The sequence below is a fragment of the Acanthochromis polyacanthus genome, chromosome 14 (genome assembly GCF_021347895.1).
Source record: "Acanthochromis polyacanthus isolate Apoly-LR-REF ecotype Palm Island chromosome 14, KAUST_Apoly_ChrSc, whole genome shotgun sequence".
Taxonomy (NCBI): Eukaryota; Metazoa; Chordata; class Actinopteri; family Pomacentridae; genus Acanthochromis; species Acanthochromis polyacanthus.
The window spans coordinates 778,010-1,354,725 of NC_067126.1; the positions used below are offsets into that span (position 1 = coordinate 778,010).

General features: G+C 44.4%; 12 protein-coding genes and 8 long non-coding RNA genes across 99 annotated transcripts in view; 9 read left to right on the forward strand and 11 right to left on the reverse strand.

Moving 5' to 3' along the window:
* Positions 1–34,409: 34,409 nt before the first annotated feature.
* Positions 34,410–35,536, forward strand: LOC127537240 (twitchin-like). The gene is made up of 2 exons (XM_051959374.1): positions 34,410–35,415; positions 35,522–35,536. The coding sequence occupies exons 1-2, from the start codon at positions 34,495–34,497 to the stop codon at positions 35,534–35,536; spliced, it is 936 nt and encodes a 311-aa protein (XP_051815334.1). The 5' UTR covers positions 34,410–34,494.
* A 682-nt stretch (positions 35,537–36,218) lies between these two features.
* On the reverse strand, positions 36,219–312,904 carry ttn.2 (titin, tandem duplicate 2). The gene is given in 255 exon segments (XM_051959375.1): positions 36,219–37,553; positions 38,325–38,618; positions 38,717–44,443; positions 44,549–44,759; positions 44,874–45,256; positions 45,404–45,709; positions 45,808–46,383; positions 46,507–46,806; positions 46,883–47,188; positions 47,286–47,601; positions 47,715–47,983; positions 54,579–54,881; positions 55,018–55,320; positions 55,781–56,080; positions 56,200–56,490; positions 56,592–57,185; positions 57,369–57,650; positions 58,434–58,736; positions 58,860–59,023; positions 59,108–59,249; positions 59,523–59,822; positions 59,949–60,239; positions 60,347–60,658; positions 60,823–61,125; positions 61,406–63,137; positions 63,716–64,050; positions 64,551–64,850; positions 64,946–65,233; positions 65,338–65,631; positions 66,162–67,928; positions 68,680–68,979; positions 69,073–69,223; positions 71,311–71,462; positions 72,448–72,747; positions 72,838–73,125; positions 73,717–74,013; positions 74,102–74,404; positions 74,497–75,084; positions 75,733–76,029; positions 76,687–93,780; positions 93,928–94,230; positions 95,711–96,298; positions 96,467–96,763; positions 96,880–97,077; positions 97,168–97,272; positions 98,731–99,318; positions 99,409–99,696; positions 99,951–100,241; positions 100,987–101,274; positions 101,563–101,868; positions 101,951–102,253; positions 103,507–103,809; positions 103,891–104,178; positions 104,267–104,566; positions 104,966–105,268; positions 105,365–105,664; positions 105,793–106,068; positions 106,160–106,462; positions 106,562–106,861; positions 106,950–107,234; positions 107,330–107,656; positions 108,708–108,972; positions 109,101–109,788; positions 110,053–112,057; positions 112,327–112,620; positions 113,193–113,492; positions 113,591–113,872; positions 114,066–114,222; positions 114,318–114,469; positions 114,540–114,703; positions 115,697–115,835; positions 115,914–116,025; positions 116,517–116,704; positions 117,742–118,023; positions 118,346–118,651; positions 119,775–120,077; positions 120,157–120,438; positions 120,535–120,685; positions 120,997–121,220; positions 121,585–121,899; positions 125,847–126,146; positions 126,613–126,909; positions 127,009–127,105; positions 127,809–128,029; positions 128,112–128,259; positions 128,595–128,746; positions 128,835–128,964; positions 129,194–129,375; positions 129,458–129,766; positions 130,402–130,516; positions 132,824–133,138; positions 133,226–133,452; positions 133,535–133,843; positions 133,965–134,264; positions 134,567–134,860; positions 134,943–135,227; positions 135,365–135,542; positions 138,125–138,243; positions 138,436–138,578; positions 138,685–138,841; positions 139,315–139,617; positions 139,706–140,233; positions 140,381–140,683; positions 141,130–141,310; positions 141,392–141,510; positions 141,594–141,718; positions 142,685–142,838; positions 142,922–143,227; positions 143,308–143,504; positions 144,633–144,738; positions 144,836–145,135; positions 145,383–145,682; positions 145,765–145,880; positions 145,960–146,146; positions 146,814–147,110; positions 147,193–147,480; positions 147,747–148,046; positions 148,390–148,537; positions 148,617–148,768; positions 148,905–149,192; positions 149,434–149,548; positions 149,681–149,868; positions 149,957–150,259; positions 150,788–151,087; positions 151,914–152,183; positions 152,866–153,132; positions 153,212–153,336; positions 153,510–153,918; positions 162,610–162,855; positions 162,858–162,887; positions 165,598–165,864; positions 172,182–172,451; positions 172,631–172,799; positions 172,872–172,969; positions 173,806–174,072; positions 174,189–174,312; positions 179,913–180,055; positions 181,838–181,964; positions 182,176–182,315; positions 182,927–183,193; positions 183,376–183,642; positions 184,288–184,554; positions 184,990–185,116; positions 185,300–185,439; positions 186,437–186,700; positions 186,911–187,177; positions 187,261–187,527; positions 188,345–188,471; positions 190,181–190,320; positions 190,404–190,673; positions 191,823–192,101; positions 192,186–192,581; positions 192,765–192,815; positions 193,204–193,716; positions 193,719–194,054; positions 194,057–194,767; positions 194,770–194,817; positions 195,104–195,181; positions 195,485–195,559; positions 195,645–195,749; positions 202,886–203,263; positions 203,833–203,958; positions 204,574–204,789; positions 205,568–205,639; positions 205,769–205,849; positions 205,943–206,008; positions 206,219–206,290; positions 213,501–213,542; positions 213,742–213,786; positions 213,983–214,039; positions 217,780–217,806; positions 217,902–217,979; positions 218,081–218,290; positions 218,698–218,958; positions 219,255–219,522; positions 220,278–220,361; positions 220,436–220,619; positions 221,389–221,674; positions 221,749–221,856; positions 222,278–222,565; positions 224,169–224,459; positions 224,590–224,877; positions 227,105–227,392; positions 228,369–228,647; positions 229,107–229,388; positions 230,104–230,364; positions 230,367–230,381; positions 232,535–232,822; positions 233,688–233,966; positions 234,072–234,353; positions 234,454–234,732; positions 236,308–236,589; positions 236,855–237,133; positions 237,209–237,496; positions 237,586–237,864; positions 237,952–238,230; positions 238,320–238,598; positions 240,632–240,913; positions 241,169–241,447; positions 241,529–241,816; positions 241,902–242,180; positions 243,708–243,986; positions 244,106–244,384; positions 244,621–244,902; positions 244,994–245,272; positions 245,369–245,656; positions 245,852–246,130; positions 246,216–246,497; positions 246,574–246,852; positions 246,939–247,220; positions 247,414–247,977; positions 248,226–248,504; positions 249,200–252,976; positions 264,336–264,386; positions 266,538–266,903; positions 269,256–269,444; positions 270,592–270,717; positions 270,786–271,070; positions 271,306–271,537; positions 271,656–271,824; positions 271,899–272,043; positions 272,471–272,731; positions 273,160–273,420; positions 274,190–274,450; positions 274,532–274,795; positions 275,377–275,637; positions 275,805–276,065; positions 276,141–276,404; positions 276,491–276,763; positions 280,982–281,248; positions 281,337–281,618; positions 281,712–283,408; positions 283,496–283,664; positions 283,762–283,926; positions 284,010–284,242; positions 285,298–285,539; positions 288,593–288,820; positions 291,380–291,522; positions 291,613–291,755; positions 292,093–292,284; positions 292,366–292,435; positions 293,707–293,965; positions 294,114–294,173; positions 294,449–294,673; positions 295,240–295,350; positions 295,435–295,683; positions 297,864–298,037; positions 301,514–301,589; positions 301,664–301,793; positions 301,796–301,877; positions 303,583–303,665; positions 303,757–304,044; positions 306,163–306,366; positions 307,157–307,259; positions 312,728–312,904. Coding segments are annotated over 254 exon segments (93,609 nt in total). The 5' UTR covers positions 307,248–307,259; positions 312,728–312,904; the 3' UTR covers positions 36,219–37,260.
* On the reverse strand, positions 215,031–217,262 carry LOC127537068 (uncharacterized). Of its 31 annotated transcripts, XR_007946506.1 has the most exons (8): positions 217,123–217,262; positions 216,749–216,816; positions 216,375–216,442; positions 216,137–216,238; positions 215,899–216,102; positions 215,661–215,762; positions 215,457–215,524; positions 215,191–215,286 (listed from the first exon to the last, which is right to left on the reverse strand). It is a non-coding gene; the product is annotated as an uncharacterized LOC127537068 (long non-coding RNA). The 31 variants fall into 31 exon arrangements; XR_007946525.1 differs by lacking the exons at positions 215,191–215,286; positions 216,375–216,442; positions 217,123–217,262 and adding exons at positions 215,031–215,116; positions 216,953–217,022 and having other exon boundaries at positions 215,695–215,762; positions 216,647–216,782; XR_007946499.1 differs by lacking the exon at positions 216,375–216,442 and having other exon boundaries at positions 216,647–216,782.
* Positions 312,905–318,530: 5,626 nt separating the features above from the next.
* Positions 318,531–321,017, forward strand: LOC127537241 (otolith matrix protein OMM-64-like). The gene is made up of 3 exons (XM_051959376.1): positions 318,531–318,561; positions 319,372–320,339; positions 320,379–321,017. Exons 1-3 carry the CDS (start codon positions 318,531–318,533, stop codon positions 321,015–321,017), a joined length of 1,638 nt encoding a protein of 545 aa, XP_051815336.1.
* Positions 321,018–322,605: 1,588 nt separating this feature from the next.
* Positions 322,606–330,866, reverse strand: LOC127537062 (cell surface glycoprotein 1-like). Its single transcript, XM_051958757.1, has 6 exons — positions 330,706–330,866; positions 329,341–329,930; positions 328,294–328,433; positions 327,605–327,812; positions 326,810–327,111; positions 322,606–323,936 (listed from the first exon to the last, which is right to left on the reverse strand). The coding sequence occupies exons 2-6, from the start codon at positions 329,380–329,382 to the stop codon at positions 322,715–322,717; spliced, it is 1,914 nt and encodes a 637-aa protein (XP_051814717.1). The 5' UTR covers positions 329,383–329,930; positions 330,706–330,866; the 3' UTR covers positions 322,606–322,714.
* On the reverse strand, positions 329,803–344,772 carry LOC127537242 (coiled-coil domain-containing protein 141-like). The gene is made up of 9 exons (XM_051959377.1): positions 344,668–344,772; positions 344,468–344,581; positions 335,776–335,961; positions 335,029–335,151; positions 334,533–334,673; positions 332,274–332,414; positions 330,966–331,154; positions 330,706–330,889; positions 329,803–329,930 (listed from the first exon to the last, which is right to left on the reverse strand). Exons 1-9 carry the CDS (start codon positions 344,770–344,772, stop codon positions 329,803–329,805), a joined length of 1,311 nt encoding a protein of 436 aa, XP_051815337.1.
* Positions 344,773–345,781: 1,009 nt separating this feature from the next.
* On the reverse strand, positions 345,782–381,164 carry LOC127537061 (uncharacterized). 6 transcript variants are annotated; one of them, XM_051958751.1, is made up of 15 exons: positions 380,994–381,164; positions 379,906–380,172; positions 378,790–378,912; positions 374,931–375,300; positions 374,189–374,884; positions 373,935–374,038; positions 373,146–373,859; positions 372,440–372,567; positions 372,019–372,174; positions 370,188–371,345; positions 369,297–369,352; positions 359,154–359,277; positions 357,344–357,421; positions 356,209–356,457; positions 345,782–349,129 (listed from the first exon to the last, which is right to left on the reverse strand). In XM_051958751.1, the coding sequence occupies exons 7-15, from the start codon at positions 373,153–373,155 to the stop codon at positions 348,938–348,940; spliced, it is 2,151 nt and encodes a 716-aa protein (XP_051814711.1). In that variant the 5' UTR covers positions 373,156–373,859; positions 373,935–374,038; positions 374,189–374,884; positions 374,931–375,300; positions 378,790–378,912; positions 379,906–380,172; positions 380,994–381,164; the 3' UTR covers positions 345,782–348,937. The 6 variants fall into 6 exon arrangements, with proteins under 6 accessions (XP_051814711.1, XP_051814714.1, XP_051814715.1 ...); XM_051958754.1 differs by having other exon boundaries at positions 374,189–374,558; positions 374,741–375,300; XM_051958755.1 differs by having other exon boundaries at positions 374,189–374,584; positions 374,741–375,300.
* On the forward strand, positions 365,607–367,361 carry LOC127537071 (uncharacterized). Its single transcript, XR_007946553.1, has 3 exons — positions 365,607–366,461; positions 366,564–366,661; positions 366,747–367,361. It is a non-coding gene; the product is annotated as an uncharacterized LOC127537071 (long non-coding RNA).
* Positions 380,066–384,539, reverse strand: LOC110968214 (keratin-associated protein 4-3-like). The gene is made up of 7 exons (XM_051959378.1): positions 384,454–384,539; positions 383,715–383,795; positions 383,044–383,154; positions 382,519–382,809; positions 382,349–382,449; positions 380,994–381,035; positions 380,066–380,172 (listed from the first exon to the last, which is right to left on the reverse strand). The coding sequence occupies exons 1-7, from the start codon at positions 384,537–384,539 to the stop codon at positions 380,066–380,068; spliced, it is 819 nt and encodes a 272-aa protein (XP_051815338.1).
* A 3,402-nt stretch (positions 384,540–387,941) lies between these two features.
* On the reverse strand, positions 387,942–443,812 carry si:dkey-230p4.1 (trichohyalin). The gene is made up of 28 exons (XM_051959379.1): positions 443,483–443,812; positions 441,127–441,284; positions 437,657–437,785; positions 429,494–429,571; positions 429,288–429,358; positions 429,051–429,216; positions 428,864–428,970; positions 428,422–428,784; positions 428,146–428,272; positions 426,665–426,784; positions 426,448–426,596; positions 421,784–421,912; positions 419,550–419,628; positions 412,256–412,333; positions 411,246–411,392; positions 411,057–411,166; positions 410,499–410,640; positions 410,206–410,420; positions 404,876–405,003; positions 403,582–404,357; positions 400,451–403,471; positions 398,492–399,103; positions 398,350–398,415; positions 389,912–390,064; positions 389,602–389,751; positions 389,353–389,406; positions 389,195–389,257; positions 387,942–389,111 (listed from the first exon to the last, which is right to left on the reverse strand). The coding sequence occupies exons 2-28, from the start codon at positions 441,265–441,267 to the stop codon at positions 388,884–388,886; spliced, it is 7,602 nt and encodes a 2,533-aa protein (XP_051815339.1). The 5' UTR covers positions 441,268–441,284; positions 443,483–443,812; the 3' UTR covers positions 387,942–388,883.
* On the forward strand, positions 390,606–391,791 carry LOC127537067 (uncharacterized). 3 transcript variants are annotated; one of them, XR_007946496.1, is made up of 4 exons: positions 390,606–390,618; positions 391,030–391,155; positions 391,252–391,371; positions 391,642–391,791. It is a non-coding gene; the product is annotated as an uncharacterized LOC127537067 (long non-coding RNA). The 3 variants fall into 3 exon arrangements; XR_007946495.1 differs by lacking the exons at positions 390,606–390,618; positions 391,030–391,155 and adding exons at positions 390,770–390,810; positions 390,952–390,975; XR_007946494.1 differs by lacking the exons at positions 390,606–390,618; positions 391,030–391,155 and adding exons at positions 390,799–390,831; positions 390,952–390,975.
* Positions 438,010–439,955, forward strand: LOC127537070 (uncharacterized). Its single transcript, XR_007946552.1, has 7 exons — positions 438,010–438,055; positions 438,274–438,525; positions 438,586–438,651; positions 438,774–439,105; positions 439,136–439,495; positions 439,558–439,809; positions 439,868–439,955. It is a non-coding gene; the product is annotated as an uncharacterized LOC127537070 (long non-coding RNA).
* Positions 443,813–447,192: 3,380 nt separating the features above from the next.
* LOC110968215 (thrombospondin-type laminin G domain and EAR repeat-containing protein) lies at positions 447,193–467,910 on the reverse strand. Of its 38 annotated transcripts, none has more exons than XR_007946492.1 (17): positions 467,789–467,910; positions 460,828–460,886; positions 460,585–460,746; positions 459,893–460,125; positions 459,648–459,738; positions 459,424–459,577; positions 457,629–457,760; positions 455,207–455,324; positions 455,025–455,139; positions 453,312–453,492; positions 452,711–452,769; positions 452,446–452,622; positions 450,341–450,519; positions 449,801–449,902; positions 448,899–449,630; positions 448,348–448,403; positions 447,193–448,248 (listed from the first exon to the last, which is right to left on the reverse strand). XR_007946492.1 is itself a non-coding variant. In XM_022218052.2 (15 exons), the coding sequence occupies exons 1-15, from the start codon at positions 467,868–467,870 to the stop codon at positions 449,477–449,479; spliced, it is 1,998 nt and encodes a 665-aa protein (XP_022073744.1). In that variant the 5' UTR covers positions 467,871–467,910; the 3' UTR covers positions 447,193–449,476. The 38 variants fall into 38 exon arrangements, 1 of the variants encoding a protein (XP_022073744.1); XR_007946490.1 differs by having other exon boundaries at positions 447,193–448,281; XR_007946491.1 differs by lacking the exon at positions 448,348–448,403 and adding an exon at positions 448,612–448,667 and having other exon boundaries at positions 447,193–448,281.
* On the forward strand, positions 449,536–455,177 carry LOC127537076 (uncharacterized). The gene is made up of 3 exons (XR_007946560.1): positions 449,536–449,649; positions 452,180–452,296; positions 455,053–455,177. It is a non-coding gene; the product is annotated as an uncharacterized LOC127537076 (long non-coding RNA).
* LOC127537075 (uncharacterized) lies at positions 460,660–471,973 on the forward strand. Its single transcript, XR_007946559.1, has 4 exons — positions 460,660–460,771; positions 467,733–468,117; positions 470,079–470,424; positions 471,889–471,973. It is a non-coding gene; the product is annotated as an uncharacterized LOC127537075 (long non-coding RNA).
* Positions 471,974–473,667: 1,694 nt separating this feature from the next.
* ube2g2 (ubiquitin-conjugating enzyme E2G 2 (UBC7 homolog, yeast)) lies at positions 473,668–480,739 on the reverse strand. 4 transcript variants are annotated; one of them, XM_022218050.2, is made up of 6 exons: positions 480,527–480,739; positions 479,964–479,999; positions 478,658–478,703; positions 475,534–475,652; positions 474,610–474,750; positions 473,668–474,391 (listed from the first exon to the last, which is right to left on the reverse strand). In XM_022218050.2, exons 1-6 carry the CDS (start codon positions 480,651–480,653, stop codon positions 474,279–474,281), a joined length of 582 nt encoding a protein of 193 aa, XP_022073742.2. In that variant the 5' UTR covers positions 480,654–480,739; the 3' UTR covers positions 473,668–474,278. The 4 variants fall into 4 exon arrangements, with proteins under 4 accessions (XP_022073742.2, XP_051814752.1, XP_051814753.1 ...); XM_051958792.1 differs by lacking the exon at positions 480,527–480,739 and adding an exon at positions 480,384–480,433; XM_051958793.1 differs by lacking the exon at positions 480,527–480,739 and having other exon boundaries at positions 479,950–479,972.
* On the forward strand, positions 477,740–478,148 carry LOC127537074 (uncharacterized). 2 transcript variants are annotated; one of them, XR_007946557.1, is made up of 3 exons: positions 477,740–477,864; positions 477,907–477,948; positions 478,033–478,148. It is a non-coding gene; the product is annotated as an uncharacterized LOC127537074 (long non-coding RNA). The 2 variants fall into 2 exon arrangements; XR_007946556.1 differs by having other exon boundaries at positions 477,991–478,071.
* An 18,280-nt stretch (positions 480,740–499,019) lies between the features above and the next one.
* Positions 499,020–507,814, forward strand: LOC127537065 (E3 SUMO-protein ligase ZBED1-like). 2 transcript variants are annotated; one of them, XM_051958790.1, is made up of 3 exons: positions 499,020–499,803; positions 500,097–502,066; positions 507,310–507,814. In XM_051958790.1, exons 1-2 carry the CDS (start codon positions 499,123–499,125, stop codon positions 500,523–500,525), a joined length of 1,110 nt encoding a protein of 369 aa, XP_051814750.1. In that variant the 5' UTR covers positions 499,020–499,122; the 3' UTR covers positions 500,526–502,066; positions 507,310–507,814. The 2 variants fall into 2 exon arrangements, with proteins under 2 accessions (XP_051814750.1, XP_051814751.1); XM_051958791.1 differs by having other exon boundaries at positions 507,476–507,814.
* Positions 507,812–508,819, reverse strand: LOC127537072 (uncharacterized). The gene is made up of 2 exons (XR_007946554.1): positions 508,513–508,819; positions 507,812–508,427 (listed from the first exon to the last, which is right to left on the reverse strand). It is a non-coding gene; the product is annotated as an uncharacterized LOC127537072 (long non-coding RNA).
* A 6,720-nt stretch (positions 508,820–515,539) lies between these two features.
* Positions 515,540–576,716, reverse strand: part of mylkb (myosin light chain kinase b) — a 103,874-nt gene continuing 42,697 nt past the window's right edge. The window contains 24 exon segments of the mRNA XM_051958750.1: positions 515,540–518,613; positions 518,616–518,702; positions 520,305–520,417; positions 520,605–520,733; positions 524,241–524,331; positions 524,438–524,561; positions 524,634–524,786; positions 525,557–525,680; positions 525,766–525,983; positions 528,879–529,082; positions 529,158–529,248; positions 532,600–532,632; positions 532,800–532,914; positions 532,986–533,176; positions 533,830–533,983; positions 534,178–534,305; positions 534,729–534,776; positions 549,293–549,352; positions 552,780–552,896; positions 558,462–559,153; positions 559,892–559,948; positions 560,553–560,597; positions 560,681–560,888; positions 575,362–575,559. Of these exon segments, the coding sequence (XP_051814710.1) occupies positions 518,578–518,613; positions 518,616–518,702; positions 520,305–520,417; positions 520,605–520,733; positions 524,241–524,331; positions 524,438–524,561; positions 524,634–524,786; positions 525,557–525,680; positions 525,766–525,983; positions 528,879–529,082; positions 529,158–529,248; positions 532,600–532,632; positions 532,800–532,914; positions 532,986–533,176; positions 533,830–533,983; positions 534,178–534,305; positions 534,729–534,776; positions 549,293–549,352; positions 552,780–552,896; positions 558,462–559,153; positions 559,892–559,948; positions 560,553–560,597; positions 560,681–560,888; positions 575,362–575,559 (3,416 nt within the window). The 3' untranslated portion in view covers positions 515,540–518,577.

Genomic DNA, 576,716 nt, shown 5'->3' on the forward strand with positions numbered 1-576,716 from the left:
AACCCTAACCCTAACCCTAACCCTAACCCTAACCCTAACCCTAACCCTAACCCTAACCCTAACCCTAACCCTAACCCTAACCCTAACCCTAACCCTAACCCTAACCCTAACCCTAACCCTAACCCTAACCCTACCCTAACCCTAACCCTAACCCTACCCCTAACCCTACCACCCCCCACGCTCTAACCCTAATTTCCCACTTTTTTTGGCTTTTCTAACCCTAGACCTGCCTTTTTCCTAACCTTAACCACTCCCCTAAGCATGCTGGACACTCAACATATGCATGAAACCTCCCTAGCGCCACCCACTGGTGGTCCACATTTTCAAAAAATGGCTTTCAAAACCACTCCCAATCGACTCCAAATGGCCTGAAACGTGCTCCTAACAAAGTTCTGGAGACCATTTTTTGGCTTAAACACTTAGTAAATTTCAGCTCCCATTCATTTCAATGGGAAAACTTCAAAGGCTTATATCTCCGGAAGTGAAGGTCCTAGAGACTTCAAACCAACGTCCGTCTGCCATAATTCGGCCCTTCTGAACACGCCAGTCTTTCCCCCGAGTCTCTAGGACCTTCCTAGCCCGAGATACAAAAAAAGTACCATTTTCAAAGTGGTCTTTTTGGGAATAACTCCGCCCCCTTAAATCACACACGCACCATTCACATATCCACGGATAGATCTCGACGAGACGCATCTATAGATACCACAACCACCCCCCTATGACGTTCCTACGGAAAGTTATTCCCGCCCAAAAATCAAAAAGACCACTTGGAGTGGTTTTCATCCTTATACATAGCGGTAACCCTAACCCTAGATATTGCGCAATCCTGCTGCACTGTTGCGCAATGCTTCTGGGGCCATTTTTGCATGGTTTACAGTGCATAAATCACCTCTACACCCTCCCTAACCCTAAAAATGACCACCCCCACCCCCCACCCCCCCGCTCTAACCCTAATTTCCCACTTTTTTTGGCTTTTCTAACCCTAGACCTGCCTTTTTCCTAACCTTAACCACTCCCCTAAGCATGCTGGACACTCAACATATGCATGAAACCTCCCTAGCGCCACCCACTGGTGGTCCACATTTTCAAAAAATGGCTTTCAAAACCACTCCCAATCGACTCCAAATGGCCTGAAACGTGCTCCTAACAAAGTTCTGGAGACCATTTTTTGGCTTAAACACTTAGTAAATTTCAGCTCCCATTCATTTCAATGGGAAAACTTCAAAGGCTTATATCTCCGGAAGTGAAGGTCCTAGAGACTTCAAACCAACGTCCGTCTGCCATAATTCGGCCCTTCTGAACACGCCAGTCTTTCCCCCGAGTCTCTAGGACCTTCCTAGCCCGAGATACAAAAAAAGTACCATTTTCAAAGTGGTCTTTTTGGGAATAACTCCGCCCCCTTAAATCACACACGCACCATTCACATATCCACGGATAGATCTCGACGAGACGCATCCATAGATACCACAACCACCCCCCTATGACGTTCCTACGGAAAGTTATTCCCGCCCAAAAATCAAAAAGACCACTTGGAGTGGTTTTCATCCTTATACATAGCGGTAACCCTAACCCTAGATATTGCGCAATCCTGCTGCACTGTTGCGCAATGCTTCTGGGGCCATTTTTGCATGGTTTACAGTGCATAAATCACCTCTACACCCTCCCTAACCCTAAAAATGACCACCCCCCACCCCCACCCCCCCGCTCTAACCCTAATTTCCCACTTTTTTTGGCTTTTCTAACCCTAGACCTGCCTTTTTCCTAACCTTAACCACTCCCCTAAGCATGCTGGACACTCAACATATGCATGAAACCTCCCTAGCGCCACCCACTGGTGGTCCACATTTTCAAAAAATGGCTTTCAAAACCACTCCCAATCGACTCCAAATGGCCTGAAACGTGCTCCTAACAAAGTTCTGGAGACCATTTTTTGGCTTAAACACTTAGTAAATTTCAGCTCCCATTCATTTCAATGGGAAAACTTCAAAGGCTTATATCTCCGGAAGTGAAGGTCCTAGAGACTTCAAACCAACGTCCGTCTGCCATAATTCGGCCCTTCTGAACACGCCAGTCTTTCCCCCGAGTCTCTAGGACCTTCCTAGCCCGAGATACAAAAAAAGTACCATTTTCAAAGTGGTCTTTTTGGGAATAACTCCGCCCCCTTAAATCACACACGCACCATTCACATATCCACGGATAGATCTCGACGAGACGCATCCATAGATACCACAACCACCCCCCTATGACGTTCCTACGGAAAGTTATTCCCGCCCAAAAATCAAAAAGACCACTTGGAGTGGTTTTCATCCTTATACATAGCGGTAACCCTAACCCTAGATATTGCGCAATCCTGCTGCACTGTTGCGCAATGCTTCTGGGGCCATTTTTGCATGGTTTACAGTGCATAAATCACCTCTACACCCTCCCTAACCCTAAAAATGACCACCCCCCACCCCCCACCCCCCCCGCTCTAACCCTAATTTCCCACTTTTTTTGGCTTTTCTAACCCTAGACCTGCCTTTTTCCTAACCTTAACCACTCCCCTAAGCATGCTGGACACTCAACATATGCATGAAACCTCCCTAGCGCCACCCACTGGTGGTCCACATTTTCAAAAAATGGCTTTCAAAACCACTCCCAATCGACTCCAAATGGCCTGAAACGTGCTCCTAACAAAGTTCTGGAGACCATTTTTTGGCTTAAACACTTAGTAAATTTCAGCTCCCATTCATTTCAATGGGAAAACTTCAAAGGCTTATATCTCCGGAAGTGAAGGTCCTAGAGACTTCAAACCAACGTCCGTCTGCCATAATTCGGCCCTTCTGAACACGCCAGTCTTTCCCCCGAGTCTCTAGGACCTTCCTAGCCCGAGATACAAAAAAAGTACCATTTTCAAAGTGGTCTTTTTGGGAATAACTCCGCCCCCTTAAATCACACACGCACCATTCACATATCCACGGATAGATCTCGACGAGACGCATCCATAGATACCACAACCACCCCCCTATGACGTTCCTACGGAAAGTTATTCCCGCCCAAAAATCAAAAAGACCACTTGGAGTGGTTTTCATCCTTATACATAGCGGTAACCCTAACCCTAGATATTGCGCAATCCTGCTGCACTGTTGCGCAATGCTTCTGGGGCCATTTTTGCATGGTTTACAGTGCATAAATCACCTCTACACCCTCCCTAACCCTAAAAATGACCACCCCCCACCCCCCACCCCCCCCGCTCTAACCCTAATTTCCCACTTTTTTTGGCTTTTCTAACCCTAGACCTGCCTTTTTCCTAACCTTAACCACTCCCCTAAGCATGCTGGACACTCAACATATGCATGAAACCTCCCTAGCGCCACCCACTGGTGGTCCACATTTTCAAAAAATGGCTTTCAAAACCACTCCCAATCGACTCCAAATGGCCTGAAACGTGCTCCTAACAAAGTTCTGGAGACCATTTTTTGGCTTAAACACTTAGTAAATTTCAGCTCCCATTCATTTCAATGGGAAAACTTCAAAGGCTTATATCTCCGGAAGTGAAGGTCCTAGAGACTTCAAACCAACGTCCGTCTGCCATAATTCGGCCCTTCTGAACACGCCAGTCTTTCCCCCGAGTCTCTAGGACCTTCCTAGCCCGAGATACAAAAAAAGTACCATTTTCAAAGTGGTCTTTTTGGGAATAACTCCGCCCCCTTAAATCACACACGCACCATTCACATATCCACGGATAGATCTCGACGAGACGCATCCATAGATACCACAACCACCCCCTATGACGTTCCTACGGAAAGTTATTCCCGCCCAAAAATCAAAAAGACCACTTGGAGTGGTTTTCATCCTTATACATAGCGGTAACCCTAACCCTAGATATTGCGCAATCCTGCTGCACTGTTGCGCAATGCTTCTGGGGCCATTTTTGCATGGTTTACAGTGCATAAATCACCTCTACACCCTCCCTAACCCTAAAAATGACCACCCCCCACCCCCCACCCCCCCCGCTCTAACCCTAATTTCCCACTTTTTTTGGCTTTTCTAACCCTAGACCTGCCTTTTTCCTAACCTTAACCACTCCCCTAAGCATGCTGGACACTCAACATATGCATGAAACCTCCCTAGCGCCACCCACTGGTGGTCCACATTTTCAAAAAATGGCTTTCAAAACCACTCCCAATCGACTCCAAATGGCCTGAAACGTGCTCCTAACAAAGTTCTGGAGACCATTTTTTGGCTTAAACACTTAGTAAATTTCAGCTCCCATTCATTTCAATGGGAAAACTTCAAAGGCTTATATCTCCGGAAGTGAAGGTCCTAGAGACTTCAAACCAACGTCCGTCTGCCATAATTCGGCCCTTCTGAACACGCCAGTCTTTCCCCCGAGTCTCTAGGACCTTCCTAGCCCGAGATACAAAAAAAGTACCATTTTCAAAGTGGTCTTTTTGGGAATAACTCCGCCCCCTTAAATCACACACGCACCATTCACATATCCACGGATAGATCTCGACGAGACGCATCCATAGATACCACAACCACCCCCCTATGACGTTCCTACGGAAAGTTATTCCCGCCCAAAAATCAAAAAGACCACTTGGAGTGGTTTTCATCCTTATACATAGCGGTAACCCTAACCCTAGATATTGCGCAATCCTGCTGCACTGTTGCGCAATGCTTCTGGGGCCATTTTTGCATGGTTTACAGTGCATAAATCACCTCTACACCCTCCCTAACCCTAAAAATGACCACCCCCCACCCCCACCCCCCCCGCTCTAACCCTAATTTCCCACTTTTTTTGGCTTTTCTAACCCTAGACCTGCCTTTTTCCTAACCTTAACCACTCCCCTAAGCATGCTGGACACTCAACATATGCATGAAACCTCCCTAGCGCCACCCACTGGTGGTCCACATTTTCAAAAAATGGCTTTCAAAACCACTCCCAATCGACTCCAAATGGCCTGAAACGTGCTCCTAACAAAGTTCTGGAGACCATTTTTTGGCTTAAACACTTAGTAAATTTCAGCTCCCATTCATTTCAATGGGAAAACTTCAAAGGCTTATATCTCCGGAAGTGAAGGTCCTAGAGACTTCAAACCAACGTCCGTCTGCCATAATTCGGCCCTTCTGAACACGCCAGTCTTTCCCCCGAGTCTCTAGGACCTTCCTAGCCCGAGATACAAAAAAAGTACCATTTTCAAAGTGGTCTTTTTGGGAATAACTCCGCCCCCTTAAATCACACACGCACCATTCACATATCCACGGATAGATCTCGACGAGACGCATCCATAGATACCACAACCACCCCCCTATGACGTTCCTACGGAAAGTTATTCCCGCCCAAAAATCAAAAAGACCACTTGGAGTGGTTTTCATCCTTATACATAGCGGTAACCCTAACCCTAGATATTGCGCAATCCTGCTGCACTGTTGCGCAATGCTTCTGGGGCCATTTTTGCATGGTTTACAGTGCATAAATCACCTCTACACCCTCCCTAACCCTAAAAATGACCACCCCCCACCCCCCACCCCCCCGCTCTAACCCTAATTTCCCACTTTTTTTGGCTTTTCTAACCCTAGACCTGCCTTTTTCCTAACCTTAACCACTCCCCTAAGCATGCTGGACACTCAACATATGCATGAAACCTCCCTAGCGCCACCCACTGGTGGTCCACATTTTCAAAAAATGGCTTTCAAAACCACTCCCAATCGACTCCAAATGGCCTGAAACGTGCTCCTAACAAAGTTCTGGAGACCATTTTTTGGCTTAAACACTTAGTAAATTTCAGCTCCCATTCATTTCAATGGGAAAACTTCAAAGGCTTATATCTCCGGAAGTGAAGGTCCTAGAGACTTCAAACCAACGTCCGTCTGCCATAATTCGGCCCTTCTGAACACGCCAGTCTTTCCCCCGAGTCTCTAGGACCTTCCTAGCCCGAGATACAAAAAAAGTACCATTTTCAAAGTGGTCTTTTTGGGAATAACTCCGCCCCCTTAAATCACACACGCACCATTCACATATCCACGGATAGATCTCGACGAGACGCATCCATAGATACCACAACCACCCCCCTATGACGTTCCTACGGAAAGTTATTCCCGCCCAAAAATCAAAAAGACCACTTGGAGTGGTTTTCATCCTTATACATAGCGGTAACCCTAACCCTAGATATTGCGCAATCCTGCTGCACTGTTGCGCAATGCTTCTGGGGCCATTTTTGCATGGTTTACAGTGCATAAATCACCTCTACACCCTCCCTAACCCTAAAAATGACCACCCCCCACCCCCCACCCCCCCGCTCTAACCCTAATTTCCCACTTTTTTTGGCTTTTCTAACCCTAGACCTGCCTTTTTCCTAACCTTAACCACTCCCCTAAGCATGCTGGACACTCAACATATGCATGAAACCTCCCTAGCGCCACCCACTGGTGGTCCACATTTTCAAAAAATGGCTTTCAAAACCACTCCCAATCGACTCCAAATGGCCTGAAACGTGCTCCTAACAAAGTTCTGGAGACCATTTTTTGGCTTAAACACTTAGTAAATTTCAGCTCCCATTCATTTCAATGGGAAAACTTCAAAGGCTTATATCTCCGGAAGTGAAGGTCCTAGAGACTTCAAACCAACGTCCGTCTGCCATAATTCGGCCCTTCTGAACACGCCAGTCTTTCCCCCGAGTCTCTAGGACCTTCCTAGCCCGAGATACAAAAAAAGTACCATTTTCAAAGTGGTCTTTTTGGGAATAACTCCGCCCCCTTAAATCACACACGCACCATTCACATATCCACGGATAGATCTCGACGAGACGCATCCATAGATACCACAACCACCCCCCTATGACGTTCCTACGGAAAGTTATTCCCGCCCAAAAATCAAAAAGACCACTTGGAGTGGTTTTCATCCTTATACATAGCGGTAACCCTAACCCTAGATATTGCGCAATCCTGCTGCACTGTTGCGCAATGCTTCTGGGGCCATTTTTGCATGGTTTACAGTGCATAAATCACCTCTACACCCTCCCTAACCCTAAAAATGACCACCCCCCACCCCCCACCCCCCCCGCTCTAACCCTAATTTCCCACTTTTTTTGGCTTTTCTAACCCTAGACCTGCCTTTTTCCTAACCTTAACCACTCCCCTAAGCATGCTGGACACTCAACATATGCATGAAACCTCCCTAGCGCCACCCACTGGTGGTCCACATTTTCAAAAAATGGCTTTCAAAACCACTCCCAATCGACTCCAAATGGCCTGAAACGTGCTCCTAACAAAGTTCTGGAGACCATTTTTTGGCTTAAACACTTAGTAAATTTCAGCTCCCATTCATTTCAATGGGAAAACTTCAAAGGCTTATATCTCCGGAAGTGAAGGTCCTAGAGACTTCAAACCAACGTCCGTCTGCCATAATTCGGCCCTTCTGAACACGCCAGTCTTTCCCCCGAGTCTCTAGGACCTTCCTAGCCCGAGATACAAAAAAAGTACCATTTTCAAAGTGGTCTTTTTGGGAATAACTCCGCCCCCTTAAATCACACACGCACCATTCACATATCCACGGATAGATCTCGACGAGACGCATCCATAGATACCACAACCACCCCCCTATGACGTTCCTACGGAAAGTTATTCCCGCCCAAAAATCAAAAAGACCACTTGGAGTGGTTTTCATCCTTATACATAGCGGTAACCCTAACCCTAGATATTGCGCAATCCTGCTGCACTGTTGCGCAATGCTTCTGGGGCCATTTTTGCATGGTTTACAGTGCATAAATCACCTCTACACCCTCCCTAACCCTAAAAATGACCACCCCCCACCCCCCACCCCCCCGCTCTAACCCTAATTTCCCACTTTTTTTGGCTTTTCTAACCCTAGACCTGCCTTTTTCCTAACCTTAACCACTCCCCTAAGCATGCTGGACACTCAACATATGCATGAAACCTCCCTAGCGCCACCCACTGGTGGTCCACATTTTCAAAAAATGGCTTTCAAAACCACTCCCAATCGACTCCAAATGGCCTGAAACGTGCTCCTAACAAAGTTCTGGAGACCATTTTTTGGCTTAAACACTTAGTAAATTTCAGCTCCCATTCATTTCAATGGGAAAACTTCAAAGGCTTATATCTCCGGAAGTGAAGGTCCTAGAGACTTCAAACCAACGTCCGTCTGCCATAATTCGGCCCTTCTGAACACGCCAGTCTTTCCCCCGAGTCTCTAGGACCTTCCTAGCCCGAGATACAAAAAAAGTACCATTTTCAAAGTGGTCTTTTTGGGAATAACTCCGCCCCCTTAAATCACACACGCACCATTCACATATCCACGGATAGATCTCGACGAGACGCATCCATAGATACCACAACCACCCCCCTATGACGTTCCTACGGAAAGTTATTCCCGCCCAAAAATCAAAAAGACCACTTGGAGTGGTTTTCATCCTTATACATAGCGGTAACCCTAACCCTAGATATTGCGCAATCCTGCTGCACTGTTGCGCAATGCTTCTGGGGCCATTTTTGCATGGTTTACAGTGCATAAATCACCTCTACACCCTCCCTAACCCTAAAAATGACCACCCCCCACCCCCCACCCCCCCGCTCTAACCCTAATTTCCCACTTTTTTTGGCTTTTCTAACCCTAGACCTGCCTTTTTCCTAACCTTAACCACTCCCCTAAGCATGCTGGACACTCAACATATGCATGAAACCTCCCTAGCGCCACCCACTGGTGGTCCACATTTTCAAAAAATGGCTTTCAAAACCACTCCCAATCGACTCCAAATGGCCTGAAACGTGCTCCTAACAAAGTTCTGGAGACCATTTTTTGGCTTAAACACTTAGTAAATTTCAGCTCCCATTCATTTCAATGGGAAAACTTCAAAGGCTTATATCTCCGGAAGTGAAGGTCCTAGAGACTTCAAACCAACGTCCGTCTGCCATAATTCGGCCCTTCTGAACACGCCAGTCTTTCCCCCGAGTCTCTAGGACCTTCCTAGCCCGAGATACAAAAAAAGTACCATTTTCAAAGTGGTCTTTTTGGGAATAACTCCGCCCCCTTAAATCACACACGCACCATTCACATATCCACGGATAGATCTCGACGAGACGCATCCATAGATACCACAACCACCCCCCTATGACGTTCCTACGGAAAGTTATTCCCGCCCAAAAATCAAAAAGACCACTTGGAGTGGTTTTCATCCTTATACATAGCGGTAACCCTAACCCTAGATATTGCGCAATCCTGCTGCACTGTTGCGCAATGCTTCTGGGGCCATTTTTGCATGGTTTACAGTGCATAAATCACCTCTACACCCTCCCTAACCCTAAAAATGACCACCCCCCACCCCCCACCCCCCCCGCTCTAACCCTAATTTCCCACTTTTTTTGGCTTTTCTAACCCTAGACCTGCCTTTTTCCTAACCTTAACCACTCCCCTAAGCATGCTGGACACTCAACATATGCATGAAACCTCCCTAGCGCCACCCACTGGTGGTCCACATTTTCAAAAAATGGCTTTCAAAACCACTCCCAATCGACTCCAAATGGCCTGAAACGTGCTCCTAACAAAGTTCTGGAGACCATTTTTTGGCTTAAACACTTAGTAAATTTCAGCTCCCATTCATTTCAATGGGAAAACTTCAAAGGCTTATATCTCCGGAAGTGAAGGTCCTAGAGACTTCAAACCAACGTCCGTCTGCCATAATTCGGCCCTTCTGAACACGCCAGTCTTTCCCCCGAGTCTCTAGGACCTTCCTAGCCCGAGATACAAAAAAAGTACCATTTTCAAAGTGGTCTTTTTGGGAATAACTCCGCCCCCTTAAATCACACACGCACCATTCACATATCCACGGATAGATCTCGACGAGACGCATCCATAGATACCACAACCACCCCCCTATGACGTTCCTACGGAAAGTTATTCCCGCCCAAAAATCAAAAAGACCACTTGGAGTGGTTTTCATCCTTATACATAGCGGTAACCCTAACCCTAGATATTGCGCAATCCTGCTGCACTGTTGCGCAATGCTTCTGGGGCCATTTTTGCATGGTTTACAGTGCATAAATCACCTCTACACCCTCCCTAACCCTAAAAATGACCACCCCCCACCCCCCACCCCCCCGCTCTAACCCTAATTTCCCACTTTTTTTGGCTTTTCTAACCCTAGACCTGCCTTTTTCCTAACCTTAACCACTCCCCTAAGCATGCTGGACACTCAACATATGCATGAAACCTCCCTAGCGCCACCCACTGGTGGTCCACATTTTCAAAAAATGGCTTTCAAAACCACTCCCAATCGACTCCAAATGGCCTGAAACGTGCTCCTAACAAAGTTCTGGAGACCATTTTTTGGCTTAAACACTTAGTAAATTTCAGCTCCCATTCATTTCAATGGGAAAACTTCAAAGGCTTATATCTCCGGAAGTGAAGGTCCTAGAGACTTCAAACCAACGTCCGTCTGCCATAATTCGGCCCTTCTGAACACGCCAGTCTTTCCCCCGAGTCTCTAGGACCTTCCTAGCCCGAGATACAAAAAAAGTACCATTTTCAAAGTGGTCTTTTTGGGAATAACTCCGCCCCCTTAAATCACACACGCACCATTCACATATCCACGGATAGATCTCGACGAGACGCATCCATAGATACCACAACCACCCCCCTATGACGTTCCTACGGAAAGTTATTCCCGCCCAAAAATCAAAAAGACCACTTGGAGTGGTTTTCATCCTTATACATAGCGGTAACCCTAACCCTAGATATTGCGCAATCCTGCTGCACTGTTGCGCAATGCTTCTGGGGCCATTTTTGCATGGTTTACAGTGCATAAATCACCTCTACACCCTCCCTAACCCTAAAAATGACCACCCCCCACCCCCCACCCCCCCGCTCTAACCCTAATTTCCCACTTTTTTTGGCTTTTCTAACCCTAGACCTGCCTTTTTCCTAACCTTAACCACTCCCCTAAGCATGCTGGACACTCAACATATGCATGAAACCTCCCTAGCGCCACCCACTGGTGGTCCACATTTTCAAAAAATGGCTTTCAAAACCACTCCCAATCGACTCCAAATGGCCTGAAACGTGCTCCTAACAAAGTTCTGGAGACCATTTTTTGGCTTAAACACTTAGTAAATTTCAGCTCCCATTCATTTCAATGGGAAAACTTCAAAGGCTTATATCTCCGGAAGTGAAGGTCCTAGAGACTTCAAACCAACGTCCGTCTGCCATAATTCGGCCCTTCTGAACACGCCAGTCTTTCCCCCGAGTCTCTAGGACCTTCCTAGCCCGAGATACAAAAAAAGTACCATTTTCAAAGTGGTCTTTTTGGGAATAACTCCGCCCCCTTAAATCACACACGCACCATTCACATATCCACGGATAGATCTCGACGAGACGCATCCATAGATACCACAACCACCCCCCTATGACGTTCCTACGGAAAGTTATTCCCGCCCAAAAATCAAAAAGACCACTTGGAGTGGTTTTCATCCTTATACATAGCGGTAACCCTAACCCTAGATATTGCGCAATCCTGCTGCACTGTTGCGCAATGCTTCTGGGGCCATTTTTGCATGGTTTACAGTGCATAAATCACCTCTACACCCTCCCTAACCCTAAAAATGACCACCCCCCACCCCCCACCCCCCCCGCTCTAACCCTAATTTCCCACTTTTTTTGGCTTTTCTAACCCTAGACCTGCCTTTTTCCTAACCTTAACCACTCCCCTAAGCATGCTGGACACTCAACATATGCATGAAACCTCCCTAGCGCCACCCACTGGTGGTCCACATTTTCAAAAAATGGCTTTCAAAACCACTCCCAATCGACTCCAAATGGCCTGAAACGTGCTCCTAACAAAGTTCTGGAGACCATTTTTTGGCTTAAACACTTAGTAAATTTCAGCTCCCATTCATTTCAATGGGAAAACTTCAAAGGCTTATATCTCCGGAAGTGAAGGTCCTAGAGACTTCAAACCAACGTCCGTCTGCCATAATTCGGCCCTTCTGAACACGCCAGTCTTTCCCCCGAGTCTCTAGGACCTTCCTAGCCCGAGATACAAAAAAAGTACCATTTTCAAAGTGGTCTTTTTGGGAATAACTCCGCCCCCTTAAATCACACACGCACCATTCACATATCCACGGATAGATCTCGACGAGACGCATCCATAGATACCACAACCACCCCCCTATGACGTTCCTACGGAAAGTTATTCCCGCCCAAAAATCAAAAAGACCACTTGGAGTGGTTTTCATCCTTATACATAGCGGTAACCCTAACCCTAGATATTGCGCAATCCTGCTGCACTGTTGCGCAATGCTTCTGGGGCCATTTTTGCATGGTTTACAGTGCATAAATCACCTCTACACCCTCCCTAACCCTAAAAATGACCACCCCCCACCCCCCACCCCCCCCGCTCTAACCCTAATTTCCCACTTTTTTTGGCTTTTCTAACCCTAGACCTGCCTTTTTCCTAACCTTAACCACTCCCCTAAGCATGCTGGACACTCAACATATGCATGAAACCTCCCTAGCGCCACCCACTGGTGGTCCACATTTTCAAAAAATGGCTTTCAAAACCACTCCCAATCGACTCCAAATGGCCTGAAACGTGCTCCTAACAAAGTTCTGGAGACCATTTTTTGGCTTAAACACTTAGTAAATTTCAGCTCCCATTCATTTCAATGGGAAAACTTCAAAGGCTTATATCTCCGGAAGTGAAGGTCCTAGAGACTTCAAACCAACGTCCGTCTGCCATAATTCGGCCCTTCTGAACACGCCAGTCTTTCCCCCGAGTCTCTAGGACCTTCCTAGCCCGAGATACAAAAAAAGTACCATTTTCAAAGTGGTCTTTTTGGGAATAACTCCGCCCCCTTAAATCACACACGCACCATTCACATATCCACGGATAGATCTCGACGAGACGCATCCATAGATACCACAACCACCCCCCTATGACGTTCCTACGGAAAGTTATTCCCGCCCAAAAATCAAAAAGACCACTTGGAGTGGTTTTCATCCTTATACATAGCGGTAACCCTAACCCTAGATATTGCGCAATCCTGCTGCACTGTTGCGCAATGCTTCTGGGGCCATTTTTGCATGGTTTACAGTGCATAAATCACCTCTACACCCTCCCTAACCCTAAAAATGACCACCCCCCACCCCCCACCCCCCCCGCTCTAACCCTAATTTCCCACTTTTTTTGGCTTTTCTAACCCTAGACCTGCCTTTTTCCTAACCTTAACCACTCCCCTAAGCATGCTGGACACTCAACATATGCATGAAACCTCCCTAGCGCCACCCACTGGTGGTCCACATTTTCAAAAAATGGCTTTCAAAACCACTCCCAATCGACTCCAAATGGCCTGAAACGTGCTCCTAACAAAGTTCTGGAGACCATTTTTTGGCTTAAACACTTAGTAAATTTCAGCTCCCATTCATTTCAATGGGAAAACTTCAAAGGCTTATATCTCCGGAAGTGAAGGTCCTAGAGACTTCAAACCAACGTCCGTCTGCCATAATTCGGCCCTTCTGAACACGCCAGTCTTTCCCCCGAGTCTCTAGGACCTTCCTAGCCCGAGATACAAAAAAGTACCATTTTCAAAGTGGTCTTTTTGGGAATAACTCCGCCCCCTTAAATCACACACGCACCATTCACATATCCACGGATAGATCTCGACGAGACGCATCCATAGATACCACAACCACCCCCCTATGACGTTCCTACGGAAAGTTATTCCCGCCCAAAAATCAAAAAGACCACTTGGAGTGGTTTTCATCCTTATACTAGCGGTAACCCTAACCCTAGATATTGCGCAATCCTGCTGCACTGTTGCGCAATGCTTCTGGGGCCATTTTTGCATGGTTTACAGTGCATAAATCACCTCTACACCCTCCCTAACCCTAAAAATGACCACCCCCCACCCCCCACCCCCCCCGCTCTAACCCTAATTTCCCACTTTTTTTGGCTTTTCTAACCCTAGACCTGCCTTTTTCCTAACCTTAACCACTCCCCTAAGCATGCTGGACACTCAACATATGCATGAAACCTCCCTAGCGCCACCCACTGGTGGTCCACATTTTCAAAAAATGGCTTTCAAAACCACTCCCAATCGACTCCAAATGGCCTGAAACGTGCTCCTAACAAAGTTCTGGAGACCATTTTTTGGCTTAAACACTTAGTAAATTTCAGCTCCCATTCATTTCAATGGGAAAACTTCAAAGGCTTATATCTCCGGAAGTGAAGGTCCTAGAGACTTCAAACCAACGTCCGTCTGCCATAATTCGGCCCTTCTGAACACGCCAGTCTTTCCCCCGAGTCTCTAGGACCTTCCTAGCCCGAGATACAAAAAAAGTACCATTTTCAAAGTGGTCTTTTTGGGAATAACTCCGCCCCCTTAAATCACACACGCACCATTCACATATCCACGGATAGATCTCGACGAGACGCATCTATAGATACCACAACCACCCCCCTATGACCTTCCTACGAAAAGTTATTCCCGTCCAAAAACCAAAAAGACCACTTGGAGTGGTTTTCATCCTTAACCCTAACCCTAACCCTAACCCTAACCCTAACCCTAACCCTAACCCTAACCCTAACCCTAACCCTAACCCTAACCCTAACCCTAACCCTAACCCTAACCCTAACCCTAACCCTAACCCTAACTTAACCTCTCAGGAGTTTCTAATCCTAACCCTGACCTCTTCCTAACCCTAACCTTAAGTCCTCCCCCTTATCCTAACCCTAACCCCAACCCTATCCCTAACCTTAACTTCTCCCCTTACTTTAACTCTAACCCCAACCTGAATCCTAACCCTAACCTTAACCCTTTCCTCAAGCCCTAACCCCAACCCCTACTAACCCTAACCCCAACCCTCATCTTGGCCCTAACCCTAACACACTCTGTCAAAAACATTTATAAAGTTACAATTTGAATAAATATTGGATTTTCTAAAAATATAAATATTGGATTTTCTAAAAAATATAAATAGGGTCAAGACTATACTAAAAAATTAATTTAATTTGACAAGATAAGGGTTAAAAATGATTGGATTTTTATAAATAGGGTTAAAAACTATGGTATTATTTCATTTGGCAAAGAAAGGGTTAAAAAATTATATATTAAGACTTAATTCATGTTAAATAGGGTTATGGGAATTTTTTGGAGGTTAAAATTGGTTAAAAGGGGAATTCATAGGAATAGGGATGCTTTAAAACAATGGGAATACAAATTCTGTTAAAAGACGATTGAAAACTAAAAAGACGACTGAAAATATAAAAGACGATTGAAAATTAAAAAAGACGATTGAAAATACAAAAACTAAAAACTGCTGCAGAAAGCTCATTTCGAAGCTGACCTCTGATGAGTACGCACCTCTTTTACCTCAGAGAGCCAACTTCAAGTTTTTCGTGTGCTTTTTTCACCTGAAGAAGACCGTTTACGGTCGAAACGTCGTGATTTATTTTGTTTTACAGCACACCTTCTTTAGTTCATTGTTTTATTTTATTTAAAAACCTTTGGAATTCATTTTTTTTACTTATAACATAAAACGTTTTCTTTTTTGGTTTACCTTTCTATTTGAAAGCGCTTTTAGTTGTTTGCTGTTTTGTTAAAAAAATAAATATAAAAAAACAGCAATATAAATGGATGGATGGACGGTGGTAAGTCGGGGCAGGAAACGCCCACGCACCCGTCCACAGGATTGGGACTGGGGTCCCGAGGTTGGCAATGGGTGGATGGACCGTGCACCATCCTTCTCCCTAGGGAGGGGAAGCTTCCCTCGTCCTAACCGGCCAGTGCCTCCCCCTGCGCCGCCTCGGTACCCCAGTCCTCCGGCCCCTACTTATGCGGAGGTAGTCCGAGGATGGAACCCTAGGCCACCTCAAAGGTGGGTTTCTCCTCGTGGTAGAGGTCCTGGGGCGGGACCACAATACAATCGGGGTGGAACTTGGCCCCAACCAAGGGTTCCGCAATATTCAGGACCTCAAAATTTTCGCGGGTCTTTTTATCCTCCGCACCCCCGTGGGAGGCAGGACACCTGGAGGAGGCCTTCCCCACGCAGGGGCAGTCCTGGGGTTCGTATGGAAAGAGCTACTCCCCAATTTAGGAAATTAGCTCGTAAAATGCATGCGATAATTAAAACTACGCATCATTTAAAAAATGTTAAAAATGCCTCAACAGAGGGCAAGGAGGAACCCCGGATGATTGCCAGGACGGTGGAAACCCTATCCACCATGATTCGTCCGGCCATTCCCACACAAAAGACTAGGGACCTTATTGTTGGGAATGCAAAGCAATGGGGTTTCACCACCTACCTCATTTTGTCCCAACATTATGAGGAGGTGTTGGATGTTTTGCTGGAAGAACTGAAGGACCTTACCATTCCAAATTGGAAGGGGGCCTTAGAGGTCGCGATCCGTTGGGCTAAACGTAACCTCTCTCGCATCACCAGGGAGGTTATTGAAGAAGCAGAGACTTCGATTACGGTCGCGTTGAGTGTTGCTGCTCCGGGAGACCAGCCGGTAGCTCCCGTTGAGCAGTCCATCGCTGAACAGCGGACGGAAACCTCAAGTCAGACACAGTCTCCAACAACAGCAGTGGTCATAGAACCAGCACTGATAGTGCCCAGACACCAAACCACCGTGGAGAGCCAAACAGGGAGTCCACATCAACCTTAAGGATGACCTCTGTGGCTACAATGACGGAACCGGTGGTTAAGGCTCAAGATTGGAGTTCTCCTGCAGTGGCACTACCACCTAGACCACCCAGGGAAGTGCAGAGGCCACCTCAGGGCTACATCCTTTGGGATTCGGACTCGGAACATGAAGAGTTCGCTCTATGCACTACCCCAATAGAGAATTCCACTCATGCACAAGTTAGGGCCATTTTTGAGGCACTCAGGGATGAACAGGAGAGGGAGAAAGCGCAGGCGTTGGAACAGGCGCGACAAGCACTCTTAAGAGAAATTGAGGCTCAAGAGGAACCGAGTCATGGTGCATCGCCTGCGCGTCCCCTTTCTCCTGTACAACAAACACGGGAGGAATTACCTGAGCCTGCGCGTCCCCCTTCTTCTGTACAGTCAGGCCGGGAGGAAGCACCTCAGCCTGTGCGTCCCTTGTCCCCCGTACAGCCAGCTCAAGAGGCACCACCTCAGCCTGGTCGTCCCTTGTCCCCCGTACAGCCAGCTCAGGAGGAATCACCTGAGCCGGTGCGTCCTTTGTCTCCTGTGCAGTCAGCTCAGGAGGACTCACCGGAGGCTGTACAAAGACCTGCTTTGCGAACACCCTACAACCCTTTTTGGTCTTCCACTTCGGATGAAGAATCCCCGCCACGCAGATTCAGTGTGTTTAGGCATAAAAATACTCAGAGGAAATTAACTGAGTGGACTTTGAAGGTGACCAAGAAGTGGTTGTGGATGGGAGATTCAAATTTGTGTCACCTTCCGGACCACGATGTGGAGGACCTGCAAATTGAAAGTTTTCCGGGGGCCAATTTTCGACACGCCCAGTCCCTTTTGGAAAAAACAGTACCACCGACAGGTCTGGTGGTCGAGAAGGTGCTTTTGTCGTTCGGGATCAACAGTAGGGCCAACAAAACCAAGGAGACCACTGTTAAGAATTTGCAAGGGGCAATTAGAGCCACCAAGAGGGCGTTCCCCTATTCGGAAATATGGATCCCCTTGGTGAATTATTCTTCTGCTCTCCCGATGGAAGAGCAAGAAAATTTGGACCTACTGAACGAACATCTTATGAGGAACATGCCGTTTATTCCTCTCCTGCCGGAGAATCTTTTCTCCACATGTGAAGACGATGTCCACTGGACAACACAGACAGGACAGGAAATGTTTGCTCATTGGTGGGAGTATTTAAACCCCTGCACCCCCTGAATCCCAGTCAGGAGGGGGTAGAGGGTTTATGCTCTACCAAAACACATGACGTGGTGGTATTGGCAAAAAATTTTACCCTCTCTCAAGCACAACATCAGTTACTTAGTAGGGGACTATCTTTTGTCCCAACCCCTATTATGGGCAAATTTCATAAACACAATTTGGAATTGGATATGCAAAATTATCATAGGAAAGTTAAATTGGCTACTTACTATAGAGATGAGGAGGATGGCACGATACCACCATTTGTCGGACCCTCGGATTGGTCGCCCCAGTTGGAGGACCTGCCACGAGAGGTCAAATTATTGATCGAACATGATTTGAGATCTTTTACAAAATATTTTAAATTCATCACAGAGGAAAACAACATATCAGGGTCCGAAAGGGTAGCCTTGATGGAATTACAAAGTTACAAACATGTAGTTATTAAACCTGCTGACAAAGGTTCAGCGGTGGTTATCCTGAGTAGGGAACAATACATATTTGAGGTTGAACGTCAATTGAATGACACTACATATTACAAAAAATTGGACAAACCTATATTCTGGGAGACGGTCCCCATGGTGGCGGACATCTTGGAAACCTTAAAAAAGAAAAAATTCATTAATGCAAAACAAAAAAGTATTTGATGGGCAATTTGGAACCTAGGGAACGTAGATTTTATATCTTACCTAAAATTCATAAGGCTCCCGAGAAATGGACAATTCCATTTGAGGTCCCTCCGGGGAGACCAATTGTTTCCGACTGCGGGAGTGAAACTTATTACACTGCAGAATATTTGGATTATTATTTGAATCCCCTTTCGGTTCGTCATAAATCATATGTTAAAGATACGTATAATTTCATTGAGATAGTTAAAAACATTAGGATTTCATCTGATTTTTTCTTTTTTTCGATGGATGTTGAGGCTTTATATACCAACATCCCAATTAAAACCGGAATTGATTGTGTAAAAAGAATATTTAGTGAGTATCCTGATCCGACAAGACCACAGGAGGAGCTCCTAAAATTGTTAGAAATAAATTTGACACGGAATGATTTCATGTTTAATGATAAATTTTATTTACAAATAAAAGGCACGGCTATGGGCAAGAAATTTGCGCCAGCCTATGCCAATATTTTCATGGCATATTGGGAAAAAGAGGCGTTGGCCAAATGTAAAAAACAACCGGAACAATACCTTAGGTACTTAGACGACATTTGGGGAATTTGGACCGGGACGGAGCAAGAATTTCAGGAATTTGTAGACACTCTGAATTCTCATGATCAGTCTATTAAGCTACAATTTGAAATAAATAGGGAAAGGATTAATTTTCTGGACACAACTGTGTTTAAAGGATCAGATTTTCAGGAAACCAAAAAATTGGATGTGAAACTTTATTTCAAGAGTACGGATACTCACGCCCTTTTACATAAGGAAAGCTTCCATCCTAGGCATACGTTTTCAGGTCTAATTAAGTCACAGTTACTTAGATTTAAACGGATATGCACTAAGGATGAATATTTTTGGGAAGCGGTGAAAATATTGTTCAGGGCATTGCGAAATAGGGGTTATTCCCGGACTTTTTTAAGAAAATGTTTACGAACTTTTCAACAGGACACAAGAAGGGAAGACAATGTTAAATTGCTCCCTTTAATTACTACTTTCTCTACAACAAGCATAACATTGAATAGGCAATTGAAAGATAACTTTGCAAAAATTATGGGAAAAGTTGATATTATTCCGAACTGTAAAGTTATTTCAGCTTACAGGCGGAATAAGAATCTCAGAGATCTACTGGTTCATGCGAAATTACGCCCTTTGACGGTTGCAAAACCTTTACTTATTGGAAAACAATTTGTTCACCTGACACATGTTAAAAATGCCCGTAATGGCAGTGTGATTAGGATCCGTCAGGGATTCACTCCAAAATCGGAGAATTGTGTTTATATTATTTTTTGTGCAAAGTGCGGTACGAAATATGTTGGTGAGACCAGAAACAATCTGTCCATTCGTATGTATCAGCATCGATACAATGTCAGAAACAAAAAAGAAATGGACACGCTTTTTGTTATTCATTTTTTAAGACATGGTTGGCATGCAGCAAGAATTGGGGGATTGGAAAGAAATAGGGGGTGGACTGATTGGGAGAGGAAAAAGAGGGAGAGGTATTGGATATTTCTATTGGGTACAAGGGAACCATTTGGCCTCAATATTAAACGCAATTAGTCGACTCTTGATGTGGCCTAAATCCCTAAACTTAACCTCTCAGGAGTTTCTAATCCTAACCCTGACCTCTTCCTAACCCTAACCTTAAGTCCTCCCCCTTATCCTAACCCTAACCCCAACCCTATCCCTAACCTTAACTTCTCCCCTTACTTTAACTCTAACCCCAACCTGAATCCTAACCCTAACCTTAACCCTTTCCTCAAGCCCTAACCCCAACCCCTACTAACCCTAACCCCAACCCTCATCTTGGCCCTAACCCTAACACACTCTGTCAAAAACATTTATAAAGTTACAATTTGAATAAATATTGGATTTTCTAAAAATATAAATATTGGATTTTCTAAAAAATATAAATAGGGTCAAGACTATACTAAAAAATTAATTTAATTTGACAAGATAAGGGTTAAAAATGATTGGATTTTTATAAATAGGGTTAAAAACTATGGTATTATTTCATTTGGCAAAGAAAGGGTTAAAAAATTATATATTAAGACTTAATTCATGTTAAATAGGGTTATGGGAATTTTTTGGAGGTTAAAATTGGTTAAAAGGGGAATTCATAGGAATAGGGATGCTTTAAAACAATGGGAATACAAATTCTGTTAAAAGACGATTGAAAACTAAAAAGACGACTGAAAATATAAAAGACGATTGAAAATTAAAAGAAGACGATTGAAAATACAAAAACTAAAAACTGCTGCAGAAAGCTCATTTCGAAGCTGACCTCTGATGAGTACGCACCTCTTTTACCTCAGAGAGCCAACTTCAAGTTTTTCGTGTGCTTTTTTCACCTGAAGAAGACCGTTTACGGTCGAAACGTCGTGATTTATTTTGTTTTACAGCACACCTTCTTTAGTTCATTGTTTTATTTTATTTAAAAACCTTTGGAATTTCATTTTTTTTACTTATAACATAAAACGTTTTCTTTTTTGGTTTACCTTTCTATTTGAAAGCGCTTTTAGTTGTTTGCTGTTTTGTTAAAAAAATAAATATAAAAAAACAGCAATATAAATGGATGGATGGACGGTGGTAAGTCGGGGCAGGAAACGCCCACGCACCCGTCCACAGGATTGGGACTGGGGTCCCGAGGTTGGCAATGGGTGGATGGACCGTGCACCATCCTTCTCCCTAGGGAGGGGAAGCTTCCCTCGTCCTAACCCTGACCCTAACCCTAACCCTGACCCTGACCCTAACCCTGACCCTAACCTTAACCTTTCCCCTAACCCGTGCCCTAACCTTAACCCCACCCCTACCCCAATCCCTAACCTTAACCCCACCCTAATCCCTAACCCTAACCCCACCCCTATCCCTAACCTTAACCCCACCCCTATCCTAATCCTAACCCCAACCCTTGTCCTAACCCTAACCCCAACCCCAATATCATAATTCTAACCCTAATGTTACAACCCAGCTAACAATAAAATATCTAACACAAGGGTAATTCATAAACATATAAATTTGAAAATTAAAATCACATCAAAAATTCATTAACACATTTACACAGTTTAAAATTCATAAATATATTTATTTCATGACTAAAAACCATTTTAAATTCATTAACACAATTTTATCACAGTTAAAACTAAGTTAAAATTCATAAATACATTTATATTAATGTTAAATTTCATAAGCATGAATATACTACAATCTATTTTATTTAAATTCATATTGGAAACATACATAACTATTAAAACACATTAAAATAATTTTCTTACCTTTAAAATGCTATATTCATTGCTTTAATATATACTGGGATTGTTAAATAACTAATTCATTGAAAACGGTAAAGTAATTTTCGTTCGTCTTTTTATTTTAAGGGGTGTGGCTTGCTCCTCTATAAAAGGAGCACCACAGAGCACAGCTCATTCTTGCTCTGGCCTTCGAAGAGTCAACATCTCTCCAGCCAGTCTTAAGCAGCTTTATATTTTCAGTGCCCTATACCTGAAGAAGACCCAGCCGGGTCGAAACGTCGTACTAGGGCACTTTTTCATTTGTTTTAAGGGAGCTTTTTTAGTTTTTTGATTTATTCAACTGTCTTTTTAAAGACAATTTCATTTTATTAAGACATTTCATTTGTTTATTATTTCAATTCATTTTCTTTTAATTTTATTTAAAAAATCATAGATTTTGCCCACTCCCACTCCATGATGGAGGGAGAGTGGACTGTTGTACGCCGTGGTAGGGGACGACGCCCCCAACCACGGCCTTATTATGAACCCCAACCCTACTGGGGTCACTATAATGGGGATGGGAATGGGAGAAGGACTGGAGGGATGGCCCGTGCATTCCCTGGTCCCTACTTGGGAGGGAACAGGGCCAATCCCCTTGTCCCTAACCCTGTGGCCGACTCGGGCTCTCGGCCGTTAGCTTCACGGTTTACCGTCTGTGGTGTTAGCTTGGAGTTAGCTGGCGTTTCTTCTCGCCAGCGACCGTTACAGCCGCTCAGTGTGGGTTTGAATTGTACAAGCTGTGTCAACGGTTGTTTTAGCTGCATTTAAAGACAGCTCAGCGTTTGGATCGTTAGCTGGGACTTAGCTGGCGTTTTTTCTAGCTAGCGACCGTTACAGCTGGTGTTTGAACTGGGCCTGGTGTTGTGTCAAAGCTCGTTCTTGGTGCTTTTAAAGACAGCTTGTGTTGTTAGCTGATGTTTTTTTGTTCTAGCTAGCAAAGGTTAAAGGTGGTCAGTGTCTGAACTGGACTGAGAGAAGCTAGCTGCTGTGTCAGTTCATGCTCATGTTTTAGCTGCATGTACTCACAGCTTACTGTTTGTTAGCTGAGAGAAGCTAGTCTGTCAGAGAAGCTATCTGTTGTCAGTTCATGCTCATGTTTTAGCTGCATGTACTCATAGCTTACTGTTTGTTAGCTGAGAGAAGCTAGTCTGTCAGAGAAGCTATCTGTTGTGTCAGTTCATGCTCATGTTTTAGCTGCATGTACTCACAGCTTAGTTTGTTGTTAGCTATGAGTTAGCTGAGAGAAGCTATCTGTTGTCAGTTCATGCTCATGTTTTAGCTGCATGTACTCACAGCTTAGTTTGTTGTTAGCTATGAGTTAGCTGATGTATTTTTCTAGCGAGCAAAGGTTACAGGTGGTCAGTGTCTGAACTGCACTGAGAGAAGCTAGCTGCTGTGTCAGTTCATGTGTTCATATTAAAGGCAAGGTGCTAATGAGTAGCTAACTGACTGGATGCCTGTTAACATTGTAACTGCTCTTGTGTGTGTGCAGATGGAGAGACAGTCTCATGGTGGACTTCAGACCGTTTCTTCCCAAAAAGAGCCAGCATCGGGTAAGAGTGTATGATGAAATGGCTTATCTATCATGAGTGATGCTGTAAGTTGTATCAGTGTTTCTGTTATTAGATATAAAATGCATTGTTTGGTTGTTTGCCTTTAGCCTGACAGCACAAAGAGAGAGAGGAAGTTACTTATTTGTATTGTTGTGTGTATTTTTCCTTATTTCTGGCAGTAACTGTTTAGATGCCAGAGAAGAACATTCCATTCACAATGTAATTGTACATGCATGTCATGGATGTTATGTGTTCTCCACACAGTAAATGCTTTCCAGAATCAGACTTAAGAGCTTCAATTATCTGCATGCTTTACTATTTCCTTAATTTCACTGCACAAGGAGGAGAACACAGACATGTGAATCATCCTGTGACCTTGCTGTCAAAAGTTATGCACACATAAAGGCCAGAAATCAGACTCCAAACACCATATTTCACCAAAAAACAGTTTTTATTGACTTCAGCAACTGCTCAACAAACACACACACAGAAAATTTCAGCTACTTACCTGCTTCTCTTACCTTTTCAGAGCCTGGAGCTGACTGTTTCCTCTCCACTCTTCATGCTGGACGCCGTACAGATGCGTGCAGCCTGCCTGGCGCCACGTACAGAGCCAGGACCTGACTTCCTCACCTTCACTGCTCCACTCTTCATGCTGGTAAATAGTTGCACACTTATTGTTCTGTAAAAACACAAAAACTCCCACATTGGACTCTACCTTGACGTGGTGTGGGGGCTTACGTGTCCCGGAGGTCCCGTGGACTCCGGTCACGGCCTCTACCGAGCAGACTGCTCGGTTGAGGCCGTGACCGGAGTCCACAGGACCACCGGGACACAACCAAAGAGTCCAGAGCTACCTGCAATACTACTTACCTGTCACTTAAGCCTCAGGAAGAACCTGCCTGGCTGTTCCTGCTGCACGCCGGACGCCGGAGAGATGCGTGGAACCTCCCTGTAGCCACCTACAGGTAAGAGCTTGTCCAAAAATGGCACTCAGAACCGCTGGACTTTGCACATGACGCATGCTGTTACACTGACATGCCACTTACCTGCTTCTGTTATCTTTTCAGAGCCTGGAGCTGACTTTTCCTCATCTTCTGCTCTCCACTCTTCCTGCCGGACACCGTACTGATGCGTGGAACGTGCCTGGCGCCGCCCACAGAGCCCGGAGCTGACTTTTCCTCGTCTTCATCTCTCCACTCTTCCTGCAGGACGTCGTACTGATGCGTGGCAACTGCCTGGAGCCGCCAAGAGGTAAGAACTTGTCCAAAAATGGCACTCAGAACCGCTGGACTTTGCACGTGACGCATGCCGTTACACTGACGGGCCACTGACCGGATTCTCTTGCCTTTTCAGAGCCTGGAGCTGACTTTCTCCTCATCTTCATCTGCGTGGAACCTCCCAGGAGCCCGAAAAGTGGAGAAAACGACCAACAGGAAGTGTGGGTCTCCAAAACCGGAAGTGACGTCATCGCACCGTTGGTATGAGAGGTGGCCCTGGTGGTGGTGATGGAGCACAGCAGTTTTAATAGAGATCAGAGCTGTTTTGACCGAATTGCGCAATATCTTTTCAGGGTTGCGCAATTTTGGTCAGTGTTGCGCAATAGAAAACCTAATTGACCCGGCGGGTCAACACACAAATCATCTATATACCTAACCCTAACCCTAACCCCAAGTCTAAATACATGACCCCAATTAGGCCCTAACCTTAAGGTCCCCAACCCCAATTTGGATGACCCTCCCAGTATCTTATCCCTAACCTTAAGGCCCAGCCCTAAGGCCCATCCCTGACCCTAAGACCCCCTTTCTAAAGCTAAGTAAGTCCCCCTAAAAAACTAAAACTAAATCAGAAGTTGAATAAACCCAAGACAAATCCCCCCCTAAAAGCTAAAACTAAATCAGAAGCTTGAATTTAAAACAAACAGTAACAGGAGCCCTAAACCTAAACTAAGTAAAACTATATCTAAAGTAATACTAATAGAAGCCAACTCTGGCATGGCTCATTTTATGTTTTTCTTTCGACCGGGGTAGATGGGAAGCCCTCTCCTTAGGGAGAGCGCCACATGGGGCAAGCCACCTCCATAGGGAGGTCGCAGTATGGGGAGCCGCAAGTCAGACAGTGTGCTAGGCCTGAGGAAGACCCAAATCGAGGTCGAAACGTCGCCGGTTGCACACTTTAAACTCAGTGGAGAAGGGTAGACCAAATAGGAGTCCCCAATAGAAGAAGGGTAGACCAAATAGGAGTCCCCAGTAGAAGAGAGGGTAGACCAAATAGGAGTCCCCAGTAGAAGAGAGGGTAGACCCAAATAGGAGTCCCCAGCAGATTAAAGGGTAGACCCAAATAGGTGTCCCCAGAACAATAGAAATAATTCAAAGACAAAGCGGCACACAGGGATGGGTTGGTTTATATTTATGATTTTTTATTACATATATAACAAAGGCGAAACCAGCATAAAAACCCAAATAAGGGATAATAAATAGCTAAAATTGGGCCTAAAAACAGGTTGAAACACATTAAAAGAACTACAAACAGGTTAAAAGGTTTGAAACAATAAGATAAAGCTAAATACAGTTTAAAAACATAGTTAAAAAGGCTAAATACAGTCTAAAAACAGTTTAAAAAGCTAAATACAGTTTAAAAAGCTAAATGCAGTTTAAAAACAAGTTCATACCTACCTGTACTTACCTGGATCCGGAACCTGTGGGAAAACCTGTGGAGAGAAAAAACAAAATCAACAATTGGAAAAGCAAAGTCATGCATCCACAAAATAAATACCTACCTGTAAAAGTCCCTGGCGGTGGTCCTCAACAGAGGATGGACAGTGCATTCCCAGTCCCCTTCTCAGAAGGGGGCTGATCTTTTCCCCTCACCTAACCCTCCTAGGGAGGGGAAGCTTCCCTTGTCCTAACCCTAACCCTGACCCTGGCCAACCCTCATTCGGAACCTAACCCTAACTTCACTCTGGTAAAAACATTGTAAATTTACAAATTGGACTTCATGTTAGATTTTATTAAAATGATTAAAAAATTATATATTACATATGGGTTGGATAAAAATTACAAGAATAATTTCATTGGCTAACAAAGGGTTAAAAATTACAAATTGAGTTAAAACCACTAAAAATAATTTAATTTGGAGATAAGGGTTAAAAATTGATGTACTTCTATTAATATGGTTAAAATTACAATAAATATTTCATTTGGCAAGACAAGGGTTAAAAAATTGGGTAGTAATATTTTAATTCATGTTAAAAGGTGATGGGAATTTTCTACAGGTTAAAAATGGGTTAAAAAGGCAATTCATAACAATAGGGATGAGTTTAAATGGTTAAATCTCTAAAAAACTAAAAAAGACGATCGAAAATTAAAAAGACGATCGAAAATATAAAAAAGACGATTGAAAATATTAAAACGAAAAGCAGCCGTTGAAAGCTCATTCTGGAGCTGACCTCTGATGAGAGAGCATCTCTTCCACTACAGAGAGCCAACCTTCAGTTTTTAGTGTGCTATTACCTGAGGAAGACCCTGTGTAGGGTCGAAACGTCGTTTACAGCACACACTTCTTTTGTTTATTGGTTTACTGGAATTTAATTTAATTCCTTTTTTTCAAAAAAACAAGTTTTTAATTTTATTTCTCATTTATGGTCATTTATCCTTTTCATTTTTGAAAAGCGCCTTTAGTTGTTTGCTTTAACATTACACAAATTCAATTTATTTTTATTTCTCACAAAAACAAGTTTTATTTTTTGGCTATTCCTTTTCATATTTGAAAAGCGTCCTTAGTTGTTTGGTTTTTCCTTTTAAACAAAAATTAATTTGGAAAAATTAAAACAAAACACAAAACAACATGGATGGTGACTGGCAAGTGGTGCGCCGTGGCAGAGGGCGCCGGCGCATCCGCCAGCCACAATGGGATCGGGGTGATGGGGACTACCGCGGGTGGGAGGACCGCGCACCATCCTTCTCCCCTGGAAGGGGGAGGGGGCCGTCCCTACATCGTAACCCTAACCCTAGCCCTACTCTAAGCCCTCACCCTAAGTCCCAACCTTATGTAAATAGTTCCTAAGTATAATTTTTAAGTTCATTTCTTTAAGACAAAAATACACAAAAAAATAATAAAAACCTTAAAAAACCTCTAAAAAACATTTTAAAATATCAAAAACCCTAAAAAAAAACATGTAAAAGTATCAAAAACCCACTCAAAAACATGTAAAAACATTAAAAAATCTTTAAAAACATGTAAAAAATTAAAAAACCGCTTAAAAACATGTAAAAACATTTTAAAAAAACGCTTAAAAACAGGTAAAAACATTAAAAACCGCTTAAAAACCATTTAAAAACATTGTAAATACTTAAAAACACATTATACACATTAAATAAGTTAAGTTTACTTATAATTTATGTTTAAAACCTTTATAATATAATTTAAATTCATTTGGGAGTGAAATGACTTGAAAACTAAAATAATATTCAAAGTAAAGAGAAACACTGCATCAGAGCTCATTTCACCCCAGACCTTCGGAGAGGGAACACACACAACAGCTTCTCTCCTGTTTTTCTGTGCCCATAGCCTGAGGAAGGCCCAGAGGGGCCGAAACGTTGCGTGGTTGGGCACTTTTTTGTTTTCTATTGTTTTTTTATTGGACTTTAATTTAAATTAAAACATTTTATTTGAACAACAATTTTTTTATTTTAGTTTATCCCTTCCTTCTTTTTTGGAAGGCGTCCTTTGTTTTTTTATTCCCTTCCTTTTGTTTGGGAAGGCGTTTTTAGTTTGATTTTTTACTTTTATAGGAAATTACTTCCTAATTTAAGAGGAAGCCTCCTTTAGTTGTTTGGGTTTTATTTTTGAACCAAACCATTGTCCACAGTAATGGACTTTGGTTGGCAAGAGGTGCGCTACGGACGCAGGAAACAGCGCTTCCGTCAGCAGCAGCAATTTCAGGGGGGCTGGGATCGCGGTGAGTTCCGGGGGATGGCCAGTGCACCCACCGGCTCCTTCAACAGAAGGAGAGGGGACTCTTTCCCTCGACCTAACCCAACCCCAATTTCATAATTCTAACCCTAATCTAACAACCCAGCTAACAATAAAATATTTAACATAATGACAATTCATAAACATGTATAATTTAAAATTAAAATCATATTAAAAATTAACCCTATATATATATATATATATATATATATATATATAAACTATATTATTGTATTTATAATTGAATATTATTTATTGTCCTACTTATTGTGCAAATAATCAACCATACACTTTAAAAATCAGCTAACGGTGGTGTAACTTTTACGCAAGCAGTATGCACATTTGAGCACAAAACTGACGCGTCAAAAAGCTGTCACATTAGGGACAAGGAAGGAAATTTTATAATTATTTTATTAAATGTAAGTTATTATATATATTTCACACCTACAATTATCAATATAACAACAATATCAACAATAAACAATAATTTATAGTTATTATAAATCAGAAACAGAGTGTCACCGCATGCTAAGACCCAGGAAATCAAGATGGAAAGCAAGCCAGAGCTAATGAAGACTGAGATGGGTCCTCCTCCTTCCCCAGCATCCACCTGCAGTGATACCTCCTCCATTGCTAGCAGTGCCTCACTGCCCTACAAGCGAAGGTTCCTAGACACGCCCACCGTCCATAAACAGAGCACGTGTCCATAAAAGAGCACGTCTTCATAAACAGGGCACGTCTCCATAAACAGAGCACGTGTCCAGGCCAGGCCTGATACTGTGTGCCACAATGCTGCAGCACAGGGCCAAAGGTCTTGAATTTGAAACCGTGATAGTCACCTTTTGACTAAGGTCTTGAATTTGAAACCGTGATAGTCACCTTTTGGCAATTCAAATTTTTTCTTTTGCGTCAAGGCTTGGCTAGCTCCGTCACACACTCGCGGATGTGGCATGCTAGCTAACAGCACACAAGCATCTTGCAAACAGGCAGGCGGCAGCAGATGAAAAGTCACAAATCATCTACAAGGGGAAGCAGTTTGTCTGGCCCATCAGCGGCCCACAAACTTATCACGGGAAGATGTGGAGGAAACCCTTCTACAGATGGAACAGCAGCTGGGTAAGGCAAACCGAAGCAGCACCCATGGACAATCCTTTGTCCAACACTTATCCCAAATCCCCTCTACAGACCAGCAAGCTAAGGCTCCGCTGCAGCCTTTGGACCTGTAACAAAGTAGACAACTCACGGGGCGAGGTGATGCACAGCCAAGCAAAGCTTAAATAAAAACTTTTCACTCTTCTTTTGTAATATACCAATGATGTTTGCAGTGCATTTTTTTATACTGTCATGTCATTGCTTTTAGGAATATATTTAACAGCCTTCAGCGTCACAACGTTGTGATAAAGACTGGACTGAGGAGCTGCCTGTGACTATTTTCAACTTGTTAGAAAAAAGAAAAGAAGGATGCTGGCCGTATTTTTTACTGGCCGTCAGGTCGGCATGCAGTCGCTGCAGGGCCAGTGTAATGACATCACAGGGACGGTCGTGGTTAGCAACAGGGTTGGCAGCAAGCCAGGTTAGTGAGGAAAGGGTTAGCTGAGGAAAATGCCAAAAGCCGATAAAAAAGCGACAAACAGAGGCCGCTGTGGCCGTTCCTGACCGGTGGGACCGGTGGGACCTCCTTGGCCGCCACCGCCGATGTGACTGTTAAAAATAACTGTTATAAATAATTATATATAAAATATATACCATATTATAATCCATGAAGTATTTGCCAGAAAAATCATGTAAACAATCTTATATACTATAACATATACAATATAATATACAATATAAATATAAACAATTATCTATATATAATATATATGATATTTTAATTTATAAAATATTTGAAATCAAGAATATTAATGTAAAGAGTTAATATAAAACAATATATATTACAATACAAATGTAAGTAATTATCTCCATATATAATATTATAATTTATAAAAATGTTTGCAAGCAAGAGAAATAATGCAAATAATCTTAAAATCAAGCTATGAATCACTGAAGTCAGGGTTAACACCAATTTACATAAAAATCAAAACAAAAAACAGTCTAGTATGACCAGAAAAGCAAGAATGGATTACAAAACACCAATTGTCATAGAAATCCAAAGCAAAAGCAGTCTTGTATGACAAAAAAAGCAAAAAATAGTCTGTAAAACACCAATTGTCGTAGAAATCCAAAACAAAAGCAGTCTAGTATGACCAAAAAAAGCAGATAATAGTCTGTAAAAGACAAATTGTCATAGAAATCCAAAACAAAATCAGTCTGGTATGACCAGAAAAGCAAAAATAGATTACAGAACACAAATTGACATAGAAATCCAGAACAAAAGCAGTCTAGTATGACAAAAAAAGCAGATAATAGTCTGTAAAACACCAATTGTCATAGAAATCCAAAACAAAAGCAGTTTTGTATCACCAGAAAAGCAAAAATAATCTGAAACAGAACACTTGACATAGAAATCCAGAATATAAGCAGTCTAGTATGACAAAAAAGCAAAAAATAGTCTGTAAAAGACCAGTTGACATAGAAATCCAAAACAAAAAACAGTCTAGTATGACCAGAAAAGCAAAAATAGATTACAAAACACCAATTGACATAAAAATCCAGAACAAAAAACAGTCTTGTATCACCAGAAAAGCAAAAAATAGTCTGTAACAGAACACTTGACATAGAAATCCAGAACACAAAGCAGTCAAGTTCTGGCGGGTGGGTCCTATTTCTACAAGGCCCAGGATGAATGGTCAAATAAATCAAACAAACAACAACAATAATAAATACCATAGAATAAATGATAATAATAATAAACAAGTGAAGAAATTATTCCATAATATAAATCCTAATAATTATCAACATACATAAAATATAATTTATAAAATATTTGCAAGCAAGAAAACCCATATAAATAACCCAATATATTTTAATATATATATAATTCATATTATAATATAAATCTTAATAATTATCAACATATATAAAATATAATTTATAAAATATCTGCAAGCAAGAACAATCATGTAATCTTATATATATATATATATATATATATATATATATATATATAATACAATTATAAGTAATTATCTTTATAAACAATATATGTATTATATTACAATTTATAAAATATTTGCAAGAAAAATCATGTAAATAATTGTATATATTATAATATATATAACACATATTACAATGTAAATATTAATCTCTATATATATTATATAACTTATAAAATATTTGCAACCAAGAAAAACCATGTAAATAATCTTATACATTACAATACATATATAAAATATATATTATAATACAAATATAAATAATTATCTCTATATATACTATATATACTATAATTTATACAATATTTGTAAGAAAAATCATGTAAACAGTCTTATATAATATATACAATATAATATAAATAATTATCAATATAAAATATATATTATATTTTAATCTATAGAAAATTTGCAACCAAGAAAATTCATGTAAATAATCCTATACATTATAATATATATATATAATATATATCACAATACAAATATACATAATTACCTCTATATATAATGTATATTATAATTTGTAAAATATTTGCAAGCAAGACAAATCATGCAAATAATCTTAAAATCAAGCTATGAATCATTGAAATCACACAAGTTTAACCAGTAATCATGTAAATTCCATGGAACAAAATCACTCAAATGCTTAAAGGGCTGCAATCAATCAATCAATCAATCAGTCAATCAATCAACAAATAAATGTACAGTGTCAATAAATTCAATCAATCAATCAATCAATCAACAAATAAATGAACAGTGTCAATAAATTCAATCAATCAACAAATAAATGAACAAATTAATGAACAGTGGCAATAATTTGAAACAGGTCACAAATCAGGCAAGAGCCACCGATTGAACTCAAATCTCAAAAACAGTCATCATCAAACCCTCCAACTCATGCTGCTGCTGCCAGGCCAACCACTCTTCCATCTGCTCCAAAGTGACAACACACTGTACAACTCCCTCCACATTATCAACATCCACACCATGCATCCCATCGTCGTCACCATCATCGTAGATACCATCACCATCATGGACGTATATTTCATCATCGTGGACATATATTTCATCGTCGTGGACGTATATTTCATCGTCGTGGACATAGATTCCGTCTTCGTGGACATACATTTCATCGTCATGCTCATATACTTCCTCATCTCCAAAGTAGTAATCTTCGTCACTGGTGAAAAGATCCTGCTCAGTAAAGCCATCATATTCTGGTGTCCCATCATTTGTCATCTGTCAAAGAGATACAATAAAAACATGAATAAACAATTACCTATTCATAATAAAAATTATCAGATTCAGACAAACGTTTTTGTTGTTTTTGCAGCTGTTAACATAAACATCAGTTTACCAAGAAGTCTTACAGAGCTACCAGTACCAGCAAACATTTATTGATATCCTTGCAGTGTCCTCCAAATTAACATTGTGTGTGTGTGTGTGTGTGTGTGTGTGTCAAAAAATGAGCGAGCAAGCTAGCTATCTACAAAAGGTAAGGATTTTTAAGGTAAGGATCGTTGCTAACGGCAGTTATCGTCCCTTTGGCGGTAATTTTCATTTGAACCAGCTGGGATTAGCTAACTCCCAGCTAACTCTCTAGCTAGCCGACTGGATGGGAAGCAAAACAACTGGCAAGCCAGCCAGCCACAATTTCCAAAGGCATTTTCATCAGATGACCAGCTTATCAGTTAAAAAACTCACCGTTGTTGTCGCTGGTGTTTCTTTTTTTCTCTCTATTTGTCTGCCTGCCGCCGTATTTTCTGTGCCCGTCTCCCGCCTTCTTTTGTCCAGTGTCTCCGTCCTCTGTCTGCCTCTGACAGCAAACAACCCGCACACGCGCTCTGAAAAAGAAGCCACAACCGGCACGTTAACCGCCAATCCCTCATGTAAAATTCTTAAAACACTTGTTCAAAAACATTACGGCAAGAGCAGCGGCAGCAGCAAAACAACCATTTTAAATAATAAAATACTCACATCATCAATCTGTCCCCGTCCTCTTACACGACCCTAACCATATGCGTGTGTCTCCCCCCGGCTGTCTTCGTGGCAGCCAACCAGCACAAAAGGAACCCGATGATGTCTCTGGTCCTTTCGCCCTGAGAAACAGACAAATTTGCATCCACATCGGTTGTTGATAAACCAAGTGCAATGGCCATAATACCGCAAAGCAACATTTTTGGATTTGTCCTTTAATAAATTTCAAGCAAACCCTAGCGAAGCCCCACATTAGCATTCCGATAGCATGCAGTCATTAGCATACATAGGCTAACCATCCGTTCATACCCCTCGCTCGCTCGTTCGCTCGCTCGTTCGGTCGCTCGTTCGGTCGCTGGCCGTTCCGTCACCGTCCACCGATGTTTCTCGCCAGCAAGCAGGATCATACGTCTCTGTGTTTTTCCTCCAGCCCAGCGGGCTAACGTCCCCCGGCCGATTTATGTGCATTATAAAGACCTATCTTTTATGTTTTGTGTGCAATGACGTTTCTCTACAGTCTCTCATCTCCAGTGCCTACACAACGTCATCAAAAGGCGATCTTTTAAAGAGACAGTATCGTGAAAAGCAACACACAGCAGAGCTTAATCCATTGAAATGTCAGACAGACAGACAGTCAGACAAAAAGACAGTCAGATAGACAGACAGACAGAAAGACAGACAGAAATACAGTCAGACAGACAGACAGACAGAAAGACAGACAGTCAGACAAAAATACAGACAAAAAGACAGAAAGAGACAGTCAGAGAGAAAGAAGGAAGGACAGACAGGTTAGGGTTAGAGGCCAGGCCAGGGCAGGGGACAGGTTAGGGTTAGAGGCCAGGGCAGGGCAGGGGGCAGGTTAGGGTTAGAGATGTGTGCAGGGGAGCAGTTTAAATAGAACACCAAAAATCACATAGAAGTAAGACACCAGAAAGATAAAGATAAACAAACCATGAGAATCTGCATTCCATTCAAGGGTCATCCTGCTCCTGAGATAACATTTGTCATTGATGCTGACTACACTGGCAAACCTCTTCCTGAGGTCATTTGGTTAAAAGATGGAAAGGAGATTGACAAAACAACACCGAGAATGGAGATCAAGACCACACTTACACGTACCATCCTGACAGTCAAGGACTGCATCAGAGTGGATGGTGGCCACTTTGTCCTCAAGCTTGTCAATGTGGGAGGAGTAAAGATGGTCCCTGTTAGTGTTAAAGTTCTGGATAGACCTGGTCCTCCCGATGGCCCACTGGAGGTTAAAGGTGTCACAGCTGAGAAATGTTATCTGCACTGGAGCCATCCTTCACACGACGGTGGAGCTAGCATCTCTCACTACATCATTGAGAAGCGAGAAACCAGCCGTTTGTCGTGGACCATGGTTGAGCCCAAGATCCAAGCAATCAGTTACAAAATCACCAAACTGCTTCCTGGAAATGAATACATCTTTAGGGTCACTGCTGTCAATAAATACGGTGTTGGTGAGCCTTTGGAATCAGAGCCGGTTATTGCTCGTAACCCTTTCACCACTCCCAGTGCCCCATCCACTCCAGAGGCCAGTGCCATCACCAGGGACTCTATAGTACTCACCTGGGAGAGGCCTGAGAATAACGGAGGAGCTGAGATTGAAGGATATGTTCTTGAAAAACGTGACAAAGATGGCATCAGATGGACTAAGTGCAACAAGAAGAGGCTGAATGATCTGAGATTCAGATGCACTGGTCTCACAGAGGGCCACTCTTATGAGTTCAGGGTGTCGGCTGAAAATGCTGCTGGTGTGGGAAAGCCTAGTGCACCAACTCCATACATCAAGGCCTGCGATGCCACTTATCCACCAGGACCTCCTGAGGGAGTAGGAGAGCATGTGGACTTGCCTGGGTCCGTGATCGCTGCAGAGAAGCTGGAGGCTCCAGAAGTTGAACTGGATGCCGATCTGAGAAAGATGGTCAATGTTCGTGCTACTGCCACCCTGCGTTTGTTTGTGACTATTAGAGGAAAGCCTGAGCCTGAGGTCAGATGGTCAAAGGCCGATGGCACTCTGAATGAATGTGCTCAGATTGAAGTGACAAGCTCTTACACCATGCTAGTCATTGAGAATGTTGACAGATTTGATACAGGCAAATATGTGCTGACTCTCGAGAATCTCAGCGGCCCCCCTCGGGCCAGGTATAAACACTGGGGGGATCGAGCCTTTTCAATCGCTGCACCCAGACTCTGGAAGAAACTGCCCCCTGACTCTGGAGCAAACTGCCCCCTGATTGTGGAACAAACTGCCCCCTGATTGTGAAACAAACTGCCCCCTGACTCTGGAACAAACTGCCCCCCGACATGCGCACCATCACCGACTTCGGCCTTTTCAAAGCCCGGCTCAAAACATATCTTTTTAAACTGACTTTTACTACTCAGTAATGTGGTGACATTTTATCTTTTTTTATCTCATTCGATTTTATTTGTTGACATGTTCTATTGTTCCTCTCTTTTAATTTGCTTTTATTGTAATTTTATTCTAATTTTACTGTTTGATTTTAACTGGAAAGCACTTTGGTCACCTTTGAGTGTTGTGAAGTGTTCTATAAATAAATCTTGATAGACTGATGTGTGAGACTTCTGTCATTTATCATTTCCAGTCAAAACAAACTCTAAATCTACACATCTTTGTAAACATGGCATACCGACTGCTACACATGGACGCGTGACCCGTAATATCAAGTTAACCATAAACAGAAATGAAAACTTTATACATGAAATATGTTTTTCAGATAAAAGCATGAAAAAGTAGTAACCATGAATAACCAGAGCAGAGGATTTCTGTAGTGCTGATAATCATGCTTTATTAAGTCAATAATTGCAGAAAAACTCAAGGAGGCTGCGAAAATATTCAATGCTACAACTCTAACTTGAATCAAACCAAAGTGCGGGGTACCATGCGAGGCCAGACCTCACTTCATCCTCATCCAGCAGCATCAGGTGGTTGATGCTGCTTGGTGGCGCCCAGCGTGACCGATGTGAACTTCTAAAACCTAACGCACAAACACACTGCAGCCTCCAAGAAACAGCTCTGCCTCTGCAAACGAGCACAGCGGGGGCTCTGCTTGTTTTATGTGATTGGCCAGGTTGATGGTACGACTGAAGAGCCCGATCGATCGAGCGGTCGTTTGCCAGAAGCAGAGCACAAAACAAAAAGAAACACTTGTGCTCAGGGAGTGCAGGCCGCTCGCACTGTGAGCATGTCATTGAAATGGCGGTATGACATAATCAGTCAGAGCGTGAGGTCCGGTCGTCCTGCTAACATGAGGGTAAATGCTAACAGCACTCAGGATCTCACGCTCCTGTTACAACAAAAGCACCACTCAGTCTCCAGCAGTGCATTCATAGTTTTGTCTCTGATTGAGTTATCATCAGCAGGGAGACTCTCTACCTGCTGAGGCAATCTTAAGACTTCAACTTATCGTTGAGGCACAGAGTTTGGTTTCTCAGTCTGACAGGGTATTCGTTCCTGCTGGAACTTTCTCCTGTTAGACCACATTTAGTTTCATTTTGTTTCAGTTAATATTATTGTCATAAATAACAATGCATACATTTCCCATAACCGGTAAATTCGGCTATATACATTATGTACATGTCACAGAAAAATGGATCAAAAATCCTAAGTCATAATTGTCCAATATGGCACATTTATAACAACTTTAGACTTTAGTCTAGTTTGGCATAAATTAATGTCAAGTTTGGTACAAAAATAGTTTATATTTACAAGAACAGAAATCCAGATCTTTATCCAGTAGATTGTTGTGCTCAATTAATAAATAAAAAGGCATGGAAGAAGGGAAAAGGGGAAGTTTGGAGGGTTTGATTATCTTTACACTGATCGAATGCTAATGTGAACAGTCGCTGTGTCCGATCCGAGCTCATTGGACAGCCTGAGGGTGTAGGTTCCAGCATCTTCCTCCTTCACCCCGGTGATGATGAGGGTGGTCAGGTCCTCTGTTGTCTCGATGTGGAAGCGGCCACCAGCAGTCACCTTGATGATTTTGCCACCGCGAGACCACTCGATGTGTTTGGCATCACCAGAGAAGGCGCAGGCGACTGTCAGGACTTTGCCCGGCTCAATACTGATGTCCTCCGGCAGAGCTTCGATTCTCGGAGCAGAACCTGCAAACCACAAAACATGAATGTGAGGACAGTGAAGAAAACTGTTTTCATCAATCCTCTGAAATCCTGTTTTCTTTTCCTGTCCCATTTTCACTGCCATATATACCTCTATGCCAACAGCACAACCATGACTAGAAGCAGAGAGAATTCTGAAATGTCTTCTGTGCACTATGACAGAACGATGGAAACCAGAAACATGACAACAAAGCTGAACGACAGTTGAATTTTGGATTACTCGTTTCACTGAAAGAGTCCAAATGGGGTTTCCAGACACTGCATCCGTATTTAACGGTTATAGTTTTATAGCCTCTAAAACCTTTCCTCTCTACTCTGCTCATCATCTGTAGATGTTTCTCCATGCTGAGTGGATCGCCAACAACTTTCTCCTCTGTTCTGTTTCTGAACCATGCTGCATTTATTTATTCATCCACCATGTTTAGTTTTTCTCTAATTTTGTTTTGTTTCCTTAATTTTTTTTGCCGATAAACAGCATAAGTTTGGCAATTTGAAAATGATATGTATAACATCCTTTTTTAACCTATGGGTGGGTTCATAGAGTTTAACGTGAGTAGCCACAAGAATCAGTTATGAAAAAGCTTTGTTTTGCTAAACTTAACTCATTCGTTGGTTCATTCTGATTAGTAGTTGTTTATTTCAGTTTTAAAACCGAAAACCTAGCCCAATTAGTCCACAGTGAATATCAGCGAGGAAGCTAAAACAGAACCACTGCTACACAAGACAAAGTTCCACAGGCTATAATCACTATCCTACCGATGGCTCTCAGTGAGGATCCTTCCATGTGGGACGCCATCTCTGTGAGGCTGCTGGAGCTCATGGCGTACGTCTCAGATGTCATGGAAGACATACTGGACATGGACATGGTCTCAAACTTCATCTCAGCTGCCATGCTGCTAAACGAACTGGACTCCATCATGGAGGACATCATTGCCTGCTGGGCAGAGGAAGAGAAGGAGGAAGACTCCTCCACTGTATGTACTTCTTTCTTCATCCTTACGGATGAGCTGATGGACGACGATGACTCCTTGTGACTCATCACTGCTGATTCTGTTGAAGGAGATGGGAACAACAAATCTCCATAATTAAGGTCATTTCACAGCAGTTGGCAGTCCTCTAATGTGCAAGCAGCGGATCACATTGCTTACCTTTAAGTGCCACTTGCTGCTGCTCACAGTAGGCTGTAATCTTCTTACGTATGGACTGAAACACCTGTCCAGTAAAGGAAAAGGATGATTTAGAGACGCCTCCATCTGATGTCATTTCACAGGTGTACTCTCCCTGGTCGCTGTCTGCCAGATCGTGGATCAGAAGGCTGCAGGAGCCCTCAGAGTAGTGCAACTCAAAGCGGCTGCTCTGTGAAAGCCTCCTCCCACTGACGTACCACACCACCTCTCTGACATTGCTCTCGCACATACAGGACATCCTCACCGAGCCTTCGTAAGCTTCGGCTGTCAGCTGACTCATGACCTTGGGAGGTTTTGGTGTTGGGGATTTGACGGTGGGTGGAGACACAACCCTCTTGGGAGACATAATGGGAGGGGGAGACTTCACCCTGGGAGGTGATTTGATTCCCTCAGGTTCAGGGGACTTGAGTGCCCTCGTCGGTGACTTGATGCCGGACGGTTCTGGGGACTTGATGCCACGCGGTGACTTAACTCCCGCTGCAGGTTCTGGGGACTTCACGCCTCTTGGTGTTTTGATTCCTGCAGGTTCTGGAGATTTGACACCCCGAGGTGATTTACTGTCCTCAGGTTCTGGTGACTTCACACTCCCTGGTGACTTGACCCTGGGTTCAGGAGACTTTACACCACGCGGTGACTTAACTCCTTCAGGTTCTGGAGATTTGACACTTGGAGCTGGTGACTTTAAGCCCGATGCTGGAGAGGGGGCAGATGGTTCAGGTGATTTCATGCTCTGAGGAGATTTAATTCCTTCTGGTTCAGGAGACTTCACGCTCGGTGTTGGTGATTTAACAGAAGGTTCAGGGGATTTGATACTGGCCTCAGGTGACTTTAAACTGGGAATGGGAGAAGTTATGGAGGGAACAGGTGATGTGGCAGAAGGCTCGGGTGACTTTACGCTAGGAGTGGGTGACTTCACAGATGTCATGGGTTCTTTGGGAACTGGTCTGTGGATAGTCAAAGTGAAGTGAGCCTCCTGTCTGCCTGCTGAGTTCTCCACAATGACAGTGTACCTGCCCTCATCAGAGGTTGTCACGGAGGAGATCTCCAGGCTAGATTTGTACTGAGTTGTGGTGACCTGGATGCGGTTAGAGGAGACAATGGTTTGACTCTCATGAATCCATGTAACAGTGGATGCTGGCTCTCCATCAATATCACAGAAGAATCTGGCTGTCTCTCCTTCTGCGACTGTGACTGACTGAGGCTTGGTGAGGATTCTGGCAGAAAGAGAAGGTTTCACCTTGTGAACAGAAACTTCCTCAGCAGCAGCAGAAGATTTCATTTTAGCTTCAGATATGGTCTGTTTTCCAGTCAGAGAAAACTTGTCTGAAGAGTAGGAGGAGTCAGATGAGAGGTATTCAGTGGAGGCATATTTGATAGAGGCGTCATACCTCTCAGCAGATGAGTACCTCTCAGTGGAGGCACCGTATCTTTCACGTGTTACAATCTCGTGCGTCTCGGTTAACTTGGACTTGGTCTCCTCCACCTCCAAGGAAGTCTTTGAAGCATAACCAGCTTTGAAGTGGGTTGTGTGATAGTGGTCAATGCGAGTGACTTCAGGGACATAAGCTTTGGGAGGTTCCTCATCTCTGCGGCGGGAAGAGAAGGTGGTGTAACCTCCGCCTGACACTTCCAGGGTGGCATAGTCTGACGCTTCACCCTTAGAGTTGGAGCACACACAACGATATGTGCCACTGTCCTCCTCCTGGCAGTCCAGAATAGTGATGGTCAGAACACCACTCATGTTGGTGAAGATGTATTTGTCGCTGCTTTCAGAGATTGCGTCACCATTGTGAAACCATGTGACCTCGGCCTCTGGCTTAGCTTGGATGTTTAGGGTAAACTTGGTGTCCTGGCCAATTGGGATGCGATGAGAGCGCATTCTGACAGTCACACGAGGAGTATGATCCAGGCTGAATGGAGTCTGACTGACGACCTGATACTTCCTCTCAGATTTAAGGGCAGCCTTTCTAGCCTCATAGCGGGACATGATGTCAAAGCGGGCGGACCGCTCAAATCTCGAGGAGGAGCGGGATGATCTCTCAACTGACCTGATGGGGCTAGGCGAGCGGGGTCGGGTTCTCTCTGGGGTGGGGGAACGCCTTTCCACAACTGCTGCCCTAGCTAGACCCTCTGCGTCGGCCGAAGGCCTAGCTCTCAATGGCCTGATCAGCTCTGAGACTGGACGCATCAGCTCAATGTAAGTAGGCGACAGCGACCTTCTCCTCCTCATGAACTGAGAAATAGTGCGTTTCTTCTTTGCCTCTTTGACCTCGACAGCCTCGTGCCTGACTTCCTGACTAACCCTTCTCTCATCATGTTCCACCAGACGCCGCTCGGTGCGAACAGGGCTGCCGACAGGAGAAGCAGAGAAGCCAAGCTCCAGTTCATCCTCAAACATCATCTTCTCCTCCTCCTCTGTTCTCCTCATCGACAGGTAGTCCTCCACTGGCACCAGCAGCTCCTCGTCACTGAGGTCTCCCAGAGATCTCCTCCTGGATCGGAAAGAGGCCTCAGATTCAGGAGAGGGTGAGCGGCGTGCAGGTCTGACTGTCTCCAGATCATCCAGAGTGAGTTTTGGTATACGCCACCTCGGTCTGTATTGGTCAGTTATTCTGGGGAGGGGCATGACATAGAACTGCTCCCACCTTGACAGACGAATGCGCCTCTGCCTCTTCTGTACAATTCTCTCCATCCTCTCTGGAACCTCATACTGATCTCTCAACTTGCGGTACCACTTCATGTCAGACAGCGGCACAAACTGTTTGATGCCTTTGTCCTCATCCAGAACTCTGGGATCATGAACCACAGGCTCAGGGATCTCGTAGGGCATGAAGATCCTCCTCTCCTCCTCAAGCTTCTTGGTGTCAGACTTGACCTCTGTGATATCAAACTCTCCTTCGACATTCTTTGTGCTCACCGCAGGTTTGTACATCTCTGCAGCGAATTTGAGAGCTTCCTGAGCTGTGGGGTTCAGTGGTACGAGCTCCTCGGTGGCAACAATTTGCTGAGCCATTTTGTTGGTCTTTTCGATTTGTTTCTGTACGTGTCTGTGCTTCTCCTCGTCACTCTTATATTCCCTCCTGGTGTAGGTAATACGGTCCACCTTCAGTGTGGCCTGGCAGCTCGTAGAGCCAGCAGAGTTGGTTGCGGTAACTTTGTACACACCAGAGTCCTCGAGCAGAGTCTCTCGAATGTGGAGCACATGATAATCAATGTCTTCCTGTATGACAATGACCTTGGGGCCAAACTGTAGTGGACGGCCATCCTTTTCCCATTTCAGTGTGGGAACTGGGATTCCTGAGACTCTGAGTTCAAAGCGTACGCTGTGTCCCTCAATACACTCAACATTCGCGAGCAGGCGTTTGAACATGGGCCTCATAGTTTCCTCCATCACAGGATGAGGTGTCACAGTGAGACGGGCTTTGCAGCTGTCTTCTCCAAATTTGTTGTGGGCCATGACAGTGTATTCAGCACCATCGGTCACATCGACATTGTGGATCAGGAGCTGGTACAGACCCTTATCAGTGGTGAACGTGTACTTGCTGTCATCATCACCCTCCTTGATCCTTTCTCCATTCTTGAGCCACGTCACGTAAGGCTCTGGGTGCACGGTGATAGTAACGCCAAAGCGCACGTCTTCGCCAATGTAGGCGGTGCGATTGTACAGTGGCAGAGTGAACTCTGGTGGTCTCTGCAGGAGTTTTGTCTTGTCGACTCTCCTCCTTAGTTTCTTGATGGTGCGACTGAGGTAGTGCTCTCTGATGCTCCTCACTGTGTCAACAAAGAGCTCTCCATAAACACTGTCCTCTCCATCATCACTCACCACTTTGCATCTGTATACACCATCATCACTCTCTTCAATGTCTTTTACGTAGATGCAGGCAAAACCATTGCTGTAAGTAATTTCATACTTGGGGCTCGGGTGCAGCTGACGGTTGCCAAAGTACCACGACACCTGTGTGCTCTTGTCATAGTTGACGATGCTACACGTAAATCTGACATGACCGCCTTTCTCAGCTGAGCCATGCATTACAGGACCAGCACGCAGACCACGGTACTCACTTCCAATCTTCACTTTACCTACAGCCAAGCCTCTCTGGTTCCTAAAGGCGCCGCCATATGCCACACGAGCTGCTGATACAATGGTATCGATCTTCTTCACTAGACCCTGATAGTACCGTCTGTGTCTCAGTGTCCTGATGACCTTGTTGCTGACATGCTCAATCTTCATCTTTAACCATGGGTGCTCCAGAGCTTCATGCGCTGTCATACGGAGCTTCCTGTCCTTCACCAGAAGTCTGTCCACAAAGTCCATAGCCTCCAGGCTGATGTCCTTAAATGCTTCACTGTCAAAGACGTACTCACAGTTGGAGATGTTCTCAATCATCTTTGTTGTGGACTCTGATGCAAATGGATTGAGGCCACTGAGCAGAACGTATGCCATAACACCAACAGACCACATGTCAGTGGCTGTTGTGACCAGGTCGTGGTGATGGACCTCAGGGGCACAGTACTCTGGTGCTGAGAACAGCATTCTGATGTTCTCTCCTGGTACCAGCAGTCTGGCCTGGCCCATTTCAATGATCTTTACGTTGGTGCTTCTCCTGGTGGTGTAGACAACGTTGTCTGGGCGGATATCGAAGTGGCCAAAGTTGTGGCTGTGCAGGAATTTGAGAGCAGAACATACCTGTCTCAGGTAACGAACAATCTCCTGCTCTGTCAGCTCAAAGTTGCTGGTGCCAAGACGCTCAAAGATGTCCACTCCAGAGATAAATTCAAATATCAGGATGATCTCTTCCATACTTTCAAAGTATTCATGCAGATAGATGAGGTTCTTGTGTCTTGCAACATTGAGGGCCTCAATTTCCCTGAGAACTAACTCACGATCAGTTCCTTTGACCTTGATGAATTTGGCCATAAAGGTCTTCTTTGAAGCAATCTCCACGCAGCGGTGGACCACTCCGAACTGACAGCGAGAAAGCTCCTCAGAGATGATGTACTTGGAGGACAGCTCTTTGACCTTATAGAACAGTGCCTCCTCCTTGGTGATCTCCCTGGCTTCATCCACTTCCTCATCATAGTTCCTAATGACAGACTTGTCTTCCTTTGTGGTGATGGGGTCGGTTGGGTTAGAGGGAGAGCTTAGGCCAAACTGATTCTCTGCAATAACACGGAACTGGTATTTTGTTTTTCCAAATACGTTGATAATGGTGATGCTGCAGTCAGTGGTTTGTCCAGCACGGATCCACCTGTCAGCAGTGGTGGGACACTTCTCCACAATGTAGCTGACAATATCACTTCCACCATCATTGGCAGGGGGTTCCCAGGTCAGGGTAATGGAATCCCGTGCAATGTCGCTGACCACCAGTCCCTTTGGAGCTTCAGGAATGTCAGCCACGCTCACCTCAATTGTTTGCTTGTCCGTTCCAAATCTGTTCTTTGCAGTGATGATGTAGTAGCCAGTATCCCTTCTCTGAACTCCCTTTTGGAAAACGAGGGAGGTAAAGGACCTGGTAGTAATGACTTGATGATACGGAGAGTTGGAGAGGATCTCCTGACCCTTCTGCCAAGTGATTGCTGGCTCAGGCTTGCCAGAAATGGGGATCTTGATGGTGATGTGATCACCGCGAACAGCGTGGACTGCTCCCATTCCCTGGAGCTCTTTGGGCAGGTGAATCTTGGCAGGAACTGAAATCAGATTACAGGGGTTATAGCTTTTTGATGTTGTCTGTGCAATGAAGTAATATTACTTGATATCTTGACTGATCTCTCGACTGATCTCTCGACTCTTACCTTCCACCTCCAGATTGGCAGTTGTAGAGACGGATCCAGAAGAATTGGTTGCTCTGACTTGGTAGACTGAGACATCATTCTCATCAGCGGCAGTAATGACCAGCTGGTAGTAGCCTCCCTTGAACTCCTGGGCTTTGATCTTGGTTCCATCTGCCAGGATCTCCTTTCCACTGCGGTACCATTTCACCACAGGCTTTGGATGGCCCACCACCTGGTCACAGATAAAATAAATTGTTAAGTTGTCGATGTATTTATACCTTCAGTGATCAGCACAGCCTGTGGCAGCTTTTGACAGCATATATGCAATGTGAGGTCAGTGCTGTACCTTTGTGACAAAGGTGGCATTGGCATGGTATTTGACAGTCATGTCTCTGATCTCCTCCCTGAATGCAGGAGCACGGGGAGACTGGTCGGACTTGGGGATGATGGGTGCAGAGATCTCGCTCCAGTCACTCTCACCACCCATGTTCTCACATTTGACACGGAACTCATACTCAAAGCCCTCGATCAAGCCAGTGACTTCATAACTGGTCTCCACAATCTTCTTGGTGGTTATTGACATCCACTTGTTCTGCTTCTTCTCACGTTTCTCCAGGTAGTAATTGGTGATCTTAGCTCCTCCATCGCTGCTTGGAGGCTTCCAGCAGACAACACAGGAGTCCTTGGTGGAGCTGATGATGAAGGGCTGCTGTGGAATGCCAGGTTTTTCTGGGAAGCAAACAGGAGGTTTTATTACAGTGCTCTACTTCTTATCACTTCCTCTTCTGCTTCTGTCTGTGCTTCTGTCTCTCTGACAGAAGAGAGGGTTAGCTTTTCTGCTCACAAAACTGGAGAAAAAAATACAACTGGACTTACCGAATGGACTTTTGATGATAACCACTGATGGGATTTCCAGAGGCTCGCTGACTCCATACTGATTCTGGGCAGAAACTCTGAAGTAATAGCCGGCATTCTCTATCAGGTTTGGCACACGGCAGGTGGTGCCAGAGACAGAGGAGGACACCAGGTGCCATGTTTCACCTTCTTTCGCCTCACGTTTCTCCACAATATAGTTGGTGATCACAGACCCTCCATCGTCCTTGGGAACCTTCCAGCTGATTACAACTGAGCTCTTGAGTAGAGCTTCAACAACCACGGGTCCATCGGGGATGCATGGTTTGTCTGGAAAAAAAACAAAAACAATTACAGACATGTCATGACATGTCATGTAACAAGTCCAAGTCCAATCTTTGCTATCTCTTATTCTTCTCTGCTTTTACCTTGGATTTCAACACGTAGCACAGTGTCAATAGTTCCAAAGACATTGCTGAATTGCACCTTGTAGCGACCAGCATTAGTCTTTCTCTGGACATTCCTCACCACCAGGTGGGTGTAGCTTTCGGTGTTCTCAATAATCACATTCTCTGATGGATTCAGAGGCTTCTTGCCATAGAACCACATGATCTGGGGGATGGGACGACCAATGTAGACAACGTGGAGGCGGAGGCTGGTGCCGGCCCCAGCATAATATTTCTCCTTTAGTGGGAAGCCAGGGTGTAACTGAGGCGGCGCCTGCAAGCGCAATTTGCCACTGGTCTCAATCTCTCCGGCCTCGTTGATGGCCCGGCAGGTGTACAGACCCTCGTCTTCCTGTTCGTCTGTCAGGATGCTGAGGGAGTGGTTCCGGCCATCTGAGCTCATCTTGTACTTGCGGCTCTGGATCAGTTCCTTACCATATCGGTACCACTTGATCTCAGGCAGAGGTCTACCAATGATACCACAGGTCAGACTGCCAGACTCACCAAGCTTGGTTGTTACATCTTGGATCTCCTCCTTCAAAGCTGGAGCCTCACCGACTGCAGAAAACCAAGATGGATCGAAATATACATTAACTATGTATATTACAGATACAGAAATAACCGTTGTTAAAATTCATCAAGGCTGTTTGATGACAGCTTGGATTTCAACACGTAGCTCACCACTCAGTTTTGTCTTAATGCCCATGGGGGTGCGACGAGGTCGGCTGAGTCCAGTCTCATTCTCAGCAAAGATTCTGAACTCATACTCGGTAGCCTCCATCAAACCGCCCATGGTGAATTGACGATCCTTGGAGCGCTCCTTATTGCATTTCTTCCAAGCGCTCTCTCCAGCCTGCCTGAATTCAATCCAGTAACCCAGGATCTCCTTTCCTCCATCATGCTCAGGCCTGAGCCAGTGGATGGTGATGCAGTCTTTAGTGACAGAGATGATGTCAATCTCTCCTGGTTGGCTGGGTTTGTCTGTTGAGAGACAGATGTAGGGTTAGGGTTCGGGTTAGTGGGTGAACAGTGAGAGTGAACAGTTACGTTAACTCACCAAATGGATCTTTGCAGACCACAGACTCTGAAGCAGGGCCAGGTTCACTCTGCCCAATATCATTCTGAGCCACCACTCGGAACATGTACTCTGCATCGGGGATAAGACCGGTGACGTTGTACATGGTGGTGGTGATGTGAGTCTTGTTGTGGCGGACCCACTTCTCGGTTGACACCTCTTTCCTTTCCACATAGTATCCTGTGACACGAGAGCCTCCATCATCCCTGGGTCTGGCCCAGGACAGAGATATTGTGGTCTTTGTGACATCCATTATCTCTGGTGGGTTGCTGGGAGGTTCAGGTGGGCCTGTAGCAAAGTATGTTGTCAGTGAAATCAATAAACATTGGGAACAACAACAAACAGACAAACATTGCTGACAACATACACTAGTATTAGTACTCACACAGTGGCGTCTTTGGCATGACTGACTCGTCAGATTTGAGGGATCTGCTGACACCAAACTGGTTCTCTGCAGAAACCTTGAAGTGGTACTCCACATTCTCCTTCAAGCCCTTTACCACCAGAGAGTTTTCGGTGACCCTGGCATCCACCGTATACCAGGCGGCCTTGGGCACCTCCCGTCTTTCCACAATGTATCCCAGGATGTCAGAGCCACCGTCATCTGATGGTGGCCTCCAGCTGACCCGGACTGATCTAGCCTGAATGTCATCAAACTCCAGGGGACCTTCTGGGGCATCAGGGCGACCAATCACCTTCACCTGGAGGGGAAGTTATACAGTAAATTAAGTTACAACCATCAACAGGTGAAATATCCAACTCTGAAGGACATTCTTGAATGGGGGTTAGTATTAGTATTAGTATTAGTGCTTACCTTGATGTACACAGCCTTTCTGCCACATTTGTTCTCCAGCACCAAGTCATAGGTACCAGTGTCGTCCTTGTGTGCCTCTTTGATGACCAGCTCAGTGATGTCGTCATGGGTTGCAATCATGGCACGATGGGAGATGTCACGGCCATCCTTTGTCCACTTGCATGTCGGAATGGGTTTGCCCTTAATTGGTACAGATAGATGGATGACTCCGCCCTGCCGCACCACATAGCCCTCCTCATATTGGCGATTGAGCTCATAGTCGGGATAATCTGAAGAAGACATGAAGAGATTGAGATTGAAGTTTGGACAGGCCTTCATGTTGAATGGTTTGACTATTTACTTTGTAGAGTCTCACTGAAGACATCAGAACTATGAATGAACACATGGAATTACATGGTAACCAAAAAAGTTTGAAATAAGTCAAAACGTGTTTTGTATTTCTTCAAGTAGCCATCCTTTGCTTTGATTCCTTCTTTAATAATAATAATAATACCACATTTTATTTGTGTAGCATTTTTCAAAACACTCAAAGATGCTTCACTTAAAAATCATTAAACATTAAAATTACAAAAATAAGCCGCGGGCGTGATGGAGTGAAGTCACACTCAGCAGAGCTCCTGCACTTTTTGACTTAAATCCCACTAAAACTGACACAAAGTTGACAATCTTTTTGGTCTTAACGTTCCGAGGCTGTCACAGACCAACAGGACATTATTTGGCAGCTGATTTTTGCATCTATGGCGTCCAATTTGCGAAAGTACAAGTACGACCCTACGGCTAACTCGAGGCCAAGCTCAGCTGCGGTGAAAAGTTCAGACAGCACCCAGGACAAGTCACCGACGCAACAGACAGCTAGCATGGATATCACTGCAATCAAGACGGACATTCTGGAATCCCTGCGAAATGACATCGCCACTATAATCAAAGAGGAAATGAAGAACGCATTGGCGGAGGATTTTGCAACTCTTCGGAAGGAAATACAAGAGGCAAAGATGGAGATAAACAGCAACACCTCCGCCATTCGAGCAGAAGTGGACAACGTCAAAGCTAACGTGAGTGCTGTGGAAGAAGGCCTGTCTAAGTGGTCTGACCACATGGTACAAATGCAAGCAAAAGTTTCAACGCTTGAAACACAAGTCACAGTGCTAAAAGAGAAATGTGAGGATTTGGAGGGCAGGATGCGAAGGGGCAACATTAGGATCATCGGTGTCCCGGAGCAGCAGGGATCCAGCACACCGGAGGCCATTACTTTGCTCCTCAAAGAAGTATTCCAGCTGGACAGGGACGTGCGAGTTGACCGCTCCCATCGTAGCCCGACCAAAAGGATACCTGGCGGCAAACCACGGGCAATCATTGCCAAACTGTGCAACGAAGGAGATGCCATGGATATACTACGGAGAGCGCGCAGTGGTAAACTCCGCTACAGAGATCACCCCATCTCCATGTTCCCGGATTACACAGCCAGCGTTATGAAAGCCAGGGCCGCCTTCACCGATGTCAGGAATATCCTCCGCGATAGACCTGGAGTTCGTTATGGGATTCTTTTTCTTGCGAGACTTCAGATCACTTACAACAACGTCGAAAGGGAGTTCGTGGACGCCACCGAAGCAATGGATTATGTCAATGCGAACATTCCTCCAGCCGATGACGAAGTCACCACGGATGATGGTGATAGCCGCGGTAACAAGTAAATATTCATAATTTTGTGTCCTTTTGTTATTTTAGTGCAGGGGCCTGAGGTAGGCCTATACTTTGCGCATACACGCGTACCCATGCGCGTCTTCACAGTGTTCAATGTTCCAAACCAGACTTTGAGAGTTTTTCTGCCATTACAGTAGCTCTGTTGTGGGGATCGCTGAGTTGTTTTCTTTTGTTTATTGTTCTTGTTCAGACCCCATTGTTCTCTAGGGATCAGAAAAAGATAAGTTTCATCTCACGCAATGCAATGCTCCTTTGGAAACAAATATTGATCTGTGTCTATCAACAATTTAATGCTGGTTTGTGTATGGTTAATTTTTCAAGTCACCATCTCGGGCATTATTGTTTTCATCCTTTATTTACCATCACAATGATACATATTGTATATCTGTATCTAATATATCAAACATGGGTTCCTTAAAGGTTATAACTTATAATGTTAAAGGACTCCACAGTCCTATAAAACGAAAGAAAATTTTGGGCCAATTAAAGAACGAAAATTGTCATATTGCATATCTTCAGGAGACACATCTTTCTGATGCTGAGCATGACAAATTGAGTAAATCATGGGCAAAACAGGTTTTTTATTCCTCACACCAATCTGGCAGGAAAAGAGGTGTTGCCATTTTAATTAATAGGCAGGTTAATTTCACATTAACCTCCACCTTTAAGGACCCATCAGGTAGATATATTTTGGTGGACGGCTCAATCGATGGAGTGCCGGTTTCCCTCTTAAACATCTATGCTCCCAATAATAATGAACCCAATTTTATGCGGAATATTTTTAATATGGTGATCCAGCAGAGTACAGGTATCCTTTTACTCGGAGGCGATTTTAATTCTGTGATGTCCACTCACATGGACAAGCAGCCTAAGTCTAAAACTCCATTATCTCAGATGAATAAGGTTCTTAAGCACTTTATAAAAGAATTAGAGTTAGTGGATATCTGGAGAAGCAGATTTCCAAGGAGAAGAGATTCCACTTTTTACTCACACAGGCACTCTTCTTATTCCAGAATAGATATTTTCTTTACTTCAAAAGCTGAAGAACACTGAATAGAGGATATTCAAATCTTACCAATAACCTTATCTGACCATGCTCCTGTAGCACTGACATGGGATTTGGGTCAAACACCAAAGATAAAACATTGGAGATTAAACGCATCACTTTTAAATGATAGGGAATTTCTTGACTTTATAAATACTGAGTTTGATCACTATTTGGATTTAAATGCTACCCCTGATATATCTCCTTTAATCTTATGGGATTGTGCCAAGGCTTACCTTAGAGGTCGTATCATAGCATATGCAAGTGCCAAACGAAAGAAAAAGGAGGCAAGACAACGCGAATTACAGGAAAATATAAAACGTTTAGAGCAACAACATAAAAAAACACCAACCACCAAATTACTAAGACAGCTTAAACTTCTTCGGAGCGATCTCGATCGTTTAATAACAGAAAAAATAGAGGACTCTTTAAGATTTACTAAGCAAAATTATTATGAAAATGGTAATAGGGCAAGCAGATTGTTGGCAATGAGACTAAAGAAACAGCAATCCTCAAACATGGTACAAAAGTTAAAGGTAGGTGAGACAACAATAACAAAACCAGATAAAATCGCTAAAGCGTTTGCTAATTTTTATAAATCCCTGTACAAAAATTCAGATACGTGTAAAGATGACAATTTGTTGGTAACCTTTCTGAAAGACATTAATCTGAGAGCCCTATCAGAGCCGATGGCAAAACAATTAGATGAACCACTTAAAATTGAAGAAATTCAGCAAGTGGTTTCTCAATTAAAAGTAATAAAAGCCCTGGCCCTGATGGCTTTATCAATGAATTTTATAAAAAATTTAGAGAAAAAATCGCCCCCCTGTTGCTAAATGCCTATCATTGTGCATTACAATCTGGAACAATGGCTCCCTCTTGGAATGATGCAACAATTGTTGTGATTCATAAAGAGGGAAAAGACCCAACCAACTGTCAATCATACAGACCAATATCATTGCTGAATACAGACTTACGCATTCTCACAACAATTCTTGCTAAACGTGTCAGCAAAGCTGTCACAGAAATAATAAACCCTGATCAGACTGGATTTATGACAGGGAGGCATTATGGAGACAATGTTCGCAGATTGTTAAATATAATGTCATTCTCAAAAGATATTCAGGAAGAAGTTATGATATTGTCTCTCGATGCCCAAAAGGCATTTGACAGAGCATCCTGGCTATACTTACATCATACTTTGGAAAGATTCCACTTTGGTCCAAATTTTATAAAATGGGTGCAAATCTTGTATTCAAACCCACTAGCGGCAGTAAGGGTAAACGGCACATTGTCAATGAGATTTCCTCTGGAAAGAGGGTGTAGACAAGGATGCTCTTTGTCTCCTCTCTTGTTCAATATCAGCTTGGAGCCTTTGGCACAGTTAATTAGAGACAATCACGATATAAAGGGAGTGGTAATAAATGGTGAACAACATAAATTGTCTGTATATGCAGATGATGTACTACTGTACTTATCTGACCCAATAACAACAATTCCCTGTTTGAAGCAGCTAATCAGTAATTATGGATACCTTTCAGGGTATAAAGTCAATATGGATAAAACATTGGCTATGGATATATCAGACAATGTATCTCAAGTTGTAAAAAACAGCAGTGGATTTAAGTGGCCAAAAGATGGCATAAAATATCTAGGCATTCAAATTCCTCCATCTCTGGATGACCTATAAAATGTGAACTATAAGGCTGTCATAGAGCAAATTAAAAAAGACCTTGAACGATGGACCGTCCTGCCTTTGTCTATTCTGGGTCGCATAGCGAGTTTGCGTATGAACGTTTTACCACGGCTCTTATGTATTTTTCAGATGCTGCCGGTTAATATTCCCAATTCTACATTTGCCGAATTGGATGAGCTTTTCTCAAATTTTATTTGGCAAGGAAAGCGAGCAAGGATTAAATTTAATATATTAAAAATGGCAAAAACGCATGGTGGACTTAATGTCCCAAATCTTAAACATTATTTCTGGGCAGCTCAATTGAGACCTATGGTTGTATGGATGCAGGACCAGTCTAATACACAATGGCTCAACATTGAGAAAAGTCTTTGTAGCAAGACGTTGGCGGCATTGCCATTTTCTGATATCTCCCTAAAAGAGGCAAAAATGAGTGTATGGACCATGGCAACACTTAAGATCTGGCGTAAGATAAGGCATATTTCTGGCATACCAAAGGAAATCTCTGCCTTATCAAATATTTCATCTCTCCAAGGTTTCACACCTGGTCTTACAGATTCTGGTTTTAAGAGATGGTCAAATTACGGTATTAGTAAATTACATCATTTAATCAAAAAAGGTACTTTAAAATCCTTTGAGCAACTTAGAGAGGAGTTTCATGTTCCCACTAGTGATTTTTTCAGGTATCTCCAATTAAGGAGCTTTCTAACTAAGCATAAAGATTGGGAAAAGGTTTTAAAGCCCTCATCCTTTGAGGAGCTGTTAATTAAAATCCAACAAGGATTTAGACTTCCTAAAGCAATAAGCCATTTCTATAAAGTGCTATCAAGTTTCAACTCAAATAACACAACTTATATTAAAAGGAGGTGGGAGGATGAAACTCACACTACTATACCAGATGAAGTATGGGAACAAATCTGTTCGGAGGCACATTTGGTGACTAGTTCGAATATGTGGAGAGAGTACAAGTGGAAAGTTATCAGTCGGTTTTTCAGGACCCCTGAAATTACGGCCAAATATAATCTTGGAAATCCAGACACCTGCTGGCGAGGCTGTGGGACTGAGAAGGGCACTCATACCCACATATTCTGGGCATGTCCAAATCTAGAATTGTTTTGGGACAGTATTCTTACCGCCGTCGGCAAGGTTTTTGAGCGGACATTCAATAAGGACCCAGGAAATATCTTCTGCAAATACTACTGACTGCTGCATTGAAGTGCATCACTATTATGTGGTTGAAAGTGGACCCACCCACCTATTCAATGTGGCTTGACAAAGTTAAAGAAATTTATAGGATGGAGGAAATTACCTTCTCATTGAGAGTACAACGAGAACTGTTTATTAAGAGATGGAGCCCTGTAAATGCCCTGTTATTTCAGGAGTGAAAGTATGTGAATGTATGTGTATATTCTCTCTCTCTGTTTGTTTCCATGTAACTTGGATGATTATTTGGATGTCCTTGTATGAGCATTTGCATTGTTAAAAGAAAATAAAAATTAAGTTAAAAATTTTTTTTTACAAAAATAAAACGAGTCATAAAACACATCAAAATCATTTTGAGGAGTGATTTGAAGGTGATCAGGTCTGTGCAGTCACGAATGTGTTGGGGTAGGAAATTCCAGAGTGTGGGGGCAGATATGGAGAAAGCTCTGTCCCCCCAGGCTTGGTGCTTGGTTCTGAGTGGGGGAGAGAGGAGGTTTGCAGTGGATGAACGAAGGCTGCGGGAGGCAGAGTGACGGTGGAGCAGGTCTCTGAGGTATGGGGGAGCTTGGTTATGAAGAGCTTTGCGGGAGGAGGTGTGATGGTCTCTACATGCATGGTTCCCACCATGGAGCATGGAGGAGGAGGTGTGATGGTCACTGTTGGGGATTTATTTCAAATTGAAGGAACCCTGTACCAGCATGGCTACCACAGCATCCTGCAGTGACATGCCATCCTGTTTGGTTTAGTTGGACCCTCATTTATTCTCCAAGAGGACAATAACACACCTCCAGGCTGTCCAGGTCATCTTCATGATGGAGATGATGGAGATGACCTGGTAGGCACAATCACTCAATCCAGATGATTTTGGGAGGAGATGGACCGCAGAGTGAAGGCAAAAGTTCCAACAAGTGCTAAGCATCTCTGGAACTCCTTCAAGACTGCTGGAGAACCATTTAAGGGTCTACCTCATGAAGCTCATCCAGAGAATACCAAGAGTGTGCAAAGCAGTAATCTAAAATATAAAACGTGTGGACTTATTTCAAACTTTTTTGGTTACTACGTAATTCCATGTGTTCAGTGAGAACCCACTAACCCACTGCCTTCAGTGAGACTCTACCAAGTAAATAGTCATGAAAATTGAGAAAAAACATTTGGCATGAAGGCTTCTGTGTGACATCTAAATTATACCAAATTTGTAATTTATTCAAATATGTTCTCTTACCAAGCATCTCCTGGACTTTAACCACTCCAGGAATCTCAGCGGGCTCTCCAGAACCACCAGCGTTGCAGGCGATGACCCTGAACTTGTACTCAGCACCCTGGGGCATGTGAGTAAGTGTGTACTCGCACATCTTGGTGGGTGTAGTGTTGCACAGTGTCCATTCTATCTGGTCCACCTTCTGCATCTCGATCAGGTAACCAGTAATGATAGAACCACCCTCCTCTTCAGGTGGTAGCCAGGCCAAAGAGACTGAAGTCCTGGTGGTGTCAGTGACTCTGGGCTGAAGCGGTGGACCTGGGGGTTCTGTTCAACAACATAGAGACTTAGCAAAGATAGTGACTCTGCACTGGTGTGAATAAGCACCATTATTATGTCTATGGACATTAACCCTAACCCAACGTGAGATAATTTTCAAAAGATACTTTTCAGCATCACATACCGATGGGATCCATGGCAACGGTGATGGCGGAGCTCTCGCTAGGTTTGCCGGCTCCTCTAGAGTTGATGGCAGTGACACGGTGCTCATACTCAAGGCCCTCGATCAGTCCAGAAGAACGGTACCGGGTCATGGTGACAGGATTCTTGTTGATCCTTAGCCATCTGTCAGAACGGGCCTCTTTACGCTCGATAATGTAGCCAGCGATGGTGGAGCCGCCGTTGTCCTCGGGTGGACGCCAGGTCAGGGTCATGCCTTCATGGGTGACATCAAGCACCTCTGGTATGCTTGGAGGTCCAGGGATGGCTGCACAAAAAAAAGGATTACAGATGAGGAAAACAAGGAGACAGACAGCAGAGCAGAATGGAACTGCCTAATAATTACTTGGATTAATATTTAACAATAATTACAAGGATGAATATTTATTTAGAAATTTACAGCAACAGAGTACATTTTCATCTTCAAAATAATAAATTTTGAAGATGAAAAGCATAAAGGATGTAAACACAGAGGAAAAGCAACAGTTGTCGGGCTAGGTGGTTGGATTACTCCAGGATGGGGACAGACAGATTTTAATACATGGAAACTCGGGCGGATGCCAGGTCAGGGTCATGACCTGGTACCACTGTTCATAGTCCCTAGAAGACTACCCAGATATTCTCAGTGTCTATCGGCCAACTGTTTTTATTTTTTACTTAGAGACTTAGCAAAAGTCTGGAAAGTCTGGAAAAAAAGATCAAAAAAGCCAAGAAAGAAGAGAACTCACTCTTGGCACTCTTGCACTCGACCACCTCGGACTGCAGGAAGCTGCCAACGCCAAAACGATTCATAGCAGCAACACGGAACACATACTCGGTTCCCTCGGAGAGCCTGGTGAACTTGAAGCAGGGTCTAGTCACAGACTCTGAAACTGTACTCCAGCCTGGCCGGTGAGCATCACGCTGCTCAACTACGTAGCCACTGACGTTGGCACCACCATCCTTCTCTGGAGGTTGCCAGCTAACTGTCACCGACACACCGTCAACCTCCTCAATCTTCATGGGGCCAACTGGGACGCCGGGTTTGTCTAGACATACACAATAAAGCAGCTGATCAGAATCTTTGCAAGTCTTGAGTTTACTTCATGCAGATAAGACTTTACCATTGATCAGTTCAATGTAGCTGATCTGGATGATGACCTCTTACCAAGGATGATGACCTTGATAACCTCGGTTGCTATGCCAATGGCGTTCTTCACCTCAAGCGCGTAGTCTCCTGTGTCATTTATGGTGGTCTCGCGAATGACAAGGTGGGTGTATTTGCCATTGCTATCGATCTTAATGCGGTCCAGGCTGTCCTTTAGCTTGACCCCACCAAAGTACCAGGAGCAAATGGGCTGCGGTTTGGCTTTGATGGGGATGTTGAGGTCGATGGGCTTGCCACGGTGCACGTGAACAATCTTCTGAGGAATGCTAGTCATGTCAATCTTGGGCATCACTGGAACATACATGAGAGATGCATGTTATCTTAAGATCTAACGTTTCTATGCAGCTTTTCTGAGTTTAGCGATGGTGTAACTATTTGTTCTGATGGCTTACCCTTGATCTCCTGGATGACAACGGGAGTGATGATGTCCATGGGTTCACTGGCTCCCCTGCTGTTGGTGGCTCGGATTCTGAATAGGTACTGGTCGTTCTCTGTCAAAGACTGAATAGCGTGCTGTGACACTGAGGCCTTGACTGTGGCCACAGTGCTCCATCTGTCCGAACCCACCTTGCAGGCCTCAATGATGTAGCCGGTCAGCCTGCTGCCACCGTCATATAGCGGCTTCTCCCAGTGCAGAGTTACAGAGGATTTGGTAACATCGACAATCTGTAGATCCACAGGTACTGATGGCACTTCGCACACCAGAACTGCCTCAGTTGTCTCGCAAGGCTCGCCGACACCATAGATGTTCTCTGGCAGCACTCTGAAAAAGTAGTGCATGCCTTCTTCCAGACCAGTGATCCTGAACAGGGTCTTCCTGCACTCAGTGGTAACGGTCTTGTATGACTTCATGTTAGCGTCACGCTTCTCTACAATGTAGTTGCTCACATGAGCACCACCGTCGATGCTCGGGACATCCCAGGTGATCACAACAGACTCTTTTGTGTAGTCCTTCACTTTCACTGAACCTGGAGGCCCCGGGGTGTCTGGAGAAGAGAGGATTGAAAGTGAACAAGTGCTGTCAAGTGCCGTCAACGGACCTCCTTGAAAGGAACTAAAATCTAGATAACTTTTTGATGAATTTTGATAACTGCGCCTTTTTTACATCATACACATCAAAATTTCTCTTTCATCTTTTTTAATCATCATCATCATCTGGACAGGCATACCGTAGACTTTAACCAGAATGGTGGCAGTTTTCTTGCCGGACGGGTTCTCTGCCTCCAAGATGTATTTTCCAGAGTCGTAGCGATCAACCTTCTCCACAATCAAAGAGGTGTAGCTGTCGGTGGTCTCAATGTAGCCGCGGGTCTGCAGCTCCACACCTGTCTTCCTCCATGCCACAACTGGTGTTGGTCGGCCGGTAACGGACACAAACAAGCGCAAAGTACCACCGGCACGTAGACACACTGTTTTCTTCAGGTCGTCGGCAAGCTCCAGGTCGGGCATTTCTAAGTGGATGGAGCATAGCGAAGGGAGACAATGCTGCGATTAATATCCAACAGGGGGGCATATGGTGAACACAGGAGCATTGTTTGGAAATATTTACTAAAGGATGCAGTCTCTTTTTAACTTAAACTCTATGAGAAGATAATAGAGTTACATAATTGAAACTAAACATGATATTTGGCAAAATAGGATGGAAATTCAGAAATGTATTGTGTTATTTGTTTTAGTGTGCAGCAATTTATCATAATTATTACTATATCTTTTATAATTTACGTAACTGGAACAATAAAAATTGGCTTGAGGTTTTTTTTTTTTAATTGAAAAAGTAAACCCAAACTCTGCTTTTGAATTTAGTTTTTTTTCTGCTCTAGGATAGTAAACTGAAAACATTTGCGATGCAGACAAAACATTGGAAATGTACACAATTAACAGCTGTTTGGAGTCATTCAGAAAATAATCCTTCAATCAATCAACGGTCAAAAAATAATCGATACTGGATGCCCCTGTTGTAAACACTCTGTAACACCTAATTAGAAGATCTTGTCTCTTTGCATATCTTTGTCTCTGCTCTATGCAGACAACATAAAAAGTAAAATACAGAGACAAATCATTTGTTTAAAAAGAGTGGATGAGGGTTAGGGTTAGGCTAGGGGACATTTTAGTAAAACTGAAGCTCACTGTTTTTCTGGGGATGACAACGTTGAATTCTGTCACTGGTAGGTAAAGTTTAGATTGTCTGTCTGCTGCCAAAAGTGCACTTATCCTATTGTGCTTGTGAAACTCACCGACTCTCTCCAGCGGCTCGACCTCAGCGCTTGGCTCACTGAACTCTCCGGTGCCGTTGCTATTGGTGGCAGCCACCCTGAATCTATAATTCTTATTGGCTGCCAGACCGGCGGCCACATACTCGTTAGTCTTGAGAGCCTTGGTGGTGGCACGGTACCACTGCTCAGAACCCTCCTCCAATATTTCTACCACGTAGCCAGAGACATCTGAGCCACCGTCGTACATGGGCCTGGTCCAAGTCATGCTGATGCTGTGCTTGGTAGTGTCTGTGATGCGAGGCATCGATGGAGGAGCTGGGGTATCTGAGGATGACAAGGATACAGATATGTCCTACTTGTCTTGGTTCAAACACCTGGTTCAAACACCTTTGTGCACTTCAGCACTTGGAGATGAGGACTGAAAATAAAAAAGCATAGGCTTCTTACACGTTGGATCCTTGCAGAGGATGTATGGCGAGGCGTCGCTTGGCTGACTGTCTCCAGCAGCGTTGACAGCTGTCACTCTAAATTGGTACTCACTTCCCTCCAGCAGACCTGTGATCTTCAGTCGAGTGTCATAGATGGTGTAAGTCTTGTTTACTCGAGTCCACCTGGTCCAAAGAACAAAGAGTGAATGAGTATTCCTATTTCAGACAGTGAAAACTAAAATCTATTCCTGTTGAAGCTGTTCCAACCTGGTGCTGCTCTTCTCTCGTTTATCCACAATGTAGTTCTTGAGCTCACTGCCTCCATCGCTCTCAGGCTTCAGCCATTCGATGATGACGTGCTCCTTACCCACCGCTGTGGCCTCCGGTGTACCTGGCTGGGATGGGATGGCTGGGGGAGGAGAACAGGTCAGAGTCACAAGCTATAACATAAGCATAAGCTATGTACTGTTTTAGGGTTTGTTTGATCGTAGTGGTTATTATTTCAGGGAAAAAGTATTTAATGAAAACATCTAATTTCTGACAATATTGTGATTTGATTTGCAATTTGAGATACAAGTCTCAAAAGCCAAGCTTCAGTTCAAAACATATGGTGGAACATCACTTAAATTTTGTTAAATGGGTTAGGGTTAGATAGCTAGTAGATACTGTACTATGAGCTTACTGTAGGCATTCCTGGCGATGACTGGATCAGACTCCAAAGGAACTCCAGGTCCGAACTTGTTGACTCCTCTAACTCTGAAGATGTACTCGTTGTTTTTAATCAGCCTGGTGCTGACACATGACAGCGTTTTGCACTCCGTCTCCATAATGACCCAGTTGAGGCGGCTGGTCTCACGACGCTCCACAATGTAGTGGGTGACTGAGTCTCCGCCGTCCTCCAGGGGAATCTTCCAGGACACTGTACACTTCTCCTCCGTCACTCTGCTGATCACAATCTTATCAGCTGGAGATCCAGGAGTATCTAAAGGACAGAAATCCACAACAAAGTGACTCACTATTCACTGAGAAGTCGACAACCATGCAGGTGAGATGTTCTATCCTGACTTTTTGATAGTGTTAAAACAGTGTTAGCTTCTTGGCTGCTCACCTAGGACTTTAACACTGACTGCTGCGGTCTTAATTCCATTGGCATTCTTCACAGTCAGGATGTATCTGCCAGTGTCATATCTGTTGCAGTTCTTGATGACAGCCATAGCTCTGGTGGCAGTGTAGGTCAACGAGTATTTTTCACCGAGCTCCAGAATCTTGTCGCCCTTCGACCAGTACACTGTGGGTTCTGGTTTACCACCCACAGCGCCGTCCAGGACAAGGTCGGAGCCAGCGGCGACCGTGACAGTCTCACCTATTAGTTTGCTGTCAAGCTCAGCTTTGGGAGGAGCTGTAGCGATAAGGAGATGATTAGTCATCCAGCTTATGATCATGAAAACCGTCTCCCCTGCTCCCCTGTCTGGCCAGTAAATTTACTGACATAAGTGTTGAACTTACAGTATTCGTCCTTGCACGTGACTGGTCCAGTCGACTGTGAAGCCGCGCTGTGGACACCAGCAGCGTTCTTGGCAATAACGCGGTACTCATAGGTCTCTCCCTCTCCCAGGTTTGTGACAGTGAAGTAGTTTTCGGTGATCGTGGTGTAATTGCACTTGAGCCAGCGGTTGTCGTCCCACTCGTCTGTAGTGTAGACTTTCCTCTCCACCACATAACCGACAATCTTGCTGCCACCGTCATTGAACGGTATGGTCCAGCACAGTGACACAGAAGAGTGGCTGATGTCCGTCACCTCAGGTTTACCGGGAGGATCTGAGTAAAGAGGGCGAGAGGGTCAGTGAACCGATTCAGTCCATTTGTTTGGACTGAATGCTACTGAGAGGGTTAGGGTTTTGTCGTTTGTTGCATTTTGTCGGGTTACTTTTCAAATGTTTGTACATGACCTGAACATAGCATGACCAGTACACTGTCCTCACCAACAGGATTGAGCGCCACCACAGGCCTGGAGGCCTCACTGGCTTTGCTGAGTCCGGCAAGGTTCATGGCGTAAACCCTGAACTGGTACTCCAGGCCCTCGATCAGGTTGGACACCTTGTAGTGGCACTCCGGGCAGGGCAGTTTGTTCTCCCTCACCCACAGGATTGTGTTCCTCTCCTTCTTCTCGATCCAGTAACCTGTCACCTTGCTGCCACCGTCAGCATATGGCACGTCCCATTTGATGCTAATGGTGTTGGCAGACACAGACACGACATCTGGACGGGTTGGAGGACTCGGAGGCACTGTGAAAATAAAGTTTAGGTGAATATATGATGAATTGATCAGTTGTTTAGTTTCTAAAATGCAGCATCTCTGAAAGTCTTGTTTGTTTTGTCCAAAACCCAAAGATATCCAGTTGTATAGAGTGTCATAAATGAGGACAGAAACCAGGTAATACTCACATTTAAGAAACTGCTATCAAAAAATGGATGTTTTCAGTTAAAGAATTTTCAAACCAGTCAATCTATTATCAGAAAGTTTGGTGACACTCAGTTTATTATTGCAGATCCAAACAGAACTTACCAAATGGATGCTCAATAACAACAGGAGCTGACTCTATGGACTTGCTGACTCCAAACTTGTTCTCTGCACACACTCTGAAAGTGTACTCCATGTATTTAGTAAGATGGGTCACTTTGATAGTGGTTCTCTTCACGCTGGAGTTCACCACTTGCCAGGAAGCAGAACCAGACTCTCGTTTTTCAATGATATAGTTGGCGATGTCAGTGCCACCATCATCAGCAGGCTCAGACCAGGACAGGGTGCAGGATTCTGAAGAGACTCCAGAAATTTCCAAGGGACCCGTGGGTGGACTTGGTCTGCCGACGATGACTACGGTCACTGTGAACGTCTTCACACCAGCAGCATTCTCCAGTGTCAGATAGTACTTGCCACTGTCACTTCTCTTGCTGTCTTTCACCACCAGAGTGGTTCTCTCTTTTGTGGTCTTGATGGAGACTCTGTCTGTCTCCTTAAGCTTCATTTCCTCCAGCTTCCAGGTGACTTTGGGTGCTGGTCTGCCACTGATGGGGATGTCGATGGTGAAGGCGCTGGAGGCCTTGCAGGTGATGAGCTGGTTGGTGATGCTGCTGAGGTCAGCGGTGGGTTCAATGCGAGGCTCCTTAATGACCACAGAGCCAAATGTGCCCTGAGGATCGCTGATTCCAGCGTCATTCTTAGCCTTAACTCTGAAATCGTACTCTGTGTTCTCAATCAGACCCTCCACTAGCATCTTGAGGGACTTTGTCTCTCCGGCAACAACCCAGCGATCGGTGCCCTTAGCTCTGAATTCAACAATATAGCCTCTGATACGGCTGCCTCCATCATGTTCAGGCTTCAGCCACACCAGGGAAGCTGTGGAGTTGGTGGTGTCAACAACGTCCAGTCTCTTGGGTGGAGCCGGTTCTTCGGTGGCGATGATGGGCTCTGTCATCTCATGAGGTTCTCCCTGGCCATACTGATTGACAGCAATCACTCTGAACAAATACGGCACGCCAATATCCAGGCCAGTTGCCCTGATCATTTGACGAGTGCACTTGGTGCTGACCTCCTGCCAGGCCAGGCGGCTGGCCTCACGCTTGTCCACTATGTAGTGGTGAATTCGTGATCCGCCATCATTAGTAGGGGCATCCCACATCACTGTCAGGGCTCCGCGAGTGACATCTTTGAAGGTGATGGCTCCTGGAGGTCCAGGAGTGTCCAGCACTTTGACGGTAAATGTGATGGATTTGCGCCCACTGTTGTTCTCCAGGGACAAGGTGTATTTGCCAGCTTCATACCGAGTACAGCCCTCGATGGTCAGAGTGGAGAATGAATCTGTGGTGTTGACGTCAGCCATGACGGGAAGCTCACCGTCTGCCCTGGACCAGGTGGCCAGAGGAGCCGGCTTTCCTCGGAAAGCTACGTGGAGAGTGACAATGCCTCCATTCTTCACAATGTGAGTTTGCTTGAAGTTGGCATCAATGTCAATTTCAGGAGACGTAAGTCTATCCAATGCCTGAACAGGGTTGGGCATCACCGAGGCTTCGCCCTCTCCCGATCCATTTACAGCACTGACCCTGAACTTGTACAGCTCCCCGGGTACCAGGCCTTTAGCAGTGTACCTGGTGTGGATGCAGATCTGGCTGTTTACTCTGTGCCACTCCTCCAGACTGGCCTTACACATGTCTATATTGTAGCCAATGATTTCCAAACCACCATCAAAGACTGGCTTGGTCCATTCCAGGGTGATGGAGGATTTGGTGGAGTCAATGACCTGATCGACAAAAAGAGCAAAGTAATTTATGATATACGTTTTTCTTTTCTTTTCTTTTCTCTGCATTCTGATTATTAGGCCGACTGAGGTCAAACCGACCGCACTTATTCTGCACATGGATCTTCTATAGTAATCATAAGCTTTTCACTGCAGGAGTTTAGGACAGGTGCATGTGGAATCAAACGTTTACGGGACTGGTTCCATAACTGACCCTTTCAGACGTTGTGTTATTGTTGTGGGATCAAACGTAATTTTATATTGTTGATGGTGCTGTTGTTTAGGAAAGGACTGATGGACAAGGACATCAAGAGGACAGAAAAAGAGATGTATGTTGTCCTCGCTGAGTTGAACCATTCAACAGTGAGACCAGTCAGAGTTTGTCAGGGCCCCTCAGAAACACCAATCCTGAGTAGAAACTTTTTTCTCCCCTGAAGCAGGAGAAAAAAGTTTCCCAGTCACTAAATTTTTAAAAAATGCAGGGGTTTGTCATTCCGTTCAGATTTGCAGTCAGATTTTTACAGTTTACAGTCTGACTTGCACATCTGCACTGTATGAAAACAGCGTTCCTAAAGGCCTACCTTGATCACAGTGGGAGCACTGGGGGCGCTGGTCGGCTCTCTGCATTTAAAGAGCCTGGAGGTGCTGCTGGCTGGTCCGACACCAGCACCATTCTCAGCCATGACGCGGAACTCGTACTCGTTGCCCTCGGTCAGGTTGGTGACACGGTGCCTCAGCTCCGTGATGGGCCTCTTGGAGGAAACCTTCACCCAGCGCAGGCTCTTCTTCTCTCTCCTTTCCAGGATATAGTGTTTGATCTCATTGCCTCCATCTGTGCGTGGTCTGGTCCAGCCCAGGGTGATGCTGTCTCCTGTCACATGAGTGGCATCAGGGGTACCAGGGGCATCAGGTACAGCTGCAAGACAAAGTCGAAGACATGTTACAGAAGGAATTATTTGTGGAAGACTGGTGTGCTAACATTTTGGAAATATTCAAAGGGGACAATTTGATGTGTGTTAGGGTTAGGGTTAGGGTTAGCACTGTCGCCTCACAGCCAGAAGATCCCCGGTTCATGTCCCGGCATTCCTGGAATCTGTGTGGGTTTTCTCCCAGTTCTCCAGATTCCTCCCACAGTCCAGAAACATGCTGAGGTTCATCGGTAACTCTAAACTTTGACACCTGGTGTATGGCTGTGGTGTATACCAGCTGATGGCTGGATAGTATGCGGATTGCACGTTGGCAACATCACTTGAAAGTTGAAGATTTACTCAGTTTTTTATTTTTTTAATTTAAAAACTGTAAATTTTTCGGGTTTCTGCCATTTTCACGGTCACAAGTGAAATATGAGTCCACAGTGAGGAAAAACGGTGATGGTTTCTTGAATATGTCAGACAGTAAGTGAATGACTTTACTTACTGTACTGCATCTGTGCAATGAAGGGGTCAGAGTCCAGAGGTTTGCCAACACCAAACTTGTTGACAGCAGATATTCTGAACTGGTACTCGTTGCCCTTAATGAGGTTGGTGGCATTGTAAGAGCACGCTTCACACTTGGAGGTGACCAATGCCCAGGAGATCCTGGACGTCTCCCTCTTCTCCACCACGTAGTGGGTGATGGCAGCACAGCCGTCGTTCTCTGGTGGGTTCCACCACACGGTGCACTTCTCAGCCGTGATGCCGGTGAAACGGACGGGACCCTCGACAGGTCCAGGGGTGTCTGAAGGTACACAGAGTGTTAAGCCTAAATGAGCATAAAAGTGAAATTTTATTAACATTTTTGAAATTTTAGGACAGCGATCCTTGTTTACCAACCTTGCACTCTGACATTAACATCAGCCTTCTTGGCACCATAGCTATTTCTGGCCTCTACAGTGTAGACTCCACGGTGATTCCTGTCGGCATCGCGGACAAACACGCTGCTGCTGCCAATGCCGGTGGTAATCTCAATATCAATCATTGTCCTCTTGTCAATCTCTTTGCCGTCTTTGTACCAAACTATCTGGGGGAGTGGACGTCCGGTGATGCTGCAGCTGAGCTTTACATTCTCTCCAGCCCTCAGGGTGAGCACCTGGTCTTTAGCCCATTCAATCTCAGGAGCAACTGAAATGCAACAAATGAATGAGGAATTGGCAATCAAATGGGCCTGCCTGTGACGTAAAAATCGTATTTATAATCATCTGTTTTTCATAGCTGAAAGTACATACTGCTCTCATCCTTGGTCATGATGTATCCAGAGGAGTTTGATGGTGGACTGACTGTGCCTACAGCATTCCTGGCGATCACTCTGAACTCAAATCTGTCTCCAGCAGACAGGCCCGTCACTGTGAACTGGGTCTCACTGATATCAGTGAAGTTGCACCGCAGCCATTTGCCTCTACCTTGGCGCCTCTCCACACTATAGGCAACAATTTTGCTACCACCATCCCTCTTGGGAATGTCCCATTGCAGGGTGACAGAGTCTCTGGTCACATCGATGCAGACGGGGGTGCCAGGTGGGTCTGATTGAGACAAGAAGGACAATTAATCTATAGTGCCTGATAGTTGGGTAACATGTATTTAAAAGATTAAACTGATGTCTACCCTAGGCCTGTGCAACAGCAACGATATCATTAAATTATCAGTAATAAACACTTCATCAATAGCAATAAGAAAATGGTTTGATAGAATGTTTGTTTCACTGAAATACATCAGATGCAATCCACCATGAAAATGTATAGCAAAAACACAAAGTCTGACAAACTCGAAGCATGGACAGACAGACAGATGCATGCTTCATCACTGGATAATTAACAGCATAGTATTTTGAAGGTGTTCTTCTTTTCTGTGGGTGCTTGTCACCTATGTTTCTGTCTGCAAACTTCTCTGGTGGAGGCTGTGACATGCTGTGGCCAGTGTGAAAACGTAACCTAATGCTTATTTCTCAGCTGTATCGCCCAGCCCTATTCCATCTTCCATGCTGAAGTCGGACTATCTCTGTACACCAGACAGACAGACAGACAGACAGATGTACTACTCTACATGTACTCACCCACAGGGGAGATGGCGAGGGCATGTTTGCTCTGCTCACTGACAGTGCTGAGTCCAGCGTTGTTTTCAGCGTAGACTCTGAAGGAATACTCCAAACCCTCCATGAGACCAATGATCCTGTACTCCCTGTTGGAAATGATGGTAGAGTTTACCTTCTGCCACAAGAGGCTGTTCCTGTCCTTCTTCTCAACATGGTAACCCAAAATTGGGGAACCTCCGTCAAAGCCTGGTGCCTCCCACTTGATGGTCATGCCATCACTGGTAACATTGTAGGCAACTGGCTTTCCAGGGGGGCCTGGAGGTTTGTACTGGTGCTGGGCAACAATGTCTGAGGAAGTGAGCGGTTCACTGACTCCATATTTGTTCTCAGCTCGGACTCTGAACTGGTACTGAGTTCCCTTCACCAGGTTGGGAATCTTGAAAGTCGTCCTGACGACACTGGAGCAAACCATCTTCCAGTTGGCCTGGGAGGTTTCACGTTTCTCCACACTGTAGCACGTGATCTCACCACCTCCGTCTTCCTTTGGCTCATCCCAGGAGATGATGATGCTCTGAGCTTTGATCTCGTCGAAGCGGATGGGACCAACAGGCACTGAGGGGGATCCCAGAGTGATCACATTGATGTCAAAGTAGTTCTTAACAGCTCTGTTGTCCAGGACCAGGGTGTACTGGCCAGCATGCTCCTTCTTGGCTCCCCTGACTGTTACTGCAGTCTTGTTGTCGGTGGTCCTGAAGCGAACCTTTTCACTTTCCTTCAGAGGTAGGTTGTCTTTGAGCCAGCTTATCACAGGTCTCGGCTTACCTTTGAATGGTAGTTCAATGTGAATATTCTGACCAATACGGACAGCGAGCTCTCCATTGGGGTAATCAGTGAGACTGGCCTCTGGTGGAATGATGAAGTCCACAACTGTGATCGGGCCAATCTGGGAGAAGTCGCTGTTGCCTTTCTCATTCTTGGCAAACACTCTGAAATCCATGACAGCATTCTCTTGGAGTCCTGTCACCTCACAGGAGCAGCGTTTGCATGTGGCACCATAAGTCCAGGTAGGATCTTCCTTGGTCCTCTTCTCGATGATGTAGTCACTGATGTGGCTGCCACCGTCATGGTCGGGTCTGGTCCACTGAAGGGTGACGGAGTTCTTTGTGGAGTCCACCATCACCAAGTCTTTAACAGCCCCTGGAGTTTCTGTTGCTCTGACTGGCTCAGTAGTTTCACAGGTGTCACCCACACCATATTCGTTCTCAGCAGACACACGGAAGAAGTAGGCTATATCCTCCTCCAGGCCTGACACCTTGAAAGTTGTGTTGAGACACTCGGCAGTGATTACTTGGTAAGCCTTCATGGTGGAGCCTTTCTTCTCCACAATGTAATTAGTGACAGGGGAGCCGCCATCGATTAATGGAGCCTCCCAGCTGAGAGTCAGTTTTCCTCTTGTCACGTTCTTGATCATCAACTTCTGGCAGGTGGAGGGACTGTCCAGAACCTTGAGGGAAACGGTGATTATCTTTGGTTCCCCCACACCGTTCTCAATCTCCAGCATGTACTTGCCACAGTCATCGCGGGTGACCTTGGGGATGAGAATTGTGGTGGCTCTCTCAGTGCTGGTGATGGTGTAGCGGTTGTCACCTGCCATGTTGCGGTCGCCACGACGCCAGGTGACATTGGGAGCAGGGCGTCCCTTCAGAGGGATGAACACTTCCACATCACGGCCAGCTCTGGCTGTGTACTGGGTTGTCATGGAAACATCCAAGTCCAAATCAGCCTCCTCTGTTGAACAGAAATGGAACACAAATAGGGGAAACAGAGCAATAATATTTAAAATGGTACAACAATTGTACGCCATTCAAAGATTTCCAGTGTAGATTCTCAGGCGTCTGGGTCATGGTGTTTCTAACCGCTTCAGTGGAAGACTGCTGGACTGCTGGACTTCTCTTTTTTGCATTTTAAGACATTTCACATTCATCAAAGAGGACCAGTCTGGTGAGCAATCTGAACAGATGGACGGTGAGTACCAGGTATTTGTTCTTACCCCCAAATCCCATGACTCAATTGTAGTGAAACTGTCTGTAGTGAGATCACAGGAATGCGTTACAAGTAACTGATTAGTGGTGTTGTGGGCCCCCTTCTTCTTGTCACCATTTATTAGGTACTTATAACGCAGTCCTGAGATCTCACCCCAGATAGTTTCACCATTACTAACCCTTCTTGGGTTAACAGTCTGTCTAAGAGCAATGTGATTTGATTTGAGAATAAAAAGCTGGAACTCCCCAACAGTCAGCTGGAACCAAGTAAGCCTAAAGGTGAAGGTGAACAAACAGTCCTCCAGGACCAAAAACACTCAAAAAGCTCAGCTGCCTTCTACTGAAGCAGTTAGGAACACCACCTGAAAAGAACAGATTTATTCAACTCTTCGGTGAACTGCAGTTGTACGTAGGCTTACAACTAACCCTATCTTGATGACCCAAATAAAAGGTTCATGTTGTGTGTCTGACATGGACGGAGTTGTATGCATACAAACCTAATATATCTTTGGCCTGTACAGGCTGGTACATTTTGATGTCTTCTCCTTTGCCCTTGCAGTTGATAGCAGAGACTCTGAAGAAGTAGTAGGTACCAGGTTTGAGGTGGGACACCACATACTCGCAGGCCTTGACCTGTGGGTTGATGGTCACCCATTCTTTGTCCTCAGCATTCATCTGCTCCAAAAGGTAGTGTGTGATTTCGCTGCCACCATCGTAGACGGGCTTTTCCCAGCCGAGGGTGATAGAGGTCTTAGTGGAGTCCACCACACGCAGCTTAGAGGGTTCACCAGGCAGATCTACAACAGACAAATAGGCACAAATGTTGGCTCCAAAATTCTAAACAATAAAGGAATCTCAAGAAGGTGGTATTAAGTGCAATAGAGTCATACCGATGGGGTCATAGGCCTTGTAGAGGTCAGAAGCCTCAGAGTAGTTTCCTGCACCAGCCTTGTTGACAGCGCAAACTCTGTACTGGTACTCATTGTTCTCAACCAGGTTGGTGACTTTCTGCCTGGTGTCTCTAATGGTGCCTTTCACCACCTAGAAAATGAACATTATGATGTTTATACATGCCAGCAGTTAGGGTGCAACTGTTTTTACACTTTTTACATTCTGAAACACAAAACTACCGACAGGTAGCTGACAAGCATGGTGTCTTTTTAAAAAAAAAATCTCAAGAACATGACACCGTATATTTGCCACAATCCACAGAAACATAAATAAACACTGTTTTTTCAGCTTTCAACCGAAGAATTTCGAGTTGATTCTTCAATTACTGACTTTTTTTTTCTGGCTAGCATCATTTGTTGTCCTACTGACACTGCATGAAAGGAGGGATTTTTGACAGTTAACGGCACTGAAAATTTCCGTGGAATTTCAAATTAACGGCAGTAAACAGCAATTTGCAGGAAGCACAAAAAACTACTGAGAATTGCCAGGAATTGACATGGACGCCTGATCTCCCGGGCACGGGGGGGGGGGCTTTCCAGTGTCACTGAAAATGCTGTCAGCTATACAAATGCAAATCAGACTGATGGGTGTGTGTCTGCGGTGGGAGGGTTGGTGGGTGTGGATGGTGTAAGGTAGGGGGTTGGGGGTGGGGTTGACTTTTCACACTTGCACTGTTTTTTAGAGAAAAAGGACCCTACACAAACAAAACTATACAGTTTATACTTTATTTGAATCAGGGTTCATACAGCCTTTATAAAAGTAAAACCAAAGCGCATCACAGGCACTTAACACTGTCAAAATCCTACTTCTCAAACTCCATGCAGAGCAGCATGACTACAGTCACCTTTTCTCTTGTGCTGCTTAACTGTACAGTGGATATGTTTACCACACATCTGCCAGCAATGCCCTCAACAGGGAGAAATGATGACATGAGGTGTCTGTTTCCCTCAAGTTCCACATTTCTACTGACTTTCCATAAAAATGTCTGTTGGGATGGGATGAAGCCTGGAAACTCCTGCAATTACATGTCTATATATAGTACTCTGACCTGACATTAACAGCTGCTAACTGCTTCATAATGGCTGGTCGGGGTTCTGTCAGAGGTTCAAGGATGGATTCCTTAAAACACACCACCCAGCATATACATATGCTGACCTTTCTGCTCTAGATCCATCACAGCTGCACATCACAGGCGTTTTCACAGTGGACAGCCGTCTGACAGACTGAAGCCACATAAGTATGACACAGCAGCAGCAAATAGACATTTTAAGCCAGAGCTGATGCCTGAGACCAGCTCGGAGTGAGAGATGAACTGCTACATTTTTTAGGTTTTAATTTGTTTTGAAATGTGTGTGTGTGTGTGTGTGTGTGTGTGTGTGTGTGTGTGCGCGCACATTTCATTTTTTAAATTTTCTTTCCTTTTTTAAAAAAAAGAACAGTTTATCTTGTTGTAATTTTAATTTTGGATTTTTGGAACTCTTGCAATCTATACTGTTCAATAAAGCTCTTGTTTTTCAGCATTATCAACATGTCAAATTTTTTTCCTCCCAAAAAATTGTCATTGATTTTAGGATAGCTCATTGGTTAACAATAACAAGCATGTAGGTTAACTAATTTTACATTTTACATGATCCGTATTTATTCAAATGTTATCAATAGTCATTTTCCTTATTATTATTATTATTGTTGTTATGAGCGGGGGGATTAGGTGGGGGATGGGGGGAGGGATTTCATGGCCCAGGGGTTGAACAATAGCAACAGATGTATCAACCAATCATGACACAGTATTTTTCTGCAGCCATGTCTTGTTTCATCCAATCGGTGTCCTGAGTCACGGAGACAGGCAGGCGAGATGCTAATTAGTTTTCACACCTCTGCCTTGACCTAGGTGTGAAGTATCACTCCCCTGCTGACTGGTTGTTCACAGCCTGAGAACAGCCGAGAACTGTGGGGAACTAGGTAGGTTTTCCGGAATTCACAGGGTCGATAATCTGGCTTTTCATGCAGTGTGACAGAAGACATTTCTCCTTCTTCGTGGCTCTTCTGTTTTCAAAGAACTGCAGGAGTTTAGACTGCAGTGAAAAAACATGTAATCGTAGCAGAAAACACCCAGAAACTGCTGCTTTGACAGTAGCTGTTGAAAAGCAAAAGCTTTAATAACAGGTTGGAGAACAGACCTTGAACCACTGCAGACTCTTCTTTTCCCTTTTCTCCAGGTAGTAGCCGTCAATGTCGCTGCCTCCATCCAGTGCTGGTCTCTCCCAGATCACTGTCATGGTGGATTTGGTGATCATGGTGACTTTAGGCTTGGATGGTTCACTGGGTGGAACTGAAGAAAATTTAAATGATAGGGTTAGATTAAAACTGTCAGTTTGCTATTGTTCATAAGGACACATCAATGAAAGCCATTTTCTGTTTCAATCACAATGTGCCTTACATGTTGCTGTCATTTCACTTAAATTTCACATGACGATGCTATTTCAAATCACTGATGTTTCTTGTTTTGCAAGAATGTATAATTGTCATGATACACTGAAAGAAGTTTTCTATTGGAGCTTTCAAAATTACGGGATTTTGACTAAAAATAGGCAGTGGTGAAAAAAGAGTGTGCAAGAAAAACGCAATGGAATGGAAACTCCTCCTTCAGTAAAAGATGTCGAGTTGAGTGGTAAAAGACCACCCCAGCAGAATGCCGTTTGCAGTACAAATGCTGGTTTGGTCCTTCTGACTGATGTATTATTAGATTATGAACCGTGACCTTCAGCAGCGGGTTACTGCTGGATGCTACAGGTGCAGTTACTTTACTCTCCTTTATATCCAAAGATAGATCCACAGCAGTTTGCAGATAAATCTCAAACTCCAAACAGGATTCATGGGAGGAAAAAAGAACAAAACTAAGTTCTGATTCACAAACCTGTTTGCAGTTTCTGTACCACACGAATCTCTGCTCACATGTCGGATAATTGGAACATTTATTGAAATGAAACAGAAGTTTAAAGGAAAATCATTGTTTGGTGAAATCTATTAATTCAGAGAAACGAACCAACGGCTGTTTGGAATAAAACACACAAGTTTTAAACTTTTAATGTGCATCTGCTGATACATCATCTGATACGTGTAAGGGAGGAAATATTCAAGTAAAGCAGAAGTATCTTAAAAGTGAGTGTGAAAAGAACAGCCCTTGAGCACACGTACTTTCCACCACTACTGTCCATTTACATTCTGATGTCTTCCAATATCTACATAACAACAAGTAATACACCAAAGCGTGTTCTGCAGTTGTGGTGAACAACGTAACTAATCCGTCTGCTTACCAAATGCGTTCTTGGCGATGATCGGTTCGGACTCCAGTGGGTCTCCGATGCCATACTTGTTGACTCCGCGGACTCTGAAGATGTATTCGTTGCCCTGGATTAGTCTTGGCACATTCACGATGCAGTCGACCAGTTTCTCTGAGACGATGGACCACATTATCCTGCTGGTCTCTCTCTTTTCTACGATGTAATGAGTCACCATGGCGCCGCCCTCATCAGCAGGCGGTGACCACATGATGGTGACATTGTCAGCCGTCACCTTCTTAAACTGAATCTCTCCAGCAGGAGGACCTGGCTTGTCTGGTTGGAGGAGGGACACATTCAACTACATCAAGCTCTGATGTGTATATCAACTATACATACACTAATCTAAATATAATATGTGAATACCTTGAATGAGCAGCCTGACGATGGCACATGCAGATCCCAGGGAGTTTTTCACTCTGACTTCATAGGTTCCAGAGTTCAGACGAGTGGTTTCCTTCAAGAACACACTGGTGGACTCGAATGTGTGTTTGAGAGAGAGCTGGGCAGTGGGCTTCAGCTCTCTGCCATCCTTAAACCACTCAATGGTGGGAGCAGGTTTGGCTGTGATGTCAAATTTGAGCTCGACATCCGATCCAGCCCTGTACTTGACCTCATTGAGGTACTCTTGAGGTATTTCAATCTCTGGGGCACCTGGATAAAAAACCAGAAAACAGTTACATGAGTTCAAATATTGATCCGTGCATGCATCACAATGTGAGTGAGCCGCCACTTAAAGACTACTGAAAAGGAATCTATGGGAGAAGTCAGTAATGTCAAAAGACAGCAGCTGTGGTAAGTCCAACCACATCAGGGAAACATTCAGCCAATCATGTGTCACTCCACTCACCAAGCACGGTGTTGTGAAAATATGTGGTAGACATACAAGCTGTAGGGAACAACACTTCTTAATCCTTGTTATGGGAACATTTGACCGGAGATTCATTTGACCGGAGATTTTATGCCTGCAGCTTTTATGTTCTGGTGACCATCAAAATTACACTCATGTTTCTTTAATCAGTTGTTCACTTCACTGTTGTTTACTTCTCGGTAACTGGCCAAGGCCGATACTGAGATGTTGCAGTGATGAGACCTGCATATAAAATGGGGCTACAAGCAGCAGGTCTTTTAAATGCCAAATAGTTTCTGAAAAAGTTGTTTGGTGGATAAATTCTCAGAAGATGGCAAAAAGTGTAGATTACTGTGGTGTCTCAGCAGTTTGGAATAAAAACAATGAAGATGTACCATAGGTGTCCACGCAGGTTGCTGGTCCAGCAGTCATGGATGGATTGCTGACCGATCCAACTGCGTTCTTGGCCATGACTCTGAACTCATATATCTCGTCCTGGGTCAGGCCAGTCACAGTGAAGCGGGTGTCCGTGATATTGGTTAGGTTAGCCTTGGACCACTTGGTTTTAACACCCTCTCTCTTCTCGATGATGTAGCCAGTGACTGGGGATCCGCCATCGTAGTTGGGCTTCTGCCAGGCCAGGCTAATGGTGTTCTTAGTGATGTCGCTGATGCGCAGGTTGGTCGGCGGCTCTGCACGAAAACATTGTGAAAAACTCATTAAATAATGATTCTAGTAAAAATCAGATTTCCTACATTGGTACAGGAATTCTCCACTTACCACAGGCATCAATTGCCAGCACTGCATCAGACACCTTGCTAAAAGCACTGATTCCTGCAGCATTCTCTGCTGCCACCTTGAACTCATAAATGAGTCCAGCATTTATGTTGGTGACCTTGAAGTGTGTAGCACGGATCACCATTTTGTTAACTCTTTGCCAAAGGATGCTGTTCCTGTCTTTCATCTGAAGGTGGTAGCCAAACACGTGGCTGCCTCCATCTGACTTGGGTTCCTTCCAGGCCACAGTGATGGTCTCCCTGGTGACAGCAGTAATTTCTGGAGTTGATGGAGCATCCGGAATTGCTTGTGGAAAAAAGGGAGAGTTTAAAGGAGGAACAATGAAAGACAGAGGTAAAAATACAGCATGTGAAGCAAAGCAAAACAAGAGTGCTTACTGTAAGGGAGGCTAACAGTGACAGTGGGAGAGTCGGTGTGCTCGCTGATGCCGTATCTGTTCTCAGCCCTAATTCTGAACTGGTACTCCAGGCCAGTGGTCAGCTTCATGATTTTCACGGTGCAGCGGGCAACAGCAGAAGACACGTCCATCCAGTTGGCTGTCGTCGTCTCTCTCTTCTGGAGGATGTAGTTGGTGATGGGACTGCCACCATCATATGCTGGCGGGAGCCACTTCAAGCTTACACTGTCCTCTGTGACGTCAAACAGCTCCACGGGTCCAAGTGGGGCGCTAGGCCGGTCCAGAACTACAATGTTCACAAACGACTTGGTAGTTCCACTGGAGTTGGAGGCAGTGATGTCATAGCGTCCAGAGTCTCCAGCTATGCTCTCCCGCAGAATGATCTTGATGCTGTCGGGGGTAACCTCAGAGTTGAACCTCATTGTAGACTTGAGCAGCACATTGTCCTTGGACAGAGTGACTTTAGGCAAAGGACGGCCCATCAGCGGGATCTCACACTTGAGAGTGGATCCAGCTCTAACATATACTGTGTTGTGGGGGAAGTCCTTCATGTCGATCTCAGGAGATTCTGGAGAAGAAGAAAAAAGCAACAATGAGGGTTTAAATTGGAGAAAATAGGTCTAATGTTAGGTATGGATGATAACCTCATCATATGCAGGAACTCAGGGGCGAGGTGGCCCAAACTTTTAGAGAAACAGCCCCCTAATTGGTCCCTCAGAGTTTTTTTTTGGTTTCCATAGCAAGCATTGAATGCAATGGCAATCCCCAAAAACAAATAGCTCCAAAATATGAGCACATAAAAATAGAGCAATGGCTGTTTGTCAGTAACTTATATGGTCGATTTCACATTGAAGACGACGATGTTAGCGAGGAGAAGGCTGCTACTCGATGAGGACCTCGAGAGAGCTGACAAATAGTTTGTGTTGTCAGTGTCAGGACCCACATAGCAGTTTTTCAGTCCGTCAGAAGTACCTAGTCTATACCTCTTTCTCCCTTCAAAACATCCCTGAAAGTGCTTCAACAATGACTGCTCTTGCAGACAGAACAGGTTCAAAGGTTCAAGCCACCCTTCTCCAATGAAAAATAGCCTACTGTATATTTGAATTGACAAGTCATTTTACGATTATATCCAATAATTACAGTTAATTTGTGACTTTTTTTTCTTGTGCATTTCTTTCACACTAATGCTGAATCTGATCATCAGTTTGTAACTTACCAAGCTGGTCTTTCACCACTACAGGTATGACCATCTCCTTAGCATCACTGAATCCAGCATGGTTCTCAGCCTTGACCCTGAAGAAGTACTCTGCATTCTCTCTCAGACCTGACACTGTGAAGTGGATGAACTTGGTTACACCACACTTGACCCACTTCTCCTGGCCTTTCTCCAGTGCTTCTACCAGGTAGCCAGTAATTCTGCTGCCTCCATCTTGTTCTGGCTTGGCCCACGCCAAGGACACACTCTCTTTGCTTACATCTGTCACACCGAGTTTGGGTGGGGGACTTGGTTTTTCTGGAGGAAGAAGACATATCGGTTTTTATTTTAATAATCAGGTACTCTCTCGTACACCAATAAAAGTAGCAATAGCTGACAAAAGAACAATGAAAATGTGAACTAGTGTTCTTTCCATTAACTGCTCTGGAGGAAATAAACTATGATGTGTAGTGATGTCAGAAGGTGACACTATAGTTTACGATACACATGGCAGTAAGTCTAGAAGAAGAACTTCTACTAGAAGAAGTAGAAGTTGCGAACTTGAAGCAAAACCATTTGTTTGTCAATGACTAAATACACCTTGAAAAGATGGGAGAAAAATGGCACAACAAAAAAGACTATCTCGATTCAGGAACTATTTTTGATTGGTCAGTTGAAATGACTCATTCATGTATCTGGTATGGGCCAGTTTCATGGCATGGTAAAGGCAGCAAAAAAACAGGAATAGAATATGGTTAGTGACTTCAGTGTTTGCTGCCAGAAAATGTGTTCCCAAGGTGCTCTCTCAAGTAGCTCATGAACTCTTCTTGAAAAAGCCAACAGCATCTCAATTGACAATAACCCTAACCCTAACCCTAACACTGGCACAATTTCAATTAATGTTTCCTAATGTGGCACTTCCAAATGTGCATTATGCATTATATACAGCTAATGTTACCAACTTAAATTCAGTACCTGTGATCTTGGTTCCCTCTTTGGTCTCAGCAGGAACACCAACTCCATACTCATTCTCGCCTGTCACTCTGAAGTAGTAGACTCCTCCCTCCTGCAGATCTGTCACTTTGTACGTCAGTCTGTGGCAGGTGTCAGTCAACCGCGTCCAGCCTTTCTTGCTGGCCTCGCGGAAATCAACAAGGTAGTTCTTGACTGGTCCTCCTCCCTCATTCTCAGGAGTGTCCCAGGTGACTGTAGCAGAGGTCTTTGTCACTTCCTTGACCTCTACATGGGCAGGTGGTCCGGGTGAGTCAAGGACACGGACATTCAGTGTCAGGGAAGAGGTTCCGGCTACACTGGACAAGGTAACCGTGTATTTTCCAGAGTCGTTGCGAGTTGCTTTCTCTAAGGTGATGGAGGTGAAGGTGTCTGTGGTATCGATGACAGCACGGACTCTGAGGTCAACGTCAGGCTTAGTCCAAGTAACGCTGGGGATGGGTTTGCCTCGGAATGGTACTGTCATGGTGAATGAGCTGCCATCGCGTACAATAAGAGTTTTCCTCATCTCATTGCTGATGTCAAAGATGGGCTCCTCCTCTCTTTCTTTGGCAACCTGTTTGTCTGACTCGGGACTGGACTCACTGACACCAATCTTGTTGATGGACTTGACAACAAACACATATTCAGCCCCAGGTGTCAATCCTACCACTGTGAACTCTGTGTTCTTGGTGTTCTGGACTCCAACAATCCATTCGTCATCTAATGTCTTTCTGTATTCGACTCTGTAACCAGTCACAGGCGCTCCACCATCAAAGAGTGGCTTATTCCAGGAGAGGGTGACTGTAGTTTTTGTAGAGTCCACAATCTTGGGCTTAGCAGGAGGTGAAGGCAGGAACTGAGGGTCTTCGGCCTTGGTGAGCGGGCAGGCAATGCTCGGAGCACTGAGGCCAGCCGCATTCTCTGCAAACACTCGGTACTCGTATTCACAACCCTCACGAAGGTGTGAAGCTTTAACTCTGAGGTCATAAACGGGTTTCTTGTTGACACGGCACCAGCGGAGGCCAGTCTTCTCTCGCTTTTCAATGACATAACCAGAGATACTGCTGCCACCATCAGAAACTGGTCTTTCCCAGCAGATGGTCATTGCCTCACTGGTGACTGAGGTGACCTGGACACTAGTGGGAGCTGCAGGCACTGTGAATGGATCCACAGCCTTTGTTGCCTCACTCTCCAAGGCCTCACCATCTCCATATTTATTGACTCCTCTGACTCTGAAGATGTACTCGTTTCCTTTGAGCAGCTTAGTCACTTTGCAGGTAGTTGCTTTCATGTCACCATAGATGAGAGTCCAGGCGAGGCGACTGGTCTCACGTTTTTCCACAATGTAGTGCAGGATCTCAGCACCGCCATTCTCCTGAGGAGGTCCCCATGTTAGAGTGCACTTCTCTGCTGTGAGGCCAGATACTGCCAGAGGTCCTGAGGCAGGTCCAGGTCTGTCCAGAACTTTACAGTTGATAGCCACAGACCTGGTTCCCGCTACATTATGCAGAGTAAGGACATACTGACCAGAGTCCCTCCTGATAGCATCTCTGACAATCAGGGTGGTGGCAAAGTTGGTGGAGGTGATTTCACACCTGGCCTTGGCCTCAATCTCCTTTCCATCCTTAGACCACGAAACAACTGGCAAAGGACGCCCCGTAATTTCGGCATCAACTCTGATAATATCTCCAGCCTTTATGACAACCAACTGCCTGAATTTATCTTCCAGGATGATGGTGGGAGGGTCCACATCATCCTTGACAGTGACAGGACCAGTGGTTTCTGAAGGAACACTCAACAGCTCTGCAGAGTTCTTAGCAATGACATGGAAGTCATACTGGACATCTTCTGTGAGGCCTGTGACATCAAAGTAGGTGTCTTGTAGATTGGTGAAGTTGCATTTCAGCCAGCGACCGTTGGGAAGTTCTTTACGCTCAACAATGTAGCCTGTAATTTTAACTCCACCGTCATACTCTGGTTTTTCCCAGAACAGGGAAACTGAGGTTCTGGTAATATTTGTGACTCTGAGGTTATGTGGAGGCTCACACGGATCCCTGGCTGCCACAGGCTCACTGGCCTTAGTGCATGGACCGATGCCTGCAATATTCTCAGCATAGACTCTGAACTGATACTGCAGGCCTTCCTCGATGCCGGTCATCTTAAACTGGGTCTCAGCCAGCAGACCTCTGTTGACCTTGGTCCACAGGATGCTGCTTTGGTCTTTGCACTCGACGTGGTATCCAATGACAGGACTTCCACCATCACTGGCAGGTCTGCCCCACACCACAAGCATACCAGTCTTGGTGGCATGGGCAACATGGAGGTTGGTTGGAGAACCGGGAGGTTCAAATGGATACTGAGCAACAACAGGAGCTGAATCGACGGCATGGCTCTTGCCGTAGCGGTTTTCAGCGGCAATGCGGAACTGGTACTCTGTTCCCTGAGTGAGACGTGAAACTTTTATCGATGTCCTGGCTACCGTAGCTGAAACAATTTGCCATGTGGTAGTGGTTGTGTCTCTCTTCTCCACCACATAGTTGTTAATCTGGCAACCACCATCGTACGTTGGAGGATCCCAGGACAGACAGATGAAGTCAGCGCTCACCTCATCCACCTTAATGTTGCTAGGCGGTCCGGGTTTGTCCAGGATTATGACAGAGATTTCACCTGTCTTGGTGCCAACTGAGTTAGTCAGTGTAATTTCATACTTTCCCACATCCTCTTTGGTGGCATCCTTGATGACAATCTTTGATGAGGTCTTGGAAGTGACAACATTTACTCTAGTTGTCTGCTTAAGCACCTGGCCGTCTTTCTTCCAGGACACCTCAGGCTGAGGTCTGCCTTTAAATGGAACATCAATTTTCAGGTCATCTCCTGATTTTACACTATATGTGTTGAACAACAGGTTGATGATAGGCTCCATTGTAATGTCCTTTACCACCACAGATGCAGCCAAAGGCTTAGCATCGCTCCTGCCCTTGTCATTAACGGCAATCACCCTGAAGGAATATTCTTCTCCAGTTGTGAGTCCCTCAATAGTTGCTTCCAGTGCTTTGACTTCACTGCACACGGTCCATTTGTCATCTCCCTTGGGTTGCATCTCCACAATATAGTTTGTAATCTTGCTGCCTCCATCGTGATCGGGTTTCTCCCAGGAAAGCGTGACAGTATGACGAGTCACATCGACCAGGACAATCTTACCAGGGGGCAAAGGAGCCTCAGACACCTTTACTTGATCTGTGGAGGCAGGCAGACCTACTCCCAGCTCATTCACAGCCAGCACACGGAAATAGTATCTGCCTCCCTCCTGCAGGTCAGAAATAATGTAAGAGTTCCTCACACAGTTGGTGCAAACACTGGTGAAAGCCATTCTCTTCTGCTCTCTCTTCTCCACAATATAGTGAGATATTTTAGCCCCGCCATCAATGAGAGGAGGCTCCCAGGATAGCGAGACAGAATTCCTCTTCACATCTTTCACCTCCAGGTTGGTAGGAGCACTGGGGGAGTCCAGAACTCTGACATTGATGAAGGCAGACTTAGAGCCGCTGAGATTCTCGAGAGTCAGCACATATTTGCCTGTATCAAATCTGTCAACATTCTCAATGACTAGCATGGTGTAAGAGCTTGTCACTTCAATCTGAGCACGTTCATTCAGAGTGCCATCGGCCTTTGACCATCTGACCTCAGGCTCAGGCTTTCCTCTAATAGTCACAAACAAACGCAGGGTGGCAGTAGCACGAACATTGACCATCTTTCTCAGATCGGCATCCAGTTCAACTTCTGGAGCCTCCAGCTTCTCTGCAGCGATCACGGACCCAGGCAAGTCCACATGCTCTCCTACTCCCTCACAGTTAACGGCACAGATGCGGAAGTTGTACTCTGCATTCTCCTTCAGTTTCTTGACGGTGTAGTGAGTGGCTTGGACACCAGTGTGTGGTGTGCAGATGATCCATTCGTCGTCTGCTGCTTCCTTCATTTCAACAATATATCCACTGATTGCTGCTCCACCATCATAGATAGGCCTAGACCAGCACAGGGAGACTGTGGTGCTTGAATGTTCGGTGACTTTTGGGTTATTTGGAGGTCCTGGTGGATAAGTGGCATCGCAGGCCTTGATGTATGGAGTTGGTGCACTAGGCTTTCCCACACCAGCAGCATTTTCAGCCGACACCCTGAACTCATAAGAGTGGCCCTCTGTGAGACCAGTGCATCTGAATCTCAGATCATTCAGCCTCTTCTTGTTGCACTTAGTCCATCTGATGCCATCTTTGTCACGTTTTTCAAGAACATATCCTTCAATCTCAGCTCCTCCGTTATTCTCAGGCCTCTCCCAGGTGAGTACTATAGAGTCCCTGGTGATGGCACTGGCCTCTGGAGTGGATGGGGCACTGGGAGTGGTGAAAGGGTTACGAGCAATAACCGGCTCTGATTCCAAAGGCTCACCAACACCGTATTTATTGACAGCAGTGACCCTAAAGATGTATTCATTTCCAGGAAGCAGTTTGGTGATTTTGTAACTGATTGCTTGGATCTTGGGCTCAACCATGGTCCACGACAAACGGCTGGTTTCTCGCTTCTCAATGATGTAGTGAGAGATGCTAGCTCCACCGTCGTGTGAAGGATGGCTCCAGTGCAGATAACATTTCTCAGCTGTGACACCTTTAACCTCCAGTGGGCCATCGGGAGGACCAGGTCTATCCAGAACTTTAACACTAACAGGGACCATCTTTACTCCTCCCACATTGACAAGCTTGAGGACAAAGTGGCCACCATCCACTCTGATGCAGTCCTTGACTGTCAGGATGGTACGTGTAAGTGTGGTCTTGATCTCCATTCTCGGTGTTGTTTTGTCAATCTCCTTTCCATCTTTTAACCAAATGGCCTCAGGAAGAGGTTTGCCAGTGTAGTCAGCATCGATGACAAATGTTTCACCAGCATGAACCACAGTCAGATCCTTGAATTTAGAATCCACGGTGGCTGCCGGAGCCTCGATTTCATCTTTGGCAGTGATTTCTCCCGTGCTCTCAGAGGGATGGCTGGAGATGCCAGCAGCATTCTTGGCAATGACCCTGAACTCATAAACACAGTCCTCGGTCAGACCAGTGAGTGTGAACTGGGTATCAATGATGTTAGTGAAGCTGGCCTTCATCCAGCGATTATCTGGGTGCTTCCTCCTCTCAATCACATAGCCCGTGATTGCACTGCCTCCATCATATTGAGGCCTGGTCCACTGGAGTGTCACGTGGTTTCTGGTGATTTCAATTGCCTCAGGAGTTCCCGGTGGGTCGCAAGGATCCCTGGCTACCGTACTCTCAGAGACCTTGCTAGCTGTACTGAGACCTGCGATGTTCTCTGCATAAACTCTGAATTCATACTCGATGCCTTCTTCCAGTTCTGTGGTCTTGAAACGTGCATCTGGGATTAGAAGCTTGTTGAGTTTGGTCCACAGCAGGCTGTTCCTCTCCTTTCTCTCAAGATGATAGCCCAGGATAGGACTGCCTCCATTGTTGGTGGGAGGTTTCCACTCAACAACCATGTTATCCTTGGTTGCAGCAGCAATAATTGGTGCTCCTGGGGCTGCGGGCTCACTGAATGGATACTGAGCAATGACAGCAGGAGAGACGATGGCAGAACTCTTTCCATACCGATTCTCAGCAGACACTCTGAACTGGTACTCAGTGCCAGTCTTCAATTTGGTGATTTTAATAGTTGTTCTGGCAATTGTAGCAGACACAATCTGCCATGCTGTCGTGGTAGTGTCTCTTTTCTCCACAATGTAGTTGTTGATTTGACAGCCTCCAGTGTACTCTGGTGCCTCCCAGGACAAAGTGACATAATTAGAACTCACCTCCTCGATCTTCACAGGGCCTGTAGGTGGTCCAGGCTTATCGAGAATGATAACAGTGATCTCTTCTGTGGCTGTTCCAATGCTACTGGTGGCTGTGACAGTGTATTTACCAGAGTCTTCCTTATTGGCATCTTTGATGCACAGCTTAGTAGATGACAGTGTGCTAGATACATTTAGTCTGGTTGTCTCCTTAAGAGCTTGTCCATCTTTCTTCCATTCAACCTTGGGAACTGGGCGTCCAATCACTGGAATCTCGATCTTCAGATCCTCACCGTTCTGTAAACTAAAAGTGTTGAATCTCATCTTGAAGCCAGGCTCGACAGTCACATCTTTAGCAGTGACAGGTGCAGCCAGAGGTCTGGGGTCACTCTTGCCCTTCTCATTGAAGGCTGATACTCTAAACAGGTACTCGTGACCTGCACTGAGGCCCTGGACAGTGCCCTCACAAGTTTTGGTTGTGGTGGCCACCACCCATTCCTCTGATCCCACAGGTTGCATTTCAATATAGTATCCCATGATCCTGCTGCCTCCATCATGATCTGGCTTCTCCCAGGAGAGTGAAGCAGTGGTTTTTGTCACTTCAGTCAAAGTAACCTTACCCACCGACAGAGGCGGCTCAGAGGTCCTAACTGAGTCTTCTGTCTCGGCTGGCTGTCCCACACCAAACTCATTCTCTGCCAAGACTCTGAAGTAATAGATAGTTCCCTCTGTGAGGCCAGTGATGCGATAGCTTGTCTTTGTGCATTTGTTGTCTACATTGGAGTAAACCTTCCTGGTGGACTCACGCTTCTCTACCAGATAATTCTTGATTCTTGCACCACCATCAATAAGAGGAGGCTCCCAGGTGAGAGTGACACTTTGCCTTGTAATGTCTTTTACAGTTAGATTTAAAGGAGCCCCTGGAGTGTCCAGGACTTTAACAGAGACAAAGGCTGATTTGGTGCCAGCACTGTTTTCTAAGTTGAGGATGTATTTTCCAGCATCAAATCTGTCACATATGTCAATGGAGAGCTGTGTGTAGTCTTCCCCTGTCTCAATCTGAGCTTTACTGGGCAGTTCTCCATCTTCTTTGGCCCAGTTTATCTCAGGAGCAGGACGACCCTTGAATGGAATGCAGATTCTCATGGAGCCTCCTGCACGGACAACTATTCCCTTCCTGAGCTCTGAATCCAGAATCATTTCTGGAGGATCAATCTTGTCCATAGGTTTCACAACTCCTTGGATCTCTGTGGGCTCACCGACACCCAGCTTATTGATGGCACAGACACGTACCTTGTATTCTTGGTGTTCAATCAACTTTTTGATGGTAAACTTGGTAGCGTTAACTCCAGAGGGTGGGGTGCATATGGTCCATTCCTCCTCGTCAGCCTTGGTAATTTCCACAGCATACCCTTGAATTTCACATCCACCGTCATAGATAGGCCTATGCCAAGCCAGACTGACAGAGTCTTTAGTAGTGTCAACCACATGTGCATTGGTGGGACAGCCAGGTTCAAAGGTGGGATCACAGGCTTTGAGGTAGGGTGTTGGTGGGCTTGGGTTGCCAACTCCTGCTGCATTCTCAGCAGATAGCCTGAATTCATACTCATGGTCCTCAGTCAGCCCAGTTACTCTGAAACGCAAATCGGTCACTCTGCGTTTGTTGCACTTGGTCCACCTCACTCCAGCTCTGTCTCTCTTCTCAACAATGTAACCAACGATGTCACTGCCTCCTGTGGTGTCTGGGCGGTTCCAGCAGACCGTCATGGAATCTCTGGTGATGTTGGTGATCTCAAGTTCCTTAGGAGAGCCAGGAGGAACAAATGGATTTCTCATGATAACTGGTGCTGATTCAAGAGGCTCACCTACACCATATTTATTAACGGCCATGATTCTAAAGATGTACTCGTTGCCTTTCAGTAGTTTGGTAACCTTGAACATTGTAGCTCCACAGTCACTGGAGACTACCGTCCATGCTAAGCGACTGGTTTCTCTCTTCTGAATGATGTAGTGGGAAACGCTAGCTCCTCCATCGTGTCTAGGTGGCAGCCATGACAGTGAACATTTCTCCTCTGTAACATTGCTAACAGTAAGAGGTCCCTCTGAGGGGCCTGGTCTGTCCAGAACCTTCACACTGAATGGGACAGTCTTTGTTCCAGCCACATTCGTCAGAACCAGCATGTACTGACCACCATCCACTCTGATGGCATCCTTCACAATGAGCAAAGCTTTAAAATCTGTGTTTTTGATCTCAGCTCTTGCTGAGTTTTCAACTTCAACGTCTCCCTTAAACCATTGAGCTGTTGGGATGGGCTTTCCTTCCATGCTGGCCTCCAGAGTGAAAGTCTCTCCAGCACTGATAACAATAGTCTGGTTGTACATAGGATCTGTCTCACACTTGGGTGGGTCAACTTCATCCTTGGCTGTTATGGATCCTGTTGTCTCAGAGGGTTTGCTGACAGCACCAGCTGCATTTCTTGCAATTATCCTGAAGTCATATTTACTGTCTTCTGTCAGGCCAGTAACTGTGAATTCATGTTCAATAACATTGGCGAAGCTAGCCTTCATCCACTTTCCTTCAGGAAGGTCACGTTTTTCCACTACATAGCCAGTAATGAGGCTTCCACCATCATACTCTGGGGCAGTCCACCTCAGCATCACAGAATGCCTGGTCACAATCACTGCCTCAGGACGGCCAGGAGGATAACATGGGTCACGGGCAACATAAACCTCAGATACTTTGCTGCACTTTCCGATGCCAACTATGTTCTCAGCATAGACTCTGTACTCATACTCAATGCCTTCTTCCAGAGGAGCAGATTTGAATCTGCAGTCTTGGATGAGCATCTTGTTGATCTTGGTCCAGAGGATACTGTTCTTTTCTTTCCTTTCCAAGTGATAGCCCAAGATGGCACTACCGCCGTCAGATGGGGGTTTGTGCCACTCAACCACCATGTAGTCTTTGGTGTATGAAGACACAAATGGTGTTCCTGGTGGGCCAGGCTCCTGGAATGGATACTGTGCCACAACAGGCTCTGAATCAATGGCGTAGCTCTTTCCATATCTATTCTCTGCATAGATTCGGAATTGGTACTCAGCGCCTGTCTTCAGATTACCTACTTTGAGTGTGGATCTGGCCACAGTGGCAGACACGACCACCCAGTTAGTTGTGGTTGTGTCTCTCTTCTCTACCACATAATTGGAGATCGGACAGCCACCTGTATATGTAGGAGGTTCCCAGCTAAGAGTGATGCTCTCAGCACTGATATCATCCAACTTGACAGGGCCTGTTGGTGGTCCTGGTTTGTCAAGAGTGATCACTTCAATAGTGGCATCCTTGGAACCAAGGGCATTGACAATATTGATACTGTACATACCTCCATCCTCTCTGGTGGCATCCTTTATGGTGAGAGTGGTGTGATGTGCCAAGTCTGTGACATTGACTCTGGTAGTCTGTTTAAGGGCTGCTCCATCCTTGGTCCATGTGATGGTTGGCTTTGGATGACCAGCAATTGGGACCTCTATCTTAAGGTCATACCCCACCTGGACACTGTAGGTGCTAACTTTCGGTCGAACAGTGGGCTCAATTACAAGGTCCTTTGCTACAACTGTCTGGGCCAATTGTCTTGGGTCACTTTTTCCCTTGTCATTTACAGCCACAACTCTGAACTGGTATTCTTCTCCCTTGAGAAGGTTTGTCACCACTGTCTCAAGTGCCTTTACACTAGCACACACAGACCAAGCTTCACTGTCCTTAGGAGCCAGTTCAATGTCATAGTGACTGATTCTACTGCCTCCGTCATGTTCAGGCTTCTCCCAGGTTAGAGTTACAGTGCTATGAGTAACGTCAATAACGCTGACCTTGCCAGGTGGTTGAGGTTTCTCAGATATTTTAATTGGCTCTAAGGTTTTAGCAGGGAGACCCACGCCATACTCATTCTCAGCCAGAACTCTGAAGAAGAAGATTCCGCCCTCTGGAAGAGGCTCAACTTTCCATGACATCCTGTTGCAGGTGGTTATGGGAGAATAAACCTTCCTTGTGCTCTCACGTTTTTCAACAATATAATGCTTAATCTTTGAACCACCATCAAGAAGTGGAGGCTCCCATGTGAGTGTGACAGAATTCTTGGTAATCTCTTTCACTATGAAATTAGTTGGAGGACTGGGGGAGTCCAGGACTCTGACACTAATGAAGACCGACTTCGCCCCGCTTGCATTTTCTGCAGTCAGTGTATACTTGCCACTGTCAAATCTGTCAACATTCTCAATGACAAGTGAAGCGTAGCTGCCTGTATTGTCAATTTGTGCTGTTTCCTTAATCTCACCCTCAGCTTTGCCCCATTTCACCTCAGGAGCTGGACGACCTCTCACGGGAACAAAGAGCCTCAGAGTACTTGCTGATCTGATGTTGATCATCTTTCTCATATCGGCATCCAGGTCAAGATCAGGAGCCTCAAGCTTCTCCTCCATAAGAATTTTTCCAGGAACATCAGCATGCTCACCAACGCCAACTTTGTTGATTGCGCAAACTCTAAATTGATACTCATGCTTCTCCAGAAGCTTTTTCACTGTAAACTTAGTGTCTGTGACACCAGTGGGAGGAGTGCACATAAACCACTCATCCGATGCCCCATTACATGCCTCAACTATGTAAGCCTGAATCTCACAGCCACCGTCATAGATGGGTTTGCCCCAAGTCATGGAAACAGTGGACCTGGACGTGTCAACCACCTTGGGGTTGTTTGGTGGTCCTGGTTTGAAGATAGGATCAAGTGCTTTGTAGTACATTGTTGGTGCACTAGGTGTGCCAACTCCGGCTGCGTTTTCGGCAGATACTCTGAATTCATAGCTATGGTTTTCAAGAAGTCCTGTCACTCTGAAGCGTAGCTCACTCACATTGCGCTTGTTGCACCTGGTCCATCTCACACCATCTTTGTCACGTTTCTCCACAACATATCCCTGGATGGGACTGCCACCATCATTAGTTGGTCTCTCCCAGGTGACCACCATGGAGTCCTTGGTGATTGTGGAGACTTCTGCCTCTGTTGGTGGGCTGGGAGTAACAAATGGATTTCTGGCAATCATTGACTCGGATTCCAGAGGCTCACCAACTCCATATTTGTTGACTGGAATCACTCTGAAGATGTACTCATTACCAGGAAGAAGTTTGGTGATCTTCAGGTTTAGTGTCTGAACTTTTGGTTCAACTACCGTCCAAACCAGTCTGCTGGTTTCCCTTCTTTCAACAATGTAATGGGAAACATCGCTGCCTCCATCTTGCAAGGGAGGCTTCCAGGAAATGGAACATTTCTCATTGGTGACTCCATAGATGGAGATGGGGCCCTCAGGCGGGCCTGGCCTATCCAGGACCTTAACATTAATGTTAACAGACTTCTCTCCTCCTACATTCTTCACCAATAAAGTGTACTGACCTCCATCAACACGGATAGCTTCCTTAACAACTATACAAGCTGTAAAGTCTGTGTTCTTTAGCTCTAAGCGAGCTGCTTCAGCAATCTCTTTGCCCTCCTTCAGCCAGTGCACTGTGGGAACAGGTTTACCATAAATAGCAGCCTCAAGCTTAAATGTCTCTCCAGCATTTACCACCACAGCCTGGGAGTACTTGGCTTCCAAGTCAATTTTGGGTGGATCCACTTCATCCTTAGCAGTGATGGCTCCAGTAGAATCAGATGGCAGGCTGAAGACACCTGCTGCATTTCTGGCAATAACGCGGAACTCATAAACCTGATCTTCAATAAGTCCTGTAACAACAAATTCTGTCTCAATGATGTTGGTGAAACTGGCCTTCATCCAGCGACCAGTTCCTTCCTTCTTCTCAACTACATAACCTGTGATCTTAATGCCGGCATCATACTCTGGTTTGGTCCATCTGAGTGTCACTTTGCTTCTTGTGACAATGACGGCCTCCGGTTTTCCTGCTCTGTCGCAAGGATCTCTGGCCACTTGCATTTCACTCAGTTTGCTAGCTTTGCTGAGGCCAACAATGTTCTCAGCATAGACTCTGAATTCATACTCGATACCCTCCTCAAGGCCAATAACTTTGAATCTGGTCTCTGGGATAAGTTGCTTGTTCTGTTTTACCCATAGTATACTGTTTCTCTCTTTAAGCTCTAAGTGGTAGCCTAGAATTTTGCTTCCACCATCATTGCTGGGTTTCTCCCATACAACCACCATAGTCTCCTTGGTGGCTGACTGGACCACAACAGAACGTGGTGAACTGGGCACTTCGAATGGATACTGTGCAACAATAGCTTCAGAAAGGAGGGCGGAGGACTTTCCATATCTGTTCTCTGCAGCAATCCTGAACTGGTACTCGGAGCCAGTCTTCAGACGGGCTGCCTTGATGGTAGTTCTGGCCACTGTAGCTGACACAATCTGCCAGTTTGTTGTGGATGTGTCTCTCTTCTCAACAATGTAATTGTTGATGGTGCAACCGCCATCATAATGTGGTGGATTCCAGGACAGGACTACACTGTCAGCAGTGACCTCATCCAGTTTAATTGGGCCAGCTGGAGGACCAGGCTTATCTAATACAACAACACTGATATCCGTAGATGCCTCTCCCGCTGTGTTGGTAAGCTTGACTGTGTATGTGCCTACATCATCTCTGCAAGCCTCCTTGATGATCAAGAGAAGACTTTTGTCAGTGGCTTCAGCATTAACTCTTGTTGTCTCCTTGAGAACAGCACCATCTTTGAGCCATGTCGCTGTAGCTTTTGGGCAGGCAGCATATGGTACATCTATCTTCACGTCATCTCCTGCCAGCACACTGAACGTACTGAAAAGCAGTTTAAAGGTTGGTGAGATGACCAAGTCTTTAGCCACAACAGGCACGCTAAGAGGACGCGGATCACTAACTCCCTTTTCGTTGGTGGCTGAGATGCGGAACATATATTCCTCTCCCTGTGTAAGGCCAGTTACTTGAGCCTCATTGGTCTTCACCACCATGACCTGGGTCCATTTCTCGCTACCTTTACCCTGCATCTCAACGATATAGCCTGTGATTCTGCTTCCACCATCATGGTCAGGCTTTTCCCAAGTCAATGTGACACTGGTGCCGGTAACCTCACGAAGAGACACTTTGCCTGGTGGTAGAGGCTTCTCTGACACTTTAATTGGTTCAAGAGTCTCTACTGGGAGGCCAATGCCATATTCATTCTCAGCCAGGATTCTAAAGGAGTACATCTTTCCTTCTTCCAGGTCTCCAATTTTCCAGCTGGATTTATGGCAACTGGGGCAGACAGTGGAATAGGCTTTTCTAGTTGACTCGCGCTTCTCCACAATGTAGTTGCGGACCCTGGAACCACCATCAATGAGAGGTGCATCCCAAACAAGGGAAACTGAATCTCTAGTGACCTCCTTGATGATCAGATTCTGTGGCGCTCCAGGAGTGTCTAGCACCCTGACATTAACAAAGGCCGTCTTGCTTCCTGAGGCATTCTCCACAGTCACCATGTATTTACCTCCATCAAACCTGTCAACATTGTCCACCTGAAGAGTGGTGAATGATGGGGTGACTTCAATGTTAGCCTTGTCTAGGGATTCTCCATGCTCTCTTGACCATTTTACTTCAGGTGCTGGTCTGCCCTTGATAGGTACGAATAGTCTGAGTGTGCTGCAGGCTCTGATGCAGACCACCTTACGTAGCTCTGCACCAAGTTCGATTTCTGGAGGAAGTAGTCTGTCTTCAGCCTTCGGGGTTCCAGGAACAGCGGCTGGCTCTCCCACTCCTTCACAGTTAGTGGCACAGATGTTGATTTTATATTCTTGGTTTTCCTTCAGGTTGGTGATGGTGAAGGAAGTGGCTGTCCATCCCTTCTTGGGTGTGTGAATTGTCCACTCATCCTCTTCAGGCAAGCAGGTCTCCACAATGTAGCCAGTGATTTCAGAACCACCGTCATAGACAGGCTTGTTCCAGGCAAGTGTGATGGAGGACTTAGTTGTGTCCAGTACTCTGGGGTTCCCTGGAGGTCCAGGCTGGAAGATGGTGTCTATGGCTTTGTAGAATGGACTTGAAGGACTAGGATGACTTAGACCAGCGTTATTCTCAGCAAGAACTCTGAATTCATACTCGTGTCCTAGTGTGAGGCCAGAGACCTTGAATCGCAAGTCAGTCACAGTCCTCTTGTTGCACTTCACCCAGCGTAGGCCAGTCTTATCCCTCCTCTCAATTATGTATGTGTTTATTCTGCTGCCTCCGTCGTGTTCAGGGCGGTCCCAGCAGACAACCATGGAGTCCTTGGTAATTGTGGTGACTTCAGGCTGCTGGGGAGGGTCACTGGGAACATATGGGTTGGCACAGACGACAGGTTCAGACTCCAGGGGTTCACCCATGCCATACTTATTGACAGCCATGACTCTGAAAATGTACTCATTGCCCTTCAGTAATTTGGTGACCTTGAACCTGTTGGCTTGAAGGTCTGTGGCCACATTTGTCCATGCCAGCCTACTGGTCTCACGCCTCTGAATAATAAAGTATTCAATCTTGGCACCACCATCATGTGTTGGATGCAGCCAGTTAAGGACACATTTCTCAGCGGTGACATCTGTTACTGTAAGGGAGTCTGGTGGTCCAGGTCTGTCGAGCACTTTGACATTGAATGTGAATTTTGCAAAACCACCAGGGTTGCTGGCAGTCAAAATGAAAGCACCACCATCCCTCCTCAGTGAATCTTTGTTCACCAGAGTTGTGTGGAAGTCAGACGTCTTTATCTCTAGCTTGCCTGTATCCACAAGTTCCTTTCCTTCTTTGGTCCATACAAGAGATGGGATTGGCCTGCCAGTCACATTGGCCTCCAGTTTGAATACCTCTCCTGCCATGACAACAACATTGCTGCTATATGATGCGTCAACATCAAGCCTGGGCTCTTCAATTTCATCTCTGCATGTGATTGCCTCTGATGACTGAGATGGAGCACTAACGGCACCGGCTGAGTTTCTAGCAAACACACGGAATTCATAGGTTGCATCTTCAATCAGACCACTGACTGTGAAGACAGTCTCTAGAATGTTGTTGAAGTTTGCTTTGAGCCAACGTCCACTGGGCATCTCTCTCCTCTCTACTGTGTATCCAGTGATGGAAAATCCGCCATCGCCCTCTGGTTTGGTCCATGACACTGTGACCTCATGCCTGGTGATATTCAGTGCCACAGGCCGGCCTGGTGAGTCAACTGGATCCAAGGCATACATGGGCTCAGAGGGTTTACTGGGTTTGCTGAGACCAGCCATGTTTTCAGCAATGACACGGTGTTCATATACTATTCCATCAACGAGACCTGTTGATTTGAAGATATTACCAACAACAAGAGCTTTGCTGATCTTCTGCCAGAGAATGCTGTTTTTCTCTTTCCTGTCCACATGATAGCCTAGAATGGCACTACCTCCATCAGAGGATGGCTCGTTCCAGCTAAGAGTCATAGCATCTTTGTTGAAAGATGTGACCACAGGAGTACCAGGCTGACTTGGTACGTCAAATGGATAAGCAGCTAACACTGGTTCAGAGACAATAGATGGTCCAATGCCATATCTGTTCTGGGCCTTGACACGGAACTGATACTGGGTTCCAGTAGTGAGTCGAGCTGCCTTGAATGTGGTGCGGATCACTGTAGCTGCCAGCTCCACCCATGAAGTACCAGTAGTCTCCCTCATCTCAACAATATAGTTGTTGATAGGAACGCCTCCATCATTCTCTGGTGCCTCCCAGGACATGAGAACATAATCACATGAGACCTCGTCCAGCTTAATGGGACCAGTGGGAGGACCTGGAATGTCATGGACCAAGACTGTGATCGTCTCTGTCATTGTTCCCAGCATGTTTTTTCCAGTCATGGAATACTGGCCTCCATCTGTTCTCTTGATCTCACTGATGTTGAGGATTGTTGATGTCGGTGTGGTTTCAATGTTGATTCTTTGTGTCTCTTTGAGTGCAACATTTCCCTTTTTCCAGGAAACCACAGGCCTGGGTTTGCCCAGCACTGGAATCTCCACCTTAATACGATCCCCTGCCTTAGCAATGACAGTCTTCTGATAGACGCCACGTAGATCAAACCCAGGAGCAGAAGTCTGCTCTTTGATTATAGCGGGTCTGCTCTCACGGGGATCACTCCTGCCTGATGCATTGACTGCCATTATGCGGAAGGTATATTCAGCACCCTCAATCAGATCTGTGACAGTGTAGTCCAGAGCCTTGATGGTGGTTACATGGACCCACTGGTCAGTGTCTTTCTTCTGGGCCTCAATGACATATCCAGTGATCAAGCTGCCACCATCATGGATGGGTTTTGTCCATGCAAGGCTGGCACTGTCAGCAGTCACATCGGTGACATACAAGTTTTCTGGTGCAGAGGGGGCCTGGGACACTCTGATTGGCTCAGGGGTTTCAGCAGGCTCACCTACACCCAGGTCATTCTCAGCAGAGACACGGAAATAGTAGTAAGCTCCCTCCTCAAGGTCTGGAATTTTGAAGGAGCACTTCTGCCATGTGGTACTAAGCACTGTGTAGGCCTTCTTGGTGGCCTCTCTCTTTTCAATAATGTAGTTATGAATCTTAGATCCACCGTCAATTATAGGAATTTCCCATTGAAGTGTGATACTGTTCTTAGTAATCTCTCTAGGTTTGAGGTTCACTGGTGGTCCTGGTGAATCCAGAACTTTAACATTAACAAAGCCAGTCTTCTTTCCAGCAACATTCTCTAGACAGAGGTTGTACTTTCCAGCATCGTATCTGGTGCAGTCAGGAATAACCAGTAGAGTATAGGATTCTGTTGTGTCGATGTGGGCACGTGTTTTCAGGTTGGTGTCATCTTTGCTCCAAGTTACTTCGGGGACAGGGCGACCCTTGATGGGGACAAACATGCGGATTGAAGCTCGACACCTGACCACTAGAGTTCTTCGGAGTTCAGCATCCAGCTCAAAGTCTGGCAACGTCTCCTGGTCAATAAGTTCTGTCACTTTCTCAACCTCTGCAGGTTCACCAACTCCCTCAGAGTTAACAGCGCTGACTCTGAAGTGGTATTTACCTCCTTTCTGAAGTTTACCAATGACATATTCAGTTGCTTTCAGTGGGTATTGCATCTCTGTCTCCCAATCATCATGCCCTTCCTTTTTGTACTCAACAATGTATCCCTCTACTTCAAGACCACCATCGTAGTGTGGTCGGCCCCAGGCAAACGTGGCTGTGGTTTTTGTGGTGCCTGTAATTCTGGGGTTGGATGGAGGACCAGGAGGATCTAAAGAAAATGAAAAAAACATGAGTTTATAGATGTTGATAGGAGTAGTTTTTTTATTTTTTATTTTAGAGGGAGGTCTGAAATGGACTTTCTGAAAAACATTTTTGCTGCCTTTCAAAATTGCACGGGAAGACCAGTTTTACTCACACACAATGTCCTTGGTCATCACAGGGCGAGACGGCTCGCTTGGCTCCCCAAATCCAGCCTTGTTCTCAGCTGTGACTCTAAATTCATACTCTACTCCCTCGCTCAGGCCCTGCACCTTAAAGCGCAGGTCAGGGACTGTCCTTTTACAGGCTCTCACCCATCTCATTCCTCTCCTCTCCTTCCTCTCGACACAATATCCTCTAATGTCACTTCCACCGTCCTGTGCTGGTCTCTTCCATGAAATGGTGACAGCATTCCTGCTGACGTTATCAATCTCTGGGGTTGATGGGGGACCTGGTGGGCCTGCCAACACAAAATTTGCAAGAACATTGTTGTCATTAATAGCTGGTCATCTTCTGTGATTTTCGCATTTTTAACTTCATCTATTTTTCTGCAAACACACTACCAGTGAAAAGTTTTAGAATGTGACAGTTTTTCCAGTTTTTTGTTGAAATTCAAGTTCAGTGACTAGCTTGAAATGGTCCAAAGGTAAGTGGCAAACTGTCAGAGGTTAAAAAGGTCAGGTTACCCAAAATTGAAAAATAATGTACATTTTAGAATTATACAAAAGGCCTTTTTCAGGCAACAGAAATGGGTTAACAGCTTAAAGCTGTTCTGCACCAATGGAGGTTGATCAAGCCTTGAAAGTTGGAGCTACAAAATTGTACAAGAGTCCCAAATTTTCTAGATTCCTTCCAACCCCCTCTGTCTGCAGAAAGTAGTGTTTGAGCCCACAGTGGAACCCTCCAGAACATTATTACAACAGGATTGTACTGCAGAAAGTAGTGTGTTGCTATAAAAATGGAGAGGAAAGGGCAATTAACACTAGAAGAGACCATCAGAACACTAAAAAATGGAGGTCTTTCCTACAAAAAGGAAAGGAGAAAAGGAAGAAAGTCAAGATGTCACTGAGTCCAGTTTTCTTCTCCATCAAAAGGCTCAGAAACTGGAGGAAACTCTGACAGAAAGAGATCTGGAAGACCCAAAGCCACACCAGAACCAGAAGACCAGTTTGTGAGAGTCAACAGCTTGGTGGTAGGAGCTCACAGGACAACAGCTTCAGTCAGCTTCATCGTGGTCGTAGGAAGACTTCTCAGTTTAACTGTGGAGAGAAGACTCGGAGCTGCAGGTTTGACAGGTGGAGCTGTAGCAGAAAGATGTTGCTAAGACATCAGAATCAGAAAAAGAGGCTTGTCTGGGCCATGAAACACCACCAATGGACAATTGAAGACTGGAAGAAGGTAGTATGGACTGATGGATCTAAATCTGGAATCTCTGGTTCATCAGCAGGATTTTTGTTTCACAGTTTTTTCAGTTGATTTCACTGCACATTATACCGTGCAAGATTGTTTGTGACAAATAGACGTCTTGAATCTTGAATCAAAGTCAAATCAAACCCTAACCCTAACCCTCATGGAGCTGGTTTGGGATGAACAGAAGATGGACAGAAGAGTGAAAGCAAAGCAATCTACAAGTTCCACACATTTATGGGAACTTCTGCTACAGAGTTGGAAGAACTTTCTTAAGAATATTTGATTTCCACTGTGGAAAGAATGAGTGAGCTCAGCTGTTAGATCTGTCGAAGATGGTGCTTTGATGAGTCAAAAGTTTTGATTGCATTTTGGTTTCTAGATTGATTTTCTTAAACTTAATTTATTAATTTGTTCTATGCCTTTATTTCAGAGAAAAATGAGGCATTAACATGCAGAATTTACAATAAAAACTGGAAAAAAATGTTGTGTTCTAAAACTTTTGACCCGTAGTGTATACTATATAAACTTACGGAAACTGTCGACCATTTTCACTGGACCAGACTGGCTTGAATCTCCAGTGCCATACTGGTTCACAGCAGACACTCTGAAGATGTACTCATTGCCCTTGATGAGTTTGCTGGCTACATATCTGCAGTCCATGACATTCTCAGCTAACTTGGTCCACTGCAAGCGGCTTGTTTCTCTCTTCTCTAGGATGTAGGACTTGATGGAGCAGCCTCCATCCTCCTCTGGTGGAAGCCAGGTCAAAGTGCACTTCTCAGCGGAGATGTTGCTGGCTTCAATGGGGCCTGGAGGTCCGGGCACATCCAGCACCTTCACCTTAACGTGTTCTTCTTTAATACCGAAGGGATTGCTGGCGGTGATGGTGTACTCTCCGGTGTTTTTGCGGCTTGCATACTTAATTGCCAGAGTGGAGGAGGTAGGGGTGCTGGTGATGGTGATGATATCAGAAGTCTTGAACTCGCGGCCGGCCTTGGACCAAACAGCGGTGGGTGGAGGTTTGCCTACAATCTTGGAGGCTGTGATTACAATCGTGTCTCCTGCCCTGACTGATACACCATCCTTCATGTCTGGATCAATAGTGATAGTTGGGGGCTCTACAGAGAAGATATCAGAAAGTTAAATGTATTTTCTACAATCAGCACAAATACACGTTTGTGAATTTGTGCATGACGTATTTATCAAACACAAAAACATTTCAAGAACCTACAGTCACCCTTTTGTTTGAACTTGTACATTACTAAAGGTAGTTAGGGTTAGCTTACCGTACTCATCTTTGCAGGTCAAAAGCTCAGTGGACTCTGAAGGAACACTGATTGCACCAGCAGCATTTCTGGCTCTGATCCTAAACTGATACTGAGATCCCTCTGTCAGGTCAGGGACAGAGAATGCACAGCCCTGGACGTTGACATGGTTTGCCTTCATCCAGGTCTTGCCGCCGGCCTCAAGCTTCTCCACCATGTAGCCAGTCACTTTGTAGCCACCGTCATATTTGGGAGCTGTCCAAATCAGAGTGACTGTGGCCCTGGTGACATTGATCACTTCAGGCTTGCCAGGAGGATCTAACAACACAAAGCATCACAAACGTATTGAACCACACCAAAAACAAGAAATGCTCTAAAACACTTAGGTAACCAAAGCTTAACAAAAAACAAACAACAAAAACTAGTGAACTCACCAATAGGATCCAGGGCGACCACAGCCTCAGTGACCCTGCTTGCCTTTCCCAGGCCGGCCATGTTCATGGCCATCACCCTAAACTCGTACTCTAGTCCTTCAATGAGGCCAGTGACTCTACACTCCTTCACTCTTAGAGGAGTTTTACTGGCCCGTTTCCACATTAGACTGTTCCTCTCCTTAAACTCCATGTGATATCCTAGAAAAACAAAATCACTTGGTCTTAATGAAAGCGGTCAACTGTCTTCTCATGCTTAACAACAAACTGATATCCGTCACAGTCTGTTACCAGTAATTGGGGAGCCACCGGTGTCCTTTGGATCGGCCCAAGTCAAGATGGCCGACTCATGGCGGATGCTCACAATCTCTGGAGGAGCAGGAGCCTCAGGCACATCTGAAGGCAGCGAGAGCGGTGCAGGAAAGAAAAGAAAATGAAAGTACATACATTTGAACAGATATCTATCATACAATCTGAGTTCAGTGTAGTACAAGTCATTGCTTGGGATGGGATAAAGTTGTGTTTTCTATACTGCTCTATAGAATTTCAGTAATTTTTAATTTAATGTGTCACCTTTAAAATAATTTCCAAGCAAAATTAATATTAACATCTCAACAAGTCCTCATGTATTGTAGTGAAAACAGCCAGGTGGGATCATTTTACTTGGTCAATAAATTTTCCATAAACAAGAGACAGCGTTTTGACAGAACAGAAAAGGGTACATTGCTACATTGGATTTGTTGTTCAAAATGGGGATTCCTCTTGAATTTGGGTAAATGATTTTAAATGATTTTTATGATTTGACTTCAGAAACATTTAAGCCACATAAAGTGAGGATTTGACACATGGTTGCCTCTTTATTTTTTTTTACCATGTATTAGTGTTACAGGTTATATCGATGTTAGAAAGGTACTGCATCGCCAACACCCTCCAATTAAACATGATACCATTCCCCAAATTATTACTAACAATGCTTAAAGAACACATGGATAGAAGCTGGGTTTGCTATATATACACTAGAGCTTACTAAAGAGGCTGCAAATGGAACCCACACAGGCAAAACAAAATGGCATTATTTCCCTTCCAGCCAACAGTCAAGATGAGGCCATGGGCATTACAGACTGACTGTGAAAGATGTTTTACTGACACGAACTGAGGGAGTTGACATGTTAGGAAATCTCCTCTAACAATCATGTTGTCATGTTCAAAAACTGAACGAGCAACAGGTTATTGAAAGTTATAAAAGGCAGAGTTCGCCTGGACAGGCAACCGGACCATCACAGCTCATCACAGCTCCACAGGGTTAGGGGTAGACAGGCAACAAGTACACCACATCCACACCTACAGGCAGTTTAGAATCACCAGTTAACTTCATCATGTCTTGGACTGTTGGAGGAAGCTGGAGACTCTGGAGAACCCAGCAGGGACAACATGGAGACTTCACACAGAGAGATCCCAGAACCAGATCCAAACCAGGACCTAGCTCTGATGATGCTAACCACTGTGGCGCCCAAGAGTAACTGCTTCATTTTGTAGCTAAGTGAGCCATATGCCAAACATCTCTATACAGAAGCACAGCATTTACACAGGTAATGCTATCTCATGCTACTGTAAGCTGCTAAGTATCAGGCAAATCAACAGCAGCAGTTGTTACTAACTGAATTTCTACAGGTAGAAAGTGGAAAACAAAATGTGGACTGAAGACTTGTTGCTCTGACCTATGCAGGACTGAAGCTTTTCTAACATGAACATGTGCACTGACGTTCAGCTGCTCTGATGTCTTCAGTTTTGCTGTAGCAATTAAACTACAGAGGAAGTGTGAAATAAGTCTGGAAGTAATGGACTAGTACTTACTGAAAGGATGCTGGGCGATGACTGGGTCAGACCTCAGATGTTCTCCAACCCCATACTTGTTCTCAGCGAACACTCTGAAGATGTACTCTATTCCATCGTGGAGCCTGATCACCCTCATAGTGGTCTTCTGGATAGCTGAAGCCACCGTGGCCCATTTGTTGTCGGTCGTCCTCCTCTTCTCCACGATGTAATTAGACACCTCAGCACCGCCGTCATCTTTGGGCGGTCCCCATTCCAGCGTGATGCCATCAGCAGTGATCTCATCAAACTTAATGGGTCCAGTGCAGATGCCTGGCTTGCCGACCACCTTCAGCTGGAACTTGCAGTCCTTAGAGCCAGCACTGTTCCTGACATTTATCGTATAGGTGTCAGCATCTCCTCTCTGGCAGTCCCTGATCAGCAGGGTGGTGACGCCCTGAGATGCCTCAATGCACATCCGGCCCGTGTCACCGAGCCCCATGTCACCCTTCTTCCAGGTGGCAGTGGGGTGGGGAACTCCGATGAGAGGGATGTTGATGCGTGTTGTGCTGCCCTCCTTCACCACACAGCAGCCGTCATGTAGACTGCTCAAGTTACAGTCAGGTAGCACTAAAATAGGAAGAAATGTGCTCAGAAACATAATAGATAAAATGATGTTGTAGAAATGTGGCATGGCGGCCAGTCAGGCTGATTCCTTACCAAACTGGTCCTTAGCAACAACAGTAAGCTCAGTGGGTGGTCCCTCGCCAGACTCGTTGAGCGCCTTGACTCTAAACGAATACTCCTTGCCCTCGGTCAGCTCACTGATGGTGTGCGATGTGTTCTTGCCCTTCAGTATCTGCTTCCACTTCTCTTCACCTTCGCTCTGCTCCAGGATGTACGCTGTGACATGGCTTCCACCATCGCTGATGGGTTTCTTCCAACCGAGAGTGATGGTGTCCTTGGTGGTCTTCTGGGCTTTGAAATCCATCACTGCACCAGGTTGCTCTGAAGAGGAAGGAGATTTGAGGACATTGAGTTTGTGTCGTTTCTCTTCCTCAATTATTCTGATGATTCCAGTAGTCATTTACTGAGACTTAATTTCATTCTAACTACTTTTAGATCAACAGAAAATACTTTCCTGCATCTCCATTCTATCAAAAACAATTCTAGTCTGCTGTTCTGTACTCTCCAATACTCAAATATTCTCTTCCCTGTGCTGTACAAATTCTACTCTAACTTTAAAAGCATCTTGTAGGTACCTGAGGCCCGAACGCTGCCTGCAGTCTCGCAGCCTTCTCCAATGCCGTAAGCATTTTCAGCCAGCACTCTGAAGCAGTAGGCCTGCCCACCCTCCAGGTTGGTGATCCTGAAGGAGGTCTTCGGGCATTCGGCCGACACACAAGTCCATGCCTTCCTCTCTGCCAGACGTTTTTCCACAATGTAGCTCTTGACTGGGCTGCCGCCGTCGATCAGTGGGGCATCCCAAGTGATGCAGGCGTGACTTCTGGAGGTCTCTTTCACAATCAGATTTATGGGTGGTCCAGGAGAATCTGAAAAGGGTGGAGAAGTAAGTTTGTTGACTAAAGTGCAACACAAATCATGCCTTAGCAACAGGTGTGGGAGTGAAAACATTTCCAAATTAATTATTTACATTTGAATACTACATTTTACATCATCAGCACAGTCTCCCGTTGCAGGCAGAAAAAACAAGCACCGCTTGCTTACACTTGTTTAAATATATTTATGTATAGAAATCTATAGTAAATATAATTATGTGCTAACAGCTGTATTTCATGAAGTGCCTTGACCTGCTCTAAAGCTTTTCAACCGGACTGAACCAGAACATGTCACTAACTTTGTGTTTCTCTTGACGTTCTGTGTTTGTTCTCACTGCAGGTGTCTTTGGATCTGGAGCTTCACATCTCTGATCTGCAGATCTCTCTGAATGAATAATGTTCATTGTTCTGTTTGTTCTCCATCTGTTAACTCCACCCTTCTCACCCCCACTCTCACACCAACGGTCAAGGCAGACGGCCGCCTTCCCTAAACCTGGTTCTGTCTGAGGTTTTTTCTCGTATTTAGGGAGGAATCCAAAGGGAACTTTGGATTGTTGGGTTCTCTGTTTTGTGTCTCCTACTTACTATGTGAAGTGCTGTGAGGTGACATATTGTGAATTGGCACTATATAAATTAAATTGAATTTAATTGATTAAGTTTGGTTTTAATCAAAATTCCATTATTATTTCAAACCAAGCTGTGGTGTGTACTGCTCACTTCATACAACAGAAATTCTTACCATGGACCTTCACCACGATGGTGTAGCTCTTGGAGCCGCTGCTGTTCTCCAGTGACAGGACGTATTTGCCGGCATCGTATCTGTTAATGTCCTCAACCATCAGCAGGGTGTCCCAGTCTGATGTCTTGATCAGCAGACCCTGCCTCTCCTTCAGGTTGGCGTTCACCTTTGTCCACGTCACCTTCGGGGCTGGGCGCCCCCTCAGTGGAACGTACAGCCTCATGGTGACACCAGCTCGCAGAACCAAAGCCTTTCTCAGGTCAGCATCCAGCTCAGCTTCAGGAGCGACTGAAAGGAAGACAGATCGACGTCAGTAATGCCATCATAACATCTGCTGCTCTAACATTCTGTTCTCAGTTTGTCTGGCTGGCTGTATTCTTGGTATTAGGCAGGACAAACTGATTTTCTTTTTGACTATCGGTTCACTGTTATCTTCATGTGACTGTGATGATGCACCATGAAATATCCAGACAAATTAACTACTGAGGCAGAACTAAAGATTTCATAGATACTGAATGCACCACTTTTAAAATGTGATGCTTACAGAGTAAAGATGTAATAAAGTGCTGAACATACTCAAGATGTCCTTGGCCATGTGGTTTCCAGGGACCTCACTGGGCTCACTATAGCCAATCTTGTTGACAGCAGTGACTCTGAACTGGTACTCAGTGTTGTCCATCAGGCCAGTCACCAGGAATTTGGTGGCCTGGAGTTTCTTCGGGACATTACACTTCATCCAGTCCTCGCCGTCGGCTCGCTTGCACTCCACTAGATATCCGATGATCTCGCATCCACCATCGTACGCTGGCTTGGTCCAGCTCAGGCTGATGGAGCTCTTGGTGGAGTCCACCACCTTAGGGAAAGCAGGTGGACCAGGAGGATCTGAAGAAATAAATGTATGAATTAAACATTTGAAGCATTTCAGTTGAATGTGCAAAGTGTTTTTTTAAAAACAGGTACTCACAGACGGGGTCGACAGCCAGCGCAGCGTTGGATGCATCGCTGGGTTTGCCCAGACCGGCCTTGTTCATGGCAATGACTCTGAACTCGTACTCGGAGCCCTCTGTCAGCTGAGCTGCCTTAATGGTCCTGTCGATGACTGGCCGGCGGTTTACCTTCGCCCAGGACAGCTCGGTGGCCTCGCGTTTCTCTACCAAGTAGCCCAGGATGGGAGCCTTGCCGTCATTGGCTGGGGCCTTCCAGCTGACAGTCATGGAGTCCTTGGTGATGTTGGTGATTACAGGTGGCTCGCAAGGACCAGGAACATCTGAGGACAAGAAAGACAGATGCTTGTGATGATCTTGCATCAGAGTTTATGTAGTGTCTTTAACAGACAAAAACATTTTAAATGGTGAAAATGTAATGAGATACTCGGGTATCTCCCTGAGTCCTGAGCAATGAAAACGACTGAAGGACCAGATTTCAGAAACTGATGATGCCTTTAAGAGAGTAAAAGCATTCTTTTCAGAGTTATCTGTTGAACTAATTATAATAGTACAGGACGACTAGTAACTCAAATGCTGGTTGGATGATAGATAATTTTAATTGTTGAAAAACAAATAGGGAAAAGTTTATCAATCAATCAGTCAAAATTTATTTATAGAGCTCTTTACAGCACTCAAGGTGAACAAAGTGGAGTCCAGTTAAAAGCGAATAATAATATAATAGGAAATAAAAGCAGATTAAAACAAAGCAACAATAGAACATGTCAGGGAAATAAAATCATATAAAGCAAGATAAAATAAAATAGAACAAAAATAAAATAGAATAAAATGTTACCACATTACTGTGTATTAAAAGCCAGTCTGAAAAAATGCGTTTTGAGCCGGGCTTTGAAAAGGCCAAAGTCGGTGATGGTGCGCAAGTCAGGGGGCAGTTTGTTCCAGAGTCAGGGGGCAGTTTGTTCCAGAGTCAGGGGGCAGTTTGTTCCAGAGTCAGGGGGCAGTTTGTTCCAGAGTCAGGGGGCAGTTTGTTCCAGAGTCAGGGGGCACTTTGTTCCAGAGTCAGGGGGCACTTTGTTCCAGAGTCAGGGGGCACTTTGTTCCAGAGTCAGGGCCCAGCAACTGAAAAGGCTCGATCGCCCCAGCGTTTATACCTGGCCCTAGGGACTTCCAGAAGCAGCTGATTAGTAGACCTTAACGCCCTGCTAGGTTTACTAACAGAGAAAAGCTCAGTCAAATAAATAGGCGCAAGGCCATTAACGACTTTAAAAACAAAAAATGAAATTTTAAAATCTATCCTCAAAGAAACTGGAAGCCAGTGGAGGGAAAAGAGGACTGGGGTGAAGTTTATATATCCACTGAATCACTGAAAGATACATTAATAATTTTATCCTGTGGGGTCACTCAGTCATCTACTACTGTGTAGCGGTGCTCATGTCATACTTAATCATTTATCTCTAACAGATGTGTGGAGCTACTTGCTGTAAAAATAGTCCTGCAGCACAAATCAGCTGTGAATTTTTAAAAAAATGTATTATATTTTTCTGTACATATCTCTGCACAGTTAATGTGTTCTTACCATACGGGTTCTTGACCATGACAGCGTCAGTCATGATGGGGTCTCCCACTCCATACTGGTTCTCAGCACTGACTCTGAGCTGGTACTCATGTCCTTCGATGAGTTTCTCCACCGAACAGTCAGTGATGTGTCCGTGGATGTTGGAGGTGACCAGCGCCCAGTTGGCCCTGCTGGTTTCACGCTTCTCAATGATGTAGTTGGTGATTTCAGAGCCACCGTCTGCGAGCGGCGGTTCCCATCGCAGCTTTACACGGTCAGCAAACACTTTGGTGATTTTCACTGAGGCCGGAGGGCCCGGTTTGTCTGCAGAGGGACAATCAATAGGTAAGCTCCGACTTTTGTTTGCTTGCACACTGAAATAAAATGCTCTAAAATCCAACTTACCAAGCACCTTAACCTTGATGGTGGCATACTTGCTACCATTGATGTTCTCCGCAGTAATGGTGTAGTCTCCAGACTCCTTCCTGGTGACGGAGTAGAGCTCTAGCAGGTGAAGGTGTTTCTTCTGGATCATCTTCATTCCTTCAGCGAGTACCAGAGGCACTCCATCTCTCTTCCAGCTCACCTTGGGCAGCGGCTTGCCAAACACCTCGGCATCCAGGAAGACGTTCTCTCCCGCTTTCGCTATAATCAGGTTCTTCATGTTGAGACCTAGTTCCACACGAGGAGGAACTGCACAGAAGAAACACCCAGAAAGATTGTCATTATTTATCAGCTATTTAATGCGACTGTTAGTTTTGCTTGCTGTGTGGCACCGTACCGTTCTCTGCGATGACAGGGATGGGGTCGGACAGTTCAGATGGCAGGCTGGTGTTGATGGCAGTCCTGGCGATGACTCTGAACTGGTACTGCTGGCCCTCTTCCAGGCCACTCACCACATAGCTCTCTGTCTGGATGTTCATGCAGTTGGCATTGCAGCGAGTCCACTTGTCTTCAGGAAGTTTTGTATACTCCACATGGTAGCCAATCAGCTTGCTGCCGCCATCGTGCTTGGGACGACTCCAGACCAATGAGACGGAGTTCTTGGTTACATCCATTGGCTCAGGTTTACCAGGTGGGTCTGTAGAAAAACAAATCAAAGGGCTAGTTTTGCTGTCAACATAAGAAAGAATTTGGTGATTTTAAGAATATCTACATTAAACAGAAAACTTCAGCAATGGCCCAGACTAGCCTTCAACTGACGTAATTATCTTAATATCTCAAGAAATGTCATATCAAAGCCTGTTGTCCTGAAATAGATATGTGTGACTATGATAACTTAGCTGAGAAGTCTCAGACTGCAGTAGATGGCATGCATGAAGATTATTTTTACTTTTAATCTTCCTGTAACTGTTTCATTTTGTTGCAATGCTTTAATGTCGGAAGTGAAATGTAAAATTTCTTATTTGTCTTTAACCTTCTATAAAATCTCCAAAGGTTATTAAAAAAGAGACATGAGAATGTCATGTATTTTTCGTACCAACAGCAGTTCTGGCAGTGATGAAGTCTGTCTGCTTGCAGGGTTTGCCTTGTCCAGCCATGTTGAAGGCTGACACTCTGAAGGTGTACTCCAGGCCTTCGATCAGGCCTGTGCAGGTGTACTGGGTGGCTTTGACCACAGACTCATTGGCCTTCACCCACAAAAGGCTGTTTCTCTCCTTCTTTTCAATGCAGTATCCCATGATAGGGCTGCCACCATCGCTGCTGGGACGCTCCCACGACAGGATGACAAAGTCCTTGTTGATCTTGTTAATCTGCAGGTTTCTGGGCTCACTCGGGGGATCTTTATAGAAATAAACAAAACAAAAAACCCTATAACATTCAGTTTCATTGCTGATGTTTCAGTATTAGCAATGCATTTTGAAAAGCCCAAACTCACCGAATGGATGTCTGGCGATCATCTTCTCAGAATAAATGGGCTGAGAGACGCCAAACCTGTTCTCAGCTCGGACTCTGAAGCCGTACTCTTTGCCTGGTGTCAGTTTTGTCATTCTGAAACTGGTCTTGGTGCAGGATGTGGACACAGTGACCCAGTCGCCCTGGCTGATGTCGCACTTCTCCACAATGTAGTTGGTGATGTTGCTGCCACCATCCTCCTGTGGGGAGTTCCAGAGCAGAGTGCAAGCATCGATGTCCAGCTCAGTGATCTCCAGAGGAGCCTCTGGGGGTCCAGGGAGGTCTGTGAGACAAAGCAGACTCATCAAGGATGGAAAAGATAGAAGTACACACCTGATTGATGATCTATTGTCTGTCATTGTATGTTGTCAAGATTCAGGAGCTGTAACAATACGTGTTGTTCTAACTAACCCATGACGATGACTTTCAGGATCTGGTTGATCTTGGCAGTGCTGTTCTCTGCTGACAGGCTGTAGTAGCCGCTGTCCATTCTTGTCACATTTTTGATAATAAGTGTGCACGTTGTCAGCGTCTTTACGACTGATAGGCGGTCAGAGGTCAGAACGTCCTCGTTGCCCTGCTTCCACTTACAGAAGGGAGCAGGTTTACCTGCCACGATGGCCTCAATCACCATCTTTGATCCGGCTCTGACCGTCACAATGTCAGGCATGATGATCTTTGGAGCCACTGAGAGAAGGAAGAGATTATTACATTTTCATGGCTTCACGGATGAATATTTTAGTTAGTGTCAGCTTTGGTAGGTGAGGCTGTTACTTACTGAGCTGATCTTTGACTTCAAACACTCCCTCTGCCTCTCGGGCCAAGCTCACTCCCACTGAGTTCCTGGCTGCTACTCTGAACTTATATTTCTTTCCCTCCTTCAAGCCAACCACCACTATGGTTAGGTCTTTGACCACAGAGTATGGGGTCCACTTGTCCTCAGGAGCTCCCTCCTCCTGGTAATCCACCACGTAGCCATTAATCTTGGCTCCTCCATCTCTGAGTGGCTTCAGCCAACCCAGTGTGGCGCTGTTCTTGGTGATCTCCAACACGTCCATCTTCTTCGGTGGGTCAGGCTCACCTGGATGCAACACAGAGCAGGGGTTAGGAAGAATAAACAACACAGAGCAGACATCAGAAGCAGGGGAACATGAGATTCCCAGTCTGTGGTGACACTCACTGATGGGATCAACAGCCAAGTAGGACCTGGGTGAGTCCTGAGGAACTCCAATGCCGTACTTGTTGCAGGCCATGACTCTGAAGTAGTACTCAATGCCAGGTGTCATGTTGGTCACCTTGAAACTGGTCTTCTTCAGATCCTCTGTGCACTTAGTCCATGTCTTCCTGTCTACCTCCCGTTTCTCCACAATGTAGTTGAGGATGGGGCTGCCTCCATCGTTCTCTGGTGGCAACCAGGAGAGCTGAGCTGTGGTCTTGGTGACATCAGTTGCGTCCAGGCCACCGACAGGACCAGGAGTGTCTGAGGAAAATGTAAGAATCATTTAGACAGGTCCCTCGTTAGTGAGAAAATGTGGAACTTTTTCAGAAGAGAAAATATTATTTCTCACCGAGCACTTTGACCCGCACAAACACAGCTTTCTCTCCAGCTGAGTTGGACAAAGTCAGTGAATATTTCCCAGAATCCTCTCTGGTGCTCTCCGGGATGACCAGGAAGGACATTGAGTCAACCTGATCCACATGACCACGGCGGACCACGTTGTCCACACCCAGGCGCTTCCAGGTGACCTTAGGGGCGGGTCTTCCTCTAATCACAGCGAAAAGCCTGATTGGACATCCGGCCCTGACAGCCAGGCCCTTCCTCAGACTGGCATCCAGGTCGATCTCTGGAGCCTCTGTTGCCATGGAAATGTATTTAAGTTGACATCATTTATCTTTTACATCGCTGTGTGACACAAAGATGGTGGCTGTGGTGACTGCTCATTCTTACCCAGGATCTCCTTGGGCGATACTGCCTCCTTCAGGTAGGCGTGCCGTCCCCAGCCGACCTGGTTCCGGGCAGACACCTTAAAATCATACTCCTGTTTTTCGTCCAGCTGGTTGATGGTGAACTCTGTGAGCACCAGTGGGCCGTGAGTATCAATTCTTTTCCAGCCCTCTGTCGGCTTCTCAGGGTCTGCCTCGCTCTTCAGCCTCAAGTCGAGGCTGTAGCCGATGATTGGGGCGCCACCGTCATACACGGGTTTGGACCAGGAGAGGGTGATGGAAGTCTTGGTGCTATCAGCCACCTTCAGGCCTGCAGGAGGACCAGGTGGCTCTGCAGGAGGAGATAGTGAAACAGAGTTCACAAAAACACTGAGACACCAGAAGACATGAGAGACGCTTGTCAGGGCTAGTCTACCCTGCATCCAGACCATCCACCAAGCAGCTGCCGCATCACTGAGTATTCACTACACACTTCATTTCAGATTTAGTTAAACACAGGCTGACGGTAGCTCACTAACTTCATCCCTTAAATAGTCCACTGTACATCTTAATTTACTCACAAAATCAGTGAAACATTTTCAGGTCATCCAGGAACCAATCCTAAGAACCAATCCTAAGAAAAGCCGGCTGTCTATGGTAGTATTTATACAGCACTACACCGAATGTACCCTGTTAAAGGATGCATCCATTCTGCATTACACATAAGTGCAGCCACAGAGGGATTTTCTTCCATATCTGATGTCTGAAGCTTGTGTGTAAACGCATTTATACTTCTGTGCTGAATCAATGCCAAAGCCTAACATACATCTCCCCAGAAATGTAAGTACATTTCTTGCTCATATTGTAAATAAAAGAGCCAGTATTGTACCAATGTTGAAGATGCTGTTTTCAGGTTTTTGCAGCTCTACCAATCTGTGTGTAAACTTGTTCAGCTCTGTCTTTATTTGGAAGCTTTCCAGGCAGACCTAAATATGAGGACACCCTGGGCATAGCCAGAGCAATTTGGAGGACTACATATCTTATCTGGCCTACAAAGGAACTGGGATCCCCGCAGGGAGCTGAAAAGGTTGCTGGGAGAGAGATGTTTAGAATGCCAGCTTAATCTGATGCCACAAAAACAGAAAAAAATGGACTGAATGATGGACGAAACCGAAACACAAACAAATTTAATGCAAAGACACAGAAACCTAATGTCTGAGCAAAGAAACACACTAGCACACGGATAGAAATATTTGCAATGGTGTAGATTCACTGCAGGAGTATAAAACAAGCTTTAGGCTTCCTGGAAATTACATCTTCTCTGGACACAACAAAGATCTGGAAATAATTTACCCATAAATCTATTTCCTGAGACATAAAATGAACAGGAGCTGTAAACTCACCAATAGGGTCTTTGGCTGCAACAGGTCTGCAGGGTTTGCTGGGCTCTCCCAGGCCAACCTCATTCTCAGCTTTCACTCTGAACTGGTACTCGTGGTTTGGAATCAGGTTGGTTACTTTCATGCGTCTCTCAGAGATGGGGCTCTTGGTGCAGGGCACCCAGCGTACTGCCCTCTTCTCTTTTCTCTCCAGGATGTAGCCGGTGATGGACTTTCCTCCATCGTTCTCAGGAGGTGCCCAGACCACCGTCATCTCATCTTTACTCACCTGCAGCACACAATTTTCACAGTGTGAAAAAAACACAAACTTTTCATCTAGGTCATACTGATTCTGGTATCAGGGCAGATGGGAGGCCATTCTAGGAAAATCTTCGAAACTGGAGCTTTCATACTCACCTTGGTGACCTCGGGGGCATCAGGAGGCCCAGGTTTGTTGAACTGAGTCTTGACAGTTACAGGCTTACTCTCCATGGGTGGGCCTGTTCCCATCTTGTTCTCCGCTCTCACCCTGAAGATGTACTCGTTGCCTTCCACCAGACGAGTGACATTGCAGTACGGTGTGACCACAGAGGCTGAATATGTGGACCACACCATCCTCCTGGTCTCACATTTCTCCAGGATGTAGCTGTCCACCTCACATCCTCCATCATCCTCTGGACCATCCCACACTACTCTGCATTTGTCGGCTCCAATGCCAGTGATCCTCAGGTTCCTTACTGGACCGGGGATGTCCAGGACATTAACGTTGGCGTATGCTGTGAAGCTTCCAGCCGCGTTGGTGGCAGTAATGATGTACTTTCCCGTGTCAGTGCGTCTGGACTTCGTCAGGAGGAACTTGGAGTAGTCTGGGCCGGTTTCATAGCTGATTCTGGGGTTGTCTCCAACAGCCTTGTCTTTGGTCCATTTGACCTCAGGTTGGGGCTTTCCTCTCAAGCCAGCCTCCATCCTCACAGACTCACCAGCCTTCACTGTCATCGTTCCAGCCAACTTCAGGTCAATGACGGGCTTCTGGACCTCCTCCCTCACTAGAATGTCAGCAAGTTTCACCCAGGCACTCTCACCACCTTCATTGACAGTCTGCACTCTGGATAACAAACAAAAAGAAGCATTATTTTTCTGGAGCACGTAAAACCTGCTTCAAATAATCTCAGCGTCTGGTCTGACAGAAATCTAATGATGATTTCCTAACTTTTCCAGTATATTTTGCTCCCTCCCAAGTTGCATTTTGTAACTTCGATATTCAAAAGTGTCCTATAAATGATTGTTATATTGCTATTCAGCAGAAAACTCCATTAGATTCACATTTCTGAACACTCAGTTGTTGAAATGTCAGGATGCAGTAACCTACCTGAAAGTGTATGTCTGGTTTTCCACACACTTGTCAGCGAGGAAAAAGGTGTCTGTGAGAGTGCTGGTGTTGAGTTTCTCCCACTCTTCTGCATCTTTGGCCTTGCACTCCACGTTGTAGGAGAGGTTGGGGCTGCCGCCATCATAGTCAGGCTTTCTCCATCTCAGATTGACATAGTTCTTACCTATGTCAGTGGCTCTGAAGTTCTCAGGCTCACCAGGCTTCTCAATGGGATCAATGGCCAGCAGAGGGGTCTTAGTCTCCACGGAGGGTCCCGGTCCAATCTTGTTGACAGCACAGACACGGAACAGGTACTCATGGCCTTCCATCAGCTTGGCTTTGATCTTGCGATTGGTGCAGTTGGAGGAGATCATGGACCACATGCTAATGCTGGGCTCACGGCACTCCACAATGTAGTTGGTGATCTCAGAGCCTCCATTGTCCTTAGGGGCCTCCCAGTTGATCATGCATGAGTCCTTGGTGGCATAGGTCATGTGCAGGTTCTGACAGTGGCTGGGTCTATCCAGCACGTTGACTGTGATGGCACAAGAAGCCTCGCCGCCCTCATTTGAAGCCTTCAGGAAGTATTTACCGTGGTCGGCTCTGGTGGCTTCCTTGATCCTCAGGTGGACGACAGGGAAGTTCTGAATGATGGTGACGCGCTTGTTGTTCTCCAGAACTGTCTCCTCCTTTGACCACAGCACCTCAGGGTCAGGGCGAGCTTTGATGTAGCCAATGATGTTAATGTTGTGTCCGACACGCACAGTAACACGTTCGCGACAGGTGGCGTCCATCTCGATCTCTGGAGGGATAAGTATATCTTGAGCAGTGATGGACTCTGGGATTTCTCTGGGCTCGCCATCTCCAATCATGTTAGAGGCATTGACTCTGAATCTGTAGGTCACGCCCTCCTCCAGACCCTTCACCCTGTATGCACATTGCTTGATGAAGTCATCCAGGTTTACTTTTTTCCATTCTTCAGTATCGGCTTTCTTCACTTCCACAGTGTACCCCAGAATGGGGCTACCTCCATCCTTTCTGGGCTTGGTCCACACCAGATCAGCAGTCGTCTTACTGTAATCTTTAACTTTGGGGTTGACGGGTGGACTCGGGACGGTGATGGGCCTGCAGGGCTTGCAGGGATCAGAAGTGGGAGAGGGGCCACTGTAGCCAGCGATGTTCTCAGCAAACACTCTGAACTCATATTCACTGCCCTCAAAGAGACCCAGGACTCTGTACCTCAGATCCTTGCAGGGTGTCTTGTTGACTCGGATCCACTTTCCTCCCTTGTGTCTGCGCTCAATGAGGTAGCCGGTAATCTGGCTGCCACCATCAGCTATGGGCATGGTCCAGCCGATTGTAACGGCATCCTCTGAGATATCGGAGGGCTGTGGCTTACCAGGGGGACTGGGTGGCATGAAGGAGTGCTCAGCAACAGTGGGCTTGCTCTCCAGAGCAGCACCAACGCCCATCTTGTTGGCAGCACGAATGCGAACCACATACTCCACTCCCTTCTGCAGGCGATTGATCTGGAGTGTGGTGGCCAGGCTGCCAGAACTTACACCTCCCCAGGTCTCCTTATTGGACTCTCTCTTCTCCACTATATAGTTGGTAACAGGGCTGCCGCCGTCATCCTTCGGAGGACGCCATTCGATCAGCATGGAGTCTGGAGTAACCTCCAGGATATTGGTGGGTCCAATAGGAGCAGCGGGAACATCCAGAACAGTGACGTTTAAGGCCACGGTCTTGGTTCCTGCTGGGTTGGATACGGTGAGCAGGTAGGTGCCGGTGTGGTTTCTTGTGCACTCATTGATGCTGAGCACAGTGGAGAAATTGTCTGTGTCAATCTTAATGTTGCCCTCGCTGGTGATCTCCTCCCCTTCAATGGACCACTTGGCAGCAGGGACGGGGATTCCTCTCATGATAGCTGGCAGCCTGATGGTGGTGCCGGCCTTCACAATGATACCTTCGATTAGCTTAGCATCCACCTCAACAATTGGGGGCACTGTGGACAGACAGAAAGGTGAGGTTACCCCAAAATATTACACTCATTATGCTAATAAACACTGTACTGACTCAGGATTAGGTGGATCCATGAATCCAAGTGCCAGTTCAAGACACAATACTTCCAGGAATGATAACAAGAGAAACATCTTCAACAAAAGGGAAAATGCAAGAAGTACTGATGAATGTCTGACTTGGAACAAGAACTGAAAATATCTACAATAGATGTATTATAACTGATCCATGTTGGGGTTTGGTCCTGCATCCTACCCAGTTTCTCCTGGCAGAGGATAGGCACGGTGGTGTCAGGTCTGCTCAGGCCGATGGCGTTCTCAGCCCTCACTCTGAAGCGGTAGGTCTTTCCCTCTTCCAGGCCAGTCACGTGACTCTCAGGGATGCTGACAGTCTTCCACTCGTCCCACGCCTTCTCGCCCTCTTCCTGATACTCCACCAGGAAGCCGGTGATCTCACTACCTCCATTGCGATCGGGCCAGTTCCATTCCAACCACACTTCAGTCTTGTCAACATCAACATGGTGCAGGTCTTTGGGAGGACCAGGAGGGACTGGAGGGACAGAATAAAATAGAAAACATGGAGACATGAAGGACTGAAATAGTATGAACATTTACAAAATAGACACTATCTACATAGACTCTTAGGGAACTGTGTATTAAATTCTGTTGAGATGATAATTTTTTGATCATTTATAAATAAGCTGAATTGTCCCCGTAGAACCTCTTTCAGGACAATTTTCAGGGTAGAACAAAGTTCCTTCTCCAGGACTGGTACTTCTCTACACAGGTTAAACTCGGAGAGGACAACGTGCACCACTTTTTCTTTCATCATGATGTCCTCATCCACTAGTAGTCTCTCTCTAACATCAGCACTATCAAATGCTCCTCGCAGACTAAAATAATAGACATTCATTGTTCTTTGATTGGTTGCTGCCACCTTGTGGCTGCCCGAGTTCCAGCAGTGGAAACAAAATCTCCCCATCATACTTTCTGCATACTAAAACATGCTTTTCTCTTGCTGCACCCTCTCCATCTAAAAAGGTAAATCTTTAGTAATAACTGTATTTTCTTTGCATTTGTTTTGTAATCTGCTGGTGAAATATTCGCTGTGTTGTTACTCACAGAGGGGGTTCATTGCCTTGATGGCCTTTGGCGTCGCAACAAATTCGCTGCGACCATACTGGTTTTCAGCAGCGACTCTGAACATGTAGGACGTGCCCTCCATCAGGTGTTTCAGCATCATGCTGCGTTTCTTGGATGTAGAGCAGACTGGGACCCACTGGGTGGACGCTGTGTCTTTCTTCTCTACCACAAAGTTAGTAATGCGAGTACCGCCGTTGTCCTCTGGGTCCTTCCAGGACAGGTACGCCGAGTCGCTTCTGACATCAGACACACGGAGGTGCTGGATGGGACCAGGTTTGTCTAAAGAAAACATAAAAGAATGGTTGAGTGTTTGTAGAAAATGTAATTTGAGAACATGTTTGTGTTTCCAATATAACCACAACAAACGCAGCACTGACCAAGGACCAGCACGGTGCAGGTGACTGTCTTGGATCCAGCAGGGTTCTCCACAGTCAGAGTGTAGTCTCCACAGTCACCGCGGTTACAGAACCTCATCTCCAGCTTGGTGCCTGCCTGGTTGGTCTCGATATCGGCCCTGGTAGGAACCTCTGCCTCGTTCTTCTTCCAGGTCACAGTAGGGAACGGTACGCCTTTAATGGCAGCCATGAGAGTGATGTGAGTGCCAGCCATGGCCTTCACCTCTCGGGTCATTCCAGCATCCAGGATCAGCTCTGGAGGCTCTGAGGGGCCACAAAGATGTAGAAAGAGACCGTGAAAGATAGAACACAAACATAGCAGTTCTTATATCAGTTTCAAATAGGCCTCGGTGATAAAATGTGATCTTTACTGACAATATGCACTTCAACAGTACAATAAGAAATCTGTTCAACACTTTCACCAAACGGATACAAACCAATATGAATGAAAACTCACCAAGTCTGTCTTGCACTCTGATTGGCTCCTTGACATTGGCGGGGTCGGACTCTCCGGCAGCGTTGACAGCCATGACTCTGAAGCGATACAGAGCTCCATCTTCCAGGTTGATCACCTTAAACTTGGTCTCCTGGCAGGAGTCTGGAGTCTGGTTCACCTGTTGACCGCAGGGGAACGACAGTAAGAGGAAGCACTGCGAAGGAGCACAAATGAAAAGCCATTTTAATCTATTTATGGTAAATTATAGTTCACCTTGTGCCATTCCTCCTCTCCAGCCTTCTGGAACTCCAGCAGATATCCAAAGATCTTTCCTCTGCCGGTGTCAGTGGGTGGCTCCCAGGACAGGGTCACCGACTCCTTGGTGAAGTCAATGGCCCCAAGCTTCACAGGTGGACCAGGTTTCACTGCAGAAAGAACAGTAAGTTTAGACTTCACCAGCATTAACATAAAGCGCAGCTTAAGGAGTGAACTTACCGATTGGATCTTTGGCAAAGACTGGTTTGGAAGGTGGACTCGGGTCTCCGGCTCCCACCTCGTTTTCAGCACTGACTCTGAACTCGTACTCGCAGCCTTTCAGAAGCTCCGTTACCCAGTACTCCACCTTCGGATGGATTCTCTCTGTGTTGCAGCGAACCCATCTGAAATGCACCAGATTCTCTACTTGTCACTGAGGAACATCTTCATAATGAACTTTGCCGCTTTGCTGTTTCGTATTTTAAGGGTCTCAAAGACAAAAGTCGATGAGAAAATACACCCGTGACAATTTTGATAATCCAAACTGATGTGATAATTCTTTGGCTGTGGACTGACCCAGACAGACAGACAGACAGACAGACAGACAGACAGACAGACAGACAGATAGATAGATAGATAGATAGATAGATAGATAGATAGATAGATAGATAGATAGATAGATAGACAGATAGATAGACAGATAGATAGACAGACAGATAGACAGATAGACAGATAGATAGACAGACAGACAGACAGACAGACAGACAGACAGACAGATAGACAGACAGATAGACAGATAGATAGATACTGGATTTAATGTTCTCTCCTCATCCTGTACATGTTTTTCTATCTCCATGTTTCCTCTCTACTCTGCTCATCATCTGTAGATGTTCCACCATGATTGATGGATCTCCATCAACCTGCTCCTCTGTTCTCTGTTGGTTTTCCTCTCTGTCTCTCTGAGGAAACACTGCCTGCAGTTCAACCTGAAGCTCTGTGAATGGTTTGGTCTCAGCTGAGGAGGTTCTGGTTCTATAGAATCTATTGGAAATACTGTAATTTGTGAGAATTCTAAAAGGAAATATGTAAAATAAAGTTTGGTTGAAATATCACATTTTCAAGCTTAGAATAATTTTCCAGATAAAACATTCTTTCATTTCAAAAGTTAAGATCTCATGATCCTTTCTGTTTCTACAATTTCTACCTGATACAAAACTGTTTTTTTTTTTTTAAAGATAAAGACTTTCAAACCTGCTGGTGGGGTCATAAGACTAAAAGTAAATGAAGTTTTCTGGTGATTCATATCGAGGCTGGTCCCCCCTGTGTTTAAGTTATGTCATATTTACGTCTCCATCACCTCCACACTAAGGCAGCTCCTCCTGCTAAATGTTGTGTACCTGTTGGCCATGGTCTCCTTCCTCTCCACGATGTAGCCGGTGATGGGTTTGCCTCCGTCGGCCGGCGGCTCCCAGCTGATCAGGGCGGAGTCGTGGTAAACCTCCTTCACTGTGGGCTGTTTGGGAGCATCGGGCACCTCTGCGATGGAAGCAAAGATGATCAGATGCTGCTTCAACAACACCTCGATAGACGTTCTCTGTAACCATCAGGACTTACTGAAGACGTCTCTGGCCTTCGTCTCTGCAGACAGCAGTGGGTCGCTGATGCCGTAGATGTTCTGAGCCATGATCCGGATGATGTACTCGCGACCTTCGATCAACTTTGGCACCTGAAGCAACAAACAGCAAATGATTTCACATCTTCCTGGAAGTCGGGTTTGATTCATATGCAGCTGCTTTTGTTCATTACACACTGAGAGTTTCAGACAGATTTAATATAAACTGATTTTAAAATAAGGTTCCAACCAATAACGATTTATTAGAAAAGTTGGAGTCATTCAGAGGAGTCTGTCTCAAAATCACCAAAATAAAAGCTGCTGTTTGTTTCATACTTTAATTCAACATCTAGGAAATTAACTCAGGAAACGTGTTCATAGTTAGTTTTTTGTCATTTTTAGCATTTCTCTAATCATTCAATCCATTTCTAATCATCATTTATAAAATGGGAGTGGTTTTTAGAGGTAGATGTGTTGATAAATGTGTGTAAATGTCTCGTGCCTTTTACGTCGCTGTTTTATCTGGAAGCAAATCAAACTAAGAACGCTTTAATGAAAGGATTTTTCACAGTTTGCTGATATGAAGGAAGTCTTCATCTGCTCACCCTGCAGGTGGTCCTGGTGCAGGACGAAGTGACGGGCATCCACAGGTCTCTGTTGGTGTCTCTCTTCTCGATGATGTAGTTGGAGACGGCACAGCCGCCGTCGTCCAGAGGAGGGTTCCATGAGATCACCATGTAGTTTCTGTAGACCTCGTTGAAGACCACAGGGCCCTCTGGTGGCTGAGGACGGTCTGACAGGAGGAATAATTCACACTGGTTATTCTACATTGTAAAACTGGAACTGTGTGTTAGTTTCTGGCTGAATGAGGATCCCTACAGGTCAGAGTCTGAACTGCATCAACAATAATGTAATTATTAGGGCTGGGACTTCAACGTGTTAATTTAAATCAATTTCAGATAAAATAACGTGTCAAAATAAATTATCGCCCCTTACTCAGTTCCCTAGTTTTTGTCTCACTAGCAACACTTATGAACACTCCAGCCCAGAAGGTGGCACTAATGAACCTAAAGTCTGTTTTCCAGAAGAAGAAGATCCACAGGATGCACTGAATGATGTCAGAAAGTTTGGTGAACAATGAAAGAAGACAAGACGCACTGAGCTGGTTGGGAGGAAAGTTTGCTTTTAAAAGTATTCCTGATGGCAGCTTTGAAAAAAGTCTGGTTGTTTTCTGATCACCTCAATTTAAAACATGTTGCTGTTAGCGCCAGAGCTAATGTTAGCCACGTGTTCACAGGGAAGTTTTTTTCTCACATGGAAACGGGTCACATCTGGACATCTCCCGCTTGGTGGATGTGTCTCTAGTGGGTCACCGAGGACATGACAGCCTCCGGCCTGGTAGAAATGTTGAACCAACATAGTGGCTCAAACTTTCTCTTTTATTATGAAAACAGTTCAGTGAATGGTATTTCTGAAAGCATTTGGGAAATAAGCTGCTGAATCTGTCCTAGTTTTAGTTCAACAATGGCTGGTTTAGAAGGTTAACCAAAGTTTAACGATCTGTTGGATCTATGCTTCCCCCATTTCATTAGCATAAATTAAACTACTTTATGCAAATGAGCTCCGGGGCGACGCACCGCAACGCAGCAAGCATGCAACATGGTGTGTTTCACATAGACAATAAATGGGATGCAAGAAACTGACTGATCGTGTAGAAATGTACCAGCAGTCCAATCAGAAAGCCTCTAATTAATTAGACTAACTTTTTAAACGGTGTCCCACCACCAGTAGTTATACACACTCTGGCATTAGAACCCTAAAAACACTCACCAACTACGACGATGTTGCAGAGTCCGGTTCTAGTGCCGGCAGCATTCTCCACGCTGACGCTGTAGCTGCCGCTGTGCTCCCTCTTGGCCTTGCTGATGTTCAGGCTGAGGTGGCGGGCGGTGCTGTGGAGGCCGATCTCCTCGTCCGCCTTCAGCTCCTCGCCATTCTTTGTCCAGGTGATGACTGGCGCCGGTTTGCCACTGAAGCGTCCCGACAGCATGCAAGCGTCACCCACCTTAACCATCATCTTGTCCCTGAAGTCCAGGTCCAGAGTGGGTGGTTCTGAAGGGAAGAAAGGGAACCATCTTCATACTCTGCTGTGATTCTCACTGTCGAGCTCAAGGTTTAACTGTCTGAGGACATAAATGACTAAAATTCATTAAGATAATGCAGAACTACTGGAAGGGATCCGTCCTGATGTAGTAAAAACTTAAACTGAACCTTTTTAATGTCACATAGAACTGAATACCTGAAACTAGGACAGACACCAGCTGGAGCAACAAGCTGAAAGTAATCTGTTACAGTGAGTAGAGCAGCAGTAACCAGCGGAGGGACCAAACAAGCGATTCTTTGAGATGTCAGTGAGCTCATGATCATCACTCACCCAGCTCGTCCTTGCACTGCACCGGTTTGGTGGCGAAGGATGGTTTGCCTTGTCCCACCTGGTTGACGGCTGAGACTCTGAACTCGTGACTGGAGCCGTCCTTCAGGCCGGTCAGGGTGAACTGTCTGCTCATCAGCTTGTCCTCACCGCCCACCGGTACAAAGCTGTCGCGACCGACCATCCGAGACTCCAGGACGTACCCGGTCACCTCGGCGCCGCCGTCATACTTGGGCGGCCTCCAGGCGACGGAGATAGAGTCCTTGGTAATGGCGGTGATGATGAGATCTTCTGGACGCTCGGGGACGGCTGCAGGAGACGTAAAGACACAATCAGATCACCGTCCTTCCAGATTAAGGACACTGATCCTCATTCAGGCTACGTCTCAGTTCACATCTCAAAGACTGACCATAGAAAATGAATTTTATTTTAGGGCTTCAGCAGATTTATGGTCATTTCCTAGAAAGTACCAAACGGTAAAACACAGAATAGCGAGACCTGAATGCGAGCTGTGACGCGACAGTTCTAACTGCTGACCCAGTGGTCAGCCAGATCATGATCCTTACTGTGGTCTTTACTAAACATGTTCCTGATGTCTGAAGTCTCTGTAGTCAATGCTTCACTGGGAATGATTTGTTGTGACACATTTAACTACTATCAAGAACCGCAGCTCTGATTTTACTCTTGTTGCTGTTTTAATACTAATTTGCACCAAATGTAAAGTGTTCCCCAAATACCCCAAAACCTGCAAACGTCATCAAAATGTTCAGCTAAAAGGAATTTAGGGGTTGAAAAGGTGTTTTTATGAACCTGATAAAAACATATTCAGACACTGAACATTTCCTGCAGTTTGTTTAAAAGTCTCCACGATTTCTTACAACGAAAACCTTTTCCATTGTTTATGCTCCAATTTATTCTAATCTATCCAGAAAAGTTTGAAGTAAATATTCTGATTTTAATTGGTTAAATTAGACTCCATCCTACATGGAGGAGAAAGGAAATTCAGAAGTGTTAAGACTAATCATTTGGTGTCCAACATTTTTTCTGTTTCAGTGAGACATCTCACTTAAAAAAAACAGAATCTCTGAATTTCCTGGAGATGTGAGGAATCCATATGGCAGCAGCAAAGAAACATCTCCACAGCTGGTTGATACTAACTGCTACTACCGGGCTTTGCAAAAGTTCTGTTACACTTGTTGAGACATTCACGAAAATGAACACAAAGATTTTTTGGTGCAATAAGATAAAACTTTTGGGTGGCCACATTTCTGATTAATATTATCATTAACACATATATTGAAATATTTGGAAAATAAAAAATTTTCTTATTGCACCAAAAAATCTTTGTGTGCATTTTGCTTGCATTTTGCAAGTGTAACAGAACTTTTGCAAAGCCCGGTAACCGGTTTAAGCTCTGCTGAGTCGGACTCACAGATCGGGTCTTTGATGAGAACCATCTTGTCGGTCTCAATGAACGGTCCCATGCCGATGATGTTCTCGGCTGCGATTCTGAAGAAGTAGCCCTTTCCATCCAGAAGTCCCTGCACCACGGCGTTGTTCCTTGTCACCGTGTAGGACACCGAGGTCCAGCCCATGCGATCCGACTCTCTCTTCTCAATGATGTAGTTGGTGATGGCCGAACCGCCGTCGTCCTCTGGGGAGTACCAGGTCAGCTTGCACGAGTCGTTGGTCAGATTCTCTCCAGCGAAGGGAAGACCGACGGGTCCAGGGACGTCTGGAGGATGAAGGAAGGACAGGAGGTTAGAGTGGATTCATTTCATTACAAATGTTTTGACTGTGGCTTAGAGACTCACCCAGGACCTCAACGATGACTGCCTTCTTCCTCTCTCCACCCTCGTTCTTGGCGCTCAGTGTGTAGATGCCCTGGTGTTGGCGTCTGCAGTTCTTGATGACCAGAGAGTTGGAGATGCCGGTTTTCTCCACCACAGCCTCTTTGGGCACCTCAGCATCGTCGCGGCACCAGGTGATCTGTGGGGCAGGTTTACCAGACACGTAGGCGATGATGCGGATGGTGGCGCCGGCATGGACCACGATCTTCTCCTTCACTGAGGCATCCAGGTCCATCTCAGGAGGAACTGGTGGAGACGGGTTGTTGTCAATAAAACATTCTCATAAAAAGCAGCAGCCTTCCTGCTGCTCCTACAGACATTTAAACCAAATCTGAATCTTACTTGTTCGGTCTTTGACCTCAATCAGTTCGGACACGAGTCCTGGGTCTCCCACACCGGCGGCATTCACGGCTCGGACTCTGAAGCGGTAAAGACCGCCTTCCTTCAGACCGTCCACCACAAACTTAGTTCCTCTAATCTCAGTGTCCTTTGCCTACAGACAAGAGACACAAACTCTGAGGAGGTTCTTCGTGTTTCCACAAACCCTTCAACGGGAATTATCGTTTACATTTTAACGGTTCTGCTTAGCTCCTCCTTAGCTTATCAACCCCGTATTTAAAACAATATACACTTTTAACTGTCACCCTTAAGTAAAAAACTGAATGTAGGATTTGTTCCCTGATAGAGTTTCTACTGTGCACTGCCAACATTCAGTTAAAGGGTGAAAATAAAGTCCTTGTTTTTCTGCTTTAAACTTGATTTAGATGGTTGGAGTTCAACTCCAGGCTGTTTTCTTTTTGCTACCTTCTTCCAGCTCTCCTCTGCCTCTGGCTCCTTCTCCTCCTCAGCATCACTCAGCAGCAGCCTCCTCTGAGCCTTCTTCTCCTCTTCCTCCTTGTTCACCTCCTTGAACTCCACGATGTAGCCTGTGACCTTTGAGCCTCCATCCATCTGAGGAGGGATCCACTCCAGCTCCACCGTCGACTTCGTCCAGTCCGTCACTTTAGGAGTGGGTGGTCCAGGAGGCTCTGTGAATGCAGATGTAAACACCTCAGTACTGACGGTTTAAACCAACATCATCAGAAAGTTCAGCAACATTTGTTTTATGGAGCAAGACATTTCATTTATGATATGTTGGCTAAAGACCCATTTCTGGAAATCTTAGTCTCTACAGCACAGAGCAAACCTCTGATGGAAGCCACCAGAAACTGTTGGTATTGTGACAACACTGTTTCTGATGTGATGATTGAACAGAATCCTAACTGATGCATGCTTTGGGCTGAACAGGCGTCTGCTTGGAGACAGATCTGCACTTCGGGAGTCAGGATGGGAAGACTTTGTTAAGGTGTTCAACTAAACTGTCGGTAATCTTCTGATAAACATGGGTCTTACTGATGGGGTCTCTGCAGAGGATGGGCTCCGACGGGACGCTGGGCAGACCACAGCCGGCGGCATTGACAGCGATGACCCTGAACTGGTACATGGCGCCCTCCAGCAGCCCGGTCACGTCCCAGTTGTTGCCCAGAGGCAGCGCCCGGATTGGGTCGCGAGTGACCCGGGCCCAGCGCTTGCCGGTGGTCTCCTTCTTCTCGATGATGTAGCCGGTGATGGAGGATCCGCCGTCATACTTGGGCTCGTCCCAGTTGACGGTCATCGACTCCAGACAGACGTCAGTCACGGTCGGTTTCTCACACTGACCGGGCACGGCTGCAAGAGGACGGTCAATAATCAATAATCAATACACCAGCTATGGAAAGATCAGGCCACAAAGAACAAGTGTCCATCTGTAAGTGGAAAACTAAAGCACAAGAAAACTATGAATATCAACAAATAACAGTCTGAACTGTTTTTATAAGTAGAGGGACTTGGTTGGTGTTAATAAAACGTAAAAATACTTTTCTTTTACCAGATTTATCAAGTGTACTTTCATTTATTCAGCTTAACAGTTTTTTTTTATCAAACAGTCAGATATAGCAGAAAGATGCAGAGATTTCTGTCCAATAAGGTAACACAGACTCAGACTACTAATAGAACAATCTTAGTGTTGAGTTTAATCACCGAATTATAATTAAATTGCTAAACAGTCCTTCCAGGATTTCGCGGGCGTTTTTCGTGATTGATGCGGCCGAAAATGCCTGAATTCGCGGTAGCTTTTCTAAAAAATTGCGATAAAAGTTGCGATGTTTTAAGCTTATTTATTGTGATGAAATTGCGGGAGACAGTGACAACTGCTAAAAAGCTGCATTTTTTCCAGCTTGTAGAACATGTTTCAACACTGTAATTGACAATATTTATTCCGAAATTAATTATTTTGCGTTCCAACCCATTTCCACAAAAGCTGGCACACCACTGTGGGACATTAGCAGCAGACAGATACTGGTTTAACAGGACGTGGTTGGTAGATTTAAGGCACAAAATGATAATTTAATATTGAATGAATCATATTCGGACATATCTGTCAGTGTCTTAAAAAGTTAATTTCACATCCTGGCACACACGTGTTCACAAACACACGCTCACGGCTTGTCACGTCAACTAACAAGAACAGCACTGAGAGAGCGCAGTCCTCCACCAAGACAGGTGTGTGTTCTGCATGTATACATACCGAATCGCGTGGCCTAAATATGTAGCTGGCAACTGGAATTGATGGGACTCAGAGACACCCCCACAATTTAATCAGTTGTTCCTTGTATCATTTCCGATACGTCCACTGTGGTAGATTTGTTGTAGGATCACAATAATGTGATCGTCAGCAGGCCGCTGAGGTAGCGTTCACTTGTTGCCATGGTTACCGTGCTGCTATCAGACGCCGTGCGCTACCTCAAAGGGAAATCCTTAACAAATCCGTGGATCCAAACTTTAAGCCGTATCACTGCTGAAGTCTAATCATTTGGTCCTTGTGTCATTTCTGACCGACCCTGAAAACTTCATTTAAATCCCTGAGTCTGTTTCTGAGTGATGTTGGTAACAGAGGAAGGATTCACACACGCTGATCGTCACATAACTCCACCGTCTTTGGTGGAATAAATAATCTAATTTACCTTCATTCTTTCAGTGCTCTAACGGATCTGGATGCAACAGTTTCCATCATGGTGATTTATGTGGTCTGTTGTCCGCTCATTTTAGCCGTTGTAATATGTTTCGTGTTTTTTTTAAGTGTGTCAGTCGATGATTTTTTTCTTTTTTGTATTCCACCACAGTATTGCACGGGTGTAAAACAGTTTAGCTCCGCTTTGGTGAAGAACATCAGTGAATTAATTGTTTATCACGGTCTTCAGCAGTAATTTTTGTTGGTAAATGAGAGACATCAGTATCTCACATGTCTGCATCTTCAAACCATAAACAAGGAAGTGAATTCGGTGACGTACGTGCATTATGTTTGCGCTAGGGACTGCTCTGATTGGTGGAACTCACGGGAGGCGGGCCAAAATTGTGGAAAAGTTGCAGTGATCGGACAAAATTGCAAGGCCACGCAAAATTCGCGGAGATTGGTTGATTTCGTGTGAATTCACGCGATCGCAGCATCGCAAATTCCTGGAGGGACTGACTAAAAATAAATCTGCCAAAGACTCATTCTGAGCAGGAGAAACTCTGAACTGCTCACTAAACTGACTCACTTTAGTGAGCAAACAGGAGAAATTCTTCCATGAAATACCAAGTTACTGAACACATCCAAACATATGATGAAACATCAGTTAATTCATATTGATGAATTAGCTGATGTTTCATCATATGTTTCTTTTTGTGAGGCCTCCATTATTACACAGAAAGAAATTTTCCTCTACCACAATAATAAGCCATGAGTGCCCAAAAGTCCCAAAACTGTGATTAATCAGAGGAATATTTGTTTCACTCAGGGTAACACTGCTCAATATAGGGAGCTTCAAAAACAGCTTTAAAAGGAACTTAAACTTGCCAAATGTAAATATAAGGACAAGGTTGACAGCATGCTAAGGACAGGCTGCTCTCGGCCTGCATGGAAGGGGGTCAAATCCATGAAGGGGATGCAATCCAAGAAGAGCCATGTCTCCCTTAATGGAAAGTCTGATCTGGTGCTCTCAAATGAACTGAACAACTGTTTTAACTGTGATTTTAGTAAGGAACTGTCAGTTTTTAAAAATGCTGGCCCCTCACAGAAGAATGTTTTTGACAGGAGCAAAGTGTGAAAAATTTTCCGTGGAATTAAGGAAAGAAAAAGCCCTGACCTGGATGCCATTGGAGGGCGTGTTCTTAAGAAGGGTGCTGATCAGCTGGCAGATATATTTACTTTGATTTTTTTCAGTGTTCCTTCAACTTCATAAGGTCCCATCAATTTGGAAGAATTCCATTATTGTCCCAGTTCCCAAGTCTACATCCCCCAAAGCACTAAATGATTTTAGACCTGTGGCATTAACTTCCTTTGTTATGAAGTCATTTGAAAAAATTATCAAGGACACGCTTACGACCTGTGTTCAAGAGAACCTGGACCCACTGCAGTTTGCTTACAGGTCAGGCAGAGGTGTTGAAGATGCATTAGCCACCCTTTTAAATGTTGTCTTAACTCATCTTGAGGGAACCAAGACCTTTGCCCGTCTTTTATTTATTGACTTTTCATCTGCTTTTAACTGCATACAGCCACACATTTTAGCAGAAAGATTAAGGGATTTCCATTGCATTGATCCTGGTCTAATAGCTTGGTTAATGGACTTTTTAACAGAAAGACCTCAACCTGTGAGGGTCAATGGTGTTTTGTCAGACACCCTCATCTCCTCCACTGGATCACCTCAGGGCTGTGTCCTTTCTCCTTTACTGTCTGTTTTATACACAAACGAGTGCCACAGCCAACATTTGGGGCGTCACATCTTGAAGTTTGCGGACGACTCAGTGATTGTGTCCTTGCTGAGTAGTGACGACCCTGACCATGGCCCTGTATTGAAGGAATTCACTGACTGGTGTTCCACATTCCTGATGCACATCAGTGTGTCTAAGACTAAAGAAATGTTTATAGACTTTAGGAAACATCAGTCAGTCTTCCCTGCTCTTGTCATCGAGGATCAAGCTGTCGAGCAGATCCATACTTATAAATATCTCGGCACTAATATTGATGACAAGTCTTTTGACTTCCATGCTGATGCTGTTTGTAGGAAGGTTCATCAACGCATGTATTTTTTATAGGAAACTGCAGAGTTTTAAGGTTGATAGTACTTTTATGAAAATGTTTTATTCTTGTTTCATTGAGTCTGTTTTAACCTTTTCTTTTATCTGCTGGTACAGCTTACTTCCACTTAACAAATTACAGGGTATAGTGAGAGTATGCAGCAAAATTGCAGGTATTAATCTCAACAATCTCTCTGATGTATACAAGCTCAGAACCTTAAATAAGGCCCGCACACTCCTCACTGACCAGAGCCACCCCTTGGTTGGTGAGTTTGTGCTGCTCCCGTCAGGCCGTGGGTACATCCTGCCAAGATGCAGGACAAATAGACTCAAGCCTTCTTTTGTCCCTACTGCAATTGTCCTACCAAACAAGTCACTAACTAACCTGTTTGTCCTATTTATTGTTGTCTGTGCTTTGTGTAACTGGTACTCCGCGATTGTTGTGACTTTTGTTCTGCTGGCTGTACAGTGATATGCCCCACGGGGACAATAAAGATTCATTGAACCTTGAAACTTACTGAAAAGGTTTCTGGCCTTTTCTGGCTCACTGATCAGCGGCGGTCCGACTCCAAACTTGTTCTGGGCCATGACTCTGAACTCGTACTCGTGGTTCTCCGTCAGCCGGGTCACCACATAGGCGCACTCTTTGGGGTCGTTGGAGACATGGACCCAGGACTTGCGGTTGTCCTCGCGCTTTTCAACCACATAGTTGGTGATCTTGGAGCCGCCGTCGTTGGTGGGAGGGTTCCAGGCCAAACCGATCCTCTCTGCAAACACCTCGGTGAACTTGATTGGTCCGACAGGCGGTCCCGGAGGTCCTGCAGGGAGGAACAGGAAACTGCACCTTCACATGTTTATGTCAGAAACCAGTCATCCACTTAGGATTTTGACTGGAAATTGACTTCAGCAAATGTATTTGATTAAAATCAAGAAAATGCACTTGAAGTATTCAAGCAAAAATTCACAATATCTCCTGTCACACTAATATAAATGAATAAAATATCATTAGTCTTTCACTGTGGATGAATCTGCTGATTATCTTCTCTATTCATTTACTAGTTGACAGAGAACAACTGCCCTTTTCTATCAATAGACGAGTTGATGAACTGTCTAATTGTTTCAGATGTACTTGTATAAACCATTGGGTTGTCCATTTTTAACTCAACATCTTATTTTAGAACCCATTTAAATATTTTTTGTAAAATAACAGAAGCTGTCAGATGAATGCAGTCCTGAAAAGACTCCAATAAAGTGTCTCTACTTGGTACTAGAGCAGTTTCTCACCGAGCACTGCCAGCTTGATGTCCTTGGTGATGCTGCCCAGGCTGTTGGTGGCCGTAAGGCTGTAGAGGGCGCTGTCGAGCCGGCTGGCCTGCTGGATGAGCAGCGTGCACTTGTCCTGCGTCACCAGTTTGTTGATATGCTGGTCGTACTGGACAGCGGCCTTCTCTTCGGGTTTGGCTACGCTGGCCTTCTGCCAGGTGAGCATTGGGAACGGACATCCGCTCACCTTGGCCACGATGCTGATGTCGCAGCCCTCCTCGCCCTCCATCGCCTCCCGGAGCTCGATGGTGGGAGCACCTGAGACAGAAAGGAGAAGTTTAAGGAACTGACTTTCACTCTGTCAGTACACACATAAAAATCTGTTAAACTCTGGCTGGTTGGAGCGGCGTCACTCACATGTCTGATCCTTGATGACCATTGGTCCGACGGTGGCCGAGGGTCGGCTTGGTCCGGCGGCATTCACGGCTTTCACTCTGAATTCATACTCTCCTCCCTAAGGGTCAACAAGGTGGTCAACAGCAAGTCTGAAAGGAAGCTTTTCACCACAAAATAACTGCAGGCAGGAAACTCAGCTACTGCTTTAACTGGTGTTTATCAAGCAGGAGGTTTAGCAGCTCCATGTTCTATCATGTTTGGTTCCTCAGATTACATGTTCTTCTTAGTAATAATGGATAATTTGTAGTTAAAATCACAATAAGATGATGAAACAGATGAAAAATGGTGAAAAAAGCTTGACAAACATCAGGACACTCAAACCACCTTGATTACTATATTTCTCTTTCTTTGAGATCATCTGAAACGGCCTGAAAGCAAAGAAATCTATGTGAAAACTGGGATGTAACGTTATGATTTATTCCATCCTCTGAACCCTAAAAGACAATTATCATTGAGAAACTGGGACAAAAGGTGAAATAATCATTTGTGACAACAGAAAAAATGACCTAAAACTGAGTTTAAATCATTTATTCTATGTTCTTCGATGTTTAATTCCAAAATGAATGTGATAAATGTTTAATTTCTAGAGATTATAAAAATGTGATTTCTGCGTTGTCTCTTTTTCTTCCTGTTGTTCTGGTTCCACAGAGCTGTAGGACTTTAAAAAATAAACCACAGTGAAGAAACATGAGACAGGAGTGGACTTTCTGGGTTTGACATATTGTAACTGCTGTTTGAACTGAAGCCGACTGTGGACCGACCTCCTTCAGGTCCTCCACCACGAAGCTCAGCTCCTCCACGTCCCTCTTGTTGCACTGCTTCCACGTCTCCTTCTCCTTGCCACTGGTATCCCAGCTCAAACGCTCGATGATGTAGTGCTTCACCGGAGAGCCACCGTTGTTCTTCGGCGCCTCCCAGCTCAGCGTGACGGTGGTCTTGGTCACTAGGTTGACCTTCAGCTTGGTGGGTGGGTCAGGTGGGTCTGGGAAAGACAGAGAGAAGATTAACATCAGGGCTTGTGCAGCAGATGTTTCTGTATCTTTGTGCATCAGGCGTGTTCTCACAGATGGGATCTCTGGCTCGGGCAGGGTCGGTGGTGACGGTGAATGGACCGAATCCCAGCCTGTTCTCAGCTCGGACCCTGAACAGGTAGTCCTGACACTCCAGCAGACCCGGCACCACGTAGGCCTGGCTGGCACAGGCGGCATTCACCTGGTAAGAAATCAAACAGACCATCAGTGAACAGTGACCAACAGGAGGTCTGGATCCTCCAGGGGCTCTATCAGTAGATCTGCTCTGATCAATCTCATGTTAGTCTGATCAGGAGGAAAGTTCTACATCAGCAGCCTTCCAGAATTAATTCATTACCAACTGTAAACATCCCTGTGATTTTACAGCTTTAAACTGGTCCAACCTAATGGAGACTGTTGGGTCTGACTGATGTAACGTCTAATGAACATTTAAAGGGAGTCGACTCCAAACTAACTGATATCAAACAGCAGTTTGTGTATATCAGGTCAACAACCAACATCTGGATCTGGACCTACCTTGGTCCAGGCCTTGTCTGTGATGCATTTCTTTTCAATAAAGTAGCTCTTGATTCTCTCTCCTCCGTCATTGTCTGGAAGTTTCCAGATCAGCCTCATGGTTGTCCGAGTGATGTCGGTAACCCTCAGCTCCTTTGGAGGTCCAGGAACATCTGCAGCCAAACCAAAGTACCATCACACATCCAAGAACGACAAAACAACAATCCCAACATGCCGACACTCTCGATACCCCAAACATACCGAGGACAATGACTCTGACATTGACGTGTTTCTGTCCGGACTTGTTCTTGGCGGTGATGGTGTAACGTCCAGAGTGGCTCCTCAGACTGACGGGGATGGACACAATAGATGTGGTGTCTGTGGACTCAACCTGGACACACAAAACAGTTCAAGTCCATCAAAACTGAAGGGAGTGTTCAAATTTTTAATGGAAAAAATTTTATTTAGTTTAGGTGGTTCTTGAAGATGTGTTCTTAATGTTGGTTATTTTTCAGGGTTTTGAGTAAACAAGAACATCTGAAATATTTTACTAAAATCTGCCTCAAACAATCAATAAAAACATTTTCAAGTGATTTGAGAAGGTTCTGTGATGGTCTCACCTCGGAGTCCACTGGAAGTGTGTGCAGTTTGTTCTTCTTGTGTGACTTCGCCTTGCCATCAAAGTCCCAGGTCACCTTGGGAGCGGGGCGGCCCTTGATGGTGGCCGGGATCCTGACCGGATCTCCAGCCCGGATGCACACCAGGTCATCGGCCATGACGTCGATGGAGATGGACGGTGGAACTGTAGAGAGAGAAACTTCAGTGAAGGGAAGAGACAAACACTGTTTCCTTTTATTGCTGTGAGGTTTCAAAGTCTAACTTACGCTGAACATCCTCCACTAGAACCTCGCTGGTGCGGGGGCTGGGGTCCGACTCGCCGATATCATTGACGGCGATGATCCTAAAGCGGTAGCGCTTCAGTTCGCGGAGGCTGGGCACGGTGAACTCGGTGGTGGGGTGCAGGGACTCGAGATCGTTGACCCTCACCCACTCGGACGTGCCCTCATCCTGGATCTGGATGATATAGCCTTTGATGGGGCTTCCTCCATCGCTCTCTGGTGGGCTCCAGGAAAGCATGACGCTGTGTTTGGTCTTGTCGGCCACCTCAGGAGCAGCAGGCATGCTGGGAGGAGCTGCAACAGTGAAACCGGATAAATATGCTGTGTCTCACAACACAAACAAGTCTGAGGTCAGCCTGTGAGGACACAGCGAGAATGTTTTTGTTTGAAAATCACTGCGATAAAGTTCTAGTAATGCTGCTTTTAGCTGCTAGAATGTTTGTCTGAAAAGTAGGGTAATGTTCTTTAAAGATTTTTAAAAAATATTTGGTATGAACAGAGTTAAACAACAAACTTCCTAAAATATTTCCCAAATGTTGCACTGAGAACATCTTTCCGTTGTTATCCTGCGAGAAGATTCTATAATGTGTTCCTCAACAACATCCCAGAAACATCCACAGAACACTGCAGGCAGAATGTTTCTCCTTTTCGAATAAATCTGATTACAGGAATAATTTAAAGTCCTCGATAACATCTGGAAAACATTTTTCTAATGCTGATCACAGAATGTCCGTATTCATAATCATGGAACATAATCTGTTCCACCAACATCCTCCAAACCTCCTCTAAAGGTTCAAATGTTCTGTCTTCACTAACTTTTAACTTTATAGAGAAACATTACTGGAAATTTCCAACATCCTTAAAACCCTCCCTGAACGTTAGATGAAAAACACCAGACGATTGAAAAGAAGGGCGACGTTTTTACTCACTGAGGGGGTCGACGGCGAAGGCGGAGTCCGACGGTCCGCTGAACGGTCCAGTTCCTGCTGAGTTACAGGCAGCAACCCTAAACTCGTACTCCGTTCCCTCAAACAGCCGAGTCACCTGGGGACAAGAAGAGAAAGATATTCAGTGTTTTCTTCTGCCATTCACCATCTCCAAGGCAACAACATTCCGACTCTATTACTATTCTACTTGCTTTGTGTGGGATCATTCACCTTAAAAGACTATTTTCATATGTGATTCATGAACTGAACCCTGTGAGCCCTTTGAGGCCGTTTTCAGGGTGACTTCACCGTCTTCACTTTATAGCTCCTATCCTGGTCATTAAGGACTGGACACATCAGCAGTATTTGTTGTATTCAGAACAGTCTCAGCTTCTTGATCTCATTATTCTTGGGTTTTTAAATGCTGGCATTAGAGTTAGCTTTAGATAAGTGCATAGATGAGATTACCTGACATCTGGAAATGTCAGAACCATGATGGTGGTGTGCTGTATGGCGCAGAAACCAGGAAAAATATGTGCTTAGTGCCACACAGAAATAACTGTCATTATTGTATTCACTTCAGTGTTCACATACAGAAACCTACATGGAAAGTGCTTGTTCACCGCTAGAGGTCCATTGATTGAAGTTTAATCTGTCTTCAAAGCGTTTTAACGTCAATCTGTATATTATGTAACAAGCATAATTACAAAGATCTAGTTCCACTCTTTCCTGATATATAAAACTAAAACCAGCCCATCAGCAATTCACACCAGAGTCATGGTACGGTGATGGATGCACGGCTGTATCCATGAGGAAACTGTGAGTAATGCTGGTGTGAACTCAGTTTTATTTCTTAACTGACACTTCGTCACACCAAACAACTAGAGCTGTTGGAAATGGCTCAAAGTTAAAGGGGAACTTAGTTTTTTTTTCAACCTGGGGTCTGTTTCCATATGTAATTTCATACATGTGAGTGACGGACAAATGAATTTTCGACACAGCTCCAGTATTTAGCCAGGCAGGCAGCTTAGCAGCTCAGCTAGCAGCTCAGCTAGCGAAAAGTATGGGGCAACTTGCCCCCCCGCATCAAAGTCCGCCCCAACGTGCTTTTTTTCCCCACACTGACCGGCTCGGATAGTCTCAACGAGTGTCCCACAACCAGCCCGATCTCACGAGGATTCGTGAAACTGTCACGTAAATTTTTGTTTCGGTTTCGTGCGCACCAACACGATTTCGTCATGTTTTTCGTGCCGCTCACCACGAAATGCACACCAATGTATTTTAAACGGCGGACTTTTCGTGCCACTCAGAACGTATTTCAAAAGAATGTGTATATTATATTTTTAAAGTAAAACCGCGGCGAATCCAACGCTATATTTTGCATGACATCGTCCCTAAACATAACCATAACCATAACCTAACCATAACCTAACCATAAGCCGGTGGTACACTTACCAATTTGCATAGGAATTTCAAGAATGTCCGGCGGCCGGCGGCCGCAAACGCGATCACACAAGCAGTATACGCCGATGGACAGCTTAGATCGTCATGAATCCGCCGGTATAAACCACTTTCAGATGTGATTACCACAGCGAAAAACATTTCGTGGTGAGCGGCACGAAAAACATGACGAAATCGTGTTGGTGCGCACGAAACCGAAACTAAAACTTACGTGACAGTTTCACGAATCCCCGTGAGACCGGGTTGCCACAACATACTAGAGATGAGAAGTGAACGAAAACCTCCACATTACTTGGTGATCGCTATTTGTTGTGGTCTGTATCCAAATCTCAGGACGCTAAAAAGCAAATCTCGTTCCGAAATCGCGCGATAGCTCGCGCTAAAACACCGGTTTTGGCGCGAGCTTATGCGCGATTTCGGAACGAGATTTGCTTTTTAGCGTCCTGAGATTTGGATACAGACCACAACAAATAGCGATCACCAAGTAATGTGGAGGTTTTCGTTCACTTCTCATCTCTAGTATGTTGTGGGACACTCGTTGAGACTATCCGAGCCGGTCAGTGTGGGAAAAAAAGCACGTTGGCGCGGACTTTGATGCCGGGGGGCAAGTTGCCCCATACTTTTCGCTAGCTGAGCTGCTAGCTGAGCTGCTAGCTGAGCTGCTAAGCTGCCTGCCTGGCTAAATACTGGAGCTATGTCGAAAATTCATTTCTCCATCACTCACATGTATGAAAAGACACATGAAAACAGACCCCAGGTTGAAAAAAAAACGAAGTTCCCCTCTGACTCTGTCCAAAGTCCAAACCAGTGAAACCTTCATCCATCTACATTAAACCTGCCTTGCTTTGCTCTGCAGGCTGGAGATATGGATATGGATATGCACACTGTACCTGTACACACTGAAGTCATACTTTACACTAAATTGTACTAGAAAGATCAGGTGACAGAAACCACAGCAGCTCACCTGGTACTCCCAGCCTTTCATGCCTCTCTTGGTGACTGGCACCTTGTTGACTTTAGCCCAGTAGGCAGTGCCTTTTTCCCTCTTTTCCAACCAGTAGCCAATGATCATAGAGCCTCCGTTGTCTCTGGGCGGCTCCCAGGTCAGGGTCATGGAGGTCTTGGAGTACTCTGCAATGGTGGGTTTCTCTGGTGGGCCAGGCAGGCCGAAGGGGTCTGTGATCTGGACTTCCTCAGTCATGCAGGGCTCAGATATACCATAACGGTTTTCTGCTTTGACCCTGAACAGGTAGGACTTGTTGGTCTCTAGGTTCCACACCTACAGGAGACAGAGGAGGTTACCACAAGAATCAGACAGACTCTAAAGGCTAGAATTGTTACTGCACTCGCTGTTCCCAGGACATACCCCATATTTCCTCTCGATGATGCTGTTAGTAACCTGTACCCACTGAGGCTCAGGTGGAGCTTCCTGTCCTTCCTCGAGCTCTGGCTCTTCTGTTACCACCTCTTTCCTCTCAACAATGTAGTTGGTCAGCTCGCTGCCTCCATCATCACGCGGAGCGTCCCAGTTGAGGTAGCAGGACTCCGCCCTAATGTTAGACACTGTCAGGTTCCTAGGTGGTAGTGGTCGGTCTGAGGGGGAAAGATCAGATCAGTCATGGAACTGCATCTGGCTGAAACTCATATTATAGTCTGCAGCTTGTTTAGTACTCACCCAGCACCATGACGTTGATGGTGTGCTTGGCCGAGCCCATGTTGTTGGAGGCAGACACGGTGTAGCTGCCGCGGTCCCTCCTGTTGGCTGCTGGGATTGACAGCGTGGTCTTACAGTTCAGCCTGCCAGTTACTACCGTCTCCATCAGAAGAGTGTCAGTGGGCTTCTCGATGAGTACGTCGTCCTTGGACCACTCGACTTTAGGAATAGGCAGTCCCAGGACATCAGCGGGAATCTCAATGGGTTCACCTTTCTTCACAGTGATGGAGTCGCCCTTGAAGTGCTTCAGCATGTGGACCTCAGGAGACACTGAGGTGATGGAAAAAAATCAGCACACAGATCCTAGCATCTTTATTCTTTCTCTCGGGCTTATAAAAATCACTGTTTGTCTTTCACCTGAAGTAGAAGCTTCAGGACCACCTGGCCTTACCTTCGTCATCCTGGATGACCACAGTCAGTGGGATGGATGGCTCACTCTCTCCAATAAGGTTGGCGCACTTGATTCTGAACTCATACATCCAGGCCTCGTCCAGGTTCTCCACAGTCATAGTCATATTGGGGCAGATGTCCGTGTTGCAGGGCTCAAAAGCTTGCTGGTCCTGTCTCTTCTTCTCAACAAAGTAGCCGATGACTGGACTGCCGCCGTCATTACGAGGCGGCCTCCAGGCCAGTGTGATGGAGTTCTTGGTGCGTTCTGTGTAGTGGAACTTCTCAGGGTAGGATGGAGGACCTGCAGAATCACCACAGTAACATCTGGTTTTAGGTACAAATCTGTTTTTCTTTGAAGTCTTGGTCTTCTTTTTTTTTTAAATTCAACCTTTATTTATACAGGTAACCTCTTTGAGACACTGAGTCTCATTCTCAAGAGAGACCTTTCCTCAAAAAACAACAAAACAACACTAAGTCACTGACAAACAACGCAAAGAGACCTGAACTAGACAAAATAACAATAAAACACTGAGTTACAAAAGACAGGTTCATGATAAAACACAACATAGACATCTTCTGATAGTCAGGATTTGCATCCCTCACCCTGTGGGTCCACAGCCTTGATGGGTCCCAGCTCGACTGGCGGACCCAAACCGTACTTGTTCTTAGCGGTAACTCGGAACAGGTACTCCTGCCCCTCCATGATGCCCACACACTCGCACTTGGATGAGGCGGTTTCAACAGGCTGCCTCCATGTGTGCATTTTGGCATCTCGGCGCTCCACAATGAAGCCCGTCAGGTCGCTGCCTCCATCATCTTCAGGGTCATCCCAGTTCAAGAAGATCATCTTACGAGTGACTACAACTGGCTTCAGGTCAGTGACGGGTCCAGGGACGTCTGAGGATAAAACAATAATATAGTTTGTCTTCCTGTGGTAATTAATTACAAGTTAACTGTGATTTCCTGGACTGCCACTCACCCATGACCTCTACTCTGGTCGATGCATTCTTGGTGCCACTGGGGTTACAAGCAGAGATCTGGTATTTGCCACAGTCCTTCCTCTGAACATTCTTGATTGAGACAATGCTGTCGTTGCCCTCAGTGAGGATTTCCACGCGATCTTTGTCGGGTTTGCCGTCGTCCTTGGTCCAGGTGATGGACGGATAGGGTTTACCTGTGACTGTGGCGGGAATACGGAGGGTTTCACCAGCTCTGATGACCACGCCATTCTTAACGGACAGATCTAATTCGATCACTGGCACCTCTGTGGTGGACAGTCAGAAGGGAAGATTGGGAAACAAACTTAGTAAAGAGATATATTGTTCATCAGATGGCCTAATATGATATGAAGTATTTCAATTCTTTATTTCTAATTTCTCTGTCTTGTATTTTGTAGCTGACCTGCAGGATTCCTGACGAACACAGACTCTGTGAATCCTGGTGTTCCTTCTCCAGCAGCATTGCAGGCGATGACCCTGACGAGGTACTTCGCTCCCTCACGCACTCCATAGACAGTGAAGTTACGGGTCTTCCAGGGACGTTCTGTAGACCTGGACCAATCCTTGGTACCAGCCATGGCCTGAAGAACACCACAGAACAGACAAAACATTAGTCAGTCCATCCATCCATCATCCATTAATGATCCATTCATCATCCATCCATCCATCCATCCATCCATCCATCCATCCATCCATCCATCCATCCATCCATCATCCATTCATCATCCATCATCCATTCATCATCCATCCATCCATTCATCAATCCATCCATCGTCCATCCATTCATCCATCCATCATTCCATCCATGCGTTGAACCACTTCAGCTTCTTGGAGAAGCAGCAACTTCCCGGATGTCCGAGCTCTTCACCCTACATAAGGCTTAGTCCCCTCCCCCTTCAATAGTCTAGAACAGCCTTTCTCAACCTTGGGGTCCCGACCCCAATTGGGGTCACGAGATTATTTCTGGGGGTCGCCAAATCATTTTGTAAAAAGCATAAATGCGCAAAATTAATGTGGCGTCCGAATGCATGTTAAAAGGACAAGAGTTGTCTCAAACAGGCATTTTATTAGGCTACTCCAAATCAATTACTGTCGGCCGTAACTACGCCAAAACAACAACAACGAACCCGTCTGCCCTCCACATTCACACATACAGACCCAGCTCTCTCTCTCTAGCCTGCCCCTCATCTCATCATTAACAACATTGGGCTATACCAGCCCACAACATATGTGTTCACGTCTGAAAATCCTAGAACTTATGCTTAAACATTAGGAAACTTAAACATTAAAACATGAAAACAATAACGGTTGCTCCATTAATATTAAATTGCACAATTCCAAACAGAGAGTTGTTTTAGTTGTTTACTGCTTCATTATTTGTTCAAAATCCATTGTATCAACGGCGTTGGTATGATCTGAACTGTGCGCGTGAGAGAAAAAAGGAAAAAAGAAAAAAAATAGGCGCGTTAAATGACGCGCATATTTTTCCTTTCCTTTTTTTTATCAAACAGTATTGTTTGCTTGCTATTGTTTACTTACTAAAGCAAGATTGCTACATGAAGAATGGAGTGATGGCTTACAAAAACTGTTTCAGCCCAACACATTCAGCAGCAGCAGCAGCAGGGGTCTCAAGATGAGCTAAGCTCATCGCCGGCAAAACGTATGGCACTGGGGTCAACACCGGCGGCTGATAAAGGTTTGAGGCTCTGGAAATAGCAGCCCGACTTTTTGAAATATGGCTTTTCATTCACAGCAAAAAACAGCATTGACTACCCACAGTGTGTCATTTGCTCTGAGGTACTGGCCCACGAGAGCTTGAAACCAGCCCAACTTAAAAGACATTTAGAGACAAAACACAGCAGCTTAATTGATAAACCAATTGATTTTTTTCAGTGCAAGGAGCAAGAACTAAGACAGCAAAAAACAGTGGTGAGCGAATATTCTACAGTCCCTGCTAGGGCCCTGGCAGCTTCATATGAGGTGGCATATCTGGTGGCTCAATCTAAAAAGCCTCACACGATCGCAGAGAGTCTCATCCGTCCCGCAGCTGTAGCGATGACAAGAGCAATGCATGGAGAGAAAATATCTAACAGCCTTTTAACCATCCCCCTTTCAAATGACACCATGGGACGCCGCATTCAGGACATAGCAAATGACATTAAACATCAACTGATTGACAGGGTGAGAAAGAGTGGAAGATTTTCCCTGCAAATTGATGACTGCACAGATGTGTCAGGAGATGCGCAGCTGCTGGCGTTTGTGAGGTACAGCTACGTAGGGAAAATGCACGAGGATATGTTGTTTTGCTCATCAATGGAGGGAACATGCACTGGACACGAGATTTTCAACAAGCTTGACTGTAACATACAAAAAGAGGGACTGGCATGAGAGAGCTGTGTATCTGTGTGCACAGATGAAGCTGGAGTTATGCAGGGGGCAAGAAAAGGTTTGAGGGCCTGCGTGTCGGAGGTCACTCCCCATGTAAAATTTCTGCACTGCATGATCCACAGGGAGGCACTTGCTGGCAAGTGTCTCGTGCCAGAGCTTCGTGATGTTCTCCAAACATCAGTTAAGATAGTTAATTTAATAAAATCACGGCCCCTACAAAGCAGACTCTTTGCCACACTCTGTCATGAAATGGGATCAGACCACGAAGCACTTCTCTTTCACACAGAGGTTAGGTGGCTTTCTCATGGCAAAGTTTTAACGAGGCTCTTTGAGCTGCGTGAAGAGGTCCGCATATTTTTATCAGACTGCAATTCTCCCCTTGCTGACTATCTGACTGACTCAAAGTGGGTCGCTAGTCTGGCATATTTAGCCAGCGTTTTTGACAAACTGAACACCTTAAACTTGTCCCTACAAGGCCCAAACACAAATGTCCTTATTCTGTCTGATAGGATCACGGCATTTAAGAGAAAGCTGGAGGGGTGGGCCGTACGATCGGGGGTTTTAGCACCACGGACAGCGCGTTTCCATGTTGTCTGGTCGTGGGGGGTGGGGGGTGGGGGGTGAGGGTGGGGTACCATTGACTGTCAAATTGGGGTCGTGACTTAAAAAGGTTGCGAACCACTGGTCTAGAAAACAGTCTGAGGTCTGGCTTCAGAACCTTTAAACAAATGTGTGCAAAGCTAAACAACTATCCCGGATGTCTGTGCTAGTCTACCTTATCTACGTGGTATCCCATGATCTCTCCTCCACCGTTGTCGGCTGGCGGATCCCACTCCACTTCGATGGAGTGGTCAGTGGTCGACACAACTCGGGCAACTGGTGGTCCAGGAGGTACTGCAGGAACATCAACGAACACAGATGAACATGTGAACTGATGGGATTTATGATGCTTTGTCTGCTTTTTCATTTACTTAGATATTCTAATACAGGATTGTCACCACTAGAGAAACATTTGTAATGCCAATTACTACTACTAGTTATTGGCATTACATGTAGAGAGCATAGGATTGAGCAATGTTTACGTACAGATGGGAGCCTGAGCTGTCTTGGGTTCTGAGGGAACGCTGAACTTTCCAGGGCCTGCCTGGTTTTCGGCAGCCACCCTGAAGATATAAGTCAGTCCCTCAAGTAGGCCTTCAACGTTCAGCTCCAAGTCAGGAATGATGTTCCTGCAGGCCAGGACAGAAAAAAACATTGATATCACCCTTGCACCTGCCAGGTTTGATCACATCTTAGGACAGAAAAAAAACAGGAGCTGCTGGTATGTTTGCTCACCTGTTGACACGTGCCCAGTGGGAGCTATTTATTTCACGGCGCTCCACCCAGTATCCCAGGATGGGGCTGCCATTATCGTTTGGTTCGTTCCAGGTGACCAGCATGCTGTGGGCAGTGATGTCATCAATCTGTGGCTTATCAGGAGCCTCGGGGGGTTCTGGGAATTAAGGGAAAACTGAGTTATCTATGGAATCTAACTAAATGCATTGTTCGGTTAATGAGCATTATTTGCACTTTTAACACACACAAAAAAAACGCATCTGTATTGCAGCTTGTATGTCTTCAAGTCCACTTAGAACTCTTTACAATAAACAATACTGTGTTCAGATTATGTTGATAGTGATCAGAAGAACTCTCAGAAGAATTAAATGCCTAAAGCTTTGTAGAAAGGCTGCATGATATAGTGTCACATTGCAGGATGTGTAGTGTGAAGTAAAACAAGCTACCTCTGTTGCTTAACACCAAAACAAAACACACAGTTGTCATTTCTCATGAATACGTAATCTGCTAGAGAAGTCTGTCTAATAGAACATCGTTTACAGTTACACACACATATTTATATGTTTAAAGTTTGTTGGATACTCTGAATTATCAGTATCATGTATCGTAAACATGAGTCATAATGAATACCAAATGGATTCTTGGCGATGAGCGGCTTGGAGACGCAGGGTGGACCGGCGCCAAACTTGTTCTCAGCCACGACCCTGAAGATGTACTCCTTCTTCTCGATGAGTTTGGGCACCAGATAGTGGCATCCTCTCAGTGTGGAGGTAACAACACTCCAGCCGATCTCCAGTTTGGAGTTGTCCTTCTTCTCCAGGGTGTAGTTCAGGATCTCGCTGCCACCATCATCCAGAGGTGGATCCCACTTGCAGATCACAGAGTTCTTCCTCACCTCCTCAAATCTGAAGTTAACAGCTGGACCAGGAGTATCTGTAGATGGATGACATTTTCAGGTTGTAGTCCCAGCAAAGGCTCCATGTTTAAATCTCAGGTAAATAACAAAAATGTTCAAACTTACCAAGCACATTGACCTCGCAGGTTGCTGAGGAGATGCCGTGGTCGTTCTCCACCTTCACCATGTAGACGCCATGATCAGGGCGGACTGAGTCCCTGATGACCACGGAGGACACGCCCCTGTGGCTGTTGTCGATGGCCAGACGTTCGTTTAAGGTCGGGTAGTCAAACTCTTCCACCTCTGGTTCTGTGGCTTCGTCCTCCTTCTTCTTCTCTTCTCCTTCCTTCTTCTCCTCTCCCTCTTTCTTCTCCTCTTTTGTCTCGGCCTCTTCCTTCTTCTCTTCCTCCTTCTTCTCTCCCTCCTCCTCCTTCTTCTCCTCCTTCTTCTCCTCCTCCTTCTTCTCCACCTTCTTCTTGAGGGGTTTTTCAGGTCTCTTGCGGAGTGGTTCAGGTCGGATCACCTGGTTGTTCCAGTACCAGGTGATCTGAGGGTACGGTGAGCCAGAAATGTTGGCGTCCAGGCAGATTTCGCAGCCTCGCTTCACGCTGAGGCCAGACTGTAGGCTGCCGCTGAGGAAAACCTTCGGAGGATCTAAGGAAGCAAAATGAACAGAAATAATTGACTTGTAAATGCTTTTGTAAGGTTTTCTTTCCAAATGTTTCCTACATCTGTCTTGTAGTTTGATTCTGTACTTTTGCCAGAGCTTGCTTTGCCTCACTCTGAGACTATAATTCTTACCAACAGCGTCCGAGGCCTTAACGAACGGCGTGTTGCGTGATGGCTCGCTGATCCCAGCAGCGTTTTCAGCTTTGACTCTGAAAGTGTAGTTCTTGCCCTCCATCAGCTTTCTGACAGTATAAGACAGGACGGGCACCAGGAAGTCGTTGCACCTCTCCCACTTGTCCTCGCCCTTCTGCTGCTTCTCCAGGATGTAGCCCATGATCTTGGAGCCACCGTCGTACATGGGAGGTTTCCAGGTCAGGGTGACGGTGCTAGACGTAGGGTTGTGGGTCTCAACGTCCACAGGTGGGTCGGGAGCATCTGCAAACACAGACAGACTTCAGATTTCTCTGGACTCAAACTTCTGGAAGCTACTCATTCATCACAAATTCAAAAGGAAATGTACAACAGATTTCTCCAAATGTCTTGTAAACGTTTATTTAGCCAAAATTTTCCAACTCACTTGACAAATACTTTGAATGTTTAGAACATAGCTAAAGAGATGGATTAAAAAGAGAAAGCTGTGAAGAGAAGAAGATTCTGACTGTTAATCCGTTGTACAGGTCACATAAAAAGACTTCATCCTACATTTCCCATAACACAACTAGATCTCTTTAAATCCTCTCTGTCTGCTGGATGCTGACAACCTTCATCCTCTACAGCTCCAACATGGAAAGCAGACTTTAAAAATAAAAGCACAGAAGACTTTTATAGCTTCCTGAGACTGTGTGGGGCTGGAAAGGCTAATGCAAATTCATTTTTCTTACGTTTTTGGTCCTCTGCGATGACCGGGTTGCGTAGCTCAATAAACTCTCCTCCTCCGATCTTATTGACAGCCTGGACTCTAAAGTAGTACTCTCCATTGGGGATGAGGTCTTTCACAGTCCAGCTGACCTTGTTCTCTCCAGACATCATGTTGACGTATGTCCTCCTGCCGGCTTCACGCCGCTGTTGAAAATCAGCAACATCAGTTTCCTTCAAACTTTCAGAGTTTCACATTTAGAAATAAAAACCTGCTGCGTCTCGAACCTGCAGGACGTAGTGAAGAATCGGGCTGCCGCCATCATAGTCTGGAGGATCCCAGGAGACTTTACAGGAGCTTTTTGTGATCTCAGAGGCCACAATCTCCTTGCAAGGACCAGGAAGACCTGAGGACAAAGAGACCCATCAGAAAATACTCTGCTGCAGATCCAAGAGGTTGGTGTGTACGTGATGATGTATGATAGATTACCGATAACTTTGACATTGATGGTGGCACTGGCACTGCCCAGTTTGTTTTCCAGAGTCACTTTGTAGACTCCAGCATCAGCGTGAAGGCTGCTGTCGACTTCCAGGTGACAGGAAGTGTACTCCTTCCTGTTGAACAGAAACAATCTCAGGAGAAGCAGTGCCACATCAGGACCAGTAAACACAGAGTTGTTGTTGTTAGAACCTCTAAGGGAGAACATTCAAACAACCTAAACTGTGACATGTTGGTGCTCCAACTTCCACTAAACCAAATCCATGTAATTATTCTGAATTAAACGGGTGAACTAAAACAACCAGTCACTAAATGAAACAAACATTTAATTATATCATTGACCACAAAATTCTTTATTTCTGGTTGTGAACTGGTGAGATTCTGAACACTTTTCCTCAGGTCATCATTCACTATTCTATGAAGTGTAAATTTGCTGTAGTCATCACAAACAAAGACTCAAAATGGGGAAACAGCTTCACCCTAAAGGAGCAATCTTTACCGTATCTGTCCTAACAAAATGCTTTTGTTTGTATTCCAACTGATTTAGTGACTGAATTTAGATCAGTGCAGTTGGTGGACCATCACTGAAAATGAGAAATTGTTCTCAGCTGACCTTACTAACAACTGATAAGTTGATGCATTATAAGGTCAGCATTAAACTTTCTATATCAGACAGTAAACAAGGCTCCACTAAAGTCCAAGAGACATACAGTTCATAATCTGCTCGAGTAAAGGAGAATCTGTGTGCACTCTTTACAGAAGTCCACGTTCAAAATTTGTGTACCTACACTACCAGGGCAGCAGCACACGTGACCGTGCACACCTAGCCAATGTACTACATATGTATAGAACAATTTCTCAAGAGGACTAAAACTGGTTTAATACCAACAGCGGCACATTCTTGCTCTGTGTTCCACATCCTTGAATTTCCCTAAGGATTAATAAAGTATCTATCTATCTATCTATCTATCTATCTATCTATCTATCTATCTATCTATCTATCTATCTATCTATCTATCTATCTATCTATCTATCGCCCTCAGTTTGGTTTCTACAGGACAACGAGTAATTCTGAATCTGACCTGAAGCTGAGGCGCTCGTCGGCCTTCAGCTCCTTGCCGTCTTTGTGCCAGGTGATTTTGGGTGAGGGAACAGCTTTGAAGGGAACTGGGATGTGCAGCTTCTCTGTTTCTATGACAACCAGGTCCAGGGTCTGGAAATCCAGCGTGGGGTTACCTGAAAATACAGAAATAAATCTGATCTTACTAAGCCACAAACAGAGGGTGAGGCTCTTTAAGGAGACAGATGGACATCCTTACAATCAGAGTCTTTGGCGAAGACGTTCTCGGAGATATCAGAGGGCTCGCTGACTCCGACGGCGTTGATGGCCCTCACTCTCAGAATGTACTCCTTCTCAGGAACCACGCCCTCCTCCACGCAGTATTTCAGCTCCTTCACTGGACGAGAGTTGACCCTCATCCACTTCTCGGTTCCAGCTTCACACATCTCGATGTGGTAGCCGCTGATAGGACAGCCGCCGTCCCTCTGAGGAGGCTTCCAGGAGATGGACAGGAAGTCTCGGCTGGCCCCGGTCACATGAAGCTCGATGGGCGGTGAAGGGACGCCTGAATGGGACGGGACAGGTGGATTTACACTCTGAACGATTTTGTAGGATTGTCCGAAAATCATCTTGTAATGGACTCACCTGTTGGATCTTCGATGGTGAGGATCTCACTGGGTTCGCTGGGGTGACCAACACCGGCTTCATTCTCAGCACGGACCTGAAACTGAACCTCTGTTCCCTCAATGACGTCTGTCACTCTGTACTTACAGTCAGGACCGGAAGTCTTCCCACATTTGACCCAGCGAGTTCCCAGCTTCTCCTTCTTCTCAATGGAGTATCTGCAGGGAGGAGTCACCAAAAGATAAACACACAAACCTGCTGCTGTGGCTGGTATTATATACATCTAACAGGACTTTCTTAAACATACAGCACTGAAAATAAATAGCTTCAGCACTTGAGTCCAACCTTATGGATAGCGCTCATCAGCAGCATGTTGTCCCTGTAATTTCACTTTCCCCTCACGTTACAAAAATGAAAATAACCTGTCCAACATGTTTACAGATGTTATCAACACTGGAACAAATTACTAAACTGAAATTACAGGTTTCCAGACTTTTCCTCTCTACTCTGCTCATCATCTGTAGAAAGATGTTCCACCATGCTGAATGGATCTCCAACTACTAGAAGATGTTTGTCCATGCTGAATGGATCTCCAACTACTAGAAGATGTTTCTCCATGCTGAATGGATCTCCAACTACTAGAAGATGTTTGTCCATGCTGAATGGATCTCCAACTACTAGAAGATGTTTGTAAATGCTGAATGGATCTCCAACTACTAGAAGATGTTTGTAAATGCTGAATGGATCTCCAACTACTAGAAGATGTTCCACCATGCTGAATGGATCTCCAACTACTAGAAGATGTTTGTAAATGCTGAATGGATCTCCAACTACTAGAAGATGTTTGTAAATGCTGAATGGATCTCCAACTACTAGAAGATGTTCCACCATGCTGAATGGATCTCCAACTACTAGAAGATGTTTCTCCATGCTGAATGGATCTCCATGAACCTGCTCCTCTGTTCTCTGTTTCATTTATTGTATTGGTTTTCCTCTCAGTCTCTCTGAGGAAACACTGCCTGCAGTTCAACCTGAAACTCTCTGAATGTCCTGGAGAACCAGAACCAAGAGGAAAATTTTATGTTTTACAGGATTTAGAATATGTATTTGGTGAATGTTTTGATCACATATAGAACAAAGGGATTTTGATGAAATATCAGAATTTATTTTTGATGAATTTCCCTGATGGATGTCACACATCATCCAATCAGGAGATTCTGTTTTTACGGTTCTGTTCGATAAATAGTTTTTTTGGTGCATGTTTTCAAAGACATGTCTCAGAGGGTCTGGGTGTTTCAGACAGTGAATGTTGAGAGTTTCTTGTTTGAAAAGGAGAAACCACCGACCTGAGGATGGGCCTGCCACCGTCGTTCTGAGGCGCCTCCCACTGCAGGTCCACGTATCTCTTGCTCACAGCGTTGACAGTAAGAGCGTACGGTGGCCCAGGAGTAGCTGTAACGAGTAAAACCGTATTATCAGTGGCAATTTTCTTTACCTTCTTGATTTAAATAATGAATCTGCACATGCCAGCTGTTCTTCTCCCACTTACTGAAAGTGTCCTTTGCCAGCACTGAATCCTCCAGTTCACAGAACGGTCCGACACCCACAGCGTTCTCAGCAGCGACACGGAACACATAGAGCGATCCTTCATTGAGCGGCGTCACGGTGTACTTCAGCTCCTTGATGGTGGTGTCCACGGCCTGCCAGCCTTTCCGCCTGACGTCACGCTTCTCCACCACATAGTTGGTGATTTTTGAGCCTCCGTCACGCTCAGGGACCGTCCACTTCAGCTCAGCGCTGTTCCTGCTGATGTTGACGACCTCCAGCCAACGTGGAGCCGAAGGAGGGTCTGAGGAGATTAAACAAAGATTTGTTCATGACTTGAATCTATTTGTTTGAAAAATCCAACTTCAGCAGCATTTCCCTACACTGTGCATCAAATGTCTCTTCAGAATGAGTTTCTGTTTGAAATGTTTGACCTTCCACTGCTGTTGTGACTTTAGTAGATTAGCTTGGCTGTGAAGTTCTCTGATCTGCTCCACAGAGACTTTTCTAGATGCTGCTGTGTATCTGTTGTAGAGCGGCAGGTTTCTTACTGAGCCTCTCCTTGCAGAGCACTGGGTCGCTGGGCTCGCTGGGATCGCTCTCTCCGGCCACGTTCACGGCTCGGATCCTGAACGAGTACTCCTGCTTCTCCATCAGCCCCTTCAGAAAATGCTCCAGGATGTTGATATTCTCCGCCACCCGAATCCAGTCCATGGTGCCGCTCTTCAGCATCTCAATGATGTAGCCGTCGATCTTTGCGCCGCCATCGTGCTCCGGTTTGGTCCACATCAAGAAGCAGGAGGTCTTAGCCACATCCTTCACTGTAGGTTTACCAGGAGGCCATGGAGGATCTGGGAAAGGAACCCACATGTTTTTAACAAGTTCAAAGGAATTCAGGCATTCAGACACACCAGTAGCGAGGTGGTTTAGTACCAATGGGATCTTTGACAAGGATGGGATCCGTCTCTTTGCTGGGTTTTCCAGTTCCAGCCAGATTCTCGGCGAGGACTCTGAACTTGTACTTCTTCCTGGTAGGCAGGCCTTTAACTCTGTGAAGGAAACATTCCATCAGTTTGCTGAAATCTGTCAGAGACTCAAAGTTGAAACCAGCAGAGCAGCTCCACTCACCTGTAGTTGGTGTCTTTGATGGGCAGCTTGTTGCATCTGATCCACTTGTCGTGGTCGGGTTCGTATCTTTCCACCCAGTACCCGGTGATGGGGCTACCTCCGTCCTCGTCAGGCTCGTACCAGGTCAGCGTCAGAGAGTCTTTGGCGATGTCTGAAGGCTCCAGCTTGTAAGGAGCTCCAGGAGTGTCTGAGAACAAGATGAGGCGTCGGTTAGCTCCACAAGACCCTAAACATACCATCATCCACTGACAAAGACAGGACTCATTTAACCACAACTGTGGAGGACAGGTCCAATAAATGACACCAAACTGGACTGAAGCTGCACCAACCTATGAGACTCAGAAATCTGACCTAGCCGGGGAAGACTAGCTGAGCAGCGCTACCATCTACAGAAACAAAAACCATCAGTGTGTTCACAAAATAATTTAGCTTCTGTTATTTTTATGTCTTTGCTGTGTCAGTGTTTTACTCAGTCAACAATTACCCCTGCAGATGGGTCTGTATTTCAGGAGACACTGATCAGTTCTGAGATTTGGAGGTATTTTGCTTTTTTCCCCCCTTGCTTTATCCAGTGGTTACATTTCTGTTCTGGAAATTCTTGTGAATTAGAACATATTTCTATATATGATATTTCATTTGTATATTTAAATTTAAAACATAAAAAAAACATTGTGTTCATGTCAGTAATTAGCTTGTGATGCTTCATGGTTTAGTTAAAAATGTTACTTTTTTATCTGCAGTATTTAAAATATGACCTGTATTTATTCTCTTTATCTGGACAGAGTCAGAGTTTAATAAAACTTTAACTTTAGGAATCAAAACTCCTGTAAAGAGACTCGGTGCTGCCAACCTACCAAAGGGGTATCTAGCGATGATGGAGAGGTGTTCGGCTGGTGGGCCGACACCAAACTGGTTTTCAGCAAACGCTCTGAAAATGTACTCTTTGAACTTGACCAGGCCCACGGCTTTGTAGGTGGTCTGTTTGATGGTGGAGGACAGCCGGTGCCAGATCTCACTGTCAGCGGCTCGACGCTCCACGATGTAGTTGGTGACCTTGGAGCCGCCGTCATCACGTGGAGGGTTCCAGGCCAGGAAGCAGGACTCATTGGTGATCTCAGAAATGTCAAACGCAGCCGGTGGACCAGGTTTGTCTGTTTTAAGAGTACAGATTGTAAATTCAATTATGTAGAAACTAGAAACATGGCATTTTGTTTGGATGTCCACTAGTCTTACCCAGAATGTTGACGTCCACGGTGGCGGTGGCGCGGCCACTGCTGTTGGTGGCCTCGATGATGTAGGTGGAGCTGTCATCTCTTTTGGTCTTGCTGATGGTGACGATGGAGTGTCCCGGCTTGGTGTCGATGGACACCCTGTCGTCTGGTTTGAGGACCAGGTCGGCTTTGGTCCACTTCACCCGGGGCTCGGGCTTACCGGTCACTTCAGCAGGGAGTTCAATCTTGCTGCCGGCCTTGGCGGTGAGGCCGGCCAGCAGCTTGGCATCCAGCTGGATCTCTGGAGGCTCTGCAGAAACACAAAGAACATGAGGATGATCAGAGGTTTGGGGATAAACAACAGGAGTTTTGGGGGAAGAAAGTGCAAAGTGAGAAATTAATCTACCAAGACATAAATATCTTATTTTTACAGAACAAAGTAAAACAAAAACATGGATTTAGATTTACACTAAGGAATGTTTTCCATCGAGAGGAAAAATCTGATGGTCAAACTGAACATTGTGGACTGACTTTACTTCATTTGTTGTGTGTGCTTTATGTTATTAAAGCATGTACCTTTGGGATCCACAGCCTGGATCTCATCGGTGGCCTTGCAGGGCCGGCTGGCTCCGAGTCGGTTCAGGGCCCGTACTCTGTAAGCATACCACTGTCCCTCGGTTAGACCCGTCACCTGGCACTTCAGCTCGGGCACCAGGTCTCCGCAGGGCTCCCATTTATCAGTTCCTCTCTGGCAACGTTCCACATTGTAGCCTCGGATACCGGTGCCGCCGTCGTACTTTGGCGGCTCCCAGGTCAGGAAGATGCCACTGGCCGACTTGTCTCTCCACCTCAAGTTCTCTGGAGGGTCAGGGACAGCTGGACAGAAGACACAAGACAAATGTTAGAGAGTTCCTTAGAACTTGTTTTTAGTCTCACTGACCTGATGCAGCTAACTGTTCGTAAATTATCTGACTGCAAGTCTAGAATGAGAAGAAACACTTGTGGGCTGCTTGGAGGGTTAACATTCAGCTAACAGAAACAAGTCAGTTAGTGACCAGAAACCAATATGACAAATTTAAACCACAACAGTTCGATAATGCTGAGCTGTTTCTGCTGTCACAAGTTAATCTAAACGTTCATGTGTGCTTTTAATGTTTTATATTTGGATCATTTTGTGTTGAGGTTTCAGTAATCCCGGATATTTGCTGCTGGTACTCACTGGCAGGAGAGGAGACATTGACGGGCTCGTCGATGTATGCCGGCTCTCCAGGTCCACACTTGTTGCAGGCGGTGACTCGGAACAGATATTCTTTTCCCTCAACCACGTCGGTGACAGTGAACTCCTGATCCTGGATCCCTGTGATCACCTGAGAGGTGAGAGGTTCAGAAGTTATCATCAAAGTTCCTCGCTGCTGCTTCAGATGTGACGGAGCGCTGATGTCGTACCTTGACCCAGGTCTTGCGAGAGACATCTCGTTTCTCCACCTGGTATCCGGTGAGAGGACTTCCTCCGTCGTGCTCTGGAGCCTCCCAGCTCAGGTGGACGTGCTGCCGAGTCACCTCCAGGACCTTGAAGTCTTTTGGAGCGCTTGGCGCCGCTGGAAACACAAACAGAAAAACACTGATATCAACATTTTCCCAGCTTGGAGGCAGAAAACATGATTGTGTTGCATTAGATCGTCTTTAAAAAGCAGATTTTAAAAGTAGACTTGAAAAAGTAGTTTGAAGGTGCACCGATGACGTTGACTTCGATCTCTCCGGACACGGACGTGACGTCGTTCTCCAGCTGCAGAGTGTAGATGCCTTTGTCTGGACGGACGCTTGGCGTCACCATCAGCTCCGTAAACGTGGACTTGGTCATCATGGAGACGCGTTCATCCTCGGTGGTCAGCTCCTTCTCCCCAAACATCCATTTGGCAACAGGAGTTGGGTATCCGGTGATGGGGACTCTGATGGTGAGCGGCTGTGGAACGATCACCTCCAGGCCGTCTTTAAAAGCACTCAGGTCGAAGGTCGGACCGACTGAGGAGGAGAAAGAGGCATGATGGGAACTGGATCATTAAACTATGTACATTAAACTTTAGATTTGAAATCTCAGCCTTCACAAGTTTTTATGTCTGGAATGTTTCCCACCTGGTTCTCGTGTGAATTAACTCTACTATAAAAACATAGCCTGCAGACAGCACCCTCATTGGTCAACAGCGCAACAACGCAATACCCAACCATGTCCATTGGTAGGTGAAGATTAGATCGTCAATCTCACCGTGTGGGTCGTCGGCCAGAAGAGGTCCGATGATGTTTGATGGATCTGAGACTCCAGCAGCGTTTTCAGCCAGAACTCTGTAGTTGTACTTTGTTCCGTATTTCAGTCCAGACGCCTGAAAGGTAATTAACTACTATTACACATAGATAAATCTCTCATAAATCTCCAGGTGTGTAATTTCCATCCTGACACTCTAGTGCTTTTACTCTGAAACAGCTGCTGGATGTGTTTGTTGTGTTTGGAGTACCTTATAGAAGAGGTCGGGGCAGAGCCGGGCATTGCAGCGCAGCCACTTGTCGGTTCCGTCTTCACAGCGTTCGATGATGTAGCCGGTGATCATGCTGCCGCCGTTCTTCAGCGGCGTTTCCCAGCCGAGCTGAACTGAGCTCTTGTTCTGGTCCTGCCAAGACAGGTTCAGAGGGGGGCTAGGACGCTCTGCAAGCAAAGACACAAAAACACAAACATTATTGAGAGCAGAAACACAGTAAGTCGGATAACATCTGTTGTTCATCAGCCAACTCACCGATGGGATCCATGATCTTGACAGGCTGTGAGGCAGCGCTGGGTTTGCCGACGCCAGCTTTGTTCTCGGCTTTGACTCTGAAGATGTACTCTTTGTTCTCAATGACGTCGTTGATGATGGCGCTGAGCTCACCAGCTTTGGTCACCTGGACGGGTGACCACTTCACCGACGTCCTGTCGCGCAGCTCAATGATGTAGGAGGTGATGGGAGAACCGCCGTCTGACTCGGGAGGCTCCCAGGAGACGGTGCAGCCAAACTTCGTGACATTTCCCACAATCACGTTCAGGGGAGCTTCTGGAACATCTGAACAAGGACAGCAGAGGACAGGTCAGTAACTGAGGGGTTCCAACATCAGGTTTCATCAAGGATCTATTCTACAGGAGCAATGTGACCAATGTAAGAGGTTATTGCCCTGAGAACAAACTAAACTGGACACCAACAACACCAGAATGTCTAGTCAACCCATACTGATGACAGAAGGAATCTTTACTGATCGACTGGAATACTTTCATTTTCTGCTGTTTCACTTTCAAGAACATAATCAGACATTTACAGCAGATTCTCAGAGACACGGAGGAAATATGGCTAGCTTAAATAAAATTCACACTGACGGGAGATCAAGAGGAGCTGCTGAGCTCCCAAAGTCTGAATCTGAAGTTTATTCTACATTATCATTGTTCCTGTGGATGAATAAGCTGAATTTATTGGGCTCATGAGTCACACTGAGGCTTTGCAGGTAAAGGTGGGTTCATTTAAACCTGTTGGTCACCTTTAATATATTTACTGGGAATATTTAATCCATATTTCTGATGAGTATCATGGAGATCTTACCAAACTTGTTCTTGGCTTGTACCGGTTTGTCAGTTTCAACGTTGGGTCCACTGCCGACCCGGTTGCGGGCGCAGACTCTGAACAGGTACAAGGAGTCCTTGTGGAGTCCGGTCACTGTGTACTCGGGGCTCTCGGCGTGATCGGTGGCCAACGTCCAGGTCTTCCGCTTCACATCGCGTCTCTCCACCACATAGGCGATGACTTTGCTGCCGCCGTCGCTCTCAGGCTCCTCCCACGCCAGGCTGACCTCTCCGTCAGCAGTGTCCACCACCTGGAGGTTCTTCACGGGTCCCGGGACATCTGGGGAAAAAGTTCCCATTGGTTATTCTGAAAATGTTCATGCTGCCACCTGGTGTTACCATGAGATACTACAGCGACTTTCTCCAACTGTTCAACTGATTGATCAAAATGGTTCTGAATTTTAACACAATAACTGTAAATTATAATTAGAGAAAATCTACAGTATTTATTTAGTTATTCAGTCGGTTCTGAGGAGCTTTCAGAAGAGTCAGAGCTGAACAGCAGATGGATTTTTATGTAACAAGCACATTTAAAGTGAGTTTTTGAAATGTAGATTGGTTTATTTTCTACTAACTGATTTTGAAATTGGATTTAACTTGGATAAACCGGGCTGCAAGGTGGCGCTGAAACTCTGTTATCTTTGGAGGAAAAAACATCTTGAACCAGTGTGAAAGGTGTTTTTGTGTATTTGGGGAGCCATTTCACACTGTGTTATTTCCATTCTGTGAAATCAGTTTTGAGGTCCTGAGTTTTAATCAGTTTGTTCATTTTCTGTTAATGCATTGACTTCTAGATTCCTGTCAGTGGAAAGACTCCAACCAGCTCAGCCTCTTAGGGTTACAGAAGGAAAGCTTTTTAGCTTTTCTTTATACAATTAAAAAAAACTGTACATAGAATTAAACTGTTCAATGAAGAGATTTTGTGTTCACTGAAAAAGCTCACATTTGCGTTTCTCCTTTGAGAAAGTGTTATTCTCCATATTTTACATAACATGTAGTAACCCAGCAACATGTCTGTTATTATCCAGGGTAACCAGACTGTTGTCTGCGTAGCTTTATTTCACATTAGTTCAGCTGGTTTGGCTCCGTGAAGACAGTGAACTCACCGATGACGTCCAGGTTGATGAAGGCTTCTCCCTGTCCATGTTTGTTCTTGATGATGATCTTGTAGCGGCCTTCGTCCGCCTTCTTGGGGTCCTTCAGCCAGAGCTCTGTGCGGTCGGCCGATGTGTGGATGCTGTCTTTGGGCAGACTCAGGTTGTTGTACAGCCAGTCGGCATCAGCCTGAGGGTAGGCGCTGTAGGGGACGGCCATGACGATGGGCTTCCCGGCGTCGGTGACGTAGCTTTGATCGGTGGTTTTAATCTGAGGCACCGCTGTACGAGGAGGAGGGCACTCATCAGATAATGATAAACATCACAACTTCTCACAGCTAAATAATCAACTGTGACACTAAAAACCTGCACTCAGGTACATAAACTCACAAACTCATCTGGTTTCTGATAAAATCAGAGCTTCTAATCTGACTGTTCAAACCAGGGTGTGGTCTCTGAGCTCCTGAGGGAACTGATGGAGACCAGCGAGGCGTTTAGGGAACATCTGGAAACTACAGCATCTACTGATGACTGGGAGGTGTTTAGGGAACATCTACCAGAGGTCAGAATGATTGCTATCAGATGAGACTGTTCCGAGAAGTAGAGGCTGATCTCTGAAACTCTTCTACCTGTCTCAGGTCAGACTAGTTCTCTTCATGATGATGTAAAGCAGTCATCTATTCTGCTACCAGCTGTGGCTGCTGATCTTCTAACAGCAGATTAACTCGCATAGCAGCCGTCCTGTCCTTCCTTCTCTGGTTCTAATATTTTATTGGCTGGGTTTAAGGTTCTAATGACTTGTGGAAGTCTGGTATGATCACACTGTTTCAGGATTCAACCAAATAGAAGCTCGGATGTTCAGAGGCCCAGGTAGTAAACATAACCTCTGGAACAGATTACCTGCACAGGTAAGAACTTCTCCTCTTTTACTGTGTTGTAACTTTTTATTCTTCTTATATCCTACCTGCCAGCTCCAGCTTGGCCTTGGCATCTTTGTCTTTGACAATAATCCTGTACTCTCCCTGGTCTCTGGGTCGGATCTCACAGACCTGCAGTCTGTGGACTTTCCCTTCGCTCATCATCTGGTATTTGTCTCCCTGGACGACCGTCATGTTGTTTCTCAGCCACTTCACCTCCACTCTGTCCTTGTTGAGCTCCACCTCGAACACAACGTCCGAACCCGGAGGTTCGAACGCGTCCTGAGGAGGTCTGATGATCTCCACCGGCGTCTCTGTAGGACGAACAGACGTTAGTGAAGCCAAGAGGGAAGCAGATTAAAACCGAAACCAGGTTCTATCTGAGGAGCTCACCTTCAACGAAGAGCCGGGCTCTGGACCTCTTCTCATCCACACCACAAGCGTATTCACATTCATCATCAGGTCGGCACTCTTTGATACGCAGAGTGCAGATCTTTCCGTCTTTCTCAAAAGTGTATCTGGAAGAAAAACAGAGATTTTTAAAAGCTTTGTCACTCAGCATGTTTACATTTCCAACTAACTAAACATCAGTCTGAAGGGTTCAAAAAACACTTTGGTTAGAAGCTCTGAGTTTAATTTTAACTGTACTATGTAGTAAATCCTGAAACCAAAAGTCATCGGCCAGTCGTACCTCGGTCCTTCTCTGATCTCCCGTCCGTTGCGGTACCACTTGACGTCAGCCTTCTCTTTGGTCAGTTTGCAGATGAACTCTGCGTCCTCGAACTCGGTGATGGTCTGGTCTTTGAGCTGTGTTGTGAAGTCTGTCGGTGCCTCGCTGATGATCAGCTCAGCAGTGGACTTGTTGTCTCCGGCCACGGCGGTGTACTCACCCTCATCGGCCAGCGTGCAGTCTTTGATCGTCAGGGTGTGTTTGTCTTTGTCCACTCTGTAGACGATGCGTTTATTAAGGGCGATCTCCTCGCCACCCTTCATCCACTTCAGAGTGGCGTTGGGCCTGTTGACCTTACAGGAGAAGCTAATGGTCTTTTTCTCTTGAGTGTCGATGTCCTCCAGAGGAACCACGATCCTCAGACTCTCCTCTGAGCAGCACAAAGGACACATTCTCACATTAGCACTGGATGTACATCAGAAGATAGCATCTTAATAATAAATATTGTTAGAACTCACCAGCTTAGAACCCAGTCTGTTACATTTACTGTAAAAATTTTTTTTACAGTGCCTATCATAAGTATTCACCCCCTTTGATGTTTTACCCTTTTATTGCTTTCATAAATCAATCATGGTCAATAAAATTCGGCTCTCTTCACAAAAAAATTATTGGAAAAAACTCTTTAATGTCAAAGTGAAAACAGATTTCTATAAAGTAATGTTAATGAAAGAAAATTATATAAATAAAAATAATTGTTTGCAAAATTATTTACCCCCTTTTTAATTTAATGGTCTAATTCAATAGAGGTCCATCAAATTGTTGCCAATAGTCTCACAATTAGTGAAATGAAGATCACCTGAGTGGTATGGGTGTGTTTCAAGTGATTGAGTTGTAATGCACATTTTATTATTTTTCTTTAAAAACAAAATGTAGACATACAAATAGAACAAAACAAAACAAAACACCACACCGACCTGGATACATTCAATCAACACATGGTACTGTTAACCAGTTGGTGAAGGCTGACCAAGTGTAGTCATAATGATGCAGCTTATTAAGAAGACCATAAGTCACTTTTTCGTAAGAGGCTAATTTCGCCATCGTATTGAGCCATTCTTCATAAGGTGGAGGTTGCTTTTTCATCCAATGTCTTAACAAAACACTTAGATAGTGCGCTTCGCAATTGGACATACCTCCAAAACTGATTATGTGACAGATTATATTTTGCAACAACTTGGTCAAAACTAAGAAAACAGTTTGTCTTTACATCAAATAAATTTTGCACAGTGATAATTCCCTGTTTACGCCACTGTGGCCAATTAACAGATTTTTCCCCAATTAAAATTTTAGGATTGTCCCATAAAGGAGACAATGGCGACCTGTAAAAGTCCCAACGTCCTGTTCTGTGCAATTTAATCCAAATTGTTTTGGCTGCAGATATTATAGGATGTTCCCTTTGTGTTTTAGTTTTCACCCCAAATAAATTTAACCACGGGGATTTGCCATCATTGGCCTTACATTCTAGCTGGAACCAAATACGTTTATCAGACATGTTTGAATCAGGCAACCACACTCTCATTTGTTTCACACTTAAAGCTCGTGTCCGGAGTTTCCGTTTGTTTTCAATTTATGTATCATTGTTTAACAAAGCTTAAATGTGTTAGTCTAGTTCGATACTATAATATAATGTTAGTATAACGCGATATGAAAATTTATTCCTGAGCTCCGCCTTCCTCTCATAGACCTCCATGTTATTCCAAAAAGCGCCGGTCGCTGCCGACCAATCAAGTTCGAGCTTCAGCTTTGTCATGCTGTCAATCAACGGTTACGCGCACAGCAAGCAAGCCCATGCAGAGGTGGGCGAGCTACGCACTACGCAACCGCGCGCACATTTGTTTTGCTTGTGGAGGAGAGAGCATCAGGGATTAGCAACTTCCAGAAAAGTTACCAATCCCACGGCTTGTCAGGCCAAGAGACTGCAGGACGTTTTTTGGCTCGGGGTGCTCGCGTCGCTCCCCGACCACGGCCTCCATAGCCCGCCTGACGGCTTCGTTTAGATGCCCGACCTCTGGAGGAAGATGTTGGGGCGTCTGGGACATACTCTTCGTCAGAGGAGTCATGCAATTCTGAACTCTAGACAGAAATAAATAAACATTGTAACACATATACATGCGTAAATGCACTAAGTTTGATAAACAACGTCATCCAGAGGGATACACGAGTGTAATCACATATTGAAACTTTACTCGTTCGTCCTAGCAGATTCATGTTATTTTGGTATTAGGACAAGTTAGACTCAATACAGCATTCTAACGTAATTCCTTTATTATTTACTAAATGTACTAAATGTAGAAGAGTGGAAAACAGCAAAACAGGGAAGATGCTGCAGCACTCCGGGCACTTCTCTCATGTACTGCACACGTGCACAAATAAAGGGGCGAAATCAGAGGGAGGGACCAACAGTGTTTTAGGAGACGCTGCGATGCAAACTCCGGACACGAGCTTTAAAGTCCAATAGTACCACTTAAAATGTAGGCAGTGTGAAACCCCCTCTTTCAGCACTTGTTTGTAACTTTGCTTTGGTGTGATTTGCCCCAAAGAAAATCTAGAATCAAGGAATCCAATTCTTTAAAAAAAGAACCTTGGATATAAGTGGGAATATTAGTCAAAAAATAAAATATAACAGGTGCAATCATCATTCTTATTGAATTGATTTCCCCCACAATGATAAGTGAATTTTAGACCATCTACCAAAATCTGTCTTATTTTTTCTAATAAGGGGTCCATGTTCCTTTTAACCATATCATTATAATCAGATGTTATCTGTATCCCTAAATACGTAATACTTTTAAATGACCAACGAAATTTCCATTTGTTGAATAAAGAAGATGGACAATGTCCAGACATAGGCATTGCTTCTGATTTATCCCAATTAACACGGTATCCAGATATCAAAGTAAAATCTTCAATCTAATAAAACTGGGATTGATGTTTCAGGTTTTGTTACAAATACCAGCATATCATCTGCGTATAACAGAAGTTTATGGTGCATATTACCCACAGCAATACCATGAATATTTGTGTTGTTTCTTAATTTTTGTGCTAATGGTTCTAATGCCAACACAAATAGGCCAGGGCTCAGTGGGCATCCCTGTCTGGTAGATCTCTGTAGATGGAACAGCTCAGACATCAGGCCATTTGTCAAAATACAGGCATTGGGCGTGTCATATAAAGTTCTTATCCATGTAATAAAATGATCACCAAAGCCAAACTTGGCCAATGCTTTAAACAAAGAGTCCCATTCGACACAATCAAAGGCTTTAGCCACGTCTAATGACAGAGCAATAGTAGGATTTGTTGACTCATATACACAATGTTGTAGATTGACAATTCTCCTGATGCTATCCAAACCATATCAATTTGGGATAAAGCCAGACTGATCTTGATGTATTATTGTTCCAATAACCATTTTCAAGCGACTTGCTAACACCTTTGCCAGTATTTTTTGATCACCATTCAGAAATGAGATAGGGCGATAGCCACTTGGATCCAAAGCATCTTTCTCCTTTTTATGAATCAAAGTAATTAAAGCCGAATGCATTGATTTTGGTAATGTACCTAACTCAAAGGCTTCTTTATAGACATTAAGCAACAGTGGACTCAGAAGGTCCTCAAATGTTTTGTAGAAATCCAAAGGCAAACCGCCTAAACCTGGGGCCTTGTTCGGTGGCATGCTTTTAATTGCCCGAGAGATATCTTCCACTTTCAATGGAGCTTCTAAGAACTCCTGATCTTTCACAGAAAGCTGAGGCAGGTTAAGATTTGCAAAAAATGTTTCAAATTTTAGATCATCTAAAGTTCCTTGTGAGGAATAGAGATTATTGTAAAATTCTTTAAATCTATCATTTATTTGTTTCGATGAAGTTGAGACAGAGCCATCTGATTTTTGTATTCCTGGAATATGATTCATGCTGTTTAATTGCTTAAGGTGGTAAGCTAAGAGACGACCCGGCTTTTCACCCATTTCCCAATATGCCTGATTTGTTCGAAACAGAGCATATTCTGCCTTTTTATTGTACAATGTGTTTAGTTTGTATTTAGTACTAATAATTTTGTTCAGCGTTGATCTATTTTTGGTTTGAGAGTGTAGAGATTCAAGGGCCTTAAGCTCGGCTTCCAAGGCAGAAATGTTCTTATTGGCCTCCTTTTTTTTAAAGGATGCATATGAGATAATTTTACACCTTAGAAATGCCTTCAAAGTATCCCACCAATTGGCCAAAGTAGTATCTTCCATTTGTTTGACTCTTTAAAAAATTTTTATTTAATCTCTAATTAATTTTTTAAATTTGGTATCTTTAAGCAAGGATGCATTCAAGCGCCATCTATGGCTTCTTGGAGTCTGTGACAGGTTGCTAAGGCAAAGAAAAATGGGCGCATGGTCGGAAAGTGCAATACTGCCTATTTTAGAATCTAATGAATTATTTGCTAAGGTTTTGGATATGAGAAAATAGTCAATCCTCGTATAGACATTATGGGGCGGTGAGAAGAATGAATAATCTCGACTATTTGGATGCATTAATCTCCAAATATCTTGGAGTCCTAAATCTGTAGCCAGCTGCTTGATAGCCATTGCCGACTTACTCACTACATTACTACGTGGAAGTGATCTGTCAAGGTCCCTATCTAGAATTTGATTAAAGTCCCCACCCAGAATAATTTGGGCATTCCCTGATTCAAGAAGTAGTTGTGACAAGTCAAAAGTCTGGTCTATCAGAGTTAGGTGCATAAATATTCAACCCGGTCTCACGGGGATTCGTGAAACTGTCACGTAAGTTTTAGTTTCGGTTTCGTGCGCACCAACACGATTTCGTCATGTTTTTCGTGCCGCTCACCACGAAATGTTTTTCGCTGTGGTAATCACATCTGAAAGTGGTTTATACCGGCGGATTCATGACGATCTAAGCTGTCCATCGGCGTATACTGCTTGTGTGATCGCGTTTGCGGCCGCCGGCCGCCGGACATTCTTGAAATTCCTATGCAAATTGGTAAGTGTACCACCGGCTTATGGTTAGGTTATGGTTAGGATTATGGTTAGGGTTATGTTTAGGGACGATGTCATGCAAAATATAGCGTTGGATTCGCCGCGGTTTTACATTAAAAATATAATATACACATTCTTTTGAAATACGTTCTGAGTGGCACGAAAAGTCCGCCGTTTAAAATACATTGGTGTGCATTTCGTGGTGAGCGGCATGAAAAACATGACGAAATTGTGTTGGTGCGCACGAAGCCGAAACAAAAATTTACGTGACAGTTTCACGAATGCTCGTGAGATCGGGCTGAAATATTGCACAGGACAATTGGTGTGTCAAACAGTTGTCCTCTGACTAAAACATATCGGCCATCTTGATCCAATAATATCTCAGTCTCGTAAAGGTAACATTTTTATGAATTATAATAGACACCCCTCTGCTTTTGCCTGTTCCAGGGCTTGAAAATACTTTTCCTATCCATGTTCCTCTAAATTTCAATGACTCTGATTTGGTTAAATGGGTTTCCTGGACAAAAGCTATCTACCTTTGATGATTTTAAGTATGTTATAATTTTCTTTTTCTTTATGACATTATTTAATCCCTTAACATTCCAACTGGCTAATTTTAAATTTGCTACATTACTCATGTGAAGATATTTTTAAAACCAGTGTTACAATTGAATTCACAACAAACAAATCTGGTCAGGTGTGGTGAAAAAAGAAAATAGTCATAAACATTCAAAACACACACAAACAAACACAGAACAAACCCCGCAGAACATGGCCGGGGCACAGAAAAAACAAAACAAGGCACAGATGTGCCATCTCGGTGAAACCTTGTATGATCACTGGCACTTGGCATAGTGACCCAACGCCAATCTAATAAGGTCGTTACCATTGAGAGAAGAACAGAACTGCACTTACATCAAAAGTGACCGCTGTCTAGTTATTTGTCCTTGGGGAACTTTTTCGCAATAAACTCCGAGGCGTCCTCCGGTGAAGAAAACCGGTGGCGGAATCCGTTGTGTCTTATCTCCAAAGTGGTGGGGAAACGGAGCGCATACTTGACTTTCATCTCTTTCAGCTCAGCTTTACTCTGTTAAAAGCAATGCGACGCTCCATTGTACGCTTGGAATAATCCGCAAAGAACATTATGGTTACACCACACCACTTGATCTCTCTCTTATCCCGGGCGGCACGAAGTATTTCCTCCTTTTGCTGGAATCGGAGCATATTCACCATCACTGGCTGGGGTCGCTCTCTCTGTCCCTGGCTGCGTCTCGGCGCTCTGGTCGGTATACGGTGTGCCCGCTGTATTTCCAATGCGCCGGTGAACTGGTGATCCAGCATAACAGGAATCTCCTTCTGAAGAAAGGTAATCATATCATTCCCATCTTGCAACTCAGGTATGCCCAGTATTTTAATGTTACAGCGGCGTCCTCTGTTGTCTAAATCTTCGAGGTGGTTTTGCATTTTTTGTAGTTCCTCATGGAGTGTGGTAAGTTGTTGGTCAGTCGTGTCTGCATTTGTTTCTAATACTGCAACTCTTTCCTCCACCTCATCCATACGGGCGCTCAGCGCACCTAGCCTCCCTTCGATTTCCTCGACAGTGGCCTTAATTTGCTTGGTGTCTTGCTCGATGTTAGTCGTCGACTCCCGTATAGCCTTTATTTCAGTGAACAGGAAGCCCAGCGTTATCTGTCCTTCACCATTGGCAGTAGGACTTGATGTAGCTATGGATCCCTCGTCTGAGGCTTTGCTAATGTAGTCATCCATCTTCTTGCTAGTGTTAGCTTTAGCTTTAGCTTGTTGCGTGGATGTTAGATTGTGCCGTTGAGTCTTCCTTGTTTCACGCATAGACATTGAGATTGGTCAGGCCAACTACCAAGTGGTTAAAAAGGCAAAAACCACGACGTGTAGCATAAAATCGGACGAATGGATCTGTCATAAGATATATTTTCGGCGAAGGGTCACAGAGCAACTGTTCAAGCCACCATCTTCGTCAAGCGCCCATAGTGATCTCCCTCAAGTGATTGAGTTGTAAAACACCTGTGTCTGAAGGGTCCAGAGAGTGGTTGATCAGTATTCCTGGCTACCATTACACCATGAAGACAGAAGAACACTCTAAGCAACTCAGGGAAAGGGTTATTGAGAAGTACAATTCAGGGGATGGTTACAAAACATTTCCAAGGCGCTGAACATCCCCCGGAGTTCAGTGAAATCAATTATCAAGAAATGGAAGGAATATGGCACTTGTGTGAATCTGCCTAGATCAGGACGCCCTCGTAAACTGAGTGACCTACAAGTAGGAGACTAGTGAGAGAAGCCACCAAGACCCTACAACTACTCTGAAGGAGTTACAAGCTTCAGCTGCTGAGATGGGAGAGACTGTGCATGTAGCAACTGCTGCCCGGGTTCTTCACCGGTCAAAGCTTTATGGGAGAGTGGCAATGAGAAAGCCACTGTTGAAGAAAAGTCCTATTAGATCTGGACTAGAGTTTGCCAAAAAGCACATGGAAGACTCCATGGTCAAGTGGAAGAAGATTCTTTGGTCTGATGAGACCAAAATTGAGCTTTTTGGCCATCAGACAAGACGTCATGTTTGGCGGAAACCAAACACTGCACATCACCAAAAACACACCATCCCCACTGTGAAGCATGGTGGTGGCAGCATCATGCTGTGGGGATGTTTCTCAGCTACTGGACCTGGAAGGCTTGTAAAGATAGAGAGCAGAATGAATGCTGCAAAATACACTGAAATCCTGGGGGACAATCTTTTTCAGTCTGCAAGAGAACTACGTCTTGGGAGAAGATTTATTTTCCAGCAAGACAATGATCCAAAACATACTGCAAAAGCTACACAGGAATGGTTAAAAAAGAACCAGGTAAATGTTCTGGAGTGGCCGAGTCAAAGCCCAGACCTCAATCCTATAGAGAATTTGTGGCTGGACTTGAAAAGGGCTGTTCATGCCCGATACCCGCACAACCTGACAGAGCTTGAGCAGTTTTACAAAGAGAATGGAGTAAAATTACAGTGGGCAGATGTGCAGACTGATGAGACCTATCCACACAGACTCACTGCTGTGATTGCAGCCAAAGGTGCATCTACTAAATACTGACTTGAAGGGGGTGAATAATTATGCAAACAATTATTTTCATTTATATAATTTCTTTCATTAACATTACTTTATGAAATCTGTTTTCACTTTGACATTAAAGAGTTTTTTCCAGTAAAGTTTTTTGTTAAAAAAGCTAAATTTATTGACCATGATTGATTTATGAAAGCAATAAAAGGGTAAAACATCAAAGGGGGTGAATACTTATGATAGGCACTGTATGATTTCTGGCTGCTTTATGATGTACTGTTCTTCCTTTCTTATTGGTGTTGTTTACAGCATGTAGTACAGATATCCATGGATTATCACAGCTAATATCTGCAGCTGTGCCACCCACAGAACTCTCTGATTGGTTACAGTTCATGAGTAACAGCCAATCAGTGCTGATACAGAGTTTATTAGGGTTAGCATGATAGCTGCTCATTTAGCAGAGGTACAATCCTGATTCAGTTCACATCCAGCTGCTCAGTTACCTGAAAACACATGAAGAACTCACCTGTTGGTGTCAGAGCAGCTGGAACTGATCATTCTGATGATGCTAGGTTAATGCTAACACTGAGAGCTTAGCTTTGCCTGTTAGCCTGTGGCTAACGCTATCTGGAGCAGTGTTTCTGAGGTCAGGCTAACTTTAACTCTCTGTTCTAACTAACAGAAAAACAACCTGCAGCAAGTCAAACCAGGACATCAGCTCTCACAGTGCCTAATGCTAAGCTAACAGCTAGTAGGCAGCCACAGATGAAACTGGAACTGAGTCTGGAAAACAATAAGATCTGGTCCTTAGAGGGAAATAGCTTCCCAACGCACCACCATCAGGATTTCCCTCTGAAAGCTGTTTTAATGTTAATGAGAAGTGTGGTAGCGAGCACATGCTATGGTTTCCAGACATCGGTGATCATCTGGGATCATCTATCATCAGCTTATAAGACCCAGCAGAACATTTGTCAGCAGGTTAAAGTAGAGGTAGACCACCCACCTTTAACTGAGAGGTTGCAGGAGCTCTTGGCCTGCTCTCCTCTCTGATTTGTCAGGTTGATGGTGTAGGTGGCCTCGTCGGCCTTCTGGGCGTCTTTGATCCTCAGAGAGAAGACGTTGTCCCGCTGGACCATCACATACTTGCCGCTCTCGAACATCGTCTCCTCGTTCTTCAGCCACTTGGCCTTGGCTCCCTCAGAGTTCACCTCACAGTTCAGGACGATCTCCTGACCTTCTTTGGCCTCATGTCTCTCAAAGGAGTGATGACCTTCAGTTTCTCTGTGGAGACCAACAACCATGGAAATGGTCAACATAGATTAATGGAATCTGATTTAATGCCAGTTAAAATAACTTTACTGGGACCCAAACGGTAAATACTAAATAAATAAATGTAAAAGAAAAAGATGTGTTTCTGTCTGAATAATAAAGTAGGAATAAGATGAAACTGAACATAATAATCAGATTTCTCCTGGAGTCCTTTAACAATGGAAATAATAAGAACCAGAACTTCAAACATAAACATTAATAAATGATAAAATATTATAAATAAATAAACAGGTACAATAAAAGTGAGAAACTTTAGCTGAATAAAAGTAAATAAAATCACTAAGAATTAAACTTTAAATTCATTTTAAACGTATTAAAGCTGAAGAATAATGTTTGAACTAAAATGAAAATAAATCAGGAAGTTCTTAAGGTTTTAGTGTGTAGCGGTACTACGTTATGATTTATTGCTCTCGTTATCAATAATTGGGGCACCACCCTAGATCTCTAGGAAATAATAACTTAATAAAAAAATTAATATTAATAAAAATTTTGATCAATCTCATATCAAAAAGTCTTGAATCCTCGGTTAAATTGACCACATTCTACACAAAGAAACACAAGACTGTAATTTGGTCTATAATGAGGTATTTATTAACTATTCTATGAAAATAATGACAAGTGAACTATATACAATGTAGATATGGTGTGTGTGTGTGTGTGTGTGTGTGTGTGTGTGGAATGTGGGAGTGTGTGTGTGTGTGTGCATGTGTGAGGGATGTGGAATAGGTGCGAGAGAGAAGGAAATATGGTGAGGATTAGCCAGAGCTAACCTGACGAGGTAACCGGTATTTGGATTAAGAATTCTAATGATTTTGTAAAAGAATAAATTGATTAAATGAATTTAATGACCAAGCGGTTAGTACATCACCCATAGAATGGAATCAGAGCAAACTCAGCTGGAGTTATTGAAGTGAACCGTCATGGGCTGGGACTTGCGGGGCCTTCAGATTCGCACAACCGTCTGGACTTGCAGGTTCGAATCGGTGTGTCGTCGTCGTTATGGCCGCCTTGATGTCCTGCCGTGGGTTGATCGGTTCTATGCAAAGACCTGGTCCCAACAGGTCTCCGGAGTTCTCAGCTGAGTGTTAAAATGATGGTTCTCTAGGCTTTAGCCAAGAAAAATGGGTGTTGATGAAAAACGGTCAAAATTAAGAAAAATAAATGCTGGTTCTGAATCGGTTCTTCAGATTAAACGAATAACGTTGGTTTAAAATTGAGCAAAATGTCTCCTTAAGTTACAAAAACATTAAGAGATAAATAGTTAACAAACTTAGATGGTGAGGGAATTTCGAAGATAGGAAAAACGCGCTTTAGGTAAGAAAATAATGAGAGAGACTTTGGTGGGCCTCTCAGGAAGAGAGGGGTAAGAGAGAGGGTCAGTAAGAGAGAGTAAAATGTGGGCTACGGCTGACTTTATCTGTGGGTCCAGCTAAGGGAGGACCTGGGCGGAGAGAGAGAACTTTTAGGCGCGAGTCTGGTGGAATTTGGAATCTCTTTGTTCTCACAGAGTAGAGAAGAAAGAGGAATCCAGAATGGATTAAAATATGATATTAAACGCGCAAAACACGATCTGTCTATCCCACCATATTCAGTTGTGTGAAAGTGAAATGTGTAGATTATTACATATGTTCATATGATGTGAATCATTTCATTCATAACTATATGTTTATGACATTAAAAATATGTATCACAGTGAGAATATAACAACAAGTCAGAGATTTGGTAACAGGTAAATACAATGGTCATCATTCAACCTAAATGGAGAGGAAATTCAGAGATTAATAAGGGAATTCAGTCCAAAATCCTGTGGGAGAGGTCAATTAACCAGGCATTTCCATATCTAGGCTTCTGTAACAAATATAACTGTCAAATTCGGATATGATGTACAACATAATCTCACTATAACTTTGGTAATCAGGAAAGAACAAAATAAATTTTAGAAATATGAACTTTGAAGTAATTAGTCTCTTCAGTTAAAGAGTGTGTCTCTCTCTGTTCCAGCCTCCTGCCATAAAGTTTTACGACTTGTTATCTGATCTGTGGAATGCAGAGACGTCTCGGCTGAGGGTCTCCTGAAGCTGAAAAGGGATTTTAGCATGAAAGTTCATTAAACAAACATCCATAGCATATAATTGAAAGTCATTGTCTTCTAAAAAGAAGAAGTTATTCCAGGGGTTTAAATGTTCACAGGAGCTCCATCCTTCTGTGAATGAAAACCTACAGAAATACAAATGTCTCAATCCTCCTATAGAGATGGGTGTTGGTCAGTGCTGGAGAGAGAGAGCTTATCTGAGTTTTGATCAGCTCAGGAATTCCAGAGCCTTTGCAGTCTTGCTACAAGTGTTTTTATTTAACCTAAATTCTAAAATAATGTTTGGAAGAAAGCAAAAGGAAGAAAATAACAAAATGCTGTAAAATGAACTAAAAATAGAAGTTTTATTCTCATCTTTAGTCAAACTATAACTTAAAACTCAAAAATGTAAACTTCTAAAATAAAATCATCCTGAGAGCTGAACCTCAGACCGGTCATTTAAACTTTAATTTAACTGAACTTTCTAAATCTGAACCAGTGAGTTCAGGTTCTGATTATTTGCTGCCTTCATACAAACTGCTGGTCTCTAACAGGTTGTTTTCTGCAGGTGAGTGTGTGGGCGGGGCTTACCGAGCACCGTGAGGTCGGCGCTGGCTCTGGTTGGTCCGATCTTCACCACGTATCCGCCCTCATCCTTCAGCTCGCAGCTTTTGATGACCAGCGTCCGTCTCTTCCCGTCGCTGACCAGCTGGTACTTGTCTCCCGCCTCCAGTTCCTGGTCGTCCTTCATCCATTTCACCTCGTAGGTTTCCTTGGAGACGGCGCAGCTGAACTCCGCTTTCTCGCCCTCCACCACCTCCTGACTCTGGGGTCTGGAGATGAACTCCGCTGCCAGTTCTGTCAGAGAAGAGAAGGTTGAGAAGATTACTTCCCCCAAGATCACTGATGGAGATCTGCCCCAGAATCTTTAAGAGCTGACAGAAGATGAGGATGTGAATCTCAACTTCTCTGGTTTAATCTCCTTCCTCATCCTCCTTTTTCTGCTAACCAAACTCTACATTTCCTCCTCCTTCCCTTACCGCCTGTCTCTCTGAAATCAGTTCCTGGTTCACTTATAACTTTCCAAAATTAAACCCTAACAAAACAGAATTCCTCCTCATCGGCCCCAAATCCACCTTTTTTCAACTTAGATTTTTATTGGTTTTTCAGTTTTCACATTTACAGTTAAACATGTTTTTTCAATGATTGTTTACAGAGTTATCAACAATAAACAAATAAAACAAAACATAAAGAAAAAGGACTGCAACCATTTCCCCTTGTTAGCTAACTTAAAATAAAACATCAGTTTTCCTGATCTATTGACTTATAATATATTGACCATTTCTCCCATTTGTCATTGAATTCAACAGCTTTCAGCCTTAGAGCGAAGGTAATTTTCTCCATTGTAAAAATCTCTTGCACAACATTTATCCATTGAGAATGGCTGGGTGAATCGGGTTGAAGCCATCGTCTTGTTATTGCCTTCCTTCCGGCTGTCAATAATATTTTAATTAAATATTGATCGTCTTTCTGAACAATTTCAGTGAGGAGGCCAAGGTATAATGTTGTGAAAGACATTGATACATTGTATTTTAATATCTTACATATGGAAAGGTGAATTGAAGCCCAAAAGGTTTTTATCTGCGGGCAATCCCAGAAGATATGAGTGTGGTTTGCATTGATACAACCACATTGCCTCCAACATATTTGTTGGGAGGACAATTGTTTACTTTTTATCAATGGTGTAATAAAAAATCTTATTAAGTTTTTCCAATTAAATTCTCTCCATTTTTGTGAATTTGTAGAAGTCTGAGATAGTCGGCAGATTTGATACCACTCTTCATTAGAGATGGTTGTTAATGTTTCCTTTTCCCACTTTTCTTTGACATATATAGTTGAATGTTTCTGGCACGACATTAGGCTAATATACAGCTTTGATATAATTTTGCGTGTTTTCTGTTGGTATGCCCCACATAGTGCATCTAAAACGGCGTTGGGTTCACTTCCTCTTTCTCTTATTTCTTTGTTATAATATTCTCTCAACTGTAAGTATCTAAAAAAGTCCTGATTTTTAAGGTCAAATTTCTCCTTTAGATATTGAAAACTCCTCATTTCACCATTGTTGATTAAAGTACAGAATGCTGTGACACCCTTTGTGATCCAATATTTAAATGTGGAGTCATGCACTCCTGGTCTAAATTCTTTGTCGTAAGCAATCCATCTCAATAATTTTCTTTCTTTATTTAGTGTCTGTTGTCTTGCAACAATAAACCAAATGTCAAGTGAAAATTTAGTTATTGATTAATTTCATTCTTTAGATCAGTTGGTACACAGTCTTCTCCTATGATTGTCTGTATGTTAAGCCCAGGGATGCATGTCTCCATCTCTTTCCATTTAGCGTAGTATCCAGGGTCACACCAGCAACACAGAAATCGCAATTGAGCAGCATAAAAATACATTTTTAAATTGGGAAGGGCCATACCCCCCTTCTCTTTTGGCAGCTGTAGTGTTGAATATCTGACCCTGGCCTTCTTGCCGTCCCAAATGAATTTTGATAGCAATTTGTCCCATTCTGTGAATTGTTTGTGTGGTACGTCGACAGGTAAAGATTGAAACAAATATAACAGCCTTGGTAAGATGTTCATTTTCACCACATTTATTCTATCACTAAGATCAAGGGGGTATGTGGACCATCTCTGGATATCCGTTCTGATTGTTTGATTAATTGGGTTATAATTGAAGTCGTATAATAAAGATGGGTCTTTAGACAAGAATACTCCTAGGTATTTAATTTTGTTGACGCTCCATTTTAGGTCATATTTATGTGAAATTTCAGTAGAGGGTGTATGGTTGAAAAGCAAAATTTGAGTTTTAGAAATATTCAGTTTGTATCCTGCATGTATATTGTATTCATCTAAAAGCTCCACTAATTTGGGTAAACCTATGTTAATATCGTTGAGATACATCAATATGTCATCTGCAAATAATCCAATCTTCTGCTCCCTTCCATTAAACATAATTCCCTTCAAATCAGCTTTCTGTCGGATCGCCTGCGCCAGTGGTTCGATATATAACGCAAAGAGGATAGGGCTCAATCCACACCCCTGTCTACAACCTCTTCCAAGCTCAAACCGATCTGTCAGGGATCCATTCACTTTTAATCTTGCCGTGGGCTTATCATAAATTGTCTTTATACACTGAATAGCTTCTTTAGTAAGGCCAAATTTCTCTAAGGTTTGGTATAAAAAGTCCCAATTGACCCGATCAAAGGCCTTCTCCGCATCTAAACTAAGTAAGGCAGCTTTAATCTTATTTTTATTAATATTATGAATAATTTGGAGGCTTCTTCTAATGTTATCTTGTGTTTGTCTGCCGACTATAAAGCCTGTCTGATCTTCATCTATTATATCTGAGATAAAAGTTTCAAATCGCTTGGAGATAATTGATGTGTATAATTTATAGTCGACATTTAAAATTGAAATTGGTCTATAGTTGGAGCAATTTTCTCGATCTTTATTTTCCTTGGGAATTAATGAAATTATCGCCTCCCTCCATGATGGGGGGGCCCTACCTTCTTTATGAATATAATTTAGCGTTTTAAGTAGCAGTGGTTGCAGATCTTCCTTAAACATCTTGTACCACTCGCCAGGGAAGCCATCGCTACCAGGTGTTTTACTTGTCTTCAACCTTCCTATTGCTTTTTCGAGTTCTTTTGGTGTAATTTCAGCAAGTATCTTTTTATTTTGGATTTCTCCAATACTGGGAAGCTCTAATTGGTCTAAAAATGTTTTAATTGATCCCTTATCAGAATTGTCCTGAGGTGAATATAAGTTGCTATAATATTCATAAAAAATGTGTTCAATTTCTTTCGGTTCTGTCAACGTTTTTTGGGTGATGGGGTCTTTAATTTTTAGAATAGTTGAATCTGCCTGTTGTTTACGCAATTTCCGAGCAAGCAGCTTAGCTGACTTTGGTCCTAATTCGTAATATGACTGTTTGGTGTATCTGGCCTTTTTCCCTACTTCATCATCCAAATATTTTTCAAGTCGTGATTTTGAATTTTGAATCTCCTTTTGTGTGTCTTGGTCTTTTTTAAGCTTTAATTTATCTTCTTGTTCCTTTAGGTCCCTCGTCAATCTGCTATATTCCTCTTTTCTGGTTTTCTTTATGTGTGTTGCTTTGGCAATTAATTTCCCCCTGAGGACTGCTTTTAGTGAGTCCCACAAAATTGATGAGTCTACCTCTCCATTGTCATTTTCTTTCATAAAGGTTTTAATTTCCTGTTTAACATAACTAACTACTGATTGGTTATTTAGTAATCCTACATTAAGTTTCCATACTACGTTTTTGGGGTTATTCTGTAGGTTGATGGTCAAATAAATTGCATTGTGATCCGAAACATCTGCAACCCCAATCCTACATTCATTTATCCTGTGTAAGTCTTCCTGCCTTATTATAAAATAGTCAATTCTTGAATGAACCAAGTGAGGTGAGGAATAAAATGTGTAATCTTTCACAGTGGGGTGAAATTTCCTCCACACATCCACCATACCAGTTTCCCCCAGAATTGTGTTAAGTCGGTTTGTGATTTTCTTTTTACTTCTGTTGTTACTGGTAGTATCCCATTTAAGATTTAAAACCACATTCCAGTCCCCTCCACACACACAAATGCCTTCAGTTTGAGCTATCACGGTATCAAGTAACATTTTGTAGAATGACATTTCACTTTCGGGAGGAGCATAAATGTTCACCATTGTCATCAAGTTATTTTCAACTTTACCCTTTACTATGGAGAATCGACCCTCTGTGTCTTTGATTTCCTTTAAATCATCACATTTCAATTTTTTGGAGATCAGTGTTGCTACACCCCTTCTATGATTTTGTGAGAATGAACTATAAAAAACGTTATAGCCAAATTTTGCAAGTTTCTCATGTTCCTGTGGTCCTAAATGAGTTTCCTGAAGCATAATCATATGCATATCATCTTTTCTAATCTTCTTCATCACCCTTGCTCGTTTAACTGGGTTACTAATCCATTGACATTCAATGACATTATTCTAAGTTTATAGCTCTGCACCATAAAAGAAATGTTTTAAATTGGTTGCGTGTCTGAAAAATAAAAACTTTCAAAGAACTCAAATATACTGAACAAAAACAAAACTGAACTTTAAATTGAACATCACACAAATGAATAGACTCCCAAGGTAGGGTAATCAATAGTCCCAAATGCTTACCTTTTGCAGGCAAGGGGGAGGCCTCCCTTTAAGAAAGGGCCCCCTCATGGAATCAGTGAACTTTCCACTAATTCTACCTAAGGTGTTCTAGCTCCTTTAAGTTAGGCAAAAAAAAAAAAAAAATGTGAATCTTAACGACAACACAAATCAGTGTTCTTGTATAGGATATCACAATATTGTCCCTAGTCGGATTATACTTATTTCTTTTTGGCATCTATATCGTCACTCGCCTTCTTTGCTCAAGTCGTGTTTTTCCACTGGAATTCCTGGAGGCGTTCCCGCGCCCGCTGGCCAGCTTCTCTCTTTCCGCGTCGATGTGCTTGTTGCCAAGGGGAGTCGGCTCCATGCTCCGAGGATGCGCGCCGCTGGCTTCTCCTCCGCCGGTGCCGTGGTTGTCAAGTAGCCCCTTCCGACGTAAGTCCTTTTCTGCCTCATCTGCGCTGTTATACATAGCGGGGCCACTCTCCCAATGAATGCGCATCCGGGTATTGGTGTCTGGAAACGAATTCCCTTCTCTCTCAAAACCACTTTTATCTTTTTGTAAGCTTTACGCTGCTGGATCACCTCAGATGTGTAATCATGGTCAAATGAGAGAGTGTTTTCCCCGAGTTGAATCTTCCTTTTCCAGGCATTTCGGAGAACAGTTTCCTTAACACGATATTGCAGAAAGTTCACAACTATTGATCTCGGGGGTGTGTTTGGGTTTGGTTTCGGCCCAAGTGAGCGATGTGCACGTTGAATTTGGGCATCTGTCCCCTCGTCAATCAACTTTTCATTCACTAGCAGCTTCTCCACAAAATGAATCATAGAGGAGCCCTCCATTTCCTCACGTACCCCGTATATCCTGAGGTTATTACGTCTTGCTCTTGACTCCACGTCGTTAGCTTTATCTTTCAGAAATCTTTGTTCTTTTAAAGTATCTTGCAGTACTTCGTGAGCCGTGGCTGACCATCTTTCCAATTGCTCAATACGTGCTGCGGCCTCCTCGAGTTTATCGTCATGGTCCTGCAGAGTTAGCTTAGTGGCAGCTAGCTGCTGGTTGATTTCATGTCTAAACTCAGTCAGTTCCTCCTTCAGTTCTCTCTTGAAATCTTCTTTGAATGACATAAAATCTCCATTGAGCTCGGTCCGAAGGCCACTTATCTGGTCACTTATGTCTTTTAGGGTCAGATGAGACGTCTTACTGCCATGCTCGATTTTGCTAGCGGGGTTAGCATTAGCATCACTCGGACTCGCATCGATAACTTTGGGATCTGTTCTTTCTGATTTATCCGTCATCGTTCTGCTTCTCAATCCCCCGCTCATATTCTGGGTCTTCTGTGAAGATAGTAAATCGTGTAGCTGGATTCAGGGGGTTTTATTTGCCTAACTTTGCGGAGCTCTCGCTTCAGACGTCCATCTTGTTCCACATCCCGGAAGTGCTCGCTGGGAGTCGGCCCCAAATCCACCTTATCTAAAGTTGATAGTTTCTCCCTTTCCATTGACAGCTCCTCAGTCTCCCCTCAAGTAAAGAGTCTGGGTGTCATCCTCCATATCATTTCATTTACACGTCAACAACATCAGCCGGTCTGCTTACTTCCATCTACGTAATATCAACCCTCACCCCCACACCACCTCCATCCTGGTCCACAGCCTCGTCACCTCAAGCCTGGGTTACCTTCAGAAACTGTGACGCTCTCCAAATTTTCAAATTGAAAATCAAAACTCACCTGTTCAGGACTGCAGACTCCCTCACATCCTAACCTCACTGTGTCACACCGTTCTGTTGTTCTTTATTTTATTCTCATTATTGTTAATTTTATTGCATAGTTTTTAATTATTGGCTTTGATTTTCATTCCTTTGTGAAGTGTCCTTGAGTTCCTTGAAATGCGTTTTAAATAAAATGTATTGTTATTATTAAACTTCTAACAGTCAATAGGAACGTGTTGTGTGTGTCCTACCGTTGATCTTCAGGTTTCCAGACGTCTTGATGCTGGGACTCAGCCTGCAGGTGTATTCTCCAGCATCAGCCATCTTCAGGTCCTGGATGAGGAGGATCCTCCTCTTTCCGTCCACGATCTGCTCGTACCGGCCGCCCTCCGGCAGCTCCTCGTCTCCTCGGTACCAGATGACGTCGGCACTGGGTTTGGACACCTCACAGATCATCTTCACGCTGTCTGTCTCCGTCCCCTCCACGTTGGACAGGTTCTTGGTGAACCTGGCCTCCTCCTCTGCAGAGATCACAATAATCTGATAAATCAGCAGCATGAGAGGAACCGCGAGCCAACATTAATTCATCTACTGCAGGAGAACCCACCAACGTCCACCTGGAACCATCCTCTGACTGCCTACAACTGTTCATGAATTAATAAAGAGCTATTTTACGCAGAAAGGACCGGTGGGTTCTCACCTATGACAGTCAGCATGCCGGAGGACTTGGAGGTCTTTGCATCACATTCGTACTCGGCCTCGTCGTCAAACACCGACTTGTGGACAATGAGGACGTGTTGGCGACCCTGAGTGATGATCTCGTACTTCTTCCCCTTCCTGATTTCACTTCCGTCCTTGAACCAGCGGACCTGCAGGTGGCGAGGGCAGAGTCAGAGAGGAGAACACCTGCAGAAGTTACCTGAGGTCAGCAGGTCACTCACCTTCACATCCTCTCTGGAGACTTCACATTCAAACCTGGCAGATTCCTTCTCTCTGACCTCCACGTCATGGAGCGGCTTGGAGAACTCCACGTGAGGAGCTGCAGACAGACGGGTTAGAACCAACACTTACTGAGAGCTAACAAAGGTTCCTTAAGGTTCTCACCACTGGCAGGCTGAAGGCCATGTGATCCAGGTTCTGGGGTCAGTTCTGCTCTGTAAGGAGGTTCCTTAATGTTCTGGTGACTGTAGAGCCAGAACTCTCAGTGACTGGAGGTTCTCATCAGTTCTACTCTTTCAGGTAATGTAAAGGTTCTCCTAGCTCTAATTAAAGATTTACATGAAGTAATGGTGTTTTTGTTCCTCAAACACAGAACCTCCTTACATTTCAGAAATGGGTTTCAAACGGGTTCTTTAAATCTTACAGGGGTTCCGTTACTGAGTGGTTCCTTAACTCTGAGGTGATTTCTTGAGTCTTACTATTTGGAAAGAGTTCTTTAGATCTCATGGAATTTCATTATCTCTGCTAAGACGTTTGTAAACTCCTACAGAAGGTTCCTTAATTCTAACTAAGATTCTAGTAACTTCAAGTCTGATAAGAACCCTTACAGGGTTCCCTATCGGGTTCTCTTAATGTGAATGATATGATAATTTTGGCTCTTTAATCCTGATGTCTTCTGTGTTCTGAAGGGTTCCTACAGATCTAAGAACATTCATAAATGATCTAATGAGGGTTCCTTATCTTAAAGGTTCCTGAACCCTGGACACAACCATTCAGATCCTTTAGTTTCAGCTCATACCAAAGTTTTCTAGATATCTGCTCATTTGAGGAACCTTTATGAGGTTCCTCAGAAGGTTCCTCAACTGAAACAAGTGATTATTTAATGTTCTCACAGGTTCTAGCTCTTACAGAACCTTCTGCCTATCGGTTACTCACGCTCTACGTTGAGGAAGCAAGAGGTCTTGAACTCCTTTGCATCACAGGTGTACGTTCTGGCGTCGTCCAGAACGCAGTCGTGGATGAGCAGCGTTCTCTTGCGGCCGTCGACGATCATCTCGTACTTCTTGGTCTTCCTGATCTCCTGGTCGTCCCTGAACCAGTGAACCTCAGCGTTCTCTCTGGAGACTTCACACTCCAGCGTGGCCGTGGCTTCCTCCTCCACCGTCTGGTCCTCCAGAGGCTTGGTGAACTCCACCGCCGGCTCTGAACATCACAGACAACCGTTCAAACATTCACCTTCATGTCTTCTTCTGAAAACCTCCTCAGCCTGAGAAGAGCTTCTGATGAACACTAAACCATCAGTTCTAGAGGAACCTCACCTCTGACCAGCAGGTTGGCCTCCGCCTGGAAGTCTTTGGCAGCCAGTTTGACCTGTCCGGCTTCATTCAGCTGAACGTTACGCAGAGTCAGACTGTGGACTTTACCCTCCGCCTTTAGCACCACCTGTCCAGGTAGAACACTATCAGTTATTACACCCTGATACAATAGATATAATAAAGTCTGTCAGTAAACAATTATCACACTGAACACAGTCTGTCAGGTAGAACAATGTCAGATATTACACCCTGAACACAGTCTGTCAAGTAGAACACCGTCAGTTATTACACCCTGAACTCAGTCTGTCAGGTAGATCACTGTCAGTTACACACGTGGACAAAATTGTTGGTACCCCTCAGTTAAAGAAGGAAAAACCCACAATTCTCACTGAAATCACTTGAAACTCACAAAAGTAACAATAAATAAAAATTTATTGAAAATTAAATCATCAAAATCAGCCATCACTTTTGAATTGTTGATTAACATAATTATTTAAAAAAACAAACTAATGAAATAGGGCTGGACAAAAATGATGGTACCCATAACTTAATATTTGTTGCCAACCTTTTGAGGGCATCCTGCAATTAAACGATTTCTGCTATTGTCAATGAGCTTCTGAGCTGTCAACAGGTATTGTTGGCCCACTCCATTAGAGCAACAGCTCCAGTTGTTCTCAGGTTTTTGATGGGTGTCCCTTCTCCAAATGCATGTTTCAGCTCCTCCACATATGTTCATGGGAATTCAGCATTCTGGGCCCATTAGAAGGCCACTTTAGAATTGTCCAACGCTTTTCTCTCAGGCCATTCTTGGGTGTTTTTGGCTGTGTGTTTTGGATGGTTTGTCTGTTGGAAAGACCTATGACCTGCGAACTGGAGACCAAGCGTTTCTGACACGAGGCAGCACATTCTCTCCAAGAACTGCCTTGATAGTCTTCAGATTTCATCGTACTTGCACACTTTCAAGACAACCCTGTGCCAGATGCAGCAGAAGCAGCCCAAACATTACTGAGCCTCCTCCATGTTTCACCGTAGGGACAGATGTTCTTTTCCTTCGTATGCCTTCGGTTTTTGAGTCTATGAACAAGAGTATGATGTGCCTTACCAAAAAAGCTTCCAGTCTTGGTCTCATCTGTCGCACAAGGACTTCTCCCCAGAAGCTTTGTGGTCTTAGTCAACTTGCATTTTTGGCAAAATTCCAGTCTGGCTTTTTATGAGGGTTTTCAGCAGTGGTGTCCTCCTGTGTCGTCTCCCATGAAGTCCACTTTGTGCTCAAACAACGACGAATGGGTTGCCATCTGACTACTGATTTTCTTGGACCTTGGAGTTCACCTATTAATTTCTTTGGAGGTTGCTCTGGGCTCTTTGGATACAATTCCAACGATTCCGTCTCTTCAATTTGTCACCATTTTCCTCTTGCGGCCACGTCCAGGGAGGGTTGGCTACTGTCGTGGGTCTTGAGATCTTCTGAATAATATGAGCCACTGTATGTCACAGGAAACTTCAAGCTGTTTTAGAGATGGTCTTATAGCCTTTACCTTAAGATGTTTGTCTATCATTTTTTTTTCGATGTCCTGGGAACGATTCTCTCCTTCGCTTCTGTTGGTCCGATGTTCAGTGTGGTAAACACCTTTTCACCAAACAGCAGGGTGACTACTTGTTCTCCCTTTTAATAGGGCAAGCTGGACTGATTATGAGTTGGAGAACACCTGTGATGTTCAATTAAATGCCACCCTTGAGTTAATCCAATGTCATCTGGATCAGAATTAGTTTCCAATCTTATTATTAGAGTACCATCATTTTTGTCCAGCCCTGTTTCATGAGTTTGTTTTTTTCAAAATAATTATGTTTAATCAAACATTCAAAAGATAATGGCTTGTTTTTGCATTATTTAATTTTCCCAATAATTTTTATTTATTGTTTACTTTTGTGAAGTTTCAAGTGATTTCAGTGAGAATTGTGGGTTTTTCCTTCTTTAACTGAGGGGTACCAACAATTTTGTCCACGTGTGTATTACCTCCGCGAGGAGGTTATGTAATCATCGGAGTTTGTTTGTCTGTCTGTCTGTCTGTTTGTCTGTTAAGAGCATAACTCAAAAAGTCATGGACAGATTTTCACCAAATTTTTACAGGATGTCAGAAGAGCAAAAGTAACAATCGTTAATTTTGGAGTGATCCCGGATCACGGCCATCTCTCAATTGTACAGAGTCCTTCAAAAAATCCTGGATCCAGATGGTGATCCGGATCACCTCCAAAATCTTATCGATTGTTACTTTTGCTCTTCCGGACATCCTGTAAAAATTTGGTGAAAATCCGTCCATGACTTTTTGATTTATGCTGTTACAGACAAACAGACAAACAGACAGACAGACGGCCTGGCGGAGGTCTATGCTCTCCGAGTGCTTTTCTAGTTAGACCCCTGAACAGGGTTTGTCAGGTAGATCACTGTTAGTTATTAAACCCTGAACATGGTCTGTAAGGTAAAATGGAGTCCACCCCAGAGTTTACTGCCCTGAACACGGTGTGTCAGGAAAAAACAAGCCAGATGAGCCCCCGGTTAATGGAGTTCATTTTTTCTTGGTTTTATGAACTGTGCCTGATGAAGATTTTGGACCAGACCATTATCTCTTTAAAATGATTTCAATTGATGCCAGCAGTTATGTGACGTTGCTGACAGTGCCATAAAGACCAGGGGACTCATTTATAAAACATTGCGTAGGATCCATACTAAAAGTTTTGTGTACGCCAAAAATACAAAAAGGAGCGTATGCCCTTCGCCCCTGATTTATAAAACTTTGCGTAAGCACAGCTGCATGCAATTTCTTGATAAATCACACACCAGCTGGAAGATTGCACAGGTGGATCCACCTCACATTTCCCGCCCACAACACACCCACATTTTACCATGAATGGTCAATGCCAAAGTAACTCATGATGTATCTGTATATAAAATAAGCTGCTGATCCACGCATTTTACACAGCGCCCCCTGCAGTCTGTTCACTGCGTGTGCATCAGGATGAATGAATCATGTGTTGACCCAGGCCACCCTGACACTAAATTTGTTATGATCATGTACAAATAATTTGTAAACTGATTGAATGTACATTTTTTTCGTCACAAAGACCAAATTCATTTTCACTGGGGGTTGTGGTGTGAAGCATGTGGTGGTCTGATTAATGGTTGGACCGGCTCATCCCATTCGGTCCGGCATATGGGATAAAATAAACAAAATTCGTTACTGTTTTCCTTTTACTGTGGTATAGTTTGCAGTGAGAGGTGGACAGGAAATGGGGAGAGAGTTAGGGAAGCACATCATAAAAGGTGCCGCGGGCAGGAATCAAACCCAGGCCGCTGGCATCAGAGACCACCCTACCAAATGGGTCTTCTGCTTTCCCCGATCAGCCATACGGGCGCCGGTGATCAGTAAGCAAATTATTTAATAAAGATCACCGACCGGCCCCAGATGTGGACCGGCCCTTCGGTTAAATGACCAAATTGAAATAACGTTCATCCACTCCTGTTGATATATGACATAGTTCTGCAATACAGTCGTAGGCTGATGACGCACTATATGAACATCTACAACAATGGAGGGTTTATGATTATCCGGCTCTACAAGTCTAATATGTGAATAACAATAAAGGTTTGAGATCAATCTGGTTTCAATTCACCACTTCACCCTCCGCACTGCCGTTCCTCTGTCTCCAAAATGTGCTTAAGCAACCATCAAGTTGGCGCATCACGTGTGCGCACTATTCTCACGCCAAGTTTGTTTTATAAATCACAACAAAACACAGTGTACGCACTTTCTACGCAAGTTTGTGATTTACGCCTTGTTTTGTGGCGTAAAGAAGCATCAAGAATCAAAAGGTTGGTGCACCGGTGTGCACATTCTCACGCCTAGTTTGTTTTTATAAATCACAACCTTTGCGTAGAAAGTGGCGTACGCCACTTTCTAGCCCTGCTTTGTGCGTACGCAAGCTTTATAATGAGGCCCCTGACTATCAGCTCCTAAAGACCTGCACTAAACATCTGATCGTTGACCAGTTTTTGCTTTTCTTTTTATTCAAAGAAGGTTAAAATCCCTGAACACGGTCGGTCTATCAGGTATGAATTGAGGATGTTTCCGCCCTGAGCTTTACTTGTCAGGTTCACCTCGTCACTGAGTAAAATCTGTTTTTGATGCAACACCAGAAAGGGTTGACTTGAACAGAAGAATGAGAACTAAAAACTGAAAATGCTTTGAGAATGAGTTGATGGTCTCCATGGAGATAGGATCTGTTTCTGAATGATTGATCAGTGATGCCACACAGCTGATCTAACGTGGAGCAGACCTTTAAACTTAGTTTAACTTCTTGTTTCTTTTCTGTGCTGATAGAATCTTGACAGTTTATTTACTCCACGCAGCTCGCTGAATAATCCACATTTTCCTTTTTGAGACATTTCAGGCGTTTGATCTGTTTGGCTGTTCTTTGGTCAGATTATTTATTTTGTAGGTGACCAGTGAATGTACGAGTTAATTCAACCCTGAGCGCTGCCTGAAGGCTTGTTTCCTGCAGCCTACCTGTCAGGAGTCCTGACAGCTTCAAACGAATGCAGGCAGCTGCTTTCCTTCCCGATTTAAACGCTTCTGACCTGTGAACACCTGACAGCTGATCCAGAGCCAGCCGATGCATGGAGAGCAGCTGAATGTGCTGGACCTTCACAGCTCCTCACCACCAGCACGTTAAAGGGGAACCTACTGCTAGTGTGTTGGAATCATCTACAGGGTCCTGATAGAGTTTAACATGTTTAGTTAAGCAAGGCAGTATGAGCTGACAACTTGCTTCTGTTTTAAATCTTATATCTGCTGTTAAATGTGAGATCAGAGGGTCTGAATTATTTTTAATGACGTGGTTTGCTTGTGTGGGTGACAGTTTTAACTGTCTTATTATGTGTTAAACTGTGGCTTCTCCAGGATTAAATAACATCTCCTGTATGAACTCAGAGCAGAGTTTCAGTTGTGTTCCCATTAATATGCTGACAAACACACTTTTCTACTTTAATGACTAGCAGTTATCTCAGGTTATTTCAGTCTCTGCACTTCTTAAGAAAACCAGGAATAAATGTTTGAGTGGGTAAACAGTGAAGCTCCAGTGGACTTCATGGAGTTCATCTGGAGTCGACATTAATGTGTTCTAAATGCTGTTAAACAGGTTAAACATTTCTATTTCCTGACTCCATCTCAAGGAAACCATGGTTTTCATGTTGACCATGAAACATGCAGTAAACACTGTTGCTCAACCACAGGGAGATCGAGTGTCCTGAGAGCTGCTCAGGTTGGCATCAGAAAATCAAACAAATTCTGATTTATGGCTGATTTCTTTCAGAGCCAGACTCTACAGATGCTGGCTGCTTTCACTCTGACTACAGCGTGAAATAAACCAGATCCGCAGAAACATTTGCAGCAGGTCGAGCAGTTTTAGAGCTGAAGCTGTGAAATATGTGCTGTTGCCACCTGCCTCGGCCTCCTCTCCGTTATAAATAACCCCAGAAACGCTGGCAGGGCAGAAAAGCCTCCTGTCTGCGTTATCTCAAAACCAGGATCGAATGCTCTGCTGGAATCCTGAAGCTGCAGGACCTTATATGAAGACAGACTGAACATCGTGTCCAGGAGGAAACACCAGGCCTGGCTCTGCACCAGAACCACAGCACAATGTAAGTGGTGTAGGGTTTCAGGAAGGACTTACTCTGTCGCTGGGTTCCAGCTTTGTACCCCCCAGGAACCAGTCGACGGCGATGTCTTCGTAGGACAGCTCGCACTCGAAGGTGGCGGTCTCTCCAGCGGTCACGGCGATGTCCTGCAGGGGTCTCGCCAGGCCAATCACACGGGCTTTGGATTGGGGAGAAGACATGGTTAGTCCCCCCCCTCAGCAGGTGAGCAGATCCAAACCCTAGTCCTCAGTAGCTAGTCCTCATAGTGGTTGACCGAAGGCAGCCCACTGGAAGCCCTCAGGACAACTGAGACAGGCCGGCCCAGGACTTGGCACTGGGGGGCCGAGCTCATTAGCATACAACCCGCCATCAGACGAACACAGAGCTGGAAGCCAATCAGGGTCGAGGTCGCGGACCCCTCTGCCAATCACGGCCGGCCTGCTCTACATAAGGCATGCGGCTTTTAAAATAACTGAGAGGCCTGATTGGCGACGGCCCGCCTCTGCCAAATCCATTAGAGCAATCTGCTGCTGTCAATCAATGGACCGCAATTCTCCTGGAAAAGCAGGATGTGGCAGCAGTTACTCAACCAGCACCAGCACCAGTCATGTAATGCTCTGGAGGTTCTGGTGGCGCCGCAGGAAGTCTGGATTACAGCAGCATCAAGTATTTACAGCAGGCTTCTTCACATGCCTGAATTAAAGACTCTTAACAGCCAGTTAGAGGCTCTGACAGCCTCCTGACAGCCAGTTGAGGGTTTAATCTGAGAGCTGTCAGTCTACAACTAACTCAGATATCACCCTCTAAGGTCCTGAACCATTTAATCTGAGCGCTGTCAAGCTGAAGGGTTTATAAGTCTATCAGGAACTCCAGCTAACACAGAGATCACACTAAGCCCTCTAAATTCTGCTGTTAATCTGAGAGTTAACAGTCTAAAACTAAGTCAGGTATCACCCTCTAAAGTTCTGAACCGTTTAATCTGAAACACTCTCAGCTTTTTATTTATTACCATTAAAACCTAGAATGAAGAAACTGCAGAAAGCTTATTTTTCATTAATCCTGTAAACTGTAAGTGAGACTGAGTTCCTGGGAAATTCCCCTTCAGCTGGTTTAACACTAAATAAACTAATCTGGAATGATTAATGTCACTAGCTTTGTATTGTTTCTGTACTAATGTTTTAATTCCACAGCTGAACAGACCTGATGCTTTCTGCAGTTATAGATGTGCAAACAGACACAAGACAACGTCATGGAAATATAAAGTGTTTGGCCTCTGATTCTAATTCTGTTTCTTCCAAAGGGATTCATTCATTTGGTGTTTAACTGGACTGAAGCACCAACATATGTTTCCCTCTATCCTGTCTGAGAAGAACCCAAACCAGGACAGAACTTCTGGATCTCCTCACTAGTCGAGGCTTACGTTGTTCCCAGATGTAGAAATGAGTTGGAACGTATCAGATATTGTTAAAAATCACAGCTGTTTCCCCTGTTTTTAGTCTTAGCGCTATGCTAAGCTAAGCTAACTGACTCAGAGTGAAACAAACTGAGGGTTTGGTGATTTCTGAAACAAGCTGTTTCTTTGCCCACAGATCCAGCGTGTTTTTCTGAGAGCCTTCAGAAAGCAGCTTGTGATGAAAAGAAATAAGTTAACGATGGGTTAGCTAAGTGACATCACTGCTGTTATTCTCAGCCAACCAATCAGGGCTGGTTTCTGAGTGACTGACTTAGAGGGGTCGTGTCCACTGAAGCCTTCACAACTCACTGTGAGGTTAGAAACTGTTCAGCCTTGGGTAAAATGTGGTGTTAATACAGCCCTCCAATCACACCGGAGAAGCTAAACTCAGCTAATACTATCACCAGTGGAACCACTTCAGCAGATGCAAAGATCTTTTAAGGTTGTCCAGCTTCAGTGCACACAGCCTCGGTCAGATGTTTCCACAAACAGCAGAGTTTCTGTCACCTTTCACCCTGAGCTGAGCTGAAGATTTGGCATTCGCTGCCGAGAAGTCGATGGTTCCGGCCATGTCCATCCGGCAGTTGAAGAGGATCAACATGTGTCGGCTTCCTTCCTCTTTGACCTCCACGTCCTGACAACAAACATGTCACACACTTTAACCAACAAGACAGAAGACATTCAGACAAACACTTAAGGAGTGTCCTGACGTCCGAAGAGATGACGGAGAAACTGAAATTAACCGAGCATCCTGAGGCAAGACGACATCTTCTGGAGACATGTGGAGCTATTTTACCACGTTATCTTCTTTTCAAATGAAAACAAGATTCAGGTTCTAGTCTTACAGCAGATGGGTGTAGCGTCTCTCCCTTCAGTTTCCAGACAGCATGAAGATCCTGCTCAGAAATCTCCGTCTCAAACTTGGCCACCTCGGTCTCGGTGACCTCCACGCTATACAGCGGCCGGACAACCTTGATGTCGCGTTCTGCAGGGTTTAAACACACGTCAGAACCAGAGCGAGGAGGACTGAGAACATCAGAGAAACATGGAGCAGCTCAGATGATCGGGAGACATTCAGGAACATGGAGAGGACAGTTTGGTAGCTGCTGCTCTTCTTCAGAGCAGCTCACAGTTTGTGCAAAAGCAGAAAACAGTGAAACTCTTGACAATAGCCAACCTAACAAACATCTCTCCCCTCTCTACAGACTCCTCAAACTCAGCTTAAAGCTCGATATCTGGATTACTGAGCTTCTCAAGATGTTTAGCAGCCATTTTAATCAAATTAAATTAGTGCAAAAGACCTACAAACATCTAGAGTAATGAAAGACAACATCAGAAGTTTGTTCATTCTCTTTATAAGAATGTAGTAAACTTTCTCAGCACAGTCTCAGCTTTTCTGTTTTGGGTTTTTTGTTTTTAGAAATTAAACTCATAAAAGTCTCAGATGAAAGATGCGTAGGTTGGATTGTCCTCAAGGGTTCAGGAAGGTGGACAAACATTCACAAGGACAGACAGTAATGGAGGACAGAGGGGGGACAGACAGAGGTGGTTCTGGTTCTGATGGGCTGAGGAGGGTCCGGATCGCTGCACGTTTACCTTCGATGTTCAGGTCGGCTGTGGTTTTGTCGGTGCCACAGTCGCAAGTGTACGAGCCCATGTTGGCCTTGGTGGCCTTCCTTATCACCAATGAGCGCTTCTTTCCATCAGACTGGACGAGGACGTTCTTGGACAGAAAGATTTCGTTTCCGTCTTTGAACCAGCGGACCTCGCCGGCAGCTTTGCTCAGTTCGCAGGACAAAATGACTTGGTCCTTCTCCACGGCAGTGTAGTTCTGCAGCCTGACTGTGAAGTAGAGGTCACCTTCTGCAAGCAGACAGTGATGGACACGTTACTGAAGAGTGGAAGTTAGCATTTAAAGCCCTGATTAGAACGTATTCTGTGTTCTTTTGATTTAAACAGTGTTTTAGAGAGGACTCCCTTCTGATAAACATACTTTACATATAAAACCTAAATGATTCATTAACAGAGAGGATTCTGCGACTGACCGAGGACAGTGAGCATCGCCTCCGATGTCTTTCCCAAAGCCTCCACTCTGATCATGGAGGTGTCGTCCAGCGTAACCTCCTTGAAGGCCAATGTATGAACCTTCCCTTCCTCCGACATGTGGACCACTTTACTGGGATGCAGACGCACATCGTTTTTGTACCAGACCACCGGGATCTTTTCATGAGAGAGTTCGATGCAGAACTCTGCAGTTTCACGCTCCTTGACAGTCACATCTTTAATTGGCCTGATAAATTCGAGGCGAATACCTGACAAGAAATTATACATACATGTATATATGTACGTACATCTGTGGGACTGAGGAAGACAGCTAAATGTTCTGCTAATGGTAATGATGGGTTCAGCACCTTGTTCTCCAGGGTTCTACTGTTGGAATGAATATTTGCCTGAAGCCTTAATATTATTAATACATGATTAGCATTAATTAAGCAAGGCAAAACTCTCATCAATGAGGTCTGTCAGTTTACCTGAAAACTCTAAAAGTTTTAGTCCTGGTCACAGCTGATACAAACAGCAGGTAGACCTTTTTGGTTTTCACTAAATCCAGATGCTGTATTTTAGGTGAATTTCTAAAATGAGGCACGTAAAGGAAGATTTCAATAAAATATCAAGGTGATCATCTTCTGGTTTCAGTCTTTGAACCTTCAAAGCTGCTGCAGGATGTCGGATTCTTCTGGATCACTCTTTGTAGGATTAGTTTATTGGAAATAAAAGAAGGAACAGATCTCCATCAGAACAGACCTAAGCATGTGGGCAGGGTACCTGTGTATTTTTGGCATTTGACATGAAGAGATTTTGTCATTGAAAGGCTTTTGGCAAATACAACATTTAGAGCTCAGAGAAGGTGAGATTGAAACCATTCCTGTCTGATAAAACTGAAACCATCAGTTTACCTTTGATAACCAACTTTCCAGACGTTCTCTTATCTTCAGCCTCAAACATGTATTTGGCTTCGTCTTCATATCTGGCTGACTTTACAATCAGAGTGTGTCTCTTTCCCTCCACCAGGAGTTCATACTTGTCATCATTAGATAATTCCTGAGATCCTTTCAACCAGCGGAAGCTTCTGGGTTCTCTAGAAACTTCCAGTTCAAACTTTGCCTCATCCTTTTCGTACACATGAAGGTCAGCCAGCGGAGTAATGAATGAAACTGGCAGCTCTGTGGGTTCAGACACACAGTTTGGGAAAAATAAACAAAAAACAAAGACCCTGAAGATCCAGAAGGACGTTCTTGGTCTAAACTATGGAATAGATTTCACCACTCAGCTCTATGACAGTTTGATGATACATTTCATGTTGGATTATTATTATATGCAGCTCCCAAAGAAGAAGAAGACAACAGCAGTGAAACACAAGAGTGAAAAGATCTAAAACCGTCTCCTGAAGATCTCCACCCTAGTTCAGACTGTAGAGTTAAAGGTCTAAAACTTTCTCCTGAAGATCTCCAGCCTCGTTTCGACTGTAGAGTTAAAGATTTAAAACCTTCTCCAGGAGAGCTCCAGTCTAGTTCAGACGGTAGAGTGATCGGATCTAAAACCTTCTCCTGAAGATCTCCAGCCTAGTTCAGACTGCAGAGTTAAAAGCCAAAGCTCACCCTTCACTTTCAGGTTGGCAGAACACTTGGCATTGGCAGCGCTGAACGCCACCTCGCCCGTCTGAGGAACTCTGCAGTTGTACAACACCAGAGTGTGTTTGGCTCCGTCCTCCACAATCTCAACATCCTGCAGACGTCAACAAACTTCAGCATGTCAGTAAAAACATGAGGACTCAGAGAAGAGAGGTAGATTTACTTTCATTTCTTCTCTAAACATTCTTCAACTGAGGTATGTGAGACCTGTAGAAACTTCTCTAGGTTTAGCAAACAAAAGTGGGAATCTGCTGAGAGGTATTTTAAAGGAACATACGGCAGACGGACTGAGGATTTCTCCGTTCAGTTTCCACTGGCCGTGGACGTCATCCTCACTGAGCTCAACCTCAAATCGAGCAGTTTCTCCGTCAAACACCTCGACGCCGTACATCGGCCGGACCACCTTGATGTGCCGAGCTGATGTTTGAGAGGAACATTCAGATGTTCAAACAGAAACACATTTAAACACAAACAGACAGATGGAGCTGCCAACGTTCACACACATGTAGAGAACCTCCTTTACTTTTGGTGGAAGCCTGAACAACTAAACGTCTCTGAGTTCTGGAGTTTTTAGAACCAGATGGATGCAGGTCATCACACTGATGTTGTTTTTTTTTTCCAGTTGGTTGTCATAGTAACAACCTGCTACGCTGGTTTGAAGTCATCACTGGATAAATATGTCAATGTCTAGATATACACATTCTCTTGTTTACAGGTAGGATACAACTAATTAATAAAATAATAATAATAAATATAAATAATGCTTCTTATAGAATCCCGTCATTCTGATTTCCAGATTCTAAATAACTTCCTTCAGATGAAAAGTATCTTACATCCTGCATTTTATGTAGACATACATGTGAAAACAACATTCTCCTTCACATAAAGGCTAATAACCTATGAATTGATCAGGGATCTGGATCGGATGTGTGGCTGGACCTCATGATGGGAACTTAGAAGTAAAAGCTCCTAGCATTAATCTGAACATTAAATGGAACTGGATTATTGAGGAGCCACAGTTCTTCAGAAGGCGGAGAAGAACATTAAAGGGGTTCTTGGACATGTGATGTTACAGAAAACATGACGACACTAAACGACACAAAGAATCAAACACACTCAGTGAAACACATGAAGTAACAGTGGAAGAACGCTACAACCCTCAGGATGGAGGACGCCAAAGCTTCTCTGGAAACTTTGACTGTTGTAATGTTTCTCCTAGACATGGAGGCTGATGATGGTGGACAGTGATTATGATGGACAGGAGGCTGATGATGGTGGACAGGAAGCTGATGATGGTGGACAGTGATTATGGTGGACAGTGATGATGGTGGGAGAGGGTTGGTTAGATGGTGGACAGGAGGCTGAAGGTGTTATTGGGAGGTGGTGCTGGTGAATAAACACATTCTGTCTTTACCTTCGATGTGAAGCGTTGCTGTTGTTTTGTCTGTCCCACAGTCACATACGTACTGTCCTTTGTCTTTTTCTCCGACTCTCTTGATAACGAGAGTTCTGCGTTTGCCTTCAGCTTTAATGGAAACCATCTTAGAGGCTTTAATCTCAGCTTCATTATGGTACCACATGACGTCAACATCTTTGCTGAGCTCACAGTCGAGAACCACCTGGTCTTTCTCCACTGCAGTGTAATCCTGCAGCTTCACTGTGAAGTAGGCATCGCCCTCTGGAAGAGGAACGTCTGAGTGACTCCCGAGGTACAAAACAAATGTACAGAAGACAGTCAAAACACAACACGGAAAAACTACTTCCTACGGCACAGAGACAAGACAAGGTGACTGAGACAGCCGTGGATGAACTGGATGAAGATGAAGATCTGTTGGAGGAAGAAACACCACAAGGACAGACAGAGGACAGGAGGTGAATCTGGGTTTACCTATAACCGTCAGGTTGGCCATGGTAGGAATCCCTTTGGCCTCGGCTTTAATCTGGCAGGTATCGTCTAGAGTCACGTCTCTTATTTCAAGCACGTGTTTCTTTCCATCCATGTGAGTGAGCACGTTTCTGCTCGGGTGGATTTTAATGTCGTTCTTGTACCAGCTGACGGGGATGTTTTCATGAGAGAGCTCGAGCTCAAATCGAGCCGTTTTACCCTCCTTTACCGTTTGGTCCTTGATTGGTGAGATAAATTTGAGCCTGACGCCTACAATGAATAAAACATGTTGGCATGGACGAGGCAGTGATTACAGTCAGAGAAACGGCACGTCCAGTGATGCCGACACTTACCCTCCACCGTAAGTCTGGCAGACGAAGATTTCCCCAGAACCTCAATCGTGTATTCGTCCTCGTCATCAAACTCACAGCAGTTTATGATCAACATGTGCTTCTTTCCATCATCGATGATGTCATACTTTTGGTCAGGGGTGATGATGTCAGCCCCTCTGTACCACATGACCTTAGAGACATCCTTGGTGATGGAGCACTCAAACTTAGCCTGTTTCTTTTCTGGCACAGAAACGTCCTTCAGCGGGACCACAAAGTCCATTTCGATTTCTGGGTTGAAAGGTGACACATTTCAGCAAACACAACAACAACACAACAACAACACGACAACACAACAACAGCAACACAGCGACAGCAACACAACAGTCTACAGGCAGAGGATGGGTCACAGCCGTTGGTTTGTTTGTCTCTGGACCATTGAGTGCTGAAAGTAAACATCTCGCCAACTACAGAGCTTCAGCTGGAGACGTCTTCATCCCAGGGTGGCCTGAATATTCGGTTTGCTTCGGTGTTCAAGGACTCCATGAGTCGAGGTTAAAACGCAGCCATCAAGGAACACGAGGATCATTGCGAACAGGGATTTTAAAGTTCACAGTCCACCGGTTCTTCTGTCTCGTTTGCCATCAAGTCCATCTGCTGCTACTCTAACATTAAGTACTAAACTGAAGTATTTTCCCTAAATCTTTGCACTATCTTCCCATTGTGTGATTCCTGAAGGTTTATCTTATCTAAAACGAAAGTACACGTGAATGTGGTGCTACTGATGATCCAGATACTGGATATAACATCAGATATTTAACCAGAGATGGTACGGTACAAACACATTCAAAGTCAGACACTTCCCAAAGTACAACAAATTGAACAAAAAACAGAGGACACCAGTTTGACCATGGAAACAGTCGAACTTCCATCTTAAAATTCGTTCTTGTCTTCCCGAGCTGCAGAAAGTGGATTCATCTTTCCTGTTAAATAAAGATCTAAGGTCCGATCTGGCATGCCATAGAGTTTTATTTATTTCATAGGGACCTTACACCTTTATTTCTACAGCCAAGATCCTGGAACTCTGGAGATCTGGAGCAGCTCTTACCTTTGACGTTGAGCATGGCGCTGGTGACGGCGTTCAGGGCCTGGTAGGAAACCTCTCCGGCCTGGTCCACCTGGCAGTTCTTCAGGATGAGCCTACGAACTCTACCCTCCATCTGAATGTCGCATGTCTGATGAACACAACATATTAATAATAATTATTATCAGTGGTGTAGTGGTCCCTGGAGAAGTGGGTATACTCTTAATTTTCACCTTTTTTTTTTAAATAGTCCAGAAAAACGCCCTGTTTTAGAAACAGTGACATAGAAGACTACTCTATTCAATTTATTCAGTCATTTCTACTTGCCCACTATTATAAAATTATCATGACTTGATTAGGAGCAGTTTGTAGTTATTACTGGTCACACAAGCAAACTGGATTAATGTAACATGTATTTATCATGAGGCAAACATGGTGTTTCAGTTACTTTTGAACATTTATTTAAATAAAATAATTCAAATATGAAGTTGACAGTGCATCCTTGTTCATATTTCATCATGAATAAAACCTCAATATTGTTTTAGGTCGAATCTTAAACTACCTGTCCCCATTCTTGTGTTTTTACTTACTTTAAAATCAACTACCAGCCTAGAGGTTTTCCCACATTATCCCAATCTAGCTAGCTTCAGAGTTACGTTAGAATAACGTTAGCCTTTCAAAACGTTAGTCAGTCTCGGCCCGACACTCAGTTTAACCCGTTGCGCTTCAGTTGCGCTTCAGTGTCCCGCCCGCGGTACACTTTGAGATCTACATAAGCAATTTGCTAAATGTCTGAAACTGCAAACGCGATTATACAAACACTATACGCCGATGGAAAGCTTAGATTCTCATGAATCTGCCGGTATAAACCACTTTCAGATGTGATTACCACAGCGGTAATATAAACACATTTGTCCGACAAAAAACGAATATTCATCCATCCGTTCTCTGTACACGGCTTCAACGCACACAGCGCGACTCACATTTCCGGGTTCATTATTACACACACATGAAAAGATTCCACAAAAAACGGCCATAATCCAACCTTGGACATCCAGACGACACAAGCCAGTAAACTATTTTGTCCAAAACATGTCCTGAAGTCGGTATATGATCCACGAATAGGTCGTTTTCGAGGAAATGCACCTCGCAATGCGCGTCCAATATTCCCTGTATTTCTCGTCATATTTTTATTTACAAATAGAATATTAGCGATTTTTTTGTACTGAAAATGGCTGGAATTGACTGCAGCTTTAACCACTGGCAACAAAATATCCTCTCCTTGAAATGTGCAGTCATGTTGCCAGTAGTTTAAAACAATGATTCATTTGGAAACCACCTTAAAACTTACCTGAGAATTATATCGTCCATGAAAGTAGGTTCGCTCGATACGTGCCACTCACTTGAAAGGTGTTTATTCTGACTTTCTCGCATTTCCGCGCATCTTTCAAGCAGACCTGTCAATCAACTGGAGTGCCACAGAGGTGTTAGCAAAATTTTCCTCTGTATGACCCGCCCTACTCTGCCTCTGATTGGCTCATCCCTAAAGTTAACCAATCGAATTAGTGAAGGTAGCATGTACCAGCCAATTACAGGCAGAGGAGGGTTGTTCATGGCTTCATCAACCTTAAGGAAAAGAGGGCTACCTGGCACACAGATATTACTGAATGATGCGCACCAGGGAGCATTAGAAGTGGGTATACGCAATGCTAACTGAAAAATAAGTGGGTATACGCCGTATACCGCCGTATACCCTGGACTACACCACTGATTATTATTATAACACAACACAGATCAGAACGATTCCTAATGAGGAGCACTCAGATCTATGTGATAAAAAACAACTGTTTGCAGTAGTACCGGTGATCTGGTCAGAACTTCTCCTCTGAGCTTCCATTCTCCTGGAACATCATCCTCAGAGATCTCCGTCTCAAACGTGGCCTCCTCCTTCTCCACCACCTCCACACTGGCCAGAGGCTTCAGGATCTCGGCCTCACGCTCTGAGAAAAGGTGTATTAGTAAATATCAACCAGATGAAGAGGACTAAACTATGAGAAAGACTACAGCAGAAATGAAGGTAAACCTCCTAGTGTCAGCTTGGCCGTATAAATGCGTCCTTCCACCTCCATGGCATATTCTGCTATGTCATCGGGCTGACAGTTCTTGATGGTCAGCGTCAGCTCCTTTCCATCCTTTTTGATCTCCACCTTGTCCGAGGGCGTGAGCTCATTCTCTCCTTTGAGCCACTTCCAGTTGGGAGTGTCTTTGAACAGCTCACACTTGAAAGTGGCGGTTTGCTTCGGCTTTACATGCTGGTCCCTCAGAGGCTTCACGATCCAGTCTTTGATGATTTCTGTTGGAGTTAAACATTAATGAGTCCGTGTCCATTATGTCGTAAATAATCAGCACCATTAATATGCTGAACATTGGCAGAGGAGCCAAAATAATCTCAGTCTAAGCCTTGGGGTTTTCAAAGGACTTCAAATTTTTGTTTTCAAAAGGTGTGAAGTAGGTCTGGGTGAAAAAAAAAAACTGGCAATATTCAGCCTTACACACTTGATCAACAGCACTAAAATCATTTAATAGAACATTTCATTCAAACCATCACAAACACACAAAAAAATGTGTTTCCATGAAAAAGCTCCAAGCTTCTGGACCATAAACAGATTCCTGATAAAGGAGTTCCTCATTTGCAGCATCTCTGTTCAGGAGATCTCCTTTCACCTCTGTCCTGGTCTACAGACCTCCCATGGTGGAGATTGGTGGTTGTCCTTTTGGCATCATGGTCTAAAACAGCTCAACCCTTTTCCCCAGACCCTTCACCTGAGCTCCCAGCATCTCAGTGGACTGATGGACCTCACATCGAGGAGAATGAAGATCGATGTGAGGTCTCCATCCAAGTCCAGATCAACCAGTCTGAACCTGCAAGCAGAGCGGCAGCTTCCTCCTGGCCACCCTCCAAGTACCTCCATGTTTTAACTGCTTTCTGTATTTAATGTGTATCAAAGTGAGATCATTAACTTTTATTCATGTTTCTAAACTCATTGATTGTGAGAACATTAAAACCACTTCCTGTGTGCCTCGATAAAAAGGCACAAGTGGTTAAATTCAAATAAACCATTTTTCTCTTTGTCTTTATCAAAAATGGGTCATTAAAAATATTAACAATTGTCAGTATGGACTAAGCAAAAACATGTTATCCTGGTAAACATTCAGCTCCATGCAGCCATCTGTGCCTACTAAAAAAGCTGCAACTTTGAAGGTTTTTAGGGGGCGCTATCGAGCCATTTGGCCACACACACACACACCAAAGGAGAGCCATAAAATGTCAAATTTATACCACATTTTAAAGGCATGTGAAACATTCCACGGGTTTTAAAACCACTTTAGTCCCTAAAACGATGATTCCTTTGTATGAAGGAGAATCCCTGCTGTACCACCGCCCCATGCTCAGGCCTGAAAATAAGACTTTCAGACACAGATGGCATCCTGTTCGGCTTACCGATCACTTTAACGTTGGTGGTTGTCTTCACGTCCTCCTGTCCGTCCACCTCGCAGGTGTAGGCACCGGCGTCCTCGTCGGCGGAGTTCTGGATGGTCACAGCATGCTGCATGCCGATGACGTTGATCTGAACTTTGCCCTCCTTCTTCTTCAGGACGGCACCATTCTTCTTCCAGATCACATCTCTCTCTTTGTTGAGCTCACAGGTCATGTAGATAGGCTGACCCTTCAGAGCAGACGTCTCCTCCTCCAGCTCCTTGATCCATTTCACAGGAAGCTCTGCAAGACGTACAGAGGCGATGAGCTACCTCACACTAGTGGAGGCTGGAACAGAAATATGACAGCAGAATAGGTAATATTTACCTTCAACGATGAGCTTGGCCGTGCACGATATCTCCTTTCCAGCGTTCTTGGCCACACAGGTGTATTCACCGGTGTCGGACAGCTGGACATCAATAATGTTCAACTTGCGGTCTTTTCCATCTGAGGTGAACTTGTGTTTGGGGCTTTCACGCAAATTGCTGCCATCTTTCATCCAGGAAGTGATGGCGGTGGAGGGCGACACCTCGCACTCGAACACGGCAGCCGAGCCGATGGACTCGGCCTCCTGCAACACAATGTCCTGGAGCTTCTTGATGAACTTCAGAGGAACAGCTTTGAGCTTGAATCCTCCGAAGGGCTCCTCTGGTGGTGGTGGGCCCTTTCCACCAGGCTTCAGTCCACGGCCCCTGCCTTCTCCAGGGGATGGCGTCTGCTTGGCTGAAAGTCAAGGAAATCAGTTCACCTTTAAATCTTATCATTCAGACAGAACAGGGTTATCCATGGAGCTTCAGCTGAAACATCTTCCAGAAGTGCAGCTGGATTCTACTGAAGCTACGAGGATAGAAATGACTGAGACGCTAACAGTTGCACAGAATTCACAGTTTGAGACAACATACTTACGTTTCAGTCCTCTACCTCTGCCTCTTCCTGCTTCCTCTGCTGGTTGTCCCTCTGTTCAGAAACAAGTCAAATTAATCTGCTGCTCCCATTCTGTGTGAATGTCTTCATAAACATTGAACATCTATTGAATGGGCTGAACTATGAAGTGATGATTCTGATGGTAAAAGTATGAAATAATGACAATGAGACGAAGACAGAAAACGTGATTATGAAAGATGTATAAATACAGTTTTACAGTGATGTGAGATGGAACAGAAATGTTGGATTGATGACATGTTTGAAAGCAGACACATGAATTGACAACAGATACGAGAACAGAACAGAAATACGATGAGGTGAAGAGGATTTAGATGGAGGCATGATGGGCGGAGATTATTCAGGTCATGAGGAGGGTTTTTCTGGGTCGTCACCCCACCAGTTGGGGCTGCCACCGTCTCACCTCTCCTGGACACCCCTGGAACCTCCAGAGCTCCTTCTTCTCCTTCACCTTCCCAATCCTCTGAGCCATAACTCTCCCGAGGAACCAGCTCCCAACCCCAGGCCTCCTCTTCCTCCTGCTCGGCTTCTTCCTCCACTTCAAACTCCTCTTCAAACACCTCCTCCTCTGGCTGAGTGGCGATCTTCTTCATCTGCACGGCTCCAGGAGAGACCTCCTTCACCAGGGGAACCTTCCCTTTCTCTGGCTTTGCTGGTTCTGCGGCCTTCTCTTCTGGCTTCTTTGGGATCTTCTTGAGAGTCACGGCTTCAGTAGAGTCTTTGGGTGAAACAGCTTTAGGAACCTTTCTGAGTTTATCAATACTTGGCCTCCTGTCCGCAGGGACTAATTCAGCTTCTTTAAGCTTCTCAGTTTTAGGAGATGGAGTCTTTTTGAGCTCGACCTTCTTGAGCTGCTCCACAGGCTTCAGAGCCACCTCTTCTTTCTCCTCTACTGCCTTTGGAATAACTCCTTTTTCAGCTGCAGAGGTTTGGATTCCTCAGGAACCTTCTCTGGTTTCTTAACAGTGGCTGGTGCTGGAGATGCTGTCTTCTCCACTGGAACTGCTTCTACCTCCTTGGGCTTCTCTTGCTTCATCTCAGGAGCTTCTGGGATCTCAGGTTTCTTCAGCCTTGTTTCTGGCTCTCGCTCTTTAGTTTTTTCATCTGGACTTATGCGAGGACGACGCTGTAGATCATTGACTGGCTTCTTCTCTTTCTCCTCTGCTGGCTTCTTCTCAGGTTCTGCAACTTCTTTGGAAGGTCTTGAGAAGGGCTTCAGCTTGACACTTTCTATCTCTTGTTCCACTGTTGCAATTTTTTCACCTTGCTTGGTGCTTTGACCTCCTCGGGCTCCTTCTCTGGGGTTTTCTTTTTATCTACTGGCTTTGGCACCTTGGCCGGTGGCTCCTTTACCTCTGGAGGTGTTATCTCAGGTTTCTTTGGAGGTTCTTTGGTCTCCACCTCTCTGGGAGTCCTCTCTCCCTTCTGGAAAGGCACAGTGTCCCTTTCTGGCTTCTCCTTCTTGTCTTTCTCAGGCTCCTCTGCTGGTTTAGGCTTCTCAAATGGTTTTAATTTGATGACTTCTGGTTCCTCTTCATCTTTTGGCAGTTTTTTCACCTTCTTCGGGGTTGCACTTGGTGGAGCAGGTTCCTCCTCTTTCGGTGCTTTGGGAGTTTTCTTTAGAGAAATCTTGTCTTCCGGTTCCTCGTCTTTTGGGATGGGCTTCTGGCGAGTCCATGCATCTTTAGGAGGCACTTTTTGTTCCTCTTCTTTAGGTTTAATAACCTCTGGCTTTTTCATCGTGTCTGCTTTGTCTCGAGGCTTCCTCTCCTCCACAGATCTCCTGGTGGCCACTGAAAACTCAACAGCCTCTCTTTCCACCATCTCCTCCACAGCAAAAACTGTGGTGGTGGTGACCTTCTGAGGTTTCTGCTCTTGTTCGGACTCTTTAGGTGGAACTGATGGGATCTTCTTCAGCTTGATGGTCTGCTGCTCCTCTTCCACTTCCCTCATGACTCTGGTTGTTTCTTTAAGGTGGGGATTTCAAATGCGCTGTCCTCTTCCAACTGAACTTTACCTTTTTGGGCAGAACCATTTCTAAGGCAGCAAAGGTTTGATATTAATTACTGACACATTTTTTACAAACACTTAGACATACCAAACGCTTAAAATAAATATAGGAAAAACAGTAACAAAAGAGACTTACACGAGGACAAAGACTTAACAACTAAACAATTAGTTAATAATACAAAGTGTGATGATGCATGTAGATAATCAAACAACACAATCCACCTAAAACTAGGAGGAGGTGGACCTGTTTAGCCACTGACTAGGTGCTATGAACTGCTGTGGACTGTATGTACAGAGGTAAAAGAAGAGGGAATCGGTGCTCCTACCTTTCTTGACTCCTCCTGGTGCTTGGACGGGTCCCTTGGTTTCATCTATTACAGAAGTATAGTTCACAAAGTGGTTAATTCAGTATTTAACTGGTCGTAAACAACAACGTCACAGTCTGAATGGGGAGACTTTAAGATGTAGTGACAGCAAATATTTTAACACAGATTAAGATTTGACTCGGAATAAACATGACAAATAAGTGAACAAAAATAACTGAAATGAAGGTAAGCTGTGCCAGAGAACAGGCATGCACATGCTGGGTTCAGGACCAGGAGCTGCTGCTAAGGACTGACATAAGCAGAAAGATGGAACAAAGAGGATGCTCTCAGTCCTTCAAAGACCTCTACCTGTCTCTACAACTGGTTCTTCTGCTGCTGCAACCATCTTGGTTGGTTCTTCAGCCTTCTTGATGGGCTTGGTAACTTCAGGTATAAAAAAAGAGCGAACTGAAGGACTGGAAAGCATCACCAAAACACAGTTTTTGTTAAAGAACCACTGCTAGGATACCTGGCTTTGTTTCTTCTTGTGGAGTAAGTCTCTTCTCCAGCTTCTCACTGACTTCAGGCTTTTTGGCAGCTTCTTGAACTTTTGCAGGAACCTGTAGTTTGCTCTCTTAAAGCACAATGTATAGTTGGACATCATCAGAATGATCCTCGGCTGCTTCCTCTCAACTCTGAGTTCATGTTTTCATGCTCACAGCCATGCTTGATAATGAACTGACTGATAAGTTTCAAAGATTCATATTTGCTGAAGAGTGGCACTCTTTCACGAATGCCTTAGAACCCCTCCAACCAGAAACACACAGATTTAAGAAGAAGAAGAAGAAGGGTACCTTCTGGAGGAGCAGTAGCTGGTTCTTTCACTTGTGGAGGTAAGTCCTTCTCTTTGGCAGGAACTTGGAAATGAAATTACACAACAATCAGACCAAGACTGATGGGGTGAGCACGAAGCCATTTAAGAACAAAAAGCAGAGGAAAAACACCAAAAAACATGTACAAGGACATGAAATCCAAATTAAAATACCTCATCTCACTGTGAAAACATGTTCTCTACACACACAGTGCAATATAATGGACACAACAATCAGGATTAGAGAAAAATGTGAGAAACCTAGCATAGAAGGTCAAACTGTGGTGGTATCAAGTGACAGGAAACCCAAAGAGAGTCAGCAGAATGGGTGATATGAGATGGACACTCTAAATCTGAAGGATCCACATGAGGATGAGGTGCTCAGACCAAACAAGTGCTCAGTGACAGTTCTTCTTCTATACCTCTGGGAGCTTCTTGAAGGAGGACATGTTCTTTCCCTTCTGGAGTCAAAGCGCTTGTTTCTATGATGGCCTGAAACTGTGGGACTTCTCTGGTTTCAGCTGGTTGAGTTGTGAATGTGTTGTCTGACTGCTGCCCCCTGCTGGTTTGATCTGTTACTGAAGGCTCAGAGCAAAGCTTCACATCCAAACCATGCTTTGATTCCTCACGTCTATCTACTGACGGATCTCCTTTGCGTTGTTCATATTTAGTAACTTCTGTACCTGCTCTAACTTCCTGTTTTATTGTTGTTTTTTCATCGGTATGTCTACCTGATAGAAATGATTGTCTACCTGTCATCTCAGCTGCAGACGTTACTGTAATCTTACTTTCATCATGTTCCAGCTTCACTTCTGCACCTTTAACATCACTAACTGCAGCTGGATCAGGTCTACATGTGACCATCTCTGACTGAATTTCTTTTCCTGGAACACCAGATTTAGTCAGTTCTGGAACCTTGGATGGGATATCTCCAACAAGTTCTCTGATTCTGCTGTATTTTTCTGAAGTATCCCGGCCTGGCGGTACTTCTTTAGTTTTATCTGAATGTATTTTAATGGCGGTAACTTTACTTTCAGGAAGTATTTCATCCCTTTCTTCACTTTGATCTGTGGCTTTGTGTGTTTTTAAAGAGATACCAGGTGATCTGTAATCTTCCTGTTCTGTAGATCTAACGTCTTTTACTCGCTGATCTGGGGAGATAAACCACTGTGGAGGAGCTGATGCATCTTCCTCTTTTGCAACCACTAGTTTTCCATCTGCAGCATCCATTACATGTGGCCTTAAATCCTTCCTTTCTATCTGTTGCTGCTTTATGCCTACAGTTGGAGAAACACTCCGAAAAACATCTTTAACTACGTCTGTTTTAGACTGAAGGCCTGCTGCTTCCTCTTGTCCTGGTGAAGACAGTCCAGTATCTTCTCTTGGTGCCTTTATTTTATCTAGTGCAGTTGTTAGCTGACTTGTGACTTGTTTTAATTGTGTAACCTGTTGTTTTTCTGCTACAACATCCACACTTTCCTTGGTGGATTCTGGACTTTGTAATTGATATCCTTCCTCTTTTCTTGATGCCAAATCTTTATCTAGCTTGTCTGGAATAATAAACCTTTGAAGATCTCCTGATATAAAACCTTTAAGTGGAGCTACAGTAAGTTTTTCAGATGAAACCTCCATCACAGGAGCCACAGAAACCCATTGGTCTTGTTCAGGTTTGGTTTTGTTGCTTTAGTCAGAGTAAAACCACTAAATTCCATTTTGGACTGTGCCTCCTCCACAGACATGTCTATGTTTTGTTCCAATCTCTGGTCTTTTTCTTTCCGAGATCTTGATTTCTTTGTCACATCTTCACGTATAGTATCTGATATTTTGTCAGACTTTGAATGTTCTTCTGCTCCTTCTTTCTTTTGTAAAACTTGTTCTGATTGCTCCTTTGTTTCATGGGAAATGTGCTTTATCTCTTTTTTGTGAGAGAGTTCCTCTCTTTTCTTGTCCTTAACTTTCATGTCAGTTTGTTTCTGAGTTTGGTTTTCCTCTTCCAGTGGAGTAAAATGGTCTGTTTGGTTTGTCTTGGTCAGTGACTTGTCTGTGTTTGTGGGGAAGGTTTCAGATTGACTGATGTCTCCTGGTTCTTTGTCTTTACCAGCAGGTCTTTCAGAAGCTTCATCTTCTGCTGAAGATTGTTCCTGGGTTGTTTCAGAGGATTCTTGTCCGTTTAGGTTCTTCTTTTCAAGAGGAGCTGCTCTGCTGCTTTCACTTTTTACCAAGTTCAATGTGATTTGTTCAGCTTTTTCTGTCACTATATCATCAGAAATGCTGCTCTGTTGTGGAATTCCTGTTCTAACATTTTGTATCGTCGTAGGTTTTTCAGCAGAAACCCCTAAAGTCATTGTTTCTTCTTGTTCCTGTTTCATTTTTGTTGCTCCCAGAGGTTTGATGCTACCATATCCATCAGGAACTGCTGTGTCTTGGACGACTTCTTCTGTGAACTCAGATTTTCTTGACTTTGGTATTTTGTCTTTCTGCCTTTCTTATAGGAAACAGGTTTTGATGGATCCTTTCTCACATCAAGCTGGTGGTCTTCAGCTAAAGGTGTTTGGTTTTCTCTGTCTTTATCCAGAACAACCGCTGACTGAAATTGGTTTAACGTATCTTCTGTCTTTGGTAACTTCTGAGTTTCCTCCTTTAAGGAGCTGGATTCAGTCTCAGCCATTCCTTCCTTTCTTGTAGATGTTCTATCGAGTTGCAGTACATCTGAAACTTTAATCTGTTGTTCCTGTGATTTTACTGTCCAGTCTTCAATGGAGGTGACTTTTGTAGTTTTATCCTGAACTCTGACAGACGTCGGGAGAGTTTCCTCATCTCCTGCCTCTCTAATTTCGGCCATCTTTTGGAACGTTGATTCCTTTAGAGTCCCATCTGCCTCAGAAATGTTCTCATTAAATGCTGCAAGTTCAGTTTCTGCCAGTTTTTCAGGAGCTTTTTTCAATTCTTCAGATGTTTTCTCGTTGATGGGTGTAACTGAAATTTTTCTTTCCATTTGCTCCTGTGGTGTTATCGTCTCTTTAAGAGGAAAAGCTTTGAAAGTTTTACTTTTAACTGAAGTTGCCTTCTCCTGGTCTTCAGCTAGAGAACATTTCTGTTGTGATCCAAATTCTCTCCTGGTTGCATCGACTGTAGCTTCAGTTTTCTGCTGCTCTTCAGTGGAACCTATCACGTTTATCACGGCTGTGCCTAAATGTTCTTCCCCTACTGTTGGCTTGTTAGTATCTGCAGCAGTTTTATCTCTGTCAGATTTATCTGATATCTGTGTTCTTTCATTCTGAGGAAGAATGGCCTCTGACTCACTGACCTTCACTTCATTATCTGCTGGTTCTTTAGAAACGTCTTCAGGTTCTATCTCTACATCTGTTCTCTGGGTCTGTTTCAGTATCAGCTCCATGCCTTCAGTCGGTGTGACTTTAGAATATTTAACCGCCTCAACAGGAATCTCTTCAGGTATCACTAACCTCTGAGATTCTTCTAAACCTTCTTCGCTTTCCTTTGCAGGAACACTTTCTGCCATATCATGTTTACTTCCTGCAATTTCTCTGACTTTCTTTATTTTAGTACCAATGTTTGACGCATCCTCTGCTAATAATGGATCTTTAGCTGTTTCCACTTTTTCTTTATTTGGAGAAATCTGATGTCCTCGGCTGTCTGTGTTTGACTTGACGTCTTTGATTATAACCTCAGATTGAATCGGTCTTTCCTTTTTCCTGTTTTCTTCCTCCACAGGAAAGTTTTCTGAGCTCTTATCTCCTGTGATTTTCTTGCAAACATCTGTCTGAAATACCGGTGAAGCTGCTTCTATCTCAGCAGGAACTGAGCTTTTTCCTTTGGCTTGTTCTAATCTGACAGAATCAGACTCCCATGTGTTTTGTTCCATTTTAGGTGAAAGCATTTTGATTTTATTCATAACTTCTGATTTGGTGACAGCTTGTTGTTCCTCAGCGTGAGTAGTTTTGGTATCTTTAACTGTGATCATCTTTGACTGGATAGACTGGATGCTAATATTGTTGGTTTCTTGTATTTTTGGGGTGATTTCTATATTTTCAGCCTCTGATATTTTCTCTTCCTGATCAATTTCCTTTAACTTCTTCAGGAGACAAAAGTTCTCTAAGGGTTTATTGGATAATTTATGTTTATCTTTGAGTCCCTGAATCTTAGCATCAGCTTCTAAAGCCGACTGTTTCTGATGTGAGACAGCTTTGACTGACATTTCTGGACTCTTGTTTTGTGTTTCACTACTCTGAGAAACTTGCTGATGTTCTTCAGTATCTTCTTTAATGTCTTCTTTTTGTTTGGTCAGTTTAACTTGAACTGCTGAAGCTTTTTTATTCATAGATTCTGTTTCTGTCATGACTACCTTTGACATATTTTGTCTTGTTTCCAGGCCCTGTGTCTCTAAACCTTCAGTAACAGATTTATCACCTCTTATCTCAGACACCTCATCAGGTTTTAGCAGAGTCCTAAAACTTCCTCCCTGAGGTTCATCTGTCTGTGTAGATTCTGGTTTGATACTAAACTCAGTCTCTTCTTTTTCCTCGGACATGAAATTTGTTGGGATCTTCTGGGCTCCTGCCGTTTTCACATCCTTTAAAAGACTTTTGGTCTCTTAAGAGTTTTAAAAGATATGAAGAAAAGCACCATGTAGCGGTGCCAAGAGATTAGGAAAAAACAAGAACACAAACATTTGCTGTTAAAGAAGACAGAGAAACGATAAGAGACAATGATAGCTGGAAATCGGAGACAGGAAGATGTGCTGATGTTGTACCTCTCTTTAGTCCTTTTGGCTCAACTGGAGTTTCAGGAGACAAAGAAACAGTCGTAGGAATCTTCTCAGCTTCAGCTTCTTTAAAGAATCATTTGATTGGATTTCATGAATCATATTGATGTTTAGGAGAAAAAAGAGAAAGAAGAACGACTCAAAAACCACCAAAGGATGAAAAAGAATTGTTTGAAAATATATATAAAAGCACAGAAAGAGACGAGTGATGGAGCAGGAAGACATGGAGGACAGACAGGAAATGGGATCGGAGTCATATGAGACAGAAAAGACAGACATGAAGTTAGATTTTCTCTCAGTACCTCTGGAAGCTGTTTGTGTTGAAATCCTTTTCATGTCCTCTGGTTTGGAAGGAGCTAAAGGTTTCATCTGAACTTCGATTAAAAATTCTTCTTTGGTCTTTTCAGGATCTTTGGGTTCCTCTGTTTTAGATTCAAACTCCTGTGGGATCACTTCTGGCTTCTTAAGATCAATATCTGTTACTGACTGTTTTGGTTTTACCTCCACTTTATCAGGAACTTTCTGTTTTGTATCAAATATTTGTTGACATTTAACCTCCTCTGGTTTTTTAACTGATGTTTTGTCCTTCAGGACGTCAGATACGACGGCTGGTTTAATCTGAGTTTCCTCCTCTCTGCTCTCAGAGATCCTTGTAGTGGTTTTTTCTGGGACTTCCGTCTGTGCAGTGGTTATTTCTACTACTTCTACTGTCCTTCTGCTGTGTTTAGGATCTTGAACAGCGGATAATATTCCACCATCCTGATAAACGAACTCTGTTTTCTGTTTTCTAGCCTCTGGTTTGGTTTTATCTGCTTCATCTTTGACCAACTCTACATGTTGGTCTGAAATAGTTTCCTGGTGTCTGTCTTTGCTTTCTGTTTTAAAACCCATCGGTCTGTCCTTTCTGACTCTAGTTTGGGTTTTGTCTGGCAGCTCTTTCCTCTGGTCTGAACTTTCCTCTGTTGGTGATTCGATCATCCTCACAGTCTGTTGTTCATCTGACAGCTGTGTATCAGTGGTGTGGATTAAATCTACAGTTTCTTGTGTTTTCTGGTCAACTCTCTGTTTGGTTTCTCTACTTTCTCTCTTCTGTGAAGCATCAGTAACAGATATCTGACCTCTCAGCTCAGACTTTTCCTCTCTCTGTTTCTCTGTTATCACGTCTATTTCTGACACCACAGTTTGGCCCAGAGCCGCCACTTCCTCTTCATACAACACTTCGGCGTGTTGTTCTGTGACTTCTTCATGTTCCCACAACTCCTCCGTGGAAGAAACTTTCTCAGTCACGTAATAAACCTCCTCTATCTTTTGGGCTCCTTTCTTTTGCTCGATCTTGACCAGACTGGTCGCTGCTGGACGTTTTAAGAGGTTGTTGAAGAAGAGGCGTCATGATGCGGCGCCAAGAGGTGACAACAGAACACAAAGACAGGGTTAGAAGGAGACACCACAGAGATTAAAGGTGATAATCCACCTGTGTGTATTATCATGAAGAGTTAAAGATGGTTTAATGCTCCGTCATTTTCTCAGCTGCTCGATACCTTTTTCAGGAGAGATTTTTTTCTGCTGTTCAGCCTCAGTGGGCTCTCTCTTCATAACCTTCTCACCTCCGATTCCTTCCAAAGAATTATCAGTTTTCATTTCCAGATGAGCGTGATCAGAAAAGAAGGACATTTTTAAAATCTCATTTATACAGTTAACAAACATACATGCTGGGAATCACAAAGAACAGAACTAAAGGCATCAAAGAGACGTAAGAAGTTCTGAAGACGAGGCAACAGCTCAGTTTGTTTTCACTCTTTCATCTCACAACTCAAAAAATGAAACCGTTCTGCTCTTTATTCAGGTCAGATTAGAACTGTTATCGAGTCTCAAAGCTGGTTTGGGAAGGAACATGACTAGATGTTTGATACGACCACTGTAGTTTCAGTTCATCCAGAGCTGCTAATAAAACCCTGCTGCTCCTGATATTCATATGAACATTTCATTTTTTGAGAGTATGTGAGCAGCTTCATGCTCCACATACTGATGAACGAGTCCTGAAACTGCACCGCTGCTGTTGGATCTTCATCAAGAAGATTAAACAAAGATATAAAGTGGAGGTCTGCCTCAGCTGTACCTGTAGGAAGAGCTTCTTCAGCCTCCGGTTTAGGTTTGGCTTCAGGCACCTTCTCAGGTGTTTTATCTACAGAGATCCTCTCAGGTTGTTTCTTTGACAGCCTGTCAGGCTTTACTTCCTCAGCCTTCACAGGAATCTCCTCAGGTGGCTTCTTCTCAGGAATCCTCTCTTCTTCAGCCACCTTCGGAGGAACTTTTACAGGCTTCCTTTCGGGAGGAGCCTTCTCCTTTTCCTCAGGTACTTTTTCTGGGACCCTGTCATGGGTCTTTTCTTTCACATCAGGTTTCCCTGGAGGTCGTCTTTCAGGTGTTTTATCAGGCAGCCTCTCAGGTTCTACCTCATCAAACACCTCTTCAGTTTTAGGTTTGGGCTTCAAAGCTTTAAGAGGGTTTGGCACAAAAACACACACAAGACACAACTATGAAGAACAGAAAATGTGCTGGCGCACAAGAACGGAAACATCAAACACAACAGGAAATATTTTACTCAACCATAAATATCTGCAGTAGGTTCCACAGAAATCATGCATCAACCTGCTGGTACCAATATTTATCTTATTATTCTAAATTTAAACCTTAAAGTCAGAGGACCAGAAAGTGACCTGGGTGTGTTAGTGAGGAAAAATCTGAGTGAAGCATGGCGGTACCTTTCTCTGCTCCTGTTGGCTCTTCTTTGGGAGGAACAGCTTCAGGTTTCTTGACTGCTTTCGGAGGTTCGGGTATTTTTTCCACCACAGGAACTTTAAAGAGTACCATTCACACACATTAGAAGCCTGGAAGAGTTGTTGGACAACACCAAACACTCTATCGAGTGCAAGACGAGACAAATTCCACAAAAACGACGAACACAATGTGCAGCCCCATCATACTGCACAGGGACTGTCAGGTTAGAGGTTAGAAATCACCACAGAAGAACCAAGAGTTTTACTGTTAAATGGCTTCAGCTACCTTTAGCTGCCTCAGGCTTCTTCTGGGCTGCTTCTTCTTTCTTTTCCAGCTTTTGTGGTGCTGAAGGTGGAGGTGCAGGAGGTGCTGGAGGTGCAGCCACCTCCTTCTTTGTCGGTGCTTCTGGTACTTTAAAAGAACATGCTGTTTATTATTAGGATCTAAAAACGTAAATAAATACAACCAGCAAACACTGTCACTGCTGTTTATGCCAGATCATAATCGTGTTTAGTGAGACGGTCGGGTTTCCAGAGGTTAAAGAATTAAGATGTTTGCTGCCACAAACATTTCAGCACAAACAGGATCAATGAGTCACTCAAAACGAGTTAAAGAGGATTATGAGCTGCATCTCAGCCAGGCGGTTCTGTACCTTTCTTCTCAGGTTCCTTTGGTGGGACTGTTAGCCGTGGTTTGGTTGTTGAAGGTTCTGGTTTTGACACCGGCGCTTCAGCTTGCTTCACCTCAGCTTTAGGTTTGGGAACCATCACAGGTTGTTCAGGTTCTGGCTTCACTACAGCAGGTTCAGGTTTACAGACTTCTGGTTTTGGTTTTTCTGGTTCTGGCTTTGCTTTTCGAGTTTCTGGGTCTGGTTTTGGTTTGGTAGCCTCTTCAGGGACTTAAAGCAACATGAGGATGGATTTAGAAAGACAGAAAGATTCGCTTCCACACTTGAAGCTAAACACATTGAAGACGTGGTAAACAGCTGTAAAAGCTCAACACACACTCAAACACAGCAGGAATTACCTTTGGATGGCGGCGTGGCCGGCTTCTTGACCGGCACCGTCTTAGCTTCAGGCTCCGGCTCAGCCTTGGCTGCAGGTTTAGCTTCAGGTTTAGCTGCAGGTTTAACTTCAGGCTCAGCTTCAGGCTTTGCTTTGGGAGCTGCTGCTGGTTTAGGCTTTGGTTCAGGCTCAACTGCAGGCACTACTTTTTTGGGCTCTGCTGGAACCTGAGGCTCATCTTCAAGTAGGCAACAGACATTGGCTAATGTTAGCAAGAAGTAGCTTCTAAATTTATCAAGAAGTACTGAAAGACTAAGAAGACAGTGGACAGGTAGACTCACATAGCCTAGCCGCGCTAGACAACCCACGGCAACGAATTTAATTCTTTGCCAGGGTGGGTCTAGTTACCCTCCATAAGGCTCGAGGCTGGATTCTCCTAAAACTGGCCGGACCAATCACCATAAAGTGTAGAGTCAGAAGGCGGGCGTAACTAAGTGACGACAGAGGCGCGACGATTCTGACAGAAACAACTGGAAACAACTAGCCTAGCCGCGCTAGACAACCCACGGCAACGAATTTAATTCTCTGCCAGGGTCGACAACAAAAACGACAACAGTGGTTGAGCTCCATCAGCACCGACTCTGAATAATCTTTCTGTTAACATGTCTGTAATATACTTGAGCTTCACCCATTGACTGTATAAATAAGGCTTCACCGAACTACCGCATCCTCTGATTTCCGGCGCTCTAGGAGCCTATTCGTTGCGCTGATTGGTTGTATACCTACCCAATTGCTGCAGAGGGATTTGATAGACAACCTTTTAGCGCGCCTCCCTCCCTGTCGAGCGTGCCTAGACCCTTGTGCCTTAAGAACATGGGTCTAGCAGGGCTAGGCTAAGACTCACACTGATGAAGACTGAAATTAGTGACTGATACGTCACAGACATTAAGAGGTGAGAAGCAGACATGAGGATCAGAAACTAAAGGCATCAAACAGAGGAAAAACAAAGTAAGTACCTTTCTTTGGCACACTGGGTTTCTCAGCAGGCAGCGACGGAGCGACAGCTGGCTTCTTAACCTCTTCTGGTTCTTTTAAGATACATTCAAACACACAATGAACTCAAACAAACCAGGACAATGAAAGGATCTAAAGCAGACTACAAGAGAACAATGTAAGAAGAAGTTCAGCACAGAGATGCCAAAACCACACATCTCTACCTTTAGGAGCAGGAGCTTCCTTCTTCTCCGGCACCAAAACTACAGCAACTTTCTCCTCCACTGGCTTCTTGACCTCTGGAGCTTCAACATTTCAGTTAAATAAGTCAAAATCACACATTTACATTAAATACACAGTTAGCACAGTAAACGCCAACATCTGAAGCATGTTGGTACCTTTGGGTGGGGACGGTTCCTTCACTGCTGCCGGCTTCTCTTCAGGCTTTTTCTCAGCTTTGGGAACTTAAAAGACACTGATACTGTTAGCATCACAAGAGAAACGTTGAGCAGGTGAAGCAGAGCAGAAGATAAGAAGGCAGACAAGCCACTACATACAAGGTGTGAAGAGACTATCTGCAGCAGAAGTCAAAGAGGTGAAGGAGTAACAGCAAAGATGTTAGCAGCAGAAGACGGACAGATCGATGTTAGCAGAACAAACAGGGCTTCTGGTACCTTTAGTCGGCATCTCTTGTCTCATTTCAACTTTCTTGGTCTCCACTTTCTCCTCAACAGCAACTCTGGCAGCTGCTGAGAAACAGAAACATCAACACCATCAGAGGACATCTACAGGACTTTTCTCTCTTTAACCTTCTGAACTCCAACAGTACTGGTTCACTTTAAAGTCTTGCAGCTCTGAGGAACCAGAACATCGTGAAGAAGAACTCAGAGAGGTCTTCTGGCAGTAGGACTAGAATGACTAAAGGTCACCTGACTGTGGAATTCAGAGGGATAAAAACAGACCAGTTAAAGAAAACTTTAATGCAACAGAACTGAGAATCTGGCTGGTTATCTCAGCCATGCATCTGGGTGGAGAACAGTTCTAGAAGGTCAGCAGATGTTTTCACCTCAGAGCACCAAAGAGGTTAATAAGGGAGAATTAGCCACAAGAAAGAGGAGGAAGAAGGAAGAAAACACAGTGAAGAGATTAGTCCATGTTAAACATCCAGCTGCTGCTACTGAGGTCTGATACCTGAGCTGGTGGACACCTGCTGAGTGATGGTCTCCTCTGTCCAGCTCTGAAGCTCCACTGAAGGTTCCACAGAAGACAAACAGGGACATCAGTTCACACAAACACTGGAGAGGTCATTGAGCTCATCCACAACCCTACCACTTCTAAAGAAGGTTACTGACCAGATCGACCAATCAGATCAGCCGGATCGACCAATCAGATCAACCAATCAGACTGACCAATCAGATCGACCAGACCGATCGGGCCGACCAACCAACTGGACTGAGATTTCATGTTGGAAAAACTACAATCAACTCAAACAGGGGTCGGCAACCTATGGCTGGTGAGCCAGATGTGGCTCCTTTGATGCCTTCATGTGGCTCGCAGATAAATCTTAGCTGACATTTCTTAACATGCTAAGTAATGAATAATTCCACTGACATTTTAAAGTAAAACATTACAGAAATCACTGTGTTAAAAATAACGTTTAAAATCTAAAATATTTTCTGATGTCTGACATTTTCTGATATCTCCCTAAAAGAGGCAAAAATGAGTGAATGGACCATGGCAACACTTAAGATCTGGCGTAAGATAAGGCATATTTCTGGCATACCAAAGGAAATCTCTGCCTTATCAAATATTTCATCTCTCCAAGGTTTCACACCTGGACTTACAGATTTTAGCTTTAAGAGATGGTCAAATTACGGCATTAGTAAATTACATCATTTAATCAAAAATGGTACTTTGAAATCCTTTGAGCAACTTAGAGAGGAGTTTCATGTTCCCACTAGTGATTTTTTCAGGTATCTCCAATTAAGGAGCTTTCTAACCAAGCATAAAGATTGGGAAAAGGTTTTAAAGCCCTCATCCTTTGAGGAGCTGTTAATTAAAATTCAACAAGGATTTAGACTTCCTAAAGCAATAAGCCATTTCTATAAAGTGCTATCAAGTTTCAATTTAAATAACACAACTTACATTAAAAGGATGTGGAAGGTTGAAACTCACACTACTATATCAGATGAAGTATGGGAACAAATCTGTTCGGAGGCACATTTGGTGACTAGTTCGAATATGTGGAGAGAGTACAAATGGAAAGTTATCAGTAGGTTTTTCAGGACCCCTGAAATTACGGCCAAATATAATCTTGGAAATCCCGACACCTGCTGGTGAGGCTGTGGGACTGAGAAGGGCACTCATACCCACATATTCTGGACATGTCCAAATCTAAAATTGTTTTGGGACAGTATTCTTACCGCCGTCGGCAAGGTTTTTGAGCGGACATTCACTAAGGACCCTCATCTTGCAATCCTGGGTGTAATGCCAAAGGACTTTAATGGAAACAGTAGGAAATATCTTCTGCGAATACTACTGACTGCTGCTTTGAAGTGCATCACTATTATGTGGTTGAAAGCGGACCCACTCACCTATTCAATGTGGCTTGACAAAGTTAAAGATATTTATAGGATGGAGGAAATTACCTTCTCATTGAGAGTACAACGAGAACTGTTTATTAAGAGATGGAGCCCTGTAAATGCCCTGTTATTTCAGGAGTGAATGCATGTGAATGTATGTGTATGTACATGTATATATATTTTTTTCTTTTCTCTCTCTGTTTGTTTCCATGTAACTTGGATGATTATACGGATGTCCCTGTATGAGCATTTGCAATGTTAAAACAAAATAAAAATTAAGTTCTAAAAAAAAAAAATCTAAAATATTCTCGTGCATTTTAATCCATCCATCCATTTTTTACCCCTCCTGTTCAGGGTTGCAGGTGGCTGGAGCCAATCCCAGCTATCCTACAGGGTACAGGTGGGTGCGACACCAAAACTCTATTTTTATTGGATAATGCAGTAGCCTACACGGGTCGTTGTGAGGTCAAGAAGTAACTTCCCTCCTTTTATCAAATAGTCAGCTAGCTGAGCAAATTCTTTTGCCGAAGAAGATGACGGAAAGAAAAAAGATGAGGAGTACCGTACATTTCAGCAGGAATGGACAGAAGAATCTGCCTTTGTGGATAGAGCAGGTACTGCGCTGTGTCTAATATGCAATGATAAAATTTCATCAATGAAACGGTCAAATATAAAGCAGCACTTCCACACACGCCGTGCTACATTTGCATCAAAATATCCAGCGGGGGACAACAGGAGGAAGGCATGCCAAGAGCTACTGTGCAGAGTGCAAGCTAGTCAGCAGCAACTCCATGTATGGACCAGACAAGGTGGCTGGAATTCAGCTTGCTTTGCTGGTTCTTTAGCAATAGTGAGGAATGGAAAGCCATTCACAGATGGCGAGTATGCCAAAATATTCATGCTTGAAGTGTCCAATGAACTTTTTGATGACTTTTTGGATAAAGACAAGATAATCAAATGAATAAAAGACATGCCTCTGTCAGCAAAAGCTGTTCACGATCATACCATAATGATGGCAAATCAAGTGGAGGAAACACAAGTGAAGGACATAAATCCATATTTTTCCCTTGCTTTGGATGAGTCAACAGATGTAAGCCATTTATCCCAGTTCAGCGTGATTGCAAAGTATGCTGCCAGTGACACACTGCGTGAGGAAAGTCTTGCTGGTTTGCCAATGAAAGGGTCAACAAGAGGGGAGGAGTTACTCAAGTCCTTCATTGAGTTTGCCAAAAAAAAAATCTACCGATGGATAAACTTATTTCAGAGTGTACTGATGGTACTCTGTGTATGGTGGGGAAAAACAGGATTTGTAGTGCTTCTTCGTCAACATGAAAATAGACCCATCCTAAGTCTTCATTGCCTTCTAGAGCAGAAGGCGCTTTGTGCTCAGATGAGTGATGACAAGCCTGGTGAGGTGATGTCACTGGTCATTCACGTGGTCTACTTGTTTGGTGTCTGAGCTTTAAATGATCGCCAGTTTAAAACACTGCTGGATGAAGTTGGAAATAATTATCCTGGTCTGCTTTTGCACAGCAATACACAGCCCGTTTTGCGGCTTGCCCGAGCGAAAATCCAAACTTTTCTTGAAATAAAAGATGTCAAGCATCCTGAGTTAACTAATACTGAGTGGCTCCTGAAGTTTTACTATCTTATGGACATGACTGAACATCTGAACCAGCTCAACATGGAAATGCAAGGCATCAGAAATGCAGTCTTATCCCTTGGACAAGCAGTGTTTGCATTTGAAAACAAGCTGGAACTCTTTATCATGGATATTGAAACAGGTCGTTTACTACACTTTGAAAAAGTGAGAGAGTTTAAAGATGCGTGCATGGCGAGTGACCCGTTCAACAATTTGATCTCCAGCACCTAGCTGGCTTCACATCTAAACTCCTGCAGTCATTCAAAGCACACTTTGGAGAATTTCGTGAGCACACTCGTCTTTTTAAGTTCATCACTCATCCACACAAGTGTGCAGTGCACAACGCCGACCTGAGTTACATCCCTGGTGTCTCCATCAGAGATTCTGAGCTCGAAATTGCTGACCTGAAGGCCTCAGACAAGTGGGTGAATAAGTTCAAGTCACTGAATGAAGATTTGGAAAGACTTGCACGACAGCAAGCAGAGCTGGTGAGCAAACACAAGTGGACAAAAAAGCTTCAACCCACAGACCAGCTGATTGTCAAAACTTGGAACGCACTTCCTGTCACATACCACACACTGCAGCGTGAGTATTGCTGTATTGACCATGTTTGGCTCTACGTATACATGTGAGCAGTCGTTCTCGCATCTAAAAAAACATCAAGACCAACCTACAATCATGTTTAACGGATGGAAGCCTCAACGCCTGCATGAAGCTTAACCTCACCACGTATCAACCAGACTACAAAGCCATCAGCAAATCCATTCAGCACCAGAAGTCGCATTAATGGTGAGAAATATTTTATCTGTTATTGGTTAGCTTCAGTATAACAACGTTGTTAAAAATACATTCAGAGATATTACTCCGCCAAAGAACAATATCTCTCTGAGAATCTGTCTGTCCATGTGCAACATTACTCAAACTAACGGATTAGGATGAAATTTTCAGGGAAGGTTATGCAGCTTGTAGTCTGGATCAATGGATTTGTTAAGGATTTCCCATTGCATGATAAAGCGGCCGGCACCGCGGTACCGTAACCATGACAACAAGTGAACGCTGTTTCAGTTACCGGCATCAATTCACTCGACCCACTACGTATCTCAGTTCAGTGTCTGTACATAACGTAGGCATGCACAACACATGCTTTTCTTGTTATGCTTTGAAATTGTTGGTCTTACTTAAAAATACACACATTTAGTTCTATTCAGTGGTGAAAAATATTACATGGTTCACATGGAAATATATTTAAAATATGTGTCTTTCATGGCTCTCTCAGCCTAAAAGGTTCTCGACCCCTGAACGAAAAGATAAAAACCACCACATCAGACCAAATCAATGATTGGTCGTAGTTTGGCTCCGCCCACTCTCTGAATGAGTGACACCTGCTGGTGGGAGCTGGTACTGCCTGATAATCTGTTCTGAATCAACACCGTCATCTGTTGGCTTCATTCTCTGATACTAATGAAGGAGAAAAGTTAAATCTCCTGGTTTTCCAGAGACAGATTCACTTTTTATTGTCTAACACTTTATTGTGCATCTTCTATGTTTTTTGTTGCTCAGCTGATTAAAATGGATCTAACACTGTGTTCTCTACAGTGCCTACCATAAGTACTCACCCCTTTTGATGTTTTACCCTTTTATTGCTTTCATAAATCAATCATGGTCAATAAAATTTGGCTTTTTTAACAAAAAACTTTACTGGAAAAAACTCTTTAATGTCAAAATGAAAACAGATTTCTATAAAGTAATGTTAATGAAAGAAAATTATATAAATGAAAATAATTGTTTGCATAATTATTCACCCCCTTCAAGTCAGTATTTAGTAGATCACCTTTGGCTGCAATCACAGCAGTGAGTCTGTGTGGATAGGTCTCAATCAGTCTGCACATCTGCCCACTGTAATTTTGCTCCATTCTTCTTTGCAAAACTGCTCAAGCTCTGTCAGGTTGCGCGGGTATCGGGCATGAACAGCCCTTTTCAAGTCCAGCCACAAATTCTCTATAGGATTGAGGTCTGGGCTTTGACTCGGCCACTCCACAACATTTACCTGGTTCTTTTTAACCATTCCTGTGTAGCTTTTGCAGTATGTTTTGGATCATTGTCTTGCTGGAAAATAAATCTTCTCCCAAGACGTAGTTCTCTTGCAGACTGAAAAAATTGTCCCCCAGGATTTCAGTGTATTTTGCAGCATTCATTCTGCCCTCTATCTTTACAAGTCTTCCAGGTCCAGTAGCTGAGAAACATCCCCACAGCATGATGCTGCCACCACCATGCTTCACAGTGGGGATGGTGTGTGTTTGGTGATGTGCAGTGTTTGGTTTCCGCCAAACATGACGTCTTGCCTGATGGCCAAAAAGCTCAATTTTGGTCTCATCAGACCAAAGAATCTTCTTCCACTTGACCATGGAGTCTTCCATGTGCTTTTTGGCAAACTCTAGTCCAGATCTAATAGGACTTTTCTTCAACAGTGGCTTTCTCATTGCCACTCTCCCATAAAGCTTTGACCGGTGAAGAACCCGGGCAGCAGTTGCTACATGCACAGTCTCTCCCATCTCAGCAGCTGAAGCTTGTAACTCCTTCAGAGTAGTTGTAGGGTCTTGGTGGCTTCTCTCACTAGTCTCCTACTTGTAGGTCACTCAGTTTACGAGGGCGGCCTGATCTAGGCAGATTCACACAAGTGCCATATTCCTTCCATTTCTTGATAATTGATTTCACTGAACTCCGGGGGATGTTCAGTGCCTTGGAAATGTTTTTGTAACCATCCCCTGAATTGTACTTCTCAATAACCCTTTCCCTGAGTTGCTTAGAGTGTTCTTCTGTCTTCATGGTGTAATGGTAGCCAGGAATACTGATCAACCGCTCTCTGGACCCTTCAGACAGCTGTTTTACAACTCAATCACTTGAAACACACCCACACCACTCAGGTGATCTTCATTTCACTGATTGTGAGACTATTGGCAACAATTTGATGGACCTCTATTGAATTAGACCATTAAATTAAAAAGGGGGTGAATAATTATGCAAACAATTATTTTATTTATATAATTTTCTTTCATTAACATTACTTTATAGAAATCTGTTTTCACTTTGACATTAAAGAGTTTTTTCCAATAATTTTTTTTTGTTAAAAGAGCTAAATTTCATTGACCATGATTGATTTATGAAAGCAATAAAAGGGTAAAACATCAAAAGGGGTGAATACTTATGATAGGCACTGTATATCTACTGGCTCATTCCATACTTTACAAAAGATGTTCTGTAAACTTAGGAGGACACAGACGAAGCCTCCTGGTGCTGTTTGTTTCAGGCTTCAGACAGGCTTCAGTTAATAATAAATCTGAGTGATGGAGATGGATGAAAGTTAGCATGAAAAAAGAAGAACACAAACAAAGAACTGATGTTAAAAAAGATGATGGAAGAAAGAGGGTGATGAGGGTAAATTCACACTCAGAGACATTTTTGATCAGTTTGTGATCTGAATAGCCTGATGAAATATTTAGTTATAAGGAAGGATAAGCTGCTGGTTTCAGACGATAACTGAACGTCTTCAGATGAGTTTCTGCTGTTTATTACAGCAGTAAGAGTTACAAACCACAAAAACATTCAAAACTTTAAGAATCTTTGCTGCTCCTTACGATGAACTAATTTAAAAATGTTTCAGTCAAAAATGTCCCAAAGGTTGAGTGTTTGATGGAGGGATGAGTGAAAAAGAAGAAATAAAACAGCTTGTACCTCTTTGTTCCACCTCCTCTTCATACTGATAGGAATACTGGGCTGATTCTTGGAAAAACAACATGTGGTTTTATTTCGTTATTAAGGGACAGAAACTTTAATAAGAAATAAGGATTAGTTTAACTGTGAGTTCAGGAACTACACCAGGAAACAAACGTCAGTTCATCGTGTTTATTCAGCTCAATGTTAAGATTCAATGGAGAATCTGTGACGTTAGTAAGAACAAAAACAGAATAAATACCTCGATGTTCAGTCGTTTCTTCAAAATGATAGAATTCAGCAGATTCTTCAAAAGACAAAAACACATTCCATTACAAAGTTTGGGTAAAAACGTTTTAATGAGAATATAATGCTGCTTGTTAGTCATATTAATGAAGATTTACTGTCTGGTCCAGGTTTTATTGTTTACATGTTTATTAAACTCAGAGGTTTAATGTGGGATGTTGCTGTAGTAAATAAACTGCTGCTGCTTTCAGTCTTACCTTGAAGTGAAACTGATGAAGGAACCTCAGGCCTCTGAACTGAGGAGTCTGGGATATCTACAGAATAGGGATTTGGGTTCAAACCAAACTGTACTTATAGTTTAAAAGGAGCTATGTGCATGTAGAGTGGTGCTACAGAAACACATTAATGGTGGTTAAAGCAACAGTCAGTCATTCTGTGAAATCCTCTTGTTGTCGTTTTAAAGGAAGTCTAGAAGAGCTGCTGTTAAATCAGACTACAGCTAACAGATGTTCTGGAACTTTAGCCAACAATAAAAATATTTCTATTCATGCAGCTCAGAGCCACATTACTCTGAACATGACATCTTCTCACAATCAATCAATCTTCTTCAGCTGCTCTTTGTTGGAGGGGTTGTGTTGCTCTACCTTTCTCTGGAGAACACCTCAAAGGTTCTGCTGGCTTCAGGACTCACACTGTCCAGGTCCTGGTTCCACTTGGTTCTAGTGGAGAAGCTCTGGTGTGATGTTGTTCTCTAGATGTTCTCCTGCTGGAATGTTCCTCTTCTTCATCTGGTCAGCAAGTATTCTGGTTCCTCCTCAGACCTTCATGCTGTATCTAGAAATGTCTTCAACACCTTCTGACCTCATGCAGCCCCAGATCATCAAAGTCCCACCTCCGTGCTTCACTGCATCCACTGTGGTAGTCCTGGTCAGGTTCTCACCAAACATCTGGACTCCATCTGAGCCCAACTCATTGATCTTCATCTGACCAAAGAATGTTTTCCAGCATCCATCAGGCTTCTTCTAATGTTCTTCAGCAAACTTTCATCTGGAAGTTTAGTTCTGAGCAGCAGCCAGGTTTAGTTCTGGTCCTCCGTCCATAGAGGTTGATGTTCTGAAGGTTCCTTCACACTGTCTGAGCTTCACACTAACTCTGGTTTCCATGGAGAACCCCTGAACCAAGTTTGAAGCAGCTGATGTCTGTTTTTACAGCTGGATGGAGAAAGTAGTTCACTGTCTGTGGAGTCATTTTAGGAGCTCTGATTAGCGGTACTATGACTCCTTCTAGACCTCCTGATTAGTGGAACTATGACTCCTTCTAGACTTCCTGATTAGTGGAACTATGACTCCTTCTAGACCTCCTGATTAGTGGTACTATGACTCCTTCTAGACCTGCTGATCAGTGGAACTATGACTCCTTCTAGACCTCCTGATTAGTGCTACTATGACTCCTCCTCGTCCTCCTGATTAGTGGAACTATGACTCCTTCTAGTCCTCCTGATTAGTGGAACTATGACTCCTTCTAGACCTCCTGATTAGTGGTACTATGACTCCTTGTAGACCTCCTGATTAGAGGAACTATGACTCCTTCTAGACTTCCTGATTAGTGGAACTATGACTCCTTCTAGACCTCCTGATTAGTGGTACTATGACTCCTTCTAGACCTGCTGATTAGTGGAACTATGACTCCTTCTAGACTTCCTAATTAGTGGAACTATGACTCCTTCTAGACCTCCTGATTAGTGGAACTATGACTCCTTCTGGACCTCCTGATTAGTGGTACTATGACTCCTTCTAGACCTCCTGATTAGTGGAACTATGACTCCTTGTAGACCTCCTAATTAGTGGAACTATGACTCCTTCTAGACCTCCTGATTAGTGGTACTATGACTCCTTCTAGACCTCCTAATTAGTGGAACTATGACTCCTTCTAGACCTCCTGATTAGTGGAACTATGACTCCTTCTAGACCTCCTGATTAGTGGAACTATGACTCCTTCTGGACCTCCTGATTAGTGGTACTATGACTCCTTCTAGACCTCCTGATTAGTGGTACTATGACTCCTTCTAGACCTCCTAATTAGTGGAACTATGACTCCTTCTAGACCTCCTGATTAGTGGAACTATGACTCCTTCTAGACTTCCTAATTAGTGGAACTATGACTCCTTCTAGACCTCCTGATTAGTGGAACTATGACTCCTTCTGGACCTCCTGATTAGTGGTACTATGACTCCTTCTAGACCTCCTGATTAGTGGAACTATGACTCCTTGTAGACCTCCTGATTAGTGGTACTATGACTCCTTCTAGACCTCCTGATTAGTGGAACTATGACTCCTTCTAGACCTCCTGATTAGTGGTACTATGACTCCTTCTAGACCTCCTAATTAGTGGAACTATGACTCCTTCTAGACCTCCTGATTAGTGGAACTATGACTCCTTCTAGACCTCCTGATTAGTGGAACTATGACTCCTTCTAGACCTCCTGATTAGTGGTACTATGACTCCTTCTAGACCTGCTGATCAGTGGAACTATGACTCCTTCTAGACCTGCTGATTAGAGGAACTATGACTCCTTCTAGACCTCCTGATTAGTGGAACTATGACTCCTTCTAGACTTCCTGATCAGTGGAACTATGACTAATTCTAGACCTCCTGATTAGTGGAACTATGACTCCTTCTAGACCTCCTGATTAGTGGTACTGTGACTCCTTCTAGACCTGCTGATCAGTGGAACTATGACTCCTTGTAGACCTCCTGATTAGAGGAACTATGACTCCTTCTAGTCCTCCTGATTAGTGGAACTATGACTCCTTCTAGACCTCCTGAATAGTGGAACTATGACTCCTTCTAGACCTCCTGATCAGTGGAACTATGACTCCTTCTAGACCTCCTGATCAGTGGTACTATGACTCCTTCTAGACCTCCTGATTAGTGGTACTATGACTCCTTCTAGACCTCCTAATTAGTGGAACTATGACTCCTTCTAGACCTCCTGATTAGTGGAACTATGACTCCTTCTAGACCTCCTGATTAGTGGAACTATGACTCCTTCTAGACCTCCTGATTAGTGGTACTATGACTCCTTCTAGACCTGCTGATCAGTGGAACTATGACTCCTTCTAGACCTGCTGATTAGAGGAACTATGACTCCTTCTAGACCTCCTGATTAGTGGAACTATGACTCCTTCTAGACTTCCTGATCAGTGGAACTATGACTAATTCTAGACCTCCTGATTAGTGGAACTATGACTCCTTCTAGACCTCCTGATTAGTGGTACTGTGACTCCTTCTAGACCTGCTGATCAGTGGAACTATGACTCCTTGTAGACCTCCTGATTAGAGGAACTATGACTCCTTGTAGTCCTCCTGATTAGTGGAACTATGACTCCTTCTAGACCTCCTGATTAGTGGAACTATGACTCCTTCTAGACCTCCTGATCAGTGGAACTATGACTCCTTCTAGACCTCCTGATCAGTGGTACTATGACTCCTTCTAGACCTCCTGATTCCTGCTGATTCTGTGCTTCTCTGGTTTTTAGTTGCTCATTGATCTTCTTGGATCTTTTTCCATCTTTGTTGAGTCTCTCAGTCAGATGTTTGTCTTCCTCTGTTCAGTTCTCCATGTGGAGCCATGATGCAGACATAGATAGACCCTGTCCATAGGTCCAGGACTGAGAACGTTCTGCTGTTCTCAGCTCACTTCAGAACCATGATTGGAACCTGACTGACATCACAGCTGGATTCAATTTGGTTCACTGAGTTTCTACTTTGGAATCTCAGTTTACAACATAACCTTCACAAAGTGTTTGTTTCTTATTTTCCATCAGAGGAATGGCTCTATTGTAAATAATGCACACAACTTGGACCATGCTAGCTGTTTGCATACTGGCAAACAATCCCCCCGGCTTCTAGTTGCTATGCTAAGCTATGCTAAACATATCTACAAAGATGGAACAGCATCCATCTTATCTGACTCTGGAGAAGATGGACAACAAGAGGATTTCCAAAAAATGTTCCTGACAAATTAAAGTTGTAGAGGATATAAAATACTCACCGATGGGCACCATTGCTAATTCAATTTCTGTGAAAAGGGGAAGAGCGAACAATGTGTTAATCACTGAAGCAGACAAAAGCTGAACAGAAGCACAAAAAGTGTCGTCTGACTAGGAACTGTACCTTTGCCAGACAAATAAAGCTCAGCTGTGCTCTTAGCCTCTCCTCTGGGCTCCAACCTCACAATCACTGAGTACACGCCTACATGGGATTAGTAATGAAGACTCAAGTCAGAAAAAATCAGTGAGAAAAAATCTACAGGTCTTTGTGATTCCCTTTGTGGCTCAACGCGCTCTACACACCTTCGTCTTCTATGGACACGTTTCGGATAACCATGAAATGTCTTCGTCCCTCGCTTCTGAAGTTGTACTTAGGGCTCTCTTTCAGTTCCCAGGTGTCTTTGTACCACGAAACGATAGCGTTGTCGAAGGAAACCTCACACTCAAACGTGGCTGACTGGCGCTCGTTGACTTCAATGTTGTGGATGCGTTTGGTGAAATGAATTTGTTCAGCTAAAACAGATAAAGACGTGAATGGGTAAACGTGTTTGGTATCACAGCTGGAATGTATGACAAAAGCTGAATGGTATTTTCTCATCTACACAACATCCACATGGTTAGAAACGATGACCGGGGTGATGTTTATAGGACGTTATGATGGCTGGCTGTTGGGGGAGGATGAGTTTCAGTCGAGACGGATGTAAAAGACAACGAATGAGACGATGGTGGACGAGTTTGCAAGATAACTGTAAAGAAAGTTAAAATAGAGGAAGACAAATCCGAGAAGAAAGAGAAAAAAAGAGAAGAATCCAAATCTCCAACATTAGTCTCAGAGTTTGATGAGGGAAGTCGAAAGAGGTTAGTAACGGGCAGAACATCCACCACATTTAGAAGGTTGCAGGACGTTTTCAGGTACAAACCTTCCACCCAGAGGTCGGCCGACGACTCCAGGTGCTGGTACCTGCAGCTGTATCTGCCTTGGTCTTCAGGCTTCAGGTCTGTGATCACAAGCTTCTGAACCTTGTGTTTGACCTTGGACGTGTACCTGCCCTTCAGCTCTAACTGCTGGCCGTTTTTAAACCACTGAGCCTCTACGTTAGGGATGGACAACTGACAAGAAAGAGAGCAGGACTGGCCTTCCTTACCCGATGTGTCCTGCAGATGCTTCTCAATTTCCGCCTCTGAAAGACAAAACACACAAACATATAAATGCAGCATCTGTTGGAAGGAGAAGAAGAATGTTTTACACGAGTCTGGTCTGAAGCTCTACAAGTTCTAAAGCTTGTTTGTGTTCTTACAGCTCCAGTAATCAACATTTTTCTATCAGATAATCAGACAAACTCTAAAATGCATTTTATAAGGGGATAAAGCTCTAGGTTACATTCTCCTCTTCAGTGGGAACAAGAACAGACACATGTAGTCCAACTACTGGACCAGACAGATGTGCTCCAGCTGCAGCTGATCCCTCGGTACTGACCCATGATGGTGAGCTTAGCGCTGGAGATGTGCGGCCCACAGACTACCCGGTAGTTGCCCTGGTCAGACATCTGGCATTTCTTGATGCGGAGCAGGTGGCGGTCGCCGCTGATGCTGATGTCGTACTTGTCGCTGGTGTCCAGTTTCTGGGTTCCCTTGTACCAGGACAACGTGATCTCTGGGTAGTTGATCTTCACCTCACACTCGAACTCGGCGTCCTTGTTGGTGAAGACAGCCTGGTTGGAGATGTCCCTCAGCACAGTGACCGGCTGCAGGAGCAACAACAGCATTAAGTTCATATTTCTGACAGAAACACAGACGTTTTCTTCTCATTAGAGCTTGAAACTCTTTTAAATCATTTCTAGAAACTGATTACGGTGGTGGTTTGGTTAAATATCAATGTGAAATGTTCATCATGAACCTTCTGTCTGAGTGAAGCTGAAAAACATGTCCATACCTTCATGAGTTTATGCTGGACTACTATAACCTGGAATTATCAGGATGCCCTAGTAGCTCTTTGAATACAAATATAACTGGAGAGAATAGAGAAAAAACCTGCACACTAAGAGTTCAACACCTAATCTGTCAAAGCAAGAAGGGAAGCAACAAACCTGACAGCTTTCTTTAAAAAAAAGATTCATTTAGTTTAAAAACAACTGGAAAACAAAGTCAGGTTCATGTAAATGTAGAAACAACGGCTCAAGTGTTTCCTGGTTGTGGTTTCTCCTGCTAGCGGCCTGTCCTGGGCTCAAACATTTCTATAAACATCAGGAGCCACCAGCAGGTCTTTATGGCATTCTGAAGCAGCACAATAAAAAACATTAATAGAGAAAGTAAATGTAAAAAAACATCTATGACTTTGCTCTCGTCAGGAGGCTTTTGTTTTTTCTATAGAGAGTTTCTGATCCTAACAGAGATGGAACACCTTCTCTGAATAATGTAGTGAACGTTGAAGTCACACGATCGATCAGCTGTTTCTGACATCATCAAACATGGCCCACACAGTTCTGGTTTTTCTCCTGACCTCTGTGCGCTCCATCCTCTTCTGTAGGTCGGCCACCAGTCGGGCCATGTCCTCATCCGACTCTCTGTCTCCATGTTCCACCACCTGCAACAACAACAGCATCGCTCAGAACCTGACGTCCTCCATTCCAACAGGCCAGCAGACTATGGAGGTCTTACCGGTCTTCCACTTTCTTCAGCCTTCTCCTTCTTGAGCTGCTCAATGGCCTGAAGCAGGCCTCGGTAGTCGGTGATGCCGTACATTCGGGCATATTTCTCATACTCTTTGGGGTCCACGTTTCTCAGCAGCTCAACGATGTCAATGTCCTTCTCCTCCTGAGGACTCTTCTGCTTCGATGGTGTCCTGAGAACAAAAGAGGCGTCAGGAGTTTGTAAAGATAGAGGCTAAATTTAAAAACAGGTCGGTCTGATAATGCCGCCGTCTCACCATCTCATGTTCTGGTCAGAGTTTAATTTTTTGTAATTATGGTCTGTAAAGTATTTTCACAAAACTGTGATGTCTTTTGAGGATTTCATGTCCTACCTGAGCCTGAAATGTAGTGACAACAGACAGAATAGTTTCATCAGATTAGAAGGATTGAATGGATCCAACAGAGGAGACAGTTTAAGTATTGGCTCTTTAAAACTGAAATTAAGTGCAGAATTTCCAATTGTAGACCAAAGACTGGATTTTAGTAGAAATATGGATCCATCCATAGATATACACTTACAGGAATTTTATGGAGACACTAGACCATCTTGGATTGAACATTTTCTACCTTTTGTCTGTTTCTGAAGGTCCAGTAATTAAACTTTTATCCTCTGCTGGATCCATTCAGTAATTTTGCTCTGATGAAACTGTTCTGTCTGTTGTCACTATATTTAATGGTTGTGGAAATTACATTTCTGGAGATACTGAATCATGAAAATGGCATCACAGGTCTTTTCAGGATGAAGATACAAAAACTTAAAGGTCTGAAAACAGATGAAATTCTCAAATTTTCAACTGAAATGCTCCACAGAGCTTAGTTTTAGTCCATCGTAACATACCAGAGAGCTGTGATTGGTTGTGTTCTGTCTGATCTGAGCCACAGTGAAAACATGGTTCGGTCAGATTCAAGAGGTAAACTCACTTCTTCAGTTTGGCCCGGAGGTCTCCCTCCAGCTGCGCCACCTCTTTCTTTTCGTCCACGTGCATGTCTGCGCTGCACTCGATCTCGCCGTGCTTGTTGGAGGCGACGCACCGGTACTGACCCGAGTCCGACTTGGTCACCTCTCTGATCTCCAGTTTGGCGTCTTGGCCTTTCTGCTCGATGGAGATCCGGCCGCCATGGGTGATCTGCCTCCACTTGCCCTTCATCCACTTTACGCTGGGGATTGGGTCGCCACCCACTTTGGCGATGAAGGTGGCGATTCCCTCTGAGGAGCAGCAGGTAGAGAGTCAGAACACAAACCTGAAGCTGAATGTGTGACTGATTTGCTGAGAGACTCACTCTCTGTGACGTTTGTAGTCTTGGGCTCCTCGATGAAGAACAGATTGTCCAGTTTTTTGGTGGGAGCTGCTGTTGTAGCTTCAGCAGGAGGCGGAGCTCCTGGTTTCTCTGCAACACAACGACACGGTGCAACATGACGACTAAATAAAGCAAAAAATCATCAAGTATCCAACAACCAGCTGATCTACATTCACTGACATCATGCAGAGAAAACAGGTTTTCTTCATCAGTTGTAGCTTCAGTACATCCTAACCTCAATACTATCCTTTAATAGCACATCTAGACATTGTTCTACTGGAACTTCACTATAGGTTCCACCTACAGAACACTAAGGAACAGACTGGAGGTAGACTGTTGCAAAGATATTCAGCTGTCCAGCAGATACACTGGAATGACTTAAGAAATGTAATCTAACTGAAGTATTATCGGATTGGGACTAAATATAAAATGACTTGGACCAGATCAGGACAAAGAACTTGATTGAGACCTTCATAACACAGGTTTGGTGGAGATCATCTTCAGGTTGTACCTTTGACGGTGACTTTGGCTTTGCAGAACTCGCTGCCGGCGTCGTTGGAGGCCTTGCAGAGGTAGTCTCCAGCATCATGTCTGGCGGCAACGCTGATCTCCAGACAGGCCGTCCCATCAGAGAAGCTGATCCTGGTGCTGCTAGACGGGGTCAGGTCCTTTCTGTCCTTCATCCACTGAACCTTCAGCGGCGCCGAGCCACAGACATGACACCGAAGAACCAGCTTCTCGCCTTCATCCACCGTCACCGGTTTGAGCGGCACATCGAAGACCGGAGGTTTCTTGGCCTCTGCGGGACAGAAACAGTTTGATTCAACAGACTGAAGCTGTGTGTTGGTTTTTAGAACTCCTTGATGACAGAGCTGAAGACCAGCTGAAGCTACAAAGAGAGGACATAAAGACATGAACGCAAATGTTTGGAAGCTCTGCAAGAACACGACTCCACAGATCCACTCAAAGATTATTCTCACGTGATCCAAAAGACCAAGACTCCAGGGGATTGAAGGTTCAGGTGGGTCTGATAAGTTCCCATAATGTTCCAGGAATAATTCGATGACTAACTGACCTGTCCGGAAGCTTTCAGCTCCTCAAGGTGCCTTGTTTTCTACTTTTCTCTGCTTGATATCATTAGAAAATAAAGGTTGAGGTCAATCCAGTCATCTTAGACTAGGGATGGGAATTTTGACTAATTTCCCCACCGACTAGTCGCAAATTTTATTTGCGACTAGTCGACTAGTCTATAAAGCCACATAATGACAGTGAAGAAACATTTTCATTTATATCCCGCTCTGTAAGTCTGGATGGGATCTGTAGTGACTTTGTGCATGTGCGATTCATCTGTTGTCTGGCCGCGGAGTGATGAGTCCTCTAATCAGACACTGGGACTGCTGTGGGGTTACTGGACTGACAGCCTGTGCTCTGGGAGGGGGAGAAGCTCACAGCAGCACCTGCTGCTGGTTGAGGACAGTAGCTGCAGAATGATCCCAGTTTTCCTGTCAGAGTCTCCAAAACGGCAGAAAAAGTCGCTAGATGTGTCGCTAGTCGCTCTTGACAAAAAAAGTCACTAGGACGCTTTGGAAAGTCACTAGATTTAGTGAGAAAGTCTCTACGTTGGCAACACTGGTTTCTGCTTACACAGCTGACAGGCGACCTTGTTGTCATCTGCTGCGTCACAATACTTCCAAACGGTGCTGATTTTCTCACACGGGAGCGTCGCCATCTTCCCACTTTACCTTTCCAAACTTTCTTCCCCAAACTGTGTGGCCCCGCCCCTGCTATGTGTGCGTGTGAGGGGAGGAGGAGCAATTCCCTCCCTGGCTGCTCAGCCTGTTTACAAAGAAGCCGATGCAGAGGCACGAAGAACAAGGAGCATGATGCTTAATGCAGCGTTTAACCGACTAGTAAAATACTAAATGTTTAATAAATGAGTAGGCGGTTAAACCATTAAATGACTAGTCGCACACATCGCTATCTTAGACAGTTTAACATTTTAAATTATGAAAATGAGGTTTTTGTTGTTGAAATGACAAATTAAGGCTGCTAATTACATTTCCATCCCAGGATCCATGTAAAGGACATTTATCCCATAATTATAGGAGCTTTTCTTCATTATCACTACAGATTCTGTAATTTCATTTAAAGATCTCAGATTATTTTACAGTTTTGAAATGTTTCAGCTGATCGATGTCTGACCTATTCAATGGCATCAGATTCAGTATCAGCAGATACCAAACAGTAAAGGATGCAGACTGATCAGAAGAACTCATCGATCCACCCAGAGTTTAACATGACTGAAAGCAGAACATTCACTTTAACATGAAGTACAAAAGACTCTCTGAGGAACTTAAGCCTTTCTTATTCCAGGTAACACGATGTGATCTTCATGAACCCACCTGAGATGCCCACAATGACGTCGCAGGAAGCTCGTCCAGCTTCGTTGGAGGCATGGCAGGAGTACCTGCCGCTATCGGTCACCTGGCTGCTCTTAATGCACAGCACAGCCACGTTACTCTTAAAGCTGATGTCGTATTTGTCGGAGCTGTGGATCTCCTTTTGATCTTTGAACCAGCTGACTGAGATCGGCTGTGAGCCGGAGACTCGGCCTTCGATCTTCACCAGTTTGCCCTCGGTATCCTCAACATGCTCTGAGGGCTTTTTGGTGAAAACTGGAGGGTTTTTACGCTCTGAAACAAGAGGAGAGAGCAGCAGTGAGCAGAGAGAAGGTGGAGTCCTCATATGAAGAAACCCCTGGAGGGGCAGTTAGAGAGGGGCAGTTACAGAAGAGCAGCCCAGGAGCCAGGAGGACTTTAATACCTTTGACAGTGATATCGGAGGAACAAGAGTCCTTCCCCATGTCATTAGAGGCATGGCAGAAGTACCGCCCTGTGTCGGCTTTATCGGCCTTCACGATGGTCAGGTGGGCCGTGTTTTCCTCACAGCTTATCTTATAGTTCCCCCCTGAGCGAATGTCTTTGTGGTCCTTGGACCATGTGACTTTAATGGGGGCTGAGCCAGTCATGTGGCACTCCAGCTCAACGCTGTCGCCCACCGTCACTTCCTGTGGTGATAACTTCCTGTCAAACACCGGAGCGAACCTGGGCTCTGCAGCGCCGAGAAGGTCATGAAAGAAGAAGAGATGACATGTTTAGAAGAAACAACAACAACCCATATTTAGAAGAAAAAAAAGCAAAAACACACATTTAGAAGAAACAAAAACAACACGTTTAGAAGAAAAAAACAAAAACAGCACATGTTTAGAAGAAACAACAACAACAGATGTTCAGAAAGCCACAGCGGAACATTTTAGGCATCAAACAGCTCCACACTGCGACAGAAGCCTCAGTTAGAAGGCTGAACAGGAGACACTCACTGGGCTCTGACGACAAACCAGTGCAGAGTTTCTCAGCTTCAGGGTTGGACCTTCATACCTTCTATTGTATTTTCTTGGACAAAGTACCACAACTTGAACATAAGTGAAATGCACCCATCAGGTCATAAGTCCAGACTCCATGTCTGTCCTGATCTCTCTGGTTCTGTAGACGTTGCTGCTGTTGGTCCAGAGACTGAAGATAACCTCCAGGAGGAGCTTCTGAACTGACGTCAAACATCTGGACTGATCATAAATTCTGCCATGTTTGCTGTCATATCTAGCAGGAGAACACTAACCTTGCCAGCAAGTTGATTTCTCGCGATATTTGTGAGTTCACAAATCTCTCAAGAAACCATCTTGCCCCGCTCCCGCCTTCACTTTTTGCACAGCACCAAGTTGGTTTGGGCCAATCACGCAGCAGTATTCGTGTGTGGGGCGGGATAATGGGCGGGATATCCGGGTGTGACGACGACACCAAGCGCCAGTAGATCAAAACAAAGATGGCAACGGAGGACAACGATCGTGTAGATGCTGCTGTTAAGTCAGTTTTAGCTGAATCTCCTATCGCTTCTTTGAAGGAAGAACTACGAGAGGCGCTTTGCGTATTTCTGGATGGTAAAGATGTTTGTGCTTTTTTACCTACGGGTTTTGGTCAGAGTTTAATCTACCAATTGGCTCCACTCGTGAAGATCCCGCGATTGGCTAAAAACAAACCTGTCAGAGGCGGGACATACTGTTGCATTGTCCAATCCGTGCCTCTTTCCTCCGAACGGATTTACATGGAGCGGTCCCAGATTAATATTGTGGAGTACTATCAAGTACTACACAATTATTAATCTGGCTATTGCCAGGTTAGGAGAACACACTTTAAGATTTTCAGACTGCTACTGTTGGATAATTAGCTTCATCTGTAGAATTATCAATCAGTAAGGGATGCAGAGGCTCCACCTGGTGGAACAGCCAGGTACTACATCTGGTCTGCATTTACTGACATGTAGAGCGTACAGGGTTCTGTTTTTGGAGCCTGTAGAGTCTTCAAATGAAGCATCAGGATGTTTAATCAGTTTGAAACAGCTTCCACATCTTCAGTAGTTCATAGAAAAACACACAAACTCTGAACAAGTTTGAAAGGATCTAAACAATTACTGGTAATCAGCAGATGATGAGAAATGAGAGAGAAACTTTCAGGTTTTTATCTTTTCTTCTTCAGATCTTCTTGTTCAAAAAGACTCAGACTTCAATGTGTGGAAAACTTGAGAAGTGGGTTGATTTTATAAAATGATCTCACAAAGTATTCATATTTTAACCTTCCACAGATATCAGTTGAGAGTTTATGAAGCAGATCAGAGATACTGGAGCAGAAACTGTCCGAAAAATGAGATGATCTGAGCTGTAAGGACCCGTTGATGAAGATAAGAACGGATCACACGGTGGAACTAAAACAGCTGCTGCATTTAATAATAGTAATATTACTAATACTACCACTACTAATAATAACAATAATAGCAACAACAACAATAATAATATTACTACTACTAATATTAGTACTACCAATAATAATAATAATAATAATAATAAATTTTATCTGAGTTCTTGAGAATTTGGACCAACCCTGCTCACATTAAACAGCCCAGAGTGTTTCTGTTAGCAGAATCATATCCGTGGATATAGACCTTTAGATGGTGGTTCTCAGTGAGTCGTGTTACTGACAAATGTTCTGCTGGTTCTATCAGATGTTTGTCATGTTGTTCTACTGAATCGTGTTCCCGTTAAATGTTCTGTTGGTTCTATCAGATGTTCTTCATGTTCTGGGATATGGTTAAGGTTCTACTGAATGACTGAAGAAGGTTGAGAAATTCTGCTCAGGGTCTCAAACTAGATTTTTTTCTGTCAGAACCATAAAGTCGAACAGAGACACTGTGATGACATCATCATGAACAACCAATCAGCTTCACCGACCTTGTAAAGTGAGCTTGGCCCTGCAGGAGGCGGAGCCTACGCTGTTGGTGGCCACGCATGTGTACTCTCCGGAGTGCCTCATCTCTCCCTGTTGGATCTGCAGCACCGCCGTGTTGTCATCGTACGACATGCAGAAATCTCCTCCTGGGTGCAGCGGCTCTCCATCTTTCAGCCACGAAACCTCCACGGGCGACGAACCCGCGACACGGCACTCGAAGCGCACCGTCTGGCCCTCGGTCTGCTGCAGGCTGGTGATCTTCTTGGGGAAGGACGGTGGCGTTTTGGCCTCTGGAGAACAGAAAGGCCCACATTTAGCCGAGGAGCTTCACTCTGATCCATATCCTGAACCCTACTAACGCCACCCTGTTAACCCCACTAACCCCACCCTGCTAACCTTAGTAACGCCACCCTGTTAACCCCACTAACCCTACAAACCCCACCCTATTAACCCAACTAACCCTACTAACCCCACGCCACTAACCCTACAAACCCTACAAACCCCACCCTACTAACCCTACTAACCCCATGCCACTAACCCTACTAACCCCACCCTACTAACCCTACTAACCCCACCCCACTAACCCAACTAACCCTACTAACCCCACCCCACTAACCCAACTAACCCTACTAACCCCACCCCACTAACCCTACTAACCCTACTAACCCCACCCTACTAACCCTACTAACAGTCACTCTGATCCATCTTCTAGAAACAACCACCTCCTGTCATCCAGTTGAGAACAGCTCTACTTCAGTTACTGAATACTTCCACTATACTGCAGTCCTATGTGGTACTGAATACGTCTACTATATTTCAGTACCATGGTACTGAATACTGCCACTATACTGCAGTACTATGTGGTACCAGAGGAAGTACGTTGACTTCTTCCACAGCTGATTAATCTGAGCTGATCTTCACAGGTCATCAATGAGGACTTCAGCTTCATTTCATTCGTTTCTGTCCTCAGCTAAGATAACCTCTGACTTGTGCCTGGTAATGAAACGATGCTGCCAGGAGCTAAAAACAGGAAAACATCCTAGAAATGTGTTGCAGAACTATATATTTATGTAGATGTTTACATGCATATATTTGAATTTTTTTTTAATTTAGAACATTTTTTGTTTGTTTTTGTATTTATCAGTTCGATGGTGAGCTTATTGCATCATAATTTCGGTCATAATGTGTACCAGTTGGTGTATGTTCTGGTTGACAATAAAGTGGCTATTCTATTCTATTCTATTCTATTCTAGAATCAGGTGTTACCGAGCACGTTGAGTCTGCAGGTGGAGGAGGCGGAGCCTATCCGGTTCTCTGCCTTACAGGTGTACTCCCCCACGTCGGCCTTGGAGGCCTTGCTGAGCTTCAGACAGGCCACGCCCTTGGAGTACTCCAGCTTACAGGTGGGGCTGGACCGGACCTTTCCATCGGCCTTGAACCAGGACACCTTGATCTCAGGTGTTCCGGCCACCTGACACTTGAGACACACAGCGTCTCCAGCCGTTACCTCCATGGGCTCCAGAGACTCCAGGAAGTATGGAGGCTCTGCGACACCACAGATATGGAGAAGGTTCAGCATGGATGGAAACTAAGTTAAAGACAATTAAACATCTGCAGTACGAAGAGATGGTAGGAGCTTCAGGAGAAACCAATGAGAGGTTCTAGAAACATCTTCCAGAACCTCCAGCTGGTTTCTCCTGAAGTTCCGACCATCTCCAGGACCTGGATTGAGAACCTCCACAGAAGAATGAGGAGACAACATTAGTTCAAAGGTAAACATCTGTGGAGACATGGTGGACATGATGGTTCTAGTTTTTTACTTATTTTTAAGCAGATAATTGAAGAAATTCAACTTCTGTAGGGTTAGGGTTATCATTTTTCTATGGTTTCCATCAATCTACTGATAGAAGGCATCTCTGAGTTCCTTCTTCATGATGTTCTGGTTCCACAGAGGAGACAGAACCTGTATAACTTCAGTTCGAGAACATCTCCAGCAGGACTCACCCAGGATGGACACAGCGGCCTCACAGCTGTCCTCTCCGGCACCGTTGGACACCTGGCAGCGGTACTTCCCGGCAGCCTCCTTGTCGTCGGTGCTGAGACACTCCAGGATGCAGGAGCTCTCCGTGGTGGTGATGTTGTATCTGTAGGAGGCGAAGATCTGCTGGCCATCTCTGAACCAGCTCACCGTGATCTTTGGAGTTCCCGTGTAGGAACACTCCAGCGTCAGAGGTTTGCCTTTCTCCACCGACACATCCTTCAGCTTCTTGGTGAAGGCCGCCGGCTCTGAGGGACACCAGACAGATGAGAGGTCACCTTCATGCTCCTAAAGGATTTCCTTTAGAAACATTTTGAAGAACAATCTACACATGACCACAAACTCCTGGAATCTACCGGCTTCACTGACTTCCTGAGGGCAAATTCTTTCTTCCAGTAATTTATGGAAGCAGTTTGAGATCCTCCAGGTGGATCAGTTCCTCCTCACCCGGATCCTGATTACAGGTAGACAACAGGTGAGGAGGAACTGATCCAAAGTGCATCTGTTAAACTTTCTGTTGGACTCACTTCCTCTGATTCTATAAAAACAGCTGGAAACCCCTGAAATGAAGGGATTTTATTGATTCAGGTAGAAGTTGATGTCAGGTACATGGTAAAAACTGATAAATGTGAGCTGATCAGAACATCCATTTAACATCAAGAGGAAAACTACTGAACTGACGCTTTGGACTCAGGGATTGCCTGACGGACAGAGATGATGTCAGATAATGAATCGTTTGATGTTAAACTTCTCCTGATTCTTCACGTTGAAACCTCAAAGGGAAGAATCTGAGGAACAACTCATCTTAAATCCATCTCTCTGCTTAAGATTTCTCTGGGTAATGAATCTGGATCAGCCGGTTCCTCAGCTTTAAATAACTTCCTGTTCTGTTTCTGAGCTTCAGGATCTCCAGAGTTTCTCCAGATGAAGATTCCAGAGACTCCAGACCTCCTGGGGACTGACCTTTGACGGTGAGGTTCACCGGGCAGCTCTCCTTGCCAGCGTCGTTGATGATCTGGCAGGTGTATTCTCCGGCCTGAGAGCGGTCCACGTTGTGGAGCTCCAGAACCACCTGGTTGTCCTTCAGGGAGAAGTCACAGCCTCGTCCTGAGACCATCTCCTTCGTCCCTCTGAACCACTTCAGCCTGAGAGGAGCACTGCCCTTCACCATGGAGGAGAAGGTGACGGTGGAGCCGGGCATGGCCTCCATCGGCTGGGGGGGACCACGAAGGATGGAGGCTCTGGAAGCAGCAGACCAGGACAACCATGAGAACCACAGTTCTACTTTTCACAAAACAACATCAGATCTCCAGCACACATCTCTGCAGGTTCCTTCTGACCGCTGGAGGAACTTCAACTTTTCCAGAATATGAAAGCCCAGTTCTACAGCTGTTCTCTAGGTGTTCTCCCTGTGTTCCCCAGGTATTCCTCAGGTGTTCTCCCTGTGTTGCCTTGGTGTTCTTGTGTTCCCCAGATGTTCTCCCTGTGTTCTCCCTGTGCTCCCTAGCTATTCTCCATGTGTTCTCCCTGTGTTCCCTAGGTGTTCTCCATGTGTTCTCCATTTATTCTCCCTGTGTTCTCCTGTTCCCCATGTATTCCCCATGTATTCCCCATGTATTCTCCATGTGTTCTCCCTGTGTTCCCCAGGTGTTCTTCCTGTGTTCTATATGTATTCTCCCTGTGTTCTCCATGTGTTCTCTCTGTATTCTCCATGTGTTCTCCCTGTATTCTCCATGTGTTCTCCATGTGTTCTCTCTGTATTCTCCATGTGTTCTCCCTGTATTCTCCATGTGTTCTCCATGTGTTCTCCATGTATTCTCCATGTGTTCTTCCTGTGTTCTCCATGTATTCTCACTGTGTTCTCCATGTGTTCTCTCTGTATTCTCCATGTGTTCTCCATGTGTTCTCCATGTGTTCTCCATGTGTTCTCTCTGTATTCTCCATGTGTTCTCCCTGTATTCTCCATGTGTTCTCCATGTGTTCTCCATGTATTCTCCATGTGTTCTCTCTGTATTCTCCATGTGTTCTCCCTGTATTCTCCATGTGTTCTCCATGTGTTCTCCATGTATTCTCCATGTGTTCTCCATGTGTTCTCTCTGTATTCTCCATGTATTCTCCCTGTGTTCTCCATGTGTTCTCTCTGTATTCTCCATGTGTTCTCCCTGTATTCTCCATGTGTTCTCCATGTGTTCTCCATGTATTCTCCATGAGTTCTCCCTGTGTTCTCCCTGTGTTCCCCAGGTGTTCTTCCTGTGTTCTATATGTATTCTCCCTGTGTTCTCCATGTATTCTCCATGTGTTCTTCCTGTGTTCTCCATGTATTCTCCATGTGTTCTTCCTGTGTTCTCCATGTATTCTCCATGTGTTCTCCATGTGTTTTCTCTGTAGTCTCCCTGTGTTCTCCCTGTGTTCTCCATGTGTTCTCCATGTGATCTCCCTGTATTCTCTGTGTTCTCCATGTGTTCTCTCTGTGTTCTCCCTGTGTTCCCTAGGTGTTCTCCACGTGTTCTCCATGTGTTCCCTACGTGTTCTCCATGTGTTCTCCCTGTGTTCTCCATGTGTTCCCTAGGTGTTCTCCATGTGTTCTCCTTGTGTTCCCTACGTGTTCTCCATGTGTTCTCCCTATGTTCTCCATGTGTTCCCTAGGTATTCTCCCTGTGTTCTCCCTGTGTTCCCTACATGTTCTCCATGTGTTCTCCATGTGTTCTCTCTGTGTTCTCCATGTGTTCTCCATGTGTTCTCTCTGTGTTCTCCATGTGTTACCTAGGTGTTCTCCACGTGTTCTCCATGTGTTCCCTACGTGTTCTCCATGTGTTCTCCCTGTGTTCTCTCTGTAGTCTCCATGTGTTCTCCCTGTGTTCTCCATGTGTTCTCCATGTATTCTCCGTGTGTTCTCCCTGTGTTCTCCATGTGTTCTCCATGTATTCTCCATGTGTTCTCTCTGTGTTCTCCATGTGTTCTCCATGTGATCTCCCTGTATTCTCTGTGTTCTCCATGTGTTCCCTAGGTGTTCTCCATGTATTCTCCATGTGTTCTCCCTGTGTTCTCTCTGTAGTCTCCATGTGTTCTCCCTGTGTTCTCCATGTGTTCTCCATGTATTCTCCATGTGTTCTCCATGTATTCTCCATGTGTTCTCTCTGTGTTCTCCATGTGTTCTCCATGTGATCTCCCTGTATTCTCTGTGTTCTCCATGTGTTCCCTAGGTGTTCTCCATGTGTTCTCCCTGTGTTCCCTAAGTGTTCTCCATGTATTCTCCATGTGTCCTTCCTGTGTTCCCTAGGTGTTCTCCATGTGTTCACCATGTGTTCCCTAGGCGTTCTCCATGTGTTCTTCCTGTGTTCTCCATGTGTTCTCCCTGTGTTCCCCGGTTGTGCTCTCGGTTCCTCCTACTCACCTTTGACGATGAGGGCGGCTGATGTTTCGCTGGACCCCGCCTTGTTGACAGCTTTACATCTGTAGGTTCCGGAGTCGGAGAGCTTCAGCGTGGGAACCCTGAGCAGGCAGCTGTTATCGCTGAAGGAAACCTCGTAGTTGGGTCCGCTTTGGATCTCCTCCCCATCGTGGTACCATGAGATAGTGAAAGGAGGGGAACCCGACACTTTACACTCCATCTCTCCAGCCTGTCCAATGACCATTTGGCTCTCCTTTAGCTTCCTGGAGAATGTTGGTGGGATGGTCTTGTCTGTAGGGATGGAGAGCAGTTAGCAGAACAAGGACAGGATGAAGGTGTGAGTCCTCAGAAAGGTTTGGCATCAGGTGACCAGATTTACCCTCTGAACCGAAAAACCTGTTGCTGGCTTTGAAAGATTTCTCATCATTCTAAAAAAATCACTAAAATGTATCATCTAAAAACAGAAAGAATCATAAGCTTTCCATCTTCCACAGTCTTGGCACACATCATGTGGAACGTTCAGATGGACATGAGAACAAATGCTGTTGATTCCATGTTTTAGTTGCATGGGTATTTTTTGTATTTTTTTCATTAAACAATGGATGTAGATAATTGAAGAAGTTCAACTTCTGTTTTTGTCTTGTTTCTTTTGTTTCCATCATTCTACTGACAGAAGACACCTCTGAGTTCCTTCTTCGTGATGTTCTGGTTACTCAGAGCAGCAGGACTTGAAAAATTACCCACAGTGAAGAAAAATGTGGAGTTTTAAACTTTGGCGAGTATTTTGCATTTAGACACATAACATTTCAAAAAACATCCTCTTGGAATAAACTTAATGTATAACATGGGTTAGCCCTAAGCCAAATGTAACCCAAACCTAACTCTAACCTAACCAAAACCTAACCCTACCAACCCTAACCCTACCCAAACCTCACTCTAACGTAACCCTACTAACCTTAACCCTACTAACGCTACTAATCCTAACCCTACTAATCCTAATTATAACCCTACTAACCCAACAAATCCTAACCCTAACATGCTCTTATTTTCCAAAGACGAAATCTGACAAATACACATGAATATTCCCTGTGGAACTCCATCCTTTCAGCACTAACTTGACCTTTTCAAACATCCCAGTAGGAAGAAGACTACAAACCTAAGACAGTGAGATTAATTTTACTCAGATCCTTCCCGACTTCGTTCATGACCTCAAACGTGTACTCCCCAGAGTCCACTTTCTCAGCAGAGAGCACGTTCAGGCTGGAGATCATCCTAGAGAAGGAGATCTTGTACTTCCTCCCAGAGGCCAGCTCTACACCGTCTTTAAACCACTTGGGTATGAGCTCCGGGGTTCCACACACTTTCACCTCCAGGGCGGCGATGTCGCCCGCTGTGACGCTCAACGCGTCGGGTTTGTCCACGATCTTAGCAGGTTCTGGAATCAGCAGAAAAGGAGAAGCACACATGTTTAATGAAACCTGCAGCAGAAGGCTGGAAAAACCAAACTGCCAGAGAAAGAGAGAATTATACGATTACAAACCTAGAACAGTCAAGTTAGCGAAACACTCCACACTCCCAGCATCATTTCTGAGTTGGCAGGTGTATCTGCCTGCCGTGGTTGCATCGGCCTTAAACACTTTAAGTGCAAGCTTGTTGTTCTCAAAGGTGATTTTCCTGTTGTCACCGTCCCTGAGAATGTGATCCTTGTCTTGAACCCAGGACACAGTAATGGGTTCAGAGCCTTTAACGGTGGCCACAAGGGTCACCTCCTCTCCCAGAATCACTGTCATGTTTGACAGTTTCTTCACAAACGACGGCGGCTCTGAAGAGAGGAGACAAACAGCGCAGAAGGGAAAGTCAGCAAGGCGGCAAAGTAACCTGAAAATCTAATACTTTGGATTTTCATTCGCAATTCTACTGACCTCTGAGTTTAACTGGTGTCTGGCAGGTGTCACTTCCTACACTGTTTGACACTTTGCACTCATATTCGCCGGCATCCGAAGCCTCTATTCCAATGACATGCAGCGTGGCCGAGCTGCCCTCGCTCACCATCTTATACTTCCTGCTCTCCATCAGAGGCTTTTTGTCTTTGAACCAGGTGATCTGGAACGGAGCTGTACCGCTCATCTCGCAGTACAGACTCACGTCTTTACCCTTCAGCCCTTCAACAGGCTGAGGGACTTTGACAAAAGATGGGGGTTCTACAAAAAGATCAGTAAACTGTTACAGAGGCAAACACGAGGGGAAAAATCTCTGACTGCAACTTGAAGCTGAAAGCCGTAACAGAGGGTCCAAAGCTAAAATGGCAGAGTAGTACCTGCAAGTTTCTGGTGGTGGAGTGAAAAAAGTTTGGTGAAACTTCAGCTGAGATTACAGAAATAATATAGAAACTGTCTAAACTACAACTAAGATGGCGGCAGTGTTGAGAAAGAGTGTTGGAACTCGGGTGCAGAAGGGGGAGTTGTTGGTTATGGGCTTGACCAACAGTTAAAATGCTGTAGAAGATTGTTAGAAGTTAAACTAACATGGTGGAAGTTCTGGGAACACATATGTTCACCACCACGTTTCTGCATATATGACATCAACGGCTCCACAAGTTAAATACTAAAATTTTCAACAACTTTCAGGGTTCAGATTTTAAGATGTGTTCATAGAAACTTTCAACGAACTTAATATTAGATGGCAGAACTGATGTGGAATCTGTTGGAACTTCAGGTAATTAGAATTTTGCATTTTATGTTGGAAAGATGTTGGAACTGTGGAATTTGTTAGAACTAGAGATGTTGTGGAAGGCGGGTGGAGCTGCAGTTAAGAAGGCAGAAGTTTTGGAAATGACTCCGTGTTTTATCAGATTTTATGATAGATTGTTAGAAGTACAGACCAGACATAGGAAATGTCAGTAATTTGTTGGAACTACAGTTAGAGAAGATGGCTAAACTGACATTGGCTGAACTACAACTAAGACGGTAAAGATTTTGGGATGGGATGTTAGAAGCACAGTCTGGATGGAAGAGTTGTTAATTTGATGGAACTCCAGTGAAGATGGAAAACTGCGGTGGAAGGTTTTGGGAACTACAACAAAGATATGGGAAGCTTTGAGGAAGTAATTATTGTGTATTCCTGTTTACCTGATTTGGGAACTCTGTCGTCTTCAGTAAATTTGTATGTTTTTAAGTCTGACCACCATGTTTCAACATATAGAACATTATAAACTTCACAAGTCAGGAACAAGGAACAACTTTATGCTGCTGTCTTTAAACGCTGATGTTCTGACTTGGAGGGAAACCGCTGCATTGTTATTGGACGATAAGACGCTTATAGAATTTGTTGCAGCTACAAGTGAAATGGTGACATTTTTTCTAAAATGATGGGGGAATCTGTTTTTATTCAGAACTGTAGGAACCACAGATAAGATGGTGCAGCTACAGTGAACATGACAGAGCTGTCAGGTTTGTGGTATTTCCAACTGAGATGGAAAATTATCGGGAGGGGAGGTCAGAATTATGGTTCTAAAAGCAGCTCCTGATCAGATCATGGAGGATCCAGCTGGTTGTTTGGCTGCAGATTTGTTTGATGCAAAATATATTTCTTTGCTTTGAAGAAAGTTTTGCAGAAAAAAATGAAACCAAAAGTCATCAATCCTCCACCGTGTATCATGGGCACAGGAAGGACTTGTTACGGAAATCAGCTTTAAGCAGCAGAACTAAAGGTTGAAGAAGACACTGAGGAGCATCAGACAATCAGACCATGAATAATAACTGACATGAAGGAAGTACCTTTAACGGTCAGTGTGGTGCTGCAGCTGATACTGCCAGCATCATTCTGAGCCTCACAGGTGTAAACTCCATCATCATCAAAGCTGGCAGAGTGCAGTTCCAGGACTGCTACCGAGTCAGCAAATGAAGTCCTGCAGTTGTCCCCATCGGTGACCTTGGTGTCGTGTTTGTACCAGGTCATTTTCAGGGGGGCAGTGCCACTGACTTTGCACTCCAGACGGAGTGACTCACCCTGCTTCACAAACTTAACGGCAGGGAGTTTCAGCACAAATTCAGGTGGTTCTGGAAAGCCAAAACACAGACATATTAGCTGCTGGAAGCAAGTTGGAACACTTCAGATAGCCAGATAAGGCAGGCAGGAGGTGAGCAGATGAGCTGATGATGATGGTTAGCAGCTGATGGTTGTGGACAATGGAGATGCAACACAATGACCACAGATAGTGGAAAAGCTTCAGATAATCATCAGAGCGAAGCTGTAAATGGCAGAGATGCAGACATGAGATGAACACAGCAACACAAGAACTGATTTAAGAGCTGTAAATCCAACCTTTGACAGTCAGGTCTACACTACAGCGTGCAGAGCCAGCGTCGTTGCTGACTTGACTAGAATAAACTCCACTCTGAGTGACGGCCACTGAGTAGAGCTCTAAGAAGCAGGACATCCCATCCAGTCCTGTGAAACACGTCGGCCCAGTCATGAGCTCCGTGTCGTCCTTGAACCATTTGACCGTGAAGGGAGGAGTTCCCATAAACGTGGCTTTGAATCGGACGGTGGCGTTGGGCAGAGCCGCCTGGGACTCAGGCAGCAGCACAAAGCTGGGAGGTTCTGAAGACAACAAGACGAACCGGTTAAAGAGCTACTCACCTTTGTTCAGGATTACAGTCGTATTGAAGATCTAACCTTTGACCATGAGAGATCCGCTGCATTCACAGCTTCCTGCTGCGTTGGTCAGTTTGCATCTGTAGGATCCTGAGTCGGATCTTTCCAGCTGTTCAATTTCAACGGACACTGAGTTGTCCTGCTGAATGAGTTTGTGTTTCACACCACTGGAGATTTTAGCTCCATCTTTCTGCCATTCCACAGAGATGGGCAGAGAACCAGATATTTTACAGCAGATCTGTACAAAGGAGCCCAGAATCTCCTGCATGTCTACCAGAGGTTTGATGAAGCTCGGAGGAATCACTTGTTCTATTATCAAGACAACAGTGAGAAAGTAATTAAGACTTTGTCAGCATGTCATTACAGCAACACAGCAGCTGAACATTCATCACACCAACCTAACATGATCACTTTCACTCTGCAGGTGCAGCTGCTGATGTGGTTTGCCACCTCGAAGACATACTCTCCTTCATCCTCTCTCTGTGCAGCCTGGATCTTCAGGCTGCTGGTGTTCTTCTCAAAGATCAGCTTGTGCTGCCTGATGGACTGAAGCTCTCTTCCATCTTTCATCCACTTGACTCTGAGTTCAGGTGAGCCTGTTACCTTACAGTCCAGACTGAGCGGATCTCCGACCGACACCTTTAACAGCTCAGGTTTCTCAGTGATCTGGGGAGGCTCTACAATGCAAATCAATCAACAATTCATCACCTTCCTTCAGGTCAGGCCTTCAAACAGATTTTAGAGACCAGTTAAGTGAGGGTTACCTTGCACTGTGAGGGTGGCAAAGCACTTATCCTGTCCCGCCTCATTCACCACGTGACAGGTGTATTTTCCACCGTGTGTCGCCTCACAGGCAGGAATCCTGAGAGTGGCCACATTGTTCTCAAACGTTCTCTCAATCTTTGGGTCCTCCAGAATCCAGCTCTCATCTTTCTGCCATTGAACAGAGAGCGTGGGAGAGCCCTGAACTAGACACTGAAACTCTGCTAGTTTGCCCAGAATGGAGGCAGTGTTCTCGATTCTCCTGGTAAATGTTGGTGGTTCTATTAGAAAAACATTCACATTTAGAAGGAATGGTCCATTTGTGCCTCAGGAGATAAAAACATGGCTTTGTAGTTCTGATGGGACCAACCTTTGAGCCTGAGCGAGGTCTTACAGGAACAGTTTCCCACCTCGTTAGCAACAGTACACTGATATTCTCCCACATCTACGCCATCACACCTGTGGACCTGGAGACCCACGGTGCCGTTCACCTGGCTGAAGCCATGTTTAGCACTGGGTTTGATCTCCTTTGCATCTTTGTGCCATGTGATCTCAAACGGACCTGTCCCAGCAACCTGACACTCAAAGGCAGCACCAGTTCCCTTCACAACATCAGCTGGAGCCAGTTCTTTAATAAATGATGGTGGTTCTGATATGAAAGGAAAAAAAAACCCATCACATTTCTCAAGAGTTCATTCTGCTGTAAATATCTGATGCTACTTTTAACAGTTTCAGGTCCATTCAGCTTCATCTGCTGGTTCTATAAGACCCTCAACCATAAAGAAAACTTTTATTTTAGGAGTTGAAAATGAAAACTCTTAACTGAAGTCAATAAAATGCTTTCCTCAGCAGGAACTTGAGGGATGTTTGCAAGAAGTCTGAACCTTGTTCTGACTGCAGAAACCATCCTGTAGAACCTCTATTAGAACCAGGGAATGAAGAACCTACTCTGGTCCCAAATACATGCAAGACGCAAACTGCCATGAAGGCACAATATGAAAGTAAAAAGGTGCTGCCTTCAGGGATCACAAACAGTGAATCACATCCCTGATAATGGAGCCAGTTCAGATTAAAGGCCTCGACACACTGTGTGATTTTCAGCCGTCCCAGACCAAACATCCCAACAGTGAGAAAATGGTGGTGATATCTTTGGTCGTGGCTCTAAGTTGGTGGTCCTACATCTCACTGAGAGACGGATTCAAGGACGGCCGTTGTCATGGAGACCAAAGACAAGCTGCAATCAAATTCTGACTGTCAGAAGTTCTGGGTGATCATCTCACAGTGTGATGCTGCTGGACCTACTGTACAACAACGAGCTAACCAATAGAAACGCAGGATGAAATGACGTACTGATCAGTAAATTCAGGTAGATGATTTATGGAGACAAAACGCATCATGCCATGTCTCCCTACAGTTCGTGCTGAGTGTGTGTGTGTGTGTGTGTGTGTGTGTGTGTGTGTGTGTGTGTGTGTGTGTGTGTGTGTGTGTGTGTGTGTGTGTGTGTGTGTGTGTGTCTGCAATTATATGTACATACCCAGGGTGGGAGGGAAGGGTTTTTGTTTTTAACTCAATGCTTTTAATGTTGTAAAGCACTTTGTGATGCAATCTGATTGTATGAAAAGTGCTATACAAATAAAGTTTGATTGATTGATTGACTGATTGATTGATTGATCAAAACAAGTCTGGGATTTAAACAGAAGACAGCCTAGTAGAGTTGTGGCAGCAGAAGCCTTTTAGACGTGTCCTCCAGCTCGGACCACAACCGGACAAAAAGGACAAACCATGGAAGGATATAGCTCCCATGTTTGTAAGCAAACATTAGCGGCTAGCAAACACACACAAACACTGCTGGAAATAGTGGTAAAAATACTTAGTTTATGTTATTAAATAAATAAAAATTAAATCCCTTCATGTTTGGCTAGTTTCCCTGTGATTGTAGAGTTCATGTTTGGCTGGTTTCCCTGTGATTGTAGGAGCCCCGTTTATGCTTTGGTTGTTTTTTCATGGATGGATGGCGCACGGTGATGATGTTTTATTCTTGTCAACTCACGTACATTGTAGGCTGAGATTCAGCTGCATTTTCATCATCAGTCTGCTTAGAGCAAACTTCACGTCGTGTCCAAAGATTAATAGATTCATGTGGTACAGTGGAGCAAGCTGGGAACTTAGAAGATTGTTAAAATCACAGAGTGTGGAGAGGTCTACCAAGATCTAAAAATCTTTTCAGCCCTAATATATGTCACCAGTTTTATCCCCTGCATGTTCAGTGAACTGCAGTTTTGTCCAGTGACTACAATTCAGCATTGTTTAGGAGGTTGTTGCTGTATGGGGCGGCATGGATCAGTGGGTAGAGTTGCTGTCAACCGGAGGATTGCCGGTTCGATCCTTGGCCCGGAGAGCTCATGTCAAGGTGTCCCTGAGCAAGATACTGAACCCCTAATTGCTCCTGATGGGTCGTGATTAGCGCCTTGCATGGCAGCTTCCGTCATCAGTGTGTGAATGGGTGAATGTGACGTATAATGTAAAGCGCTTTCGGTATCTTTCAGGTGTAGTGAAGCGCGATATAAATACAGACCATTTAAACATTTGCAAACAAGTTCCTGCAGTGGAAAGCTGATAAACTGGTTAAGGTGGCCTCTTCACTGGCCAGACAGACCACATCCTGTCATCTGACAGACTAACCTTTGACTTTGAGCTCCATGCTGCAGCTCTCACTGCCGGCCTCGTTACGAGCCTCGCAGTAGTAAAGTCCGCTGTCTTTGATTTCAGCCCCACAGACTTCCAGAGTGGCCACTGAGTTATCAAAGGCCATCCGGTGTCGGTCGCTGGGGCTGATCTCAGAGCCTTCCCTGAACCAGTAGATGTCTATCTCGGGTGTGCCGGTCACCTGACACTCAAACACTTTATTTTGACCAGGACGCACCACGGACACTCGGGCCGGAGTCCGAGTGAACTTTGGAGGCACTAACAAATAAAATAAAACAGATGGAACGTCAGATGATGAGGAGACAACTGTAAATATTTCCAACAAAATGTTGCTCTAATTTTAAGCCATGTCCTGGTTGTCTTGTTGCCATTTGCAGGTGGTTTGGTCACTATCAAATAGGAGCAGTGGGAGCGTGACAATTCATCTGAAAACATTTTACAGGAAGTGGAAAAACCTAAATGCACAATGAGAACAGGTGAGACATACATATGAATTTAGATAAGACAGATAACCTTTGACAAAGAGTGCTGCCTGGCATGAGGTGGAGCCCACGTCATTCTGTATTTCACAGACATAGTCTCCAGAGTCGGAGGTTTTGGCAAAGAAGAGCTCCAGAGAGCTGGAAGTGTTGTCTTTAACCACAGAGCAGTCGGCGCTGGATAGAACCTCCTTCTTGTTTTTAAACCATTTGATGGTCAGAGGCGGCGTACCAGAAACCAGAACATTAAACTGGACCTTAGATCCAGGCAACACATTCATGGATTCAGGCTTTTCAAGAATACATGGTGCTTCTGAAAGACAAAAAAAAGAGTGTTTGTGAAATCTGACTTATCCACCTACTGATAAAACGACTAAAGAGATGGACTTCAAACCTTTAACAAACAAGATCCCAGAGCACTGGATTGCTCCTGCTTTGTTTTTAGCAATGCAGGTGTAGCTGCCGCTATTTTTAGTGTCAAGGTCAGAGATTTCCAGAAAAGCAACATTCTCAAAGAAGGTGCATTTGTGTTTGTCATCAGTCTGGATCTCTCTCTCGTCTTTGTACCACTGTACTGTTATTGGCAGGGAGCCGGACACGAGGCACTCCAGATGAGCAAAGGATCCTTTGATACCTTCGGTCGGCTTCAGTTTTCTTGTGAAAGACGGAGGAATTATTTGATCTAACATAGATAAGAGAAAAACAGAAGTGAGCAGGAATGAAATTACCTTTAATTTTGAATTCTCTGCTACACATTGAGAACTGACCAAGAACAGTGAGTGTGGCCTCGCAAGAACTTTGGCCAACATCGTTGGAAACCTCAAAGACGTATTCACCACCATCACCTTTCTCGGTTTTAATAATCTTGAGTACAGAGCTGCTGTCTGTGCTCTGGACTTTATATCTCTGGCCTGACAGCAGTTCCTTGCTGGCCTTCAGCCATCTGGCCTTCAGTGGTTTGGTGCCTGAGAACCTGGCCTCCAACGTGGCTGGATCCCCCTGAGTCACACTGATGGACTTTGCCTCTTCTGTGACCTTAGCTGGTTCTGAGATGTCAAACAGAACAGTCAGCACAGAACCTCAAAGCTCAACCAAGAATGGAAGACAAAAGACTCCAAAGATGCATTTGGTCCTTATCAACTTGTGAAGTCAGAGATTATGTGAAAATGATTTCCCATATGTTAGTGCTGGGAGGCCATCCTTTAAATCCTGTCAATGTTTGTGATGCCTCCAGTCCCTGCAGCAGAAACACATTAAAAACTGGAGCACTAAACTTTTACATATAAATACTGGAGGTCCTCGACTTACGTCAGAGTTCTGTTCCTACAGACTGATGTCAGTCAATTTTTGTCATAAGTTGGAACTCCAGGGAAAACATAAAAGGTCGTTCCATACATCACAACATCGATCACTTCTTCATTAAGTCATGAATACCAACAACTTTCATGCATGTATGAATCCTTTTACTAGAAGATAACAGTACATGTTGACCTGTTTTTACAATCTGATCTAATGATGCTGATGTTCGTCAGTGTTTCTGTTCTTTTTTATTAAATCTAATTTCACTTCCATGGTGTATTGCTCTTCAGCCAGAAATACTGATGTATTTTAATTTTTAAAAGTCCTTTATTTTGAAATTGTCTGTTGACAGATGTCACTTCCTGTCCACTATTTTGATATTTAGCTTTAAACACATACGTCTCTCTACTTTGCAAATGCCACAGAGTCAGTGCTGTAATTAACTTCATGGTTCTTCTTGGTTCAGTTAAAGGATTTATTTATGTGAATTCATGTTGTTTTATTCTGTTTTATTGCAGTTTTTAATCTGTTTCTAATGAGTATCAAGAGCCACAGTAAAGAAGTTAAGTTTGCTACAACACGATTCATTTCGAAGCACGAGCTTAACTAGTTGGATGGCTGCAGCTTTACATTGCAGTGAAGACACAACACATGGAAACGGCTTTCCTGTTCTTCCAGCATCAGAAGAGTCTGACTTACGCTGGGAGCCATAATGAAGGTAAAAAGTTAGTGAATGTAGCACAATCCAAGGTGGAGTACAACCGGAGAATGGAAACAAAGCCGTTTTACAGCGCCGCGTGACGACGTATTCATCCTCTCCGCTCGCCAACTATTTTCACGTAACCAGTTCTGACATAATGATGAAACGCTGTAGGTCGATGACGTCATAAACCGAGGACCTCCTGTAAATGTCTGTTCCATTCAGTCCCTGTCAGCAGCAGGTAAATCTTTCCATATTTCCAGTACCAGTGATATAAGTCTGGAGTCTGGTAGTGATGCAGTCATGACGGGAGTAACTGTAAGGATGAAAAACCTGAAAGCATCCAAGTTTCTGTTGCTGCAGACAAAAAGAAACTCTTTCAGTCTGACAAAAAAAAGATGATAGTGTTTCTGTAATTACTGTCACTGCCAGAAGGGGGAGACAAAGCTGCTAATTTAGGAATAACTTCCAGACTGTGTGTAGGGTTAGGGTGAGGTTATTTCTTTCACTACCTTCACAAGTTGATAAAGTTGATGGCACCATGGCTAAGAAGTTCTCTGGTATCAGAACCAACCTTTGACTGTCAGAACAGCTGAGCAGGTCTGGCTGCCGGCCTGGTTCTGGGCCTGACACGAGTATTTGCCTCCATGTTTGCTCTGCAGGCTGCTGATGTGCATCACCGCAGTCTGGTTCTCATATGTAATCTGAATGTTTTCAGCCTCTCTGAGCTCGTGGTTGTCCTTCAGCCAGGACACAGTCATGGGCTCAGAGCCCTTCAGACCACATTGCAGAGAAACTTGGCTGCCCACCAGAGAACTCAGGTTCTCCAGCTTCCGCACAAATGATGGCGGCTCTACAAGGAATACAGTTCAGGTTAAATAATTCAGACTGTGTTGGTGCTCTGTGAGGTTGTCCAAATACTGATCTAAAAAGAAATCAGTTGAAAGATAAATGAAGACCATATAAACCAACCTTTGAGTGTGACCTGACAGTCACATGAGGACCGTCCCACTTCGTTTTCAACAGTACACTGGTACAAACCCATGTCTCCGGCCTCCACCGCCAGCAGCTGCAGGGCTACCAGCTCCTCTTTCACTGTGATCCTGTGTCTTTTGTCGTTTCTAATTACTTTAGTGTTTTTGTAAAACGACACAGTGAAAGGAGTAGAACCAGAAACCTGGCACTCCAGCATCATCTCAGAACCTTTCACCACATCTTTGGGCTCCAAGCTACGTACAAACAACGGTGGTTCTAGAGAAGAAACAATGAGTCTGTCAGAGTTTTACACATAATGACGACAAAAAAGAACCCTCTGAAGATTTACTGTGAAGCTGAAGATAGTTTTCAGCGTTTATCCTGGAGGGGATACTATTCATGGTGTCTCCACAGGATAAATGCTGATAATTCAGAATTTAAAACCAACAGTAACAGTCCTCCTGAACTGAAATGTGCAGAAAAGCAGAGTATCCCCTCTGAACTAAACCAACCTTTGACTGTGACTGTGCTGCTGCATCGATCACTCCCAGCCTCACTGGAAGCTAAACACACATAATCTCCACTGTCCTCCACTGCACACTGCACTATCTCCAGGGCTGCCACCAAGTCCACGGAGCTTATGGAGTATTTGGACCCGGAGCTGATCTCCATCTCATCCTTAAACCACCTGAAGCTGATGACGGGGCTGCCCGTCACTCTGCACTCCAGCCTGAGGGAGTCGCTGCTGGTGACGAGTTTGGTCGCCTCGAGTTTCCTCACAAACACAGGAGGCTCTGACAGAAGAGGTTAACATTTATTACCAGGCAGATGACAAGATGGTAGAGTCATACTGAAGTCTCTGCACATCACACTGAAGACAAGCACCTTTCACAAAGAGGACAGCGGTACAGTCCACCTTCCCAGCATCGTTGGACACCTGGCAGGTGTATTTAGCTGAATCACTGGGTTTCACAGACTGGAGCTCCAAAGAGCTTGAAGAGGCATCTTTCTTTATGAAATAAGAGCCTCCAGTTATAATCTCTTTCTCCTCCCTGAACCATTTGACAGCCAGAGGAGCCGTCCCGGTGAAGGCTGCTCTGAGGGAAACGGTGTTTCCTGGTATAACTTCCTGGTTTTCTGGTGTCGCTGTGAACGCTGGGGGCTCTGCGGGCCGTCAACACAACACATTTGCATTTCATGTTAGCATGAAATAATTGAACACACAACAAACAGAAGCAGAATAAACCAAACCCCGGTGACCTTTGACATAGAGTGTGCCGCTGGTTTCCTTAAAGCCGGCTGAGTTGTTGGCTCTGCATGTGTAAACTCCAGAGTCGGCCTTTTCCAGCCGAGCTATTCTCAGCATAGCAGAGCTGTCTTTGAATTCAGGCTGGAATTTAGATCCCGAAACAATCTCCTGTTCATCTTTGAACCATGTTATGGTCATAGGTTGGGACCCAGACACCTTGCAATCCATGGAGACATCATTACCAACATTCCCATCAACTCTTTTCAGGGACTTGGTGAACGTTGGAGGCATTATCCGATCTGGTTGTTGAAGAAAAAAAAAACATCTCATGCATTACCACAGACTCATACGGTTCACTCCAAATTAACACTGCAGCCCTAGTCTTCACTGACAACACGTTAGCTGTAAGAGTGTAGCTTAACAGACTGTATGAAGTTAGAAATTAAGACTTTGCATATTTTCATCATTTATAAAAGCAGAAACTAGGAGCTGACCTAAGACTGTGACTGAGCACGTGCACTGGTCTTTTCCAACTTTGTTTGCTACTTCCATCTTGTACTCTGAAGTGTCTCCCTTTTCTGCTGTGAGGATCTTCATGGAGGCAATATTATCCTTCAGAGTCATCTTATATTTACGGCCACTGATCATCTCCTTGCCATCTTTAAACCACTTCACTTTGAGCTCGGGGCTTCCAGAGATTGTGCACTCCAGCGTGGCCGAATCTCCTGCAGTCACACTAATGGACTCTGCAGGTTCTACGATTCTGGCCGGTTCTGGGATAAGAAAGACCTGTTACTCATTAAGGTAAAAGGTTTAGGAGCTAAATGTTTAAAAGTATTCCCACATCAAAGATCTGACCTTGTACAGTCACGGTGGCTTCACATTTCTGCTGGCCAGCCTCGTTCAATGCTTGGCAGGAATACTTGCCGCCGTGGCTGATGGCTACTGTAGTTATCGACAAGCTAGCCACACCGCTCTCAAACAGCATCTTGATGTTTGGATCATCATCTCTCAGGATGTCAGAGTCTTTCATCCATTTAACTTTGATGGGAGCCGAGCCTTTAATGGTTCCCTGCAGCTTCACTGTGGTTCCTAAAACTGCAGTAACGCTTTCAACCCTCTTTGAGAAAGTTGGTGGCTCTACAAAAACACACTACGAGTTAAAAATGGAGCCTGAAGCACAACATTAAACCTTCATCAGGCTCAGGTTACTGACCTTTAAGTCTCGCCGAGGCCTTGGTTGTGACTTTTCCCACATCGTTGGAAATGACACACTGATAATCTCCAATATCTGCACTTTCAAACGTCTGGATCTCCAGCCTCAACACCGAGTCTTGGGAGATTATTGTGTATTTCTGATCACTGGTAATGGTTTTCTTATTCTTTAACCAGCTGATTTCAAAAGGAGCTGTTCCTGTGATCTCACACTCCAGCTGAGCTGCTGCTCCCTTCACGGCCTCCACCGTCTGCAGCTCTTTTCTAACGAATGGCGGCTCTGGGTGTCACAAAGTGTGTTCAGTTAATACCAAAGGTTTCCTGAACTGAACAGTTAGTGCGAAACAAAACCAAGAGTGGACAAACCTTTAACAGCTATGAGAGTGTTGCAGCTCTCGCTGCCGGCATTGTTTGACACCTCGCAGGTGTAGCTGCCGCTGTCAGTGACCACGAGGTTCATTATCTCCACAACAGCAACTCCATTCTTGAAAGAGATTTTGTATTTGTCTCCATCACTAAGCTCTCTCTCATTCCAGAACCAGTGGATGTGAAGTTCAGGTGATCCTTTCACAGAGCACTGTAATCGTGCAGCTATACCTTGTTTCCATGTAATCTTAGGTTCCATTTTCTTGACAAATGTAGGCGGCTCTGAAAGAGTGTTTAGTTTAGAAACACCAAGGTTTTTACACATTATGAAGCAGAGACAAAATGACAAAATAACCCAGATAGAAGAAAGAAATGTAGAACACCAGGCAAGTAGACAGCAGTGCAAAGTGTTAGCATCAGCAGCCAGTTGTCAGAAAAACCCACCAGCTCAGAAAGACCACCTCTATGATCTTACCTTGAACCGTTACCACAGCCTCACAGGAGGAGCTCCCAGCCTCATTTGTGGCTGTGCACACATATTTCCCAGAGTCCTTCAGTTTGGACTTGGGTATCTCAAGAACAGCAACCTTGTCCTCAAAAGACAGTTTACACTCCATGCTCTGGTGGACTTTTTTGCCATCCCTGGTCCAGGTGACAGTCACACCAGTGTCCTCGTCCACCTGGCACTCCAGCCTCAGCGGGTCATTGACAGCGGCTGACGCCGGTTCAATGCTCTTAACGAAGCTGGGCCTGTTGATAACCCTGAGCTCTGTGGTAGAGGTAGCAGTGCCGACACTGTTGGAGGCCTTGCACAGGTACACTCCCTGATTGGTCAGCTCAAGACTTTTAATGAGAAGGGAATACTTGTTCTTTTCACATTTCATGACATAGTTCCCTTCAGAGGAGATGGCTATGTTGTCCTTGTGCCAGACAACGTCCATGGGCGAGGATCCAGTAAGCGAACACTGGAACACAGCTTGTTTGCCCACATATAAAGTCATTGGGTCTGGTTTTGAAACAAACACAGGCGGGTACATCTCTATGGAGAGCAGGCAGAACATACAAAGAGGTGAGCAACTTTTAAAAGGTGGGAAAAATACACCAACATCAGAATTAAACTGATCTGTCAACTTGATCGCTGTGTGTTTAAACAAGTGACACCCGATTCAGCTGATTAACAAATGATCACATCCACAGTGGGTGGAACTATACGGATATAATTCTCTCTCTCTCTCCAACACAAGCAAGTGCAGTGATAATTTAAGGAAAGTCCTGTTGGGGTCTTACCGGTGACGGCCAGCGAGGCGGTGCAGCTGACGGTGCCGTGCTGGTTGGAAGCCTTGCAGCTGTATTCACTGCTGTCGGCTTTGACCGGATTCAGGAGCTCCAGAGAAGAACCGGAGTGGCGACTGATGATCCGATACTTCTCACTCTGTCGGATCTCCATGCTGGATTTGTACCATTTGAAGGTCACGCCTGGAGCGTCCTCAATCTCACACTCGAACTTGGCGTGGCCGCCGACGTTTATCTCCAGAGGCGTGATTTTCTGCCTGAACACAGGTGGCACTGTGGCACACGCAGGAAAGCAAAAGGTAAATGTTAGTACAGCATTCTGCTAATACTGTGGTAAAAGCACTGAAATCAGGAACAGGAAGGGTGGAATGTGTAGCAATGGTGGAAGGCAAGTCAGGAGTGACTGTGAAGGAGAAATGAACAGTAGCCCCATGGGTTCACAAAAAGCTGCCTGACAGACGAAGCCAATCATGGGGCTAGCATTCAGCTAAAAGAGGAGAAATAAAGAGTTTGTGAATGATGAAGCAATGCCAGTTGAAGGCCTGAAAGCATGCAGAGACACTGGAGATGTGTGGAGAATAGACCTGAAGGAACATGACAGATCATGAGGTCAGAGAACCTGTACGACTGACATGCATAACTGACCATGAACAGACCGTGAAGACGTCCTAAAGACCAGCACCATTACAACCATGAAAGCAGGATGCCTACTGGCTGCAGAGCCTCCATGGTTGTGACAGTTCTGGCCTTTAAGTGACTCCTGACCGTAAAGTGATGTGGAACAAACAAGACAGGGTGAGTTAGTGGCATCCACTGCCCTGCTCATGCTGAGCTGTGAAATGGAAACAGAAACCAGAGTGACACTACTAGTGAGGATCTGAATGAACTGATCGACGTGGATAATTAGTGGCTCTCAGAGGAAATGGATGAATGAATGAATGATACAGTGAATTTTCCTGTTGTCAAACCTCTTGAGGCCACAGTCAGTCTTGAAGATGTCGTGATCTTGCCAGCTTCATTCTCAGCCTCACAAACATATTCTCCTTGATGCCTCTCCTTGACAACTTTGTGGATAACCAGTGTGTATGTGTCGTGGTCTGTAGAACACTTGAACTCTTTGCCAGGTTTCACCAATTGGCCATTGAAAAACCAGTTTACCTTTGAGACATACTTTATGGTTGTGCTAAAGGTGGCTTCACTACCTTCTTCTCTCGATAAGTTTTGAAGGGAGGTGACTACTACAGGGTGCTCTCTCTGTTCTGGCCTGGACACAGTGATCTCCTCTTTGAAGATCTCCTCCTGGTGCTCCTGCTGGATGATGACGATCTGTTCAGTGGGAGTGGTTGAGGGAGGCAGGGCAGCAGAACCAATTACTGCTCCTACAGCTTTTTCTCGGCTTTTCACTGACCTCACTTCTTGCCTGGATACCTGCACCGACTGCTCAAAAGCCACGTGAGCTTCGGTGGAAACTGTGATCTGGGATGAGATGGTCTGTTCCATCTTTGCTGCCTTGGATTCCTGAACCATGACCTGCTGTTCTGCTGCAGCACATTCAACTGCCATTTTAGACTCCGTCTTTAGTGCAGCAGCCTGAGATTTAACAGCACTGAAGTCTACGGCGCTCTCTGAAACGCTCACTGTCTCCACCATGGAGGACAGCACCTGCTTAGAGCGGGCCGATGAGACCTGAACCCTCTGAGGTTTGTCCAGCTGCATGGTGCCCGGCTGCTCTGAGGACAGAACCTGGGCCTCCTGGTACACGATGGAGTGGAAAGCTGCCTGGAGCTCAGTCCTGAGGTCAGCTGTCTGAGGGTATTTACCCTCAAAAGCCAGAGTGATCTCCATAGGAGCCCCTGTTGTTGTGATCAGGTATGTAAACATGGCCTGCTTGGGTTCTTTCTGAACCTTCACCTCCTGCACTTCTACAGCCTGTAACCTTCCTATGACGTCAGCCAGTAACACCGGCTGGTCGCTGGCCACGGCCGACTGGAGGGCATCTCTGAGCTGACGTCGGATGTTCAGACTGGACGGTTTTGGGATCTGAATCACGAATGTCATCTCTTTGGGAAGAGCCGTGCTGTCTTTGGATTCTGGAGCCATCAGGGACAGCTTTGGCTGAGTGCTGACAGACACTTGGGTGGATTCAGACTTGGAGATCTCCTGAGAGAGTTCACCAGTCAGCACTTGCTTCTCGTCCATCACGATGGACTGTCTGACCGACTGACCCTCCTGGATCTGAACAGCAAAGTCCTGCTCTGCTGCCTCCAGGAGGACGCTGCTCTCAGTGGAGATCTCCTTTTCCTCGATCTGGATGGGCTCAGTAGGAACTTTAGGTTCCACAGCCATCCCACAGGTGAACCTGTCCACAGCCGTCAGACTCTCTGTATGACCTTCCTCTAAGGCCTGGCTATCTGCCACGCTGGTGACATGCATGACGTTCCAGCGATCCTCTTTCTGCACCAGAGCTCGCTGCTGCTTGACGTCAACAGTAAGCGGCATCTCTTTTGGCAGCTGCATGGGCTGGTAGGACAGCTGGAGGATGTTCTGAGGCCTGTGTTCTGTTCGAAGCTGCGACTGAACTCCAGTCACCGACAGATCCAGCTCAGAGTGACAATCTGCTGTGAGCTCCCTTCTCTCATCAGAGATGGCTGCATAGCTCCTTGCCTTCTCTTGTTTCTGCACTGCCACCTGCTGGTCAGGCTTCTCCATGATGAGGATGCCCTCTTTGGGCAGCGCCTCCACCAGCTGCATGGACTGGAGGTGCAGCAGAGCGGCGGCCTCTTTCTGGGGCTGAACGGTCGAGGAGCTCGCCTTGGCCTCAAACTCTGACGTGTCCTCACAGACTACAGTCCTCTGCTCATCCTGGCTAACGGTGTGCAGCAGGGTGGGACTCTTCCTGCTTCCTGCCTGCTCTGCTGCTGGTTTCTCACAGATGAAGCTCTTCTCAGATGGAAGGAGGTCCTGGTCTGTGATCACCTGCAGATGCAACACCTGCTCTCCTTCCAGCTGTGACTGAATGGACATGGCACAGTCCAGACTGGGCAGCTGCTGCGTGGACTCGGCCTGCAGCGTTTGCTTCTCCTCAGCAGTCAAAGCTGCTTTCATCACCTTATCCTGACAGAGAAGAGCTGCCTCCTCAGCAGGCCTCTGCATGGAGAACTTTGTCTCCTTGGACAGAGTGTGTTTGGACTCGCTAACCGAGGCCATGAAAGGCCGATGCTGCTCTTTCTTAACCTCAGAGCTCACAGTGGATTCTGCTGTTGCTAGTTCAGTGGTGTGACCTTCTGCCAGAACCTGTTTCTCTGCAGACTGAGCTGAGTATAAGATCTTAATACCCTCTTTCACCTGGTAGCCCTTTTCCTGCTGGGCTTTGGGAATATCCTGTGACTGCTCTTTCAGGATGGGCAGCTGTGACTCCATCTGGTGTCCACTGACCAGATGTTGAGGTTCTGAGGTGGGTCTGATGGTAGCAGGCCTTCTGTCGGCTAACGGTTCTGTGCTAACAGTGCAAAGAGGGGTGAGCTCTTCAGCGACAGCCAACATCACCTTCGACCTTCTCTCTTGAGCCACGTGCAGCTCGAGGACTTCCGGGCTGTCAATGCGATCGCAGTGCTGTTCGGTGAGGTCCTGACTCTCCTCCACTGAGGAGGTAAAGGCGGCCACATGGAGCTGCTTGGCAGGAACGGCTGAGACCTGAGGAGGACGAGTAGGAACCACAGAGACCCTCTCCTCCACCTCGTGGGTCTGCAGCACCGCCGCCTGCTGGGGCAGCTGCTCCCGGTGAACCGTGGCAGCAGAGATGTCCACCTCAGTCAGGGAGCCCACCTGCTCACTGGGGATGATCTGCCGGTCCTCGGTGCCAATGGTATAGACCATCTGGTCGGGCCGGTCCTGACCCGGCAGGCTGACCTGGTACAAACGGGACTCTGTAGCCTGCTCTGTGACTGAAACCTTATAGCCCTTCTTCTGAACCACCTGCTCCTGTTTGAACACTACGAGCTCGGCGCTGCAGGTCGCTTCTCCAAACTGGTTGGAGGCTCTACAGGAGTACAGGCCGCTGTCCTCCTGTTTGACGCTCTTCATGCTGATGAAGCCAGAACCGTCTGGGCTGGCTGTAATGATGCAGTTTCTGCTGGCCTGGATCTGGAAAGCTCCTTTAAACCACTTCACATCAGGGACTGGTTCCCCGCTGACTTTGTAATGGAAGGAAACCTCTCCTCCCTCTGAAACCCTCACAGGCCGGATCTGAACTGTGAAGGTCGGAGGCTGACCAGAGACCTTAAACATCTTCTCCACCCATTTCTCTGCCTGGCTCACATCAGGCTTCTTCACCTCCAGGTACGTAGTGCAGGTGGTCTGGCCAAACCTGTTGGTGGCCGTGCACGAATACTCGCCCTCGTACTCGGAGGTGACCTGAGTGATGACCAGCGTGAACTCCTGCTTCTCCTCCACCAGCCTGTAGACCGAGGAGCTCTTTATCAGCTTCCCGTTGTGCGACCACTGAACGGTGGGCTTGGGAAGCCCGGACACTCTGACGGAGAACCGGGCGGTTTCCCCGCTGACTACAGCTGCAGGGGAGAGCTGGCTCAGGAAAACTGGCTTCTCTTTGTTCTTCTCTAACGAGGAAGAATAACGTTTGGACTCCGGCTTGAGTTCAAGTGTTTTAGTTTTCTGAGGTAACTGGACCCCAGAGTAGAAGGTTTCCTCTTGTTCCTCCACAGTGGTGATGGTGGTGCTACAACTCTCTGTCGGGAAATATTGAGCAAGACTGGTAACAAGGTCCAGAACACAAAACTTCTGATATTAACAGTAAATTTAAATATTAGGGCTGTCCTTCAGTACAAACACTCTCAGCCCACAGACTTAGTTTGACCAGGTTAAAGTAAAATAGAACTGAATTATTAGCAGATTGAGTGATTAAGAGGAGAACCACACTATAAAAATAAAAAATGCAGGTTTTATTAAGATAAACAAGAATGAATGTCAGATCACCAACAGCTGCTTTAGAACAACCCAAACACCGATGAACAGACAGATTATTGTCCTGATTACGCTGAAAATCAACTGTGTCTTCTGCTGTTTCTCTAAAAGACAGAATAAATAAAAACTGATAATTTGCACTTTATCAAACATCATTATGTATATTTCAATGTTTTTTTAAATCCAAAATCTTTAAGGGAAAGGTTTCTGTTTGGTCCCACAATCTGACAACGGATTTAAAAAGTCCTGCAGTATAGAGCTGAAAATTAATCGTCTGCACTAGAATAAACCGGCAGAAAGACCCACACAGACAAAACTAAAAGCCAACTGTTGATTGTTTGTGTGTTTTAAACATCCATGTATTTAATGTCATTATCAAAGCTAAATATAACTCAAACAGAAGTGAATAAGTTGTTGAAAACATGTACCTTTATCATCTGAAAACTGTTTTTATTTTATCTTCGCCCATATGGAGCTGAAATCAGGGAATGTATTTAAACTGGAACTATGTGATCAAAACATGGAGAAATATTGTGTTTAAGATGCATTTTCACTGTTTCTGCATTTTTTATTGTTACTAAAAGTTTTGGCATTTCATGTTTCAAATTTCTTGAAGAAGATTCACTAAAACTTAATTTTTTTGGTCCAAAAACCAAGAGAAGCTCTTCAAAAAGCCTAAAAACAAGGCAGTGTTTAACCGTCTTTAAATGTGCAGATAAATGAACCGTTTCCAAAATAAAAGCTCAGACACTGACTTCATGTCATCTCATATTTTATTATAGAAACTCAACCAACGTGACATTTGTACAAATGAACCACAAGACTTTCAAAGACCAGATTGTCTGAATTGGCTGATTTTAAACTCTACTAGTTCACCCCTAAAATTACACATATTTACAAGACACCCAACTTAATTTTTTACAAAAAAGTTTCACAGTATTATCCACTTTTAAAATTAGTCATCAATCAAGTTCTAGTCAATAATCCCACAAACATCATCCACAAGCAGCAAAAACTCACACAAAAATCAAAAGTTAAACACAACAGCTGCACTTCTAAACCACTCAAATCAACCCACTGAATCAGTTCAAGAAGCAGAAAGACATTTCACATTTTAAAATTAAAGCTAATTTTGGCCTTATTAGGGCTGGTTTCCTGGTGTTCCTTCTGCAGGAAACTGAAGATGTTTGCCACCAAATCTCAACTCTTCAGTTAATTTTAAGTTTTCCACATCAGCTGATAGAGTGAACCAGTTCTAACATTGGTGTGATGGAGCTGGATTGTTCTGTAGAACTGCACACAAACCGTTCACTTTTTATAATTTTTGATTCCTTAAATTCCCAGCCCTGATCAGTTTGACTCTTTCTTTGGATATTTTTTAAAAACAAACTCTGTGGCTTTGCAGCAAAAACAAAAAACTTTCTGTTCCAACAAAGTTAAAGCTCCAATGATGTGTTTCTTTTATGTTCTCCTGATGTTTTCTTCACACACATTCAAACGTTCCTGTTTTTATTACAAACAGACTTTATGACTGGATTTTAGCATTCAGCAACAAGAAACAAGCTCAAACTTTTCTATCAAAAATTTAAATAAAAACTGTCAAGAAACGTACTCTCTGCTTTTCTATTTTCTATATATATAAATATATTTCAAATGGCTGAAGCACTATAACAAACATTTACACGCTGTGTTTTCACCGACATGACGGCTGGCTGGTCGCACAAAGACGATTCAACATTTTATAATTGTTTACGGCTTCCTGGACACAAACCCAAGACCCAGAATATTCTCTAACTAAAAGCTGTAATAACCAGTAAATATCAAACATTTAGCTGAATTTAGGTGCTGTCTTTGTTCATCTGTTCTTCAATGAAGCAGCTTGGCTGACGTGTTTTTTTAAGGTAAAATAATTAATTAGGTGTCAATCGACACAACCGTAATTTAGAGGATTTATCAAACACCTACTGAAGGGTGGGTTTTTTTGAAAACTACTTTAGGATAAATCCATGAAGACAAGTGTCTGTTAAAGCACAAGAACGGCGGATAATTAAACCGTTTCTTTACATCTGGTTTACTACTTAACTCGGACGTTGTAAGTCCAACCTAAATGAGAGAATGATTTTCTGTCCATGATGATCACTCACCTGGCGTAATTAATACAGCGTTTGCTAAAAACGTTTGTGTTTTCGTGTGTTCTGAGAGTTTTGTGTTGTGTTGCTAGATCTTTTTTTGAACAGAAAGGGAAACATCTGTAAAGTTCATCTTTGTACAACCAGCCCCAGAAGTTCACCTCTAAAACACTTTGAGCAGCGCTGTGGTTTGATGCAGCCGGACGGGTTGTGGATTACGCACTTATACTCTCCAGCATCACTCTGGGTCACATTCGTAATGAGCAGATTGAAGTGTCCCGCCGTTTTCTCCTGGATTATACACCTGCTGTCTGTGACGCGATCTCCATCTTTGAACCACTCGGCGGTGGGGTTTGGTTTTCCATTAACGAGACACTGGAGGATAACAGGCGTCCCTACCGCTGCCGTTACGTTAGTTAGAGGGATGACGCACCTCGGAGGCGTCTCGGTCACCTGAAACTGGAAGCTGCACATCTCAGACGACTTCCCTGTAAACTCTAACCTTATCATCTTTAGCTGGTCTCAGGAAGTACATCGAAGTTGATGCTGACGTATTTCTCTCCCTGTCGCTGGTTTCGTTGTCTGTGTTTGCCACCAATCGGACCGCTCGCTGGAGACTCATCAGCCTCTCTGCTCGAACTCAAAACTCAAGCTCAATCTCTGATACCTGCTCTCCAGTCAAACGACGTGTTGCCCAACCATTCAAGTACGAACTTCTGCGGGCTGAACTGTTGGACGCTGCGAGCGACACAGCGGTCAGCTCCTTCCTCGGGGCTTACCTGAGAAAGCCTTGGCGTTTAACACAATAGGGAGCCCGACAAACAAGTCCCAACAACATAATAGCCCTGCAGGTGTACACTTCCACTATCCTGTGGGCCCACCTTACAGATCTTCAGGAAATGGTTGTCTCCGTCCGACGAGTGAAGGTATTTTTTGTTATTGTGAGGAATCTTTTGTCACCTTTGAACCACGACACGATGGGAGATGGAATCCCCATCAGCGAGCACTCAAACATGATGTGGTACCTTCAGGGGTTTCCATGTCACAGATGGGATGATGAACCTCGGAGGCATCTCAGTGACCTCGAAAGCTATTTTTAAATCATCATGTTCCTGGGTTACAAAGTCCACAGCGCCCTCCTCATAGATACTCGGCAACACGTTCCAGAGAGATGATCATGCTCTTGTTGTCCGCCGTGTACTCAGGAATGGTGATGATCTTAACCTGCTTCTCAATTCTTTCACCTCGTTTTCATCCAGTTCCACTTCCAGCAGAATCTCCTGAGGGGATGGAGAACGAGAGGAATCGTCTTCCTCCACGTCGAACTCCATCACATGCTGATGGGTGACAGCAGGAGGAGCAGGCATGAACCTCACCTCCTGCGATATCACCACCACCAAAGCCACGCTCCTGGCTTCTCCCACATAGTTCACAGCTTCACAGATGTATTCTCCCTGGTCGGCTTTGGTGACGTTGTGAATCGTTAGCGAGATGCGGTCGCCGTCTCTCTCCATCGTAACTCTGTCATCGGCCACTAGCTGGGTTTTGTTGCAGAACCACCTCACCTCAGGAGACGGCAGACCAAACACCTCGGCGTAAAATGTCAGTGAATCATTTTCAAACACTCTTTTCTTGATGAGAGGCTTGAGAAAGGCCGGAGGAATTCCCTGCACTTTCTCCTGAAGTCCTGCAAGTCCCAAAGAGTCTCTGCTTTGGGTGAGGAATTGATTTTCATCCACATTTATTCCAGATGTTTCAATGCTCTCATCGGCTGGAGAGGTCAGGAACTGAACTGTGAAAAGAACCTCTCGCTGGACCCTCCTGTGGAGGGTCTCTTATGATCCACAGGGGAGAAGGGATATTCCTGAGGGTCATAAACCCACCCACGTTCTTCAGAACTGGGCGTATGGAAGGACACAGGAGACTTGGTGTGGAAGGACTCTGCGATTGGTTGAGATACTTCAGTAGATGAACCTGGAGTGTAGAACCTCTCCGCTACCTCGATGATCTCCTCGCTGACTGTGCTGCCAATCTCTATGGACATTTCAGACTCGGGGACAGTGGTCTCCCCCAGTCGGTCGGAGGGTTGTAGTAGTCATACACAGCACCAAAAGTGACCTCCTCTTCCTCCATGGAACCACCTGCTGCTGCTGAAGGAAGTCCAAGTGGTTTCTCTCTGGTGTCTGCTTTAGGTTTGACAATTAGCTGTTCATGTTCGGCTTTCATGCGGGTGTCAGTCCTCTCAGCTTCATTCTCAGTTTGTGTTTGAGACTCAATCACATCATCATCCACTGTCTTCACTGTTTCCGGTGCCTCAGTCTGAGAGTCTGGCATGCTAGCAAAGACACCGCTGTCCATGGATGGATCTGTGAATGAAACCAGTTCCTCATTAACATGGCATGTCTCGGGCATTAGAACATATCCCTCTAATCCTTCAGCCTGTTGTTTCACATCTTCTTCCTCTTCCATCAACACCTCCACAGCACTAGTGTCCTCAGAAGAGCCCAGGACCTCCATACTGGCATCTTCTGCCTCACTGTGGACAGATGTAGACCTCACAGCTGGACTTCAGATTCAGAACATCTTTTAAGCTTTACTACTTTGTCGGCGGGAGCTGAAGTTCTGACCAAGCCTTTTCGTGCAGGGCCTTTTTCAGACTGGAAAGGAATGAAGCTGCTAACTCTGTCAAATGTTCTCACAGTCTCCTCATTCAGCATTTCCTCTGCTTCAGGGAAACCAGCAGGTTTCTGTGGCTTCGCCTCACCAGCTCTGGCAGACTCTGGTACCTCTCGACAAACTGTTTAACTGCAGCGTGGGTTCCTGCTAAAGCCATTTCTTCATCAGCAGCAATTGTCACTGGTGCTACAGGGGTTTGAGGGGCTTCAGGAGAACCTGGATTTACTATTGAAGCAGTGACAGGTCCTTCACCATGCTCTGCACGTATGGTGTCAGGTTCAGGTGGAATGAGGTCCGGCTGGTCGGTAGAAACGGCCACAGCAGGTATAAACTCCTCGGGGAACAGGGTTTCCCTGCTCTGCTCCTCAGGAGATGGAGGCATCATCAATGCAACAGGTGAGTCCGACTCAAAGGCCTGTTTGATCTGAGACACCTTTATCACAGCTGCAGAAGCCTGCAGACCGCAGCCGGATATCACTGGAGGCTCTCTGGAGGCAGCAGGTCTGATTTTGGGGGCTGGACGAGGTCTATCTTTGGTCTGAAAGATTCTATCCTCCTCAGTGAAACCAACAGCAGATGTGCTCTTTCTCCCAGACAGCGCGAAACCATCATCTTCTGCAGCATCACAACCTTCTGAAAACTGCAGAGGTTCTACAACTTGAAATGAGACATCAGAGATGCTGCTCACCTCCCCAGCTTGTTTCTAGCAACACACCTGTACACTCCAGCATCAGCGTGGCTAACGCTGCTGATGTACAGCCTGTACACTCGGTCTTCCACTTCAGCTCTGTATTTTCCAGCTGTGAGTTCAAGGCAAACATTGTCGTAGCACCAGGAAACGTCAGGGGCAGGTTCTCCGGTGATCACACACTCCAACACTGCAGTGCTGCCCTCAGAGCAGGAGATGTTCTCTAACTCAGTCACCACACGGGGAGCTTCAGCAACCACATCAAAGGAGAAAGTAAATTTGTGTTTGACAGTCTGAGTGGCTCCGTCATCGCTCGGCACGTCGGAGGTTTGGTCTGAGAACTGGACTTTGTCTTCGCTGACCTCCTCGATCATCTCAGGTACAGGAGTGGCAGCTGTGATTCTGATCTCCACAGGTGAGCTGCTGAAAGATTCATCTGAGCTTCTGCGTTTGTGGACCACTGCCTGAGGCACCTGCAGCGTTGCCTTTCCTGACTCCATGTACATCTGAAGTTCTTCCTCTAACAGGTTCTCCTGGGTCTCCTCAGCTTCCTCCAGCTCTGCTCTAACCACCACTTCTCGAGCAACGCCCGACCTCCTCGACACCTTCTTGTCAGTGATCTCCAGTGTGGCGCTGCAGATGGATTTGCCATGTTTGTTGGCGATGACACAGTCGTACGTGCCCTCATGGTCTGTTGTTGGGTAGAAGATGGTGAGCTTGGAGGTGTTGGATCTGCTGATGATGTCGTAGTCGGGGTTGTGGGCCAGCGGGTGGCCATCTTTCAGCCAGCTGACGGTGGGCAGCGGATCGCCCTGGAAGTGGCAGGAGAAATCTGACATCTCACCTATTTTACTTTAACTGAAGATATTTCCTTCACAAATGCTGGGCAGGAACCTTCTCTGACCATCCTAGACTCTGGACCTTGGTGATCTTCCTTTTGGACTCTTCGGTCCTCCTTTATGACTCTTGGTTCAAGGCTTTCTGCACTCGTCTCACCGCGCTGTTTAACCGAATCTCCGATTCTTTCATCTCTCTTCACACTTGCTAATCCCTTCTGCTGTCTGCTGCTCTCTCTGGTCTCCAGCATCGTTCTTCTCTCTTCTCTGACCTCCGACTGGAAGCGTTGGCTGCTGGATTTATCCACAGTCATGGTAAACTGCTCCCTGCTGTGCCTCTCTGCCTCCTGGTGATCGGTGCTTTGAGAACCACTGGCCTGGGCTGGAGAGTATCTCGGTGGGGCATGACGTCCTGTTTGACCCTCATGATGAAGTAGTCCAGCCTCTGCAGGAGAATGCCTGGTCATGGACTGATGAGGAGGAATCTGCTGGTGCTCTGCAGAATGCTGAGGAGATGGAGGGGCTTCAGTGGGAAAGGTTCCACTAGCATCTGTTACTGGAGGTGGAAGAGTTTCACTATCAAACGGTAAGCCAGAGCCTGGTGGTTTGTCCAGAGTCCACTCTGACTCTGGCTCCGCTGCCTCTTCTTGTTGCCATTTCAGGATCCGCTGAGCCAGTGCTTCTTCCTCACTGACAAAGTACTCGCTGTCCCTCTGTAGTCTGGTCTCTCGGCCTTCAGTCGACAGCAGCCTGTCGGCCTCCTGATCCTGGAAATCACCTGAGTCGCTCGACTGGAACTGGTCTTTGGTTGTTTTTCTGGAGGAGGTCTTCCTGCTGTGAACCTCAGATTGTGGAAATGCCTCAGCAGCCTCGGTGGTTCTGTCTGGCACTGAGTAACCCTCCACCCATCTGGACTCCACAGTTTGCTCCTGCTCCATCAGAACATCCTGCTGCCACTTCATTATCCGGTGAGTTAGAGCTTCCTCCTCACTGATGAACTTCTCACTCTCATTCTTCAGCTCGGAGATGTTCTCCCTGGACAGCTGGAGCTCTCGTTCTTCTCCAGTCCTCTCAAACAGCATCTTCTCTGCTCTGCTCTTTGTTTGAGATGATTTTTGTGCCTCAGATTCACCTGGCCTGGTCTGTACTGTGGCTTTAAGCACAGATGTTTCGTCCTGCTCTGCTCTGACTTTTTCTCTGTATTTCTGAGGTGTTGTTATATTAGTCTGATCTGCTGCCTCTTTCTGGTTGTAAATTTGCTCCTCAGGCTCCATGTACGGTATCTCTGCTGGCATTGGCAGGTCAGTTTCTGGGTGAAATGCCTCTTCTTCTGACATTCTCACACCTTGCTGCCATTTGTGGATCCTCAGAGCGAGCAGTTTCTCCTCACATTCCATCCGTTCAGCTTCCAGACTCTTCTCATACTGAGCCCTCAAAGATCCCTCTTCATAGGACTCTGGTTCTGCTGCTCTGCTGTCTGCTCCACTGAGAAACCTTTCTTTGGCTGATCGGTTTATCCTCGGTGACTCTCTGACTCTGTCCTCTGATCTTGCTTTACTTCTGGGAGACAGCTCTACTTCAGCAGCTCTGGTTTTTATTCTGGGGGATTTCTGTGTGATTTTTTCTCGTGAGACTTCCACAGTGGCCGACTTTGTGAGTATGGAGGCAGATGTTCCTGTATCTTCTTCTCTAGCTTTCACTTCAGGTGATCTTGGTGTTGATACTGCTTCAGGATCTGTCAACCTCGTCCTTATTCTGGGAGATTTTTGGACAGAGGGTGGCATGGCCTCAGTTTCCACTGTCGTTATTTTGTCCACTACCTCCTGCTGGGTGTAAATCTGTCCTGTGGGCTCCATGTACTGGGTCTCTGCTGGCACTAGAAGGTCAGGTTCAAGGTAAAACGCCTCTTCTTCTAACATTCTGCTTCCTTGCTGCCATTTGTGGATCCTCAGAGCGAGCAGTTTCTCCTCACACTCCTTCCGATCAGCTTCCAGACTCTTCTCATACTGAGCCCTCAATGATTCCTTTCCAACTCTCTCAGCTGCTGCTGTGTCTTCTGGTGTCTCAGCTTCACTGAGGAACTTCCCCCTGACAGATGTGACTGGTTTCCACCTTGTTGACTCTATAAATGACGTTTCCTCACAAGCAGACACAGTTTGAACAGATTCCCTGCTGTCAGCTGAAGTTTCTGGATGTGCTACTGACTGAGAGTAAAGTTCAGTCTCAGTTTTTATAATGTTCACCTGGTGGTCACCAACAACGCCGTGTTCTTCACTTACCATTTGCTTAAACCTCACATCTGCCTGAGATTCAACCAAACTCTGAGCTTGCTTATCCCCCAGCGTCTCTGACTTCCTGTCTGTCTCTGGAATCAGAGTCTCAACCAGCTCCCCTCTCATGATCTGAATGGCTCTGGTTCTGGACTGAGGCTCGAATGAATGCCGAGGCTTAGACGACCCCCTGCTCGAGGTTTTACCCTGAAACTCTCTCGGAGTGTCCCCCAAATCAAAGGGCCTGTTGAAATGTTGGACGTCGGGCAGAGAGGCCGGCTTGACTCTGAGCCTGTCGACGTAATCTGCGTAGCTCGACTCACTGGCGACCGATTCTACGTCAAACTCAGAGGAGGACATGGTCGAGATAGAAAGCCTCTTCCTGTGTTTGACGGCTTTTTGCAGCGTGGTGAGTTTAGTTCTCACCTCGTTGTGGAGGCTCTCGGTGTCGCTGAACCTGTCACTGTACCTGTCGCTGCACCTGTCGCTGAACTTATCGCTGAACCTGCCGCCTGTCCGCCGGTCGCAGTAAACATCACTGAATCTGTCATTAAAGCGCTCAGATCTATCAAACATGGGGGGAGGAGATGGAGCGCGCTCAGAGGCTGTCTCCAAACGTTTAGATTCCTTCTCTGACTCTTTCTCTTTCGGATGGGAACCGGACTTGAAGTACACGGTGCGCACCAGAGCGTTTTTAGACCGAGATCTTCCCTGATGAACTTTGGACATCTTGTCAAATGGAGAACCGACACACCGGAGGTCGACCCTAAACTTCCTCTCCTTCCTCTGTTCCGCCATGCTGTCCACACTTTCATGAGCCTTGGCCGAGCGTCTAACAAAGCCCAGATAGTTTGCAGACTGTTCTTCCCTCAGTGACACCAAAAGTGATGCTGTGGACTCAGCTGAACCCTCCGAGTTTATCGCCATAACCTTATAACTGCCTGAGTCCTTATCTTTGATGCTGTCGATCAGCAGACTGGTGGTGTGAATGTGCATTCTAGTGTCAGTACAGATCCTACGCCTACGCTCTTTAGGAATACTTCTGTTATTATGAAACCAAAGAATAGTTGGAGTAGGACAAGCTATTAGTTTACATTTTAACTCTACTGGTTCCCCCTCTAGGACTGACTGGAACTTGAGTTTGTTGGTGAAAGATGGCTTGATGTTTTCAGTCCAGGAGCTGATAGACGAGGTTCTGCTGGAGCAGCGATTAGCTGACACCAGGCCGTGATCGATGAAGTCCTCGGTGTCGGAGAAAGCTCCTCTCAGCTGCCGAGTGCCGGTGAGTTCTGCGCCGCCATGCGATGTTCCTTCTTTGCCTTCCTGATAAAAGAGCTCTGCAAACAGAAACAGACAATCGTCAGACCAATACAGCCTCCAGGGATAAAACAGGAGAAAAAGGATTTGAATGAATCATTAATGGAAACATTAAATGCATGCTGGGAGTCACAATGCCAGAAGAAATAATTTCACTCACCATATTTGTTCGAATAAACGCAAGACTTGATTCTTTATATTAGAAACCTGCAGGAAGTTTTGATCCTTCGTCTGTGGAAATTTCTTCAAAACATAAATTATTTTATTGTTATTAAAGAAGCATATTTCCAAGATGGGCAGCTAACATTCGCTGGTTTTACTTTTGATAATTGCTTTGACTTTATGCTAGAATATTCCTTACCTGACTTGCAGACAGGAGAATAAACGCCCTTTCTAATCCTTAAACTTATGAGGAAATCAATGATGCAAAGGTTCCAATGAGAAGCAAAGCTTTCCCAAACAGATCTTATATTCCAAACAAATGATGCTGGAAAATTGGGTGAGAAGGCGTTTATTCGAACTAATATAGTTTTACTGGTGTTATTTTGAAAGCAAACCACAGGAGTCACATCCCACTATCTGCAAGCCAGGCTAAGAAATATCTTTGCAGGAGGAAGGTATCAGTTCCAGATGCGGTAACCTCCATATCTTTTAAAGGTCATTTCAAATCTGGAAGCTTTAAAAGATACATATCCTGCGCCTTTTCAGGGAAAACATAAGAGGAACCTTCATGCCAAAACGAAATGAACTGTTGGATGCAAACCGCAAGTGTCAAAAACTGGTACAAGCAAGTTCTATGAAAGCTCTCCTGGAGGAAACCAAAGAATAAGATCAGTGTAAGAGCAGGTAGAAGAATACAAACAGTAGGAATCTATCAAGACATATGAAGATGACATGCAGCTGTGGAAAGGCAAAGGTCATTTAAAGGGACAGTTCAACACATTTACTGACTCTAAAAGCAGTCTGTGGAGGCAGGACAACGATAATCCAAACACTCATGCACCCACACATCACAAGGTCCTCTGCTTCTCTACAGGTTCTCTACTTCAAAGCTTGGATCAGTCACTGCTGACAGACTACTTTCAAAGTGAAGAGTCAATCAAGGAAAACAGAAATCTGGTCAAACTGTCCCTTTTCCACTCCACCTGCTTCTCATGAGCGACAACAGTAACCTGGTGATTCTGATTGGAGATGTTCAGGAGTCTTACCTTTGACTTCCTGCTCAATCCGGGCTTCGATTTGCTCTCTCACATGAGTTTCTGTGAAGAAAAGAAGACGATTTAGCATTTGTAGCATTCCACAGAAGGAAAGCTGACAGTCTGACAGTGATCTCAGTAAAAGCATTGACTTCTGTGGTTTTATGCCCCATCGATCTAAGAACCGAGGAAATTTAAAGCATCATTAGGTTGTAAAGTAGCTCTAGCTCCATGGTGTGCTTTTTGTGAAGCTGGGTGCTGCTTCTCATGGTCTTCTTCTGCAGACAGAATTAGAACTGATCCATCCATCAATGAGAGTCAGGCAATTTTAAACAACATAAAACATCAGGTCTACTGTTTACTGTAACGTAGCCGTTAGCGTTGGCTAGCAGCGTTGTGTCGTTCTTCATTCGTTCATCTTCAGCAGTCTAATCGCTGGTCGTCTATTTTAGTCTGAAACTACTCAGAGGGCTTCCTGTGTTTGTTAAATGTAAATCACCAACGCTATCCCAGAATATTTCAAGTCATTCTTCAAGAACAATGGAAATAAAGGTGAAGATTAAAGTACAAATCTGTCAGGCTATCTGTTTATTGTTTTATCTTAAATCTGGGAGCTTGGTCTGAGCAAGTTGATGTTCATCTTTCGAATGACGCATTTTCAGACATCAGTTTGGAGTTTTAGGACAAATGCTGATTTCCTGGATGTAAAATTATTTGTTCCATGATGAATATCATCATGAGATTCAGGCCGCTGCTAGACGGTTGTCTTTAGACTCCAGTCTAGAATTTGGCCGTCATCTTCGTCATCGGTGGATCTGATCTAACTGTCGGACATGCTGTACGTCTTAAAACCACTTCCTGCTTTATCCACTAGATTTCTGTAAATAGACTTTTAAAACTAACATTCATGATCTGAGTGTTTGACTGTTGAAATGTTCCTTCCAGTCAGACATCAAGAACAATCATTTCCTCTATGATCAGTTGTTTTAGTCACCTCCTGCTGGCTGTCAGACAGAATGCAGCTTTAGGGATTTCCTTCCTGATTAATGCTTTTATCAGTGATCTCAATGTCCACTCATATCCATGTCCACCAGTTTAAACTGTATTTCATGGCCCATGTTATCATGTGGTCAAAGTATCATTGTTGGTGAATAAAGAAGGTAAACATCTCTGGAAGTTCTAAAGCAGCTGCTGAGTGGACCTTGATTACTGTAGAATTAAATACTTTTCCTCAGACTGTTATTTTTCTACAGTTTGTTGACAAGATGGTTCAGTTTACTCAGTTCTCAGACAGATGATGGAACACAAACAGATGAAATGAGTTTAAAGTGACTGAGGAGGGAAGTCAAAGAGAGCAAACACATCTGGAAGAAGAAGGTGAAAGTCAACAACACAGAGAAGGGTTTCCTGCTGGATGGAGGTTAAACAGGCGAGTTTCCTGAATAGAAGAGGAAGAGGAGGGAGAGGAGGACGGACACGATGAAGGATGGTTTGTTCTTGCAGGGAGTAATGCAGGTTAAAACCTCAGGATTCAAACAAACTGGTGCATTGATGAAAAAGAGGCTGGTCTTTGTGATGTTAGTCTGGAGGAGGGCTGAGGGATGTCCCGATCAGGAGTCAGACCGAAATAACGAAGGATCGCAGAATGACAAGAAAAGTTTCAGTTTCACAACTGCTAATCTGCTGCATTTTCAATCAAAAACCAAATAATCAGAAGCACAACCTGAGAGCAGATTAGTTCCTATCGCTGCTTTGATCAACAGAAACATGATACCGGAGGTGAAAGCAGCCCAGTTTTTAGAACAAGTTCTGATTGGAGGTCTTTAACCTACTCATTAGTCTTTGTCACGGTGCCCGTTGCTGCTAAACTCCCACAATGCTCTCTGCTTTAACTGTAGTCTGAATGACACCTCACCAGGTCTCTACAAGATTAAACAGGAAGAGGCTCCACCTGGTGGAACAACTAGGAACTACATTTATTCTACAGTTAATATATGTTTAATCAGGCAAGTCGTTAAGTTAATCAATCAACTGATCACTAATCATTAATGTTCTGAGTGTCTATAAAAGAAAAGCAGCAAATTAAATTCTAGATTGATCGGTGAGAGTTTACAAGTTCTTCAGCGCTCCCTCCAATGGCTGTGAGGCGTCGGTTCGGGACATCCCTAATGTTTGGAGGTGATTTCAACCAGAACCTGCTGGCCCAGCGGTTACCTTCTTCTTCTGTGGTTACGATGAGGGTGGCTGAGCAGGCGGCGTCTCCAGCGGCGTTCACCGCCTTGCAGGTGTACTGCCCTGCGTGCTCAGAGAAAGCGTCCACGATGATGAGCGTGGCGGTGTTCGTCACCTCATCAAAATGAAACACCACGTTCTTGGTGGGCTGAACCGGCTGCCGGTTGTGGAACCAGCGGATCTCGGGCCTCGGCGAGCCGGACACACACGCATGAAAACGGGCCACCTCTCCGTGACGCACTGTACAGCTGGTGACGGGATGGAGGAACACTGGCTTCTGACCAGCAGCAGGTTTCTTTAGAGATGTGATGCTGGTGGAGACAAGACGGTCCATGCTCTGCTTTTGTCCTGAAAGGAAGCATTTCATGGATTGCTTTGTTTAGTTTCCATCCCAGTCAGCACTGTTTGGTGATCTGAGCTGATAACTAAACGTATGATCTGTCCTGACTCCTCGGTGGATGATCACTGAACAAGGGTCTGACTGTTTCACTGATGTTCAGAATTTGAGATTTTCTCATGAAAACAGGCGTCGAGCTAAATCTTTGCATATTCACAGCTTCTTGTTTCAATCTCACGTAACTTTCAGCTGTTGATGACGTTCTGGTGTAGCTGTCTATAGCTACCAGATAATCACCACAACAAACACACTAAACACCCACAGAAGTCACATTCTGTCCATGGCTGTAGATCTAGAGCTTCATGTTGTTGTTAACATCTGCACCAGAACCGATCCAGTCAGTCAGTTCAGATGACTATTGCAATTCCTTATTATCGGGTTGTCCAAATAGTTCTCTCAAACATCTACAGTTGATCCAAAACGCTGCTGCGAGAGTACTGACAGGAGTTAGCAAAAGAGATCATATTTCCCCTATACTTGCCTCTCTTCACTGGCTTCCTGTTAAATCCAGAATAGAATTTAAAATCCTTCTTCTGACATATAAAGCTCTTAATAACCAATCTCCATCATATCTTAAAGATCTGATAGTACCTTATTATCCTAGTAGAACTCTTCGCTCTCAAGCTGCAGGCTTACTTGTTGTTCCTAGAATTTCTAAAAGTAGAATGGGAGGCAGAGCCTTCAGTTATCAGCTCCTCTCCTGTGGAACCTGCTCCCAGTTTGGGTTCGGGAGGCAGACACCCTCTCTATTTTTAAGACCAGGCTTAAAACGTTCCTTTTTGACAAATCTTATAGTTGGGGCTGACTGGGTGACCCACAGGGGTTCGGCTTGTGTCTTCATTTGCACAGCTGACTCCTTCTTGGACGTCCCTTCGTTCTGCCTCTAGTCATGCTGCTATAGGCCTAGGCTGCTGGGGGACTTTTCTTGACGCACTGAGCCCTTCTCTATCTACCTTTACATTTAATATGTATACCGTTATTGCAGTACATTCACTCTGTTTCCCCCTGTGCTATTTCTCCGAGTGTCCCTGGTCCCAGAGCTGGATGCTTCAGATCTGCGGTTGATGTTCCACCAGCTGGTCCAGTCTCCATCATGTCCACTGTGGGATGCTGCTGCTGACCTTCCTCCAGCCCTCTGCTTCCAACTCCCTTTTTCCACCAGTCAACTCTGCATTGCCTTCACTATACTGTTATGCTAACTTACATACTGTTTGAATTTTACTGCTAGCTATATATGGAGTATGTTTAATGTCAGAGCCGTACATCATAAGAGTAAATTATGAGTCAGTTTTCAATGTTAGCTTATACTTTGTCTGTGTCACATATCCTGTCATGCATGTATCCAAATGTGTGTTGTGTTTTCCTTGCTTTCCCACCCCTCCCTCTTCTCCCATCCCTCCCCCTTGCCCTCTTCTGTCCTTCTCAACCCGCCCGGCCAGCAGGCAGATGGGTCCCCCCTATATAGAGCCGGGTTCTGCTCGAGGTTTCTTCCCTGTTAAAAGGGTGTTTTTCCTTGCCACTGTCGCCTTTGGGCTTGCTCTGGGGGTCAGGCATTTGGGTTCTGTAAAGCGTCTTGAGACGAGTTGACTGTAATTGACGCTATATAAATAAAATTGAATTGAATTGAATTGAATTGAATTCAAACCACTGGACTGGTGCTCACTGGGAAGAAAACAAGGACACAGACGTCCAATAAAACAGCTGCACCGAGATGACAAATTAAAGGAAAAACAAGCACAATGATGTTAGGTCCTTTTTCATTAAACTGCTCAGTCTGGAGGCATTCAGGTTTTTCCCTTTAATTTGTCACCTGTCAGACAGTCCAGCAGGGATCTCTGAGGAAGCTGACAGCAGTTCTGGTGTTGTACTGTTCCACTGGATCCTCATTCAGACGTAAAAAGAGTCACTCTGAGACATTCACAGCTGATTTTCCAAAACTTTCCCAACGTTAAAAGAAAGAATTTGATCCACATATTCCAGTACTACTTGGTATCTTTCGTGTTTCTTCGTCAGAATCCCTCATTTTTATTTTTCCCCATAAAACATTGAAATGATCATCCAGGCTCTGCTGACTTTGTGCTGCATTAACTCAGAGCTCTGACAGGTTCATGTAGACGTTTTCTATGTTTGATGTTGGGGAAATCAGGGAAAATTAAGGAGATCATCATTTGTTGTAATGATGTAGAGAAACATCTGTCACCAAGAAGTTTTTCAGAATTAATAAGTTTTATCTTGGAGGACTGATGGTGGACCTGCTGTCAGCTCCTGTTGTGGACCTTCATACCGTTTGGTTCCTGACTCACCGTCCAGACTGAGCGTGGCCGAGCAGGACGCCGTCCCAGCGCTGTTGGTGGCCATGCAGGTGTACTCGCCCTCGTCCTCGGGGTAAACCCTGGAGATCTCCAGCTGGCAGCTGTCATCAAACTGAGACATCCTGAAGAAGTCCGACTGCTTGATCTCCTTCTCCTTGTGGAACCAGCTGATCTTGACATCTGGACAGAGGACAGAGGAACCGTCAATCCAGCTGTAAACCATCATCAGTAATGACTGCTAATATACACAAACTGGGTTTGTTCTGAATCAAGACCAGCAAGGAAATACTTTTTTTGGCCTTTCTTTTTATTAAACAGAATAGTAAAGAGAAAGACAGGAAGTAGAAGTGCTGGAAGGACATGCAGTAAATGGTCATGGATTCTATAAACCTGTTCCTGGGTCGCCCCAGTGTGGAAATACTTTAATCATTTTTTAACTGACAGCAGCATGATCCATCAATAATCTGTAGCTTGTTAGCTGAATCAAGTATAATGGACAGTATTTACTGTACTAATATTTTTTAATCGGGGACATTGTAGCACAGTCCTCGATGACTTTGACTCATCTTCACTGCATTAGTTCTGGATGGAGGTCAAGAACCTCCTCAGAAGTCTTTGTCATGGTGCCCAATCATCCAGGTCCTGGTGATCGTAGGAGCTTCAGTAGAAACCAACCAGATGAAATCCAGCCTCCTCTGGTCTCTACAGTATTAAATAGGAAGAGGCTCCCCTGGTGGAACAACCAGGTACTACAGTAATTGATTATCCAATGATCACTAATAACCCTGAGGAGACTTTGTGTTTCATTATTGTCTAGCATAGGGGAGCTGAAAGTGTTTTACGGTTAATAATTCATAAAAATTAAATTGTTCCTGATAGTTTTTTAAATTAATTGTATGTTGTAAGTGTTACAATCTTAATTACCATAATTATGAATAGTTTTAAGTCAACACTTTTAAAATTAAGTTGCTCCAGTTAGACTTTTTCAGATGTTTTTGGCTTTTTCATGTATTTATTCCTGTAGTAGCTTTAAAGAATTTAATTTATTCACCAACAAAGTTTGTCTGATTAGTTGTGTATTTGAAGACAGAGAGTTTAAACCTGACCCCATGTTGAGTTGTTGCAGCACTATTACGTCAACATGACTCAATAACAACGTTTGAAACTTCAAACCTGAATCGAAACCAATAAATAACTTTAGGCAGGTGGTTGAACAGTTCCTGGACTGGCTCTGAGGGGAGCAGGAGGTCTATTCAAGCCAGTGGAGATCTGAGGGACCTTCACTCATTATAAAACATGAATCACACTCAGCCTGGACTTCTCCTACCGTCTCCACGGACTCTGCACTGGAATCGGGCCGGTTCCCCCTCGTGGGCCGCGGTGCTGACGATGGGCGAGATGACGACAGGAGGAGCAACGGGAGCAGCTGAGTCTGGAGAAACCACCTCGGACACTGCAACACAGAACCAGAGTCAGACCAGATCCTCCACCCTAAGGTGCTGGCTCTGCATGATGTCTTACCTTCTACGTTGAGGGCCGCAGTGCTCGTGGCAGCGCCGTAGTCGTTCTTGGCTTCGCAGTTGTAGACGGCGGCGTCTTCGGGGAAGACCTCGATCAGCAGCAGTGTGTGCTCATTGCCATCGTGCAGAAACTTGCACTTGAAGCCTGGAGTCAGAGCCTGGGAGTTCTTGTACCAGAAGACCTGCGGCTGAGGAACGCCGCTCACCTGAACTGAGAACCGAGCCGGTTTTCCCGCCTCCACCGACTGGGGCTCCATGTGGCGAAGGATCTGAGGAGGCTCTGGGACTGGACGAGCACAAAGGGTTTGATTGGACAGAGAAGTGCAAACAGGTAAAAGGTAATTTTGTTTCTGAACTTCTAACACGCATAGTGAACCGCAACATTTACAGTTCCTGTTGTTCTGCAATAAACTGTTCTGTCGACAGAATCCTAAACTCATTTTTTGAGTATTTTAATAAATCAAAAGACCATTGATGAAAGAAACAAGACAATAAAATCATCGTTTTCCTGCCAGACTCACTGTTGACTCGGAGCTTCATGGTGCTCCTGTTCTTGCCGGCGATGAAGGTGTACTCGCCGGCGTCGCTCCTGTAGGTCTCGGAGATGGTGAGCCGGTGCAGCTTCCTGATGGTGACGTAGCTGAACCTCTCCTCCACTGAGAGCTGGATCTCCACTCCGTTCCTCATCCAGCGGCCTTCAACATCATCCTCATTCACCTCAAACTCAAAGGTTGCTCTGTGTTTCTCTAGAACCTATGAGGAGGAGGATTTAGATTTCATCAAATGTTAGGAGGGTACCAGATAAATTTTACAGCTATTTCACCTTTTCTACAGGTTTCATGTTCCAAATTCAGCTTTAACTCCACCTCACCGTGATTTCCCGCTCGGCAGGTTCAGAGATCCGGATGTCTCGACCCTCCACGATCAGCTGGGCCTTGGAGACACTGGACCCGGCCACCACTGAATATTCTCCAGCATCCGACATGCGAACAGTCTGGATCATCAGGCGGTGGATGTACTTCTCTGCTGTCACCACGTATCTGTAAACACATCACAGTTTAGCCTCTTATCGTGGAGGTTAGTGGAAGGCATCCTCAGACTGACGCTAACAGACCTTTCTTCAGACATGTCCAGCTCCTGGCCGTCCTTCATCCACATCACCTGGATGTTGGGCTCAGAAACCTCACACTCAAAGATCGCCTTCTTCTTCTCAGTGATCTTTATGTCCTTGATCTTCTTGGTGAATTCAATCAAACGAGCTGAAAACCAAAAAAGTTCCAAAGATAAATCCAAACAATTAAACAGATGAGCTTTGGTTGGAGGTCATTAACCTCCACAGAAGTCTTTGTCATGCTGCCTGTTGTTAGTTAACTTCCAAATTGTTAACAGTAATTAATTGATTAACCAATAACCATTAGTTTAGCAGCAACAGACACCATAACAAAGACATGTGTAGCAGTTAATGAGTTCATGGACCTCGGGGAGGTCATGAACCTCCTCATTAGTCTTTGTCATGGTGCCTGTTGCTGCTTAACTCCCACAATGCTCTCCGCTGAGTGATGCCTCCTCTGGTCTCTACAGGATTAAACAGGAAGAGGCTCCCCCTGGTGGAACAACCAGGAACTACAATACCTTTATAACTTTTTCTCGACATACATCATTCTTATCTTCTTTTGGCCATGTTACCTTCGACGAACAGGTTGGCGGCACTGGCGGCGGACCCGGCCACGAATTGGTACTCTCCTCCGTCTCCAAAGTGCACGTTTCGGATGGTGAGCGAGTGTGTTAGTTGCCGGCTGCGGACCTGACAGCGGTCCGAAGATTTGACCTCCACGCCGTTCTTCAGCCACTTGTAGGTGATTCCTTCGTAGTTGACGGTGACCTCGAAGGTGATGGTGTCTCTCTCCTGAGCGTTCAGGTCCTTCAGCATGGAGGTGATGAGGACGGCTGCAGGGGACGGATTCAGGATTAACGAAGAACAGAAACAAACTCCAACATAAAGTCACTAAAGAATAATGGAATATTAGATGGTTTAGGTTGAACAATCAATCCAAATACCAAAGCTGGTCAACAAGAAGTTTGAAAACCAGAAAATCTAAAATTTATTGACTTTTTCATAATTAATTATACAAACAGTTCCAACAACAAAAGACAGCTGTGTGTTTAATGTTCTGTCTGGTTGGTTTTACATCAAGAATTAAAGTTTTACAGGGAGAATAGTGGGTTTTGGGTATGTTTCAGGTGAAGCTTTAGGTGTGTTACAGGTGAGGTTTCAGGTGTGTTTCAGGTGAGGTTTTAGGTGTGTTTCAGGTGAGGCTTCAGGTGTGTTTCAGGTGAGGTTTCAGGTGTGTTTTTCAGGCGTGGTAGCGTCTTACGGTTGACGGTCACGGTCGCAGACACTCGGTCGTTCCCGCAGACGAAGGTGTACTCTGCAGAGTCGTCCCTGCTGGTGTTCATGATCTTCAGCTGGTGCAGTTTTCCCTGAACCACGATCCTGAACTTCTCGCTCATCTCGATCTCCACGCCGTTCTTCAGCCAGGTGGAAGGCACGTTGAAGTGAGACACTTCACACTCCAGCGTGGCCACCTGAGTCTCTGGAACCTCCACGCTCTTCAGAGGTCTGGTGACTCTCAGAGCTGCAACCACAAGTCAAAGAGCTCAACATAATATCAGAAAAACGAATTTTAACAATTTTATTTACTCACAAATCACATTTCCTCTATCTCCACAGCCCATAATAAAGGCTAAAAAGGCCAAAAAACAACCTGAAAAAAATTATACACAAAATCGTTTTTAATAAACTTAAAAAAATAAAGATGCAAATTTCGAATACATGTTAGACTAGATTTTAACTATGCTGAAAAACACAAAAATCTAAACTGGAACATTTTTCATAACAAATGGGAGTAGAATAGTTTCAAATAATACCTATTTTTATCTTTAAAAAGCAAATTTACAAATAAACTTTGTCGAAATGTTTTTTTTTCCTGGCACTTTCCATATAATCTCAAAACTATGGTGGAAAAATCGATTTTCAACAAAAACAACAACAAAAACACACAAGATTTTGAACTGTTAATAAAAGTAGAAAAAATCTGGATGTTACAAAGCCCAAAACTTAGCCTCACTCCTAATAAAACTGTGGAAACTATTCAAAGCACACATGTAAGAAAATCTTGAAACTACAAATTACAAAAGGTTGTTTTTATTTTAAGGTAGTCCTCTTTATCTTGTAAAAACACAAAGTGCCACAAAATCTTAACGTTACAAATAAATTACAAAATTTAATGAAACGGAATTTCTTTCGTGTGATTTATGTGTAGTAAACAGACACATTAGCTTTAGAGAATCACTAACATCCTGTGTTGATTGGTTACGAGGAGAAGATGCGTTCAGGGACCCTACCTTCCACCGTCAGCACGGCGCTGCACTGCAGGTGTCCCACCACGGCGCTGTACTCTCCTGCGTTGCTGCTGTCGACGTTCTGCAGGATCAGTTTGTGGGCTTTCCGCTCCGACAGAATCTTGCACTTGTCGCTGGACTTCAGCTCAGCGCCTTTAAACAGCCACCTGACAGGGATGTTGTCATGTGATAGGCTCATCTCGAAGGAGGCGGTGCCATCCAGCAGTGATGTCACATCCTTTATCTTCTTCACAATCTTGATTGCTGCAGGAAAAAGCATCAGATTGAAAGTAATGAAACGGTGATTCTGTGGAGAGTAATCGCCTGTTCATCTCCGATACTTACTCTCCACGTTGAGTCTGGCGTTGGCCGACAGTTTTCCCAGCTTGAAGGAATAAACCGTCTCGTCCTGCGTGTTGCAGTTCTTCACCTTCAGCGTCTGGACCACGCCATCGGAAGTAATTTCATACTTGTCACTGTTCTGCAGCTCCACGCCGTTTCTGATCCACTGGGATCCTCTGACGTCGGGATGGGTGAGCTCCAGCGAGAACACCGCCTCCTGGGTTTCTGTCACCGTCTGGTTCCTCAGCGTCTTCTTGATCTTCACCGCTGGAGATGGAAACACAATTTCAACAACACAGCTAAACCCTTTAGAGACTCAACAGCCGCTTTGTTACCGAGAGACTGTAAGTCAGAGAACGCCTGAAGACCAAAGAGCTTCTCTGCTGTTCTCCCCTTTAACTGAAGCTTTAGTCACTGTGGACGTTCGTCAGTAAACAAAAGTGACCTGAAGCTGAGACTACTTCATTTTGCTGGAAAACAGGAGGTTCAGTTTGTTTTGTTATATTGTGAACTGAATCATAAAGAACCTGTCTTCCAATGCTACCGTCCAAAACTGACCTGATGGTATGATGGAGACTATTTAAACCAGGTGTTTTAGTTATTTTGATTTGGTATAATCATGTTCATGTGTATTTTACATGCATGTGTCCTTGGTGGGGTCTAACATTCTCAGCCGTCCAGCTGGTCTGTATCAGGTCAAACTGCCAGAGTAAGAGTGCTTCATGTCAGCAGTAACTGGTTGGGTATTTAAGTATTTATCTGTATGTTCTGAGTTCTGTCCTGTGGGGATTACATGAAGCACCACCAAAGACCTTCTGGTATTAGAATACTAAGCTTCTGGAACTCACCCTCCACCCGGAGGTTGGCGGTGGTTTTGGAGTTGGCCACCTGATAGGTGTACTCTCCGACATCCTGAGGTCTGGTGATGACGAAGACGAGGCGCCTGATGGCACCGTTCACTTCGCTCACCACATTCTCACTAAAGTCCACCGGCTGGCCCTCCTTCAGCCACTTGCCCTCAGCGTTGGCATTGGCGACTTCACACTCGAACTCGGCGGTCTGAGACTCGGCCACAGTCACATCCTGCAGTGGCCGTGTGATGGCGCCACCTGCAGACCAGAAACAGAATTCCAACATGTCTTTACCTCAGGCTGAAAAACGCTTTGAATTTATGTCTCTTTAGACATTTGAACTCTACAAACACATGGAAATGTTACACGGTCATCACGCATCAGTGATTGTGGAAATTAGCTCATGGGAAAAACACAACTCATACCAGAGACAGAAAGCTTAGCACTGGATGTCTTTTCTCCAGCGTGGAACATGTACTGGCCCTCTTCATCCTTCATGGCGTCGATGACAGTCAGAGAGTGAGTCTTTCCCTTGGACTCCATCTTGTATTTGGGTCCAGGTTTGAGCTGCTGGTTCCTAAACGTCCAGACTGGGTCGATTCCGGGGTGAGAAACTTCAACGTTAAAGGTGACGTTCTGGGACTCTGAGCACACTTTGTCCTCCATGTGCTTCACAATATGCACCTCTGCAAAAACAACATGGTTAGAACATGAAACTGAAACCTAAAAACTGAATCATGGTGAAGAACAATCCTTCTCACTTTCAACAGTCAGACTGCAGGTGGTGTCGACCTTGCCGACCACCAGCTTGTAGTGTCCTTCATCAGAGGCGAAGGTCCTAGAGAAGACCAGGCGTTGTTTTGCTCCTTTAGCCACTGTCTGGATTCGGTCACTTGGTGATATCAGTTTGTCGTTGTGGTACCACTTGATGGAGCTGATGTCCTGAGCGGAGATCTTGGCTTCCAGGACAGCCTTGGTGCCCTCGACGGAGGATACATCCTTCAGTGGAACCACGATGTCAATAGCTATAAGGAAAGACAATGAAATGGCAATCAGCGGGTTTGAAAGAGTTTGGTGATGGTTTGAGTTTGACAGTAATTACGCTTCTTACTCTGAACACTAAGTTTCCCAGAGGTGGAGATGTCCTGGGCAGGAACCACGAAGGAGTAGGAGGCAGCATCGTCTCTGCTGACGTTCTCCAGCAGCAGTTTGTGAACCAGTTTGTCGATGACAATGTGAATGCGGTCTGAAGCAGAGATGGCCTGGCCATTCTTCATCCAGGTTCCCTCAACGTTCTCCTGGGAGAACCTGACCTCCATCTGAGCGATGTCGCCCTCACAGACAGTGAGGTCGGTCAGTGGCTGCATCAGGGTCACCGGGCGCACTGAAGGAAGAGAACCTCTCTCTTATCGCAACACAACAACCAAGGACTGAAAACTTCAGGGGTTGATCATTTGTCAGATTGATTAATTCATGCAGAAGATAAGAAGATACAGCTCTGTAAAACATGCGAACAAAGGCCATCAACTAAATTTTGTTTTGTCTTCTTCTTTTCCTTTCGGCTTTTCCCTTCAGGGGTCGCCACAGTGAATCAATTGCCTCCATCTAACCCTGTCTGCTGCATCCTCTTCTCTCACACCAACTACCTTCATGTCCTCTTTAACCACATCCATAAACCTCCTCTTTGGTCTTCCTCTAGGCCTCCTGCCTGGCTGTGGGAAACTCAGCATCCTTCTACCAATATATTCACTCTCTCTCCTCTGGACATGTCCGAACCATCTCAGTCTGGCCTCTCTGACTTTATCTCCAAAGCCTCTAACATGTGCTGTCCCTCTGATGTACTCATTCCTGATCCTATCCATCCTGGTCACTCCCAAAGAGAACCTCAGCATCTTCAGTTCTGCTACCTCCAGCTCTGCCTCCTGTCTTTTCCTCAGGGACACTGTCTCCAGACCAAACAACATGGCTGGTCTCACCACAGTTTTGTAAACCTATCCTTTCATTTTAGCTGAAACTCTTCTATCACACATCACACCTGACACTTTTCTCCAGCCGTTCCAGCCTGCCTGAACACGCTTCTTCACCTCTTTTCCACACTCTCCATTGCTCTGGACTGTTGACCCTAAGTACTTAAAATCCTCCACCTTCTTGATCTCTTCTCCCTGTAACCTCACTCTTCCACTTGGGTCCCTCTCATTCACACACAGATACTCCGTCTTGCTGCGGCTAACCTTCATTCCTCTCCTTTCCAGGGCAAACCTCCACGCCTCTAGCTTCTCCTCCACCTGTTCCCTAGCCTAGCCGCGCTAGACAACCCAAGGCAACGAATTTAATTCTCTGCCAGGGTGGGTCTAGTTACCCTCCATAAGGCTCGAGGTTGGATGCTCCTAAAACTGGCCAGGTGAATCACCATGAAGTGTAGAGTCAGAAGGCGGGCGTAACTAAGTGACGACAGAGGCGCGATGATACTGACAGAAACAACCGGCGCACAATAAACAGTTATCTTTCGACTCAGCTTTGGCCACAGCCCTTAAAGATTTGAAGCTAAAATTCAACTTGAAAGATAAACAGAGGACGGCACTGAAGTGTTTCATTGAGAAGAAAGACGTATTTGGACTTATGCCGACGGGATATGGCAAATCCTTAATATACCAGTTGGCTCCGCTGGTTGGGAAGCTAATGGGACTTAGCCAAAATCCGGCACTCTAGGAACTACGTCAGCCTATTTGTTGCGCTGATTGGTTGTATACCTACCCAATTGCTGCAGAGTGATTTGAAAGACAACCTTTTAGCCCGCCTCCCTCCCTGTTGAGCGTTCCTAGACCCTTCTGTCTTAAGAGCTGGGTCTAGCACGGCTAGGCTACCTGTTCCCTGCTCTCACTACAGATCACAATGTCATCTACAAACATCATAGTCCATGGAGACTCCTGTCTAACCTCGTCTGTCATCCTGTCCATCACCATAGCAAACAAGAAGGGGCTCAGAGCTGATCCCTGATGTAGTCCCACCTCCACCTTGAACTCCTCTGTTACTCCGACAGCACACCTCACCACTGTCTTACAGTCCTCATACATGTCCTGCACCACTCTAACATACTTCTCTGCCACTCCAGACTTCCTCATACAAAACCACAGTTCCTCTCTGTACCCTGTCATAAGCTTTCTCCAGATCTACAAAGACACAATGCAGCTCCTTCTGACCTTCTCTGTACTTCTCTATCAACATCCTCAAAGCAAATATTGCATCTGTTGTACTCTTTCTTGGCATCAAACCAGACTGTTGCTCACAGATGTTCACCTCTGCCCTTAGTCTAGCTTCAACTACTCTTTCCCATAGCTTCATCGTGTGGCTCATCAGCTTTATTCCTCTGTAGTTGCCACAACTCTGCACATCTCCCTTGTTCTTAAAGATGGGCACCAGCACACTTCTCCTCCATTCTTCAGGCATCTTCTCACTATCTAAGATCCTGTTGAACAACCCAGTCAGAAACTCTACTGCTACCTCTCCGAGACACTTCCATACCTTCACAGGTGTATCATCAGGACCAAGTGCCTTTCCACTCTTCATCCTCTTCAATGCCCTCCTCACTTCATCCTTACTAATCTTTGCTACTTCCTGGTCCACAACAGTAACCTCTTCTACTCTTCGTTCTCTCTCATTTTCCTCGTTCATCAACTCTTCAAAGTACTCTTTCCATCTTCCCATCACACTACTGGCACCTGTCAACACACTTCCATCCTTATCCTTTATCACCCTAACCTGCTGCACGTCCTTCCCATCTCTGTCTCTCTGCCTTGCCAACCTGTACAGATCAGTCTCTCCCTTCTTACTGTCCAACCTAGCATACAAGTCATCGTAAGCCCCTTGTTTGGCCTTTGCCACCTCTACTTTCACCTTACGCCGCATCTCCCTGTACTCCTGTCTACTCTCTTCAGTCCTCTCAGTGTCCCACTTCTTCTTAGCTAACCTCTTTCTCTGGATCCACTCCTGCACCTCCTCATTCCACCACCAAGTCTCCTTATCTCCTTTCCTTCCAGATGACACACCAAGTACTCTCCGACCTGTCTCCCTGATCACATTTGCTGTACTTGTCCAGTCATCTGGAAGCACCTCCTGACCATCCAAAGCCTGCCTCAACTCTTTCATGAAAGTCATACAACACTCTTCCTTTTTCAGCTTCCATCATTTGGTCCTCTGCTCTGCCTTTGCCCTCTTCATTTTCTTCACCACCAGGGTCATCCTACACACCACCATCCTATGCTGTCTGGCTACACTCTCACCTACCACTACTTTGCAGTCACTGATCTCCTTCAGATTACACCGTCTACACAAGATGTAGTCTACCTGTGTGCTCCTACCTCCACTCTTATAGGTCACCCTATGTTCCTGCCTCTTCTGGAAGAAAGTATTCACTACAGCCATTTCCATCCTTTTTGCAAAGTCAACCACCCTCTGTCCTTCTGCGTTCCTCTCCTGGATACCAAACCTGCCCATGACCTCCTCATTATCTCTGTTTCCTGCACCAACATGTCCATTGAAGTCTGCACCAATGACAACTCTCTCACTTCTAGGGATGCTCTGCATCACTTCATCAAGGTCCAACCAGAATTTCTGCTTCTCCTCCAGCTCACATCCTACCTGTGGAGCATACCCACTAACAACATTGAACATCACACCTTTGATTTCTAGCTTCAGGCTCATCACTCGATCTGACACTCTTTTTACCTCCAGGACATTCCTAACAAACTCCTCCTTCAAGATAACTCCTACTCCATTTCTCTTCCTATCTACACCATGATAGAACAACTTGAACCCTGCTCCTAAACTTCTAGCTTTACTACCTTTCCACCTGGTCTCCTGGACACACAGTATGTCCACCTTCCTCCTCTGCATCATGTCAACCAGCTCTCTACCTTTTCCTGTCATAGTTCCAACATTCAAAGTCCCTACTCTCAGTCCTAGACTCTTGATGTTCCTCTTCTCTCTCTTCCGATGAACACACCTTCCTCCCCTCCTTCTTCGACCAACAGTCGTCCATTTTCCACCGGCACCCTGTAGGTCGACTGCGCCGATGGCAGTCGTTAACCCGGGCCTCGACCGATCCAGTATGGAAGTCATACATTTGATTCGCATGATTGATTTGGCCAAAGTTTTACGTCGGATGCCCTTCCTGACACAACCCTCTGATTTATCCGGGCTTGGGACCGGCACAATAAGACACTGGCTTGTGTCCCCTTGCAACTACATTAACTAAATTTTGTGTTGTAGTTTCTGTGCTTCTAAATTTCAACAAGATGTTTAGTGTTACTGCATATCAGTTATTGATCTCCTTATTTACTAATCAATGGTATTGGCCCAACAACATGTCATTCCACCCCTACAGCCACCAGGGTGATGGGTCTAAACTCATAGATGTGTTCTGTTAGTTGAGAAACTCAAGAACTTCAGAGTCTGCTGTCACTTTCAAGGAATTAACGTAGACACAAATTACAAATACATCTCTACAGGAGACACCTCTTGACGCTGAGTGCACTGCTAAAACAATACTCAAATTCTTTACATACAGTGAGGAAAATGTTGGATAACTCCAATTCAAGCTTACATTTCATCTTCAGTGAGGCAGTGGTCCTCAGATCTCCACATATGAAGGTATATTTCCCCTGGTCCTCCTTCCTCACATCCTTGACGCAGAGGGAGTGTCTTCCTCGGCGGGAGGACATGACATATTTGTTGCTAGGAGAGAGCTCCTTGTCTCCAAAGAACCAGCTGCCCTCGGCATCTTCACGAGACAACTCAACCTCAAACTCTCCAGCGTAGGTCTCCGGTACCTCGATGTTCTCCAAGTGTTTAATGAGCTCCAGAGCAGCACCTAAATACAGAGCAACATTAGGAATCATTACATCCCAATCCACCCAAATCAGACCAAAAGAGTTGATGGAAGAGCTCTGGGTGATTACCTTCTACATGGAGCCTCGCGCTCGTCCTGACGTTCTCGTCCTCTACAATCACGCAGGAATATTCTGCATCGTCCTTCATTTCAATCATCAGCACAGACAGGAAGTGGACCTTTCTGTCGGAGTGCATCCTGTATTTGTCTCCAGAGAAGATCTCCATGTTGTTCTTGAACCATTTGACTTTGATGAAAGGTTCATTGGTTTCACATTCAAAGGTCACCATGGTGTCCTTCTCATTGGCACTGGCATCCTCCAGGTTTTGGGTAAAGTTCACGGCTGCCTTGGCTATAAAGAGAAAATATGAAATCAGATTTGGAAACACACCAGGACAAAAACACAGAGTACGTCATAGACAGATTTTGTAGAAAGTGGTGATACCTTGCACCAGCAGGAAAGCGTGACTTGAAGCCTCCCCTGCAACGTTCATGGCTTTAACCATGATGCTAGCCGAGTCCTCGGCGGTGACGTCTCTGATCACCAGTTCACATACATGGTCTTCAGGCCAGTACCAGTAAATACGGTCGGACTTCTCCAGCTGAACACCGTTCTTGAACCATTGGCACTCCGGGTCTGGTCTGCCAACGACTCTGACTCTAAACCTAACCTCATCCATTGGAGTCGCAGTTTTGCTTGCGATACGTTCCAGGATCTTGGGTGCTTCCATGCTGGGGGAAAGCTGGACTCTCTCCGGTTTGATGGTGGGGATGGTGAGTTTGCCCTCTTCCTCTAACCTCTTCCTTTCAGCCTCTTCTTTCTCTTTCAAGTGATGAAGCAGCTCCTCCTTAGTCTTCTTCAGTAGATCTTCATAGGAATCATCTCTCTTGCGAGATTTGAATTCCACAGCAGAGATGGACTCATAGAAGCCCTCCTCTGTTCTGCGTTTGAACTTGCTCTTCAGTTCTTCTGACTCCTCTGAGGTTTTCTCATGAACAATTCTCTGAGTCTTACGTAGCTTAACAACCTCCCTGTCCTGTGAGGTCTCGCCAGGTCGGTCAACCTTTACAATATCAAATCCCATTCTGCCAGGGTCATGTGCAGCCTCTGCAGCCTTTGATTCTGGAGCACGACGCAGGACGGACCTGAAGTCTTCCTTCTGTTGAATCTCCAGCTTCACTGTGTGCTCAGTTGTGCCAAGAGGATTGTCTGCAACAACCCTGACCTCTCCTGCATCATAAGACTTGATGTCAACAATCTCCAGATAGTAAATGCCATCATATCTAAGTCTGTACCTCTTGCTTTTGCGGATCAGTTGTCCGTTCAGGTACCAGTTGACCTTCGGTGCTGGATAACCGGTCACTCTGCAGCGGAATCGCGCAATATCACCTTCCAGCACTCTGGCTGGTTCTGGGAGAAGGACAATGTCAGGTTTTGTTTTTTCAGACTCCTCATCACCGCTGACTCCTGCAGGTCCACCTTCATGAGCGATGCGCTCTATCTCGTCCATCCTGTATGTTCCCTTCCTGCCTTCAGGGAGCTGAGTTTCCTCAACAAGCCCCTTCTCATCCTTGACGATCAGGGTGGCCGAGGTCTGGTCGACTCCGTACTTGTTGGTAGCTCTGCAGGTGATGACACCGCTGTCTCTGGCGTAAGCGACTTCATAGTCCAGACTGCAGTAGCCAAATTCATTGACCATGCGCAGCCTGTTGGCGGCGGCCAGAGGTTTGCCATCATGCAGCCACTCCACCACCATGGTGGGATCGCCAATAGGAGTCAGTCTGCACTCAAAATGAGCCGGACCGAAGCGCTTCATGCGGACAGAGGTCAGCTTTTTCTTGAACTGTGGTTTCTGCTGCTTCTCTTTGTCATAGAGGTCTCCCTCCTCCCACTGCTCCTGACCATATCGCAGATGAAGAGGCTCCAGCTCAGGAGCTGCGATCTCTTTAGCTTTGTAGGTTCCTTTGGGGATAATGAGTTTCCTTTCAGTTTGCGGAGCAGTGAAGTCCACCTCCACATTGACTCTGCAGCGGGTGGTGTCTCTGCCGGCCTTGTTGATGGCTGTAGCGGTGTACCAGGCGCTGTCTGAGCCAGCTGCTGAGGGAATCTGGAATTTGGCCTCTCCTTTTGTGCCATCAATCCTGAAATAGGTAAACAGTCAAATATATCAATCAGGCATGTACTCCACTACTCTACAGTTTTAAATAGCAAAATTAAAAGGTACATACTTGATATGTGGGTGCTTGTGTGGACTGATAATATCACTGTTTTTCAGCCAGACAATATCGGGTAGGGGGTTTCCAATGGCTTTGACAGCCAGTTCGACCAGAGTTCCCTGTTTTACAGTAATGTTCTTCAGCTTTTCAACAAACTGAGGACGTGACAGGCTTTCTCGAGCTGTGGATACCAAAAACACAGCAATACAGCATTAAATAATGTGACGCTTCTTTGTGCAACTGATCTGATTGAGTCTAATAAATTACACCCAACTGACCATCTACATTAAGAGTTACAGAGACAGATGTCCGTCCGGCTCTATTCTGAGCCACAACGGTCCATTCTCCAGAGTCCTGTGGCAGAGCCGGGACAATGATCAGGGATTGAATACCATCCTCTTTAATCACTATCTTGTGGGTGTAGTCATTGACCACTTGTTGCCCTGGTGAAAAGGAGGATAAAGTGATTTAAAAGTGGCAAAAATCACAGATAATTTTGATTTCTAGAACGCGTTGTTCCTCTCACCGTTGTGGAACCAGTAGGTGTCGGGCATCGGTCTGCCAACAACCTTCAGGTCGAACCTGGCAGTTTGTCCTTCAGAGCATTTTATTGAGGAAGGTTTAATGACAAACACGGGTTTGTAGAGTCTTTCCAGCTGAGCCTCGTCCGTCTCATCGAGCCGACGGGCAGGAGAACGTCCAGGAGATCGACTGGGAGAACGTCCAGGTGAACGGCTCAGAGAACGAGGAGATGTGGACCTGAAGAGGAGGCAGCGTCATCAGCATAAAGGTGGAGGCAATAAGGCATTAAGTCATCTGGTAGCCACTCAAATTAAACTCTGTTTTCACTTAGAAAACTGTTACCAATTTAACAATTAAATCATGAAAACTGTGCTTCTGACTTATTCCATCCCAAAACACCAAATATTCAGGAAGGTGGTTGCAGCACCATCTTCAATTTTACTGTGGGTGCTGGTGGTGGAAGATCATGATAAAAAAAACTTTGTGTGCAAAATTACAGGCATATACTCCCAATAATTTTTGAGTTATGGCATTTTCAAATTTTAATAATTTAGGCCAAAATGCCCTCCCCCCAATCCTCGCCTGGAATTTTTAGGTTTTAAAATGCTTATATCTCTGCTTCTGGGTATCACAGAGATTTGAAATTTTTTCTCCAAGCTCTCTACATGTTGGTGATGTCCTAGAAAGAACACACACGCTCAGGAGAAGTCTCTACAGAGCAGGGGGGCTTGCCCAAAATGTATAAATTATTTGTAAAAACCACTCACGAGTAGGGTTAAGGGTGTTAAAAATAGTAGAAATCTTACAGATTAATGTCTTAGCACCATTTAGTATTGCACTAGACCAGACTGGCTTGTAACTTATACAGGGGGGCCCTCTAGGCACATTATTTACTACTGAGAGTAGATGCCTGTAATTTTGCACATAAAGTTTTTTTTTTTTTAATCATGATCTCCCACCTCTATCTTCCAAAGCCAAACTGAAAATGGTGCTGCAACCCACATCTGTGAATTCAGATGGAATTGCTCTTCTGGAAAATGTTCTATGAACTACTTAGTCCCTAACACTGTCTGATATTGGAGATTCTTTCACTCACACCAAAATAAACTAGAAATAGGTGAGGATGAACCACAACAGTCCAGATGTGTGAGCTGTCCAGTGACAGGTCTCTATGGGTTCATCAACCCTTTTACTGATCCATGATTCTGGTAAAAGTACGAACAGTAACTGCTTTAACGTCTACCCGTGCCTCTGATTGTTTCTGTCCTGGCTGCTGTCGGTGTGAACTCTACCTGATCCTCTGCATGGCCGGCTGTGGGGTGTATCTCTGGGGGGTTACAGCTCCGGACGGCTCCACATAGAGTTTCCCAGAACTGACTGCGTTTCCCTTCATGTTGGTGGCGAAGGCGGTGTACACGCCTTCATCCTCTGGCTGCACCACGGGCAGACGGAGGCTGGCTCGTCCGTCTTGAAGAACCTCCATCTGGTAACTGTCTCCGGCCCTGATGCGCTGGCCGTCTTTGTACCAAGCAATCTGCCAGAGAATGACAGATAACATTATACGCCAATAAACCTTCTCAGGATCAGGTCCTGCAGAGATTTTTCTGCTCAAATATATTAAAGTCAAAGGCCACCATGAGGTTTGCTGTTTTAGAAAGGCTGCAATGAGCATACATATTTATTTTTCAGTAAGTGTGTCCCAAACATGTACAGTCTGAAAAACACAAAGGAAATGAGAACAAAATGTGTTCTACAGGGCGAAGGCAGTGTTTAGTGTGCCCTCTGCACGGAGAACATCTTCACTTCTCTTAGGTTGAGTATTTTCTGTAGAAATCTTGTCATATAATTACAGAAAGCTTTTTTCAGTCCTTCCCAGAGTTCTCTGTAGACATGAATTGTATTGACGTTTCATCAGCTGCTTGTTTATACAAATCTAACACTGCATCAGCATTTTGCTTAGGCATCATTGCCCATCCATCCATCCATCCATCCATCCATCCATCCATCCATCCATCCATCCATCCATCCATCCATCCATCCATCCTCTTCTGTGTATTCATTGTTGCAGAGGCAGCAGATGAAGCAGGTCGTTCCTGACGTCCCTCCCTCCAACAATGATTTCCAGTTCCTCCTAGGGCAGGGATGTCAAACTCATTCCACAAAGGCTGCAGGTTTTGTAGATATGTTGGAACTAAATGCTGTAGCCTAGAGCACACAGTCTGACCAATCACCTGTCTGGAGACTGAGATTGGTTGATTAAATGAGTAAGGTGTGGTGTGATGCTGCTTAGTTGGAACAAAAACCTGCAGCCACACCGGCCTTTTGTGTCCTAGGGGATCTCGGCATGTTCCCAGGTCACATTAGATATATGATCTCTCCAGAGAATTCTAGGTTTCCCAGGCAGACAACCTTCAAAGGAGTCTCCCAGGAGGCATCCGAATCAGATGCTGAACCATCTCAACTGGCTTCTGTCAGCTCAAAGGAGCAGCAGCTCTCCCAAGCGCCCTCCGGATCTGAGTTTCTCACCCCATCTCTAAGGCTGAGCCCAACCACCCTACTAAGGAAGCTCATTTTGGATGCTTGAACCTCCATTCTTGTACTTTTGGTCACTACCCACAGCCCATGACCACAGTTGAGGATTAAATTGTAGGTCGACTTGTAGAGCGCTTTGCCTTCCGACTCTGCTACCTCTTCACCACGGTGTATAATGCCTTCATGACTGCTGATGCTGAACCAAGCCAGCTGCCCATGAACAAAATCCTGGGATACTTAAACACCTTCACTTGGGGAAGCAACTCCACCTCACTCCAAAGCCTCGGACTTGGAGGTGCTGATCTGCATCCCCGCCGCTTCACACTCAGTTGCAAACCGCTCCAGTGCAGCTGAAGGTCACGGTGTGAGGAAGCCAACAGAACCACATCATCTGCAAAAAGCAGAGATGCAATCCTGAGGTCCCCAAACTAGACACCCTCCTCACCCTGGCTGCACCTTGAGATCCTGTCCATGAAGACCACAAACAGAATCGGAGACAAGGGGCAGCCCTGGAGGAGTCCAACACCGACCGAAAACACGGTTGACTTTCTCTTGAGGATGTGAACACAGCTCTCAGTTTAGTTGTACAGGGACTGAATGGCTCTTATCAATGACCCCAGTACCCCATAGTCCTGCAGTACCCCCCACAGAGGCCCTCGGGGGTCACAGTCGAAGACCTTTTCCAAAAACCCATGTGGACTGGTTGGTTGAACTCCCATGACCCAATCTAGAGCTCTGCTCCACTGCTCCACCACCAGGACAGAACCCACCCGGCTCCTCCTAAATACCAGGTTCAGTCAAAGCCTTCCTGGAATAAAAAGGTAGGCGTGACACTACGAAAACTGAAGCATATCCTTAAACATTCTTTGATCTCTGTAAATGTGTTCATATTTCAGCCTTTCAGCTCCGATCTCCTGCTGAAAAAATGGGCAGTCCTGATCAAACCTCTCTGGACTGTAAAGATCAGCATCCATACGAAGTTTCCAGATGCTGAACAACATCTTTGTTGGATTTCTTTTGGTCCCTCGATTTCTGTTCTTCCACCTCTTTTTTTATTTTGCTAGAACAGGTTCTTCAGTATCCAGTAAGTTTTCTGATGATTAAACTGTGTTTTCTTGGACATGTAAATGGAACAAAGTGAATGACCCATGGTTTAACATGTACAGTAAGCAATGCGAAACATCACAAACACATATTGAGACTGAACTTGAAATCAAACGACCAGAACAGGATGTATCTTGAGTATGTAAGAAACCCGGTAGAAAACAGCAAAAGATCTCAAATCGTCTGTTTAAGAGGTCCAGACATGTTCAGAGCTCACACTAGAAACTTTCTATTTTTGGAAGTGTACAGAGTGTACCTGAATGTTTTGTGTTTTTCAGTACTGTGGACATTTTTCCTGTACATTCTGGTTGTGTGTTGATACAGAGAAATTCGGGATCATCATACCCTTGTTAAAACAACAAACTTCGACTTTTAGATTGTAGAAACTTTTTGACATCTATTAAAGGTTCCCCAACAGTGTTTAACAAATCCTTGCACATGGACAGATTCACAGGAGGCTAAAAGATGCTAAATGAAGTTTAACTTAAGAGCCAAGCTTCTCGCACCACACACTGAATGATGAATTTTCTATTTCAAAGTTACAATAACTTTCGTTTAGGTAGAGATAAATATGAAACTTCTGCTGCATGAGGGCAGGGTGGAACTGTGATCAGACTTTTGACAATTTCAAGCACCTCCTGTATCTTCTGATCTCGTTTACTCGTTTAGAGCCGGGTTCTGCTCGAGGTTTCTTCCCTGTTAAAAGGGTGTTTTCCTGCCACTGTCGCCTTTGGGCTTGCTCTGGGGGTCAGGCATATGGGTTCTGTAAAGCGTCTTGAGACGATTTGATTGTAATTGACGCTATATAAATAAAATTGAATTGAAATTGAAGTTTATGAAAGTGGAAAAACTGAAGTAGTAATAAATGTCTCAGACAAACCCATCTTAGATGTGAACAGGTCGAAGCCGGTTCTCCATATTTCAGACTAGATGTTTCACTGGGATCAGTACCTTTGGCAGCGGGTTTCCAGCCATCTTGCAGTGGAAGGTGACGCCCATTCCCTCCATGATCCGGTAGTTCTTAACTGGTGTGCTGTAGACTGGCTGGACGGCCTCCTGATCGGCTACAGTCACCATCTGCTCCCCGTCCTCTACCACCAGCTCTCTGTAGGTGATCCTCATGATGCGCAGCTCGATCTCCTGGATGATCCTTTCTTCAAAGGCTGACACGAGGAACTCCTGAAAAAGAAATCATGATGAACACCTGACCTGTCCTGATCCAGTCTCACAGGTTGGGTTTGGTTAACACATTTTAACTGATCAGCTAACTCTGCAGTTAACAATCAATATCAATAACATAATTTGATCACCGTGGACGTTTGTTCCGTGCTGTTGTTTAATTAACAGACTCTTGGTTTGTTCCTCAGTTGGTTGTGATCCATCAGAGATTCAGGAACTCTGGTGGTCCCAGTTCATCTTAAAGTTCTGGTTTGAGGTCATGGACCTCATCATTAGTCTTTGTCATGGTGCCCGTTGCTGCTAAACTCCCACAATGCTCTCTGCTTTAACATGAACTGTAGTCTGAGTGACACCTCTGCTCATATACATAATAAAGAGTAGACGCCGCATCGACCGCTACTGTCCATTGGGGCTGACGAGCGGTGGGGCCGCCATCTTGGTCCGGTCACTCGCTCCACTCAGCGCTGTTTGACAGCGCATTTAATCCATCTTAACTCTGAATATTAAACTGATTTTCACACATTTTTTTATTTTTTGCTGCAAACGTCATAAATGTAGCTATGATACAGGACAAATGGTTTGGCGTATTTTAATATTCATAGCGGGAATAATAGATAATAATAATAACAGGTAATAGAATATTCTGATATTAAGCTCGACTGTAGACAGGTATTTAGCAAACAATGTAAACACACACACACTAATATATGTTAGAGAAGCAGATAATGGCAGTAAAGTCAATTATTTTAATAATTTAAAGAGACAATATATGATTACGCTATATATACATGTATAAACTAAATACCGATTAATGAACACATATTTCTATATAAAACAATAGATAGAAGTTATATATCAGAGAAAATGAATATATATAAATCATAGATGGAGTATCAACATCATTCACATATATACAGGCTGTAATAGATAAAAGCTATATATCAGAGAAAATCATACTACATAAATAAATTATGTATGGAGTATTAATATAATCAATATATCAGAAAACTGACTAATGTGTTCATTATTTAGTTTATATATGTATATATAGTGTAATCATATATTGTCTCTTTAAATTATTAAAATAATTGACTTTACTGCCATTATCTGCTTCTCTAACATATATTAGTGTGTGTGTGTTCACAGTGTTTGTAAAATACCTGTCTACAGTCGAGCTTAATATCAGAATATTCTATTACCTATTATTATTATTATCTATTATTCCCCCTATGAATATTAAAATACGCCGAACCATTTGTCCTGTATCATAGCTACATGTATGACGTTTGCAGCAAATAAATAAAAATTAAAAACGCGTGAAAATCAGTTTAATATTCAGAGTTAAGATGGATTAAATGCGCTGTCAAACAGCGCTGAGTGGAGCGGATGACCGGACCAAGATGGCGGCCGTACTTCTCGCTGCGCAGCACCCCGAGCGGTGTCTATTCTTTGGCTGCATCCATATCTCCACCCTCTGGACTTGCAGACTGAGCCCTCGCGGACTTCAGTCATACGTAATGTGACGTCTTTACCGTCATCACGTAAAGTCTGCACGAGCGGGAGTCTACAGCATTATGAATGGAGCTAATAGACAGACTTGGAGTCCGTTTCAGTCGTTTCCGTGACACTGTTTGAAAAACTATCATGTAGTTTAATAAATTGAACAGTTTGCTCATCTGTCCCTGCAAATAAGATATAAATCCCATTTATAGGCTTTTTTGAGAGTGATCAAATCAACACATCGGCTATACACATCCAAAAACAGAAATGTTTATTTACAGAACCAGACTAATATTAATTAATTTGGGTATTACTTACATTGGAGGACGTGCTTTCGTCCTTTTTCCGCCATTATTTTTCTCAGCTCATGATTTAGGCTTCAGACTGCACAGCTTTTATAGGCCAGACGCAATAAAAAAATCGAAAAATTTAAACGTCACGTCCGTATTGCAATTAATTGTGGTTAATCAAACTGGTGAAGTCTGCAGAAGTCTGCACCCCAAGCAGACTCTCTGGAAGTCTGCAGAAAGTCCGCTTGAGGCCCCTTATGGACTGGATGAATTGTGGATTTGGACAGCCTTCAGCACTCCCGGACTTCCCGTGAACGCGCCTGCAAAGTCCGCGAGTTCGCAAGTGCGGTGAAGTCCAGAGATTTGGATTCAGCCTTTATATATGTCTATGCCTCTGCTGGTCTCTACAGGATTAAACAGGAAGAGGCTCCACCTGATGGAACAACCAGCAACTACAGCTGATCTACATTTGCTGACATCATGGAAAGAAAACAGGTTTTATACAGCACAACCCATCATCTAACACTACATTTACCCTCTTGTACTACATTTACCATCTAATGCTACATTTACCATCTAGTACTACATGTACTGTCTAATACTACAATTACCCTCTAACACAACATTTATCCTCTTTTCATTAAATGACTCAGATCGGATCAGTGCATTAACTGGATGAGGATGTCTAAATCGTTCATTTAGAGCAGACCATGAAATATGAATTGAGTATCATTGCAACTAGCTACAGAAATGCTCAGATCTAAAGTACCGTCTCTGAGACGAAGCTCATGGGGGTGGTGACCCTCCTCTGATCCAGCTCGTACTGACTCCCAGCCACAGAAGATTCCACCGTCGTTGTCACTTCTGTTTTATAAGTTACTTCCTGTTGCTTCATCTGTGCTTCATACTCCTCTGTAAGGACACAAACACTATTAGTTTCTGGTCCAGAAAAGCTTTCCTTCATGAACTCAAAAGGTTTTCAGAGAAACCAGGAACTCTGACCTTCCTCCAGCAGGTGGGCGGAGGCCGAGGCTTCTCCGTGAGGATTCTTGAGGAAAATGGAGTATTCTCCGGCATCATCAGCAAATGTCATGGAGATCTCCAGTCTGCACTCTCCAGTCTCCTTCTTGTAGGCAACTTTATATCTAACAGCAAAAACAAGACTGGTTATCTCCTGTAAATGTCTAAAGTGGATCAAATATCAAACATAAGAAACTACTGCAAGAAGCTGAAACAAGTGGTGAAATTATTAACGATGAGGTTTCACACTGAGAAAAATCCAACCTTCTGTCTGGGAAATCCTGCAGAGCATCTAGCTGTTGATAACACATGGCTGTTATTTACATTTAATTAACCGATTAACAACTGGAAACAAACAAAGAATGAACAGCCTCTATAAACAGCCCTGACCTCTAATAAACCATCTAAACCCTAGTTCAGATACCATAAACTGCATCCAGTAATAATGGTGTGTGGAGGTACCTGTATCCGGTGGTGAGCGGGACGCCACTCTTCTTCCAAATGATGTGAGGTTTTGGGTTTCCTCCAATCTGACAGTTGAACATGACGCTGCCTCCTTCCACCAGCTTCTGGACGGTGGGTTTCTTGATGAAGAAGGGAGCAGCAGGTTCTCCTGCAGTCACCTCCATCTGGTCTTTAGTCTCCACAGAAACTCTGCAGGAAGCAGCAGCTCATCAAACACTGCAGTGAACTTACAGAACAAACTGTTGGAACTAAATCTCTTTTAATTCTCACGTTTTCGCCTGTGTGATTCCAACTTCAGTGACAATTGACGTCTCCTCTCTGCTCTCAATTTCCTCTGACACTAAGACAGAGAGAGAAGCTTCATTCAGACGTTATCAGAACTTAAATGCTGTGTTTTTGTGCTTTAACCTGTAAATCCTGAACACTTTAAACCACAATGACAAGAAATCAGTTGGTTTCAGGTCATTTCTTAAAGCAGTTTGCAGACTTGACTCGATCTCAGTCGACTTCATGTGCCCAGATCTGCCCATCTCCAGCTTATCTGAGGAGTACAAAGTAAGCATGGAGATGATGCTACAGGATTCAAGTGACCCAATCATAGCTCACGCTGCCCCATAGCTGGCAAGTGAGGGGAGGCAGATCCCATTGGTGGCAACAAAGCAGGCAAAGGCAGCACTCAGACATGGGGACATTGTAGGCCAAGTGCCTGACCTGACTGGTCTTGGCCTTGAGACCAGCACCCCAGCCCGGAACAAAGCCACTCCGTCCAAAAGATGCAAGCTGGTGGTGAAGGAAGTACGACGGCAAGAGGAAGCAGACAGGTGACCAAAAGCCATCGCACAGGTGAAGCAAGGGCAGTGGATGACATGGGAAGGAGTGTAAAACAGGAAGATCTCTTGGCAAGAGCTGTGGGATACAGTGACGTTTAGAGTGAGTTCCACCATCAAGGTGGCCTATTATGTCCTACCATCACCCAAGAATCTCAGCCAATGGTATGGCGAAGAACCTGCATGCTCACTCTGCCTGACTCCAGCTACACTCAAACACATCTTAGTGAGTTGAAAGACCAGCCTCACTCAAAGCTTACACCTGGCGGTACAACCAGGTGCTCAAATGTCTGGCACTAGTGTTGGAGACGCAGTGAAGGAGTGTTCACGCCCTTCCACTCACGTCGATCCGATGGCAAGAAACAACATTTGTCTGGGAGGGCGAGGGTCCTCTTGGGTGGGCCCCTCTCCACTGCCTAGATCATGGGCAGTGGAGAGGGGCTTGCGAGTGGGGGATGCTGGTAGACTTGGACCAAAAGTTCTGCTTACCACCTGAGATCGCATCCACTGCCACTGTTTCTATGACTACATCACTAAATTGTTCACACTAGGAGACATCCCATAATACTGCTGCCTGCTCACAGTTGGTTTTAGAGGAAATGACCAGAAATCAGCTTCAGTGTTCAGACGGACCTCTGCATGGATGTAAAACTGATTTGGGGTCAGTTTTTAGCAGAACTCAGATGTGTTTTTCTGCTGAGATGATTTGAACTTCAGCTGTTTTGGCTGAGGAACATTAATGAAGCTACAAGACCAGAGTCAGAGTGACTTCCAAGTGTGTCACCTTTGACCAGCAGGTAGCAGGAGGTGCTGACGGTTCCCGCCTCGCTGGTAGCGGTGCAGGTGAAGCGGCCGCTATCTTCGGCGAACGCCTCGCGGATCACCATGCGGGCGACTCCGCTCTGATAGCTGATCTGGAAGTCGATGGAGCTCTCGATCTTGTAGTCCTCCCTGAACCACATGACGACGGGCAGCGGGTGGCCGCTGATCTGACATTCCAGCGTCACCGACTCCCCTTCGGTCACCGTCAGGTTCTTTAGGCCCTGAAAGGAAACAGTGCCACCATCAGACCAACTGTGGCTTCTGCAAACTAAATTTACCTTCTAACACTACATTTACCCTCTAGTACTGCATTTACCCTCTAGTACTACATTTATCCTCTAGGACTACATTTGCAGTTCCAGTACTCACAGCGATCAGAGTGGGAGGGACGACAGGTTCCTGAGCTCTGGTCGGAACCGCGGCTACTTCCTGTAGAAAACAACAATGAGTCAGAGACCCAGAAAACAGGAATTGGTTGGAGCAATTCTGTGAGGATGGAGGGGAGGCTGTTAGAACAGATAAAACCCTGCAGAGGACAGAGGGATGGAGGTCAGCAGGAGGACAGGTGGACAGGAGGAGTCCTCCTAATGAGGCAGTGAGGGGCAGCATGTGATTGGCTGAGGAGGTGAGGGGCAGCGTGTGATTGGCTGAGGAGGTGAGTCCACACATAGTTAAGGTGGAGAGATGATGAGCGTCGCACCAACCTGAGGCTCCCATTCCTCAAACTCCTCCTCACTCACTGCATAAGCCCCACCATCTAGCCGGTATCTGACGTCTCTGAACGGTGGTGGGAGGGAATCTGGCACCACATGCCGCTCTGCCCGCCGTGAAGGACTCGGAGACTTGACGGGCTTGATGATCTTTCTGGGGGCAGACGGCGAGGACAGCTCTTTGTGTAGAACTGCGATGGCAGAGCCGGCGATGGACACCTGACCGGCCAATGAGAAGAGCGTTACCGTGGTGACGGACAGGAAGTCCAAGTTCAGTGAGCAAAGATAGCGACGGAGTGACAGGAAGAACTATGGCACACTGACCAATTTAAAGCTGCCAGGAAGTGAAGGAGGCTGAAGGACTGAAATCGACCGCTACTGTTCTGATTATTATGTACAAAACATCGAGTTTAGTTTATGTTGTTCAAAGAAGTCTAGATGTTGGTGTTCTTAGAGGTCTAGGTGTTCATAGAGGTCTAGATGTTGGTGTTCATAGAGGTCTAGATATTCATAGAGGTCTAGGTGTTCATAGAGGTCTCGATGTTGGTGTTCATAGGGGTTTAGATGTTGGGAAACATGGGGAACATCACAAACACATTGAAATAAGATCCTCTGCTGCTCCTCATATGAAGCTGAGGGATGACGAAAGTCAGAAGTACTGCTTTGCCCTGATCCAGGATGTGATGTTTTAGTGCATCAGAGTGAATCACACTGCAGAACACAACAGTGTGTTAAGATGTTAAGATGAGATGGAGGATTTGGCGGCGGGTTCCTGCTCTTCTTACCTCAGAGCTCGGTTCATGTTTAGGAACAGAAACTTTAGAAACTGTGAAATGTGGAACCGGTGACGGAGCGACACAGGTGTGAGCGGTGGAGGTTTCAGAGGTTCTGTGGATCTGGACCAACAGAGCGTGTTGAGCGTTAAGACAGCTGAGACTCCCAACATGAACATCTGACATGAACTCAGTGAATCCTCCAACCTGAACTCTGAGCTGCTCAGCGGTCACAGTAGCTTCACGCTGTGGAGCAGCTTCACGTTGTGGAGCAGCTTCATGTTGTGAAGCAGCAGCTTCATGTTGTACAGCAGCTTGTTCCTCCTCCTCCTCCTCCTCCTCCTCCTCATCCTCCTCCGCCCGGCCGGCATCTCCGTGGGCCGGCTGGCGGACACGAGCCAGGTCGACGGCAGCCATCACTGTGGCCACCGCCTCGGCCTTTCTCCCTTCATCATTCTGGAGACACAACAAGCAGCACACAGACCTCAGAGCAGAAGAAACTCAGCAAGCCATGCAGAGGAACAAGCAGCTCAAACAACTTCTAGTTACCTTCCGACCCTCCTGTATTAACATATCCTTCACATCTCCATCACTGTCATATATACACATTTCTTGTTCACTATTTCAATTCATTATTACTACTACTATTATTATTGTTGTTATTATCATTACTATCATTTTTACTATTACTACTACTACTACTACTACAATAATACTAATTATTATTATCATCATTATTTCTACTTCTGTCAACCTCTAGGCTGCTTACAGGGTTCCAAACACATCTTTCATGGTGTGTAGCAGGGCTCAGTCCATTTTTGTTGACATACAGTATATCTGTAACTTTCTATTCTGACTCCTTCTTCTGTCTCATTTAATCCCGACAGTCAGCTTCAGCTAAACTTACCAAACAGCTTTAACTGGGAGACACCTTCTGCTCTGATGATGATTTATTATCATAATTTGGCTCCTGAGTCAAACTTTCTCATCAGTAAAACCCTGAATCAGTCAGACGTCCATCAAGTCAGATGGCAGGTTTGTAGGTCTGGAATACTTTTATTTTATGAGTGTGATGATCAGGAGTGAAGTATGAGTATTCCTTAGTGCTGCCTACTTACCTCATGTTGTATCTACTCTTGCTTTTGATAACAGAATAAAGTCAATAAAGAATGAAACAGTAAACTGAAGGTCAGTGGTGGTTAAAGTACTGCAGAATACATCATCACAGTGACAGGAAGGTAGAGCAGAAGTTGGAGTTGATGATGGTGGCGGTTTACCTGCCAGGCCTCAGACGGATCCACGGCCACCACCACTGTCACCATGGTAACGATCTTATCGTCACGGAAACAAGCTGGTTCTGATGCGTCACAGCGACACACCAATACATGTTCATTCCAACAGGCTTACATACAGTCAGTTAGTGACGTTAGAGAGTTTTACTGCAAACACCAGGTTTAATGTCAAACAGCTGACGAGGTTTAATCATGGTGGTTAATCAGAGTTTCATCTACTCAGAATAACTGTCGTTTGTTAGGCAGATTCAGGTCTGGTTTATTCTTTAGGAAAGAAAACCAAGTCCTGTAAAATATTTAGGCTGAATATCAACAATTTAATTTGTTTTCAGACCTAGGAAGAGGGGGTGCTCTATGAAGTCCAGGTTCTGGTTCCTACCAATGAGTCCTTTTAAAGTCTAAACATCTAAAAACTGAAACCTTGTCTTGTCTGGTCAAACTTTGACACATCAGATTCTACTGATGTTAGAGCCTCAACAGTTGGAGAAATGTGGACCAGAGACTGGATGTTAGTAGAAACATGGATCCATCCATAGATAAACACTGACAGGAACTTTATGGAGACATTAGACCAGGGGTCGGCAAGTAGATGTGCCTTCGGGCCAAAATGTTTGTAAACAATCGAACAGCGGGCCAACCGGGGGGGTGCGCTCCGATTCCGCGAGTGGGGGGGAGTGATACCGCGAGCAGTGGAGCTTCTACAGCTGATCGCTGCTGCTTGGGACACACGTCTGATTATGATCACAGATGTATTAAAAATGACTCCCGAGACACACACATGTTTTGCACACACTGTTGCTCAGTGAAATCTGGCTACAACTGTGTCCGACCAGTAGCGTAAACGCAGAAATGCCCGGCAGCAGCCAACCACGCGAGTTTCGTGTTGCGGTGATGGACTGGCTTGGCTCTGTGCCAAATCAAATTTTCAAAATCATCTGGTGGGCCAGATATTATTTCTGACGGGCCAGTTTTGGCTCGCGGGCCGTCAGTTGCAGACCACTGCACTAGACCATCCTGGATTGGAGGTTTTTGTACTTTTTCCTATTTTTAAGGTCCAGTAATTAAACTGTCTCTCTGTTGGATCCATTCAGTTGTTCTGATCTGATCAAACTGTTCTGTCTGTTGTCATTCTGCAGATATTGAAGAATCAAAACAGAAAAATTCTCAGGTCTGGAAACACAAACTCCCCAAATTCTGCAAAAATCTTTTACAGAACTTAGTTTTTGGTCCAAATAATGAGCCTTGGATCTTAATCAAAGACAGTAAATGGTTTCATTCTGAGCAGAACTCTGAGATCTTGGATTTAAAACTCTGAGGAACAAACTCATGCAGATGTTCATTCACCTCTCTGGTGGCAGCAACCTGCTGCTCCCAGTGCTTCTCCATGTGAAGCTGGCTGGCGCTGCTGACGCTGGTCATACTAGTCATGCTGGTCATACTGGTCATACTGGCGTAGCTGGCTTCAGCCATGTAGTCTCCCTGTTTCCATGGAGGCAGAACCTCACTGGAGGCTGAAACCTGCAGCAGGAGACAGTCTCAGTCTTCTATATAGTATCAACATAGCACTAAGTCACAAAGAACACACAATCAAAATCTGAACACGTTCTCAACCAATACTCAACCAATGATCAATTCATGACCAATAATCAACCAATAATCAACAAACAATCCATCAATGACAACCAACAATTAATCAATCAATAATCAACTAATGATCAATCAATGATCAATTCATGACCAATAATCAGCCAATGACCAATAATCAACCAATGATCAACCAATGATCAATCCATGAACAATAGTCAACCAATAATCAACAAACAATCCATCAATGACAACCAACAAATCAATTAATAATCGACCAATAATTGATTAATAATCACTTAATGATCAATCAGTAATCAACCAATAATCAATCAATGACCAATAATCAACCAAAAAACAATCAATAATCAACCAATGATCAATAATCAACCAACAATCAACCAATAATCAACCAAAAATCAATCAATCATCAACTAATTGTCAATCAATAATCAACCAATAATCAATCAGTAATCAACCAATGATCAATCAACAATCAACTAATGATCAATCAATAATCAACCAACAATCATCATCATCATCATCAAACTTTATTACAGACACAGGGTCCAAATTAAAAAAAACAGCACACATAAGAAATGTCTAGAGCAGACAACTGTACCAGTGACGCCACAGTTCAGAATGATAGCATGTGGCACTCATTTTGACATTAGTCAGACTCTTAATGATCGTATTCTCACTGTGATTGAGCCGACAAATAAACCTGTACACAGCGTTTCTCAAAACTGCATTAAATGTTTGAATCCCAGTAGAAACAAATAGGTGACTGGCACTCTCCCATCGAGGCTTCTTCAATATTATTCTTAAACAGTCATTGTATGCCACATTAAGTTTCCTTATGCTTGATTGTTTATAGTTACACCACAAGTGAGCCGTATATAACGATGTACAGTATGCTTTAAAAAGTGTCTTTTTTACCTCAGTTGTACACATCCCAAACCTGCAAACAAGCATATTGGCCTGAGCATACATCCTGCGGCACTGCCGTTGCACATCTTCATCATCTGACAGTTCATCCGTGATAAAATGTCCCAGATATTTGTATTTGCTGCACAAAGTCAAGATGTTGCCACATAATTTAAACTGTGGAAGACTTATCGTCTCTTGTTCTACAGATCATTATGACACTTTTACTTGTGTTATACTTGATGTCATACTTCAAGCCATACATAGAACAGACATTTAAAAGTTCTTGGATGCCAGCACTGCTTGGGCTCAATACAACAAGATCATCAGCGTACGTCAGATGATTTACAAGAGTAGAACCAATCATACAGCCAGTCCTGCATACATTTAACCGCTGCGACAATTCATCCATATACAAATTAAACAGTATAGGAGAAAGAATTCCACCTCGCCTCACACCATTGGTCACACCAAACAGAGCTGAGACACTACTGCCCCACCTCACCTGCATCACCTGATGGGCATACCAGTACGATAAAATTCTCAAAATGTACTTAGGAACTCCTTGCTGATGCAGTTTTATGAACAACTTCAGGTGATTAACTCGGTCAAATGCTTTAGATGCATCAATGAAGCATATAAACACAGACGAGTTTTTACTTTTATACTCCCTGATGATTTCCTTAAGAGCAAATATGCATAGGTCCGTGCCATGCTTTGACTTGAACCCGAACTGATTGTCCACAGAATAAATGATGTCTTGAATTCTGCACAATAGAACCTTTTCCAAGACTTTAGAAGCGATGCTAGCTAGTGCAATGGGCCTGTAACTGTCCGAGCTTCCCACGCGACCTGTTTTATCCTTTATGACAGGGACCAGAGTGATTGAGAGAAGTGCATCAGGCAGAATACCATGAGTCATACAGCAGGTGAAGCAAAGGGCCAGAAGGGGAGATAATCTGATGCTGGCATGTTTTAAATGCTCAGCATATATACCATCAGCACCACAGGTTTTATTGTCTGGCAGTTGTTTTATAGCTTGGTACACATCATGTGCCGTGATACTCACACACTCATTCTTGCCAATAGCTTCACATTTAAATTGTTCAGTGTGAATACAGTTAAAGAGACTTGAGTAATGCTGCTTCCAGTGCTCCACTATATCATCTGGACCACAAATGCCGTCCACAGAACAGGGCAAAGTTGTCTTACTGCTATTCAAAACGCGCACCTCTTTCCAGAAATTCAAAAAATTGTTAACCAAGAGCTTTCCAGCCAATGAATCTGATCTCATACTTTGCTCATTTTTTGAAATAAATCTAATAGCATACTTATATCTAGCATTAGTGAGCTTTTTGTTTTCAAAAACAGGTCCTTGTCTGGGTCTTCCAGCCTGAGCCCACTCTCATGTAGCTTCACGGGGCTGCTCATAGTACCCAGCTACATACCTGTTCCAACCAGGACGCTTGGTGATGTTCTTATTCATCAGCTTATTATATGGTTTCCCACTTTCAACAAGAGCAGTTATTATTTCATCATAAAACACACATATGTCTTTCCTGTGATCCGCATCAACACAGTTCGGATCATTACATCTGACAACATCATAAGGAATATTTATATTACTCAGCAGTTTGTCAGTTTGAATAAAATAAGCCATAAGGTCTGCCTTAGTAAGGGCCGACCAGTCCAGCTTCCCACTATGCACAGTGCTGTTACTTTTACTTTCAGACAGCATAGGCAACTGCTCAACTTTAACTGAGAGTGAAATTGGTATATGATCACCTGTAGCCAGATTGTTCAATATTTCCATTGAAGCAAGAGAGGCATGTGCATCTGATGTACTTATACAGTGGTCAAGCCACGATGTAGTATGCCATGCTTCACTGATATAAGTATAACTGTCAGTCGGCAACAACAGCTTGCTTGACAAAACATAGTTATGGTCATCACAAAACTGAACCATGTGTCTACCAAATACAGAATTCCCATCTGTTATGTCAGCATTCATATCACCCACCACATAGATACTTGATGAAGGACAACTCTCAACAAAAGAATTTAAAAAGGCAAGCTTATTTAATCAACCAATAATCTACCAAAAATCATTATCAATCAATTATCAACCAATAATCAATAATCCAGTACACATCAGATGTGAGAACAGTCAATGCGAATTACTGGAACTGTGTCGTTCCTGTTTTGTTTGCAGTTTTAACATCCAGACTGTCCACAGGAACATCTTAGATCTACTGTGATCTTCATGTTCCTCTTCATTCACGCTGTCTATCTACACTCTGGCTCCTGATTGGTTCAGCAGATCTACTCTGAACTGGTCAGAACGATGCTGTGGAACCAGCTGAATGAAGACTAGAAGACATTAATAGAAGTGAGGAACATCTGAGGAGTTCTGCTGTCCAGCGTGGACCTCCCGTGTTTCTCCATGTCTGGTACCACAGTGAGGATGAACCGAGAGGTCTCACCTGTTTCCTGCTCATCACAGGTGATTTAACAGGTCTGATGGGGGCCACGCACAGCTTTGCAGAAGGAGAGACGGGTCTGCAAACAAAAACACGACAGATTAAATCCTGAAGAACACCAGGAAAGATCAAATCAGTTCAGCGCTGTCCTACCTGACAGGTGTGGGCGTCGGCCCTTTGACGTGTCTGACAGGTGAAGGCGACTGCTGCCGTCCTCCTGTCACCTTGGAGACGTAGGAGGGCGGGGACTTGGAGGTGGGCTTCGGTGGGACCCTCGGGGGGTTTTGTGAGCCAGATGCTGGGTCATGATTCCTCCTTCGACATGCATCTCCATCATGGTGGAGGCCTGGAAGCTGGTCTCCACCTTCTGAGTTACACAGAGAAACATTCAGACCTCAACAGACCTAAGGTCTGAACTCTAAAGGAACCACATGGTAGGGTACCTCAGAGGTTTCTGCTGTAAATCAGTATGAAGGCTTTCAGATATCTAGAGGACCTTCAGACCTGCCTCACGACAATCACAGTTTCAGAGTTATCTGTGGAAAAGGTTCTTTATTGTGTTCATGAATCCAAACTCTTGGCGAAGTTAAAACTAAATATGTTTTGATGTAATCTCAAAGATCTGGATCCATCAAGATATTTTAACTGATCGGTGTCAAACGTCAGTCCGTCTGCTGTCCTAAAGGGAGAACACAATGTGAGGCAGGATGCTGATTTATTATAGTAATCAACATCCTATCGATCAATAGTCAATTAATCAATACCACATACTGATCACAGTGAATCCTGTGATGTTTCAGGTTCTTGGTTTGTTTCTTAGTCGGCTCTGATCCTTCAGTTACTGAGTCCAGGAACTCTGGTGGTCCCAGTTCATCTAAAACACCAGTTCTGGTTGGAGGGAATTAAGCTCCTCATTAGTCTTTGTCATGGTGCCTGTTGCTGCTAAACTCCCACAATGCTCTCTGCTTTAACCTCCTCTGGTCTCTACAGGATTAAACAAGAAGAGGCTCCACCTGGTGGAACAGCCAGGAACTACAGCTGATCTACATTTATTGACGTCATGGAGAGAAAACAGGTTTCCTGCAGTACATCCTACCATCTAGTACTACATTTATCATCTAGTACTACATTTATCCTCTGACACTACATTTACCCTCTAGTAGTACTAGAAGGGGAGTAGACCTGGATCAGGGAATCCAGGTAGGCTCCTACATCCTACCATCTAGTACTACATCCTACCATCTAGAACTACATTTACTATCTAGAACTACATTTACCTTCTAATACTACATTTACCCTCTGACACTACATTTATCCTCTAGTAGTATTACATTTACCCTATGATACTACATCCTACCATCTAGTACTACATTTACCATCTAGTACTACATTTACCATCCAGTACTACATTTACCTTCTAGTACCACAGCCTACCATCTAGTACTACATTTACCATCCAGTACTACATTTACCTTCTAGTACCACAGCCTACCATCTAGTACTACATTTACCATCCAGTACTACATTTACCTTCTAGTACCACAGCCTACCATCTAGTACTACATTTACCTTCTAGTATTACATTTACCCTATGATACTACATCCTACCATCTAGTACTACATCCTACCATCTAGTACTACATTTACCTTCTAGTATTACATTTACCCTATGATACTACATCCTACCTTCTAGTACCACATCCTACCATCTATTATTACATTTACCATCTAGTATTACATTTACCCTATTATACTACATCCTACCATCTAGTACTACATTTACCATCTAGTACTACATTTCCCCTCTGATACTACATCTAGACAGGGTTCTACTGGATCTTTACTCCAAGGTTCCAGCTCCAGAACTTTCAGGAACAGACTGAAGGATGAAATGCAGTTTTTTTCTTCGTGTACTGCAGAGATATCCAGTCAAACAGATAAACTGGAATGATTTTATGAACTCTAATGTACTTCAATTGTATGAAATGTGTGTAATCAGAAACTTCTGTCAGCAGATACTGAACATTAACTAAACAGATTGGGGAAAACAGCTGATCAAGACGTCACCTCACCTTCTGAACTCTGGTCTGAGAAGCAGCCATCTGGGACGTGGCTACGATAGTCTTGGTTTTCTTTGTCGGTATGGCTTCCTCACCTGCAACACAAACACCTGGAGGCTCAGACTGGATTCAGCATTAAACAACAACTCTTTAAGCTTTCTGTTAACTGTAGTGGTTGGTCCTCACCCTGAACCAGCAGCTCGGCGGTGGACGTGGCCCGGCCGCTGCTGTTAGTGGCGGTGGCAGAATACGTCCCAGAATCCTCTGGGAAAGCCTCAGCGATCAGCAGGCTGTACAGGTCTCCGTCCTGGAGGATCCTGAAGTCGGCGGAGCTTTGGATCTCGGCTCCCTCTCTGTAGAACTTCACCACAGGTGTTGGGATTCCTGTGACTCTGACATCCAGCCTCACCTGGCTGCCCTGTCTCACCGTCTGGCTCTGCAGTCTCTGGACGAAGTTAGGGGGCGCCGTCTCCACTGCAAAACACCAGGAGGCATTCAGTGAGGACATCTTACCAACAGGAACAACGGAGCAACAACATGTGAACACGAGTCAGAAGGATGTAAAGTCGTGAGGAGAGGAATGTAATCTCAGTTGAATCTCAGACCGCTGATGAACTTCAACACCTGGAACAAATTTCTAACAAACAAAAGAGGAACTCGAAGTTCTACAGGTTGTTTCAACACTAGAACAGGGTTTTCAAATCCAAAATAAAACCACACATCTCCATTCCTGACTGTTCCTAAAATGGGATAACCATCTGGTGAATTATTGGGGTTTAGCAGAAAAAGAAAATTTGTACCTTGAACCACTAAGAGGTCATTTCATAGGAGCCAAAAGTAGAAACCAGTATGATGTGACACTGACTCCATCTGTAGGCTCATGAAACTGGACAAAGCTAACGGAAATAAAATGTTTTCACTTTTGCTTTGTGTTTTCCTTCTACATTAGTTAAAATATTCCAATGTGTAAATTAGTTTGTTGTCTCAATTTATTTATATTTTTTTAACTCTATTTGAACATTCCCACCTGTAATGAGATATTCTAAAACTCTAACAGTAATAAACCACACTAACTGAGCTTCATCGCTGTTTTGTCCAGAGTAAATCATTTTAATTACAGATGCAGGTTTGGAGAAAAGCATCTGCTAAATGAAAATGGAAATTAGTCCTGTGATAGACTGTTCCCTGTCCAGGTGCATAGATAATGGATGGATGGATAACTGTCAATTGTAAACATAAAAATGAACCAAACTCCTGTGACTGTGCTGTGGGATCAGATCAGCTGATGCTGTGGAATCAGCTGATGCTGCGGGATCGGTTCCTCTCCTATTCCAACATTAAACCACAGAACAGAGTTTAGAAGCTGCTCAGAGGAGGACTGTAAGAAGCTGAGATGTTTCAAACAGAAATCTCACAGATTTCTATTGGCTGAAAGGCAGAAACACGGACTTTCTTTCAGTTAATCACTGATAATGAGATTATTCATACAAACTGTTCCACAAATCAATCCTGGATCTGTTCGCCTGTTGGCATCTTTCGGTTGTAAATGTGTGAAGAGCAGCAGAAAACTGATGAAATGAGGATTAATTCTGGTCTAGCTTCATCTGGCTGACGTTTGGTTTTAAACGATGATTCAGACACTATGTTCCGGCTGTTAATTCCTCCATAAACCTCCAGTTCTCGTTAAGGAAAGTTATGCTGCAGCAGCTGCATCTATATCGGTTTTATCACAGCGTCGGGTTACAGGCCACGCCCCCCCCCAGCTGACGGTGATAAATTTAGACTCAGAGTTCACCAGAGAGGAGGAGGATGGAGGGCAGAAGAACTATTAAACCTGAAGATAGAGAGGAGGAGGAGGATGGAGGGCAGAAGAACAGAACATACTGGGATGAATACTAACGAAGCTGCTTCTTCTGTGGTGGTTTAAGGTCTTCTAGTCTTCCTAGGATCTTCTGACATCTGATTCTCAGATGAATCAGGGGCTGATCAGGATGCTGTTTAACCAACTCATTGATCAATACTCAATAATCAGTTAATCATTCAGGTGTATGAAGCAGAAATTATTTAGTTTCTTCATGAGTTAACAGAGTTTATTTACAGCTTTACAGCATCAGCCAATCAGGGAACAGGAACCTGATCACAGCTGGTTGGATGTCATGAACCTCCTTATCAGTCTTGTCAGTCTTTGTCATGGTGCCTTGTTATTAGCTAAACTCCCACAATGCTCTCTGCTTTAACATCAACTACCTGTAGGAACCACCACTACCTGGTCTCACCTGTGCCATCTATCTGTCCTGGTCCACTTCGTCTATCTGGTCTGGTCTACCTGTCCTGGTCCACCTGGTCTAGTCTATCTGGTCTGGTCTACCTGTCCTGGTCCATCTGGTCTGGTCTACCCGTCCTGGTCCACCTGGTCTAGTCTATCTGGTCTGGTCTACCTGTCCTGGTCCATCTGGTCTGGTCTACCTGTCCTGGTCCACCTGGTCTAGTCCATCTGGTCTGGTCTACCTGTCCTGGTCCACCTGGTCTATCTGGTCTGGTCTATCTGGTCTGGTCTACCTGTCCTGGTCCACCTGGTCCAGCTGGTCTCACCTGTAACGAGGAGTTCAGCGGTGCTCGTGGCCTGCCCGGCGCCGTTGGTGGCTCTGACAGAAAACCTCCCGCTGTGTGCGGCGGTCACAGCGGGGATCCTCAGAACAGCGCGGCCGTCGCTGAACGAGATCTGAACGCCGGGCAGAGCGGCGGCGGAAAGAACCTGGCCATCACGGAACCAGCTCACCTCAGGAACTGGAGAACCTGCAGAGGGGAGAACAGCGAGTGGTAAACGGTCCGTGGTCCACTGATAATGCTGTTTCAGGGCTATCTCTTGTTTCAGATGCTAATGCTAAGCTAGGCTAGTTAGCTGTGAACAATTCCAATCATCAACTACTGTACAATCATTAATTAGTCTGAGTTATTGTTAAATAAAAACTGTAAACTTTCTGATTTCAGCTTCTTCAGTAAAGATTTTCTGGTTTCTCTCCTGACAGTAACTGAAGATCTCTGGACCAAACCAGACATCTGAAGGAACTCTGATCCATGTTTTAGTCCAAACAGCTGATTGGTTCAACCAGAAGATAATCGATAGATCAGTTAATTTAGACACCATCAGACATCCAGAGGGGATAAAAAGCTGCTTTAAGGCTGACAGACTGAAACATGCTCAGCTCTTCATCAGCTTTAAAACTGGTGAGACCTCCAGGCTGTAGACCAGGGGTGTCAAGATCCGTTCCTGGAGGGCCACTGTCCTGCATGTTTTAGATGTTTCCCTCTTCCAACACAGCTGATTCAAATGATCAGGCTCGTTATCAGGCTTCTGCTGAGCTTGATGATAAGCTGATCATTTGAATCAGGTGTGTTGGAAGAGGGAAACATCTAAAACATGCAGGATAGTGGCCCTCCAGGAACTGAGTTTGACACCCCTGCTGTAGACTATGCCTTTGCTTTAATAATTTAACGAATCTTCTCTGAAGCCTTCAGAGGAGGCTTTTGCTGTGTACTGATCAGTTTGTGCTGCAGAAGAAAGACTATAGGAAGTCCACCTTACCACTAACTGTAGCCTGGAACGTCGCAGCACTACCCTCCAGTGCTACGACGCTCTGCAGCGGCTGAGTGAACGATGGCGCCTGAGTTGACATGTTGTTGGCAACCTGCAACACAAAACACACAAGAGTCACAACTTTATCTCCAACAAGTTCTTCCACCAAACACAGGTACAGCAGTTTACCGTCTGACCATCAGATTCATGACCACAGACAAACACCGGGTGGCGCTGCTGGGAAATCCACATTTACCCCAGAGGGAGGATCATCAGAACCACAAGAGTCTGGCGTTTCTGCCAAACAGATTCTAATCCTGTCACTGGAGACTCCTAAACTATAGGTTTAAAAGGATCAATAAGGACTTTTTCTAGATGTTTGGAAACAGCCTCCTAATATACGTTGTGTTTATTACTATCATGTTTCTTCTTCTCTAAACTCCACACAAGCAGATTGAAATAGGAATTTTACCTTCAGACAAACTGGCAGCAACAAGGATTTAAATTCTGAGGATTTAGATTCTGAAGTAGATAGCTAAGATTTAAAACACCAGAAGGACGTCAGCTCTGAGACTCCTCAATTATTTAGAACTCTGGACTGGATGTCAGTAGAACAGTAACAGAACTCTGGAAGATTCAACCTTAGGAGAACAATAACAGCAGGACTGAGTTTCTGCTGCGGTACTTTTCAGCCAGAACTTACTGAAGTATAAATACTGCCATACCCGGTTCATCACGTATAAATACTGTAATACCCAGTTCATCACGTATAAATACTGTAATACATGAACCAGGTATTGCAGTACCTGGACCTGTTGGACCTACTGGAGGGGGTCCTGGGTCAGAAATCACGTTTAAGGAACTGAAACACAGACAACAAGAATCCCACAAAGATGTCAGCTGGAGGTAAAAAAACTGAAGTTCTCTGACCTTCACACATCCAGATCTGCTGATTCTAGTCCAGAACTTGTTCTATCAGACTGAAGCAGGAAATGAAACAACTGGATCCAGTTAATGATAAACCAGATAGAACATTCCAGTTACTGATTAACCAGTAGAACCGGTCCATCAGAACGCTGAGTAACCAGTTCTTCAACAGGTTTCACTGTGATGCTAATGTGTCTCCTAACTGTCCTGCTCCCTTCTCAACCCCCTCCACCCCCATCCTCAGCAGTCAGAGGGAGATCATGGATCCTCCTCACCATCACCAAACATGATGTCAGCGAACAGCACAGCCGGACCGGACAGTCCCAGGATGTTAAAGGCCTGTCCAGCTGGGGGAGCCTCTTCAGGACATCTACAACGTGAGCCTGCATCAGGGAAAGGTGCCCTCCCTGTGGAAGACCTCCTGTCTAGTTCCAGTCCCCAAGAAACCACACACGAGCCAACCAGAGGACTTCAGACCGGTGGCCCTGACGTCACACGTCATGAAGATCTTGGAGCGGCTCCTGCTTCACCACCTCAGGACCCAGGTTCAACACACCCAGGACCTCTTCCAGTAGGTCCAACACACCCAGGACCTCCTCCAGTAGGTCCAACACAGCCAGGACCTCCTCCAGTTCTCCTATCAAGTAAAGGTGGGGGTAGAGGACGCCATCTTGTACCTGCTGCACAAGGCTCACTCTCACCTGGACAGATGGAGGTGCTGTGAGGATGATGTTCTTCTCTAACATCATTCATCCTTCTGAAGACAAGCTGAGCAGCAAGGCAGTGGACCCACACCTGGTCTCCTGGATTGAGGACTACCTCACTCACAGGCTGCAGTTTGTTAGACTGGGTGGCTGAACATCAGACACTCTGGTCAGCAGCAGGAGGCGCCACAGGGCGCTGTTCTGTTCACACTATACACATCTGACTTCCAGTATGATCTGAGCTCTGCCACTTTCAGAAGAACTCGGACAATACTGTGATTGTTGGATGTGTGAAGGGTGGACAGGAGGGGAGTACAGGGGCCTGGTGGAGCTCAAACCACCTGCAGCTGAACACTTCCAAGACCAAGGAGATGGTGGTGGACCTCAGGAGGAATAGACCCCATCTCCAGCCTATTTCCATTAGGGGCACAGACGTGGAGGTGATCAGCACCTATAAGTACCTGGGAATGCATTTGGACAATAAACTGGACTGGTCACACAACATGGACATCATCTACAGGAAAGGACAGAGTTGTCTGGACTTCCTGAGGAGACTGGGGTCCTTCAACATCTGTAAGAACCTGCTGTGGCTGTTCTACTAGTCTGTCGTGTCCAGTGTTCTCCTTTATGCTGTAGTTTGTTGGGGAGAGAGTATTAAAAGAGGGACAGACTGGTGAGGACAGCTGGATCAGTGGTGGGACAGAGCTGGACTCTCTGGTGTCAGCAGCAGAGAGAAGGACCCTGGAGAAGATTCTCTCCATCCTGGACAACACACAGCATCCTCTGGACAGAGGAGTGTTCAGCTCCAGTCTGCTGCCTTTTACCTGCTCCATCAACAGACTCAGGAACTCTTTGGTCCCCATCAGACTGTACAACTCATCACTGAGTGGTCAGGGGGGTCAGTCTGGATCACAGTAGAATGAATCAATGTGATTGTAGAATGTCTATGCACCTTACATAGTTTTATAACTAAGGTTGGTGTCTACCTGTCAAAATCACTATAAACCACTTAAATCACTGTGCCTTGAAACGTATAAGTATTGTATATCAACTTTTAATACATTTATTTCTATAGATTTTAAAATTAGAAGTGTTTTTTCTAGTATTGTGCATCAAGTTTTTCAGAGTATATACTAACCCTTAATGTTAATGTTACTAACCTGGCTGTGCTGTGTTTTTGTTATTTTATTTTATGTTGTTTTGTGTAAGCTGCTGAACACTTGAATTTCCCTCAGGATTAATAAAGTATCTATCTATAGTCTATCTATGGTCTATTTATAGTTTATCTATAGTCTATCTATCCATCTACTCCTGTAACTGAACTTTTTTTTAGTGAACTTTGGCGCCCCCTGCTGCAGACATCAAACCAGTAACTAGAACAGCACTCAGTACTCCTCCAAGGCTGCTCATTCCTTCTATCATTTCCGACGACTGATGTTAGCGGGTCACGTGATGTAGGCAGCTGATGTAGTGTTCCCTTGTTGTCATGGTTACAGTGACGCCTTGCTGCTATCTGGCAATGATACAGAAATCTTTAACCAGTCCATGGATCCAGACTATAAGCTGCATCACTGCCAGAATCTAATCATTTGGTCCTTGTGTCATTTCTGACCTTCAATGGAAATTTCATCCAAATTTGTTGGTCTGTTTTAGAGTAATGTTGCAGACAGACAGACAGACAGACAGAAGTCCACCTCTGTTACAATGAATATATATGTCAGGGTAGAGACTGCGATTTGGTAGAACTGGAGTTTCTACCAGTAGAGATTGCGATTGGAGTCTCTACCAGTAGAGTTTGCGATTGTAATCTCTACCAGTAGAGATGGAACTTTAAATCTGACCCCTGACCCTAACCTTAACTAACCCTGACCTTTAAATCTGACCCCTGCCCTGACTCCTGACACTAACCTTAAAAGTCTAACCTTAGCCCTGACAAATCTCTACTGGTAGAATTGGAGTTTCTACTGGTAGAAACTCCAATTCTACCAAATCGCAGTCTCTACCCTGACATGTACAAAGTGAACCTCTGAGGGTTTTCTGGCTCTGGATCCGTCTTTGGGTCAATTTTGATCTCTGAGTCTGTTTCTTATCTGACTGAAGCTATTTCAGACCTCCTGATAATCTAAAGTGTCTGTTAGAAGATAAAGGCTGCTGTATGAACCAGAACCAGAACGAGGACCAGAACCAGGAGGAGTCAGATTAAAAGATCCAGAACAACAATAAACAAGTTCCAGAGTCTTTGCTCTCATCATAATCAAACATTAGTTTCTTTCTTTAAATGGATCTAACTACAGTCAGAACCAGAACCAGACCCTGTAGTCTCCTGATGGTGGTGCTGCAGCAGCATCTACATCTCAGACAACAGATCAATAACTCATTTATCTGCTGATAGTTTCTATATGAACTGATCAAACGATCGATAAAACACTTGTTCACCAGAACATGTCAGACACCTGTTGGTTCCATTCTCCTGTCACTAATCAATAACTAATAATCAATAACTAATAATCAGATCAGGAACTGAAAGTTCAGCTGGACTCAGTGATGAACAACATTATCAGTTCTGTTATTATTAGTAGTAGGGTTGGTCCTGGATGGTCCTGATTGGTCCTGGTTGGTCCTGGATGGACTTGATCCTGGATGGTCCTGATTGGGCTTGGATGGGCCTGGTTGGGCCTGGTTGGGCCTGGATGGACTTGATCCTGGATGGTCCTGATTGGGCTTGGATGGGCCTGGTTGGGCCTGGTTGGTCCTGGATGGCTGATCAAAGCCTGAGTCTAAGTAGATCAATACTTAGACTCAGGTTTTTTTCCTGGGTTTTAAACAGAACCCAAACATGTTCCAGACGACACTGAATCACTTTTACTAACATGCTAACATGTTAACATGCTAACACGTTAACCCTCTGCATGTTAAAGAACACCACGTCAGGCTGAACAGAACAGAGATCCAGTCGGTTTAAAAAAGTGAGTCAGAACTGAGGCCGATGGGTTTCTAACAGGGATAAAGTACTTTTACTCAAGTATTTGTACTTTTACTGCATTATTCTGACAGTAGCAAATCTACATGAAGTTATTAAGACTCATTAGAAAGCAGATCGTTACCATTTAGAAGCTGGGTCTGTTGTCAGATGAAAGGATTTAACTCCATATTTTAACTTTCTGTTTCACAGTATTTATAACAGCTTCATATATTCTATATCAGCTTCCTCTGGATCTGGTTTCATGGTTTTTTAATAAATATCAGAGTGATCATCTCCTCTGAAGCTTCACCTCTTCAGTAAAAACTTTTTAAAGATGAGTTTTATGTTGAAATATAAACTAAAAGATGCATCAAGACCAACAGACTGAATTAAATCTGATGTATTCCTGGTTGGACGTCCAGTTTTTTAATAACAGCAGCAACACAAAGTCCTGAAACCGATGGACTAGTTTCTCAATAACCATGTAAATATAGAAATAAATAAACTAGAATCAGACCACCTCATTGCAACATCCAACCTTCAAAGTTTATGACAATTTGTTGCTTTCTCACTATAACTGTCTGATGACTCATGAACAGAGTTTAGCTGAAGCCTATAAATAATGAGCAGCTGCTCTGCCCCTGGTGGGGGCAGTTAACTCTAAAAATACCACCAGACACCTCCCTGATTGACAGCCACCATGTGCTGTACACAGCAACTGATACCCCGCTGCTGATTCCCTTAAAAAGCAATCAGACGCCAGCTGGGCTCCACACGGATGCTCTCAGAGGCTATTCTGGGAGTCCAAGCTTCAGCAGCAGAACCCAGCAGAACCCAGCAGAACCCAGCAGAACACAGAAAGATACAGAACAATGCAGCAGAACTCAGTTAAATGAGGGAAAACTTGGTTAAACTAATCATCAGATGAGCTCCAGGAACATGAACCTTCAGTAACGTTCAGCTTTCATCCATCAGTCCAACACTCACCTGAAGCTGCCTGCTGCCCAGAACCGGGCCGATCGCAGAACCTTTGAGTCCAGAAACAGAAAATCCAAAGCAGAGCCGGAACTTGAAGAACCCACAGAACCAAACAAAACTACAGCCTCACGCCGTAGTTCTGTTCCTCCTGACAGCAGTCCTCCAGCCGAGGCGCCCAGGCCGGGAACGCTGACTCTGCTCGGACCGCTGACGCTCGCCCCGGGCCTTTATACCGCCTTGACATCACAGCGGGAGGAGCACGCTATTGGTCGGCCCCACACAGGGCATCATGGGAGGACATTTATACAAGCTGCAGCAGCTGTCAGGAGCATTGCCTCTCATACCCCACGTTTATTACCCCACTGTTAGTTTAATTTCATGCAGATGAATCCAGTTTAAAATAAATTAAATCAGTTTATCAGGATTTAGTTCTTTTTTAGGTTTTTTATTCCACAAACTTCTCATGAATGAAGCTGAAAATCAGCAAGACAAACTTCTGGTCAGTAGTTTTATTTATAGATTAATAGGAAACTGTAATCTAATCGATCTACTCCTGTAATCACATTACATTGAAGATATATATAGTTATGTATAGAATATACACGACCGCAGCCATAACAAGGACATTCATGGATGATCAAATATTAAACATTACACTTTAATCCTCTATTTAAACATTTATTTCATTTAATTAAGATTTTTTTTTATTTAACAGTTCTTCACATCTAGTATTGTTTGTTCAAAGAGAAGAATTCTGGAAAAATTAAAGGGATTTGAAGGGAAACAATGAATGATTCACTGATTATTGATTCACTGATTACATGATTCCCTGATTATTGATTCACTGATTATTGATTCACTGATTAATTGATTCACTGATTATTGATTCACTGATTAAATGATTCACTGATTATTGATTCACTGATTAATGATTCACTGATTTAATGATTCACTGATTAATTGATTCACTGATTAATGATTCACTGATTTAATGATTCACTGATTATTGATTCACTGATTAAATGATTCACTGATTAATTGATTCACTGATTAATGATTCACTGATTAAATGATTCACTGATTATTGATTCACTGATTATTGATTCACTGATTAAATGATTCACTGATTATTGATTCACTGATTATTGATTCACTGATTAAATGATTCACTGATTAATTGATTCACTGATTAATGATTCACTGATTTAATGATTCACTGATTATTGATTCACTGATTATTGATTCACTGATTAAATGATTCACTGATTAAATGATTCACTGATTAATTGATTCACTGATTAATTGATTCACTGATTAAATGATTCACTGATTATTGATTCACTGATTAATGATTCACTGATTTAATGATTCACTGATTATTGCAGCTTTTCTAAAAAATTGCGATAGAAGTTGCGATGTTTTAAGCTTATTTGCTGTGATGAAATTGCGGGAGACAGTGACAACTGCTAAAAAGCTGCATTTTTTCCAGCTTGTAGAACATGTTTCAACACTGTAATTGAAAATATTTATTCCAAAATTAATTATTTTGCGTTCCAACCCATTTCCACAAAAGCTGACACACCACGGTGGGACATTAGCAGCAGCCAGACACTGGTTTAACAGGACGTGGTTGGTAGATTTGTGGCACAAAATGATCATTTACTATTGAATGAATCATATTCGGACATATCTGTCAGTGGCTTAAAAAGTTCATTTCACTTCCTGGCACACACATGTTCACACACACACACACACACACACACACACAAGCTCACGGCTTGTCACGTAAACTAACAAGAACAGCACTGAGAGAGCGCAGTCCTCCACCAAGACAGGTGTGTGTTCTGCATGTATACAAACCGAATCGCGTGGGCTAAATATGGAGCCGGCAACTGGAATTGATGGGACTCAGAAACACCCCCACAATTTAATCAGTTGTTCCTTGTGTCGTTTCCGATACGTCCACTGTGGTAGATTTGTTGTAGGATCACTATGATGTGATGATCAGCAGGCTGCTGAGGTAGTGTTCACTTGTTGCCATGGTTACCGTGCCGCTACCTCAATGGGAAATCCTTCACAAATCCGTGGATCCAAACTTTAAGCCGTATCACTGCTGAAGTCTAATCATTTGGTCCTTGTGTCATTTCTGACCGACCCTGAAAACTTCATTTAAATCCCTGGTTCTGTTTTTGAGTGATGTTGGTAACAGAGGAAGGATTCACACACGCTGATCGTCACATAACTCCACCGTGTTCTTTGGTGGAATAATTAATCTAATTTACCTTCATTCTTTCAGAGCTCTAACGGATCTGGATGCAACAGTTTCCATCATGGTGATTTATGTGGTCTGTTGTCTGATCATTTCAGCCGTTCTAATATGTTTCCTGTTTTTTTTAAGTGCATCAATCGATGATTTTTTTTGTATTCCACCACAGTATTGCATGGGTGTAAAACAGTTTAGCTCCGCTTTGGTGAAGAACATCAGTGAATTAATTGTTTATCACGGTCCTCAGCAGTAGTTTTTGTTTGTAAATGAGAGACATTAGTATCTCACATGTCTGCATCTTCAAACCAGAAACAGGAAGTGAATTCGGTGATGTACGTGCATTAGGTTTGCGCTGGGGACTGCTATGATTGGTGGAACTCACGGGAGGCGGGCCAAAATTGCGGGAAAGTTGCAGTGATTGGACAAAATTGCAAGGCCACGCAAAATTCGCGGAGATTGGTTGATTTCACGTGAATTCGCACGATCGCAACATCGTGAATTCCTGGAGGGACTGAATAATTCACTGATTAAATGATTCACTGATTAATGATTCACTGATTAAATGATTCACTGATTATTGATTCACTGATTAATGATTCATTGATTAAATGATTCACTGATTAATGATTCACTGATTAAATGATTCAGATTATTGATTCACTGATTAAATGATTCACTGATTAATGATTCACTGATTAATGATTCATTGATTAATGATTCATTGCTTAAATGATTCACTGATTAAATGATTCACTGATTAATGATTCACTGATTAAATGATTCACTGATTAAATGATTCACTGATTATTGATTCACTGATTATTGATTCACTGATTAAATGATTCACTGATTAAATGATTCACTGATTATTGATTCACTGATTATTGATTCACTGATTAAATGATTCACTGATTAAATGATTCACTGATTAATGATTCACTGATTATTGATTCACTGATTAATGATTCATTGATTAAATGATTCACTGATTAATGATTCACTGATTAAATGATTCACTGATTAATGATTCACTGATTAAATGATTCACTGATTATTGATTCACTGATTATTGATTCACTGATTAATGATTCATTGATTAAATGATTCACTGATTAAATGATTCATTGATTAAATGATTCACTGATTAATGATTCACTGATTATTGATTCACTGATTAATGATTCATTGATTAAATGATTCACTGATTAATGATTCACTGATTAATGATTCACTGATTAAATGATTCACTGATTATTGATTCACTGATTATTGATTCACTGATTAATGATTCATTGATTAAATGATTCACTGATTAAATGATTCATTGATTAAATGATTCACTGATTAATGATTCACTGATTAAATGATTCACTGATTATTGATTCACTGATTAATGATTCATTGATTAAATGATTCACTGAATAAATGATTCACTGATTAATGATTCACTGATTAAATGATTCACTGATTAATGATTCACTGATTAACGATTCACTGATTACAGCTACAACTACAGCTCCCAGCATACACCTGGGCCCAGACCAACCAATCAGAGCACTGCTCAGTAGGCTGTGACTGTCAATCACAAAGAGGTGATACTCTAATTACATCTGTTCTGGTACTGCTGATACTCTGATTACATCTGTCCTGGTACTGCTGATACTGTGATTACATCTGTTCTAGTACTGCTGATACTCTGATTACATCTGTACTGGTACTGCTGATACTCTGATTACATCTGTACTGGTACTGCTGATACTCTGATTACATCTGTAGATTAACTTTATTATCTAAACTACTCGGTGTTTTGGGGTTGTATGTGATATTTTTAGGTTTAAATTGTAATATTTATATTTGTAAATACTACTTTCGGTTATTAACCTGAATACTGTGTCAGGTGTTTTAGTTTTGGGTGTAGCATTACACCATCTTACCTGTTTCAGGTACATTTAACTCTAAACACCACTTTAGGTCCTTAACCTGAACATTTTTTTCAGCTGGTTTCTGTGTTTTAAATGAGAACAAACATGTTCTAGTTCACCTGTTATTACTCGGGAACATTTACATCCAGGAAATAGTCCGTCCCATAAATAAAGATAGTGACATTCACCTGTGGAAGTAAAGCTCCTCCATGAAGAAACACAACACCTCTTCAACTCTTTAAACTTTGTTTTCTCACACAAACTAAGATAGAGGCTCCACGGACACGAAGCTAACGGGCTCCGTCTAATTCACGTCTCCGCTCGTCTCAGGTAGGGTGACCATATTCTGTTTCTCTGAAAAGAGGACACACTTCCAGCTCGCGCGCGAAAAATTTTCAGTCGTGCTTATGTCGAGGTGTCCCTGAACACCTAACCCCTAATAGCTCCTGGTGGGTCGTGGTTAGCACCTTGCATGGCAGCTCCCGCCATCAGTGTGTGAATGGGTGAATGTGACATATCATCATGTAAAGTGCTTTGGATAAAAGCGCTCTATAAATACAACCATTTACCATTTAAGAAAAAAGAGAGGTAGCCTATTCTTCAATGTTCAGTGAGCCCATTCTTCAAAATAATGTGTCTAATGGCAAATGAAAAAAATATAGAAATAATGCCTCAAGTCAACAGTCCTTTTTTTCTTTCTTTTTCCTTTTCTTATTAGCTACAGAGACATAAGTCCCAGCTTTGCAGACTGTACATTCTGCCTCCCATTTGACACGACCCGGACGAAAACAGGGGTACTTTTTTTTGCATTTCATCAGTGAAATGACATTTGCGTTTCGGCATTTTCTTTCGGTTCGAGTGCTCTCTAGCAGTGTGCCTACCTGCCTGTCAGCCTGCGAGGAAGCGAATCTCCAGCGCCGTGGCGCGCGCCGGCGCTTCAGAGACGCGGCGCTGGCGCTCCGCAGCGCGTGCAGTGGAAGCTGTCTTATAGAAGAGAATGGGTTCTAAGTGTTGCAGTACGATTCAAGAGCGCGGCGCGGCGGTTTCGCGTTATGTGGAATTTAGGGGATCAAAAACCCGGACATTTGAAGGACTTTATAAACGCCGGCCGGACAGCCTCTCAAAAGAGGACATGTCCGGGCAAAAGAGGACGTATGGTCACCCTATCTCAGGGCTCCGTCAAATTCACGTCTCCGCTCGTCTCAGGGCTCCGTCTAAACACCGTATCTAACCGGTGAAACACTTCTGGGGTTTAAATGTGCGAACATCGTTGTAATCACAGAGTGACAGAGAAAAAAAAAACAGTGTTTAGACGGAGCCAGAGCTGCAGTCACTGCTGGTTCTTTCAGATACCCAGAGACACACCTGCCTTGTAGCTGATGACTGATTAGTTGTCTTTAACCAGTTTAGTCATTAAATTTACCAACAGGATAACTAAAACGTTTAATCAGCTCCTCTGTTTTCCTTCACATTAATAAACTTTTTATTCCACTGATTAAACTTTGACTGCTGAGAAGCGCTTTTTGACGAAGTTTATTCTGTTTGCTTATTGATTGGGTGATGTCATCGTTATTGATCATTATCAGTTTACTGTAATTAATCAGATCATGAATAAATCGGAGACATGAAGCAGTTGCAGGCTGAACATCTGGACGGTTTGAAATGTTAAACTGAATAAGTGGAAGAAGAGGAGTAAGGTGATGCCAGGTCTGGACTAAGTCTAGATCTGGTCCGGACCAGGTCTGGTCACAGTTCTCAGTTCAGACTGGTCCAAACAAACCCAGAGCCTGATTCACCATCTGATCAACTGTTTAACGGTTCTGTTCTTCATTTCAGAGCTACTTGTTAGGAGACTTCATCAAGCAGCTGTGCTCAGTGCTGTAAAGTAGAAACCAGGTCTAACCAGCAGTGAACCAGATGTAACACATACCAGGATGTGGAGCTCAGGATGATGGTCCTGGATGAAGCTACGCTGTTTCTGGACTCTCTCACTCACTTCCAGACTAAGTTCTGTTCATGTTGAGGAAAACTCTGCTTTGACTTGAGAGACTGAGACTCTACTAGTTGGATAGGTTAACAGTGATGACTGCTGATCTGGAGAAAGCAGGACTCCACTGAAGAATTGTCCTGACATTAACATTCTCATTAATAATTCTGTAGACTGTGTCCAAAAGCAGTTTCATTATTAACTGAGCTGATTGATTTTCATTTAAAACTGATTGATTTTCAGCAAAAACTGATCAAACAGCTGTGGAGTCAGTGAATGATCACACAGATGGATTTTATTCATCATTACCTTAAACAGGTTTCATTCTTTATCAGAACAGACAGAAAAACATCTGGATGTAAAAACCAAAACTTCTCTTCAAAGTTAAACCATTTAGCTGGAAACTGAAGCTCAGCTGCAGCATCTCAGTTTGGACTGAAGGTGAAAATATTCAGCGTTTAGAAGACTGTGGTTCTAGAGGATGATCTCGAGCTGGACGATCTAGAGCAGGACGATCTAGAGCTGGATGACCTAGAGCTGGATGATTTAGAGCAGAAAAATCTAGAGGAGGACGATCTAGAGCTGGATGACCTAGAGCTGGATGATTTAGAGCAGGACAATCTAGAGGAGGACGATCTAGAGCTGGATGACCTAGAGCTGGATGATTTAGAGCAGGACAATCTACAGGAGGACGATCTAGAGCTGGATGACCTAGAGCTGAATGATTTAGAGCAGAAAAATCTAGAGGAGGACGATCTAGAGCTGGATGACCTAGAGCTGGATGATTTAGAGCAGGACAATCTAGAGGAGGACGATCTAGAGCTGGATGACCTAGAGCTGGATGATCTAGAGCTAGACAATCTGGAGCTGGAAGATCTAGAGCAGGATGATCTGCAGCTGGATGATCTAGAGATGGATGATCTAGAGCAGGACAATCCAGAGCAGGATGATCTAGAGCTGGATGACCTAGAGCATTACGATCTAAAGCGGGATGATCTAGATCCGGACAGTCTAGAGCTGGAAGATCTAGAGCAAGAAGATCTAGAGCAAGATGATCTAAAGCAGGATGATCTAGAGCTAGACAAACTAGAGCAGGATGATCTAGAGCAGGATGATCTAGAGCAGGACGATCTACAGCTGGATGACCTAGAGCTGGATGATTTAGAGCAGGATGATCTAGAGCTAGACAATCTAGAGCTAGAAGATCTAGAGCTGGATGATCTACAGCATTACCGTCTACAGCAAGATGATCTAGATCTGGACAGTCTAGAGCTGGAAGATCTAGAGCAAGATGATCTAGAGCAGGATTATCTAGAGCTAGATGATCTAGAGCTGGATGATCTAGAGCAGGATGATCTAGAGCTAGACGATCTGGAGCTAGATGATCAAGAGCTGGATGATCTAGAGCTGGATGATCTGGAGTTGGATCATCTGGAGCTGGACAATGTATAGCTGGATGATCTGGAGCTGGATGATCTAGAACAGGATGATGTAGAGCTGGATGATCTAGAGCAGGATGATCTAGGTCAGGACGATCTAGAGCAGGATGATCTAGAGCTGGATGATCTAGAGCAGGACGATCTAGAGCTGGATGATCTAGAGCAGGATGATCTACAGCATTACCGTCTACAGCAAGATGATCTAGATCTGGACAGTCTAGAGCTGGAAGATCTAGAGCAAGATGATCTAGAGCAGGATGATGTAGAGCTGGATGATCTAGAGCTGGATGATCTAGAGCAGGATGATGTAGAGCTGGACGATCTAGAGCTGGATGATCTAGAGCAGGATGATCTAGAGCAGGATGATCTAGAGCTGGATGATCTAGAGCTGGATGATCTAGAGCAGGATGATTTAGAGCTGGACGATCTAGAGCTGGATGATCTAGAGCAGGATGAGGTAGAGCAGCCACAGCAGAACACACAGAGTCCCGAACCAGGCGTCCACACTGATGATGTCAAACACCCCGTCCACCAACCACGGTTCGCCACCGCTGTGACGAGCGTCTGGAGCCTTGACCAGGAGGAGGTCCGGGTCCAGGCAGGGCGACGCCCCTCCATCTTTACACCTGATGACCATGATGACAGTCAGACCGATCAGCCGACTGAAACCTCCTCCTGTTTCTGAACTAAAACATCCACGTCGTGTTGGTTCGTGTCCACAGAGAGGTTTTACGTGAAGGATGTATGACCATAACAGGTGATTGATAAAAGCTCATACTGTGGCTCCGCCCTCCTAACACTGGCTGCACCTGATTGGATGATCGCTTCACCTGAGCTCTCTCTGCTGCCCGGTTTCAGACTTTTGATTAAAAAGTTTGTTGAACTTGTTTCTAAAAACATCTGGCAAATCTTAAACTATTAGCTTTAGAACTTCTAGGAGTTTTCGTGGACCAAAAGCAGGAGAGACTTTATTAGAATGAGGAGCAGCTATAACTCGTCTCCCACAATGCACTGCAGGGCCGCTCACATGACAATGAATAGAAATGCTGAATAATGGAACCTGTGGACACGAACCATCAAACTGTACCCGAACAAACCTCCAGAATTTCCATCAGCACATATTAACCATCTTATTTTAGATCTGTAGATGGATTTAGTCCTGCTGTTGTGCCTCAACGCTTCGTGTTCAGTTTGAGAGGTGGAGATTTTACTGTGATTGTAGTGACTGGAACAAAGAACATCCTGCAAAGCATCCACAAATATAACGAATATACACTCAGAAAACTAAATGTGCTAACTGCAAACAAAAGGTTTTTTTTTTAGCAGCGATGCCACAGAAGGAGTTTTATTCCCACAGAGAGCAGAGTTCATTGACTGGATAAACATCTTTACACCTGCATCAACAGGAGTCTCTGTGATGTTCAAACAGAACCACCAGAGGAGCTGGATGTTAGAACCCAAACATCCAGATGATGACAGAAACCTGCTGGTTTAATGGTGATGGAGTTGCGTCACCCCGACAACCAGCAGGAGCAGAGAGACGGTAACCACAGTGACAGTCCACAGTTTGTGTCCTGCTTCAGGCTCCTCCCTCCTGAGAACATCAGAGGTCATGTGGTGGCAAACTGTGATTGGTCAGTCTGTTGTTGATAATCAGCTGATCTTAACATAGCACCACCTTCAGGCCAGAGCAGCTTCAGTCTCTTTATGCAGTAACCATGGTAACAGGGTCGGTGGATGTGAGGTCGATGTAATGTTTTATTGCAAAGCCAGCATGAGTCAGAGTTTAACATGTGACGAGGAAAGTTAACCAAAGTTCAGCTTAAAATCAGGGTGTTTCAGCAAATTCACTTCATTCTACGTCTGATTTAAAAAAAAAAAAAAAACGCCAAAAATTAAGCTTGAACCAGATTCAGAAAAAAAACAAGAAATTCTTCACTTCTCAGCACAACTAACTCACATGACTGATCAGCTGTGATGAACAGAGAAGAAGAGTTATCAGGTGAACTGCAGGCAGAGAGGAGGATGGAAGCTCATTTAAAACATATTTAGTTCGATATATATATATGTATCTTCAATGTTGTCCAGTGTTGTAACACCTGTGGACACCTGGAAACAGGATTTTACATTTTGGTGAAATAAATAATCAAAAAGATGTTTTTTTTAAAAAAAATTCCTGTTCATTCAAACTGCTGACAGAAGACATCTCTGAGTTCTCTCTTCTTCTGGTTCCTCAGAGCTGCAGGACTTTAGATGAAGCACAGTGAGGAGGAATGAGACGCCTCGACAAACCTGTGTTTAGAGGGTTAATGCAGTTAACTGATCTGGTTGTAGAGCTCATGTTAATGCAGGTGTAAAGGAGCCTGGTGCTGAGCTGTGGAGTTAATAATCTCTTTTAGTGGGTGTGGTACTGTGGAGCTGGTTGTATGCTACCCACCAGGTGAGCCTGGGCTCCAGGTGTCCCGTCACCTCCACCTCCAGTGTCACCGGGGAGCCCTCCATGACGGTGGCTCTGGATAGGGGCCTGGTGAAGCAGGAAGGCCCAGAACGGGAGGCTTTTCCCTTTGGAAGAGACTCTGCCTGGGGAGGAGCAGGAACAGGGGGGCCCTGGATCTGGGGAGTGAGCTGGATCTCCTCTCTGATGGCCATGGGCAGACAAATGTCTGGGTCTTGGTCTGGAGTTAGTAGATGGGATGGAGAGGACAGGGGTAGGACATGCAGGTTAGCCAGGCTCTGAGGAGGAGCACCTGGCCGGGTAAAGCTGCTGGGAGGCATGCCAAGGAAATGCTCACACTGCTGGGTACAGGTAGAGGTCAGGGACTCATGGATGGAGGAGACAGTATGATGGTAGCTAAATGTGTCATTGCTGATGCTGACTGTGCCAGTGGGGTGGTCTGTGCCGTCCTGAGGCCTGCTGCTTGGTGGGACAATGAACGGACCACCTGATGGGCAGGACTGACTGCAAACTGTCTGCTGGATGACGGTAGAGGTCGTGTTCAGGACGTCCAGGTCAGACTGAGGAGGACTGTAAGGGATTGATGAGCAGCTGCTGTCCTTAGGCCTGGTTAACTGAGTGTCTGAAGGGAAGGAGTGGGGATGAACGGTCTGCTGAGTCACTGAACTGGTTCTGCTGACACCTTCTCTTTGGGCTCTGGTTTCCCTCTTGGTTTGGGAGGAACTCTGATGGAGGATCCACTGTGTCCCAGTGCTGATGGTGTCACTGTGAAGGAATGGGTCTGGATCAGCCCTGGGAGTGGGATCATCCTGTGGAGTGGGATCATCCTGTGGAGTGGGATCATCCTGTGGAGTGGGATCATCCTGTGGAGTGGGATCGACTTCTGGAGTGGGATCGGCCCGTGGACTGGGATAAGCCTTTGGAGAGGCAGAAGGACTCCTTTCAGCAGCAGCACGGTCTTGGTCTGTAGTGCTGCTCTCCTGGACTGATCCAGAGGAGGTGTTTGGTTCAGGGCTGCCCTGGGAGAGGTGGGCCCTCAGGGGAGTGTTAATGGTGATGGTCTCTGTGGTTCTCAGGATGCTGCACAGAGTACTGCTCATGGAGTTTGGACCAGGAACTGTCTGAACCCAGCCAGACTCTGATCTGAACCTGCAACACACAGCAGCAACAACATCAGTCTGAATGGTGGACTGGTGGCACCTAATACCCACAAACTGGCATTTCAGGTATTTCTAGAGGCTGAAAGGGCCGAGTATCAAAACCTCAGGACTGTCACAGTAACAAAGTCATAACAGAAAACCGCAGGAGTGATCTGTCCAATCAGATTTGAACTTAATTTCTAAAATATCAACAAAACAAGAATTTGAGAAAGAGAAAGAAATGTCTTCTCCAGTGTAAAACTACAGTATTCAGTATGAATGGTATTGATTATCAGTTAAAGCTGCTGTCCGGAGTTAGAATCGCAGCGTCTCCTAAAACACTGTTGGTCCCTCCCTCTGATTTCGCCCCTTTATTTGTGCACGCGCTCAGTACATGAGAGGAGTGCCCGGAGTGCTGCAGCATCTCGCCTGTTTTGCTGTTTTCCACTCTTCTACATTTAGTACATTTAGTAAATAATAAAGGAATTACGTTAGAATGCTGTATTGAGTCTAACTTGTCCTAATACCAAAATAACATGAATCTGCTAGGACGAACGAGTAAAGTTTCAATATGTGATTACACTCGTGTATCCCTCTGGATGACGTTGTTTATCAAACTTAGTGCATTTACGCGTGTATATGTGTTACATTGTTTATTTATTTCTATCCAGAGTTCAGAATTGCATGACTCCTCTGATGAAGAGTATGTCCCAGACGCCCCAACATCTTCCTCCAGAGGTCGGGCATCTAAACGAAGCCGTCAGGCGGGCTATGGAGGCCGTGGTCGGGGAGCGACGCGAGCACCCCGAGCCAAAAAACGTCCTGCAGTCTCTTGGCCCGACAAGCCGTGGGATCGGTAACTTTTCTGGAAGTTGCTGATCCCTGATGCTCTCTCCTCCACAAGCAAAACAAATGTGCTCGCGGTTGCGTAGTGCGTAGCTCGCCCACCTCTGCATGGGCTTGCTTGCTGTGCGCGTAACTGTTGATTGACAGCGTGACAAAGCTGAAGCTCGAACTTGATTGGTCGGCAGCGACCGGCGCTTTTTGGAATAACATGGGGGTCTATGAGAGGAAGGCGGAGCTCAGGAATACATTTTCATATCGCGTTATACTAACATTATATTATAGTATCGAACTAGACTAACACATTTAAGCTTTGTTAAAAAATGATACATAAATTGAAAACAAACGGAAACTCCAGACACGAGCTTTAATTGATCAATCATAAAATACTGTCACAGAAATACATTACTGAACTAGAAAAGCACTCGGAGAGTGCATACCTCCGCCATGCCGTTTGTCTGTGTGTCTGTCTGTTTGTCTGTTAACAGCTTAACTCAAAAAGTCATGAGAGATGGCCTAGTGGCCATCTCTCTATTGTCCTTCGACTTTCAAAAAATTCCTGGATCCAGACGGTGATCCGGATCACCTCCAAAATCTAATCGATTCTTACTCTTGCTCTTCCGGACATTCTGTAAAAATTTGGTGAAAATCCGTCCATGACTTTTTGAGTTATGCTGTTAAAAGACAAACAGACAGACACACACACACACACACACACACGGACAGACAGACAAACTCCGGTGATTACATAACCTCCTGGCGGAGGTAATAAGCAAGAAGATGAGGGATGTGAGAAAATGTATAGCAGACCAGCTGTAGTACCTGGTTGTTCCACCAGGGGGACCTGCTTACTGTTTAATACTAGAGTGCCTGTATATCAGAGTGGCGACATGACGGGTCCAAAAAATTTTAGTCACGTGATCTATGGCGCCATTTTGTTTCCTATTCATGAACGCCGGGTTTTCCTGTTAACGTTGTTTACACCGCAGAGAGTAATTCTAGGTCTTTTTTCACTTCCTAAATACCTGAAAAATGACGGGCTGTTGTGTCTTTGGGTGCATAAATCGGTCAGAGAAGGGATTCCACATGTTTAGATTTCCCAGTAATAGTGAAAGAATGAAACTGTGGGAAAATAAAGTCCGGAGAGTGGGATGGAAACCGACTTCATGGTTTTTGTGCCAGGTTAGTCCCATGTATGTACTTTCATGTTATGATGTATGGGTGAATGACAGATAGAAAAGTTTGATGTGATTTTAGGCAGTTGTGGTTATTTTGACTTTGACCATTTTCATGCACGGAGATGCATGAAATACGGGCCGCTGAAGTTTAACGGGGTAACCCGTTAAATTTCAGCGGCCCATATGTGCAAACGTATTTTGCTAAATTGACCGAAGCTGCAAACTCGATGATAGAAACATTATACACCCATGGAAAGATTAGATCCTCATGAATCCGCCGGTATAAACCACTTTCAGATGTGATTATCACAGCGGGTAATATAAACACATTTGTCCAACAAACAGCAAATAACGTAAACAGCACAACTCACCTTTGAAGGCTCAAAACTAGTCACAGATGAAAATATTCCACTAAAAACGGCCATAATCCAACCTTGGACATCCAGACAAAACAAGCCAGTAAAATATTTTGTCCAAAAAATGTCTTGAAATCAGTAAACAGTCCACAAATAGGTAGTTTTCATGAATGTGCACCTCGCGCCGCGCGTCCTATAGTGAGAGAATGGAAACAAAATGGCGTCAAATCCCCAGTTGTCGCCACTCTGATATACAGGCACTCTATTTAATACTATAGAGATCAGTGGAGGTGAGAAGCAGAGAGCATTGTGGGAGTTTAGCAGCAACGGGCCCCATGATGAAGACTTCCAACCAGAACTCACATGAACAAAGAGATCTGCTGGGACTGTGATTATAGATTATAACCAAGCAGCTGATGAAATCAAGCTGATATTCTGCACATGTAATGTTTCAATCAGCAGCAGCTTTGTCTCTGATTGTCCTGGAGTGCAGACTGGGTACAGACCTGGTAGTGTTCTGAAGGTTGGTGGGAGGAGTTGGACTGCTCACTGTGTGCTGTTGGACTGAACCGGTACCGACTGGTTCTGACTGGTCCTGCTGACTGCTCTGGTTGATGTTGGAGCTGAAACAGAAGCTGTCCTCCATGTCTGATTGGACGGTGTTGGATTCAGGCGTCTCTGCCAGCGGCGGCAGGGAGATGTCATCAGGTGATGGACAGTCATACTCGTCGCTGGACAGAGAATCCTCCGTCATCACTTCCAGTTGTTGGAGCTCCGCCTCTAACGGGCCTCCTGCCCCTGATGCATCCTGGGTAAAAAGATTATTAGAGTATTAGGGTGCGTTCAGTATCTGTACTTCCATACATGCAGTAAACCAGAAAAAGATTGTGTCAGATACCACGATGTTCATCTACATCTGGAGGGTTTTTCAGTTTTCTCTTCCATTCTGACTCACAGTCCACTGTTAGCTTCATCTACCAGGCTGGTTTCTGTTCTACTGGTATTATAAATCTGTTTCACATGATGTTCTAATGATGTACCAATGTGTGAGTGTTTTATTTGTGTTTACACAGTAATGGTTTCATACAGGGTTATTGTGTGTAATTACTAGTTTAGAAAACTTTTCTAAATTAGCATCCCTAGCGTCCTGCTACACATCATGTCCTCCCTTCACCTGATTGTCCCAATCTTTGACCAGAGCATCCCCAGTAGAGGTGGAAATGATGCTGTGTCTGCTAAATATGTGTCCTGGAGGTTTGTAGGAAATAAAAGATGATCTGAACCACATAGTTCATACTAACCTGGATCATGTTTGGATCACATGAAGCTACCTGCTGTCCTGCTTTCACCTGGAACTCCCTCTGGATTTCAGAGAATGACAGACCAATCACAAGTGGAGGGGGCGTGGCCTGGAGCTGTAATTGAATGGCGTGGACCCTTCGGTTGGCGTCAGCTGAGGAGCAGGTGAGGCTGAAGGTGTGGGTGGAGCAGTAGGATGGCAGCGGAACACTGTTAAAGACCAGAAGGTTCAGATTAACATCAGACCTCCTCTGGTTCCTCCTTTCACCGTCTTTGTTCAGAGTTTCAGCTGAAGACTGAAGATGAGTCTCAGAGGTTGAATCCAGGAACTTTGATCCTTTAAAATGCAGCTTCTGGTGGGCTCATGGATCAGGGTTTCCTGGTCCCCAGAGGATGAATCCCTGACACCATGAGGCTCACACCAGCAATTTTCAGTGAAATATCTCAACAGCTTCCTGATGAATTATGAGGAGGTTTGTTTTCTCAGGATGCAGCTGAACACTGTGTTTGCTTTGAAGCCTGTTTACTGGTTGAACTGAGCTGGAAGTGTCTCAGACAGTAAGAACCAGTTCAGTTCTTTAAATGTTCACAGAAGGTTCTCCAGGTCTGAGAAAATATGTTAGATTTCATTGTCATTTTAAATGATGATGCCAAAGGACAGCAGAAATCTATGAACCAATGAGAAGCCAACCTGCTGTCTGAGATCTCCGTCCGTCTGTTGGAGCTTGACTGGAACCGAGCCCTCTGATTGGCTGCAGCCTTCACAGGATCTTTCTTCCCATCATGCTCAGCGGTCAGTTCAGGGGTGTGGCCTGTTTCTTTCAGCTCATACTGGAAACAGAAAACAGTGTCTGATGATACAAAGTGTGTCCCAAACATGAGGCTCCATGTGGTCTGGAGGAGAATCGTATGTCTGAGGACTCCTGATCCTGAGACCAGACTGGAAGTAGAAGAAGAAACCCGTAAAATCACCATCTGGACCTACCTGAGTCCAGTCAGAGGCAGGGGATGTTAAAGTCCTCGCCGAAGGGAAAAGTTCTTGTAGATTAATAAAGTTCTATCTTAGGTTCCAGGCTCAAAATAAGAATGTTGGTAGAATTCTAGATATCTCTGGAAATAGCTTCAACATTCTGGCTCTGCTGAACATACGTTCTGGTTACTGAACGCAGAAACAACATTAATGTTCTCATGTTCTATCTCATTAATAAAGCAGTTTGATTTGAGTGTTTAGGTTCTCCTCTGATAGAGTTCAGTTCTGGTTCTGTTGGTTCTGTTCAGACTGAGAACATCAGAGATCAACATCAGTCTGTTCTAACAGAACATGAAGCAGCAGAATGATCAGGTTTTAATTCATTCACTAAACACAATCTGACATGTTGTGATTGTTTAAATGTGATTTTGTTAGAGGCCAGTTTTAATCTCAGGGTGAATCCTGTGTCCAGATGATCCTGGTTTCTTCTTCCATCATCTCTAATAGTTCTGACCAACCATCTACCAACATTACCTTTTAAAGTTTCCTCCAGAAATGAAACCTTTAGATTAGCTCCTGAACCTCTCTGAACATATTCATTAGATGAACTAGAATCAGCTGGCTCTGAGAAGGTGGAGGAGGAATGTCTCCACATTTGATTTATTTTATCTGAAAGACCTTCAGGCCAGTAACATCTGGATGCAGTCGGACATCATCAAGTCTTTCTACTGAAACTGAGAGGTGAGTTGAGTTTGAGCCTGTGGTTACCATGTCGACCTCCTGTGTTCTCCGGTTATCACTCTGTTTCATCTCCTCATCATCATCATCGCTGTCTCTCCTCTCAGGCGCTTCTTTCTTCTCCTCCTCGTTTTTCTGATGCTTCAGACTCTCCAGCTACAAACAGGTTCATATCAGAATAAATAGAACAAATCTGTTCTCATTGAACGAACTCAGGTCAGATTCAGACAGATGCAGCTCAGAAGATACCAGTAGTCAGATATTGCTAAGAGCTGCTGATGGTTTGGAGCTAATAAAATCAGTCTCACTGAAAACATCACTTTTATATTCTGGACTTGTTCTTCTACATTTCGTATGTACTGATGCATCTAAACACCATCTACTGAGCAACAACACAGGGTTTGGTTCTGATCCGGGTGAAGATGTGAGCTCAATCTGGAGCCACAGCTCCACAGAACCTCTTCAGACCATCTAGGTTGGAGTCAGATCGGATCAGAAACAGCAGACCTTCAGTTTGGCCTCCAGCTCTATCAGCCTGTTGCTCAGCTCCCTGATGGACTCCACCATCTCTGAGTGTTTGCTGACTGTCTTCTTGATGTAGCGCTGACCTTCCTCCACCCCTGAAATACATTTACACTGAGATTAGAGCAGCTTGAAGTCACCAGAGATCTTCTAAGAACGTTGATGCTGCTTTAAACAGACTTTAACACAAAGAAATCAATGAAGAACAGATGAAGATCCAGACAATATGGAGGGAACAATGATGAGGGTCAGATTAATTAGAACTCATTACATTATTGATGCGAGAGAAGAAAAAATAGAGTCCTGAAGGAAAATTCTGTCTTCAGACTTCTCTCATTCTTAGTTTGATTTTTAACAGTTCAGAGTCTGACCTAAAACACCTTTAACTCCTGGAAACATGTCAGAACATCTGAGATCAATCTGATAAACACAGAGGAAGAAGAAGAAGAAGTCAAAGGCAGACAGATCTGGAGAGTCGGAGGGATAGAAACTGTTGGAGCAGCATCATGAATCACAGTTCAGCTGTTTGAACGCTCTCAGGACGTTTCAGTAGAACTTTGGAGGAACCAGAAGCAGATCCTGACCTCCTCCTCTGGTTCCTCTACTGTTAAACTGCTGTTTGGTCTCTGGGTGGTAACCATGGTAATGATAAAAGTTGGACTCAGAGACTGGTCACCTGGTAGAACCAGGGAACTGTGATGTTCTCTGTTAACCAACACCAAAAAATCTGGGATGTTCTGATCTTAGCTCATGTTGGATCATTTGACTTGATGAAACCTGAGGAGCTCAGAGCTGAACTTTAAAACATTCTGTATAAAACAGAGAAAAGTGAGGACTACGTAAGACGGAGGCTTCGTAAATGTTGGAACCCACCGTGCAGCCGGACGGCGAGCTGACTGATCTGACTGATCCTCTCCTCCTGCTGAGGAACCGTCGGCCAGACGAACTTCTCAAACTGTCGGTACAGAACCGACACAGCTTCTGTGCTGCGACATTCTGAGGAGAACTTCCTGACCCGAGCGATGGTAGCGCTGGCCTCCTCGCACCAGAACTGGTACTGCGGATGGAGACAGTGCTGTTCGGTCAGCTGAAGGACTTTCTTTCAGGGAACAAGAACTGCAGCAGGTTCTCACCTCCTCCATGGCCTCCTGCAGTCTGCACGTCATGTCCAGAGTTTTTCTGTGCTCGTTCACACTTTGCTCAAACTCTCCCATCTGCCTCTGCAGCTCATTGGCGTCGTCGTCCACCTCGCGGGCCACACCTCCGACCTTCGCCTCTGAGCCGAGCTGAGACACCAAACCCTGCAGACGCCTCCGGAGAGCCTGAAGAACCAACCAGAGTCCATTGTCATGGATCACCACGGAGTCGGAGGAGAACATTCTGATTTTAACCAATCAGCATCAAGATTTTAGTTCTAAACTGTTTCAGTAGCTTTAATGAGTTGCTGCTGGCCCCACCCCCATCAGGAAGAAGACTCTCTCTGTCTGAGAGATGAATGAGAATTTCTATCTTTTCATTTCACTCTGAGGATTATTTTCCGGTAAACCTGTGTGAGTGTTTTTAACTGTTGTGTTTGTTGTCAGACGATGTAATAAAATCAGTATTTAATGAAACTACTGCTGGTTAGCATGTGGTCTGGATGAGTTCCTCTGTTTAATCCTGGTTCTGCTGTCTGACAACAGAAACATCTGGAAAGGAGAGCAGCTTTATTGTAGTTCAGCTGGATTAAGATGTAGTTTAATGAGCACAGAGAGTAGGAGAGACGCGAACAGATGCTAACAGATGCTAACATGAAAACACAGTACCTCTCCTCGTCCTGGTTTATTGATTTAAATAGCAGAAATAAATGTTTTCATATATTAACAGCTTTTAATATTAACACAACTCAAACACTGAACCTGTTCTGGTAATTTTCACCATGATGGATGCTTAAAGGAACCCTGTTGGCTCAAACCATCAACATGTTGGAGTCCAGTGTTCTACCGACCCGTCCATCCACCCTGATCTCCCTGAGTCTCTACTGCCACTAGAGGGTGCTGTTACTCTAACGGATGTGGTTTCTGACTCCTCCCACTATCAGCTGATCCAAACAGAACCTGTCTCCTGCTGTACTTCAGTGCTAGATATCATTTAAACAGTGAGTTCTCTGAAGTGCTGCTTCTGTTCCAGGCTGGAAAGGCTAACCTCTGGCTAACAAGCTAACTTCTGGCTAACAGGCTAACAGGCTAACCTCTGGTTAACAGGCTAACCAGTGACTAACAGGCTAACCACTGGCTAACAGGCTAACCAGTGACTAACAGGCTAACCACTGGCTAACAGCCTAACCTCTGGCTATCAGGCTAACCAGTGACTAATAGGCTAACCTCTGGCTATCAGGCTAACCTCTTCAGGGTCTGTCTAACTCCTGGAGCCTCAGCGTTGGGGCAGAGCTTCAGATGTACCTGCAGCTTGTCGTGGAACATCTCCACCTGTTGCAATTGGTTCCTTACAGCCTTCATGTTCCTGGTTCTGTCATTCCTCTTCAGGTAGTTAAACTTTACATTGCCGAAACGTTTCTTCAGCTCCTTAAAAGAGTCACGAAGCTGAAACACAAGCAGAAGATCAGAAAGAACCCTGTACTGAGAAGTCCCCATTACAGGTTAATGAATTAATCATTAGTCATTCATAGAATCTCCTCTGTTCATGAATCACTTTAAGTATTTAACAAAAACATTTAATTCCGTGATTATTTAATGGTTTCCTTCCTCCTCTGTGACAATCAACTGAAGATCTTTGGACTAAACCATTCATCAGAAACAGTTCCTGTTCCTTTAGAGATTAAACAGCAGAAGATCCTCATTAGTACTGGAAACAAACCAACAGCATCACAGTAGAACCTCAGGGAAGTTCAAATACTTAACCTGACTATGTTCAGTCACTATACGTTGCTGTGATGTTCCTTATACGTTCTGGTTGGCCTGCATGCAGATGGTGCTTTGACAGGAATATTTATGACCCAGCAGGACGTTCATGTCTCGGTGTCAGATGCCTCAGATCTGTCAGCTGAGGACAGCTGAGGAAACACTGAAGTTAGTCTGAAACCTGAAGCCAGTTCTGACCCAAACCCAGAATATAAAGATGACAAAAGGTTCTGTTTCCGCCATTAACCACAGCCTGATGCCCCAGTAATCTGCCCAGCCTGATGCCCCAGTAACCTGCCCAGGGCACCCATCTCAGCGTTTACACAGAGCTAACGTTAGCCAGACTAGCTGCACAACACGCCAACACTGGGGAGTTTGCTACTGTTGTGGCTACTGGGTTAGTTCTGCTTAGTTTAGGTTAGTTCTGGTTAGTTTTGGGTTACTTTAGGTTAGTTTTGAATAGCTTGGGTTAGTTTAGATTAGCTTGGGTGAGTTTATATCAGGGCCTCCTTCTCCCCCACCCCACCTGGCATCCCAAAACCCTCTCCCCTATCTGTCTCTCTCCCTTTCCTCACCCTCTCACTCCTCTCTCCCTTTTTCCTCCATCTTTCTGTCTCCCTCTCTCCTCAGCGCTGCACTGAGTGAAGCACGCCTACACAGCTGCCTTCACTCAGCTGATTAGCTGCTCCCCGGAGTCCAGACAAGCTGTTCAGTGTTTCACTGATGACATCCCTGCAATAAAGACCGGTCAAACCATCCATACCTTGCCAGATTGTAGTACTCGACTCTACAGTCAGTTGCACTCTAGCCGTTGTAGATGCTCTGTGTGTTTAGCTGTATCGCTAACGTTTACCTCTCTTCTGCCCTGCTCAGACTTTGCTGTTCTGGACTCCTACCCACCGTGCTTCCCCCGAACCCTTCCTGGACCTTCTGACACCTAGTTTCCTCCCATGGACCCCCAACCTGGTTCCCCGATGAAATTCCCGGATCCCCTCCCTACCGTGAACCCTCCTGGCCCCCTTCCTGGACCCCTCCATCTCCAAGCCCCGGAAAATCCTCCTAGCCGGCTCTCCTCCTCGACCACCCAACAGCTCCGGCCACCAGAGATCCAATCCGCCGCTCACCGTAACACTCCGATCCCCCTCCAGAAGCAGCAGCGGCCGTCGATCCCAGGCTCCGGTGACCCAGTCTCTCTGCCATATCCAGCACATTAATAAATCTCCCTTTTTTCACCCAGTTTGCCTGATAGTGTGGTTCTCTGCACGGGTCCGTCCTTTAAGTTTGTGACAGTTTAGGTTAGTTCGGTTTAGTTTTGGGTTACTTTAGGTTAGTTCTGAATAGCTTGGGTTGGTTTAGATTAGTTTGGGTGAGTTTAGGTTAGTTCGGGTTAGTTTTCAGCAGCTGTGACATGACGTAAAGACTAAAGTTTCATCTCAAAACTTTAAATCTTAAAACTGAAACTTAAAATGTTTCATTTTTTTAAAATCATGCATTTTTAATTGAGTTACTTTTCATTTTAAAATCAGAATTTTTTAACTAGTGATTTTTTTTTTACAGAATAGCATAAAAATGATGTCAACATTTGGATTTTTGTCTCATAACTTTGATGTTTTATCATGATTTAAATTTTATTTTTATATTTAAACTATCATCAGATCAAACTAAAGCACAAGTTCATCAGAAACACCAAAGAAAACAACATAAAAGCTTGAGGAACCACAGCAGAAACCACACGGAGGAAACACTGAGCAGGTGAGACGGTCACACAGGTAACACATCTGTCCCTGCTTCCTGCCTCACCTGGATGATGTCATCGTGCAGCAGGTGAATCAGCTGCAGTTTCTCTTCCTGTCGAACCGCTTCGTTCTTCCACCAAACAAACCGAGAATCCAGACGAACCAGACGGAGGTGGAGCTGATGCAGACGGAACCCTGGAGCCCCCTGCAGGAGGACAGGGGTACTGCAGTATTACACAGGAAGAGTACTACTACTGCAATATTATACAGGAAATTACTACTGCTACAGCAGTGTTAAACAGGAAAATACTACTGCTACTGCAATGTTATACAGGAAAACACTACTACTACTCGAAAATACTACTACTACTGCAGTATTATACAGGAAAATACTACTACTGCAGTATTATACAAGCAAAGTGCTAATATTACTGCAGTATTATACAGGGAAATACTACCCAATTACAGTGTGTGCTTATTACAGTGTGTGTTCTTACAGTCTGTGTGTTCTTACAGTGTGTGTGTTCTTATAGCTTATGTGTTCTTACAGTGTTTGCTACAGCTGTACAGATGTGGTTCTTCAGGAGTGAGCTGGTCTCCATCAGGTTCTGGATCTGCTGCTGCTGGTGTTGGTTCTGTTCAGGAGAAGAGCTGCAGGGTTCAGAGAGCAGCAGCGCCTCCAGCTGGAGACACACAGCACAACAAGCTGCTCATTGATTGGTTGTTGGACAGACAGTGTGAATATTTCTATATCTCTAGATCTACAGCAGATGATGTCATGGTTGTGTGGCCTGATCGGTGTGGCTCTACAGGTGTGGATGTAGAGGTGCAGATCTAGAGGTGTGGATCTAGAGGTTTGGTCCTATCAGTGTGGGTCTAGAGGTTTGGTCCTATCAGTGTGGATCTGGAGGTGTAGCTCCAGAGGTGTAGATCTAGAGGTGTAGATCTAGAAGTGTTGGTCTAGAAGTGTGGTCCTATCAGTGTGGATCTAGAAGTGTGGATCTAGAAGTGTGGTCCTATCAGTGTAGATCTAGAGGTGTAGCCCTAGATGTGTGGATCTAGAGGTGTAGATCTAGAGGTGTGGATCTAGAGGTGTGGTCCTGTCAGTGTGGATCTAGAGGTGTGGATCTAGGGGTATAGATTATTTAAACTCTAATTTGTTAGTTTCTTAAAATTTTGTTTTGTTTGTATTTTCACATTTGTGTTTACTTTTGTTATTTTTATTTTCCCTGCTGCTGTGGTGAACCGTTCACCTGTGAGGTTTTTTAAAGTCTTGATGTTCTTCTGCAGATGTTCTTCATGCTTACTTGTCCTGCTGTGAGGTTTAATCTGCTGCTCAGGTCCAGGATCTCTTCACTCTGCTGGATCTTGTCTTTCACTGTCCGCTGGAGCTTCAGCAGCTCCTCCAGCTCCTCCTCCGTCACCTCCAGCTGGTTCTGGACTCTCAGAACCTCCAGGCTGCTGACCAGCTGTTGCACATCAGCATCCAGCTGCTGCAGAAGAACAGAGTCTGTAAGTCTCAACAGTTCTTGGAATTTTGTTCAGTCCATCAGCTGCAGAGGACCGAACCAACACTTCACTGTATCTATCAAACGCTTCTAGGTTCTTGAAGGTGTTCCTCCTTCATCCAGGAAGCTTCTTTTGTTCTGACTGACTGCTGGAAACCAGAATAATAAATTTAAGAGCCAAACCAGCTGCCGGGTCAACAAGGACCATGTCAGGTGTTCAGCAGGATGAGAAGTGTTCTACTGGAACTGGACCTTCATGGACCAGGATGGAGAACATAGAACTGATGGAAAGTTGCAGTCTGATGGATCCCAGAGAGGATCTCTGCAGAAGATGTGGTCCAAAGCTTCTAAAACATCTGAGAAACAAATGGTAAACGGTCTGTATTTATATAGCGCTTTACTAGCGTTGCTGTCATCAAACCTTTGCTTAAAAAGCCCACTTTAGATCCAGATGTGTTAGCTAACTATAGACCGATATCCAACCTACCATTTCTCTCTAAGTTGCAAATCAATGATGTGAACACTTACAAAGGAATAACTTGTTTGAAATGTTTCAGTCAGGCTTCAGAGTGCATCATAGCACAGAAACAGCTCTAGTGAAAGTTACTAATGACCTTCTCATAGCATCAGATAATGGACTAGTCTCTATACTTGTTTTGTTAGATCTTAGTGCAGCGTTTGACACAATCGACCACAAAATTTTATTACCGCGTCGAGAACATTTAATTGGCATTAAAGGGACAGCACTGGACTGGTTTAACTCCTACTTATCAGATAGGTTCCAGTTTGTGCATGTCAACAATAACTCTTCTGAGCATACTAAAGTTAATCATGGAGTTCCTCAGGGTTCTGTCTTAGGACCGATACTTTTCACATACATGCTTCCTTGAGGCAATATTATTAGGAAGCATTGTATTAACTTCCATTGTTATGCAGACGACACTCACTTGTATTTATCTATGAAGCCAGATGAAACTGATCAGTTAGCTAGACTGCAAGATTGTCTTAAGGACATTAAAACCTGGATGACTTTTAACTTCCTACTGCTAAATTCAGACAAAACTGAAGTCATTGTATTTGGCCCCAAACATCTTAGAAACTCGCTTTCAAAGCAAATAGTTACTCTGGATGGCATCACATTGGCCTCCAGTACTACTGTGAGGAATCTTGGAGTTATTTTTGACCAGGACATGTCCTTTAACTCACACATAAAGCAAGTCTGTAGGACTTCCTTTTTTCACCTGCGTAATATTGTAAAAATCAGGAACATTCTGTCTCAGAGTGATGCAGAAAAACTAGTTCATGCTTTTGTTACTTCCAGGCTTGACTATTGCAATTCCTTATTATCGGGTTGTCCAAATAGCTCTCTCAAACATCTACAGTTGATCCAAAACGCTGCTGCTAGAGTACTGACAGGAGTTAGCAAAAGAGATCATATTTCCCCTATACTTGCTTCTCTTCACTGGCTTCCTGTTAAATCCAGAATAGAATTTAAAATCCTTCTTCTGACATATAAAGCTCTTAATAACCAATCTCCATCATATCTTAAAGATCTGTTAGTACCATATTATCCTAGTAGAACTCTTGGCTCTCAAACTGCAGGCTTACTTGTTGTTCCTAGAATTTCTAAAAGTAGAATGGGAGGCAGAGCCTTCAGTTATCAGCTCCTCTCCTGTGGAACCTGCTCCCAGTTTGGGTTCTGGAGGCAGACACCCTCTCTATTTTTAAGACCAGGCTTAAAACGTTCCTTTTTGACAAATCTTATAGTTGGGGCTGACTGGGTGACCCACAGGGGTTCGGCTTGTGTCTTCATTGCACAGTTGACTCCCTCTTGGTCGTCCCTTCGTTCTGCCTCTAGTCATGCTGCTATAGGCCTATAGGCTGCTGGGGGACTTCTCTTGACGCACTGAGCCCTTCTCTATCTACCTTTACATTTAATATGTATACCGTTATTGCAGTACATTCACTCTGTTTCCCCCTGTGCTATTTCTCCGAGTGTCCCTGGTCCCAGAGCTGGATGCTTCAGATCTGTGGTTGATGTTCCACCAGCTGGTCCAGTCTCCATCATGTCCACTGTGGGATGCTGCTGCTGACCTTCCTCCAGCCCTCTGCTTCCAGCTCCCCTTTTCCACCAGTCAACTCTGCATCGCCTTCACTATACTGTTATGCTAACTTACATACTGTTTGAATTTTACTGCTAGCTATATATGGAGTATGTTTAATGTCAGAGCTGTACATCATCAGAGTAAATTATGAGTCAGTTTTCAATGTTAGCTTATACTTTGTCTGTGTCACATATCCTGTCATGCATGTATCCAAATGTGCGTTGTGTTTTCCCACCCCTCCCTATTCTCCCATCCCTCCCGCCGGGCCGGAGGTCGACGGCGGCGGCCGAGACGAGGACCCTCCGGAGGCCGGGCCAGAGCCCGTCGGCGACGGCACCCCTCTGTTAACGTAGGAACAGAGGGTGCCACTGGAGGATCGTCAGCGGCTGACACACTCTGAACTGCGGCTGCCACGGCGTAGACACTGTAGACACTCTGGACTGTCGGAGTCCACGACCCACTCGGGAGCTGCTGCTGCGGAGTCGGAGTCCACGACCCGCTCGGGAACGAAGGCTGAGGAGGCGGCGGCGTCCTGCTCGGGAACTGCGGCTGAGGTGGAAAATCTCTTAGAGCCCCGCTTCCGTCTGGACCTCCTTCGGGAAGAGGGCTCATCAGGGAGCTGGAGTTCAGAATCCGGCAGAGGATTGTCCTGGCTGGGGTGGGAACTATCAACCCCACTTGGGGACTGTGGCCGGAGTGATGACCCACTCAAACGCTGCGACTGGGGCAGCGTTACTGAGTCGCTCAAGAACTGCAGCAAAGTCCGCAGTTTCCCTGAACCCCGCTTCTGTCCAGAATCTCCCAGGAAAGAAGGCTTATCAGGAAACGAAAGTTAAGATTCCGGCGAAAAATAATCCAGGTAAGAGTCTAAATCGTCGGGTTCAGTAGTTCCGTTCGTCCAAAAGCCGCTACAGTCACAAAACTTGGGGGATGGCTGGGAATTCCTCCCTCGGGAACCACGTCGCCCCCTGGGTGGCAGCTTGACAGCCAAGCGGGTTCCCACAAAGGGAGAGAACTTATCAAAATCAAACATCGCCATCCTGCTCTAAATTACCACACTGAAAAAACGAGTTGTGCCTGCTGGGTTCTATGGTGGCTGGCTCATACTGTCAGGGCTGTGAGGTGTGGAGAACCCAAATGCAGACACACTAGACAGTCGGCCTTATTTCATGAAAAAAGGTTTATTTAAATAAAACAACGGCTAACTGAAAACAAGACTGAGATGGCTTTCTAAAACTGAACCACAGCAAACTACAAAACAGAGGAAAATACTCACAAAACAAGAATAAACTACTGAAGGCCAAATGAAAATCATTGAGTCCAAAAAGCAATCCAAACGGGGGGAAACGGTGTAATCCTGTGAGCAGAAAATCCAGGGGAAAGGAGGGAACAGAGACGGGAACGAGGTGAGTCCAGGACGAATGAGCCAGCGAACACTGAACACAATGACCGGGCTTAAATACAGAAAGGGAACACAGGTGAAATGAATCTGAACTGATTGTGTCAGGTGACAACAATCAGAGACCAAGAACCAAGAAAACAGAAAGCAACAGACAGAGGGAGACAGAGAAACCAAAACACAGAAGGAAAAAATGACAACAAATGCAGAATCCTAACATCCCCCTTGCCCTCCTCTGTCCCTCTCAACCCCCCTCGGCCAGCAGGCAGATGGGTTCCCCCTATATAGAGCCGGGTTCTGCTCGAGGTTTCTTCCCTGTTAAAAGGGTGTTTTCCTGCCACTGTCTCCTTTGGACTGCTCTGGGGGTCAGGCATATGGGTTCTGTAAAGCGTCTTGAGACGATTTGATTGTAATTGACGCTATATAAATAAAATTGAATTGAATTGAATTGAATTGAATACTATACCTGCAAGGTACCCAAAGTGCTTTACAAGATACGTCACATTCATCCATTCACACACACATTTCCACACTGATGGTGGAAGCTGCCATGCAAGGTGCTAACCACGACCCAACATGCAGCTCAGTGGTAAATAAAGCAGAACCACAGATCTCCATCATCATCATCATCTCCACGGGTTCCTCAACTACCAGAACAACATCTAACCTGAACACAAGCAGTGTTAGGCACGTTACTTTAAAAAAGTAATTAGTTATAGTTACTCGTTGCTTCTCCAAAAAAGTAACTGAGTTAGTAATTGAGTTACTCCACTATGAAAGTAACAAGTTACCAGGGAAAGTAAGTATTATGTTACTTTTTTTCCTTTTAAGTTTAAAAACAAAGAATTTGTACCTCCCCCCCCCCCCCCCCCCCCCCCCCCCCAGGTACCTGCACAGAGGTTTTAATGTTTATTGCACCTCAACAGACCACAATACAAATGTAATTAAAGGATTTTCTACAAGCATTTTTGTTCAAGTATTATCAGAAAAGTTAACACTTTAAATGTGAAGTTCTTTTAACTTGCTGTGGTGTAAATTAAATAAATCAAACTTCCACAACTGAAAATGAATCAACTGTTGACATCGGCAGCATGTTTTCAACAACATAACGGCCTATCAGTTCGTTAAGTTCCGTCTGTGTCACAAGTTTCTGTGGAGCTGGGGCAGAAAAATCCAGCTTTGACTGCTTGGATGGCGTGGCTCCGTGTCCTTCGTTGGCGGAGCTCACGTTAACAGCACCTGGCTTGCCATCATTAGCGGGGTCAACGGTGGTTTTAGCCACTAGCGTAGTAGAAGCGTGTGCAGTTGAGAGGTGCTTCATTAAATTTGAGTTGCTTGTATTGGACGTTGACAAACTCTTTACTCTGGGACGACATAATGTACACTCAACATGTACACTTTTGCCTTTTACCTCGATGAGGTAGCCTAGCCGCACTAGACCCAGGTATGAAGACGCAAGGGTTTCGGAACTCTGGACAGGGAGGGAGGCGGGCTAAAAGGTTGTCTTTCAAATCACTCTGCAGCAACTGGGTAGGTATACAACCAATCAGTGCAACAAATAGGCTCCCAGAGCACCGGAAATCAGAGGATGCGGGAGTTCAGTGAAGCCTTATTTATACCATAGACATATATACGTAGACGCCTCATAGGCTGTCGAGAGGCGTGCTTACAGCGCCGCCATCTTGAACCGGGGCCAGCCGAGGCAGCGGTGCATAGAAGTCTATGGAGGAGAGAGGTACTGCTGAATCTAAAAGTGGAATTATTCGCTGAATTTTGAACCGATTGCCAAACTGTTTGATTTTTTAGAAACGTCACATGTTTAGCTACTATACAAGCTGCTCGGATATTTTTACAATGCTGGTTTTGCCACTCAACACTTAAGCTACACACTATCTCCCTCTGACTCCGGCATAGTTATTTAAAGATGCCGGACTTCTGTTCAGCCTATGGATGCTCTAATGAGCGCTGTAAGGAAACAAGAGCTCATGGGATTACTTTTCACATGTAAGATGTATGTAAGGAATAATATATTGTTAGCAGGTTGTCATAGCCAGAGTGAAATAAACGCAGACAAGACGGATAGAACCCCTCAGCTCCGTGTCTGGCTTCTACCCATGATCTAACAGCTCTCTACATCATCCTGTGTATTACACAGCTGCTTACCGGTGAAATAACTGATCTGAGACAATTTTTTGTTTAAAATTCGATGTTATGAATCTAGCATTCCTAGCAACAGCCTGTTACAAAGAAAGAAAACAGACTTACTGCAGTAATTGCTGGGATAGAATACAGCATCTGATAGATCTAATAATAGCCCTGATTTATGATGGAACTCTTTTTGTTGTAGACAATTCTTTATCTCTGGCTACTTTTCACATGTTTAAGCTTTCCCAAAGAACGTGATTTATACACGTGATATAATAGTAATAATAACTTGCCTGGAAAATCCAGACTGACTTTATATATGTATTAATATAAATACAAATAAAGGCAGTCTGGCATTGTGATGACAGGAGACGATTTCAAAAAGGAGGGGCTAACGAATGCAGCTTGAACGAGAAAGAACCAATCAGCGTAACACGGATGTGACGCACAAACAAATCGACCTTGAAGTCCATGTAGTCCAAACAACAACGGCATGCAGCCGAGAAAGCGTCGCGGTGAATGATTACTGCCGTTTTTGTCACAAAAATCTGCGAATACATGGGGTACTCTCAAGTACAACATTTATTTTTGAAAAGGCTACGCAACAAAAGACTCCTTAGAACGATTAGCGGTGTTAGGAATAACTTTAAATCGGAGCCAAACCAAGTCGGTGCGTATGTGTAAAAGTTGCTTAAATTTACTCACACGTTTGGAACGGGATTTTCCTCTGTGCAAACAATGGCAAGAAGCTGAAAGTAACGAGCCATCCACTGCCTCCTCATCGTCGGAAACGTCAAGTGAAAAGAGGCAACGACTAACGCCATCCAAAACGCCAAGAGACCACAAAAAGATTCGCTTTGGCCCCCCTCCTCCTCCTCCGGCATCATCTTCGAGGCGCTGAAGATGACGCAGCATTAACTCCCGCCTCCCGTGCTATGATTGGTCGTACCAAACTGTACCAGGAGGGAAACACGATTCAATTCACACAATGCCAAACTGACTCTCCTGTATCTCCTAACATGGAGATAGGAGATTACATGGAGATTCAGTTTGGATTTTCCAAGCTAAATAATAACAGTAATAATAATAATGATAAAAAATAATAACAATAGCAGTAATAATAGTAATAATAATAATTGATATAATAGTAATAAATAATAATAATAATAATAATAATAATAATAATAATAATAATAATATAGTAGTAGTAGTCGTAGTAATAGCAGTAATAATAGAGTAATAATAGCAGTAATAATAGTAATAATAATAATAATAATAATTGATATAATAGTAATAAATAATAATAATAATAATAATAATATAGTAGTAGTAGTCGTAGTAATAGCAGTAATAATAGAGTAATAATAGCAGTAATAATAGTAACAATAATAATAATAATAATTGATATAATAGTAATAGTAGCAGTAGTAGTAATAATAATAATGATAATAGTAATAGTAATAATAGCAGTAATAATAGTAAGAGTAATATAATCGTAGTAATAGTAATAATAATAATAATAATAATAATAATAATACCAGTAACTGTAATACAAAATAATAAACAATAATCATACAATACTACAGGAATATAATGATAATTCAATGAATAGCAATAATAGTAATACAGTAGTAGTACAATAATACAAAATAATAATTGTACTCCAATGCAATGTAAAGCTGTAAATGTAAAGTCAATAAAAACCTGAGCACATCTGAATGTTTTCTGTTTGTTTTTTCTATTTATATCTATCTATCTATCTATCTATCATGTCTGGCGTTTGTTACAAGCAAACTCCGTCAAAATTGCTTGAGAATTGAGCGATTTATGACAACTTTAATTGTATAAGCACATCATTCCTATATGGAAGTAATGCATTGTAGGAGCCAGTGGCCCCAATCCAAGATGGCGGCGCTGCAGGCACACCGCTCGAGTGGGCGGCCGCAGTCAATGAGGAGTCTACGTATATATGTCTATGATTTATACAGTCAATGGGTGAATCTCAAGTATATTAGAGACATGTTAACAGAAATCTTTAAGGGCTGTGGCCAAAGCCGAGTTGAAAGATAACTGTTTTTTGTGCGCAGCCATCTTCTTGTGTATCCTTGTTTCTATGGTTGTTTCCGGTTGTTTCTGTCAGAATCGTCGCGCCTCTGTCGTCACTTAGTTACGCCCGCCTTCCGACTCTACACTTCATGGTGATTGGTCCGGCCAGTTTTAGGAGCATCCAACCTCGAGCCTTATGGAGGGTAACTAGACCCACCCTGGCAGAGAATTAAATTCGTTGCCGTGTGTTGTCTAGCGCGGCTAGGCTATCGATGAGGTTGAAGTAGTGTCTGTATTTCCATCTTGAAAACGCCATCTTTCCTCTCAACTCCAGACCCGCCATCTCGTCATAGTTTGTGTGTGTATGTGTGCTGCTATGTGCTGCTGGGTTTGTGTGTAAAGCAGCACCCGCCCACCTGATGTCTCTGGTTGGCTGAACATGAAATCTTACTCTACCTTAGCCAATCATCATTACAAAGGCAGTTATTGCACCCCTCCCATCCCACCATCACCAGAGGAAAAAAAAAGATGAGTCGGATGACAGCTTCAATAAAGTACCGCATAAACGACGTGTTGGTAACAGTAACGGCGTTGTAACGGTAGAGAAAGTAATCAATTAGATTACCCGTTACTGAAAAAAGTAACGCCGTTAGTAACGGCATTTATTTTAATGCTGTTATTCCCATCACTGAACACAAGAGACTGAACATCAGAACTGAGCCAGATCAGTCAGAACCAAAGAGAAACTGGACCAACATCTTCAGGAACCACAAGCTCTGAGGACCAGCAGACTCACACTGAAGTGAGGCTTGGCCTGAATGAAGCTCTGCAGCAGCTTGGAGGTCTGAAGGTCCGAACCCAGTTCCACCCGAGTGCATGAGTCCAACAAGTCCGAGACACACAGCAGGTCCTGTAGGGTCTGAGACACACAATCTGAGACACACAACAATCTGAGACACACAACAATCTGAGACACACAATGTGTTTTTTCTGTACCTTCCTCAGTCTGTCCTCGTATCCCCTGCAGATCTTCTTCTCATCCTTCAGCTGATCCTGATCCTGGTTCTGGGTCTGCAGCTGGTTCTGGTTCTGCAGCTTCATCACATCTCGTTTTGTTTCGTGGAGTTGCTTCATTTTCTGTTTAATCACTAAAACCACCGACTGTTTGAAGGTTGAGTCCGATTCCTGAAACATGCAGCTCGACATCTCAGTTTATCTCATCCAGAAAATCTCGTTTCATGTCATTAATCTCAGTTTATCTCATTCAGAACATCTCGTTTCATGTCATTCATCTCAGTTTATCTCATTCAGAACATCTCGTTTCATGTCATTCATCTCAGTTTATCAAATCCAGAATATCTCATTTCATGTCATTCATCTCAGTTTATCTCATTCAGAACTTCTCGTTTCATGTTATTCATCTCAGTTTATCCCATCTAGAACCAGAGTTTTCCCAAGAAGTATTAGTAGCCTGCACTAGAAATAAAGTAGCCTGCACCACTCTTGCGTAATGGAGGCATGCACAATCTAGGGGGGTTTGGGGGCATGCCCCCCCAAGAAAATTTAGATTTTTTAGTGCTATTTGGTGGCCTCTGGTGCATTTTATTTGTGTAATTTAACATTTTTTCTAGCACTTGGTTTTGTCATGTGATTTGTGTAGTTAAAGCTCGTGTCTGGAGTTTCCGTTTGTTTTCAATTTATGTATCATTTTTTAACAAAGCTTAAATGTGTTAGTCTAGTTCGATACTATAATATAAAGTTAGTATGACGCGATATGAAAATGTATTCCTGAGCTCCGCCTTCCTCTCATAGACCCCCATGTTATTCCAAAAAGCGCCGGTCGCTGCCGACCAATCAAGTTCGAGCTTCAGCTTTGTCATGCTGTCAATCAACGGTTACGCGCACAGCAAGCAAGCCCATGCAGAGGTGGGCGAGCTACGCACTACGCAACCGCGCGCACATTTGTTTTGCTTGTGGAGGAGAGAGCATCAGGGCTCAGCAACTTCCAGAAAAGTTACCGATCCCACGGCTTGTCAGGCCAAGAGACTGCAGGACGTTTTTTGGCTCGGGGTGCTCGCGTCGCTCCCCGACCACGGCCTCCATAGCCCGCCTGACGGCTTCGTTTAGATGCCCGACCTCTGGAGGAAGATGTTGGGGCGTCTGGGACATACTCTTCGTCAGAGGAGTCATGCAATTCTGAACTCTAGATAGAAATAAATAAACAATGTAACACATATACACGCGTAAATGCACTAAGTTTGATAAACAACGTCATCCAGAGGGATACACGAGTGTAATCACATATTGAAACTTTACTCGTTCGTCCTAGCAGATTCATGTTATTTTGGTATTAGGACAAGTTAGACTCAATACAGCATTCTAACGTAATTCCTTTATTATTTACTAAATGTACTAAATGTAGAAGAGTGGAAAACAGCAAAACAGGCGAGATGCTGCAGCACTCCGGGCACTTCTCTCATGTACTGCGCGCGTGCACAAATAAAGGGACGAAATCAGAGGGAGGGACCAACAGTGTTTTGGGAGACGCTGCGATTCAAACTCCGGACACGAGCTTTAAGTACATTTCATCAAAATGTGAGTTTTAAGTACACAATTTTCATGCAAACTGCACTTTCAACAGTAGTATGTGTGTCTGGTCTCTTAGTAAACCTCTGTAGTCTGCTGTAACATAACTGCATGTTTAGCATAGATGTTGTGCGTCTTTCTGTATGTTTGGTTTTGGGAAAATATTAATTAACCTAATTTAATGACTGTGTGAGACCTTAACTACGGGATCATAGACTTATGGGAACCTAGGCACTCCAGGCAGCTCTGGGAATGAAACAAACTAACATCAATATATGGTAAGTAAATCATGTTTTGTTTATTCACTCAGACTGCTGCTGGCTGAGTGACTGCTAGCTCTGATTGATTATTGATTATTATACAGCAGATCAGAACATAAATTAAAAAGTCAAAATGCCCAGAATATTTTACTAAGTCCAGATGTGAAAAAAAAATTGGCCAGGACTTCTCCTGTATTTTATCATTTCACTCATCTTACAAAATATTTACAATCATTTAGAGCATTAATGAAAAAGGCTAAATTAGATCTATATGGGTAGCACCCAGAATATTTTCCAAGTCCAGACATGAAAAAAAAAAGGGCAGCATTTCTCCTGTATTCTGTCATTTCATTCATTCATAAAAGGTAATGAACAAATCTATGAAATGTTTACATTCATGGGATTTGTTCCAGTAAATGTTAGTAATGTCAAATCATAGTTTGCAAGCAAAAAAAGTGGTGAACACCTGTTTGTTTTTTTAGGAAGCCCAACATGGTCTGCTGGCCCTTGCCAATCTCCTGCTTCCTCTCTGAGGACATTCTCATTCATGAATCAAACAATTCCCTACAGAAATGTTGCGATCGTGCGAAATCAACCAATCTCCGCGAATTTTGCGCGGCCTTGCAATTTTGTCAAATCACCACAACTTTCCCGCAATTTTGGCCCACCTCCCGTGAGTTCCACCAATCATAGCAGCTCCCCGCGAAAACCTAATGCACGTATGTCACCGAATTCACTTCCTGTTTATGGTTTGAAGATGCAGACGTGTGAGATACTAATGTCTCTGATTTACCAACAAAAATTACTGCTGAAGATAAACAATTAATTCAATGATGTTCTTCACCAAAGCGGAGCTAAACTGTTTTACAACCGTGCAATATTGTGGTGGAATACAAAAAAGAAAAAGAAAATCATCAATTGATACACAATTTAAAAAAAAAAGAATCACGAAACATATTAGAACGGCTGAAATGAGCGGACAACAGACCAGACAAATCACTATGATGGAAACTGTTGCATCCAGATCCGTTAGAGCACTGAAAGAATGAAGGTAAATTAGATTAATTATTCCACCAAAGAGTGGAGAGAAATGTCCGTGTTGTCCGGAGGGTCGACCACCGCCTGAGCGGGACGCGACCCCGAACAACGCGCTCCGTGGTTGAGACTGCAGCGATATAGTCTTGGAGTGGTTGGACAACTGGGGCAGACGGGGCGTGTCGGTCTCGCCGCTGAGAGCCACGGCGGAGTTATGTGACGGTCAGCGTGTGTGAATCATTTCCTTGTTACCAACATCACTCAAAACAGACTCAGGGATTTGAATTAAGTTTTCAGGGTCGGTCAGAAATGACACAAGGACCAAGTGATTAGACTTCGGCAGCAACCTGCGGACAGATGAGCGGTAATCCGCGATTCCTCGGGCCGCGGTCGCTCTCGGAAAACACTGCTAGAACATTTCGTTTCATGTCATTCATCTCAGTTTATCCATCTAGAACATCTCGTTTAATGTCATTCATCTCAGTTCATCTCATTCAGAACATCTCGTTTAATGTCATTCATCTCAGTTTATCCATCTAGAACATCTCGTTTAATGTCATTCATCTCAGTTCATCTCATTCAGAACATCTCGTTTAATGTCATTCATCTCAGTTTATCCATCTAGAACATCTCGTTTAATGTCATTCATCTCAGTTCATCTCATTCAGAACATCTCGTTTAATATCATTCATCTCAGTTCATCTCATTCAGAACATCTCGTTTAATGTCATTCATCTCAGTTTATCCATCTAGAACATCTCATTTCATGTCATTCATCTTAGTTTATCCCATCCAGAACATCTCGTTTAATGTCATTCATCTCAGTTTATCCCATCCAGAACATCTCGTTTCATGTCAATCATCTCAGTTTATCTCATCTAGAACATCTCGTTTAATGTCATTCATCTCAGTTCATCTCATTCAGAACATCTCATTTCATGTCATTTATCTCAGTTTATCTCATTCAGAACATCTCATTTAATGTCATTTATCTCAGTTTATCTCATTCAGAACATCTCATTTCATGTCATTTATCTCAGTTTATCTCATTCAGAACATCTCATTTAATGTCATTCATCTCAGTTTATCTCATTTAGAACATCTCGTTTCATGTCATTCATCTCAGTTTATCCCATCCAGAACATCTCGTTTCATCTCATTCATCTCGTCATGTCATTTGACATCATATCGTTTGATCTCATCTCATTTCTGTCGAACAAGCTTGTAAATTTGCATTATTTAATCAAAACGATGTAAAATCATGTCAAAACTTTCTAACACTAAAAATATCATCAGCTGCGATAAAATCATTTTATCTCATCCAGCATCATCCCAACAGAGTCACTTGATGTCATGATGTCACCTGATGTCACCTGGTGTCATCATTACAGAGGCGGCAGGGTGGTTACCATGGTGACAGCATGGATACAGCCGTTTCCCAGCTCCTGAGCAGTGATGATGAGCCTCTGCAACCTCTCCTCCCAGCAGACGGCGACTTTGTTTTTCTTCTCTGATGACCTGCTGGCCAACCTCACCTCCTCTTCCTCCTCCTGCTGCTCCTCCATCTCCTCCTCCACCTGCAGGACAGAAGCATTGTCAGATGAAACACAAAACGTTCATCAGCGGTACATTTGTTACAGGTACTGTAAAGGAGGTAATGGTTGCTGAATACCACTCTTGTGACCTCAATGATGAATAAAGTAATAATACTGGTTTGTTATATCTGCAGACGCCACAGGTTGTAATTCAGTCCCACACGCTCTCTCCTTTGTATAGCCACTCATTTATTTTACTCATTCCGATGATGCCAGAGGAAGATGAACTTTTACTGTTTTTTACAGATGGTATGATGTGTGTGGTTTCTAAATAAAGAATAAAACAAAGTGAATTAAATCCTCTGTCTAAATAACAAATAGTGCATCTTATTCTATAAGATATTATTTTTACTAAACATTAAAGACACCACAATGACTTTTAACACAGAAAGGAGCCTCTCAACATTTAGGGAGCGTCAACAATCTACAAACACCAAGCTGCATGTATGCCTTCCTACAGAGTACACACATAAGGGGGAGTCAAGTAATTTATCAACAGTCCCCAACTCAGCGCGAGACGGAGACCGAAGTGAAATTGGTTTTATATTCGACATTCGCTTGTTTTTTCCATTTCTAGCCTTAATAGCGTCACGAAAACCGCACCAATTCCAGCCAGGTTGGTATTATTTTGTACAGTTAAGTCAGAGAGACATTTCACAGTTGCCATCAACTCACCAACCACAATAATTGTGGTGAAAACTAAAAGGATCAACGTTGAATGTCAGTCGGAGTTCCGTGCGGCAGCCGGAGCGTTCAGGGACCGTCGCAAAATTGCAATCAGTGATTTTTCTGTTTGGACAATCAAGGAGAAAAAAACCCATACAAATACTGTCTGTTTAAGTTGATTATACATCTTTCACAAGCATTATCTAGAAGAAAATGCATTTAAAAACACCTCACAAAGAAGAAGTGTTCAGTCAACAAGAGTTATTTATATTTCCATTTTTGGAAATTGTTCTCAGAGATTCCAGCCGACCAACCACAAAATATTTGTGATGTGTTCTGCTGTTCTTTTACAACCATTATGTCCTACAGATAAAACATTTCAATATATACCATTGAGTGTGATATTAATATTTCTCCATTTTATTTTGAAATAGGTCACAACAATTTAATCTGACCAACACCAATCTACTCATCATCTATTTGTATGGTTGATATTGATCTTTCTTAGAAAATGTGGTAAAAATATTCCCAAAACTATAAGTATTAATTGTGTATATTTTAGACATATTACTTAGTTTTATTTTGAAATAGCTCACAGGAAACCTGACCTACCAACACCATTCAACTTGTTATCTGTTGTTGAGGCCAACATTGATCTTTCACAACCATTATTTGTAAGAAAATCTGCTAAAAATATTCCCAAAACTATAAGTAATAATTGTGTATATTTTACACATATTAATTAGTTTTATTTTGAAATAGCTCACAGGAAACTTGACCTACCGACACCATTCAATTTGTTTTCTGTTGTTAAGGTCAATATTGATCTTTCACAACCATTATCTGTAAGAAAATCTGCTAAAAAATATTCCCGAAATTATAATTAATAATTGTGTATATTTTATGAATATTACTCAATGTTATTTTAAAATAGCTTACAGGAAGCCTTCAGTCAAAAAAGTAAGAATTACTTAGGTTTTTAGTATTTCAGACATTTTTTCAGTCTTTTATGTTTTTTTCATTGATTTGTTTTATTGAACAACTTATATGGTCATCATAATCTGTTCTTAATTCCATCGTCACCACACATGAAAAACTTCACAACACGTGTGTAATTATGTTCTTTATTTTTTAATAGCAAACAAAGTATCTCCCTGTAGATGTGCATATTCATCAAAATAAAGATTATTATAATACAGGAATATAATACAGTATGATAATAAAATTACCGTTTTTTCACCGTATGTGATGGAACTTCACACATGTGATCCTTGTCAATGGCTACGTTTATATGCAGTCAATAACCCTTTCATAACCGGAATATTAGCAATAACCCGTTTGCGTACAGCCATGTAAACACCCGCAAAAACCCGAATATGCTCATATTCCAGTTTTTAAAAACCCGAATAAGACCCCTGGGTTATTCCTTTTCTAACCCGAATATCTCGTCATATAAACACGCATCGGAATATCCCTATAGAAAGAAACATTAATTTGCGTTCTGCGCATGTTTCATCCGAAAGAAATCTTGGTCTTTTCAGTACGGCAACTACTTGTATGCCGCGTCTGGCGCGCGACCCACTGGAAATACACAAGGAGAGGTAAACGGAAGAAACGGAAATGACGCAATTTGCGTCATGACGTTGTCTGTGCTTCACAGTTTGGATGGAAATATCCCAATTGATTACGCTGATTATGTAAACAGGAGTAACTTTGTCTGTTTATGCACGTAAACGGGTTATTCCAAATGTTTCAGAAACTGGAATATCGACTTTAACCCGAATATTTATGACATATAAACGTAGTCAATGATGCCCTCGGTTACACCTGTGAATGAGTGAAATAGTTTGCCCAAATGTCATACAGTGGGTACGGAAAGTATTCAGACCCCTTGAACTTTTTCACTCTCTGTGTCATTGCAGCCATTTGCCAAAATCAAAAAAGTTCATTTTATTTCTCATTAACGGACACTCAGCACCCCATCTTGACAGAAAAAAAACAGAAACAAGCTAAGATATACTGGATGGCTGTCTGTGTACCTGCTAATAACAACAGAGTGAACTGAAATAACAGAGTGACAGCGGCATTTATGTAACAAATACAAACTCCATAGAACGAGACCTCCACTTACATTCTCATGGACCCACAGAACAATGAAGAACATCAGTCCAAAGAATAAAGGGAAACATGTAGCTGCCGTTAAACTCTGATATTCTGCACCGAGGATCCCTGTCCGACTGACCGGCACCAAGTGGGGAGCTAAGGTCGGTGATTGGTCCAGAACGGGTTACCGGCACGGGGTGTTCACGTGCACAGAGGATGATTGGCTGAGGGGGTCTGCACTGGTGATGCCTAAAGTAGATGATCTTTTGTACAAGTACGTTCCTCTGACTCCCCTTCATCTGTCTATATGTTACTGATTTTAGATCCAGGTCTCTACACAGAACCAGGTTCCCTTGAAGCAGAACCCTGAGGAGCAGCAGAACGTTCTACGTTCTGTATCAGTGGGGAATAGTCTGATGTCTGAGACCAGCCATCTATACCCATAGCTCCATCAGCTGTATTTCATCTGTTTAATCAATTAGTGATCAATAATCTGGCCCTGGTGTGTTTGGCCGCTCGTCTGTTGCTCTCCGTTTGGTTGGTGTTTGTTGTGTTTCTGGTCCTTGGCACTGGAAAGGTTGAGTCTCTGCTGACGTATGATTGACAAACCTTGTTGTATTTGCGATGTAAAGTCGGATTTGTGATTGATTTGAATAATGGTGGCCACAAAGCTTTGCCTCTGCCTTCAAGGGGAATTCCGGCTTACCTGCTCCGGACACCGAACCTACCTCCTCCACGGAAGCATCCACACCGCCGCGGTAAATGCGGCGGTCTGTGGGTGAGGGCTAAGGCCTACCTGGTGACCACGTCCTCAACGTCGTTCGCTTGCTGGACAAGACGACGGATGTTGCTTTCCTTGAGCTTACCCCAGCGTTTTCTGGACCCCGTCGCCTCCTGCCTGGTACCCGTCGCCTGCCTGGATGAGAAATTCCTGCCGCGCCACCCCTGCTCTCCTCGGCTCCAGCGGCGTGGATTAAACCTCCGGAACCTGGCGACACTGCAGCAGGCCACCCGAATCCCCGATCCGCCTGTCACTCCCCATGCCAGGATTGGCCTGGTGAATGCCAGATCATTGGCAAACAAAGCTTTTATTCTGAGGGACTTCTTTTGCTCCTGGAGCCTGGACTTCCTCTGTGTGACAGAGACTTGGATCAGCGATGGTGAGTGCAGCGCCCTTGTTGATTTGATCCCGGACGGCTGCTCTTTCTTTAACTCCCCGCGAACGTCAGGCCGTGGAGGAGGAACGGCCACTGTTTTTAATAATAAGTTTAGATGCAGGCAGTGGCCCGTTCCTTCGTCTTTCTCCAGCTTTGAGGTGTTGTTGAGGTTGGCCGGTCGGACCCGGTGCTGTGTGCAGTCATCTATCGGCCTCCCAAGTACAATAAGGACTTTTTAAAAGGACTTCTCTGACTTTCTGGCTGGAATCATCCCCAACTATGATCGTGTCCTAATTGTTGTTATCTTAATATCCATGTGTGCTGTCCTGATAAGCTGCTGGTGAAGGACTTTCTAAGTCTTACTGACTCTTTTAATGTGGTTCAGTGTATGTCGGGTCCCACACATGAACACGGACACACGTTAGACTTGGTTCTATCTCATGGACTGTCTGTGTCGAATACTGAGATCCATGATAACATATTCTCTGATCATAAGCCTGTGATTTTTAATGTCGGCTTTTCAAGTGTTGTACTTAAATCTAGAGCTCCTGCTCGTCACTGTCGGGTCTTTAACTCCCTCTCTGCTGGCCGGTTCTCTGCTGCTTGCTCTGCTCAGCTGTGCGTCCCCTCTAGTCTATCCTCTATGGATACAGAAGAACTCAGCTCATGGTTTCATTCTACCTGTCAGGGTATTTTGAACTCTGTGGCTCCTTTAAAGACTGCACATCATGGAGCAAAATTGGAGCCCTGGTTCAACGACGCAACTAGAGCAGCCAGGAAGTAGTGTCGTAGAGCCGAGCGCAGGTGGAGGAAGGACAAGCTGCAAGTGTCGTTTTTAAATTTGAAAGACTGCTGGAGAGACTATCAGACTGTGGTTAAGGAAGCCAAAAAGGACTCACTTAGCTGGAGTCATTGAGTCAAACCGCCCAACCCTTGAGTTTTTTTTAATACCATTGACTTTGTTTAAATGTTCCCAAGCCTGTTTGCCAGGAACCATCCATGGAACTGTGCATCAAATTTCAGGAGTTTTTTATTGATAAAGTTGTTAGCAAAAGGGCTCTGATCTCAGCTCCTGCTGTCGACCCCTCTGACTGTCTGTTGCCCGGCTGGGCTCGATAAATTTGAGTCTGTTACTCTGTCGTCTTTAACAGACATTGTCGGCCACATAAAGCCATCAGGGTCCCCTCATGACTCCATCCCGCCTCATTTTTTGAAAGAGGTTTTTCCATGTATTGGGCAGTCAGTCTTAACCGTCATTAACAGCTGTCTGTCCAGTGGCGTGGTCCCCACTACTTTTAAACACGCTGTAGTCCAACAACTGCTGAAGAAACCTGGCCTTGACACCACAGTTTTATCTAACTTCAGACCAATCTCCAAGCTGCCCTTTCTTTTCAAAATTTTAGAGAAAGTTGTTCATGCCCAGCTGAAGTCCTTTTTAGATGAGCACAATGTATTGGAGGTTTTTCAGTCTGGTTTTAAGACCCTGCATAGCACGGAGTCAGCATTGCTACGGGTTTTTAATGATGTTGTCCTGGCAAACAACTCTGGGGATTATGTGGTTCTTGTTCTTCTGGATTTAACTGCTGCATTTGACACTGTGGACCACAATATTTTAATATCTCGCTTGCAGCACTCGGTGGGCATTAGTGGTAGTGCACTGCAGTGGTTTAGGACCTATTTGTCTGGCAGAACTATGAGTGTGAGCCTGGATATCTTTGAATCCCCCCTGCTCCATTGTCTTTTGGGGTCCCACAGGGTTCGATTTTAGGGCCTCTCCTTTTTTCCTTATACCTACTTCCTATGGGATTCATCCTCAGGAAGCACGGCATCACCTTCCATTGTTATGTGGATGACACACAAATTTATGTGCCATTGAAAAAGAAAGACTGTCAAACCGCTTCTGTCCTGTCTTGATGACATTAAAGCCTGGATGGCCTTAAATTTTGTATGTTTTAATGAAATGAAAACTGAGGTAACGGTGTTCGGTCCCAGTGGCCCTTGTGAGTCTCCCCCTGTTGACTTGGGCCCCCTGGCTCACTATGTTAAGCCGGTAGTTTCCAACCTGGGTTTTAAGATGGACTCTGATTTTAAATTTGACCATCAAATCAGCACCGTGGTGAAGGCTAGCTTCTTTCACCTGCGTCGATTAGCCAAGGTGAAGCCCTTTTTAACACAAGAGCACTTTGAGATGGTCATCCATGCTTTTATTACCACCAGACTGGATTATTGTAATTCATTGTACCTTGGAGCCAGCCAGTCTGCCGTAGCACGTCTCCAGTGTGCTCAAAATGCTGCTGCCCATCTTTTAACCAGCACACGAAAACATGAGCACATTACACCCGTTTTAGCCTCCCTTCATTGGCTCCCCGTGCATTTTAGGGTTGATTTTAAGGTTCTTTTATTTGTTTTTAAAGCTTTAATTGGTCTGGCCCCTCCCTACCTCTCTGAGCTGCTCCATCCTCATGCCTCCTCACGAACCCTCAGATCAGCTGATCAGCTGCTTCTGGAGGTTCCAAGGTCCAGGTGGAAATTCAGAGGAGATAGAGCCTTCTCTGTTGCTGCTCCCAGATGATGGAATAATCTCCCTTTGCACATCAGAGAGGCTCCCTCACTTTTGGTTTTTAAAACTAAACTTAAGACCTATTTTTACTCACTGGCTTTTAACACAGCATGAGACTCTGCTTCTGTTTTATTGTGCTGCTGTTTTAAAATGTGTATGTTTTATTTATTGTTTTTAATGTTTTAATTTATTATTTATTGCTTATTGTACAGCACTTTGTTTCAGTGGCTGCTGTTTTAAAAGCGCTTTATAAATAAAGTTGAGTTGAGTTGAGTAATCTGGTCCATTATCAGTTCAGAAGATTGCTCAACACTTTATGAAGAAACGCAGGCACGAGGTGGAGCTAGTAAACGTAGTAACACCACGATACTGGGCCAGAACCACCTGTTCTAGTCCAGCAGTCATACAGAGATGGGCTGGACTGGTACTGGGTTACAGGGTAAACTGGTACTGGGTCCACTGGTACTGGGTCCACTGGTACTGGGTCCACTGATATCAGATAGATTGGTTCTGGACTGTGCTGGTTCTAGGTAGACGCGTTCTGGACTGGGTCTGGACTGGTTCTGGTGCTGTACCTGCTGTGTGATCTTCAGGAATGTGACCAGCGGTTCCAGCTGCTGCAGCTTTGAGGTGATTCTGCTGTTCAGACTCTGCAGGTCCTTCAGAACCATGTGGACCTGACCCGTTGGCCCAGCTGAAGGTGGACTAGTCCTAGTGCCGCCCCTCTTCAGCTTCTCCGTCAGAGCCTTCAGAGGCAATAGCTTCCTGCTGGTTCTGAGCTGATCCAGACTCTGCTGCAGGCTCTCTGCTTCACTGGCTGCAGCCTGGAGACAAACAGAACCTGAAGTTTAGAACCTCATTTAGATATCCTCCAGAAACAAAACGACTGCAGCAGATTTGGAGATCCATCCAGCATGAAGAAACATCTCCTACAGCTGAGGAGCAGAGGAGAGAAGAAGTCTGGAATGTTGGAGATAGAAAATCATCTACAGGATGAGGAGACATGAAGGTTCCAGGATTTAACATCCATTATCTAGACAGCAGAGACATTAACCCTCACTAGGTCACCTGGACAGGTAACAGTCTGTCACACGGCTACACATAAAGACAAACAATCACACTCACATTCACACCTACGGACAATTCAGAATCACCAGTTAACCTCAGCATGTTTCTGGACAGTGGGAGGAAGCTGGAGAACCTGGAGAACCCAGCAGGCAAACATGGAGGCTCCATGCAGACAGACCAGAACCAGAACCCCAACCTGGCTGGGACCTGAACGGGGGATCTTCTAGCTGTGAGGTAACTGTTCTAACCGCTGATCCAGGATTTAACATTCATGTAAAGTTCATTAAAAAATGTTTCTTTATTTTCTGGTTTCCATTGTTCTACTGGCAGAAGACCTCTGAGTTCTCCTTCAGGATGTTCCGGTTCCTCAGAGCGGCAGGATTTTAAAAGGAACCACGGTGAAGAAACGTGAGAAAGAAACTGTTCAGTTCTGGTTCCCTGAGTTCAGCCTGTCAGGCAGAGAATCCTCCAGACCTGGACTCACTTGAATCAGGTCCTGTCTGTCTTCAGAGGTCCTTGTTCTGCTCCAGGTCCTGGTTCTGGGTGTGTGAATCTGGAACCGTTTAGCTTCAGAACCAGCACACTGAGCAGCATTTGGACTGACGGTGGAGGTCACTGTACCTGGACCAGGTGTGTGTGTACCTGAGTCAGTGTGTCCAGAGTGTGTTGGGCTTCAGTCAGTCCTCCTCCTCCACAGCTGCTGGACATCAACCTTCTGACCTGCAGTAGAAAAATGTTCTATTGAGAACCTTCACACTAGAGTCCCTATATTACCAGAGTAGCGACATGACGGGTCCAAAAAATTTTAGTCACGTGATCTATGGAGCCATTCTGTTTCCTATTCATGAACACCGGGTTTTCCTGTTAACGTTGTTTACACCGCAGAGAGTAATTCTAGGTCTTTTTTCGCTCCCTAAATACCTGAAAAATGACGGGCTGTTGTGTCTTTGGGTGCATAAATCGGTCAGAGAAGGGATTCCACATGTTTAGATTTCCCAGTAATAGTGAAAGAATGAAACTGTGGGAAAATAAAGTCCGGAGAGTGGGATGGAAACCGACTTCATGGTTTTTGTGCCAGGTTAGTCCATGTATGTACTTTCATGTTATGATGTATGGGTGAATGACAGATAGAAAAGTTTGATGTGATTTTAGGCAGTTGTGGTTATTTTGACTTTGACCATTTTCATGCACGGAGATGCATGAAATACGGGCCGCTGAAGTTTAACGGGATAACCCGTTAAACTTCAAACTTCAAACGTATTTTGCTAAATTGACCGAAGCTGCAAACTCGATGATAGAAACATTATACATCCATGGAAAGCTTAGATTCTCATGAATCCGCCGGTATAAACCACTTTCAGATGTGATTACCACAGCGGGTAATATAAACACATTTGTCCAACTAACAGCAAATAACGTAAACAGCACAACTCACCTTTGAAGGCTCAAAACTAGTCACAGATGAAAATATTCCACTAAAAATGGCCATAATCCAACCTTGGACATCCAGACAAAACAAGCCAGTAAAATGTTTTGTCCAAAACATGTCTTGAAATCAGTAAATAATCCACAAATAGCTAGTTTTCGTGAATGTGCACCTCGCGCTGCACATCCTATATTTGGGATAGACTCCAGTAGAGTTCCTGTGTCCTCTAAATTGTAACAAAAAATCATTATTACCTCCGCCAGGAGGTTATGTAATCACCGGAGATTGTTTGTCTGTCTGTCCGTGTGTGTGTGTGTGTGTGTGTGTGTGTGTGTGTGTGTGTGTGTGTGTGTGTGTGTGTGTGTCTGTCTGTCTGTTTGTCTGTTAACAGCATAACTCAAAAAGTCATGGACGGATTTTCACCAAATTTTTACAGAATGTCCGGAAGAGCAAGAGTAAGAATCGATTAGATTTTGGAGGTGATCCGGATCACCGTCTGGATCCAGGAATTTTTTGAAGCTCTCTGTCCAATTGAGAGATGGCCGCAAGGCCATCTCTCAATTGTCCTTCGACCTTAACAGACAAACAGACAGACAGACAGACAGACAGACAGACAGACAGAAAGACAGACAGACAGACAGACAGACACACACACACACACACACACACACACAGACAGATAGACAAACGGCATGGCGGAGGTATGCGCTCTCCGAGTGCTTTTCTAGTTATTGATAAGCAATCTTCCTTTTTTACTTTTGAACGATGACTCGAAAGCTTAGAATGTAAAAATCCAAATAAAACACATAGTGCTAAGCGAGTACACACACAGTCACGGGTGCATTAGTGCATGGTACAGTGAATGGAAACAAAATAGTGTCAAATCCCCAGTTGTCGCTACTCAGGTAATATAGGGACTGTACTTCACACTGACTCACATTAAACATTCATCATTTCAACTAACATTACTTTTACTTGAGTATTTTTCTAATCATGACATCGAGCTGCTTTAAGGGAAACCTTCACCTCTTCTACCAGATGTTCAAATGTAGACAGCAGCCTCTGATTGGTCAGGAGGATGTGGTGGGCGGAGTCTGCTCCACTTGAGGTGTCCTTTCCCAGCGTGATCTGCGGCTCTGCCGTCTGCCCACTACCAAAGAAGAAGAACCGATGCATTATGGGATGTACAGGTATAATCACATGATGTCTCCTGGAGACCTTCAGTTCTACGGTTTAGTTCCTTCAGCAGTGTTCAGGTTTAAACTACAAACCTGATATCTTCTACATGGGACCATCTAAGACCTGCTGCTGAACATCCACTCATCTTCTACATGCAGATGAAGAGGGGCAGCAGACCATTTTACACATCAATAGAATATAATAATAATAATAAACTTTATTCCAGACTCAGGTCCATACACAAAGTACACAGACAATAAAAACAATACATTAAATAAACAGCACAAACCAGTTAAAAACATATCAGCATCTATTCCAGTGCTTCCAGAAGCATGACATATATTTGGTGTCTCTTAGTTTCAGGCATCACTTGGGCCATAATGACCCTGTTTGACACTTTAAGACGACACATAAAACTATACATACTTTTCCTCAGGATGGCATAAAAAGTTGTCACATTACTATTTATGAACATGTGACTAATACTAGTCCATGTCGGATGCTTGAGTAGAATCCTAAAAGCATCATTGCAGCACTGTCCCTGCACCACAGATGTGCTGTATACAATGGTGTACAGTAGGATCTAAACACAGCAATCTGACATTATCCGTACATTTACCACATTTCTGAGCTAGCATATTAGCTCGTGCATACAATTTACGGCACTGACGTTGAATGTCATCATCATCATATAGATGGTCTCTGATCACATGTCCAAGATACCAGAATTCACTAACAACACCCAGCACTTGGTCTGCTAACACCAATGAGGGAAATTCTGACTTCTGGTCCTCTTTGGTTTCTACAATTAAAATAACACTCTTCCTTGAATTGAACATGAGATCATATTGTACACCATAAAAAGAACAAATTCTAAGCAGTTGTTGTAAACCTGCACTCCAGGGCGACATGATGACCAAGTCGTCAGCATATGCCAGATGATTAATAAGCAACCCCCCCCCCCATACATCCTGTTCTCCACTGGTTCAACTGTCTAGACAGATCATCCATGTATAAATGAACAAATAGAGGTGATAGAATTCCTCCTTGTCTCACACCATTGGACACTAGAAAGGGAGCAGAGGTGCTCGTACCCCAGCGTACATGCATTGTCTGGTCATTCTACCAGTACTGTAATATTCTAATCATGTACATTGGGAACCCTCCATGCTGAAGTTTAGCAAATAGCTTCCCATGGTTGACTCGGTCAAACGCTTCTGATGCATCAAAAAACATCAGAAGGTTGTACTATTCTTTCTTTTATAAGTGCTAACAATCTCTTTTAGTGCATATAAACATAAATCTGTCCCATGCTCACTTTTAAAACCAAACTGGTTATCATGGGTGTAAATATACTGTTCAAGTCTGTCCAAGAAGATTTTTTCTAGCACTTTCGAAAGTACATTTGCCAAAGCAATAGGTCTATAGTTATCTATGCTAGTTATCTTTCCAGTTTTATCCTTAACAACCGGCACGAGGGCTGCAGTTAAAAAGGATTCTGGAGGTAAAATTATATCATATTCATCTTATAAAAAGAAACAAGATCAAAAATTAGAAAGAGATCTAGAAGATAAAATTAAACAACTAACTGATGAATATACAACAAACCCAAATAATCAAATATGGACTGAATTACAAAATACAAAAATACAGCTAGATGAGATGTTATCCAAAAGGACCGAGTTCATAATACAACAATTGCGATACAACAACTTTGAGCATAATAACAAATCAGGCAAATTTCTTGCAAACCAACTCCAACGCAATCGGGAAAAATCTCTCATAACAGCGATAAAAGGGACAACTGGTGAGTATACACAATCACCAGAAGAAATTAATCATATTTTCTACAATTATTATTGGAATCTATATTCAGAAAATAACAAACCCAACCCTGAGCATATCGAGGCATTTCTCAGTAGTTTAAATATGCCTCAGTTATCTACTGAACATAAAAATATCCTAGATGCTCCACTGTCCATAAATGAGCTGTCCAGTGCTCTAGACAGTATACCTAATGGTAAGGCACCAGGTCCAGACGGTTTTCTGAAGCACTTCTGGTTGGCTCCACTGTTTTTTAGATTAGTAACAGAAATTAAAACCAGCGGTCACATACGGCCTCATATGAACACAGCAGCAATTAAACTTTTATTAAAACCAGATAAAGACCAGACCCTTCCGTCAAGCTATCGCCCGATATCACTAATTAACACCGACATTAAAATTATTGCAAAGGCCTTGGCGTCTAGACGAGAGACAGTAATTTCAACAATTATACATAATGATCAAACCGGCTTTATTAAAGGTCGACACTCTACCAACAACGTAAGAAGGCTCTTAAATTTGATTAACATGTCACAGCGGCAGGACAAAAAGGCAGTTATCATATCGTTGGATGCAGAAAAAGCCTTTGACAAAGTTAACTGGTCCTTCCTCTTTGCTGTTCTAAATAAGCTTGGCTTTGGAGAGTCATTTATTCACTGGGTATCAGCACTATATGATTCTCCCAAAGCGACTGTCACCACTAATGGAATCACCTCAAAGACTTTCACCTTACAGAGAGGCACCAGACAGGGCTGTCCACTCTCTCCTTTGTTATTTGTGATATTCATTGAGCCGTTGGCAACAGCTGTGCGTCAGGATGTCAGGATCCAAGGAATCCGCTCTGGGGCAACAGAACACAAAATTAATTTATACGCAGATGATATATTACTTTATTTAGAAGAACCGGCTATTTCATTAAGGGAAGTATTTAACTTAATAACTAAATTTTCAGAGTTATCAGATTATTCCATAAATTGGACAAAATCAACATTACTTCCGATCACAGAAAATTCATGGAGTCCTGCAGACCAAGACCCTCACTACTCTTTCCCTACAGGCAACTTAAAATACTTAGGCATAAAGATTTCACCTAAATTATCTGAATTAGCTCACTTAAATTTTCCCCCATTACTGGATAACATCACCAATGACCTACAGCGCTGGAACAATCTCCCTATATCTCTTATGGGACGAATAGCTACTATCAAAATGAAAATCCTACCAAAAATAAATTACTTCTTTGCAATGATTCCATTCAAACCAACGTCCAACTGGTTCCAGTCGCTGGACTCGGCTATCACAAAATTTTACTGGAATAATAAAAAAGCAAAAATCAGTCTATCTACTCTTCAGAAAAGTAAAGCCGAAGGAGGTCTAGAAGCACCAAATTTTATGCATTATTATTTAGCTAACCAGCTACAATATCTTATTCTATGGACACAACCTACCGTAGATGCCAACTGTTGGTTAGAATTAGAACAGAAGGATTGCAATAGCATCAGACTTTCAGACATACTCTTTATTACAACATCCATCAAACGACTCTGCCTATTAGCAAGAGCCACCACACCACCACATAATCCCAATATACGTTGCTGCTTATGTACTTTGGCATTGTGTAACTAATGATTGTCTTCAGTTAGGAACCCAGTCGCTGTCAGCAGGACCGAGCGGGCCGCATCGACGACACTTTACAGCCATCAACTCCTCAGAATCCTCTGTCTATATGCATGAATGCCTAGCTTGGTGTTACTGCATGCTTGGCTAATCTTCCAGGTGCTGTCCCCTGTGGCTCGACGTGGTTGGCCTTGCCACCCGGGCGGCGCTCGGTTTGGGCGGTCGCCGGGTCGCCGCGGGCGCCAGGGTCTCGTGGCGTCGTGCGGGGTGGCTGCTTCCGTGGGGGGTGTGGTGGGCGGTTCGGCTGGATCGGGCCCTCAGTTTGGGCGGTCGCTGGGTCGCCATTTGCGACTAAAAACGTCGCGGGTAGCGGCCTGGCAGCCGTCTGGGTCAGGCACCCGGTCGGGCTGGGTCGCCTGTCGTGCTTTCTTTGTGGGGGCGGCCGCTTTGTGTGGTGTCATCGGCCTCCCGTGGTTCCCGGCGCTCGCGGCGGCCTGGCAGCCGTCTGGATCGGGCGCTGCCTCCCGGGTCTCTGCTGGGTCGCGCTGCGTCTCGGCCGTCTCCCGGCGCCCACGGGGGGTGCTGTGCGGGGGTGTTGCCCGGGGGGCTCGGGGCGGCGCTGTTCCGGCATGGCCTGTTGCTCTTTGGCTAGCGGTTGCGGTTCCGGTCTGGTGGGCCGTGGTACCCTCTCCTCTCCCCCTCATCCTCCTTGCTTTCTTCCCCCCCTCGCATCTTCCTCCGCCTCCCTGACCCCTCTCCCTCGCCCCCCCCTCCTCCGTCCCCCTCGTCCTCCCGCTCTGCTGCCTGTCCTCTCCTTTCTTCTCGTCTCCTCCTCCCCCTCCTTCTCCTGCCTTCTGCCCTCCCCCGGGGGGGTGGGTGTGGGACGGGGGGCGGGTGTGGGATGGGGGGTTGGGTGGGGGGCGGGGCGGGGGGCCTATTACGGTGCGTGGGGGTGTTCTGGCCTAGCCCATTCCAATTTAATGTTTGCCGCCCCGACACCCTGGGTGGGCCCCGGAGACGGAGGGAGAGTGACCCTCGCCCTGCCGCACCATCTGCCCGCCGGGGTGCCGGAGCTGTGGGGGGAGTGGGGCTGTGGGCCGGTGGGGTGCCGTGGGGGTCCGCTATGGCCCGTTCTGCTGCGCGGGCCTTGGGGCTCTGGCTGTGTCGGGGGGGGGGTCGCTCCGGGCTCCTGGGCTGGGTCTCCGCTTGGTGGCTCCTGCGGGGGGGCTGGGTGGACCTCCTTGGGCTGGAGGAGACAGCTCCCTCCTTTTGGTGGAGGTTTTCATGCATGCCAGACCCACCACACCGGCACCTACCAAAACTCAATAGAGTGTGTTCCTCCGGTCGCTGAGTCAGTGGAGGTTGCTGGGTTAGTGTCTGTGGATCTCACTCTGCTCTATCTATCCTTCTTGTGGCCTCCTGACATCTTCATGATTGATCCAGTTGGGATTTTGTTGTATTAGGTGTTTGTGAAGGGTCTTAGATTTGTAACTGGTTTTAAGGTGTGAATTAAAGAGCACAAACAAATAAAATGCACCTTTTCTCTTAGAACACTGTCAATGCCTCACCTTTCTGTCTGTCCTGTGTTTGTTTTATGTTTCACTTGGGTGTGCACAGCCCTCAATGGCATAATGTAGGAAACAGCTTGAAATAAACATGATAGGTTAATTTGCCATGAGGGCAGGTGATGGTCACAGTCACAAAGAAGAAAAAAAAATTGCACATAAAGCTTAAGCAATGACACCATGGGTGGTTGGTGTCATTTTTGAGCAGATATGCAGACAAAAAATAAATAAATAAAAAATAAGGATTCTGGTCAAACTGCGTGCATTAATAACCCAGTGAAGCATAGAGCACTTACCACTGACAATCTGCTGCTGGCATACTTTAGAGGCTCTGCTGCTATTAAATCAGGCCCGGATGCTTTATTCAGGGATAGTTTTTCTATTGCATCACATACTTCACCCGCCCTGATGACCACACCAGCATGGTGAGGAACATCTCCAGCTATAAATGTATGGTTATTAACACCATTAAAATATGATAATAATGATCCCTCCAGAGCTTAACAACATTCTGGGATCCTGAGATACCAGAGATGCTAGATGGTAAAGGCATCTTGCTGTTATTTATTGCTCTAACTTCACTCCAGAATTCATAGATTTCATTCTGCTGAAGTTTTTTGGCCATAGAATTAGATCTCATAGCGTCCTCATTATTCTTTATAAACCTTACAGCATGTTTAAATCTGGCATTAGTTATTTCTTTCACATTCTGGGCCATACCTTGCCTTCCCTGATATCACCCAGTTATTGAAAGCTTCTTTAGCTTCCGCATGTATTTCCCGCACAGATTCATTCCACCCAGGTCTCATGTTATATTTTTTCCTCTTTTGGCAGAAGGTTTTGTCATCGTTCACTAAACAATTCACAATGGATTCATACATAGCACACAGATCATCAATATGTTTTTGATCCTTACAGTTAATATTACTGCATATTATAGCTTCAACAGATAGATTAATGTTGCTAAGATTACAATCAGTCACTGATCTATAATGTTCAAGATCAACTTCTGTAAGCTTGGCCCAATTCAGTTTTATACTCTGCTCACAATTAACTACTATTATATTCAGGTAAACTACCAACATTTAGCACCATGAGAACAGGAATATGATCAGTTATAGAAAGCCATACAGGACATCCATCGCTATGATACTATGGTGGGCATCAGCAGTACACAGAATATGATCAAGCCATGATGTCGTATGCCATGCTTCACTAATGTATGTAGAACTGTCAGCAGGCAGGAGTCTCTGACTGGAAAGAACCAGTTTACTGTCTTGGCAAAACTGTAGTAGTGCATGAACATGTAGTAGTACATGAAGCTCTGCAGAAAGTTCCTCAGATCTCTGTGGAGCGTTTAGATGATCTGTTGATAAACTGATTGTTTATTTCCTGTTGATCAGTTGAAGACCAGGGCCCTGTTTCACGAAGCAGGTTTAGTGAAAACTCTGAGTTTCTTAACCCTGAAATGAGGGAAACTCAGAGTTTTCCGTTTCATGAAGCGAGGTAACTTAACCCTGAGACAGAGGGGTAACTCTAGCCTGTTTCACAAAGAGGGGTAACTTCAACTCTCGGTCAGTTACCGCAGTAACAGACTCTATGACTCTAACCTGGTCACCAGCAGGTTTATCTGAGAAAACCTCCAGTTTCTCTCCGTCTCCGCCCTCTTTCAGCCACACGCTGTTTCATTTCCTCATTCATTCAGTCAGTAAGCGAGCGAGTTTTGGCGTAGAACAGCTTTTATTAACGATCCAGTGGATAAAGGAGCAGCATTACTGCACAGATAATTAAATATTCGTCGGTAGATTGTTATCAGACCGAGCATAAATGTTCTCGCATTTCCGGACAGTTATCGGTTTGAGCGGTACCGTTTCATAATCGTTTCAAGTCCATAATCTACATAAACAACCTAATCCGTCCTTACATTTACATTACCAACCAGTCATGCTCTCACATCCAGCAGATATTGTGTGTTGCTGCGGTTCTTTGCAAATGAAAGTTTTTATATAATGTCAGAGATGCAGAGTAAGACAACTGTATGGAGGACAGTCAGAAAAGTTTTCCTGGCTCTGAAACCACTTTTACTCATCATTGTGGTTTTCCTGGACATAAACCTGTCAGAACATCAGGAGGATCCACAGGATTGCAGGTGAATGATGTAGAGATCTGTTACATTCATTTTAAATCATATTCTGTTAATGACATTGTGCTGCAGCCTCAGACTGGGATTAGTCATTTTAATTTCTTTTAGGATTTCCCAGTGTGATTGGCTGCATAGATGCACACACATCCCCATCACAGCTCCCTCACATCATGAACAGGAAGTCCATTCACAGCATAAATGTGCAGGTAGGCTACAGGTAGACTGACTACTGTTTCTAAATGTTAAAGACTGCATCATAGTTCAACATCTGTCATTCTCTGCACTGTCCAGATCATATGTGATGCTGCATACATCATTTCTAATGTGGAGGCCACGTGGTCTGGGTCTGTTCATGACTCCAGGATTTATGGAGAGTCTAACCTGAGCAACAGACTGCAGCGTGGTCAGCAGCATAAAGATTTTCACAATAGAATTCTCTTGTCTCCCTCCTTTAATATGCTCTGATGTATCCACTATACATTACAGGAGAGTTTGATGGCCTTCTGCTGGGTGACAGGGGTTACCATGACAACCCAGGCTGATGACCTCATACCCTGACCCTGAACCAGGCCCCCAACAGAACTTCAACCGGACTCACTGCAGGACCAGAGCCCGGGTGGAGATGACCATAGGCCTGCTGAAAGCCCGTTTCCAGAGCCTACGTCTCCTCAGGGTGACCCCTGAGAGGGCCTGTGATATTACTGTGGCATGTGTTGTTCTTCATAATATTACTATTAGAGGAGAGCAACACCCTGCCCTACAAACTGAAGACCCAGATGATGAGCCCATCCACCTGCAGCTATCCAGGACAGCAGAGCAGTCAGAGACACCGTATGCAAGAATCACTTTAGAGTTTAAGTCTCCATCATCACCACCACAGCAAATAAAGACATGATACACATTTCATTTGCTCTTCTTTATTTCCTACAAATAAAAGATAGTTCAGTTCATGTTCCAGTAGTTAACATAATTCACCTGTGACCATCACCACCTCTAACTTGTGCTCCAGTATTTCAATTTCCAGATCTGCCCTCCTAATCTGTTTTTTGGATTTTTCTCAGCAAATGCAGTTTGTAAATCTGTTTTACTGATAACTGGGAATACATAGAGGACATTAAATGATACAGTTGCACATGAATTCCACAGAATGAAGCTCTGGTGTTTCCTGAACATCCATCTCACTGTGTCAGTCTGTGCAGTGGAAGCTGAGGAACCATCCTGCTGCTGTCCAGCCATGCTCTGTTAAAAGGATGAGAATGTGCAATACTTCAGTGTAGGCTAAATGTCACACTCTATATTCCACCCAAAATGTGAATGAGAAGAGAACTATCAGTAACATAGCTCTGTATGCCTTTCTGGATCCCCCTCTGTAAAGGCAGCAGACACAGTTTCATCCTCTTCATCCTCGATCAGTGACATGTTTCAGTATATATACATATATATATATATATTTATATGCATCCATGACATTTTATTCCACTGTTTTACAGGCATCTACTTTCTTTCTGTTGGCTGAGCAGAAGTCTGTGTTAGTTTAAATAGTCTTAATTATTTAACAGGACATGATATGGATGCAGACATTTAGGCTATGTGTGGATAAAACAACTGCACAGTCAAACAGCCACTTAATATTTAGGCTACTTTACAATGTAAAACATGATCAACATGAAGTACCTCCATGAGATAATGCTGAGGTCTGACCTGTTTGAACAATGTTTTTATATTTCATCTTAAGCTGCTGCCACGTGCGCTTCTCCCCCATGAGATTTCACCTAAATGAAATAACTTAATATTCTACCATTCAGACAGTCCACATAAACCTGAGCCTGTGGAGTGGTTAAAACTCATGACAGAGACTGCTGCCTTTGAAAAGATGATTGCCAAGGTTAATAATGTTCCAAATAAATTGAGTCAGGTATGGGAAGTCTTTGTGGACCACATAAGGGATGTGATACCATAGAGGGGTGCAAGGCATGGTTGGGGAGAGAATTATATCGTGTGTAATTTTATTTATGTATGCTCTAATTGTGTATGAAGCATGAGGGGTGCCAGGGGTAAGGGTGGGGGCTGTCTTTATGTTGCAAGACGTTGTTGTTGTTGTTGAATGTTTTATTTTTACTTTATATATATATATATATACATATTTTTTTATTTTTTCTATTTTATTATTATATATATATATATATATTTTTCTTTCTTATCAACAGACTATAGAGACTATGGACTATTCTTGCCATATCTGTAACATCTGAAATGTCTGTAAAGTTATGTTAAAACAAAATAAAAATTTGAATGACAAAAAAAATATTATTACGATTACAAAGGACTACATTTAAACTTACGCATTGATCCGGGCTGTTCTCCACGCCGTCTCTCTCTCTTTTGCAGCTGCAGCGGTGTTGCACTTCTTTCTAAAAACGTGTTCAAACTCGCCATATGAGAGCGTTAAAAACTTCCAGTTCAAAAACGCAGCCTTTCGCTTCCCCGTTTCCATGGTGACTCGTCGAATCGGGGCTCCATTGATGCTGTCTTTTCAGAGTTGCGGTGCGCGCGCTTAACTCCGGGTCAAACTACTCCGAGTTAATTAAACCAACTCATATCAGCCGTTGTGAAACCGAAAACTCAGAGTTTTCTATCTCAGAGTAGATCAACTCAGAGTTGTGGAAGAAACTCAGAGTTTGTAAAACCTGCTTCATGAAACAGGCCCCTGATGTGACTGCAGTTCAACAACATCTTCTTGGTGCCTTCATTGATGTGAGAAGAACATTTGTTGTGTCTGACAGATAACCTGATAAACTGTTCTGACAGTGGAAGCATCCCATAATACAGGTGTGTTCTAACCTGGTGTCGCCAGTAGCGGGTCGGTTCTGGTCCGTCTCCTCTCTGAGCTCTCCATCCTGAAACATCAGGGAGTTAAACTGGATGAAGAGGAACTGAGACAAAATGTTTGGTTTTTAACCAATGAATTTAAACATAAAGCCAATAAATATTGAATATCTACAGGAACCATCTGGTCCCAAATAAAACACTTCAGGTATCAGAGACCAGCTGTTGTTTCTGGTTGTTCCAGCAGGTGAAGCCTCTTCTGTTTAATCCTGTAGAGACCAGAGGAGGCTAAAGCAGAGAGCATTGTGGAAGTTTAACAGCAACGGGCGCCATGACAAAGACTCATGAGGAGGTTCATGACCTCCAACCAGAAGTCTGGTGTTTCAGATGAACTGGGACCACCAGAGATCCTGGATCTCTGATGGATCAAAACCAACTGAGGAACCAACCAGGAGTCTGTTGATGAAACAGGATAAATGTTTGTACACTAAAGCAACAATCCTGGAGGCCCTAAGATCATGGTTCTACCAGCAGAGGGCTGAGATCTGATACCGATCAATTCAAGAATCCTCTGATTAATCCAGATCCTGGTCTGTGGTTTAGACCGGATCATGATGATAAAAACACTGAACAGAAGAACTCATGAGTTTCCTGAAGAAGCTGCAGCTGATTGTTACAGAGAGAAGAAGGACTTCCTGATGGAACACCTGAACAGGCAGAACAGAACACAGGTTTGCCTCCAAAGCTTCAGGAGAACTCTGGATAACAACCAGAAAAAGTCCACTTTCACCTGAAGTTCTGAGGATCATCAGGACCTGATCAGAACCTGCCCAGACAGAACCCAGACCATGTGGTCAGGTAAACTGAACCTGGTTCTGATTGGTCGAAGGTTCTTCAGGTACTTACCTCTGATCCTAACTGCAGGTCTCTGTTCTCCCATCTCAATCCAGACTTCATGTCAGATTTGGGTCCTGGATGAACATCTGAGCTGGATCTGGGCTTCACGACTGATGTGGAACAAACCTTGAAGTCATTGGATCCAGGTTTAACATCCTCTGATCCAGATCCAGGTTTTAGGTTTCTGGTCTCCACTGATATAGATTCAGGCTCCAGATCCGATCCAGATCCGGACTGCACATCTGAACTGGGTTTTAGAATTAATCTGGATCCAGACTGAAAGTCTTTGTTCTCCTCTGATCCAGATCTGAGCTGAACCTCTAATGCAGGATGTAGTCTGACATCTTTGGTCACTGGTCTGGATCCAGGCTGCAGGTCTCTGGTATCTTCTGGTCTGGATCCAGGCTGCAGGTCTCTGGTATCTTCTGGTCTGGATCCAGGCTGCAGGTCTCTAGTCTCCTCTAGTGCAGAGTTAGACCTCAGGTTTAATCTGGATCCTGGCTTTACGTTTGTGTCCTCTGACCTCACCTCTGCCAGCAGGTCTGAGCTGGATCTGGGTTGGAGGTCTTTGGTTCTCCATGATCTGGATCTACATTCCTGGTTTTTGGTCTTTTCTGATCTAGATTCAGGCATCAGGTCTGATCCAGATCTTGTCTGAAGGTCTACTGGCTGTTCTGATCTGGATCCAGACTTCATGTTTAGTCTTAATCTGGGACATCGGTTTTGAATCTCATCAGGTCTAGATCCAGGTTTTAACTCTAGTCTGGATCCTTCTGATCCTGATTCTAGTTGGATTTCTGCAGTCTCCTCTGATTCAGATCCAGGTTTCAGATCTTCCATGTCCTCTGATTTAGATTCGGACTTCATGTGTAATGTGGATTCTGCTTTCAGGTTTAATCTTAATCTGGACCACAAGTTTTGGGGATCAGCTGGTCTAGATACAGGTTTTAGCTCCACTCTTGGTCCAGGCTGCAGGTCTGGATCTGAAGTGTCTGATCTGAACATCGGTATCAGGTCTGCACTTGGTTCAGCCATAAAGTTTCTGGTTTCTTCTGATCCGGATCCTGGTTTCTGGACTGATCCAGTCTCTGGCTGCAGGTCCGTGGTTGCTTCTGATCTGGATCCAGACAGGAGGTTCTGGTCCAGGTTCTCAGGTGTACTCAGCTGCTTTTAATAACAGAAGAACAGAAAGTCATTTTCAAAAGAACTCTATTTTCTGTTAGGAACTTCATTTGTGCCAGACCATCTGTGTGTAAGTTGTACATACAAATCACATACATGACAAAAAATAGTATGCATAATAACCACAAGCAGCGTACTATACACATAAGACATCCAACATACCAGAGATAGTAGATAAGAAGACTGATAAAAATGTAAGATGAAAAAACTTGTTATCCTTCATTTCTTGTTATTTTTTGATGTAATTTTTGGTTTCATCTCGTTTTCATCACATTTTTTTGTTTTTTGTTTTAATTTCCTTTCATTTATTCTGTATTTGAATGTTTCTCTTGTTGCAGATAAATAAAAATAGAAACGTTGGTCTCAGAATATTTTTAAAAGCAGCTGTCAGACAGATTTATTTTTATCTTTCGAAGCTGAACTCTATCCGGACGCTGACAGTCAGACTGATGATCTGCTGATGGACCAACATGTGACCTGGAACCTCCAGAACCACACGGTGTCGATCCAACTGCAGCTGGAAGACCTCGACCAATCAGAGCTGCTGTGTGCAGGCCACAGAGCTCCTATTTGTTAATAAATAGTCTTAGAGCTGCTGTGGATCAGAGGTCTGGATCTGGAGGCCAACAGCAGAATGAAGCTGCTTCTAGTTTCTTACTTCAGAACCGGTTCTTCTGGACTCTGCTGGGTTCTGGTTTTGTTGCAGATGCAGTCGGACGGCCTGTTCTGCTCTCTGCCTCCGGTCCTGCAGCGTCTCCACCAGCTGGTCCAGCCTCAGCATCGCCCCGCTACTGTACTGGGAGCTCTGGGAGTTCTGGGAGGAGAACCAGCATCAGCAGATGAACACCTAATGGTTCTAACAGAGAACATGGAGGATCTGAGATCATCTGGATCATTTTCAGTTTAACCGGAAGATTCTACAGAAACAGAAACTAGCTGACAGGAACCAGATTACTGGACAGAGAACCACTCAGGTTTGTGGAAACTTAATAAATAAATAAGTGAATATTGAACTTCCATGTTTGTTTGGGATAAAATAAAACGTCCGTCAGCGTAAACCTGCTGCAGAGTTCGTTCACCTCCTCGTCCTCCTCGTACTGCAGAACTTCTCCTGTCCTCTGGAGGGCCTCCGTCCTCTGCAGCTGCTGCAGGTTCTGCTGTAGAACGCTGCTGCTGGTCAGAACCTGCAGAGATTTCCCCAGAACCTCTGCAACCACAACACACAGCCTCTAAACCAGTTCAACCAGTTCGGCCAGTTTAACAACACACACACAAACCAGTTTAACCAGTTTAACCACACTAACTAACCAATTTAACCACACTAACTAACCAGTTTAACCACACTAACCAGTTTAACCACACTAACTAACCAGTTTAACGACACTAACCAGTTTAACCACACTAACTAGCCAGTTTAACCACACTAACTAACCAGTTCAACCACACTAACTAGCCAGTTTAACCACACTAACTAACCAGTTTAACCACACTAACTAACCAGTTTAACCACACTACACAGTTTAACCACACTAACTAACCAGCTTAACCACACTAATTAACCAGTTTAACCAGTTTAACCACAATAACTAACCAGTTTAACCAGTTTAACCACACTAACTAACCAATTTATTGTTTTGTGAATCTCTGAGATGTCCAGTAAAGTTAACAGATTGTTCATCTGTTGAAGAGTATTCAAAGTAAAAGTTGAACCTAAGTTGGTCAGATTTATTAATAACAACAACAACAATAACACCAATAACAATAATAATCATAATAACTGGGTACCTCGTCTCATGGAGTCGAATCTGAGCTGAACTTCAGTTGACGTGTCAGCTGGACTCAACTGGAGATTCTCCAACCTGCTGATACTGAAGGACAACTACAGACAGACAGACAGACAGACAGATTCTGATTTAATCTCAGTAGCTGAATGAACATCCTGTTTGTGACCTTCAGAATAAAAGCTGGAGAAGAAATGGAAGCATGAGCTGGAGGTAAATCTGCCAGAATAATGAGTTCACAGGGCTGAAGCAGGAAATGGAGGAAAACCTGAGGAAGAGTCTCTGAAGCTGCAGAAAGAAAGCTCAGAGGAAAGAAAACCATGAGAGATGAGCAGCTTTGGTGTAGTTTCTGTTTCTGTCTGAAGGGGGCGACTCTAACTGTGATGTCAAATGAAAGGAATTTTAAAGTTTAAAACAGTTTACAAATGGTAACGGCTGACTGAGACTCATCCTGTTGCAGCTTAACTTGTGTAAAACTAAACTAGAAGCTGTCCAGGAATCAGCCTGACTCCATCTAGGCCACATCTCATCAACACCTTCCCCTCTAACATCTCATCAGCACCTCCACCTCTAACATCTCATCAACACCTCCACCTCTAACATCTCATGAATACCTCCACCTCTAACATCTCATCAACACCTCCACCTCTAACATCTCATCAACACCTCCACCTCTAACATCTCATCAACACCTCCACCTCTAACATCTCATCAACACCTCCACCTCTAACATCTCATTAACACCTCCACCTCCAACATCTCAACACCTTCCCCTCTAACATCTCATCAACACCTCCACCTCTAACATCTCATGAATACCTCCACCTCTAACATCTCATCAGCACCTCCACCTCTAACATCTCATCAGCACCTCCACCTCTAACATCTCATCAGCACCTCTAACATCTCATCAGCACCTCCACCTCTAACATCTCATCAACACCTCCACCTCTAACATCTCATCAACTACTCCACCTCTAACATCTGATGAATACCTCCAACTCTAACATCTCATCAGCACCTCCATCTCTAACATCTCATCAGCACCTCCACCTCTAACATCTCATCAACACCTCCACAACTAACATCTCATCAACACCTCCACCTCTAACATCTCATCAACTACTCCACCTCTAACATCTGATGAATACCTCCAACTCTAACATCTCATCAGCACCTCCATCTCTAACATCTCATCAACACCTCCAACTCTAACATCTCATCAACACCTCCACCTCTAACATCTCATCAACACCTCCACCTCTAACATCTCATCAACACCGCCACCTCTAACATCTCATGAATACCTCCACCTCTAACATCTCATCAATACCTCCACCTCTAACATCTCATCAATACCTCCACCTCTAACATCTCATAAACACTTCCACCTCCAACATCTCATCAACACCTCCACCTCTAACATCTCATCAATACCTCCACCTCCAACATCTCATCAATACCTCCACCTCTAACATCTCATCAACACCTCCACCTCTAACATCTCATGAATACCTCCACCTCTAACATCTCATCAATACCTCCACCTCTAACATCTCATCAATACCTCCACCTCTAACATCTCATAAACACTTCCACCTCTAACATCTCATCAATACCTCCACCTCTAACATCTCATCAATACCTCCACCTCTAACATCTCATCAACACCTCCACCTCTAACATCTCATCAATACCTCCAACATCTCATCAACACCTCCATCTCTCGCATCTCATCAACACCTCCAACATCTCATCAACACCTCCATCTCTAGCATCTCATCAACACCTCCAACATCTCATCAACACCTCCATCTCTAGCATCTCATCAACACCTCCACCTCTATCATCTCATCAACACCTCCAACATCTCATCAACACCTCCACCTCTAACATCCCATCACACCTCCACCTCTAACATCTCATGAATACCTCCACCTGAACCTTCATCAATCATCCTCTACCTCCAGCGCTCGGCGGTGAAACTCTGCCGCCGTCTTTAGAACTTCCTGCTTCCTGTGTAGAAGGTTGATGAGCAGCGACCATCCTTCTCTCAGAGATGCTGTCATGGCGTTCATCACTTCCTGTCTGTCCTCCGTCGTCCTTCCATCCATCCTCTGCTGCCGGTCCACTGCAGTCAGAACCTCCAGCTCATGTTTCTGCAACAATCAGACATATTTCAGAGAAAAGAAAACTTTCTGCATTTAAGACCAAACAGACACAACTACTAGGGTGAGATCTAGGGTGAGTAGATAGGACTAGTTCTAGGGTTTTTAGATAGAACTGGTTCTAGGATTACTAGATAAAATTGGTTCTAGGGTGAGTAGATAGAACTAGTTCAGGTGTGATATTAGGACCGATGAGTCTACAGGAAGTGCAGGAGGTAACAGGATGTTTTTGTTTATATATATTTTTTGAAGTCTGTCAAGTGTAAACATGTTCAGTGAAGATCTGGTTTTTAGGAGGTTGGATCAGGAACCTTTGGTTGGAGGGAGGACTGTGGACTTGGAGGAGAGTGTTCCAGTAGAAGATGTTTCATTGGAGATTTGAATTTTATGCAGCGATCTGAACAGCACGGTGATGTGAGCTGTTTCTGGATGGAAACTAGATGTTTTTCTATGTTCTGGATCATCTGCAGAGGTTTGACTTCCATGAAGGAAGGCCTTCAGTAAAGAGCTGATGTTAGAGACCTGGACCAGGAGCTGCATGTTCAGGCAGGAAGGGTCTGGTCTTCCTGATGTTCTTCAGGATGAATCAACACGGCCGAGCAGCAGAGGACTCATGAACCTTGAAGGTTAGATGGTCATCCTTTATGATGTCCAAATTTCTGGAGGACTTTGTGGGTCTGAGTTAGGTTGATTCCATCTGGATGTTGGTTTCTTGTTGAATAGAGGGACTGGCTGGGAGGACAAGGAGCTCAAAAGGTGGCGTTTGTTCATCCATATATCTGCAAGATGATGAGACCCCTGTGGTGGTCTGGAGGAATGACAGGAGGAGCTGGATATCATCAGCATGGAGATGGTGGAGAAACGATGGGAGTGGATTATTGTGTTTATTGAGAAGACGAGAACCGAGCACTGACTCCTGAGGAACCCCTGTAGATAAACCACCCTGAAGGAACTCCTGTAGATAGACTGACCCTAGAGGAACCCCTGTAGATAGACTCAACCTAGAGGAATCCCCCAGATAGCAAACTATGGGTGAATCAATGTTGAATCTATGTTGAGACTTAGCGTTGAAATTATACAGAAAGCGCAAGGTTGATAAAATGTTGAGTCAACGTTTGCTTACATAGATTACATGTTTGCAAACATAGATTCAACATTAATTAAACATTGACCTGTCAAACATTTTAATTAAACCAAAATACAACGTAGATTCAATGGCATCTTTTAAACACAAACTTCAATGTTGACAAAATGTTGTTGAATCAACGTTGATCCAACCATCAGTCTTCAACCGTAACCACAATTCAACCTTCTTAACCCTAATTCAACATTGATTTAACATCTTTTCCTATCTGGGTAAAGTGTGATTTATGGTTGAAAAGCAAACGTTGACTCAACATTTTATCAACCTTGCGCTTTCTGTATAATTTCGACGCGAGGTCTCAACATAGATTCAACATTGATTCACCCATAGTTTGCTATCTGGGCCCTGTAGATACACTGACCCTAGAGGAACCCCTGTAGATAGACTGAACCTAGAGAAACCCCTGTAGATAGACTGAACCTGGAGGAACCCCTGTAGACAGACTGAACTGAGGAGCACTCGCATCCCCAGACCTTCGATGGTGAACTTTTACAACTGTGCCATCAATAGTGTTCTAACATATGGGTTCTTAGTGTGGTTCTCCAGCTGCACTAAGGCTGACCAACAGGCTCTCCAGCGGGTGGTCAATGCTGCAGAGAGAATCATTGGAACTACTCTCCCTGAGATCAACACCATCTTCTCCACCCGCTGTTTGAGGAGAGTGCGCAACATCATGCCAGACCAGCACCATCCTGCTCACCCCCTTTTCCACCTGCTGCCTTCAGGGAGGAGGTACAGGTCCATACAGGCCAAAACTGCTAGACTGGCCAACAGTCTGTATCCACAGGCTGTGAGGCTACTCAATTCTGCCCCTCTCCCCTCTCTGCTCCCCCATTCTCACGGACAATAACCACACCCACCAATTATAAATCTGATCTGGTTTGCATAGTTGCAGATTGTCACTATTTACCACCCCCCTCTCTCGTGATCCTTCTTCCCCAACGGTTATGTCTTTGTTGCACTGGGTGATTTACAGTATTTAGTGTTTATTATTGTGAGTACTGGACTATTTATGATATTTATTACTGTGAGGTCTTTTTTTTTTTTTTGCACTTATCAACTCTGTTGTATGGATGCTCCGAGCGTAATTTCGTTGTCCTTGTGACAATGACAGTAAATATTCTGATTCTGATTCTGATTCTGAACCTGGAGGAACCCCCGTAGATAGACTGACCCTGAAGGAACCCCTGTAGATAGACCACCCTGGAGGAACCCCTGTAGATAGACTGAACCTGGAGAAACCCCTGTAGATAAACTGAACCTGGAGGAACCCCTGTAGATAGACTGAACCTGGAGAAACCCCTGTAGATAAACTGAACCTGGAGGAACCCCTGTAGATAGACCACCCTGGAGGAACCCCTGTAGATAGACTGAACCTGGAGAAACCCCTGTAGATAAACTGAACCTGGAGGAACCCCTGTAGATAGACCACCCTGGAGGAACCCCTGTAGATAGACTGAACCTGGAGGAACCCCTGTAGATAAACTGAACCTGGAGGAACCCCTGTAGATAGACCACCCTGGAGGAACCCCTGTAGATAGACTGAACCTGGAGGAACCCCTGTAGATAGACCACCCTGGAGGAACCCCTGTAGATAGACTGAACCTGGAGAAACCCCTGTAGATAAACTGAACCTGGAGGAACCCCTGTAGATAGACCACCCTGGAGGAACCCCTGTAGATAGACTGAACCTGGAGGAACCCCTGTAGATAGACTGAACCTGAAGGAACCCCTGTAGATAGACCACCCTGGAGGAACCCCTGTAGATAGACTGAACCTGGAGGAACCCCTGTAGATAGACTGAACCTGAAGGAACCCCTGTAGATAGACCACCCTGGAGGAACCCCTGTAGATAGACCACCTGGAGGAACCCCTGTAGATAAACTGAACCTGGAGGAACCCCTGTAGATAGACTGAACCTGAAGGAACCCCTGTAGATAGACCACCCTGGAGGAACCCCTGTAGATAGACTGAACCTGGAGGAACCCCTGTAGATAGACTGAACCTGAAGGAACCCCTGTAGATAGACCACCCTGGAGGAACCCCTGTAGATAGACTGAACCTGGAGGAACCCCTGTAGATAGACTGAACCTGGAGGAACCCCTGTAGATAGACTGAACCTGGAGGAACCCCTGTAGATAGAATGAGAACTTCAGACACTTCTACCCTCCAAGATACTCTGAAGGATCTCCCTGAGAGGTAGGAAATGAACCAGTTGAGGTCTGGTCCTGAGATGTTAGACCAGGGAGGAGGACTTGGTGGTCTTTGTGTACTTGTTGCGTGTCTGTGTGTACTTGTTGAGTGTCTGTGTGTACTTGTTGTGTGTCTGTGTGTACCTTCAGTTTGTCTAACAGCTGCTGCAGCTCCTGGACCATCGTCTGGTTCTCCTCTTGGTTCAACCCGATTTCACAGAGCCCTGGTTGGACCTGAACCAGCTGGAGGTGGACCAGAGACCCACTCTAGACACACAGACATGCACCCAAGAACAACAGTCAGAACCAGCAGCTTTCTGAGTCTTTGGAACCAACGTTGGTCAGTTTATTCAGATAACCGAATTAAACTTAGTGACTAGCAGCAGTTCTAGTTAAACACTGACTAGGAGCTGCTCTAGTTAACTCGGTTGACTCGGGTCACCTTGTCATATTTGGTTTTATTCTCGTCTCAGAACACGTGTGTCGCTGCATTCTTCAGGATGATAAACTATCTGAGGCATGTGGACAAAAAAAGACACGACACGTGACACATGCACACACACACACACACACGCACACACACACACACCTCTAACACTGACGGTCGTTCCATAAACTATTATCCCACATGCTGCACATACATGTAAACACATGAACACATTTAAAGACACTCACACACACACGTGTGTGCGTGTGCCCATGTTTTTGCTATATTGTGGGGACCAAATGTCCCCACAACTGTAGGAAAACCGAAAACTATGTCACTTGTGGGGACCTCATTTGGGCCCCACAAGTTTAAACAGTGTTTTCTTGGCCATGTTGTTGTTACTGAAAAAAGTAAAAGTGTAAAAACGTTTCTTTAGGGTTAGCCATTGTTTTGGTCTGGGTTAAGGTTTGGTTAAGGTTAGGGTTAGGGTAAGGGTTAGGGGTTAGATATGAATGGAAGTCAATGGTATGTCCCCACAATGATAGCAAGACACACACACACACACACACACACACACACACACACACACACACACACACACACACACACACTTTTCTCTTTGCAGCATCACTGAATAGTTTGTACTATAACAGGAAACGATAGTTAACTAAATCTGAGGCTAACATGCTAATAGCTAACAGGCTAATAGCTAACAGGTTGGTCTCTTGCTCGGAATCGTTGTCTCTTTGTTCTTTAGGAGGTCGTTCAGAATAAGGTCGTGATTCTTTCTGATATTTTCTCGGTTCTTCTCGAGAACAGATGTCTGGACCAACCTTGAGGACGGAGACGACAATCAGTGAGCATCCGGCCTGGACAGCGATGGTGCTCAGCGTGGTGACGGAACCAGGAACCTTCATGTCCCCGGTTGGCTGCGGTTCTTCTCCGGTCGTCATGGAAGGAGAGGAAAGAAGTTTCTCCTTCATTTTTTTTAATCTAGATGATGGCTGGAACGGTTCTCCTGTGGTTCTTCATCAGATGTTCCTCCTCCTGGTTCTGAAGATCTCTGGGTTCCTGAACCTGCTCAGGTGGTTGAAATGTTCCTACAGAAAACAGAGAACATTCATGAAGACCAAAGGTTCTGCAGCTGAAACAGATTTTAGCTCAGAAATGAGATTTAGAACGTTCATAAATCTGAGCCCCAGTTTGTTTAACTGGGACTACTTCCTGCTGAGTAAAAAACTGATGAAATAAGCGATGTAAATAAAGACATAAACAAAGAAAACAACAGAACCAGACTAACAGACTTCAGATTATAAACTACAAACAATATGATTAAACTGATGGATTCCAGTAAAACGCTCCTAAAGTTAAAGAATAATAAAGATTAATGAATAATTTACACATCTGAAGGTTTTTCCTGCTGGTCGATTAAAACTGTAGTTAAATTAATTATTAATATTTTAAAACCTCACAGAAACAAGCAGCAGATTTAAATAAAGTCTGAAAAACTTCTTAAGTCCAGCAGAGAGATGGAACAGATAGAACCTGAAGAAAGATCGGTGGAACCTCAACCACAGCAGCTTTAATTTATTGTCTGATGCTTTTAGAAGTCAACCAGAAAACAGGATGATGGAGCGTTTGACATGAGAGCTTCAATAAAGAGAGATGAGCTATTCTATATCATCAGATAGCTCAATAAAATCAGCTTCCAATCAGGTTTAAAGTCTAAATATTTCATGCTTGAGCAGTTTTCTGTCTCCTCTTTAGACTGACACCAACACATACTACGTGCTTCCAGTGCTTCCAGTGCTTCCAGTGCTTCAGCCGAAACCTCAGAAAATAAATCGTCTCTTATAGATGATCTAATAATAATGTTTAAAGTCAGTAGATGAATAAAAACAGCAGCAGAGCAGGACTTTACCTGAGCTGGTCAGAGGACGACGGCTGACTGGAGCTGGAACAGCTGAAAGGAGGACGGGGTAAAAATAGACGAGTACAGACGGAAATCAGCCAGAGAACCACAGAGAGAACCACAGAGAGAACCACAGAGAACACAAAGAACACAGAGAGAACACAGAGAACACAGAGAGAACACAGAGAACAGAGAGAACCACAGAGAACACAAAGAACACAGAGAGAACACAGAGAGAACCACAGAGAACACAAAGAACACAGAGAGAACACAGAGAGAACCACAGAGAGAACACAGAGAGAACACAGAGAGAACCACAGAGAACACAGAGAGAACCACAGAGAACAGAGAGAACCACAGAGAACACAAAGAACACAGAGAGAACCACAGAGAACACAGAGAGAACCACAGAGAACACAGAGAGAACCACAGAGAACACAGAGAACACAGAGAGAACCACAGAGAGAACCACAGAGAACACAGAGAGAACCACAGAGAACACAGAGAGAACCACAGAGAACACAGAGAGAACCACAGAGAACACATAGAGAACCACAGAGAGAACACACTGGAGACAGAATAACATCCTGAAGACTGATCAATATATTGATCATTTAGATTGATTGAAATCACAGTTTCTACTTTCGAGCTGAACTTTATTGTCTTCGTGATGATGTAATCTGATTGCTCTGAGTAGAACAGCAGTGTGTTTCAGGTTGTTTATCAGAGAAAATACTCTGTTCTACTCAGAAGTACTCTGAGTACTCTGAGCTGTTCAGGATTACTAAGGTGATACTTTGTGCTCTTCCTGCTGTTCAGGGGTTCTAACAGAAAACAGAATGAGTTCAAACATCAAGATCATGTGTAGGCATCTGCAGGTACTTCATGACTGAACTTATTTTATTATGAACCTTTCTTTAACCAGGAGACATCCAGATCCTCCTGGTGGACAACAGGACCGGACTGATGACTCGATGCCAGTTAGAACCTGGAACACATCACCAGGACTCGACAAGTCCTCATGTGGAAACGCTGGAGGACAACTCAAAGACAACGGAGCGTCAACATGAAACATCCTGAGATCATCACTGCTGATCTGCAGACCTAAAGCTCCTCAGATCACAACGACCATCAGCCACCTAATCTACATGGACAACACCAAGGACATCAACTCTCTGATCTACAGCGCCATGATCTACAGCACGAAGATCGACAGCACAAAGATCTAAAGCACAAATATCTACAGCACAAAGATCTACAGGACAAAGATCTACAGCATGAAGATCTACAGGACAAAAATCTACAGCACAAAGATCTACAGGACAAAGATCTACAGCACGAAGATCTACAGGACAAAAATCTACAGCACGAAGATCTACAGGATGAAGATCTACTGCACGAAGATCTACAGGACAAAGATCTACAGGACAAAGATCTACAGCACCGAGATCTACAGCATGAAGATCTACAGGACAAAGATCTACAGGACAAAGATCTACAGGACAAAGATCTACAGGACGAAGACCTACAGGACAAAGATCTACAGCACAAAGATCTACAGCATGAAGATCTACAGGACAAATATCTACAGCACGAAGATCTACAGGACAAAAATCTACAGCACGAAGATCTACAGGATGAAGATCTACTGCACGAAGATCTACAGGACAAAGATCTACAGGACAAAGGTCTACAGCACGAAGATCTACAGGACAAAGATCTACAGGACAAAGATCTACAGCACCGAGATCTACAGCATGAAGATCTACAGGATGAAGATCTACAGCACGAAGATCTACAGGACAAAGACCTACAGCACAAAGATCTACAGGACAAAGATCTACTGCACGAAGATCTACAGGACGAAGATCTATAGCATGAAGATCTAAAGGACAAAGATCTACAGGACAAAGATCGACAGGACAAAGATCTACAGGACGAAGACCTACAGGACAACGATCTACAGCATGAAGATCTACAGGACAAAGATCGACACGACAAAGATCTACAGCACAAAGATCGACACGACAAAGATCTACAGCACGAAGATCTACAGGACAAAAATCTACAGGACAAAGATCTACAGCACGAAGATCTACAGCACGAAAATCTAAAGCACAAAGATCTACAGCACGAAGATCTACTGCACAAAGATCTACAGTAGGATGATCTACAGCACAAAGATCTACAGCACGAAGATCTACAGGAAAAAGATCTACAGCACAAACATCTACAGTGCCAGGATCTACAGGACAAAGATCTAGATGTTTGGAGTTATACTTCTTGTTGTGTATCTGTAGATGGGTTGGGTTGGTTCTTCTCTCGACCAGGTGCACCTGGTAACTCTACCATCAAAAGCGAGTTTAGAAGACGAGTCCCCCTGCCCATCATCGCGGTCGTGAGCTGTGATCTAGCACGAAGATCTCCAGCAAAGATCTACAGCACAAAGATCTACAGGACAAAGATCTACAGCACAAAGATCTACAGCACAAAGATCTACAGGACAAAGATCTACAGGACAATGATCTACAGCATGAAGATCTTCAGGACAAAGATCTACAGGACAAAGATCTACAGCACCAAGATCTACTGCACGAAGATCTACAGGACAAAGATCTACAGGACAAAGATCTACAGGACAAAGATCTACAACACGAAGATCTACAGCACGAAGATCTACAGCACCAAGATCTACTGCACGAAGATCTACAGGACAAAGATCTTCAGGACAAAGATCTACAGCACAAAGATCTACAGCACGAAGATCTACAGCACGAAGATCTACAGCATGAAGATCTACAGGACAAAGATCTACAGGACAAAGATCTACAAAATGAAGATCTTCAGCACAAAGATCTACAGCACAAAGATCTACAGCACGAAGATCTACAGCACGAAGATCTACAGCACAAAGATCTACAGCAGGATGATCTACAGGAAAAAGATGAACAGCACAAAGATCTACAGTGCCAGGATCTACAGGACAAAGATCTAGGTGTTTGGTGTTATACTTCTTGTTGTGTATCTGTAGGTGGGTTGGGTTGGTTCTTCTCTCGACCAGGTGCACCTGTGGTAACTCTACCATCAAAAGCGAGTTTAGAAGACGAGTCCCCCTGCCCATCATCGCGGTCGTGAGCTGTGTGGTGTCTTCATCCTACCTAAAGACAACCACGTAGACTGTGGATTAAGAAGCGCGCTTTAAGTTGAATTTGGTGTTGCTAAATTTGTAAATAAACAGCTATAATCAGTATATTGTTTCTTTAACCCCGTTTTTTTATTTCAGCTTTTGTTCCTCCCCTCATCCTCTAGCTCATGGAGATGTACCATCGGTACGAGAGAGGGGAAAGACAATGGAGATCCAGAAGGTTGAACTACCAGAAGGCAGCACTGCATATGTTCAGGACAGATATTTTGGGATACCACAGGTAGATGGGAACCATGATGAACAAAGTCTACCACAGCCAAATACCTGAAACCAGTCAGGCAGGTCCTGAAGAGTCCGCTGAATGGGACGAAGAAGGTCCAGGCCATCAAAACATTCACCCTGTTGGTCATCCGATACCCCGCTGGGATAAAGAACGAGATGGAAGCCACTGATACAAGACAAGGAAGGTCCTCACATCACAGGGAGGGTTTGATCCCGAGTTCAGCACTCTGAGGTTGGACAGGAAGCTGTCTGAGGATTGGTGAGCGTCCACACCACCGTCCAGGATGAAGCAGCTGACATCCAGGAGTATGTCCTGAAGATGGTCTCCAAGGAGAGCTGCTGAGTGAATACTTCAGGCAACAGGAGGTCCAACCATCATGAATACACGCAACACGGTCTCACGGGGATTCGTGAAACTGTCACGTCAGTTTTTGTTTCGGTTTCGTGCGCACCAACACGATGTCGTCATGTTTTTCGTGCCGCTCACCACGAGCGAAACCCGCTGTGGTAATCACATCTGAAAGTGGTTTATACCGGCGGATTTATGACGATCTAAGCTGTCCATCGGCGTTTGCGGCCGCCGCTGTGGCCGCCGCTTCGGCCGCCCCACATTCTTTAAATTCCTATGCAAATTCGGCGGATTCATGACGATCTAAGCTGTCCATCGGCGTTTGCGGCCGCCGCCGCGGCCGCCGGATATCCGGCCACAACAGCGGCCGGATCACATCTGAAAGTGGTTTATACCGGCGGATTCATGACGATTTAAGCTGTCCATCGGCGTTTGCGGCCGCCGCCGTGGCCGCTGCTGCAACCGGATGTCTGGCGGCTGCAATGGCTGCTGCGGCATCAGCCGCAAACGCCGATGGACAGCTTAGATCGTCATGAATCCGCCGAATTTGCATAGGAATTTAAAGAATGTCCGGCGGCCGAAGCGGCGGCCGCGACGGCGGCCACAAACGCCAATGGACAGCTTAGATCGTCATGAATCCGCCGGTATAAACCACTTTCAGATGTGATTACCACAGCGGGTTTCGCTCGTGGTGAGCGGCACGAAAAACATGACGACATCGTGTTGGTGCGCACGAAACCGAAACAAAAACTGACGTGACAGTTTCACGAATCCCCGTGAGACCGGGCTGATACATGAGCTCCTCCACGTCATGTACCACCACTAGATGCAGGAAGTGGCTGATATCAGGCTGGAAAGGGCTGGACTGAAGCACTGATCATAGCTGCACGAGAACAGGTCCTCAGGGATCTACTAGACCAGGCAGGACCATGGCGGGTGAAGATGCTCCTCAGATAGTTCAGCACGTAGTAGAGGGGTGGAGGATGCTGGCAGGACAAGATTACTTGACCTCAAACGAGTAGGAGGCATCATGCACAGGAACATCTGCACCGAGTATGGGCTGGAAGTCCTAAGATCCAGGTGGAAGGCACCTCTCAAGGTGGTGGAGAACTGAGCTAAGAACCTGTGGGATAGAATGGTGGTGACTAACCAATTAGATGTCGTGTTGGTGGACAAACACCAGAAGAAGACAGTGGTGATAGATGTGGAGATACGAACAGAAAGGAAGAACATGAGAAGCTGGAGAAGATGTGGGGAGTAAAGGCAGCAGTGGCAATGGGAGCACTGAGCTAGAAACTGGAAGAAAACTTCTGAGGTCTGTCCAGAAGAGCGCTGGAACAGCTAACAGTCCCAGCCCTCTGGTGGAGGACCTGAAGTGGAAACACCCTGAGGGGGTGCGAAGGGGATTTAAAAAAATACTGAAGCATCGTCGCCCCCCGCTGGTAAGAGGACATGTATGTACATGTACATGTACATATACACACGTGGACAAAATTGTTGGTACCCCTCAGTTAAAGAAGGAAAAACCCACAATTCTCACTGAAATCACTTGAAACTCACAAAAGTAACAATAAATAAAAATTTATTGAAAATTAAATAATCAAAATCAGCCATCACTTTTGAATTGTTGATTAACATAATTATTTAAAAAAACAAACTAATGAAATAGGGCTGGACAAAAATGATGGTACCCATAACTTAATATTTTGTTGCACAACCTTTTGAGGCAATCACTGCAATTAAACGATTTCTGTATTTGTCAATGAGCGTTCTGCAGCTGTCAACAGGTATTTTGGCCCACTCCTCATGAGCAAACAGCTCCAGTTGTCTCAGGTTTGATGGGTGTCTTCTCCAAATGGCATGTTTCAGCTCCTTCCACATATGTTCAATGGGATTCAGATCTGGGCTCATAGAAGGCCACTTTAGAATAGTCCAACGCTTTTCTCTCAGCCATTCTTGGGTGTTTTTGGCTGTGTGTTTTGGATGGTTGTCCTGTTGGAAGACCCATGACCTGCGACTGAGACCAAGCTTTCTGACACGAGGCAGCACATTTCTCTCCAGAATGCCTTGATAGTCTTCAGATTTCATCGTACCTTGCACACTTTCAAGACACCCTGTGCCAGATGCAGCAAAGCAGCCCCAAAACATTACTGAGCCTCCTCCATGTTTCACCGTAGGGACAGTGTTCTTTTCTTCGTATGCTTGGTTTTTGAGTCTATGAACATAGAGTTGATGTGCCTTACCAAAAAGCTCCAGTTTGGTCTCATCTGTCCAAAGGACATTCTCCCAGAAGCTTTGTGGCTTGTCAACATGCATTTTTGCAAATTCCAGTCTGGCTTTTTTATGAGTTTTTTTCAGCAGTGGTGTCCTCCTTGGTCGTCTCCCATGAAGTCCACTTTGGCTCAAACAACGACGAATGGTGCGATCTGACACTGATGTACCTTGGCCTTGGAGTTCACCTTTAATTTCTTTGGAGGTTGCTCTGGGCTCTTTGGATACAATTCCAACGATCCGTCTCTTCAATTTGTCATCAATTTTCCTCTTGCGGCCACGTCCAGGGAGGTTGGCTACTGTCCCGTGGGTCTTGAACTTCTGAATAATATGAGCCACTGTTGTCACAGGAACTTCAAGCTGTTTAGAGATGGTCTTATAGCCTTTACCTTTAAGATGTTTGTCTATCATTTTTTTTCGGATGTCCTGGGACAATTCTCTCCTTCGCTTTCTGTTGTCCATGTTCAGTGTGGTACACACCTTTTCACCAAACAGCAGGGTGACTACTTGTCTCCCTTTAAATAGGCAGACTGACTGATTATGAGTTTGGAAACACCTGTGATGTCAATTAAATGACACACCTGAGTTAATCATGTCACTCTGGTCAAATAGTTTTCAATCTTTTATAGAGGTACCATCATTTTTGTCCAGGCCTGTTTCATTAGTTTGTTTTTTTAAATAATTATGTTAATCAACAATTCAAAAGTAATGGCTGTTTTTGATTATTTAATTTTCAATAAATTTTTATTTATTGTTACTTTTGTGAGTTTCAAGTGATTTCAGTGAGAATTGTGGGTTTTTCCTTCTTTAACTGAGGGGTACCAACAATTTTGTCCATGTGTGTACATGTACATTTCATAATATTTAATGAGTGCAGAAGTAACAGCAGATAACAGAAGATCAGTTCAGATCATTTAGAAAAACTTCAGTTTTATTGAACAGAAACACACATCGGACCTCCAGCTCAGACTGGAGCATCATGGGAAACGTAGTCAGATGTCTGACTCAGAATATAAACAGATGTAAAAACAAACAATAAATAAGTGAACATGAGAAATAACTGGTTCAGACACACATTTAACTGAAGCTGCAGCTCATCAATACTTTATCAATCAGCTGCTGAAAGGTCAACAAATACTGGAACCGAATAATTTAATAGTTGATTCAGAGCAGAGCTGCAGCTCTGGACAGACGTGGAGCTACAGAGGCCTGGAAGGATCAGGATTCATCTCTGGAGGACTTCAGTGTTTCTTCTACTGAACTGCAGGCAGTGTTTACTCAGAGAGACCGACACGAAAACCAAGAAAACAAACCAAACAGAGAACAGAGGAGCAGGATGGAGAGCCATCCAGCATGGAGAAACATCTACAGATGATGAGCAGAGTAGAGAGGAAACATGGAGATAGAAGAACATCTACAGGATGAGGAGATGGTAGAAGGTTAAGGAGAAACCAACTGGAGGTTCTGGAAACGTCTTCCAGAACCTCCAGTTGGTTTCTCCTGAAGCTCCTACCATCTCCAGGACCTGGATGACAGAACCTCCACAGAAGTCTGAGGAGACAACAGTAGTCCAGAGTTTAACATCTGAGGAGACATGGTGGTTCCAGTTCTTTACTTCTTGTTCTGGTTCCTCAGATCTGCAGGACTTTAGATTCCAGTGAAATGAAACAGGAACCGTGTGAAGGAACCGGATTATCTCTGAAGACATCAGATCTGAAGACAGCAGCAACTCTGCAGGACATTTACAGGTGATGCAAACAGCCAATCAGAAGGAGGCTCTACACCTGTTCTTTCACAAACTCATCCAGGTGTTCCTGTTGAGCTTTAAAGTCTCAGTGTTTATCTGGAGGCGCTACGATTGGCTGAGGGACATCCGAAGCTCCTCCTCCCTCAGGCTGCGGTCCAATCGCTGCGTCTCAGACTGCAGGACGGACGGGATTGGGCGACGTGTGACAGCGTCCAGCGAGTCGTTGAGGTCATGTCTCAGTGATAGCAGCCATTGGCTGTTTCTGGACGACTGCTGGATAAACTCCACCCTCTGCTGCTGGTCTTCAGCCAATGACAGGCGGAGCTGATTCACCTGGGGGGAGGAGACAGTGACATCATCATCATCAGCACACACCTGACACCTCAACACACCTGGAACTGTTGTTCTGCTCTCACCTGGTCCTCAAGCTCCCTCACTCTGCTCCTCAGGTGTTGTTCTTCTGTGGTGTCAGCTGACTCCTGAACACAAAACATGCAAAATCAGTTTCACCTGCAGGACTATGGACAGGTAACGGCAGTTTAACACAGCAGCTGTGAGAGGAGCAGAGACTCACTTGAGATCTGTTGCCTGTCAGTTGCTGTCTGAGCCTCCAACGCTCCGCCTCCACCTGAAGCACAACAGGAAATACACTCAGTTTACCTGCCCAGGTGTGTGTACCTGTCTCACAGTGTCTCAGGTGTGTGTACCTGTCTCACAGTGTCTCAGGTGTGTGTACCTGTCTCACAGTGTCTCAGGTGTGTGTACCTGTCTCACAGTGTCTCAGGTGTGTGTACCTGTCTCACAGTGTCTCAGGTGTGTGTACCTGTCTCAGAGTCTCCCTCAGAGTGTCTCTGTCTGTCCTCAGTTTGTCCCTCTGAGTCTCCAGGTGTGAGTTCTTCTTGTTCAGTCGTTTCTGGTCCAGTTCAAGTGCAGCCACCAAACGCTGGAGAACCACCAACCTGTCCTCTACAGCCTGGACACACACACACACACACACACACACACACACACACACACACACACACACACACACAGAGTTAACTTTAAGGTGTTTCAGATGTAGACCTCTCCACCAATCAGCTTCCTGCCACTCTTTGCTGTCTCAATAATCGACCAATCAGAGACATGCTGACCTCCTCTGTGTTAGGCCCCGCCCCTGAGCTCTGGTCCTGTTGGTGGACTCTCTCCCTGTAGCCAATCAGAGCTGCCTCTGTTTGCTCCAAAGCCAAATGAACTCTGTCCCTTTCCGTCTCCAGCTCACCTGTCTTCTGGGTCAGAGAATACACCTGTACAGTAACACAGAGACATTAGTCCAGTAATCCAGTAAACTGAGCAGCAGGTTAAGGTTGGAGAACAGCTGAAGGTTGGAGGAGAACAGGTGAAGGTTGGAGAACAGGTGAAGGTTGGAGAACAGGTGAAGGTTGGAGGAGAACAGGTGAAGGTTGGAGAACAGGTGAAGGTTGGAGAACAGCTGAAGGTTGGAGGAGAACAGGTGAAGGTTGGAGAACAGGTGAAGGTTGGAGAACAGCTGAAGGTTGGAGGAGAACAGGTGAAGGTTGGAGAACAGGTGAAGGTTGGAGAACAGGTGAAGGATGGAGGAGAACAGGTGAAGGTTGGAGAACAGCTGAAGGTTGGAGGAGAACAGGTGAAGGTTGGAGAGCAGGTGAAGGATGGAGGAGAATAGGTGAAGGTTGGAGGAGAACAGGTGAAGGTTGGAGGAGAACAGGTGAAGGTTGGAGAACAGGTGAAGGTTGGAGAACAGGTGAAGGTTGGAGAACAGGTGAAGGATGGAGGAGAACAGGTGAAGGTTGGAGAACAGCTGAAGGTTGGAGGAGAACAGGTGAAGGTTGGAGAACAGGTGAAGGTTGGAGAACAGCTGAAGGTTGGAGGAGAACAGGTGAAGGTTGGAGAACAGGTGAAGGTTGGAGAACAGGTGAAGGATGGAGGAGAACAGGTGAAGGTTGGAGAACAGCTGAAGGTTGGAGGAGAACAGGTGAAGGTTGGAGAGCAGGTGAAGGATGGAGGAGAATAGGTGAAGGTTGGAGGAGAACAGGTGAAGGTTGGAGGAGAACAGGTGAAGGTTGGAGAACAGGTGAAGGATGGAGGAGAACAGGTGAAGGTTGGAGGAGAACAGGTGAAGGTTGGAGAACAGGTGAAGGATGGAGGAGAACAGGTGAAGGTTGGAGAACAGCTGAAGGTTGGAGGAGAACAGGTGAAGGTTGGAGAGCAGGTGAAGGATGGAGGAGAACAGGTGAAGGTTGGAGAGCAGGTGAAGGATGGAGGAGAATAGGTGAAGGTTGGAGGAGAATAGGTGAAGGTTGGAGGAGAACAGGTGAAGGTTGAAGAAAAGCTGGAGGGTGGAGGAGAACAGCTGAAGGTTGGAGAACAGCTGGAGGTTGGAGGAGAACAGGTGAAGGTTGGAGAACAGGTGAAGGATGGAGGAGAACAGGTGAAGGTTGGAGAACAGCTGGAGGTTGGAGGAGAACAGGTGAAGGTTGGAGAGCAGGTGAAGGATGGAGGAGAATAGGTGAAGGTTGGAGGAGAACAGGTGAAGGTTGAAGAAAAGCTGGAGGGTGGAGGAGAACAGCTGAAGGTTGGAGAACAGCTGAAGTCTGGAGAACAGCTGAAGGTTGGAGAACAGCTGGAGGTTGGAGGAGAACAGGTGAAGGTTGGAGGAGAACAGGTGAAGGTTGGAGAACAGGTGAAGGTTGGAGGAGAACAGGTGAAGGTTGGAGAACAGCTGGAGGTTGGAGGAGAACAGGTGAAGGTTGGAGGAGAACAGGTGAAGGTTGGAGAACAGGTGAAGGTTGGAGGAGAACAGGTGAAGGTTGGAGAACAGCTGGAGGTTGGAGAACAGCTGAAGGTTGGAGAGCAGGTGAAGGTTGGAGGAGAACAGGTGGAGGTTGGAGAACAGCTGGAGGTTGGAGGAGAACAGGTGGAGGTTGGAGAACAGCTGGAGGTTGGAGGAGAACAGGTGAAGGTTGGAGAACAGGTGAAGGTTGGAGGAGAACAGGTGAAGGTTGGAGGAGAACAGGTGAAGGTTGGAGGAGAACAGGTGAAGGTTGGAGAACAGCTGAAGGTTGGAGGAGAACAGGTGAAGGTTGGAGGAGAACAGGTGAAGGTTGGAGAACAGCTGAAGGTTGGAGGAGAACAGGTGAAGGTTGGAGAACAGGTGAAGGATGGAGGAGAACAGGTGAAGGTTGGAGAACAGGTGAAGGTTGGAGAACAGCTGGAGGTTGGAGGAGAACAGGTGAAGGTTGGAGAACAGGTGAAGGTTGGAGGAGAACAGGTGAAGGTTGGAGGAGAACAGGTGAAGGTTGGAGGAGAACAGGTGAAGGTTGGAGAACAGCTGAAGGTTGGAGGAGAACAGGTGAAGGTTGGAGGAGAACAGGTGAAGGTTGGAGAACAGCTGAAGGTTGGAGGAGAACAGGTGAAGGTTGGAGAACAGGTGAAGGATGGAGGAGAACAGGTGAAGGTTGGAGAACAGCTGAAGGTTGGAGGAGAACAGGTGAAGGTTGGAGAGCAGGTGAAGGATGGAGGAGAATAGGTGAAGGTTGGAGGAGAACAGGTGAAGGTTGAAGAAAAGCTGGAGGGTGGAGGAGAACAGCTGAAGGTTGGAGAACAGCTGAAGTCTGGAGAACAGCTGAAGGTTGGAGAGCAGGTGAAGGATGGAGGAGAATAGGTGAAGGTTGGAGGAGAACAGGTGAAGGTTGGAGAACAGGTGGAGGAGAACAGCTGAAGGTTGGAGAACAGCTGGAGGTTGGAGGAGAACAGGTGAAGGTTGGAGGAGAACAGGTGAAGGTTGGAGAACAGGTGAAGGTTGGAGGAGAACAGGTGAAGGTTGGAGAACAGCTGGAGGTTGGAGGAGAACAGGTGAAGGTTGGAGAACAGGTGAAGGTTGGAGGAGAACAGGTAAAGGTTGGAGAACAGCTGGAGGTTGGAGAACAGCTGAAGGTTGGAGAGCAGGTGAAGGATGGAGGAGAATAGGTGAAGGTTGGAGGAGAACAGGTGAAGGTTGAAGAAAAGCTGGAGGGTGGAGGAGAACAGCTGAAGGTTGGAGAACAGCTGAAGGTTGGAGAGCAGGTGAAGGTTGGAGGAGAACTGGTGGAGGTTGGAGAACAGCTGGAGGTTGGAGGAGAACAGGTGGAGGTTGGAGAACAGCTGGAGGTTGGAGAACAGCTGGAGGTTGGAGGAGAACAGGTGGAGGTTGGAGAACAGGTGGAGGGTGGAGGAGAACAGGTGAAGGTTGGAGAACAGGTGAAGGTTGGAGAACAGCTGGAGGTTGGAGGAGAACAGGTGAAGGTTGGAGAACAGGTGAAGGTTGGAGAACAGCTGGAGGTTGGAGGAGAACAGGTGAAGGTTGGAGAACAGGTGAAGGTTGGAGAACAGCTGGAGGTTGGAGGAGAACAGGTGGAGGTTGGAGAACAGGTAGAGGGTGGAGGAGAACTGGTGAAGGTTGGAGAACAGGTGGAGGTTGGAGAACAGCTGGAGGTTGGAGGAGAACAGGTGAAGGTTGGAGAACAGGTGAAGGTTGGAGGAGAGCAGGTGAAGGATGGAGGAGAATAGGTGAAGGTTGGAGGAGAACAGGTGAAGGTTGAAGAAAAGCTGGAGGGTGGAGGAGAACAGCTGAAGGTTGGAGAACAGCTGAAGTCTGGAGAACAGCTGAAGGTTGGAGAACAGCTGGAGGTTGGAGGAGAACAGGTGAAGGTTGGAGGAGAACAGGTGAAGGTTGGAGAACAGGTGAAGGTTGGAGGAGAACAGGTGAAGGTTGGAGAACAGCTGGAGGTTGGAGGAGAACAGGTGAAGGTTGGAGGAGAACAGGTGAAGGTTGGAGAACAGGTGAAGGTTGGAGGAGAACAGGTGAAGGTTGGAGAACAGCTGGAGGTTGGAGAACAGCTGAAGGTTGGAGAGCAGGTGAAGGTTGGAGGAGAACAGGTGGAGGTTGGAGAACAGCTGGAGGTTGGAGGAGAACAGGTGGAGGTTGGAGAACAGCTGGAGGTTGGAGGAGAACAGGTGAAGGTTGGAGAACAGGTGAAGGTTGGAGAACAGCTGGAGGTTGGAGGAGAACAGGTGGAGGTTGGAGAACAGGTGGAGGGTGGAGGAGAACAGGTGAAGGTTGGAGAACAGGTGAAGGTTGGAGAACAGGTGAAGGTTGGAGGAGAACAGGTGAAGGTTGGAGGAGAACAGGTGAAGGTTGGAGGAGAACAGGTGAAGGTTGGAGAACAGCTGAAGGTTGGAGGAGAACAGGTGAAGGTTGGAGGAGAACAGGTGAAGGTTGGAGGAGAACAGGTGAAGGTTGGAGAACAGGTGAAGGTTGGAGGAGAACAGGTGAAGGTTGGAGAACAGGTGAAGGATGGAGGAGAACAGGTGAAGGTTGGAGAACAGCTGAAGGTTGGAGGAGAACAGGTGAAGGTTGGAGAGCAGGTGAAGGATGGAGGAGAATAGGTGAAGGTTGGAGGAGAACAGGTGAAGGTTGAAGAAAAGCTGGAGGGTGGAGGAGAACAGCTGAAGGTTGGAGAACAGCTGAAGTCTGGAGAACAGCTGAAGGTTGGAGAGCAGGTGAAGGATGGAGGAGAATAGGTGAAGGTTGGAGAACAGCTGAAGGTTGGAGGAGAACAGGTGAAGGTTGGAGAGCAGGTGAAGGATGGAGGAGAATAGGTGAAGGTTGGAGGAGAACAGGTGAAGGTTGAAGAAAAGCTGGAGGGTGGAGGAGAACAGCTGAAGGTTGGAGAACAGCTGAAGTCTGGAGAACAGCTGAAGGTTGGAGAGCAGGTGAAGGATGGAGGAGAATAGGTGAAGGTTGGAGGAGAACAGGTGAAGGTTGGAGAACAGGTGGAGGAGAACAGCTGAAGGTTGGAGAACAGCTGGAGGTTGGAGGAGAACAGGTGAAGGTTGGAGGAGAACAGGTGAAGGTTGGAGAACAGGTGAAGGTTGGAGGAGAACAGGTGAAGGTTGGAGAACAGCTGGAGGTTGGAGGAGAACAGGTGAAGGTTGGAGAACAGGTGAAGGTTGGAGGAGAACAGGTGAAGGTTGGAGAACAGCTGGAGGTTGGAGAACAGCTGAAGGTTGGAGAGCAGGTGAAGGATGGAGGAGAATAGGTGAAGGTTGGAGGAGAACAGGTGAAGGTTGAAGAAAAGCTGGAGGGTGGAGGAGAACAGCTGAAGGTTGGAGAGCAGGTGAAGGTTGGAGGAGAACTGGTGGAGGTTGGAGAACAGCTGGAGGTTGGAGGAGAACAGGTGGAGGTTGGAGAACAGCTGGAGGTTGGAGAACAGCTGGAGGTTGGAGGAGAACAGGTGGAGGTTGGAGAACAGGTGGAGGGTGGAGGAGAACAGGTGAAGGTTGGAGAACAGGTGAAGGTTGGAGAACAGCTGGAGGTTGGAGGAGAACAGGTGAAGGTTGGAGAACAGGTGAAGGTTGGAGAACAGCTGGAGGTTGGAGGAGAACAGGTGAAGGTTGGAGAACAGGTGAAGGTTGGAGAACAGCTGGAGGTTGGAGGAGAACAGGTGGAGGTTGGAGAACAGGTAGAGGGTGGAGGAGAACTGGTGAAGGTTGGAGAACAGGTGGAGGTTGGAGAACAGCTGGAGGTTGGAGGAGAACAGGTGAAGGTTGGAGAACAGGTGAAGGTTGGAGGAGAGCAGGTGAAGGATGGAGGAGAATAGGTGAAGGTTGGAGGAGAACAGGTGAAGGTTGAAGAAAAGCTGGAGGGTGGAGGAGAACAGCTGAAGGTTGGAGAACAGCTGAAGTCTGGAGAACAGCTGAAGGTTGGAGAACAGCTGGAGGTTGGAGGAGAACAGGTGAAGGTTGGAGGAGAACAGGTGAAGGTTGGAGAACAGGTGAAGGTTGGAGGAGAACAGGTGAAGGTTGGAGAACAGCTGGAGGTTGGAGGAGAACAGGTGAAGGTTGGAGGAGAACAGGTGAAGGTTGGAGAACAGGTGAAGGTTGGAGGAGAACAGGTGAAGGTTGGAGAACAGCTGGAGGTTGGAGAACAGCTGAAGGTTGGAGAGCAGGTGAAGGTTGGAGGAGAACAGGTGGAGGTTGGAGAACAGCTGGAGGTTGGAGGAGAACAGGTGGAGGTTGGAGAACAGCTGGAGGTTGGAGGAGAACAGGTGAAGGTTGGAGAACAGGTGAAGGTTGGAGAACAGCTGGAGGTTGGAGGAGAACAGGTGGAGGTTGGAGAACAGGTGGAGGGTGGAGGAGAACAGGTGAAGGTTGGAGAACAGGTGAAGGTTGGAGAACAGGTGAAGGTTGGAGGAGAACAGGTGAAGGTTGGAGGAGAACAGGTGAAGGTTGGAGGAGAACAGGTGAAGGTTGGAGAACAGCTGAAGGTTGGAGGAGAACAGGTGAAGGTTGGAGGAGAACAGGTGAAGGTTGGAGAACAGCTGAAGGTTGGAGGAGAACAGGTGAAGGTTGGAGAACAGGTGAAGGATGGAGGAGAACAGGTGAAGGTTGGAGAACAGCTGAAGGTTGGAGGAGAACAGGTGAAGGTTGGAGAGCAGGTGAAGGATGGAGGAGAATAGGTGAAGGTTGGAGGAGAACAGGTGAAGGTTGAAGAAAAGCTGGAGGGTGGAGGAGAACAGCTGAAGGTTGGAGAACAGCTGAAGTCTGGAGAACAGCTGAAGGTTGGAGAGCAGGTGAAGGATGGAGGAGAATAGGTGAAGGTTGGAGGAGAACAGGTGAAGGTTGGAGAACAGGTGGAGGAGAACAGCTGAAGGTTGGAGAACAGCTGGAGGTTGGAGGAGAACAGGTGAAGGTTGGAGGAGAACAGGTGAAGGTTGGAGAACAGGTGAAGGTTGGAGGAGAACAGGTGAAGGTTGGAGAACAGCTGGAGGTTGGAGGAGAACAGGTGAAGGTTGGAGAACAGGTGAAGGTTGGAGGAGAACAGGTGAAGGTTGGAGAACAGCTGGAGGTTGGAGAACAGCTGAAGGTTGGAGAGCAGGTGAAGGATGGAGGAGAATAGGTGAAGGTTGGAGGAGAACAGGTGAAGGTTGAAGAAAAGCTGGAGGGTGGAGGAGAACAGCTGAAGGTTGGAGAGCAGGTGAAGGTTGGAGGAGAACTGGTGGAGGTTGGAGAACAGCTGGAGGTTGGAGGAGAACAGGTGGAGGTTGGAGAACAGCTGGAGGTTGGAGAACAGCTGGAGGTTGGAGGAGAACAGGTGGAGGTTGGAGAACAGGTGGAGGGTGGAGGAGAACAGGTGAAGGTTGGAGAACAGGTGAAGGTTGGAGAACAGCTGGAGGTTGGAGGAGAACAGGTGAAGGTTGGAGAACAGGTGAAGGTTGGAGAACAGCTGGAGGTTGGAGGAGAACAGGTGAAGGTTGGAGAACAGGTGAAGGTTGGAGAACAGCTGGAGGTTGGAGGAGAACAGGTGGAGGTTGGAGAACAGGTAGAGGGTGGAGGAGAACTGGTGAAGGTTGGAGAACAGGTGGAGGTTGGAGAACAGCTGGAGGTTGGAGAACAGGTGGAGGTTGGAGAACAGGTGAAGGTTGGAGAACAGTTGGAGGGTGGAGAACAGGTGAAGGTTGGAGGAGAACAGGTGAAGGTTGGAGAACAGCTGGAGGTTGGAGAACAGGTGGAGGTTGGAGGAGAACAGGTGAAGGTTGGAGAACAGCTGAAGTCTGGAGAACAGCTGAAGGTTGGAGAGCAGGTGAAGGATGGAGGAGAATAGGTGAAGGTTGGAGGAGAACAGGTGAAGGTTGGAGAACAGCTGAAGGTTGGAGGAGAACAGGTGAAGGTTGGAGAACAGCTGGAGGTTGGAGGAGAACAGGTGAAGGTTGGAGGAGAACAGGTGAAGGTTGGAGAACAGGTGAAGGTTGGAGGAGAACAGGTGAAGGTTGGAGAACAGCTGGAGGTTGGAGGAGAACAGGTGAAGGTTGGAGAACAGCTGGAGGTTGGAGAACAGCTGAAGGTTGGAGAGCAGGTGAAGGATGGAGGAGAATAGGTGAAGGTTGGAGGAGAACAGGTGAAGGTTGAAGAAAAGCTGGAGGGTGGAGGAGAACAGCTGAAGGTTGGAGAGCAGGTGAAGGTTGGAGGAGAACAGGTGGAGGTTGGAGAACAGCTGGAGGTTGGAGGAGAACAGGTGGAGGTTGGAGAACAGCTGGAGGTTGGAGGAGAACAGGTGAAGGTTGGAGAACAGGTGAAGGTTGGAGAACAGCTGGAGGTTGGAGGAGAACAGGTGGAGGTTGGAGAACAGGTGGAGGGTGGAGGAGAACAGGTGAAGGTTGGAGAACAGGTGAAGGTTGGAGGAGAACAGGTGAAGGTTGGAGAACAGCTGGAGGTTGGAGAACAGCTGGAGGTTGGAGGAGAACAGGTGAAGGTTGGAGAACAGGTGAAGGTTGGAGGAGAACAGGTGGAGGTTGGAGGAGAACAGGTGAAGGTTGGAGAACAGGTGGAGGTTGGAGGAGAACAGGTGAAGGTTGGAGAACAGGTGGAGGTTGGAGAACAGCTGGAGGTTGGAGAACACCTGGAGGTTGGAGGAGAACAGGTGAAGGTTGGAGAACAGGTGGAGGTTGGAGGAGAACAGGTGGAGGTTGGAGGAGAACAGGTGAAGGATGGGGAACAGGTGAGTGTTTGTTACCTGAGCTTCTCTCTCCCTCAGCAGCCTCCTGATCTCCTCCTTCTCCTGCTGCAGAGAGGAGACCTGCTGGAAACCAGAGCACACCCAGTGTTCATCATGAGGAGGTCATGGAGGAGATCTGGATGTTTCTATAAACCCTCACCTCCTTCTCCTCCGTCAGAGAGGAGATCTGGGAGTTCTGCTCCTCCACGGTGGTTCTGACCCGGCTCAGCTCAGCACGGCTCTCCTCCAGCCTGGACCTCCACTCCTGCTCTCTGGTCTTCAGTGTCTGGATCTCTGTGTTGAGAGCGTTCAGCTTCTCCCGCTGCTGCTCCTCCATCTCCTCCATCCTGCTCCTCCACTTCCCCTCGGCCTCCTGGTGCTCCTCCATCACCTCCCTCTTCCTCCTCTCCAGGGCCTTGGCTCTGACTCTCAGCTCCTCCAACTCTCCTCTCCTCTCCTCCACCTCCTCCTTCTTCTTCTTGAGAGTGCTCCTCAGACATTCCCCTCGGCGTGGCTCTCCTGAACGTGGACGAAGGAGCAGTTCAACATAAACCTGAAGATAAAGTGGTGTGAGGAGTCCAGGAGGTGCTGTACCTGCAGCAGGACTTTCAGTGTGGTCATCTCCTCCAGCGCTGCCCTCAGACCCTCCTTCATCTGCTGCGTCTCCTCCTCCTTCACCTCCTTCCTGGCTTGCTCTCGGCTCAGACTCAGACCAGACAGCTGCAGCAGACATGGAGGAGGTTAGATGTTTACAGGAGGTGTTCCTCAGGGTTTACAGAGAAGATCCTGTCTCCTCAGGACTGGATCATCTCCATGATGATGATCTGGTTGTTCTGCTGTTCGAAGTTACACTCAATAAACACCAATGTGTTCTCAGTGCAGATAAATGACAGAACTAGATTCAGGATGTTCAGCAGAAACAGATACAGAGATGATTCCAACCTGGTTCTCCATGGAGGAACATTTATTCTACTCTGATCCTCATATAAGAAGAAATAGTCCAGAGTTACAGATAGAAGATATAAACACAGACCACGTATCCATCAGAGATAGCAGGATTAACTGAGCAGCTCGTCAGGACCAAACATAAAAACACATTCTGCCCTTTCTGCATCATCAGCTGAACACGTGGGTTTCCATGGCAACATCCAGCTGTCCTGCTGTAACTACAGGACTTCATTCATTAACAGAACATGATTAACTAGAAAAGCACTCGGAGAGCGCATACCTCCGCCATGCCGTTTGTCTGTCTGTCCGTCTGTGTGTCCGTCTGAGTGTGTGTGTGTGTCTGTTTGTCTGTTAACAGCATAACTCAAAAAGTCAAGGACGGACTTTCACCAAATTTTTTACAGGATGTCTGGAAGAGCAAGAGTAAGAATCGATTAGATTTTGGAGGTGATCCGAATCACCGTCTGGATCCAGGAATTTTTTGAAGGTCGAAGGACAATTGAGAGATGGCCACCAGGCGGCCATCTCTCAATTGTCCTTCGACCTTCAAAAAATTCCTGGATCCAGACGGTGATTCGGATCACCTCCAAAATCTAATCGATTCTTACTCTTGCTCTTCCAGACATCCTGTAAAAATTTGGTGAAAATCCATCCATGACTTTTTGAGTTATGCTGTTAACAGACAAACAGACAGACAGACACACACACACACAGACGGACGGACAGACAGACAGACAAACTCCGGTGATTACATAACCTCCTGGCGGAGGTAATAACGTTCACAGATAAAACATCAGCTGAGAATCTGGATCATCAGGAAAACATCTGGATAGATCTAAACTGGACCAGGATAGCTCCTCAGAATCAGTTACCATGGAGATCTAGCTCCTCAGCATCAGTTACCATGGAGATCCAGCTCCTCAGAATCAGTTACCATGGAGATCTGGCTCCTCAGCATCAGTTACCATGGAGATCTAGCTCCTCAGCATCAGTTACCATGGAGATCTAGCTCCTCAGCATCAGTTACCATGGAGATCTAGCAGGTTAAAACAGAGCCTCCTTCATGACACTGAAAACTTTTAGAATTGCTAGAAAAACAACAACAACAATAATAATATAACAAGGATAACAATAACAACAACAATAATAATACTAACAATAATATCAGTACCTGACTCTGCAGGGAGCTCAGGCTCTCCGTCATCTCCTCCACACGCTGCTGGACTCCTCTCAGTTCCTGCTGGACCTCCTCCTTCCTCTTCCTTTCCTGCTTCACCTCTTCTGTGAGGGCTGCTACATCTTGTCTTCTCTTCATCAGCTCGTCCTGTGCCTCCTTCTTCTCCTTTTCTTCTTTCTGCACCTCCTTCCTGAGCGTAGACACCTCCTCCCTGCTCCTCTGCATCTCCTCCTGTGTCCTCCGTAACTTCTCCTGGATCACCTCCTTCTCCTTCTGTTGATGTTGCAGCTCCTCTGTGATGACGGTAAGCTTGTTATCAGTCCTCCTCCTCTCCTCCTGGCTCCTCTTCATCTCCTTCGACCTCCACTCCTCCTCCTTATGTCTTTGCTTCTCCTTCAGTACATCCATCTCCTCCTGTGCCTCCTCCTTCTTCCTTTGTTCTTTTTGCACCTCCTCCTCTGTCCTCAGCAACTTCTGTTGTATCTCCTCGTTCTGTCTTTGCCGCTTCCTCAGCTCCTCTCTCATCCTCCTCAGTTCCTCCTGTGCCTCCACCCTCTCTCTCTGCACCTCCTCCTGTGTCCTCCGTAACTTCTCCTGGATCTCCTCCTTCTCCTTCTGTTGATGTTGCAGCTCCTCTGTGATGACGGTAAGCTTGCTATCAGTCCTCCTCCTCTCCTCCTGGCTCCTCTTCATCTCCTTTGACCTCCACTCCTCCTCCTTCTGTCTTTGCTCCTCCTTCAGTGCAGTTATCTCCTCCTGTATCTCCTCCTTGAGTCTTTGTTGTGTCCTCAGCTCCTCTCTGAGTGCAGACAGCTCCTCTCTCCTCCTCTTCAGCTCCTCTTGTGACTCCTCCCTCTCCGTCCTCTTCAGCTCCAGTGACAGTCCTGTCTTCTCCTCCTCCAGCTGTCTCACCCTGGACCTCTCTCTCTCATCCACTAACAGATGCTGACTCTTCTCAGGCTCCTCCATTGTCCTCTTCTCCTCTTTTCTCCTCAGCTCCTCCCACAGCTCCTCCATTTCTGTGTCCTTCTCTGTGAGCTTGTCTTCCAGTCTCCTCTTCTCCTCTCTCAGCCTCCTCAGCTCCTCCTGCCTCTCCTTCACTCTGTTCTCCAGGATTTTTCTCTCCTCCAGCGTCCTGCTCAGCTCCTGTCTTTGTTCCTTCACCTCCTTTTCTGCTTCTCCCCATCTGTCCTTCATCTTCCTCTTCTCCTCCTCCACCTCCCTCAGTCTGTCCTCCATCCTCCTCCTCCTGTCTTCCTCAGTTCGCCCCTGTTCCTCCCTCTGCCTGGTCTCCTCCTCTCTCTCCTCCAGCAGAGCTCTGAGCTGCTGCATCTCCTCCTCGGTCTGGGTGAGGAGGTGTTTGAGTTTGTTTGCCTCTGTCGCTCTGAACTCTGCCTCCTCCCTGCATTCCTTCAGCTCCTCCTCCAGGCGGTGCTGGTGCTCCTCCATCTGTCTGGTTCTCCTTCTGGCTCCGTCACTCTGGGTCCGGGCCTCCTGCAGCTCCTTGTCCTGGAAGGAGATCCTGCAGTCTTTCTGTCCTCCTCGTCTCCTCTCGTCCTCCAGCAGGGCCCTGGCTTGCTTCAGCAGCTCCTCCAGCTGCTCCTCCCTCTGCTCCTTCTGCCTAAGCCTGGCCTCCACCTCCTGCCGCTCTCTCTCTCCCTGCTCCTGTTGCTTCTGCAGCAGCCTCAGGTGCTTCCTCAGCTGCTGCGCCTCCTCCTCTTGCTCCCTGACAGCGCTGATCTGTCGCTCCAGGCTGCACTCCCTCCTCTGCACCTCCTCCTTTACCTCCTCGCACTCCTCGGTGGCCACGTTCAGCCTCACCCTCAGCAGCTCCATCTCCCCGACTCTCTCCTGCAGCCTCTCCATCAGCCTCCTGACCTCCTCCTCCTTCTCCTCATTTAGTCTGTCCACCTCCCTCTGTCTCTCCTCCTTCTCCTCCTTTAGTCTGTCCACCTCCCTCTGTCTCTCCTCCATCAGTCTGTCCACCTCCCTCTGTTTCTCCTCCTTTAGTCTGTCCACCTCCCTCTGTCTCTCCTCCAGTCTGTCCACCTCCCTCTGTTTCTCCTCCTTTAGTCTGTCCACCTCCCTCTGTCTCTCCTCCTTCTCCTCCTTTAGTCTGTCCACCTCCCTCTGTCTCTCCTCCATCAGTCTGTCCACCTCCCTCTGTTTCTCCTCCAGTCTGTCCACCTCCCTCTGTTTCTCCTCCTTTAGTCTGTCCACCTCCCTCTGTCTCTCCTCCAGTCTGTCCACCTCCCTCTGTCTCTCCTCCTTCTCCTCCATCAGTCTGTCCACCTCCCTCTGTCTCTCCTCCATCAGTCTGTCCACCTCCCTCTGTTTCTCCTCCAGTCTGTCCACCTCCCTCTGTTTCTCCTCCTTTAGTCTGTCCACCTCCCTCTGTCTCTCCTCCTTTAGTCTGTCCGCCTCCCTCTGTCTCTCCTCCATCAGTCTGTCCACCTCCCTCTGTCTCTCCTCCTTCTCCTCCTTTAGTCTGTCCACCTCCCTCTGTCTCTCCTCCATCAGTCTGTCCACCTCCCTCTGTCTCTCCTCCTTCTCCTCCTTTAGTCTGTCCACCTCCCTCTGTCTCTCCTCCTTCTCCTCCATCAGTCTGTCCACCTCCCTCTGTCTCTCCTCCTTTAGTCTGTCCACCTCCCTCTGTCTCTCCTCCTTCTCCATCAGTCTGTCCACCTCCCTCTGTCTCTCCTCCAGTCTGTCTACCTCCCTCTGTTTCTCCTCCTTCTCCTCCTTTAGTCTGTCCACCTCCCTCTGTCTCTCCTCCTTTAGTCTGTCCACCTCCCTCTGTCTCTCCTCCTTTAGTCTGTCCGCCTCCCTCTGTCTCTCCTCCATCAGTCTGTCCACCTCCCTCTGTCTCTCCTCCTTCTCCTCCTTTAGTCTGTCCACCTCCCTCTGTCTCTCCTCCATCAGTCTGTCCACCTCCCTCTGTCTCTCCTCCTTCTCCTCCTTTAGTCTGTCCACCTCCCTCTGTCTCTCCTCCTTCTCCTCCTTTAGTCTGTCCACCTCCCTCTGTCTCTCCTCCTTCTCCATCAGTCTGTCCACCTCCCTCTGTCTCTCCTCCAGTCTGTCTACCTCCCTCTGTTCTCCTCCTTCTCCTCCTTTAGTCTGTCCACCTCCCTCTGTCTCTCCTCCTTTAGTCTGTCCACCTCCCTCTGTCTCTCCTCCTTTAGTCTGTCCACCTCCCTCTGTCTCTCCTCCTTTAGTCTGTCCACCTCCCTCTGTCTCTCCTCCTTTAGTCTGTCCACCTCCCTCTGTCTCTCCTCCTTTAGTCTGTCCACCTCCCTCTGTCTCTCCTCCATCAGTCTGTCCACCTCCCTCTGTCTCTCCTCCTTCTCCTCCTTTAGTCTGTCCACCTCCCTCTGTCTCTCCTCCATCAGTCTGTCCACCTCCCTCTGTCTCTCCTCCTTCTCCTCCTTTAGTCTGTCCACCTCCCTCTGTCTCTCCTCCTTCTCCTCCATCAGTCTGTCCACCTCCCTCTGTCTCTCCTCCTTTAGTCTGTCCACCTCCCTCTGTCTCTCCTCCTTCTCCTCCTTTAGTCTGTCCACCTCCCTCTGTTTCTCCTCCATCAGTCTGTCCACTTCCTTCTGTCTCTCCTCCTTCTCCTCCTCCAGTCCCTCCATGCGTCTCCTCAGCACCTCCACCTCTCCATCTTTGGTTCCCAGCTCCTGGTTCAGAGCTTCTCTTTCTCTCTGCCAGGCCTCCTCCTCCTGCCTCCTCTCATCTTCTTGATCTCTTCTCCTTCTCCTCAGCTCCTCTACCTCCTCCGACAGTCTTTGAAGCTCCTCCTGCAGCTCCTCCTTCTGCACCTCACTGTTCTCCTTCCTCTCCTGCTCCTGTTCTCTCCTGGATGTCTCTCGCTCCAGTTCTCCTCTCAGGAACTCCACCTCACCTTCAGACAAACACAAGTTACTGCATGAATATCTCAGAGTACACCACAAGTACTACAAATACTACTATTACTGCTGGTACTACTACTGCTGAATACCTCAGAGAGTACACCATAAGTACTACAAATACTACTATTACTGCTGGTACTACTACTGCTGAATACCTCAGAGAGTACACCATAAGTACTACAAATACTACTACTATTGCATGAATACATCAGAGAGTACACCACAAGTACTACAAATACTACTACTACTGCTGGTACTACTACTGCTGAATACCTCACAGAGTACACCACAAGCAATACAAATACTACTACTACTGCATGAATACCTCAGAGAGTACACCACAAGTACTGCTGGTACTAATACTACTGGTATTGATACTACAGATACTAATACTACTAAAACTACTGGTACAGATACCAGAAGCTTTCTGGCTCTGGTTCTGGTTCTGGTTGGTGAAACAGTTTCCAGGTGAGCTCCAGGTGTTACTATGACAGTACAGGTGTGTTCTGACCCTGTAAGGTGAGCTTGGCCTCCTGGACCGTCTGGACGTGTCTGATGAGCTGACACCTGTCCACCTCCGACTGACTGAACTGCTTCTGCTGCTGACTGAGCTGCTGCTGGAGAGACACCGTCAGACACCTGCAAGAGAAGGAGGTTCAGGTGAAGGACAACAGGTAAACACATACACCTCAGTGTGGCCAGGTGTGCTGTATGCTTGTATAAACACATATAGTTACCCGTTTCTAGGTGTGCTCATGTTCAGGTCAGGCCCAAATGGACCTGCTACTGGTAACCCGTAACCCAGTACTACCTGCCCCAGGGTCGGGTTGTCAGCGACTAAACTGGCCCCCCACCACTTCTCGTAAAAGAAGTTGTGAGGAGGGTGGCTAGACACCATGCTGGAATAAAAACCAAGATCTGTCAAAGGGTGCCGGCTCAGGAGTGCCAATGGTGGCCATCCAGCAATCCCCGCTGCCTTGCGACCCCTCTGTTTGGGAGGGAAGGCGTCAGGAGTAAACCTCGAGGAAAAATCCAGAGTCCCTAAGGCAATTCAATGTTGTACTCAACTTTGTTCTGGCAGCTCCTGCCAGGTCGTTGGCGCCAAACTGTAATGGCCCTGCTGTTCCTTTGGATCATCACTAACAAACTTTCTGTAAACCTGCAAGACCTCAATGGCTCCAGAAAGCAACTGTCATTGACAATGAGCTGAGAAGACTCAAAGTGGACATTGCTACCCCCCAGGAAGCACGGCTTGCAGATTCAGGCACCCTGAAGAAGAAGGACTACACATTCTTCTGGCATGCGCCAATATCATCACCCCTATGAGAACAAGAGAGAGAGGAGTGACTGCAACAACGACAGAGGCATCTCCCTTCTCAGCATCGTCAGCAAAGTCTTTGCAAAGGTCATCTTGATCTGACTGTAGAAGCTGGCAGAACGTGTCTATCCCGAATCACAGTGTGGCTTCCAAGGTAAAAGGACAACGACAGACATGGTCTTCTCCCTTCGCCAATTCCAGGAGCAGTGTAGAGAACAACAGATGCCTCTGTATGTCGTTTTCATCAACCTCACCAAGGCATTTGATCTTGTCAGCAGAGATGGTCTCTTACAGATCATTCCAAAGATTAGCTGCCCACAAAAATTGCAGAGCATGATCAGATCCTTCCACACCAACATGAAGGGGTACAGTGAAGTTCAACGGCAGCTCCTCCAAGCCTGTGTCCTTGCCCCCATGCTCTTTGGAATCTTCTTTGCCTTGCTCCTTAAATGCGCCTTTGGCAAAGCAACAGAAGAAATCTATCTGTGGACCAGATCAGACAGCAGGCTTTTCAATCTCAGCCGACTTAGAGCCAAGAAAAGAGTTTGTGAAGTCCTCATCAGAGACATGCTGTTCGCTGATGATGCAGCCGTGGCGACCCACACCCAGCAGGAGCTGCAGGTACTAATCGACCATTACTCCCAGGTCTGCAAGGACTTCGGATTAACCATCAGTCTGAAGAAGACCAATGTCCCGGGGCAGAATACAGAGGAACCGCCAACCATCACCATCGACGACTTTAAGTTCGATGTAGTTCACCGGTTCACGCACCTTGGCCCCACCGTCACTGACAACCTCTCCTTGGACATTGAGATCGACAAGATGATCTGGAAGGCAACTGCAACACTCAATCACCTCACTTCACGACTGTGGACCAACCCCAAGCTGACAATGAAGACCAAGATGGCAGTGCACAACGGCTGTGTCATCAGCACTCTGCTGAACAGCAGTGATACATGTACCACATATTCCAGACAGGAGAGAAAACTCAACACCTTCCATTTGAGAAGCATCTGTCGTACCCTGGGCATAGCCTGGCAAGACAGAGTTTCTAACGCCGAAGTCTGATCCCGAGCCAAACTTTTAAGCTTGTTCACCCTGCTTGGACAGCACAGGCTGCATTGGCTAGGCCATGTCTACCACATGGAGGACGGCCCACAATCCAAAAGACATCCTCTATGGAGAGTTGGTATCTGGGAAGAGAACCAAAGGCCGCCCTCAGCTGCATTAAAAGGATGTCTGCAAGAGAGACATGAAGGTCCTCAACATCAACACCAAGTCCTGGGAGGACCTTCCAGCCGACCGTATGAGGTGGAGAAGCACCTGAATCAACACCTTAAGTCTGGAGAAGAGAAGCGGACAAACGCAGAAGCAGAAAAGAGGGCTGTAGAAAGGAGTGCTACAACCCCAACAGACCAGAGACCACACACAGATGTGACTTTTGCAACAGAGATTGTCATTCCCGCATCGGTCTCCTTAGCAACAAGCCACACTGCAGCAGCCGAACACACAGGAGAACCAGGATGTACACCCACGATCAACCCTAATCGCCTAGCTGTGCTGTGCACCTGCATAAACACATATATTTACCTGTGTCCAGGTGTGTTGTGTTCCTATATAAACCATATGTTTACCTGTCTCCAGGTGTGTTGTATTCCTATATAAACCATATATTTACCTGTGTCCAGATGTGTTGTGTTCCTATATAAACCATATACACTGCTCAAAAAAATTAAAGGAACACTTTGAAAATACATCATGTTTCAATACGGGGAAAAAACAAATGGATATTAGCATTGATATGGACTGGTTAACCCCTTAAACTTAAGTGTACCGCCGGCGGTACACCTACTAATTTGCATAGGAATTTCAAGAATGTCGGACGGCTGCAAACGCGATTATACAAACACTATACGCCGATGGAAAGCTTAGATTCTCATGAATCCGCCGGTATAAACCACTTTCAGATGTGATTACTACAGCGGGTGAGAAAAACACATTTGTCCGACAAAAACGAATATTCATCCATCCGTTCTCTGTACACGGCTTCAACGCACACAGCGCGACTCACATTTCCGGGTTCATTATTACACACAGAAAAAAAGATTCCACAAAAAACGGCCATAATCCAACCTTTTACATCCAGATGACACAAGCCAGTAAACTATTTTGTCCAAAACATGTCCTGAAGTCGGTATAAAATCCACAAATCGGTCGTTTTCAAGGAAATGCCCCTCGCGATGCGCGTCCAATATTCCCTGTATTTCTCGTCATTTTTTTTAATTTAAAAATAGAATATTAGCGATTTTTTTCTACTGAAAATGGCTGGAATTGACTGCAGTTTAAAGGGTTAATGTGTTAGGAATGAAAAGTGCCACATTGTTTGAAGGGAATGAAAATTATCAACACCCCAGTAGGGCTAAATTCAAGACACCCCAAAATCAAAGTGAAAAACTGATGTAGCAGGCTGGTCCATCTTTCTGAAATTCCTTGGCAGCAACTCAAAATGGTATTCAGTAGTTTGTATGGCCTCCATGTGCTTGTATGCAGACTGACGATGTCGGAACAAGCTCTGAATGAGACGATGGATGGTGTCCTGGGGTATCTCCTCCCAGAACTGGACCAGGGCATCACTGAGCTCCTGGACAGTCTGAGGAGCAACCTGATGGTGTCTGATGGAACAAAACATAATGTTCCAAAGGTGTTCTATTGGATCCAGGTCAGGTGAGCGTGGGGGCCAGCTAATGGTATCAGTTCCTTCATCCTCCAGGAACTGCATGAGTTCTCTTACCACATAAGACTGGGCATTGTCGTGGACCAGAAGGAATCCAGGACCACTGCACCAATGTAGGGTCTGACAATGGGTCAAAGGATTTCATCCTGATACGTAAAGGCAGTCAGAATGCCATTGTCCAGCCTGTAGAGGTCTGTGTGTCCCTCCATGGATATGCCTCCCCACACCATCACTGACCCACTACCAAACCGGTCACACTGAACAATGTTACAGGCAGCATAACGTTCTCCACGGCTTCTCCAGACCCTTTCATGTCTGTCACATGTGCTCAGGGTGAACCTGTTCTCATCTGTGAAAAGCACAGGGCACCAGTGGAGGCTTGCAAATTCCTGTGTTGCCAGCCGAGCTCCACGGTGCCGGTCAGCGGGCACTAGAGGACGCTGGGCCCTCAGACCACTCTCATTACATCTCTTTCTGATTGTTTGATCAGAGACATTCACACCAGTGGTCTGCTGGAGGTCATTTTGTAGAGCTATTGCAGTGGTCATCCTGTTCCTCCTTTCCCAATATGGCGTCAAATTTGTGTCAAAAGTCGTGCGCACGCAACACTCTTTCGTGCGCGCGAAACACGTACCCCGCGCGAGCGGAAAAAAGTCTCCATAGGCGCAAAAAACACTCTGCGCGCGAGTAGCAATGTCTCCGCGCGCGAGGAGCCTCTTACGCGCGTGGAGACATTGCTACTCGTCCGTGTATGGTGCCATAATTATCCGTGGAGCTCTGATTTACACGTGCGGGGAGAAGACTTTTGACCCTTTGTGGGCGGATACCAGTGCTCGCCACAATCTCCCTATGATTGGTTGTCTGCGACAGCAAGAACTCACCCCCCACGTGGGCACAGTCAGCTGGAGCCACTTTGATGCTGCTGCCGCTGTTCTGCAGCTCCGCAGAACACACACAGAACCGAGCCCGGATCTCCAACTGCCGGTGGGTGAGTGTCTCCACGTATTTCTGGCTCTAAACGGGGGGGCTGTCAGCCTTTAGTACAGTGATTAGACGTTAGTTAGCTCCATTGCTAACGGCAGTTACCCAGGTGGACTGACCGGAATCGGCCCAGAAGCCCAGATCAGTATCCCACATGTTTCACTGATTTGATGCAATACTTGGATTAAAAAGTGTTCCTTTAATTTTTTTGAGCAGTGTATTTACCTGTGTCCAGGTGTGTTGTATTCCTATATAAACCATATATTTACCTGTGTCCAGGTGTGTTGTATTCCTATATAAACCATATATTTACCTGTGTCCAGGTGTGTTGTATTCCTATATAAACCATATATTTACCTGTGTCCAGGTGTGTTGTATTCCTATATAAACCATATATTTACCTGTGTCCAGGTGTGTTGTATTCCTATATAAACCATATATTTACCTGTGTCCAGGTGTGTTGTATTCCTATATAAACCATATATTTACCTGTGTCCAGGTGTGTTGTATTCCTATATAAACCATATATTTACCTGTGTCCAGGTGTGTTGTATTCCTATATAAACCATATATTTACCTGTCTCCAGGTGTGTTGTATTCCTATATAAACCATATATTTACCTGTGTCCAGGTGTGTTGTATTCCTATATAAACCATATATTTACCTGTGTCCAGGTGTGTTGTATTCCTATATAAACCATATATTTACCTGTGTCCAGGTGTGTTGTATTCCTATATAAACCATATATTTACCTGTCTCCAGGTGTGTTGTATTCCTATATAAACTATATGTGAGCTGAGGTGTTACCTGAGCTCCTGGAGCTCCTCCTCCAGATGCGCCAGGTGTCTTTGCAGACCTTCCTGCTCCTGCTGCAGCCTCCTGTTGTCTCTCTGCTGCTCCTCCTGCAGCGTCTCCCTCCTCTTCACCTCCTCCTGTGCCTCTTTCACCTCCTTCTGCGCCTCTTTCAGCTGCTGCTGCACCTCCTTCAGCTCCAAACACACTGAGGCTCTCTGGGAGGATAGCTGAGGACCACACACAAACATCACACCTGGTACAGGTGAACATGCAGCAGTGTCACATGACTGTCAGCTCCTCTGTACCTCCTCCAGCTGCCCTCCCTCCCTCTGCTTCTCCTCCACCAAGGAGACCAGCTGCCTCTCCTTCTCCTCCATCTTCCTCTCCAGCTCCACCTCTCGCTCTCTCAGCTGATGGAGGACGTCAGCCTCTGAGGACCTCTGCTCTCTGAAAAGGAAACATGCAGATAATCTGGATTAAAGGATCAGGATTATGGAGTTTCTGTTTGAGATTAACAAATGTATTCTGCATCCAATAAAAAATAAGAATATAATAAATAAAACAAAAACAATATTAACAATAAATCAAATAATAATAAAGATTTCACACTTCAGGCTAAATGTATAAACCCACAATTAAGGCTTTTAAGATGGATTAAGTGTTTATATTCAGGATTAACATTTTTATTCAGGATCAATGTTTATATTCAGGATTAATGTTTTTATTCATGATTATGTTTTTAATCTAGATTAAATGTTTATATTCAGGACTAAATGTTTATATTCTGGGTTAAACATTTAAATTCAGGATTAAAGTCTTTACATTCTGGATTAAATGTTGATGAGTGCTGCAGGTGAACTCACCTGAGCTGGTTGCAGTCCATGTTGAGGGTTGTGACTTCTCTGTGCAGAGCGCTGACCTCTGACCTCAGAGCCTGGAGCTGTGATTGGCTGTCGGACAGCTCACCTTCCACCTGGAAAGACAGCGACAGTGATGCAGTAAAGGTGCCCTGCTCAGGTACCATCACTCAGAGCTCAGGTGAGCTGTGGTACCTGTAGCAGCTGATGGTTCAGCTCTCTCTTATCTGAGGCCAAAGCTGAGTTCAGGGCGGCCATCTTGTCCACTGCGTCACGTCCTTCGTCCACCTCCCGTCTCAGCAAAATCTCAGAGGACGAGAGACGCAACACAGCATCCCTGGACTGAGGGCAAAACCAAGTAATACAGTGATGGCTAAGGCCATACAGCTTCATCTACAGGTAAAAAGTTTCCATTCTCACCTCACCATTTAGTTAAGTTCATTTACACAGGTTATTTTCATTTGCAGTCAGCCACACCCCAAACAATTCATTTCACTTAATTTAAGTACACAGCACACATTTATTGGTTAATTTATCATTTATTTCTGGCCCCACACTGTATGTATGAAGTGCACACATTTCTGCAGTGTGGGGCTGGTTAAAATTGTGCTTTGTTTTGTATTAATCACCGTTTCTTCTTTTGAGTTACCGTGCTGGTGGGAGGTCCCTGGGGCTGAGAAGAAAGGCGAGGCCAAGGGTCTGTTCATTGGACCATACCAAGACCAGCCATCTTGGAGGGGGGGGATTTAGATTCGATTCGTTTCTTTTGTATCAGTTCCAGTTAATGTCTGTTGTGTTTTTCCCCTTTTGTATTATTTGGTTTGGCCAAGCCACTATATATGTTCCCTTGTGTCTCATTGTGTGAGGTCTGTTTGGTTAACAAATAGTTTGTTGCTGTTTTGAGTTAGGTTCTCGTTTTGTTGACCTCTTTTATAGGCCTAAACTTATGTTCGTTATTTTGTAACATTTTGCTTTTTGAAGTGTATTAAAAAAATCTGTTTTTTCAAAAAACCTCCTGCTTCCTCGTTGCCTTGCTGGTATGGCCCTGACAAATACAAACACTCGGCGGATTAAAGGGTTAACATTCAGGATTAAACGTTTAAATTCAGGATTAATGGGGTAAAATTCTGGATTAAAGGTTTAAATTCAAGATTAAAGTGTTTATATATTGTGATTAAAGGTTTAAACTCAGGACTGATCTTTACCTTCTGCAGAGCTTCTCTGGCATCAGCAGCTTCTTCTTCTGCTCTACGTTTGTGTAACTGCTCTCTCTCTAATGAGCCCTGCAGGACAGACATGAGGACAGACAGACATGAGGACAGACAGACAGGAGGACAGACATGAGGACAGACAGACATGAGGACAGACAGACAGGAGGACAGACAGACATGAGGACAGACATGAGGACAGACAGACATGAGGACAGACAGACATGAGGACAGACAGACAGGAGGACAGACATGAGGACAGACAGACATGAGGACAGACATGAGGACAGACAGACAGGAGGACAGACAGACATGAGGACAGACAGACAGGAGGACAGACAGACATGAGGACAGACATGAGGACAGACAGACAGGAGGACAGACAGACATGAGGACAGACAGACATGAGGACAGACAGACAGGAAGACAGACAGACATGAGGACAGACAGACAGGAGGACAGACATGAGGACAGACAGACATGAGGACAGACAGACAGGAGGACAGACAGACATGAGGACAGACAGACAGGAAGACAGACAGACAGGAAGACAGACAGACAGGAGGACAGACATGAGGACAGACAGACATGAGGACAGACAGACAGGAAGACAGACAGACATGAGGACAGACAGACAGGAGGACAGACATGAGGACAGACAGACATGAGGACAGACATGAGGACAGACAGACATGAGGACAGACATGTGGACAGACAGACAGGAAGACAGACAGACATGAGGACAGACAGACATGAGGACAGACATGAGGACAGACAGACATGAGGACAGACAGACATGAGGACAGACAGACATGAGGACAGACATGAGGACAGACATGAGGACAGACAGACAGGAGGACAGACAGACAGGAGGACAGACATGAGGACAGACAGACAGGAGGACACACAGACAGGAGGACAGACAGGAGGACAGACAGGAGGACAGACAGACAGGAGGACAAACATGAGGACAGACATGAGGACAGACAGACAGGAGGACAGACATGAGGACAGACAGACAGGAGGACAGACATGAGGACAGACAGGAGGACAGACAGACAGGAGGACAAACATGAGGACAGACAGACATGAGGACAGACATGTGGACAGACAGACATGAGGACAGACATGAGGAAAGACATGAGGAAAGACAGACAGGAGGACAGACAGACAGGAAGACAGACAGGAGGACAGACAGACAGGAGGACAGACATGAGGACAGACATGAGGACAGACAGACATGAGGACAGACAGACAGGAGGACAGACATGAGGACAGACAGGAGGACAGACATGAGGACAGACAGGAGGACAGACAAACAGGAGGACAGACATGAGGACAGACAGACATGAGGACAGACAGACATCAGGACAGACATGAGGACAGACAGGAGGACAGACATGAGGACAGACAGGAGGACAGACAAACAGGAGGACAGACATGAGGACAGACAGACAGGAGGACAGACAGGAGGACAGACATGAGGACAGACATGAGGACAGACAGACATGAGGACAGACATGAGGACAGACAGACAGGAGGACAGACATGAGGACAGACAGACAGGAGGACAGACAGACAGGAGGACAGACATGAGGACAGACAGGAGGACAGACAGACAGGAGGACAAACATGAGGACAGACAGACATGAGGACAGACATGAGGACAGACATGAGGACAGACAGACAAGAGGACAGACATGAGGACAGACAGACAGGAGGACAAACATGAGGACAGACAGACATGAGGACAGAGGACAAACATGAGGACAGACATGAGGACAGACATGAGGACAGACAGACAGGAGGACAGACAGACAGGAGGACAGACATGAGGACAGACAGACATGAGGACAGACAGACAGGAGGACAGACATGAGGACAGACAGACAGGAGGACGGACATAAGGACAGACAGACAGGAGGACAGACAGACAGGAGGACAGACATGAGGACAGACAGACAGGAGGACAGACAGACAGGAGGACAGACAGGAAGACAGACATGAGGACAGACATGAGGACAGACAGACAGGAGGACAGACAGACAGGAGGACAGACATGAGGACAGACAGACATGAGGACAGACAGACAGGAGGACAGACATGAGGACAGACAGACATGAGGACAGACATGAGGACAGACATGAGGACAGACAGACATGAGGACAGACAGGAGGACAGACATGAGGACAGACAGGAAGACAGACATGAGGACAGACATGAGGACAGACAGACAGGAGGACAGACAGACAGGAGGACAGACATGAGGACAGACAGACATGAGGACAGACAGACAGGAGGACAGACATGAGGACAGACAGACAGGAGGACAGACATGAGGACAGACATGAGGACAGACAGACATGAGGACAGACATGAGGACAGACATGAGGACAGACAGACAGGAGGACAGACAGACAGGAGGACAGACAGACATGAGGACAGACATGAGGACGGACAGACATGAGGACGGACAGCCATGAGGACAGCCAGACTGGAGGACAAACATGAGGACAGACAGACATGAGGACAGAAATAAGGACAGGCAGACATGAGGATAGACAGACAGGAGGACAGACAGACAGGAGGACAAACATGAGGACAGACAGACAGGAGGACAGACAGACAGGAGGACAGACAGACAGGAGGACAGACAGGAGGACAGACAGACATGAGGACAGACAGACATGAGGACAGACAGACAGGAGGACAGACAGACAGGAGGACAGACAGACAGGAGGACAAACATGAGGACAGACAGACATGAGGACAGACAGGAAGACAGACAGGAGGACAGACAGGAGGACAGACAGACATGAGGACAGACAGACAGGAGGACAGACAGGAGGACAGACAGACAGGAGGACAGACATGAGGACAGACATGAGGACAGACAGACATGAGGACAGACAGACAGGAGGACAGACAGACAGGAGGACAGACATGAGGACAGACAGACAGGAGGACAGACAGACAGGAGGACAGACAGGAAGACAGACATGAGGACAGACATGAGGACAGACAGACAGGAGGACAGACAGACAGGAGGACAGACATGAGGACAGACAGACATGAGGACAGACAGACAGGAGGACAGACATGAGGACAGACAGACATGAGGACAGACATGAGGACAGACATGAGGACAGACAGACATGAGGACAGACAGGAGGACAGACATGAGGACAGACAGGAAGACAGACATGAGGACAGACATGAGGACAGACAGACAGGAGGACAGACAGACAGGAGGACAGACATGAGGACAGACAGACATGAGGACAGACAGACAGGAGGACAGACATGAGGACAGACAGACAGGAGGACAGACATGAGGACAGACATGAGGACAGACAGACATGAGGACAGACATGAGGACAGACATGAGGACAGACATGAGGACAGACAGACAGGAGGACAGACAGACAGGAGGACAGACAGACATGAGGACAGACATGAGGACGGACAGACATGAGGACGGACAGCCATGAGGACAGCCAGACTGGAGGACAAACATGAGGACAGACAGACATGAGGACAGAAATAAGGACAGGCAGACATGAGGATAGACAGACAGGAGGACAGACAGACAGGAGGACAAACATGAGGACAGACAGACAGGAGGACAGACAGACAGGAGGACAGACAGACAGGAGGACAGACAGGAGGACAGACAGACATGAGGACAGACAGACATGAGGACAGACAGACAGGAGGACAGACAGACAGGAGGACAGACAGACAGGAGGACAAACATGAGGACAGACAGACATGAGGACAGACAGGAAGACAGACAGGAGGACAGACAGGAGGACAGACAGACATGAGGACAGACAGACAGGAGGACAGACAGGAGGACAGACAGACAGGAGGACAAACATGAGGACAGACAGACATGAGGACAGACAGGAGGACAGACAGGAGGACAGACAGGAGGACAGACAGACAGGAGGACAGACAGACATGAGGACAGACAGGAGGACAGACAGGAAGACAGACAGACAGGCGGACAGACATGAGGACAGACATAAGGACAGACATAAGGACAGACAGACAGGAGGACAAACATGCGGACAGACAGACATGAGGACAGACAGGAAGACAGACAGGAGGACAGACAGGAGGACAGACAGGAGGACAGACAGGAGGACAGAGACAGGAGGACAAACATGAGGACAGACAGACATGAGGACAGACAGACATGAGGACAGACAGGAGGACAGAGACAGGAGGACAAACATGAGGACAGACAGACATGAGGACAGACAGGAGGACAGACAGGAGGACAGACAGACAGGAGGACAGACAGACAGGAGGACAAACATGAGGACAGGCAGACATGAGGACAGAAATAAGGACAGGCAGACAGGAGGACAGACAGACAGGAGGACAGACAGACAGGAGGACAGACAGACATGAGGACAGGCAGGAGGACAGACAGACAGGAGGTCAGACAGGAGGACAGACAGGAAGACAGACAGACAGGCGGACAGACATGAGGACAGACATAAGGACAGACAGACAGGAGGACAGACAGACAGACAGAAGGATGGACATAAGGACAGACAGACAGGAGGACAGACAGACAGGAGGACGGACATAAGGACAGACAGACAGGAGGACAGACAGACAGGAGGACAGACATGAGGACAGACAGACAGGAGGACAGACAGACAGGAGGACAGACAGGAAGACAGACATGAGGACAGACAGACAGGAGGACAGACAGACAGGAGGACAGACATAAGGACAGACAGACAGGAGGACAGACATAAGGACAGAGAGACATGAGGACAGACAGACAGGGGGACAGACATGAGGACAGACAGACAGGAGGACAGAGACAGGAGGACAGACAGGAAGACAGACAGACAGACAGGAGGACAGACAGGAGGACAGACAGACAGGAGGACAAACATGAGGACAGGCAGACATGAGGACACAAATAAGGACAGGCAGACAGGAGGACAGACAGACAGGAGGACAGACAGACAGGAGGACAAACATGAGGACAGACAGACAGGAGGACAGACAGGAGGACAGACAGACATGAGGACAGACATGTGGACAGACAGACATGAGGACAGACAGGAGGACAGACAGGAGGACAGACAGACAGGAGGACAGACAGACAGGAGGACAAACATGAGGACAGGCAGACATGAGGACAGAAATAAGGACAGGCAGACAGGAGGACAGACAGACAGGAGGACAAACATGAGGACAGACAGACATGAGGACAGACATGAGGACAGACAGACATGAGGACAGACAGACAGGAGGACAGACAGACAGAAGGACAGACATGAGGACAGACAGACAGGAGGACAGACAGACATGAGGACAGACAGGAGGACAGACAGACAGGAGGACAGACAGGAGGGCAGACAGGAAGACAGACAGGAAGACAGACAGACAGGCGGACAGACAGGAGGACAGACAAACAGGAGGACAGACATAAGGACAGACAGACAGGAGGATGGACAGACAGACAGGAGGATGGACATAAGGACAGACAGACAGGAGGACAGACAGACAGGAGGACAGACATGAGGACAGACAGACAGGAGGACAGACATAAGGACAGACAGACAGGAGGACAGACAGACAGGAGGACAGACATAAGGACAGACATAAGGACAGACAGACAGGAGGACAGACAGACAGGAGGACAGACAGGAAGACAGACATGAGGACAGACATAAGGACAGACAGACAGGAGGACAGACATAAGGACAGACAGACAGGAGGACAGACAGACAGGAGGACAGACATAAGGACAGACATAAGGACAGACAGACAGGAGGACAGACAGACAGGAGGACAGACATGAGGACAGACATAAGGACAGACAGACAGGAGGACAGACAGACAGGAGGACAGACATAAGGACAGACAGACAGGAGGACAGACAGACAGGAGGACAGACATAAGGACAGACATAAGGACAGACAGACAGGAGGACAGACAGGAAGACAGACATGAGGACAGACAGACAGGAGGACAGACATAAGGACAGAGAGACATGAGGACAGACAGACAGGAGGACAAACATGAGGACAGACAGACAGGAGGACAGACAGACAGGAGGACAGACAGATAGGAGGACAGACAGGAGGACAGACATAAGGACAGACAGACAGGAGGACAGACATGAGGACAGACAGACATGAGGACAGACAGACAGGAGGACAGACATAAGGACAGACAGACATGAGGACAGACAGACAGGAGGACAGACATAAGGACAGACAGACAGGAGGACAGACAGACATGAGGACAGACAGACAGGAGGACGGACATAAGGACAGACAGACAGGAGGACAGACAGACAGGAGGACAGACAGGAGGACAGAGACAGGAGGACAAACATGAGGACAGACAGACATGAGGACAGACAGGAGGACAGACAGGAGGACAGACAGACAGGAGGACAGACAGACAGGAGGACAAACATGAGGACAGGCAGACATGAGGACAGAAATAAGGACAGGCAGACAGGAGGACAGACAGACAGGAGGACAAACATGAGGACAGACAGACATGAGGACAGACAGGAGGACAGACAGACAGGAGGACAGACAGACAGGAGGTCAGACAGGAGGACAGACAGGAAGACAGACAGACAGGCGGACAGACATGAGGACAGACATAAGGACAGACAGACAGGAGGATGGACATAAGGACAGACAGACATGAGGACAGACAGACAGGAGGACGGACATAAGGACAGACAGACAGGAGGACAGACAGACAGGAGGACAGACATGAGGACAGACAGACAGGAGGACAGACAGACAGGAGGACAGACAGGAAGACAGACATAAGGACAGACAGACAGGAGGACAGACAGACAGGAGGACAGACAGGAAGACAGACATGAGGACAGACAGACAGGAGGACAGACATAAGGACAGAGAGACATGAGGACAGACAGACAGGAGGACAGACAGACAGGAGGACAGACAGATAGGAGGACAGACAGGAGGACAGACATAAGGACAGACAGACATGAGGACAGACAGACAGGAGGACAGACATAAGGACAGACAGACATGAGGACAGACAGACAGGAGGACAGACAGACAGGAGGACGGACATAAGGACAGACAGACAGGAGGACAGACAGACAGGAGGACAGACAGGAGGACAGAGACAGGAGGACAAACATGAGGACAGACAGACATGAGGACAGACAGGAGGACAGACAGGAAGACAGACAGACAGACAGGAGGACAGACTCAGTCTTCTACAGTCAGAGCCAGTCCAGAACCTCAGAGTTCGGTTCTACCTTCAGTCTGTGGATCTCAGTTCTCTGCAGAGCTTCTCTCTCTGACTGCTGGACGTTCTCTAACAGTTCCGCCTCCACTCTGAAACAGAACCACAGATGTAGAGCAGACAACACGGAACGGCAGAACCCAGTAGAACCCAATAGAATCCAGTAGAACGCAGAACAGCAGAACTCAGTGAAACTCTGTACAACATAGTAGAACCTGGTAGAACCCTGTGGAACCCGGGAGAGCACGGTACAACCTGGTAGAACTCAGGAGAACTCAGTAGAACATGGTAGAACCCGGTAGGACTCGGCAGAGCACGGTAGAACCCAGGAGAACCCAAAGGAACACGTTAGAACCCAGTAGAACCTAGTCGAACATGGAACAGCAGAACCCGGTAGAACCCAGTGGAATCCAGCAGAACACGGAACAAGAGAACTCGATAGAATTCAGTAGAACTCAGTAGAAGACGGAACAGCAGGACCCAGAAGAACCCAGTAGCAGTGTTGGGCAAGCTACTTGTAAACTGTACTGAGCTAAGCTACCAGCTACTCTGTGTTAAATCAAGCTTCACTACACTGAAGCTATGACCCACAGAAATGTAGCAAGCTAAGCTACAGCAATATGGCCAAAGTAGCTTAATACATTCAAGTTACTTTTTTTTCTTACCAAAAAATTTCAGGGACTAATGAAGTCAGTCAGACGGAGACAAGAAAATGCTGACTTGTTTATTATTAAACCATCATTTTTGTTCTCAGTGCTCCAAACTTACTAAGTTGATACACTGAGGAATATGTGGAGCTCTATTTAAAATGAATCAACCTTTTTACATTAGAAATCATTGTTTTGATTTTCTTTTTAGTTTGTATTGCAGACATAATGTATCTGATAATTAAGTTGCAGTAGCTTATATTAACACACCACTTACATTGGAGGGTATAATAGGTTACATTTGATATCATTTCCATATAAAGTAAGCAATATTATAGTAAGACAATTTTATACATAATTTGGGTATTAAATCAAGTTTTATTTCTTAAGTCTAATATCTATGTAAAATCATTCAATGCTTTCCCAAAGTGCTGTATCCACTACTACTTAACTCAGTTTTGGTCTTGAGTGTAAGATTAAGATATTTAATCATTTATGCCATCACTTTTGTTTCCCTTTCTGTTATTTTTTTCAGCCATTTGCTCATTAGTGTTAACAGTAATACTGAAGAAGACAGATTTTGGTTTTACTGTTACCTCGTTTTCTCCCATACCTCTTCCCTCCAATATGTATCAGTTTAATTATTTAATCCCCCAATTTATACATATTCACACACTGCCACCACAACCTTACGCTGAATTTAATTAATTTACTGCCACGCGAATTTTAGATGTTGAAAAGTAGCTCGTTGTGTGTGCATCTTATACTGCGGTTGACATGTGGTGGTTAGCTAACTGCTGCTGGTTGTGCATATTCGGTATCACCTGTATATGGGTTCTCACATTTGTAGTTGACGTCTTTAAAGTTGACAGAAACTTCGCCTTGGGCTGGCACAGTAGGCATCTGAAAACAATTTTTCTCCGTTTTTACACAAAAACTCATATAACTATGTAGGTAGGGCCACGGTGACTCTGACTCCTTCTCTGCCATCTCTCATGAACTGAAGCGAGCGTCTGTGTGTGTGTGTGTGTGTGTGTGTGTGTGTGTGTGTGTGTGTGTGTGTGTGTGTGTGTGGATCCAGTGGAAGGGAATGTTGAATGACGACATCAACAGTTCCTCTGCTTCTATTGGTCGACACAGACATGTCGGCGTTTGGAGAGGATGTCACTGTCTGATCCTTAAAAGTGTGAGATGAGCCTGCAGCAGAGCAGAAAGCTCCGCTTCAAGCAGTTCAACATTCATCATTTTTAATGTAGCTTTTTGCGTTCGCTACCGCACTACATGACCAAAAGATTAGCTAAGCTGTTGAAACGTTTTTTATTTTGTAAACAACGACGCTACCACGTCGTTACAGAAAAATGTAGTTAAACTACTAACGACGCTATTTGTAGTGACGTTACTGCCCAACACTGCCCAGTAGAACCCTGTAGAACACGGCACAGTAGAACCCAGTAGAACCCACTAGAACACAAAACAGCACAACCCTGTAGAACACGGTAGAGCACAGTACAACCTGGTAGAACCGAGTAGAACCTGGTAGAACCCCATAGAATACGGTAGAACCTTGTAGAACCCAGCAGAGCGTGATAGAACCGGTTACCGTCGGCGTGTCTCAGCCTCCAGACACTCCAGGCGCTCCTGCTGTCGGTCTCGGTCTCTGTGGAGCTCCTCCTCTCTGCTCTGGACCTCCTGCAGCTGTAGGCGGAGGGAGGAACACACCTCCTGCTCTCTGTCAGAGGTCACACAGAGGTCACACAGAGGTCACACAGAGGTCACACAGAGGTCATCTGTACATGCAGACACAGGTGTGAACACTAGTTTATATCCACTTCTAAAGACCATGTTTTCAGATCAGTTCCACTCCTAGAACTCTGAATGTTCTCTGATGTAATCATTAAAACAAGAATCTTTGTTATTTCAGCTTGTTCCATTTCTGGAAATACGACTAAATCTGCTGCATCTTAAACAAACAGAAATATTAATGTTTGGTTAAATTTGTCCGTTTCCTCCTCAGTTTGGTTCTTCTGGTTTATCTTTGACTCCTCTGGACAGAACTGGGTGGCTGTGGCTCAGGTGGTAGAGCGGGTCGTCCAATGATCAAAGGGTCGGTGGTTTGATTCCCACTCTGTCCTAGTCATGTGCTGTTGTGTCCTTGGGCAAGACACTTTACCCGCCTTGCCTCCAGTGCTGCTCTCACACTGGTGCGTGAATGTTGGTGGTCAGAGGGGCTGTAGGATTGGCAGCCACGCTTCCATCAATCTGCCCCAGGACAGCTGTGACTACAAATGTAGCTTACCACCACCAGAGTGAGAATGTGTGAGTGAATGAATAATGGATCCATTGTGAAGCGCTTTGAGTGCCCAGAAAAGCGCTATATAAATCTAATCCATTATTATTATTTACAACTGGTTCAGCTCTTCTAAATTTGTGGTCTTTCTGACTTGGTTCTTCAAGTTCTTGATGGGTCTACATCAGGACTTTGTGGAGACCAGTCTAGAACCTTCATTCAAGCCTGATAGAACCATTTCTTTACCACATCTGATGTGTGTTTGGGCTCATTGTCTGGTTGAAACATCCAACTGTGCCCAAGATCAACCTTCTGCTGATGGTTTTAGGTTTTCCTGAAGAACGTGGAGGTGATCCTCCTTCTTCATTATTCCATTTACTTTGTGTGAAGCTCGAGTTCGTCAGAACATGATACTGTCACCTCCATGTTTGATGGTAGGTTTGGTGTTCTTGGGGTTAAATCAGAATCAGAATCACTTTATTCATCCCCGAAGGGAAATTCAGTTGTCAGGGTTCTTATCTGTTTAATTTTGAATTGAATAGCCTGACTGCTGATGGCAAGAAAGATTTCCTAAATCTTTCAGTCTTGCAGCGTAGGGACAGGAGCCATCCACTGATGTTTCGTTGTTCATTGAGGCAGATGTGAAGTGGATGATCCATGTTGGTCAGAATGGCCTCCATCTTGCTCAGTGTCCGTCTCTCCACCTCATCCTCCAATGAGTTCAATCTGATTCCAACCACAGAGCAGCTTTTTTAATCAGTTTGTTCAGACACCTTGCATCCTTCTGTTTTATGCTGCCTCCCAGCAGACTGCAGCATAAAACAGGACACTTGCTACCACAGACTGATAAAACATCTGCAGCATCTTACTGCAGATGTCTAGTGATCGAAGTCTTCTGAGGCAATAAAGTCGGCTCTGGCCCTTTTTGCAGATGAAGTCTACGTTTGTAGACCAGTCCAACTTATTATCAAGATGGACATCTAAATATTTATATGATGTCACCATCTCGATGTCCACGAGTGTTCACTGGCTGAAGAGGGGGTTTGGACCTGCGGAAATCTATGATCATTTCCTTTGTCTTTGAGGCGTTGAGTAGCAGCAGTTTTTGTGACTCCAGTCACTGAAGGCACTTCTCAGATCTCTGTATTCAGCTTCATGTCCTTTTTGGATACATGCCACAATAGCAGTGTCATCAGAGTATTTCTGAATGTGGCAGGACTCAGTGCTGGATTTGAAGTCAGATGTATACAGTGTGAACAGGAATGGAGCCAGGACTGTTCCTTGTGGAGCCCCAGTACTACTCATTAATGTCCCAGAAACACAGTTCCCCAGCCTGACAAACTGTGGCCTTCCTGTCAGGTAATCTGTAGTCCATGAAACATAGGAAGGATCCACTCCCATCTCTGTGAGCTTGTCTTTGAGGATGGTGGGTTGGATGGAGTTGAATGCATTTGAAAAATCAAAGAACATGATTCTCACATAAACTCCAGGTTCCTCCACATGAGACAGGACACGGTGAAACATGAAGAGGATGGCATCATCCACTCCAATGTGTTCTTTGTATGCAAACTGCAAGGAATCGAGTTTGTCTTTGACCTCAAGCCTCAGCAGATGTAAAACCAGCCGCTCCAGAGTTTTCATGGTATGTGAGGTCAGAGCAATAGGTCTGTAGTCATTTAGTTCAGCCGGACATTTGATTTTTAGTACCGGTACAGTACAGGAGCAAAGTCTCTGAAGCTCCAACATCACCCCTGTCTCTGTGTCAGAGATGGATACAGGTGCTGGAACGGAAGTGGCTGCAGCTGTGGAGACATGTGTAGGAGACGGAGGAGAAGGAGGAGGAGCTATAGTGGGGATTTCCATATGTTGAGGAGAAGAAGGAGTAGCAGCAGTGGAAGTAGGTGTGTCCACAGTGTCAAATCTGTTGAAGAACAAGTTGAGTTCATCAGCTCTTTCCACATCACCCACTATTGGCTTCCTCCTCTTTTTATTGTTGTGTCCAGAGATGGTATTGATTCCTCTCCACACATCACGGATGTTGCCGTGTAGAAAATTCCTCTCTATCATCTTTTTGTATTCCATCTTTGCCTCTTTCAGTCTCCTCTTCAACTCGTGTTGCACTTCTTTGAGCCGTTCGTTGTCACCGTCTCTAAAAGCTTGTTTTTTTTTTTTGGTTGAGGATTGCCTTTATGTCGCTTGTGATCCATGGTTTGTTATTGGGGAAACAGCGAACAGTCTTTGCAGGTCTGACTGTGTCTCTACAGAAGCTGATGTATTCACTAAAACAATCAACCTGTCTGTCAGTGTTCATACTGTCCTCATCTGTTTCCAGAAGCACATTCCAGTCTGTTGATTCAAAGCAGTCCCTTAGAACTTCACTAGCTTGAGGATTCCATCTTCTGATTTGGACTTTAGTTGCAGGCTGTCTCAGCACACAAGGTTTGTAACAGGTCTGCAGATAAACCAGGTTATGATCTGACCTGCCCAGTGGTGGTAAGGCAGTAGCTCTGTAAGCTTCTTTGACATTGGCATACAGCAGGTCTGGGGTATTATTTCCTCTGGTAGGGCAGTTAACAAACTGTGTAAATTCGGTCAGGTGAGAGGAGAGGCTGACATGATTGAAATCTCCTGATATTATTACAAGTGCCTCAGGATGTTGAGTCTGTATCCTAGCAACAGTATCATGCAACAAATCACATGGAACCAAGTCAGTTGCTTTGGGTGGAATGTATACAAGCATTGTTATGATGTGACTGAACTCCCTTGGGACATAATATGGCCGAAGTCCAACTGCCAACAGTTCAATATCTGGACAACACAATTTCTCCTTAACCATTATGTGTGAGGAGTTACACCATCTCTGGTTAACAAATAAAGCCAGACCTCCTCCTTTCTTCTTGCCACTAGCTTTAGTATCTCTGTCTGACCTTATGAGGGTGAAGCCAGGTAGATCCACAGTTGAGTCTGAGTTGTTTTGATTCAACCAGGTCTTAGTAAAACACAGGAGACTGCATTCACGGTATGTTTTGTCCGTCGTCACCAATGTCTCCAGCTCGTCACATTTGTTTGGCAAAGAGTTCACGTTTCCCATAATGATTGATGGAAGAAAGGGCTTGTATCTCCATTATCTAGCCTTCACCTTTGCACCAGCACAGCAACCATGAAAACACCTCAATATGTCCACTGGAATTGGATGTTGCAGTCCAGATTTGTTCTGTCTCAATGAAAAAAGCTCATCTCTTGAATAGATTCTTCTCCCAGCAGAAACCTCCATCAGCAGTCGATAAAACACGACAAAATATTTAAAAAATATAGCAAAAACTGAAAACAGTTAAGAGACACCAAACTTTGCAGCCACTTTCACAGGCGCAGGTTCCGGAGGCCTCACCTTAAAGGCCTCACCATCAGTTTTTATTCCATCTGACCACAGAACTTTCCTCCAGAACCTTTTCTTTGTCCATGTGATGAGTGGAGCTTGAAGGTTCTGCTTCTAGAGGAAGAACTTCCTTCTTCATGGATCCTCTAGAACCCTGTGGACACTGACAGCTGTGTTCCAGCAGCTTCTCATCTATCCAGACCTGCTTTCTGATGGTTCCTGGTTGACTCTTGACCATCCTGACCAATGGTCTCTCAGCAGCAGATGGTAGTTTGTGTTTTCTTCCTGATGATGGCAGTAACACAACTGGACCATGAACTTTATTCTGACAAACAGACGATTCTGGATCTGAAGCTGCTTTCAAATGGCTCCCAGTGACTTTTTGACTGGTTCCAGTCAGTGGTTTTCTTTTCCAGATCGTTGCTGAGTTCTTCAGACTTTTCCACTGTAATGTTTTAGTCTAATGAGTGGATCTAATGGTTCTGTTTAAACTGACTATGTGTGTGTGTGTGTGTGTGTGTGTGTGTGTGTGTGTGTGTGTGTGTGTGTGTGTGTGTGTGTGTGTGTGTGTGTGTGTGTGTGTGTGTGTGTGTGTGTGTACCTGCTCAGTAGCTCCACAGTGAGTGTGAGCTCCTGCTGTGTGTGTTGTGTTTGTGCATTCAGCTGCTGGTTGTTGTCCTCCAGCTGCTCCAGCTGAACCTTCAGGGTCGTGATGTCGTCGTTGAGGCGCCGCAGAGAAAGCTCCGCCCCCTGACAGACAGAGCCAGTGAGACGGCAGCAAGGTGTGAGCTCAGCAGGAAGGTCTGAGCGCCACTGACCTGCAGCTCCTCGTGTTTCCAGCGGAGGGCGCTCTCAGCGTGGGACAGGACGGACAGCAGGGAGGACAGGTCCAGGCCGAGGATGCCATCTGAGGACACGCTGCTGCTGAGGGATCTGGACTAAACAAAAACACCTGACAGTGAGAACCAATCAGAGCGGCCCTGGTCCAGAAGCAGCTCTAAACAGCAGCTAGCTGCTAGTTATGCTAACGGGTCACATATAGGAGGAACCACAACTTCCAGCAGCTCTGTAACTCTGATAGAAACTAGAAGCAGAAGGTGGACTTTAAGGTGGACCTCCATCAGCCTGATGGAACTGAACCCCTGGATGGCTGGTTAGCAGGACGTCCTGATTTCTTGTGATTGTAGATAATGCTTCCATGGAACTACTGTCATTGTATAAAGGGTTGTAGCAGTGTAGTGTAGTTCATGGTTTTGAGCTCTACTGATCCATGATGATCAACATTATCGCTATAGAAACCTTCCACTAACTGGAAGCTGTGGAGAAACACCTGCTCATCACAGTGGAGGACACTGATGTTCTGGAGTGTCCAGCACAGTCTCCAGACTTTAACCCATGGAGCTGGTTTGGATGAACTGGACAGAAGAGTGAAAGCAAAGAACCTACAAGAACCACATATTTATGGGAACTTCTGCTAGAGTTGGAAGAACTTCCTGAAGAACATCTGATTTCCATGTCTGTCAAAGGTGGTACTTTGATGAGTCAAAATTTGAGAATATATTTTGGTTTCTACATTGATTATTATTGTTCATTTGTTTGATGCTTTCATTTCAGATAACACGGACACATTAACATGTAGAATTTACAATAAAAAAATGGAAAAACTGGGATGTTCTAAAACTTTTGACCAGTAGTATACATACCTACACAGATATTTAGATATATATATAAGAATATATATACAGTAGTGCAGAATGACAACTGCTAGAGGGATAAATTAATTAAAAGGCTCCATATTGCAAAAACCCCTTTATATTTATTTAATAGTTTTCATAAACTTTGTGTGTCCAATAAAAGCTGTTTAGATCTGAAGACATTTACTTCTCTCATTCCTCAAACCTCTCACAGCTAGTGAACTCTACCAGCCAGGAGTTACCTCACTGCTAACTAACCAATAGGGACCCAGCTTCTTATTGCCCCGTCCCAATCTGAGATGGTGGAAACTTTAATCCAATAAACAAGGACTGGGAGGGTTACTGTGTTTTCATGTTAGCATGTGTTAGCATCTGTTCGTTTCTCTCCTGCTCTCCTGTGCTCATTAAACTACATCTTAATTCAGCTGAACTACAATAAAGCTGCTCTCCTTTCCAGATGTTTCTGTTGTCAGACAGCAGAACCAGGATGAAACAGAGGGACTCATCCAGATCACATGCTAACATGCTAACTAGCAGAAGCCTCATTTAAAATACTGATTTTATAACGTCGTCTGACAACAAACACAACAGTTAAAAACACTCACCAGTCTGATCACAGCCTGACTGACCGACTGAAGGCTTCTCTCCGATTCCCTGAGTCTCTCAGCCTCCTTCTCCATCACCTCCATCTGATGGACCTCCTGTTGCAGTGATCGAGAGAGCTCCACAACCCTAAAGACAGAGAGAAAGAGCTCTACAATCATTCATTAAAGAGAGGCAGAGCTCTACAATCACTCATTAAAGAGAGATAGGGCTCTTCAGGGCTGGAGGTTGATGATGAATCTGATTTTGAATAAATGAAGAACATCAGAAACTTTTACCGCTGTTGTGTCTGTTCAACTTGAGATTGATGGATGAGCTGCAACTCTGACAGAACCCGCTGCTGCTCCTCCTCCATCTTCACCTTCTCCTCCTGCATCTCCTCCTGTGTCTTCTCCTCCATCTGGTCCTCCTCTCTGTGCTCCAGCTCTCCTAAGGTGAAGGTTCCCAGGGTGGAGGAGCAAATGGGCAGAGGTGCAGCAGCTGAGGAGTCCAGAAGAGGTAGGACCAGTGTGGGGGACAGAGGAGGAGGCAGGTCAGAGAGTGAGGAGGTGTGAGGAGCACTGAGCCTCATGGAGGAGCCACAGCTGAAGAGGAGGGACGAGGAGAGACGAGAAAATTCTGCCCTCAGCTGCCACAGATCCCTGCAACACAGAGACAGGATGGTCAACTGATGGTCGTGTTGCTGTAGCAGAGCGTGGTGATTGGTTGCGGTAGATGTACCTGTCTGCAGCTGTCTTCATGATGTAACAGTGTCTCCTCAGGGCGACCACAGACCTCCACACTGACAGCAGTTGAGCCTGGTGCTGACCCACATGACCCGACCGACACTAAACAAACATAAACAAACAAATAAACAACATGTCAGTGTGACAGCGGCTTAGCGCCACCTTCAGGTCAAATGGCTCACCTCCCTCTCTCTGTGCCAGTCTGCCTCCCTCTTTCCCGCCTCCTCCACAGCTGTCGTCCAATCAGCTGTCAGTTTCTGGAAGTCCTCCCTCAGGACCCTGTTGGCCTGCTCTGATTGGCTGAGCTGCTCCCGGAGGAGAGCGTTGGTGTCGGCCAGACCAACAGACCTGAGGACAGACACACCTGGTGAGGTCATAGCAGTGATGTCACTGCAGCATGAGTGGACAGGTGAACACACCTGTGCTGCTCCTCCTCCAGCCTGATGAGGGCGCTCTCCAAGGAGTCACTGTGCTGCTCTCTGATCCTCCGCTGCAGACACACAACAGACACACAACAGCTGTAGCATCTGGATGGATGCAGGGCCAGCATCAGGCCTGCAGCAGGTGGCGTACTAGTTCTGCTATAGTACGATGCAGTACTGCTATAGTACTACTTCAATCTCACCTCAGTGCTGATCATCTGTGTGTGTTCATCCTCCACCTGAAGCTCCAAGCGTTGACATCGATCCCTGTACTCCAACACCTGCAATATTCATCAGTACTAGTCAGTATTCACTAGTATTAGTCAGTATTCACCAGTACTAGTCAGTATTCACCAGTATTAGTCAGTACTCATTAGCACTAGTCAGTATTCACTAGTATTAGTCAGTATTCACTAGTACCTGTCAGTCCCACAGAAACTGGTTAACAAACTGAGTCCATTGGATATCAGCACCTCTATGTACAACTGGTTGCTAGATTTCCTCACCAACAGACCACAGTCGGTGAGAAACACCATCTGCAGCTCCATCTGTCTCCATCAGAACCCCACAGGGATGGGTTCTGAGCCCACTACTGTTCAAGCTGCTGACTCATGACTGCTGCTCTGCATCCACCGCAAACCTCATCATTAAGTATCCGGATGACCATATCCAATATGGTCTGCTGTTCCCGGCTCGGCTGCGGATCACGTGCAATGGCAGGAGGTACAGCTTCACTACACCGGAGGATGCAGAGAAATACTACATGGATACCATGTTCTGCCTCTAGTCATGCTGCTATAGGCCTATAGGCTGCTGGGGGACTTCTCTTGACGCACTGAGCCCTTCTCTATCTACCTTTACATTTAATATGTATACCGTTATTGCAGTACATTCACTCTGTCTCCCCCTGTGCTATTTCTCTGAGTGTCCCTGGTCCCAGAGCTGGATGCTTCAGATCTGTGGTTGATGTTCCACCAGCTGGTCCAGTCTCCATCATGTCCACTGTGGGATGCTGCTGCTGACCTTCCTCCAGCCCTCTGCTTCCAACTCCCTTTTTCCACCAGTCAACTCTGCATCGCCTTCACTATACTGTTATGCTAACTTACATACTGTTTGAATTTTACTGCTAGCTATATATGGAGTATGTTTAATGTCAGAGCCGTACATCATCAGAGTAAACTATGAGTCAGTTTTCAATGTTAGCTTATACTTTGTCTGTGTCACATATCCTGTCATACATGTATCCAAATGTGTGTTGTGTTTTCCTTGCTTTCCCACCCCTCCCTCTTCTCCCATCCCTCCCCCTTGCCCTCCTCTGTCCCTCTCAACCCCCCCGGCCAGCAGGCAGATGGGTCCCCCCTATATAGAGCCGGGTTCTGCTCCAGGTTTCTTCCCTGTTAAAGGGTGTTTTCCTGCCACTGTCTCCTTTGGACTGCTCTGGGGGTCAGGCATATGGGTTCTGTAAAGCGTCTTGAGACGATTTGACTGTAATTGACGCTATATAAATAAAATTGAATTGAATTGAATTGAATTGAATTGAATACCATAGCCCCGGCACTCCAAGCAGGTGAAGCGCTTGATACCAACAAAAATGAAGGATGAAGAGCACCTCTCCTCAGCTCACTGGGCCTTTTTCACACCACAGTAGCACGGACTGTTTAACAGATAAGCTTTAGACCTTCTTGGACTTGTTCTAATGTCTTTCCGTTTTGATTATTATACTCAAGGACTGAGTGGTGAGTTCACATAACACCCCAGCTAAGTATCTGTTGTTATATTTTATGCACAGTATGCAGATATATATGTGTGTATATGTGTATAGTCATATATGTGGAGGCCTATATTGACGTTTGTGTATCTATTTACGTTGCTAAGTGGAGCACTGGTTTAGGCCAAGTAGGATGCTTAATGCATATTTTTCTAGATGTCCCGTTTGGGGGGACATCTGGGGAGTGGGAGAGGGGTGTTTTCAGGTTTTGTTTTTCCCCACACTTCAGAGGTATGTATTTGTATTTTTGGTTTTCGTCCTGGTCAGAAGGCTTGTATTGGACACTAACATGTTGACAAGGGAGTCAGGCAGATTTATTACATGTAATGAATGGAGTAATGGCTGATAATACAACAATTAGAATGTGCTCTTGGAATGTCCATGGGATCCGGGACCCAATAATACGCAAGAAAATACTTAACTACTTAAAAAAGGAGAAAATACAGCTGGCATTGATTCAGGAGACTCATTTAAACGATAGCGAACACTCCAAATTGAAGACAGATTGGGTAGGCCAGGTCTTTTATTCCTCTTTCACTTCAAAAAGCAGGGGAGTAGCTATCTTAGTTCACAGGTCCTTCACTTTAACATAAGTGGAGGTTGAAGCTGACACATTAGGCAGATATGTTATGATTAAAGGGACTCTATGTGGAGAACCTGTCTCCTATTTAAATGCTTACGCTCCGCCTATTCGCGCCCCAGATTTTTACACTAAAGTTTTTCTACCTTCTCTAAGTGGATGGTCAAATCCTCTGTGGTAGCTGGGGATTTTAACTGCTGTCTGAACCCACGCTTAGATAAATCCAATAGATCAGTACAGTCTAATACAGGGCTAGCCCAATCTCTACTTGGCTGCTGCAAGGACATGCATTATGTTGATGCATGGAGAACTCTTCATCCTAATGATAAGTCATATACATTTTATTCTAAAGTTCACAAGTCATCCTCTAGAATAGATTATTTTTTCATCTCTGAATATGGCCTTCAGAAGGGGCTTTCTTGCTCCATTGGTAATATTCTCATTAGCGATCACGCGCCAGTGTTTCTGGTCTTGTCCAGCGGAGTACAACGCCCGAGGATGCAGTGGCGATTCCCAAATCATCTTATTAAAACCCGGACTTTAAACGATATTTTACAGAACAGTTCAATTACTTTATTACAGAGAACAATACCCCTGACATATCCCCAAGCCTTCTGTGGGAGACTGCCAAAGCAGTTATTAGGGGCTCGGGCAAGGAACATGCCAGAGCCACTATTGTTCTCCCACGGGGTTTCTTATTCTTCTTCTTCCGCCTAAAACTTTGGCTCACTACTCCTCCCAGGGCTTTGAGAAATCACACACAAATTATATATCAGCTTATGTGGTTTTATCGGGAATCGATGGCTATGACGTTTCTAAGACATTCATTCATATTTGCTAGAGTTATGAGCAAAAACCTGCATTAATTTTCCACATAGACAATGAATGGGATTACTGAATCACTCAGACTTAAGAGTCACCTGTTTTCACAGCGCCACTGCTTCGCCATACTTTCACCTAGAAACGTCATTTAACCATCAAAACGCAGTGATTTTTCTTGTCTCCGCAGGGATGTATTTTATGTCAGGCTGAGATGTACAGTTTTTGATCAGTGAGTCCTCAAAAAAGTGAAAATTCTCAAAATCTGCTCTGGTCAGAGTGAGTGACGTCACTAGCTAGAGTGAAGGAGAGGTGAAAAATCCGCCTGAAACTTTCACGATCGAATCGCTCTCACGACCAAACGACAAGTATTAGGAGAATGAAATTTGGTCAGATTGTAAACAATTTACCTGAGATTCAAATGAATCCAAGTTTGAAGACCTAGCTCTTTCTGAAGTGAAATGGCAGGCAGCAGTTTACAGCAAAGTCGCACCCTTCTCTCCATAGGCACCAATGTAAACTGAATCATCTGCCTAATGGAGGGACAGTGTTTTTTTAAATCGCTGTCGCTCGGTCATTTCTCACAATATTTGGAAAATAATTATATTTCTGGTTAGCCACAGCCTTCCTCTCGCTCACGGTCATTTCACTTTTCACCTAGGATTAACGGTTAGCCCGTAAGGACCGGCAGAACGCGACGTTGCGCTCCCGTTCAGAACCACTGCTGGCAGGAGCATGTCTGCCACTGAAGAAGGCAGCATAAAGACTTATCAGTATGTGTCTCTCATAGCTCAGCGCACTGAGCTGTCGCCTTTGGAGCGGGCGGCCTGGGATCGAACCCCAGTTGTGATGTTTTCCTGCCGATCTTCCATGTTTTCTCTAAGTGATGTTTTATGACGTGCTTTGTCAGAATTTCACCTCCAGATTTCATTTCAGTCTTAAAAAAACCCAAATCTCTTCTTTTCAGGCATGTATATATTGTGATGGTGGGATTTATGGTTTTCCATACAGAAGCTCCAAAAATCCCTAGCTTGAGCAAAAAACAAAATAACCCTCTCAGACCATCTGCTACAGTGCCACAGAGGCGTCACTAGGTTTTAAGGACAGGGGGGCTTAGCCCCCAGGAGATACATAGGATGTGAACAAAAATTTCATTTTACAGCTAACACAAACCTCTCTGCTTCACACAGCCTTTACAGTAACTCCAATCCAAATTTTGACCTGGTGAGATCTTCCTGTCTCTGCCTTTCTAAATAAAAGCACAACATGATTTCAAAATAAAAGCCTGCCACGGCCCGGAAAATGCCGAAACACGCCTCTCTGGATGGCCGTCGCGCGAGGGCCCGACGGGCGCCCGGCCTGAGCCCCTCCCACGATTTCCGCGTGCGGGAATTGTCTAGTTTGTGGATTTACGATTTCTTTCTCCGCCAATCTTAAGAAAAAGCAGAGAGCTGAGCAGCAGAATCTCGAACAAAAGTTAAGTAAACTTCAGGAAGACTTTAATGCAAACCCATCAGTGGATTTGAGACTACAGATTGATGCTACCACTGCGGCCCTAGACACTCTTTTATGTAAAGAGGCTCAGAAGTCCCTCCTATTCGCTAAACATAAGCTGTATGAATTTGGGAATAAGCCAAATAAATACTTATCAAATATGGTGAAGGCTAAACCCAACCTCCAGGCTATCTCTGCTATAAAAGATGCATCTGGCAAAAGAACTTATAACAACAAAGACAGTAACAATTTGTTTGTGGAATTTTTTAAAAATTGAGACGGACTGTCACTCTGACTCTCTGGCACATGATTTTCTTTCGGCTGTTAATCTTCCCCAAATTTCAGATATACAGAGGGAGCTGTTGAACGGACCCATTACAAGCGAGGAAGTAAATGGTTGTATTTATATAGCACTTTTATCCAAAGCGCTATACATGATACGACACATTCACCCATTCACACACTGATGGTGGAAGCTGCCATGCAAGGCGCTAACCACGACCCACCAGGAGCCATTAGGGGTTAGGTGTCTTACTCAGGGACACCTCGACATGAGCTCAACGGGCCGAGGATCGAACCGGCAACCTTCCAGTTACAAGACGGCCACTCTACCCACTGAGCCATGCCGCCCCAAGTCAAAGAGGCTATCAGTGCTTTAAAAAACAGCAAGGCTCCTGGGCCAGATGGCCTAACCCCAGAATTTTATAAGGCTTTCTGTGACCTGCTGACTGGCCCTCTGCTTAACATGCTGTCATACTCCGTTAGCTCCGGGGCTCTTCCCAATACTATGATGGATGCTAACATTTCTCTAATTCTTAAGAAGGGAAAGCCTGCAGATGACTGTACCTCTGACAGGCCAATCTCTTTGCTGGATGTAGACCAGAAATTACTTGCCAAAATAGTAGCCAGGAGACTCGAGGGTGTCCTTCCCGATATCATCTCTGTGGACCAGACTGGTTTTATATCGGGTCGCTATAGTAGCAACAATATAAGAAGGCTGCTGAACCTTATACAGCACAGTTCAGGGTCAAAGGCCAAATCTCTTGTGATCTCTCTGGATGCAGAGAAGGCCTTTGACAGAATGGAATGGTCTTATTTACTGGAGGTTCTTTCTAAATTCAACTTTGGTGATAGTTTCATTAAGTGGATATCTCTTCTTTATGCTGCCCCGCACGCTTCAGTCATCACAAATGGTTTGAAGTCCTCTGCTTTCACTGTGAGGCGGGGGTGTAGACATGGCTGTCCTGTCTCACCACTGCTTTTTGTCCTTGCTATTGAGCCCCTAGCGGAGGCCATTAGGAATGACCTGTTAGTTTCAGGTATAAAGGTCAGTCCTATACACCATAAAATTTCCTTATACTGTGATGATGTCTTATTGTTTCTCAGTAACCCAGAGACCTCTATAAACAGGGTACTGGAAATAATTCGTGACTTTAGTCAGTTTTCAGGCTATAAGATTAATTATTCTAAATCTGAGGCAATGCCCCTGACCTGCCCTGGTCTCCCACTTGCTCTGCCCCTTTTCATTGGTCCCCATCTGGATTTGTCTATTTAGGCATAAAAGTCACCTCATCAATTTATGGCCTATACAAAGCAAATTTTGTACCCTTGATTTGTCGGATTAAAGAAGACCTTGCTCGATGGACAGCCCTGCCTCTGTCCCTTTTGGGCAGAGTAAATCTGTTTAAGATGATCATACTTCCACGTTTGTTGTACCCGTTCCAAATGATCCCTGCTCTCTTAACACGCAAATCCCTCTCTATTCTTAACAGCTCTCTTTCATCTTTTCTTTGGAAAAATAAGCGGGCCAGATTAAAACTTGCAGCTTTACAACGACCTCTGGAGGAGGGGGGTCTTGGGGTTACAGACATTAAACGCTAACAAGTTGCATGTTTGTGCATTCATTTGTGTCACTGGTTCAAAGAGGACCCAGACTCAACCTGGCTAGCCTTGGAGGCTCTCCCAGTGACCCCTGTTCCTCTCCATAATCTCTTATATGTCTCTAAGAAATGGGTTAGCCTTAATGTAAAAAAAACCCTTTATTTTACAGAACACCCTAAAATCCTGGAGATTGGCAAGAAAATTTGAAACCCAAGAGGGTTTCCTCTCTCTCCTCACCTCTATCCACTCAAACCCTGATTTCCCCTCTGGTTTAGAGGACCACTCCTATCTCTGGGCCACTAGAGGTATTAAGACTTTAGGTGATCTCATGGTGAATGGCTCTATGATGTCATTTGATCAGCTTAAAGAGAAATATAATCTTCAGCAGAACCAATTTTTCAGATATTTGCAAGTGCGCAGCTTTGTCACCTCTGTCACTAAATTATACCCTCATGGTTTCTCCCTCTCAACAATGGAGGATATGTTGCAAAATTCCAACTCTAAGAAACTTATTACTAAGTTTTATGGGGCCCTGTTAACCTCCAGCACCATTTACTCTGCTCGAGCGAGATCCCTCTGGGACACTGATTTTGGGGTAACCATTTCTGATGACGAGTGGAGTGGGGTTTGGCAGAGCTCCTCAGGTTGCCTATCTACAAACAAAGCCAGGGAATTACAATTCAAAATCATACACTGGCTTCAAATTACTCCAGTAAGATGTAATAAGTTTAATCCTGCGCTCTCAAAATACTGTAACAAATGTAAAATTAATGAAGGCTCATATTTCCATTGTATTTTTGACTGTTGCCTTGTAACTGAGTTCTGCTGCAGTGTATGTAAGGAAACTGACATTATTTTCAAGAAGAAACTATCCCTAAAACCCATTTCCTGTATTTTGGGTGTTCAGCTTACTGCAGTGAATCTAACCCCTCCTCATTGAAGCTGCTTCAGGTGTTGCTATTTGGTGCCAGGAGATGTGTTCTCCTGCACTGGATATTAGACACTGTCCCTACTACCTCACTTTGGATCAGGAACATTATGGAACTTGTCCCTCTCGAAGCAATAAGCCTCTGGCTGAAAGACAACCCATTTAAATTCTTCAATATGCGGAAGCCTTTTCTGGACTATATTGGCGAGGATGGAGCCCAGGTTCTACGGAGGGGTCTATATGGACTAGCATGGACTGAAATATCTGAGCACATTCACTTTTAGCTTGCCACTGTCTGGTTAATGTATCTGATGTCCCTTGAGGTATTACTTTGCACAATGCCTTCTGCGCCTATGTTGTATGCCATCTGCATGTTTGCACGTGTCTGTGTTTCATCCTCAATACCCTGATGTTTGAGTGGCAAATGTTGTTTATGTTCTCATGTTACTAAAATTTAAAAAAAAAAAGTATCTGGATGACACTACAGTAGTGGGTCTCATTCAGGACAACAACGATCTGTCCTACAGAGAGAAGGTGAAGCGGTTGGTGCACTGGTACAGCATGAACAATCTGCTCCTGAATGTTGAGAAGACCAAGGAGTTGATCATCAACTTCAGGAGGAAGCAGCCCAATCATTCACCTCTCATCATTGACAATAAATCTGTGGAGGTGGTCAGAAGCACCAGATTTCTGGGGGTGCACATCACAGACAATCTGAACTGGTCACTACACACATCATCACTGGTCAAACGGGCTCAGCAACGTCTGCACTTCCTGTAACGGATGAAGACCGCCACCAGTCAGCATGGACCCGGTTAAGATTTAACAGGTTCTGGTTCTAACAGTCCTGGCCCTAATGGTCCTGGTTCTAACAGTGTGCCCTCCAGAACCCTGACCTTGTTCTGGAGCCGGTGGATGAGCAGCGCCTGCCGGGCCTCCCTCTCTCTGGACTCCCTCAGCCTCCTCCTCCACTCCCTCTCCTCCTCCTCAGAGGGGCCGAGCGCCGGAGACACCGATTGGCTGAGCTGTAGAGAGAGAGAGGTGATGATTGGCTGAGCTGTAGAGAGAGAGAGGTGATGATTGGCTGAGCTGTAGAGAGAGAGAGGTGATGATTGGCTGAGCTGTAGAGAGAGAGGTGATGATTGGCTGAGCTGTAGAGAGAGAGAGGTGATGATTGGCTGAGCTGTAGAGAGAGAGAGGTGATGATTGGCTGAGCTGTAGAGAGAGAGGTGATGATTGGCTGAGCTGTAGAGAGAGAGAGGTGATGATTGGCTGAGCTGTAGAGAGAGAGAGAGGTGATGATTGGCTGAGCTGTAGAGAGAGAGAGGTGATGATTGGCTGAGCTGTAGAGAGAGAGGTGATGATTGGCTGAGCTGTAGAGAGAGAGAGGTGATGATTGGCTGAGCTGTAGAGAGAGAGAGGTGATGATTGGCTGAGCTGTAGAGAGAGAGGTGATGATTGGCTGAGCTGTAGAGAGAGAGAGGTGATGATTGGCTGAGCTGTAGAGAGAGAGGTGATGATTGGCTGAGCTGTAGAGAGAGAGGTGATGATTGGCTGAGCTGTAGAGAGAGAGAGAGGTGATGATTGGCTGAGCTGTAGAGAGAGAGGTGATGATTGGCTGAGCTGTAGAGAGAGAGGTGATGATTGGCTGAGCTGTAGAGAGAGAGAGAGGTGATGATTGGCTGAGCTGTAGAGAGAGAGAGGTGATGATTGGCTGAGCTGTAGAGAGAGAGAGGTGATGATTGGCTGAGCTGTAGAGAGAGAGGTGATGATTGGCTGAGCTGTAGAGAGAGAGAGGTGATGATTGGCTGAGCTGTAGAGAGAGAGGTGATGATTGGCTGAGCTGTAGAGAGAGAGGTGATGATTGGCTGAGCTGTAGAGAGAGAGAGAGGTGATGATTGGCTGAGCTGTAGAGAGAGAGGTGATGATTGGCTGAGCTGTAGAGAGAGAGGTGATGATTGGCTGAGCTGTAGAGAGAGAGAGGTGATGATTGGCTGAGCTGTAGAGAGAGAGGTGATGATTGGCTGAGCTGTAGAGAGAGAGAGGTGATGATTGGCTGAGCTGTAGAGAGAGAGAGAGGTGATGATTGGCTGAGCTGTAGAGAGAGAGAGAGGTGATGATTGGCTGAGCTGTAGAGAGAGAGAGGTGATGATTGGCTGAGCTGTAGAGAGAGAGAGAGGTGATGATTGGCTGAGCTGTAGAGAGAGAGGTGATGATTGGCTGAGCTGTAGAGAGAGAGAGAGGTGATGATTGGCTGAGCTGTAGAGAGAGAGAGAGAGGTGATGATTGGCTGAGCTGTAGAGAGAGAGAGGTGATGATTGGCTGAGCTGTAGAGAGAGAGAGAGGTGATGATTGGCTGAGCTGTAGAGAGAGAGGTGATGATTGGCTGAGCTGTAGAGAGAGAGAGAGGTGATGATTGGCTGAGCTGTAGAGAGAGAGAGAGAGGTGATGATTGGCTGAGCTGTAGAGAGAGAGAGAGGTGATGATTGGCTGAGCTGTAGAGAGAGAGAGAGGTGATGATTGGCTGAGCTGTAGAGAGAGAGGTGATGATTGGCTGAGCTGTAGAGAGAGAGAGAGGTGATGATTGGCTGAGCTGTAGAGAGAGAGAGGTGATGATTGGCTGAGCTGTAGAGAGAGAGGTGATGATTGGCTGAGCTGTAGAGAGAGAGAGAGGTGATGATTGGCTGAGCTGTAGAGAGAGAGGTGATGATTGGCTGAGCTGTAGAGAGAGAGAGGTGATGATTGGCTGAGCTGTAGAGAGAGAGAGGTGATGATTGGCTGAGCTGTAGAGAGAGAGAGGTGATGATTGGCTGAGCTGTAGAGAGAGAGAGGTGATGATTGGCTGAGCTGTAGAGAGAGAGGTGATGATTGGCTGAGCTGTAGAGAGAGAGAGGTGATGATTGGCTGAGCTGTAGAGAGAGAGAGAGGTGATGATTGGCTGAGCTGTAGAGAGAGAGAGGTGATGATTGGCTGAGCTGTAGAGAGAGAGGTGATGATTGGCTGAGCTGTAGAGAGAGAGGTGATGATTGGCTGAGCTGTAGAGAGAGAGGTGATGATTGGCTGAGCTGTAGAGAGAGAGGTGATGATTGGCTGAGCTGTAGAGAGAGAGGTGATTGGTTGAGGTGATTTTAGTTCAGCTTTTAACACACTCCAACCCCATCTTCTCATCTTAAAAATGAGACAGATGAGTGTTAACCCTTTTTTAATCAAATGGTATCTTTCGTTTTTAACAGGTCGAAGTCAGCAGGTGAGAGTCAATAACACCCTTTCAGAATGCAAATCAATCAGTACAGGTGCCCCACAGGGTTGTGTCAGCTCCCCAGTGCTTTTCACACTTTATACAAATGAATGCACAAACAGTCTCTCTGGGAACCTTTTTAAATTTTCTGATGACACCGCCATCCTCAGCCTACTGCACAGAGATTCAAACCTTTCAGCCCATTTCTCTGGAATAGAGCACTTTGTGCAGTGTTGTGATGCCCACCATCTCATCCTTAACATTCAGAAAACCAAAGAGATGATCTTAGACCCGAGATCAGTAGGGGACCACAGTCCTGTTATACATGACTCACCCATTGAGCAGGTCAGCTCATACAAGTATCTTGGAGTTCATTTAGACAGCTCCTTTAGTTGGACTGTCCATGTGGAAAGCCTGTGTTCCCGTTTGCAGCAGAGACTGTACTTCTTGCGCAGGCTAAGACTGTATGGTGTGAACAAAAACGTTGTTTTTATTTTATCAGGCAGTACTGGAGAGCTTAATCCGCTATGGGATGTCAGCCTGGTATGGAAACCTGACTGTAAAGATGAAAAGCAAACTGGCTCGTTTGGTGCACACGGCCATGAAGGTGATGGGGAAAAATGACTACCAATCCTTGCAGTCCATTTATGAGCGAACGGTTCTAAGGCAAGCTCAGAGGATAGTGACTGAACCGTCACATATCCTTCACTCAGAATACAAGCTCCTTCCCTCAGGCAGACGGTACAGAGTCCCCAACTGCAGACTCAACCGTTTTAAGAACTCATTTGTTCCCACCTCCATCAAACTCCTAAACAATGCTGCTTAGGCCGAAGATTGTGCAATTATTTTTAATTTTCTATAGCGTATGTTTGTGTCATGTGTGACCTTTGGGACATGTGCAACACTGTTTTATGTGCAATACTGTTTTTTATGTGTCTTATGTGCAATATTGTTTTTTGTGTTTTTTTGTGCAATACTGGTAGCACAGCTTTGAGTCCAAGACAAATTTCCCCAAGTGGGACAATAAAGTATATTGAATTGAATTGAATTGATTGGCTGAGATTTAGAGGAGAGGTGATGATTGGCTGCTCATCACATGACCCCTCCCCCTGTCGTCCCCCTCCTCACCCGTTGACTCAGTGCTCTACTCCTCGCCTGAAGCTCCGCCCCTTCAGCTCGACTGTCCGCCAGCGCCTCCTGCAGGCGACGCACCTCCTGTTGGAGCTCCGCCTTCTCCTGCTGCCAGCCAATCAGCAGCTCCGACTCCATGCTGGCAGCTCACCTGTCTGAACAGATTCGGAAGATTATTGATCTCAGTGATGTCTGATTATTGATCAGTGAACCTTTAATCAGATAATCAATGATCAACAGATGTTCTTCATGCTGATCCAGGTTCAAGCAGACATCAGCAGGAAGCTTCATTCAGATCTAGAATAATTATCTCGGTTTCTGAGCGCTTCGGCAGCAGATACTCTGGAGGTAACTTCTCTAATGCCTCCATCCCAGAGGAGGTCCAGAGAAGAACCCGTTATCGGTTCTCTGAGATGAATCTGGACCAACTGCAGACATCAGATCCTCAGAGCGAGACTCATGAAGGATTCCTGCTGAAGACTCAGAATAAATCAAACCTGGTTTCAGTTCAGTTCAAACAGGTTCCAGTTTGACTCCTCTGTGCATACTAAAGTTAATCATGGAGTTCCTCAGGGTTCTGTCTTAGGACCGATACTTTTCACATTATACATGCTTCCTTTAGGCAATATTATTAGGAAGCTCTGTATTAATTACCACTGTTACGCTGACGACACTCACTTGTATTTATCTATGAAGCCAGATGAAACTGATCAGTTAGCTAGACTGCAAGACTATCTTAAGGACATAAAGACCTGGATGACCTGTAATTTCCTACTACTAAATTCAGACAAAACTGAAGTCATTGTATTTGGCCCCAAACATCTTAGAAACTCGCTTTCAAAGCAAATAGTTACTCTGGATGGCATCACGTTGGCCTCCAGTACTACTGTGAGGAATCTTGGAGTTATTTTTGACCAGGACATGTCCTTTAACTCACACATAAAGCAAGTCTGTAGGACTTCCTTTTTTCACCTGCGTAATATTGTAAAAATCAGGAACATTCTGTCTCAGAGTGATGCAGAAAAATTAGTTCATGCTTTTGTTACTTCCAGGCTTGACTATTGCAATTCCTTATTATCGGGTTGTCCAAATATCTCTCTCAAACATCTACAGTTGATCCAAAACGCTGCGCGAGAGTACTGACAGGAGTTAGCAAAAGAGATCATATTTCCCCTATACTTGCTTCTCTTCACTGGCTTCCTGTTAAATTCAGAATAGAATTTAAAATCCTTCTTCTGACATATAAAGCTCTTATATCTTAAAGATCTGATAGTACCTTATTATCCTAGTAGAACTCTTGGCTCTCAAGCTGCAGGCTTACTTGTTGTTCCTAGAATTTCTAAAAGTAGAATGGGAGGCAGAGCCTTCAGTTATCAGCTCCTCTCCTGTGGAACCTGCTCCCAGTTTGGGTTCTGGAGGCAGACACCCTCTCTATTTTTAAGACCAGGCTTAAAACGTTCCTTTTTGACAAATCTTATAGTTGGGGCTGACTGGGTGACCCACAGGGGTTCGGCTTGTGTCTTCATTGCACAGCTGACTCCCTCTTGGACGTCCCTTCGTTCTGCCTCTAGTCATGCTGCTATAGGCCTATAGGCTGCTGGGGGACTTTTCTTGACACACTGAGCCCTTCTCTATCTACCTTTACATTTAATATGTATACCGTTATTGCAGTACATTCACTCTGTCTCCCCCTGTGCTATTTCTCTGAGTGTCCCTGGTCCCAGAGCTGGATGCTTCAGATCTGTGGTTGATGTTCCACCAGCTGGTCCAGTCTCCATCATGTCCACTGTGGGATGCTGCTGCTGACCTTCCTCCAGCCCTCTGCTTCCAACTCCCCTTTTCCACCAGTCTACTCTGCATCACCTTCACTTCACTTGATCTGTTCTTCTACATACTGTTTGAATTTTACTACCAGCTATATATGGAGTAGATTTAATGCCAGAGCTGTACACCAGAACAGGAAACTATGGATCAGTTTACATGTTAGCTTCTACTTTGTATGAATCATCTATCTTAACATACATGCATCCAACTGTGTGTTAGTTTAAACAGCAGTGTACTAGCAGTGTACTAGCTGTGTACTAGTTGTGTACTAGTTGTGTTACTAGTTGTGTGTTATGTCGGTGTTAGCTGCATTAGTTGTGTGCTAGTATAAAAGTTGTGTATTTGTTGTTTTAGTTAATTATGTAGTCGTGTGCTAGTTGTGTTAGCAGTGTGCTCGATGTATGTTAGTTGTACTAGTTGTGTGTTATGTTGGTGTTAGCTTCATTAGTTGTATGCTAGTTATAAAAGCTGTGTGTTAGTTGTGTATTTGTCGTGTTTGTTGTGTTGTTACCGGAACCGGACCACTCACCGGTCCTTTCTCCAGCGGGTCTCTCTCAGCTCTCTGCCGGCTCCGGGCTCCTGTCTCCGCCTGCTACCTGTGCAGGTGTTCGGTGTCGGTAATCCGTTTATGCTGTGGGTTAATCTGCTGTTAAAGTGCAGCGGCAGCAGCTACCGAACCGAACCGCACCGCTTCCTGCTGCTCCCCGTCCGGCTGCTGGAGAAACGGGACTCAACGGTCGGAAGTCAAACCTGGACCCAGTTTAACGGCAGAACTCCGCAGCTCCCTCCGGAGAACCAGCAGCGTCTGTGTGCAGGTTCAAACCGGGAGCCTCACCCTTTACCCGGACACTGACGGTCAGGTGACCCGCTGGAAGCCACGGAGGTCCGGGTCACAGCGACACCTGGCGGCGGGAGGCTGTAGCACACCCCCGTTCATGATCAATAAATAGACCCTTTAATGACTCACGTCACGAATGACGTCACAGCTTTAGCTGGAGGCAAAAGAGGAAGCCCGCGGCCGTGACCGAAAGGCGAAAGACTGAGGGACTAGGCTCTATCAACTTTTCTAAAATGTCGTCCTGCTGTGTTTTTGGATGCCAGAATAGGAGGAATGACATTGGCGAACGCAAATTAAAGTTTTATAGGATTCCACCGAACACTCGTGCTCAGAGGGAACGAAGACAGTTGTGGTTAAATGCACTGAGGCGAAAAGACTGGACAGAGACGATCAGCTGCAGTCAATTCCAGCCATTTTCAGTACAAAAAATCGCTAATATTCTATTTGTAAATAAAAAATATTCAATTCAATTCAATTCAGCTTTATTCCAGACACTGGGTCCAAATACACACACCATAAGAACAAGGACACAACAAGACACAGAAAAAATACAATCAAAAACAATAACCCGTTAAATATGACGAGAAATACAGGGAATATTGGACGCGCATCGCGAGGTGCATTTCCTTGAAAACGACCGATTCGTGGATTATATACCGACTTCAGGACATGTTTTGGACAAAATAGTTTACTGGCTTTTTTCGTCTGGATGTAAAAGGTTGGATTATGGCCGTTTTTTGTGGAATATTTTCATTTGTGTGTAATAATGAACCCGGAAATGTGAGTCGCGCTGTGTACGTTAAAGCCGTGTATAGAGAACGGATGGATGGATATTTGTTGTTTGTCGGACAAATGTGTTTATATTACCCGCTGTGGTAATCACATCTGAAAGTGGTTTATGGGAGACGCCAGTGTTTACAAACAGTGACGTCACGAAGTCACGTGATTACCGCGCTGGTTGGCAAGAGGAACCAGAGGAACAATGGCTGATAACTATCCTTCCGTGAAATTGTCCGATTATGCTCAATCCTTATCACCTGAGGCCCGACAAAGATACGTGAGTAAGCTGAGACATCAGGGAAACAGTAAAACCTTGCCAGATCTCTACAATTTGAAGACTGAGCGGGTTGACGATCCTTCATTGTGACCGGAGATTTCCTTCACCGACATTTATTTTTAATTGATTGACACCGCTGGGCAGTTCACCCACCCAAAAATATATAATTATGAATTAAAAATAATATATCTTCTGTTAATCTTCAACAAGATGTCAAAGAAACGTCAAGAAGTTGCTGTATTTTTTGTCTGCAGTGTGGCTTCTATGTAACAGTAACAGACCCACAGCATTGGTGATCGAAAATAGGACAATTCTAAAAAACGATCGCTAGGCGCATACAGAAACAAATGTGGTTACAAATAGGAGGCTGCTGGCTTAAGGAGATGTTATTGAATATACTTCATTCGACTTTAGTAAACTTTCATCGCCTAAAAAGCGATCGGTAACACATGACAACACTGAACCAAACCGAAAGTGTAGAGATCGCTTCACACGAAGGATGCGACACTAAATCAATATTTTTTGGTAAAAAAGCTCAAAGTTGGACATACTAAACATCCTAAACTGTTGAATAGTTTACCTGAAGAAAAGTGGGAGCCACAAACACGATCTCTGCTGCTTACTGGGGTACAATTTTTCCTGTTGATGGCTGAAGCCACCGCCATCTTCTCTCTCCTGACATCGATATTCGGTAAAATTCCAAGCCTGATCCCGTCTCAAAACGCTTCGTACAACCAACAACCACACACGATATTACCATTGTGGTAAATACGTGTGCAATTTCATTCATGAAAAGCGATAACTTTACGTATTTGTTTCAAACCCGATACCGTTCTCGTAGCAAGCCGTTATGTTATTGCCGGTTCTTGCCAACCAGCAGCAGTCTTGTACCACGTGACCATAGCTAATGACGACATGCTGGCGTCTCCCATACCGGCGGATTCATGAGAATCTTAGCTTTCCATCGGCGTATAGTGTTTGTATAATCGCGTTTGCAGCCTTCAGACATTCTTTAAATTCCTATGCAAATTAGTAGGTGTACCACCGGCGGTACACTGAAGTTTAACGGGTTAAAAATGCTCGAGTTTGCAGCGCAAACTCCCAGCGCAAACTATATACTCCCAGTCCTCCTTGACTTCTCGCTCTGCTTTTGCCTCCAGCATAAGCCCCGCCCACAAAAAACGTCACAATGTTTGTAAACAAATAAAGGGTCTATAGGATTTACGCTGATGAACATATTTATTGATAATTAATTCTGATTAAATAAATAACAGAAACTTTACACTGGCTCCAAGTTAATAAATAATATAAATATTATTAATAAGAAAATAGAAATAATAAAATATTTACAGTGATTTCAAATACATAAAACTAAATATATAATAGAATATTTACACTTAATTCTTATAAAATAAATCTTTACACTAACCTGTAGTATATTTATTGATTGCCAATAAACATAAACAAAATATTTCCACTGATGTCTAAAAAACAATCATTTAAATATTTACACCATGGACTATGATGTTTGCAGATGACATTGTGATCTGTAGTGAGAGCAGGGAACAGGTGGAGGAGAAGCTAGAGGCGTGGAGGTTTGCCCTGGAAAGGAGAGGAATGAAGGTTAGCCGCAGCAAGACGGAGTATCTGTGTGTGAATGAGAGGGACCCAAGTGGAAGAGTGAGGTTACAGGGAGAAGAGATCAAGAAGGTGGAGGATTTTAAGTACTTAGGGTCAACAGTCCAGAGCAATGGAGAGTGTGGAAAAGAGGTGAAGAAGCGTGTACAGGCAGGCTGGAACGGCTGGAGAAAAGTGTCAGGTGTGATGTGTGATAGAAGAGTTTCAGCTAAAATGAAAGGAAAGGTTTACAAAACTGTGGTGAGACCAGCCATGTTGTTTGGTCTGGAGACAGTGTCCCTGAGGAAAAGACAGGAGGCAGAGCTGGAGGTAGCAGAACTGAAGATGCTGAGGTTCTCTTTGGGAGTGACCAGGATGGATAGGATCAGGAATGAGGACATCAGAGGGACAGCACATGTTAGAGGCTTTGGAGATAAAGTCAGAGAGGCCAGACTGAGATGGTTCAGACATGTCCAGAGGAGAGAGAGTGAATATATTGGTAGAAGGATGCTGAGTTTCCCACAGCCAGGCAGGAGGCCTAGAGGAAGACCAAAGAGGAGGTTTGTGGATGTGGTTAAAGAGGACATGAAGGTAGTTGGTGTGAGAGAAGAGGATGCAGCAGACAGGGTTAGATGGAGGCAATTGATTCACTGTGGTGACCCCTGAAGGGAAAAGCCGAAAGGAAAAGAAGGTATAAACTTCAATATATTTAGAAAATAAAGCAGAATAATGAATAAAGTAGGTTTTATTTAATGAGCATGTTTTTCCTGTACAGAACGAATCACAGACATTTACACTGAATCGTGAAGTATAAAAGTACATAGAAGTAATTAAATTACTGTGAGAGTACAGGTTTCAAAGGTCAAATACAAAATAAATATCAAATATTGAGAAAAATAAAAAATAAGAAAACCAATAAAGTAAATCAGAGGAAAATATATTTCTCTAAATTTCAGACATTAAAATAACAGATTCCTGCTGGTCTGGTTCCAGCTGAACTTTAGAACGTTTAGAATAAAAACAGATGAGAACACAGGGTTGGGTTTTAATGTTTCTCCTGAGGATAACATCACATTATTCTGATAAAACTTTATTAGTTCTGTTTAAATTATTAAATCCAAACCAGACAAGAAGAACGTCTCAGTGGTTCTGTCTCAGGTTCTAAACGGATCTCTGTCTCCTTTAAAATGTTATTATTTATTATTATTATGATAGGAATGTGTTTTATTGGTCTGTTTTTCAGCAGTTCTGATCACATGATGACCCGGTTCTGATCCAGTTCTACTACAGATCCTTCAGAAAGCTTTTCTTTGCTGCAGCACCATGAAGTCAACATTAAATCTCAGAATAGCTTATTAGGTTATTAAGAGGAAAACATTTCAGAGGTTCAGTAAAATCCTCACTGCAGTGAAGTTCAAAACATTTTATCATCCTGTAGTTAATCAGAAGATGATGATGGTTCTAGTGTTGATCAATCTGTCCTTCATGCTCTGATACATCCAATAATACTGGAGCTCAGAGGGGTTTATGGAGGAACCAGGTTCACCTGGATGGATTTAAACTGATCTGGAGTCAGTTTTACCACAACTCAGATGTTTCTCCTCCTTAATGTCATGGTTCTATCTGCTGGACTGAAGAAGTTCTGAAAAGGTCCATTAAAAAGTGATAAATGATAAAAAAGTGATAAAAAAAAGTTCTAGAGTAGACCTACCGACAACTGGAGAAAGTTCCAGAGTAGTCCTACTGACAACTGGAGAAAGTTCTAGAGTAGACCTACCGACAGCTGGAGAAAGTTCTAGAGTAGACCTACCGACAGCTGGAGAAAGTTCTAGAGTAGACCTACTGACAACTGGAGAAAGTTCTAGAGTAGTCCTACTGACACCTGGAGAAAGTTCTACAGCAGACCTACCGACAGCTGGAGAAAGTTCTAGAGTAGACCTACCGACAGCTGGAGAAAGTTCTACAGCAGACCTACCGACAGCTGGAGAAAGTTCTAGAGTAGACCTACTGACAACTGGAGAAAGTTCCAGAGTAGTCCTACTGACAACTGGAGAAAGTTCTAGAGTAGACCTACCGACAGCTGGAGAAAGTTCTAGAGTAGACCTACTGACAACTGGAGAAAGTTCTAGAGTAGTCCTACTGACACCTGGAGAAAGTTCTACAGCAGACCTACCGACAGCTGGAGAAAGTTCTAGAGTAGACCTACCGACAGCTGGAGAAAGTTCTACAGCAGACCTACCGACAGCTGGAGAAAGTTCTAGAGTGGACCTACCGACACCTGGAGAAAGTTCTAGAGTAGACCTACCGACAGCTGGAGAAAGTTCTAGAGTGGACCTACCGACACCTGGAGAAAGTTCTAGAGTAGTCCTACCGACACCTGGAGAAAGTTCTACAGCAGACCTACCGACAGCTGGAGAAAGTTCTACAGCAGACCTACCGACAGCTGGAGAAAGTTCTAGAGTAGACCTACCGACACCTGGAGAAAGTTCTACAGCAGACCTACCGACAGCTGGAGAAAGTTCTAGAGCAACTGGACAGTTGTCTGTAGGTCTGCTCTAGAACTTTCTCCTCCGTGGACATCAAGGACCTAGAACTCTAGATGAAGAACCAGATGTTCTGAGGAGGTTCTGATGAATCTTAATTGACTGATCCATCAGCAGAACTTTACACGACCTGGTTCCTTCAACCAACTGCTGCAATCATCAGGTTGTTCTATGTTCCAGAGTTTCTCAGCTAAGGACAATGGAAGTCCAGTTCCTGGACCTGGTCCTGGTCCTGGTTGTGGTTGTGGTCCTGGTTGTGGTTGTGGTCCTGGTTGTGGTTGTGGTCCTGGTCCTGGTCGTGGTCCTGGTCCTGGTTGTGGTCCTTGTCCTCATCCTGGAAGTGGTTCTTGTCCTGGTTGTGGTTGTGGTCCTGGTTGTGGTTGTGGATCTGGTCCTGGTGGTGGTCCTGGTCCTGGTTGTGGTCCTGGTTGTGGTTCTGGTCCCGGTCTGGTCCCGGTCCTGGTCCTGTCAGTAGGTCTTCAGTCTGAACACCTTGCTGAGCCTGGAGGTGGCGCTGGAGTAGATGAGGAAGCGTCCCTGCTCGGTCCTGAAGTGTTCCCAGTCTCTGCACCCGAAGGTGGGCAGACTGTGGACCGGAACGAAGCCCTCATAGCCCTGGTACCTGGAACACACCTGGACAGGTGAGTCTACCTGCGCGCACAGTGACACACACACACACACACACACACACACACACACACACACACACACACACACACACACACACACACACACACACACACACACACACACACACACACACACACACCTGTCCAGGTGAGCTGTACACACCTGTAGATGACGCTGTTCAGAGAGTACGAGTTTCCATCATGAGAGTTTGCCACAACCAGAAACTTCTCATCTCCTACAGTGAAGAACTCCCAGTCCACCGCACTGCACAACAACACAAGAACAGCACAACAACAACAATACAGACGACAACAAAACAACAGAACAGTACGAAAACAACACACAGCAAAAAATAAACCAAAAAATGTTAACAAGTCAGAAATATAACAAGACATTTCAAAAATAGAAAAACATTTTCAACAAATCCAAGAAAAAAAGTAAAATTAAACAAAAAGTCAGAAAAGTCAAATAAATGTTAATGAACTCCAGAAAATTCATAAAATGTCTCAAATGTGAATTCAATATGAAAATAAATACATAAAATGTCCTGAAGTGTCTCAGAAATGACTGAAGATTTTAAAAACTATTTAAAATGATGAATAACAAACATAGGGCATCAAATGTGGGAAATATGGAATGTCAGGGAAGCAGAAGCTGCAGGTGGTTCAGTCAGGATCCTGTTGATCTCCAGGTGAGCCTCACCTGTGTGTCAGGATGTCCTGGAAGCGGATGAAGGTCTGGGTCAGGGTGTTGAGCTCGTAGACGGTGGAGTTGATGCTGTAGATACTTGGACTGTGATCAGAAACCTTCTGACTGTTGGCCACGGCCAGGAAGAACCTGCCATCAATCTGGAACATCTCCCAGTCTGTGGCTCCGACCGTCTGCAGAGGAGAACAAACATTTAGAACACCTTCATAGAACGGGAGGTTCTACCTGTCAGTGACCAGGTGATTGGCAGAAGAACGTAGGAACTGTTCATTCACTGAAACTGGTTCTATAGGATCATCATCTATACAGCAATCCTCATTCACCTGGACAGGTAACAGCCTATCACAGGGCTAGATGGTTCTGTACATGGTTCTGTACATGGTTCAGTAGATGGTTCTGTAGATTGTTGTAGATGGTTCAGTACATGGTTGTAGATGGTTCTGTAGATGGTTCTGTACATGGTTCTGTAGACGGTTCTGTAGACGGTTCAGTAGATGTTCTAGATGGTTCTGTAGGTGGTTCTGTAAACAGTTCTGTAGATGGTTGTAGATGGTTCTGTAGATGGTTCTGTAGATGGTTCTGAGGATGGTTCTGTAGACGGTTCTGTAGATGGTTCTGAGGATGGTTCTGTAGACGGTTCTGTAGAAGGTTGTAGACGGTTCTGTAGACAGTTCAGTAGATGGTTCAGTAGATGTTCTAGATGGTTCTGGAGGTGGTTCTGTAGATGGTTGTAGACGGTTCTGTAGATGTTGTAGATGGTTCAGTAGATGTTCTAGATGGTTCTGTAGATGGTTCTGTAGACGGTTCAGTAGATATTCTAGATGGTTCTGTAGATGGTTCTGTAAACGGTTCTGTAAATGGTTCTGTGGATGGTTGTAGATGGTTCTGTAGATGTTGTAGGTGGTTCTGTAGGTGGTTCAGTAGATGGTTCAGTAGATATTCTGTAGATGGTTCTGTAGACGGTTCTGTAGATGGTTGTAGATGGTTCTGTAGATGGTTCAGTAGATATTCTGTAGATGGTTCTGTAGACGGTTCTGTAGATGGTTGTAGATGGTTGAGTAGATGGTTCTGTAGATAGTTGTAGATGGCTCAGTAGATATTCTGTAGGTGGTTCAGTAGATAGTTGTAGACGGTTCTGTAGATGGTTGTAGATGGTTCAGTAGATGGTTCAGTAGGTGGTTCAGTAGATGGTTCTGTAAACGGTTCTGTAGATGGTTCTGTGGATGGTTGTAGATGGTTCTGTAGATGTTGTAGGTGGTTCTGTAGGTGGTTCTGTAGGTGGTTCTGTAGGTGGTTGTAGATGGTTCAGTAGATGGTTCAGTAGATGTTCTAGATGGTTCTGTAGATGGTTCTGTAACCTGTAACCTGGTCAGACTGTTTCTGTGGAACCTTCAGCATTCTGCTGTCAGGAGATGAATTACAGCTGCAGGAGGTTTCATGAAGCTTTAACATGTTCTTGTGGTTTTAAATGCAGCTGGAAAGTCCCGACACTCGCTCATTAATTACTCTGGTTTCCTGACTTTGGGTTCCACGTTTTTAATCTCAGCGTGGTGAACCAACAGCTGATTTTATGGAGCTGCTTTCATGTGAATGTCTGTCGTCACATTAAGGTCTGATGAGTGTTTGAAGGTTCTCCTCTAGAAGAACAGCTGCAGACAAATTGCCAGTAGGATTTAAAGGCAGCTGTTCTAAGAATGAGGTTGAAATCCTGATGTCCTGTTAAAATCTATTTATTCTACGTTCCTCCTAAAACATTAAAAATTGAACTTCCTCTTCCTGGTTCCAGTCAACAGAAACGCTGCTCAGAAGACGCTTCTTTGTCTTTGTCACCAGGTGAGACGTTACAGGAGAACAGGTGTCAGGATGAACGCTGGCGACAGGAACACGTGTGTTGTCATGGTAACTGCAATGATCCTCCTCATCATGTCTGTCTGGAACTCACCTGAACAGGTAATAACAGCTGGAGGGTTCAGACTTTGTGTGAGCTGTTTCTGTTTTCATTTGATCATTATTATTATTATTAATAACTGCAGTAAATATTAGATGTGAGACATTAAAGTTGGGCTACAAGTGGAGCTACTGATGGACATCACACTGACCGGGATGTTCTGGAACACCTGGAAGCATCCGTCCAACCAGACGTACACGGTGGAGCTGATGGAGGTGGTCCGGCCGTCAAACGTGTTGGCCACCACCAGGAAGTGGTACGGTCCGACGCTGAAGAACTCCCAGTCGTACGCTCCGGACGTGGACAGGGTCTGGTTCACCTCAAACAGCTGAGAGACACGAGTAAGGACATGAGAAGACACCAGAGAGGACAGGTGAGACGGAAGCCGTCCACTGATTGGACAGCAGGACAGGTACCTGTGTGTCACGGTTCCACCTGTAGATCACACTGTGGATGTTGTGGTTGGAGTCTCTGGCTGAGGACAGAGAGACGATCATCAGTTCAACACGCAGAGGACAATCAGAAAGACAACATGCTGCAGCTTTGTGTGGAGACTTCAGCTCCACACCTGTTACAGGCATGTTACAGGTGTGTTACAGGCATCCTACAAGCATGTTACAAGCGTGTTACAGACATGTTGAAGGCGTGTTACAGGTGATGCAGCGTGTGATCTGACCACAGAGCAGCTGCTACAGAAGCTGTTTGTGATCTCAGTCGACACACCTGAGCAGGTAAAGGAGCAGGACATACCAGCTCTCATGTTTGTGTCAGATGAAAGCTGGTATCTCCACCATCTAGCAGGTGAAGGAAAACATCCTGGAATGGAACTGAAGGTAATCTGATCCTTTAAAAGGAGGAACCTCAGAACATGTTCTGTTTGATCCCAGAGTCTCATAGGAGAGAACAGACATACTGATAATCAGCTGATTAGATCATCAGAGGTGATTCTGTGGAGGAGTTTAGACAAACACTGTGAACTGATAGAAAGCTCCCTCTACACTCTGACTTCCTGTCTACCTCGTCTGTGATTGGCTACGACCAGGAAGCTGTGGTTGTGGATGCTGAAGGCCTCCCAGTCCTGAGCAGCGTGAGTCTCCAGAGACTGAAAACGGATGAAACGGCGCCGCCGTTGGTTCCACCGATAGATGACTGACAGTTCAGGCTCTGTCTCCCTCAGGTTGGCCACCACCAGAAAGATCTGAAGGACAAAAACATGACAACTAAGATAAGATAAGTATGCTGTACACCTGTTACACCTGTTACAGAGTTCCACCTGCAGCAGACACACTGACAGCAAACATACAGTCTGTAGGAAGATTCTAACCTCTGATCTGTCATCAGTTTATAAAATATAAATACAATACGAAATAAGTTTCTGCATCAGCATTCACCTTCTAGATCTGACTAGAGAGGCCACCAAGACTCCTATGACTCCTCTGAAGAAGTTCCATCTTCAGACTGTTCATCAACAACTGCTGTCTGTTCTTCACCAGTCAGAGCTTCATGGAGACAAAGAGGAAGACTCTGATGGAAAAAGCTCCAATTAAATGTGGACTAGAATTCACCAGAAGACATGTGGAGACTCTGAAGACACCTGGAAGAAGGTTCTTTGGTCTGAGGAGACCAGGATGGAGCTTTATGTCCAACAGACTAGATGATGTAGCAGCTCAACGTCTCTGAACCTCTGAAGCCCTGCAGAGCTTCATGCTGACACCTGTGTGTGTGTGTGTGTGTGTGTGTGTGTGTGTGTGTGTGTGTCACTGTGCAAACAAACCAACACAATGTGAACACCACAGTCCAAACAGCTGCTGAGAATCTGTTTGTTCTCATTTTAAACCTTTCAGTCCCTCTGATGTCCACAGGTCACATGATCACAGGTCACATGATCACAGGTCACATGATCACAGGTGAAGCTACTGTGATGACTTCAGTCTGTTAAACTGATTTTCTTCATGTTTTATTGAATCTGGTTTCATGTTTCAAACTCCTGCTGCTGGTTTTCTTTGACTTTGACTCTTTTTTGATTCTGTATTCATTTGTATTTTATTCACCTGCAGATGATCAGAACCTGGATCAGGTTCAGACTTACTGACTGATAGATATTGATAGTTCTGATGTTTATTGAGGGCTGCACAGTGTAGTAGTGGTTAGCACTTTCGCCTTGCAGCAAGAAGATCCCCGGTTCAAATCCCGGCCTGGGATCTTTCTGCATGGAGTTTGCATGTTCTCCCTGTGCATGCGTGGGTTTTCTCCGGGTACTCCGGCTTCCTCCCACAGTCCAAAAACATGCTGAGGTTAATTGGTTACTCTAAATTGTCCGTAGGTGTGAATGTGAGTGTGATTGTGTGTCTGTATATGTAGCCCTGTGACAGACTGGTGACCTGTCCAGGGTGTCCCCTGCCTTCACCAGAGTCAGTTGGGATAGACTCCAGCACCCCCCATGACCCTAGTGAGGATAAAGTGGTGTATAGAGGATGGATGGATGGATGGATGGATGATGTTTATTGATTGATAGATATTGATAGTTCTGATGTTCATTGATTGATAGATATTGATAGATATTGATCATTCTGATGATTATTGATTGATAGATATTGATAGTTCAGATGATTATTGACTGACAGATACTGATTGTTCTGATGACTACTGATTGATAGATATTGATTGTTCAGATGATTATTGATTGTTCTGATGACTACTGATTGATAGATATTGATTGGTGTCTATCACCTGCTCGTCGATGGTGAAATGCTTCCAGGCCCGGGCTTCCTGTGTGCTGATGTTCTGGTACAGCTGGAAGGATCCGTCCGTCCATCGGTAGATTCCTGAACCGGATCGAGAGTCCCTGGAGAAGATGGAGTGTTACCATGGAGACACAGAGGCCCAGGACCTGGTCAGGTATGTGGGTTTACCTGTTGGCTGCAGCCATGAACAGGCCTTCAGCTGGGATGGAGAAGACCTCAATGTCAAAGGTTTCTGAGCGGGTGTAGAGGTCCTGGTAGTCCTCCAGGTAGTCCAGACGCTCTGGACCTGCAGAGGAAGGAGGACCACTGAGTGGACTGACTGGGAGGGAACCACAGAGATGTTCTTCCTCCTTCCAATGGTCAAATGAAGCAGCAGAGCAAACGGACTCTTTTCAAAGGGAAAAAACACCTTCTTCTTGAATATTGGAGATTCAGTTATCAGTTATCATCTCAGACAAGCTGCTGGAAGATGACCAATAAACATGTTTAAAATGTTTGCTGTTAACAAGGATGTTCTGGTATGTTCTGTCGGTTCTGGAGAGAGTTTTCTACTCATGGCTGATATTCTGCAGCGATCACAAAGAAAGAAAGAAAACCTCTTTAGTCGTCAGGAACTTCTCTGACTTCACTGCAGTTTAAAACAAGCCGTGAAGAAGATCTCTGCTGATCTGTTTTCTGACACCTTCTACTCTGGACGCAGCTCTGACACCAACATCCACCAACAGACTCTACGTCTCAAAGTTCTGCTTCTGCAGAACAAAGTACTGTCAGGTTTCACCTGTTGGGCTCCAATTATAAATGATGTTCATCTCTTCAATCGGTAAAAGTCTGATCACAAAGTCATCTCATCTGAATAATAAAAACTAAACAAGTTCCCTCTGTCACATGATCCAATTCTTAGCTCCGCCCAACACAGCCATGATTGGATTAAAGAAACACTAACAAAACAGCTTCAAAATGATAGTCAGACGATTCTGCACTACAGGATGATAGTGAGGTACAGTCAGACCATTCTACAGAATGATGGTGAAGTACAGTCAGACCATTCTACAGAATGATAGTGAGGTACAGTCAGACCATTCTACAGAATGATGGTGAGGTACAGTCAGACCATTCTACAGAATGATAGTGAGGTACAGTCAGACCATTCTACAGAATGATGGTGAGGTACAGTCAGATCATTCTACAGAATGATGGTGAGGTACAGTCAGACCATTCTACAGAATGATAGTGAGGTACAGTCAGACCATTCTACAGAATGATAGTGAGGTACAGTCAGATCATTCTACAGAATGATAGTGAGGTACAGTCAGACCATTCTACAGAATGATGGTGAAGTACAGTCAGACCATTCTACAGAATGATAGTGAGGTACAGTCAGACCATTCTACAGAATGATAGTGAGGTACAGTCAGACCATTCTACAGAATGATGGTCAAGTACAGTCAGACCATTCTACAGAATGATAGTGAGGTACAGTCAGACCATTCTACAGAATGATAGTGAGGTACAGTCAGACCATTCTACAGAATGATGGTCAAGTACAGTCAGATCATTCTACAGAATGATGGTGAGGTACAGTCAGACCATTCTACAGAATGATGGTGAAGTACAGTCAGACCATTCTACAGAATGATGGTGAAGTACAGTCAGGCCATTCTACAGAATGATGGTGAAGTACAGTCAGACCATTCTACAGAATGATAGTGAGGTACAGTCAGACCATTCTACAGAATGATGGTCAAGTACAGTCAGACCATTCTACAGAATGATAGTGAGGTACAGTCAGACCATTCTACAGAATGATGGTGAAGTACAGTCAGGCCATTCTACAGAATGATGGTGAAGTACAGTCAGACCATTCTACAGAATGATAGTGAGGTACAGTCAGACCATTCTACAGAATGATAGTGAGGTACAGTCAGACCATTCTACAGAATGATAGTGAGGTACAGTCAGATCATTCTACAGAATGATAGTGAGGTACAGTCAGACCATTCTACAGAATGATGGTGAAGTACAGTCAGACCATTCTACAGAATGATAGTGAGGTACAGTCAGACCATTCTACAGAATGATAGTGAGGTACAGTCAGACCATTCTACAGAATGATGGTCAAGTACAGTCAGACCATTCTACAGAATGATAGTGAGGTACAGTCAGACCATTCTACAGAATGATAGTGAGGTACAGTCAGACCATTCTACAGAATGATGGTCAAGTACAGTCAGATCATTCTACAGAATGATGGTGAGGTACAGTCAGACCATTCTACAGAATGATGGTGAAGTACAGTCAGGCCATTCTACAGAATGATGGTGAAGTACAGTCAGACCATTCTAACTACACAATGAGACTGACTTTTACATATAAAGCAGTTTTTTTGTCTGAAGTCTTGAAGTAAACCTGCAGTTGTAATCTTTATTTATTTAACTTTTTTGCTGTGATTTTCTGATGCTGTAGCTTCAGTCACATTTTTTTCAGACTTAGTTTTCATTCACTGAATCAGTAACTGTGAACCTCGTCTTTCTGATCTGCTACTTCATGAACAGTGATGTTTTTCTGTGGGATCCTTCAGAGCTGGACTCACTCTGCAGCAGCGTTCTCCACGTCCGGCCATCGCAGATGAACAGACCTCTTCCCTGAGTGTCGAACCACAGCTGGCCGAGTTCTGCTGAGGAACATGGAGGACGGGTTCCCAGCGTCACTCTGGCTTCGGCCTCTGGAACAGCAAACAGCAGCTCATGAAGACACACAGACGTCTGACGTGGTGCTGAACAATCTGCAGCATTCATCAGACCTCATCAGATCATCTACAGGGAATCAGACTCAGCACATGGTAAAAAATAAAATAGAAAAAGAGACAAAAAAATAAATCTACTAAAACCAGACTAAACCCGTCAGATCAAACTGAAGATCACCAGAACATAGAACATCATCAGACCACTAAAACGACCAGAAGCTGCTGAAACATGAACTTCCTGAGATTTCTCTCAACATGTTGACGGATGAACAATATTAGACTAAAAGTAAGAACCCTCTGAGATCCTCTGTGTCCATCAGGGAACCAGATTTCAGGCGGAAGAGTTCTAATGAAGGTTTTGTAGAAACATCAGAAGGAGGCTTGAGGAATTTTGTTCTTCTAAACGACATCATGAATAAACTTCACTGACGGGTTGAAAACAAGCAGGAGAGCTTTCTGCTGCTGCTGGTTTGGAAGTTGACGATTCAGATGGAACACACCTTTACCTGTGGGACACCTCCTCAGGTAGATGGAAAGCCCCTGAATGCGACAGGTCTGTTTCACTCTGATCCCACTGAACACACAGTTAATGCAGCTTTTCATCTCGTCAGGACACACCTGAGGGGGCGGGGCTATTCAAATGAGGCCGTCTGAACAGGTGGAACTCTGATGAGGTTCTCTTTTGATCTCACTAATTAAAGCACTCAGCTGTGTTGAAATCTGAAGTCAAGTTGAGGCGGCTGCTGTTTGTGTGGAGCTCAGGTGTGGACAGGTACGTAAATCAAACACGCCCCACGCTGAGCAGCTTTAGATAAACTGAGTCAGGAACCTCAGCACACCTGTACCTGTCCACACCTGTCTGACCTCACTGGGCTGCCATGGAAACACACTTCAAACAGCTCGGCAAGCCTGGGTGTCAATCAGACTGATGTAGCACACACACACACACACACACACACACACACACACACACACACACACACACACACACACACACACAGTAGCTGTAGGTTCCTGTCAGTCACTAACAAACATCCTGTCAGTCTGCAGCTCAGATTACTGAATCACTGATACCATCACAGCCCCAAGTTTACAGTACACACACACACACACACACACACACACACACACACACACACACACACACACACACACGTTTGTTTTTCTATACCGGTGGGGACTTACCATTGACTCCCATTCATATCTAACTCCTAACCCTAACCCTAACCTTAACCATCACCAAATCAATGCCTAACCCTAAACAAACGTTTTTGCACTTTTACATTTTTTATTAACAACAATATGGCCAAGAAAACGGTGTTGCCACCCGTGGGGACCTCATTTTAGGTCCCCACCGTAAGACAAGTCCCCACCTTTATAGCAAATAGTCAGGTCAAAGTCCCCACCGGTATAGCAGAAACAAGTACACACACACACACACACACACACACACACACACACACTGACTCTAGCTGCAGTGCTAATGCTGTTAGCAGCAGGTCGCTGCATGTTTGTGGTTCCTTCTCTTTGTCTGTTTAGGTGGAATTTACAACCAGAACCAGAACCTCCTGTGGTTCTGCTGGTTCTGCTCTGGATCAGGTCTCTGTACAGGTTTCATCTGAACAGTCACAGGAGTCCTCACCGTAGTGGTAAACTGGTTCCTGCCAGTCCAGCTGGAGGGGGGTGGACTTCAGAACCGCAGGGACGGCCAGCTCGGCCACAGCTGGGTCTGAGGAAGGACAGAGCCAGGGCGTAGCATCCGATCCGGGCAGCAGAACCAGCTGACGGAGGAGGCCCTGAACACAGACAGACAGTGAGAACCAGCAGGAACCACACTTCTGGTTCTGATCCAGATCACTGACTCACAGAGAAACGGCCCCTCCGCCTTCCCCGACTGCCCACAAAGAACCTGGACCCTCTGGTGCTCAGAGCGCTGGGGAAGGACTGGGCCTGTTGACTGAGAGACACAAAACCAGTTAGTGCTGTTCCAAACCGGTTCAAGCCGGTCTCCACCAGTCTGAACCAATCTGAACCAGTCTGAACTGGTCCGAACCGGCCCGAACTGGTCTGAACCCATGTAAACTAGTCTGAACTGGTCTGAGGTGACTCACAGCTCCAGAGAAAGTCCACAGTCGACGGTCAGCGTGGCATACGGGCCGCTGACTGCCAGAACCACGGTGTGCCAGCAGTTGTCATCCAATACAACATCCTTAAAACTCTGCCGGCTCCGCCCACCAACACCAGGGAGCGTGTTCAACAAGTGGAGGCGGTTCTTGGACATACGTAACCCTAGCAACAGCGAATCAGATCCCTCCTTCACCACAGAGAAGATGTACTCATTTGTCTGAAACAGAGACACAAAGAACAGGTTACACTGGACCAGATCGAACCAGACCAGACCGGACTGGACCAGACCAGACAGAACTGAACTCGACCGGACTGAACTAGACCAGACCAAACTGGACCGGACCAGATCAGATCAGACCAGACCAGACCAGACCAGACCCAACCGAACTAGACCGGACCAGACCAGACCAGACCGAACTGGACTGGACCGGACTGAACTAGACCAGACCAAACTGGACCGGACCAGATCAGATCAGATCAGACCAGACCAGACCAGACCAGACCAGACCCAACCGAACTAGACCGGACCAGACCAGACCAGACCAAACTGGACTGGACCGGACTGAACTAGACCAGACCGGACCGGACCAGACCGAAATAGACCAGACCAGACCGAACTGGACCGGACAAGATCAGACTAGACCAGATCAGACCAGACCAGGTTCTGCTGGTTCACCTTCTGTCTCAGGTGTGGTATCTTGATGGTGGTGACCAATGAGAACTCGGAGGGGAAGTAGTCACAGTTGGTGAAGATTTGGGAGGCGGGAAAACTTAGTGATGTCGTCTCGGCACCAGCCAATCGTAGACCTCTGGATCCTCTGGACTGAACCATCTGCACCTGGACAGGGAGGACGGATTATCAGGTTTGGACCGGCGTCTGCTGTACTTTCTCTGCTCATACCTGTGCCCCGTGTCTCACCTGTGTGTGCAGAGCTTGTCCTGGCAGAGCTCTGGTCAGCAGGTCCAGAGGCAGCAGGTCTGAGGAGGAAACAAATCAGTGAGAACAAACAGCTGCAGGTTCTGGTTCTACAGTTTAATGTTCTATCATGTGACCCTGCTGTTGGTGTTTCTGCTGACGTCCGTCTGCCCAAAGACCCAACAGATGTTTGACTTTACCCTGAAGTCTGTTTGTGACCTGCAGCTAAAAATACTGTGATCAGATGTGGAGATGATCTGCAGCTGGTTTCCTCCTGCTGATCTCGATCAGCCTCAGGTGGAACATATCTCAGATCAGCTGGTTCTTATCACCTTCATGTGGTTTCTCTATCTGCAGCTCCAGCTAAAAATAAATTTCAGCTTCCTGTCCGGTTTCTAAACTGGTTTCATGTCGAACGTTTGTCAGCAGAACGTCTGTCAGCAGAATGTCTGTCAGTAGAACGTCTGTCAGTAAAACGTCTGTCAGCAGAACGTCTGTCAGTAAAACGTCTGTCAGCAGAACGTCTGTCAGCAGAACGTCTGTCAGCAGAATGTCTGTCAGCAGAACGTCTGTCAGCAGAACGTCTGTCAGCAGAACGTCTGTCAGCAGAATGTCTGTCAGCAGAACGTCTGTCAGCAGAACGTCTGTCAGTAGAACGTTTGTCAGCACAACATCTGTCAGTAAAACGTCTGTCAGTAGAACGTCTGTCAGCAGAACGTCTGTTAGCAGAATGTCTGTAAGTAGAACGTCTGTCAGCAGAACGTCTGTCAGCAGAACGTTTGTCAGCACAACATCTGTCAGTAAAACGTCTGTCAGTAGAACGTTTGTCAGCAGAACGTCTGTCAGCAGAATGTCTGTCAGTAGAACGTCTGTCAGTAAAACGTCTGTCAGCAGAACGTCTGTCAGTAAAACGTCTGTCAGCAGAACGTCTGTCAGCAGAACGTCTGTCAGCAGAATGTCTGTCAGCAGAACGTCTGTCAGCAGAACGTCTGTCAGTAGAACGTTTGTCAGCACAACATCTGTCAGTAAAACGTCTGTCAGGAGAACGTCTGTCAGTAGAACGTCTGTCAGTAAAACGTCTGTCAGTAGAACGTCTGTAAGTAGAACGTCTGTCAGCAGAACGTCTGTCAGCAGAACGTCTGTCAGCACAACGTCTGTCAGCAGAACGTCTGTTAGCAGAATGTCTGTCAGCAGAACGTCTGTCAGTAAAACGTCTGTCAGTAAAACGTCTGTCAGTAGAACGTCTGTAAGTAGAACGTCTGTCAGCAGAACGTCTGTCAGCAGAACGTCTGTCAGCACAACGTCTGTCAGTAGAACGTCTGTCAACAGAACGTCTGTTAGCAGAATGTCTGTCAGTAGAACGTCTGTCAGTAGAACGTCTGTCAGTAGAACGTTTGTCAGCACAACATCTGTCAGTAGAACGTCTGTCAGCAGAATGTCTGTCAGTAGAACGTTTGTCAGCAGAACGTCTGTCAGCAGAACGTCTGTCAGCAGAATGTTTTTCAGCACGTCTGTCAGTACAATGTCTGTAAGTAGAACATTTGTCAGCAGAACGTCTGTCAGCAGAATGTCTGTAAGTAGAACGTCTGTCAGTAGAAGGTCTGTCAGCAGAACGTCTGTCAGCAGAACGTCTGTCAGTAGAACGTTTGTCAGCAGAACGTCTGTCAGCAGAACGTCTGTCAGTAGAATGTCTGTCAGGAGAATGTCTGTCAGTAGAATGTCTGTCAGGAGAACGTCTGTCAGGAGAATGTCTGTTAGCAGAATGTTTGTCAGCAGAACGTCTGTCAGCAGAACGTCTGTCAGTAGAATGTTTGTCAACAGAACGTTTGTCAGCAGAACGTCTGTCAGGAGAACATCTGTCAGTAGAATGTCTGTCAGGAGAACGTCTGTCAGTAGAATGTCTGTCAGGAGAACGTCTGTTAGCAGAACGTTTGTCAACAGAACGTCTGTCAGCAGAACGTCTGTCAGTAGAATGTTTGTCAACAGAACGTCTGTCAGTAGAACGTCTGTCAGTGGAATGTTTGTCAACAGAACGTCTGTCAGTAGAATGGCTGTCAGGAGAACGTCTGTCAGCAGAACGTCTGTCAGCAGAACGTCTGTTAGTAGAACGTTTGTCAGCACAACATCTGTCAGTAGAACGTCTGTCAGCAGAATGTCTGTCAGCAGAACGTCTGTCAGCAGAACGTCTGTCAGCAGAATGTTTTTCAGCACGTCTGTCAGTACAATCTCTGTAAGTAGAACATTTGTCAGCAGAACGTCTGTCAGCAGAATGTCTGTAAGTAGAACGTCTGTCAGCAGAACGTCTGTCAGCAGAACGTCTGTCAGCAGAACGTTTGTCAGCAGAACGTCTGTCAGCAGAACGTCTGTCAGTAGAATGTTTGTCAACAGAACGTCTGTCAGTAGAATGTCTGTCAGGAGAACGTCTGTCAGCAGAATGTTTGTCAACAGAACGTCTGTCAGCAGAACCTCTGTCAGTAGAATGTTTGTCAACAGAACGTTTGTCAGCAGAACGTCTGTCAGGAGAACATCTGTCAGTAGAATGTCTGTCAGGAGAATGTCTGTCAGTAGAATGTCTGTCAGGAGAACGTCTGTTAGCAGAACGTTTGTCAACAGAACGTCTGTCAGCAGAACGTCTGTCAGTAGAATGTTTGTCAACAGAACGTCTGTCAGTAGAACGTCTGTCAGTAGAATGTTTGTCAACAGAACGTCTGTCAGTAGAATGTCTGTCAGGAGAACGTCTGTCAGTAGAATGTTTGTCAACAGAACGTTTGTCAGCAGAACGTCTGTCAGGAGAACATCTGTCAGTAGAATGTCTGTCAGGAGAACGTCTGTCAGTAGAATTTCTGTCAGGAGAATGTCTGTTAGCAGAATGTTTGTCAACAGAACGTCTGTCAGCAGAACGTCTGTCAGTAGAATGTTTGTCAACAGAACGTTTGTCAGCAGAACGTCTGTCAGGAGAACATCTGTCAGTAGAATGTCTGTCAGGAGAACGTCTGTCAGTAGAATGTCTGTCAGGAGAACGTCTGTTAGCAGAACGTTTGTCAACAGAACGTCTGTCAGCAGAACGTCTGTCAGTAGAATGTTTGTCAACAGAACGTCTGTCAGTAGAACGTCTGTCAGTAGAATGTCTGTCAGGAGAACGTCTGTCAGCAGAATGTCTGTCAGGAGAACGTCTGTCAGGAGAACGTTTGTCAGCAGAACGTCTGTCAGCAGAACGTCTGTCAGTAGAATGTCTGTTAGCAGAACGTCTGTCAGTAGAATGTCTGTCAGGAGAACGTCTGTCAGTAGAATGTCTGTCAGGAGAATGTCTGTTAGCAGAATGTTTGTCAACAGAACGTCTGTCAGCAGAACGTCTGTCAGTAGAATGTTTGTCAACAGAACGTTTGTCAGCAGAACGTCTGTCAGGAGAACATCTGTCAGTAGAATGTCTGTCAGGAGAACGTCTGGCAGTAGAATGTCTGTCAGGAGAACGTCTGTTAGCAGAACGTTTGTCAACAGAACGTCTGTCAGTAGAATGTTTGTCAACAGAACGTCTGTCAGTAGAACGTCTGTCAGTAGAATGTTTGTCAACAGAACGTCTGTCAGTAGAATGTCTGTCAGCAGAATGTCTGTCAGGAGAACGTCTGTCAGTAGAACGTTTGTCAGCAGAACGTCTGTCAGCAGAACGTCTGTCAGTAGAATGTTTGTCAACAGAACGTCTGTCAGTAGAATGTCTGTCAGTAAAACGTCTGTCAGCAGAATGTCTGTCAGGAGAACGTCTGTCAGTAGAACGTTTGTCAGCAGAACGTCTGTCAGCAGAACGTCTGTCAGTAGAATGTTTGTCAACAGAACGTTTGTCAGCAGAACGTCTGTCAGGAGAACATCTGTCAGTAGAATGTCTGTCAGGAGAACGTCTGTCAGCAGAATGTCTGTCAGGAGAACGTCTGTTAGCAGAACGTTTGTCAACAGAACGTTTGTCAGGAGAACGTCTGTCAGGAGAACGTCTGTCAGTAGAACGTTTGTCAGCAGAACATCTGTCAGTAGAATGCCTGTCAGGAGAACGTCTGTCAGTAGAATGTCTGTCAGGAGAACGTCTGTTAGCAGAACGTTTGTCAACAGAACGTTTGTCAGCAGAACGTCTGTCAGTAGAACGTTTGTCAGTAGAACGTCTGTCAGTAGAATGTCTGTCAGGAGAACGTCTGTTAGCAGAATGTTTGTCAACAGAACGTCTGTCAGCAGAACGTCTGTCAGCTGGAGAAACAGTTTTGCCTGAACTAAGTCTGACAGGAACATCTCAACAAGCCTGAGTACTCTGAGGTAGTACTACTGCAGTAATGAGTAGTAATTAGAAAGGAGTACCACGTAGAGTAATAGAACCACTCACAGATCTATGTTGGTACTTGGCAGAGTATTATAGATAACAATGGATAGAACATGGAGTACAGAGAGTACCACAGTGGGGAACATGAAGGAACTTTAAAGTTCTCTGATAGTCACCATAAAAAACAGTTAAACACTTTTTCAACTCATTTCTGTAAATCAAATATCTTCATCATCATTCAGTCGACATCAGGAAGTACTACTGCAGTAATCACTGACAGGTACTACTGACAGTATTACTCCAGTATTTAGTAACCAGTACTACTAAGAGTATTACTGCAGTATATAATAACTGGTACTACTGAGAGTATTACTGTAGTATTTAGTAAGAGGTACTACTGAGTAACTCTGGGTAAATAAAGTAGTATCAGAGGATTAATCATGGTTCATCTTTAAAACAGTTTCTGACTGAATCTGGTTTTAATCTGAGGAACTAACAGCATCTCTGAGACCACATGTGTGATTTACTGCTTCAATGAATGGATGAATGAAGGAACAGATGAATGGATGAATCAATGGATGAATACTGGGAGGAGGCGACACTCAGAAACTCAGCTCACATTTCAAAGACTCAGAATATTAAAGGACAAAGAGCAGCAGAGACACTGAAACAGAGACACTGCTGCCAGATCATCCCAGAGGACAGTAAACAGCATAATACACAGTATAGTACACAGTACGATACACAGCATAAAACACAGTACGATACACAGCATAATACACAGTACGATACACAGCATAATACACAGCATAATGCACAGTACGATACACAGTACGATACACAGCATAATACACAGCATAGTACACAGTATAGTACACAGTATGATATCAGACTCAGCAGGAGTCCACAAATCAACTAGTTAGCCCTGAATTAGCTTCTGGAAGAAGTTAGCTCAGAGTTAGTAATTAGGTTTAGTTAGTTTAGCATTAGTGTCTCGCTCTGGTTAGCTCTAACTTAGCTTCTCGGTCTAGGTAGCATTGAGTTGGCTTCAAAGGTTCAATACTTGTGAGTTTGAAAGTTGTTAGTCATAATTAGCTTCTGAGTCTGGTTAGCTTAGAGTTAACTTATAAGCCAAGGTCCAGTTTACTGTGAATTACCTTCCGTGTTAGCATTACCTCTAAATCCAGTTAATGTGGAGGTAGTGGGAGGTTCTGGCAACACAGAATTAGCTTCTGGGTCCAGTTGATCAGGTTCTGGTTTCTGATGCTTGCAGTTGGTCTCTAGGCTGCTAACTCTGAGCTCTAGGCTCAGAGTTAGCATCTGTTAGCTCAGAGTTAGCTTCTGTGACATAAGAGTTAGCTTCTGCAAGCTCAGAGGTAGCTTCTGTTAGCTCAGAGTTAGGTCAGCATTAACTTATGTTAGCAAGCAGTTAGCTTCCATTCGCCTTTGTTACCTTCTGCTAGCACAGGGTTAGCTCAAAATTAGCTTCTGCTAGCTCAGAGTTAGCTCGGTCGGAGTTAGCTCAGAGTTAGCTTCTGCTAGTACAGAGTTAGCTTCTGTTAGCTCAGAGTTAACTTCTGTACGCTCAGAGTTAGCTTCTGTTAGCTCAGAGTTAGCTAGGTCAGAGCAAGCTCAGCGTTAGCTTTTGTTAGCTCATAGTTAGCTTCCATTCGCATTTGTTAGCATGTGCTAGCTAAGAGTTAGCTCAAATTTAGCTTATGCTAACTCAGAGTTAGCTAGGTTAGAGTTAGCTCAGAGTTAGCTTCTGCTAGTACAGAGTTAGCTTCTCTTAGCACAGAGTTAGCTTCTGTTAGCTCAGAGTTAGCTTCTGTTCACTCAGAGTTAGCTTCTGCTAGCGCAGAGTTAGGTAGGTAAGAGTGAACTCAGAGTTAGCATCTGTTAGCTGAGAGTTAGCTTCTATTCACTCAGAGGTAGCTTCTGTTAGCTCAGAATTAGCTTTTGCTAGCTCAGAGTTAGCTTTTGTTAGTTGAGAGTTTGCTTCTGTTAGCTCAGAGTTAGCAAGGTCAGGGTTAGCTAGGTAAGAGTTAGCTTCTCCGAGCTTAGCGTTAGCTTGGTCAGAGTTAGCTCAGAGTTAGCTTATTTTAGCTCAGAGTTAGCTAGGTCAGAGTAAGCTCAGAGTTAGCTTTCGCTAGGTCAGAGTTAGCTTCTGTTAGTTCTCACTTGGCTTCTTTTAGCTAAGAGTTAGCTTGTTAGCTCAAAGTTAGCTAGGTCAGAGCAAGCTCAGAGTTAGCTTCTGTAAGCTCACAGTTAGCTTCTGTTCACTCAGAAGTAGCTTCTGCTAGCTCAGAGTTAGCTTCTGCTAGCTCAGAGTTAGCTTGTGTTTGCTCAGAATTAGCTAGGTCAGAGTAAGCACAGAGATAGCTTCTGCTAGCTCAGAGTTAGCTTCTGCTAGCTCCAAGTTAGCTTGCGTTATCTCAGTTAGCTTCTGTTACCTCACAGTTAGCTAGGTCAGACTTTGCTAGGTCAGAGTTAGCTTTTCCTATCTCAGAGTTAGCTTGCTCAGAGTTAGCTCAGTGTTAGCTTCTGTTAGTTCTGAGTTAGCTTCAGTAGCTGACTGCTGACATTCTGCCTCTCTTTTTTTTATCAGGTTCCTGCTAAAACATGTTTACTGCTGATCACAATCCACCAGGTGAGCTAGCATACCTGTGCAGGGTCTCCAGCTGTGGCCTCGGATGGTGGTGGCGAGTAGTAGACAGGTGAGCAGCAGCGAGCGACATGCCGACATCACGCTAGCGTACCGTGGACAGCGCAGGTTGGACTCCTGCTCATCGTCCTGATGGCCTGACGACACAAAGACGAGATCAGCTGACCCTCAGAGTCTGGGATGGAACAAGAACCTCAGCAACACACCCATAGACCCACCTGTAGACCTGTAGATCCACCTGTGGACTCACCTGAACTGAACACACCAGTGAAGCTGTCTTCCTAAAGCTGAAGAACCTGAAGGTCTACAGAGGTTCCCAGGTCTGCAGGTAGTCTGGAAGTTACTGGTGGAAATAGTAAATGTTTATTACATCCAGTTGGAGCCTGAAGTCTCGTCCATCGATCAGTGAAGCTTCAGTTTAACTTCAGTCCAGATTCAGCTTCTAGGCCAACCTGAAGAGAAACAGCAAAGAAGGAGTCATTTTAGGGGCTCTGATTAGTGGTGCTATGACTCCTTCTAGACCTCCTGATTAGTGGAACTATGACTCCTTCTAGACCTCCTGATTAGTGGAGCTATGACTCCTTCTAGACCTCCTGATTAGTGGTGCTATGACTCCTTCTAGACCTCCTGATTAGTGGTGCTGTGACTCCTTCTAGACCTCCTGATTAGTGGTGCTATGACTCCTTCTAGACCTCCTGATTAGTGGTGCTATGACTCCTTCTAGACCTCCTGATTAGTGGTGCTGTGACTCCTTCTAGACCTCCTGATGAGTGCAACTATGACTCCTTCTAGACCTCCTGATTAGTGGAGCTATGACTCCTTCTAGACCTCCTGATTAGTGGAACTATGACTCCTTCTAGACCTCCTGATTAGTGGTGCTATGACTCCTTCTAGACCTCCTGATTAGTGGTGCTATGACTCCTTCTAGACCTCCTGATTAGTGGAACTATGACTCCTTCTAGACCTCCTGATTAGTGGAACTATGACTCCTTCTAGACCTCCTGATTAGTGGAACTATGACTCCTTCTAGACCTCCTGATTAGTGGTGCTATGACTCCTTCTAGACCTCCTGATTAGTGGTGCTATGACTCCTTCTAGACCTCCTGATTAGTGGAACTATGACTCCTTCTAGACCTCCTGATTAGTGGTACTATGACTCCTTCTTGACCTCCTGATTAGTGGAACTATGACTCCTTCTAGACCTCCTGATTAGTGGTGCTATGACTCCTTCTAGACCTCCTGATTAGTGGAACTATGACTCCTTCTAGACCTCCTGATTAGTGGATCTATGACTCCTTCTAGACCTCCTGATTAGTGGATCTATGACTCCTTCTAGACCTCCTGATTAGTGGAACTATGACTCCTTCTAGACCTCCTGATTAGTGGAACTATGACTCCTTCTAGACCTCCTGATTAGTGGTACTATGACTCCTTCTAGACCTCCTGATTAGTGGTACTATGACTCCTTCTAGACCTCCTGATTAGTGGAGCTGTGACTCCTCAGATGTTTCTCTTCCTCTGTTCAGTTCTTGTCCATGTGGAGCCATGATGCAGACGTACAGCGTCCTCCATAATTATTGGCACCCCTGGTTAAGATCTGTTCTTCAGCTTCTAATAAATTCATTTTTTTCTAAATAATATAGGACCACAATGAAAAAAGAGGCAAATCCAACCTTTAAAACAAGGGAATTATTCAGTGGAAAAAAAATCACACATTAAGAAATAATTCTTTTACATCAAATCATGTGTGCCAAAATTATTAGCACCCCTGACGTTTAGACTTTGTACAACCCCCTTTTGCCAACAAAACAGCACCTCATCTTCTCCTATAATACATTTTCTACAATTTTCAGTGTGAGAGTATGTTTCTGCAATAAAAATTGAGTTTAAGGCTTTCAACACATCATAACCAGGGGCGTCAATAAATATGGAGGGCGCTGTAGATAGAACCAGTCCACAGGTCCAGGACTGAGAACGTTTTAGTGATTTCAGTTTATTACATGCTGCTTTAAACTCAGTCTACAGAACCCTCTTTGTTCTTTTAAACAACCAACACTGGGAGAACATTGGAAAAAAGAGGAGGAACACTGGGAGAACACAGAGAATTTTGAGAGAACACCGGGGGAACACAGGAGAAACATTAGGAGAACATCAGGGTTTGGTTTTAGCTGTGGATTAAAACCTGATCTAAATGATTCTGAGTAACATAGAACATTTTTGACAGAACATTGAGTTTTGAGCTGAATCTGAAAGTTTTTTTATTTTGTATTTTTTTTGTTTCTTCTCCAGAATCTGGAGTTTCGTTTCTGAGCTTCATCAGGTGAATAAACTCAAACCAAACCTGCTTCAGTCGCTGAGGAGGTGCTGCTGAGTTCTCGTCGGTTCTCTGGACATCTTTGGAGACGTTCTCCAGAAGTTCTTCTTGCTGTGGCCAAACTTGTAAAATCCTCCGGGAACAAACTGATGAAAAACATCCAAGAATCCAGTTCCGGTTCCACCGTTCTGATGTCTGTTCTCTTCTTCTGGGATGTTCATCTAGAGAAGATCTAAGTTCTCTGGGTCCCCTCTAAAGTCCAGATAAAAACATCTTTAGGTTCCGTCTCCAGGTTCCTGTCCAGCCTGATGCTGCCTCCAGGTGAGTCTACCTGCAGGTGAGTCTGAGCAGACGGTCTACCTGCTGCTCGCTCGCCCACATTTAAATATAAAAGGGTGGGAGGAGCTGAGGAGAGAGAGGGAGGGGGAGGAACACCTGATGATTCACAGATGAAAGCTGCTCCACAGATCCCATCAAACGGGACGCTGTTGGTTTAATGGATGAAGCTGCATCAGGAGGAGCTCAGGGTTGGTAGAGGGTAGAAGGAGGCACAAAACAAACATGGAAACATCATCTAATCATCTCCTCCTGAACCCTCTGAACCCGTTCTAACTCACTGAGGTTCATTTCAAACGTTAAACTCTGAACTGATGCTGTCTCCTCAGACTTCTGTGGAGGTTCTCAGTCATCAGGTCCTGGTCTTGGTAGGAGCTTCAGCTGGTTTCTCCTGAAGCTCCTTCCATCTCCTCATCCTGTAGATGTGTTTCTATCTCCATGTTTCCTCTTTACTCTGCTCATCATCTGTAGAAGGAGCTGTCACTTTGTCAGGTTTTTTGTCCTTTTGTGTCTTGTTTTTGTCGTTTTTGGTCTCATTTTTGTCATTCTTTTGTCTAATTTTTGTTGTTTTGTGTCCTTTCATTTGTGTAATTTTGTGTCTATTTGTTGTTGTTTTCTGTCTCATTTTGTGTCACATTTGTGTGGTTCTCTTCTTGTTTTATGGTGTTATGTCTCATTTTTGTCATTAGTGGAGTAATTAGTAATTAGTGGAGATTTATGTCTTGCTTCTGTCACTTTGTTTTGTTTTTTTGTCACTTTGTGTCTTTTATGTCATGTCATTTTGTGTGTTATTTGGGTCGTTTTATGACTGTTTTCTTTTATGACTATTTTTTAGATTTCATGTCTTGTTTCTGTCATTTTGTGTCTCTTGTAGATGTTTTTCTGTCTCCATGTTTCCTCTCTACTCTGCTCATCATCTGTAGATGTTCCTCCATGCTGGATGGATCTCCACCAACCTGCTCCTCCATTCTGTGTTTCTGCTGTGTTTATTTTAGTCTCTCTGAGGAAACACTGCCTGCAGTTCAACCTAAACTCTCTGAATGTTTTGGTCTCGGCTGAGTCGGTCCTGGAGAACCAGAACCAGGAGGAAGGTTCTTGTTCTGGTTCTCCAGAATCTGCTGCAGATGGTTTATTTTGTAGTCTTTTTATCTGAGATATGAAGTGATTTAGATAAAACCTGATGATGCGTTCATGGACCGTCGTAAAGTTGAGAATCCAGTAATCCTCCGTTTTTAGAGTTTCTGTTTAATAATTCTGTGGGTTTTTAAACGGGTTTTAGGTTCAGAGTTTGGGTTAATGAACCATTAAAACGTTTTATTTCCACACATGTTCTCTGTGTCATGTGTTCAGTCCGTATGAAGCTTCTGTCACATGAACTCACAGCTGCTGCTCTCACTTTACATGTATGATGGGATGAACACGCCTGTTCTCTCACATGGGATACTGAAGATAAAACACGCTGAGATGAAACAGAAGAAGTGAATGATCTCAGTCTGAATCTGCAGCAGACAGGAATTCCCCAGGTGAGGCAAAGCTCCGCCCCCTACCTGTCTGACCCGCTCCACACACACACTCACAGTTTTATGTGTTTTATGGGGACGTGTTGCCTCGTGCTGCATTGTGGGAATTGAAGTCAAAAAGTAAAACTTGTCCCTAAAGTTTTATCAAATACATGAACCGAGTCAGAATGAGGTAGAAGTACTGCAGTGTACAAATACTGCTGCAGTTTAACTGCTGCTGATCAGATCAATATCACTGATCGGTTATTGACAGACTGATCCTTTGGCTGGAGGCTGCAGGTGAATTATTTACCTTCATCCATCCACATGTTCCTGCAAGAACCTGACCAACAGCAGAACCGACTGCTAGAGAGTGATGGAAGCCTCCAGATTAAAAATAAAAATGTTTTTCTGATGATGAACTTCGTGATCTGCTGATGATCTGGATGTTCCTCCTTTAGGTTCTAACAGCTGGTTCCATCACAGGAGAACATTCATCTGGATCTATTTATCTCCTGAGCACAAACACAAATTCTCTGATTGAATCTGACCATTATAATCAATCACCGGAGTTTCAAACAGGAAGTCGTGATTAGATTTACAGAATAAAAGAGTTTTTATAACTAAACTGGAGTTAACTTCACCTGATTTATGAGAAATAAAATCCTACAAACATATAAAACCCTTCAGTAGCTGTGGTAATAAACTGGATAATCCTAACAGCATCAACACAACCAACCTGCTTGTATAGAAACATCATTTTATTGTGAAATAAACCCGCTTCCTGTTTGTAGACTCCCTATTTGAAGCTGCTGTATTTACCTGAACAGGTAACCAGGAGGCAGGTTCAGACATGAAGCTCAGCAGCTCTTTGATCTGCAAACCTCATGACCTGAGAACCAAAGAAACTACTACAGCTAAACCTGGTTAGTTTAAACCTGGTTAGTTTAAACCTGGTTAGTTTAAACCTGGTTATAGGTTAAACCTGGTTATAAGTTAAACCTGGTTAGTTTAAACCTGGTTAGTTTAAACCTGGTTATAGGTTAAATCTGGTTAGTTTAAACCTGGTTAGTTTAAACCTGGTTAGTTTAAACCTGGTTATAGGTTAAATCTGGTTAGTTTAAACCTGGTTAGTTTAAACCTGGTTAGTTTAAACCTGGTTATAGGTTAAACCTGGTTATAAGTTAAACCTGGTTAGTTTAAACCTGGTTAGTTTAAACCTGGTTATAGGTTAAATCTGGTTAGTTTAAACCTGGTTATTGTTTAAACCCAGTTAGAGTTTATACCTGGTTAGAACAAGAACTGTGATTTTAGATTTTAATTTTTATATCATTTTGCATAAAAATTGCAGTTTTTCTGTAATAATCACCTTTTAAACTATTTCATATATTTACTATGTATATTAATATAAATGTATTGATTTTATTTAAATATTTGTTTAGACAGTTTCTTTGTTTTTCTATGAAATGAATTCGTTAACTCCAACAACTGATGAGAACAAAAGCTTTGACAAAACATTCAGAACCAAAAAAACTATTTCAGAAACAGAAAGTGATAAATTTTATTATTTATCATCATGATCTCTTCTATTTTTTATTTTCTCCTCTGATCAGCTGATGTTTTGTTTTTATTAGAAATAGAACAATCTGCGTTAATGACTGTATTTGACTTCCAGCATCTCTCTGCTGCTTCATGATCCAAAAAAACAAAGAATTCCACCAATCACAGCTCTCGCTCTTCCTCGGTGGTTTAATGACGTTGAAAATAAAGAAACTGGAAGCAAACCTCAGAGAACTACAATCTGATTGGACGATCCTCAGCAGGAGATAAACTGCATCGAATTCTGTCCAATCAGATGCCACACAGCAAGACTGGCGCCTCATTGGTCAATCAGAAACGATTTCCTAGCAACAGCAGCAAACAGGCAGCAACCAATACCTCAGAAGAACAGCCAGCAGGAACCAGCAGGAACCAATGGAACCAGCAGAAACCACGCACTAGAAAACTTGAGTTGAGGAGCAGGGTTCTGTTGGTTCCTATTAGTTTGATGAAAATAAAGACAAAATGTTTTACTGAAGAACATTTTACTGAGTCAGAACCAGAATGTGGATCTAATGTCTAAAACATCCAGAACGTGTAGAACATCCGCATATTTGCTGCCGCCGGACTGAAACTCTGCGGTGATGATGTCACGATGGTCACATGATCCCAGCCGACTGGTTCTAGTGATGTGATTGGCTCCCAGTCGTCCATCGGTTCATTGGTCCGTCAGAACTGCGTGTCGCTGGTTTCAATGGCGACGAGTCTGTGTACACGCAGCGCAGTCTGATGACATCATCACTACAGGCCCAGAGACTTCCGTACGATCTTCTGAGCCAGTCTGTAGAACTGTTCTCTGTCCTCACGCCACATCTTAGACGCATCCACGTTAGCTCCACTCTCATCGTTAGGTTCTACAGGAGGACCAGGAGGAGGGCCAGGAGGACAAGGAGGACCAGGAGAACCAGAAGGAGGACCAGGAGGAGGACCAGGAGGAGGACCAGGAGGAGGACCAGGAGGAGGACCAGGAGGAGAGAAGTTAGTATATGTGAATCATGTTTTGTAACCGCTCACATATTGACAGCCGTTGTCTCATAGCGTGTTCCAGGTGTGTTCTAAGCGTGTTCCGTACCTGCCAGCATGCTGACCACAGACAGCAGGATCTTCTCCACACTCTGGACAGGACTCCATCTCTCTGCGCTGCTCTCATAACCCATCGGATCATCTCCAGGAGCATGAAGGATGGAGATGCAGACCCGACCATCCGGGTAGACTGAGGAGAACCACAGCAGAACTTTAGACTGAGGAGAACCACAGCAGAACTTTAGACCGAGGAGAACCACAGCAGAACTTTAGACCGAGGAGAACCACAGCAGAACTTTAGACCGAGGAGAACCACAGCAGAACTTTAGACCGAGGAGAACCAAGATCCGGGTGCTACAGTAGCAGGTTCAGCTCAGGTTCATGCTGGTGCTTGAAGATGATGGAGGTGGTAGTTGGACCTGTGTCCTCTAATCAGCACTGAGCGTGCTCAGACTGTCTGCCTGCTGTGACATCATGGCTGCAACCCACTCATCAGCTGTAATGACAGCATGCTGGAACGATGACATCAGCAGAACACAGGAAGAGACTTTCAAAATAAAATGCTCTGGATCTAAACTTCTTTAATGTCTTCAGTTCTTCGATCTTTCGGTTTCTACTCTCATTTAGTCAAAGTTCATGAACAGCTGGGTTCATAGTTTCACGTCTGGTTGGACAAAAGTTTGGTAATAAAGTTAGATTTTTTTAAATGAAACCTTTATTTATACAGACGATGGAGACAGAGTCTCTGCAGAGATCTGAGGTATTGATTATCGATCAGCAGGATGACCATCAAGACTTCTGATCAATAAATACATCCAGCAGGAGAAATGTCTTCTACACGTCTGGAGAGGAACCTGGAGAGGTCTCACAGCGAGACACTAGGAGTCAACTGGTTCTCCTCTGGTCCAGACCTCCGGACTGACTAAAGTTCTGGTTCTGCTCTGGTCCAGACTGAGGTTCTGGTTCTACTTACTGTTGGGGTGGAACATGTCGCAGGTGAACCTCATCTTGGGAGGACTGAGAGGATAATCAGAGGGGAAGCTGAGGATGGCAGGAAACACCCCGCCTTCAAAACATGTGTCCTGGGGACCCCTGGAACACAACAACAGTAAACAACAGTAAACAACACAGTAAAGTTTCAGTGTGTAGTTGTTTGTATTTCCAGAAGTCTCTGTTGAACAGCAGCAGAACCCTGAGGAGAACCTAACAATGAGGTTCTACATGTTCTGGTTCCTCTGGGTTCTCAGTGGGTTTCTGTTGGGATGTTCTCCTGAATATACGTGTTCCATGTTCTGACCTGTTCTAAAGGATTTTGTCTCCTTCATGATCTGTTCTCCAAACAGGAAGTTCTCGTTGTGATAACACCTGCATGCACCTGGAGAACATCCTGCTACTTTATACATTCCTCAGATCTGCTGGTTCTTCTGTTCTACAGGTCAGTGGGCAGGTTCTACAGGTCAGTGGGCAGGTTCTACAGGTCAGTGGGCAGCTTCTACAGGTCAGTGGGCAGGTTCTACAGGTCAGTGGGCAGCTTCTACAGGTCAGTGGGCAGGTTCTACAGGTCAGTGGGCAGGTTCTACAGGTCAGTGGGCAGCTTCTACAGGTCAGTGGGCAGGTTCTACAGGTCAGTGGGCAGGTTCTACAGGTCAGTGGGCAGCTTCTACAGGTCAGTGGGCAGCTTCTACTTGTCTTAACTGTAGTGATTCTTGGAGACGTACTAGCTGATCACCCAGGGTTCCCCAAGGAAGTCTTACGACTGGTTCTAAAACTCCTGTGAAATGTTCCATAGACTGGAGAACCAGCAGTAGATTGAGCTGGCAGAACCCAGTAGAACCGGCAGCAGAGGGGAGTTGGTAGAACCCAGTAGAACCGGCAGTGTGCTACTGATTATCATTTGAATATCCGCTCCATCACTAAATGCTCTCTGATTGGTTATCTGCCGACCAATCAGCTGCTTTCTGATGACCAGAGTTCTATCAGATGTTCCATCAACAGACGTTCTCAAAAAACTCTGGACAGTATGTCGGTACAAAATCTTTAATGTTCCAGATTCACTGAAAACTGAAAATACGTGACTACCCTGGTAGAACCCCAGACAGAACCCCAGTAGAACCCCAGACAGAACCACGACAGACAGAACCCCAGTAGAACCACTACAGATAGAACCCCAGACTGTTAGGGTTCTAACGCTGGACTGATGTTTTGTCAGTAAGTACTGATTATTGATCTGTGATCAGCTGATGGACTCTGAGGAGCTCCAGCAGACCAAAAGCTGAAGAACAGCAGAGAACTCAGGAGAGGAATGTCCAGGTAGGTAATGAACGGTGTGTCAGCAGTGATGTCATGCAGGTAAGTGGGCGGTGGACTGCAGGTTTATTAGAGGGCAGCAGAACAACAACAGCAGCTAATGGAGGGGAGTCAGGATGATGCCTTCACTGATGCTTTGGAAACACCAGCTCTGTCTGCTCCTCACCAGAACAACACCACAGAACAAGAACCTCACACTCACCTGCTGCCAGGTAAATGTGACATCACAGCTCAGACTGAAGCGTTTAGGGAACGTCTGTAAACGTCCAGTGATAACTGTGAGGCGTTTAGGGAACGTCTGTAAACGTCCAGTGATAACTGTGAGGCGTTTAGGGAACGTCTGTAAACGTCCAGTGATAACTGTGAGGCATTTAGGGAACGTCTGTAAACGTCCAATGATAGCTGTGAGGCGTTTAGGGAACGTCTGTAAACGTTCAGTGATAACTGTGAGGCGTTTAGGGAACGTCTGTAAACGTCCAGTGATAGCTGTGAGGCGTTTAGGGAACGTCGGTAAACGTCCAGTGATAACTGTGAGGCGTTTAGGGAACGTCGGTAAACGTCCAGTGATAACTGTGAGGCTTTTAGGGAACGTCTGTAAACGTCCAGTGATAACTGTGAGGCGTTTAGGGAACGTCTGTAAACGTCCAGTGATAGCTGTGAGGCGTTTAGGGAACGTCGGTAAACGTCCAGTGATAACTGTGAGGCGTTTAGGGAACGTCGGTAAACGTCCAGTGATAACTGTGAGGCGTTTAGGGAACGTCTGTAAACGTCCAGTGATAACTGTGAGGCGTTTAGGGAACGTCTGTAAACGTCCAATGATAGCTGTGAGGCGTTTAGGGAACGTCTGTAAACGTTCAGTGATAACTGTGAGGCGTTTAGGGAACGTCTGTAAACGTCCAGTGATAACTGTGAGGCGTTTAGGGAACGTCTGTAAACGTCCAGTGATAACTGTGAGGCGTTTAGGGAACGTCTGTAAACGTCCAGTGATAACTGTGAGGTGTTTAGGGAACGTCGGTAAACGTCCAGTGATAACTGTGAGGCGTTTAGGGAACGTCTGTAAACGTCCAGTGATAACTGTGAGGTGTTTAGGGAACGTCGGTAAACGTCCAGTGATAACTGTGAGGCGTTTAGGGAACGTCTGTAAACGTTCAGTGATAACTGTGAGGCGTTTAGGGAACGTCTGTAAACGTCCAGTGGTAATTCTCTGATGGTCTGTGTCAGCTGACGGAGACAGAAGGAACCTGATGGATCTGATAATAAACGGGACGTTTAGGAGTTCAGTTAAAAGCAGCAGCAGCTAGAAGAACCTCCAGAACCTCTGCAGAAGAACCAGAGACTCTGAGAACGTGTCATTCAGCACCATGTAGCATTCCTCTCTGCTCAGCAGCGCCTCCTGCTGGTCACAGTGATACATCTCAGCAGAAACACAGAATGGATCATTCAGTTCATCTGTTCAGATGAGAGAAACCAGGAACGCCAGAGAATGTAGAGTTCGAGTTGGCTAAAGAGTGGAAGAGGTTCTGGATGACGGTGATTCATCAGCTGCTTTATCAGGACTGGAGTTAAAGCTGCTGGTCTCCAGGACGGTTGATTAGTTTGAAGAAATGTTCTTCTAACATCTTAATATCAGGAACCTCACATCTATAACACTAAAGGATGGTTCATTGCAGCTTGCTGGGTTCTGCTGTAAACAGTCAACATGTAAACAGTCAACAGCAAACATGTAAACAAACATGGCTGATCGCAGCACCACATATTTGTTTCCACAGAGACAATGAGTTGTCACTCACATAATCAGAGCCTCCCACTCAAAGAAGTTCTCCTCATTAGCTGGACCTGCAGAACAAACAGAACCCTGATCAATAACTGTTATCAGATAATAACTGATCAATAACCATTATCAGAAAATAACTTATCAATAACCGTTATCAGATAACAACTGATCAACAACGACTTCTAAAGCGGATTTATTTTTCCCTTTCTTTGTTAAAAGTTTCTAATGATGTATGTGATGGAGACCAGGTGAACTACAGAGTAGACCAGGTGAACTACAGGCCAGGTGAACTACAGACCAGGTGAACTACAGAGTAGATCAGGTGAACTACTGACCAGGTGAACTACAGACCAGGTGAACTACTGACCAGGTGAACTACAGACCAGGTGAACTACAGGCCAGGTGAACTACAGGCCAGGTGAACTACAGGCCAGGTGAACTACAGAGTAGACCAGGTGAACTACTGACCAGGTGAACTACTGACCAGGTGAACTACAGACCAGGTGAACTACTGACCAGGTGAACTACAGACCAGGTGAACTACTGATCAGGTGAACTACAGGCCAGGTGAACTACAGGCCAGGTGAACTACAGGCCAGGTGAACTACAGGCCAGGTGAACTACAGAGTAGACCAGGTGAACTACTGACCAGGTGAACTACTGACCAGGTGAACTACAGGCCAGGTGAACTACAGGCCAGGTGAACTACAGACCAGGTGAACTACAGGCCAGGTGAACTACAGGCCAGGTGAACTACAGGCCAGGTGAACTACAGAGTAGACCAGGTGAACTACTGACCAGGTGAACTACTGATCAGGTGAACTACAGGCCAGGTGAACTACAGACCAGGTGAACTACAGGCCAGGTGAACTACAGGCCAGGTGAACTACAGGCCAGGTGAACTACAGAGTAGACCAGGTGAACTACTGACCAGGTGAACTACTGACCAGGTGAACTACAGGCCAGGTGAACTACAGGCCAGGTGAACTACAGACCAGGTGAACTACAGAGTAGACCAGGTGAACTACTGACCAGGTGAACTACAGAGTAGACCAGGTAAACTACTGACCAGGTGAACTACAGAGTAGACCAGGTGAACTACTGACCAGGTGAACTACTGACCAGGTGAACTACAGACCAGGTGAACTACTGATCAGGTGAACTACAGGCCAGGTGAACTACAGACCAGGTGAACTACAGAGTAGACCAGGTGAACTACAGGCCAGGTGAACTACAGACCAGGTGAACTACAGACCAGGTGAACTACAGACCAGGTGAACTACAGAGTAGACCAGGTGAACTACTGACCAGGTGAGTCTTACCTGCCACGATGCCTTCAGGTGGGTTCAGAGTGAGTTCTGAAAAACAACAATCACAACAATCACCTTCCTAGCTCAGCATCATCAATAATCAATCACTAAGAAACCTACTCTAAGCTAGGTGTCTGAGCTGTCTAACCCTAACTCTCTACGTTAACTGTCTGAGCTAACTGTCTAACCCCAACTCTCTAAACTAGCTGTCTGAGCTAACTCTCTAAGCTAATTCTCTAAGCTAACTGTCTAACCCTAACTCTCTAAGCTAACTGCTTCAGCTAACTCTCTAAGCTAACTTCCGGTACAGAACCTTCTGCAGCTCCATGAACTGTTAGCTAACTGGAGCTCTGTCCATGAATGAATTGTTCGCTGTGTCCTGTTGTCATTAATATCTATGACTTAACGACCCAGTTCTAAAGTTTAACACACGTCGGTGTGTTGCCGTTAATCTGTCGCTCTCCGGTGATCGGGGGAACCCTTTAACGGGCGGGTTCGGTAACGGAGTTCTGTGCAGCTGCGGAGCCGTTAGCTTAGCCGTTAGCCTAGCCGCTAGCTCCAGCCGGGTCACTCACGTTTGTATTCGGCCATGAGTCTTTTCAGCGCGGTGCCGGCCATCGTTCCAACCGGAGACCGAAACAACCAAAACAACAACAACAGGCTGTGAGGATCACGGTCACGCCACCGACAGCTGCTGAGCATGCGCAGAGGCTTCTTCTTCTTCTTCTTCTTCTTCTTCTTCTTCTTCTTCTTCTTCTTCTTCTTCTTCTTCTTCTTCTTCTTCTTCTTCTTCTTCTTCTTGTGTATTTCCGGCAGGCTGGATGCCTGGCGGCACATTGCTGCCTCTCACAGGTCAGAGTGAGAACGCAGAATTCATACCAATCCTATCTCCAAAGATGTAATCCTGTGGAGTTAACAAAATGAAGGACTGCGTTCACCGTCCTCACCTGGTTCTCTCTAGGATTAAGGAGACTCCTCATAGTAATTACTTCCTTTCCCTCGTGTGACAGCTTGGCATATAACTGTGTTCTTTGTTCCTCAAACAGGCTGCACTCCATAAGCAGATGCCTCACAGTTTGCTGGTTCCTGCAGGCTCCACATAATCCGTCCTTATGTTTGCCAATTTTGGCTAAATCCCATGCCATGCCACAGTGTCCAAGTCTAAGTCTAGTCATTAACACAGAGTCTTTTCGCTCATGTCTAAGATAGCACTGGTCTGCCTTTAAACTGTTTTGTATTGAGAAGTAATGCCGCCCCACTGCTTCTGCCACTGAGCTGTAATATCCTTCCTGATGATGGAGCGACATTCAGGTATCCCGATGCCCACAGCCAGTTCCACCTCCCTCCTTAATGTCCTTTTAGCCGCCATATCTGCCATCTCATTACCCTCTACACCAGGGGTGTCAAACTCCGTTCCTGGAGGGCCACTATCCTGCATGTTTTCAATGGCGATTTTAGGGGGTGGCCTGGGGTGGCCGGGGCCACCCCTGAAATCTCATTGGCCACCCCTGCGGCCACCCCAGATCTGATAGGTAGTTGGTCAAGTTCGTCAACACGAGGAACAAGAGAAATTCTGTCAATCAATGATGACAGCCGATCAACTGATTTAGAGCCAGTTTTACATTTTGAACTATCACAGTAATGGTTTTACCGAGGCTGTGACAGCTGATCTCTGTTCAGCGTACGTCTGGCCAATGACCATACAGGTGGAGAGTCGGGTGACCCACGCACATTGCGTCTTATGTTGCACCTGCTGCAGCTGCTGGACTGTGAGGATGGTGAAAGGAGCTTCACATGCTGGATAAGGAAACCGGTGAAATCTGTCAGAGGTATGGTAATGCAATGTTTGTTTATATAGTAGTTCCCTCTGAATGTGTAGAAAAACTTCATCTAGCACTAAGTATCAGCTAAAAGAGTAAGACGAACTACACTGCAGTGGCTGCACTAGCTAGATTAAGTCTAGCAGCCTCAAACCAAGTTGCAGTCAATTCCAGCCATTTTCAGTACAAAAAAATTGCTAATATTCTATTTGTAAATAAAAATATGACGAGAAATACAGGGAATATTGGACGCGCATCGCGAGGTGCATTTCCTTGAAAACGACCGATTCATGGATTATATACCGACTTCAAGACATGTTTTGGACAAAATAGTTTACTGGCTTCATCTGTGTGTAATAATGAACCCGGAAATGTGAGTCGCGCTGTGCGTGTTGAAGCCGTGTATAGACCCTTTAATGACTCACGTCACGAATGACGTCACAGCTTCAGCTGGAGGCAAAACAGGAAGCCCACGGCCGTGACCGAAAGGCAAAAGACTGAGGAACCATAGACATAATAAAGAGTAGACGCTGCTCGGGCTGCTGCGCAGCGAGAAATACGGCCGCCATCTTGGTCCGGTCAGCCGCTCCACTCAGCGCTGTTTGACAGCACATTTAATCCATCTTAACTCTGAATATTAAACTGATTTTCACTCGTACATATACAGTATCTTGTGTAATTTGCTAATCAACTGTGGTGATAGATGGCCTCTTCCACGGATTTGAAGCAACAGGTGTTCATCCTTCTTCCCCTCAGCAGCACGAAGGAGTTGATCTGCTGTGGTAAACAAAGTTTATACTCAGGTAAATATATATTTTTATTTACATTTTTGATTAAAACAACACAACACACACTCACAAATAATAAGAAAAAAACAAATTAAAATCAATTCAAACAAATAAATCAGCCAAGCAACAGCAAAAACAACAAGAAAAGAAAAAAAGGGGGTTGAAACAAAAATACACAAACAGATCAGTACAAATACTACGTACAACAAAAAATGACAAAGATAAAACAAAGATGTCAGGGAGCAGTAAATTAGCTGTCAAAGCACACATTCATCAGATGGTGTGCATTAAATCATAATTTCTTTCTTTTATCTATGTAAATAGGAGAAAAAAGATAAAAAAGAAATTAAAAACAAAGCAAGAAGGTAAGAGATGCTAATTCTAATGTCTTTCTTTAATATATTCCTGAACATATGACCACAGATTTCCAAGTTTCCCATCAGGGGGACAGCTGCTGCTCCATCGTTAGCAGATCAGCTAAATCATTAAGCCATGAATCTAGACAAAAGCATCCTGGCTTTCTTACTTTCCAGTTCATCAAATTTTTTCTTTTAACAGCAAGAAATGCCAGTGACAAAAGGTGTTTATACTCAGGTAAATACTATCAGTAAATATTAGTACTTAGTCATTTGTCTTTTAGTATTTACCCGAGTATATAGTAGAGTATTCAGAAAGACAAATGACTAATTCATAAAATAAAAAAAGAAATTGTCATAAATAGGCAGGGCTTCAAGTTTTCCGGCGCCACGCCGGATTTCCGGCGCATGGAAGTGTGCCATTTAAAAAAAAAAATTTATGCATATAAAATAAAAACCGCTCACTACAACATTGGCAAAAGTCGTCGAGTGTTCGACCAATACTGTTGAAGCATTGCCTGAGTACAGTTCAACCAAACACTATATCAACCAATTAAAAGTAGACGGGGGCGGGCCTTTTTGCATGTCGAGGTGTGTTTTGTGACTGCGCCTGTGAGCGCCTCCTTTTGCTGCTGGTTCGTTCACTTCACCGCTAACATGGAGCGTAGCTTTCTGAAACCAGGAGAGGACACTTGTGGACAGTGGAGTTAAAAATAGGTGGCGCTGGGCGTGGATGGAAGAGGTGGGCAGCGGTGGAAAGCCTTTTGGAAGCTGGTGCAGAAAACTTGTAGAGGCAGGAGCTAGCTTCTGTGTTCTCTGCTCAAGGAAGCTAATATACGCAACAAGCGGCAAAAAGATTTTTCTCCGCCATGAGCTTGGCCCTGGTCATATCACAGCTGTCCATGCTCTGCATCACACAACAACGATACCTGGAGCGACCGCCACCGCTGAGGCCCCGCCCCAATCACTGATCGCTTACGTGACCTTAAAGTCCGTATACGTTCCTTCATTGCTGAACACGATTTGTCGTTCAGAATAGCCCAACCACTCGTACGCCTTTGCAGAAAAGTAGCAGAGGACAAAACCGCTTTGGTAAGACTGTGTTTGAAATCAGCAGGCCAGCTGTGCTAATACCAACGGTACAGCCCCATACTTCAAGAAATGTCTGTGAGAGAAGCTTAAAGCAGGAACATTTTCTCTCAACATTGATGAAGCCTCCACTCAGAGCATGGACAAAATTCTTAATATTCTGATTAGATATTATGATGACGAGACCAATAACGTTACTACTGTGCATTTGGCACGTCGAAAAGTAAACATGGTGAATGCCTCTGCGTTAAAGGAGGACGTTAATGACGTCCTACTATCGTATGGATTTAAGTGGAATCAAGTTATCAGCATTTTGCTGGACAACTGTGCTGTGATGAGAGGAAAGAGGAACGGCCTGGAAACCCAGCGACACAGAGAAATCCCTTTGTCCTTGACATGTCTGGTGACACGGTGCACATGGTCTCCAATGCCGCTAAAGCACTCGTGAGCGTTTTTGGCTCTGAAGTTGAAGATCTCGCCTCAGACCTGTACTATGACACTGAAAAGTCACCAAAGCAAAAGGAAACGTTTTCAGAGTTTCAGACACTTTTCCATATCACCCCCAAGAGCTTGATTCGACCGATTTCAAATCGCTTTCTTCAAATGCTGGAAGTTACCAACCGATTAAGTGAGCTGCTGGATGTTCTTGTGGCGTTCTACTACCATGCTGTGGACCCAAGTGAAGAGCACAAATACAGGTAGGCATAATTCATTTGAAATCTTTGCTTTCTATCTATTGCATGTTGGTTTATAGAATTGACACTGCTGAAATTGTAAAATTTGTCGTAAAATACAATTTAGAAGTATTGCACTTTTATGTTGAAGGGGATTGTCTATTTCTTTCATTTTATTGTCACTTAAAACAAAAACAAACATGAAAAGAGGATTTTTAAAGATCTGTGTACGGTTTGATCAAAAAACACAGAATAGCCTACATTAAATCTAAACGAAATAGCAAACTTAAAATCCACGGTAGAGTTTTGTTTTTCATTTTTCTGCAGCGCTTGGCTGCGTAAAAGGCCTTGTAGGCTATCCTAATAATCCTATTTCTCTCCTGGACATCCCTTCTGCCTTCTTTGGCTTAGGTATTTGTTAGAGTTAAATTTGTAAATACATTTATCATAATCGAGCCTTAGAGCGTTAACTGTGTGTGCATAGTGTTTTATATGACTATTTTTATAGAATACCACTCACTCACTTCTATCTGCACATATCTCTCCCTCTCTCTCTCTCCCTAGTCTCCACATCCCAGTATATTTCCACTCTTTCAGCTTAGCACACCCCCTTGTGTAACTCGAGCTATTTCTTATCTTATGCTATGTTTTCATTTCTGCTTGTGTATAAAATAAACTTCGTATGGGAGCAGTTGTCGTTGTTTCTCTCTCTGGTGTCCATGATGTGCAGGTGAAGGAGAAATGTCCGTGACACTGACTTTCTTTGAAAGTATTTTATTAAAAGAAAGAGCAGCATCAGTACAGACAGAACCTGCCTGGAAGGAGTCGGCCAATTGAATCCTCCTTGCTGGACAATAGCCAGCGATCACTTTTATAGGTTTTCAACATATAGGAGAGGTTAAAACAAATGGTTCTTTATTGCCTGCCATATGGGGAAAGCAGAGAGCATCCCCAAACAACTCCCCCTTGTCTACAACAGCTGAAGAATCCCTAAATCAGTATTTTAGACAGAAGAACCCTCATAAAAACACCTCCAACAGGGCTCTGTAAACAGGAGAACACTTTCCCATGGCATGGGTTGAATATAATGCAGGTTCCATCTGTGGTCAGAGACACCAGAGCAGACACTACATATAACAAGCAACTCATATCAGATACTAGAACAAACAAAACAGATTCTATACTACTAACTTAATAAGTAATACATGTAACAGATCAGATACCACATATTCCCCCCTTTGAGGCTGACAGAGCCTCGAAAATTACAAAAACATCAAGTACATAAAGGTCACATACAAAATGCTTATGACGTGTCCATTCTGTCCGTACTGATTACAACCTAAATTTAGCAATATTATAAATCTGTAGATTAATGTGAGAGTGAAAACCTGCCTGGCAGCTATCTTTCCAAATTATCCATCAAACAATCAAGGCAGGAAATTCTCTCACGGCCCCTCTGCCTCGGCGACCATACTACACTCCAACCAATTAAAAGAGAGAGATTCAAAGGATGATGTGAAATGAATGGAAGCAAATGCATGTGGGAATCCCAGAAAGAAAATCAAAATGTCCAAAATCAGGCTGGTCGACCCATCGGACCCTCAAATGGACCTGCACCTGCCTAACACCACTGTCCCTAACCAATCAAAATAATAAAACACCTGAGATCCCAAAGTACTCACCTCATATCAAAAACATCAAATCAATGAAACCCCCATCTTAGTAATCATAGAGTCATAAAAACTCAAAGGCTACAATAAAACACACTGAAAGTGTTGCTAATTCTAATATTCCTCTACGTAGAGAAATGTCAGTAAGAACAAACATCTAATGATAAAACAGAGTATATATGATAAACAACACTGTAAGCTTACAGAAGAACACATGAGCATATCAAACCAACACTCCTCAATAACAGCTCCAGTCGTGGTGTGTTGTCGTCACATCGTCCATGCTCAGAGTTCTCCATCCATCTTTATTGTCCATTCCATCGTCCATATGCAAACATTCAAGTCCATTTGGCTGCAGTGATCTCCAGACAGCCACTTTCTATGCAAGCTCCCAGATGGCGTCCTGGGAAGATAAAAGCACCCAGCAGTATCCTGCAAAACAACTAACACTCCATGATGTCTTATTGAAAATCACTTTGTTATGAGAGTATCATCAGATTATCATCAGATTATCACCAGTTCATCGTATGACATATTGTATTCCCCCCTTTGATCAAACCAAATCACCTGTGAGAGTAGAACATCTTTTTTTTTTCTTTTTTTTTTCTTTTTTATTTGAGCAATTAACATTTCGTTAGCACAGTACTGTTTTCTTACATTGAGGTAATATGCTCAAAAGGAGTAGGCCGAAGCGAGATCGCTTATAAGCGCCTACCCCTCATTACAATTATTGTGAACCATGCATTCATTGTCCATTTCTTCATTGTTAGCATCTGACAGTTTTTCAAACGCAATAAACAAAATAATAATAATAATAATAACAATGATAGCAGCAGAATCACATATAAATATGCATAAGTTCAGCTGCAAACTTTTCTTGTGTGGAATAACAGTTTCATTAATTATTTATAAATCTTAATCACTCTATCATTTTACAAAACAAGTGTGATATAGGCAATTTATGTTTTAATAGTTTCAATAACAATAGTATTTTTAACACTGATGTATTTTAAACAAATACATATTACCAAACAAAATCAAAACTTATTCACTTATAGTTTTAAAGGAGAAAAAAAGAAAAACAACAAAATAGCAAAAAGAAAAAATGTATATATTTAAATAAATCAAAAAACGGCATCATATCGTTTTAACAATAACATTTTAACTCTTTTCTTAAAAATGTGAAGGGATTTGGATAATTTAATTTCATCTTCTAGTTTGTTCCATAAATTGACTCCTTGCACAGAAATACATCTTTCTTTTAATTTTGTCCTAAACTCTGGTTTAACAAAAGTTTCCTTTCCTCGTAAGTCATATGTACGTACACGTTTTTTAAAATGATTTTGCAAATTAACCGGTAGTAATTTTTTGTGTGCTTTGTACATAGTCCTAAGGATGTTATAATCTACCAATTCGCTAAATTTTAATGTTTGTAGTTGTTTAAAGATTGGATTTGTGTGGTCTCTATATGCATTGCCATTTATGACACGAATGGCACGTTTCTGTAGTAGAAAAATTGATTCAACATAGGTTTTACATGCGTTTCCCCATACTTCAATGCAGTAGGTCAAATATGGAACAATTAGTGAATTATACAATAATAATAAAGCTCTCTTATTTATACATCCTTTGACCTTTTGTAACACTGCAATAGTTTGTGATACCTTTGTTTTAAGATGTTCTATGTGGGATTTCCAAGTCAACTTTTCATCTATCAGAATACCTAAAAACATAATCTCATGTGTCCTTTCTATCTTAGATCCTTGTATAAACAATGCCATGTCAGTATCTACTTTTTTACAACTAAAGATCATAAATTTAGTCTTACTTATATTTAGAGATAATTTGTTAGCATTGAACCATGTGATAATTTTCAAAAATTCATTTTGTACTGTTTGTAACACTTTGCTCAAATCGTTCCCAGAGTAAAATAAAGTTGTATCATCTGCAAACAAGATACACTTAAGTAAACTAGAAACAGAAACAATATCATCCATGTAAAGTAAGAAAAGTACTGGTCCAAGGACCGATCCTTGCGGAACCCCGCAAATTATTTTATGGCGTTCAGATTTTGCATTTTTGATTTGAACATACTGACTTCTGTCTTTTAGGTAACTCGTAACCCATTGGTGAGCTACACCTCTGATACCATACTTATATAGTTTTTGCAATAGTATTTGATGGTTCAGGGTATCAAATGCTTTTTGAAGATCGACAAAAATGCTAATAAGGTAATGCTGTTTGTCCATGACGGTGGCAACTTCTTCAGCCAGTTCCATAATTGCGGTAGCTGTTGAATGACCATGACGAAACCCATATTGAGAGTTGCCTAAAATGTTATATTTTTCAATGAATCTATTCAACCTTTTTACAAAGAGTTTTTCTAAAATTTTAGAGAACTGTGGAAGCAAAGAGATGGGCCTATAATTTGAGAATTCATGTTTGTTTCCTTTTTTAAAAAGTGGTATAACTTTGGCTATTTTCATTTGATCCGGAAATATCCCCTGAGTGAATGATAAATTACAGATATATGTAAATGGTTCTATGATGACATCAATGATCTGTTTCATTAATACCATATTCATGTCAGTATAATCAGTTGATTTTTTGTTTGTAAAATTGTGAACAATAGTCAGAATTTCGCCTGGATAAATGTTATCTAAAAAAATACTGTTTAAATTGTCTGATATGTTTCTAGTGTTAAAATCTACATTAGAAATATTTTCTGATAAACTAGGGCCAATGGACACAAAATAACGATTAAATTCATTTACAATTTCTTCCTCCCCCAAGATGTCAACATTATTTTTTATAAAACAATTAGGTATATTTAAATCGGTCTTTCCTTTTTTCATAACTGTATTTAGTACACCCCACGTGATTTTAGTATCATTTTTATTTGCATCCAATAAGTTAGTATAGTAGTCTTGTTTTTGCCTTTTTATAATTGACACAAGTTTATTTTTATATTTTTATACCTTTCCTCAGCATCTTTAGTTCTTAATTTGAAAAATATTCTATATAGACAATTTTTTTTCTTGCAAGCATTTCTTATACCATTTGTCATCCATGGGTTAATATGTGCATTTTTTATGCAGTGAGCATGAATTTTAGTAGTTTTACAGTTTTTGTCATATAAGTTCATAAATATCGACAAAAAAGTATTGTAAGCGCTATTAAGGTCATTTGTATATACTTCTTCCCAGTTTCCCAGCCAAATTAACCCAGTCTCTATTGTAGATGACACCCAAGAACATAATGCTTATAATAAATTCTGATATTCAAAATGGAAATTACTCAGCTCATTTGGATGACACCCTATCAACTAATTCAAACCCCTATGTTGTCATACGTGAACAGAGCAGTATGTCAACACACCATTACTTTCTTTTTACTTAATTAATTTTATTTGTTGTTTCCAAACACCTCAACATTGCTGATTGTAAATGGCTCCTTAAGGCTATTTTAATACTCCATTCTGCAAATGCACCCACATATGGCCCCTCTGAACAAAAACTGAACAACAGACTTAACAAAAGACTTCACAAAAGACTGAGTATCTTCCAGCACCCATCAATAAAATGAAAACTATGTTTGAATCCTTGTGGAAATCTTGTGTAATCATAAACCTATCACTGAGTGTAACACTAAACAATCTGCTAAAGATCAGTCTCTATTGGCTGCTTCACTGGTAGGGGCAGCCCCTCTGGATTTCACTCCACAGAATGAATTTCTCCTTCTGGTTCACATCCGGGTCATTTCCTCTGACATTTCTCCATTTCTGATGAGCCCCCAGACACATAGGCCCCCAGATTCTCTTCTGGACCCAGTGGCTCACTCAACATCTTATCAGGATGTACGTTTGTTGGGAACGTATCTCTCAACGCTCTCCACATCCGAGATCTGCTGACAGCAAAGAGCTCTGCATCATTTACAGCAGTTGCCACAGAACTATTCAGACCCACTTGCTGTAGAAGTTCCTCCATCACAGGAACTCCCAGGAGACTGGCCAAAAGCCGCTTGATGTCTCTCATGGCAGGTTGCACTCCCACCAAAACCTCCTCCAGTTTTGAAATCCATGGACATGCCCCATCTTGAAGAGATGGCAACTTTTCAATTCTGTCTGACATCTCTGTATTCTGCCAAGGCCTGTAATCCAGATTCTCTCCTAACAGTCACTGGACACATCCTCTCTGATGCCCTTCCTTTCCTATTCTCAACTTCCCTTAAAGCCCACTGTCTCTCACTTCCTCAGTCTCCATCACTGTCTCCATCCTCACTCTCATCCTCTCCTGGACCCTCTTTCTTCACTTTCTGCAATCCTTCTCTTAACTTCACAATCCATCTTTCCCATTATACACTCCACAGCATCAAAGCCACAACTCTCAACAGTATTTAAGCCAAATTAACCTCTCTACAAATGTTTAATCATCTAAATCAATTAAATGCCTCGGATGCTCAGTCTCTTGTCAAGCTTCTTCCCAAATCAGTGAAACATCCCCTCTATGTGTACACCCATGTGTTTTATTAACCCCAAACTAAAAACTGTCTGAGTCCGGTTGTAAAAGAAACATCATGATAGGCCCCTGGTATTTCTATAAAAACAGACTAAACGTGTGTCACCAATATCAGAAATAAGTAGGTGTGTGCACATGAGTAAATGCAAGAGTTTGTGGATAGAAGCACACTAGCCTTGATGACGTTGAAGCCACACTTGTTGTCATCCACAACCTCAGGCTGTAGAGCACCATCAGCTGTCCTCTATCAGTTCTTTGGGGGATTGAATTCAGAAGCTTTCCATCATCTCAGTCTCCTCCTCAATGCTCACACCATAGTAGAACAGACGATACACAAAGAAAACAAACACAAGGTTAATGTTTCATGAAACCAAAAACAACTTCTTGCAATTTGCATATATTTGTCAACATCTAAGTCATTTTAATTGTTCCCAACAAATGTCTTCTCTTAAGAGTCTCTGTGAAGAAAACTACTAAACAGATTTCCTTTTCCTCATGGATTCTAAATTAACCATACTCAGATTCACACTAAATACATTGTGAATCAAGAATCAAAGGAGTATGTATGTAAATCTATTGATAGTTGGATAACATCCTGCTGTTTCTCTTCTCTCTCACTCACTCAGACTTATCACCATGGCTCCTCCTCTTAAGTTTATCCACCACTTCCAGTCTGTACTGGACTTCAGAGTGAGACCATCCTACCTCAACTACCTCTAAAAATCAAATCAACCTCATGCATAAAGCACCTCATTACCAGAGTAATAAGTTCAACCCCTCTTCTGCATCATCATTCTCAATAAGACTCCACATTGGTTGTTCAAAGTCTCCTCCAATGCAGTCACACACACATGCAGAAATAAACAACAGACAGAGAGAAACTGAACACCAATCAATCAGCCAATCTACTAACCCCCATAGAAATCAGACTCTGTTTCCCTCCATTCTAACAAACTCCATCAGAAAATGTCTTCCTCTGTTACTATGAATCATCAAACATGTATGCATGCTCATGCACACAGAATATCCTCACTGGTCTCTCCTCCTCCTCAGACTCCACAAAGGCTCAGATATTATTCTCAGATGTACATACATCCTCTATAAGAATCCTCTATAAAACATATTATGAACTAAATAGTCCTCCTATAAGGCTCATAAGGTCTTACAAATTCCTAAACGTCCCCCTGCAGAAGGGATCATTGGTATCAACACTGAGGTGGCAAACTCTCCTCACATGTCAACAACTCTTCTATAACCAATCACAGCCTCTCTATATTTATTTAATAAGAATTATATTCTATATATATATCAGTTGCATACTACAGCCTTCCGGACTCAGCTACAGCACCACACACACACACACACACACACACACACACACACACACACACACACACACACACACACACACACACACACACACACACACACACACACACAGAACATTTAACACACAAAAACCACTAGCAACACTCAATTAAAGATAGGCTAAGCCTCACTTCCCCTTATTTAAAACTTTTAAACTCAAATTCAGAATGAAAGATTTTACACCAGTCAACCACCAGTCCATCCATCACTGCCATCCGCATTATCAACACACAACATCTAACCCTGAAAACTTTATTGAGGTTTTCTTTCCCTGTGTGTGTTTCCTCTAAGATGTTTTATTTATGCTTATTGCAAACAGAATGTCCTCGCTGATCTCTCGGACTCAGCAAAGGCTCATATGCTTCTATCAAGTACAGAAACATCCACCATGAGGCTCATATACATTATCAGTTTACAAAAGTCCTTTATAAGGCTCATTCATTTCATTTTATTACCACATTTACAAAAAGTCCTCAATGGGGCTCATAAAGTTTAGCAGACAAAAGCTTATACGTCTTCGATATCAAAAATGTCTCTCCTTTGAATTATGAAAGCTCAACCTATTTGTATGTTTTCCAACAAAAACTGACATATTTCATTCATACATTACAGCTCTCATCAGCCTCTCACACACCAGCAGCACACACAGACAGACGCAGACAGACGGAGACAGACGGAGCTGCAGAGACACAGACGCAACCGCCGGCACAAAAAATCATTCAAATTAAATGCAACCATTCAACCCAAAATCAAACAAATCCACAAAATAAAACACATATTCAACATCACCCAAACACACAATCAGGATTTGATCCCGGAATCAGATCATTCACACATATCCTAAGAAGCATGCTTTCAGCCGCACCTTTTCTCTTTTCTCTTTTCATCTCTTTTTCCTTATTACCTAAATCTGTGCTACCATGGAGCATAAACAGCTCAGTCAAAAAGCTACTTTAGGAAACCATACGTCTACGGCCGGAACTTTAAAGTGCTTTATCTATGACTAAAGTAAATCTACACCCCCAGTTCCCTTTCTCTTTAATGGAACTGACCTACTACATGTGCTCACATATAATAGGTTTTTCGGCCAGTATACTAAACTGCCTCTAAGAGGGCTTTTAATCCAGATTTGCGGCTTTCCATCCTATTTCCTTTATTTTCCTTTAGGCCTCTTATTCTCTTCTCATTTCATCCCTTCTTCTCTATATTTTAGTTCACCAATTGACCTTTGGGCCCAAAGGTAAATCTACTCTATCCTCTTTTATTTTTAAACACCATTTTGACTACTGAGCCAACGTTCACATAAAGCGTCTAACTCCCTCATGTCTTACCGTTAACAGGATTCAGGCCTGTCCTGTTACACTTGCATGGTCTTTTAGCTTGCTCCATTGTTACTTGTTCTGCTATTCTACATTTAACCATTTAACTCTAACATCTATTTCTCTTTCTCTTTTATTCTCTTATCCCAACTTTTTCTATCTACTCGATTCTATTCCCCACATTTTTATGCGCAATAAACCCCAATTTAGACCGAACATCGCTCCAAACACCCATGCACCACAGGACACCAGCGCACTGAATTCTGACAGTGCAGCGTGTCAGCAACAACCCCACAGCACCCATGAGCACATCAGCATCCCAAATAAAGTGAGAACCAGCTCAACCGACGTCGTATCAGGACGGAGAAAAGCGACCAAGGGGCTGCCGGCTGTCGAAGAACGCCGCCTCTGATCCTGTTCGTGACGCCAAATTTGTCGTTGTTTCTCTCTCTGGTGTCCGTGATGTGCAGGTGAAGGAGAAATGTCCGTGACACTGACTTTATTTAAAAGTATTTTATTAAAAGAAAGAGCAGCATCAGTACAGACAGAACCTGCCTGGAAGGAGTCGGCCAATTGAATCCTCCTTGCTGGACAATAGCCAGCGATCACTTTTATAGGTTTTCAGCATATAGGAGGGGTTAAAACAAATGGTTCTTTATTGCCTGCCATATGGGGAAAGCAGAGAGCATCCCCAAACAACTCCCCCTTGTCTACAACAGCTGAAGAATCCCTAAATCAGTATTTTAGACAGAAGAACCCTCATAAAAACACCTCCAACAGGGCTCTGTAAACAGGAGAACACTTTCCCATGGCATGGGTTGAATATAATGCAGGTTCCATCTGTGGTCAGAGACACCAGAGCAAACACTACATATAACAAGCAACTCATATCAGATACTAGAACAAACAAAACAGATTCTATACTACTAACTTAATAAGTAATACATGTAACAGATCAGATACCACACAGTCTTTGTAGCTCGCACTAATGTGTCTTGTTACACTGTGCTGTGTTACCCTTGCAAGTAAAAGTTACAGTCTCTGTGTTTTTCTGAATTGGTGAAGATCTTCTTATGTGGGAGCTCCCAGCAGAGCTTCTCTCTGACAGTATTGAATTAAAAAAAGTAACAAAAACAGAAGTTGTTGATTTTGTTTGATTTCTTAATCTATGTGTTTCACAACAGCAAAAGGAAAAAAAGGAAACAGCTGTTTAGTTTGCTGGATTTTATTTGAAAGGAAAAAATCAAAGATCAAGCCATAGGGATTTGTCCCATTATTCTCCTCAGAACATCTGTTTAGTTAAATATGCACAAACTGAATGTAGCTTAGGTGATATGAACCTTTTTTATTTGAGGACATATAGGATGTTTGTAATAATGAGTTAAATAGCTCTCAGCAGATTTTGTGACCTTATGCATCCCAATGATGTCTACCACAAACAAAAAGTCTCCAATCTAAAGCAAATATTATAAGAACAGAACGAATGTATGGGTTGTGTGAAATGAATAATGGATAGATGGTTAAATAAGAACGTTCTTAGCCTGCTTTTCACTGTTTTTTCTTCCCAAAATATAGATAAACTAGAAAAGCACTCGGAGAGCGCATACCTCCGCCATACCGTTTGTCTGTCCGTCTGTGTGTGTGTCTGTCTGTCTGTCCGTCTGTGTGTGTGTGTGTGTGTCTGTCCGTCTGTGTGTGTGTGTCTGTCTGTCCGTCTGTGTGTGTGTGTCTGTCTGTCCGTCTGTGTGTGTGTGTCTGTCTGTCCGTCTGTGTGTGTGTGTCTGTCTGTCCGTCTGTGTGTGTCTGTCTGTCTGTCCGTCTGTGTGTGTGTCTGTCTGTCCGTCTGTGTGTGTGTGTCTGTCTGTCCGTCTGTGTGTGTGTGTCTGTCTGTCCGTCTGTGTGTGTGTGTGTGTGTCTGTCTGTCCGTCTGTGTGTGTGTGTCTGTCTGTCCGTCTGTGTGTGTGTGTCTGTCTGTCCGTCTGTGTGTGTGTGTGTGTGTCTGTCTGTCCGTCTGTGTGTGTGTCTGTCTGTTTGTCTGTTAACAGCATAACTCAAAAAGTCATGGACGGATTGTCACCTAATTTTTACAGGATGTCCGGAAGAGCACGAGTAAGAATCGATTAGATTTTGGAGGTGATCCGAATCACCGTCTGGATCCAGGAATTTTTTGAAAGTCGAAGGACAATATTTCATTGTTCTGGGTGCAAATCACTGAAGTTGAAGCGTTTCCTTCAAGAAATGACCTACAGTTCTCGCTCTGAATTCACCTATGTGTACACTAAGGCACCAATACTTGTTTCAAATGTTTGGTAGATGTGTTTATGACATTTGATAAAGATTTTGTGTTGCCAGAATTAGCATAGCACTTAAAACAAGCAAAAACAGCAGCACCAGATTTTGTTTTTTGGGTATTCTCATAAAGATGCATTTCTGGCTGGTGACAAAGTTCAGACAAATATTCTGAGTAGAACTTTTAACCCAGAGTCTAGAAGGGTATGAAAAAATGCATTGAACACATAGATCCAGTGTAGTGGAGCGAAATTCACTTTCTCGGCACTTTTTCCATGGTCCCAATACAGCCTATATTGTTTCACTTGGAAGCTCATATAACCCAACTGGACTCGCATCGGCATGGTTTCCTGTTTAAATGTAAGCAACACAGCTGTGCCAGACTCTTTGAACCCACGTGCAGCCTCTATTTCAGCTCCTTTCAGGTTTTTTACAGTCACACTTCCTGTTATCTCGGGGCTTATGTATATCACTCCTTTTGCGTTTTGAGCTTTGTCAGAATGAAGCAGTCAGCAGGCCTGTTAAGCAGATGGCAAACTTTCATAGCATTCAGTCGCTGGGTTTCAGTGTTACAGAACACAAGTATATTTCCATTTAACAACCTTTTCACATTCAGCACGCTCCCCATTTTATTGTTTAGCTCCTCCGACAGGCTGAGAGGGTTTAAGGCCTGATCACTTCTATCCTTAAACTTAATAACAATCTTAAACCCATTTTCCTCTCCAAACTATTTTCCTCACGTCCTCAGCCCCCTCACTTTCACTCCCATTCTCTGACCTATCTCTTTTGTTTGTATTTTGTTGGCTACTCCTCCCCCCCTCCCTTTGACTCCCTCTCGGAGCCATAGTGGTCCCCTTTGGAGGAAGCCTGGCAACCAAGTCCAATAGTCCGTTATCCAAGTCTCGTAAATATAAGAAAAATAATGATCAAACCAACTCCGCTAGCTTCTGCTCTGTCTACAACTACAACACTGCACTTCCGTCTTCCGCTGCAACCTCTAAACTTCCTCCCTTTGACCTCCAATCACCCGGTTATCATGCGCAGAGGCTGCATCCGGTCTGTTCGTATGAGCCTGAAAACAAAGAGCGCCCCCTGCGGACACACAACAGAATACACCTGCAGACAGAGGACTGACTCAGATTCAGAAAAAAATGTATTTGTCCCCAGGGGACAATTATAAAGGCATGAAGGGCAGGCAGTGCAGCGATGACGTAATAAAGAAATAGTGGTAAATATATAAATTTAGAGCAATAATGATGATTGATTAGCAGCTCACTGTGCTCCTGGATACTGGACCTCCTCAGCAACAGACCTCAGAACGTCAGGATCAGAGACCACATCTCCTCCACTCTCTTCCTGAACACCGGTACTCCTCAGAGGCATGTCCTCAGCCCCTCCTCCACTCTCTGCTCTCCTGTTTGCAACTCCATCATCAGGTCTGCTGATGACACCACCATCACAGGACCAATCAGAGACAGCAATGAATCAGCTACAGGGAGGAGGTCCAGCATCTGCAGCGATGGTGTCATCACAACAATCTAAACCTCAACACCGGAAAGACCAAGGAGATGATCTTGGACTTTAGCAGATCAAAGTCAACTGGGCACTCCGCCCTCTACATGGATGGAGAGGAGGTAGAGAGCTTCAGGTTCTTTGGGGTCCACATCTCTGAGGACATCACATGGTCCACCCACACCAGGTGGGGACCAACAGAGACTGGACTTCCTCAGGAAGCTACTTCAGCCTCATCTCCTCCAAGAGCTGCTCATAAACTTCTACCGCTCCCCCACTGAGAGCCTCCTGACCTTCTGCTGTACGGTGTGGTTCACCTGCTGCACTGCAGAGGACAGGAAGGACCTGCACCAGGTGTTCAGAGCAGCAGAGCAGATGATTGGGACCACACTACCTCCCCTCAGAGACGTTTACTCCTGCAGACTTCAGAGGTAGTACCAGAGACCCCTCACACCCAGGACCTTCTCTGTTCTCCCCTCAGGTAGACGCTACAGGTCACTTAGAGTCAAAACCAACAGACTCAAAAACAGCTTTTATCCCCAAGCTGTCAAATGTCTGCTCCTCCCCCTGAATGAACAATATCACATATCTACAAGTGCAATATTTATGTCAGTGCAGTCCATACTTCATGTGCAGTAATCATTAGGCCTGTCACGGTACTCGGTACGTACCGAAATCGTACCGAAAATGACGTACGGTACAGTGTACCGAAATCCAAAGCCGTCCTGAGGTACATGCGTGCGCATGACCGAATGCATGAACATGTCACATTTGAGCCACAGACAGCAGCGCTGACTGACAGAGCCACTGTGAAAAAACAAAAAGAACTGAAAGCCATCACGCGCATGCGTGCTGCCGACGAGGAAGGAGGAGGGGGAGGAGCCACACAGCGAGCAGCAGGAAGTAAACACAGCACGGCGCAAGCTAACTTTGCAGAGTGCAGACCGAGAGAAACAACCGCTGCGTGGATTTTTCAGAAACTATGGCCACTGCTGCTGATGATAAGATTGCACAACTGAAACCCCTCCCGCTTCCTTCAAATCCAAAGTGTGGAAATATTTTGGCTTCCCCGTAAGTTATGAGGGCACTCGCCGTGTCATTGACAGAACCCACACAGTCTGTCGCATCTGCTCGACACGCGTGCCGTATGCTACAGGCACCACCTCTAACATGGGGACGCATATGAACAGACACCACGAAGAAACTGAGCTAAAAGCTACCGCCAGTGGTAAAACCACGACCCAGATAACAATCCCTAGCTCCTACAGAGAAAAACTGCACCCCGGATCAGAACGCGCTCACCAAATAACGAGGGCGATTGGCGTGTTTATCGCTGCAGACATGAGACCACTCTCAGTGGTGGAGAATGCCGGTTTTAGACATTTGATCAGCGTTCTACAACCACGTTACGAAATGCCATGCAGAACATATATGACTGATAAAGTGTTACCTGGCATGTATGATGATGTGAAGGCTTGCATTTCTTTAGGGCTGAGCCATGCAGAACTGATTGCATTAACAACAGATGGGTGGACCTCGAGAGCGACAGAGAGCTACAGAACAATAACATCCCACTACATTAATGATATGTGGGAGATGGAGAGTCCAGTTCTCCAAACGCTCCCAATCTATGACGCTCACACAATGGAAATCTGTCTGCTATCCTGGAGAAAGCAGCAGTGGAATGGAAATTAGAGAGACCAAATATCAAAATCCCAGTGACAACAGACAATGTGAGAAACATATCCAATGCAACAAAGGATGCTGGAATGTCACCAAACATTGCATGTTTTGCACACACTTTGAATCTGGCAGCACAGAAGGGGCTGGGAGTGAATCAGATGCACCGTATACTGGGCAAAGTCAGGAGGATAGTAGCCTTTTTCCACCGTAGTACAACTGCAGCAGCTGTCCTTGACACCAAACAAAAACAGCTTTTGCTTCCCAATCACAAGCTGGTAATGGATGTGGTGACACGGTGGAACTCCAGCTATGAGATGCTAGAACGCTACATAGAGCAGAAAGCTGCAGTTTATGCTGCACTCACAGATGAAAGTGTCAAAAAGAATGTGAAAGCCCTCATCACCTTGTCTGATGAAGAGCTTAAAACAGTGGAGATGGTCGTTGAGATCCTGCAGCCACTGAAAAAAATCACTGATGCACTAAGTTCTGCACAGAATCCCACTGTCTCCATGATCCGTCCCCTCTATCACTGGGTCCTGATTGCTATGGAACCCAGTGCCAAAGATTCACCTACAGTAAGGGACCTGAAATCTGCCATAGAAGCTAACTGGAAGCCGAGGTATTCAGACCCATCCCTCCAACTCTTCCTGGATGAGACCACTGAGCTTGATCCGAGGTTCAAGTCTCTGTCCTACCTGGATGCATTAACTCGGAGTGAGATCTTCAAAAGTCTGACTGATAAAATCCTGCAACCGCATCCCAGACAGGTACAGTATGTGATCACTGGTCAATTCATTAAAAATAAATAAAAATGCTTCATGTTTTATAAATAAAAGCAATGTTGAAATATTTAAAATATACATATACAAATCTTCAATATAATTATATTAAAGATATCACACCAACAATGTTGACCCTTTAAAATATTTAAAGTTATAGTTCTTAGATTATTTCTTTCATGTTATGCTAGCACTCCAAAAATGTAATCAAAAATATACTCTGGATGGCAGCATAGACCTCTAATATCTTTTCTCTGCTTTATGTGGTCTTTTTGATCCAGGCCTCTGGAGAAGAGACTGGCCAGAGCAGTGCTGGAGATCAGACAGCATCAGCAGCTGCAGGTCCCCCAGCAAAGAAATCAGCTCTTAGTGAACTGTTTGGCGATTTCTTCAGCCATGGCCAGGCAGTAGCTGGAGCCTCCAAACCATGGCCTCAAGTTGTGGAAGAGGAAGTTCAGCAGTATAGGTTGGCTCCAGTCATCGAACTTGAAGAAAATCCTCTGAAATGGTGGAAAGAAAATAAGCTGTCGTACCCACATTTGTCAAAGCTGGCCAAAAGTTGCCTTCCTGTTCAAGCACCAAGTGTTCCAAGTGAACGAGTATTCTCAACAGCAGGGGATGTCGTTACAGCTCACAGGAGATGTCTGGATCCACAAAATGTGAACATGCTCATCTTCGTAGCCCTATATACTGCAGTCACTTCCACCTGAAATTTCTACTGAAGTTCACTAATATCCATCCATCCATCCATCCATCCATTCTCTATACACCACTTTATCCTCACTAGGGTTGTGGGGGGTGCTGGAGTCTATTCCAAATATGGGATGCGCAGCGCGAGGTGCACGTTTATGAAAACTACCTATTTGTGGATTGCTTACTGACTTCAAGACATGTTTTGGACAAAACATTTTACTGGCTTGTTTTGTCTGGATGTCCAAGGTTGGATTATGGCTGTTTTTTGTGCAATATTTTCATCTGTGACTAGTTATGAGCCTTCAAAGGTGAGTTGTGCTGTTTACGTGATTTGCTGTTTGTTGGACAAATGTGTTTTTCTCACCCGCTGTGGTAATCACATCTGAAAGTGGTTTATACCGGCGGATTCATGAGAATCTAAGCTTTCCATCAGCGTATAATGTTTCTATCATCGAGTTTGCAGCTTCGGTCAATTTAGCAAAATACGTTTGCACATCTCAAGACGTCCCGAATACGCTGAAGTTTAACAGGAGAATTACAAAATCACTGATTGAATATTTAGTCACATTTCTTGTTTGTCAAGCACTTACCTGTTCAAACACTAAGAAACATAGGTACATAGGTCAGAATGTGGACCAAATAACAATTATCTTTGGATCCAGTTCATGTTCATTTTATTTAGATTTTGTTTAGAGTAGAGCTTAAGAAGACTGTTGTAACTCAGCAGAATCTGAAAAATAGAATTATTGGGCACAAACCCAGTCCCATGTTGTTGGGTGCTATTTTCATTTCCTTTGAGTTCAGGAGTCTCACCAGGGTCAATAAATGTCTGAGGAGGAATTCTGCATATGCACACTGGCCTGCATCTTGAAAGGTTGAGAGTGTTGTTATGTAAAAAGTGTGCTATTTATTTGACTATTTATTTTCATGGCAGGACCACATTGCTCACAAGTGTTTTGTTATATTTTTATTTTTATACGCTGGGTAAAATAAAAGTGCCTTATTGAGAAACAAACAAGGGTTTTTTTTCTTTTCAAATCAAGACAATAATATAAATTAATACATATAGCACTCAGACCTAGAAAAAAACGCACTTTTTAATTTTTAATTTGTACCGAGAATCGTACCAAACCGTGAGCTTAAAATCAAAAGTTGAACCGAACTGTGGCTTGGGCGTATCGTGACAGCCCTAGTAATCATATGTAGAGCAGGGGTCTGTTTCATGAAGCAGGTTTTACAAACTCTGAGTTTCTTCCACAACTCTGAGTTGATCTACTCTGAGATAGAAAACTCTGAGTTTTCGGTTTCACAACGGCTGATATGAGTTGATTTTGACCCGGAGTTAAGCGCGTGCACCGCAACTCTGAAAAGACAGCATCAATGGAGCCCCGATTCGACGAGTCACCATGGAAACGGGAAAGCGAAAGGCTGCGTTTTTGAACTGGAAGTTTTTAATGCGCTCATATGGCGAGTTTGAACACGTTTTTAGAAAGAAGTGCAACACCGCTGCAGCTGCAAAAGAGAGAGAGACGGCGTGGAGAACAGCCCGGATCAATGCGTAAGTTTAAATGTAGTCCTTTGTAATCGTAATAATATTACAGGGAATAACTGTCGGAATGGTAGAATATTACACACGTGGACAAAATTGTTGGTACCCCTCAGTTAAAGAAGGAAAAACCCACAATTCTCACTGAAATCACTTGAAACTCACAAAAGTAACAATAAATAAAATTTATTGAAAATTAAATAATCAAAATCAGCCATCACTTTTGAATTGTTGATTAACATAATTATTTAAAAAAAACAAACTAATGAAATAGGGCTGGACAAAAATGATGGTACCCATAACTTAATATTTTGTTGCACAACCTTTTGAGGCAATCGCTGCAATTAAACGATTTCTGTATTTGTCAATGAGCGTTCTGCAGCTGTCAACGGGTATTTTGGCCCACTCCTCATGAGCAAACAGCTCCAGTTGTCTCAGGTTTGATGGGTGTCTTCTCCAAATGGCATGTTTCAGCTCCTTCCACATATGTTCAATGGGATTCAGATCTGGGCTCATAGAAGGCCACTTTAGAATAGTCCAACGCTTTTCTCTCAGCCATTCTTGGGTGTTTTTGGCTGTGTGTTTTGGATGGTTGTCCTGTTGGAAGACCCATGACCTGCGACTGAGACCAAGCTTTCTGACACGAGGCAGCACATTTCTCTCCAGAATGCCTTGATAGTCTTCAGATTTCATCGTACCTTGCACACTTTCAAGACACCCTGTGCCAGATGCAGCAAAGCAGCCCCAAAACATTACTGAGCCTCCTCCATGTTTCACCGTAGGGACAGTGTTCTTTTCTTCGTATGCTTGGTTTTTGAGTCTATGAACATAGAGTTGATGTGCCTTACCAAAAAGCTCCAGTTTGGTCTCATCTGTCCAAAGGACATTCTCCCAGAAGCTTTGTGGCTTGTCAACATGCATTTTTGCAAATTCCAGTCTGGCTTTTTTATGAGTTTTTTTCAGCAGTGGTGTCCTCCTTGGTCGTCTCCCATGAAGTCCACTTTGGCTCAAACAACGACGAATGGTGCGATCTGACACTGATGTACCTTGGCCTTGGAGTTCACCTTTAATTTCTTTGGAGGATGCTCTGGGCTCTTTGGATACAATTCCAACGATCCGTCTCTTCAATTTGTCATCAATTTTCCTCTTGCGGCCACGTCCAGGGAGGTTGGCTACTGTCCCGTGGGTCTTGAACTTCTGAATAATATGAGCCACTGTTGTCACAGGAACTTCAAGCTGTTTAGAGATGGTCTTATAGCCTTTACCTTTAAGATGTTTGTCTATCATTTTTTTTCGGATGTCCTGGGACAATTCTCTCCTTCGCTTTCTGTTGTCCATGTTCAGTGTGGTACACACCTTTTCACCAAACAGCAGGGTGACTACTTGTCTCCCTTTAAATAGGCAGACTGACTGATTATGAGTTTGGAAACACCTGTGATGTCAATTAAATGACACACCTGAGTTAATCATGTCACTCTGGTCAAATAGTTTTCAATCTTTTATAGAGGTACCATCATTTTTGTCCAGGCCTGTTTCATTAGTTTGTTTTTTTAAATAATTATGTTAATCAACAATTCAAAAGTAATGGCTGTTTTTGATTATTTAATTTTCAATAAATTTTTATTTATTGTTACTTTTGTGAGTTTCAAGTGATTTCAGTGAGAATTGTGGGTTTTCCTTCTTTAACTGAGGGGTACCAACAATTTTGTCCACATGTGTAAGTTATTTCATTTAGGTGAAATCTAACGGGGCAGCAGCTTAAGATGAAATATAAAAACATTGTTCAAACAGGTCAGACCTCGGCATTATCTCATGGAGGTACTTCATGTTGATCATGTTTTACATTGTAAAGTAGCCTAAATATTAAGTGACTGTTTGACTGCAGTTGTTTTATCCACACATACAGGTCCTTCTCAAAAAATGAGCATTTTGTGATAAAGTTCAGTGTTTTCTGTAATGTACTGATAAACATCAGACTTTCATATATGTTAGATTCAATACACACAACTGAAGTAGTTCAAGCCTTTTATTGTTTTAATATTGATGATATTGGCCAAAAAGTAAAGAAAAAACAAAAATCCCTATTTCAATAAATTAGCATATTCCATCCGACCAATAAAAGAAAAGTGTTTTTAATACAAAAAAAGTCAACCTTCAAATAATTATGTTCACTTATGCACTCAATACTTGGTTGCAAGGGCGTAACTTTGGGTCTTCCATTGGGGGGGGGTTAAACTCTGTGCCTGTTTATTGGTATTTATTGAATCATTTACTTTTGTAAAAGGAGTCGTGGTAATTTGGCATGCCTGTATTAGAAATAAATTGGTGATTTACTTGAAGTTGTTGCAGCTGTGCACTTATGTATTTATGCAACAATGACCATTTAATTCCTATTGTGTTTAAGTACTAGCTAGCAAGACCGTAGCAGCTTCCACTTAATTGATTTTGGGTTTATGTCAACTAACTATGAAAAGAAAAATCAAGAACTTTAAAGATTAATCAACTGCATCACTGTACTGACACAACTAAAGTCAAGGCAACACTCAGTACATCACACAATACAGGGTGGCACACTGGAGTGCAGCTTGCACCTCTATTCTGGTGTGGAGCATGTATAGAGAAAGCTAACACAGTACAAGGGCTAAGGTATGTTACCTGGTCATTTGTGCCTCCTGTGCTGCCTTTCCCTGTGCTCTCTCTCCCTCTCTTTGGTCACCTGATGATCCTCCATCACCTGGACTTCCTCTGTCACCTCCTCCTCCTCTCTCTTGCTCAACTGTTGCACCTCCTCTGTCACCTCCTCTCTCTCTCTCCTCATCTGTGCTTCTCCCTCTCTGTCCACCTGCCTCTCTTTCATGGCCTGTTTGACAATCATATTCTTGAACCTGGTATAAAAAAATGCTTTGTTAATGTTAAAATGGTATCAGCCCGGTTAAAAATGACCAGTAAGGTCAAAGAACAATTTGAGGAAATAAATACATTCAGGTATTTCCCAAATTTTGTCAAGATTCACGAGATGAAGTACTTCTCTTCCCCTCCTCTGCAGCCACCCTGCTGCAGCAGAGCGTCTGTTGTCACCATGGTTACCGCTTCAGGCCGACGCAGATATTCCTGTTCCTTCAGGATTTAGAAACGTCTGGAAAATGTAGCTTCTGTGTATGCTATTGCGTTGTTTGATCAGTAAAATAGCTTCACTACTGAAAAGATATTTGATGTGTAAAACAGCGACGTTACGACCTGCCCGGTTCCCCCGAGAAATGCAGTTTAACTACGCCGCCATCCATCACTGTGTATTGGAGCAAAGTCAGCAAACAGCCCTTTAAGTTACAATTCAGTGAAAACTGACATTGGTCCTACACAGTACATCCCCGACACTCTCTGGCTGTACCTCACAGGACAAGCTCAAACCAACTCCAGTCACTAATCATCAGCTAACTTAACAGGACAGGTAGGCTATTTTACCTCTTTTTGGTCAAGATATTTCCTTTTTTTTAAGTTGTTGATGTCGACCAACAATGAAGAATTGTTGTTTGTCCTTTTCGTTCTTTTCATTTCTTCACGGCTCTGCTGTCTCCATACAGGGTCAGAGAAAAGTGAACGTTACGTAGAGGAGGGTTGGGTGATACCAAGTATTCGGTGGGGGTGTGGGGGGTTACATTAAGATGATCAAACTTGCTACTGTTTTGTTGGCAAATGATATTAATAATAAAAATCAACAAGATAATTAATGCTTTTATTACACTGGAAAAATGTGATTCTATTGTGGGGGTTACATTAGCTGAACGGGATTTTTGCGGGGGTCATGACCCCCGTATCCCCGGTGCAAATTACGCCCTTGCTTGGTCGGGAATCCTTTTGCAGAAATGACTGCTTCAATGCGGCGTGGCATGGAGGCAATCAGCCTGTGGCACTACTGAGGTGTTATGGAGGCCCAGGATGCTTCGATAGCGGCCTGAAGCTCATCCACAGTGGTGGGTCTGGTGACTCAACTTCCTCTTCACAATATCCCACAGATTCTCTCTGGGGTTCAGGTCACAGCAGTACCATGGTCAGTAAACCATTTACCAGTGGTTCTGGCTCTGTGAGCAGGTGCCAGGTCGTGCTGAAAAATGAAATCTTCATCTCCATAAAGCTTTTCAGCAGATGCAAGCATGAAGTGCTCCAAGATCTCCTGATAGCCAGCTGCATTGACCCTGCCCTTGATAAAACACAGTGGACCACCACCAGCAGCTGACATGGCACCCCCGACCATCACTGATTGTGGCTACTTGACACTGGACTTCAGGCATTTTGGCATTTCCTTCTCCCCAGTCTTCCTCCAGACTCTGGCACCTTGATTTCATCCGAACAAAGTACTTTGGACCACTGAGCAACAGTCCAGTGCTGCTTCTCTGTAGCCCAGGTCAGGCGCTTCTGCCGCTGTTTCTGGTTCAAAAGTGGCTTGACCTGTAGCCCATTTCCTGCACACGCCTGTGCACGGTGGCTCTGGATGTTTCTACTCAGACTCAGTCCACTGCTTCCACAGGTCCCCCAAGGTCTGGAATCGGTCCTTCTCCACAGTCTTCCTCAGGGTCCGGTCACCTCTTGTAGTTGTGCAGCGTTTTCTGCCACACTTTTTTCCTTCCCACAGACTTCCCACTGAGGTGCCTTGATACAGCACTCTGGGAACAGCCTATTCGCTCAGAAATGTCTTTCTGTGTCTTACCCTCTTGCTTGAGGGTGTCAATGATGTCCTTCTGGACAGCGGTCAGGTCGGCAGTCTTACCCATGATTACGGTTTTGAGTAATGAACCAGGCTGGGAGTTTTTAAAGGCCTCAGGAATCTTTTGCAGGTGTTTAGAGTTAACTCATTGATTCAGATGATTAGGTTAACAGCTCGTTTAGAGAACCTTTTCATAATATGCTCATTTTTGGAGATAGGGATTTTTGTTTTTTCTTTATTTTTTGGCCAATATCATCAATATTAAAACAATAAAAGGCTTGAACTACTTCAGTTGTGTGTAATGAATCTAACATATATGAAAGTCTAATGTTTATCAGTACATTACAGAAAATACCTGACTTTATCACAATATGCTCATTTTTTGAGAAGGACATGTATATATAGATATATATATGATTATGTAGTTCTCTTTTGTGTCTTTTCTTGTCTTTTGGCTCCTTCACATCACAGACCTTGTAACTGTAAGTTGTCAACACTCCAAAGATTTCTCCAAATGGTAGTTTAAGTTTACTGAAACATGTCACTGATCTAGGATGAAGAGGATGAAACTGTGTCTGCTGCCTTTACAGAGGGGGATCCAGAAAGGCATACAGAGCTATGTTACTGATAGTTCTCTTCTCATTCACATTTTGGGTGGAATATAGAGTGTGACATTTAGCCTACACTGAAGTATTGCACATTCTCATCCTTTTTAACAGAGCATGGCTGGACAGCAGCAGGATGGTTCCTCAGCTTCCACTGCACAGACTGACACAGTGAGATGGATGTTCAGGAAACACCAGAGCTTCATTCTGTGGAATTCATGTGCAACTGTATCATTGAATGTCCTCTATGTATTCCCAGTTATCAGTAAAACAGATTTACAAACTGCATTTGCTGATAAAAATCCAAAAACAGATTAGGAGGGCAGATCTGGAAATTGAAATACTGGAGCACAAGTTAGAGGTGGTGATGGTCACAGGAGAATTATGTTAACTACTGGAACATGAACTGAACTATCTCTTTTATTTGTAGGAAATAAAGAAGAGCAAATGAAATGTGTATCATGTCTTTATTTGCTGTGGTGGTGATGATGGAGACTTAAACTCTAAAGTGATTATTGCATACGGTGTCTCTGACTGCTCTGCTGTCCTGGATAGCTGCAGGTGGATGGGCTCATCATCTGGGTCTTCAGTTTGTAGGGCAGGGTGTTGCTCTCCTCTAATAGTGGTAATATTATGAAGAACAACACATGCCACAGTAATATCACAGGCCCTCTCAGGGGTCACCCTGAGGAGACGTAGGCTCTGGAAACGGGCTTTCAGCAGGCCTATGGTCATCTCCACCCGGGCTCTGGTCCTGCAGTGAGTCCGGTTGAAGTTCTGTTGGGGGCCTGGTTCAGGGTCAGGGTATGAGGTCATCAGCCTGGGTTGTCATGGTAACCCCTGTCACCCAGCAGAAGGCCATCAAACTCTCCTGTAATGTATAGTGGATACATCAGAGCATATTAAAGGAGGGAGACAAGAGAATTCTATTGTGAAAATCTTTATGCTGCTGACCACGCTGCAGTCTGTTGCTCAGGTTAGACTCTCCATAAATCCTGGAGTCATGAACAGACCCAGACCACGTGGCCTCCACATTAGAAATGATGCATGCAGCATCACATATGATCTGGACAGTGCAGAGAATGACAGATGTTGAACTATGATGCAGTCTTTAACATTTAGAAACAGTAGTCAGTCTACCTGTAGCCTACCTGCACATTTATGCTGTGAATGGACTTCCTGTTCATGATGTGAGGGAGCTGTGATGGGGATGTGTGTGCATCTATGCAGCCAATCACACTGGGAAATCCTAAAAGAAATTAAAATGACTGATCCCAGTCTGAGGCTGCAGCACAATGTCATTAACAGAATATGATTTAAAATGAATTTAACAGATCTCTACATCATTCACCTGCAATCCTGTGGATCCTCCTTGATGTTCTGACAGGTTTGTGTCCACAATGATGGTAAAAGTCGTTTCAGGGCCTGAACACTTCTGAATCTCCTCCATACAGTTGTCTTACTCTGCATCTCCGACATCATATAAAAACTTCCATTTGCAAAGAACCGCAGCAACACACAATATCTGCTGGATGTGAGAGCATGACTGGTTGGTAATGTAAATGTAAGGACGGATTAGGTTGTTTATGTAGATTATGGACTTGAAACGATTACGAAACGGTACCGCTCAAACCGATAACTGTCCGGAAATGCGAGAACATTTATGCTCGGTCTGATAACAATCTACCGACGAATATTTAATGATCTGTGCAGTAATGCTGCTCCTTTATCCACTGGATCGTTAATAAAAGCTGTTCTACGCCAAAACTCGCTCGCTTACTGACTGAATGAATGAGGAAATGAAACAGCGTGTGGCTGAAAGAGGGCGGAGACGGAGAGAAACTGGAGGTTTTCTCAGATAAACCTGCTGGTGACCAGGTTAGAGTCATAGAGTCTGTTACTGCGGTAACTGACCGAGAGTTGAAGTTACCCCTCTTTGTGAAACAGGCTACAGTTACCCCTCTGTCTCTGGGTTAAGTTACCTCGCTTCATGAAACGGAAAACTCTGAGTTTCCCTCATTTCAGGGTTAAGAAACTCAGAGTTTTCAGTGAACCTGCTTCGTGAAACAGGGCCCAGATTGATTTGTTCTGTTTGACTGAAACCTGGTTGCAGCAGGAAGAATTTGTTAGCCTAAACGAATCAACTCCCCCTAGTCATATTAACTGTCATATTCCTGGAATCACAGGCCGAGGAGGAGGAGTAGCAGCAATCTACCATTCTAGTTTAAAAACTGAACCAGAGGCCTAAACCTGATTACTGCTCATTTGAAAATCTCACTCTTAGTCTCTCTCATCCAAATTTGAAAGCTCAGAAACCAGTTTATTTGTTGTTATATATCGTCCTCCTGCTCCTTATTCTGAGTTTTTTATCTCAATTCTCAGACTTTTTATCTGAATTAGTGCTCAGTTCAGACAAAGTTATTATTGTGGGTGACTTTAACATTCATGTTGACGTAGACAGCGGCAGCCTTACAACAGCTTTTAATTCATTATTAGACTCAATTTTATGATTTATTTTATTTAACCTTTATTTAACCAGGTAAAAAAAAACCCATTGAGATCAAGATCTCTTTCCACAAGGGTGACCTGGCCAAGAGGTCAGCAACACACGTCATGGGAAATACATAAAAAACAGTATAAAACATAACAACAATTTAAAAATGCATTTTTGTGTGTAAAAAATCGCAGTAAAGGACAGAAGATTATCAAATATACATAACTATTCAGAAACACAGGCACTGCTTAATGGTTTCATGCTGTTTGTCCATTAGCAGGGACCAGAAAGCTCCAAGTGAGATGAGCTCTGAGAGCTTCAGTTCAGTCTGTAGAGTTCCACGCTGTTTGGGCAGCAAAACTGAACGCTTTCTACCCCAGTTCAGTTCTTACACGAGGAACAGAAAGATGAAAAACATCACAGGACCGTAAAGCATAGTGGCTTGTAGTTCTCCAAAGAAGAGAGCATAAATAAGAAGGAACCAAGCCAAGAATTGGCTTTGTATACAAGTGTCAGCCAGTGCGTATACCTTCACACACTTAAAGAGGGCAACCCAGAACGAATGTACAGGTCACAATGATGTGTAAGGCGACCATCACCCGTGACAAACCTCAGTGCACTGTGATAAACAGTGTTTAAGGACTGGAACATTTAGTAGGAGCACCGAGGTAGAGCACATCTCCATGATCAATCAGGGGCAGAAATGTTGCTGACACAAGCAGTTTCCGGGCTCTGAGTGAGAAACAACATTTGTTTCTGTAGAAGAAACCTTGCTTGACCCTGAGGTTACTGGACCAATGTGTGCTTTAAAAGAAAGCTCATGATCCAAAGAAAGCCAGGTACTTATAATGAGAGACCAGCTCAACTGGGTTTCCTTGTTGAGTTTACCACTGTTGGGACATTTGCGGGTAACTCACTTGTGTTTGAAAAGACCATGAGCTTTGTCTTTTCAGTGTTTAGAACCAATTTCAGAGTTCTCAGACGAGACTGTACAACATTAAAAGCAGCTTGTAAAAACTCAAAAGCCTGAGTGAGTGAGGATGAACAGCAATAAATAATGGTATCATCTGCATAAAAGTGATAAAATGCATTTGACACAGTAGAGCACAAACCATTGATATATATTGAAAATAAAATGGGTCCCAGGACTGAGCCTTGGGGCACCCCTTTGGAAACACCCAGAACAGTGGAGGTGGATCCAGCCACCTGCACACACTGTGTTCTGTTTGTTAAATACTCACTGAACCAATGAGTGGCAGGTTTAGAAATGCCAATGTTATGTAAAATTTTAGTCAAGAGTTTGTGATCTACTGTGTCAAAGGCTTTAGAAAGATCAATAAAAAGAGCTACACAATATTTCTTACTGTCCAGGGCCTCGATAAAATCATTTAAAACTTTAAGACCAGCCGTAACAGTACTATGCTGTTTTCTAAAACCAGATTGAAAAGATGATAAAATATTATTTGACTCAAAAAATCCTTTAATTGATCACTGACGATCCTTTCAAACAACTTTGCTAAAACACATAATTTGGAAATTGGTCTATAGTTATTTACATTACCAGGTTCTCCCCCTTTTAACAGGGGAAGAATAAAAGCAGATTTCCAAACTTTAGGGATTTTATTACTGATAAAACTCAGGTTAAAAATATGTGCCAGAGGCTCAGCAATAAAATCAGCAGCCAATTTTAAAAAGAAAGGATCGATATTATCAGGCCCAGCAGCTTTTCCTGTATCCAGTCTCTTCAGAGCATCTGAACCTCAGAGGCAGTCACAGCAGTAAACTCAAAAGGGCTGATGGTGCCACCACTTGTTGAGTGGGAACAAGGGTGAGTTTCCACTGGGTGGGTCAACTTTAGTCAGCTCAGGATTTAAAGACTCAAACAAGGAGCCAGCAGAGATAAAATGATCATTAAAATAATTTAAAATGGCTGTCTTATCAGACAGGGGTCCAGAATCTGTAATTAAAGAGCTTGGCAGATCACTAGTCATTACATGACTGTTCGATTTTATGACCTGCCAGAACTTTTTGGGGTTGTTCAAATTTTTGGTAGATTCAACAGAGCAAAGAAACAATTGGGTTTTCTCAACATGTAAATAAACCAACTCATAGTTTTAATCACACTCTTGACCTTGTCCTGACTTATGGCTTAGAAATGGAAGAGTTAACAGTATTTCCCCAGAACCCTCTTCTTTCTGACCATTTTATGATAACATTTCAATTTAAAGTAAAGGATTGTTTAGCAGCTGAGAACAAATATCATTACAGTAGGTGTTTGTCTGACAATTCAGTATCTAAATTTAAGGAAATAATACCCTCACTGTTTACTTCAGCAACATTTACTGATAAATCAGAAGGCAATTATTATTATTTTACCCCCACAGAAGTGGATTATTATGTTAATAATGCTTCAGCCTCACTGCGTACAACTCTTGATAGTGTTGCACCTGTAAAAAAGAAAGTTATATCTCAGAGAAGACTTGCTCCTTGGTATAATTCCAGCTGGACTTTAAAGCAGGCATCCCGAAAGCTGGAAAGAAAGTGGTATTCCACTAATTCAGAGGAAGTGTATGTGGCTTGGAAAAATAGTCTAGTAATCTATAAAAAAGCTCTTCGTAATGCCAGGACAACTTATTATTCATCTTTAATAGATGAGAACAAGAACAACCCTGGTTTCTCTTTAGCACTGTAGCCAGGCTGACAAAGAGTCAGAGCTCTGTTGAACCTTGTATTCCTTTAGCTTTAACCAGTAACGACTTCATGAGCTTCTTTACACAGAAAATAGTTATGATTAGAGATAAAATTAATCTGGCCCTTCCTACAAATGTCACAGATGCTTTTGAATTGGCTGTTAGACCTGATGAATCTTTAGAATTCTTCACTCCTATATGTCTCTCTGAACTCATTTCAACAGTTTCTACATCCAAACCATCAACATGTCTTTTAGATCCTATCCCAACTAGACTCTTCAAGGAGATTTTACCTTTAATTAATTCTTCAATGTTAGATCTGATTAATCTCTCTCTAGTAACAGGCTATGTACCACAGGCTTTTAAGGTTGCTGTCATCAAACCTTTGCTTAAAAAGCCCACTTTAGATCCAGATGTGTTAGCTAACTATAGACCGATATCCAACCTACCATTTCCTCTAAAATTCTGGAAAGAACAGTTGCAAATCAATTATGTGAACACTTACAAAGGAATAACTTGTTTGAAGACCGATACTTTTCACATTATACATGCTTCCTTTAGGCAATATTATTAGGAAGCATTGTATTAACTTCCATTGTTATGCAGATGACACACAATTGTATTTATCTATGAAGCCAGATGAAACTGATCAGTTAGCTAGACTGCAAGATTGTCTTAAGGACATTAAAACCTGGATGACTTTTAACTTCCTACTGCTAAATTCAGACAAAACTGAAGTCATTGTATTTGGCCCCAAACATCTTAGAAACTCGCTTTCAAAGCAAATAGTTACTCTGGATGGCATCACATTGGCCTCCAGTACTACTGTGAGGAATCTTGGAGTTATTTTTGACCAGGACATGTCCTTTAACTCACACATAAAGCAAGTCTGTAGGACTTCCTTTTTTCACCTGCGTAATATTGTAAAAATCAGGAACATTCTGTGTCAGAGTGATGCAGAAAAATTAGTTCATGCTTTTGTTACTTCCAGGCTTGACTATTGCAATTCCTTATCGGGTTGTCCAAATAGCTCTCTCAAACATCTACAGTTGATCCAAAACGCTGCTGCGAGAGTACTGACAGGAGTTAGCAAAAGAGATCATATTTCCCCTATACTTGCTTCTCTTCACTGGCTTCCTGTTAAATCCAGAATAGAATTTAAAATCCTTCTTCTGACATATAAAGCTCTTAATAACCAATCTCCATCATATCTTAAAGATCTGATAGCACCTTATTATCCTAGTAGAACTCTTCGCTCTCAAGCTGCAGGCTTACTTGTTCCTAGAATTTCTAAAAGTAGAATGGGAGGCAGAGCCTTCAGTTATCAGCTCCTCTCCTGTGGAACCTGCTCCCAGTTTGGGTTCTGGAGGCAGACACCCTCTCTGTTTTTAAGACCAGGCTTAAAACGTTCCTTTTTGACAAATCTTATAGTTGGGGCTGACTGGGTGACCCACAGAGGTTCGGCTTGTGTCTTCATTGCACAGCTGACTCCCTCTTGGACGTCCCTTCGTTCTGCCTCTAGTCATGCTGCTATAGGCCTATAGGCTGCTGGGGGACTTTCTTGACGCACTGAGCCCTTCTCTATCTACCTTTACATTTAATATGTATACCGTTATTGCAGTACATTCACTCTGTTTCCCCCTGTGCTATTTCTCTGAGTGTCCCTGGTCCCAGAGCTGGATGCTTCAGATCTGCGGTTGATGTTCCACCAGCTGGTCCAGTCTCCATCATGTCCACTGTGGGATGCTGCTGCTGACCTTCCTCCAGCCCTCTGCTTCCAACTCCCTTTTCCACCAGTTAACTCTGCATCGCCTTCACTATACTGTTATGCTAACTTACATACTGTTTGAATTTTACTGCTAGCTATATATGGAGTATGTTTAATGTCAGAGCCGTACATCATCAGAGTAAACTATGAGTCAGTTTTCAATGTTAGCTTATACTTTGTCTGTGTCACATATCCTGTCATGCATGTATCCAAATGTGTGTTGTGTTTTCCTTGCTTTCCCACCCCTCCCTCTTCTCCCATCCCTCCCCCTTGCCCTCCTCTGTCCTTCTCAACCCCCCCGGCCAGCAGGCAGATGGGCCCCCTATATAGAGCCGGGTTCTACTCGAGGTTTCTTCCCTGTTAAAGGGTGTTTTCCTGCCACTGTCTCCTTTGGGCTGCTCTGGGGGTCAGGCATTTGGGTTCTGTAAAGCGTCTTGAGGCAATTTGACTGTAATTTACACTATATAAATAAAATTGAATTGAACTGAATTGAATCAAATCATCTGTATAAAACTGGTTTGTCTATTCTTGTACTGCTTTTGGAGCTGCTGTAACGATGGACGTTCCCCTCTGTGGGATCCATGAAGTTTATGATCTTCTGCTCTGGTTCTGCTGATCATGTCCAGAACATCTGATCTGAGACTGATCACCTACAACTATCCATGCTGGTTCCTCTGCTCACTGATCAGCTGTTTGGTTCATGAAATTAACTGTCAGAAGATGTTCACACCGAGGAGATATTTTTATTCATTTCAATAAATCAACAGCGTTAAAGTCGTGTTTTATTAATTTAAATGAATCAACAGTGTTAAAGTCCATCCATCCATCCATCCATCCATTCTCTATCCACCACTTATCCTCACTAGGGTCATGGGGGGTGCTGGAGTCTATCCCAGCTGACTCTGGTGAAGGCAGGGGACACCCTGGACAGGTCACCAGTCTGTCACAGGGCTACATATACAGACACACAATCACACTCACATTCACACCTACGGACAATTTAGAGTAACCAATTAACCTCAGCATGTTTTTGGACTGTGGGAGGAAGCCGGAGTACCCGGAGAAAACCCACGCATGCACAGGGAGAACATGCAACTCCATGCAGAAAGATCCCAGGCCGGGATTTGAACCAGGGATCTTCTTGCTGCAAGGTGAACGTGCTAACCACTACGACACTGTGCAGCCCATCGTTAAAGTCGTGTTTTATTAATTTAACACACAGCGGCTGTTTGTGATATAAATTTATTAGTTTCTGTGTAACTTCAGTCTTGTGTCTCGTACATGAAGTTCATCAAACTGATACATAAAACAACAGGAACATCCTCTATCAGAACACAAAGTGACGGCTTATAGCTGTGAACAACGGGATACTGAGTCTGTGCTTTAAATAAACAGGAAACATCAATCACACAAACACACGGTGAGGTTAAAACGCTCCTTTAAATCAAACCAAACACAGCTGGAATGTGAAAACCAAACATCTGGACACACTGAGGGACGATCAAACTGTTCTCTGAGCGTCTGGTTAGAACCAGCAGCAGAACCCAAAGGCTTCCTGTGGAGTTCATGTGACTTTATTATCTGCAGATTCTTTCATTTATGACTTTATTAAATAAAAAAGTAAATCAGAACACAAAGCTTTCGAAGCGTACTTTAAAGGCATCATCTCTGAATTCAAGGCACAGTTCTATAAATCAGGACACGGTGTTCCGTTTTAGAACATGTGACCATCAGACGTTTGTTTTCCTGTCAGAGATGTGAGTTTAATGCATTCACTACAGTCAGAATAAAGACTCCGGGACAGAATGTTTGATCTGCTGCGGAGTTTAAGGCTAACGTCCCTCAGCGTGCCGACATTAAAAGATTAAAGTTTAATAAAGTTTAAGGCCGAGTGATGTTCAGGTTCGGAGTGAAAAAGAAAGAAAAGTGCTCAAACAGAAAAGGTTCTCATCATCTTCAGGTCGTCTGAGCCGCATATTCACAGAGAAGAAGGCACTTCATTACCCACAATCCCTCTGAGGGGGTCTGACATCACAGCGACACACCAACAGGATTCAACGTGACCGGCTAGCTGCTGTTAGCGGCTACTGTTAGCTTATTAGTGAAGCTGATGGAGGATTTATTCTGAACATGGTTCATACTGGAGGACATCTGGTGGTCAGTAACAGGAAGTGCAGTCCAGACGTGTTCACTGGTTCAGGGATTATTATGGGATGATTCTTCATGCACACATTCCTGTTGGACTCCACTAAACGACTGTACGGGTTCTAGAGGATACCATAATAATAATCATAATAATATTAATAAAAAATAATGACAATAACTATTGAAGAGCATGCTTCTTATCTGGCATTCTGTCTGTAACTGTGGAGACTCTTCCCTTATAATCTGGAGTTATGAAACATTTAAACGGTGAGATGTTCTACAAATAGACAGATGTCATTCTCTGTTACAAATAATCACAGTGTTGTGATGAAATGCTCCTCCTACTCCTGTAGGACTGTGTGAACTCAGTAAGTTTCCATGAAATAGAACTGGTTGGTTCATAATAAATGATAATAAATGATAATAAACTGATAACAGTGCTGTGACTTGTTCCTGTGTCTGTATAAAAGCTGTTTCTTTGTAGTTTATAGACCAGGTTCTCTGCAGGTTGAATCCTTGTTGAGTAAAACTCTGCTGTGGCTTCAGAGATTCTGAGTTTTAGTTTGGAGAAGTCAGGACTAAAGTGAAGAACGTTCCTGACATCTTCACACAGGGCAGACAGATTATATCACGGATGTTGGCAAACTATGTTTGGGTTCAGGTGATTCATTGACATTTGAAGGACTTAACTGTTTACTGAATAAACTTAATAACTGGAATTAGCTAGCTAGTGTTGGCTAATGAGCAGCAGAGGTTTGGGCTGTAAGAGAGACCAGCTTGTTAGCTGTTAGCTTGTTAGCTGTTCTCTCCTACAGCCCAAAACTCTGCTGCTCATTAGCCAACATTAGCTAAAATGATGCTAGCTAAAATACAATTCTGCAGTAGCAGTTTGTGTGATGTTAGCTTCAGCTGACTAGAGTTTTGTTCCAAACTGTATTCAGAAGATCCAAAGCTGCTTTAAACGACTCATTAGCTCAGGTAGTAATTGATAGCTTGTAAGCTAGTACTAGCCAGGCTAAGTTACCAAATGTTTGCTAGCACAAGTGAGCTGTAGTGTAAAAGCAACTGTTTAATCCATTTATACAGATTAGTTACTGAGTTAAAAGTTACATTTTGAACAGCTGAGTTTATAAAGTGCTAGTGTTAGCATGTAGCTAGTTTACAGTATCTTTAGCGCTGCAGCTAACGGATCAATTTCTGCTGGTAAAACATATTTAGATGATCAAATTGACTGAATGTTTTCAGATGAACCAAATGTCTCGTTCCTACACTCCTCAGCCTGCTGGCATGCTAATAACAGCCACTAAGCTAACTAGCTGTGTGAGGTCCACATTGACTAGCTACCTCATGGGTCACGTTGACTGAACTCTATGAATATATGGCTCTGCTCAGCTCCACCGTCATCCTCGTACTATCGTCTTCCTCAGAGACTCCCACAGGAAGTAGGTCAACTTCAGCACAAAGTTCTGGTTCCTCTAGACGTTCTCCTCCATCCATCAGCGTTCCTCCGTTCCAAGGAGGTTGTCCTCATCTACTGTTACTGAACTACAGCTCCCATGATCCTCTGGGGAAAGATTCTGGGACCTGCAGCTGAAAACCTTCATTCAGACTTTTCCTCATGTTCTCTGAGCAGAAACACTGAGATGTTCTAAGGTTCATCATGTTCAAAGCTAAACTCTGGAGGTGGAACTACTCAGTGAAAAATCTTCTACCGGACAGAAGATCTTTTAATGGACAGAAGATCTTCTAATGGACAGAAGATCTCAGATATCCTGTTTCTCTTACAGAGATCAATGATGGAAAGTCTAAGATGAAACCCACGGAAGCTCACCTGGAGGGCGGAGCTTCTGTTGTCCAGGTGTTGGGGGAGCGGAGTTAAACACAGGTAAACTACAGACTGACTTCTTGGTGTAAATGAGGCTGACTGATTTAGGAGAATATAACGTAATAAAGATGATTTAATTTGAATCTGGATCATTCATTGATCTTTAATGTTTCAGATAAACATGGAGAAAGCCTCCACCTCAACAGGTGTGTTAAACTCCGCTCCCCTGCTCCTCCAATCCCTGCTGGTTGTGGAGGTGCTAACTCCTCCTCCTGTGGGAGTCCAGCCTGTGCTTCACTCCTCCTCCTCCTCCTCTTCCTCTCCAGCCATCACCTCACCAGCAGCTCAGCGGTGCAGGTCGCCTCCCCCAGACTGTTCACCGCCTTCACCGTGTACTTGGCATCATCGTCACCTGAAACCTGAGAGGAGACATCAGCTGGACACCTGAAGATTCTACCTGTTCCTCAGCAGGAAGTAAGGCCCTGTCTACATGTTTGTCCGTCCGTCCGTCTGTAACATTACTCAGAAATGGACTAACAGATTTGGATGAAATTTTTGGGACTTGTCCAGACCTGTTTACCCCTCCAGAAACCAGTGTGTAGCCTTTAAGTCAAAATGTGTAATCTTGAGAAGGGAATGTGTAATAACATGTGTAATGTATCGCTGACCAATTTCTTCACAAGCCACACAATACCAAACATTTTCAAACATAAAAGGAATCGGACATTCAAATCACATAACTTGAATGCAGGTGAAGTAAAGTTTGAAAATGTTTAAAGCTGCATCGGCCCGAATATGAGCTGCTGAAGTTTATCTGCATAAGTATTTTAGCTGCAAATGCCATGATTCAAACACTATACACCATAGAAAGCTTAGATTCTCATGAATCCGCCGGTATAAACCACTTTCTGATGTGATTACCACAGCGGGTGATAGAAACACATTTGTCCAACAAACAACAAAACATTTAAAGGGCAGAACTCACCTTTGGACGCTCTTTTACTGGTCAAAGATGAAAATAATCAACAAAAACCGGCCAGAATCCAAGCTTAAGCATCCAGACAACACTATCAAGTATAATATTTTGTCCAAACATGTCTTGAAATAAGTAAATAATCCACAAATAGCTCGGCTCCGTGCACACACAGCACATGGTGGCGCTGCTCGTTTCATATTCACTGTATTTATGTCCATATTTTATGAAGCACAGAGAAATCCGCTGTTTTGGAGTCAAAATGGCGGCTGAACTGTATCCTCTTGGTTTACGCCGCATTTCAACCAATCAACTGACTCTGGCCTGCCTCCGAGGCCTAAACAGCCAACCGTCGCAGAGACTGACAGATCTGGACCTACCTCAATTTCGTCAGTAAATTCTGAGCAAATCACGTCGGAGAAAGCTTTTGACTGACAGGCCTGGTAGCCAATGAGCTGCTGGATAGCAGAATATAAATAGAGCCTCTGTGAGCGCGGTTGTGTGACTTTTCACACGTCGGCTCCGGCTGCAGCTGCAGCTGGTCTGTCCCCCCATAGATATATATCTATGTCTCCCCCTGCCAACTGGAGCTGCTCTGAAGCGCTTTTTTTGAGTTCTTTATGAGTTTTTGGAGTGGAAATAATGTGAAAACGGGCTGAAAACCGAACAGAATTACAGAATTAACTCTTTATGACACCGAGTGCGAAATGCGTAGATCTGTTTTGAAAAGCGTAATTAGTTACAGATATGCGTAATTGCGTAATAGGACACTGAATTGCGGAATTTATTACGCCGAATGCGGGAGGTAAACAGGTCTGCTTGTCCGTCAGAAATGATATGAGGACCAACTAATAATTGATTAATGATAATAAAGCTGATGTGAGATCAGCTGAGCTGGTAGATTCCTGCAGCAGGAGTTCTTTCTGTCTTTCCTCTCCAGCACTAATTATTTTAGCTGTTTAATCTTCATATGGTTTATTTTCCCTGCAGCTCTGTGGAGCCAGACTAACCACCACTCGAGGAAACAGTCCTGAAGGTGTCCTCTGACCTCTGAAATGACCAGACTGCAGTTTCCTTCCTCGTCGTAGTCGATCTGGAAGTGTCGGGTCTCTTTGATGGGATGGTCATCTTTGTACCAGACCACCTCTGGGTCGGGGTAACCTGCAGCAACAGCAGCTCAGCTTCAGTCAAACCTCTTCTACAACGTCCTGTTCTATGGAACATGGAACACTGTTCTGTCTGACAACAACCTGTTCTTTGTTCTGTTACAAATGTAAATATCTCAGTCTACTCCACATAATGTGGTGCATGAGGACCAGTCAGATGAGGACCAGTAAACATCTTGAACCTTCTATCTTGCAGTCGAAACGAGCAGCGCTGCCCTCCACCACCTCCACGTCCTTGATGACGGAGCTGAAGGTCGGTTTGCTCTCCGTCTTCTGCTCGTACTCCAGACACTCCAGGAACTGGTTATCCTCTGAACAGACATACAAAACAACACAAACATTCAGCAGGACGTTCCTTTTTCTTCATGGACAGACGACGACTCCCTGAACACAGAACCATGAGGACCTGAGGGAGACAACGACCTCACAGGAGACACTAAACAACCTCAAAGATACTAAATGAGCTCAAAGACACGAAATTAACCCTAACTAGTGCTACGTCTGACGTTGTTTTGTGTCTTGGTGTTTTGTGTCTCTCTGTGGTTGTTTTGTGTCTCTTTGTGGTTGTTTTGTGTCTCTTTCAGGTGGTTTTGCGTCTCTTTGTGTTGTTTGTGTCTCTTTGTGGTTGTTTTGTGTCTGTTTCAGGTGGTTTTGCGTCTCTTTGTGGTTGTTTGTGTCTCTTTGTGGTTGTTTGGTGTCTCTTTGTTGTGTCTCTTTGAAGTTGTTTTGTGTTTCTTTGTGGTTGTTTTGTGTCTCTTTGAAGTTGTTTTGTGTTTCTTTGTGGTTGTTTTGTGTCTCTTTGTGGTTGTTTTGTGTCTCTTTGGGATTGTTTTGTGTCTACATGAGATTGTTTTTTGTCTCTTCGAGGTGTTTTGTGTCTCTTTGTGGTTGTTTTTGTCTATTTTAAGTTGTTTTGTGTCTCTTTCAGGTGGTTTTGTGTCTCTTTGTGGTTGTTTTGTATCTTTGTGGTTGTTTTGTATCTCTTTGTGTTGTTTTGTGTTTCTTTGAGGTTGTTTTGTGTCTCTTTTGTTGTTTTGTGTCTCTTTGAGGTTGTTTTGTGTCTCTTTTTGGTTGTTTTGTATCTCTTTGTGCTTGTTTTTGTAATTTTAAGTTGTTTTGCGTCTCTTTGTGGTTGTTTTTGTCTATTTTAAGTTCTTTTGTGTCTCTTTCAGGTGGTTTTGCGTCTCTTTGTGGTTGTTTTGTGTCTCTTTGGGATTGTTTTGTGTCTACATGAGATTGTTTTGTGTTTCTTTGTGGTTGTTTTGTGTCACTCTGTGGTTGTTTTGTGTCTCTTTGTGTGTTTTTTGTTTCTTTGTGGTTGTTTTGTGTCTCTCTGTGGTGGTTTTGTGTCTCTTTTGTTGTTTTGTGTCTCTTTGTGGTTTTGTGTCTCTTTCAGGTGGTTTTGCGTCTCTTTTTGGTTGTGTGTCTCTCGTGGTGGTTTTGTGTCTCTTTGTGGTTGTTTTGTGTCTCTTTGGTTGTTTTGTGTCTCTTTCAGGTGGTTTTGCGTCTCTTTTTGGTTGTTTTGTGTCTCTTTGAGGTTTTTGTGTCTCTTTGCGATTGTTTGTGTCAACATGAGATTGTTTTTGGTCTCTTCGAGGTTGTTTTGTTTCTTTTGTTGTTTGTTCTCTTTTGTGTTTCTTTTGGTGTTTTGTGTCTCTTTGTGGTTGTTTTGTGTCTCTTTCAGGTGGTTTTGGTCTCTTTGTTTTTGTGTCTCTTTGTTTTTGTGTCTACATGAGATTGTTTTGTCTCTTCGAGGTTGTTTTGTGTTTCTTTGTGGTTGTTTTGTGTCTCTTTGTGGTTGTTTTGTGTTCTTTGTGGTTGTTTTGTGTCTTTGTGGTTGTTTTGTGTCTCTTTCAGGTGGTGTGTCTTTGTGGTTGTTTTGTGTCTCTTTCAGGTGGTTTTGTGTCTTTGTGGTTGTTTTGTGTCTCTTTCAGGTGGTTTTGTGTCTCTTTGTGGTTGTTTTGTGTCTCTTTCAGGTGGTTTTGTGTCTTGTGGTGTTTTGTGTCTCTTTGGGATTGTTTTGTGTCTACTTGAGACTGTTTTGTGTCTCTTTGTGGTTTTGTGTCTCTGTGGTGGTTTTGTGTCTCCTTTAGGTTGTTTTGTGTCTCTTCCAGTGTTGGGCAGTAACGTCACTACAAATAGCGTCGTTAGTAGTTTAACTACATTTTTCTGTAACGACGTGGTAGCGTCGTTGTTTACAAAATAAAAAACGTTTCAACAGCTTAGCTGATCTTTTGGTCATGTAGCGCGGTAGCGAACGCAAAAAGCTACATTAAAAATGATGAATGTTGAACTGCTTGAAGCGGAGCTTTCTGCTCTGCTGCAGTCTCATCTCACACTTTTAAGGATCAGACAGTGACATCCTCTCCAAACGCCGACATGTCTGTGTCGACCAATAGAAGCAGAGGAACTGTTGATGTCGTCATTCAACTATCCCTTCCACTGGATCCACACACACACACCACACAGCACACACACACACACCACACACACACACAGACGCTCGCTTCAGTTCACTGAGAGATGGCAGAGAAGGAGTCAGAGTCACCGTGGCCCCTACCTAAATAGTTATCAGTTTTTGTGAAAAAACGGGAGAAAAGTTGTTTTCAGATGCCTACTGTGCCAGCCCAAGGCGAAGTTTCTGTCAACTTTAAAGACGTCAAAAACCAAATGTGAGAACCCATATACAGGTGATACCGAATATGCACAACCAGCAGCAGTTAGCTAACCACCACATGTCAACCGCAGTATAAGATGCACACACAACGAGCTACTTTTCAACATCTAAAATTCGCGTGGCAGTAAATTAATTAAATTCAGCGTAAGGTTGTGGTGGCAGTGTGTGAATATGTATAAATTGGGGGATTAAATAATTAAACTGATACATATTGGAGGGAAGAGGTATGGGAGAAAACGAGGTAACAGTAAAACCAAAATCTGTCTTCTTCAGTATTTACTGTTAACACTAATGAGCAAATGGCTGAAAAAAATAACAGAAAGGGAAACAAAAGTGATGGCATAAATGATTAAATATCTTAATCTTACACTCAAGACCAAAACTGAGTTAAGTAGTAGTGGATACAGCACTTTGGGAAAGCATTGAATGATTTTACATAGATATTAGACTTAAGAATAAAACTTGATTTAATACCCAAATTATGTATAATATTGTCTTACTATAATATTGCTTACTTTATATGGAAATGATATCAAATGTAACCTATTATACCCTCCAATGTAAGTGGTGTGTTAATATAAGCTACTGCAACTTAATTATCAGATACATTATGTCTGCAATACAAACTAAAAAGAAAATCAAAACAATGATTTCTAATGTAAAAAGGTTGATTCATTTTAAATATAGCTCCACATATTCCTCAGTGTATCAACTTACTAAGTTTGGAGCACTGAGAACAAAAATGATGGTTTAATAATAAACAAGTCAGCATTTTCTTGTCTCCGTTTGACTGACTTCATTAGTCCCTGAAATTTTTTGGGTAAGAAAAAAAAGTAACTTGAATGTATTAAGCTACTTTGGCCGTATTGCTGTAGCTTAGCTTGCTACATTTCTGTGGGTCATAGCTTCAGTGTAGTGAAGCTTGATTTAACACAGAGTAGCTGGTAGCTTAGCTCAGTACAGTTTACAAGTAGCTTGCCCAACACTGGTCTCTTCGAGGTGGTTTTGTGCCTCTTTGTGGTTATTTTGTGTTTCTATGTGGTTGTTTTTTCTTTTTTAGGTTGTTTTGTGTCTGTTTGTGGTTGTTTTGTCTAACGTCTAACACACTTCCCAACAACACACTGCTGTTGTGGTTTCGTACCTTCGGTGGGTGATCCCTTCTTGGCGCTGACTCCGGCCATCATGGCCATGGATGACAGTCTGCCGATGGCCCGAACAGCGTGACCCGTTTTCTGCCACAGAAGAAGAACTAGTCAGAACCAGTGAGATGCTGATACCAGTGTTGGTATTTACTGGTTTATAGTGTTTTGTGGACCCTCTCTCTGTGTTGTTGTTTACCTGCCACTTCCTCCTCAGGATGTACTTCTTCATCCTCTCCTTGGAGAGCTTCTTGGCCGTCATGGTGTTGGTGTCCTGCTTCAGCCAGGTGTGTTCGAAACACTGAGCACAGGTGAGTCTGGCCCTGAGGAGTCATCAGTCACACATTAAACTCTGACAGAATCCCAGCTTCTGCTGCCTCTAGAAAGAACCTTACTTCATGTCTTTCTTCAGTAGGTTGGTGATGAAGTCTTTGGCCGTATCAGAGATCTCATCGAAGGCCTCATCCTCAAAGTCCCAGGTAGCCGAGGTGACGTTGGACAGCGTCTCGTTATCGTTGTCTCCCATGAAAGGAGACAGACCACTCAGCCTGAGGACCAACAGAACCCACAGTAAACCCAACAGAACCCCCAGTGAACCCAACAGATCACACAGTAAACGCGAGAGATCACACGGTAAACCCAACAGATCACACAGTGAACCCAACAGATCACACATTAAACGCGAGAGATCACACGGTAAACCCAACAGATCACACAGTGAACCCAACAGATCACACATTAAACCCAACAGAACCCACACTAAACCCAACAGAAACCACAGTGAACACAACAGATCACACAGTAAACCAAACAGAACCCACAGTGAACCCAACAGAACCCACACTAAACCCAACAGATCACACAGTAAACCCAACAGATCACACAGTGAACCCAACAGAACCCACACTAAACCCAACAGATCACACAGTGAACCCAACAGAACCCATACTAAACCCAACAGAACCCACACTAAACCCAACAGATCACACAGTGAACCCAATAGAACTCGCATTAAACCCAACAGAACCCACAGTGAACCAAACAGAACCCACAGTGAACCAAACAGAACCCACACTAAACCCAACAGAACCCACACTAAACCCAACAGAACCCACAGGAACTCAACAGAACCCACAGTGAACCCAACAGAACCCACAGTGAACCCAACAGAACCCACACTAAACCCAACTGAACCCACAGTGAACACAACAGAGCACACAGTGAACACAGAACCAGGTGGACACTGTACACCTTACATACACAGTAATTAACCGGACACTGAGTACTCACAGTAATTAAAAGTATATCGAGTACTCACAGTATATAACAGATGACTCCTATACTCCACATGTCTGTGGGGTAACTGATGGCTTCATAGTTGATCACCTCTGGCGCTACAAACTCTGGAGTTCCAAACAGAACCTTCAGAGTTCCTGCGTTTTCTGTGGAGGACACAAAGGACAGATTAGCTGAGGACTGAGTTACTTTCTGGTCCTCAGCGGTTCATCGGTCTAATCGGATGGGCACCTAGTCGTCTGGCGAGGCCGAAGTCGATGAGTTTGATCTTGCTGCCGTTCTTGTTGACACACATGATGTTCTCTGGTTTGAGGTCCAGGTGGACGATGCCCTGTTTGTGGATAAAGCTCACTCCATCGATGATCTGCAGCATGTATTTGATCACCTCCCGCTCCGTCAGCTCAAAGTCCTCATCAATGATCCGCTCAAACAGTTCTCCACCTGAGATCCTGCAGGAATAAACCAATCAGAAGAGTCTACAGGAATTAACCAATCAGATGAGCCTACAGGAATAAACCAATCAGAAGAGTCTACAGGAATAAACCAATCAGAGGAGCCTACAGGAATGAACCAATCAGAGGAGTCTACAGGAATGAACCAATCAGAAGAGCCTACAGGAATAAACCAATCAGAAGAGCCTACAGGAATAAACCAATCAGATGAGCCTACAGGAATAAACCAATCAGAGCAGTCTACAGGAATTAACCAATCAGATGAGCCTACAGGAATAAACCAATCAGAGCAGTCTACAGGAATAAACCAATCAGATGAGCCTACAGGAATAAACCAATCAGAAGAGTCTACAGGAATTAACCAATCAGATGAGCCTACAGGAATAAACCAATCAGAGCAGTCTACAGGAATAAACCAATCAGAAGAGCCTACAGGAATGAACCAATCAGAAGAGCCTACAGGAATTAACCAATCAGATGAGCCTACAGGAATAAACCAATCAGAGCAGTCTACAGGAATAAACCAATCAGAGGAGCCTACAGGAATGAACCAATCAGAGGAGTCTACAGGAATGAACCAATCAGAAGAGCCTACAGGAATAAACCAATCAGAAGAGCCTACAGGAATGAACCAATCAGAGGAGTCTACAGGAATAAACCAATCAGAAGAGCCTACAGGAATAAACCAATCAGAGGAGTCTACAGGAATGAACCAATCAGAAGAGCCTACAGGAATGAACCAATCAGAAGAGCCTACAGGAATAAACCAATCAGAAGAGCCTACAGGAATGAACCAATCAGAGGAGTCTACAGGAATAAACCAATCAGAAGAGCCTACAGGAATGAACCAATCAGAGGAGTCTACAGGAATAAGCCAATCAGAAGAGCCTACAGGAATGAACCAATCAGAAGAGCCTACAGGAATAAACCAATCAGAGCAGTCTACAGGAATGAACCAATCAGAAGAGCCTACAGGAATAAACCAATCAGAAGAGCCTACAGGAATGAACCAATCAGAGGAGCCTACAGGAATAAACCAATCGCTGCTGGTCTGTGATTAATAAAAGCATTAAACCCTTCCTGTTACTATGGTAACCACCATCTTCTGGTCTACATTACCAGAACTACACAGCATAAAGTCACCAAACAGACAGTCTGTACAAATCTATCCACTACATTCACTAATACGGTACCAACAGCACCACCATGAGGCCAGTTATAGAGGAGAGACTTCTGGTTAAAGGAATAATGGATCTCTGAAGAACCACAACCTCACTGAGCAAATAAATGGTAATAATCATAATAATAATAATAATAATAATAATAATAATACTGGTAATAACAATAATAATAATAATCTACATGGCTCTAACTGCTGCAGTGAACCAGAAACACTACACTGGACCCAGACGGCCACATGGTGGCACAGTAGGTAAATTAAACACCAACAGTCCACCGTAATGTGAAAACTGTCCACAGTGTCGTGGGAAATGGCAACACAGTTCTATTATAACACAAAACAAAGGGGTGGGAAACTCACTGAATCATCACTGACCTCACTGTAGATGTTCAGAGTCCAGCAACATGGAGACCAACCAGCAAAGTCAGTTTAAAGACCATCAGCTGCTCTGTTGGAGGAAGTCTGATGCTTCTTCATTATCGTCATCATCATCAGATCCTCACTGAACTCTGACTACACATCCCATCTGCTCTCTGCTTCTGTCTGAACCCACAACCTGCTTAAAGTGCTGTGAGCCAGAATAAACCAGTCTGTCCTCAGCAGGTTGACTGTTCTATAAATATAGATCCTGTAAATATACAACACCTTATATGAGCACTTTATCTCTGTGGAAACACAACAGAAGCTGAACATTTCTACAGTTTGGAGGTAGAAGATGTGTTCAGATCTAAAATGAGCCAACAGGAAATAGCTGCTCTTAGATTCCTCTATAGTTGGACAGAATATTATTGTGCAAAGAAGCAAACATCAGATTTTAGATCAGCGGCAGCTCTCTATCATCACTTGAATTCACCTATTACTGATTCTGGTCAGTTCCTGATTCACCTGGAATAAACACCTGATCATAAATCCTTTAAAACCTCCACCTGAAGGTGAACCTACACCTCCAGGACCATGAACCTACACCTCCAGGACCGTTAACCTACACCTCCAGGACCATGAACCTACACCTCCAGGACCGTTAACCTACACCTCCAGGACCGTTAACCTACACCTCCTGGACCATGAACCTACACCTCCAGGACCATTAACCTACACCTCCAGGACCATTAACCTACACCTCCAGGACCATGAACCTACACCTCCAGGACCGTTAACCTACACCTCCAGGACCATGAACCTACACCTCCAGGACCGTTAACCTACACCTCCTGGACCGTTAACCTACACCTCCAGGACCATGAACCTACACCTCCAGGACCGTTAACCTACACCTCCAGGACCGTTAACCTACACCTCCTGGACCATGAACCTACACCTCCAGGACCATGAACCTACACCTCCAGGACCGTTAACCTACACCTCCTGGACCATTAACCTACACCTCCAGGACCATTAACCTACACCTCCAGGACCATTAACCTACACCTCCAGGACCATGAACCTACACCTCCAGGACCGTTAACCTACACCTCCTGGACCATGAACCTACACCTCCTGGACCGTTAACCTACACCTCCTGGACCATTAACCTACACCTCCAGGACCATGAACCTACACCTCCTGGACCATTAACCTACACCTCCTGGACCGTTAACCTACACCTCCTGGACCGTTAACCTACACCTCCAGGACCATGAACCTACACCTCCTGGACTATGAACCTACACCTCCAGGACCGTTAACCTACACCTCCAGGACCATGAACCTACATCTCCAGGACCATGACGATGTCCGACTTGCCCTCGAAGGCGTCGATGCACTGGACCAGCTTAGGGTGGTGGAGGCTGTTCATGATGCCGATCTCCTGCCGGACGTTCTCCTTCTCCTTGACTGAGTAGGCCTTGATGAACTTCCCTGCCCAGACCTTCTTCGTTGCCTTCTCCACCAGCTTGAAGACCTGACCAAACTTCCCCCTGTGACACAACACGGCTTTAGTATGTGTTCAGGAGGAGTACAGGTGCATGATGGGTGAGGAAGCGGAGCCTTACGTTCCCAGCCTCTCCTCCACGTCGTACAGCTCCTTCACCTTCATGTCTGTTCTGATGGTCACGTCTCTGTAGTCTGGCTCCTTCTCAGAGTCTGACACAACAACACACGTTAGCATGACATGTAGCGTGTTGTTACCTCTATCTGACACAACAACACACATGTTAGCGTGTCATGTAGCGTGTTGTCACCTCTATCTGACACAACAACACACATGTTAGCATGTCATGTAGCGTGTTGTCACCTCTATCTGACACAACAACACACATGTTAGCATGTCATGTAGCGTGTTGTCACCTCTATCTGACACAACAATATTTCAGGTGTAGTTTTGTCTCGTGACATTTTCCTGTCACATATGACATTATGACTTGCTGTGAGCTGTTTTGTATAGACGTTGTACAGATGTTGTGTAGACGTTGTACAGTTGTTGTGTAGACATTGTACAGATGTTGTATAGACGTTGTACCGATGTTGTGTAGACGTTGTGTTGTGCTGATTGTGTAGATGTTGTACAGACGTTGTACAGATGTTGTATAGACGTTGTACAGATGTTGTGTAGACGTTGTACAGATGTTGTATAGACGTTGTACAGATGTTGTGTAGACGTTGTACAGATGTTGTATAGACGTTGTATAGATGTTGTGTAGACGTTGTGTTGTGCTGATTGTGCAGATGTTGTATAGACGTTGTACAGATGTTGTGTAGACGTGTCGTGCCGATTGTGTAGATGTATAGACATTGTACAGATGTTGTGTAGACGTTGTGTTGTGCTGATTGTGCAGATGTTGTAGAGACATTGTACAGATGTTGTGTAGACGTGTCGTGCTGATTGTGTAGATGTATAGACATTGTACAGATGTTGTGTAGACATCGTGTTGTGCTGATTGTGCAGATGTTGTATAGACATTGTACAGATGTTGTATAGACGTTGTACAGATGTTGTGTAGCTGTTGTACAGATGTTGTGTAGATGTTGTGTAGACGTACAGATGTTGTATACATGTTGTATAGATGTTGTACAGATGTTGTGTAGACGTTGTACAGATGTTGTATGGACATACAGATGTTGTATAGATGTTGTATAGATGTTGTACAGATGTTGTGTAGACGTTGTACAGATGTTGTATAGACGTTGTACAGATGTTGTGTAGACGTACAGATGTTGTGTAGACGTTGTACAGATGTTGTGTAGACGTTGTACAGATGTTGTATAGATGTTGTATAGACGTTGTACAGATGTTGTGTAGACGTTGTACAGATGTATAGATGTTGAATAGACGTTGTACAGATGTTGTGTAGACGTTGTACAGATGTTGTGTAGATGTTGTACAGATGTTGTGTAGACGTACAGATGTTGTATAGACATTGTACAGATGTTGTGTAGACGTTGTACAGATGTTGTGTAGACGTTGTACAGATGTTGTACAGACGTACAGATGTTATGTAGATGTTGTACAGATGTTGTGTAGACGTTGTACAGATGTGTAGACGTTGTACAGATGTGTAGATGTACAGATGTTGTACAGACGTTGTACAGATGTTGTGTAGATGTTGTACAGATGTTGTGTAGACGTTGTACAGATGTTGTGTCGATGTTGTACAGATGTTGTGTAGACGTACAGATGTTGTATAGACATTGTACAGATGTTGTGTCGACATTGTACAGATGTTGTGTAGACGTTGTACAGATGTTGTGTAGACTTTGTACAGATGTGTAGACGTTGTACAGATGTTGTACAGACGTACAGATGTTATGTAGATGTTGTACAGATGTTGTGTAGACGTTGTACAGATGTTGTGTAGACGTTGTACAGATGTTGCATAGACGTTGTACAGATGTTGTGTAGACGTACAGATGTTGTGTAGACGTTGTACAGATGTTGTGTAGACGTTGTACAGATGTTGTATAGACGTTGTACAGATGTTGTGTAGACGTACAGATGTTGTGTAGACGTACAGATGTTGTGTAGACGTTGTACAGATGTTGTATAGACATTGTATAGACGTTGTACAGATGTTGTATAGACGTTGTACAGATGTTGTGTAGGCGTACAGATGTTGTGTAGACGTTGTACAGATGTTGTGTAGACGTTGTACAGATGTTGTATAGATGTTGAATAGACGTTGTACAGATGTTGTGTAGACGTTGTACAGATGTTGTGTAGACGTTGTACAGATGTTGTGTAGATGTTGTACAGATGTTGTGTAGACATTGTACAGATGTTGCGTCAACATTGTACAGATGTTGTGTAGACGTTGTACAGATGTTGTGTAGACGTTGTACAGATGTTGTACAGACGTACAGATGTTATGTAGATGTTGTACAGATGTTGTGTAGACGTTGTACAGATGTGTAGACGTTGTACAGATGTGTAGATGTACAGATGTACAGACGTTGTACAGATGTTGTGTAGATGTTGTACAGATGTTGTGTAGACGTACAGATGTTGTGTCGATGTTGTACAGATGTTGTGTAGACGTACAGATGTTGTATAGACATTGTACAGATGTTGTGTCGACATTGTACAGATGTTGTGTAGACGTTGTACAGATGTTGTGTAGACGTACAGATGTGTAGACGTTGTACAGTTGTACAGACGTACAGATGTTATGTAGATGTTGTACAGATGTTGTGTAGACGTTGTACAGATGTGTAGACGTTGTACAGATGTGTAGATGTTGTACAGATGTTGTACAGATGTTGTGTAGATGTTGTACAGATGTTGTGTAGACGTTGTACAGATGTGTAGACGTTGTACAGATGTTGTACAGATGTTGTGTCGACATTGTACAGATGTTGTGTAGATGTTGTACAGATGTTGTGTAGACGTTGTACAGATGTTGTGTAGACGTTGTACAGATGTGTAGACGTTGTACAGATGTTGTACAGACGTTGTACAGATGTTGTGTAGATGTTGTACAGATGTGTAGACATTGTACAGATGTTGTACAGACGTTGTACAGATGTTGTGTAGACGTTGTACAGATGTTGTGTAGACGTACAGATGTGTAGACATTGTACAGATGTTGTGTAGATGTTGTACAGATGTTGTGTAGACGTTGTACAGATGTTGTACAGACGTTGTACAGATGTGTAGACATTGTACAGATGTTGTGTAGATGTTGTACAGATGTTGTGTAGACGTTGTACAGATGTTGTACAGACGTTGTACAGATGTTGTGTAGATGTTGTACAGATGTTGTGTAGATGTTGTACAGATGTGTAGACATTGTACAGATGTTGTACAGACGTTGTACAGATGTTGTGTAGACGTTGTACAGATGTTGTGTAGACGTTGTACAGATGTGTAGACATTGTACAGATGTTGTGTAGATGTTGTACAGATGTTGTGTAGACGTTGTACAGATGTGTAGACGTTGTACAGATGTTGTACAGACGTTGTACAGATGTTGTGTAGACGTTGTGTCGCTGGTCTCCTACCGTCATCCTCCTCCTCCACCTCCTCCTGGTTCTCTGTCAGACCAAACAGCAGCAGTTAGAGGTTTAGTTCATTAATCAGCTCACAGTTAGCTTCATTCATGCAGGTTGTTCAGATGGTTCTGGTTCAGCTGCAGGTGGACTCGGGGTGGGTGGGGCTTAGACAGACAAAGGGAAACAGGGGACAGGTGTTTGTGGCTTACCGTCATCGTCCACCAGGCCGACGGTCACCGGCTCCGACTCGGCGCTTGGTTCTCCGACTCCGTAGATGTTCTCTGCTCGGATTCTGAACTTGTACTGTCGCTCTGGAAGGAGGTTCTGGACACAAACGCACACCGTTAAACCTCTACAGGTCTGCAACTGATGTCTGCAGGTGAGCAGGAACACACCTGTACGTTGTAGGAGGTGCTGTTACAAGACACCAGGTGTTTCCACTGCTGCTCCACAGAGTCCCAGATCTCCAGCTGGTATGACTGGACGGCGCTGCCTCCATCGTAGGTCGGACCGTACCAGGACAGGGTCAGGCTGGACCGCCGGATGTCTGAGGCTGCAGGGACCTTAGCCGGGGGGTCGGGCTTATCTGGAGTGTAGACAGACAGGTAGACGGACAGGCAGACAGGTAGACGGACAGGCAGACAGGTAGACGGACAGGCAGACAGGTAGACGGACAGGTAGACGGACAGACAGACAGGCAGACAGACAGGTAGACGGACAGGCAGACAGGTAGACGGACAGGCAGACAGGTAGACGGACAGGTAGACGGACAGGCAGACAGGTAGACGGACAGGTAGACGGACAGGCAGACAGGTAGACGGACAGGTAGACGGACAGGTAGACGGACAGACAGACAGGCAGACAGACAGGTAGACGGACAGACAGACAGGCAGACAGACAGGCAGACAGACAGGTAGACGGACAGACAGACGGACAGACAGACAGGCAGACAGACAGGTAGACGGACAGACAGACAGGTAGACGGACAGGCAGACAGGTAGACAGGTAGACGGACAGGTGGACAGACAGGTAGACGGACAGGCAGACAGGCAGACAGGCAGGTAAATGGACTTGTTTCTATCTATTTCTTTGCATATTTCTTTCTTCTACGTGTTTCTATGTAACTCCATCTGCTGCTGAACACCAGATCTAGCAGATGTTCCCGGTAGAAGCTGTGAGTCCATCAGCTGATGGTTGCAGAGCTTTTACCATCTGAAGATGTGGTGAACTGATTGTTACCGACGATGGTGAGGTTCAGAGCAGCTTGTCTCAGGCCGAAGCTGTTCCTCAGCTCTATGGTGTAGCAGCCACAGTGTTCCTGCTGCCCACTGCTGATGGTCAGTTTACTGCTGCTGTCACTGCTGGAGATGGAGATATCAGCGGAGTCCTGGATCTACAAACACAACGATACACAATGTTACACGACAGACACACAACATCATGGAGATATCAGCCGAGCCCTGGATCTGCACACACAGAGAGATACACAACATTGTTGACGTACAGAAACACTGTTCAACTAAGTTAATCAGTAATCAATGACCCTGTCTCAGAGTGTGTGTGTGTGTGTGTGTGTGTGTGTCTCACTGGTTTCCTGAACTTCAGCCAGGTGCAGTTGATGGGTGGAGCTCCAGAGAACTTGCAGAGGATCTCCACCTTCTCTCCCGCCAGGATCTTCATGTCCTCTGGGAACTGTAGGATCTGAGGAGGCAGAGCTGCACACCAATAATCAATAATCAATAAACTGCTGTAGTCTGAGGAGGCAGAGCTGCACATCAATAATCAATAATCAATAAACTGCTGCGGTCTGAGGAGGCAGAGCTGCATACCAATAATAAGTAATCAATAATCAATAACCAGCTGTAGTCTGAGGAGGCAGAGCTGCACACCAATAATTAATAATGTTAAAGAAGAAAGCAGAAATGGATCGATGTTCGGGACCAGAACCAAACCTGGTGTTTCAGACGACCTTGTCAATAGGACTGTCAGTGATTGATAATCAGGAGAAAAGCTGCAGCGCCCCCTGCTGATCACTGTAAAGTCATCTATTACTGATTACTGTCTAGATACTACATTTCCCGTGATGCCCCTGGAGCCTAAGAACCCCCCTGCAGATAGTCATGTTGCAGGTGAGTCACCTTGTTTGGGTGGAGTCTTGGCCGTGGGCTTCTTTATTCTGGCTTCACCTGCAGGAACACAGACAGATAGGATCAGACCTGTGGAGGTTCTGCTGCCTGCAGCACCCCCCGCTGGACCAGCATTCACACTGACACTACAATATAATGATATAATAATGGTAAATGGTTGTATTTATATAGCGCTTTACATGATACGTCACATTCACACACTGACGGTGTAAGCTGCCATGCAAGGTGCTAACCACGACCCATCAGGAGCAATTAGGAGTTAGGTGTCCTGCTCAGAGACACCTCGACATGAGCACGACGGGCCAAGGATCGAACCAGCAACCTTCCAGTTACAAGACGGCCACTCTACCCACCGAGCTATGCTGCCCCTAATAATACAAAAAGACATCCATCCATCCATTTTCCTCCGCTTATCCGGGGCCGGGTCGCGGGGGCAGCAGGCGAAGCAGGTCGTTCCAGACGTCCCTCCCCCCAGCGACGCTTTCCAGCTCTTCCTGGGGGATCCCAAGGCGTTCCCAGGCCAGACAAGATATAGAATCTCTCCAGCGAGTTCTGGGTCTGCCCCGGGGTCTCCTCCCAGACGGACGTGCTCGGAAAACCTCCAGAGGAAGTCTCCCTGGAGGCATCCGAATCAGGTGGCCAAACCACCTCAACTGGCTCCTTTTGATGCGAAGGATCAGCGGCTCTACTCCGAGCTCCCTCCGGATGTCTGAGCTCCTCACCTTATCTCTAAGGCTGAGTCCAGGCACCCTACGGAGGAAGCTCATTTCGGCCGCTTGTATCCGCGATCTTGTTCTTTCGGTCACTACCCAAAGCTCATGACCATAGGTGAGGGTTGGAACGTAGATGGACTGGTAAATCGAGAGCTTCGCCTTACGGCTCAGCTCCCTCTTTACCACGACGGTTCGGTACAACGCCCGCATTACTGCTGACGCCGCACCAATCCGCCTGTCCATCTCTCGCTCCATTTTCCCATCACTCGTGAACAAGATCCCGAGATACTTAAACTCCTTTGCTTGGGGAAGCAACTCCCCCCCAACCCAGAGGGAGCACTCCACCGGTTTCCGGCAGAGAACCATGGCCTCGGACTTGGAGGTGCTGATCCGCATCCCTGCCGCTTCACACTCGGCTGCAAACCGCTCCAGTGCGTGCCGGAGATCATGGTCTGAGGATGCCAACAAAACCACATCATCCGCAAAAAGCAGAGAAGCGATCCTGAGGCTCCCAAACCGAAAACCCTCCCCACCACGACTGCGCCTTGAAATCCTGTCCATGAAAACCACAAACAGGATTGGAGACAAGGGGAGCCCTGGCGGAGTCCAACACCCACCAGAAACGTGTCTGACTTAATGCCGAGTATGCGGACACAGCTCTCACTTTGGTTGTACAGGGACCGAACGGCCCAGTGGGCCCACCACCTACAGGGCAGGAAGTCGGGGTCGGGTGCTATACTCACCGACTGCTGGACAGATCTGGTAAACCCAAACGTGTAGTGCGGGTGAACTGGGAACGTCTGGCGGAGGACCCTGTCCGTAGGGTTTTCAACTCCGACCTCCGGAAGAGTTTCTCCTGCATCCCGGGGGAGGTTGGGGACATGGATTCTGAGTGGTCCATGTTCAAAGCCTCCATTGCAGAAGCAGCTGTTAGGAGCTGTGGTCTGAAGGTCACTGGTGCCTGTCGCGGCGGCAATCCAAGGACCCGCTGGTGGACACCAGTGGTGAGGGAGGCCATCAGGCTGAAAAAGGAGACTTTTCGAGCCTGGTTGGCTCGGGGGTCTCCCGAAGCAGCTGACAGGTACCGGCTGCCCAAAAGGGCAGCAGCTGCGGCAGTTGTGGAAGCTAAAACTCGGGTGTGGGAGGAGTTCGGGGAGGCCATGGAGAAGGACTTTCAGTCGGCCTCGGGGAAGTTCTGGCAAACCATTCGACGCCTCAGGAAGGGGAGGCAGGACTTCGCTCAGGCTGTGTACGGTCGGGGTGGAGAACTGTTGACCCGTACTGGGGATATCGTCGAGCGGTGGAAAGAGCACTTCGAGGAACTCCTGAGCCCGGTAAACACGTCCTCTATGGAGGAGGCAGAGCCTGAAGACTTGGGGGTATCTGCGTCCATATCCGTGGCAGAGGTCGCCGAGGTAGTTAAAAAGCTCCTCGGTGGCAAGGCGCCAGGTGTGGACGAGATTCGCCCTGAGATGCTGAAGGCTCTGGACATTGTTGGACTGTCTTGGTTGACATGTCTATACAATGTCGCGTGGGCATCGGGTACAGTACCTGGGGAGTGGCAGACCGGGGTGGTGGTCCCTATTTTCAAAAAGGGGGATCGGAGAGTGTGTGCCAACTATCGTGGTATCACACTTCTCAGCCTCCCCGGGAAAGTTTACTCTCGGGTGCTGGAAGGGAGGATCCGACCGATAGTCGAACCTCGGATTCAGGAGGAGCAATGCGGATTCCGTCCCGGTCGTGGAACAGCGGACCAGCTCTTTACCCTTGCGGAGCTGCTGAGGGGGTCATGGGAGTATGACCTGCCAGTCTACATGTGTTTTGTAGATCTGGAGAAGGCCTACGACCGTGTCCCCCGAGGGGCTTTGTGGGGGGCACTGCGAGAGTATGGGGTCCGAGGCTCGTTGTACAAAAATACAATAATATAATAATTTAAAAATACAGCAACAGCGCCCCCCGCTGGACCAGCATTCACACTGACACTCTATACAATATAATATAATGATATAATAATAAAAAAATCCATCCATCCATCCATCCATCCATCCATCCATCCATCCATCCATCCATCCATCCATCCATCCATCCATCCATCCATTCTCTATACACCGCTTTATCCTCACTAGGGTCATGGGGGGTGCTGGAGTCTATCCCAGCTGACTCAGGTGAAGGCAGGGGACACCCTGGACAGGTCACCAGTCTGTCACAGGGCTACATATACAGACACACAATCACACTCACATTCACACCTACGGACAATTTAGAGTAACCAATTAACCTCAGCATATTTTTGGACTGTGGGAGGAAGCCGGACTACCCGGAGAAAACCCACGCATGCACAGGGAGAACATGCAAACTCCATACAGAAAGATCCCAGGCCCAGGCCGGGATTTGAACCGGGGATCTTCTTGCTGCAAGGTCAAAGTGCTAACCACTACGATACTGTGCAGCCCTAAAAAAAAATACAATAGTATAATAATCTAACAATATAACAGCAGAGGCCCCTGTTGGACTAACAATTACACTGACATATTTAATACAATCATATAATACAATAATAACAAAATACTATAACAATCAATACAATATCATAATATCTATTTTTACTTCAGTTTATCTGACAGCAGGAAGATGTTGGGGTTTAAAAATCCTCCTTTTTCTAGTTTCTCAAGAATGAAAATGTTCAGAATCATCTGCAGAGCTGTGAAAGTTAAAATACACGTAATACTGCCCAAAATACACCATTAAAATGCATCACTAAAATACACCGTAATACTGATCACAATACATCGTTAAAATTCACCCTAATGCTGACCAAAATACACTGTTAAAATACACTGTAATACTGATCAAAATACACACATAAAATACACCATAACAGTGATCAAAATAAACCATTAAAATACATCGTAATACTGATGAAAATACACCGTAATACTGATGAAAGTACACTATTAAATTACACCGTAATACTGAAGAAAGTACACTGTAATACTGCTCAAAATACACCGTTAAAATACACCGTAATACTGATGAAAGTACACCGTTACACTGCTAAAAATACACCGTTAAAACACATCATAATACTGACCAAAATACACCACTAAAATACACCGTAATACTGATGAAAGTACACCGTTACACTGCTAAAAATACACCGTTAAAACACATCATAATACTGACCAAAATACACCACTAAAATACACCGTAATACTGATGAAAGTACATCATTAAATTACACCGTAATACTGATGAAAGTACACCATTAAATTACACCGTAATACTGCTCAAAATACACCGTTAAAATACATCATAATCAGGGACGGCTGGTATAAATGGGCAAACAGGGCTAAGCCCTCCCAGGTCAACACAAAAAAGATGAGAAAATTATTTTTTAAATAACTTACAACAGATTGTTTTAAGTTTAGGTGAAAACAAAGGTAGCAACAGCACCAATCAGTCAGAAGAAAAACATAGAATATCTCTAAATGGGCTTATTTTTTACAGCCCCAGCAGATACAGTCCGCTTTCATTCATTTCGTTCTTGTAAGTGATTGACAGGTGTCATGTCCCGCCCCCCTGATTTACTGATCATTTGGGCTAACTTCAGTCAGCCCACAGGCCTTTGATGCAGCGAGAAAAGGTTAAGCTATGGCGGGCGTTAGCATGAACGAGGTGGATTATTTGCTTTCATGTCCATTTTCCTCAATGTCTTTGGAGGAAAAGCTGGAAGTTAAGAGACTGGGATCACATCGGCCGTCGATGTGAGCTTCTTTTCAAATAAGGTAGGCCCATGTTGACCTGTTAAAGGACTGTGACACCTTGTTTTTGCTGAGGTCATCTGTTGTACTGAAGGCGTGTTTTGCACTACATGTCACCAAACAGTTGTAATAAGACAGTTGCAGCAGGCTATCTGTGGGCAGTCGCTGCAGTTGGAACACGTTTTGTAGTGGTGTGTGTGTGTGTGTGTGTGTGTGTGTGTGTGTGTGTGTGTGTGTGTGTGTGTGTGTGTGTGTGTGTGTGTGTGTGTGTAGAGCACTAAAAAAGTATAGTGGACCTGTAATTGATGTAACTGTGTGTATCATAGGTGATGTTGCTTTTGCAGCTGTGTTAACCATTTAATCCGTATTATGCATTTGTTAGCCCACCCAACAAATTTCACCACCAGCCGCCACTGACCAAAATACTGACTAAAAAATACACCATAACAATGATCAAAATACACTGTTAAAATACACCGTAATACTGACAAAAATACACCATTAAAATACACCGTAATACTGAAGAAAGTACACCATTAAAATACACCGTAATACTGCTCAAAATACACCATTAAAATACATCATAATCCTGACCAAAATACACCATAACAGTGACCAAAATACACTGTTAAAATACACCGTAACATTGACCAAAATACACGGTTAAAATACACCGTAATACTGCTCAAAATACACGGTTAAAATACATCATAATACTGATCAAAATACAGTGTTAAAATACACTGTAATACTGATGAAAGTACACCATTAAATTACACCATAATACTGATGCAAATACACCGTAATACTGGGGCGGCATGTCTCAGTGGGTAGAGTGTCCGTCTTGTAACTGGAAGGTTGCCGGTTCGATCCTCGGCCCGTCGTGCTCATGTTGAGGTGTCCCTGAAAAAGACACCTAACCCCTAATTGCTCCTGATGGGTCGTGGTTAGCGCCTTGCATGGCAGCTTCCACCATCAGTGTGTGAATGTGTGTGTGAATGGGTAAATGTGACATATCATGTAAAGCGCTTTGGATAAAAGCGCAATATAAATACAACCATTTACCATTTACTGATGAAAGTATACCATTAAATTCCACCATAATACTGATGCAAATACACCGTAATACTGATGAAAGTACACCATTAAATTACACCGTAATACTGATGAAAGTACACCATTAAATTACACCGTAATACTGATGAAAGTACACCAATAAATTACACCATAATACTGATACAAATACACCGTAATACTGATGAAAGTACACCATTAAATTACACCATAATACTGATGCAAATACACCGTAATACTGATTAAAGTACACCGTAATACTGATCCCACTGCCTCTGTCTGAACACATGCTGAGGCTCATATAATAGATGTGGATTTTAACTGATGAACAGATTCCTCAGGATCGCCTTCTCTTCGTGTGCAGCCATCAGAATAAACAGCAAACTGCAGGAACTATTTCCTGCATCCTGAAAAGCTATTTTTAGATTGTCCATAAATGGTCATCAGAGACGCTCTTCGCCTGTCTCACATTCTTCTTCTTCTACTGCTGCTGCTTCTGTCTTCACTGGAAAACTGAGTTTATTCAAAACACTGAAGGAAAAGAAGATGATGGCAAACATGAGCTGAAGGAAAAAAGTCTGAAAAAACACAATACAGCAGCAGAACCGTCTGAGCCTCAGGAGAACATTTTAGAGATTCTCTGGGAACTTCTAAAGAACTCAAAAGACGTTCGGAAGATCTTTATGGAAGTAAAGATGTTTGAGAGATCGCTTAAGATGCTTCATAGATAGTTAAAGATGTTTCATAGATAGTTAAAGATGTTTCATAGAAAATTAAAGATGTTTCATTGGTAGTTAATGATGTTTCATAGATAGTTAAAGATGTTTCATAGGTAGTTAAAGATGTTTCATAGATAGTTAAAGATGTTTCATAGATAGTTAAAGATGTTTCATAGGTAGTTAAAGATGTTTCATAGGTAGTTAAAGATGTTTCATTGGTAGTTAAAGATGTTTCATCGATAGTTAAAGATGTTTCATAGATAGTTAAAGATGTTTCATAGATAGTTAAAGATGTTTCATTGGTAGTTAAAGATGTTTCATAGATAGTTAAAGATGTTTCATAGATAGTTAAAGATGTTTCATTGGTAGTTAAAGATGTTTCATAGATAGTTAAAGATGTTTCATAGATAGTTAAAGATGTTTCATTGGTAGTTAAAGATGTTTCATAGACAGTTAAAGATGTTTCATTGGTAGTTAAGATGTTTCATTGGTAGTTAAAGATGTTTCATAGATAGTTAAAGATGTTTCATTGGTAGTTAAGATGTTTCATTGGTAGTTAAAGATGTTTCATAGATAGTTAAAGATGTTTCAGAGATAGTTAAAGATGTTTCATTGGTAGTTAAAGGTGTTTCTTACATAGTTAAAGATGTTTCAGAGGTAGTTAAAGATGTTTCATTGGTAGTTAAAGGTGTTTCATAGATAGTTAAAGATGTTTCATAGATAGTTAAAGATGTTTCATAGATAGTTAAAGATGTTTCATAGGTAGTTAAAGATGTTTCATAGGTAGTTAAAGATGTTTCATTGGTAGTTAAAGATGTTTCATAGATAGTTAAAGATGTTTCATAGATAGTTAAAGATGTTTCATTGGTAGTTAAAGATGTTTCATAGATAGTTAAAGATGTTTCATTGGTAGTTAAAGATGTTTCATAGATAGTTAAAGATGTTTCATAGATAGTTAAAGATGTTTCATTGGTAGTTAAAGATGTTTCATAGATAGTTAAAGATGTTTCATTGGTAGTTAAAGATGTTTCATAGATAGTTAAAGATGTTTCGTTGGTAGTTAAGATGTTTCATAGATAGTTAAAGATGTTTCATAGATAGTTAAAGATGTTTCATTGGTAGTTAATGATGTTTCATTGATAGTTAAAGATGTTTCATAGATAGTTAAAGATGTTTCATAGATAGTCAATGATGTTGATTGGTAGTTAAAGATGTTTCATAGGTACTTAAAGATATTTCATTGGTAGTTTTAAGATGTTTCCTGGGTAGTTAATGATGTTTCATAGTTAAAGATGTTTCATAGATAGTTAAAGATATTTCATAGGTAGTTAAAGATGTTTCAGAGGTAGTTAACCCTTTAAGCTTCAGTCAATTCCAGCCGTTTTCAGTACAAAAAAATCGCTAATATTCTATTTTTAAATAAAAAAAATTACGAAAAATACGGGGAATATTGGACGGGCATCACGAGGTGCATTTCCTTGAAAATGACCAATTCGGGGATTTTATACGACTTCAGGACATGTTTTGGACAAAATAGTTTACTGGCTTGTGTCGTCTGGATGTAAAAGGTTGGATTATGGCCGTTTTTTGTGGAATATTTTTTTTGTGTGTAGTAATGAACCCGGAAATGTGAGTCGCGCTGTGTGCGTTGAAGCCGTGTATAGAGAACGGATGGATGAATATTTGTTTTTGTCGGACAAATGTGTTTTTCTCACCCGCTGTAGTAATCGCATCTGAAAGTGGTTTATACCGGCGGATTCATGAGAATCTAAGCTTTCCATCGGCGTATAGTGTTTGTATAATCGTGTTTGCAGCCGTCGGACATTCTTGAAATTCCTATGCAAATTAGTAGGTGTACCGCCGGCGGTACACCTACGACGCACTGAAGCGTAAAGGGTTAAAGATGTTTCATTGGTAGTTAAAGATGTTTCATTGGTAGTTAATAATGTTTCATAGATAGTTAAAGATGTTTCATTGGTAGTTAATGATGTTTCATAGATAGTTAAAGATGTTTCATTGGTAGTTAAAGATGTTTCATTGGTAGTTAAAGATGTTTCATAGATAGTTAATGATGTTTCATAGATAGTCAATGATGTTTCATTGGTACTTAAAGATATTTCATAGGTAGTTAAAGATGTTTCATAGATAGTTAAAGATGTTTCATTGGTAGTTAAAGATGTTTCATTGGTAGTTAATGATGTTTCATAGATAGTTAAAGATGTTTCATAGATAGTTAAAGATGTTTCATAGATAGTCAATGATGTTTATTGGTAGTTAAAGATGTTTCATTGGTAGTTAATGATGTTTCATAGATAGATGAAGATGTTTCAGAGGTAGTTAAAGATGTTTCATAGATAGTTAAAGATGTTTCAGAGGTAAAGATGTTCCATAAGTTATTAAAGATGTTTCAGAGGCAAGTAAAGATGTTTAGAGGTCTTTGAGAAGTTTCTAGTCCTTGCAGAGGTTTAGAGTTACTAGTGAAAGTTAAAGTTTTTTTAAAAAGTAGATATTTAGGAATCTTTTCTTTCAGAACTGTAGCATTCACCGAATTTGGTCCTGGATCACATGGCAGAGCCCCAACAGGCTACGCTACGCTAACACTAGCGAGCAGGTTAATGAATTCAGACTGTTTAAAGTATTTACTCACAGAGCTGCTGGACTACAACCAAAACTACACGTCATGTCTTTACGTTCTACGTTCATTTAGCGGTCAGACTGTAGAAGCTGCTGGTCTCCAGAGTTTGGAAAGCTGACGAGACTTTTCCCAAATCAGGCCGTCGCAGCCGCAGAGCTGCTTAAAAGGAGAGACGCTCCAGAACACTCTAATCTGTAAAACACAGTCTGACAGCTGCTTCCAGGAACCTACCCTTAAAAGGAAGCCAGGGAGAGGAACCAAGAGGAACCAGGAGGAACTAGGAGAAACCAAGAGGAACCAGGAGGAACTAGGAGAAACCAAGAGGAACCAGGAGGAACTAGGAGGAACCAAGAGGAACCAGGAGGAACTAGGAGGAACCAAGAGGAACCAGGAGGAACTAGGAGGAACCAAGAGGAACCAGGAGGAACCAGGAGGAATCCAGAGGAACCAGGAGGAACCAAGAGGAACCAAGAGGAACCAGGAGGATCCAGGAGGAACCACAAAGAGCTACAAGGTACCAGGAGAAACTAGGAGGAGCCACGAGGAGCTGCAGCCTCCCACTTTACTCAGAGCATCCCCCAGTCCTCCCCCAGTCCTCCCACTAATCCCTCTACTGGGGGCAGATAACTTTCTGTACCCTGTGAACCAGACTTTGGAGCAGAGAGATAAATGAGGTGTTTCTGTTGGTACTTCCTGTTTAAAGGTGCACTAAGGCTGACCAGCAGGCACTCCAGCAGGTGGGAAAAACAGCAGGAAAGGTCATTGGGATTACTCTCCCAGAGATCACTACCATCTACACCACTGAGGAGAGTACACAACATCATGGTGATCAACAACACCTGTTCCACCTGCTGCCTTCAGGTAGAAGATACAGGTCCATAAGCCACCAGACTAGCTCACAGCCTGTATCCTGAGGCAGTGAGGCTGCTAAACTGTTAGCCCCCTCCTCTCTCTGCCCCACCCAGAGATACTCACCATACCCCACTGTTACAACAGCTGTTAACTGGACTCTGCACTGTGACAAACATCACTCAGATAACTGTATGTTCCCTGTGGGTGCTGTAGCACCAGTGTCACTGCTCATATTTATAGATTTGTGCTGCACTACATATTTAAATTCTATGTTATTGTGTGTTCATTTTACTCAAAGGGGGGTTTATGGGACTGGGAGAAGGGGCTTGCACCATCTTTACACTGTATATCCCTGCTATGCAGTGTATGAATGTGCTGAACAAAATCTAATTGGTTTATTGATAACAATATAAAGATTGAAGTGAAAAAGGTGACAGTCGACCCTTTTACTGGAGAACTTCAGCTACAGGACAGAATTCATGTAAAGTTCTGGTTCTGGTTGTGACCTGCTGAGAGGCAGGATGCTGGAAAAAATCCTCCACTCTGAGGCACCAAAGGATTTACAGTCAGATCAGAAAGATAAGAGCAGAGGTTCCACTGAGGTAGAACATCTACAGGTTCTACCTAGGGTCAGGTAGAACATCTAAAAGTTCTACCTAGGGTCAGTTAGAATGTCTACAGGTTCTACCAAGGATCAGGTAGAACATCTACAGGTTCTACCTAGGGTCAGGTAGAACATCTAAAAGTTCTACCTAGGGTCAGTTAGAACATCTACAGGTTCTACCTAGGGTCAGGTAGAACATCTAAAAGTTCTACCTAGGGTCAGGTAAAATATCTAAAAGTTCTACCTAGGGTTAGATAGAACATCTGTAGATTCTACTTAGGGTTAGATAGAACGTCTGTAGGTTCTACCTAGGGTCATGTAGAATAGCTACAGGTTCTACCTAGGGTTAGATAGAACATCTACATGTTCTACCTGGGGTCAGGTAGAATATCTGTAGGTTCTACCTAGGGTCAGATAGAACTTCTACAGGTTCGACCTCTGGTTAGATAGAACATCTACAAGTTCTACCTGGGGATAATGAACACTGGAAATAATGATCAAATATAGAACACACACCAACCAATCAGAACATGTCTGCAGACTGACCTGCTCTATAACTAATTTAACCCGGAGCAGTGTCTGACAGATGTTCTATCAGACAGATGTTCTATCAGACAGATGTTCTATCAGACAGGTGTTCTATCAGAGAGGTGTTCTATCAGACAGATGTTCTATCAGACAGATGTTTCTATCAGACAGGTGTTCTATCAGACAGGTGTTCTATCAGAGAGGTGTTCTATCAGACAGATGTTTCTATCAGACAGATGTTCTATCAGACAGATGTTTCTATCAGACAGGTGTTTCTATCAGACAGATGTTCTATCAGACAGATGTTTCTATCAGACAGGTGTTCTATCAGAGAGGTGTTCTATCAGACAGATGTTTCTATCAGACAGATGTTCTATCAGACAGATGTTCTATCAGACAGATGTTTCTATCAGACAGGTGTTCTATCAGACAGATGTTTCTATCAGACAGGTGTTCTATCAGAGAGGTGTTCTATCAGACAGATGTTTCTATCAGACAGGTGTTTCTATCAGACAGATGTTCTATCAGACAGATGTTTCTATCAGACAGATGTTCTATCAGACAGATGTTTCTATCAGACAGATGTTCTATCAGACAGGTGTTCTATCAGACAGATGTTTCTATCAGACAGATGTTCTATCAGACAGATGTTTCTATCAGACAGGTGTTTCTATCAGACAGATGTTCTATCAGACAGATGTTTCTATCAGACAGGTGTTCTATCAGACAGATGTTCTATCAGACAGATGTTTCAATTGACAGGTGTTCTATCAGACAGATGTTCTATCAGACAGGTGTTTCTATCAGACAGGTGTTCTATCAGACAGATGTTCTATCAGACAGATGTTTCAATTGACAGGTGTTCTATCAGACAGATGTTCTATCAGACAGGTGTTCTATCAGACAGATGTTCTATCAGACAGGTGTTCTATCAGACAGATGTTTCTATCAGACAGATGTTCTATCAGACAGATGTTCTATCAGACAGGTGTTTCTATCAGACAGGTGTTCTATCAGACAGGTGTTTCTATCAGACAGATGTTCTATCAGACAGGTGTTTCTATCAGACAGATGTTTCTATCAGACAGGTGTTCTATCAGACAGGTGTTCTATCAGACAGATGTTTCTATCAGACAGATGTTCTATCAGACAGGTGTTTCTATCAGACAGATGTTCTATCAGACAGATGTTCTATCAGACAGATGTTCTATCAGACAGATGTTCTATCAGACAGGTGTTCTATCAGACAGATGTTTCTATCAGACAGATGTTCTATCAGACAGGTGTTCTATCAGACAGGTGTTCTATCAGACAGATGTTTCTATCAGACAGATGTTCTATCAGACAGATGTTCTATCAGACAGGTGTTCTATCAGACAGGTGTTCTATCAGACAGGTGTTTCTATCAGACAGGTGTTCTATCAGACAGGTGTTCTATCAGACAGGTGTTCTATCAGACAGATGTTTCTATCAGACAGATGTTCTATCAGACAGGTGTTCTATCAGACAGGTGTTCTATCAGACAGGTGTTTCTATCAGACAGATGTTTCTATCAGACAGATGTTTCTATCAGACAGATGTTCTATCAGACAGATGTTTCTATCAGACAGATGTTCTATCAGACAGGTGTTCTATCAGACAGGTGTTCTATCAGACAGATGTTCTATCAGACAGGTGTTCTATCAGACAGATGTTTCTATCAGACAGATGTTTCTATCAGACAGGTGTTCTATCAGACAGATGTTCTATCAGACAGATGTTTCTATCAGACAGGTGTTCTATCAGACAGATGTTTCTATCAGACAGATGTTTCTATCAGACAGATGTTTCTATCAGACAGATGTTCTATCAGACAGATGTTTCTATCAGACAGGTGTTTCTATCAGACAGGTGTTCTATCAGACAGATGTTCTATCAGACAGATGTTTCTATCAGACAGATGTTTCTATCAGACAGATGTTCTATCAGACAGATGTTTCTATCAGACAGATGTTCTATCAGACAGGTGTTCTATCAGAGAGGTGTTTCTATCAGACAGGTGTTCTATCAGACAGGTGTTTCTATCAGACAGGTGTTCTATCAGACAGGTGTTTCTATCAGACAGGTGTTCTATCAGACAGATGTTTCTATCAGACAGATGTTTCTATCAGACAGATGTTCTATCAGACAGATGTTTCTATCAGACAGGTGTTTCTATCAGACAGGTGTTCTATCAGACAGATGTTCTATCAGACAGATGTTTCTATCAGACAGGTGTTCTATCAGACAGATGTTCTATCAGACAGATGTTTCTATCAGACAGATGTTCTATCAGACAGATGTTCTATCAGACAGGTGTTCTATCAGACAGATGTTCTATCAGACAGATGTTTCTATCAGACAGATGTTCTATCAGAGAGATGTTCTATCAGACAGATGTTCTATCAGACAGATGTTCTATCAGACAGATGTTTCAATTGACAGGTGTTCTATCAGACAGATGTTCTATCAGACAGATGTTTCTATCAGACAGATGTTCTATCAGAGAGATGTTCTATCAGACAGATGTTCTATCAGACAGGTGTTCTATCAGACAGGTGTTCTATCAGACAGATGTTTCTATCAGACAGATGTTCTATCAGACAGATGTTTCTATCAGACAGGTGTTTCTATCAGACAGGTGTTCTATCAGACAGATGTTTCAATTGACAGGTGTTCTATCAGACAGATGTTCTATCAGACAGATGTTTCTATCAGACAGATGTTCTATCAGAGAGATGTTCTATCAGACAGATGTTCTATCAGACAGGTGTTCTATCAGACAGGTGTTCTATCAGACAGATGTTTCTATCAGACAGATGTTCTATCAGACAGATGTTTCTATCAGACAGGTGTTTCTATCAGACAGGTGTTCTATCAGACAGATGTTCTATCAGACAGATGTTTCTATCAGACAGGTGTTTCTATCAGACTCTACCTGAGGTGTGGTCCAGCAGTAAGTGATTCTGTGTGTTTCTTTGCCCTCAGTCTGACAGAATACCTGCAGGCAGGACTCAGGGCAGTAAGGTGTGTGTTACAGGTGTATTTCAGTCAGACAGGGGGAGGGGCTGATGGGAAACATGGTCCTGATGCTCTAAAGGACGGTCAAGGGTTACTGTTGTAGAGGGACACTGTGATACAACACGCACAACGAACACACACACACACACACACACACACACACACAACACTTACTGTGTGTGTTATTGTGTTACCGTGTGTGTTTTTGTGTGTGTTGTGTTACTGAGCGTGTGTGTTATTGTGTGTTACTGTCTTACTGTGTGTGTTGTTGTGTGTGTTATTGTGTTACTGAGCGTGTTATTGTGTTTTTGTGCTACAGTGTGTTACTGAGTGTGTGTTATTGTGTTACTGAGCGTGTGTGTTATGTGAGTTTTTGTGCTACAGTGTGTTACTGAGCGTGTGTGTTATTGTGTGTTATTGTCTTACTATGTGTGTTACTGAGCGTGTGTGTTATGTGTGTTTTCGTGCTACAGTGTGTTACCGAGTGTGTGTTATTGTGTTTTCGTGCTACAGTGTGTTACTGAGTGTGTGTTATTGTGTGTGGGAACCAGTGATCCCAGCCTTCAGCTCCTTATTGGGACAAAAGCGAAGCGTCTGCTGCTGCTGCTGCTGCATATTTTGGAAACTCACTCTCTGAGGTGGGAGTCGCCTTCTTGGACTTTTTGTCTGCCGGAGAGTTTTCTGCTGGATCTGCAGACAGAGTTTATAAGTCAGAGTTAACATTGAATGAAAGACAACAACACAAGCTAGAGAAACAAACAATCCTTCCTCTGTTGCTACTCTGAACCCATCAGGTGTGATGTATCCTCCCGGAAGGTCAACAATCTGGGCTTTTACAGGAACAGGGTTAGTTCCAACCAGATTCTATAGAAACCTGAAGACTCTTCACAACACGACCGACTGAAACATCTCCAGCTGATGAGCAGAGCAGAGAGAACCAGTCTGAGATAGAAGAACATTTACAGGATGAGGAGATCAGAGGAGCTTCAACTGGAAGTTCTGAAAGATGTTCCTTCAATAATAATAGCTGCTATATTAGTCTGATAAAGCTAATGTTAGCCACTATGTTAGTCTAAATGAGTTAATATTAGCTGCTATGTTAGCCTGATAAAGCTCATGTTCATCACTGTGTTATTCTAAATGAGTTAATATTAGCTGTTATGTTAGTCTGATAAAGCTAATGTTAGCCACTATGTTATTCTAAATGAGTTAATATTAGCTGTTTATGTTAGCCTAATAAGCTAATGTTAGCCACTATGTTAGTCTAAACGAGTTAATATTAGCTGCTATGTTAGCCTGATAAAGCTAATGTTCGTCACTATGTTAGTCTAAATAAGTTAATATTAGCTGTTATGTTAGCCTAATAAAGCTAATGTTCATCACTATGTTAGCCTAAATAAGTTAATATTAGCTGTTATGTTAGCCTGATAAAGCTAATGTTCGTCACTATGTTAGTCTAAATAAGTTAATATTAGCTGTTATGTTAGCCTAATAAAGCTAATGTTTGCCACTATGTTAGTCTAAACGAGTTAATATTAGCTGCTATGTTAGCCTGATAAAGCTAATGTTCGTCACTATGTTAGTCTAAATAAGTTAATATTAGCTGTTATGTTAGCCTAATAAAGCTAATGTTTGCCACTATGTTAGTCTAAATAAGTTAACATTAGCTGCTATGTAATGCATGGTAACCATGACCTGGATGACTGAGAATCTCCACAGAAGTATGAAGAGACAACTTTAGCCCAGAGTTTAACATCTGAGGAAACAGATACTCATTGATCAGACTCTTTTGTCCAAAGACGTCCATCTGAGAGTAGATCCAACACATCTAGGATCTAGTCAGGAGACAATAACCTGGACTCTGATGTTATGAATAAATATGAACTGGAGCATCAGCCAGTTTGAATCAGACAGCTCTGAATCTAGGGTCTTGTTTCAACGAACAGAGTGGCTAACATTAGTTAGGCTAGGCTACCATAGCAAGCAACGTTATCTTGCTTCGGATAATGTCTAGGATAATATTGTCCTATTTATGGTGAGATTACTCAATCTTTTTGAGGCAAATATAGTAGCTAACAAATTCTCAGTTAGGCAAACGTAGCAGCTAACATTACTGATACTTTTTGAGTCTATCATAGTGGCTAACAAATTCTCAGTTAGGCTAATGTAGCAGCTAACACTATTGAATTTTGTTGAGGCTAATGTAGCAGCTAACACTACTGAATCTTGTTGAGGCTAATGTAGCAGCTAACAGTACTGATTCTGGTTGAGGCTAATGTAGCAGGTAACACTACTGAATCTTGTTGAGGCTAATGTAGCAGCTAACACTACTGAATCTTTTTGAGGCTAATGTAGCAGCTAACACTACTGAATCTTTTTGAGGCTAATGTAGCAGCTAACACTACTGAATCTTGTTGAGGCTAATGTAGCAACTAACACAACTGAATCTTGTTGAGGCTAATGTAGCAACTAACTCTACTGAATCTTGTTCAGGCTAATGTAGCAGCTAACATTACTGAATCTTGTTGAGGCTAATGTAGCAGCTAACACTACTGAATCTTTCTGAAGCTAATGTAGCAGCTAACACTACTGAATCTTTTTGAGGCTAATGTAGCAGCTAACACTACTGAATCTTTCTGAAGCTAATGTAGCAGCTAACATTACTGAATCTTTTTGAGGCTAATGTAGCAGCTAACATTACTGAATCTTTTTGAGGCTAATGTAGCAGCTAACACTACTGAATCTTTCTGAAGCTAATGTAGCAACTAACACTACTGAATCTTTTTGAGGCTAATGTAGCAGCTAACAGTACTGAATCTTGTTGAGGCTAATGTAGCAGCTAACATTCCTGAATCTTGTTGAGGCTAATGTAGCAGCTAACACTACTGATTCTTGTTGAGGCTAATGTAGCAGCTAACACTACTGAATCTTGTTGAGGTTAATGTAGCAGCTAACACGACTGAATCTTGTTGAGGCTAATGTAGCAACTAACTCTACTGAATCTTGTTCAGGCTAATGTAGCAGCTAACATTACTGAATCTTTTTGAGGCTAATGTAGCAGCTAACACGACTGAATCTTGTTGAGGCTAATGTAGCAACTAACTCTACTGAATCTTGTTCAGGCTAATGTAGCAGCTAACATTACTGAATCTTTTTGAGGCTAATGTAGCAGCTAACACGACTGAATCTTGTTGAGGCTAATGTAGCAACTAACTCTACTGAATCTTGTTCAGGCTAATGTAGCAGCTAACATTACTGAATCTTGTTCAGGCTAATGTAGCAGCTAACACTACTGAATCTTTCTGAAGCTAATGTAGCAGCTAACATTACTGAATCTTTTTAGGCTAGCTCAGCTTCAGTTTAGAGCTCAGGCTGCTGAACTAGTCAATAAATAGATCAATAACCAGTAAAATCAATACATATTAAAATCCAACATGAAGACGATCCTGTTACTGCTCCTGTTGTTTCCAGGGAAACTCATCAAAGCCTTGATGAACGTTTCCAGGAACAGTTTGAGATGTTTGATAAAAACAGACTGTTTGTGTTGATGTATTCTAATGACAGGAAATGAGATGGAGGGAGGAGGTCTGTGCTGCTTTTATCTCTCATTCAGGAGCTTTCAGCATGGAGGTCTTCTCCTCTGGTGAATGGATAAAAACCTGCAGACGGTGAACACTGGAGATATTTACCAGATAACTCTGAGTGACTCTATAGAATCTGTTGTGTAAAGATGAGGACTTCTACAATCCACAGGTGTTTAGGTTGGAGGATGGACAAGATTAGATCCCCTCGGTCCTTGGAGGGTTTATTAAACAATCAGAAACTATAAAATACAGACTGAGCGCTTCCTAAATAATAATAACATAATTAATAATAATAATATTAATGTTATTATTATTTTATTTCTTATTATATTAAGCATTTTTCCATTCAATAATACTGCTAATAATACCAGTATTAGTACCAGTGTTAGGACTAACACTGGTAATACTTGTACTGCAGTCTGGTGATTCCTGATGCCTCAGAGTTAAATAGTGAAACTCACAGGAAGCTGTTCACCATCATTACAACATAAATAATAATACTAATAATAAATGAGGAGGTGTTGGGTTCTTACCGTCTACTAGAACCATACAGGAACACTCAGCTCTTCCTGATGAGTTCTCAGCTCTGCATTTGTACTGGCCTTCATCCTCAGGTAGAGCTTTATCGATGGTCAGAGAACACAGGCCGCCTGCACCACAACAACAACAACAACGTTACACACATGAAGCTGTCTGCACCACAACAACAACAACAACGTTACACACATGAAGCTGTCTGCACCACAACAACAACAACAACATTACACACATGAAGCTGTCTGCACCACAACAACAACAACAACGTTACACACATGAAGCTGTCTGCACCACAACAACAACAACAACGTTACACACATGAAGCTGTCTGCACCACAACAACAACAACAACGTTACACACATGAAGCTGTCTGCACCACAACAACAACAACAACGTTACACACATGAAGCTGTCTGCACCACAACAACAACAACAATGTTACACACATGAAGCTGTCTGCACCACAACAACAACAACAACGTTACACACATGAAGCTGTCTGCACCACAACAACAACAACAACGTTACACACATGAAGCTGTCTGCACCACAACAACAACAACAACGTTACACACATGAAGCTGCCTGCACCACAACAACAACAACAACGTTACACACATGAAGCTGCCTGCACCACAACAACAACAACAACGTTACACACATGAAGCTGTCTGCACCACAACAACAACAACAACGTTACACACATGAAGCTGTCTGCACCACAACAACAACAACAACGTTACACACATGAAGCTGTCTGCACCACAACAACAACAACAACGTTACACACATGAAGCTGTCTGCACCACAACAACAACAACAACATTACACACATGAAGCTGTCTGCACCACAACAACAACAACAACATTACACACATGAAGCTGTCTGCACCACAACAACAACAACAACGTTACACACATGAAGCTGTCTGCACCACAACAACAACAACAACGTTACACACATGAAGCTGTCTGCACCACAACAACAACAACAACGTTACACACATGAAGCTGTCTGCACCACAACAACAACAACAATGTTACACACATGAAGCTGTCTGCACCACAACAACAACAACAACGTTACACACATGAAGCTGTCTGCACCACAACAACAACAACAACGTTACACACATGAAGCTGTCTGCACCACAACAACAACAACAACGTTACACACATGAAGCTGCCTGCACCACAACAACAACAACAACGTTACACACATGAAGCTGTCTGCACCACAACAACAACAACAACGTTACACACATGAAGCTGTCTGCACCACAACAACAACAACAACGTTACACACATGAAGCTGTCTGCACCACAACAACAACAACAACAACAACGTTACACACATGAAGCTGTCTGCACCACAACAACAACAACAACGTTACACACATGAAGCTGTCTGCACCACAACAACAACAACAATGTTACACACATGAAGCTGTCTGCACCACAACAACAACAACAACGTTACACACATGAAGCTGTCTGCACCACAACAACAACAACAACGTTACACACATGAAGCTGTCTGCACCACAACAACAACAACAACGTTACACACATGAAGCTGTCTGCACCACAACAACAACAACAACGTTACACACATGAAGCTGTCTGCACCACAACAACAACAACAACGTTACACACATGAAGCTGTCTGCACCACAACAACAACAACAACGTTACACACATGAAGCTGTCTGCACCACAACAACAACAACAACGTTACACACATGAAGCTGTCTGCACCACAACAACAACAACAACGTTACACACATGAAGCTGTCTGCACCACAACAACAACAACAACGTTACACACATGAAGCTGTCTGCACCACAACAACAACAACAATGTTACACACATGAAGCTGTCTGCACCACAACAACAACAACAACGTTACACACATGAAGCTGTCTGCACCACAACAACAACAACAACAACAATGTTACACACATGAAGCTGTCTGCACCACAACAACAACAACAACAACGTTACACACATGAAGCTGTCTGCACCACAACAACAACAACAATGTTACACACATGAAGCTGTCTGCACCACAACAACAACAACAATGTTACGCAAATGAGGTGCGTCTCCACTAGATGTGATTTTCCCGCACCACATCAGGGCCCTGTTTCACGAAGCAGGTTCACTGAAAACTCTGAGTTTCTTAACCCTGAAATGAGGGAAACTCAGAGTTTTCCGTTTCACGAAGCGAGGTAACTTAACCCAGAGACAGAGGGGTAACTGTAGCCTGTTTCACAAAGAGGGGTAACTTCAACTCTCGGTCAGTTACCGCAGTAACAGACTCTATGACTCTAACCTGGTCACCAGCAGGTTTATCTGAGAAAACCTCCAGTTTCTCTCCGTCTCCGCCCTCTTTCAGCCACACGCTGTTTCATTTCCTCATTCATTCAGTCAGTAAGCGAGCGAGTTTTGGCGTAGAACAGCTTTTATTAACGATCCAGTGGATAAAGGAGCAGCATTACTGCACAGATCATTAAATATTCGTCGGTAGATTGTTATCAGACCGAGCATAAATGTTCTCGCATTTCCGGACAGTTATCGGTTTGAGCGGTACCGTTTCGTAATCGTTTCAAGTCCATAATCTACATAAACATCCTAATCCATCCTTACATTTACATTACCAACCAGTCATGCTCTCACATCCAGCAGATATTGTGTGTTGCTGCGGTTCTTTGCAAATGGAAGTTTTTATATGATGTCAGAGATGCAGAGTAAGACAACTGTATGGAGGACAGTCAGAAAAGTTTTCCTGGCTCTGAAACCACTTTTACCATCATTGTGGACACAAACCTGTCAGAACATCAAGGAGGATCCACAGGATTGCAGGTGAATGATGTAGAGATCTGTTACATTCATTTAAATCATATTCTGTTAATGACATTGTGCTGCAGCCTCAGACTGGGATTAGTCATTTTAATTTCTTTTAGGATTTCCCAGTGTGATTGGCTGCATAGATGCACACACATCCCCATCACAGCTCCCTCACATCATGAACAGGAAGTCCATTCACAGCATAAATGTGCAGGTAGGCTACAGGTAGACTGACTACTGTTTCTAAATGTTAAAGACTGCATCATAGTTCAACATCTGTCATTCTCTGCACTGTCCAGATCATATGTGATGCTGCATACATCATTTCTAATGTGGAGGCCACGTGGTCTGGGTCTGTTCATGACTCCAGGATTTATGGAGAGTCTAACCTGAGCAACAGACTGCAGCGTGGTCAGCAGCATAAAGATTTTCACAATAGAATTCTCTTGTCTCCCTCCTTTAATATGCTCTGATGTATCCACTATACATTACAGGAGAGTTTGATGGCCTTCTGCTGGGTGACAGGGGTTACCATGACAACCCAGGCTGATGACCTCATACCCTGACCCTGAACCAGGCCCCCAACAGAACTTCAACCGGACTCACTGCAGGACCAGAGCCCGGGTGGAGATGAACCAGTTCAGAACTCTACATAGAATACATAGCACTGCCCTCCCTGGCTTTTATTCGGTAATTCTCATAAAGAATCGGGCTGCACAGTGGTGTACTGGTTAGCACTTTGGCTAACCAGTACACCACTAACCTTATTTCATTTATATAATTTTCTTTCATTAACATTACTTTATAGAAATCTGTTTTCACTTTGACATTAAACAGTTTTTTCCAATAAATTTTTTTGTTAAAAAAGCCAAATTTTATTGACCATGATTGATTTATGAAAGCAATGACAGGGTAAAACATCAAAGGGGGTGAATACTTATGATAGGCACTGTATGTTCACATTCAGCAGCAAGTTTTATTAACTAAACACACCTGGTAAAGGTGAACCAGCTGAAGACAGGTGAAGGTTCTCAGCATCCAGGTCATTCTTTGTCAGGTCTTAGACTAGTTTAAGACTAGTTTCTGATTAGCAATAGACTAGTTGTGGGCTGGCTAAAGACTAGTTGTGTGCTGGTTATAGACTAGTTTTGAGCTGGTTGTAGACTAGTTTTGTGCTGTTATAGACTAGTTGTGTGCTGGTTATAGACTCGTTTTTGGCTGGTTACAGACTAGTTGTAGGCTGTTATAGACTAGTTTTGAGTTGGTTATAGACCAGTTTTGAGCTGGTTATAGACTAGCTTTCAGCTGGTTATAGATTAGTTTTGGGCTGTTATGGATGAGTTTTGGGCTGGTGTTTGACTCGTGTCTGTTCTCTGGTGTGTCCAGTATCCATTAGCTATGCTTTACCTTTAATAAACTGAGTGGAAATAGATCCCGTAGTCATTGTTATGATGAGCTGTTCTTGTGTGAGTTTATTCCAACAAACTTTATTTTCATTGTGCAGGTCCAAATATGACCAAACTGTGCTGGTTTTTAACAGATGTCTCACATTCACTTCACTGCTTTACAACCTCTGGTGTAGTAGGGTTGAGCAACATGTTAACTGCAGCAGCTAACCAGTGTTGGTACCAACTAGTGAAGGTCAACCATAAATTTACTATCACATCTGACACAGCAAACATGCTTTCAGGGAAACACAACTGTGACCAGGAGACTGAAATTGGTAAACTGGTTACTGACAGAATCCACCATCTTTCCCTGAACCTCAGTGTTTGTTGGCTAAACCATAAAGGAGTCCTGGACTGTGTTTGCTCTCCATCCACCTCAATCTCCTCCTGCAGTTCAGAAACACAGAAGTACATTTACTCAAAACTCCTTGACTCTGAACAGAATCCCACCGTCCCTAAACATAACAGGATAATAACAGGAAACCATTTTATAAGCAGAGAAACATCATCTGTAGCTGAAACTCTTCATGTGTGTCTCCTCAGGTCAGAAACGAAGGAGATAAATGATAGAATGAACTGCATCAACACATAGGAAATAATAATACAGCTGTAATAATGTAAAATACAAGTTAAAACTTGCAATAACTATTTGTACCACAGCGCCACCTGCTGGCTTTGTTTCCATGTAAACAAGCTGCTCATTAACCAACCTACAATCTGCATCACACAAAAGTAGAAAATATCAGCAGCTTATCAGCTCTAATAAATGTAAGTTCATAACAGACACTGTTGGTTTGGAATGAATAAAAGTGGAGAATGTGGACATTAAAACCTGCTGAAGCTCCAACCATCACCAGGACCTGGATGACTGAGAACCTCCACAGAAGTCTGAGGAGACAACATGAGCTCAGAGTTTAACATTTATTTAAAATAAATCATGAAATAAATGTTTATTATCCCTGGTTGTCTCTGAGTTCTGTCTGGTTCTACAGAGCTGCAGGACTTTAGACAAATCAGATGGTTTAGATGTGTGAGGGTGGATGGATTATAATAATAGTACACATGCTCGGTGCCTCCTTATGGTGGCTGAGAGCACGGACCTCATGAGTGCAGCTAAGGAGGCGGTGTGTGTTCTGTGTAAAGCGATCTGTTGAATACCAGCATCACATCCTGCCTCCAGCAGCTCTACTGTTTCACATCTGTTCTATGAATAGAGTCCTCTGAGCCCCACAGCAGAACAAACATCTAAACATCTGAACGCTTCAGGACATGTTATGAGAAGGTTGTAAGTGCTGAACCAACCAGCTGTACCTGCATCTATGAACGCTCTGACTACCTGTGCACCTCTAGCTTCCTGTTTCTGTGTGTGACCTCTGACCTTCGCTGGCGAGCACGATGAACTTGGAGGGCTTGATGATCTTCCCGTCCAGCGTCCAGGAGACGTTGGCGTCTGCGTTGGCGAGGCGACACTGCAGCTGCAGCCGCTGTCCGTCCAGCACCGTCACATCGCTCAGCTTCTCCATGAACTCCGGCGCCGGCCCTCCTCCCGCGGCGTTCTTCTTCTCATTAATTCCTCCATCCACGCAGTTGTTGTTCACCTTCTCGCCGTTCTTCTCCGGGCCGCCGGGCTTCTTCTTGTTGGTGAGGACGGAGCGGAAGTCAGCAGCGTTCTTCCCAGGCGTCTCGGCCGGCTTGTTGCCGTTGCTGCCGGCGGCGCCCTTCTTCCCCAACACGCTGCGGAAGTCGACCTGCTGCGAGGAGCTGGTCTTCTCCTCCGCCTTGGGCTTCACCCCCTTCAAGTTGGCCTTAAAATCCATGAGCTGCTGCTCCTCTGCCTGCTGGAGGTTCTGACAAGCTCGGCGTCCCAGCAGCGAGCGGAAGTCCAGCTGCTGCGCCTCCCTCTGTCGCAGCTCCTCCTCGCCTCGCTCTATGGTTTCCACGCAGCGTCTCAGGAGGCCTCGGGGAGCAGCAGAGTCCTGGTCCTCCTTCTCCTCACAGGGATCCTGGTGGGCCTCCTGCTGACCTACAGATCTGCTGGTGGCTGAGTGCTCCTCTCCTCCTCCCGTAGGGCTGGCCGTCACACAGAGAATGAACAGAGCTGGTTAAACCCTGAGGAGCCAGGCTCCGCCCCCACAGCTGGGGGAGGACCTCCACTCTAATTGTTCATGTTACATCAGAAGTGACTCAACTGTCCTTATATGGGCAGGAACAGACCGAACACACACACACACACACTGATGTAAACAAAGTGAAACCAGAGATCAGGACACACTCTTCATCCTTGTCTTCCTCCCATTTCTCCCAGTGTTCCCAGTCCTCTGCTGCTGGTTTATCCTGACAGTTTGATCAGGCTGAATCTGATTGGTCGGTTTGATACGGATGGATTAATGCTCATGTTTAACTGGAACGATTTCTAAAATATCAGATTATAAAGATTTAAGATTTGTAAGATTTTTGTCAGACTTTTAGATTAGATTTAAAGAATGCTTTTTAAAATAATCAGCATTTTCAATACATCCACTGTTTCTTCCATTTATTTTGTTGTTACTTGATCTGTTTTTCTTAATTTAGAAGTTTTTTCCTTAAATGTATAAATTTAGTAATAAGTGATGGTGGAGATAACTGACAGTAATCAATCATTGATCAGTGATGTTTGTCATCTTAAAAAGTTGTAACCACAGAGATCAGACTGTTTTTGTTTACTATTAATGTGTGAATAATCAGTGATCAGAATAAACAGCTGGAGCTCTGGTCCACAAAGGTGACATCAGGCCCCGCCCCCTGCTGCAGGTGTGTCATGTGACTCACCTGTGTGCTGCAGAGACAGCCAGATGGGCCACAGCGCTGCATCTTCCAACACTGTTCCTGCAGAAACAACAGAACGTGTTAATCCCGTTAGAACCGAACCCCAACCAGCAGCTGTTCTTCAACCTGCTGCTGTCGGTTCAAAGACAAAACACAGAAACTCTTTCTGTCTGTCCATGAGATGCTTCTGACTCTGAAGGGAACCGAGAGCTTTTTAAAGACGTCTCTGGAGCTTTGGAACAGCTTTACTCCTCCATTAACTGTGAGGAAACATCTCTGTGTTCTCTGGCTCTAGGTTCCTCCTACTGCTCTTCAGATCGAGTGTTTGTTTTAGAGTTTGACGCTGTACGTTGTCTTCCTGTGGTCTTTCTTGCTTTGCTGTGCCTATTGTCTTGACTTTGTCTCTCAGGCTGTTCTAAAGGAGCTGTGTGGTTTCAGATGTGGACAGGAGCTCCATGAGCTTCCTGAGCAGCAGCTCCTGGATGCAGCAGTGATGGAGATAAACAGGCTGCCTCCGATAGATTATGGATTGTGATGGGGGAGGCGACGTTAATCCTCGCTGTAGATCACTGAGGATTATTTTAGCAGGCTGCTGTCTCTTCTATTTATAGGGGCGTATATACAGTATGTGGACGGCAGCGTGAAGTAGGGCAGCGCTAATCACCTCAGGCTGATCAGGTATTCTCCAGCGTGGTACTGCTTCACCCGTCTGATGGAGAACAAACACAACACAATGAGTCAGGCTTCTCTCTGGGCTCTGAGTTCTGATTCTGATCTGAACAGAGTCCGGACCTGATCAGCAGAGAGACCACATCTTCCTTCTGCAGCAGCTCAAAGTCTTCTCCGGAGGTCAGGGGTGGGCTCCGGTCCATTCTGGTCCAGGTGTACTGAGGAAACGGGTCTCCGGCGATGGCGCAGGACAGGAGGACGTGTTGACCCACGATGGCGCTCACAGCTTTGGGTTTGGTGATGAACCAGGGCTGGACGCCATCCTGAGCCTCTGCAGCAGAACCAGGAACAAGAACACACCAGTCAGAGCTCCCAGCACCACTACAGCTCAGAGCCGGGTCAGAACCAGGAACAAGAACACACCAGTCAGAGCTCCCAGCACCACTACAGCTCAGAGCGGGAAGCAATCCAAACAACACGATCCAGAAAACTACAAAAAGACATGGAGACCAGACAGACTGGCAGGAAGGGGAACAAAGAGAGAAAACAGGATGTAAAAAACCAAAAACACAAAGCAGATGGAGCAGGAGCAGGTGAACATGAAGGGAACAAACAGGAAACTGACTGGAGAGACTCACAGGACCGTCAAAAGAGGAGGGAAAAAAGTCCAAAGATTAGTGAAAACAGACCAAAGAGGAAGGAAAACAGTCCAAAGAGGAGGGAAAACAGTCCAAAGATTAGTGAAAACAGTCCAAAGAGGAAGGAAAACAGTCAAAGAAGAAGGAAAACAGTCCAAAGAGGAAGGAAAACAGACAAAAGAGGAAGGAAAACAGTCCAAAGATGAAGGAAAACAGTCCAAAGAGGAAGGAAAACAGTCCAAAGAGGAAGGAAAACAGACCAAAGAGGAAGGAAAACAGACCAAAGAGGAAGGAAAACAGTCCAAAGAGGAAGGAAAACAGACCAAAGAGGAAGGAAAACAGACCAAAGAGGAAGGAAAACAGACCAAAGATGAAGGAAAACAGTTCAAAGATGAAGGAAAACAGTCCAAAGATGAAGGAAAACAGACCAAAGAGGAAGGAAAACAGTCCAAAGATTAGTGAAAACAGTCCAAAGAGGAAGGAAAACAGTCCAAAGAGGAAGGAAAACAGACAAAAGAGGAAGGAAAACAGTCCAAAGAGGAAGGAAAACAGTCCAAAGATTAGTGAAAACAGTCCAAAGACGAAGGAAAACAGTCCAAAGAGGAAGGAAAACAGTCCAAAGATGAAGGAAAACAGTCCAAAGAGGAAGGAAAACAGTCCAAAGATGAAGGAAAACAGTCCAAAGATGAAGGAAAACAGTCCAAAGAGGAAGGAAAACAGACCAAAGATGAAGGAAAACAGTCCAAAGATGAAGGAAAACAGTCCAAAGAGGAAGGAAAACAGACCAAAGAGGAAGGAAAACAGTCCAAAGAGGAAGGAAAACAGTCCAAAGATGAAGGAAAACAGTCCAAAGAGGAAGGAAAACAGTCCAAAGAGGAAGGAAAACAGTCCAAAGATGAAGGAAAACAGACCAAAGAAGAAGGAAAACAGTCCAAAGATGAAGGAAAACAGTCCAAAGAGGAAGGAAAACAGTCCAAAGATGAAGGAAAACAGTCCAAAGAGGAAGGAAAACAGACCAAAGATGAAGGAAAACAGTCCAAAGATGAAGGAAAACAGTCCAAAGAGGAAGGAAAACAGACCAAAGAGGAAGGAAAACAGTACAAAGATTAGTGAAAACAGTACAAAGAGGAAGGAAAACAGTCCAAAGAGGAAGGAAAACAGACCAAAGAGGAAGGAAAACAGTCCAAAGATGAAGGAAAACAGTCCAAAGAGAAAGGAAAACAGACCAAAGAGGAAGGAAAACAGTCCAAAGAGGAAGGAAAACAGTCCAAAGAGGAAGGAAAACAGACCAAAGAGGAAGGAAAAAAGTCCAAAGATTAGTGAAAACAGACCAAAGAGGAAGGAAAACAGTACAAAGAGGAAGGAAAACAGTCCAAAGAGGAAGGAAAACAGACCAAAGGGGAAGGAAAACAGTACAAAGAGGAAGGAAAACAGACCAAAGAGGAAGGAAAACAGTACAAAGAGGAAGGAAAACAGTCCAAAGAGGAAGGAAAACAGACCAAAGGGGAAGGAAAAAAGTCCAAAGATTAGTGAAAACAGACCAAAGAGGAAGGAAAACAGTCCAAAGAAGAAGGAAAACAGTCCAAAGATTAGTGAAAACAGACCAAAGAGGAAGGAAAACAGTACAAAGAGGAAGGAAAACAGTCCAAAGAGGAAGGAAAACAGACCAAAGAGGAAGGAAAAAGTCCAAAGAGGAAGGAAAACAGTCCAAAGAGGAAGGAAAACAGACCAAAGAGGAAGGAAAACAGTCCAAAGATGAAGGAAAACAGTCCAAAGAGGAATGAAAACAGTCCAAAGAGGAAGGACAACAGTCCAAAGATTAGTGAAAACAGTACAAAGAGGAAGGAAAACAGTCCAAAGAGGAAGGAAAACAGACCAAAGAGGAAGGAAAACAGTCCAAAGATGAAGGAAAACAGACCAAAGAAGAAGGAAAACAGTCCAAAGATGAAGGAAAACAGTCCAAAGAGGAAGGAAAACAGTCCAAAGATTAGTGAAAACAGTCCAAAGAGGAAGGAAAACAGTCAAAGAAGAAGGAAAACAGTCCAAAGAGGAAGGAAAACAGACAAAAGAGGAAGGAAAACAGTCCAAAGATGAAGGAAAACAGTCCAAAGAGGAAGGAAAACAGTCCAAAGAGGAAGGAAAACAGACCAAAGAGGAAGGAAAACAGACCAAAGATGAAGGAAAACAGTCCAAAGAGGAAGGAAAACAGACCAAAGAGGAAGGAAAACAGACCAAAGATGAAGGAAAACAGTCCAAAGATGAAGGAAAACAGACCAAAGAGGAAGGAAAACAGTCCAAAGATTAGTGAAAACAGTCCAAAGAGGAAGGAAAACAGTCCAAAGAGGAAGGAAAACAGACCAAAGAGGAAGGAAAACAGTCCAAAGAGGAAGGAAAACAGTCCAAAGATTAGTGAAAACAGTCCAAAGACGAAGGAAAACAGTCCAAAGAGGAAGGAAAACAGTCCAAAGATGAAGGAAAACAGTCCAAAGAGGAAGGAAAACAGTCCAAAGATGAAGGAAAACAGTCCAAAGAGGAAGGAAAACAGACCAAAGATGAAGGAAAACAGTCCAAAGAGGAAGGAAAACAGTCCAAAGATGAAGGAAAACAGTCCAAAGAGGAAGGAAAACAGACCAAAGAGGAAGGAAAACAGTCCAAAGATGAAGGAAAACAGTCCAAAGAGGAAGGAAAACAGTCCAAAGATGAAGGAAAACAGTCCAAAGAGGAAGGAAAACAGACCAAAGATGAAGGAAAACAGTCCAAAGATGAAGGAAAACAGTCCAAAGAGGAAGGAAAACAGACCAAAGAGGAAGGAAAACAGTCCAAAGAGGAAGGAAAACAGTCCAAAGAGGAAGGAAAACAGTCCAAAGATGAAGGAAAACAGTCCAAAGAGGAAGGAAAACAGACCAAAGAAGAAGGAAAACAGTCCAAAGATGAAGGAAAACAGTCCAAAGAGGAAGGAAAACAGACCAAAGATGAAGGAAAACAGTCCAAAGATGAAGGAAAACAGACCAAAGAGGAAGGAAAACAGTCCAAAGATTAGTGAAAACGGTCCAAAGAGGAAGGAAAACAGTCCAAAGAGGAAGGAAAACAGACCAAAGAGGAAGGAAAACAGTACAAAGATTAGTGAAAACAATACAAAGAGGAAGGAAAACAGTCCAAAGAGGAAGGAAAACAGACCAAAGAGGAAGGAAAACAGTCCAAAGATTAGTGAAAACAGTCCAAAGAGGAAGGAAAAAAGTCCAAAGATTAGTGAAAACAGACCAAAGAGGAAGGAAAACAGTACAAAGATTAGTGAAAACAGTCCAAAGAGGAAGGAAAACAGTCCAAAGATGAAGGAAAACAGACCAAAGAGGAAGGAAAACAGTCCAAAGATTAGTGAAAACAGTCCAAAGAGGAAGGAAAAAAGTCCAAAGATTAGTGAAAACAGACCAAAGAGGAAGGAAAACAGTACAAAGATTAGTGAAAACAGTACAAAGAGGAAGGAAAACAGTCCAAAGAGGAAGGAAAACAGACCAAAGAGGAAGGAAAAAAGTCCAAAGATTAGTGAAAACAGTCCAAAGAGGAAGGAAAACAGACCAAAGATTAGTGAAAACAGACCAAAGAGGAAGGAAAAAAGTCCAAAGATTAGTGAAAACAGACCAAAGAGGAAGGAAAACAGTACAAAGAGGAAGGAAAACAGTCCAAAGAGGAAGGAAAACAGACCAAAGAGGAAGGAAAACAGTCCAAAGATGAAGGAAAACAGACCAAAGAGGAAGGACAACAGTCCAAAGATGAAGGAAAACAGACCAAAGAGGAAGGAAAACAGACCAAAGAGGAAGGAAAACAGTCCAAAGATGAAGGAAAACAGTCCAAAGAGGAAGGAAAACAGTCCAAAGAGGAAGGAAAACAGTCCAAAGATGAAGGAAAACAGTCCAAAGAGGAAGGAAAACAGACCAAAAAAGAAGGAAAACAGTCCAAAGATGAAGGAAAACAGTCCAAAGAGGAAGGAAAACAGTCCAAAGATGAAGGAAAACAGTCCAAAGATGAAGGAAAACAGTCCAAAGAGGAAGGAAAACAGACCAAAGAGGAAGGAAAACAGTACAAAGATTAGTGAAAACAGTACAAAGAGGAAGGAAAACAGTCCAAAGAGGAAGGAAAACAGACCAAAGAGGAAGGAAAACAGTCCAAAGATTAGTGAAAACAGTCCAAAGAGGAAGGAAAAAAGTCCAAAGATTAGTGAAAACAGACCAAAGAGGAAGGAAAACAGTACAAAGATGAAGGAAAACAGACCAAAGAGGAAGGAAAACAGTCCAAAGATTAATGAAAACAGTCCAAAGAGGAAGGAAAAAAGTCCAAAGATTAGTGAAAACAGTCCAAAGAGGAAGGAAAACAGTCCAAAGATGAAGGAAAACAGACCAAAGAGGAAGGAAAACAGTCCAAAGATTAGTGAAAACAGTCCAAAGAGGAAGGAAAAAAGTCCAAAGATTAGTGAAAACAGACCAAAGAGGAAGGAAAACAGTACAAAGATTAGTGAAAACAGTACAAAGAGGAAGGAAAACAGTCCAAAGAGGAAGGAAAACAGACCAAAGAGGAAGGAAAAAAGTCCAAAGATTAGTGAAAACAGTCCAAAGAGGAAGGAAAACAGACCAAAGATTAGTGAAAACAGACCAAAGAGGAAGGAAAAAAGTCCAAAGATTAGTGAAAACAGACCAAAGAGGAAGGAAAACAGTACAAAGATTAGTGAAAACAGTCCAAAGAGGAAGGAAAACAGTCCAAAGAGGAAGGAAAACAGTCCAAAGAGGAAGGAAAACAGACCAAAGAGGAAGGAAAACAGTCCAAAGATGAAGGAAAACAGTCCAAAGAGAAAGGAAAACAGACCAAAGAGGAAGGAAAACAGTCCAAAGAGGAAGGAAAACAGTCCAAAGAGGAAGGACAACAGTCCAAAGAGGAAGGAAAACAGTCCAAAGATGAAGGAAAACAGTCCAAAGAGGAATGAAAACAGTCCAAAGAGGAAGGACAACAGTCCAAAGATTAGTGAAAACAGTACAAAGAGGAAGGAAAACAGTCCAAAGAGGAAGGAAAACAGACCAAAGAGGAAGGAAAAAAGTCCAAAGATTAGTGAAAACAGACCAAAGAGGAAGGAAAACAGTACAAAGAGGAAGGAAAACAGTCCAAAGAGGAAGGAAAACAGACCAAAGAGGAAGGAAAACAGTACAAAGAGGAAGGAAAACAGTCCAAAGGGGAAGGAAAAAGTCCAAAGATTAGTGAAAACAGACCAAAGAGGAAGGAAAACAGTCCAAAGAAGAAGGAAAACAGTCCAAAGATTAGTGAAAACAGACCAAAGAGGAAGGAAAACAGTACAAAGAGGAAGGAAAACAGTCCAAAGAGGAAGGAAAACAGACCAAAGAGGAAGGAAAAAAGTCGAAAGAGGAAGGAAAACAGTCCAAAGATGAAGGAAAACAGTCCAAAGAGGAATGAAAACAGTCCAAAGAGGAAGGACAACAGTCCAAAGATTAGTGAAAACAGTACAAAGAGGAAGGAAAACAGTCCAAAGAGGAAGGAAAACAGACCAAAGAGGAAGGAAAACAGTCCAAAGATGAAGGAAAACAGACCAAAGAAGAAGGAAAACAGTCCAAAGATGAAGGAAAACAGTCCAAAGAGGAAGGAAAACAGACCAAAGATGAAGGAAAACAGTCCAAAGAGGAAGGAAAACAGACCAAAGAGGAAGGAAAACAGACCAAAGATGAATGAAACAGACCAAAGAGGAAGGAAAACAGTCACAAGAGGAAGGAAAACAGACCAAAGAGGAAGGAAAACAGTCCAAAGATTAGTGAAAACAGTCCAAAGAGGAAGGAAAACAGTACAAAGATTAGTGAAAACAGTACAAAGAGGAAGGAAAACAGTCCAAAGAGGAAGGAAAACAGACCAAAGAGGAAGGAAAAAAGTCCAAAGATTAGTGAAAACAGTCCAAAGAGGAAGGAAAAAAGTCCAAAGATTAGTGAAAACAGACCAAAGAGGAAGGAAAACAGTACAAAGATTAGTGAAAACAGTACAAAGAGGAAGGAAAACAGTCCAAAGAGGAAGGAAAACAGACCAAAGAGGAAGGAAAACAGTCCAAAGATTAGTGAAAACAGACCAAAGAGGAAGGAAAACAGTACAAAGATTAGTGAAAACAGTACAAAGAGGAAGGAAAACAGTCCAAAGAGGAAGGAAAACAGACCAAAGAGGAAGGAAAAAAGTCCAAAGATTAGTGAAAACAGACCAAAGAGGAAGGAAAACAGTCCAAAGAGGAAGGAAAACAGTCCAAAGAGAAGGGAAAACAGTCCAAAGAGGAAGGAAAACAGTCCAAAGAGGAAGGAAAACAGACCAAAGAGAAAGGAAAACAGTCCAAAGAGAAGGGAAAACAGTCCAAAGAGGAAGGAAAACAGTCCAAAGATTAGTGAAAACAGACCAAAGAGGAAGGAAAACAGACCAAAGAGGAAGGAAAACAGACCAAAGAGGAAGGAAAACAGTCCAAAGAGGAAGGAAAACAGACCAAAGAGGAAGGAAAACAGACCAAAGAGGAATGAAAACAGTCCAAAGAGGAAGGAAAACAGTCCAAAGATTAGTGAAAACAGTACAAAGAGGAAGGAAAACAGTCCAAAGAGGAAGGAAAACAGACCAAAGAGGAATGAAAACAGTCCAAAGAGGAAGGAAAACAGACCAAAGAGGAATGAAAACAGTACAAAGATGAAGGAAAACAGTCCAAAGAGGAAGGAAAACAGACCAAAGAGGAAGGAAAACAGTCCAAAGATGAAGGAAAACAGACCAAAGAAGAAGGAAAACAGTCCAAAGAGGAAGGAAAACAGTCCAAAGATTAGTGAAAACAGTCCAAAGAGGAAGGAAAACAGTCAAAGAAGAAGGAAAACAGTCCAAAGAGGAAGGAAAACAGACCAAAGAGGAAGGAAAACAGACCAAAGATGAAGGAAAACAGACCAAAGAAGAAGGAAAACAGTCCAAACATGAAGGAAAACAGTCCAAAGATTAGTGAAAACAGTCCAAAGATGAAGGAAAACAGACCAAAGATGAAGGAAAACAGTCCAAAGAGGAAGGAAAACAGTCAAAGAGGAAGGACAACAGTCCAAAGAGGAAGGAAAACAGTCCAAAGATTAGTGAAAACAGTCCAAAGATGAAGGAAAACAGTCCAAAGAGGAAGGAAAACAGTCCAAAGATGAAGGAAAACAGTCCAAAGAGGAAGGAAAACAGTCCAAAGATGAAGGAAAACAGTCCAAAGAGGAAGGAAAACAGTCCAAAGAGGAGGGAATATTGACCAAAGAGGAAGGAAAACAGTCCAAAGAGGAAGGAAAACAGACCAAAGATGAAGGAAAACAGACCAAAGAGGAAGGAAAACAGTCCAAAGAGGAAGGAAAACAGACCAAATAGGAAGGAAACAGACCAAAGAGGAAGGAAAACAGACCAAAGAGGAAGGAAAACAGTCCAAAGAGGAAGGAAAACAGACCAAAGATGAAGGAAAACAGTCCAAAGAGGAAGGAAAACAGTCAAAGAGGAAGGACAACAGTCCAAAGAGGAAGGAAAACAGTCCAAAGATGAAGGAAAACAGTCCAAAGAGGAAGGAAAACAGTCCAAAGGGGAAGGAAAACAGTCCAAAGAGGAAGGAAAACAGTCAAAGAGGAAGGACAACAGTCCAAAGAGGAAGGAAAACAGTCACAAGAGGAAGGAAAAACAGACCAAAGAGGAAGGAAAACAGACCAAAGAGGAAGGAAAACAGTCAAAGAGGAAGGACAACAGTCCAAAGAGGAAGGAAAACAGTCACAAGAGGAAGGAAAACAGACCAAAGAGGAAGGAAAACAGACCAAAGAGGAAGCAAAACAGACCAAAGATGAAGGAAAACAGTCCAAAGATCAAGGAAAACAGTCCAAAGAGGAAGGAAAACAGACCAAAGATGAAGGAAAACAGTCCAAAGAGGAAGGAAAACAGTCAAAGAGGAAGGACAACAGTCCAAAGAGGAAGGAAAACAGTCCAAAGATTAGTGAAAACAGTCCAAAGATGAAGGAAAACAGTCCAAAGAGGAAGGAAAACAGTCCAAAGAGGAGGGAATAAAGACCAAAGAGGAAGGAAAACAGTCCAAAGAGGAAGGAAAACAGACCAAAGATGAAGGAAAACAGACCAAAGAGGAAGGAAAACAGTCCAAAGAGGAAGGAAAACAGACCAAATAGGAAGGAAAACAGACCAAAGAGGAAGGAAAACAGACCAAAGAGGAAGGAAAACAGTCCAAAGAGGAAGGAAAACAGACCAAAGAGGAAGGAAAACAGACCAAAGATGAAGGAAAACAGTCCAAAGAGGAAGGAAAACAGTCAAAGAGGAAGGACAACAGTCCAAAGAGGAAGGAAAACAGTCCAAAGATTAGTGAAAACAGTCCAAAGATGAAGGAAAACAGTCCAAAGATGAAGGAAAACAGTCCAAAGAGGAAGGAAAACAGTCCAAAGATGAAGGAAAACAGTCCAAAGAGGAAGGAAAACAGTCCAAAGAGGAGGGAATAAAGACCAAAGAGGAAGGAAAACAGTCCAAAGAGGAAGGAAAACAGTCCAAAGATGAAGGAAAACAGACCAAAGAGGAAGGAAAACAGTCCAAAGAGGAAGGAAAACAGACCAAAGATGAAGGAAAACAGTCCAAAGATGAAGGAAAACAGACCAAAGAGGAAGGAAAACAGTCCAAAGATACAGTCCAAAGAGGAAGGAAAACAGACCAAAGAGGAAGGAAAACAGTCAAAGAGGAAGGACAACAGTCCAAAGAGGAAGGAAAACAGTCCAAAGATTAGTGAAAACAGTCCAAAGATGAAGGAAAACAGTCCAAAGATGAAGGAAAACAGTCCAAAGAGGAAGGAAAACAGTCCAAAGATGAAGGAAAACAGTCCAAAGAGGAAGGAAAACAGTCCAAAGAGGAGGGAATAAAGACCAAAGAGGAAGGAAAACAGTCCAAAGAGGAAGGAAAACAGTCCAAAGATGAAGGAAAACAGACCAAAGAGGAAGGAAAACAGTCCAAAGAGGAAGGAAAACAGACCAAAGATGAAGGAAAACAGTCCAAAGATGAAGGAAAACAGACCAAAGAGGAAGGAAAACAGTCCAAAGATGAAGTCCAAAGAGGAAGGAAAACAGACCAAAGAGGAAGGAAAACAGACCAAAGATGAAGGAAAACAGTCCAAAGAGGAAGGAAAACAGTCAAAGAGGAAGGACAACAGTCCAAAGAGGAAGGAAAACAGTCCAAAGATTAGTGAAAACAGTCCAAAGATGAAGGAAAACAGTCCAAAGATGAAGGAAAACAGTCCAAAGAGGAAGGAAAACAGTCCAAAGATGAAGGAAAACAGTCCAAAGAGGAAGGAAAACAGTCCAAAGAGGAGGGAATAAAGACCAAAGAGGAAGGAAAACAGTCCAAAGAGGAAGGAAAACAGACCAAAGATGAAGGAAAACAGACCAAAGAGCAAGGAAAACAGTCCAAAGAGGAAGGAAAACAGACCAAATAGGAAGGAAAACAGACCAAGAGGAAGGAAAACAGACCAAAGAGGAAGGAAAACAGTCCAAAGAGGAAGGAAAACAGACCAAAGATGAAGGAAAACAGTCCAAAGAGGAAGGAAAACAGTCAAAGAGGAAGGACAACAGTCCAAAGAGGAAGGAAAACAGTCCAAAGATTAGTGAAAACAGTCCAAAGATGAAGGAAAACAGTCCAAAGAGGAAGGAAAACAGTCCAAAGAGGAAGGAAAACAGTCCAAAGAGGAAGGAAAACAGTCAAAGAGGAAGGACAACAGTCCAAAGAGGAAGGAAAACAGTCACAAGAGGAAGGAAAACAGACCAAAGAAGAAGGAAAACAGACCAAAGAGGAAGGAAAACAGACCAAAGAGGAAGGAAAACAGTCAAAGAGGAAGGACAACAGTCCAAAGAGGAAGGAAAACAGTCACAAGAGGAAGGAAAACAGACCAAAGAGGAAGGAAAACAGACCAAAGAGGAAGGAAAACAGACCAAAGATGAAGGAAAACAGTCCAAAGATCAAGGAAAACAGTCCAAAGAGGAAGGAAAACAGACCAAAGATGAAGGAAAACAGTCCAAAGAGGAAGGAAAACAGTCAAAGAGGAAGGACAACAGTCCAAAGAGGAAGGAAAACAGTCAAAGAGGAAGGAAAACAGACCAAAGATGAAGGAAAACAGACCAAAGAGGAAGGAAAACAGTCCAAAGATGAAGGAAAACAGTCCAAAGATGAAGGAAAACAGTCCAAAGAGAAAGGAAAACAGTCCAAAGAGGAAGGAAAACAGACCAAAGAGGAAGGAAAACAGACCAAAGAGGAAGGAAAACAGTCCAAAGAGGAAGGAAAACAGTCCAAAGATGAAGGAAAACAGTCCAAAGAGGAAGGAAAACAGTCCAAAGAGGAGGGAATAAAGACCAAAGAGAAAGGAAAACAGTCCAAAGAGGAAGGAAAACAGACCAAAGAGGAAGGAAAACAGTCCAAAGAGGAAGGAAAACAGACCAAAGATGAAGGAAAACAGACCAAAGAGGAAGGAAAACAGTCCAAAGAGGAAGGAAAACAGACCAAATAGGAAGGAAAACAGACCAAAGAGGAAGGAAAACAGACCAAAGAGGAAGGAAAACAGTCCAAAGAGGAGGGAATATTGACCAAAGAGGAAGGAAAACAGTCCAAAGAGGAAGGAAAACAGACCAAAGATGAAGGAAAACAGACCAAAGAGGAAGGAAAACAGTCCAAAGAGGAAGGAAAACAGACCAAATAGGAAGGAAAACAGACCAAAGAGGAAGGAAAACAGACCAAAGAGGAAGGAAAACAGTCCAAAGAGGAAGGAAAACAGACCAAAGATGAAGGAAAACAGTCCAAAGAGGAAGGAAAACAGTCAAAGAGGAAGGACAACAGTCCAAAGAGGAAGGAAAACAGTCCAAAGATGAAGGAAAACAGTCCAAAGAGGAAGGAAAACAGTCCAAAGGGGAAGGAAAACAGTCCAAAGAGGAAGGAAAACAGTCAAAGAGGAAGGACAACAGTCCAAAGAGGAAGGAAAACAGTCACAAGAGGAAGGAAAACAGACCAAAGAGGAAGGAAAACAGACCAAAGAGGAAGGAAAACAGTCAAAGAGGAAGGACAACAGTCCAAAGAGGAAGGAAAACAGTCACAAGAGGAAGGAAAACAGACCAAAGAGGAAGGAAAACAGACCAAAGAGGAAGCAAAACAGACCAAAGATGAAGGAAAACAGTCCAAAGATCAAGGAAAACAGTCCAAAGAGGAAGGAAAACAGACCAAAGATGAAGGAAAACAGTCCAAAGAGGAAGGAAAACAGTCAAAGAGGAAGGACAACAGTCCAAAGAGGAAGGAAAACAGTCCAAAGATTAGTGAAAACAGTCCAAAGATGAAGGAAAACAGTCCAAAGAGGAAGGAAAACAGTCCAAAGAGGAGGGAATAAAGACCAAAGAGGAAGGAAAACAGTCCAAAGAGGAAGGAAAACAGACCAAAGATGAAGGAAAACAGACCAAAGAGGAAGGAAAACAGTCCAAAGAGGAAGGAAAACAGACCAAATAGGAAGGAAAACAGACCAAAGAGGAAGGAAAACAGACCAAAGAGGAAGGAAAACAGTCCAAAGAGGAAGGAAAACAGACCAAAGAGGAAGGAAAACAGACCAAAGATGAAGGAAAACAGTCCAAAGAGGAAGGAAAACAGTCAAAGAGGAAGGACAACAGTCCAAAGAGGAAGGAAAACAGTCCAAAGATTAGTGAAAACAGTCCAAAGATGAAGGAAAACAGTCCAAAGATGAAGGAAAACAGTCCAAAGAGGAAGGAAAACAGTCCAAAGATGAAGGAAAACAGTCCAAAGAGGAAGGAAAACAGTCCAAAGAGGAGGGAATAAAGACCAAAGAGGAAGGAAAACAGTCCAAAGAGGAAGGAAAACAGTCCAAAGATGAAGGAAAACAGACCAAAGAGGAAGGAAAACAGTCCAAAGAGGAAGGAAAACAGACCAAAGATGAAGGAAAACAGTCCAAAGATGAAGGAAAACAGACCAAAGAGGAAGGAAAACAGTCCAAAGATACAGTCCAAAGAGGAAGGAAAACAGACCAAAGAGGAAGGAAAACAGTCAAAGAGGAAGGACAACAGTCCAAAGAGGAAGGAAAACAGTCCAAAGATTAGTGAAAACAGTCCAAAGATGAAGGAAAACAGTCCAAAGATGAAGGAAAACAGTCCAAAGAGGAAGGAAAACAGTCCAAAGATGAAGGAAAACAGTCCAAAGAGGAAGGAAAACAGTCCAAAGAGGAGGGAATAAAGACCAAAGAGGAAGGAAAACAGTCCAAAGAGGAAGGAAAACAGTCCAAAGATGAAGGAAAACAGACCAAAGAGGAAGGAAACAGTCCAAAGAGGAAGGAAAACAGACCAAAGATGAAGGAAAACAGTCCAAAGATGAAGGAAAACAGACCAAAGAGGAAGGAAAACAGTCCAAAGATGAAGTCCAAAGAGGAAGGAAAACAGACCAAAGAGGAAGGAAAACAGACCAAAGATGAAGGAAAACAGTCCAAAGAGGAAGGAAAACAGTCAAAGAGGAAGGACAACAGTCCAAAGAGGAAGGAAAACAGTCCAAAGATTAGTGAAAACAGTCCAAAGATGAAGGAAAACAGTCCAAAGATGAAGGAAAACAGTCCAAAGAGGAAGGAAAACAGTCCAAAGATGAAGGAAAACAGTCCAAAGAGGAAGGAAAACAGTCCAAAGAGGAGGGAATAAAGACCAAAGAGGAAGGAAAACAGTCCAAAGAGGAAGGAAAACAGACCAAAGATGAAGGAAAACAGACCAAAGAGCAAGGAAAACAGTCCAAAGAGGAAGGAAAACAGACCAAATAGGAAGGAAAACAGACCAAAGAGGAAGGAAAACAGACCAAAGAGGAAGGAAAACAGTCCAAAGAGGAAGGAAAACAGACCAAAGATGAAGGAAAACAGTCCAAAGAGGAAGGAAAACAGTCAAAGAGGAAGGACAACAGTCCAAAGAGGAAGGAAAACAGTCCAAAGATTAGTGAAAACAGTCCAAAGATGAAGGAAAACAGTCCAAAGAGGAAGGAAAACAGTCCAAAGAGGAAGGAAAACAGTCCAAAGAGGAAGGAAAACAGTCAAAGAGGAAGGACAACAGTCCAAAGAGGAAGGAAAACAGTCACAAGAGGAAGGAAAACAGACCAAAGAAGAAGGAAAACAGACCAAAGAGGAAGGAAAACAGACCAAAGAGGAAGGAAAACAGTCAAAGAGGAAGGACAACAGTCCAAAGAGGAAGGAAAACAGTCACAAGAGGAAGGAAAACAGACCAAAGAGGAAGGAAAACAGACCAAAGAGGAAGGAAAACAGACCAAAGATGAAGGAAAACAGTCCAAAGATCAAGGAAAACAGTCCAAAGAGGAAGGAAAACAGACCAAAGATGAAGGAAAACAGTCCAAAGAGGAAGGAAAACAGTCAAAGAGGAAGGACAACAGTCCAAAGAGGAAGGAAAACAGACCAAAGATGAAGGAAAACAGACCAAAGAGGAAGGAAAACAGTCCAAAGATGAAGGAAAACAGTCCAAAGATGAAGGAAAACAGTCCAAAGAGAAAGGAAAACAGTCCAAAGAGGAAGGAAAACAGACCAAAGAGGAAGGAAAACAGACCAAAGAGGAAGGAAAACAGTCCAAAGAGGAAGGAAAACAGTCCAAAGATGAAGGAAAACAGTCCAAAGAGGAAGGAAAACAGTCCAAAGAGGAGGGAATAAAGACCAAAGAGAAAGGAAAACAGTCCAAAGAGGAAGGAAAACAGACCAAAGAGGAAGGAAAACAGTCCAAAGAGGAAGGAAAACAGTCCAAAGAGGAAGGAAAACAGTCCAAAGAGGAAGGAAAACAGTCCAAAGAGGAGGGAATAAAGACCAAAGGAGGAAGAAACACAAGCAGCACCCAAGGGTGAAAACACCAAAATTCAGTCAAAAATATTTGACAGAACTTAGTTTGGTCATAAATAGCAAATAAGTGAGGATGCAGCGCCATCTAGAGCAGCTGTCTGAGACCAGACTGACCCGGTACAGTCAGCTGGTTTCAGTAAACGGTACTGAAGGAGACAGGAGGTCTGCTGCTGGTGGAAGAAGGAAGGTTAGCTTCTCTTCATACTTTATTCTCCTCCTAAATCTGTTGTTCTGTATGTTTGTACCCTCCACAGTGAGCCGGGCCTTGGTCTGGTCCTCCCCGTAGCGGTTCCAGGCCCGGCAGCTGTAGGTACCAGTGTCCTCGGGGAAAACCTCCTGGATCAGCAGAGTGCAGCGGGTCTCCTCCCTCAGCAACTGGAAGTCCTCCGACTCCTTCACCTCCTGCCCATCATGAAGCCACATCACATCTGGAGGAGGGTGACCTGAGGACCATCAATCGATCATCAATACGTCTGATCAGACTAGAACAGCTTCATCAATACATCTGATCAGAGACCAGCAGTAAATGTGTCAACAGGCTGCACTTAGGCTTGACTGTTGGTCCATCAGCTGACAGCAGCATCACAATCCTCCACTGTTTGCCTTCAGGCATGATTAGTATCTGACTTGTAGATGACTAGTACCTGACTAGTAGATGACTAGTATCTGACTAGTATCTGACTAGTAGATGACGAGTAACTGACTAGTGTCTGACTAGTACCTGACTAGTAGATGACTAGTACCTGACTAGTATCTGACTAACAGATGACTAGTACCTGACTAGTAGATGACTAGTACCTGACTAGTATCTGACTAGTAGATGACTAGTATCTTTACAGAACCCATATGCCTGACCCCCAGAGCAGCCCAATGGCGACAGTGGCAAGGAAAACACCCTTTAACAGGGAAGAAACCTCGAGCAGAACCCGGCTCTATATAGGGGGGACCCATCTGCCTGCTGGCCGGGCGGGTTGAGAGGGACAGAGGAGGGGAAGGGGGAGGGATGGGAGAAGAGGGAGGGGTGGGAAAGCAAGGAAAACACAACACACATTTGGATACATGTATGACAGGATATGTGACACAGACAAAGTATAAGCTAACATTGAAAACTGACTCATAGTTTACTCTGATGATGTACGGCTCTGACATTAAACATACTCCATATATAGCTAGCAGTAAAATTCAAACAGTATGTAAGTTAGCATAACAGTATAGTGAAGGCGATGCAGAGTTGACTGGTGGAAAGGGGGAGCTGGAAGCAGAGGGCCGGAGGAAGGTCAGCAGCAGCATCCCACAGTGGACATGATGGAGACTGGACCAGCTGGTGGAACATCAACCGCAGATCTGAAGCATCCAGCTCTGGGACCAGGGACACTCAGAGAAATAGCACAGGGGGAAACAGAGTGAATGTACTGCAATAACGGTATACATATTAAATGTAAAGGTAGATAGAGAAGGGCTCAGTGCGTCAAGAAAAGTCCCCCAGCAGCCTATAGGCCTATAGCAGCATGACTAGAGGCAGAACGAAGGGACGTCCAAGAGGGAGTCAGCTGTGCAATGAAGACACAAGCCGAACCCCTGTGGGTCACCCAGTCAGCCC

Coding starts and splice junctions, on each gene's coding strand:
- LOC127537240 (XM_051959374.1), top strand. CDS start 34,495: ATGGAGATCAAGACCACACTTACACGTACCATCCTGACAGTCAAGGAC.
- LOC127537241 (XM_051959376.1), top strand. CDS start 318,531: ATGAAGCAGTTGCAGGCTGAACATCTGGACG. Junction 318,562..319,371: donor GCAGGCTGAACATCTGGACG/GTTTGAAATGTT, acceptor CTGTGGTTCTAG/AGGATGATCTCGAGCTGGAC. Junction 320,340..320,378: donor ATCATCTGGAGCTGGACAAT/GTATAGCTGGAT, acceptor GATCTAGAACAG/GATGATGTAGAGCTGGATGA.
- LOC127537062 (XM_051958757.1), bottom strand. CDS start 329,382: ATGAAACAGAGTGATAACCGGAGAACACAGGAGGTCGACATG. Junction 328,434..329,340: donor GAACACAGGAGGTCGACATG/GTAACCACAGGC, acceptor TTCTGTTTCCAG/TATGAGCTGAAAGAAACAGG. Junction 327,112..327,604: donor GTGATCCAAACATGATCCAG/GTTAGTATGAAC, acceptor CTTTTTACCCAG/GATGCATCAGGGGCAGGAGG.
- LOC127537242 (XM_051959377.1), bottom strand. CDS start 344,772: ATGAAGCTGCAGAACCAGAACCAGCTGCAGACCCAGAACCAGGATCAG. Junction 335,962..344,467: donor AGGCCAAGCCTCACTTCAGT/GTGAGTCTGCTG, acceptor GTTCTTCTGCAG/CAGCTGGATGCTGATGTGCA. Junction 335,152..335,775: donor TAAACCTCACAGCAGGACAA/GTAAGCATGAAG, acceptor GTGTGTCTCCAG/CTGGAGGCGCTGCTGCTCTC.
- LOC127537061 (XM_051958751.1), bottom strand. Junction 371,346..372,018: donor CCAGAAGAACCGGTTCTGAA/GTAAGAAACTAG, acceptor TGTTATTAAAAG/CAGCTGAGTACACCTGAGAA. Junction 356,458..357,343: donor CTCTGGACACACTGACTCAG/GTACACACACAC, acceptor GTTTGTCTCCAG/GCTGCAGCCAGTGAAGCAGA.
- LOC110968214 (XM_051959378.1), bottom strand. CDS start 384,539: ATGACCAACAGGGTGAATGTTTTGATGGCCTGGACCTTCTTCGTCCCA. Junction 383,796..384,453: donor ACCTGCCTGACTGGTTTCAG/GTATTTGGCTGT, acceptor TTTGTCCTGTAG/ATCTTTGTCCTGTAGATCTT. Junction 382,810..383,043: donor TCTTTGTCCTGTAGATTTTT/GTCCTGTAGATC, acceptor TTTGTCCTGTAG/ATCTTTGTGCTGTAGGTCTT.
- si:dkey-230p4.1 (XM_051959379.1), bottom strand. CDS start 441,267: ATGGAGTCGGAGCTGCTGATTGGCTGGCAGCAGGAGAAGGCGGAGCTC. Junction 428,971..429,050: donor ACTGGCACAGAGAGAGGGAG/GTGAGCCATTTG, acceptor ATGTTTGTTTAG/TGTCGGTCGGGTCATGTGGG. Junction 389,407..389,601: donor TGAGGGAGACTCTGAGACAG/GTACACACACCT, acceptor GTTGTGCTTCAG/GTGGAGGCGGAGCGTTGGAG.
- LOC110968215 (XM_022218052.2), bottom strand. CDS start 467,870: ATGTCGGCATGTCGCTCGCTGCTGCTCACCTGTCTACTACTCGCCACC. Junction 460,747..460,827: donor GACAAGCTCTGCACACACAG/GTGAGACACGGG, acceptor CTCCCTGTCCAG/GTGCAGATGGTTCAGTCCAG. Junction 453,493..455,024: donor ATTTCACCATCGACGAGCAG/GTGATAGACACC, acceptor TTTGTCCTTCAG/ATCTTTCTGGTGGTGGCCAA.
- ube2g2 (XM_022218050.2), bottom strand. CDS start 480,653: ATGCTCAGCAGCTGTCGGTGGCGTGACCGTGATCCTCACAGCCTGTTG. Junction 475,653..478,657: donor GAGTGGGAGGCTCTGATTAT/GTGAGTGACAAC, acceptor GTTGTGTTCCAG/GGGTCCCCAGGACACATGTT. Junction 474,392..474,609: donor TGTGGTCAGCATGCTGGCAG/GTACGGAACACG, acceptor GTCCTCCTGTAG/AACCTAACGATGAGAGTGGA.
- LOC127537065 (XM_051958790.1), top strand. CDS start 499,123: ATGTCACCAAACATTGCATGTTTTGCACACACTTTGAATCTGGCAGCA. Junction 499,804..500,096: donor TGCAACCGCATCCCAGACAG/GTACAGTATGTG, acceptor TTTTTGATCCAG/GCCTCTGGAGAAGAGACTGG.